The 423,507-nt window shown below is 24.8% G+C and overlaps 2 protein-coding genes and 1 long non-coding RNA gene across 14 annotated transcripts; 2 read left to right on the forward strand and 1 right to left on the reverse strand.

The window, feature by feature from the left end:
* Positions 1-1,204: 1,204 nt before the first annotated feature.
* On the reverse strand, positions 1,205-8,711 carry LOC122508471. The gene is made up of 3 exons (XR_006302235.1): positions 8,636-8,711; positions 6,429-6,759; positions 1,205-1,855 (listed from the first exon to the last, which is right to left on the reverse strand). It is a non-coding gene; the product is annotated as an uncharacterized LOC122508471 (long non-coding RNA).
* Positions 8,712-8,713: 2 nt separating this feature from the next.
* On the forward strand, positions 8,714-10,609 carry LOC122508470 (cell wall protein IFF6-like). The gene is made up of 3 exons (XM_043621839.1): positions 8,714-8,857; positions 8,954-9,089; positions 9,484-10,609. The coding sequence occupies exons 2-3, from the start codon at positions 8,967-8,969 to the stop codon at positions 10,348-10,350; spliced, it is 990 nt and encodes a 329-aa protein (XP_043477774.1). The 5' UTR covers positions 8,714-8,857; positions 8,954-8,966; the 3' UTR covers positions 10,351-10,609.
* A 1,184-nt stretch (positions 10,610-11,793) lies between these two features.
* LOC122508484 (nephrin-like) lies at positions 11,794-415,050 on the forward strand. Of its 12 annotated transcripts, none has more exons than XM_043621868.1 (20): positions 11,794-12,681; positions 17,151-18,224; positions 260,402-260,407; positions 319,252-319,392; positions 320,969-321,142; positions 390,451-390,639; positions 396,205-396,384; positions 398,087-398,377; positions 398,819-399,118; positions 399,599-399,747; positions 400,462-400,615; positions 401,020-401,322; positions 401,765-402,040; positions 402,434-402,724; positions 402,936-403,114; positions 403,320-403,740; positions 406,924-407,079; positions 409,748-409,875; positions 410,387-410,570; positions 414,201-415,050. In XM_043621868.1, exons 2-20 carry the CDS (start codon positions 18,134-18,136, stop codon positions 414,629-414,631), a joined length of 4,044 nt encoding a protein of 1,347 aa, XP_043477803.1. In that variant the 5' UTR covers positions 11,794-12,681; positions 17,151-18,133; the 3' UTR covers positions 414,632-415,050. The 12 variants fall into 12 exon arrangements, with proteins under 12 accessions (XP_043477803.1, XP_043477801.1, XP_043477800.1 ...); XM_043621866.1 differs by lacking the exon at positions 11,794-12,681 and adding an exon at positions 12,691-13,113; XM_043621865.1 differs by lacking the exon at positions 11,794-12,681 and adding an exon at positions 13,162-14,169.
* The last annotated feature ends 8,457 nt before the right edge of the window (positions 415,051-423,507 follow it).

Below are 423,507 nucleotides of genomic sequence, written 5' to 3' on the forward strand. Positions count from 1 at the left end.
AATCGAATTATAAATTAAATTAATTAACATACTTAAAATATCCAGGGCCAAACATCTTTTTTGTAGACTTATTTCCTGAGCAAATTTACACAACAAATTTGAATTTTTTTAAATTGTTTTTTTTGCAGAATCTGTTTATTGCTTTAATTTTTGTGCTTTATGAAAATCATGTTGGAGATACAGGAAATGTAATGTTCAGAAGTATTCAACTTAAAAATTTTGAAGTAAAGCTTTATTCCCTACTTTTTCATACTACTTGTTCAATATGAAAATTATTCACTTGTGTTTTAAATATAATTTCTACTGAAAGTTACCAATGAATTTGCTGCAAATAAATTTTAAATTAAAGTTTAGCATTTATATTAACCAAAACAATTGTAAATCTTAAATATTTCTGTCTAAAAAGTATGTTAATCGAATTTTAAAAAATAGACATTGGTTGAGCGAATTTACCCTACATGAGCGAATTTAGCCTCACTTACGGAATGTTTTAAAAATTATTTTAAAAAAAATTGAATTGTTACAAAGAATTCCATTAAAATTGTATTAAAAAGAGTTGAAAGTCTGCGATGAGTTTTATTATTTATGAAAATAATTGAATAATAATTTAAGAAAATAATTTGTAAATAATTGAATGTGTGCGAAATTTTTATTTATGAAAATAATTAATCGTTTGCGTAGAATTTTAATAAAATTTTTTTTTTAAATAACTGAATTCTTTTTGGAAATTTTATTGAAGTTGTAGATATTAAAAAACATTGAATTGAAAAAAGTTTTTGAAAATAATTGAAATTTTGCCAAGAATTTTATTAAATTTTTTGAAAATAATTGAATTTCTACAATCATCTGTAATTGCTTCAAAATTCAATTACTTTTAGTGTTTTTAAGTAAAATTCTTCTGTAAATCCATTATTTTTAATAATCAATTACATATTTATATTAAAAAGTTTAACTAATTTCAGAAAAATTTGAATTCTTAATATTTTCAAAAAGATTTTTTCTAATTAAATTCATTGAAAATTGAAATTTTATAAAATTTCAAATCACAACCTTTTGAAGTTTATCTATTTATGAAAATTGTAAACGCAACTCATTTAAAATTGAATTAATTATAAAATATTTAAGTAAAATTAGATTTTAAGAATAAGCACAATAACTTTGGAAAACAACAATTTTCCAGGATTTCGATCAAAATTCCCTGACTTTTCCAGATTTTTTAAAGATTTATAAAATTCCCTAACGTTTACAGGTTTTCCTGGTTTCCAGGTTGCGAAGCAACCCTGTGTTTTTAAATTAACTAATTAATTTTGAGCTTGAACATATATTGTTTTAAGTTGACAGGATCATTGGACACTCAAAATACGTTATTACAACTTATCTCCTCCTACCATATTGGAGACAAGAGGGACTCACTTTGTCATATCCTTCGCCGGATGGGTCGTCCATCCAAATTACTTTGCTGGAGGTTGACGGTACATGAATTACTTCATCTTCAAACACTTTCACAAATTTCACACTTTCACACTTTCACACTATCACTATAACACCTGAAACAGGCGCAGAGGCTTTATTGAGATTGACCAAAAATTCACTTTTTCACTTGATTTCTTCTTCTATTTCTTCGATTTATGGTTTTCACTACTAAGGCCAATTCTTCTACTGCCTTTTCGATTTATCGGCCCTTCTCACTTGATTTCTTCTTTTTCTTCTTCTTCTTCTCCAATTTTGGCTTCGATTCCTCAAGCCAATTCTTTTTTTTCTTCGACTTAAGACTTCGACTAGTGTGCGGCCAAAACTAGTCACTTGATTTCCAAATAAGAAATTGGACACCATCACTGAATTATTTCCAAGACACCTGCAACAAAAACAAAATATTCAATTATTTTTATAAATAATACAATATTCTTTGAAAAAATTCAATTATTCTAAAGTTTTAATACATAAATCTTTCGAAAGAATCCTATTATTTTCTAAAATTTAATAAATCCCTCGAAACAATTCAATAATTTTTATAAACAATAACATTCTTCGGAAGAATTAAATCATTTTCTAAAATTTTAATAAATCCTTCGAAACAATTCAATTATATTTATAAATAATAACATTCTTTGGAAGAATTCTATTATTTTCTAAAATTTTAATAAATTCTTTGAAACAATTCAATTATATCTATAAATTCTTTAAAAAAAATATAGTTATTCTCTAAAATTTTAATAAATCCTTCGAAACAATTCAATTATTTTTATAAATAGTAAATTTCATCGCATGAATTAAATTATTTTCAATACAATTTTAATAAACTTCAATAATCAAATATTCACGGAAAAAAAGCTTCACCTGGACCAGCGATAAGTTTCTCTAAAATAGCAAAAGTTTTAACTGAAACATCAACAAATTTCGCTAATATAGTGAAATTTGTAAATTTGTTTCAGGTAAAATTTTTTTTCCGTGTTTAATTATAATTATTAACTGAAAAAATTATTTTTAAAAAGTTGAAAAAATTATTTGTTTAATTCAAATAATTATTTTAAAAATGTTTAATTAAAATTATTGAAAAAACTACATTATTTAAAAAAAATTTAAAGAAATTCTTCAAAAGAATTTAATTATTTACCAAAAACCACTACCCAGATAGCACAACAATTTGCCACAAGTTTGCAGCAAGTTTGCATTGCAAACTTTGAAAATTTGCATGGCAAGTTTGCAGCAAACTTGCGGCAAGTTGTGAAATGTCCGCCTTGTGGCAAGTTTGCATGCAAACTTGCTACAAGTTTTCACAGAAAACTTGCAGAAAAGTTGTAACAAACTTGCTGAAAACTTTCTGAAAACTTTAAAAACTTTCTAAAAACTTTAAAAATTTTCAAAAAAATTTTTTTGTACTCAAAATGTACATATTTTGTTACATGTTGCCTTCCCCCTTGGGGAAGGTGACAAAATGTAGTGCGCAGCTCTATATAGCATATAAAACTACTGCGCAGACATTTTAATTTACTTTGCCATGCAAGTTTTCTGCAAGTTTGCATGCAAACTTGCCACAAGGCGGACATTTCACAACTTGCCGCAAGTTTGCTGCAAACTTGCCATGCAAATTTTCGAAGTTTGCAATGCAAACTTGCTGCAAACTTGTGGCAAATTGTTGTGCTATCTGGGTAATAAAATTGTTTAGGTAAAAGAGTTTCATTTTCAATTAACAGTTTTAATAAAATTTTAATAGTAAAATTAAAACGAAATTTTTTGAAATAATATAATTATTTTCAAAATCTTTAATATAGTGTCTATTCTTGAAAAGAATTTAATAATTTTCTATATTTTAATAAAATTCCTTGAGCGAATTAAATTATTTTACCAAATTGTAATAAAATTCTGAGATGAATTTAATTATTTTCTAAAAATTTTAATAAAATTCAATAATTAAATGTTTAATTTCAATTATTAAGAAACATGATTATTTGAAAAATTTGAAAGAAATTGTTCATAAAATTCAATTACTTTCAAAAATTTTAATAAAATTCTTCGAAGGAATTCAATTTATTATTCTCAAATATTTTGATAAAATTCTTTGCAGGAATGCAATGATTTTCAATACATTAATTTTAAATTTAAAAATAAAAATTATTTAAAAACTTAGCAAACAAAAAATTAAACAATAAATGATTTCCAACTAAGAACAAATTACCGGAATAAAACGATTATTAATAGATTGTAGAAATTATTTATTTATTAAATTAAAATTATTTATTTATTAATTATTTACAAATAGTTAAACTATTTGCAAAAATTTCAAAAATTAATATTTAAATCAACAATTAAATGAAATAAGAACATTGACAAAGATGGACGCCAATGAGAAAATGATTTCCCGCGCAAACTGCCTTGTACAGTACTATACACCAAAGTAAAAATTTTCCATTTTCACTTAATTTTCAAATACTTAAAATATGTTTATGTTCAATACTGAAAATAAATTAAGTAGATTAATATAGAAATTGTACATTTACTTTGTTTTTCCATGAAATCATCGAAAAAGAATTGCAAGTTGCAGGCAACGGCAGAATGTATTGGGACTCTGCGACTTTCCTATTATCCAAAGAAAATTTGATCTTTTTTAGGCAATCCTGCTTGAATTTTTATCTAATCATCTTAACGACAACAAATATCACAAGAATCAATTGAACACGATCACTTCTACTCGATATTTATTACAAAAAACGCGAAAAAAAAGGAGCGAAAAAATTGCGACACGAAAACCGTTAAACGAAATCCACAAACTGAAGTTAGCGTTCGATGAAACTATTAACTAATTGACAAGACTGCCAACCTAAACTTTTAACTGCTCATGCGCCTGAGTTACAGCAGCCGCGAAATTCAAACTAAAAATTTTATTTTTGTTATTTTTGACAAAATAATTTTCAAAATCTGTATTAATTAATTAATAAAATTGTTTGAACAAATACACTAGTTCATTTAAATAATTTTAAATTACTAAATAATATTGTAATATTTAGAAATTATTATTATTATTAGTATTACTATTACTATTAAATTAATAAGTTAAATAAATAATTTAATAATAATATCACCGCAATTAGAAATTTAGAAAAAATTATTATAAAATAGTTATAAAATTATTAATGTTATAAAAAATATTACAAAAGCCATAAATTTTTTTTTTCTAAATTGACAAAATAAAGACGGAGATAAAAAAATTACCTAAGAATTTGTTAATAATAAATTTGAACAAACTTTAATTTATTTACCATGAACTATTTAAATAAACAATTAAAAGAAATATGAACATTGACAAAGATGGACACCGACAAGAAAGTGTTTTCCCGCGCAAAACGCCCTGTACAACATTAAACAGAAAAGTGGGCTTTTCGACAATTTTTGATCATTTGACCTTATATTTATCAAACGTTTTACTAATTTATATTCAATAATGGGAATAAATTAAGCAGAGTGATATAAAAATTGCATAATTACCAAGTTGAGCCTTGAATTCGTTAGGGCAGAATTGCAAACTGTGAGCAACACGACAATATTGCTTATACTTTTTTACTATCCGACAAAAACTTAATGCTATTTAGGCAATCCTGCTTCACATTTTATCTATACATCTTAAAGATGATAAATATCACAAGAATCAATTAAACACTATTACTTTCACTCGATATTTTATTATAAAAAGACGAAAGAAAAAGGAGCGAAAAAATTCGCAACACAAAACGGTTAAACGCAATCTACGAACTGAAATTAGCAATAGATAAATCGATCGACCTATCGACTATTGCGCATGCGCAACTACAAGTTGAAATTAGCGGCAAAATTCAAACCAAAATTTCATTTTTTATACTTTTGTCAAGTTTTTAATTTTCAATATTAATTAAAAAATTGTTTAAACAAATAATGAGTTTATTTAAATAATTTTAAATTGGTAAATAATTTATTAAAAATACCAACTACTGGATTAATTTTCGAAATTAATTTAATCGAATTAAAGAAATAATTAATATAATTCATTAATAAATTAATATTTAGCAAGTAGTTGTTTATAAAAAAATAATCTTTGCAATAATAAATTAAATTGATTACTCTTTTACAAATAGTTACTAAATAATAAATATTTATTATTTAAATATATTTTTAATAATTTATTTCTTCAAAATAATTATTAATTAATAATAATTTAATTATTAATTATTAATATGTTAAATTTAGAAAAATTATACCTTAATTTTTGTTTGGAATTTATAAAAGTCATTGCAATAATTAATTAGTTACTTACTCTTTTATGAATAGATAGTATAATTAATAAATATTTATTACTTAAAAATATTTTAAATACTCGTATGTTTAAAGTAATTATTACTATTAAATGTAGAAAAACTATGACTGAATTTATGTCAGAAATTTTTTAATAATAATTTAATCATCGTAAATATAGAAATTTAAAAACGAAAAAGAAAATATAACAAATTAGTTTAAAATGAAGACGAAGATGATAAAATTACCTAAGAATTTCGTATATTAAATTTTAAAAAGCTTGAATTTAATTTATTCTCTACTGAGAATAATTTAAAAAAATTTTATTATTTAATAAAAATATTATTTGTTTAATAACTAAAATTTTAATTCGTTTTTTAAAAAAGTGGAAGATGAAATCTTATGAGAATCAAAAATAACTGAGAACATAATATTTTTACCTCCTTCGAAACCAAGACAAATTGATTTTCGCAACGGAAAATTAAACAACCATGCAATTTTAATAAGCAGCAATAACTTTCAAGAATTATTATCCAAATTTAATTAATTAAAATCTATTTTAAAAAAACTTTTCTTGAATCAAAAAAAAAGAAGGGAGGAAAAAATCTTAAGATATATTTTTGTTATTCATCAAGATGCATTAGTATAACGAATTAAAAGTTTACCTTGCCGTGATCGTTGCTGCCGTTTTAATTAAATTCCCACGCTTAGTAGGAAGTGCACAAGGCGTTTCCGGGCATTAGCCTTCCACCTGTTTCTCGCTTGTGACACCCTCGTCTCTACGTTCTCCTTATAGGAGATCCTTATTCCATACCTTCTTTCCAGTTGTTTCACTTGAACTATTTTCGGGCAAAAACATGAACTGGATTTGAACGACAATCAACTGCCTTTACGCCTTTTCTCCAAAATTGTATTTTCAAGCTCACTCTTTATAGATTAATTGCAGTACATATATTTCTAATGGTGACCATTCGCTTTAGATGAACATTATCCATCCTATAAAAGAAATTAAAATGTAATTAATTTCCTAAGCAAAATTAATGATAAACGAGAATATTTTTAATATTTTTTGAAAACCGAAAGAACAGGGTAAAATTAATTACATTTACAATAAGAGAAAAGGAAAAAATAAAACTAAGAAAATTAAATTAATTTAAATTAATTCCCACAACAAAAAAACTAATTGTAAAAAAGTAAACAAAGAATTGTAAATTTAAAGTTATAAAATTCGGAAATTGTGGAAAATATTGATTAAAAAATATTAGAGAATGCATTTTTTTATCTCGATAAAATATTAGTAATCAATTCAATGAAAATTATTTAATAATGATTGATTATAATCTAATGTTAACCTCGAGGAAAGTGCGCTTACGTCAAGTGGAAGAAAACTGGTTTAAGGGCTACTTGACACTTATATCGTTAATGATTAATTGTAAACAAGTTATGTGATCTTTCTCGAGAAGCCAATATTTCCTCTTATTGTAAATAAAAATGTTAAATAGTTTTTCCTGTTTTTAGAAACCCTTCACAAATTTTAATTTACAACCGCAAAGAAATTTAATATTTTAATTTAACTACTTTAATAACAAAATTATTATAGACAATTTATTTAGTAGTTAGCAATTTAATTAACTTACTCAATAATAAAAATATGTAAAATTAAGATTATTACGTTGTATTTAAAGAATAAATAAAATGCAAATATGCGGAAATAAAATTTTCTATTAATGACAGAGAAATTATTAAATTATTTAAATTAAATTTCTAAATTAAAATTTAAGAAATAAAAAGTAGAATGGAAGAATATAAAAAATTTAAATAATAGAGATATTAATCTCTATTGTTTTTAATTTTTTATTTATTTGATGAATAAAAATATTGGAGAGATATTAATCTTTAGGTATTATTAGCAATTTTTCATCTTAAAAAAATGAAACAAAAAAATTATATATTTTTATTAGAAAGCCTAGAAAATATTTTCAAGAAACAAACGTTATTAAAATTGAAATTTAAGAAATAAAAAGTAGAAAACAAGAAGATAAAAAACAGCAAACAATAGAGATATAACAAATAAAATAATGAAAAATTTTTAATAGAAAGACTAGAAAATGATTCCAAGAAACAAACATAAGGAAATACATTTTTTTTTATTAATTATTCAGAATTATTGAATTGAATATTACTTTTTATCAAATTATTAAAACTAAAATTTGAAAAATAAGAAGTTGAATGCAAGAAGATAAAAAATTATACAATTATAATATAGAAATATTAACAAATTAAATAATGGATTTTTTGAATAGAAAGTTTAGAAAACTATTTTAAGAAATGTTAATAATTCGCTAAAAGATAATTTTAATTATTTAATAATTTTCTATTAATTAATAAATTATTCAAATTAGTTTTTAGCAAATTATTAAAATTAAAATATACGAAATAAAAAGTAGAATGCAAGAAGATAAAAAAATTGCCAATAATAGAGATTTTAACAAATTAAATAATTAGAAAATTATAGAAATTAAAGAATTATAAAAAATTATATAATAGAAAATTATTATTTACTGAATTATTAAAATTAAAATAATATAAAGTAGAATTCAAGAAAATAAAAAATTCTAAATAATAAAGATATTAACAAATAAACTAATTGAACTTTTTTTTAATAGAATAAAATATTTAAAATTTATTTATAAAATATTTTAACATAATTGAATGTAAACACATTTAATTATATTTTCTATATTAATACGAAAAATTTATTAGTCATATTGTAAACTATGATAAAAGTGCATAAAAATTAAATCAGGAAAATGTATTGTTGTCAAAGTTGTCAGCTATTTTCAGAGTAATTGCGTATTCCAGATTTATTTACCACTTTAGCGATTCCAGAGAAATTGATTTCCACATAATAATAACTAAGGCCATCTTTTAATCAGTTCGTTATCATCAAGGTGCAAAAAATGCAGTATTCTATTAGTCACCTGATTTCTTCTTCAATCAAGATATATAAACTGCAGCTCGCATCTAATTCAATCAGTCATACAGAGTCATCTGCAAAAGAAACGAAAATTGTTAATAAAATATTCTAATAAAAGTGTGTAATTATAGAAATTAAATTTTACAATTGTTTTATAATATTAAAGCAGTCAAATCAATTTAAATAGTTTTAACAAAATTTTTTAATTTCTAGGCTACAAATCAAAATGAAAGTTATAGCTATCCTGTGTCTTTTGACATTTGTGATAGCAGTTAATGCTGTCCCTGCTGGACCATGGGATTGGCCACCAAATCCATGGGATTGGAAGTGTAGACCACCAGGCTTTATCGTGAGTTTCAAAAATAGTTGAAATTTTCACTTTGAAAATTTCAATTGTTAATTAAATTGAAATTAACTTTGATTTAATTGTCAATTAAATTTTAATAAATTTTAATTAAATTAAATTTGAATTAGACTATAAAATCGATTTCATAATTTTAATTTCGCTAAAAGATATTAAAATATTAATGAATTTAATAGAAAAAAAAATTAATTAGTAATATTGATTTCATGAAAAGAAAATGTAAAATTGCTTTTATAATAAATGACATCATAGAGCGACCGCCGTGTGTGGTAAAGTGGTTTGCATACCACTTAAGCCTGGAGTTTAGTGGAATCTAGACACAAATAATTAAAACCGTTGCGGTCACACGACATTTAATAGAGGAATTTTCTTTATTTAGTGTAACGGTCCGGACCAGTGTTGCAAGCCATTTATATGTAATCCATGGGCTGGACGTTGTACGAAAATCAAAACAACCTCTACAACAACAACGACCGAGGCCATACCAGACGGTTCCGATTCTGGTGAAATTTCCGGTGGATCATCTAACGAAACTCCAAATAATTCGGGAGAAAATCCCGGTGGATCGTCTAACGAAACCCCAAATAATTCGGGAGAAAATCCCAGTGGATCATCTAACGAAACCCCAAATAATTCGGGAGAAAATTCCGGTGATGGATCAAATGCAGGAAATTCAGGCGAAGGTTCCGGATCGAACGGTGGCAACGGTTCAAATTCCGGTGAAGGTTCAAACTCAAGTTCCGAAAATAATGGAAATGGAGGAGGTTCAAATTCTGGAGAAGGAAGTAATTCAAGTGGTGGTGCAAATTCCGGCGAAGGTTCAAACTCAAGTTCCGAGGACAATGGCAATGGAGCATCGAATTCCGGAGAAGGAAGTAATGCAAGTGGGGGTGACAATTCCGGTGAAGGATCGAACTCGAGTGGTGGTGCCAATTCTGGTGAACAACCAGAGCCAGAGCCTGAACCTGAGCCCGAACCAGAACCTGAACCCGAACCAGAGCCTGAGCCCGAGCCAGAACCTGAGCCCGAACCAGAACCTGAACCTGAACCCGAACCAGAGCCTGAACCTGAGCCCGAGCCAGAACCTGAACCCGAACCAGAGCCCGAACCTGAACCAGAGCCCGAACCTGAGCCCGAACCTGAGCCAGAACCAGAGCCCGAACCTGAGCCAGAACCCGAACCTGAACCCGAACCTGAGCCCGAACCAGAGCCAGAAGAACCCAGTGAAGGATCTGAAACTCAATAAATTTCTTTGTAATTACAAGTGACTGAATGTGGAAACTATTCCAATCAAAGACGACTGCGATAATTAGGAAAAATATTTAATTTAGACGTTTTCGATTAAAGGTAGAACAACAGAACTTCATTAATTACAAAATGTCAAAAACAATTTTTTTTAAATTGCCTAATTTTCTAAAATCAAAATTATACTCTCTAAATCTGAATCAGTGAAATTCTACTGACAATTAGTGAAATTTGACTGAGAATCAGTGACTCTATTCTCGCGATTTGAATCAGTGGAATTTCACTGAAAATCAGTTAAAAATAACTGAAATTTCAGTCATTTTCCACTGATTCGCCAATTAAAAAATTACTGAAAATTTCTGTCACATATATTGAAAATTTCAGTTATTTTTTAATTGGCCAATCAGTGAAAAATGACTGAAATTTCAATCATTTTTAACTGATCTTCAGTGAAAATTCACTGATTTAAATCGCGAGAATAGAGTCACTGATTCTCAGTCAAATTTCACTGATTCAGTTTTAGAGAGTAAAATATAAAATTTAGTAAAAATTATTTTACCTGCAAAAGTTATTTTTGTTCAATTTCTATTCAACTCGACAAAGTCCAGTATATTACAAAAAAATAATATCAATTATCATATTTGGCTATGAAAAATATTATTTCGATTTTTATGTGTAATCATATTTTATAATTATATTTATAAATAATTATAATTTTTGTTTTATTTTCTTTGAATAGAAATTTACATACAAAGTTGTTCTACTTTTCGATTTCTCTTATAGCAATTTAGATTATTATTCTCATCTAGAGGTGGCAGAATGGTTGTTTATTCAGAACAGACTTCGTCGAGAGACAAAAAAAATTTATCAAAAGTTTTTCAGAAACGAAAGTGTTAAAATTTTACTATATGCTTCTATACCTATTTTTTAATTAAAAAAAAAAAATTAAATTTCAATCACTGCCTCTGCCACCACTGGTTCTCATAATTTTTTCGTCTTTTATTTAAACTCTAGAAAAATAATTTTCGTCTCACAAACTCACCGATATGTATTATTAAATGATTTGTCAAAGTTTTTATTTCAAACAATTGTGTCGAATTAAACTGTAAAAAAAAACTATATATATAGAATGTACTAGAAAAAAATTAAATAAAAATTATATTCTTGCTGTTTTCAATTATATCTGTTGGAATTTATATTTTTCTCAAAGTGAAATATCCCATTTTAATATTAGTCTTTTCGCCAATAATTGAGGTATTTCTCTCAATTAATGACACTTTATCTTTTAATAAATCAAGTAGTAAATGTGATAATGAGCTGGATTTCGAAACATCTGCTTATTCAATAATGAACAATTTATTTTCCATTTTATTTTTTTTTATTCGAAAATTTTAATTAGTAATTTAATGATAAAGAGGAGATATCAGTTCGAAATTAAATATAGATATTTACAATTAGAAAAATTATACATTTCAAAAAGATGTTAATTAAGAAAATATTCAACATCTTACAATAAAATGATAAATGAAATATTTTAGTCAAAGTAAAATGATTTTTTCGACCTTATTGCCAATGGCATGGCGTTGCTTATGATTCAGTCAGAACATCATAATAATCAACATTTACATACTTACTTTCAATTTTTCCTCCTATTTTGATGAAATTACAACAATATTGCATCTCCTTTTGATAATTTCTAAACAATTTGAAAGAATATTTGACAGACATTTGAGGTTAGGTTGGCAGGTTGCAATCTCCAATTTCCATCATCTGCTTTTTTTGAATCAGTGGAGTTTTATACAAACGCATATTTATTCCAGTGTAAGGAATGGAATATTTTCGTCTCAAACTGAGAAACAATATATAAATTCATTGCAAATTTGATTAATACTGATTATATTGACGATTTTTATTGATCAACACTCAACTTTCTTTCGCTTACTGCAGTTTACTGACAGTGCCACCTGTCGACTCAACTTGTAACTACGTACCCAATTCCTAAGCAACATAGTCCACTTCCGGTTTCAAAGTTGTCCACCAATAAGAATTCGTTTTTGCTACAATGCGTTTTCACTGGTCGTAGCGTCCCCACTATTATCGGAAGTAAAATAAAACCGCCAAAAGTGCCACGCCTCATTCAATGTCGCTCCGTAAAAATTTTCGTGATTTTGTCTATTTTAGTATAATGTTTGTGTCGCAAAGTACTCGAATTTCTTTTTTTCAACTTAATATAGAATAAATTGTTCTAGAAATCGGAGATTTTACATAAAAATCGCCAATGTACAGAAATTATGACGCGTTCCCTTTGCCAACAAAGTGCTTCATGGAAAAGGTAATTAATTCCGTATTTTCGCCATCTACTTGCAAAAATTATTTATCGTGAAGCATCTGATTCTTAATATTATGTAAATTCATCTTGAATTTAATGAAATAATTGATTATTTTTATCGATTTTTCTTTTTTGTATTTACTACTAGCGCCAACTGTTGAGTAAATTCGAAATCCAACCCCCCACCATTACTACCAACAAAGCGGCCGCGCCCAAAGCAAGCGACGCCATCTTGCATGTCGCATCATGAAAATTTACTCCCTTTATTTTTCCGTTATTTCGAATACTTTAGTAATGTTTTAATGTCCCAAAGTGTTAAATTCGTGTTCTTTTGTCGTAATATAGAATAAATTGGATCAGTTTACATAAAAATCGTAAATTTTGAGAAACTATAATGACGCGTCCCCTTTGCCAACAAAGTGCTTCGTGAAAAAGGTAATTAATTCCGTATTTTTGCCATCTACTTGTAAAAATTATTTATCGTGAAGCATCTATGATTCTTAATATTATATGTAAATTCATCGTGAATTTAATGAAAATTGATTATTTTTATCGACTTTTTCTTTTATTTACTCGTGGCGCCACCTGTTGAGTAAATTGGAAACCCCAACCTCCCACCATTATTACCAACAAAGCGGCCACGCCCAAAGCAAGCGACGCCATCTTGATTGTCGCATCATGAAAATTTACTCCCTCATTTTTTTTGTTATTTCGCACATTTTAGTAATGTTTTAATGTCCCGAAGGGTTGAATTCGTGTTCTTTTGCCGTAAATAGAAGAAATTGTTCACAAAATTGGATCACTTTACAAAAAAATCGTAAATTTACAGAAACTAACGACGCGTTCCCATTGCCAACAAAGTGCTTCTTGAAAAAGGTAATTATTCCCTATTTTTGCCATCCGTTTGTAAAAATTCTTTATCCTAAAGCATCTCATTCATAATTTGTGATAAATTTAATAGGAATTTTATAAAAATTCATTATATTGGATATTTTTATCGATTCAGTCTTTTTTTCGTTTCCTACTAGCGCCATCTGTCGAGTAAGTTCGAAACCATCAACCCAATTAGTAAGGAACATTGTTTTTCACCTGTCAGCTGTTCTTTAATAATAATAGTTCTTTATTGCAATATTAGATAGGGATATTATTGTTGTTGGTCGAGTGAATAATTAACGCCCCCACTGTTATATAGTAATAAAAGTACCATTGTAAAAAAAAACATTCAGAGTAGATGACAATATTAAGTGACGCGCCGTGAAAATTTGCTCCTTTAAAGTTTTTCCATTGTTTATACCACTTTCCTAGTCGCGAAGTATTTAGTTTGTGTTTTTTGCCGTAATATTAAATAAATTTTACTAGAAATTGAATATTTTCCGGAAAAATCGTAATTTTAGATTGTAATTAAAAGCGTTCTCATGGCCAACAATGGATTTCGTGAGAAAAGTGTAATTATTCATTATTTTTATTATCTATCTGCAGGGCTCGAACTAGGTACGTAAAATGTACGATATAATTTGGATAATTTTAGTGAAACTATAAATGATTGCAGAAAATCAATTATTTTCAAAAGTAATAAAATTCTTCGCAGAAATTCAACTATATTAAAATTTTTTTTTTAATTCTGGTCAAAATTTCAATTATCTTTAGAAATATTTAAATTCTACGAAATTCAATTATTTTCAAAAATTTTAATAACATTTTCGGCAAAATTTCTATTAATTTTCAAAAATTTTCTTTAATTCAATAATTTCCAATATCTACTATTTTCATCAAATTTTCTAAAAGTTTTCAATTATTTAAAAAAAAATTTTTATTAAATTCTAGAAAAACTTTTAATTATTTTCAAAAAATAATAAAAATTTCACAGGAATTTAATTAATAATAATTTTTTTTTTAAATTTCTTCGCAATCATTGAATTATTTTCATAAATAATAAAATTTTTACGGGGATTCAATTATTTTCGTAAAAAATAAATTTTTTTTACGCATTCAATTATCATAAATAATAAAACTAATTGCATAATTTCAATTATTTTTAATCGAATTCCTCGAAAAAATTCTCGAAAATTTAATTAAAATTCGTCAAAATGCGGATTTTTTAAAAAATTATTTTAGGTTTTTATTTTCTACTAAATATTTAATTGAAGAATTTACGAATAATTGAAATTTTGTAAAATTGAATTGTAAACAAATGAATTTGAAAATTCCTAAAGAATATTTTCAATAATTATTAAAAAATAATGGATTTATAGAAGATGTTTACTTAGAAACACGAAAAAAATTCAATTTTGTAAAAGTTACAAATTATAAATTACATAAATTTAATTAATTAAAATTAATTAATTAATTAATTTAATTTCTCAAATTCAATTTTGTAAAAGTTATAAATTATTGCATAAATTTAATTAATTAATTAATTAATTTAATTTCTCGAAAAATGTAATTATTCTTAAAAATTTTATTGAAATTCGTTGATAGAATTCAATTATTTGAAAATTTGTTGATAACGATTCTTTATAGCAATTGAATTTTAAGAAACATTCAACTATTCAATAAATTATTTATTTTTGTAGGTATTTAAATAATTTAATTCTAGTAGAATTTTCTAATAAAAATTAATTTCAGTTAAAATTTTAGATAATAATTGAATATTAAAAGCAATAGCGTGAATTTTTAAAAATAATTGAATTTTGAAATTAATTTTTTTGAATAAGTTTAATTAAATTTTTATAATATTATTTCAAGTTTTTATTTTCAAATGTTTATTTAATTGAAGATTTTGCGAATACTTGAAATTATTTTCAAAAATTTTAATAAAATTCTTGGCAAAATTTCAATTATTTTCAAAAATAATAAAATTTTAACAGGGATTCAATTATTTTGGTAAATATTGAAATTCTTATTAGTAATTCAATTATTTTGATAAATAATGAAGCTCATTGCAGAATTTCCTCGAAAAAATGTAATTATTCTTAAAAATTTTATTAAAATTCGTCAAAAGAATTCAATTATTTAAAAATTTATTGGTACAGTTCTTTATAAGAATTCAATTTTAAGAAATATGCAATTATTCAATAAATTATTTATTTTTGTATTTAAATAATTTAATTCTAGTAGAATTTTCTCATAAAAATTGATTTAAAAATGGATTTCAGTTAAAATACTAACAATTCTGTGGAATTAATTTTTTTGTGAAAGTTTAATTGCGGATTTTTTTTTATATTCTTTGAAGTTTTTATTTTCTAATATATATTTAGTTGAAGAATTTACGAATAATTGAAATTTCGAAAAATTGAATATTGTAAATAAATGGATTTGAAAATTGTGGAAGAACTTTTTTGAAAATTATAAAAAATAATTGATTTAAAGAAGAACTTTAGTTTAAAATTCTTATAAATAATAGATGAATTGTAAATGATTTTATCACTCATCTTTAATTATTATAAAACATGAAGAAATCGATCGTTTTCTTCATGTTTTATAGTTATATAAAAAATTTAATTTATTGTTTTAAGTAAAATTATTGTTCTCTTATTTGACTCGGACTAGTTATATTTTTGTCAGCAATTGGTCCGCAATTTTTCATTTTTGGTCCGTAAAACTCGTATTTTTAAATACTTTCAGTGGTTCGAGCCCTGTATTTGTGAAAAATTCGTACCGAAATCTATTTAATTTGTGTATTTTATCGCAATTGAAATTATTTTCATATCTCGGAGAAATATCGAATAGAAAGAACTAAAACGAACATAACCTTAAAATCTTTAAGGGCCTTGGGAATTATCGTCAATTTTTCGTTGTCTCGTATACATTTTTCATAATTTTTATTCGACCTATATAGTGTTTGAGTGTAAAATGACAGTAAAATATTTCAAAATAAGACATTTGTGAAAATCAGACTCCCATTAACAAGTATACGATCTAAAAGGGGGGTGCAGAAGGAAGAAACAATAAGTGCGATCAAATCTCATGACCGGGAGCCTGGGTCGTCGGAAAAGAGAAGTGTTTATGTCGTGGACAGAGGTAGGGCAGAGAGAGCGTCGGCGTCGCCGGCTTGCTGGTCCAGGGGGTTGGGCACGGGTCGGGATGCTGCTCGACCGTGTGTCGTTCAACTTCGGCTTTACCCGGTTCTTTCCGTCGATCTCTGCGGGGGCAGAGGCCTCTTACCCTCCCTTTCACCGGCAGTTCACTTTACTCTCGAGCACTCCCGAGTGAGCCGCGTACATACGTGTAAGTCTTTATCCAGCGGGATTACGAATGCCGTTAAAATTCAATATATTGCAAAATCTTGTTAAAAGAAAAAATCGATCAAAATAGTGTTTATTCGCGGGAGTTTTTTAGTTTTGTTTTTTTTCCCACATGTGTTGAAAAAAAAAAAAATAAGTGACATAACCTGTGACAGTACAATAAGGATTTATGGTGTCATTGTTGTGAATTTGTTTTCTGTTATCGTCTTTTTTTTCTGATTGTTTCAGTATTGTCGTGGAAGTGAAGGGGAAAGGAAATGAAATTTTATTCAAGGAAAATGAAATTAAGGATCGTCTTATGTTTGGATGGAAAAGTCGCGTGATTGGGGCGTGTATTGATGGACTTTTAACTGTCAAACTCATCTCTTACTCTTTGGCAAGCACGAGAGAGATGAGGTTGACCGAGCACGTGAACTTGAATCGATCCTGAGAATTGGAGAAGAAAAGTAGATTTTCCAATCGGGCGTAAAAGGGGGACTTTTGTTTTATTGGCCGCGCGCGCTAGAGATCAAAAGCCCAGAGGCAGTTGATGGACGGTACCGGTGGGATTGAGAGAATTATCCCGAAAATCCGGAATGTCGTGGCAGGTTATGTCCCTCATGATGTGAGTTAGTGGGTGTTTTGTCGCCGGTAGTAAACGTTACATATAAACCTGCATGCTACCAGTCCAGTGTCATTGACTCACGAATCTGACTTGCGCGCTCGACCATCCGTGTGAAACGCTTTCATCTCCTGGATTTCTGAATTCTGGATTTCAATGGGCCTGGAATTTCTATAGTGTGCAACGAAAATGGATTTAAAGTTCAAGATCAGTGATACTTTTTAAGAACTTGGACTCTATTGATTTCTTATTCGAATGACGGTCAAGATCGAATATCCAATTAAGGAGGATAATGAGATGAGAAGAAAGTCGCGTGTCAATTTTTTGTTTACATTCGAAGAAAATAGTTTGTGTTTTTGAAAATAGATTAAACGAACAATGTTCTGAAGAGAAAAAGAAACATTCTTTGAGGTTAGAATTAAAAATAAAAGTTCGCGGAGTGTTAAAATCAAGTGTTTTATTATAATTATAGTGTTGACGTATTGTCATTTCGATGATTTTGAATAACACGTGGACAATTTTTTATTTAATTGTTGTGTTTAGTGTTTCGGGTATTACAAGTGATTGCTGAAGGAAAATAATTAAAAGTGTGTTTGGAGAATCAAGAATCATGGAGGGACAAATAGGATCTAGAGCTGTGGTGATGCTGAAAATGAAGTTGCTGTTGCTGGTCGTCTTCTGTACTACTCCTGTTGTTAAAGGTAAAATCTTTTGCTACCTTCATTAATTTCAATTGTGGAAAGTCTATTACTTGTGCTATCAGGATAGTCACGTTCCTGGACCATTAAACCAAGTTTAACGGTCCGGTTAATACGTGCAAGTATGTCCTCTGTACCTCCGTTCCAATGGTGTTTCATCCCCGGGTTTATGAGATAAAACAACTGGGTTGGGTATACTTTATAGCAAAAACAAACTGGCTTCCCAGTTTGTCTTAAACCACAATATTTTAGTTGTAAAATAATTTACCTATCATTCAAATTTTCCTCGAAATTATCGCAAAAATTTGAAAAAAAAAGAATTATTTCTTATTAAGTAATTGCGTAAATAAAATTATTCACAAGTTTACCAACTTAAATGTCAAAAATAGAATTTCGCATCAATTATAATATCAAACTAGTTAATAATTTGTCAGACTTGAAAGTTTATACAATTCTTTCTGATTGCTTGAAAATTGTAGATATTTACCCAGCATTTCTTTTCTTTGGAAAACACGTTTCAGGACTGGTTGATCCAGTTTCTGATAAGCATTAGCTGTCAGATACATCAATCTATTCTAGAGAAATACATATATATCTGAATAACAGGGTAACGCTTGCAATTGAAGCTGGAATAACCAGTTTTTTTTTGGCATGAACTTGAAGGTAATAAGTCAAGAATAGATCATAAATTGATGTTTGTATTTTTAAACAACTTTTTAAACTATAATGTGCTTCTAAAAGAAATTTTAAGACTTTTATCAAGTTTTTACTAAAATATATTCGGAGAAAATAGTCAAATATTAAAATAAGAATTTTATTAAGTTTTTACTAAAAATTGTTCGGAAAAAATTGTCAAATATTAAAATAAGCTGCAACGCTTTTTTTGACAGATTTTTCGCTAGTTTTCACGTTGTCAAAGTTCATAACGCCAACGATTTGGAAGAAAAAATATTTTTCTATTAAAATTGCGTTAGATATTAAAAAAAGATTCTTTGATAGAAATTTTATAACAAATTTTTCTGATCAATTTAAAAAAAAAATTTATTCAGAGAATAATTATGTTGTTGTTGTTTTCTGTGTGCAAATTATTTTATTTTTTCAATATTCAATTGTTGATTATACGTTGTAAATTTTACCAAAGTTGTTTAAATCAAGCACTGTATTGAAAAATATGAGCGAATTTTATTTTTAATATTCTCATATTTATTAGAAAAGTAATTTGATAAAAAAAAAATATTTTAGTAATTTAAAAAGTTTTTTTATTATATATGTATATAGTAAATAGATTATATTTTCAAAACCGATTCGTTATACACAAGGGGTTAAGAGGTAACATATGAGACTTTAGAGGTTTAAATTGCTATGTGGCTAGGCTTTAGGAGGTCAAAACGATTAACTTCGGATTTATCTTAAGAGAGTATAATAGAAAATTAGGTTGATTGAACACCCGCGGTTGTAGTTTGGTATTCCATTTGAAAATAATTTTCCGTAGTAGCGCCCATGATTTCTATTTTGATTAATGATTCCTTTATTTTTATTATAAAAGGAATTTTTTCTCTTATTAATGATTATTTTCTATTTTATTTCTTCTTTAATGGTTTTTTATGTGTTTTTATTATTATTTAACGGTTTTTTTTATTTTGTGTTATAATTTTTTTCCCGCATTTTTTTGTAAACTTTTTTTTATTAATTGAATTGTAATCAGTTCTGTTTCTTTATTATTGTTTTCGATTAGATTTTGTTTTTGCTTAGATTTCGCTTTTGTTTAGTTTTTCTATTGTTTAGTTTTTCTGTTGCTTAGTTTTTGTATTCTTTGATCGACTTTTCATTATGAACTTTTTAAATTTGACAACTAATTGAGCCACTTGAGGAAATTGAGTCACTAATTTATAATACTAGGAATTTTTACTAATTATTAGTTATTTTTCACTAAAATTTTAGTAAAGAAAATTAGAATTACTAAAGAAAGTAGTATTTTTCTGAAAATTATTGAATATTTTTATGCTAAAGTGAATTAGTTGCTCCATGTTTACTAATTCAAAGAGAAAACGTCTTTTGAAAAAATGTGGATTGTCGAGTAATTACATTTTTAATTATTTAAATCATTATATAACAATTTAAATTAAAGAAACATTAACGATATACAATGTATACTCTAATATTCGATATGTGAGTAAAATATCAATAAATTTCCGGTACTTTTAATTTTGAATTTTGGATGCTTTCCATTTTGGAATGCTTCCAGCTTTAAATGTGTATAGATTCTTTGAGTAGATTCGATTTCTACGAATTGATTATTATATTATATTTTTATTAATTTATTAACAAAAGGTTTTTGTAATTGTTGCGGGAAACAAAATTTTATCTGCTCTCAAAATCTGAATTAGAGTTTTTCAATTGAAATTTGTAATAATTATGTTCATTACTATTTTACTATTTTGCAGTAAAATTTTACTATTTAGTAAAGTTTAAAATTTTTGAAGTTAGTTTATTATAAAAATTTTTAAGTTTCAGTAGAAAATTACTAAGAATGTTAGTAGAAATATATTTATTTATTTAAATTATAGTTAGTGACTTTTTATTAATTCAAATTTAGTGTTATTTTTGGTCAAAAACGATTAAACTTTCTTTCTTAGAGCAACTTTATTATACAATAAAATTTAAGTTTGAGAAAGAAACAAATAAATTTTGTTTATTTTGAACGTTAAAATTTTTAGCAGCATAAGTAGAGAATAATTTTTTTTTCGAATTATTTGAAAATCTGTGAGAAAAAAATGTTGTGAAGTTTTCTTACAATTAAAGTTTCTGTCTCAATCTCAATTATAATTAATTTAGCGGACTGCACTTTCTAAATATTTTAATTAATTAAAAACACTTAATTACCCGTAAAATCTCGCTTGACTTTTCGCTTTAGTAATTAGTATATAAAAAATAACTGATTGTTAATAAAAAATTAGTAATTGCAAGTAGAATAGGTAAAAAATTACTAATTGTTACTAAAAAAATAACTAATTCTTAGTAGAAAAATAGAGCCAAATTTTAATCCTATATCATATATTGGAAGAATTTTTAGTTAGTTTTTAACTAAATGGTTATAGTAGAAATATTACTGATTTGAATCAGTGATTGATGTTTTTCAATTTAGTTATTTTTAATTGATTCAAATGCCGAGAGATGGTTTTAAAAAATATAAATTGTTCCTTAAATGAAATTCAATTCGATTTTTAATTATTATTATCATTATTATTGTTTTTATTTTTGTTAATATTGTTATTATTATTATTATTATTATTATTATTATTATTATTATTATTACTATTAATTAGATGATTACATACGAATGAATTCAATTAGGTACTGTTATGTCAAAATAATTGTTCTATTGGATTTCTGTGGCAATTTATATTAAATTGTAAAGCCATATACAAACAGTAGTGTAGCGCGCGTCAATCAATTAAGATTTCTTAGTGTCAAATAATTTCACAATAATAGACTAACTAGGTCTTAAATAAATAAGAGAGTGAAATTGTGTGCGGCGGCAATTTATCATTGAAGCTCCTCTCTTTCTCCACTCTGTGATAATATTGCTGACAGTGTATGCAATGGGATGTTTATGGTTTCCTGTTCACATTTGTATTGAATGCTCCACGCTACGAGTAAAAGTCAAAAAAATTACTTGCCTAGCATTCAAAAAGGAAGGATATTACCGGAGATATCGGTTCGTTGTGGCATTCTTGAGGTGCTTCAAAGCATTTTGCTCGTAAAATACTTCGTTCCTTCAAGTTAGATCGTTATCTGAAATATCTATGTTGACATGCTCTATATTTTCTTTCTTTGGGAAAAAAAATGAATAAGTTGTAGTTATTCAAAAATCGTTTTTCAAATTGCAGTCCGAAGGGCGGAAGTACAGAGGTAGGGGGGATAAATTCTATTTTGTTCGTCTTTTTGTTAGATTTCTTGCTTTTTCACGCCTTGGTATACTGTATAATAGTGGTGGGAAATGTATGTGGAAAAATTCTGAGTATTCTGAGTGAGAATACAATTTTTAGAGAGATGAATAAAGATTTGTTAGTTGGTGTTATAGTGATTCATGGTGTTAATTTTTCTTTTTTGAGATCGTAATTTGTGATTACGGGCTTAATAGGGTTAATTGAGCGTAATTGATAAAGTCCTTATCCCTAGACCACATCGCGTTATATCTTTGTAAGTACAAGGCTTCTTAAATATCAAGAGAATGGCTCACCTGCCGGTATTATCCGGTGGAAGTTAAGGTAATTGAGTCACAGTATTGCACACCTGTGTAAAGGTGTATTTTCTCCTTAATTCCTTGATATCTATATGCTTTAAGATGTACTTGCGTTTCATGAACCATGGTCATCTTTAAGGTGTACATAAAATTTATATACCCATTATCAGGAGATACTAATTTTCATTTATTCCTTTTCTTTCTTTTTCACACAATTTCTTTCTTTCTGCTAATTTTATTCTGATAACTAAATGCCAATTATTAGCTTCATCCTGAATTTAGGGAATTGAAATATTGAAGTAAAATCCTGAAAATTATATAAATATTGAGGAAATGTAATTCTTTCAAAGAATTGTATAATTTTCGAGTTATAAATAATAATAAAATTTTGTAGCTTTGAGTTGTATTAGTTTAGACAGATTGAAATCTCTCTTTCAACTACTGCCTCTGATTCATTTTCTATTGTCAGAATATTTGTTGACGTTAGTTTTCGAATTTAGAAAGGCGATTAGAAAGGATTACATTAGATTTGTAATCTCTGAATGATTTATTAATTACCCAGGACTTATGTAGTCATTGTCAGTGAATAATCGGGTGCATATGCACGCGGCTTAGGATATTACACAATTCGGATTTATTCGATTGAGTTGCTTTGTTCCGTAATTCGTGTTACTTTCTTAATAGGATCAATTTTTCATTGTTTTCAAATATCATAATTTCAAAACGTTGTTTCAGAAAATTTTTAATTTTAACATTATACATTTTTAGAATATATTAATTATTTCTTTTCTCTTTTTTTCATTCTCTTTCAAGATATTTTTTTTATTTAAGAAATAGTAGTAATAATAATAAAAGAAATAATAATAATAGAAATAATAATAATAATTTTATATATGCGAAACTTTTGCCTTTGTCGTTTGGATTTATTTTCTGACAATGTAACGGGGATTTGAGATTTTTGTCCCTTTTGCTTATACGTAATAGGTTGTAAGAAAGGTACGTTGGTTGGCACAATTTTTTTCTTTAAATATCTTCTCTAAAGGAAGGATTTCTTCTTTTTTTTTGAAGATTTAGGAGAAAAACGGGTCAGATTGATATACTGCTGCGGCAAAATATTGAATAAGTTGTTGATGGAAAATTATTTTTCAATATTCGTTTTTGTGGAGGAAAAAATTCTTTTTTATTCAATAAATATATGGTACAGTACGTTGGTAAGAATTTGCATAAAATCTTATATAGCTCTTTGAAGATCATATCTCGTCCTGAAGAACAGATACAAGAGGTGGATTCTCACCATCAGCAACGTCTTTTTCTTTCATCTTTCTCAGCGCTTGAGAAATGTACCTATAGCATTCTTATTCCAATCCCTTTGTAGAATAAACGCTTACCTTACAGAAACGAATACATTATCTCGCATTTTCCTCGAAAAAACATATATTTTTTAAGTGAAAAATGTATTTTTATTTTTCAAGTGTACCAGAAGTTTTTAGTTATTTTTCAAATTATAGTCTTTGTTTACTGTGGTGAAAAATTTGTCCGATTTTGGATAAAACAACTTAGATTAGTCCAAGTACAGGGTTGCCACGCAACCTGAAAACCTGGAAAACCTGTAAATGTCAGGGAATTATTATAAACCTTGAGAAAAAACCTGGAAACGCTAACTTTAAATTTGGAAACTGATTTTACCTGTAAGGTTGGCTTATTTTTATTTTAAGCACAAAAATTAGTTGAATATAAGAAAAAAACAAGAACTTTGAGACTTTCAATACCCCATATGAGTATACTGTGATATTTTTATTCTTTAATTTTTTTGTTTGACTATTTTTGCACCATTATAATGAGGCGTTTACTATGAATTATTATACATTACCGTTGGTTGGTATTTTCTATATAATATATATAGAGATAGATTGTGATAATTGCCGTGCAAGGAGATGAAAATAAAATTTTTTAAGAGGGTGCCACGCTTGAGTGGATTTTATATATTATAACGATAATAAGATTGTGGGTATATTTTCTTGTAGGTGTAAATAAGAATCTGTAGGTGTGTTTTATAGGGACGCGTGCCTACTAGGTGCGTTAAAGCACAAAACCTGACCTTACCTGTCGCCTACCTGCTGATGATGACTTTGAATACAAAGGAGATGAATGCACTTATAGCTCCTTTGATGGAAGCATTCATGCAATATTGTTAAGCGGAAGTCTCATCTATTTGTGTGATTAGCAAACTCATTGCCTTAATATTACAAAGTGAATATATAAAATTGTCTCAAGAGAGTGCCAATGACTTTATCTTAGATTCAATAAGCAAGATGAGATGTTATTACGCTAGAGAGAAATTATAAACTCCAGGCAAGTGTTGACAATATTTAAAATGAGATTTTCGTTCTTATTAGTCATTTTTTTCTTCCTTATAAGAGGAAGTCGAGAAGTATTTTTATGTATAAAGTTTTTGAAGAAAGAATTTAAGTCCGGATATTTGAGATAGATGTCAGATTTTTTTACTATCTTTCTTTTCTTGGAAGATTTTGCTGTCCATTAAATTTGACGAAGATGACTGAAGTGGATAACTATCGAGAAATCCCTGTGACCGTACGAGGGCAATTTCGAGTCAGGCGACTTGATTACTTTCAGTAAAAGTTTTATAGTCTTTGTGTGGTGATGTTTACAACAACGTGGGTAGTCAATAGTCGTAAATGTAATATAACTTGACTTTTAATTGGTATCAATTTTTCTCTTAATTAAAGTATTAACAAGAACGGACATTTAAGTTTTTAATTTTAATGTCACTGTTTGTATATTTTTGAATCTTGCTCTTTTTTCTATTTCTTTCGCTCTGATTTATCAATCATGTCTTAAGTTCTCTATTTTAAGAAAAAGTTGATGTGATTTTAATTTTGCCGTGTTGAAATTAATTTTTGTTGTATTCTTATTTTATATATACATTTGCGCTGTTATATTTTAAATTATGTTCGTATATTTTTTTTCGACTCTTGCATTTGTGGTGTATTTACGTATGTATCCCATCTTTTTTTTTTGTGAAAGATGGGTGTGGCTTTAATTCATTACTTGCCAAGTGAACTGAACAGTATTTATCGACAGGTTTTCCCCCCTCTCTTCCCCCTGTTCTTATTGCAGGAAACGGTAGCTACTTTTGCTGCAATTGTTATTCCACTCCTGCTGCAATTTATCCGGTTCAGTGTCTGACGACCCGAACAAGATTAGACTATAAATGTTCATCTCTTGCTTAAACATAACCTGTTTCATCGGTTAATTTTATTGATTTTATTATAATTTTCTCCCTCAATAATGAAATCATCAAAATCGATTTTTATTTATGGTAAATTTATGCTTTTTGCATCTTTTCTGTTCTTGGGGAAACAATTTTCTTTCAATTGAAAATTATTATTGCTGTCTACTTTCGGTATTTTTGGAATTTTTAATAAAGTGTTAACATGAATGTATTAAATTACAACGAATTCATGCCAAAAATGTATAATTGAATCATAATTTGATCTAAATTATGTTGGCATCAATTTATTATAACTTGGAATTTGATATAATTAGGTATCAGTTGGATACTGCATGCACATTGAAATTTACTACAAATATTTATAGTGGCCAAAAATTTCGTTCACTTGAACGCTTCAGAATTTGTGGATTATCAAAAATTTTTAATTATAAACGTTGCAAGCATGATCAAAATTGCGTTTTATGAAAATTTTCGTATATATATATTGCATCTCACGCATCTTAAATTCGTTAGATATCAACCGACAAATATTTAACTATCTCTCTGTTTATACTGGGATTGGAATTTAGAGTATCTGAGAACTATGCGCTTTGTAAGGAGGTTCATCATACTTCAATTTTAAGGAAAATATTTCAACCACATCAAATAGAATATTGTTGCCGAATGGTTAAAAAAAAAAATCTTTCTTATTTTTAATTTAAAAAAAAAATATCCGTTTTTTCATACACCATATTTTGAATTATATAAATAAGAATCTTTCTTTCAATTAAAAAATTGTTCCTCGTTCTCTTTTTATATGAAATATGTATGTATGTAATCTGAGTGTATGGATATAATTCATCGATGCGAAAAAGTAATCCGAAAAAGTTGAAGTTTTTTGTATGCAAATAGTGTTTACTGTCGTGTATATATATGTATAGAGGGAGAGATAGAGTATATATAGAGAAGTTGAACAACACGTATCAATAACGAGTTTCTCAGCAACGAAACAAGTTTTTTAGTATATCGCACAATTTTTTTGACATATTTGTATCTCCTCGAACTTTGAATGTGACACATTGTCAATATGCGCGACCAAAATTCGAGGTGAAACAATAGGACTGTCAAATCTGCTTGCAAAAAAGCGTAACTCATTGAAAATTGTACTTTCGTTTCTGTATGTTATATATCTATATATATATGTGTGTGTACCTAGACTGCCGCCAGCAATGCAGTTATTTTTGTTTACATTTCATTCTATCCCTTTCATGTCTGGAACCTCAAACGATCAACCTTAAGCTAATTGAAATATCAAATTTATACTTTATATTGTATTTATTCGAGTAATTTATTTACATAATCTAATTTTTAAGGGTAGAAAAATGTTGTATCTTCTATTTCTCTTGGAATATTTTCGAGAAAAAAAATTTCCTCTGAATTTTTTTTTCTTTTTTGAATAGTAAATTTTACGTTTTATGGACGACGGCGACGACGACGGCTGTGACGATTCGTTTTTTATCGTCACCGAAAAGGAAATTTAAAATTCAACTTCTTTATTAGCAATAGAGAGAAATTGTTTTCACGTGCGCATATGATATCCGGAGTTTAATAAGATTCTGGTTAAATTCGCGAGCGTGAAATTGGGAATAAAAATATTTCAACGTGAAAGAGATGAGAGAGAGGTGGATTAATAAGGTATTGGAAAAATTGCTGGTCGCACAAATAAATTATTTGAGGAGAAGTAATATACGCAAATTGGTAATTGTGAGGTGAATTTTTCTTTTTTTTATAAATGCGGAGTTTGAAAAAAATTCAAAATCATCTGAAGGAGTTCTTCGTGACTGTACTCATCTGTTAGAATTGCTCCTTTATCTCTGTCTCTCTCTCTTTCTCTCTAGTCGCTATTTTGTCTCGTGAAAAGGTTTTGGACTCCAGGATCAGAATCGTTGTAAATTTCCGACAATCGCTCCTGGCATGATTCCAAAAGAAGTTTTCTCCAAGTTCTTAGTTTTCCAATCTTATGTTTTCGGGATGTGCTCTCCTTTGGACATGGCTCAATCGCTTTGCCATTGAAAACTTTACCTCTTTCCCTCCCCGTTTTTTAACAGCTTCGGTATTTCATTTTTAACAATTATTTTCCGTCTGTTATTATCTTCATGAAAACAAATATTTTGATTTTGTTTTCGTTGACTGCTTTTTATTTTATTAGTTTAGTTCTGCTTAGTTTTGTTTTGCTTTGCTATTATACATTTCTTTGTTTTTCTTTGTTTTGCTTAGTTTTATTGCTTTGCTTTTTTTTGCTTTGCTTAGTTTTGCTTTGCTTTTCTTTGCTTTGCTTAGTTTTGCGTTTCTTTGCTTTGTTTAGTATTATTTTGTTAGGTTTACATTAGTTTTGTATATAGTTACATCGACTTATTTTATTATGCTTTCGTTTTTGGTGTAATTAATATATTTTCAAAGAAGCATATTTTCGTTGTATTTGTTGATGTCTTTGATGTGCATTTTTCCCCTCTGTGAAAGCTAGATTTTATGGGGGGAAAAATATAATTACTAGCGTTAAAGGTATTTTCAGTAGAATGTTTACTTCATTTTAAGGTTTTTCAGTGTTTACGTTCTGTGCGAGTTTTATATACGTGCGCGCGGGGTAAAACCTTTTTGCTAACACTTCTCTTTTAGTGGAAATATCGCTCGAGTAAATTCTTTTTCACAAAGTGTTCAACGAAATAGGAGACTGTTGAAATATTTTGATTCTTTAGTTTTTACACACAAAAATTGAGTACATATAATTTTGCCTTTGGATCACTATTTAATAGGGAGTAAAAATAATATTATGAGAGTACATTTTTTTCCTCCAAGCGTACATTTTTTAGTGTATATACAGTGTTTTATATAAAGTGATTCAAGTTTGCAATTATGCTGCTATTAAGAAAAGAAAAATTTGTTTGAATTTTAATGTATGTTTCAGTTATCTGAAATTTTTCTGTTTCTTAGCATAGAGTTTATGAACTTCAGTTAGGTAAATTATAGAGTTCTTGTTGTGATGAAGAACTTAAATTGTGAATTTAAAATTTTTCTTTTTTTTTTGCTATCTTTCAAGAACCTCTTTGAAAACTTTGCAGCTTTATGTAAATTTTCGATGTGTAGGATTCGCAGTAGTGTGCAGTAGTGGTTGAAGACACTTAAAAGTTTTTAATTTTCTGGACAATTTTCTAAAGTGATTAATAAAGATGAATAGAAAAAGGAATATTTGAAGAAAATTTATGGAGCAATTTAGAATTTAGAATGTTAATTTCATTCGATGAATTTATGTGCGAAAAATGTGTTTATGATTAAATTGGACGTTAATATGTATTTATAGTTACAAAATCGTCTTGTACTTTTTTCTGAATGTAGAACATTGAATAATGTACTTGTTACAATTTATACAGATTCTAATCAATTTGAAAGCCAGTCCAGTTTCGATAATATGGAGAAGGAGAATTTTATAGATCTCTGATTTGATTATGTAAGAAATGTTTCACGTTTCATGAATTTGTTCACTTTATTGCTCTAAACTTATTTTTTCTTTAGAGATAAAAATCTCGCACATGAAACTTATTGGACATTCTATCGACTAGACGAATTTTGGATTGATTTTGATGTTTAGTTTCTCTTTTACTTTATTATCCAATTCACAGTAAAAAGAAAATCTTAATTTAAGATCAGTCTTCAATTCTTCGGCTTGATATACTTATTAGTTTGCAGTATTGAGTAATAAATGATCGATTCAAAGTTATTTTTTGTAATACAATTTATTTTCTTTTATTAGTTTTCTTTCTTTTTTTTAGTTTTTTTAGTTTAGTTAAAAGCCTTTTGTTTTTAACAAATCTCTTGATTTTGTTTCTATTTTTATCGAATATAACAGTAAATTTTGATAAAAATCGGTTGTAAAATACTGCGTCTTCTATATTCATTTGATTTGAAAATTTTATGTCCTCTCAAAATAGTCATTGTCTAGTCGTAATGCGGTTCAATATAGTTTTTGGGAGTGATGTGTGTATATAGAGATGAAATGTCTGAATTCCATTGGATTTTACGATTTGACCAAAACTCAGTTGGTGAACCCTATGGCTTCACTAGTTAGTACCTCTATATATATATATATATATTCGAAATGTTCTCTACAAATCGCAAAACACAATGCACTCGCATACATCGCTTTATCGACACCCAACCCAACATTTCCGCGCAGAAAAATGTGTACCAGTTTTGTGGCATTTGTGGCGCGCGTATGGTAATTTCAAATTTCGAGAAAAAAAAAATTTGCGAGACGTCAAATACATAAATATAAAAATTCGAAATCGTAGGAATATATATATATATATATGACAGATGAATCAGGTAAAATAAATTCAAATGTACAATTTTTTTTCGTTGATATTGACATGTGCTTTCTATAAATTTGGTAAATATGAGGAAATATGTTGTGTATGTTGTGTATATGTAAAAAATTATCATAGGAAGATATTTGCACTTTATTCAGCAAAGTTGCTACTTTATTTTGACATCTGTCCTGCATGTTCTCTAGCGGAAAATGCAGGTGCCAAGGATTCAAGATTTCATCGTGTTGTCACTATATATATATTTTCTTTGATTTTGTTCTTTTTCCGAAAAACCATCTCAGTAAAGGTTGCATTTCGTATGGAATTTCGCTTTTCATCTATATACTATATATAGGTTTTCGTAAACTTGTAAATGAGCTTCACATCTTCAGGAGCATCTTCTTTCTCCTGAGATGGAGAGAGAAGGAGATATATAGGGAAATAGTTTGGAAAATATCTAAATAAACCATCAAATTTTATGTGAAAGGTACTTCTCTACCTCTCTCTCTCTCTTCCTCTTTTGGTATAGAGATATTTTTTTCTCCAAATCCTTTTGAATAAAACTAAAATTGCAAATTCACTTAAAGGTTTTCTGCACAGTCGATTTAAGAAAGTAGTAAAGAAGTTTATGGCTAGGAACGATGGTATCAACACTTATGATAATATCGTTATAATTTAAACTATTATCTCTATTTCTTTCCCTGCTGCTGAGTTATTTCTCTCTCTCTCTCTCTCTCTCTCTCTCTCTCTCTCTCTCTCTCTCTCTCTCTCTAATATTTTTCTTTTATATAGTATAAAAAAATCTTGGCATGATAATCAATAAAATAGCTTACATTCCTCTTGAAAGTTCCGATTCATTCATCCGTGTAAGTAAAATCTCCCCTGGAAATAAAAACACTCGTGAGCTCGAGCATAACCGTGAAAGCTGTGAACATATAATATATAAACAAAACAAATGGATATAATGCAGGAGAGAGAAATCTCGCATTGAGTGTGTTGTTAATAACTCGACATCATTGTCTAGTATCGTAATCACTGCGCACGATACTATCTTTACTTGAACAAAAGTTTATAATCAAGACTCTATTTAAATACGTGGAATTGTTGAGCGCGCAGGCTTTTTGAGGGAGAGGCGAATTATTGAAGAAAAGAGAGTAAAGCGGAAGTTGAAGTACGTTCGTATATATATTTGCGCGTGAATAGGTAACGCGTATATATCTTGATGCGTGCGAGTGATATCGTGCAAGTTTTATGTCAAAAAGTGAGTGTATATATCGAGAAACTGAGAATGTTTTGAAGCAGTAGTGAAAGAGAGAAAGAGAGAGAGAGAATAGAGCGACTCGTATCGTATGCAATCTGTCCTCACGTTTGCTGCTTCACTCGAGCAAACAAAGACATTTGGTGCTTTTACTCCTGCATTCTATTTCATCGTTGTGCAAGCTTTCTCTCTTGCTATTCACCAGAAAACTAAAGGGTGACAGAAACAAGGAACTTGGATCAAAAGTGCGAATAAAATAAAGTATTTAGAAAAAGAGAATTTGAATTTATAATTAAAAGTTTGCATTATAAATAAAGAACTTGAAGATGAATAATACTTTAAATTATATTTAAATTGAATTTCCTACACAATGAAATTTTTAAATTTACTTTTTTGAATTTTCCATAAAATTCTTTTGTTTCAAATGTTTAATAAAGGTATTTTCTCTATGGAAAATATTTACTTGGTTCTTAAAGTTCATTAGAGTTAGTGACGTAATCGGCTTAACTTGATGCAGTGACATTTATGCTTCATGAAGTTGTCTGGCACAGATGTACTTGGCGCGAAATGAAGACGTGCATTATATGTGTATCATTACAGACAGTACAATAGAGACGTAATTAAGACTCGATATAATTAACCCAAGCTAATCATGTTTCATGAAATTTGAATTAATTGTATAGGTGGTAGGTGCGTGTTATCGATATATTTGTCCTCTAGCGAACTTATCTTTTGCGTGTAATTAATCTACTAATATTCCAAATGACTTTTCTCGTTCGCTGATTTCTTGAAATGATCAAAATTGATACCAAATTAGAGTATTGATACCAAACTGTATCAAACTGATAATAAATTGGGTCTAATTGCTATACCAAAATTTGGATCTAATTATACAAATATTTGTATTAATCCGTTACAATTTAATATTATGTACTTACCAGTGTTTGTAAGCTTTGAAGTATTAATACCAGTTTCCTAATTAGAAATTATGCTAATATTGAGTAATGTAAGTTACTTTAGTCGAAATCGATATCATTTTTATTTTTTCCAATTGTTTGGGGGGAAAAAACTCTGACGAAGCTTTTATGCGAGAAAATAGAAAAACTTAGACGCTGCTGATAAAAGTTGATTTTTTTAGAATAAAAAAGCAAAGAAATAGGAAAAATTTTGCACATGATATATAAGAGAGAGAGAGAGAGGGATTTTTAATACAAAAAGTTGACGATGTATTGTCTATATATCTTTCCGCAACGATATGTAGAACGATACATGTGTTACTAAAATGGAGATCGATTTTACTTTTGCAGAGTTTCAACAGTTTATCAAGCAATCTGAATGTAAACGTTGTTACTGTCGAGAGCCATTATATTACAGATTGAATCTTCAATATCGAATATAAACTTGTCTTTTTCAGGTTAATAGATTTCTATCCCATCAATAAGTGCTTGAACAATAAAACACGAGAGTGCGGTTATAATATTGTTTCGTTTTTTTAGAAATTAAACTCTCTTAAAATCAGTGAATTTTGTATGATCGTGAAAAATTCGTCTATTAAATTAGTACAGCAATTTTCATTTCGATTTTCACAGAAAACGTATAAATTGACTCTTTAAATATGAATTGTTTTCTACTAATTATAGTAGGGATTAAATTAAATTAATTAGTGTTAAATTAAATAGTAATGATTTTATTATTATTTTTGTAGAAATTTAGTAAGTTTATAGTAAAAATTAATTAAATTTTTGAATCAGCATTCTTTAATTAGCAGAAAACGATTCAGATTCAGAGTAAATCTACTTAAATAATACACTTATTCTCATTAATAAACCGTTTGTGACTGAGTCAAAAATTGATAATTTTTGAACAGTGTGGTTCTATTAATATTCTCTTTTAGATTAATTTTTGATCGATTGCTCAGGAGGTTAAATTTCCTGAAATCTATGATATGCTCATTGTGAGAGGGCTTAGACACTGTATTATAGTCTTGTAATCCAGAGGACGATTTAGATTCCCTTTGATCGGAATTCAGGAGAATTGCCTGATGAATTAGAGCGTGATTCTATGGATATAGGCGTATGTGTATATATATGTATAGACAGAAAGAGAGTTAGAGAGATTGGGAGAAAGAGAGAGAGAGAGAGAGAGAGACGAGGAAAAGCGATTGGAACAATGAGGAGAGTGAAGATGGAAAATAGAACGTTCGGAAACGGATTTAAAATTTGTCATCGCCGATGAATGTTGGCAATTAGCAAAGAAGTTGAATTGTCGAACCATCCTTTTGAGTGCCTTCGAGCGTCGAGTACTTTCCTCAGGTACTAAATTCGTACCACTTGCGAGAAAACCAAGAAAGGAACAAACGGGGAATCTGGAACCGCGCCAGACTGCGATCTATTAGACTATTAGGAGAACGAGGGACGCATCCTGAGCGCCTTATTAAGGAAACACCGAACGCACTTGCTAATGGCTTTCACGTAAAGCACCCGAATGCATCGAGCTTGCAATATAGATATACAGGACTATAACATCTCTCGCTCTCTCTCTCTGCACCATCTCGCAATTGTTCTATAACTTTAAATTTATCTCTTCGCATTTATTGCTAAATTCTATAATTGATGCTTTTAATGCATCTTATTTTATTAAACAAAGGATGATTGAAAACGAGGTTTAGGTGATTAGTTACTATTTTCTGTTTGGAAAAGAAATTCGTTCTTCACTTTACTTTATTCATGACCTTACGAAGAATGAGGTTGCTATAGGTGTTAACTTTGGACAGTACAAAAATAAATTAATAAATATAGTAAATTTTATTATACAGTAAAAGTTATGCTATCCAATATTTTTTCTTAGTATATTGGAAATAGTTTATAAAAAATATTTAACTTTCTGTTTATATAAAAATTGAACAGAAAACTGTGTATTGTTTATTTATGAGATGTTTTATTAAAAAAGGAAAAAAAAATTGCCGATCTAACGAGATCTATATTCCCTTGTGTGTAATGAACAACCGTGTTATCGTTTCCGATATATATTTCACCTCTTGAATTGCAATTATCTGTAACAAACCTTTGTTTTGCACAAAATTATGTGTACTCTCTTTTTTCCCAAGATGATTTTGTAATGAATCATTGTTGCGTGTGAAAATATGAAACAATTATTTTATTATGCGTTCTCACGTCACCAATCTCTCTCTCTCTGTATACATGCGAACTACATATATACACATCACTGATACTGGGCAATTAAAAATTATAAACCCATGTTTGCACAAAGTTTTTTTTTTGTTTTTGTAGAAAAAAGAACTGCTGATTATGTAGTTTTTAATGTCGTTATTTTTGGATTGTTTGGGAATTATAGTAAAGAACGAAAGGTTTGTTGAAATTAGTGTTGGCGGTCAGGGTCGAAAATTATAGTTTTTTTACGAAGCCGAAAGAATTTTTTCGAAGTCTTTGGATTAGGATAGTACTTTGAGAAAGTTTTTAACTCCCTAGGTGAATAAAGAGGTGATTTAGTATCATTTTAGTCTAAGCCTTAAAGAATAATTTTTTATGATAATTTCAGGGACAAAAATTGAAATTAAAAAAGAAACAAAATATAGAAGGAAAAAAAAATAAAAAGTAGAAAATGGAAAAAGCAAAAAGCAAAATGTACAAAAAATAAAACAAATAAAAGTAGAAAAGAGATTCCAGGCAGTAAAACACTATTTCAACTGATTTTTTGTAAATGCATGATGAAATATAATTTTATTCCCAACAGCGAATGAAGAATGGTTGTTTTATTATTATTAACATCATCTGCAAATGGTTGCGAAAAGTGAGTTTATTTTGTGGTCATGTTGCTAAGTGGAATTTCTTTTTTCCTTTTTTTTTGTTTTTTGAATTTTAGGGATATCCATTACCATCGGTTTCGAGTAAATCATAACAGGTTTTGAAAGTAACGAAGTAAATAACAGTGAAGCCAATCTCTGGGCAAAACGTATATCAATTTTACTGGTATAACGACGATGGGTATATAGGGACAAGTGATGAGAAAACCGCCACTACTATAGTGCGCATATATATACATATATATGTATAAATACTCTCTATCCAAGGGGAAAATTCTATTAACCCTTATTGCAACTCATGTGGCAGTTATATATTGACTGTATATACACACATTTATATAGTAAAAGAAAATGTTTCCCATTTTTAACACACAATATACCTTTCAGAAATTTTATTGTATAGGAAATTTTCTATTATGCGCGATTGTTTTCATTCGGTACAAGATATATGTATATGTAGTACTACAGTACTAATTATATATGAAAAATAAATTACCTTATCATCGCATGTTGCTTGTTAGATGTTACATATATTCCATAATCTGGTATTATTTCTCATATTGTATTGTTAGATACGGATTTTTCTTGTTTCCTGTTCTCGTTTGTATTTTTATTTTATTTGTGGTCTTGTTTTTTTTATTTATGACTGCTTCTCGTATTGTTTATAAATTTATTATTATTATTTCTCTTGTCTTGTTTTTTTGAACGATGTGGATTTTTGTTTTCTTCACTGCGATGAGTATTCTACTCTTTTTCTATATATAATAAAAATAGTGCAAAGAAAGCTTTGTACTATTTTCATTGAAGTTTTGCACTGTTGAGTTTTTTTTTATGTAAATGAAAATTGGGTTAATCTTGAAACTGTCTCACTATTGATACACTCTTAGATTGAATCAGTCAAATTTGACTGATTCTCAGTCAAAAATGACTGATTCAATCAGTCCAGACCCGCTCACTGGCGGACCAGTCCGTTTGACTGATTCAAACCAATCATATACTGTTATTGATTGAATCAGTCAAATACATAGAAGAAATCAGTTGTTTTGAATGATAGAAATTGTTGAATCTATTATTTCATTCAATTGTTTGTATTATTTAAATCATTAACTTTTATTGAAATTTCAATAATTTTTGTCATTTAAATCAGTAATTTTGACTGTCTCAAATAATGATTTTTATTGATGAAATTAATAAAATCTACTGTTTGTATAGTTTAATTTGACTGATAGCATCAGTCAATGCTAATGAAAAAAGCAGTTGTTATGAATGATAGAAATTGTAGATTTGATTAATTTAATAAGTTATTATCATTATTTACATAATTCATTTTCATCAAAATATCAATTATATTCACTTTTTAAAATTAGTTATTGTCACTAAAGAAAATAATGATTTTTATTGATAAAATAATAAACTTTATTGTTTAAATCAATTATTTTAATTATACTTAACAATAATTTATTTTCATGAAAGTAATCATTTTTATTTTCAAAATCCGTTATTTTTATCTTTAAGAATAAATTTTATCAATAAATTTATGAAGTTTTACTGATTTGTAAATTGGATTAATTAATCGATCAATGGTTTCCACTGCACTTAAAAATTTTTTTTATTAATAATAAAAGCATAGGTAACAAAAATTATTATTGTAACAATATTTATTAAATAAAATAAAATATAAATTAAATAAATATAAATTTTTATTGTTTAAAATAATTATTCTAATTGAAGTAATTAATGATTATTATTGATATAATAGCAAATTTCATTGTTCAAATTGATTATTTTTAATAATATTACATTAATTCAATGACTAATTTATTAAAATATTTAATAATTTTAATATAAGGTGTGCAAGGTTTCAAAACTCTTAAACAAATTTTTAAAACATTGTTTATTGAACAAAAATTAGATAAGTAACTGAAATTTGTTTAATGCACAAAAATTGTTATATAACAATCATAAATAAGTAAAGACAAGTAAATTATTTGAAAGCACTACCACTCAATTTTGCAAAATTATAAATTAATTTTGTCTATACAATTCTTAAGTACCGTTCTAAAATATTTAACTCCAATCAGTTGGAATTAAATACTATTGAATCACTTCACAATCACTTCAGAATATTACTATCACTATATATTGAACAACTTTGAATAATCAGGATGAAAAGAAGAAATATCAGTCATTAGTCAATTACTAAAACTTAAAATATTTTTCTTACTCGCGGCGTCAGTTTTCCTCATGCCAAAGCTGAAGAGCAACTGACGCTTCAAAGCATCTTGAAAGACTTTTTAAAGAAAATGTATGAAATTTTCGTATACTTCCATCTTATATTTAAGTACACAAAAATTTCACAAACTTTCTACCTAAATAAATTCATAAGAAAAAAAGGGTCCCGAAAAAGTCATAAAACACGGACCTATTGTAACGAGAAACCTATAGTTCGACATCCTAAGACAAACCAGATGTGGCAAACCTTTTGAAACGAAGGAATTCTTTCAAATATTTTATTTTCGAATAGTATATATAATATAAACTACAAATATTTTACAAAACATAACTATTTACAGCAATGTATTTTATTAGTAAAAGAAAAATAGTTGCTTGTATTTTTTTGTTTAAAAAAAAGAAAGTTTTTGATTTTTAATAAACAATATATTTGTTAAAAAATCATAATAATATATCATTTAATGTAAAAATTGTCAACAAATATATTTATATTAAGAAATAATGTTATTTTGTCTATATTGCAGATAAATATAATTTATTTGCATATTTAAAAAAAACAGGTGTATTTGTTAAAATGACTGATCTAAGTCAGTTAAAATAATCAACAGACAAATCAGTTAAATGAAATGACTGGTTTACAGTTAAATTCAGTGACTGATTGAATCAGTTGCAATATTTGACAGATTTACCAGTCAAAATGATTATTGTGCCAATGAAAATCAATGATTTGTCAGTGAAAATGTGCGTGACTGATTGAATCAATCACATTTTGACTGATTCAAACTAAGAGTGTAGAGTGTTCACGTATATTTGAGGTAATGGTCTTTAGGAAAAACTCTTTAAGTCTAGAGGAAAAGTTTTACTCAAGCACTTGGTCCGGAAAGAAGCGTATCACGCGAGTGTCAACGTCAGTTTGTGATTAATCGCTTTCAGTTGCAAAAAAAAGGAAACAAAATTTTAACGTTAAATGAGACGACTTTAGACTTTCGAGAATGACTTATAAAGTGGGTGCTTTCCATATATAAGTTTTGACCAAAGAGGTTTATAGGTTCCGTTTTGTCAAAGAGGACATAAAATATCAATTAGCCAACCAAGTATACTCTTTTGATTTTTTAGCGAGCAATTATTTAATTAAAAAAAAAGATGTTTGAATTAAATACTATTTTGTTTTATTGTCAGGTTATTCGAAAGAAAGATTGTTTAACCTAAATAAACATTTTGACTTCATAAATTAACTTCATTATTGTTTATTAAACCATTGGTTCAGTTTAATAAATTTTGCGTTCGAAGAAAGAATTTGGTTATCTGCATTAATTTTTGGTTTGACCGAACGAATATTTGATCAAATATCTAGTTATTTCGGACAACTTTTTTCTGAGTTTATTTGTATTTACATTCATAAATAGATTTTTTCATATAAAAGTAAAAATAATTTTAATAAAAATTGTTTTCTGTTTGTTTCAGGTAAGCGGAGATGAATTATTTACGGTTTCATATAACGAGTGCAGTTTGCTGATGCTTAACAAGTATGTAACTTTTTTTAAATAACTGAAATGCTAAATGGCAAATGAATAAATGGTAAATACATAAATGTTAAATGGTAAAAAAAATGGCAAATAAGTAAATGGTAAATAAAAAATGGTAAATAAGTAAATGGTAAATGAGAAAATGGCAAATAAGTAAATGGTAAATAAGTTAATGGTAAATAATAAATATATGTAAGTGAAAAGAGCGGTGATACATATATGAGGAGTAATATTGTCCATTAGGTATATCATTTTGTCATATAGTATAAACTCGGAAAAGAATAGAATCCAGATATAAACATTATTTATTCAGATGTTGTGAATTTTTATCCAGAAAATGCATCACATAAAGATAATGGATAAACTCTGTTGCTGGAATCTCGATCTTACGCGGTTTGAAAATAGTCCAGAAGGTCGAATATTGTAGAGACGGTATGAAAGTGCTATCTCGGTTGTCATGAATTAAGAAAAGGAAATTGAAAAATACGACTTTATATTCTGGTAATTCTTAAAAAACTGGATATTCATCTTTCGTGTCGATTTTCAGTATAACTGCTGCATAATTTATTTCTAGACGTCTGGTTCGATTTTAAGATTTTCATATTTTCTTTCTAATTTTTCCTTTTTTTTTAATTAATAAGCGTTGCTTTCTATTTTTTTTTTAATAACGATAGTAAATTCATTTTTGACAGAGAAATTCGTATATGTTAGAAGGAAATTCATATTTAAAAAAAATTCATTTTTAGAGAGCAAAAAAGTTATTTAGCATTTTAAAATTTACTCGTGGCAAAGCTTTTTGCACTGTTTAGGCATATACTGGGTAATTACTTTGTATTTGCAGAGAGGGAAAAAAACTGTGTGGGGGGTTTTTTTTTTCAAAGTAGAATTTTTTCATTAAAATTATTTATCATTCGCTTGTTGAATGTGATCAGTGGAACGTGAACAAAATTAACATTCCATTCCGCAAGCGATATTATTTCCTCTCGACACTGGACCTGGGGGTTATTACAGAGGTCGTTTCAGTTGACGGAAGTATGACTGTCCGGATAGTGTCATGTGACTTTAATGTATGTGGCCGAATCCCTCTTTGCCATTCCCAGGACTTCTGAATCCAAAACGGATGCTAGTACAATGAAAAGGTCAGATATGACGTTCGTCTCAGTTGGTTTTTTCTTTTTTGGTATTTATTTATAATTTGCCCTTCAGAAAAAATTATTTTTATAACCGTGTTTCTGGAGGATTAATGCTTTTAGTAATTTTAAACTTTCTGAAATGAATTTCTGTTCCATTTCAATCAATGATTCATCACTTAATTCACTTTTATTGACCTCTTTTTCTATCTATGTTCGGTTTAAAAAGGTTATTTCGTTTCAAGTAAAAAGATATTTAATTTACTTTCAACTATTTCGCAACTGAATGTCTGGTACTTTAATTTGATCGCATGAATTCGATAAGTGTGTTTGAAAAATCGTATTGAGAATTTTCATTTCGATTACGGGGATGCGAGAAAGAGAGAGAAGGAATAGGAGAGTGAGGAAGAGAGTGAGAGAGAGAGAGAGGGAGGAATGAATCCCCATAGCGATTCTTGGAAAATTTGTTATTGCGGTTAATCGAGTTACGCAGAGGGAGTATTAATTTATTGCTTGTACGGAATACGTTAAATAATGGACTTTGGAATTTGCGAGGACACACTTTGAATAGGTGGGTCATCTAATTACCATTGTGCGCATGTCGCTTATCTTTCCACGATAATCATACTGGTTAACGACATAATCCACTGGATGGTTTCTCTTGTCTCTTCAAGTGAATTATCAGCTTGATTCGCATTGCAATTAAAGGCAATCCATCGACAAATCATACTCTAAACTGTTATCAACCAATGCATTTACATAATCAAGAAAAATTGCATTCGATATGGCTTCAAATGGCTCATTGCTGAAATGTATTCTTGCCTTTTTCCGCGCATATACTCTTTGATTAATTTTCAATTCTTGTTTTATTTTTTTTTTTTGCAAATTCTTCCTGCTTTGTTTAATTTTTCTTGTAGACGATAAAATTCTTCCAACTCTGTAACAAAAGTTGATCCACGGCATTTATGGTAATAAATGCTGTGGATGGTTTTTTGCTTTCAAAACTTACCATTCTTGCATTATTGATTAATAATTAATTATGCTTAAGAATGGTAATTATGACTTCGTTTTGAGATGGAGGAAGAGAAAAATTGTGAGACTTATTTTTATACTGAGAGATGCTGTATTGGAATTTATGGATGGAGTAATAAATTTCGCGATTGAATGACATTCCGGTAAGATAATTATAAACAGAAATCATAATCGCTGGTTAATTAGAGACATATTACGTTTGGAGTCTAGCCAGCTATGTAAATCGAAGCAATGATCACTTCAGCTCACACGGTTTAGGAAGTGAACTCGTTAGGCTAATTTCATGTAATTATAGCATCTGCCCAGCTTCATCAACAGCTTAACGATCCTAGTCGATAAAAGACGCAAGACATTTGATAACAATTCCACTTGCGGTGAAGGTACTTCGAAATAAAAGCAATATCTAGTTGAGAGTTACACTGTATCACATATCCAGATTTTGGAAAATCTTAATTAACTTCCTAATTGTTAATTTTCTAACTTCTTAGTTTTTAAATAATTTTTCTTCTTTATTTAATCTCATATGGATTGCTTTTATCAAAATGTGGACTTTTTTTGTTTTTGTTGGTTTATCTGTATAGGTGAACTGGTAGGAATTTTAGCATTTGATCTTATAGCTTTTTATCCTGTGTTTGTTGGTTTACCTGTTGGTGAACGTGTAGGAAATTTTCCAGTAGCATTTGGTCCAAATATTCAATAATGATGATGATGATGAAGAACATGTGGAGATCGTAATCCAAAACATGATCTAGGTCAATAATGTACATGGATCCAAATTATGATCCAGAATCTAATTCATAATCTAGATTATATAGATCGTAATCTGAATTATTATCTATATTATCTAAATTATTGTCTAAACTATTCTCTAAATTATTGTCTAAACTATTAGCTAAATTATTGGTCTACATTGAAATCTAAGTTATTGTTCAGATTATTATTTAAATTGTTTAGATTATTGTCTAAATTATTATCTGAATTATTATCTGAATTATTATCTACATCTTAAACAAATTCACCATTAGTGATTTTCATATTGTTACTCTAGGTGCTTTTATATATCTATATTTTATTTGTAGGAAACTTAGAGTATTTAAAAGTCTAAATATTTAAAGATAATTTAGATTATAATTCAAATTGTGATCTAGATGGTCAACATACGTGGATCATCTGAATTATAATCCAGGATTTAGTTCAATAATCGAGATTATTATTCTATTCATGATCTGGATCAGTAATATAAATAGTTCACTAGAATTATGATCCGGTATTCTTCAATAATCATTTTAGTTAATAGAAATCATAATATCGAATATAGTAGATCAATACATTGAATATAAAGATCATTAAATTCAATATAGTAGATCAATAGGATTGAATATAAAGATCATAAAGAATATAAAGATTTTCAATAAAATATAGATCAGTATATATTCAATACAAAGATTTTGGTCCATAATCTACACCCTGATCCTGATTTAAATTGCTAACATCATAAAGCAGATTATTATTTTTATATATGCTTCAATGAAAATAGCTACTATAATATAAAATATTATTGTATATTTGATAATCTTTTTTTGAACATTGCAAGTACAAGAAATGCAGTTTCATTCTGCGGAACAGTTGAATTATTGCATAATGCTTCAAAATGTATTATTTATAAACTCGTAGTATATATCTAATTCGTAATAGTTTAGGAATATATAAAACAGAAATCTTTATAAACACCTTTGAGATTGTGTGCGAGCGTTTGCGTGTTCAGTGATTTGCGTTATTAACGTCCACGAGAAATGGTTATTGATCGGTGCTTTACTTTGAAACAAGAGAATAATATATAATAACATTTGAGGAAATTATTATACATTTTCGATAAAAAAAAAAAAATATATATATATATATATATATATATATATATGTGTGAATTCTTGCGAAAATAATTCTCCGAAATTCGAAACTTTTCCAAAGGTATTATACATAAAGCGAGATGTAAACTTTCTACATATTTACAACTGTAAAATTGATAGTTTAACTTATTTGCGTGATCGATAATGAGAAAAGAGAAATAGGTGAGGTGAGGGTAATAAAAGAGAGGTAATAAAAGAAACAAAAGAGAGAATTTTTACTCGAATATTAAGTTTTTACTTTTTTAGAAAAAGGCTCTGCATTATGAAAACTTTACGATTAAAGTAGAAGAATCTTAATTTTTATTGTTAGTCCGCCATACAGGGTAAAAAAAAGTCTGTAAAATTTACTTGTTTTTAGGTTGATCTTTGTTTGGGAAAAACGACTTTAAGACGAATGTTAGACTTTTTTCTTATGGAGCAAGGAAATAGTCGTATCTTCAGAAGGTTTATGAACTTTGTGACAACTTTTTTTTTCTTGATATTTTTATAGTGCTATTCTAAATATTTTAGCATTTGCTATTTCGATTCACCTGAGTTTTCTAAAAATTTGTTTTTATATTTAATTAATAATAATAGTTCATTAATAAGTTATAAATTTTTTTTTTGCCTTTTTTTGGCTTTGCGAAAAATTTAGCGTCGACGCTAACTTTAGAGATCCACTTTAAAGTAATAAATGCAAAATTCTCTTTACTCGCAATATATTTATTATATTCTGTATTTTGTTAGATATGGGTAATAAAAAAATTGCGATAAAATCTACTACTACTAAAAGTGGAATAAAAAATCATAATAAAAAAAAACTGTTAAAGAATATAATAATAATAACAATTTTTACTAAAAGGATTAATAAGTTTCATAAAAAGTAATTTTTGTAATACAAAACATAAAATTGTTTTATAGTATTTATAATATTTACAACATTTATAATATGTACATATAATATTTATAATATTTATAATATTTATAATATTTTACAAGATGGTATAAAATATAAAATTACTGAATACAATGTATTATAAAAATGACTTCTCATGAAATTTATTAATCGTTTTAGTAAAAGTTTATTATTTTCGAAATAATATTTCTGAAAGAAGAAATGTGAAAATTTAGTTTTGTTGAATGTTCTTTGGAAAAGGGATGAAAATGATGGAATTTGTGCACTATAATGGTGTTATAGTATCTTCCCCTGCATTTCTGGTATGACTCGATGTATAGGGTCGGTGGCCGAGAAGAGAGAGAGAGAGTACACTGGGTCGAGAGAGGGTATATAGGTAGCGTCAGCCAGAAGTGTGGGGTGAGGAGAATAGCTCGTAGTGACGTCACTGTGCGAGAGATCGATCCGATGTTCGTGGTCTCGAAGCTGCACTTAATACAGAGTTCGCTATATCCAATACAGGTACTATCTCTCTGCAGATACTAACTACTATAAGTACTAGATACCAAGTAGTTCCTAATATCTTCCTTCTTCCCATCCCCCATTGCAAAAAAATGAGAAACAGCCCCAACTCTCCTTTTTTTTCTTTCTCTGCTTTCGCTAATTTTAGTTCCTTCCTCCAATTTTGATCTCTTCATCAACTATTTAACACCTCTATATATTTAAGGTTTCGCTTCTGTAGACGAAATTAATTAGATTCTCATTACATGAGGGTATGAAAAACGGAAATTTGGATTGTATTTTATATTCCGATCTCTGAATATATAGAAATATATATGTCGTAGGCAAATATAAGCTAAAGAAAATTTCTTTATTGGAAATGAAAAATATTAGCATTTAATTTAACTCTGTTTTTATTTAAATTTTTCATTTTAGTGTAACAATTTTGCTAAAGCATGTTTTTAATTGAGACAACCGGCAATTATAATGAGTATAACATGATTTTGAAAAAAGTTTTCACATTTAAAATTCAGTTACATGATACTTTCATGTTGAGGAATATTGTAATATAATGATGATGGTTGATCATTATGGAAAAGCTTCTTTTGTACTGTTAAACTTTTAGTCTTTTATATTATATATTATTACAAGTTGAACATCATTTGAGTTATAGTGCCCGAGGTGAAGAAGTTATCGAGACTATTAAAGTAATATAGTTTAATGAATAATTTGAGAGCTCTTTTTCTTTCCCTGCTTCTAATAGTGATGACAAGTTTTCCCCATCAATAATTTGTTCCCATTGCTAGTTTCCATATTAGGAGAGAGACATTATTACTTTAAATGTGAAGTTGATGATTATTTTTACAAATAAGGGTATAAGTCTTAAGTGAGATAGCATCTTAAAAAGGGGTGTTCGACATAGTGCGGCAGGTGGATTAATAAATATGCATTTTGTCAGTTGTTGTTAGTTGAACTGGAAAGTTAATGTAGAGAAAAAAAAGGAAACCGATGCAAGAGTTGAATGCCTCTTGGTCTAAATCAATACTTCAACCATTTTTCTTTTTAGTTCGATTTTCCTACCCAATTTGTGTCTCGATGTTCGCAAACGTGTCCAATTACTGACACAGAACTTGGAAAAGGAAACGCTGTCGTTTCTTTATGTTAACGGTCATCTCATTGACAATGGAGACGTTTTTAATTAAGACGACGAATTTTTTTTTCTTTCTTCTAATATTACAAATCCGAGGAAATGTCGGGTAAAAAAAATTACGTCAACTTAGAGGGGGAGAAATAGGTCGATGGAAAAGAATGAATCTCTATATTTTCATAATTTTTGTCTTTTGATGTCAGGATTTGTTGGAAGTTTGTGAAAACTTTTATTTACAGGAGAATTGAAATTATTCGCTGTTAGTAGTTAATGAGAGATCTTGAATATTTTTTCATAATCCTGCCATGAAACTGAATATAATTGCACTGGAGCGTATTTTACAAATCTTTTTCATTTCTTTTCTTGTTTTTCAATTCTTTTTGATTTCTAGACTATTAAGTTTGTTATTACTGTTGGGACGTCGTTGCTTGCAATGTCACAATGGTAATTGTTAGTAACTGAGAATCGAGGAACAATAGTCTCAGACAAGACTTAATGTGATTTCGGTTTCTCTCAAGGGACATGACTCGATTGGGCTCGTTGAACTAATCAACCTAACTGATATTTAGTTACACTTTGTCATAACGGTATACATATTATCTTGTTTATTAGAATTTGTCTGCATTCACAATTATAGAATCCTTTTGACTGTATTTAAATAATTTGTTTCAGTTTGGGACTGAGTTTTATTGATACTGATATCTCTTCCATTAGAAGAATGGTTCTATTTTAGAAGTAGAAGAGGGAGTGACATTAGGAGACAATGTCAAATATATATTCGAGTTGAGAATTGATCCCCAAGGGTAGAAATAACTAAGTTTATAAACAAAGATCTGAACATGAAGCTGAGGACTAAACTGATATGGTGATTCTTTGGAGAAATTACGTTATGTAGTTGAAGTTTGTTATCGAGACGTGGTTTATGCCAAAGAGGTTGAGCGTGCCTCTGGTTAACCGTTGAACTGTCAAGTGGAAGGTAAGTGTATCTTTTGAGAGTGAATTTCGCAAGGTTAGATGTTCATCTCGAGACAAGTGCTCAATTTCTTCATTTTCTGTGATGCTGTATTGTATACATATAGCTTCGACGTTTAACCCTTTTAGTAAATTACTTCAACTTGAGGTTTTAGTGGTTTCAAATTAAGGTGTCGAATTTGTACGCAACGTTCAGTAGATCCTGTTACTTTTAGAATTTCCTCCTTTGATGGCGCTACAATGATATATGATACTGATTCATCCCTTTATATAGGTTCGAGGCTTGAATAATAGTATACCCATTTATTAAGACGAAATTTGTAATTCTAGAGTGAAAGTGATGTTTACTTTTTAATACATACTCTTGTTAAATCAATATTTATCATTTATTGAAAAAAAATATATATGAGGCTGAAGGAAAAAGATATGAGGTCCGTAACTTTTTTAAAAAACGAAATTATGAAAAAATTGAAACGTTTGAGAAATTGGGCCGCATGAATATATCAATTTTTTGTTTTTGTGCGAATTTGAAGAAGATTGTAAATTTATTGAAGATTCTATTTGAAAATTAAGATTTTATTTTAAAATTTCAGTAAGTTTATCAGACTTGAGCTTTTCGAGATTCGCTGCAAAATATTAATAGTGCTACTTGTAAATTATTGATTAAAATTTTGTATTCCGAGTTCGGTAAACATCACTAAATTTTCATGATGTCTTAAATTTTCGATTAAATCTTAAAATTTTGCGGGTTAGATTTGAATTTTGTCGAGGAGAGAATTTCATTTTATATACTTGATAGAAAGATAATAATATTTTTCTTTTTTAAGTGAAAAAAAAAATGAAATTCTCGTTACTTTTATGAAATTTTTGAAAATAGTTTTTTGTACTCAACGCAGATTCAACAAGGTGAAGCATTATTATCAATCGTTTATCAATAGCGATCGTTTTAGTCTCACCAGTGAAAAATGAAGGGACGTGCCGTTTCATTCTTTTCGATATCGCGCTCACACTATTCCTACATATACATGATAAAAGTCGACATCTCATAAATGGCTGATCAAAACGATACATTCTGACTATCCGGGACTGGGATCTTGCCTCTAAATTTGCAGAAAGAAAAGATAGGAAGTTTTCGCATAATGCAAACTTTTATGAGAAATGTTTTTAAACGAAAAATTCAATGTCTCGCGAGTTTATAAGCATCGATATATTTTTTTGAGTTTTCTTATCAAGTTATGGCAATCTCTTGGAAAGTTTGATATTTGAATTATTTATCTCTCTAACCAGTATACACCCACTTTTTCTATAGTCGTAGTTTTAGAGAGTATTTTGAACAAACAAGTTTTTTTAATTTTTGTTTTTAAGAAATATGGTGAATTTAAAGTTTGTGTGTTGTTTTTGTCGAGGTATGTTTATTAAAAGTTTTTTAGTGTTTAGGAGAAGTATTCTTAGCTACTGGATAATTCATTTGGAATTGGAAATGAAGGCTTTTTTCTAACTTTGACAAAAGATGATGATGGTGGAAATTTTAAACTGTGTTGGTTGCAAAATCAAACATTAAAGCGGCTTTTCAGAATCCATTGCCTGTGGCTCAAGCGACATCTTGTATACGGCTGACAATGATGTCAAGTGTTCTAGACACAAAATGAGGCGAATCGATTTTTATTTTTATCATACACTCCCTCATCGTGACGGAAAATGTAGACCACATTTTTTAAATATAATCACCAAAAACCAACCAAAATTGTAAGAAGAATTCCTTTTTTGTGATTTCTAGCATTTTTCTGACACTTACAATATGTATACCATTCAATATTTATCGATCAGTTAGTGATCGAAATCAAAGTGGAATTTCACTCATTCCGAATGCAGGTTATAGTTGTTATATCTCAATGGCATTACTATTCAGCGAAAGATTTGACACGTAGAGTGCAAATCAAACGTTATCCGGTTCGATTACTCCTCGGAGGACTCTCAAAGGTACATGGGTTGAATTAGAGTCTAGTGGCTCGTTGATTGCCAAACGGATCAAACGTAAATTCATACCTGTATTTACAAAGGAAGGTCGATAAACGAGGGTTTGCCTCCACGGGAAATGACAGCGAAACAATACCGACCCGAGATTAGAGGAACGTAATGCGTTTCAAAGTACAACAAACAGAACTTGGTTTACAATTAAGCAAAGTGCCCACAAAACCCTTCATTAAACTCCCAGTCATAAACTGACTTTTCTTTCTCAAGAGTGACTCGTTAATCCATTCCGAGAAAGAAAATAAATAAAAATTTGCGTTAAATTCGATTACACTCGGTTGGAAATTTTAGCATTTTGATTGCAATAAAGAGTATTTCGAAGTAGATCAAACAATCGAAACATTTTTACTGATTTAGATTTAGAGTATTGGAAGGGGAAATAGTAGCAATTGCTTATAATTAGTAATTATTTGTCTGTAATTATTTATCTACGATCAGTTATTTATCTGTAATTAGTAATAGAAAAAGTGATTATTTACCCACAATTAGTAATAGAAACTATAATAAAGTGGGAAAATTAAAAAAGTGTTTGATACTACGTCGAGAAATAAATTACTTATGTTTGAATTTTGTGTACAGAGAAGATAATCTATCGAGTTAATGGCTACAGGAAGATGGTTCAGGAATAACACTTATTTGTCCTCGAGAGCCCTTATCTTGGTAATCAGTTGAGCGCGTAAAAGCCATTTGCAAGAAGCTTCACAGCTTTCCGAAAGCATAACGACTCCTTGATCTCGAATGATGTACGATCCAGAGTAGGCTTATCCGAAAGGTGTCTTTTCTTAGCGCGATGGATCGTAAAGAGATGACGAGTAGGTACTTAAATCTACAACGTACAAATTACGTGACTATCCTCTCTCTCTCTCTCTCTTGCTTTCCTGGATTAGTCGAATGAGATTCAAGGAACAATTTACTTGTGTATTTTCCATGTGGCGAACTTGTATAATCTTCTCTACTGGGCACATAAATCGACCAATGTAGAAATTAATGCATCAGAACCGATTTGTTATATATACGTTGTATACATTTTAAAATTCCTATATCATAATTTTCTGCCAGATCCATCATTTTAGATAATCACAAATTGTATTAACATGTGATTTTACTGCCTTGTAACTTACATGCCTGTCAAGCATGAAATGATACAACGGGTATATGTATCTATCGAAGATAAAACTCCTCTCTTGTTAGCTTCAATGTCTCGTTCACCGTTCAATTTTTACTAGCGCAGAAAAAAAACTGTTTTTGAAATGATTACACAGAGGCCTGCATAGTTTTTTTTATTTTCCATATCGTATTAGTGATTCCCAATGAATTTTTATCTTGGACACTATTCTGAGTTCCACAATTTACTGGCGCGGGAGGTTTTTGAGAAAAAGTGGGTGTAAAGATATACAAAAAATTGTGTTTTTGAGAAATTTTTTTCCTTTTTGAAATTTTGTTTGACACTAAAGAAAATAACCATTAAAGTTAGTATAATAATTTTTTAAAAATATTTCATTACAAATATAATTATTTTAACTTGTTGTAAAGGTGAGGGAGAAATTTTCCCGACAAAAAGAGTTGAATAAGTACGGGAGCAAGAGAATAAAAGTTAAAATACTAAATTTTCCACAAATGTAGCGAAGCGTTTTATCGTACAATTCAGGTAACCATCTACTTCAACTCTTAAAATAAAATTTGTTCAAGTCCATCTCATTACGTCTAGAATTTTCTAATTACTTCAATCTGCAGTATTTTTTGAATTCTAGAAAAATAGGATAAAAAGATTCATTATCTTGCGGAACATTCGAAAATTTATCAACTCCGAAGTACTTTGTTTAAAAAAAACAGTAACTAAAGACTGACCTCATTCTACTTTTTCTAATACAACAGTTTTGTAATCTAATTTATAACTATAATTAGTAAAAAATTCTGACTAATTTCAATTTTTTTACTTTCTAAATATATCAGAAGTAGTATGAATTTTACAACTAATTCAAATTTTAATATTAAGAGCGAGTTAATAAACTTGAAAATTGTGCGTTCTTCGTCATAATTAGAGTAAAAGTCTTAATAAAGTCCAATTTATTTTCCTGTCTTGAAACAAAAGCAGAATAAGTAAGCAAATTTCAGAACTTAAAATTATATTCCGAAACGTAAATTTAATCGACTTTTGGATTAAAGTGTTACCTATATCTTTTTAAATTTGGATTAGTTAAATAATTAAAATGATCCAGCGCAAAAAGACTAAGATATTTTTAACTAATTCTTATTTAGAGAAAAACTAATTATAATTTTAAACAAATTAAGATTTAGAAAAATAGTTCATTTTTGTCTAAAAAAATAATTTTTTCCCTCCCCCAACTTTTCAATGAGAATAAAAACTCTCTCCTTTAGAATCTTTATAATCACTAAATGCCATTAATTACAGCAATTAAAACATTGGAGAAACAATTAGGTGAATTTTGACATATTTCATTTTAATGGTTGTAATGGATGTGCGTGGTGGTCTGCGACACGTTGAAGAATTGCGCCGCACTGTTGGAATATAAATATATTCCATAAATTCCAAACTATTATACATAAAATGTCATTTCGTGTAGTAAGAAAATTCCGTTATTTATTCCCTTTTTTCATCCAACTTCATAACAAAAAAAAAGATCCAACCCTCTCAGTGAAAAATTGAATTTTATGATTTAGTGGTGATTTTTAAGAGCAATGTCACCCCTTGTCCTAAATAAAAAAAAAAGGAAAAACAGTATCGAAAACTTGTAGATGAAAACGTCAGAGAATAAAAATGAGTCTGAGTTTGGAAATACACGCGCGTCGTGTGTGCGCACAGTGAAACAAACTGCCTTTGTGGAAAAATAAATATTATTTCCACTTGGTTTAGAGAAAATAAACTGTGCGGTGACTCGCACGAATTTTCCTGAGTACGATAAGCACCTAGTTGAGTTTGGTGTGCTTCTCAATTCCGTTATATTGGCGCGAATAGCAAGAGACGAGGAGGTAATCTGCATATTGATCTGCAGGAAAGATGGCATCTTGGGACTCGCTCACAGACTACGACACGAGAGGGTTGGCAAGACGCCCACCTACCTAAAATCAAACTCACTCTCCCTCTCCCTTTTCCCTCTCTTGTGACGGTTTTGAGGTCGGAGGTCTAAGGAATAGAGAGAAACGAGAGAATTTGGATCTCAATTTGGACGAACCTTGTTTATTTTCCTCTACTCCGTTCTTCGCGCCCTTCTTCCATATATAGAGAGACAACTTTTTGCTCCTTTTTTCCCCGTATAAAATGCTCGATTTCCGGATACGTCAAATTCGCCTCCTGGTACTTTACTTTTACCGGGTCTGTACTATATTTGTATATACATTCGAGAAAAGCCTGAGTGCCATTCACTCATGTCCGGTTATATCAAAAATATGTGTTCACAATTTTCCTCTTTTCGTATATTCTCTTTTATCCATATACATATCCTTGAGAGAAGTGAACGAATCTTCAGAAGCCGAGTGTCAGTTTTGCTTATGCCTAACGATCAGGAAAAACCATTAAATTCTTAACTATTCGTTACTAAAAGGGAATTTTAATTAAAAACTTTTCCCTCTTTTTAATATTTTCCGTTTTCCTTCCCTATTTCTGTTTCCACAGACACACATAAGTGCTTATACACCTGAGCTCGAAGTAAAAAGCATTTTTCCAATTTTTTTTCCCTCCCTTTTTCTGTCTCTCTATCTCTTGGCGTTATTTAGCATCTTCTGCTTCCAGACCATTATCTAACTCCAACCAAAGGAAGAAATCATAAAACCCGACGCAAATCGACCCAATAATTTTGGCAACCCATCACGCCCAGACTTCTCTCTCTCTCTCTCAGATTAAAATTTTCATCTCCGAATTGGCGCGCCTGAAAACTGCAGTCGAGAAATAAATCACAAGTGAATTTTTCAACTAATAGAGAATGAAAAAAAAATATATAAATTTGACTGATAGCTGACACTATATACATAGAGCAGGAGTATAGTGACAGTGAAGACATAAATATATAACGAGAGGAAAAAGGGTTAATCGGAGGCGGAAACCAACAACCCAACACAAGCGCATTTACGTTATCAGATAACACTCGTCGGAGTGTTCGAAATCCGAGCGATTGAAATATGGATCGTGTATACGCATATCCACACGCAACCAGAGAGATAGAAGATTTTCAAGCTCATAGTGCACTACCACTATACCGTCCCGGCATAAATCACAGCTATACCCGGGGATTAAAATATCCAAACCATTTGTCCATAGTTGAAACTTCATGGCACCAAAGTGCTCTCTCCTCTCCATTTAGGGCCAAGTCGCATTCAGTAATTTTTATATTCTCGCGCTTTTAGTTCCAAATAAATCAATGGGACATCCATTACGTGTTCTGGAAAATTAAAAAACATCTTTTTGTCAAAAATTTTTCCTTCAAAAAAAGAAAGACAAACAAAAATTTTTAAAAAGAAATTAACTCTCCATGCGGAGTAGTTTAAATGCAAAGCTCCGTGTCACAACTGGGATTGGAACTTTGTAAATGTAAATCTGAGCATGCAAGTCACATCCAATTATGATTTACATTCACGAGGTGCAAATCTAATTCCTCGAGAGACAAATAGAACTCGATTTTCTCTTGTTTACTGTGAGTAACAAATTTGTTTTTTGGTAACGGGGGCTTTATTTCAAAATTCAGAATCCGAGAAAATAAATGCGTTCAGGTTTCATTAATGCATAATTCATTGTTGCAAGCATATTTTTTATTTCGTTCATTTTCTCTCCTTTAAAAGGAAATAAAAAAATAAAAATTGAAATTAATTAAATAAATAGAAAAGCAGACAAATAAATAAATAAATGATGATGTATGTGATTGAAATAATTCTCAAATCCTTTACAAAATTGATAGAATTTTCATGTAATTCAAACATCGAAATCTGCGAGAGGTTTAAGAGAATTCATCCATTTGGGTTTTAACATGTAACACGATTTTGTGAGTAACATGGTTATACCTGTGGCAACCCAGAGACGTGATCTCGAACGCAAAATCCAACAAGGATTGCACTTGAAACATGGCATATTATAACAAACTTGCGTGTTAAATCAATGAAATAAATTTGATGGTTAATCTTTCCGGTTCAATAATTTCTATAAACATTTTACAAAAAGATTCTAAACGAGTTGTTGATTATCAAGTATAGAAAAAAATCTGAACTCGTTTTTGTTATAGTTAATGCAGGGCTCGTCTGTACATGGTATTTTTAAATACTTTTACTGGTTCGAGCTCTGTTAATAATATTAATAATATTAATTAATAATAATAATAAATAATAATGTTAATAATAATTTCTATTATCTTATTAGTAAAATTTACTAATTTAAAAGCAAAAGATCCTTTAGAGGTAGTGGTTTTATTCTTTAATGACAAACAAAGTATTAAAATGAAGACAACAATATTTAAAGTATAAAGTATAAATTTAAAGACAACGAAATTTAAAGTACAAAGCAAATAGAAAATGTAAATCCCAGTATAAAGTAATTCCGCACAAAAGTTGAGGAAAATTTAAGATTGAAAATAATTGAATAATATGTTTATAATTGAAGAATTTGTGAGAATTTAAATTCTTGAAACAAACATGGGAATGAAAGATTAAGAAAACGAAATGTTTCAACGATTTTCCGACTCATTTACAGAAGAGCTAGAAATTGCCCTTGACGTTCAAAGCGTAGAGAGAAACTTGTTGTCAGTACTGTAAGCGAGTGAATTACCCACTTTGTTGCTGAACTGCGCGAACTTGTAGTCGCTCTTTGGTAACGAGTCTGTTCCCTGTTCTCCATTGTTCCCGTTGAAGTAAATTCTCGTGTCAAAGGAAGCTACACGTACGCGATCAAACCTCACGACTCGTACTCTTTTTTCTCCATTTTAGAAAAAAATGTCTATCTGTATTTAAAAAAAAAAAAATTGTCAAGATTATTCGGTTTTATTATCACAAAAGAAACACGAAATTTTTGGTAATGTATTTCCTGATTGGAATTTTTTTTTTGAATATTTTCCATTTGCGTAATCAAATTTGAAATTGAATTAATAGAATTTAGAATGACAATAATTAGAATTTGTCGAAAAAAGCTCTTCTATAGATTTCTCATTTGTTTGGTTGATGGTGATTGATTTTGTTATGTCTTTAAAGTTATCCGAGTAATTTTGTTGATTGTGTTTAACTTTGAAAGAAAGGAATTCTCTCTTTGTGATGGTTACAGCAATTCAAAGCGTACATTTTCTTAAAAGCCGTTCAAGTCCGGGACTATATTACTCTCAGCCGGAAAACAATACAAGCTATAACAACTGAAGAGAAAATATTGATCAGTTTCTGTATAGGGGGGTCTTAAGTGGACTTTCCTCCTCTCGTTCAATTTTATATACCCCGAGAAATAGAGTTTAGACTTTGTGTCTATATGGACCTTTTCTCCCAATGATATTTACGTTTCAATTTCGAATGCTTTTCTCTCAAACTATAAGGAAACTAAAACTTTTGTTTATAAGATATTTGTGATTTTTATTCGAACCACTTGACCTAATTATTGCTAGTAGTAGTAGTAAGAATATTAGTCTTCTTGTTTTTCCTGAATTTTTAATTTTTTGCATTCGAATTCAGTTTCTTATTCACAGTTTTTCTAAGGATGGGAAATTGAGGTAGAAAACGAATCAAAAGTGTTGCGAAGCAAAAAAGGAGGAATTTAGAAAAGGGACGAATTTAGAAGATAAGTAAAAGCGTAATTTTCATTTGGAAATGAGAAATTGGGATTGAAGAATTATGAAAGCAGAGAAGCATTCCAAGTGGCGAATGGAGGAAGGGTACAAGCTAATAAAGAAAGAAGAGGGTGGTTATTAAAATCGATTGCGTGCTGGAGATATGTGGAAAATTTCTATGGGTACTCAGCGTGGTTTTATCTCCAGATGGTAACTGACAGAAAAAGGAATAACAAGTTGTAAAAAGGACAAGACGTGTGGCAACTAACCCCATGATAGTCCGTATAGTGTTTATGCTATTTCCGGTGTGGATATAATGCTGGCACCGTATATACATACAAGTGTTAAGAAGTCGTTTCTCACGCGCTTGGCAATTTTGCTCGTATAACTTTTGCTGCCTGCTTACTTGCAATGGGTGGCTGCTCAATGTATACTGCACCTAATTATCCTCCAGTGTGTGACTATCAAAGGCAAAAGGGCACAGAACAAGTTCACATGGAATATAAAGAAGACGGTGGAGGAATAGAAAAAGAGGGGAAATGTTAAGCAGAAGGAGATGGTGAACTAGAAAAAGAAGGAGAATATAAGCATAGTAGAAGTGGAATAAGAAGTAGAAAAATAAGTGGAAACAGAAGAGGAAGAAGAAGTCTCACTCTGAGTCCAAGAAGCACGAACGAAAATGACAATGCATTATGTGAGAATTTGATCTAATTAGCAGCACAAACAAGGGTGTCACTGCCCTTAGCTTTAACAACCTCTTGCCAAGTTTATTATTAAATTCATTAATTCAAAACTTACCGAGAAATTATAAACACGCAGAAAGGAATTTTCTTTTGATTCTATTTACAGATATAACAATTTATTTTCACTTCTGTTCACATCTATACTCGCATTCAAAAATGAAGCGAAAACTGGCACCCCTATCAATTAATTTTTCAAAATTTTATGTTGGTTTTAAAAAAACATTTAATTTAAAAAATTAAGCAGGTGCCAGTTTCAGCTTTATTAAAAAAGATCTTCTTTGAGATTTAGAAAAATACTTCTTTCTTAAAGATATTTATAGATATTTATAGATGCGCTTGAGCATATAAAAGCATCAAAAATGTTGTCTAGTGTTAAAATTCACATTAAAAAGTATTTTCGACAATAACAATTGCAATTTGCGAAAGTAGTAAAAAGCATAATTTTGTTAGCAAAGCAGCATAATCCAGTCTGAGCATATACGTCGTATGGTTTATTAAATTGATGCTTAATTTTATAGGTAACTATAGAGCATAAATGCTATATAAATTAACTCCAAAATTAGTGTTAATAGTAATATTATAATTTTGTAGCTTTTTGAATACTTTATTTGTAAGTAATTCTTAATTCCGTAAGCATGTGTTGAAAAGATATAATTTCTTAAAGATTGGTCCAGTATAAAGTTATTGTTTTACTGGGTATTTCTGTAAAATTTCGGCATCATCTAAAATTAGGGATACTATATACAAGCTTCAAAAGATGTTTCAAATTATAGATTCGTTTTTAAAATTAAGTGTATTTTTCTATAAATATTAACACAGTTTTTCTAAGGATATCAAAATTGAAACAAAAAACGTATTCGAGAACATGAATATTGAACATGAACATTTGGAAATATTTTCGGTCTGTTGGGTGAATAGTATTGAAGAAATTAAGTTTATCTATCCAAGTGTGAATTTCGAAAATTTTCGACATCAAAATTATATTATCAAACAGAAAAAGAAATTTTTAACCAAATAATGGTTAAAAAAATTTGCTTTAAAATATTTGGATTGTGAATAATTTTCGTTTGTTGGGAATGAAGAATTTTTTTTATATTTTTTTCCTTGGTTCCGTATATGAGGGCGATAAATCAAGTTACCAAGTTCTGAGGCACGTCTTGTGGATTTAGCACATTTGTCCTACGGAAGATATAAAATCATTGTGGCGCCATCTTGTCACCATAACCCTTTCTTTGTGACTGCTCGACGACATCCGTAGATCGAGTTGCTCGTTTCCGTCGAGGATACCTCACGTTTCGTTTTTATTTTCTACTTCACACTGATGTGAATCGTATAACACCTCTGCAGTTTCTTTTAAAGGAACTCCCAACAATCCAGGAGTTATAACATCTCTTTGAATTCGAGATGCATTGTACCATTTATCAAACGTCTTCTTATTTTATAATTTCTGTAAAAGAAAAAAAAAACTCCTTGATGACAAAAAAAAAAAAAATTCAGAATTGAAGAAAAAATACAAATTGCAAATACTTGCAATTTGTATTTTTTCCTACTATTCTGAATTTTTTGTTAGGACACTGTTAACTGTGTCAAATTGCAACGAATTGAAACAAAAAAATCTGGATCAAATCAAAAATTGATCCTAATTTTTGGCATTAATTTTGATCTACTTTAGTATCAATTTTGATGCTTTCGAAAAAACTCTACAAAGAGAGAAATTGGGTATTTTTTTAAGAGAATGGATAGAGAAAAGAGGGATTGTTTTTAATTTTCTATTGTTAGGATTAGGGAATTGTATTTTTCTTTTTTTGGATAGAAGAAGAAATGGAGAGGAAATAATTTGACCACAAACTTTGATTGCCTTTAGGATTGCTTCAGGCCAATGTCGAATAGGGTCTCGTATATTTTTGGTCGTCAGTTTTGCAAAACACCTTACGCGATTCTCTTTTTCACTTCCCGATCCAGATGGCGAATCGGGCACGAGCCACGATAACTTAAAGCAGCTTGCAGGCAGGTGAATATCTCCACCTGTCTCGCACCTGGCTCCTCATCGCCTCTTTGCTTCTTTAAGGAGTCTAGCGGCATGTGTAGATGTCCACTTAAGATGATGCACCTTTATCTTCTCTCCTAAAGTGATCCTACCTCTGGAATTATGTACAACACTTCTGACAATAGTTTCGAAAAGCTAAATAATATTTCCACAAAAAGAGAATTAGAGGAAATTAAAGAGCGCTGACAAAGGACAATTGATTGGAGTCATAACTATGATTATGTTATGAAATAAATATTTATTTGAATCCAAACAACTATATTGTTTTGATTCCATTAAAATTAAGTTGTTTGGAACCAAAACTATTGTTTTGATTCCATTAAAATTTAAGTTGTTTGGAACCAAAACTATTGTTTTGATTCCATTAAAATTTAAGTTGTTTGGAACCACAACTATTGTTTTGATTCCATTAAAATTAAGTTGTTTGGAACCACAACTATATTGTTTTGATTCCATTAAAATTAAGTTGTTTGGAACCAAAACTATTGTTTTGATTCCATTAAAATTTAAGTTGTTTGGAACCACAACTATTGTTTTGATTCCATTAAAATTAAGTTGTTTGGAACCACAACTATATTGTTTTGATTCCATTAAAATTAAGTTGTTTGGAACCAAAACTATTGTTTTGATTCCATTAAAATTTAAGTTGTTTGGAACCACAACTATTGTTTTGATTCCATTAAAATTAAGTTGTTTGGAACCAAAACTATTGTTTTGATTCCATTAAAATTTAAGTTGTTTGGATCTAATTATTGTGGCACCCTAAATGAACTTTACAGTTCGAAAAGTTACAAGAGAGTAATAAAATTGTTGTTCTGAAAAAAGAGCAAAAAGATTATGATGGTAAAAATGTTCATTATTCAGTCGTAGAGAGATGAATTTAATAAATCATAACTTCACTCGAATTATATTTATTTCCGACCAATATAATATTTGTATGATATTGAAAATAATATTAAAGTATAAATTGGATAAAGTTAATTTAGAGAAAGTTTGTTGGTCATTAGTTTGAAAGGCTCTGGATTTAAATTAATAATATAATATACATGGGGCTTTGAGAAATATAATGAAGAAGGAAATTGTTAAATAAATTCAGAGGATTCGATTGATTTAGCAGTTTCATATTTAGTTTGTGAAACCACTCTCTCTTTCTCTTTGGCCAGATATTGAATCAAGCTGACGTGAAGTTTTGAGGCGAGAGGTGGCGCTTTATATATATGTATAAAGCTCACGAAGCTTGATTATGACGTCTGTTAGGCGTCACCGTATCATCTCGAGCAGGAGTAATAAAGTTTCCTGGTGTGAAGCCCAGTGCATTTGCGGTTTTTTGACGAAAGGCGTCGTCACGCTTCTACTGTACATCAACACCACACGGTAAAATATAAATGAGTCGCTGGGGAAACTCTTAGAAATGTTTTTCACGAATTAATATTTCCACAAAAAATGTACGCTTCAACGTTATATAACTCTTTCAGTTCGCTTATAAACGGCAAATCCTTTTATATTTTTCCACAACCCCCCTCACTCTCTCTCTCTCTCTTTCTCTCCTCTTTCCTCTATAGTGCTTTCTCTGAAGAAAAAACTGAAAAGACATACTTTTTTTTTCAAGTTGCGAAATGAATTTTGTTATTTAAAAATAAAAGTAGAGAACAAAATTGAATTGTACGAAAATTATATATATTTCTTTTTTCTTTTTCAGGTTAGTCTCTCATCTGTTCTTGATGTTGTACTTTGGCGACCTAATGGGTAAGATTTTTGAATTCTCTTCCGCGAGTAATAGTGTGCTCTAAATTAGTCCTGAGTCTTATTATTAAACCCCAGGAGTTTAATTAAAGAAATTCTATTTTTTAATGATTCAATATTTAGAGGAGTGGGGTGCTTTAATATTAAGTTTTTTTTGTAATTTAAAAAATATTCATCGTTTCTATTAAATATGAAATATAAATTTTGGCGTGGAGTTTCCATTTTGCAACACGTGAGTTTCATGCACAGCTGGTGCACACAAAAGTCGCTATTGGAAATTTTTTTTTGCCCCCTTCTCTTTTCTTCTGGGAGAATAAATTTGATAAAGACCATGATTTCAAATGAGAGAATGAAAAAGAGGCGTGGAATGTTTTCTGAATGGGTTTTTGATGATGGACGCTAATTAAAAATGAGATAAGGCTGCAAATGTGTTATCAGTTAATATAGTTAAACAGACGAAATTAATGATTACCACCGTATATAATTGAATATTGCAATTAGATTGAAGTTCAATTAAAATTGCCTTAGACGAGTTTCTTGCGGATTATCGTTTTTCGAATTATTGCAATTTCGAATAAATGCTGTATTATAATAATATAATATAACTATATAATTATATTATATTATAGTAGTCTCTAGATCTGAATTAGTAATTTTTTACTAAGAGTGCAATTAAATGGTAATAATTTTTTTTGCTTCTTTAGGTACCTTTTTTAGGAGTTTATAAAGATAGGAAATGACTTTTGGAAAAAATTTGTTTCTCTTAATTCGTTTAAAAAGAATTGTTGTACACATATAAATTTTAAATTGTTCGAAATTGAATAGTTGGATCTTAGTATAAGAATAGAATCGAGTGGAACAATCTCATTTTAGTTTATTGATTTTGCGAAGAAAGAAAAGTACCAGAAAGATATTCTACTGAGTTAGGTAAAGAAAGTGTTGTAAACTAAGTTTCAAAAGAGCCTTTGGCCAAAGAAAGAATAACTTTGAAAACGTGGAACACCTGCGGACCAGATTCCCTAAACTCTCTTATATAGATTTCTAACTTTTGGCCTTTCATGTTCGTTCCAGATAAAAAACTTGTCTAACTTTTTCGAAATTAGAGGATAATTTTTAGATGTGCAAACTTTTTGCTTTTAAATAGTATGATCTTTTCGCTAATTATCCTCCACAAAGTACGTAGAAGTTGACCCAGTTTGTTTTAAAGGGGGTTAAATAGGGTTTCAATAATCATTTTTAGAAATTAGGGATACAACTGGCTCGGTCTCACTGGTGCACTATTTTAAATTTAGAATTGCATTCTGCCCGAGGCAAATTTTATTAATTACTAAGCACAGTTTTTCTGAGGATTATTCCTTTTTCAAATGATTTTGAAATCCAAAAGGTTAAACGGTCATAACTTTAGGGTTGTAATTAGGAAAATTTACTATTCGGAAATGGTAAAGTTTCTAGAAATGTCATGCAGTTCAGGTGTTACTATAAAGATAGTAAAATTTTCCTAAAATTTTCATAGATTATTTATTTAAATTCAAAATCTCATGTTCCAAAATTTTAGATAATTTTAGATAATGAAATGTTTGAATTTTGAAAATGAATTCCCCTGGGGAGAGAGTGAGAGATTGAGGGAGAAAGAGGGATTTATGTATATAGAACAAGATAGAGGAATATTGCATTACCCGGGCAAACTGAAGAGAAATGTAGTGAATCAGAGAGTTGAAATAGACATCGTTACGTAACGTTAACGCAGTCCAATGTGGAAAATCAAATTTCACGTGCGTGCTTGTATGGTGTTAACTTTAGGACGACAAACTGGACTATATGTAGCTACAGGGCTCTCTTCCAACTTTCCCTCGTCGGAAGTTACCTCGAAAGCGTGTAGAACTAAAGGCTTGAGCTTTACTCTTGGCCAAGTTGAAACTTGCTTGACTCCATTATACTTGCGGTGCTCTTTTGTATACATGTATATAGAGGCCATTTTTTCATGTATCCTATCGGAAAAAATGACAACTTGTCGAAAATTTTATAATTCAGTAATAATAATTAAATAAAATATTAAGTATGTAAAAATTGACATTGTGCCTGCAAAATAGGAACGTGAATTTTGTAAAGACGGAAAATTATGTGAATAAGTATACCGTCTTGTTTAATTAGAGAGCAGAGGGAGAATACCATCCCAGAGGCTTGAGAGTGAGACTCTTCTGCATTAACGTCACAGAAAAGCTCTTAATTAACTGCGTGCACTTTGATTTGTCGTTTAGTCTGTAGTTATTTTTTATTCAAACTGCGTGACGATTCGTTTCTTGGGTTTTAATCCTAATGGTGATTTTTGAACTAAATTTTAGTTTAACAATTGGCTTCTTAAGCACTGTCGTACTTAATTATAATAAACGTGGACTGTAAAAAAAAATTGTCAAATTAGGACAAGAGATGAAAGACAAATTTTAGTTACTAAAATAAAACAAATGAAGCTTTAGTACCCAAAATTGCTTCGAAATTTAGTAATTGTTGTTTTAGTAATTGTCTTTTTGGGAACTGTTCTTTTAGTAATTGTCTTTTTAGAAACTGTTGTTTTAGTAATTGTCTTTTTAGTAACTGTTGTTTTAGTATAACTGTAGTTTTAATAAATATTTATTTTTTGTGAGTATTTTTTTAATATTAATATTTGTAGTTCTTTTTCTATGATAAAAGGTATTATTGTGAATTTCTTTTCAAGGATATATAGAGTGGATATATTTTTGGAGTGTATCGTGACTGAAAAAAGATTGGGTGTGAATTTTGTTGCAGAACACATTCTGAATAATTGATAAAGGTTTGAAATTTTCATTGTGCTTTCACTGGCTTTACAGTTTCATTTCTACCCCGCAATTTTTGGAATAAATTCAACGTTGAATATTAGATCATCATCATCATATTGGATCCAATTACAATAGTTTTAACACATCCGCATTGGATTATTTATAACAATTGTCGAGCATTGTTGTTTTTTGTTATACAAATACGCTTTTTTCCTAAAGGATCAATAAAAAGAATTTGGAATTTTAGTTAAATTTTCAACTAAAAGCTTTTTTTATATTTTTGGATTTAGAATTCAGAAGCTACTAGTTCTAAATTTGTTGAATTTGTGGATTTATACTAATTCTACTAATTCATATGATTTTACTGATATGATTCAACTGAATTTACTAATTCTTCAAAATTTACTAATTTATTTAATTAGTAGATTGTTTAAACTCAACTGACTTTATTAATTAATTGGATTAATTAGTAGATTTGTACTAATTCAATAGCAAATTTTGATGCAAATTTCTGAAATAATTTTTGTTTTCTTCAAGGTGTCAAAAATCGATATCAAAATTGGATCGAATTGATATCAAATTATGGTTTTATCTATCAAAATTATCAAAATTATGATTTGATCCACAATTCTTGGTTCCAAATTATAATCTGAACAATATTTTTGGTTCCAAATTATGATTTGATCCACAATTTTTGGTACTAAACTATGATTTTATATACAAATTTTTGGTATCAAGTTATAATTTGATCCACATTTTTGGTACGCATATTATGATTTGATTTACAATTTTTGGTACCAAATTATATGATCTGATCTTTATTTTTTGTATCATTATGATTTGATACATGTTTTTATCAAATTATGATTGTTTTTTTGATATTGAATTATAATTTGATCAATAATTTTTGTAGTATATTGTAAGGTGATTCATATTTTTGGTGTCAAATTATGATTTTATCCATATTTTTAGTGTTGGTTTTGGTATAAGTGTTAAGTTGTTTCAAAATAGTTATCAGAAGCATCTTAAAATGCATTTGTCTTTATGATGGAAGATAGAAGAGTGAGATATTCTTAATGTTTCAAAATTGACAACAAAATGTATTCTAAAACATACTTCTCTTTTGTCCTTTTTTACAGTCTTCAAAAATATTTTTCTATAAAATTTGTAGAAACGTTTTTATTGTAAAAGATTTTGAAGTATATTTTATAAAAGATGTAGAATTATTTTTATAAAAGATGTAGAATTATTTTTATAAAAGATTTTGAGACATTTTGTGAGAGATTTAGAAATATTTTGTAAAAGATTTAGAAAGATTTTGTAATAGGGTTTAGAAACATTTAGTAAAAAATTCAGAAACATTTTTGTTGTAGGGTTTAGAAATACTTTTTCTTCATTTTATTTATTTATTAACATCGCAGACTCTTTTAAGATTTAGAAACATTTTTGTACAGATTTCAGACACAGACTGTCGAAGTGAGGAATGATTTCGTGAGGATGAATCATTCCCAAGGTCGAATTCAATTTCGATTTTATCGATAGGATTGAACACCATAAATGGGAGTATTGCTCTTATGTGCGAACCTTCTGAATGGATCAGCGAATAGTTCGATAAGCATGACGTTACGGGAGGGTGACTTTTAGGAGAGGAAGTGCAGGTCACGTATAATCCAAGTTGGTATAAGAGGGTTGGACAAAATCGACTTGACTGCGGGATTTTGGCCCTGGACATGCACATATACAGAGAGGGAGAGAGGGAGGGTAGGATATCTCTCGTCTTATTCCTTAATACACATGTGGTTTCTCATATGTACATATATATAGTATTGAATATGTTTAATATATATAATATTATATATAGATATAATATTGTACATAGATGTAGTATTGTATATATTTAATATTATATATAGATATAATATTGTATATATAGATATAATATTGAATATAGATATAATATTATATAGATACACATGCACAATATAGTTTTAGTGTGTGTACGGTTATAGTTTGCACACAAGTTTGCCTCAACTATCAGTAACCGGCGTTCGTGCCGTTAATCTTGCACACGGCCCACGGGAATGTCTATTTGAGCTTCCGATATAGATGAACAGACGCGTGGAAGTGAATGCTGTATGGAATCGTGTATCCAAGCACCTAAGGTATACCCAACTACTGCTTTAATTATGCGCCACTCCCCACAATTTCTTGGAGAGAGAGAAAGATCCATTGAAACGCGCGCGCGACCCTTAGCGGGTATGCCTGCTAACGACACGATTCCGATCTTGATTATAAAAATTCAAAGAAAAATAAAAATCCATACACCCAAGATGTGCATATAAGTACTTCTCAAGTCTTCCATCTTCCAATTCAATAATTATATTTCCATTTTGCTCCAAAATTAGTAAAAACAAATTGACTAATTATCGCAATAGTATGGATTTCACTAATTGGAATAGGTTTGTCATCTGTTGTTGTGATTGATTAGACATTGTTTGGATTGATTTGTAAATTGCTAGAAACAATTGAATCATATAAAACTGAATGTACTGATTTTAAAAGTTCAACTAAATTTAGAAACTGTGATATATTTTACTAAAGAGGAGAAATTAAACATCATTAGTTTAATTCTAGTTTCGGTTGGTAAATAGTTACGGAAAAAACATGGGTTCTTTAGAGGCGGAGACGCATTTTTCTTTTTAGTTCTCTGTATCATTAATGACTAATGTTAGAGTGACATCAATTTAAGAACAACAGTCTAAGGAGTGGTCATTATTTTTAATTGCTTCTTGTTATATTATGTTTTTGTTCCTTTCAAAAATATTGTGTAAACAAAAAATTAATTTTTCTACGATTATACAACTTTTTATTTGAAATTCTAAATTCTTGGGATATATACGTATGTGTATCGATTTGACGATGTTTTGTTTTCTTTAAATTTTTTGGTTTGGGAGTAAATGTGAAACAAAAGGAAAAAACGCTGATGAATAGAAAAGAAGGTAAAAGGAAGGGGGTGGGAGAGGAACAAAAGATTTTTCTATAGAGTCTTTAGAACGAAAGAAAATATCTCGCAAAAGACACAAATTCTTTTCCTTATTCTCTTTTTTTTTCTTGTGGATTCCGTTCATCTTTTATTCTCTTTAAAAAGATACTTATCGTTACTGTGTCATCTTTCCTTAGGTCCTAACTTTTCCTGAGACAGGACCAGGGAGACCCATTTGAGAAATGAAAAATTGCATTTTTACAATCTAGCTGAAGTAATATTACTCTAGTGCTTTGACTTTGAAAAATTCTGAAAATTTTCCATTAAAAGACATTGGGTTTCGGTGTCTCGAGAATGAATTCACAATGTTACGAGATAAAGCTATTTTTAATTGCTCGAAACAATTAATAAAGTATATATATTTTTCTTTTATTATTATACATTGTTTCTGTTTCTAAACGACAATGTATTATTGCGGTTTTATTTTTATCTCTCGTATATTAAACATACAGAAATTATTTAATGAAAATAATGCACAATTATTTGATGAGAACGAAGTAAATAAGCATAATTATAATTGTTGGAATAGATGTGTATATATATAAATTAAATTTGAGTTATGCAGTGCAAAATTAAATTCAGTAGAGACAGTACATGAAATATATGAAATACTAGGTACACGTTAATATGGATTTCAAAATAATTCACATATATTATTTCAAATGGAAGCACAAATACGCGAGAATTTATAAACTTTAATTATGAAAGTTTAATATATATATTCTTACACAAAAAAAAAATTGTACAAACTAATTTTTTTTTCTGTAATGTTTTACATTTTCAGGATAATCTTCAATGGACTGTTTAGAGTTGCTTTGAATAATTTTGCATTTTGTGCTAATGCTGAATATTTATAATATTTTGTACGAAACTGCTCTGTAAATCAAGTTTGATATATAATTTTTTCGTTTTTTTGCTTGCTAATTTAAATCTTTAAAATTCTTTTCTAAATGACAGAAAAATTTAATTACTTCATTTATATTAGAGATTTTTACGAATTAAAGTTAGATGCTTATATTCCAGGCAATTCATCTCGATTGTGAGAGAACTATCATGCCATCTGGGCGGTAACTTTGGGAGTTAAAAAGCCGCGAAATTTGAATTTCTCTAAAAGATTTTACGAATTTAAATTAGATATTTTTACTCTTAATACTTCATCTTGATTTTGAGAGAAATATCATGACATCTGAGCGGAAAAACTAAATTCTGAATTAGTTATAAGTCCATTATTTCAATAAATTCAAATTTAGTAAAAAACTCCACTACCCTTTCGTGCAATTTACGGTATTTTGGATCAAGTATAGAAACAGGAAATCTTTTTTTTTCGAAAAATAGCTATTAAACTATTTTCAAAAGAAAAGACAAAAAAAAATGTTGAATAGCGGTAATGAAGATACAAGGATCGTAAAGTAGTTTGTAACATCTGACAGTTCGCAACACTGTTAACATTCACTTTAAATCCAATAAAACACCTAGACTCCTGGGCTCTGTAATCGAATTCTCGTTGAATTGTGGTTGGAAAATACTTTATATTCAATTGAAGCGTCGTGACTGTCTTTGCGGGTTGCATTCTTCTATAACAATGATCTTTTTTAAAAGAAAAAAAAAAAACGTGGGTGAAAAAGGAGAAAATGATGCTTTCCGAAGAGACGCGAGAAATGATTGATTAAGCCGCGAGCGTTCTTATAATGTGAAACGAGGAGAAAAGTAATTTTCATCTGGTGGGTACATCCAATAACGGTGATGATTTATTAAAGCAGTTCCAATTCTTGCACCCAGAACATCTGGTATGTGACTAACAACCATGGAGTGGAATTTAAGGACAGAAGCTGAAACAGGTTGTTCCGGCCAGTGAGCAATGTATATAGTATTAAACTATATACTACATACACTATGTTATATCGTAAACGGAGGGAATTGATCGCAAACCACTTATTTGCAGTCTAGAGAAAAGACGAGTTACATTTATACATATATATATATATATTGCAATTGGAAAACATCATCGACTCTCAAAGACTTTAGATTCCCGCATATATTTAATGAACTAAATCTACTTAATAATGCAACTACAATATCTCTTTTTCTCTCTTTGGGAGTTTATAAAACCAATGAATGGGAAAACTCGTCGCAAGAATTTCTTTTGGAGATGTACCCACGGAATGAAAAATCTACGGTTTTTAATTAGCTGTTGTCGATAATACTTTGATATTCATTCTGGATGCGTGCATCCGATCAAAAGAACTTTATAAAAGATGGAAAAATACCTACCGTTATGTACTTTTTTTTAGTTGGTTTTATTCGATTCTGAGAGTTATTACATTTTACTTTGGCTTTTGCGTATATGTGGGATTGTGAGAGAATTTTAATGCCATCTGGACGGGAATTTTTTTATTTAAAAGGCGCGAAATTCAAATTTAATTAAAGGACTTTACGAATTTGAAGTTAAATTCTTATACTCCAGACATTTCTTCTCGATTGTGAGAGAACTATCATGCCATCTGGACGGAAACTTTTTGAGTTACAAAGGCGGGAAATTCGAATTTAATTAACTGATACAGTCCGCATCGCTTTAAAAATGTTTTGAACGCTTTTAAAAATTAAAAAATTTAAAGAAAATTTGTTTAAAATTGTGATATCTATATTTGTGGTAATTAACTCTTCCTTTGGGGCGTCGCGAATAATTTCAATCCGAGGCAAAAGTCTACGGTTTTTAATTACCTGTTGTCGATAATACTTTGATATTCATTTCTGGATGCGTGCATTCGATCAAAAGAACTTTATGAAAGATGGAAAAATACTGTTATGTATATACTTTTTTTTCCTTGTTTTTATTCGATTCCGAGAGTTATTACATTTCAGCTCGACTTTTGCGTTGTGTATACAATAAATCATCAGAATTGTGGAAATTGATGTAGAACCGGGAAGAGACTCTGTTTTTATGTAAAAGATGTATATTCCAATTGACACAAGGCCTCGGGGATTAAATATTAACAGAAAAGAAGAAAAAAAAGGCAGCCCTTTTTTTTCCTCTGTATATACTCAAGAGTAGAGGAGATTTCTCTCTCTCTCTCTCTTTCACTCTGTCGCTGTATATGCTTTGAATCGAAATCGGACTGTATTTGGAAAGCCGAGAGGCTGAAGTTAATACAGAAACTGAGAAGGAAGGAAAAAAGAGAGGGGCGCAAGAGAAAAGTGTAATGAAAAAGGTGGAGAGAGCAATATCGCTGCATAAGTGGCGTTTCGGTACAGCAGCCCAGCCGTGTGCAATATTGCTTCATGTAATGGCGACCGGGTTACTCTAAGGGGCGTATGAGGGCGTTTCTGATACCAAGTACGCGCTAGTAACGTGTACGTTTCTAAAATTACGTGACTCAGAGATATTTAACCGTTTTCCGCTATCAAATATTTTCATTTTCGTTCTTTTTTTTTGTTTGTTACTATATATGATTTTTTTTTCTTTGAATATGATTTTTGTTTTATGTAAATATTTTCTTGGATGTAAATTAAAGTTTTATGCGGATGCAAATTGGTTTTTCTTTCGATAACAATTTTTTGCTCAGAGGATTTTATTTTTGATAATATTTCTATTATAACGGTTGTAAAATATCATCATTTAGTGATAGGAATATATGTTCGATATAGAGAGAATGATGTTAGACCGGTTTTCTTGAGCATTTTCTGTAATCTTATAGACGATTTCTTCCTCTATTAACCGTTAACGCCAATTTGGAATTGAACTTGGGAAAATAATTAAACATGGCAGTGGATTTAGATTCCACTGAAATTACATACGTGCTTTAGCTCATTAATAATATAACGTTCGCGTTGTTTTGAAAATCTCCTAATTATCTCATCGTGGTAATGCTTTTTTATCGAAAACCAGTATTCAATTAGGAAAGATCCCTTGAAGACTACTTGCGTGCGATTCATAAAATACTGTCATGGCGACAATTTTCCGGCTTGTGTTGTCGTTCGTTAACGTAAATTGGTAAAAAATTCTACTCATTCTTTTTTGGAAAATTTAACTGTTTTATTTAGTTTTAATTTTTTAGTTTAGTTTTAGTGGAGAATTGCCAAGAATTAGTAGAGATTTTTACGAATTTAAAGTTCGATGCACATCTCGATTGTGAGAGAACTATCATGCCATCTGGGCGGAAACTTTTGGAGCTATAATGCCGCGAAATTCAAATTTAATTAAACGTAAAAATGGGACTGAAGTTGTCAACGCTTTTAATAGTCAACGCTTTTAATAATAGAACAATAGTAAAAGAAAAAAATATTAATAGTAAAAAGAATAAAAAATAGCATAGAAAAGAAATCTAAAAGATTTATTTCTTTGTAAACAGTAAAAGTCAGTTTACAAACATTCTTTTCATTTAACATTGTTTTATGAGTCTGCAAACAAGAGACAAAAATCAGTTCTTCTTGATTGGGAAACACTTGTAGTTCGTCGGCAATACTTTAGGTTTTGTTTTTTCGGAATCTTCAGGTTGATTGCAATCAATGAAATTAGCATATTTAATGTCTAAATTCTTAAGATTTTTTTTTCGAAATTTCCCAGTGAGATTGAAATAAAAATTCCATTTAGTGTATATCACTTTGTTTCGTATCTTTCTTCAGAAATCTTTTTTTCTTGATAAAATGGTTGAATATTAAAATCATAAATACAGCAAAATACGAGTTTAATTTCCATTTGTTATTTAAATATAATAGTTTCATTTTATTCGTAAATGGTTTTCATTAGAATCTTCAATAAAGCTTTCGCAGAATCAAGAGTACAAAGGACACAAAGGAACCTAAAGAATTGAATCATCTTTTGTACGGATGAAGTCAAAATTGAAGAATTTTTTTTTTAAATTCATATATGGATTTCAGGAAAATATTTAGAATTTAAAAATTCTCGATAAGTTTAATTTCTGCAAAAGACCGACATATAAAGGATCAGATATTTGTTACAAGATTTTTTTTCCTTATTCTTCCAGCAGAAAATTCGCGATGTTTACTGGAGTATATAGTAGAATGCAAAAGCATGCGAACGTTAAGGAAAATTCTTTCTTGGAGAATTTTTCCATTACAATGACCTATAGATTAGTGGAGATATATATATATATTGTGTGGTTGGGACTAATTTTTTTTCTTTTTTTTTTGCGGTCTGATGGTGATGATCGACAAACCGAAGTAAAAGAGAGGAGAGCATTAAAACCATGGCGCCAGAGATGCTGGGGAGAGATGAAAACTAGTATGGTTCGTAGGTGTATATATAGACACACACATTTTCACAATTTCGGTATAATATATCTGTATATATAGGTGGCGTTGTTCTTTGTGACAAAGGGAACTTGGCGCGACTTGAGATTTGCATGCAGCTGACTCCTGCTCATTCCTACTGCTCTGAAATATATGGTCGAAATTCGAGTCAAAACCAGATATATAGAGATATACCCGTGTGTTGTGGAGGACAACTTTGTGGAATAAGTGCGTTTCGCCAACAGCAATGCTGATGTGCGATGTGTACAACGTTGTATACAGCATCGTAAATTGCATTTTGCGTTTGCTTCCCAATGCGCATTCAGGCAAATTTTCCCTCCTCAAATTGATTATGTAACACGGTCTTTGATTCTTTGATTGTCAGAAATTCGAAATTCTCCAAGGATTTATTATTTAGTGTTGTAATTGTAATTATTAGAAATTGCTTTTCTTCTATTTTGATTTTTTTGACTTTGATTTTAGATTAGAAATTCTCGGAGCATTCATAATTGAGTATAAGCGTGAAAATAATTCTCGAAAATTATTCTTCTATTGATTCTTTGACTTTCGGGAATTCTCGGAGGATTTATAATTATTGAATATAGTATGTAATGGTAAAAATAATTAATAGAAATTGCTTTTCTGTATTTTGAATTTAAATATATAGTTGAGAAACGTTAAAACCAAACAGTTTTGGGTCTTTGGGAAAGGTTCGATATCTGTTTAAAAGTTATTGAAGTATATCAGATGTTAAATTTCTCGTCCATTCTATAGATTTCCGTTATTATATTGTATCCAATTTTAGGAAAGTGTATTTGCTCACTTGAACTAATGTTGTATAATGCTGTAGGTCCTTTGCTTTTGATGAACTAATCAACGATAACGATTTCCCATGTGGTGAGATCAAATTACATATTAATGATATGATGATTCGGTATACATGTGCTACATATGCGGACATTATATCTTCAGTTGACGGAATTTTTGGTTCTGTGAATTTAGCGTCGAAAAACTAACACTTAATAATTAAATTATTTTTTAATTTTAGAGTTAATTTAGGATTTCTATTATTTTTTTATTCAGTTAGGATTATTTAATTTTTTGTTTTTATGTCCACTTGCTGCTTTTTTATGCCCATTTTCTATTTTTTTTTGGTATTTTATTACCGTGATTATTTATTTTGATCGTTTATAAATTCCAGTATACTAAAATGTCAAAGAATATTTATGGAGACGTGTGAAGTATTTGGTTTTATTTCGTCCCCATTAGATTATGATTTATAACAAGTTGCATGATAATTTACATATTACATAACTAGTTCGAAAGCATGTCATCTATATTGGGAAAAAAAGGAACGAAGGAAAAAGGCGCAAGGACAAACCAGTCAGAAAGATACATCTTTACTCCTTTAATTACAGGAAGAAATTACTGTTATGATTAACTGTCATTACTTCACTTAGTAGGAAAGTTTATTATTATTTGCAGACTGAATTTGTACTTGCGATTTTCATTTGTTGGTAATCATATATCGAATCGTTTTATTGTGTTCTAAGGATGACTTTTATCCTTTCGTTTTTTTCTATTTAATTTTTTAGTTGTGCTTAATAGTTTCCTGTTTTTTAGTCTGTAATTGTTTCTAGTTGTTTTTGGTTTCTATCAATTTCGAATAGATTAACAATAATTTTCCTCTATAGAGATAAATTGATGGTCTTTAATCTCTCACTTGAATGTTTGCCAGTGTAGTTAATTAATTTTGTGAATATATATAGAAACATTTTGCATTAATAAATTGACAAAAATCGATAGAATGAAGAAACATCTTTATATACATGTATACAATATAATATGTACTATAATTAATCTACTTTGCATGAAACAATTGATAATTCAATTTCATAATACAGAAATGTGTTTATGATATTGGTTATTGTAATTAAATAAGGTGCAATTGAATATTGATTACAAATTTTGATTGGTCCTGATGACCTGATTTATATCCCCTGGTTTGTACTAGTGTAAACTTTGTGCGCGCACAACACATTCGGCCGCTGTGGAATTAGGACGATTCAGATGACGTTTAAATTACGCTACGACTTAATGACCTCGTTATGTACTCGTGCAAATGACGTACGTGTGTTAAGCTAGTGGGAATGAGACATCAAATTATATTGTGAGTTTCTGTTCAAATCGACATCAAACGTTTTGTGGTTAAAGTATTGTTTAGTTCGATTGTTGTTCATCATTTGCTATTTCGAATATTTCAATCATTGTATGTGCATACATTGTGTTTTCATTTATCGAGTGGTAAGAAATTTACATTTGTTTATTATTGTTTTTGTTTTTAGATTATGTGTTATTTGGAAAAATTCCCTGATAAAATTTTTGAATTTTAGAATCCTTAGAGAAATTATGATTGTTGTTAAAATCAGCCATATGATTTAGAAATTAATCAAGATTTTTTGTTTTCTGCATCTGAAATCGACAAAATCAAAGAGAGAAAAGGGATTTAACATCTTAAGATAGAAATTTGTTGTTGTATACATTTTCCCCACTCGCACGAATGTCATTTAGGGGACCGAAATCCTTTTTAAGAATTCGTATTAGGTCTGACGGGTGACCAATTTTTCATCTTGAGAAAATTGTATATATTTATCTCGTGTCAATAAAGATTTGTCACATTTTTCAGGAGGGGAAGATGATTATCAACAAATGGAAACTTAAAACTTTTTCACGTTTCTCATCTTCATATCTTGCAAGCAATCTTGAGAATGAATAAATTTTTCTTATTTTTAGATTAAACGTTTTTAAAATAGTAAATAAAAAAAGAATACCGTATGGAGAATTTGTAAACCGTAATTTAAATTGTAAAATATCGCAATAGTACATTCATTCATCATCACGAGGAAAAATTCCCCCTCGAAATAAAGTATACTTACAAAACACCCACATTTTTTTCCTTCTTTTATAAAGTTCTATTTTCACTCGATCGAGTATAATATGCGCGTTTGGGATTAACAAAAGTATTCCAACCACTTTCCGACACAATTCATAATACTTCGATAATATCAATTCAGGTCCAGTGAACTCAGCCTTGAAACAGTACTCATTACTACATTTGGGTCGGTATATCGATCCCGAATAAATTGGTTTTGCAGTCCACTTCTTCTGGATGAATTATATGCAGTGAACCGTGTGCCTAAGTCGAGCTGACACATAAAACTCAATTTCGAGGGAGTAGGAGAATTATTTGTGAAAAGAGAGAGAGAGATATTTATAAGGATGACATTAAAAACTCAATTTCCTAAGGAATGATATCTTCACTTTTCCAATTGTAGATCGGCCACAATTGTGACGAAAGCTCACAGACTCCTGTTGCAGCGTCGGGAAGGAATCCAATCTATCCGAGCGGTGCGATCCAGTGGGCGTGATAATTAATCATGCCGCCTGACATTCTCGATGGCGAAGCATTCTATCCGTTGAAGAGAATCGTGAATTGATCGTGACATCGTCTCGCCAATGTTTCATTCAAATAGCAAAATTAAATCGCTCACGATAAGAGAATATATACACATACAATCTATACAATTTTCATTATACTCCCATTTCTAATTTGCGAGAGAAAGAGAATTCCTTTCTTGATTTCAATCCTCTAAAGATCTAAAAGTCATTGTCGTCCATGAAAATCGCATCCAACTACTCTATTAATATTATTTCAGTAGATTATATCATTCCGTTTATTAGGATTTCTATTATGTATTATAAGTCACGGAACTTTAAGCTCGATTCGGAGAAACAAATTATACTTATTGAATACAAAAATGACTATAGATTTGAATCTATATAATTACATGATTCAATAGGTGAAATTTGAAGTCGAAAATATTTCTCCCTTTTGGAAATCGTGGAGAAATTTGAGATCGATTATCAAAAAGAATGTTGATCTACATATACATATACTCATGTACATCGCAAAATGGGCAACAGGTGGAATAGAATTCCTGGAGCCGCGCCCTGATCAATACTTAATTGCGCGACCCCATACGAATTTTCGGTCACGTATGTGACCTTCGTGGATTCTTGCGTATACATTAGAGAAGAAGAAAACTCGAAAAGTCTTTGCCAACTTTGTTTAAGCATCAATAAAAATCCTCTTTCACTAACTTTTCCATTCGATGAAAGAAGAGTATATCGAAAAACAATAAAAGTTCACATCAATTTTTATCACTGGTTGCCTTGATAAAAATACTTCTATTTCAATGCTAATGTATACCCCCCTAATAATATTTGTCTACAACTTCAATATAGAATCAAAAATTAAAATGAAAATGAAAAATAACCGCAAAGAAGCGATATTTTAATTTCTGCCACTGTACTTTTATTATCACACATCACTTAATTTAATAGAAACGTAAAAATGTCTCATAAACTTTTCTAATAACCAGCCTTTTTTAATAATAACAATTTTATTAAATTATCAAACAATTCTATTGCGTTGCAATAGTAGCGGTTGCAACTAAATTATAATTAAAAACTAAGATTTATTTTTATTTCAATAATTGTTTTATATCCTCTTATTTTAATAATTATTTTATATTCTCTTATTTTAATAATTATTGTTCTTAGATTACTCCACATTAGAAAACTGTATACTTTCAAAAAGAAAAAGAATTAACTCAATTGCAGTGAGAAAATAATTTAATTAATAAAATTATGAAACAAAAATATCCTCTATATAATTGTTAAACAGTTAAATTGTACCCGAGGGTATAATTTCCGGGAATAAAATAATTGCGAGGAAATTTCTGAAGCATTTACCAAATAATATCATTTGCCCTGCAAATTGTCCATTATATGCATGTATATATCAATTTTATTGCGAATTCAAAACAAGCACTAAATATTAAGTGAACAATTCAATTTGATTTTAATGCGCAAATTACAAAAATAAAATCTGCATACACACTTTCGATGGAAATTTCCAATCGCGGGCATTCTAATTAAACGCACCTATACATTCTAAATTTGAATCTGTGAAAAATCGTTCGCTAATTCAAATTAATAGAAATTTCGATTAATTGAAATTTGGGGAAATAACTACACTGAAAAAAATTTGTTCCAAATCTTCAACTATATATTATTACCTATATAGTTGAGTGGAAAGTTGTTAAATTAATGGCGCGAAATACAAATTTTATTAAACGATTTTAAAGAGGCGCATGATTATTTCCCAAATGTCATTTGACCGAATTGTTATTTTACCGAATTGCATTTGTCTGAACTGTTATTTTAACGAAATCTCACCTTTGCGAATCGCCTTTTTTACGAATTGCCATTTTTGTGAAAAGTCAGTGTTGCGAAATATAATTTTTACGAATTGTCATTTTTACGAATAGTTATATGGTTACGAAATGTCATTTTTTCGAATTGTCATTTTTACGAAATGTCATTTTTGTGAATTGTCATTTATGCGACTTGACATTTTTTCGAATTGTCATTTTTACGAAATGTCACTGTTGCGAATTGTCATTTTTGCCAAAATTGCTATAGTAAACTTGTAGGCATATATAGATTTACTATAGCAATTTTCGTAAAAATGACAATTCGCAACAGTGACATTTTGTAAAAATGACAATTCGCATAAATGACAATTCGAAAAAATGACTTTTTGCAAAAGTGACAATTCGTAAAAATGGGGATTCGCAAAAATGACATTTTGTAAAAATGACAATTCGAAAAAATGACATTTCGGAACAATAACTATTCGTAAAAATGATATTTCGCAAAAGTTACAATTCGTAAAAATAGCGATTTAAAAAAGTGACATTTAGTAAAAATGATCATTCGAAAAAATGACATTTCGGAACAATAACTATTCGTAAAAATGACAATTCGTAAAAATGATATTTCGCAAAACTGACTTTTCGCAAAAGTGACAATTCGTTAAAATGTCGATTCGCAAAAGTGACATTTCGTTAAAATAACAGTTCGGATAAATGCAATTCTGTAAAATGACAGTTCGGTCAATTGACATTTGGGGAATAACAATGCGCTTTGATTTTGAGAATTTTAAGTATAGATACTTATACTCCAGACAATTTATCTCGATTGTGAGAGAACTATCATGCCATCTGGACGGAAACTTTTTGAGTTACAATGGCGCAAAATTTGAATTTCATTAAACGATTTTAAATTAGATATTTTTACTCCAAATACTTCATCTCGATTGTGAGAGAACTTTCATGCCATCTGGACGGAAGCTTTTAAAGTTATAATGGCGCGAAATTCAACTTCAATTATACGATAAAACAGAACCAAAGTCTGCAAAGCTTTTGAAAATAGAAAATAATCTTCTTACAAGTTAATTCATTTTGAATTTTGATGTTCATACATTTATGGACTTAGGGATTTATGAATTATTATAGTAGTGAAATAATTTTAATTACTTTATTTTTGACTACATTTTTGATTTAATGAGTGATACAAACTTACATTTTAGGAATTTACAATAATTGTTTGTTTCATATATTATTTGAAAATTGTATTTTGTATACAATACAGTACACAACAGTATATTATAATGCTATAGTAGTGGAATGTAATTTATAAAATAGAGTTTGAATGATAAATTTTCGCAGCAAACGTAACTTAATAATTTTACAAATTCTCGTGCGGATAAATGTACTAAAAGTTAAATCCGCTCCTTAAAAGCCTGGAGCGCGAGAGTGAGAGAGCGGTTTGAAACTTTTCCAACAACTGTAATAAATTGAGTAACCTCGCGGTATCATCTCGTTTGATAATACACGTATTGTAACATATTATTCGTCATATTATAATATGGATGAAATCTTAGAGCGATATAAATTTTTTTCGCTTTTGCCACATGACCGGACGTTGCTACCGTTGAAAGTGGAATATATATGTATATACAGGGACTCATCTGCTTTGGTCTCTCTGGCAGGCTGGATGCTGCTGTTCAGGATATAGTGGCCACGTCAGGACTTGGTCTCGACAGAAAACAGGTCCGACAGGTTCCACAAGACCCTGAAGTCCCGGGAGAACGGAAAGAGGTAAAGGTATACCGGTCGCTGGTCTTTGGATCGAGAGAGAGAGAGAGAGAGAGAACTTGAGATAGTGAGAGGGGGGGGAAAATAAAAGCGAATAAAGTGAGAGGAGAGCAAACCGCGAGCGGTCACGAAGTGGACGGGTAAAAGAAGTTTAAGAGAAGGAGAGAAAGAAATAGAGTTGAAGTGACTCTGGAGTTGCACGAGAGATGCTGCCGAGTTTCCGGTGAATGGCGAGCGCCGGCCACGAGCCAACATCCAATCAGGGCAGGAAACGACGCCGAGGCCACGCGTGGACTTTGCTGCCGCTGCTGCTCCCTTCTCTTCTTTCTTCTATTTCTTCTCTCTTCTTCACGAAGGTAGCCGCAGCACTTCTTGACGCGCGACTTTTCTTGGTAGTGGTGTGTGCGCGGCGTTTGAATCTTTTTACCACCACCAACACAAACTAAACTCCTTCGCTTTCTTTGTGTCTAGACTCGATGAGAATTGAAGCTTTTCTTAGCTATTCTCGACATGTAGCAAACCAATCTCAAGGATACTTGATGGATTTACCTGTTTGCACTCACTTCGCGCAGGATGTTATACTTGTTCAAAAAGGGGATGTCATCCGGTGACGATAAGATATTTCACGATCATCGCGTGCGAGATGCATGCGTGTATACCCTGTGCTTCTAATATAATTGCAATTTTGCATTCTGGCTGGCTGGAAATTTTTAGAATTCAAGTTAAGGATTCTTGTAAAGGCGTGAAGTGTTCTTTCCTGTAGTTTGCAACGTTTTTCAAAGCGAGAAATTAAGGGACTTTTTATCAGAGAAATTAAGAAAATTGAGACTTTCTTCGACTTATTTTCAAAAACTACGACTTTTCTTTCAAATATTGCAACAAAATATACCATATTTTTTTAGTATAAAATGCAACTTATTTAAATTTTTATAGTGCGAAAAATAAATAATAAACAAAAATCTTTCAAAAATTATTTTTGAATCATTTTTTAAGATAATTAAATTTTTCAAATCTTTCTATAATGGAAATCTTTTAGAATAATTGAAACTTTGTAAAATTAAATTGAAAATAATTATTTTATTATAAGTATTTTGTTACAATTTTTGAAAATCAACTTTTCAAGAATTTTAATTGTAAATTTTGAAAATAATTGAATTATCAAAAATTTTAATTATCTTTTTTATCTTTTTTGAAAAATTTAATTATTTTAAAAAACAATTCAAAAATTATTTTTGAATCATTTTTTAAGATAATTGAATATTTCAAATCTTTCTATAATTAAAATATTTTTGAATAATTGAAATTTTGTAAAATTTAATTGAAAATAATTAATTTTTAAAAATATTTTGTTACAATTTTCAAAAATCAACTTTTCAAGAATTTTAATTACAAATTTTGAAAATAATTGAATTATCGAAAATTTTAATGAAAAATTTTTAAATGTAAATTTAAAAATTAAAATTAATAAAAATTAGCTTCTCATTTTTTAAAATTCAATATACTAATACAAATTCTTAGAATTGATTTATCATATAATTTATTAGGATTTTATTATCTTCGAAATGAAAATATTTTTAAATAATTAAAATTTTGTAAAATTTAATTGAAAATAATTTTTTTTTCAAATATTTTGTTACAATTTTTTAAAAAATTATCTTTTCAAGAATTTTTATTACAAATTTTGAAAATAATTGAATTATCGAAAATTGTAATGAAAAATTTTTAAATGTAAATTTAAAAATTATAATTAATGAAAATTAGCCTTCTAATTTTTTAAAATTCAATATATACTAATACTAATTCTTAGAATTGTTTTATTATAATTTTTAAAGATTTAATTACCTTCGAAACAAAGTAAATAAAAATTAATAAAAATATATTAAATTTTCGTAGAATTCATGTTCATATTTATAATTAAAATTCTCAAATAATTTGGATTATTTTTATTTGTATTTTTCATAAATTCAATTATTTTTAAAAGATTATACTAAATTTCAATTGTTTAGAAATTTTTCAATTGAATATAAATTTAAAAAAATCTATCAAAAATTATTTTAAAATATTTAAAGAAAATTAATTATAATAATTTCTTTATTATAATTTTTTGAAAATATAACTTAATAAAAAAATAAATAATAATAACTTAAGAAAAAACCATTGAAAAGTTACAATTATTATAAGGAATTGAGTTTTTATATTTAAATATTTGAATTTTAGAAGAATTTACGGAAAATTATTTAAAATAATTGTTTTAGAGATGAAGTTTAGTTAAAAATTTGAGAAAATAATTTATTTCCGTAAACTTTCATATTTTCCTGCAAAAAGATTTTGTCAGGGAAAATAATTTTAATGTCAGTAAATTGTCAGGGAAATTTATAAACTGAAACTTGTGACCACCCTGGATATCAAATTGAGTCAAAAAAAAAAAATCAAAATTGTTGCGATGCAACAAGAATAGATTACTCAGGGGAAAATTTTTGAACTGATTCAGACTAAGAGGGAACATTTGCAAATTACCCCAGAAAAGTGGGGTAATTTCTACGTCTCCCGTTGTATTCAATAAGTTAATCAAGAAAATTAACGTATTTATTACACTTCGAAAGAGAAAGTGGGCGGATGTCCAGAGGCAAAAGCTCTATTTGTTTACACAGCTTTCCCTTCTTCCCTTATTTTTTCTGGACTCGTAAGATAAACATGTTCTTCATTCAAGTAATAGAATCGTTTTCTCTAATTTCTTCGAAGAGAAAGAAAATATTTTTTAAAATAAATTACAAATATTCAAATTGTACTTTAATATTATTTCCTTAAGTATTTTCTCTTATTTCCTTAAAGAAATAAGAAGTATTTTCTATATTTCCTTAAAGAAATAGAAAGTATTTTCTATATTTCTTTTAAAGAAATAGAAGGCGCATTATATATATTTTCTTTTGATGGCATAAAAAAAATTTTCTGCCATTCTTTTAAAAATATAGAAAATAAGGTTTAAATGATTTCTTTTTTGAGTTGATCACGGCATGTTTGCTTAAATATATTTGAGTCGGAGAGGAACACCCGGTATGTGAGGAGATATTTCGCAACAACATCGTGAGAACTGGTACATATTGTGACCACCGAAAACGAATGGATTTCTTTACCAAACATATCTTTTCGAGAGCAAGGTTCATATTTCGCGTGTGTTTATTCACATTTGTCAAAATGAATTTAAATTTTCGTTCTCGTTTACCATTTCTTTTTTTCATTCACTAATTTTATGTAAAACTTTTATTCCCAAAAGTTAAGAATTGTGTGGGCCTTTTATCATTTTTTTTCGAATTTATTACAATTAGGTACTAATCGTGACTTTTGAAAAGTGCTCTTATCATCAGTTTTTTCTATTAATTTTTGATAGATATTTCGAAATCAAAGATATAAATTAGAAAGAGCTATTGCATTTTAGGGAATATTTATTTTATTATAATCTGAATTGAGACACACTCATTGTTTCTTTATGTTCGGTTTTTAAAAGAAGATAGGAATCTAAATTTTAATTCGTAAGATTTAATAAAATTTGAAATTCGCGCCAAAATAACTCCAAAAGTTGCCGTCCAGATGTGAAAATTCTCTCACAATCGAGACATTATGATTCTAATTATTCATAAGATCATCCTTTTTTTCATTAAAATATCATTTTAGATACAAGGATTTCCTCTACAGTTTCTATTTTTAATTTCCTTGAAAAATTCAGAACATTTTGATTTCATTCGTTCGATTGGGTTGAAAATTAATTATGTATATATTCATTGATTGAATCGTATTAGCTGCTGTATGGGTGAAAAATGCAGCAAACAGTTTTAATTTTTTTTTTGCAAACTTCTAATGGAATAACTAGTTTTGTTTAAAGCTTTGCGCCACGGATAAAAGGGAAAAATTTATAAGAGTATGTATAAGAGGAGGTAAATGGAGTTAGGTATTGATAAAATCAATATTTTCTGCGCATATATATATGAAAAAGAAAGAATATATGTATGAAAGAAGATTAAAACCAGAAGAAATATAGGCAAAAATGAGAATACATATTATAATATAATACTTTTATAATGTATTTAAAGTATTAGCAATTTCTAATTTTCAACTGATTTACCTCAAGTGGAGACGACCGTAGAGACTTTCAAGACTGGGGGTTTATGTTAATTTTATGCTAATGAAGTTCTCGGTGGAAAAGCTGTTGTGAAAATTCCTTAGAAAAGCTTTGTGCTCTCTTCAAGTATGTGCATTAAGAGGAATTAGTTGCTAATTTATAACAAATCAGAGGGAATACTGAATCGGAAAAATTTTCCACTAAATTTCCAAGGAAATTGATGATCAAATGTTTAGCATAAAAAAATTTGTTCATTATTAAAAGTTAAAATGGAATAGAATAGAAAAATTTTCCTTTAAATTTCCAAAGAAATTGCTGTTAAAAAGTTTAGTAGAAAAAAATTTGTTTACCATAGAGCTTAGAATAGAAACGAAAATAGAGAGGAAAGGAAAATAGAATAGAATGGAAAAAGAATAAAAGAAATTTAATTTCGTGGAAAAGATAAGAATAGTATATTAACTGAGAACAAGTTAATAATAAAGAAGAATTTAACTTTTTCCATAATAATTTTCTATTATGAAATTCAGTGGTAATAATCGCTTCTAATACCAAAGGTTGGGTGAAATAAAGGAAAAAGAGAGAGAGAGAGAGAAAAGGAAAAAATAACAATTCCTTGAAGAAGTTATGGTCCATGAATATATGGATATATGAAAAAGCTTTCGTGATAGGATGAAAGTCGCTTTGACTTTGGATCGAATAGAAAATAGGTGAAACGTGACCACTGGAGAATGAAAAAGTAGAGGACAAAAAAAAAAGGAAAAATACGTTGTGTGGAAATCAAATAAGAGATTTCAGCACGCAAGATGGAATTTATCTTATATGTGTACTGAAAATATAAATATTCCCAAATGAAATACCCTTATTGTTAGTTTTATTATAATAATATTTCCGCTTCCGTTCAAATTTTCGTTTTTAAAACTGTATATTTATGATCGTTTTTTTTTTTTTACCATTCGATGAAGAAACATTTGTATAATGTAAATTTAAAATAAGTTTGATGATGGTTTTAGGAAAAAAAAATGGTTAGTTTCTGTATTTTATGTGGGTGGTGAATGTCCATTGATGAAACTCGATACGATTCATTGTTCCCATCGCGCTGGTGTGTGCGGATCAACCTTGAAATGTGAATATTGTAGTTATTCACATGGTTTCCCTGGGTTTTCTTTTTTTAAGTCTTGCGTCACTGAGATGAATATCCAAAGTTACAGAATTTATGTTTTTAATTTGAGAATACGTTGAATTATTCCTTTTTGCGATAGGAATTTTTAATAATTCAGATAGAAATTTTGGTTAGTGGAAAAAATACAGAAAATAAAAAATTAGAAATAATATGAAAGTTACTCCACAATTTTTAGTTTTGCTGTAAATTGTTCGAATTTTCAAACACAATCTTCTGAACTGTTTAAAGTTTTCCCTTGAATAATTTTACACTTTGTGCTTATTTTGAAATTTTCAAAAGATTTTACGAAACTACTGTGTTCAAATTGCCGTTCAAATAGAAACGAATCTAAATTTCGTAAATAAAAAAAATAGCCTAGAGTAGAAAAAATTTAAAACAAAAGTAGAACTTTAAATTTATTTCCTACTTTCGAGAGTAAGAGATTTTTTTTACTAAAGCAATGCAAAACTTCTTGAAGTATATTTAAAATTATCAACTTTTAGTCGTAAAATTTGAGACCAATAAATGTTTTATCGTTTTGGAAATTTATAAAATGGGATACAAATTAAAAGTTTAGTGTCGTTATAAAATAAGGGAATTAAAAAGTTAAATATTGATATTTGAATTTAGTGTAATAATATAAATTTGTGATTTAATGTTCAACATTTCGCATTTAGATTGTCTTTGAAATTGTTACTACATCTGAATTATTGCTTCCCTTATTTCTTCTCAAGAGGTGATCCAGGTGATAGTTTGTCTTATCTCCAGTCTGAGCGTAATAGCCATGAAGATAAAGAATTTAATAAAGCTTAATCTGTTGAGAACGACATTGCGATATAGAAGCTGTTTGAAACTCTCTGCAATGCAATATATGTCTTAAAACTGTTACAAAAGACTCAACATTTCAACATTTTCACCTGTCTAAAAAGGCATTTTACTTCATTTTTTTCTCTTTTGATTCCTTTTAATTTTCAAGATGATGATGGTTATTTACTTTTGTGGATATAAATTAAAGATGAAATAGGAAAAAGAGAAAAAAAGAAGAGAATGAAAAAGAAAATTAAAAAGGGGGAAAACAGTTTAAAAATACTTGGAGAAAAAATTCTTAAATTGAAGACCCTCATATATGAGAGAGGGAATCTTTGATTCATGCGGGTATTAGACATTTCTTTTATTGACTTCTTTCTTTTTTTTTCTTTTTTGATTTGGCATATTTGCTTTTGTTAACACGACTCTAAAGGATGTACCCCCATTTTACACGTCTGTGCGCATCTTATTGGGGAAAATAATGCAGATCTTGCAAAAACTCTTGAGACACGGAGGGAACGAATTTCATATATGAAATCTCGATCTCCCAGTATCAACTTAACCTGATTTATTTTTTGCATTGTGAAAAAAAGCTGAATGTTGTGAAGAAAAAGGTGTAAATGTGAGGAAAAGGTAATTTTATTTTTGAGAAGGTTGCTCTTGAGAAAATTTTACTCTCAAAAAGTGAATTGGTCTCTTTTTACTACATTGTTCAATAGTGAATCTAAAACAGTTTAGTAATCAGTTCCAAACTACAGGAATCAGTCTAAACGTTTGAAATGTTTTTTTTTTTTTTTTTTTTGTTTTTTTTATAGTACCTTTTTTCAGATTCGATTTTTCTCCTCCCAATGTAAAGCCTCTAAAAATGAGCAACCATACAAAAAAATATAATTACACGGCACGTTATTTAGAGAAAAAGGCGCAAGACCTTAAACGAAAAAAAAATTAAATCAACCAATTAATATTGAACAAACGAAATCAAAGGGTCGCCAGTAACGAGGAGAGATAATCGAGTTTTGTCATGCGATAGTGTCGAGTACATTTTTTTCACTAGAGAAAGCTAATTCAGGGCACTTTTAATAATGGGAGGTTTAATAAAAGACCGGAGGAGAAAAGATTCATTCTCATCTAGCCACTAACCGTCCAACGTCGGGGAGGAAATCGAGCGCCACTCATTCTCTCTCTTGCTCTCTTACTTTTTTTCTCTCTCTCTCAGAGAGAGGAAAAAACCGGGAGGTGTTTATTCAGAGGGTGCTTTTGCTCAGGGAGAAAAAGAGTTCTCCGACCGGGGTCACGCTACATAAGACGCCACGGGGCAGAGAGAAAATAAAGAATAAAAAAAAAGAAGAAGAAGAGCAAAGAAAAAAAAAAAGAAAAACGAGACGAGAAAATAGAAATGAAAAAGAAGATAGGGAGGTAAAACAAGGACTTAAAAGGCGGACCTCGAAGTGAGCTTTACTTGCGGAATAAAGATCGAAACTCTATTGCAAGAATAATATTTAAATGACAACAAAGTGGACAGACGTATTTTCAATTGTTCCAAATGCAAATAGTTTTATCGCCAAAGATACTTTATCTTCTTTCTTTAATATTTTATTTCTCTGTACTTTTCCGTCATAAAAGATGGTTTCATGTATATTGAGAAACGAAAAAAATCAGAAATAAAAATGAAATACTTCTTGATTTAACACAAAACTTGTGTGTTGTTTGTTCACAAATCTGAATTATTTCTAAATGAAGTAACTTGAAGAAGGTTCTTTTCTAATTTTTTTTAGAAACTGTGTCAATCTTCGAATTATTCTCATTTTGTTTCGTAAAATTTGAATTTCGCGGCGTTATATAACTCTAAAAGTTTCCGTCAAGATGTCATGAAAGTTCTCTCACAATCGAAATGAAGTAATCCACGAGCCGTTGAATTATAGGTCTTAAAATTAGTTTCTTAATCAGAAACCGATTGTGAAGTCACTATTTTGAGTAAAAAATAAGTTATTAATTTTTAAATTCAGAGAATAAGCACTAAAAAATTTTTTTTATTATAAGTGTATTTTTTTTGTTTATTGGTGTAAATTTCTTTTATTTTTAATTTAGTACGAATTTTATTTTATTTAGTACGAAAAAACTGTAGTGAAAAAAATTTCCACCCCTAAAGGAAGTACTTATGTTCCACTAAAGATTATTAGAAATGTTTACTAACTGAAATTATTGTTTGAACCATTAATATAAATTACTCGAGCGGAAACAACAGAAGAAATTTTCTTTTTTTTTTATTCTCTCGATTTATATAAACTCTTTGTTTTTAATTTTGAACTGTTTGCTCTTGCATAGAGTGTAGTATATTTATTTCTTCATTTGTATATTATTATTACTTCTTGAATTTGAAATTTATGAGAATGCGTTTCATTTTGCTTATTTCTTTTCGTAATTAATGTCCTCATTACGAACTTTCAGAGAAACACAAACCTTTTCTTCATACTTTTATATTGCTTTTTCTGTACATTTCATATCAAGGAGGAGTCTCTCTCTCTCTCTCTTTCTCTCTCTCGAGGTGCCTTTATACCTCGTTTCCCCCCCCCCCCCCTTCACCTCTCTCGTTGCTGAGATTGCAATTTCTATGAGATTTATCTTATCTTAGAATTACTGGGATTCGTTGACATAATGCATTAGAGAAATTGCTAGATTGTAAAATTGCTGACTCACGAGGTTCGTTAGAACAAATCTGAAGAAAGGATATGACACTTGGCACGTGTCTAAAGAAGCTAAGACTATAGTACAAGACAGATTATTTCTCTTGATATTGTAACATTAATGTTCTGTTTTTTTCATTTGTTTATTTATTATTAATATGTATTTATTTATTTACTATTACGTATTTTTTATTTATTATTTTCTACTTATTTATGAACTTTAAATCTGAATTAGAATTTTTTTCCTGCTAATTATAAAGAGTTTGGATTCCAGGCTTCGTACTCATCTACTAAAACCTACTATTTACTATTTTTTTACATTATGGTACTATTCGGGAACTTTTTTTAGATTTCAGCCACTAAAAGCTAATATTTCTGTTCTTTTTTTTTCAGAATTTCAACTACTTTAAATTCGCTAATACTAGAAATGAAAAAAGTATTCTCAAAAATTATAATCAAATTCTTTAAAACGATTCAATTATTTTCAAAAGATATTCGAAATTCAATTATTTTTAATATCTAGTATTTTTATGAAATTTCGCAAAAGAATTCTATTATTTAAAAAGAAATTGATAAAGTTCAATTATTTTCATAAATAATAAAATTTTCACAGAAATTTAATTGATTTAGAATAAGCATTTGCAAAAAAATTTTGAAAAAATCAATTATTTATCAAAATTTTTATACAATTCTTCACAATAATTCAATTACATTCACTAATAATAATATTTTTCATGAAAATTCAAATTTAAAAAAAAAATTTTGATAAAATTCTAAGCAAGAAATCAATTATTTTCATATTAATAAAACTCATCGAAGAATTTCAATTATTTTTAATAATTTACAAAAAAAATTTCCTATTTTACAGGAATTGCTCAAAAATTATAATTATTCTTAAAAATTTAATTTCAATTCAATTATTTACAAAAATATTAGAATTTTTTACAGGAATTTAATTATTTACATAAAATAATTCTTTGCAAGAATTCAATTAATTTGAGGTACTTTAATAAAATTCTTTGGAAAATTCAATTATTTTCATAAATAACAATATTCATCACAAGAATTATTTTTAAAAGTAATAAATTTATTCCTGGAAATTCAATTACTTTAAAAATGTCTAATAAAATCGTTCGGAAGAATTCAATTATATTCATAAATAATAAAATGCTTTTTAGGAATTCAATTTTTTTTCAAAAAAAAATTAATAAAATGCCACACAAACATTCAATTATTATTCTCAAAAATTTTAATAAAATTCTTTGTAAAATTTAATTATTTTTAAAAACTTTTCGCAATTCAATGATTTTTAATATCTACTATTTTCATAAAATTTCCAAACAGAATTCAATTATTTAAAAAATTTATTGTAAAAATCGTCGTAAGAATTCAATTCTTTTCATGAATAAAAAAATTTTTTCAAGAATTCTATTATTTAAATTAGAATTTGCATAAAGTTATAGTTGAAAGAAATCAATTATTAAACAATTTTTATAAAATTATTCGTAAGAATTAAATTATTTTGATAAATATTTAAATTCTTTCATGAACAATAAAATTCGTTGAAGGAATTCAATTTATTAGTAAAATAAGAAAGAAGTAAATATTTTTGATGAAAATTAGGAAAAAGTCAGGAAAATAAAATATAGAATGAAATTTTTGTCAGTTTTGTAAAGTTTCTAAAACGCTTTTTTTCGGTCGTCGAGTTTTAATTTTTTACTATTTTTTTTAGTTTGAATGCTACTTTTTAAAAATTAATTATCAAGTGCGAAGTCTGGGATTCGTTTACCAATTAAATAATAAGGATTTTAATAGTTTTTAGTAGAAAACTAATAATTTTGAAGTAGAAAACTACTAATTCACTAAAAAGTTAATTTCCCCTCTACTATTTTTGGAAAAAAATTCCTTTGACGAGTAGAATACTTATGAAAGTACAAGAAATAATAGAGCCACACAGGTTGAATTCATAACTCATCGTAAAATTTTATAGAGAGTGCTATTTGTACGTGTAATGACAAATTTTTTTTACCCCCTGTCGTCTTATGTTCATAAGGGATGTTTATATTTATAAGCAGTGTTTACATTTATAAGGAGTGATTATATTTATAATAAGCGATTATATTTATAATGAGTAACGAGTGATATACTTAAAATCATATATACATAGTATAAAAGAAAGTAGAAAAACTGTAATTTGAATTTTAAATTGACAATGACGATACAAATGTTTTAGGTTATTTGAAGGGCTAAGGAGGAAGTACAGCTGAATTGTTTAAAAAAAAAAAAAAACACACAACATTTTACCATGGACCGCATGTTGGTCGGTGTGCATTAGACAAGGCCCCACGAGGTTTCTAAGTTGGCCACATGCTGGGCTCTCTCGAGGGGAGTTCTGGTTTCAAACATATACATCGAAGGACAAGTAAAGCCGGATTGTATGTCGGCTTTCAAGATTCCATACGATCGAGAGGAGTTCTCTTCTGCTTCTTCTTCTTTTATCTTGCTCTCGCAAAAAGCGCAAAATCTCCGTCATTTGGTCGACTTATGACAACAATAAATTATAACTGCTTCTGGGACGTGTATGCCTTAAAAATAACTTTTTGATTGATGTCATTTTTGATAAAGAAACACTGTTCATTAGAAATTATTAATCTTCATCGTAAAAAGATGATTCGTTCCGGGAATGTATAGTACCGACTGATTTTCCACATTGTGAGTTTGTCATTTCATTTTTATACTCTTTAATGTAGAAAATTTGAATTGGTCGCTTTTTCTACTGCTGGAGAACTTTTAATAGATGAAAATAGTGAAATAGTAAAATAGTAAAATTTACTTAGAAAGTATAGTAAAAGGTTTCAGAGATTTGAGGAATTAAGTACTTTTTCTTCTTCTTTATTTTGTAGCTTCGACTGTGAGAGAGTTGTCACGCCATCTGAACGAGAATTTTTCGAGTCACGATGGCGCGAAATTCAAATTTAATTAAACGATTTTGTCGATTTTCGAATTTAATAGTAAAACTCAAAAAAATAGTTTAATATTTGCGTAAATAATTTCAACTGATTAGTAAAAAGCAGATTAATCGAAATTGATTTTTGTGAATAAATCAATTTCGATTTTCTTTGTTTTCTTTTGTTGAAAAAATGTCGATTGTATCCAGGAATTATATTTTACTCAGACGGTGATTTTTGAATAAAGAGGAAGCGTTTAAAAAGTTTTTACATGAATTTTCTTTCTTTTTTTTAAGTTTTCTTCTTGGCGAAACTCAGATAAAGAAGAATCAAAAGTGAATACTGCTAAAATGGAATAAGACGACGGTTATTTTCTCAGCGGTCACAAATCTGTCGTTTAAACGTAAAACTATTTAAAAGTTTCTCGCCACAGTGCCTTAAAGCTGAGGGAGATTCTCGAGTTGCTTGACTTCATTAAGAAATATGCTGCGGCATTAGTGGAAAATACTTTTAACCGCATTGATGATGTAATTGTAGACGTTTAAACTACTTATTAAGAAAAGTTGTTTCCAATTATTTTATTAATAGTGTTAAATTTCGTTTCTATTTCTGCAATAACTTCTTGTTCTTATTCCTCTTCCTGATTTTTTTCTGTTGCTATTTTTCAATTTTTTTTCTTGAGTTCTATTCTTGTTTTTTCTATTTTTTTGGTTCTCTATTTTTATATTTTTTTGTTATTTTTCTTGGTTTCTATTCTTCCCTTTTTCTAGGTTTGTTGTTTGTATTCCACTTCTTGTTTCTATTGTTGCTGCGTCTATTTTTGTTCTTTATTATTCTTCTTGCTCCTCTAATTTTCTTGCTTTTTATTATTCTTCTTGTTTCTATTATTCTTCTTGTTTTTCTATTTTTGCTGTTTCCATTATTCTCCTTTTTTTCTACATATTTTTGTTGTTTTCGTTCTTGTTTTTTTGTTGTTTCTATTTTTCTTATTTTTTCTTATTTTTCTTCTTTTCTTATTTTTGTTGTTTCTATTTTTCTAATTTTTTCTTATTTTTTTTGTTTTCTTATTTTTGTTATTTTTGATGTTTCAATTTTTCTTATTTTTCTTGTTTTCTTATTTTTGTTGTTTCCATTCTTTTAGTTTTCTATTTTTGTTGTTTGTACTTTTCTTGCTTTTTCTTATTATTCTTTTTTTCTGTTTTTGTTGTTTCAATTCTTTTTATTTACTATTCTTCTACTTTTTTTGTTGATTCTTTTTCTTGTTTTTTATTTTCTTCTTATTATTTTCCATTTTTGTTATTTCTTTCCTTATTGTTTTGTATTTTTTGTTGTTTTTTTGTTGTTATTTTGTTGTTTCTATTGTTCTTGTTATCTATTTTTGTCATTTTCACTTTTATTGTTTATTATAGAGAAAAGATGTCTTTTTTATTCTAGTGGCCTATTGGCTTACGCCAATAGACCACAAGAATAAAAAAGTCATCTTTCCTCTATTGTAAATGGTTGAAAATAAAGAAGCATTTACGCTTTATATATCTATTTTTCTTGGTTATTATCAATCTTATTGTTTTTCTATTTTTCATGTTTCTATTTTTATTCTTCTTCTTTTGTACTTTTGTTGTTTCTATTTTTTTGTTTCTATTGTTCTTCTTTTTTCTATTCTTGTTTTTTTTTTGCTTTTACTTGTTCTCTATTCTTATTTTTTATATTGTTGTTCTTGTTATCTTTTTTGGTTTTTATTCTTCTTGTTTTCTATTTCTGTTGTTTCGATTTTTCTTGGTTTTTTATTATTCTTTTTGTTTCTCCATTTTTGTTGTTTCTATTCTTCATCTTGTTGTCTATTTATGTTGTTTCAATTTTTTTTATTTACTATTCATCTACTTTTTTTGTTGTTTCGTTTTTTTTTCTTTTTGTTTTTCTATTTTTGTTGTTTCTATTCAACTTATTCTTTATTCTTGTTTCTATTTTTTATTCTTCTCGTTTTTCTATTGTTGTTACTATTCTTTTTTTGTTTTAAATTTGTACTGATTCTATTATTCTTCTTGTTTTTTATTTTTGTTGTTTCTATTCTTCTTGTTCTGAATTTTTATTGTTTCTATTATTCTTTTTGTTTTTTATTTTTGTTATTGTTTTCCATTTTTTTTGTTTCTATCTTTCTTGTTTTCTTTTTCTCTTCTTGTTTTTTTGCTTTTACTTGTTCTCTATTCTTATTATTTCTATTGTTCTTCTTATTATCTCTTCTGGTTTTTATTCTTGTTTTATTTTTTTGTATCTATTATTCTTCTTGTTTTCTATTTTTGTTGTTTCTATTCTTCTTGTTTTAAATTTTTATTGTTTCTATTATTCTTTTTGTTTTTTATTTTTCTTATTGTTTTCCATTTTTTTTGTTTCAATCTCTCTTGTTTTCTTTTTTTCTTCTTGTTTTCTAATCTTGTTTTATTTTTTTTGTATCTATTATTCTTCTTGTTTTTCTATTTTTGTTGTTTCTATTATTCTTGTTTTTTTGCTTTTACTTGTTCTCTATTCTTATAATTTCTATTGTTCTTCTTGTTATCTCTTCTGGTTTTTATTCTTCTTGTTTTATTTTTTTTGTATCTATTATTCTTCTTGTTTTTCTATTTTTGTTGTTTTTATTATTCTTCTTGTTTTCTTATTTTTCTTGTTTCTATTCTTTTAGTTTTTTTTATTCTTTTTGTTTTCCATTTTTATTGGTACTATTCTCCTTGTTTTCTATTTTTGTTGTTTTTATTTTTGTTGCTTTTTTATTATTCTTTTTTTCTATTTTTGATGTTTAGATTTTTCTTGGTTTTCTATTTTTGTTGTTTCTATTCTTCTACTTGTTTTGTTGTTTCTTTTTTCTTGTTTGTTATTTTTTTCTTATTGTTTTCCATTTTTATTATATTTATCCTTATTGTATAAGGATTCTATTCAGATTTTATTTTTTTTGTCTTTTTGTTGTTGTTTCTATTCTTCTTGTTTTTTTTCTTATTATTGTATTCCATATTTTTTGTTTCTATCCTTCTTGTTTTCTTTTCCTCTTCTTTTTTCTATTCTTGTTTTTTTTTGCTTTTACTTGTTCTTCATTCTTATTTTTTCTTTGTTTTTCTTGTTATCTCTTCTGGTTTTTATTTTTTTCTTTTTCTATTTTATGATGTTTATGATAAGGAAAAATAGAAAACAAGAAGTTTTCTCGCGCAGCTAAAGATTGAACATTATGATAATTGTTTATGAAAGTTGGTCTGCCGTAAATTCAACTGAGGGAATGTTTGACTGCGATGAGGGGGTGGAGGGGAAATAACTTTCAAGTTCAACTGGGCATAAAGCGATAAACGAAGTAACTGTCTAATTGTGAACTACATAATGTAGGATATTGTTGTCGGTGTCAAAGGGCAACTACAGTAACAGTGTTTCTCTTGGTCCTGAATGCCGAATTGAGAGGGAGCTGCGTGATCAAACAGTAACTGAGACAAAGCAGGGTTAACTGGAAATGTCAATTGGTACTATGAATCTAAGTGCCGCCCAATTTCATCCACCGTGACGGTATACATGTGTCATGTCTAATATCTCATTATCCAAGAATTAGACGATCCTCGAGTCACTTAGGGCAGTGCTCTATCATTATTAAAACGAAAATACTTGTATTTTATACTCTTTTCTTCTTTTTTATTATTTATTATTATCTTTATCTCTCAAATTCTCTCCATTATGCTAAATTTTCATTTTAAAAAATATTATGTGGGCGTTTGGAACATTTTCGAATTTATAATTTTATTCAGAGTGAATCACAACAGAGTGAATGAATTTTTATTAAATCATCTTCTATGTGTATTCTAGTCAATTGAGTGACCCTTTTAGTTGTAATTTCGTAATTTAATTGACCCACTGCTTCTCGGAAGAGAATTTTATCTTCTGAAAATAATAAATTTTTTCATAATTACGTTTAGGGGGATTTTTGTTATTGAATTCCCTTATAGAAAAAAATTGTGTTTCAAATCAAAAACTTTACACCCAGAAATTTTTTTTTTTATTTAAAAAAATAATTAATAATTATTTTAAATTTTGATTAACAAATTTTGTTCTTTTGTTTTTTTTTTTGTTGTGGAACTTAATTTTTCTTTGATTCAAAAGAAAATTTATTTGGTTCGAAAAAAATTTAATTAATAAAAACACGTCTTAAATTTTTTTCGTTTGAATTTCGAATTTTTATTTTTTTTTGCTATAAGTGGTTAGTAATGTATTGATTGATATTGTTTCTTTTTCCTATTTTTTTCTCTTATTTTGAAGGGTCAATGACAGTGGAGAAAAAAAATGACGCCCACTTTTGTATTGGCACAACTTGTATATGATAGATATTTATTGAAGTTATTTTCATTTTTTTTTTTTTTTTTTTTTTTTTTTTATTTTGCTTCCTACAAAACGAGGGGTTTATAATACAAAACCCTAGAAGGCGTATCCAGCACAATTCTTGAGAATTATCCGAGAGACATTCGAGATTTCCTGTCGCTAAAACTTAAAACTTGTCTGACCGGAGAGCAAGCCTTATAGGTGCGCGCTTGGTGAAACTGCTTGACAGCCTCCCACGACTAATACGTCACGTAATTCACCTGAGGATGCCGTGAACTTACCTTAATGGGTGTCTGTCTAAAAACTTCTCTATTATTATAATAAAAAGTGGAAACTTTCTATATACCTATATAAACTAAAACTATGAAAAGTATTTTGCTTAGTCATTCGCAGAATCATCTTTATTTCATTTTTATAATCGTACCAGCAACTCTATAAGGAGGGAACTAATTTTTTTTTGTTCGAAATTTTTTTTTATCTCGTTAAACTATAATTTTGAATTTCTTTAAATTTTTCTCTCTAAATTTAAATTACAAAAAATATTTACTTGAATTAATGATTGAATTTTTCATTTGAACCGATCGAAACTTTATTAGGAACATAAATAGAAAGAATGTAAAGAAAAGTATAAATGTAGAAATATATAAAAATTTTAATTCTCCTCTTCTTCTTAGTAATTTAGACACATTTTTGAAATAAAACATAAAAAAGAATGGATGTAATATATAAGAAATGCAGTTTGAGTTAAATTTTGAAAAGATTAAGTTTTAATTTTTTAAAAGAATGTACACCGAAAAAATAATATACTGAAACTTAGTATTTCCCACTAACATGAAGAATACATCCCCCTAAAATAGGTGCCAAGGATATATTCTATATGTTAGAGGAGATTCACCTAATGATCAAGTATATATTCTAATGGGAAGTGTATTATATTCTTCACCTACTGATGAAAATATTTTGGCATGAAGAATAGAATATTCTAATTGAAAGAATAGAGTAATCTAACTTGAGGAATAGAATATTGTATTTAATAAAAAATTAAAATATTTTTATTTCATTAAAAAAGACACTTAAAATAATATTAAAAATTATTTATTTAAAATTAGAAAATCTTTTACAATAAATGTTTAAAACTAATGTATTGGTTTCCATCACCCCCTGTGCGAAAGAAATAAGGGTGAAAAGAAATTAAAGAAAGAAAGAAATTAAAATTGCAATTCAATGTTATAACATTTAAATAAACAAATAAATAAAATTTTGCTTGTGCTTGTTTGCTTGTGCAAATGTTTACTTTTCTAACCTCAAAATGAATGAAAGATAAATTGAATGCAATTTACAAGTTAAATGAGTGATACAATAAAAATCTACTTATATTCAAAACGACCTTCTAATTCATAAAGCCCGTACAACCGAAGCCACATTTTCACTTCTTCCATATTAATTTTATTTTATTAAAACAAAATGAAAATAAACATTCACGTGCCAGCGCGAATCTCTGCACTTTACAATAAGTTTCTGCTATCGCCCGATTGCACATGCGCATAACGCCTCTCCATACAAGTATATATTCTAAGTCCTAGAATATATTCTTCTTTTAAGAATATCAACTAATATTGAAAATATTTGTTGGAAATATACTAAAAGTTTTAGAATATACACTAATGAAAATAGTCTAGAATAATTTATACTTAGTTTCAGTATACTTTTTTTTCGGTATACCTCAAGACACGAATTCTAAAATGGAATGAGGATGTGACTAAATAACTAAAAGAAAGATCAAGTTGAATTTTTCAAAATGCAAGGCAAAGTAACCGAAGTTTTTTTTCTCATTTTTTTTCCTTCTTTACGTTGGGTTTTTATAATTAATGGGACAAAGTTGAAAATGGCTCGAGTACATGTGTTAATAATCATAATAATAAGTAGGTCTGACAAGCGCAGATGGTATTTTTTTTTCCCGCCATATAGCTAAAATGCACATCCAGTTTTATGTTTCTCTATACATAAAATATTGTCTTTAGAGAAATAGTAATAAAATTAATTTTTATTCATCATTTATCATTATATATTTTAATTAATTGCTGGAGAAAAAAAGAATGACTCTTGGGAAAGGGTTTTAAATATTTATGCAGGATTGTGAATAATTAAAGGAAGAGCAAAAAATGTAATGTTTGTAAAAAATTTCTTTTTTGTAAAAAAATGTTAACTTTCTTGTAATTAAAAAGTTTTTTATACTTTTTGTAATTCTGAATTGTAATTGGATGTTGGTTGGATTTTCGCTCTTAATTATTTGATTCGTGTTTATTTTTTTTTTAAATTAATAATTCAATAGATTCTCGATTTTTCGACAGACACTTTCACTTTAATTCACTTTAGTAAGAATTTTTAATAATATTAGTCGTCTTTCACTAAAAAAAAAACCTTTAGTAAGAATTTTTACTAATTTTTAGTCATTTTCCATTAAAAAAAACTTTATTATGAATTTTTACTAAGTTTTAGTCATTTTTACTACTAAATTTTAGTAAAAAAAAAATTGTAACTGATAAATATAATAGTAAAATTACGCTAAAAATTAGTTCATATTTTTAGTAACATGTATTCGAGAATCAATTAAATTTTCTATAAATTTTTATTTTAAAAAATATTTTACATAGTTTTTGATATTTAATTTGAAAAAAATTGTGAAGATAAAATGTTTTTTACTTTTTAAATTTAAATTTCAAGTGAAAATTGAGCCACTTAATGACATTTATAAGAATTTTATACCAAATTTAGACATTTTTTATTAACAAACTCTTGTAAAAAAAAATTAAAATTTTCGACTAAAAATTAGTGAATATTTTTACTAATGTGAATTAGAGGCTTAATTTTGACTAATTTGGATTGAGTCAACAAAATCAACAATTTAAAAGAAAAATTATTTGCAAAAAATCATAATTTGAAAAAAATTTGTAAACATAAAATATTGTTTTTTAATTTTTAAATTTAAATTTCAAGTGAAGAAAATTGAGCCACACTTATTCACATTAGTAAGAATTTATATAAAGTTCTTATTATTTTTCCCTAGAAAAAATTTAGTAAAAAATTGTAAAATTAAATATTTTCACTAATGTGAATTTTAATCGCCTAATTTTCACTAATTTTGTGATTTAGACTGTATATATTCAACAATTAAAAAGGAATATTATTTTTTTTTTTACATTTTCTATAAATTTTTGTTTAAAAAAATATTTCAATTAGTTTTTTGATGAATTATTTGAATGGAAAATTTGTAAACAAAAAATAATGTTTTTTATTCTTTAAATTTGAATTTCAAGTGAAAATTGGGATACTTATTCACATTAGTAATTATTTATACTAATTTTTAGTTATTTTCTACTCAAAAATTTTAGTACAAAAAATTATAACTAGTGAACAATTAGTAGTAACTAGTAAACAATATTTTACTAAAAATTAGTGAATATTTTTATTAATGTAATTTTAATGCCTTAATTTTCACTGATTTTGCATTTAGACAGTATAATTAACAATTCAAAAGAAGAAATATTTTTCTATTTAAATTTTCTATAAATTTTTATTTAAAAAAATATTTAAATTAGTTTTTTTGATGAATAATTTGAAAGAAAAATTTGTAAACAAAAATTAAAGTTCTTTATTCTTTATATTTAAATTTGAAGTGACGAATTAGACACTTATTAACATTAGCTAAAATTAATACTATAATTTATAGTTTTTATTCTTTAAATTTAATTTTGAAGTAAAAATTGATCAAATAATTCACATTTTTAAGAATTTATACCATAGTTTGTAGTTAATTCTTCTTATTTAATTAAAGAAAAAAATTGTATCTGCAAAAAAATGGTAGTTTTTATTACTAAAAATTACTTAATATTCTTAATACAATCACAGAAAAAAATGTATTCTGAAATTAGGAATATATTCTTAATATTTAGTAAATACTCTAAAATTTAATATATTATACTAGATACTTAGAATATATTCTTATTTTAAGGATAGTTTATACTAAATTTAAGTATAAAATATTCTAAAATAGGTGCTAAGTATATATTCTTAATTTCAGAATAAATTTTTTTCAGTGTAATCTTAATTAGTGATTTAGTTTTTACTAATATAGATTTAGAGAGTGGGGAATTAAAAAATTAAATATTCTAGTTAGAGGCGCAAAAATGATCGATTGTTGTTTAATTAGTTAATTATTATTTATTTAGTAAACAATAAGTAACAAAAATTGATAAAAAATGATAAAAAATGACAAAGAATTAAAGTAAATGTTTCTTGGAATTATTCGGCAATATTAAAATTCCCTTATTTGCGTTGCAGGGTAGATTTTGTTTTTTTTCTCAAATAGTTTCTCTATAATGAAGTTAATTATCAAGCTGTTGAATGGAGCAATTTTGTGTTTCTCTTGAGAAAGAGGGAGAGAAAAGGTGTGATGTGCCTAAAGAAAGGGATGACAAGTTTCTTGGGTATAAGTGCCTTATAAAACTTGGGCTCGTAACTTTGTTTGCTAAGCACGGTCGATGAAACTGGTTCTCTTGTCGTGTTTATAAAACTGATGGCAATGAGAGAATCTCGGCTTGCACTTGTCACCAACATTCACTTATATTCTATATAGCAGTGTATTTCCTTCAAGTGTTTTGAGAGAGTTGATTTTCTGATATGGAGCGATGCTGCTTCTGCTGCTGCTATTGCTGCAGCATGCAAGCCGACTCTTTTCAACGCACGTGTGATCACGCGGCATGTGTTCCCCTATAGGATTCTCCCTTGATAATCCCGGGCAAAAATATATAATATATATATAAACCGGCCATCTCAACCTCCTGCCAAGAAACATCTGTGCTCAATGTATGCCGAGTAATACTTATTAGCATCGTGTTCTAATATATTCTTTCGAAGAAATTTTCTCGCAGTTGTGTGACAGGTTTCCATTAAACGAAAAACATAATTAAGAAATCATTCTCACGGACTTTTCACGTAGGGATGTTTTTTTTTTTAGTTTTTCGAAAATCTTTCCTAACAAATCTGTTTTTTCTTTTTTATTTTTTATGATACTAAAGTTCTCTTCAAATGGACGAAATTTATTTATTTTTCCTGGAAATTAAATTTTTATTGCAATTAGTTTGGGTCTGTGTTAAAAAATTTAATTATAAACTTTATAAATGTAAAAAAGTCTGTAATTTTGATTACAATCAGTAATTTTTGAATATATATTTTATATATACATTTGTGACTCAAAAAAGCTACGATTTTCTTCTTTTTAAAAATTGCCACTACTTCAAATCCTCTAATAGTTAAAATAAAAAATTATTCTCAAATATTTTTTTAATGAAATTCTTAGAAATGATTAAAAAAAATTTTAATAAAACTCTTTCAAACAATTCAATTATATTCAAAAATTTGCAAAGAAATTTTGCAAGAATTAAATTATTTTCAAAATCTGCTATTTTAGTAAGATTTCACAAAAGATTTTAATTATTTAAAAAAAAATTTAATAAAATTCTTCCCAGAAATTTAATTATTTAAAATACAATTTTCATAAATTTTTTTCAAATAAATTAATTATTTAAAAGAATTTTTATAAAATTCTGGGAAAGAAGTTATAATTATTTTTAAATATTTTAATAAAATTTGTTTATAAAAATTCATGTATTTTTAATACAGTTGTAGTTCAATTACTTGAAAAAATTTTAATAGAATTCTTTGCTAAAATTCAATTATTTTAACAAATAATAAAATTTCTTCACATAAATTCAATTATTTTGACAAATAATAAAATTCTTCACATAAATTCAATTATTTTCAACAATAATAAAATTCTTCACAGAAATTCAATTACTTTAAAAACAATTTTTTAAAACTTCTTTGCAAACATTCAATTATTTTCATAAATAATAAAATTATTTTGCAGGACTTGAGTTATTTTTAATACAATAAATTTGAAACAATTTCCTCGAAATATTCAATTATTCTTAAGAATTTCATTAAAATTTTTAGAAAGAATTCAATTATTTGTAAATTTTTTTTATAGAAGAATTCAATTTCAAGAAATAATGAATTGTTAATTCAATAAATTATTTATTTTTGTATTTAAAGAATTGAATTCTCTTGTAACTTTCTGACCAGATTTGATTTCGAAATGATTTTCAGTTATAATTTTATAGACTATAATTGAATTTTAGAAGCTTTATAGTATAAATTTTAGGAAATAATTAAATTTCAATAGATTTTTAAATTGAAGTCTTTGAAAATTTTAATTGTTCTAAAACTAATAATATTTAAATATTTATTTTGAAAGAAATTATTAAATTTATTATTAATTTAAATATATTTATTTAAGAAATAAATAATAGATATAGCTTAAGTTGGAAATTATGAGAAAAAACAGTTTTTTGAAAGATTGTAACTAAAAGTTTTTGAAAATAGATAAATTCCTGTAAATAATTTAACTAGAATAAATTAAATTTTCTATTAATTGGAAATTGTGTCAAATTTTATTGAAAATAATTATTTCAGTCGTAAAGCTAATTTATACTACATTTTTTAAAATTAATTAACGAGAGGAAAGCCTGTAAATATGCTATTTTTTTATCTTTTTCTAAATACTAGGTATTCTTAATTTTTTTAAATACTGTTTTCTTATTTTTTTAAAATACTATTTTATTTATTTTTTTTAAACTATTTTTTTGAAATATTATTTTTCTATTTTTTTAAATTCTATTTCTGTCTTATTTTTCTATTCTCATTTTCTCTGTATGCTTCTCTGTTTATGTAAAATTTGACCTATTTTTTCCTTCGCCTGTTCTAATTTCGGTGCTGAATGGAAATTTTCTAAATACACTCTTCGGTCAATATGGAAGATAAAATTGATTTAATTTTCCCTTTTTTCGCTGTATGAATTCGTATAGCTTTGAGGAAATTTTATACTTTATATCTCTACTCCCCAAAGAATCGAAATTTACCATATTTCGTTCACTGGTTTTTGTATTTTTTTAACTCTATTTTTTACGAAAAAGGAAAAACTTAAAAATTAGTAAAAGTTATTATAAATTTTAATTATTTATAAAAATTACTCCACTGTATGTACTATTTTCGTATTGACAAAAAAATGTTAAAGTAAAAATTTACTGTCTTGTTTAATATTTTAATATTTTTTTAATTACAATTTTAATATAGAAAATTATAAATTAGTTAAAAAATATTTAAATTTAAAAAATAAAAATGTAGAATACAAATACAAGTACAAATAAAACTTCAAATAAAAAATGTTTACAAACTTCAAACAGTTTAGATTTTACTTTTCTAAATATTGAAAGTTTTTAGTTTTTTTCCTTGAAATTTCGGGAGTGCAATTTTTTCCACTATTAATATGAAACATTTAAATTAATCGTTAATAACAATATAAACATTTCAAAGAATACAAATAATAGTAATATTATTAAAATATAAATTTAACAAACTCCCAGAAAATAATCCCACAGATAGATGGCGAAAAAAAATGAGACAAAACAATAGGGACGAATATTGAATTGATAATTTTCATAGAATCGAAATCGTAATAAGTTTTATAGTCAATTAACGATGAAAGAGATTTACTTCTATAACGAGAGAGAGCGGGAAGAATAGTACATGGTATAATGGAGCAAAATGGAATTTATAATTACTGTAAAATGAAGTGTAGTTAAGGTGATTTTCTTCCTTCTTTTTCCTCTTTTTTCATCAAAAAAAAAAAAAAAAGAAGAAGAGAGAGAAAGTATTGTTTCGTACATAACTAGACGAAAAAAAAAAATTTGTGTGCTCGCACAGGTAACCATGAATATGCTAAATTTAGCCATAAAATATTGTTATTTACGGTCCTGCTATACGCGCGGAGTATGGTTGAAAGCACAATAAATTACACGTTAACGTGTTTCATGGTTCTTTCATTGTGTTCATATATATACTTTTCTCTAAGCAAATTTTCATTCGTGTGGATCTTTATTTACATGTCAGTCTTTACACGCGGGGCTCGAAAATTTTATTGCCATGTAAAAATGTCTCAGAATTGCTACAATTTCAAGCGGGAGTTGTTCCATCACTTTTCTCAAAACATATATATTTTTCACACCATTTGCGCACCCAAATACTTTTATTGTTGGTTAACGTTTTTAGTTTTACATCATTCGAAACTATTTCTATTACTTTTGACTTTTTTTTTAACTTTTCTATTTTTACTGCAGATTTTTGTTTTTGTATTTGATATTTTTATTAAATTTATTTTTTATTTTTATATAATTTATTTTTTAATTCTTTTCACTTTTGAGTCTTTACTTTAGATTTTTGTTCTGTATTTGATTTTTGTATTTAATTTCAATTTTATATTTACTCTCTAAATTTTAATCAGTAAATAACTGATTTTTTGTGATTAAACATTTTTTATTGTATTTTTTGTAATTCTGTTAATTGCAATTGAATGTTGGTTGGATTTCCGCTCTTAATTATATGATTTTACATTTGAGTTTAGTTTTTTTTTTAATAATAAAATTAATAATTTAGTAGATTCTCCATTTTTTGGCCGATATTTATTCACTTTAGTAATAATTTTTTTATATTTTTTTGTCATTTTTCACTAAAAAAAAGCTTCAATAAGAATTTTTACTAATTTTCAGTCATTTTTACTACAAAATTTTAGTAAAAAAAATTGTGACTGATAAATAAAATAGTAAAATTACGCTAAAAATTATGTTCATATTTTTAGTAACGTGAATTCAAGAATCAATTTTCATTTATTTGGATTTAGACAGAAAATCAACAATTTAAAAGAAAACAGATATTGTTTATATAGTATTACTATTATTTATTAGTATAGTATTATTTTTGATAATAATAATAAAGATTATTTATAATTGTAAATTCCGTTTCCTCACAAGATTAATGATTTAAAATTTAATTTAATGCTCTCTTTATGTTACAGGTAAGAAAATTCTTCTAACTCAATATTTACGATCCTCTGCAGCGTGAAATGTGAGTAAAACGATAATAGTCATTTAATTTATTATAGTAAAAATCGTAAAAAACCAAAAAAAAAAAAAAAAAAAAGAATTTGAAAGGCGGTATTTATATGCATATGCATATAGGTATTTTCGAAATATGAAATTATATGTCGATTATGTTGGGGATTTATTTCCGGTGATTATGAATTGGTGCATTCAAAGTGTATTTGCGACCTTGAAGGCACGACAACAAACTGGTTGTTGGTACGCGTTTATTGGTATGAAAAAAAAATATATTTGTAGAGAAAACGTTTCCATTGAACACACCGAGAGAACTGGATTTGTTCGCTAAATCTATATGTAAGTGCGCTGTGATATGGGTTCGTATTTTCTTCAAGTTAATAAAGACGCGTGTAATATATTTATTTCGCTCGATGAGCATTAAATTCTTCAAGTCGCGGTTTGATAATCGCTTCTCTGAGGCGCATTAGTTTGTGTTAAAATCACTATATACGCGAGCTTTTGTAATTTCCCACTTGGCACTCGTTTCATCCCCGAGGGCCGCAGTGCATCAACACTGAGAGAGCGAGAGAGAGAAAGCGTCTTCCAGCTGACGATGATTGACTTCGTAATGAGCCTTAGTTACAATTCTTCACTCATCATGCCGGTTCTACAATGCATTTTGTCGTTTATTTCTCATTTTGAGCAGTACTCGTCTTTTTTTTTTTTTCTTTAGAGAAATGGAAATTCTTTTTGTGCTCATTAGGAACTGTTTAGAAATTTTTGTACTGTTGTTTGTTATTATTTGTTGATTTTTATTTTTATTTATTGTTTACTACCTTTATTGTTTACTATCTTTAGTATTTATTATCTTTAATGTCACAGTTTTTCTAAGGATATCAAATTGAGAAAAAAAAACATGTTGCTTCGCAACACTTTTGATTCGTTTTTTTATCTCAATTTGATATCCTTAGAAAAACTGTGGTTTACTGTCTTTATTGTTTCAAATAATAAAGATAGTAAATACTAAAGATATTAAACAATAAAGATAGTAAACAATAAACATAGTAAACAATAAAAATAGTAAACAATAAAGATAGTAAACAATAAAGATAGTAAACAATAAAGATAGTACGCAACAATAAAGATAGTAAAACAATAAAGATAGTAAACAATAAGGATAGTAAACAATAAAGATAGTAAGCAATAAAGATAGTAATCTTTATTATTTACTTTCTTTATTGTTTACTATCTTTATTGTTTACTTTCTTATTTATTTACTATCTTTATTATTTTCCGTCAAATGGGGCAATTAGTATAACAGTGGGGTAATAAGTAACATGACTTTAAATTTTCATTCTTTATTATCGGCGTTAATTCTTTGCTATTTGCTTAAAATTTTTGTAATTTTTTCTATTTCTTTTCTAAATAAATAAACCATTCACTGAAAAAAAAATTTGTTCAAAACAACCAAAGTTTGGCATTACTATATCAAAGGTTTGTGTGGTTCAACTAAAAATTTTCTTCAGATGGCCAAATTATTCTTTTCCAAGAAAAAGTTGATTAAACTGTGTCCAAATTTTTATTAAAATAAAATAAATGTTTATTTAGCTTAAACAAACTTTATGCAAGTAAATTATTAGGCTAAAAGTTTATTACGCAAACTTCTACATGGACCCGTTAAAAAATCTCTTATATTTTGTTTATTCTCCTTTCAAATTTTGCACCACTTTTATTTAATTATAAAAAGATTTGTTTTAAAATCAATATTTTTAATAGTACCAGGCCTCGAATATTATGACTATATCGACTATTTTTAAAAAATGCGTTATTTTCGACTTATTTTTAAAAATTGCGACTTTTTCAATTTTTTTTTTTTTGAAATATTGCAACAAATACCACATTTTTAATATAAAATTCAATTTATTTCGATTTTTCTTAATGTAAAAATTAATTATAAAGACAAATGTTGCAGAAGTTATTTAAGAGTTTTATTACAATTTTTTAAAATCAACTTTCGAAGAACTCTATAATTGACATAATTTTGAAAATAATTAAATTCATTCTAATTTTTTAAAATTCAGTTATATATTAAATATTTTCAAGTATACATATTTTCGAAAATTCAAATACAAACAATAAATAATAATATTAAAATTTTTTAGAATCGTTTTTAACACTTTGAAGAAAATAATCGTATACAAGAAATTCTTCAAAAAAATTGATTACTTTTTTTATATATTTCTCAAAAATTCAATTATTTTTAAAAGATTTTACCAAATTTTAATTGTTTGAAAATACTTTAATTATATTTAATTATAAAACTATGTTATCTTTAAAAAATTATTTAAAAATATTATTAATGGATTAATTTTCAGAATTTCTTTATTATAATTTTTTGGAAATATTATAACTTAATAACTTTTAAGAAACATGAACAGTGACAGTTATAATTATTGTAGTAAAAAATTAAATTTTTGTATTTAAATAATTGAATTCTCGAAAAATTTTCGGTAAAAATATTAAAAATAATTAATTTAGAGATAAAGTTTAGTTAAAATTTGTAGAAAATAATTGAATGTTTGTATTTAAATAATTGAATTCACGAAAAACATTAGGAAAATTCTTAAAAATAATTGCTTTAGAGATAAAGTTTAGTTAAAAATCGTAGAAAATAATTGAATTTTTGTATTTAAATAATTGAATTCGCGAAGAACTTTCGGAAAAATTATTATAAATAATTGATTAAGATATAAAGTTAGTGAAATTTATGTTTTTGAATAAAAAAATATTTTGTTGTGTAAACCTTACTTTTGGGTTAATAAAGTTTGCAAATTGAAATCTATATAGTTTGTTCGAATTAAATAAATATTTATTTAATTTAAGTAAACATTTGTTTCAGTTTAATAAATTTTGTCATCGAGGGAAGAATTTGGTCATCTGGAGCAATTTTTTAGTTGAACCAAACAAAAGTTTTGACAACGATATATTTATTTGAATGTTTCAGCCAAAATTCTGTTGTTTCGACAAAAATTTCATTGTTTTAATCAAAAATTTTTTTTGTTTCGACGAAAATTTCATTGATTCAATCAAAATTTTGTTGTTTCGACAAAAATTTCATTGATTCAATCAAAATTTTGTTGTTTCGAGAAAAATTTCTTTGTTTCAACTAAAATTGGTTGTTTCAACCAAATTTTGTTTATTTCAACCAAAATTTGTTTGAAGCAACGAAAATTAGATCGTTCTAAATAAATTTTCTCCCGAGCGTGTTGGCAATTTTGTCTTTTCTTGTTTAACAACAAAAAAAAGTAGTCGATTTAGCAGAGAGAATTTTCCCACCAAGTTTTATCGAGTAAGAGGAAGCTTAGTTGGGGACTATAAAACAAGTACTAAAAGATTTAGCCTGTAAGCCCGAAAGAAAAACGGATCCCCTACTACATATATATATTTATATATAAAGGTGATGGTGCCGAACGGTCAAGAGCATTTTGCGCTAAATAAATCGAAAATTTTTGTCCTTTACGAACTCTCTCTCTCTCTCTCTCCATCTCTCTCTCTTTTGCTCGATTCAAAGACAAAACAATCATTCATTTTTCACTGCAAAAGGTGTCAGGTGCATTGCTTTTACGAGCTGGAGAACCTCGTTTTTAACCGGCTTTATGAAAATCCGATAATAACCGTCTGAGGCCGCAGAGATAGGATTGTCCCCGGTTCGTTTGACTCTTCACACATCGGGCCAAGTTTTTCCTGGACGACACTTTATCGAGAGAGTTTTGCTAAACTCAAAAGTCGAATATATATAAACGTAGGCGATTCTGTATACCCATACAAGTCATTCAGTGTGATTGTTTGGCATTTGACGTTTTCGTATATCAAATGATATATGGAAGTCAAAGGTTTTATTTTTGACGTAGTAACTACAAGTTTTTCGAATTCATATATTTATCTTCATATGTATATTTCAACTTTGCCTACATCATTTCTCTCTCTATATACATTGGAAAAGTGAATGTAGATTCTGACAACACAATTTACAGGAGAATCTCTATATGTATAGTAGAAGTTTATATGTTTTCTCGGTGAATTTTCATATATTAGATATATCAAAATTCTTTTCTTCATTTTTTTTCTGAAAAAAAAGATGTCTGAATGTAAATTTTTTGAAATTTTTGTGAATATATTGGTGACTGTGAAATATTTCGTTTGATAGGATTTTTTTTGCAAAATTTAAATCAATTCATCTTTGGGAGAAACGTGAAAATATTTGAGTAACTGAAATGTGCCAACAATATAATAATTAACAATTGATAATTGATCATTTTTTAATATTAACAATTTATATTAATAGTGATTTTTGTTTGTTTGACCGTATTAAATATTCATTATCTTACAATTGAATTTATATTAATATTAACAATCTATATTAATATTTAAATTAATAATTAGCTAATAATAAAAATAAATATAATTAGCAAATAATTTAACTAATGGCTAAAAATAAATTTATTTCTTACATTTGCTAAATCTGAATTTGTAAAAAAATTCCAACTTATTTAAATTAGTGACTGATTTGTTGCTTTGAATTAGTTAAAATTTACTAATAACTTAGTAGAGATTTTTTTGCACTATTTATTAGTCAAATTTAAGTAAATTCAAGAGCAAACAGTAAGTCACTGATTTAAATTAGTAAAAATTTTGTATTTTCTGTACGTAGAATTTTATTTTTATTAAATTTTAATTAAAATTAATAAATTAAAATTAGTACTCTCTAAGTTTGAATTTGTAAAAAGTCCTCCACTTTTTTCAATTAGTAAGCATTTTTACTAATTTTTAGTTTTTACTATTTAATTTAGTGGTTTAAAATTCTTTACTGAAGTCTGAACTGAGGCCAATACAAGGACAAAAATGTTAAAAGTCTTGGCAATTAACTTATTTTTTAATTAGCAATTTAATTAGTAATTCAAGTAACTAATTAAATTATTAATTAAAATTATTAATTAAAATTATTAATAAATTAGTATTTTAAATTATTAATTAAATTAGTAAATAAAGTGACTAATGAAATTAGTATTTAAAACAGAAAGATCACTTGAAACAGCAACAAATTTCTCTAAAATAGCGAAATTCTTAACAGAAATAATTACAAATTTCTCTAATTTAGTAAAATTGGTTGCTTTTCTTGGTAAAGCATATTTTCTGTTAATTACTAATTAATGTAGTAATTACAGTTTCTAATTAAATTAGTATTTACACCTACTAATTAAATTAGTAATTAAAGCTACCAATTAAATCAGTAATTAAAGTTACTAATTATATTAGCATTTAAAAATTACTAATTAAGTTAGTATTTAAAGTTACGAATTAAATTGGTATTTAAAATTACTAATAAAATTAATATTTACAATCACTAAAAAATTTTTTTATTAAAATCCCTATTAAATGGGTAATTAATCGCCGTTCAATTACTAATAAAATAATTAGTAATTAGAGTTACTAATTAAATGTCCGCTAATATTTATAATTAAATTAGTATTAATATTAGAAATTACTAATTAAATTAGTATTTAAAATTACTAATTACGTTCGTAATTAAACTTACGAATTAAATTGTTATTAAAAATAACTAATTATATTACTAATTAGAGTTACTTATTAAATTTACATATTAATTAATACATACTAGATTAATTCTTAACATTAATTGACAAATTTAATTAGTAACTCTAATTACTAAATCAATATTATTAATATTAAGAATTAAATTAGTTAATTAATTCTTAACATTAATTGACAAATTTAATTAGTAACTCTAATTACTAAATCAATATTATTAATATTAAGAATTAAATTAGTATTTAAAGATACTAATTACAGTAGAATTCAGGATTACTAATTAAATTTCACAGAGATAGAAAATATATTAAATTTTGTAAAAGTATTTTACGAATTGAGAAAAAAATACGATAAAGCAAAATTTTGATACAAAAAATACTAAACTTTAAAAGAAATTATATGAAATTCAGTAAATTTATATTAAAATTCAATAAAAATTTCTTGATATTTGATAGAATTATACTAATTTTCACATAATTTTTTTAAAGTTTAGTATTCTTGATATCAAAATTTTTCTTTTATTACACTTTTTTCTAAATTGTAAAATACTTTTACAAAATTTAATATTTATTCTCTCTCCGTCTAGTATAATACTTTCTTATTATATTATATAGTATTATGAATACTAAATTAATTGGTAATGAAAATTACTAATTAAATTAATAATTGAAGTTACTAATTAAATTGCTAATTAAAATTACTAATTAAATTAGTATTAAAATTTTTTAATTGAATAAGTGTTTAATCGACGTTTAATTGAATTGAATTGAATTGAATTGAATTGAACTTAAAACTAATTAAATTAGTAATTAGAGTTATTAAATTAGATGGTAATTAAAATTACTAATTAATTTAGTATTAAAAATTCCCAAATATATAACTAATTGATTGACTTACAATTACTAATTAAATTAGTAATTAGAGTGACCAATTGAATGAGTATTAAAAATAAGTAATCAAATTAGTAATTAAAATTACCAATTACATTAATAATTAAAATTATTAATAACATTAGTAATTAAAATAAATTAGTAATTAAAAGTAAAGTAAAGAAAACTACTAATTAATTAGTAATGAAAAGTTAAAATTGGCCATTATGGAAGAGAGTGCGTATAATAAAATAAATAGAATTGAAAGGACTTTAAATATTGATAGTGACGAAATGTTAACAGTTGATTGATATCAAAATATAATGTTATTATATCATAGTGGCTTATTAATGTTAATGACCATATCTTGTTGCAGTCGTTATATATTATTTAGTTTATTTAGAGCTACATATATACATATAGGATAGTGTATATTAATTAGTAAATGACTTCCTGTCCTATTCGCAAACTTGATTCGTGCAAACTGAATTCATTAGCTAGTAAAGCAATCTGGGACTCTCGACACTGTGACTTGGAGAGTTACACGTATACATTATACATATATTAATTGACTAAGTGTATGTTAAGTTTCAACTTCGATTGACAACACACTATGTTCAACGTAAACTATCTCATCTACTTGAAAATTTCTTATTTAGTCGCGGTGGCTAATTAAAGTCAATTATACAGTTAAATTAGTTATACGAGGCACCTCTTTATAATGCTTATTTTCTTATTCATTTAGAATTTTACCTCTTTTTTTGTCATTATAAAATCTTATCGGTTCGACGAACCGTGATACGAGTTTTCACTTTATTGATTGTAGAAAAAAAAACTAATCTTCTTATTAATTTTTAATTAATGTTTGGTATAAATTGTTTAATTTTTCTCGTGGGGGTTCTTTTTTTTAATTTTATTTCTAAATTGCTTTTGCTTGTTTACTTAAATTGATTTTCTATTAGACACGCTGAGATAAGGTGCATTTGTCTCATAGCTAAGTGGTAATTTATTTGTTGCAAGCAATAAATTTCTATGCTTCATATCTATGCTATATATATATTTTTTTTTTGTTATAAATAAATTATTTTCAAAAGTAATAAAATTCTTCGCAAAAATTCAATTACGTTTAAAAATTTAAAAAAAAAGTTCTTGTTAAAATTTCAATTATTTTTAAAAATATTACCATTCTTCTCCGAAATTCAATTTTTTTCAAAAATTTTAATACAATTCTTGGAAAAATTTCAATTATTTTAAAAAAAATTTCCAAAAGGATTAAATTATTTAAAAATAAAATGAGAATGTAAAAATTGTTAAAATTCTACGCAAACATTTAATTGTTTTCATAAAATAATAAAAATTTCGCAGGAATTCAATTATTTACAAATTTTTTATAAATTACTTCACAATAATTCAATTATTTTCATAACTAATACAATTTTTACAGAGATTCAATTATTTTCGTAAATACTAAAATTCTTTTTAGGAATTCAATTATTTTTATAAATAATAAAACTCTTTGCAAAATTTCGATTATTTTTAATACAATTTTAATCAAATTCCTCGAAAAAATGTAATTATTATTCTTAAAAATTTTATTAAAATTCGTCAAAAGAATTCATTTATTTTAAAAATTTGTTGATAAAATTATGAAAATTCAATTTTAAGAAACATTCAATTATTTAATAAATTATTCATTTCAGTATTTAAATAATTGAATTCTTTTTACTAACAATTTTGTATAAAAGAATTCATTTTTTTGAAAAAGTTTATTTGAATTTTCGTTGAAATTATTTTTTTGAAGTTTTTATTTTCTGATACATATATATTTAATTAAAGAATATCTCAATAATTGAAATTTTGTAAATTTGAATTGTAAAGAAATAAATATCAAAATTTTTAAAGAACTTTTTCAAAAATTATTATATAAATAATGGATTTAAAGAAGAAATTTAGTTAAAAAAACCTTTTAAAAAAAAATTTAATTTTGGAGAACATACAAATTATTGAGGAAATTTAATTATTTTTATAAATAATTAAATTTTTTACAAGGATATAATTATTTTCATAAATAATACATTTTTTACAAGGATTTCATTATTTTCATAAATACTCAAAACTCATCGCAGAATTTCAATTATTTTTAATACAATTTTAATCAAATTTCTCGAAATTGTAATTATTCTTAAAAATTTTATTAAAATTCGTCAAAAGATTTAATTTATTAAAAAAATTGTTGATAAAATTCTTTGTGAGAATTGAATATTAAGAAACATTCAATTATTTAATAAATTATTCATTTTTGTATTTAAATAATTGGATTCTTTTAACTAACAATTTTGTAAAAGAATTAATTTTTTTGAAAAAGTTTATTTGAAGTTTACTTGAAATTATTTTTTTGAAGTTTTTATTTTCTATAATATACCTATATTTAATTGAAGAATATCTGAAAGATTGAAATTTTGTATGTAATTTTGAATTGTAAAGAAATGAATATGAAAATTCTCAAAGAACTTTTTTAAAAATTATTATAAATAATGGATTTAAAGAAGAATTTTAGTTAAAAAAACATTTTAAAGAAATTTAATTTTGGAAAAGTTACAAATTAAAAATTAAATTAATTAATTAATTAAATTAAATTAATTACTATTTTCATAAATAATACAATTCTTTTTAGAAACTCAATTATTTTCATAAATAATGAAACTCATCGCAGAATTTTAATTATTTTTAATACAATTTTAATCGAATTTCTCGAGATTGTAATTATTCTTAAAAATTTTATTAAAATTCGTCAAAAGATTTAATTTAATAAAAAATTTGTTGATAAAATTCTTTATGAGAATTGAATATTAAGAAAAATTCGAATATTCTATAAATTATTTATTTTTCTATTTAAATAATTTAATTTTAGTAGAATTTTCTAATAAAAATTGATTTAAAAATTAATTTCAGTTGAAATTTTAGATAATATAATTGAATATTAAAAGCAATATAGCGTGGAGTCTCGAAGAACTTTCGGAAAATTATTAAAAATAATTGATTGAAAGAAGAATGTTAGTTAATCACTTCGAGTCGAAGACTCGGAGTGATTGATTTTTTCATGTCTTATAATTATGAAAAAATTTAATTTATGGTTTCAAGTAAAATGTTCTGTTATTTGACTCGGACTGGATATATTTTTGTCATAGTAATAATTGACCCGTAATTTTTTTTTTGTCCGAAAAGTTCGTATTTTTAAATGCTTTCACTGGTTCGACCCCAGAATAATAATAAATAATAAATATATAAAAATAAATAAATAAATAGTATTAGATCAATTTTTTCCATGAGAATTTTATTTGGAAATTCGAGAACAGAAAATAAAATAAAAAAACAGTTTCGGACCTAATTAAGCTTAGGTATTAGTGATTTATCCTTTGATATGAAACTTGTGCTATGCGACGTTTGTGGTTTATTCGATTGATCTAAAGGTGTATTGCGGTTTGGTTCCAGTTACTGAGAAAGAGAATTCAAAACTCGTTTACTCGATGCAAACCGATCTCGCACACTGGACGTGAAACGCCAATCGATCGTTGTGAGAATCTCTCGATCTTCCATTCTCAGTTACACAATCCATTCACGGGTCCTGTGTATATATATATGATGTTCGGGGGCTTTCGATGAGACAGTATAAACCAAAAAAAAAAAAAAAAAAAGTGAGAAAAGTGGGGGTAGGGATGAGAAAAGAAGGTGTAAAGATCAGAGAGTCACGAGTAATGCATTGGACGCATCTCGAATTCCTGGGAATGCATCATCTCGATTTCATTTCACTTCTATCGCCCCCAACGCGAGAAAAATTCTACCACATTCGTATTTCCTTTCTACCTTATCACGTCAAGCGGAAGGAGAGAGATATTGCTTCATGCAGATGCTTTGCTTTTTTCTTTAAATAAAAAAATAGGAGAAAATACCCCCAGTATCGTAGACTTTAGAAAATATTATTCCATTTTCAAAATTTACATTCATAGTTCGCGGGGATTTTTTTTCAAATTTTTTTACTTTTGAATGTTTGCATTAGATTTTGATTTTTGATACATAATTAGATATTTTTTCGAGGGGGGAAATTACTTTTTTGTATGTATAGCTACTTTTGTTATTTATAAAGTGAAATTTGAACAGTTTAGAATTTCTGAAAATTTATTTGATTTTTGCTATTTCCAGAAGGAAATTTTAGAATGCATGAAGTAAAGTTTACTAATTTTTGTATTATTTTGAAAATAGTGAAAATTGTGTCAAAAAATGCGCCGAAATTTTGGTTCGTTTAGGATTTACACTGAAATTATTATTTATTATTAAACATTACTATTTCAAAAAGCAAAAAAGTCAGTTACTAATTCAAGTTAATATATACTTTTTTGCTAATTGAAATTTAGAGAGCAAACAATTAAAATTTTTTTGTCTGCTAAATAGTAAAAATAACAATTTAAAGATGCGAGAAAATTTTTTATAGCTGCGAAATTTTACTATCCAAAATCAGTAAAATTTATTTCTTCCTGAGAAAAAAAATAAGTGTTAAATGTGTTGCGTGTAGTTTTCAGATAGTGTTGTTTTAACACAATTTTAGTGTTATTTTAACCCCATTTAAAATGTATATATTAATTTAACACCCTCTAGTGTTAATTTAACACACTATTGTTATTTTAACACCAATGTAGTGTTAAAATTACACAGTGTCGATTAAAAATGTTGCGTGTACTTTTAACACTACTTTTAGTGGTAAAATAACACTTCTTTTTTCCTGTGATGTAGAAAATTCTTCATTGAAACAAAAAACAGTTTCAGATTGAATTGATTTTAAATTAGAAATTTCCAACGACAATTATGATAACATTTGCTAAAATAATATATAGTCAATGTCTGCGCTTCGCTTTTAGTAGGTAATATATAGAAAGGAATCTTGAAAAAGTAGAGAATTTTTTGCTTCTCGTGAGATGCACAGATGATGAGAACATTGAAAGTCTTTGTATATGTATGTATATATACTATGTAGGGAATATGTATTTAAATTTATGCACATTATCATGTGCCAATGTAAATCGCAGTTGAATGAAACTGAATATTATTTCTTTGGTTCATTGCATTTGTCAATGAATACATTTTATGTTATTGAAATAAGCTGCACTTCGATGTTCCATTGTTCGTTTTATATAATTGCATACATTACTCAAAACACTCGTTATTTCAAAATTTATATAATGCACAATCACATAAATGGATTAACAAAAATGATTAATTATTTTATATGCCTCTTTTGGTTTTTCTTTTTGTTTGGATTTTTGTAAAAAAAAAATTTCTTTGTTAATAAAATTTCGCTTTGTAAATTTCTTTTTGTGTAGAGAATTTTCCGGCACAATTCAAAATAAATAAATTATTTTTTTATGCTCGTGAACCTTAAATGATTGACGGTAAAAAAATATTTTCCTCTCGTAAAACAATTGGATTTTTGTATACAATTTTTTTTTTTTCAAATTGTAAATTGTCAATGTTTTTCAATATTTCAGTATTTTTGAGAATATCAAAATTGAGACAAAAAACGTATCAAAATTTTTGCATCGCAACAAGCGATGCAACAATTTTGATACGTTTTTTGTCTCAGTTTGATATCCTTAGAAAATCTAAATTAGGATTATAAACGGTTCGAACCTTTTTGATGTGATATTTTTAATCTTTTATATTTTAATAAAAATGCGTTCTTATGAGGATTTTTCTGGAATTTTTTCCGATTTTTCCGCTCGGGTTTTCAGTTTATTTAGTCACAATTAAATTTATTAAAAATCCATATAGAGTTGCAGGATTGAAATTTCATTCTCCTTACATTATTGCAATTTTGTGTAATTTTCTCGAGAAGACTCTGTAATTTCATACGAGTAGTTATAGTTATAAAAAATGATTGGAACATTTTATGAAACTTTTTGTATATATAGCATGACAAATCTGCAATATAAAAGCTGCATCAGGTGCAAATAAAGAAATATTTTCACGTTCTCCGCTAATTTGTTGTCAGGAAAATAGATGTCCGTCATGCAACCAACGCACGCGTTCGTCTATAATTTCTCCTTCTCTCCCTATTTTTAGATTTTAATTAGACTTTCTAGAAATAAAAGAAAAAATATTTTTTTTTGAATTGTTCCTATAAATGGATAATAGGTACACATTAATTCGAAATTGAGGGGAAAAAAGTCAATTTGTCACGTCCACCTTTAGAATATGTCAAGGCTACTGAAAGACAGGAAATCAACTAAAATTGAAGTTGGCAAGTTAACTTGAATAGGGTTCGGTAAGCAATTTTCGCTATTATGGTAAAGTACACAGATATTGATGCTTTAAGCGGGCAATTTCCAATTTACATAATGACTAAGGAGGAATGTAAAATTAAGTGCAATTTAATCCCTCCGTCTACTTATAACTTGATGTATGTGTATAGCTACTGTTACTATATATGAGGAAGTGAAAATGCAATCTAATTTTAAAGTAAACAGAAAACTTATTTTCTTTTGTGTTGACATTAACTGGCATATGGAGGCAAAACAAAACGTGTGGTCGAAAAGGTAAAATTCAATTTAAATTTAAAAAGAAAATGCTATCGTAAGTGTAATGCAAATTAAATTCGTTTTTGTTTTTCGTAACACGTAACTGAAGCTATTAATAAAAAATCAGATTAGACTTTTTTTTTACTCTCTCGAGAAATAAATCCCTGGAAAAAACAAATTTTGCTAAAACTCGTTAATTAACGAACGAGATATTAGATAATCCGAAGTTATAAATTTCTTTTTTTTTCCCAACCATTAAAAGGGATATTTGTGATTTTTTCACTATTCGATTGATTTCTGATTCGTTTTAATAGAAAAGAAAACTTTTCAGGAAATGCATTTTAGAGACAAATGCGGAGAAATAAAAGCAAAATCTTTGAAATTCGAAAGTTTTCTTAGAAATCAGGTTTCTATATTATAAACAACATCATTAAGTTTTCAAAGAGAAAAAAAAGGGTGAAAAACCAGAGGCGCTAAATTAAACATAAAATCGTTAAGATGAACAAGTTTTTGTTGCGTGTCGCGTTTGAAAATCGCCATTAAGAACAAACAAGAAGCTAAGAAGGGAAAATGGCAAAAATAGCATGAAAAGGAGAGCAGAAAAATTGGAAATTTTTTTTTTTTTGAGAAAAAAGGAATAGATATGAAGAAACTGAAGAGAGGGGAAAGGAAGACATGAGAGATAGGTTTGAAAAGATGTGCGAATGGATGGAGAATGAGGGAAACGAGAAGAGGGGAAGAGATGAAAGGGGGGAATCGAATGGACCATGAATGAGAGTATGAGAGGAGGAGGGAGGCAAAGAGGGAGAGTGGGTTGTGTAGTGTGGGTTAACCGGTTCTTATGTGGTGGTCGACACTCGTTGCTCTCGCGAGGTCATTCGTTTCATCTGTCCTTGTCTTTTGCCACGCGAGCATCGAGCGACTGGTGATGCACCTGCAAATGTTGTAGCCGTTTGCTGGTTCCTTGGTCGTCCGTTATGTCCCTCTCCACCCCTTTTACTGGGCCCTCATACTCGATAACATTTTCTCCTTCTGCTTCTCGCTCTTTCTCTTTCTTTCTCTCTCTCTCTCTTTTTCTTTTGTCTCTTTTTCTCCTCCTCTCTTTTCTTTCTGTTTCTGTCCCTTTTTCCCTTCCTGTCTCTTTTTCTCCTCCACTATTTTCACTCTGTCCTTTTTTCTCTTTTCACTCACTCTTTGCTTCTCTTCCTCTCTTTTCCTCTTGCTGCGCCTTTTTCTTCTCCTCTCTTTTCCTCTCTGGCTCTTTTTCTCTATTTCTCCCTTCTCCTCTCTCTCTGACTCTTTCCTTGTCCCTCTTACTCTCTTTCTCCCTTTTTCCCTCGTTTCTCTTACTCTCTTTTTCTTCCTCTATCTTTCTCCCTTTTGGCTCCTTTTTTCGATTTTTTTTTTCTATGTCTCTCTTTCTCTCTCTCTTTTCCCCCTTCTCGTTGCCTATCTCCCACCAAAGGGACTTTACACACGCTCCTCACGTACTCCCAGGCTCTGGTCATCTCACCTCAACACCCCTCAGCCAACAACCCTCCTCGCCATGGTAGGATCCATTACGCAGAAGAGAACTTGTCCATAACGCCTGCGGCTATCATCCTCAGAAGCCAATCTTACACCGCACAAAACAAGTCTTCCGCTTTATCTCTCTGTCTGAATATTATATTCTCCTCGCAAATTTCCAATATTCTACACTGCCCTTGGTCTATTTACATTTTTCCACTGTCAGATTTAACATGAATCGAAATTGGAATTAAAGCTTTTTCTCCCCTTGTATTTTCCTTTCTTTTTCTTTTTTTTTTCGAACACGCAGAGGGAGAGTTTTGTTGTTGAGGATTAATTTTTAGCGGGAGTGGTGAAATCTGGATGTTTTTTCTTTTGAGATTTATCACATTGGGAGGAGTTGGAATTGTTACTCTTTGGATTTTTGGGAGATTTGTGAAAGATTACAAGGAGAATGGTAAATTTAGGATATAGTGATAGACTTAGGGAGTATAATGTTTCATTTTTTGTTAGTATACAGAAGGTAATCTTGTATTTAGAGGGTTCTTTTCGTTATTCTTTTGTTGATGCGGTTGTTATCGTTTTAGAGTCGTGCAATCATTTTGTTTTTGGCAATATGTTCAAGAATTTTTCTACTTGTTTGCATTCTTCACCTTGATTTACATTCGCCATTTTATTAAGAGGAAACCGATAAAAATTTTAGGCATCTTTAACTGATCAAAATTAGCAAATTTCGTCAAAAGAGTGCATATTACATAAAATGGAGGTGGCAAGTAAATCTACATGCTCCGTACGTCAATAAATTCACGTGTTGTAATTGTAGAAGCGTTACTGCAAACATATATATATATATATGTTATATATACTAAAGTTTAACACTCGCCTTTCAATAAAATTACGACCCTTCTGGGAAAGACAAATACACTCGAAATTACTGATGACGACGACGATGATGATGATGATGATGATGGTGATAGTTGTGTACAACATGTGGTCTGTGTCGGATCATGTTTGCGCAAAATCCCGGATGCTTGAAGAACATTTCCCAGTGAGATGGGCACATATAACATGCATGCTCAATGCAACCGATTTCGTGAATTAATTTAACAACTAATATATCCCACTAGATCTGTTATTGACGGGTACATATTCCATTCATCAATTTTTTTATTGATATCATTATATTTTCTCGAAAATATATATTTTCTTCTTAGATGTCGTTTTTTTTATTCAAAAAAGAGAAGGAGAAAAATATCTTTATAAGTTTTCAGTATTAATCCTTTAGGTATATCGTTTCAGAAAATGTGTACCGGTAATAGAATTTTTCCTCCTGGAAAATGTATATTAAATTCTATATGTATATACGTATATGTAAAATAAGTAAATAAGGTGAATAGAGAAATGTATTTCTTTATTAAAAAACAATTTCATCAAAATGTCAAGAACTTATATAATAATACGTTTATTCAGTTCTCTCTTTTTTCTCTCCCTTTTTCTTTCTTTTTTTCTCTCTTTTTCACTCTTATTTTTCTATCTCTCTTTTTCCTTTCTCTCTCTCTCTCTCTCCATGATTAGGACTCAAAGAGAGAAAACCGCGTGTAAAAAAGTTTAATATAAGTTTTAACTGGAAATTTTGAGAGATAATTTTCCATTATAAGAATTGCCGAAGTTTTCTTTTTCTTTCTAAGGGTTTTAAAAAAGTTTTTTGTTGTAAAATTTTTCATATTTTGATGTGACTTTTTTCGAAATTAATTTTGAAGAACAAAAGATGATTTTGCTGTGAAAAACAGGGAAAGTGTAATAGTGTATATACTATATATATACGAAAAAAATTGTAAATGTACGAAATATTTTTACACCCTTCTTTTTTCTAAGAGAGTTGTAATATTTTCCACTATGCATTTTCATCCATTGTGAAACAAGCTCTCTGCTAGCAAAAGGTACATGCGAGTTTTGATTGCAGATCGTATTTCAGTCTCACACGCAGACATCTACATATTTTGTATAAGTTACGTGCCCTGACTCAAACACTATATATATGTGAATGAATATATATATATATATATTTCATCGTAGGCGGCCACCTCCTAAGTACATCTATATGTTGAAAATTTAAAGCCCCATCATGCCAATGAAATTATTTACATATAAATCGAACGTGTTCGAAATTATATATTGCTCTAATATTCATTTAATTTGAACAATTGTATTGAGTCTGGGGGCTCTTTTTGTTCTCGAGACTAATTATTTTCAATATTTATTTATATCTATTTTTTTATTTGTTTATTTTAATTATTTATTTGTTTTTTCTATTTTTTATTTCTTCTTTACTCTTTAAATTTAAATCAGTAAAAATATTTACTAATTTGAATTAGTGACTGATTTTTTGCTTTTGAATTAGTAAACTTTACTAATAAATTATTAGAAATTACTATTTATTATTAATAAAAAAAAATTACCAATTTAAAAGCAGAGTCAGTCACTAATTCAAATTAGTAAATATTTTTACTAATCTCTAAATTTCAATTAGTAAAATTCTTCACTTATTTTAATCAGTAATTGACTTTTTGCTTTTTAATTAGTAAATTTTATTAATAAATAGTCATTTCTAATTTATTAATATTTACTAATTCAAATATGCGAAAAATCGGTCACTAACTCAAATTATTAAATATTTTTATTGATTTAAATTTAGAGAGCATTTATGTTATTTTTTATTTATTAGTTTTTGTCTTTTTTATTTCCTATTTATATTTCCTTTCTTTATTTTCTATTTTTTAAAAATTTTTTGTTTGTTTTTTGAAAGTTATATTTTTAACACTCGCTATGTAAAATTAGGAAATTAGGAATTCAAATAATTGAGTGCTCGAGACTAGAGAAACGAATTTGAAATTATTTTCGAAACTCGAGTTTTCGCCTGAATCGTAGTGTAATTAAGTGCAGTTTACCGCGGAAATTTCTGACGAAACTTTGATAATAAATCTTCTTTTGGTTAATCAAAAGTCGAAGGTGAACATATTCTCATCATTCCAAGTTATAGAAAATAAAATTTTAGAAATCTTCATCTTCACAAGAAAAGGTTTGTGAAAAAAAAAAAAATATTAATTTATCTTTTTTAAAAAAAGGAAAATATTCATTTTACATATTAAGAAAAGAAAAATATTTATTTCTCTTTCAAAAAAGGAGAATTTTTTATTTTTTCCTTTTAAAGAAAAAAAAGTCTATATTTTAAAAGAAAAATATTTTTCTCTCTCAAAAAAAAAAAAAATTGTACAGTTGTCGCAGAAGAAAACATTAATTAATTTATGCAAATCTAACATTCAAGTGTTAAATTAGTTTTGTGTAAGCATTTTTTTTTTATTTTTTAGTTTCTTTCGCGGATAGTTCAAAAGCAGTTTAATGAGCTTCTTTGCATGAATTCAAAGAAAATGCATTCTTTATGTCTTTACATTGGAATGTTATATCATTAAATTTGCAAATTGGATGTTTTCGTTTTTTTTAAATAAAATTAAAATAAGAAAAAAATAAGAAGTCTACGAAGACTGTTAAAATCTCGACCGAAGGTTAATATAAAATAAATTTCATCTCGTTCATTTAATTTCGAGAATCGTTAAGGAAAACGCGCAGCTTATCATTCGCTATTGGATTTAGAACCGGTTATTTACGCAGTGAGATGTCTTTTTCAATCTTAATAATTAAATGTCTTATTACCGTTCTCCTCTCAAAGTGTTTAAATGCACTAAAAAGTTGTTGGTCTCTTAAATAACGTCTACACATAATTTCTAGAAATTTTATAACGTCACCTCTTTCGCATTTGTAATCTAATTGCGAGAAAGTGTTTTTTCTCAGCGAGGAATTTTCATCAACTTTATACATGAATATTTATAATATTAATTTATTTGTTATTTACATATTTATTTATTTTGTTATTTCTTTCGTATGTATTCGTTTAGTTATTTATTTTGACAAGTTTTTATTTATTTGTATTAATTAGCAAATAAATCGTTAGTTTAATAATTAATTAATTTAGTTTTTTATTCTTTTAATTAATTACTTGTTTAGTTTCGTATTTGTTTATTTAGTTATTTATTATTTTTTTTTATTTTTTTAATTTTTGTAATTAATTTAGTTTTAAAAATTAGTTACTTTTTTTTCTCAGTTGATTATTATTTGTTTAGTTATTTATTTATTTGTTTATTTATTTAATTAATTTCTCGTTTAGCCATCAATTTGTTTAGTCACTTTTTTGTATAATTATTTTATTTATTTGCCTGTTTAGTTATTTATTTAATTAAAAATTCGCTAATCAGTTTATTCATGAAAATTAGTGTAAAAAATTTTCAAGCCTTCGGCATAAAAAAAATTTTGCTATCGAAAAAAAATAATGTCTGGTAAAACGTGAATGCTATATGTGGATTCTTTTTTCTCTGGTTTTTGCAAACTGTAAAATAAGGAAGCCAACGATTTAAAAGCATATTTTGCTCAAAGCGATATCGCGCACATGTATTTTCAACATCAAACGATTTTGTGAATGAATGAAACCAAGCCAGGTAAGCAAGTTGTGTCGACACGTAATTGCGTATTATCTCGTCATAATCCGTAGGATGAATGAACAGTATATGTTTGACCCATCTGACAAGTTGGAAGATGAAATCGAGTAGAAAGTTTATGGATAAATCCTGGCTGGCCATTTATTTATGATATTTATACACACACGTAATATTCTCGGATTTAAAAAACTATTTTTATAATTTATTTTCTCACTTATTAATATAAGGTTCATTTATTATTAAATTTGCTTTCTATTTATTCCTCTTTTTTTTAACTACATTGAAAAAAAATATTCGATTCAAATAATCTAATACTTTTTCTATTATCAAATAAATATTTACTTGAATTAGATAATTTTTATTTAAATCGAATAATTTTTATTTAAATCAATTAATTGGTATTTGCTTCAACGAATTATTTGTTCTTCAAATATAATAATTTATTTGATTTAAATAAAAATTGAGATAAAAAATTTTTTGATAATAGATAATTGGTTCTTGTAATCAAATCATTTTTTTCCAGTGTATTCTACCGTCTATTTTCAAATTCCTTTCCTTTGTTGAAATGTTGAATTATTTTTGAAACACTATTAATATTCGATAAAATTTAATATTATTAATTCTAAAAATTGCGGGGCTGAAAATTGTTTTCTACTTTTGTATTCTGAGCCAATAATTTTATTTAATTAAAATCATTTAATTTATTTTAATTATATTTATCATTGTATTTTAAATAAAAACTTTTTTTCAGTAATTTTTTTACATCGTGATTTTATTTTCTACTTTGTAAAAATTGAAGTTAATTAAAATGAACATAATATCTACGTATAATATATATATATTAAAATGAAATGGCATATTGCTTTTATTAACAATGTTAATGAAATTTTCGTTTTCGTAATTAACTGAGATCACTTTCCGTAATGAATAGTAAAAGCTGCGCGCATTATTCTCAGTGTGTAGTGTATACACAGTTTATTGTTTCAATAACTAACGCGAATTTAATAAAGGGCTTGTCAGGTGACCTATTATTTTCAACTCCAGCATTTTTTTCGAACTTTTAAAAAAAAAAATGTGGGGAATTGTTCGAATAATAATAATTTAATTCTGTTTGATGCAAAACTGTTTATTAATTATTATTCTTATTTTTGGATTGCGAAAACTTTTATATTCCGCTTATTTTTATTATTTATTATGATTTTTTTAGTATTATTAATTTATATTATCCTGAAAAAAGATTTATTTATTTATCCAAATAAATTATATTTGGATCAATAATTTCTGTATATATTTGAAGCAAATATCATTTAATTGACTCAAATAAAAATTATGCGATACAAATAAATATATATTTAATAATAGACAAAATAATTATTTCCATCAGATACATTTTTTTCAGTCCAAAAAATGTATATTTGAGAAAAAGTGAGTTATAGAATTTTCTCAATTTTTTTAATGGGCAAAAAATACTCTATGAAGAGATAAAAAAAAATATATATATATACATGAAGAAATTGTCATGTTGGAAAGTATAAATTTCAAGGAATATTTGAAATATTTTTGAGCGCGTTGTAAATTTTTGCTCTCGATTTTTTCTTAGTTTTGTGCAACATATTGCAGTGTTTTAAAAATTTTAAAAACCTTTTTTTATGGGTATAATAGAAAGAGATAGGAATATAGTATAAACGATATAGATGGCAAATATAAAGATGCATTTCCTCTTTAAGGGAAAAAAATAAAGATAGCTCTAGAGTGTACCTACTTTGTTTTTAAGTCATCGGTTTATGGTGTTCCATTTGCGATTTTTGTATGCAAGAGAAAAATTTTCAGTCTCTTAGTTAATATTTTAAAAAAATATTTATTTATTGAAATATCTTTCCTGCTTAATATTGGAATTTAATTAAAATAAAATAATTATTTTCATGATCAAAATAAAAATGATGAATTTAATAACCAAAATGATAATTATCTTGTAGTTACTGTTTTATTTTTTTATTATTTAATTTTTAGGTATATTATTTTTCTTTGTATTTTATTTTCATTATTTTATGTTATTATTTTATTTTTTATTTTATTTGTAGTTTTATTATTATTTATTTACATTTATATTCTATTATAATTGTTTTATTTCGATTTTTATTTTAACAATTTCATTTTTATGATTGAATTTTTATTATATTTTTCATTATAATTCTACTTTTATTATTTTATTTTTTATTCAATAGTTTTCTACTGTGAATATATTTATATTGTAAATTAAATTAATTTATTTTCTACATTAAAATTTAATTTATTATTAAATAAATATATTCTCTAAATTTGAATTAGTAAATTAAATTTTTTCTAATTTTAATTAGCGACTGGTTTTTTGCTATTTGAATTAGTAAATTTTACTAATAAATTATTAGAATCACGGTTTATTAGTAAAATTTGCTAATTTACTTTCTCACTTTTTATTTTTGAATTAGTAAATTTTTCTAATAAATTAGTAGAAATTACTATTTATTAGTAAAATTTTCTAATTTGTTTTCAGTTTACAAATTTTAATTTGTGACTAAAAGTCAGTACAATTAATTACTATTTCCAATTATTAATAAATTAGTAAAAATTACTATTTATTATTGGAAAAAACTAAAATTTACTAATTCAAAAGCAAAATTTTAGCAACGAATTCAAATTAGTAAAAACTTTTACTATAATTCGAATTTACAAAGTACATTATTTTTTTTCTTATAAAAATTTTGAAACACAATTCTTGAAAGACTTTTGAAAACTTTCTTTTTAAATAATTTCGTGATAGTCATATTATTATTATTTATGGTAATAAATTATTAATTTTTTTAATTTGAATAATCGGAGTGTTTTAATTTTTGGCGAGTGAGATAGATCGTCACGCATCGTTTTCTTTGCGAGATTTCGTCGATTAGAAACGGACAAGGACTTTTGAAACGTGGGAAACAAGTTGGTGTTTGTCTACCATATCTGTGTAAACTCTTTTTTATTCATCTCTTCTAAGCGATGAATCGAATATGTTTTTTTTTCTTTACGAAAAAAAAACTTCCTCTAATCTTATAAAAGTTGGCTCGTAAAAATCTTAATTAGCTGTCGCTTACTGGTGAATAATCTCAGTCTTCTTTTTTTCATCTCTGTAATATATTGATTTAAAGGTTCGTTATATTTAAATATTTTTTGTCGTAATTTTATATTTTTTTTGGTAGTTATTTATTATTAATAATACATTTTTAATAATTTTTATTTAAATTTATAATAATTTTTTTAAAATTTGATTTAAATTTAGATAATAAATTATTAATTAATAAATTGAAATAATTTAAAATAACAAGGTTAATTATGATTTATGACGAACACTTTCGGACAAACAGTGTTTTGAATATTTAAATTTTCTCCAATGTTTCGAAATCATTGTTTATTTAATTGGAATTATTAAATTTAATGTTGAACAATAAATTGTAAATTATAAATTGAAATATGTAATTTGATTTAGATTTACATGATAAATTTGTAAATAATAAATTTTAATGGATTTAAATTTAAATAATAAATTATTAGCACCTGATAAAATTATTATTAACATATAATAATATTATTTTTCCAGTAGTTTTGTATTTTGTTTCGACAATTTTCTTCATTAAAAAATTTTTTTTCCCAAACAGGATGTAATTTTGTATATTTTAAGATGGGTAAAATCATCTCCTCTTGTGAGTATGAGCAAAGCAATGGGTAATATATGACTGAGTATCTCATTATCGTCAACACACAAACCTCATGGAACTTTGGTTGACCGAGCTCGCTTATCGTCTATTAAGTCATATCCTTGTGGGCAGTACTTTTCTTCGTTTTTATTTTTTTCTTTCCTTTTCTTTTCTTTTATTATTTGTTATTTTTCTTAAGGTGCGGTTCTTCCATTATTCTCAACGAAACCGACCGAGCGTATTCTTGCGGATTACCTTCCACGAAGTGCCTCTAAGCATTGAGGATCGAGAACACGTCCCATTCCTCTTTTTTACTTCCTCTCTTTATTTTCACAACAAGTTCGAGAGGAGCACTTCAAGGATTACCTTGTGTGTATTTTCTTTTGACATTTTCATATCGGGTTTTAGTATTAAATCCTTTTTCCTCCCTCCCACTCTCCCTTTACACCCCCCTTTTCATGATCTTTGAGGAATTTTTTTTTTAACTGTTAAAAAAAAATTGTAATTAGATAAATTAATTTTTTAGGGTTTCAAGTTATTCGAAAATTGGAGAGAATGGAAAATAATTGAAAATATATTTGGAGAAATTGGGGACATTTTTTTTTTACATAAAAAAAATGTCCCCTATTTCTCCAAATTTATTTTCAATTATTTTCCATTTTCTCCAATTTCCAAATAACTTGGAACTCTTAAAAATTAATTTATCCAGTTACAAATTTGCAGAAATTAGAGAATTTTTTTTTACTGCAAGAAAAATTGTAACTGGATAAATTAATTTTTGAGAGTTTCAAAAGTAATTTGGTAATATTGTGGAAAATGGAAAATAATTTGAAATAAATTTGGAAAAAGTAGAATAATAGCAAATGAAATTATAAATATAATGAAGAATATTAACAAATGAAATTAGAGAAAATAAATAAAGAAACAAATAGAGAATTACAGATGAAATGAAATTTTGACAATAGAGAAAATAGAAATTCTATGGGAAATATTTTTATTTCGATGAATTATTTTGTGAATGATTTGTAATGAGGTTTATTGTAAATTTCGTGGTTAATTAGTGACTTGTGTGTTTTAGTCGGACAAAATAGGATGATAGCGGATTGGTTTTGAGATCAACAAGCGTAGAGAGAGAGAGAGAGGTAAAACTGATTCGATGTTTTGCTAACTCCCTCAAGTTTTAACCGGTTCGATGTACCATTAATCGACCTTCAGTCAAACATTCAGTCACACAATTTTGCTTGCTCACTTGTATTAGTTAATTTAATGTAATTAACTTCGAACTCTCGGCAAACGATAATATTTTAATGAAATTCAATTTGTCCCACATGATAAATAACATTTATTTTGGTAAAAAAATACACGCACAATTTTATCTGATTTATACTGAAAGTTGTAATTTTTTTTTTTTTTTTTTTTTTGCTTTTTGAGTACAAAAAAAGCAACTCTCTGCAAATGATAATTTTTTTTAATGAAATTTTTTTTGTTTCGTGTGGTAAATAATATATTGAAATAAATTTATCTTGTGTGGTGAATAATAATTGTTTTGGAAAATAAATACTTGATCAAAGTTTTGACTAAATTTGGTAAATTGATTTTTTTTTTTTACTAAAATTTTGTATGTTTAACCCCTTCACTGTCAGTGGGCTCTATAGAGCCATAAAAATGTCGTGCCCTGTATGTCCATGGGCTCTATAGGGCCATCGAAAAAAAAGACATTTAAAAGTTAACGAATCTGGCTAAAAATCCTTACTCGGGGGTTTTCGGGGTCGCTGAATCCAAATCCGTTGTCGAAAATTCAAAATTCAAAATGGCGGCTTCAAAATGGCGCCCAAAAAAAATTTTTAAGTTAACGAATCTGTCTAAAAATACCTTAAAATGCCTACTCGGGGGTTTTCTAGGTCGCTGATTCCAAATCCGTGGTCAAAAATTCAAAATTTAAAATGGCTGCTTTAAAAAAGCTAAAAAAAAATTTTTAAGTTAACGAATTCGTTAACTTTTTAATTTTTTTTTGTGGATATTTTGAAGCCGCCATTTTGAATTTTGGCTTTTCGACCACGGATTTTGAATCAGTGACCTCAAAAACATATAATATGACAATATCATGATTTTTTAAATAAATTTTTTTTTGAACACTTATGGCACAAAAACTTTATTTTCACTCGACTGTGAAGGGGTTAAATGAATGAATTTTTTTATATTTTTTAAAATTAATGTGTATTGCTGTCTAAATTTAAATTAATAAACTTCATTTTTAAACTTTACTTTTAAATTAGTAAATTAGTAGAAATTACTATTTATTAGTAAAATTTACTAATTCAAAATCAAATTTAGTAAATTTTACTAATTCACAGTTTTTGTCTCAATTTAATATCCTCACAAAAACAAACATTTTGTTTATTATATGCTTCTTTCTATAACAGATTTCTTTTTACTGATCTAAATTATGAAAATTTTCCTCCTTTTTATGCAAATAATTGAATTATTGCGAAGGAATTTGTAAAAAAATAAAAATTGTAAATAATTGAATTCGTGTGAAAATTTTATTGTTTATGAAAATAATTAAATGTTTGTTTAGGTACAATTTTATTAACATTTTTTTTAAGTAATTGAATTCTTTTTGGAAAATTTTATTTAAATAGTAAATACTGAAAATCATTGAATTGAGAACAATTTTTAAAAATAATTAAAATTTTGACAAGAATTTTATTAAATGTTTTGAAAATAATTGAAATTTTGACAAGAATTTTATTAAATTTTTTGAAAATAATTCAATTATTATTTTCTAGAATTTTAAGTAATTGAATTTTTTTTGAAAAATTTTATTCAAATAGTAAATACTGAAAGTCATTGAATTGAGGAAAATTTTTGAAAATAATTGAAATTTTGACAAGAATTTTATTAAATGTTTTGAAAATAATTGAAATTTTGACAAGAATTTAATTATTTCTAAAGATAATTAATTGGGATTAAGGGATTTTGACGAGAATTTTGTTAAATTTTGAACATAATTGAATTTTTTTTTTTAAATAATTGAATATCTGCAACTGTTTGTAATTTCTCAAAAATTGAATGTTTTTAGTGTTTTCAACAAAACATATTCTGTTGGTAAGATTGTCTACTTATTTTTGAAATATGTAAAAAAAATTTGTCTCAATGCGATGTAATTGTAAACTGATTTTTCAGAAAATTGTAATTGTCTTTTACTCGAAAGCAACTGGGATGTTAAATAAAAAATGTGTTGGGAAATTTTTATATTTCGGTATGTTTAACATAATAATACAGTAGTAGCGCACTCTTATTTGTTTCTCACAAAAAGTTGGTCAACTTTTTCTTTTTCCTTTTGCGAAATACGTATTTTTCATCTACAAGTGTTTGCGTTAGAATTTAATTAAAGAGTTCCGTGATTTTAACATAACCTGTCATCTTCGTAATATTTTATGAAGTTTAACACTTGCTTTGGTTTTATTTCTCCTCCCTCTCTCTCTCTCTCTTTTTTTTTTGAAATTCCATTAGAAATTTTTGCAAAATACTCCATGTGCGCAGTGTCTGTACTATAGTGTTTGAAATTCTTTTGCCTAACGACTTTCTGAATACGTGATGGCATTTCATCACCTCTTGGGTATAAAAGTGATCGAAGTGTTGGATCAATTTCTGGACATGTATATATAGTAAGAGGCGCACGGGGAATTGGTTCTTAATCAGTAATTACACTCGCCAAACCTGTCACGGTCATTGTGTCGGACCAATAAATGTAAAAGCAGACCAGCAGACCAGGTCTCGGGAGTATTGGGATCTTTCCCACAGTGTCCGGTAGGCCAAAAAGAGACCATAAAGCCTTCTTGATTGGAGATATGTCTCCCTCTCTCTTTATGCAAGCGTTCTCTCTTCGCTTTTGCTCGTCGTTCCGCGTTTCTTTCTTTTATTTTTTTCCTTCAGCTTTCTTGCTTCTTTTTCGTTTTCTCTTTGGCATAAGCGTGGCTCGATCCCCACTACTTTTAAAGAACCAACACAAGTTCGTATCTGGAATGCGCAGCCAGGCTCACACCAGCCAACGATTTGCTCAGATCGCCATGAATATTCCAGTTTTCTTATTTTGCTTCTCTTTTCCCCTCCTTTCTTCAACGTTTCTTACTTCACTCTCCTTCTCTCTCTCTCTCTTCGTCCTCTTTTTTCTCGTTTTTATGTGTATATATTTTCTCTCTTTCTCTTCTTCTCTAACTCTCTTTCTCTTTTTCTCTCCAACGAACGTATGAGGCCCTCGAACTCTGCGGCGAAAATTCAATATATATTTTATATTTAGGGTAACGTACGCCCTGAAAAAAAGTAATCTTCTTTTTAGCGAATTTTTCTAATCTTAATGCACGTTTTTCCTCTTGTCACAAATTTAAATATTAAAAAAATATTAAAATAAAAATAGAAAAAACATGTCCCTTAAGTTTCAAGTGACAATAATTCTGTCGCTTCCATTAATTCGAATTTTGTTAAAAAATATTATTCGTATGAAAAATATTTTTTGTTAAAAAAATTGTTATTTAGTATAAATAACAAATTTACTTTGCTTCTCAAAACTCTCTTAATTTAAATTGGAAATTTTTTTTAATAATTTGAATTAGTGGCTTACTTTTTGCTTTTGAATTAGTAAAATTTACTAATAAATTATTAGAAATTACTATTTATTAGTAAAAATGTTCACTAATTTGAATTAGTGACTCACTTTTTGATTTTGAATTAGTAATTTTACTAGTGAATAGTAATTTCTAATAATTTACTAATTTAAAAGTAAATTTTACTAATTAAAAAGCAAAAAGTCAGTGACTAATTCAAATTAGTAAACATTTTTACTAATTTAAATTTAGAAAGGAATTTTTTATAGTAATAAATTAGTCACTGATTCAATTAAAAATATTTAATAAAATCTATATTAATCATTGTTGCATTCCTGTAAATTATTCGCAGTTTGAAATTAGTACGGTTTTTTGTTTTCAATATTTTTTAATAATTTTTTTAAAAATGTTTTTAATTTTTAAATTAATGTACTTGTTTGAAAATTATTAAATTCTTGCGACGAATTTTATCAACAAATTTGAAAATAATTAACTTCCTTCGAAGAATTTTATTATTTATAAAAATAATTAAATTCTGGGAAAGAATTTTGTTCAACATTTTTGAAAATCCTAATTAAATTCTTTTAAAGAATTTCTTTGAATTTTTTTTAAATAATGGAGTTTTTTTTAATAATTTTAATTGAACATTATGAAAGTAATTGAATTTTAAGAAAAATTTCTTTCAAGTTTTTCAAATAATCGTGTTTGTTAATAATTGAAATTAAACATTGGATTATTGAATATTATTAAAATTTTTGGAAAATAATTGAATTTTTTCACAAAATTTCTTTAATTGTTTTAATATAATCGATTTTGTAAAATTGTGTCTGTTAATAACTACAATTAAAATTTTTATTCTGGAATTTTATTAAAATTGTATTGAACACTGTTAACTTAATAGTATCAAACTGCAACGAATTTATATAAAAAATGTGGATCGAATCCAAAAATTCATCTGAATTTTTCATAAAAACAATATTATGAATATTTATAAATATAATATATAATATATAATAATATATAATAATAATAATATATAATATAATAATATATAATATATAATATAATATAATATAAATTCAATAAAAAAAATTTTATTGAAAATAATTTGATTTTTGCAAAGAATTTTATTATTTATAAAAATAATTGAATTGTTTCGAAGAGTGTATTAAAATTTTAGGAAATAATTGAATTCTTTTCAAAAATTTATAAAAATAATTGAATCCTTTTGTGAAATTTTATTAAAATTTTAGTGAGAATAATTGAATTTTTGCAAAGAATTTTATTACTGATAAAAATAATTCAATTCTTCAAAGGATTCAATTATTTATAAAAATAATTGAATTGTTTCGAAGAATGTATTAAAATTTTAGGAAATAATTGAATTCTTTTCAAATATTTTTAAAAATAATTGAATCCTTTTGTAAAATTTTATTAAAATTTTGTTGAAAATAATTGAATTCTTCGAAGAATTCAATTATTTAAAAAATTTAAAAAATTTTAGGAAATAATTGAATTTTTTTCAAAAATTTATAAAATTAATTGAATCCTTTCGTGAAATTTTATTAAAATTTTATTGAGAATAATTGAATTTTTGCAAAGAATTTTATTACTGATAAAAATAATTGAATTCTTGCAGAGAATTTCATTAAAATGTTAGGAAATAATTGAATTCTTTCCAAAAATTTTTAAAAATAATTGAATCTTTTCGTGAAATTTTATTAAAATTATATTGAAAATAAATAATAATGGAATTATTTTATTATTCATAAAAATAATTGAATTCTTGCGGAGAATTTTATTAAAATTGTAGAAATTAATAAACAATAATAAATGTTGAATTTACATAATTTTTCAGTTCATTGTAATAGAAAATATAAAAAATTATTGAATTTAGAATTTTTTAAAGTTTCAAAAGTCACTGAGCGAAATATTTTTTTTGTCGTTGTAAGTTTTGCAAAAATTACTTTACTGTATTTGAAAGTAACGCAAATTAAACATTTTTTTCTTTAAACAATAATTTCTTAAATGTAAAAAAATTTTTATTTAAAAAAAAATAATAATTAACAAAAATATGGAAAAATTTGTTCAATAATTTCGCCATATTCGCGAAATTTTTAATTGTTTCAATTAATAGTTTCGCTATTTTAGAGAAACTTATCGTTGTTCTAGGTGAAGTTTTCCGTGAATTAATAAAAAATTTCGTCGTTTCTTTGAAAGTTCAATACTCTAGAGTAATTTAGATGCAATTTTCAAAATATGCGGCAACTATTCATTCATTACCCTTAAATATGTATAATATAATTCTTATATATTATATAAAATTTTTGCAATTCCACCGAGAAATTATTCACCATTATACGATTTAGCAAGATTAAACGATGGTTATCAAATCTCATTATCGCGATGGTTTTACGCTCATTTCACGAGCATCACCCCATAGTGCTCGATTCTATCGAGGCGTACTTGTAATTGTCCATTATCATTTGTGTTTAACGGTTTATCGAACACCTGAATCTGTAATAGGATTCTCTCTTGTTTAGGATCAAAAAAAAAAAAAAAAAAAAGAAGAAGGAAAGAAAAAATGCGAAAGAGAATGAGAGAGAGAGAAAAAATTGTTCAGGACAGATTAATTGTGAAAGTTCAAGTATAGTATGCTGCTACGGGGAAGTTTTGATCGTAAAACTTTATCGGACGGGATAAAGTTGTTCGAATGAAGCGGAAAAACTTATTTCTAGTGTGATATTATTGAAAAGAAAGAATTAAACGAGGGAATAAAAAAAAAACGTTAACGACAAGGACCGAATGTATAACTTTGAATATGATCTTGATTTTTTATTATAATTTTCTTGAGTTTTTAACTTTTGTGAAAAATTACCGTTTTTTTCTCAACCTCTATTATAATAATATAAAAGAGAGAATATAATGTGGAGAAAAAAAGAGTTTGTCGAAAATGCTTTGCTGTTGAAATTTTCTGTTTTCCTGTTTGTTGGTCTTTGAATATTTACGGATTAAAAATAGTTTTAATCTTTTAATACTATTTTTTTTATCTGCTGAGAGTGATTTGTACAACGAGATTTTTTTTGCACATTTTGCGAATTATTTCCATTGTTAATAGGAGTTGCAATATTTCTATGAAAATTAAAACTTTGATTAAAACCATTTTTTAATCTATTTTATAAATTAATATTCAAAATTAATAATTAACAATTTTATTTTATTTATTTTACTGACACTAAATTTATTAATTTACTATTTAAATATTTATTTAGTTATTAAATGAATTAATTTTTATTGTATATTGATGATAGTAAAATGATAGTGAAATTATAATAGAAAGAAGAATAGTAATAAAATATTTTTGAATTTCGCACCAATTTGATTAAAACTTGACAATTGCGGAAAATTAAAATCATTATTTTCATTATTATTATTATTTTTTTTTATCATTACGGTGATGATGATAATTATTATTTATATAAAAAAATGATTGAAAACTGGCTATATTTTATATAAATTGACTTTGGAAACTTATTAACTTTTTACTTTTCTATTTTTCTCCGTGAAAATTTTAATGTTTCGAATATTTTTCCGAGCAAATATTTTTTTCCAACAAACATTTTTATCAATAAATTCGTTCAGTTGAAAAGGATTAAAAGTCGTTTAACAATGAATATTGTACACTCGTTTTTCTATTATATATTTCCGTGTAGTTTTTTTCTGCTTTTTTTCTCAAAAACATTCAAGTGACATGTACTATTGTCACAATTATTAGAATCAAAGGGAGGGAATTTATTTTTTTTTTTTAATAAAATAACACTGCATCACGTATTAATTAAAAAATTGTGTTCTAAATTTACAGTTGAATTTTTATTTCTCTTTTTCTTTAGTGAATTTTGTAGAATAGAGGAGAATTATATTATTGACAACAAATTTTAGTAAATTTTTTTTTTTCTTTACTTTTTCGGAACTGTTTTTAAAAAGCGAGTAATTTTGTAAATAGAAAAATTGTATCCCGGGTGAGAAATATATATATATATATATATATATATATATATATATATATATATATATATATATATATATATATATATATATATATATATATTTTTTTTTTTATTCTAAATGTTGAATGAACTTGAGCTTTAGGAAAAATGAACATCACTGAAGTGTTTATTTTCGGTCTATAAAAAAATTATTTTCCTTAGGATAATTTTTTGAATTTCGGATAAAATTGATTTTGTAAATAGAAAATTTCTCTTGATTTTTATACTACTGAAAAATGTGAATTTTCTCTGACGTTTTATTTTTCTGTGGAGACTAAAATACATGACAGAGTAACTATACAGTTTTTCTCGGCTGGGAAAAAGTAATTGCCGTTTCAGCGGATTCCTCTCATTTTGATGCAAATTTTCCTTTCGTATAGGATATCAAAAGGTTTTGCTTCGAGGGAATATTAATTTTGTTTAATTTAGTTTCTTTTTTCTTGAAAACCTGTTTTTTTAAAAATGGTAAAAAAAATGATTTAAAATACGAAATTAAAATTTGTTTAAATATACTTTTTTGGTGATTATTTTTTAAACATGTGTTGGTTTTCTTTGGAATTTTTTATTGATTTTCTTTACTAAAAATTTATAATGTTTATAGTCAATGATTGAATAGAAAATAAATATTTTTCACACGGAAAATAATACAATTTTTTTTTTAATTAAATTTTTTTCCAGTGAATGTGTATTTAAAATTAAAAAAAAAAAAATTAATTAGTTTAAAAAAAAATTGTAATTAAATTTGGTATGATTATAAATTAATGATAAATTGAAGACAAATTGCAGGTATATAGATAATTGCTTTTCTTCATTATGAACGTTACAATTGAAATCAATTTTAGCCTTCACATATTCTCTTTTGCAATATTAATGTTCCTTCTCTCACGTTTCAATAGAATCTAGATTCGTTACTTCCGTATAAGTTACTCCTACTTCAACAGTATCGACCTCTTCAACTTTCTGTCTCTCTCTTTCTTTTTATTTTCTTCTTTCTCCCTCGTTTGCTCCATGACCTTTCTCTTCCTTTTCTCGCTTCTTTTCCTGTTGTTGAAAGTGTTGTGCCGGTGTAGAAACAGGAGTTGCATGAAAGGAAACATAAATATCAAAATAGCAAGGGAGATATTTTAAAGAGAAACAGAAGCAAAATTCAAAAAAAGAAAAAGAAATTTATAGAATAAATTACACATTAATATTTATAATTATTTTTTTTTATCCAGAGGGAAATTTTTTTTAATGAACAGATTGAAATTGAGGTTCTTAAAAAGATTTCAATTTTGAATGAAGAAGAATTATGTAAAGTACTTTTTTTTTAGACGAAGATTTAAATTTTCGGATAGTACTTCGTTGGCACAGTTTCCTCTTTTTTTTACTCTGAAAAATATTCCAATTTTCAAAGGACTTCTTTGTAGAAAAAAAGTGTCTCAGTTTAGAGGCGAATGTCCATTTAAAAAGAGTGTTCCAATTTGAAAAAGTGGTGATTTCAGAGAGAATGTTCAGGGAATTTTTTTTAAAAATCTTTTTCAAGAAGAAATAATAAAGAAAAAATGTTTTGTTTTTCAAGAATAGATTTTTTTGAAGAAAATGTATTTTTAAAGAAAAGTCTTTTGTTTAAAGAAAATGTATTTTTGCAAGAAAAGAAAATAATTTGCATAATAAAAATAAAACACAAAAGAAAAGAAATAAATAAATATTTTTTTCTTAAAAAAGAAAATGTGTACAATAAAAATAGAAAATAGATAAAAAGAATTAAACAATATTTTTACTTTCTTTTTTTCAAAGAAGTATTTTTTTCGTAAGAAAGGAAAATAATAATAAAAAATAGAAAAAAAGAATTAAACAAACAATATTCTTTATTACTTTCCTTAGAATTTGAAGGAAAGAAAAAAATTTCCCTCCTTTCATTATTTTCTTTTTCGATACAAATTTTCAAATGAAGAGAACACTGATTTAAACCACAGAAACTTGCAAAGCTTCCATTCACTCAATTTCACTCAAAACATTCCTGCCCATTTAAATCCAGCCCATTACCCATTTTTTTTCCTCCCTCCAATCGTAAAGATACTAGTGCTTTAAAAAGCTGGTTAAAATAAAAAAAAAAAAAGATAAAGGAGAAAATCCATCAATTCAAATGAAAGGATTCGTGCGTGAATATAAAATTGAAAGAGGTTGTTAATCAAACACTATAAAAGTAGAAATGATATTCAATTCATTGAAATTATTTTTAATATTTACTTTTACTATTGGATTTTGATGGAATTTTATTATAATGAAATTCCGTTATTGTCATCTCTGACAAATAAATATCACGTCAAGTGATTGTTGATTATCGGATTTTTTCTTTTTTTGCAAAGAAATCTTTATAGATTCCTTCTCTCTTTTGTTCGATTGTATTATTTTTTGTTTAAATTCTCTTCAATTGTTATTTTACATTCTTGTCTATTATAAATGAAATGTGGATTTTATTCCAAGAATGAAATTGATTTGAAAAAAAATGCATTCAGATAATTCCTTTGGTATAAATAATTGAAAATAGTAAATAAATAATAAATTGAAGAATAATATAATAATAATAAATAATACTCATAAATAATAATAATTATTTATTAGCATAAATAATTTTATGCCAATTAGTATAAATTATAAAACAAATAAAAAAAAATGACAAAAATAAATAAAAATACTTCGACAAATATTAATGAATAAAAAATTAGTTAAAATAGTAAAATAAATAAAAATGACAGTGAAATTAGTACAGAAATTAGTCACAGTACTAATTTACAGTAACAATATTTAACTAATTTTTTTAGACACTTTTCACTGGAATTTTAATAAAAAAATTAGAACTACTAAGAAAAAAACAAATATGTATTTCATTGAAAAATAGTAAATATTCTTACCAATGTTGTTACAATTTTTACTAATTCAGATTTAGAGAGAATGTAAAAATTAATAAAATTAGTGGAATGAATAAAATATTAGTGTAAATAGTCAAATAAATAATCTATTTACTAAATTAGTGAAATAAATGAAAAAAATTATAAAATATGTAAAGTAAGTAAAATAATTCGCATAGTTAATAAAGTTGATAAAAAAATTAGTTAAATAAAATAATTAGTATAATCAATACAGAAGATAAGAAAAAAATTAGTGGAATAAATGAAAAATTGATAAAATTAGTCAAATAATAAAATAGTTTGTTAAATTAGTAAAGTAGATAAAAAATTAGTTAAATGAATAATAAAATAATTAGAACAATTAGTTAAGATTTAAAAAATAAGCTCAAAATAGAATAATTAGTAGATTTGGTAAAATGAACAAAAAAATTGATAAAATAAGTAAAATAAATATGAAAATTAGTAAAAATGCTAAAATTGTAATATTAGCGATTACAGAAAAGCATTGATAATTTTTTGTTCTTTATTCGATCGAATAGCGAAACGTTCGCAGGCAAAAATCACTGTAAATGTTTTGTTTATACTCGTAACATGTTGTAAATGATAGGAAATAATGCAATATTTCGTTTGTAAAGTTTTAATTTAGTTTGATATTTCCTCATTGCTTGGATAAATGAGACGTGAGCTACAAATTCAAGAAAAGAAACTAAATTCCTTGGCCATTTACTGGCTTGTTCTTTCTGAAAAAACGTGAGTTAAAACTTGTATACTTCTGTAAGCGTGTCAACTTTACGTGCAGAAAAATGAACCAGGAAGAGAACATCACGTTCTATGTAATCTTCCATTGTCTGTAGCAAACAGCAACAGAAATAATTCGCTATTTTTCACAACTTTTTCTTTTTCTTCTTTTTCTTTTCTTTTTTTTTTTTGTTTTTCTTTTATTGTTATATTATTGACATGAAAACGGATGTAAGGTTCAGAGTTCAAGGTATGAAGTCAAAAGGAAGAACAAAATTTAAAGAGAATAAAAAATCTTTAAATCTTTTGTGGCAATTGTTTCACTAATTCTTATTATTTAGTATTTTTAGTAATTTTTGAGTAAAATTTAACTATTTTACTTAGTTGCTTGAAATTTTTTTGTTACTGAACTTAGGGGAAAAATTTTTAAATCTAAACTTTTGGAAATTCTTCCACTAATTCGAACTATTTAGTAAAATTTTACTAATTTTTAGTTGAATTTTACTATTTTATTTCGTTGTTTAAAATTTTTTTGTTATTTACTCTTTAAATTTGATTAGTAAAAATGTTTACTAATTTGAATCAGTGACTGTCTTTTTGTTTTTGAATTAGTAAATTTTACTCATTAATTATTAGCAATTACTATTTATTAGTAAAATTTACTACTTTAAGAGCAAAAGGTCAGTCACTATATCAAATTAGTAAACTTTTTTATTAATTCAATTTTAGAAAGTGGAAGGAAAATATTTAGGTAGTATTTTTAGTTGAATTTTACTATCTTATTTCGTTGTTTAAATTTTTTTTTCCTTTTACTCTTTAAATTTACTAGTAAAAATGTTTTCTAATTTGAATTAATTATTCTAATTTGATTTAATTACTGACTTTTTGTGTCTAAATTAGTAAATTTCACTAATAAGTTATTAGAAATTAGGAAATTACTATTTGTTAGTAAAATTTACTAATTAAAAAGCAAAAAGTCAATGACTATATCAAGTTGATAAATATTTCTACTAATTCAATTTTAGAAAGTAGAAGAAACATATTTAGTATTTTTACTAATTTTTAGTTGAATTTTACTATTTTATTTTGTTGTTTAAAACTTTTTTTTGATAAATTTACTCTTTAAATTTAATTATTAAAAATGTTTATCAATTTGAATAAGTGACTCACTTTTCGTTTTTTAATTACTAAATTTTAATTAATAAATTAGTAGAAATTACTATTTATTAGTAAAATTTACTAATTCAAAAGCAAAACGTCAGTCACTAAATCAAATATAGTAAACATTTTTACTAATTCAAATTTAGAGAGTAGAAAAGAAATCCCTAAATCTAAATTTGTGGGAATTCTTCCACTATTTCAAAAAATTTAGTATTTTTTACTAATTTTTAGTTGAATTTTACTATGATATTTAGTTGTTTTAAATTTTTTTGTTGCTAAACTCAGCGAAAAATATTTCCATCTGAATTAGTTGAAATTTTTTATAATTTAATTCCCTAAGAATAAAATACTCTTTTTTATCTTTAAGGAATAATATACTGTTTTAATCCTAGGGCGTAAAATATACTTTTGTGACCCTAAGGAATAACAATACTTTAGAATTTAGAGTAAAATATTGTTAAGAATTAGTGGAAATTTTTACCATAATATTTTAATTTGTTGAACGACTTTTTATTATTTCCAAAAAATCAGAATTACCTACAATAAAAGAAATATCAAATTCAAGATTGAAATTCAAAATTGACATTAGAAAATTGCAATTTAAAATTAAATTTTAATAAAAATCGTTACTAAATTCTTCGGTTAACTTTTATAACTTTTTACTGTTTGCTATTTGTTTTCCATAACTTTTTCACTGCTTTGACTATAGTAATTGAATTAGTTGCTAAAAAAAATTCTAGATTCTCATCTCCTCTGATTAAAATTTAGAGAAGAGATAGAGAGAGATGGAGATGGAGAGAGAATGCACGAGGAGAAATTGATAAATCAGTGTAAATAATCGTTGAAATGGTGAACGTTGGCAAAACGGCAACTTTGACAAAGTTTGATGTGAAATTTCGGTTAGCAGTTCACTGATCTCTATTTGACTTTAACTCACTAAGTGATAGCTATTGATAACGTTAGAGAGAGAGTCTTTCCTCTCACTATATATACGTATATATATATGGGAATGAGGAAGCTTCAGTCATTTAATGTATGTTATATTGATTTTCGATAACCGCGATGTAACATTAAATTATAGAGAAATTTGTTGATAGTCAAGGCATGTCATTGGCGGTCTTTAATCGAGAATAACTTGCCGGGATAGACTAAGTAAATCAAATTAACCCGGGAAACCCGTTCCCGCATGCGGTTATTGTTTGGGTATAATAAACTACAATATTGCGCGCATAGCATCGCGAACACATTTACCTGGGTTTAACTTCTCACGACAGTTAGCCTGTTCGTGGATGTACCTACAGTAGCCACCTGCTGTCCACCATTTATAAACGAGAAAATTTTCCTTCCTACTTTAATTTTATACACACATACTCACTCTCTCGAGTTCATTTTAACTTCATGTGTGTAATTGCCTTTGCCTTGCCTGCCTTTGTCCCCTCTCCTTTTTTTTACATTTAGTACACTCGTAATTACAATTTTCCGTTTTCGAATCCGTTTTCTTATTTTTTCTTGATTTTTGCGAAAATAAATTTCAAGTTTTTGCTTAAAATCATTGTAGGATTGATTTTACTAGCTTTTGATTATAAATTTAAAATCATTTGCATTAGAAGCATTTTTGATTGAATTTCAGCGTTGAGAGTAAGATTTTAATTACTAAACTTTTGTATTAGTTTAACTTTTATTCTCGGTATGGAGACAAAAGTTCCAATTCCGAAGGGCTGAAATTATTATTTTCCCAAATGATATTTTTTTCAAAGTACTATTTTCCCAAAGGCCATTGTTACCAAAGTATTATTTTTCGAATGCATAGTCGTTTTTTCCAAACTTTGTTTTATTTATTTTTCAAATTTCAATGTGCAATTTCAATTCAGGAAACTTTCATTTTGTTGTTATCGTTGATATTTCCATAAATTGAAATTCGACGTGTGCTCATTCAAGAATTATGTAGTGAAATTAAAAATTTTATTTAAATTAGAAAATAGTTAACAGTAAAATTATTATTTTAATTATTTGAGAAATTTTACGTTCGAGAATAATTTAATTTTCAATAAAAACAACACATTCGGACAACAATGTTACTTTTATTTTCAAAAAGTTCAATGTTTCAAACTTGAAACGTTGGTATTTGAAAAAATAAAAGTAACATTGTTGTCCGAATGTGTCGTTTTTATTGAAAATAGTGAAATTATATTAAATTGTAAATTTTAATTAGGGCAGAATTAATACAACACGGAAAACAAATTTTTTACATATCGAAGGATTGAAATTACAAACTTGCTCCAATACTTTTCATTTATTTTACAATTTAATACTTTTTATTTTGGAAATTTTTATTTTAGAAATTTCATATGTTGGTAAATTTATATTTTGGATATTTTGGGTTTTGGGACTTTTATACTGTGGAAAAATAAATTTGGGGATCATTTGATTTTGGAACTTTTTGATTGAAACTTCCGTTTTGAAACTTTTGTACCGCAATTTTTTCTAAAAAAAAAGGAGAGAAAAATTTACAAAAATTGTCATTTTCTGTAGTTTAAAAGATTTTTTAATTATTTTGAAATAAAAGAATTTTTAATTTTTGCAAACTTTGAACATACTTAAAAATCTTTTTTTCTATTATTTTCTCAAAGTTTCGTAAACTTGGAGTTTTTGAAAATTTGAAAATTTGAAAATTCTGGAAAAATAGGTTTGTGTTAACACAAACCTATTTTTCCAGAATTTTCAAATTTAAATAAGTTGCTTGAATTTTTAAAAACATTTTATTAATGAATTTTAAAAATAATTGAATTTTGTGACATTGATTTGAAAATAAATAAATTAGTTTAAGAATTTTTTTTGAAATTTAAAAAAACGCGATGTTTCAACGAATTTTAATTGAATTTTATACAAAAAATTACAATCGAATGTATTTATATGTTTATCAATATAAAAAGAATCTTTAAGGGTACAAATTGCTATTAACATAATATAATTTCGAAAGTGTTACAATTAAATTTTGTATTAAGTAGTTAAATTTAATAAGATAAACTTAACATTTAAAAGAATTGAATGTTCGAAAATTTTTATTCAAAATTCTGAAAAATTATGTTTTTAGAATATTTTAATTCTATTATTTAAAGATAAATGCATTTTTATAAACAAATAATTGTAATTTCCTAAAATTCGATTAAAAACAGTTGAATTTTTTTAAAGAATTTTATTGAATTTTTTGAAAATAATGGAGCTAGAGAGATAAATTTTATTTTTAAAATAGGTAGACAAAATCAATTTTTTATTTCTAAAAATTATAATTTTTTTTATAACTTAATTTGAAAAATCCCTTTTTTAAATTTTAATCCCCTTTTAAAAAATTAAAATCCTTTATTTTAATTAATATTACATGAAAACATTTTGTGATCTCTGAAACTATTATTATTTAATAATAAATAATAATTGCTAGTTCACGTCGATTTATTTCAAAATTATGATTATTTCGTTATTATATAGAATGAATTATTTATGTTTTCTTCTTTTTGTTCCAGGTGAGTCTCTTCTTTGATCAATATTTGGAAAGTTCATTATACTCATTGTCAGTTTTATTAATTTCGGTGAGTAATTTATTGTATTTTTTTATTTTATAAAAATATCTTCATAAATCAAATATTCTTTAAAATGTTACAAAAATTTCAGTTTTTCGTGTCTATTGAAAATATTGAAAATCTTAAATTGTTATTGAATTTTCACTTTAAATTAAAATTGTTAAAAAATCATAAAGAGTTACAGATGTGAAAGTTTTTTTATAAATAATTGAATTTTTATTTTTAATTGAATTACTAAAGAACTTTTTCAGAATTATTAAATTTGATTGATTAAATCAATTGATTTGGAGAAGAATTTTTATAAAAAATTGTAGAAAATAATTGAATGATGAAAGAGTTGTAGTATAGAAATTTCAAGAATTAATCTGTTTTAAGCTTAAAAGCAGACTTCAATTTTTATTGGAAAAATTGTAATTAGTTGCTAATTAATTCATTAAATAATTAATTACAATTTACATCTTCTTTTTTTCAAACTTAAAAAAACATGTGTTTTTTTTAGAAAAAAATTTTGAGATAAGTTTTAATAATCTGACAAATTAAGATGAAGATTTCAAAGAGTCTTTTTCGATTTCGATGAAATTGCGTATAGTTATAATAAGAATATGAAGATCAATGACCTAGGATTTAATGTGAGAAAAATTAAAATGGCAAACGGAAACGAAACATCCGTTGTAGTTTGCTTTCCATATTCGTCAGCGGATGCAAACGATCATCAGGCTTTGATGAGCAATCAAAAACCTCGTGGGTCTTCCAAATCGAGATCTCATTCTCTCTCTCTCTCTTTTTTTTTCTTATACTGTCAAATACCGTGTGAATATTATCATTTTTCTTCTACGGAATTGCACTGTCTTTTTTTTCGTCGCGATTCTAACACCATATTCAGATATAATTGTTTACTTTGCAATGAGTAGATTTGAATATTAAATCAGTTTTTAAAAAGGAGAGAGTGAATTTTCACTAGAAACAGTTTTACTTGGAATTTTTCTTTGTTTTCAAATCGTATTCTTTTAAACTAACAGAAAATGTTTAATAATTGTGAGAAAATTATTGTGCATTTAGGAAAGGATTTAATTTAAATTGGACGGGAATTTATTTTTAATATTCTTCGAAATATTTTTTTTTTATAAAAATGTATTATTATTTATATTAATTATTACTTTATTTTAATTATTGTTCATTATTAGAGTAAAGATATTTTTTTGTTTGTTTGTTCATTATTGTTATTATTATTGTTTATTTATTCAAATTATTATTGTTTATTACTCTATTATTATTTTTTTATTATTCCATTTTGTTTATTCTTTTTTTTTATTGTTTAGTAATATTTATTTACTTATTTATTTATCTACGGGACAAGACAATAATAGTATTATTATTTGCTTTTTGTTAAAACCGGTTTTTTGTATTAAAAAATAATTTCTATTGTATTTATACTTTTTTCGTGCGATAATCTCAAATTGAGACGATTAATATCGCATCAAAAGCGTTGCATTACTGCATAAAAAAAATATTGCATAATCGCAGCGATTTAATAGAATTTATATATAGACTTAAAATTAAGATTCTCTGAGAAGAAATTCTGTAATACAGAAAGTTAATTAAAATTATATTGCGACTTTTTAAAAAGAAAATCGAAGAAAAATTTAGTTTTGAGGAAAAGTTTTTCATTATCGGTTAATTGAAACGTACATTGTTAATAGAAAGCTTAAGCTCAGAGTGGCAATAAAATATTTAACAGCAATTATCGACTTGCTCGAGTCCATCCTTTCAAACAGTTTTGCTGCACATTACCTTTAATAACTCGGCAGTGTTTTCTATATATACAGTTGTAGAATTGCATCGCGTGTGTCTGACTATTGCCGTATTTATACTACTTGACATTTGTCTGCTGTTGTAATAAAAGTTCAATTCGTATTGATTATATATCACTTTTCGTTTGTATGTACAGAAAATAAAAATCGGAAATTTCTCTCTATTATTTTCTCGCACTTCAATGGCAATAGGTTGTATATTCAAATTGAATTCAAATTTACAAATTCTGTTGTGTAAGCTTTGAATTTACTTAAGAATCGTTTCACTTCTACTGTGTTACTAAACTGAAAGGAAAATTCATTGTTATTTGATATTTCGTGTTTGGACAGTTTCGATGATAAGTTATTGAAACATTCGGTTTTAATACAGCAAAATCGATTTGCCATTTATTTTCCGTATATTTTTAAATTGCTTCGATTATTTTAATTATTGTTTTGTTTATTATTGTTATTATTTTGATTATTATTTCTACTATTTTCTGCAATGAATAAAAGAAACTCAGCACTTTTTGTAACTCTTATTTATTTTATCTGTTATTTTTTTATTTATTAATTTTTTGAGTATTTTTTTATGTAGGTATTATTTATTACTGTCAATTATTTTTTTTACAATTTTTTATTTCTTTTTTTGATTATTCATTTTTGTTATAACCTTGGTTTATCATTTACTACTATTTATTATTTATTACAATTTTTTATTTTATTTATCATTTATTGCTATTTATTATTTTTTATTACAATTTTTCACTACTTTTATTTATAAAATAAAAATAAAAATTATAATTTTTATAATAATTTTTATAAAATCTATTTTTAAAAATAGAATTAGCAATTTTAAAAATAATAGAATTTTAAAAATTTTTAATTCAAAAATTTTTGTTGAAAACTCTAAAAAAAATTCAATTTTGGAGAAATTAAGATTAATTGCAGAAATTCAATTATGTTCAAAATTAAAAAAAAAATTCTGGTTAAAATACCAATTATCATTATAAATAACAAAATTCTTCTCTGAAGTTCAATTATTTTCAAAAATGACAATAAAATTCTTGTTTCTCATTTCAATTATTTTCAATATCTACTATTTTGATAAAATTTTCCGAAAAGAATTTAATTATTGAATTAAATTTTAATAAAATTGTACGCAAACATTTAATTATTTTCATTAATAATAAAAATTCCACAAAAATTCAATTATTTACAAATTTTATATAAATTATAATTATTTTCATAAAAAAATAATAAAATTTTTTTTAAGAACTTCAATTATTTTTATAAATAATAATTAAAAATTCTAGAAAATAATAATTAAATTGAAATTATGATGAAAACACTAAAAAATCGAATTTTGGAAAAATTACAAATAATTACAAAAATTCAATTATTTTCAAGATAAGATAAAATTCTTCTCATAAAATTCAATTATCTTTCAAATTTAAAAAAATTCTCTTCAAAATCCCAATTATTTTTATAAATAACAAAATTCTTCCCCAAAGTTCAATTATTTTCAAATCAATTTCAAATGCCCAAAAATAATACGCAAACATTTCATTATTTTCATAAATAATAAAAATTTTTAGGAATTCAATTATTTACAAATTTTTTATAAATTCCTTCGCAATAATTCAATTATTTTTATAAATAATCAAATTTTTTTTAAGGAATTCAACTATTTTCATAAAAAATAATTAAAAATTGTAGAAAATAGTAATTGATTTGAAATCATGAAAATAATGTTAAAAAAGTTACTGAAATAATATTCAATGATTTTATCACTCGATCATCTTTAATTTTTATAAAACATGAAGAAATCGATCACTCCGAGTCTTCGACTCGGAGCAATCGCTATCTTCATGTTTTATAAAAATATTCTTATAAGTTATTGAATTTAAAAAGATTTGAATTTGAATGTTTTGAAAAATTTTAATTCCTACGGAAAAATAATATTTAAATATTTATTTAAAAAAGAGTTATTGATGTTTTCGAATAATTTTTAGAATTAAAGAAATTCGTAAATAAATGTAACACAATATTTTTTTGAGTAAAATTTTTTCCTTTATTTTCTAAAAATTTAAAAAGTTTCAATTTAATTTTCAATTAAAATTTGTAATTGACAAATAGAATAGAATATGTAATTTTTCTTTTCCAAAAAAAAAGAATGAGTTTTTGATCAATATTTTTATTAAGAAATATAAATTATGCATAAAATATTTCCTATTTCTTAATTATAAGTTTTTAACAATTAACAATTTTCTCATATTTTTTATAAATAAAAAGAAGAAAAATTTGCATAATTTAGATCAGTTAAACGAAATTTGTTATAGAAAAAACCATATAATAAACAAAATTTATTTGTTAATTATAATTTTTTAAAATTTTCTTATTTTAAATATTGTTTTATTATAAATCATAAAAAAAATTCTTGCATTTTTTCGATCTGTCAAATAATATTTTTTAAAGAAAAAAAAAAAAAAAAAACAAAAGCATACACAAAAACTAACTTCAAAGTGTGGACAGACAGAATGAATGAATGAAATACGAAGATTATTATAGTTAATTCATTATTTTTTCTAATTTTTATCATTAAATTAGAAAAAAAAATAATACAAATTTAAAAAAGGAAATTTTTTTGTAAATTGGGTGTTTTTTTGCAAAAAAAGGGGGCTTTAATTTTTGAATAAAGGTTAAATAGCAAATAATAAATAAAGTAAAATAAAAATAAAATTCAGTGTAGAATTAACAAAGATAGAAAATGGAGAAAAGTAAGAAAAAAAATCGAAATCGAGTGAAAGTAAAGTAGAAGCGAAAACGAGAATAAAGTATATATATAAAGTTTCCCCAAGAAAAATTTCGCATCTGTTTTAGGTAAAAAATGTGCTCTATATCCGCCCAACTCATTTGACTCCTTGAACAAATTACACATTATACTTGAAGTTCTCTCTCTCTCTCTCTCTCTCTCTCTCTCTCTCTCTCGGGAGAAAACCAGAAGTTTCCGAAAGCAACTCTACTTTTCAGTATGGATCGTATAAATAGAAATAAAGTCAACACATAGAACATAGTTTGTCTCGATAAAAAGCAGTATCGGAAAACAAGTGTCAATCTTATTTTCTCCCGCTTTCTTTGCCCTCTCTCACTCTCGTTCGCTCCTAAATTGCATCATTCTCTCCAGAAGTTGAATCGATAGCTTTTCGTTTCGTGCAAGGCACCAAAAGTAAAAATAAAAGAAAAAAGAAGTTGACCTGGTTCAAAGTGCGAAAATTCGCTTGCATGCTCTTCTTTTGGGTGACACAAAGGATTCCCTAAAGGACGGTAGAAATAGTTGACTGTCGGCTTATTTACACAAAATTCCTAGACGAGGGACAAAGTGGGACAGAAGAGGTGAATAGTGTTTGCAGTTTGAAACCGCCTAGGAGCACGCAATCTACATCTTAAGTAGTCGAAAACCGTACACGTTTTTTCTTTTTTTTCCCTTTCTTCCCTTTTTTCCATTTTTTTCCCTTCTTTTCTCTTTTTTCCATTTTTCCTTTTCTACTTTCTCACACAACTCTTTTCAACCGCGCCCGAAATTAAATGTTGAATTGTTCAACGACAAGGAAATTGAGACTACGACCTCTTTTTCTCTCTTCCTCTCTCTCTCTCCTTCTCTTCTTTTTCTCTTTCTCTTTCTGCATATACCATAACCTAGATCAACAAAATGTCTCGCTTTATTTCCCATTGTATCCCAAAAGCATCAGCAAAATTAATAATCTTCACAGAACTGCAAACTCCATTTTTGTATGCGGAAAGTTTAATATGAAAAAAATTTCTTCCTTTTTTTTACATATATATACATATATGGCCAGAGGCAAAAAACATTTTACAAAATGAAATTTTTTAAAATTTATTTCACTCCCGGATGGAGAGAAAGAGAAAGAGAGAGAGAGAGAGAGAGAGAGAGAGAGAGAGAGAGAGAGAGAGAGAGAGAGAGAGAGAGAGAGAGAGAGAGAGAGAGAGAGAGAGAGAGAGAGAGAGAAAGGGAGGACTTTTTTCATTTAGGCTTGAGAGGAAAAAAAGGAATTTTTTTCCTGTGAAAGTAAACAATCTTTTTTTTTGCATGTTAATGAAAATTTTGGTACGTGATCCAAACGTAAAATACATCTTGATTCTAAAATTCTCAAATAATGAAGAAAGATTTTTTGGAAATAATATCTGTTTTTATTTTTATTCTCATCCAGAAAAAAATTTTTGTTGATTTAAATAAATAATTTGCTTTGAATTAATTCTTCGATTAAAAATTCATTTTTCTTTTACTTAAAGAAAATTTCTTTAATTCAAAAACATTTCTTTGATTCAAAGAAATTTCTTTGATGCAAAGAAATTTTTTATGATTCAAAAAAAAATTTCTTAGATTCAAAAACTATTTGCTTGTTTCAAAGAATTTTTTTTTTCAAAAATTACGAAACTATTTCTTTGACTCTATATAATGTGAAAATTTGTTTGATTTGAAGAACAAATTTCTCGAATTGAAAAAAAAATTTGTTTGAATCAAAGAAAATTACTTGGTTTACAGAAAATTTTTTTGATTTAAAGAAGATTTTTTAAATTCAAAAGCAAATTATTTGTTTCAAAGAAATTTTTTTTTCATATTAAAGAATTATTTCTTTGACTCCATTTCAATGATAAAATTCCTTTAATTTAAAGAACAAATTTCTTGAATTGAATAGAAATTTCTTTGATTCAAAGAAAATTTTTTTTATCCAAAGAAGATTTCTTAAATTCTAAAGCAATTTATTTACTTCAAAGAAATTTTCTTTTTCAAATTAAAAAATTATTTCTTTCATCCAAAATCAACGATAAAATTTCTTTGATTTAAAGAACAAATTTCTTGTATGCAAAGAAAATTTGTTTTATTCAATGAAAATTTTTTTGATCCAAAGAAGATTTCTGAAATTCTAAAGCACTTTATTTACTTTAAAGAAATTTTCTTTTTCAAATTAAAAAATTATTTCTTTCATCCAAAATCAACGATAAAATTTCTTTGATTTAAAGAACAAATTTCTTGTATACAAAGAAAATTTGTTTTATTCAATAAAAATTTTTTTGATTCAAAGAAGATTCAGAAGCAAATTATTATTGTTTCAAAGAAATTTTATTTTTTAAATTAAAGAATTATTTCTTTCACCCTATATCATTGATAAAATTTCTTTGATTTAAAGAATAAATTTCTTGAATTCAAAGAAAAGCTGTTTAAATCAAAGAAGATTTATTGAAATGAAATCAGTTTCTTCGATTTAAAAAAACAAATTTCTTGAATTCAATGAGAATTTTTTGTATTAAAAAAAAATTTTGAAATCAAATCAATTTCTCTTTGATTTAAAGAAAAAAATTTTTTAATGCACAGAAAATTTGCTTGAATTAAAGAAATTTGTTTAAAATCAAAGAAATATTATTTAAATCAAATCAATTTCTTGGAAAGAAAAATTATTTGCTTGTTTAAAAAAAAAATTTATTTTTAATGCAAAAGAACGAGTTTAAGAAACTGATTTCTTTGAATTAACAAAAACTTTTTTCTGGTTGCAATCATTAAATTTAAAAAAGTCAGAGAAATGTTTGTTTAAAATAACCAAATTTTGATTAAATTTTCCAAATAAATAAAATAAAATAAATTTTTTAAATTGTAAATAAAAAAACATAGTATTAATTTAACTGCTGAATGATAAATTCACTTTCTATAATTAGTATCAATTTGTTTATTCCAAAATTTAAATAGGAAACATTTTTTCTTTTAATTCTGTTAATTATTATGAATGTTGTTTAAACGCAACTATTTCTGCAGGGTGTAAAAAATATTTTTTTTCGTTTCTAGTTTAAAAATAATTGAAATTAACAAAAATATTCTCAATTATTTAAAAAAAAAATTTTTAATTGTTCATTGTAATCATTCCTGCAGTGCTTGAAAAATATTCCTTTTTTACTCCTAAATTAAATTTAATAATCGAAAACAATTTTTCCTCAGGAAACAATATTTTTTGTAACAATTTTTTTATAATTGTTTTTCAAATTTTTTCAAATTGTTTCAATTAGTTTTTCAAATTTTTTTAAACTGACAAGCAAAAAAATATTCTAAAAAAAAATTTTTCTACAAAAATTTAAATAGAGAACAATACTTTTTTTCTTCTGAATTGTCAACAATAGTTTTGGCCGATTACGATGTTAAACTTTATCATCGTAAAAACTCTTTTTATTATACAGCGCGTGAAAAATATTTCTTGTCGTTTCTAATTCAAATTTATCTGCTCAATTTTTATCGACCTTGGAATTAAAAGAATAGGAGGAGAAAAAACAAAAGTAATGTGAAGACACTCTGACTCACCGAAATCTCGTCGAGAACGACGAGATTTTTTTAATAAAGTATATAATTTGCCAAGACCGGATGTCTGAGTCATCGGACTTATCTTCGAACGTGGCAGTACTGCTCGCGCCAGGTGTTTAGCGGAATAAAAGTTTCCAAGGAATTATATATATATATATATATATATAAAAACGAAATCCAAGTTTTGTTCGTTGGGTTTTGTAATTCGTGCGCGTCGGTATATTTCACCGAAAAGTAAAACAAATCTAAAAATCCTTCTCGCTCACACTAACTCCTCTCGACTTGGATATACACTAAGATATCGGTTTTGCTCTCGAGAACTAAAATTGCTTTGAAACTCGGTCTTATACTCGTTGCAGCAATCTATCGGAGCTCCAAGCAACGAATTACTGCGTTTGGCGTAAATTTCATTAAAGGAACGTAACTAAGAATTGTTACTGACACAATCAAACTCGTGATAATTATTTTCATTGTGTAATTTTAAACGAATTAAAACTCACATTTGTAATAATTTCCAACTGTTAAGAATTTTGGACAAAATTCTCTCTCGAAATTATTTTCGAGATAATAATAATAAGAAATAATAATTTGGAGAATTTTTTTGAAATGTTTTTTTAGAAAAATAAAATTATTTTTTGTCTCTGAATTTTCAAAAAAAATCATATGAACGAAATTTATACAATTATTGTTATGTGAAATTCTATCAAAATTATTATTACTTTTTCTTGTCTTTGAATTTAGAAAAGTTCAAATGAACGAAATTTTGTACCTATAATAATTATTATGTGAAATTCTCTCTAAATTTTTATTCTTTTTTGGTTTTGTATTTCCGAAAGTTCAAACGAATGAAATTTTCTATTTATTACGTAAAATTCTCTCAAAATTATTATTCCTTTTGCTGTATGAATTTCTGAAAGTTAAAGTGAATGAAATTTTCTATTTATTATGTAAAATTATCTCAAAATAATAATTTTTTTTTCTGAACTGAACAAAAATGTTTTAATTATTACGTAAATAAATGACAATTAAATATAAAAATAAAATGTTTTATTAAAATTCACGTAATTAATATTCACAAAAACACAATTCATTAATTTCCAAATTATTTAATTTACGCTTTTGTTATTAATTTCAGAAAATATTTTCGTTTCATTTGATTATAAACATTATGAATTATTTTGATTTTTTCCCTTTTTATATTCAGAAGTACATTTTTTTTTATATTTTAAGTTCTAACAAGCTGCTAACTTTTATTCGATTTAAAAAAAGTGTTTGCGGAGATTTTTTCTATCGTTCTCAATTCTATATAAAAAATTTTTTTTCTTTATCGCCGTATTTGAATGTTTGGAAATTGTGATCGTTTAAATAATTGGGTAAAGTTTATATTATTTTCTTATGGCTTCCACATCGTTGCGAAAATTTTTTTTTTTAGAAAAATTCTCGAATTTCGTTTTCTATAATTACGAGTAAAGTGATTTTTGATTGAAATGTGAGTTTAAATGAAAGTATTTGAAATTTTTCTTTGTTGCTTACGATATTGTTTCACGATATTATTTCATATTAGCAAATATTTCGATTTCGCGAAGGAAAATTTTCTGATTGTAATTGGAGAATTGCTGGAATGGCAATGAAGCGCAGAATTAAATGGAATTTTATTATTGTATTTATTTCTTTATTTATATATAAAGTATATGTACCTATATTTATTCAGTTACTTATTTATTTGGTTTATTTATTTATTTTATTATGTAATTATTTATTTACCCCTTTATTTATATTACTTTATTAGTTAATTTCTTGATTATTTGTTTACTTTATTATTTGATTTAATTATTTATTCCGCTGATTATTTCATTGTATGATTATTTATTTACTTGATTATTTAATTATTTGATTATTTGATTATTTGCTTGTTTATATTACTAGATTATTGAATTCCTTGATTATTTATTTATTGATGATTTATTTGGTGTATTATTTCTATAATAAAAAACCATTTATTAGAGCAAAACAAAGTAAATAAGTAAAACGAGTAAACAAATGAAAACTTTATAAACTTTTAAAAAATTAATTTAATTATTTTACGTTTACTTTTATTTATTTCGTTTCCTTGAATTTACTAACTCTGGGAATTTTAATTCAGTTAATAAAATATAGAAAAAAATTTTGATGCAAATATTAATTTAGAATATTGATAATTTTAATGAATCCCCATTTTAATAATTAACATTTCTTTTTGTTTCAGGTGAGTTTTCTTGAACATGTGATTCTGGTTTTTTTTATTGTCATCAATTCACATTACTCGTGAGTAACAAAAATTCTATATAAAATTTAATTACTAAATTAAATTAATTATAATGATTTTTAATGCGCCTGAAGGAAAAAAATTTCGCCTCGAACAGAGAAAAGTTTTATTAAAGTCGCAAAAATTTTCACTATAATAAGCAATTAAACAAAAAATCACATCCTGTAGAAATTCTAATGACAAGAGATAAAAAAAAAGTGATGGACCAGTTTTTTTTTTTCTTCTGCACCAAAAACCATCAAGCATTGTTTTGTTGTGTTCATGTATATACGCAGAGATCACGAACATATGTCGATTTACAATCACATAATTTCCATTCACCGTTTATATTGACGTTGTTTGTGTGCGTGTGTGTATACGTACACAATCTTTCTTTGAAAAGAAGGGAAAAAAAGTGTTCGCAGAGATGTTTTCTGGCTTTGTTCCATTTCGTACCTATTTCCTTTATGCATTTCCAATGGTGTTTGTGGCATTCAATAAAAAGCAGCAGCAGCAGCAGCAGCAGCAAACCACTATATAGATATTTCTATCCGCGTAAAAATTTATCAGTGATGTATAAGCATTGTTCTATTGCACTTCAATAAGCCAATGCAAATTTCATTCTCTGAACTTTAGGGTTTCATCCTTTCTCTCCATCTCTCTCTCTCTCTTTGGATGTATAATATAATAGTTGACAGTTTTCTATTCTTTATTACTCGATTTTTGTCAATATTGTTATTATTTGTTTTTTTTGATATTGTTATTCGTTTTTTCAATATTATTATTCTTTTTGTCTATATTATTATTAATTGGTATTTTTTTCTTTAAGGATATCAAATTGAGACAAAAAACCCAAAATAAGAAATGCATTTCCATAATTATAGATCGATGCATTATGTTAATTGACAACATTAGGAAAATGGATGTAATCATGTGCATTGCTGTTTGACAAATTGGATTAGGAATCACTCTGATTATGAATAGTTTGCATTCAAAGGGATGATTTTAGCTTATATATGTTATGTTAAGCAACAGGTGTATTGTTCAACATTACATTCTCATGTTACTGTATTGTTTCCTTTTTTCGCTCCTCTTGATTTAGGAAAAATTTTACTTTTCATTTTCTGCTTTTTGGAATATTAGTTTGTTTTTACCTTTTTGGAATATTAGTTTTTTCCTTTTTGGAATATTAGTTTTTTGCCTTTTTGGAATATTGTTCTTTTTCCTTCTTGGAATATTGCTTCTTTTACTTTTTGGAATATTAATTTTTTTCTGGTTTGGAAAATTTCATTTCCACTTGGCTGCGAATATTTTATTATAACATATTCTTTCCTTTAGATTTTATAAATCCTAGCTATATTTTTTTATTTTTGGTTCTCCAAAAAAAGATGAGAATTTTTTTTCTGTTTGTAATTATGATAATTGCCACAACTCACATACACAAGTCGTTTAATAAAAATGTTAAAATGAAATGTCGTGAAAAAGTTTTTTTTAATACGCGAAACGTACAATACTTTTAACTATATTAAGCCACTAGTGTGCTTTCCCTCCAGGCATCATATTGGTATTTCGATTAATGTCTCTCGAATAGTCTCCATCAACAAAATTCGTTCTTGTTGCCATGAGAGCTCTATTCAATTCTCTCTCCAAATTTCTATATATGTATAATATTTTAAATTTTAATTCTTCCGTAATTTCATCTTTTTTTATTATTGCAAGCCGTCTGAATTCTTTTTTTATGTATTTCAATATTGTAATTTTTTAAAATATCAGCACAAAAATAAATATTTCGTTCAAAAATTCAAATTTTAATATTTGAAAGATTTAGAGAAGTCAGGAATGATGAACAAAAATTAATTTCATCTTAAAATAAAGAAGTAGATGGGAAAAATTCATAATCAGAATAGTAATTAGGTGGAATGCTGACAATGTATAAATAGGTGCGAAATTATCAAACTAGGTAAAATAATTGAAGATAAAATTCCGAATGGACAAGAAAAAAGGAGGAAAGATGACAATCGGATGAGTTGTGCAATAATTTATCTCTCGGAGACTAATAAATATTGTGAAGCATCATGTTCTTTGAAGGAAGTAAAGAAGTTGATTAAAATTCTCAGGATGAGTCGATTTTTATGTTTTTCTTCTTCATCCTTTTTTTCTCGATCTCTCTCCTTAACTTTTAGTTGAGGTGAAGAAAACTTTTCTAAATATAGAAAGACGAGTGGAAATTGCTTTAGATCCGGTTCACATATAAGTAGGTGATATACGAATCTTCGTCGACACGTTCTTTCCATATAAGCGATGCGCTTTTCTCGCATGTCATTTCTAGTAACCGTTATTTTACGTCTCCTAGTATATGTGTGTAATCGCACGTGCACCTGATGTCCCTCTCTGTACACCACAGAAAAGCGTTCTCTGTATATTATTCATGTATATATCTCTATATAGCCGTATATTTCATCGACGACATATTATTATAATAATATAACGTTGGCTTGATTCAGTCTTGTGAGATTTGCTTTTTACCTCTATTTTCTTTATTGCCACCGTCACATATATATATTCACTCTTTCGTTATATTGTATTACTCTCATTATTATACAGAATTTCAATTACGAAAAGCTTCCGTTTATTACCACACGTAATATGCAAAAGCGAACCTGACAATGACAGTGACAAAGAGCATTTTACGAATCTTCATGCAAAAAAGGATGAGATTTATTGTCCTTTAAGATGACTCTTTAACGACAAAACAAGTACAAAGCTCAAATAAATATATAAAATTCAGTGTTAATCGAATTTTATCCTTTTCTTTTTTAGCAAGAATAAAAGAAATTACAACTTAAAAGAAATTTAAAACAAAAATTAATAATTAAAAATTTTGTAAAGTTTCCACTAAACCTATTCCTGAATTTCCTCCGGCAAAATTCGTATGGATTTTCTGTTATAATGTATATTTGCAAAGCGTATGCTCACGCGTCAATCAATTTTAATCAGCTTGAAGGGTTCAAATCACAATTTAATAAACGAAAGTTACGAGCTTGTAATAAAATTCCCTTTTTTAAACATTTCACAAAAAAAAAACCACCACAATTTTCCCACATATATGAAAGAATCACGAAATTTCGAAATTCAATTTAAGGATAGAAAAGAGAGAGAGAGAGAGAGAAAACTCCTAACAATTCGGGTAGTAAATTCGCATTCTCAGCAAGAATCACTTGAATTGAATCACAGGCACATAAAAATCGACCGAGACAATAACAAAATAAAGTTGAAAAAAGAAGAAACAAAAACAAAAAAAAAAGAGAAGGGGAGGAAAAGAGCAGTTCTCTAAATTTGGCAACTTGGTCTGCGGAAACAGTAAACAATAAACCTAAATCCACGTTGATTGTGAGCCGTTGGACTGTAACGCAAACTTTATACCATTGAAGGGAACTTCCAAGCACACCACATACACACAAACAAATACATATACAAATACCTGGGAAGTGACCAAGGTTGCTTACCCACATCCGTCCCTCCATCCGTGTCAATATCAATTTACAAAGCTTTTGTCGCGATTTTGGCCCTGGAAGCACCTCTTTCTGAATTCATCATAAAAAAAAAAAATGATGAATCAAAGATCTGTTTTTTTTCTCCCTCCAAATATTATCTCATACGCCTTATAAACATTCCTATGGATTTACACTTGAGTGAATTTCAACTCTTTTTCTCCCCCTTCGACACGAGTCGTTCCGTTCGACTGGACCTCAAACCAAAAATTGAGAGAGTATATATTAAAAGCTAGTGGAGAAAAAAAAGCCGAAGGGTTCTGATGCTCCTAGAAAGAAAAAGAAAAAAAAAGAAAAAAACACTACCGAGTTCCATATTTTAACGATCTCTGAATCAACATTTCATATATACAATGGAGAAAGAATATTTATTATTCGGAGGAAAATATTTTCTTCATTGTTATCGTCAAGAGACACGGCAAATAATAATAATAATAATAATAATAATAATAATAATAATAGTTGGGGAAAAAGGTGAAATTTGAAATTTAAATTCTTTTTTTCTCAACTACTGTACTAACTGTTATCTGAAATGTTAATTGTTTCAATATAATCGTTTGGAAACTGGAAACTAACTTCAATTATCGTAAATTTAAATTATAAACTGTTTTTCTTATCGTTTTTCTGTATATATAGAAATTGACCCAGTTTGCTCTGGTTGAACTGGTAAAAACTGAGGGAAAATGTAGAAACCTGTTTTTTTTTTTAATTTTGGTTTTATGTTTGCTTCGATTTATTTTTTTGAATTTGAATTTCGCGGTATTCTAAATACAAAATTTACCCATCAGATTGCGTGAAAGTTCTCTCACAATCGAGATGAAGTGTCTGGAGTATAGGTATTAATTTAAATTCGTAAAATCGTTCAATGAAATTTGAATTTCGCGCCATTCTAACTCGAAAAGATCCCGTCCAGATGGCATGAAAGTTGTCTCACAATCGGAAAGAAAAGTAATAATAAACTAAATTATAATTTACTCTCCAAATTTGAATTAGTAAAAATCCAAAAATGTTTACTAATTTGAATTAGTGACTCTCTTTTTGCTTTTAAATTAGTAAATTTTACGAATATATAGTAATTTCAAATAATTCATTAGTAGTATAGTAAATTTTAGTAATAAATAGTAATTTCTACTAATTTCTTAGTAAAATTTACTAATGTAAAAGCAAAAAGTCAGTCCCTAATTCACTAATTTATTAGTAGTATAGTAAATTTTACTAATAAATAGTAATTTCTACTTTTTTATTAAAAGTGTAGTACATTTTACTCGGTCATCTTTAATTATTATAAAACATAAAGAAATCGATCACTCCGAGTCTTCGACTCGGAGCAATTGCTATCTTCATGTTTTATAAAAATATTCTTATAAGTTATTGAATTTAAAAAGATTTCGATTTGAATGTTTTGAAAAATTTTAATTCCTACGGAAAAATAATATTTAAATATTTATTTAAAAAAGAGTTATTGATGTTTTCGAATAATTTTTAGAATTAAAGAAATTCGTAAATAAATGTAACAGAACATTTTTTTGAGTAAAATTTTTTCCTTTATTTTCTAAAAATTTAAAAAGTTTCAATTTCATTTTCAATTAAAATTTGTAATTGAAAAATTGAATTGAATATGTAATGTTTCTTTTCCAAAAGAAAAGAATGAGTTTCTGAACAATATTGTTATTGAGCAATATAAATTATGCAGAAAATATTTTCTATTTCTGAATTATAATTTTTTAACAATTAACAATTTCCTCATATTTTTTATAAATTAAAAGGATAATAATATTTATAGTTAATTTCCACTAATTTACTAGCAGTACAGTAAATTTTACTAATAAATGGTCATTTCTACTAATTTCTTAGTAAAATTTGCTAATTTAAAAGCAAAAAGTCAGTCCATAATTCACTAATTTTTTATTAGTATAGTAAATTTTACTAATAAATAGTAATTCCTACTTTTTTATTAAAAGTGCAGTACATTTTACTAATAAATAGTAATTTCTACTTTTTTATTAAAAGTATAGTAAATTTTACTAATAAATAGTAATTTCTACTAATTTTTTAGTAAAATTAACTAATTTATAAGCAAAAAGTCAGTCCCTAATTCAAAATAGTAAACATTTTTACTAATAAATTTTTTTTACTTACAAATTTTACTAATAAATAATAAATTTTAGTTATTTATTAGTAGTATAGTAAATTTTACTAATAAATAGTAATTTTCACTAATTTACTAGTAACTAGTATAGTAAATTTTACTAATAAAAAGTAATTTCTACTTATTTGTTAGTTGTATTGTAAATTTAACTAATAAATAATAATTTTTACATATTCATGAAAGATGTCATGAAAGATGTCGACTTTTTCGGGATTTCAAAATTAATGTTTCTGCGTGGTTTGGCCACTTATTTGAAAACCGTTGATTAGAATGCGAGCGATAACACTTAATTAGATAATTCATGCAATTTAGATTTAAGTTAGTTTTAATAAAAGGGCGTTCTCTTTTGTAAGCCCGTATAAATTGTTAAATAAATAAATAAATAAATAAATTTTTTAGTAGCATAGTAAATTTTACTAATAAATAGTAATTTCTACTGATTTATTAGTAGTATAGTAGATTTCACTAATAAATTAGTAGAAATTACTATTTATTATCAAAATGTACTAATTTAAAAGCATAAAGTCAATCAATAATTGAGATTAATAAACTTTTTACTTATAAATTTTACTAATAAATAATAATTTTTATGTTTTTACTAGTAGTATAGTAAATGTCGCTTATAAATTAGTAGAAATTACTATTTTTTATAAAATTTTACTGATTAAAAGCAATCACTACTTACAAGTAGAAAACATTTTTACTCATAAATTTTTCTACACGGAGAGAAAATATATTTTAAATTTTGTAAAAGTATTTTACAATTTGGGAAAAAAGTGCAATAAACCGAAATTTTGACATAAAAAATACTAAACAGTGAAAGAAATAATATGAAATTTAGTAAAGTTATATTAAAATTGAACTAAAGTTCTTATATTTGATATAATTATACTAAATTTAACATATAAGTTTTTTTAAAGTTTAGTATTTTTTATACTAAAATTTCGCTTTGTCGCATTTTTCTCCCAAATTGTGAAATACTTTTACAAAATTTAGTATAATTTTCTCTCCCAGTAATAATTAGTAATTTCTACATATTTATTAGAAGTATAGTAAATTTTACTAATAAATTAATATTTACTAATTTCCATTAATTTATTAGTAAAATTTACTAATTTAAAAGCAAAATGTCAATGACTAATTTAAATTTAGAGAAATTTTTACTTATATTTTTTTCTAATAACTAGTAATTTCTATTAATTTATTTCCAGTAGAGTAAATTCCACTAATTTATTAGTGAAATTTACTAATTTAAATGCAAAAATTCAGTCACTAATTGAAATTAGTAAACATTTTGATTAATTCAAAATTAGAGAGTATAACAAAATAATTGTAATTAATAATAAAGTTATTCTAACTCGAAAAGTTCCCGCCCACATGACGCATGAAAGTTCTCTCACAAACGGAATGAAGTGTCTGGCATAAAAGCATCTAAAAATCTTCAAATACTTTTTTCTAAACTTACCTGTTAAAGTAATGCGATAATTACTTTTAAATTTTAACTTTAAAATAAAATCGACAGTTTTTAGTGGTGATTCTATAAATTTTAAGAAAAAAACTTTTTTTAATCTTACTTTTTATTGCTTCTTTTTTATGAATTAATTTAATATATCCGCCACTGAGAAAAAGAAGAATGAACCTGAATTTAATTAAAGAATTCTCAATCTCTCAACGATGTTTATCAATTAATTTCAATGGTATTTAAGTACGACGTTGAGTTTCCTGTTCCTTTAGTACTTCCAAATTCAAATAAAACTCGGGAATAATGCATTGCCAACTGCGGTTCTGTGGAAGACGAGAGCAAAGTTACAGCTCTCGCCTGAACTGCGATGCGATGCTACTTACGAGATTACGAGGTCATAAGTCACTGTCCATGAGACTTTTCTTACACGAGCATGCACTTCTCGTAGACGAAAATTAAATGCCCCGGGCTATCAACAAACTGATCACTTTGATTATCTAATAAAATGTTTTTTCTTTTTGTTTTGTATTTTGTTTTTTTTTTCTTTTTTATTTCTCTTCTTTTCTTTTCACGAAAAGAGAGAAGACAATAAAACTAAACGCATTTACATCATTTTCATTTCACGTTTTTATTCGAAAGGGTAATAAAAAAGATTCAAATTTAATATTTCTCGATCCATTTAATTTTAAAAGGGATTCTAAAATTTGTTTCTTCTTTTTAAGACACTTGGGCAAAATTATTACCCTAGTTTTTATTTTTATTTTTATTTTCTATTATATAGAGATTTATTTCTGTATCATTTTTTGATTGATTACATTTTTTTCTTGGGTACTTTGGAACTCTCTTAGGAAAATTGCCTGGAGACAAAGTGGAAAAAAATATAATTCTTAAGCGAGTAAATTTGATTCTTATTTTTATTATTTCGTGTCAAAATAACATTTCAAATTATAGAGTACGTGATTAGAGTGAAAGCCCTTTGAGAGAATATCCTCATCTCAGGGATGATTTCCTATGCGCATTGCAGACAAAAAACGTATGCATTCTCAAATGCGTATTTATATGTATGTATCTCTAACGGATATGTACATAGATATATATATTGTCAGAGGAGAGAAAAGCATATTGCTTTTCTGTAACACGCCCTGTGTTCAGCAAAAATGCTAAGTTCTCGTAAAAAGAAAGACAAGCGCAGTGACGTGCAAAAGAACTGTGAGGAACATGTACGCTTTTATCATTTCAAGGAAAAAGGTGCTTCAGGTGAACAATAATTTTTAACATGTAAGGTCGTAATAGGTGATTTTTTCAATTTTGCGAATAAATATATTTTTTCATTTTTAAAAACAGTGCAAAAATTACTATAAAATTTAGTAATTAATTTAAAGAAAAAGAATTATAAAATAAGTGTATTCAAAATTTTAAGTAAAATTCTTTTTTTAATCAATATTTATTAGACAATTTTTCGAGAATTTAATTATTTAAATACAAAAATAAATAATTTATTAAATAATTGAATATTTCTTAAAATTGAATTTTTGTGAAGAATTTTATCAAAATTTTTAAAAATAATTGAATTCTTGCAACGAATTCGATTAAAATTTTTTTTAAAGAATTAAATTCCTGCGAAGAATTTTATTTGTGAAAATAATTGAATTCCGGAGAAAACTATTATTATTTATGAAAATAATGAATTTCTTGTGAAAAATTTTATTCAAATTTTTGTAAATAATTGAATTTCTCAGCATTTTTTAAAACATTTAAAAATAATTAAAGTCTATCGAGAAATTTCAATTAATTTAGAATAACATCTTCAAACAAATTTCGAAAAACTCAATTATTTAACAAAATTTTTTAATAAAATTCTAAGCAAGAATTCAATTATTTTCATAAATAATAAAACTCATCGAAGAATTTCAATTATTTTTAATACTAGGTATTATAAATTAATTAATCAATTATTAAATTATTTATTCAATTATTTAAAATAAAATTTTCATAATATTTATTATATTTCGAAAAAATTAATTATTTAAAACAATGTTTATAAAATTCTTATAAAGAATTCAATTACTTTCCAAAATAACAAAATTTTTCACAGAATTTCCAGTATTTTTAAACATTTTAATAAAATTTTTCGCTGCAATTAAATTATTTTCATAAATAATAATAAAATTCTTCTCAAGAACTCAATTACTTTTGAACATTTTAATGAAATTCTTAGCAATTATTCAATTATTTTCATAAAAAATAAAATTTATCTCAGAATTTCAACTATCTTTAATAGAATTTTACAGGAATTGCTCGAAAAATGTAATTATTCTTGAAAAATTAATTTTAATTCCTGAAAAAATCATTCATTTAAAAAAAAATGTTTTAAATTCTTGGGAAGAATTCAATTATGTACAAAAATATTCAAATTTTTCACAGGATTTCAATTATTTTCAAATATTTTAATAAAATTGTTCGAAAGATATCAATTATATTAAATACAATTTTAATTAAATTTTTTTGAAATAATTCAATTATTGTTTTAAATTTTAATTAAATTCTTCCTAATAATTCTATTATTTAAATAAATAATTCTTCGAAAGAATTCAATTATTAAAGATGAATAACAAAATTATTCCCGAAAATTCAATTATTTTGAGGCATTTTTAATAAAATTCATTGTAAAATTCAATTATTTTCATAAATAACAATATTCATCACAAGAATTTAATTATTTTTAAAAGTAATAAATTTTTTCTTGGAAATTCAATTATTTTCAAAAATTCTAATAAAATTGTTCGCAAAAATTCAATTATTTTCATAAATAATAAAATGCTGTTTAGAAATTCAAATATTTTCAAAAGAATTTAATAAAATGCCATACAGACATTCAATTATTCTCATAAATTTTAATAGAATTCTTTGTAAAATTTAATTATTTTTAAAAGCTTTTCACAATTTAATGATTTTTAATATCTACTAAGTATTTTCTCAAAATTTCCAAACAGAATTCAATTATTTAAAAAAATTTATTGTAAAAATCTTCATAAGAATTCAATTCTTTTCGTGAATAATAAAAATTTCTTAGGAATTCAATTATTTAAATTAGAATTTACATAAAATTAGTCGAAAGAAATCAATTGTTTAAAAATTTTTATAAAATTCTTCTTTTTTGATCGTCAAGTTTAATTTTTCAATAGCTACTTTTTTATTACTTTTTTAAAATTAATTATCGAGTGCAAAGTATGTAAATTTCTTTTTTAAATAATTGAATTCCTTTTCAAATGTTTATTTTGAAAAGAATTGATTTCTTGGGAACAATTTTATTAATATTTTTTAAATAATTGAATTGCTTCGAAGAATTTTATTTTTTACGAAAATAATTGAATTGTTTCGAAGATTTTTACAAACATTTTTGACAATAATTGTATTCCTAGGAAAAATGTTATATTTTACAAAAATAATTGTATTCCATGATCAATTTTATTATAATTTTTTTAATTTATAAAGCATTTTTAAAAAATTTTTGTAAATAATTGAATTCTTGAGAAGAATTTTATTATTTATGAAAATTTTAAAATCCATGACTTTTCCCTAATTTCTCTGACCAATTCTAATTCTCCTGACTTTTTCCTGACATGTGGCAATCCTGTAATAATAAAAGTAAAGAAACTAACAAGATTCACGCTGATCGCCCTAAATTTTGAAATGTTCTCTTGCAACTTATCTCGATTGCGAGAGAACTTTCATGCCATCTGGACGGATATTTTTCGAATTATAGTGGCGCGAAATTCAAATTTATAAAACACTACTTTTTCTCCCTCGACAAAAAGAATTTAAAAAAAGAAAATTGTCGAAATCATTTCGCTTTCGTTTCTCTCAAAAATATTACACGACAATATTTTTTTTCGAACTTGTCTCGAGTTTAAATAAATTTTTATTGGAAACAGAGAACCGCAAATCGAAATCAGTCGCGCACATTGCACACATATACGTAACTCACTTTTCTCTCTTGATCGGTAAAAGATATTTTTGCGATGTGTTTTTTTTTCCTTGTAGCTTTGCATTTCAGACAGGTCATGATTTTGATCTTAGAAAAGGTAAAATGTCAGGGATTCACCCGTGCAACCGGCATGATAAGCACGTCGTCGAATTTCTTCCGACATCGACTGATCGACCGGAAATGTCGCATTCGATTAAGGATTTAAGCTGTTGGAGATTTCCGAGCTTTGATTTCGAATAAAGAGAAGAAGAAAAAAGAAAGAAGAAGAAGAAGTAGAAGAAAAAAAAAGTTCGATTGAGCTTTTTTCAACTCTTAATCCTGTCGCTTGTTTCTTTTTCTTCTTCCTCTTCTTTTTCGTCTTCTTCTTCTTCTTTTTTTTCTGTAATTGATTGACTTTCCTTTTTCACGGAAGGAGCGATTTCTCAGCGCACTTAAATCGGTAGACTGTTGATAAAAAAAAGCTACGGTTTTTTTTTGGGGGGGGGAATAAAAAAAAATATGTAGAAAAATGTTTATTGGTTTTTTGAAAAATAGGAACTGGTTGATTGAAATTAAATGTAAACTTTGGTAAAAAAAAGGAAAACTTCCTTGCCTTGGAATTTTACTTTAAAACATTTAAAATATGGAAATGGAAAACTTTTTTAATTTCACGAGCTGTTTTATTTTGGTTTTGTTTTTAAATATATTTTTTTCTTTACATAAATAAATTTTGTTTTGAAAATCATTTTTTAACTCTTTTTTCAATTTGTTTGCCTGGAATTTGACTTGAGCATTTTCAATTAATAACAATATCCAATTAAGTTGAATTAATTTAAAATTTTAAAAAATTATTCTTCTTTAATTGATAGCATTTTTTTTTAATTATTCCTCTTGTTAATTTTGGTTCTACATTTTTTTTGTTTGTTGAGAATTTATCATATAGTATAATATTAATGTTAATTTACGAAATGTAATACAGTTCTGCTCGTGTTTCCCCTTTATACTGATACTTTTACATGTTTGTTTATCATGTTTATTTAGTTTGCAAGGTGGAGAGGTTTTGTTTCATAAAATTCAAGTATTATTTTGTTCATACTCACATTTTGATGGAGTGAATTTGTGCGGGAATAAAGTTCGTACATTTCATGGTGTTAGTTTTCCGCACATTTATCGATGTTCAAAAGTTTTAATTTTTTATTATCCATATATATTCAAAATTAAAATAATAATTTCAGATAATAATTAAATTTTTGTTTTTGAATTTATATATAATTATATTTGCGTAGTAGTCTGCATTTATTTTTTCCAAACAAGATTTTTTTCGTTCTGACATTAATTAATATGGTTTTTGTAAATTAGCTCTAGATTATAATCTCTAGATAATTTGTAGATCATCCTAATTAATTATTTAGAAATTATTTCTGACAAAAATACAAATCATGATCTGGATCATAATTCAGATCATTTGGGGATCATCTAAAGCAATTATTTCGAAATTTTTTTAGATCAAAATTCAAATCATGCTCTGTTTTTTAAATCACTTGTAGATCTTTTTAAATCATTTAATTAATTAACATTTTTGAAAATTTCTTGAAATATAATTACAATTTTTTGAAAGGCTGGAAATTGTCATGCAAAGTAGTTGGTAAAATTAAAGATATAATAAAATTGCTGATATTTCTTATTGGAAATATTAAAAGTTGAGAATAAAGAGGAAAAAGAAGTAGAGGGAGTTGCGTGTCAACGGCTAATTATCATAGCACCTGATGTCTGACAAGAGTAGTTTATAAGTGCATTTTGCGGTGAAAAGCAATCAGACTAGGCCAATAATTTCACATTTAAGCCTTCGGATGAAAAAATAAACTCGATAGTTTACAAATCTCTTTGCACAGCTGGAGATTGATACAGAGTACTTCGCATGACGCTTGGATCGAGTCCGAAAGCTCATTTTAATATCCGTTCATTTCTTATTACAATTGATTCTTAATGATCAATAATAAAAAAAAAATCGGAGCTAATAATAAAATAAATTGTAATTTACTCTTTAAATTTGAATTAGTAAAATACTAAAATTGTTTACTAATTTGAATTAGTGACTGACTTTTTGCTTTTAAATTTGTAAACTTTACTAATAAATAGTAATTTTCACTAATTTATTAGAAGTTTAGTAAATTTGACTAATAAATAGTCATTTTTACTTATTTATTAGAAGTTTAGTAAATTTGACTAATAAATAGTAATTTCTACTTATTTATTAGAAGTTTAGTAAATTTTACTAATAAATAGTCATTTCTACTTATGTATTAGTAAAATTTACTAATTTAAAAACAAAAAGTCTGTAACTAACTCAGATTAATAAACAATTTTACTAATAAATATTAATTTCTACTTATTTATTAGTAGTATTGTAAATTTAACTAATAAATAATAATTTCTACTTATTTATGAGTAGTATAGTAAATTTTACTAATAAATAGTAATTTCTACTTATTTATTAATAGTATAGTAGATTTTACTAATAAATTAGTAGAAATTACTATTTATTATCAAAATTTACTAATTTAAAAGCATAAAGTCAAACACTAATTCAGATTAATAAACATTTTTACTTATAAATTTTACTAATAAATAGTAATTTTTACTTATTTACTTTTAGTATAGTAAATGTCACTTATTTAGTAGAAATTACTGTTTATTATAAAATTTTACTGATTAAAAACAATCACTACTTAAAAGTAGGAAACATTTATACTCATAAATTTTTTAACCTTAGTATTTTTTATATCAAAATTTCGCTTTGTCGCATTTTTCCTCCAAATTGCGAAATACTTTTACAAAATTTAGTATAATTTTATCTCCCCGTAATAATTAGTAATTTCTGCAAATTTATTAGAAGTATAGTAAATTTTACTAATAAATTAATATTTACTAATTTACATTAATTTATTAGTAAAATTTACTAATTTAAAAGCGAACGACAAGCACTGATTGAGTTTAATAAACATTTTACTTATAAATTTTACTAATAAACAGTAATTTCTACTTACTTCTTAGTAGTATAGTAAATTTAACTAATAAATAATAATTTCTACTTATTTATTGGTAGTATAGTAGATTTTACTAATAAATTAGTATAAATTACTATTTATTATCAAAATTTACTAATTTAAAAGCATAAAGTCAAACACTAATTCAGATTAATAAACATTTTTACTTATAAATTGTACTAATAAATAGTAATTTTTACTTATTTACTTTTAGTATAGTAAATGTCACTTATAAATTAGTAGAAATTACTGTTTATTATAAAATTTTACTGATTAAAAGCAATCACTACTTAAAAGTAGGAAACATTTATACTCATAAATTTTTAAAGTTTAGTATTTTTTATATCAAAATTTTGCTTTGTCGCATTTTTCCTCCAAATTGCGAAATACTTTTACAAAATTTAGTATAATTTTCTCTCCCTGTAATAATTAGTAATTTCTACAAATTTACTAATTTAAAAGCGAACGACAGGCACTGATTGAGTTTAATAAACATTTTACTTATAAATTTTACTAATAAACAGTAATTTCTACTTATTTCTTAGTAGTATAGTAAATTTTACTAATAAATAATAATTTCTACTTATTTATTGGTAGTATAGTAAATTTTACTAATAATAAAGCAAAAGTACTAATTATTATTAATAACACTATTTGCTTAATTACTTAATGAATTTTTTGAAGTCATAACTAATTACAATTAATAATAAAAAAGAATTATAATTAATAATAATTGAACAATTACATTAGAGTATTTATATTTAATAATTTGAAATTACACGTTGAAAATATTTTCAACCTCCTCCTCCTCCTCATCTCCCCCTCTTGTGTAAAAGATTTCTTAGTTACCACTAATTAAAAGCAATTAAAATGAGAAAAAGGTGTATAATAATCTGGGTTTGTATAATAATTTTCATGTGAGCCAAGATGATTATAAAGCCACGAGAGAGAAATTACATAGTTTGTCTTGATATTGTTAAATGAAGTATGTGACAAAAAGAGGCTAATAAAGCTACCAAATATAATTATATTACAACGTCTGGAAATGTAGATGTATCGTTGGAAAGAAAATTAACTGAATTACGTGGAACGAATAATTACTGATGCCGTTGCGTGTTTTTATTAAAGTTGCGCATAAATACACACGCGAGATGGGAGTATATTAGCGAAAACTTGGCAGAATATAGTCGGCGGGGGGTGGGGGGGGGGAGAGAATTTTTGTCCTCCCCCTTGACATGCGGCATCTGTATGTGGCATTCAAAGCGCCAAGCATTCCTTCTCTCTCGAAACCAATTTTCAAGTCACAATTATTATTCGACTTTGGGAAATAATTCAATTAACGGATTTTAATTATACACACTCTTTCTTTAGTATTTCATCCGTTATTTCTCCTTCTCTGTGTGTGTGTATATATAATGGCGAAAATTGAAAATAAATTTTTAGCCCCTAATATTAGATTTTTCGTATTAGTATTTTTTTTTATTTTTTAAAAACGAATATTTTATACATTTAACTGTAATATTTTGAATATTCAACTGTAATATTTTGAATAGTAAACTGTATTATTTTGAATATTAAACATAAATATATCTTTCGAATATTAAAATTAAGTATTTGGAATATTAGAAATATTTTAAACATTAAAAATATTTTCAACTTAAAAGTTAAATATTCTGATCAAAAAAAGTGAATAGTTTGAATGAAAATATTATAAATTTTTGAATGTGAAAAATAGTTTTTACATAAAAATTAAATATTCTAAAGAATAATAATAATATTCTAAAATAATTTGAAGAATAAAATTAATTATTTTAAATATTAAAAATAGTTTGAACAATATAATTAAATATTTAGAATACTAAAAATATTTTGAACATGAAAGTTAAATTAATATTTTGAAAACTAAAAATTTTTTTGAACATCAAAGTTAAATATTTTTAAATATTTAAAAACTTAAACTTGTAATAAATAAATAAATAATATTAAAAGTGTGTTAAACATTTAAAAATTAAATATTTTAATTGCTAAAAATATTTTGTCTATTTAAAATGAAATATGTATTCTGAAATTAAAAAATTATTTTTGTCATTAAAATTAAATATTTTGCACACTAAAAATATTTTTAACATTAAAATTAAATATTTGGAACAAAAAAATTTAATAATTTGAATACTAAAAAAATTTCGAATATGAAAGTTAAATATTTTTAAAATTAAAAGTATTTTAAAAATGAAAGCTTAATATTTTGAATATTAAAAGTGTGTTGAACGTAAAAATTAAAAATTTTGAACATATTAAATTAAATTTTTTGAATACTATTAATATTTTGAACGTTAAAGTTAAATTTTTTTAATATTAAAAGTTTTGAAATTAAAATTAAATATTTTGAACACTAAAAATATTTTTAACAGTAAAATTTGTATTTTGAACAAGAAAATTAAAAATTTTTAATACTAAAAATATTTTGAAAATGAAAGTTAAATATTTTGAAAACTAAAAAATATTTTTGTCCTTAAAATTAAATATATTGCACACTAAAAATATTTTTAACATTAAAGTAAAATATTTAGAACAAGAAAATTGAATAATTTGAATAAAAAAAATATTTCGAATGTAAAAGTTAAATATTTTGAATATTAAAAGTATTTTGAACATGAAAATTTAATATTTTGAATGTTAAATATTTTGAATATTGAAAGTGTTTTAAACGTAAAAATTGAAAATTTTGAAAATTACATTAAATGTTTTGAATAGTAGTAATATTTTGAACGTCAAAGTTAAATTTTTTTCATATTTAAAGTTTTGAAAATAAAAATTAAATATTGTGAACACTAAAAATATTTTTAACAGTAAAATTTATATTTTGAACAAGAAAATGGAAAAATTTTGAATACTAAAAATATTTTGAACATTAAAAGTGTGTTGAACATAAAAATTAAATATTTTGAACATTTAAAATATTTTGAACTTTAAAATTAAATATTTTTAAGAAGAAAATCAAATAGTTTGATTGCTAAAAATATTTCGAACATAAAAATCAAATATTGTGAATAACAAAAGTATTTTGAACATTAACAATAAATATTTTTAACAATAAGAATATTTTGAACATGAAAATTAAATATTTCGAATACTACTCTCTAAATTTGAATTAGTAAAAATGTTTACTAATTTGAATTAGTGACTGACTTTTTGCTTTTGAATTAGTCAATTTTACTAATAAATTAGTAGAAATAACTATTTATTAGTGGAATTTACTAATTCAAAAGCAAAAAAGTCAGTCACTAATTCAAATTAGTAAACATTTTTACTAATTCAAATTTAGAGAGTAAAAAAGTTTGGAACATTAAATTTAAATATTTAAATACCAAATCTAAATATTTTTGATAAACATTTTAAACATGAGAAATAAAAAATAATAATGGATTATTATTTTTCTAAAATATTGATTTTCAGTTATTATATTGTTTTCGAATTAAATTTTCATCTTTTAATCTCTTCCGATTCTTCTATACATAAAAATGTCTATCTCGTATCTCGTCTCCGTTATTAAAACGTAATTATATTATAAAAGTCATAAAAAGTTATATTCTAAAAGTTGACACGAAGATACGTAAGACCAATAAGTCCATTACTGGCGATCTAGGAAAAGTTTTCGCGACAGTTATTGTTTTATCGACTCGATTCAATGGATTTTCTCCACTTTCAACTTGAAACTCCGACATATATAGCTTCTTTTCCTATTATATCTGGCAGATCTTTTTTAAACAACGTTCTTGTCGCTATTCTCGAACATGCCTCAGGGACTTTAGAGACAAATATATATATATTTCTCTCTCTCTCTCTCTCCTTTTTCTCTCGGATTAAAGTGTTACTTTAACCATTGCAATTGTGCACTTTTGACCTTTTCTCTTTATATATAAAAGAGTGTCTTCTGTATAATGACAGTAATAATACTAATAACAGTCTACAAGGAGGGAAAAATTGAAAACTTAAGTGAGAAATCAAGTTGAATTATTGTTTTAATCAAATTTTAGAATCAGTTTTTTCACCTTTTTTTTTAGGAAAAGTTGGTAATGAATTTTCTAGTACTGGAGTATTAAGTTTTATTTCAAGATGAATAATTCTGAATTGTACTTTTTTGTTCTTAATTTATTTGTTATTAATTTTCATTTATTTTATTGTTTGAATTTTTTTTTATTTAAAACGTAATTTATGTTATTTAAGTTTTTCATTTTAGTTTTTATTTAGTTAAATTTTCTCATTTGAAATTGAATTGAATTTTTTATTTAAATTGTAATTTAATTCGATTTGTTTTATTAATTTGTTCGTTATTATCAATTTAATTTACTTTTTATTATTTTCTTTTACAAATTAAATTTTTCTAAAAGTAAAATATTTTTACTGTATTTATTTATAGCGGAAATTTCAATTTCAAATTCGACTGGTTCTTATAATCGGACCACTTATTTATCTCGATTGTGAGAGAATTTTCATGCCCTCTAGGCGGGAACTTGAGGAGTTTCAATGGCGCGAAATTCAAATTTAATGGAAAGGAAAAAGTAAAGAAATTGAAAAGTAGAATATATAATAGTAAATTATGTAAATATTTATTTATATAATTTTTTATTTATTTAGTTATTTATAAATATTATAATTTAATTTTAATTTTACAAAACAAGAGGAAATGTTTTCAATTTAAATAATTTAATTTTAAACAATTTGTGTTTGAAAATTTTGAATAAGGAAAATGAAAAGTTCGTTGGAAAAAAATGATTTGAAAAATTATATTTTAAATAGGTATTTAAAAAAGTATTTAAATATCATTATTCAATACATTTTGTAGCAGATTTAAACGTCCATTTAGAATCTAAAGCTCCTTGATTAATATGCTGTCGGACCAAACGCTTACCATTTCTACTTACTTCTTTTTATTCCCCTTGTGTAAAAGGATAAATGTACAATTTATGTTAATATCGGTCGTTAATATTTACTTTTATTACTTTTACACACATTTTACGCTATAAATATTATCATGCGCATTTATCTCAAGATTTCACTCATAAAAAACAAAAAAAAAGAAACTTGAAATCAATTGGCTTTTAATTTCCCTTCGATTTTTTCTCAACTAAAAAGAAAATATTGTTTTTTTAAATTTTTTTCTAAAGTAAATTTTTTCTTTAATTATTTTTTTGATATACCATTTTTTTAGTAAGGAAGAATAGACTTTTTCATTTTTTTTTTAAAAGGTAAAGAAAAAGTTTTGGTTATTTTTTGTTTATAAATAAAATAGAATTAGACTTGTTGGAAGGTGTGGTAAAAATTCAAGGGACGTTATAGGTGTTTTTTTTTGCTCTCTCTTTTTTTTGGAGGGAAAAAAAGGGTTATTGTCTACACTATTTTGTCTGTTACGTGTAGACAGTCGTTATGTCGAGTTGGATAACGACTTTCTTCCCCTGCGAAACAGCCTCGAAGGTGTACGTTCGATAAATATTTGATCAAGCCATTCCAGAAAGTGCGACCGCCAAGATCAAATGTGAGAAACTGGTTATAGCAAACTACTGTGTTTTCTCATTCCCATCACGACTCTTGCTGCTGCCCGAAAAGCAGCGAATTTCTGTGCCATTAACGATTCTCATAGCGGTCACATTAATAATATAAAATCGCGCCGAGACAAAACGTGCGCAAAGTCCCGTATAAACTTCTCTCTCTCACACACTCTCTCTCTCTCTATATATAAAGTTATAAATTTTGGCGCTTTACTTACACCAAATGTTACTGTATATATAAGGCACTTTATTACATAAAGTGACGACATTCAGTTGTATGTATGTAATTTTGAAAGTAAATTTGTATTTATTTCGGGGGGAAAAATACGATCTGCTAATTAAAATAATGATAATAAAAATAATAATACTAAAAAAATAATAATAATTTTAATTTGTTACCATTAAAATATTTTACTATTAGACATTTTTACCATACAAATTTTTTACTATTAGAATTTTTTTACCATTACAATGTTTTACTACTAGAATTTTTTAACAGTAGAAATTTTACGATGAGAATTTTCTAGCAGTGAAAATTTTACTGTAAGAATTTTCTATCAGTTAAAATTTTACTATAAGAATTTTCTAGCAGTAAAAATTGTACTATAAGAATTTTCTAGTAGTAAAAATTTTACTATAAGAATTTGTTATTATTTTTATTTTTACTATTAGAATATTTTTTAACAATACAATTTTTTACTGTTAGAATTTTTTACCATTGCAAATTTTAACTACTGGAAATTTTTACCATTACATATTTTTACTACTAGAATTTTCTATTTTTATTTATTTATTTAGATTCATAATTCATTAGAATTTTTACAATTTTTACAATAGGAATTTTTTATTCTTACAATTTTTACTATAAGAATTTTTTAATTTTTCTCGAATTTTTTAATTGGAATATTTTACTATCACAATATTTTACTGTTCGAATTTTTTACTACTAGAATATTTTACAATCATAATTTTTTACTTTTACAATTTTTTACTGTTTTAATTTTTCACTATTAGAATGTTTTACTATCACAATATTTTACTGTTTGATTTTTTTACTATCACAATATTTTACTGTTCGAATTTTTTACTATTAACATTATTTACTATTAGAATTTTTTATTATCACAAATTTGTAGACTCAGTAGTTTTAATCTCAAAGTTTTAATCATAATTATTATATCATATTATAATAATTAATATGTTTTATAATTTACAATATTATTATTTTAATTTAATTAGTAATTAATAATTAATCTGATAAACGACTCGGTTTTGCTACAAATTAGTAAAAAAAAAAGGCTAATTAAGATTTAGAGAGAGAATGTGAAATAAAAATTTTAAACTCGGATTAAACTCCATGTTCTTAAACCACAAACAAAAATATTTCTAATTTACGAAAATAATCTTTGAAATTGTATTTAAAAACATAATCCACTATACTTTGTGTAATTCTGTAATAAAATTACTAAGTTGTAATATAATATTCAGAAAATAAATTTAATTTAATTAATCCAGATTTCTTGATAATCTTAAAAATTTAGAAAAATGTAACGGTAAAAAATTTTAATAGTAAAGAATGTAATTATAAATAATAAATAAATAGTAAAAAATTGATATGCTAAAAAATTGTAATTTAGTAGAAAAATTTTACAGTAACAAGTTATAAAATAATAAAAAAACTGTAATGATAAAAATTGCGATAGTAAAAAATTCTAATAGTAAAAAAGTGTAATTATGTAAAATTGTGATAGAAATAAATTTTAACAGTAAAAAGTCCTAATGATAAAATAAATTGTAATGGTAACAATAGTGACAGTAAAAAATTCTAAAAGTGAAAAATTGTAATGGTAAAAAATTCGAATAAATTGTTGTGATAGTAGAAAATTCCAAATTGAAAAAAATTGTAATAGTAGAAAATTCTAACAGTAAAACATTCTAATAGTGAAAAATTAAAACAGTAAAAATTGCAATAGTAAAAAATTGCGATAGTAAAAAATTGTGATAGTAAAAAATTCTAATAGTAAAAAATGTTAATAATAAAAAATTAATAGTAAAATAGTTAATAGTAAAATAGTAAAATAGTTAATAGTAAAATAATAGTTAATAGTTAATAGTTAATAGTTAATAGTTAATAGTTAATAGTTAATAGTTAATAGTTAATAGTTAATAGTTAATAGTTAATAGTTAATAGTTAATAGTTAATAGTTAATAGTAAAATAGTTAATAGTAAAAAATTCGAACAGTAAAATATTGTGATAGTAAAACATTCTAAAAGTGAAAAATTAAAACAGTAAAAAATTGTAAAAGTAAAAAATTATGATGGTAAAATATTCTTGTAGTAAAAAATTCGAACAGTAAAATATTGTGATAGTAAAATATTCCAATTAAAAAATTCCAGAAAGATTAAAAAATTCTTATAGTAAAAAATGTAAAAATAAAAAATTCTAATGAATTATGAATCTAAATAAATAAATAAATAAAAATAGAAAATTCTAGTAGTAAAAATATGTAATAGTAAAAATTTCCAGTAGTAAAAATTTGCAATGGTAAAAAATTCTAACAGTAAAAAATTGTATTGTTAAAAAATATTCTAATAGTGAAAATAAAAATTGTAAAAAATTCTTATAGTAAAATTTTTACTACTAGAAAATTTTTATTGTAAAATTTCTACTGCTAGAAAATTCTAGTAGTAAAACATTGTAATGGTAAAAAAATTCTAATAGTAAAAAATTTGTATGGTAAAAATTTCTAATAGTAAAATATTTGAATGATAACAAATTTTAGTGGTAAAAAATTTTAAAAGAGAAAAATTCTAATATTAAAATATTCTCATAGTGAAAAATAAACTAAAAAATTGTAAAAAAAATGTAATAGTGGGAATTTCTAATAGTAAAAATTTCTAAAATATCACTTAAAGGAGAGACTTGAGAGCACTTGAATAATTTACAGTAATGCTGTATTATGTGCTGTATATAATTGTTGTCAGAACTATCTGCGTAGAAATTGTGCGGCACAAGCTGTAATCATTTTAGCTGCAAAATGTGGCGCAATTTGACAGTTGCCTGTCACGTTCAAACCACCAGTAACTGAATGCGTGACGTTTTCTGTCTACTAAACTCGAGTTTAGCAAAGCAGTCAGCTCGGCGTTATTAATTTGTTTTACGTGTAGCCATTGACTATTAAAATCGATATTCTATTTTTCTATTGTCTTGCAAAAGAACGACGTTCTTTGATTAATTCTGACGAATTGAGGTTTTTTTTTTTTGCTTCAAATTTTTTTTCTCCAATTTTTTTTTCTCTAAATTTTTTATTATATTTCAAATTTTGTTTTTTGATATTGTATTCGCAAAATTTTTAAATCACACATTTTTTAAATGGTTTTTTGTTCTGATAAATTTTTTTTTGTTTATTGTATTTACTTTCTTTTCGAATTTTGTTCTTTTTGCATTATTTTTTGTATTTTCTTCTTTTTGTATTTGTTTCTTTTCGTATTTTGCATTCACTTCTCCTTTCTATTCTCTATTTAGTTTTATCTTCTATTTTATTTTTGTCAATTTAAAAATAATTGAAGCTTCAAAAAATTCATTTTTAACAATTTTTTATTAACGCGAGTTTACTGATTTTTATTGTTTTATTTTTCTGCGCAACAAAAATATATACAAAATTCCAATTATTTCTTTTAGTATTCACCGAAATTTTTGCGTCGTTGAAATTTTATTTTTTTTTCTATATATTTACAATTTTCAGTTGATAGAAGAAAATATTAAACAAAAAAATATATTTTCAACAATGTTTATGACATTTTTTTTTTCGTTGAAAAATATATTTTCATTGAAATATCGTAGTCATATTTCCTTCTTTTTTCTAGTTGTGTAAAAATATCAAATTTTTATTTTCACTTTAACGGATGTAATTGTTTTTCCCGTTCAATAATATAAAAAATCGTTATTTATTTCATTTTTTTTTCTCTTAATTGCACTTTCTTTTTTTTTAATGCGTAAATAAAAGAATTGTCAAATTAAAACAAGAAGTGTAAATAAATTTGAAATAGAAATTTCCATTATTTACAAAATAAAAATAAATAATAAATAATAATACTTTATTTAATAATTTCTCCCTGTCTTTACAGGGTTTGAGAGTCAAAAAATACATAATTATAAAAAGAATAAAAATAAATTTCATGAAAATAATAAAATAGTTTGGAAATAAATTTTTATTATCGATAATTTGCTAAATAAAAGAGAAATCTTTTCTGGAATTTTAAATTTAATGAATCTGGGGTTTTTTTTCGGAAAAAAGGATTATAAAAAATAGAGAGTGGTATGATTTTGAATCAATATGTAAATGAACTAGTTATTAGTTTCCAATCAATCTATAAAATCAGTTGTGATGAAATGAAAAGCTCCGACTGCCGCATTTTGCATGTGTATATAATGTTTGAAAAATCAGCGCGTACGCATGATTATCGATCTGCTGAGGGCAATCGAGATTCGCCTGCAGGCAAAATTTCATGTATGAAAGCGAAGAATTTGAACCCTGTTTTAACAGTATTATCGGATACATCATTTCTATATGGCTACTTTTGATAGTTTTTTATCCCTTTTTTCTCTCTTTTTGTTTCTCTTTTTTCTCTTTTTTTTCTCTCTTTTCAACGATATAGAGAAAATTGCCCCTTACAAACTTTTGTATTTTTATTTACTTTTTATTTTTTTTTTGTCTATTTTTTCCCCCTTTTTTCGATTTTTATTTTTTGCTTTTGTTTTTAATCGTCCTTAAGTTGTCAATATTAGGATGTAAGTGTAGATAAAACCACGTGTACATTCTGGAATTCCGAGCAGTCTTTTACTTGCTTCAGGGGGTCCATTCGGAGCAATATAAAAAGACACGGACGGTTTCCGATCACGGATCCACTTTAGCGTGACAAAAACGAATCAGACACGCTATTCTATATAACAAACTTCTTCTTTTTTTCCCTAGTTTACTTTAAATTCTTCGCTTATAAAACCCATATCAGTCGCGTTTATCTAATGTCCTCGAGTTTTTTTTTTTTTATTTTATTTTCTTCTTTTTAATTTATTTCATGGATCTTTTTTTTTCTCTTTTTAGTAAATCAAAAGATTATATCGTAGAAATTGAAATTTTATCTTGTTTAAAAAAAAATTTTTCCGCAAAGTAACTCTCTTTGTTTTCTTTTTTTCCAGGGGGGAAATAAATATTTTTGTTTGATTTAATTATACTCTATTTATTTTATTTAACTGATTTCATCGTTTGTTTGGGATTTTTTAATGAACTTTGTTTGGCAAATACAAATTTTTACACGGTTGGAGAAACTAAAAATTGTTGGTGGAATATTTTTCTGTTGTGGTTTGCATTTTTAATATTTTTTCTGCGTCAAATAATAAATGAGTGTTTTTCTTCTTTTTTTGCAGGTAAGGAAAAATCGAGAATTGGACATTTTTACGTGAGTGACAAAAATTATTTTCTTTTCTAAAATTATTTAATTAAAAAAAAAGAGAAATAGAAAAATAAAAATAGAAATGACAAATAAAATAAAAAAGGGAAATAAAAATAATATGGAAATAAAATAAAAAAGGAAGTAAAAATAAATCAAAAAGGATAGAAAAATAAATAAAAAAGGAAAAAAATTCGCTTGTAATTAAATAGGAAATTAGTCGTCACTGATGGAAATAAATAAACAAGTAAATGTACATCGGATAAGATTCTCTGAAGATTATTATATAGATAGAAAGCAGGGAGAAAGAGAGAGAGAGAGAATTATATATATATATATATTTGAAACGAAAATGGGGAAAATTTTTACTTTCCAAAAGTACACTTTGCTTCGTTGGCAGCAAAAAGGGAAATAAAATTGAGATCGCTGTAATTTCTCTCTGAGGCTGGTACTAAACCGCTGAACTTTACCACGAACATGATCCAAGCCAAAGGCTTCTTGTTCTCCACTCGCGGGGATATCTGCAAAGTTTAGAAGATTATGCTTGATCCTCATTCCCTAGAAACTTGCCAACACTTGACGAGAAAAGAGAGGGCGTATAAATGTCGAATTTCTCGCATTGAGGAAATGAGACACGTCCTTATTATTTTATTTCTTTTTTTATTTTTATATTTTATTTTTACAACTGAAACAAAAATTTATTTTATTCCATGCAACGATTACTCGTGTCTATTAAAATAAAAGAAAATTTAATAAAAAGAAAATGAAAGAAAATTTACTGAATCAAATATACTAAAATTATGGGGGTTCAATAAGAAATTTGTTTGGTTTAAATAAAAATCGAGATAAAAATTACTTGATTCAAGATCAAGTAAATGATAATTTGATAATAACCATAATAATAATAATAATAATAATAATAATAATAATAATAATAATAATAATAATAATAGCCATTTCAATAAAAAAAATTGTTTAGTGTATTTAGTATATATTTTTAAAATTTAGTAATTTTTAAAATATGATTTTCGAAAAAGCAGCTTTTTTCGTAAACAATGGGTCTTTAAAAAAAACATTGTGGCGGAAGCATTTTATTTTCCGCTTGACTAAAAATTTCTAAATAACCCGCGAGATTCACTTTTTCAATTTAATTCCCAATGGGATATATTTTATAAATGAGTTTATAAAAGATTTTTTCGTCGACCAAGTGGAAAAGTTGAAAGCTTTGCTTTATTGAAGGGAAGAATAAATTTTTCGAAAATTAGAACTAAAGAGATTTTTAATTTTATTATATTTAGAAAATTAGCGTTTACAGAAAGAAAGAGAGAGAGATAGAGGGAAATACAATCACTTTGATTAAAAAACATTTTATCTTTTTTTTTTTTGTTCTTGTTCGCAAGAGTAGGTTAACGGTCATCCTTCAATTTGCCTCTTATTAAACTTTGGAAATCTTTTTAGCCCCATAAAAATTTTTCTCGCTTCCAAAGTAACTTGGGAGATTTAACTTTTACACTTTTACCACATTCGATTTTTTTGATCTAGCGCAGCTTCCGTTTTTATGCCTTGAGACTCTCTCTCTCGCTTTCTTTTTCTCCCATCACTGTGAAGCTACTCTTGGAAAATTAAATTGAAACTTAGTCGACAAATTTTTTTTTCTTAATATCGACTTTTTTTTGGAATAATAAAAAGGGGATTTTTTTTCGAAATGAATATTTTTAAGTGGGGTTTTTGTATTTAAAAATGGAGTTTTTACTGGACAAATATATAAAATTTAGAAATAATTAAAAAAAATAGAAAAGTAATAGGAAACACAAGGATGTCAAATTAAGACAAAAAAACTGAAATAAAAATAATTATTCTCATATTGTTAAAAGTTTTAATAAAATTTTTCCAAAAAGTTCAATTCTATTCATAAATAACAAAATTCTTTGTATAAATTTAATTCTTTTCATATATAATAAAATTCTTCGCAGGAATTCAATTATTTTCAAAAATTTAAATAAAAATTCAAAAAACTTCAGGTATTTAAAAAAATTTCAATGAAATTCTATTCGAAAATTTAATTATCTTTATGAATAACAAAATTCTTTCTCTAAAAGTATAAATTCAATTATTTTAAAAAACTTTAATACAATTCTTCGAGAAAATTCAATTCATTTCATACATAATAAAATTTTTCGCAAAAATTCAATTCTCTTTAAAAATTTCAATAAAATTCTTTTCGAAAAATCAATTATTTTCATAAATAATAAAATTCTCTTTCAAAAATTTCCATTATCTCCATAAAAAACAAAATTCTTCCAATAAATTCAATTATTTTCAAAACATTTTAATACAATTCTTCGAGAAAATTTAATTCTTTTCTTAAATAATAAAATTCTTCTCAGAAATTCAATTATTTTTAAAAATTGTAATAAAATTCTTCTCAGAAATTCAATTATTTTTAAAAATTTTAATAAAATTCTTGTCAATAATTAAATTACTTTTATAAATAATAAAACTTACAAAAGGATTTCAATTATTTTTCATTCAATTTTAAATCAATTTCTCGAAAAATCTAAAATTTCTTAAAAATTTTATTAAATTGCTTCAAAAGAATTTCATTTAAAAAAATTGTTTATAAAATTCTTTATAAGATTTTAATTACAAGAAATATTCAATTATTCAATAAATTATATAATCATATAAATTATTCGTTATAGTATTAAAATAATTGAATTCTATTAGAATTTTAAATAAGAATTGATTCAAAAATGAATTTCAGTTAAAAATTTTTAAAAATCATTTTAATTTTAGAAGCATCATAACTGGAACTTTAAGAAATAATTAAATTTCAGAATATTTTTGAATTATTTAAAAATTCTAATTGTTGTAAAATTGATATATTTAAATTTTTATTTTGAATAATTATTAATTTTTAATAAATAATTAAAGTTTTGAATAATTTTATTTAAAAATTTCAACAACAAAAAATGATTCACTTTTAGAAAAATTACCGTTGTAATTTTTAGAAATAGTTAAATTTCAAAAAGTTTTTACATTAAAATTAATTAAAATATTTTAATTCCTGTGAAAAAATAAATAAGTTATAATAAATAAGTTAAAAATAAATAAATTATTTAATAAAAATTATTCAAGTTTTGAGTGTAATTAAACTTGGAAATTATGAAGAAAAAATTAGTCTTTTGAAAAATTGTAATTAGAATTTTTTTATAGGTAGTTCAAGTCACGTAAATAATTCAAAAACAATAAATTAAATTTCCAATTATTTGTAAATTTTGGCAAAATTTTTATATTTTAAAAAATTAAAAATTGTTTTTAAAATTAATCGTATTTTTGAAGAATTTAATATTAAAATTAAGAAAATAATTGTATTTTTTAAGAATTTAATGTTAAAATTTAGAAAATAATCGTATTTTTTAAGACTTTAATATTAAGATTTAGAAAATAATTAAATTTTTTTTAAATTTTAGAATTGAAATTATTAGCAGCAGAATGAGAGAAAAAAGTAAATATTTTTGATGAAAATTAGGAAAATGTCTAAAACGAGTTTTTCTAGTTGTCAAATAAAATAAATAAATCTAAAATAAAAATCATAATAATGATTAAACAAAAACAAAAAATAATGAAAACTAAAACTATGGAAATTATTCGTGAATAAATTCGGGAAAATAAAGAAGATTAATAGTATAATATTAGCAGTAGTAGTATATAATACTATTTGTAATCTATTATCCACCATAATATTTAGTTTTCCAAACAAAAAAGTATATCACAAGTGACATCGTATTTGTAACAAAAGAGCGCGTTTTTGATTAATGAAAGGAGGCCTATTAGATGATTTCTAAGTGCTTTAACTTTTTTTTAGGGAGTATTATTGATTTGGTGACACGTGTTTAAGAGGGTTTCCATGGGGAAGCTAAAGTGGGTGTAAATGCAAGCAGCTACTTTAGAAATTGTGGGGAACTACTTTCCCTTATGGTGTACAAGTGACATCGATGATCACGAGCCAGGTGGTCGTCGTACAACGAGAGAGCGAGAGATTTAAAAATAAATACGTGGCTCGTAACCTCTTAAAAATGCCCTCTCTTTCTCTCTGTGGGGGATAATATGAATAAGGACCTCCACATTGACAGACCTCATAAATAAGACAAGCACCCAAAACAAGTTCAAAATTAAATTCTTTCATTTTTTTCTCACAAATTTTGTTTTTTTTCCCAACTTCACCCAATTTTCTATGTATCGTGGAAAAATTTGGAGAATTTTTATTTAATACTTTAAAAATTTTTATTTAATACTTCAAAATTTTCATTTAATAATCTTAAAGTCAGGCTTATAATACTAATAAATTACCACTAAAATTGAACTAAAATCATTAAAGTGTGATATTATATTGTTTTTATAAAAATCCATAATTTTAGTAATTTAAAAAATTATTAAAATAAAAAAAAAAAATTACTTATCTACTAAAATTTACTACATACCATTAAATACTATTTTTACAATTTTCTACTATATTTGGATAAGTTTTTTTAGATTTGTAACACTAAAAGTTACTTTTTCTACGTTGGAGAATTTGTAGTACTTTAAATTGGCTAATATTTGGAATAAAAAAATTATTCTCAAAAATTTTAATAAAAAATACTTAGAAACAATTCAAAAGAAAATTGTAATAAAATTCTTTCAAACGATTCAATTATTTTTTTAAATGTTTCGAGATTCCATTATTTTGAATCTCTACTATTTTAATGAAAAATTTCCCAAAGTAAATTCAATTATTTACAAAAACTTTTTTATAAAATTCTTTGCGGATATTCAATTATTTTTGTAAAAAAATAAAATTTTCACAAGAATTAAAATTATTTAAAACACAATTTTCATAAAAATTTTTCAAAAAAAATCAATTATTTAAAAATATTTTTTATAAAATTCTTCGCAAAAATTCAATTAATTTTATAAATAATAAAATTCTTCTCAGGAATTCAATTATTTGAAACACAATTTTCCATAAAAGTTTTCGAAAAAAATCGATTATTAAAAAATTTTTTTTGTATAATTCTTTGCAAGAATTTAATTACTTAAAACAAAAATTAATAAAGTTCTTCGTAAGAATTCAATTATTTTTATAAATAATGTAGGTAATTCTTCTCAGGAATTAAATTATTAATAAATATTTCAATAAAATTTGATGCAAACATTCAATTATTTTCATAAGTAATTAAACTCATCGTAGGATTTCTATTATTTTTAATACAATTTTAACTAAATTCCTCAAAAAATGCAATTATTCTTTAAAATTTTATTAAAATTCTTCAAAAGAATTCAATTATTTAAAACAATTTGGATATAATTTTTTTTATTATAATTTAAGAATTATTTTTAATACATTTTTAATTAAATTTCTTAAAAAAATTTAATTATTTTTAAAAATTTTAATTAAATTCTTTGTAACAATTCAATTATTTTCGAAAAATTTTAATAAAATTCTTCGCAGAAATTGAATTAAGTTGAAAAATTTTTAAAAATTCAATTATTTTCAATATTTACTATTTCATTAAAATTTATTATAATAATTCAATTACTTTGAAAATTTTTTATAAGTTTCTTTATAAGAATTTAATTTGAAAAAATATTCAATTGTTAACAAAAATTATTCTGTTTTCGAATGTAATTTAATTTGGAAATTGTGAAAAAATTAAGTTGTCAAAATTTAATTTGACATTTTTTGATGGTATTTTTGCATATTTTGCTATAAGCAAAAATTTGTTTATAAATTATATAAAAAATAATTAAAGAAAAATAAATTATAAATAATTTTTTTAAATATATTTTTTCTTTTATTGAATAAGTAGAGAAGAAATCGAAGAAATCTTCCGCAAATAGCAAACTTTTAAAAATAGTTTTTGTGTGTGTGTATGTATAGACATTGACAGCGTTGAACGAAAACTAAACCATTTCCGACAATTTTAAATTGCTTTTTTTATTGGCTAAATTTTCAGGATTGATGGATCATTGACAGGAGATATAGGGGTGGGGGAGGAAATCGGGACTTTAGCTCTGTCAACTTGATAAATCAAGATAGCTTGATACATTGTTTTCTAGATTAGATAAAAGTTGAGTATACACATTTCAACCCTAGTTTTATTTGACGAGCTTGAACAGTTTTTATTTCGCTCTTTGTCAAAAGTTTTCTTAGTCAATATTTTCTTTTATCTTTATCGTTCCGAATGTAAGGCGAATTTGATTTTAGTATTATTTTCTGAATTCCACTCTTCATTTGAAGTTTAATTAAAGAAATATTTTTTTAACAGAATTTTAACTGTTTAATTATTTTAAATATTAAGTTTTATTTGATTGAAATTTTAATTTATTGTATTAAAATTATTGTTTATCTAATTAGAATTTTTTTATTTACTTAAAATTATTTTTTATTTAATTAAAATTATTGTTTATTTAATTAGAATTTTGATTATTTAATTAAAATTAGTCTCTATTTAATTAGAATTTTTTTATTGAATAAAAATTAGTTTTTATTTAATTAAAATTATTTTTTATTTCATACAAGTAAATATTTATTTGCATCAAGTAAAAATTTTTTTAATAATAGAATTGAGATGGAAATTGTTGAGATTGAAATGTTAGGAAATCTATAAAAGAAACTGCGCCTTCAGGAAAGTTTGATGATTAAAGACCTATTGTCCTTATTTAATTATTGACAAAGTTAGTTAAGAATCCTTTCCGCTCCCTTTGGACTTATTTTTACTCTACTTATTTTCTTGCCCCTTAGTTATTAAGGGATTTTTTTTCGTATCTTTGTTCTTTGTCTTGTAAATCTTTTGATCAAACCTGTTTATCCCTCTCGCAAATACACAGTCACGTATTGAGTTCGCTTACAGATTATTTCTTTTTGTATTTATTTTTATTTACATATTATAGAATAAATTTTCAAAGTATTTTTTATTACAATAAATTTTTCTTTAAATTCAAATTAAATTTAAAAAGAAATCATGATTTAAAAGTTCTAAAAGTTCTAAAGAACGAAATTTGTTAATTTTTCCTTTGAATTAATTTTTGGAACAATAATTTTGCGTCACTGAAAAAAAATTAATTCTAATGATTTCAAATGTAAAATTAAACTTTTTAATTTCTATTGTAATCTTTAATTTATTATTTAATAAAAAATTTATTTTATAATAAAAAAAATAAAAATTTATTTTTTAATAAAAAATGTTTCGAAAAATATTTCAATAATATTTCGAAAAATATTTGATAAATATATTTAATAAAAAAATTTTGTACATAATGGAAAATCCAATTATTAAGAACTTATTTTATAATTCATATTATTTATAAGAACTGAAAATGGGAATATTGGAAAAGAAATTTGCACTCTTTGTGTATATAACTTTTTTATTCTTTTTTTTCAATACAATAATTATACTGAATAGAGATAATACAAATTGACATGGGGTAATTAAAATTTATCACGTATTCTTTTGTCATCGCGAGAAAAAAAGGTACTGAACGCGCGTATTACTCTCATTTTGATGCAAATTTCCTTCTTTTGTGTTGGTATAGGGTATCAAAAAAAAAAAAAAGAAATCTCCCCTCGAATCGAGAGGATATTACTGTAATAATACGCACAGTAAAGAAGAAGAAGATCTTATATTAAAATCTCAAATTATTCTCTTTGAAAAATTTCTAACTCAGTAACTAATCTAATCTTGAAAGTAAAGATAGGAAAATATTTTTACAAGAGAAATTTTCTTCCTTATTCTTTTTCATAAATTGTAGTTCAAGGGGAGAATTCTTCTTTTTATAATCAACAAATCGGAAGTTTTTAAATTGATTTCAATCTTTTTTTTGGGGGGAATTTTTATTTAATTGATTTGAAAAATTAACTTTATTTTTTGCGTTAAACAAAATAAATCTTTTCATTAAAAAATTATTTTTTACTCTTAAAATCTGCGATTCAGTGAAAGTTGACAAAATTTTCAGTGACTATCTTCACGTTTTCAATTTATGCAAATTTTACCAAGAAAATGAATTAAAAATTATTGAATTAGCAATTACTTTTCAACTAATTTTCCAATTAAAAAATAACTGAAATTTTCAATTATTAAAATTCTTAATTAGACATTTAGTGAAAATTAATAGATATTTCAATTATTTTTTAAACTGTTTTCATTGAAATTTAATTAATTAAAAACGTGAGAATAGAGGTACTGAAAATTATTCAAATTTCACCCAATCAATTTCAGAGACTGGTAATAGTAAACAGTAGAGAATAATTTGTGAACTACATGTTCACTATTTTATAAAATTTTTATAATTTTATAATTTATTTATAATTTTTATAAAATATAAAAATGTAATTAATAATGTTTAATAGTAGTCAACAGTAGTGTATTACTATTTACTATTTATACTACTGTTACTACTACTACCATTCTGTTATAAATTCTTTTCGTTAATTTAAAAAAAATAGTGTTTCTAAATAGTAGAATTTCTTAAATAGTAGTACCTAAATATAATAGTAAACAGTAGCCAATTACTATTTACTATTCACACTACTATTACTACTACTACTACTACTATTTTGTTAATATTTCTTTAAATTAATTTAAAAAATAATAATATTATAATAATATACAAAAAACTAAATAGTGCAATCTAAATAGTAGAAATAGGATTAGATAATAGTGAATAGCAGTGAATTACTATTTACACTACTAGTATTCCTAATAGTTTTTTAATTGACTAAAAAATAATATTAATATTTGAAAATTTTCAAGTCTAATTATTAAGGTTTAATAATAATGAATAGCAATAAACATATTAAATAGTAATTAACAGTAGTGACTTACTATTGACCACTATTTATTCTACTAATACTATTACTACTAGTACTATTTAAAACATAAATTTAAAATGTAAATAATAATCTTCATAAGTACAAAAATATTATTAATAATATTTAATAGTAATAAACAGTAAGGAATTACTATTGACTATTATTCATACTACTGATACTACTGCTATTCTGTTAATTAATTTAAAAAATAAATTATAATAATGTTTATAAAGACAAAAATGTGATTAATAAAGTTAGTAGTAGTGAATAGAGGTAAATTTATTGAATAGTTGCTATTACGACTATTACTACTAACTCTACTAGTTATTCTTGTAATTATTTGAAAAAATTAATAATATTTAGAAATAAAAAAATAAAATAAATTATGTTTATAATTTATTAATTATTATCGAGATTATTATTTAATGTTAAATGCTAGTAACTAGTAGGAAATAACAGTAAATAGTAGTGAAAAGTAATTCACTACTACTTACTGTTATTTCCTACTACTATTTCTACTTTCACAGAATTAACAAATTTTTAATTGATTAAAAAAATAGATCTATTAATATTATTTTAAAAACATAAAAAATTTAATTAACAACTTTTAATAGTACAGTAAATAGTAATTCACTACTACTTACTGTTATTTCTTACTACTATTTCTACTTTCACTGAATTAATAAATTTTTAATCAATTAAAAAAATAAATAAATCTATTAATATTTAAAAACAAAAATTTAATTAACAACTTTTAATAGAATAGTAAATAGTAGTAAATAGTATAGAGAGTAGTTGTTGTTTTTTTCCAACCACATGTATTGAGGATGTAAATTGTGTACATGTAAAATAAACATTTATGAGCTTACACGAATGCTCATTGAAGGTTATAGTCCGTCGCGTTCACTCGTTGCGACGTAGCTAAGTACCCGTGCAGAAATTTTGACCGGGGCCAGGTCGGGGCCAGATCGGGACAAACCGGGCCCCGATCTGGCAACCCGACCTGGCCCCGGCCTGGTTGAAACACTAAAACCGACCGGGGCCATGGCACTTTGCCCGATCTGGCCGCCCTGTCGGGACCCGGTCGGGGCCATGGGATTTCCCCCGATCTTTTCGCTACCCAGGTAGAATTCCAATACTGACTGCATTTTATTATATTAAAGCTTGTTATTTGATTATTAAAGAATGGGGAGTATTTACTTCAATATTAATGATTATTATTAATATTTTTGTAGTAAATAAACTTTTATGAGTGTCATTAAAAATGTAAATAGTTATTAGAATTGCTTTTATTGGACTAAGTTTTTAAAAAAAATATTTTTCTTATTTTCTTTCATTAATTTAGACAGACTATCTTATTTAAATTAATAATTATTTATAATTATTATTATTGTTAATAATTATTTAAACCTATACTTTATGTAACATTATTAAGAATTATACACAAAACACTTAAAACTAAGACGGAAAAATATCGCACGCACGGGGGACCGAACCCTAGACCTCGAGGACGCAAGTCGAATACACATACCGCATAGCCACGCAAGCTTGGAAGCGACCTCGCTTAAACTTCCTTTTGAATCATGGGACCGTTATATACAGTGTTATCATAATAAATTGACTGTATCATATTTATTTATAGAAAAATTATTAAAAATGTATGTTATATATATATATATATATATATATATATATATATATATATATATATATATATATATATATATATATATATATATATATATATATATATATATATATAAATTAATATGTTTATCATAATAATATGGTAAAAATTGTTAATTTAATTATTTATTCTATATTATTTATAATTTAACTATTTTTTAAAATAATAAAAATTTTTTCATTATTAATAATTCACAATAATACTAAAAATTATTAATTAATAATAATTTATTTTTTTGCCTTAAACATGGAATTTCAATTTAAGTGTGAAAAACAATTAAGAGTTTTTAAGAGTTATAAATGTCAAAAATAATATGTTAATATTATGACCACAAAAAAATTTAACATTTTAGGCAATATTTTTGGTTATCACCATGATAACATCGACAAATGGTTCACCTTCGACAATTGGTGCGTTTGTCCTATTGTTTTAAATTAAAGGAGAATAAATTCTTAAGACATCCCTCGAGGACAATTTTTGAGTTTTTAATTGTTTATAATTTTTATTTTCAAATTTCAATCAAAGTTAACAAATTAACACAATTTTTTAAAAACGGACGTTTATTTTCTTATTCCGTTACTGCACATGCTCTAAATCAGTTCAAATTAATCCAATATTACCAGCAGACAATTAAAAACCCATAAAGTAATATATTTCAATTGTCATAAACAACATTAATTAACAAATAGTTAACTTATGATCCTGTCCAACAGAAAATTTTTGTTGCAAATTTTCTTTTTTACTTAGGTTCTTTTAAAGAATATATGTCTTTTTTGCTTATAATATAACTTATTTAAATATTTAATATTATATATCCGTGGTCTTTTAACATTATCTAAATAAAAAAGTAAACGTGAAAAAAAAATTTTTGGTGGAAAGGAACAAAAATTAACTATTTGTTAATTAATATTATTTGTAACCATTTAAATAAGTTATTTTTTAAACAAAAAGGACACATATTTTTAAAATGAACTTAAATTAAAAAGTAGACGTGAAAAAAAATTTTTTTGGTGGACAGGAGCATAAGTTACATAACTATTTGTTATTTAATATATTGTTTATAACAATTTAAATAAGTTATTTTTTAATCAAAAAGGACAAATATTCTTTAAATAGACTTAAATTAAAAAGAAAATGTGAAAAAAAAATTTTTAGTGGAATAGGAATCAATGTTAACTATTTGTTAATTAATATTGTTTATAACAATTTAAATAAGTTATTTTATAATCAAAAAGGGCAAATATTCTTTAAATGAACTTAAATTAAAAAGAAAAGGTAAAAAAAACATTTTTTAGTGGAAAGAAATCAAAGTTAACTATTTGTTAATTAATATTGTTTATAACAATTGATATAAATTACTTTCTGTTTTATTAATTATATGGTGGTCATATTGTATTAATTTGAACTGATTCAGATCATATGCAGCAACGGAATAAGAAAATAAGCCTCCTTTTTTGAAAAATTGTATTAATTTGTTAACTTTGATTGAAAATAAAAATTATAAACAATTAAGAACTAAAAAATTGACCTTAAGGGATGTCTTAAGAATTTATTCGCCTTTAATTTAAAATAAAGAATACTGAAACCGGTTAAGAATTGTAGGCTGTAGACAGTTTTGAACAGTAAATTGTAAAAAAAATCCCATTGTGCGCTGTTTGTAGATCCTTGGGCAAACCCGGTCTGGTCCTGGTCGGGGCCACGAAGTCGGGGCCAGATCATGAAATCCCGACCGGGGCCAGGGCGGTAATCGGGAACAAAAGTGGCGATTTCTGCACGGGTAGGCGTGAATCGTGGAATTTGCACTGCAAGCGAGAGAGACGTACAGAGAGAAGATGAAAATTGTGTATAGAGATGAGGAGGAAAAGAGACAAGAGACGCGGTCGTCTGCCCGTTTTCCACCGATCAATACACCTCCGGCTGCCTCCAACACTGGAAACCAACGCTAACAGCAGTAGCAGTATAGCAGAATTCTCAAAGAGAAAGTAAACCCTCTGCAGCACTGGAGAATTTCCTCTCTCTCTCTATCTTACACTCTCCTTCTCTCTATTTATTTATCTCTCTCTCTCTCCTTCTTTTTATTTATTTCTATCTTTCTCTCTATCTTTCACTCTTCTTCTCTCTATTTATTTCTGTCTTTCTCTCTCTTTATTTCTATCTTTGTCTCTCTTTCTTTCTTTCTATTTATTTCTATCATTTTTCCTCTCCTCTCCTTATTTCTCTCTCTCCCTCTCTCCTTCTTTCTATTCATTTCTATCTCTCCTTCGCTCTCTATCTTTCACTCTCCTTCTCTCTATTTATTTCTATCTTCCCCTCTCTCCTTTTTTCTATTTATTTCTATCTTTCTCTCTCCTATTTCTCTTTATTTCTATTTTTCTCTCTTTATTCTATCTCTTTTCTTTATTTCTATCTTTCTCTCTCCTTCTTTCTATTCATTCATATCTTTCTCTCTCCTATTTCTCTTTATTTCTATCTTTCCCTCTCTCCCCTTTTCTATTTATTTCTATCTTTCTCTCTCTCTCCTTCTTTCCATTCATCATTTCTATCTTTCTTTCTCCTATTTCTCTTTATTTCTCTCTTTATTCTATCTCTTTCTTTATTTCTGTCTTTCTCTCTCCTATTTCTCTTTATTTCTATCTTTTTCTCTCGTTATTTCTATCTTGCTCTCTCTTTATTTCTATCTTGCTCTCTCTTTATTTCTATCTTTGTCTCTCTCTCTCTCTCTTTCTCTCGTAACTCTCAATTTATCCCAATGCACTTCTCCTATGATAGCCTAGTCCCTATTCAACCCCATGCCGATCAGCTAACAGCACCTACGACCACCATTTCTTCTCTCCTCCCTCGCCTCCCCTTTTCGAATTCGCAATGGAATCTCGTGTATCTCATTCTCATCGACAATGGATGCTGTACATCCTCTCTCTCTCTCTCTCTCTGTCTCACTTTGATTTCCCAAAACTAACGGTCACGTAAATCCGTTGCCACAAATGAACACTCGAGGGGAAGACGGCCGCCATCTGATAAATTGATACTTTTCTCCAAATACGATGACTTGCTATTAACTCACATTCTTTTTCATCCTAAAAAGAAGAAGCCTTCCACACTCAAATTGCCTCTACTTACTGCGTCCTTTTTTCCCCCCGATTTACAAAAACGAAAATTCTTATCTTTTTTTTTATCGTATTTCTGAAAGGTTTTTTTTTCTGTTTAATAAAAGAAACAAACCCTTTTTTCTCTATTTATTTTACTTTTTTTTGTGTGTTAAATATAATATAGTAGAGTTTTGTTTTAATAAAATAAAAAAAAAAAATTAAATTAAAAAAAAAATTTTTTTAAATTAATTAAGGGAACATAAATTTGGTAATTGATTGTAAATTAATTTACTGAACACGTAAATCTATTAAGTAAGAATAAATTACTGAACTAAACGTAAATTTATTAAGTGAATAAATAAATTAACTAAATGTAAATTTATTAAGACAAATAAGTTAATTATTTAAACATAAATTTATTAACTAGATATAAATTTTTTATTAATTCAAAATATCACCCGGCAAAATTTTAATAATAAAGTTCATAATATAAATTAATTAGTCAAATAGAATATATTTTTTTCGAAATTTTAATTAAATCGAATTAATTACCAATAATTAGTACTTTAATAAAATTACTACTTATTAAATTGAATTAATTAACAATAATTAGTACTTTCTAAATTTTAATTCGTAAAAATGTTAATTTATTTGGTGACTGACTTTTTGCCTTTGAATTATAGTTAATTTTACTAATAAATTAGTAGAAATTACTATTTATGAGTAATATTTACTGATTCGAAAGCAGAAAGTCAGTCATTAATTCAAATTAGTAATTATTTTAACTAATTCAAATTTGGAGAGTAATTAGTTAAATTTAATCAATTAACAATAATTAGTTCTCTCTAAATTTGAATTAGTTAAAAACTAAAAATGTTTACTAATTTGAATATACTGACTGATTTTTTGCCTTTGAATCAGTTAATTTTAATAATAAATTAGTGGAAATTACTATAGGAATAAAATTTATTAATTAAAAGCAAAAAATCAATCACTAATTCATATGAGTAAATATTTTTAGATTTTACTAATTCAAATTTAGAGAGTAATAAAATATAGTTATATGTTAATAATATAGTTAAATATAGTTAAATATAATTATGTTATATTTAACTTATTAACAATAATTATTAATCAAATATATTAGCCTAAATTCACATAATTATCAATTAAAAATAATTACCATCTTACTAAATATAAATAGTTTCGTTTTTTTATATATATATCAACGGTGGAGAATTTATTTTTATTTTCGAGCAATATAAGCAACGAAAGAATAAAAATGAAAAATTATATACATAATGAGAATATTTATAATTCCTATACGATAATTGTATGAAAAAAGAGATAAAATAATAATAATAAGAATAAATTCACTATGTTTGGGAAGTATGGTATTTGTAGAGAACGAGAAAAAAATCGTTTTTTTTCTATTGTGAAAAAGAACAATAGAAAAAAACGAGAACAATTTTTTTTTTCAAACGAAGAATAGTGGAGGTTCAGTAAGCAAAACATGTATACAACAATAAAAGAAAGGAATCCTTCAACAAAACTGACGAGTTTTTCTATTTTTCATTTTTCCTATATACTATATATTTGATATTACTTCTTGCGTAATCCATTATTACATTTGTGCATCTTCCCGTGTAGAAATGGTGGTCGGGTTCTAGTGGGGACCTCACCAGTTTACCCCATTTGAAAAAGGGCTCCAACTAGAGAAACTGGTGGGGTTCTAGTCGATTTTGTCACGCTCTAGTTGATAGGGCCCCGACTAGAAGTTCTAGTTCACTTCTACCGGTTTTAAAAATTATTATTTTTCAACTTAACTTATTTATAATTGAATTCTCCATTTATATTAACATTATTAATGATTGTTGCACACGAAAAATCTCGTGCCTATGAGGGTTCGAACCTTGGACCTTGGGGACACCAGACGGATACACATACCTCTCGGCCATGATAGGTTGGATGGACTTCCGCTTAAAGTACATCCCGTTTGGAAATTCCGCCATTTGTCCCTATCTCTAGTAGGGCTCTCGCTAGATTCTGACTAGAATCTCTAGTCGAGAAAAACTAGTCGGGTTCCAATCTAATTCTAGTTAGATGATTCTTACAAGCATTATTTATTAAAAAAGTTTGCATATTATTTGATTACTTAATTTTTTAATTATTTAAACAAAATCTTTTATTTATTAAGTAAATTAAAAAAGAATAAACCATAAATAAATATTGTAATATATTATTTATTATTATATTATTTATTATTATTATTATTTATTAAAACAATTATAGTAAATATAAAAATATAAAAAGTAATGTAATAAATTAGTTATGTTTAATTTTTCAATAACGTTATAGATATAATTAATTCATAATATTTTGAATTTTAGGGAGTTATTATTCATCACTCTTATTTAACTCTGCATTCCTAATGATAGTTAATAATAATTAATTATGACATTATTGAAAAATTAAACATTACTAATTGCAGTGCTTTTTATATTTACTATAATTATTATAATTATATTATTCAATTTATTATTGTAATTATAATATTATAGCATCTTTTTAATTATTATTAAATACTTGCATTAATTGTGAAAAACATTTTAAAGTATAATTGCACATACATATCTTTTTAAAAAAAAATTATTTTTACGAATAATATTACAATATTTAGGTAATAAAAATTAGTTATACCCACATAATTAATATTTATTTATGTTTTATTCTTTTAATTTACATATTAAATAAAAGATTTTTATTTAATAAAATTGCTTTATTGGAATTTTTTGTAAAAATATTCTACAATATTTAAAATTTTGTTTAAAAAATGTTAAAAAATTAAATAATTAAATAATATGCAAAATTTTTTAATAAATAATGCTAGTAAGTTTTTCTATCTATTAATCTGAATTATTTATATCTATAGAAAGATAATTTATGTATGTCATACTTTTACACTAGTTTGTCTAGTTTGAAATCGATAAGGTCCTAGTGAGTTTTTTCCAGTCTGAATTATCTAACTAGAATTTGATTGAAGCCCGACTAGTTTTTCTAGACTAGAGATTCTAGTCAGAATCTAGCGAGGTCCCTACTAGAGATAGGGACAAATGGGGAAATTTCTACACGGGTTATTATTCGTGTTCTTATCTCGAATATATTTTGCGTTAGTTGAAAATAATTTCTGTGTTATTCTTTATTTATATATACATTTGCTTTTTTTGCATTTTCGTTTAATGGAAAAATTTTATTTTCATTTTTTTGAATTATTTCTTTGATTTCGTTTCTTTTTATTCCTTTGAAAACTGTTTTTATTTATTTTTTAGAAAATTTTGATTTTAAAAACCAAAAAGTGATTTACTGCTTACAATAATTATAGTATTGTTGGGAGCGCGTCAAAAATACTTTTGTTTTATTTTTTTTAATACTTTTGCTTAAGTTCTTTTGATTTATTTTTGTTTTATTTTCTCGAATTATGTTTTAAATTGTTCCTTAACTTTTTTTCCGCCAAATATATTGAGGTCTATTTATAAATATATAGAGTTATTGTAATCTCAATTACAGTCGGTATTGAAATTCATACACAAAAGCTTACGCAAGATTCAGAAACACAATGTCTGAGGGTATATATAATACTCAAGTGGCGCGATTAGTATCGCGTGAAATACGAGAAGTGCTACAATTTACAAGGTAGTATAGATTAGCCCATTCACCCCTATCAGCTCAGCATAAATTTAGGGGAATAGGAGGCGTGGCGAACATTGTCAATGCATCCCTTATGGCCTCAAAAAGTCCATAAAAGTACCTTTCACGACATCACCCTTTTTTAAACGATCAAGTGGAAGCTAATTGTCTAAATTAAATAATCCGCTTGAGAATTAAACTTTCGATATTAAATTTCAAACACTTTCCTCATGCGACTGTTTTTATATTCTCATCAACTTGTTTGGGAAAAAAGAAACTTTTTTTGGTAAAAAGAAACATTTTTTGCAAAAAGAAATTTTTTTTTATTATTTATTCTAAAAGTGATTGTCACTTAGGGGTTGTTCACAAGCAGAGTTACGATTCATTTTTTTAAACTAATTTTTAATACCCCCTCTAAAAAGACGAAATTTTTTTCTATACAGAATTAAATTTTTTCGATTGTTCTTAACTTTACACCAAGGGTGTGACGTAGTTTGTGAACGACCCCTCATAGTAAAAATCACTTTTTACCTGAAATTCGAATATTAAATTAACCAATAGTCGCAAAGTTTTAGTGCTAGTATCAAAAACACGCAGGAACTTGTAATGTCTGACTGTAAATTGACTTTACTACTGAGACGGATATTGCGAGAAAATTGAATGTCTGACTGTTATTTATGTTTACTAGTGACATCGAATATGAAGAAAATTAAGGTGCTTGACTGTAAATTACTTTCACTATAGTGATAAACAATATAATGTCTGACTGGAAATTTACTTCTTCTACTTGTGACAAAAAAACTAGTGGAATTTAAATGTCTGACTCGTGGTTTCTTTTTCTACTAATGGAAAAATTGATAAATAGATGGAATTGGTCGAATTTGGTTTTTATTTATGTCTAAACTACTGGCGTTTGAATTGTCTGACTATACATTGATTTTACTACTGAAAAAAATGAGAGGAAGACTGAACTTGATTTTTTAAATATTGAGATCGAGACTATAAATCTTTGGAAGGTCTGACTATGATTTACATATACTACTAACAGCAAAATCATGAGTTTTTGGAACGTCTGACTAAAACTTACCTTTACTACTGATATCGAGGCAGAAATTTAACTTTTACTGACCTTCACTTTTATTACCACTCATATTTAGATTGAAAATTTATTAAAAGCTGCCCGGCTGACTAAAACTGTTTTTTACTACTGATGTTTAAAAAAATAAAAATTATGAATTTTCAGTCTGACAAATACTATTTTTTTACTACTAATATCAAGACAGAAAATAAATAAAAAAAAAATAACTAAAATTTTCCCGTCTGACTAAAATTGTATTTGACTACTATTATTGAAAAAAACAAGAATAACGATTTTTTCCACCAGCTAAAATTCCTTTTTACTACTAAAATTCTGATAATACAAGAAATAAAATTTTTCCGTCTGACTAAAACTGCCTTTCTCTACTGAAGTTACGAAAAAAAAAGAATTATGAATTTTTGTTCCAACCAAAACTATTTTTGACTATAAATATCGAGACGAAAAATAAATACAGAAAGATAAGAACTAATATTTTCCCGCCTGACTAAAATTGACTTTTACTACTGAGGTTAAAAAAAGAAGAATTACAATTTATCCAATAGCTAAAATTCCTTTTTACTACTAAAATTTTCATAAAACAAGAATCTAAACTGAAAATAAGTAAAGAAGGCTAAGCACTAAAATTTTCACGCCTGACTAAAATTGCCTTTTACTACTAAAAATTAAATTATAAGAAAAATAAAAATTTTTTCCACTGATTAAAATTCATTTTTACTCTTAACATTATGATAAAACGAAAATTTAAATTTTTATGCCTGACTAAAACTGCCTTTTACTACTGTAGTTGAGGAAAATAAAGAATTATGAATTTTCGGTCTGACCAAAACTAGTTTTTACTTCCAATACGAAAGATAGAAATTAATTAAGATTAATTTAATTGAAGATTAATAAATTAAAAGAAGAATAAAAATTTTTCCACCTGTTACAATTAATTTTTCTATTAATATTTAGATGAAACGAAAAATATAATTTTCACGTCTGACTACAACTTCCTTTTACTACTGAAGTTAAGGAAAAACAAGATAATTCTGAATTTTCGGTCTGACAAAAACTTTTTTTTACTACTAATTTCAAGACAGAAAATAAACAAATAAAAAAGAACTAGAACTTCCCAGTCTGAATTAAAGTGTCTTTTACTACTGAAGTTTAGGAAAATCATGAAAATTATGAATTTTTGGTCTGACAAAAACTATTTTTTACTACTAATTTCAAGACAGAAAATAAATAAAAACAATAAAAACTAGAATTTCCCAGTCTGACTAAAATTGCCTTTTACTACTGAAGTTAAGGAAAAACAAGAAAATTATCAATTTTTGGTCAGACAAAAACTATTTTTTACTACTAATATATCAAGACAGAAAATAAATAAATAAAGAAGAATTAAAATTTGCCAGTCTGACTAAAATTACCTTTTACTACTGACATTGAAATAAAACAAAAATAAAAAATTTCCTGTCTGACTAAAACTGCTTTTTACTATACTGAAGTTAAGAAAAAAAGAATAAAGGATTTAATAAATTAATTTTTTCGATTTTTGGAAGACGTATAAAAGGTTACTACTTATTTTAAAAAAAAACAAGAATTAAAAATTCTCCGGCAGACTAAAACTGTTTTTTTACTACTAACGTTAAAAAGATCAAGAATTAAAGAAAGAAAAAGAAAGAATTTCATAAAAATAGCAACACTACTAAATTTTCCTTTTTTTCAAAATCAACAGAAAAAATAGAGAACTGTCATGAAAATAATTTTCAATCACACATTGTTTTCTATTTTTTGTTCTTTTTTCTTTGTAATCCTCTGTAAGCTTTCGCGCTACCCAGCGAGTAAAAAATCATAAACCTATTGTCTATATATACACTCACACACAAACTTGAACGACTTTCTGTAGACATTGATGGAAACAAAAAATTGTTTTAACCCCCAAAGCAATATTAATGGAATAGACTGTACATTTTCTCTCTCTCTCTCTCTCTCTCTCTCTCTCTCTCCTGACGAGAACGGCTTTTATGGATATTTAAAAATGGATTGATCTTTAAAAATAACAGAACCATTTAGTTGAATCCCGTTCTGGTTCAACAGTCCAATAAAATAGAAACAGGCGCATTGGTCGTTCGAAAACGTAAGCGATTCGTTTTCGAGCCAAATTGCTACACGGAGACTGATTCTATATAACAGGGCAAAAAGGCAATAGTGCGGTTCGATAATTGTGCATGAACGTAATGTCGATAGAAACGAAGTGACGTAATTGCGAATGCATTTGTGTTCATCTCCAATTCGCGTTTTATCTAGTCTATATATATATATATAAATACTTGTCGCATATTTCTATATACCATACAAAACAAAAGAGAGATGCACGTTTCCTCTATAAATATATAGGCTAGATGTAATTATTTGAACGGCACACGCCATTGGAAAAAAAAGATTGTTTCGACATTAATGAATTCGACGTTCGCTCTGGAATCGTTCAATAGTTTAAATGCACACCGACAGCTTGCTGTTTGACGATTAAAAGATTATTCTCAGTTGTTTAATTTCACGTATTTCAAACGTTTGAAACAAAACAAATTTTCTTCAAATTTTATATATATATACAAAAATTGAATTGTTTGTATTTGCAAAAGTTACATAAACTAATTATTTCTATATTACATAGGAGAGTACAATTTCAGAACTACTTAATTATTATTTAGGTAGAAATTGCTTTATTCAAATGAATAATTATTTAGGAGAAATAATATTTATTCAAATTAATTAAATTGCAGTCAATTCAATAATTTCCACACGGAGAGAGAATAATATATAATAAATTTTGTAAAAGTATTTTTAAAGGGGAAAAATGCGGCAAAGCGAAATTTTATATAAAAAATACTGAACTTTAAAGAAACTTATCTGAAATTTAGTGTGTAATTTTATCAAATATCAAGAAAACTTATATTAAATTTTAATATAACTTTACTAAATTTTAAATTAGTTTTTTTAAATTTTAGTATTTTTTTTATTTTTTATATCAGAAAATAATTGTTGATCTTGATATTAAAAATATTTGTTCGAGACGAAGAATTTTTTCAAATTTAACAAAATTGTTTGTTTAAAAAAGATTTAAATAATTTCCCTTTTAGAAGGTAAATTCGAAGTGGAATTTAAATACTTCCCACGTCGAAAAATTCCATGGAACTTCTGCAAGTTTATTATTTTAAAAATATTTTAACATTTTCAGGTTTGTCAGGGAAAAGCCAGGGATTTTTCTTAAAGTGCAAGAAAAAATTAAATTTTCAAAAATTTTAATAAAATTCTTGGCAAAATTTTAATTAACTTCAAAAATTTTCCTCAATTCAATCATTTTTAATATCTACTATTTTATAATAAAATTTTTAAAAAGATTTCAATTATTTAAAAAAAAATTGTTTATAAAATTTAAAGCAAACATTACATTATTTTTAAAAATAATAAAAATTTTTACCGAAATTCAATTATTTTCATAAATAATAAAACTTATCATAGAATTTCAATTATTTTTAATACAATTTTAATCGAATTCCTCGAAAAATGTAATTATTCTTGAAGATTTTATTAAAATTCGTCGATAAATTAAATTATTTAAAAATTTGTTGATAAAATTCTTTATGAGGATTCAATTTTGGATAGCATTCATTTATTCAATAAATTATTTATTTGCATTTTATTTGTATTTAAATAATTGAATTCTCGTAGAATTTTCTAATGAAAATTGATTTAAAAATTAATTTCAGTTAAAATTTTACCTTATAATTGAATATTAAAAGCATCATAGCATGAATTTTTAAAAATAATTAAATATTGAATATTTTTGAAAATAATTACATTTTTCGAAGAATTTACTCAAAATTGTATTAAAAATAATTGAAATCCTGTGAAGAATTTTATTATTTAGAAAAATAATTGAATATTCTTGTAAAGAATTTTTATTACATTTTTTAAAAATAATTAAAGTTTTGTGAAGATTTTTATTATTTATGAAAATAGTTGAATTCTTGCAACGAATTTTTATTAAATTTTTTTTAAATAATTGAAATCTTGTCAAGAATTGTGTTATTTGTGTAAATAATTGAAATCTTGCAATGCATTTTATTACATTGTTTTTAAATAATTCAATTTATTTAAGAAATTTTATTAAAATAGTAGATTTTGAAAATATTTGAATTTCAGCGAAAATTTCATTATTTGTGAAATGTAATTAAATTATTGCCAAAAATTTTTGACAATTATTAAATTTTTTGAGGAATTTATTTAAAATTGTATTAAAAATAATTGAAATCCTATGAAAAATTTTATTATTTATGAAATTAATTGAATTCATGGTAAAAATTTTATTATTTGTAATTAGTATTTAGATTAAATTTACTATTTGATAATAAATTTAATCAAATTGTATTCGAACAGATCATTTTTAAATTTAAAGTAAAATAAATAACATTTAATCAAAAGAAACTTATTTAATGCAAATAAACATAAAATAAATATGTTTTATTTAAATCAATTGAAAATTTAAAAAACTGAAAGAATAAATATTTTCTATACTTTAGGTAAATATTGTAACTTTTTAGTATATATAGTTTAATTAATTTAATTGAAACAGAAATTATTTTATACAAATAAATATTTTCGTTCAACAAATAATTTTTATTTATAAATCAATTGAATTTTACTCTCAACAATAATTTCTATATATTTGAACTAAATACTATTTGTGCTACTTTAGTATTCGTTTTAATAGAATATCAAATTACTGTGATTTTTCACGTTCAAATAAATGGAATATTTTTTATTAAAAATATTTTCATAATAACGAATTGCCATTTTGTTATTAATAATAAAATGAATTTAAATTTATAATATTATTTAATTTGCAAAAGAATTGTACAATTTAAAATTTTATACCAATTCTTCAAAGTCATCAAACTATCATTGTTGTTTTAAATTAAAATCTATTGTTACCAGGAGCGAATAGAAAAAAAAGAAAAGAAACAAATGAGTGTGTTTGAAATCAGAGAGACAGAGAGAGGGAGGAAAAAAAGAAGATACAGAAAGCCAAAAAGAAAAAAGTGGGAGAGGTAAAAAATCCGAATTGAGTGACAAGTTCGATTGATCCAAAACAAATGTTGGAGTTCATTTTTTTTTTTTTTTTTTTTTTGACTCCTAAACCTAAATTCATCCAATTTATTCATCTCAACGCGGCAAAAAAGTAGGACGAATCCACACGTCAACCATTATTATCACTCTCAGCGTTCTCGATCTCCTCTGTGCGTTGTCATGCCCGAAATTAGTTGAATTTATATGTGCGCACTGCTGGCGAAAAATTGGCTTTCACACACAACGAAAAAGAGTGTGAGAATGAGAGAAAGTGGGAGAGGAGAGGGAGAGAGAGAGAGAGAGAAAAAAAAGGAAGTATTATGATATGTGTAAAAACGAAATAGAATGTATGCATACCAAATATTTTATGACATTTTAGTGCGCTTACTTAAATTTCCATTAACTTGCAAATTTTCCTCTAGCAATGCCGAAATGCATCTTTTTCTGAAATATTCATTTTTTTTAACGAAAAAGCCGAAAAAAATTTATTCAATAGAAACTTATTGCCTTGTCCATACGAGTTTTTGTAAATTTATTTGGTCAGTGACTTTACATTTGCTGAAGGGAAAAAAATTACTATATGGAAAAAAAAGTTTACTGTGCAAACAAAATTTACTATGCAAAAAAAAATGAATGCGCGAAAAAATTACTACTCGAAGAAATTTACTACGCAAACAATATTTACTGCGCCAAGAAAATTTACATTTCGCAAAATAAATTTAGGTACTAGGCAGAAAGAATTTACTACACAAAAAAATTTACTATGTAAATAAAAATTTACTATGCAAACAAAAATTCACTATGCAAATAAAATTTGATAAGCAAAAAAGAATTTACGAAAAAGAACTTACTAATAAAAAAAGAATTTACTGTCAAAAAAGAATTTACTGGTAAAATTGAATTTACTACAAAAAAAAAATTACTAAACTTCAGAAGTAGTACACATTTTAACTAATTTAGATTCGTGATTAACTTTATGCTTTTGAATTGAATAAAATTTACTAATAATTATTCAAATCTAAATTAGTAGAAAGTCCACTAATAAATTAGTAAATATTTTTTACTGGTTTTCAGTAAAATTCTTATTAATTTAATTTATTAAATTTAAATTTTTACTGTCTTTTACTCTTTTTTGCATTTTTTTTTCTTTTTAGACAAAATTATGACTAATTTTTAAAAGTGAAAGACTTTTTACTTATTTAGAGCGTGAGAAATATGTTAAAAAAAATTTTACCCTCTATTTAGTCAAATTTAACTATTTCAAAATCAAAAGCACTATCTAGAGTCAGTAACAAATTTTACTAACTCAAAATTTAAAATAAAAAAATTAAAAACGAAAAAAGAAAATACAAAGTGGAAAATAAAAAGAAATGAAAATAGAAAAAATTATGAATGAAACAAATAAAAAAGAAATTGTGTAGTAAATTTCTTCGAGTAGTAATTTTTTCGCGCATTCATTTTTTTTTTTGCATAGTAAATTTTGTTTGCACAGTAAAATAGAAAGAAATCAATAATAATAAAAATGAAAATTGAAAAATAGAAAAAGAAAGAAATAAATAAAAAAATAGGGGAAAGAAAAATAAAAAATAAAAAAAATATAAAGAAAAATGGAAAGTAAAAAGTGAAAAATTTTAAGTTGAAGATTTTGATTTTGAGATGATAGTCAAAGGAGCGAAAGGGCTCTACAAAAGGAAGAAAAATCAATACTTGACACTAATAAAAAAGGGGGAAAATAAAATAAAAGGGACAATTTTTCAAGAAGGGCGAAAAATGCAGCAGTAGAAATACAAAGTATGTTTTCTTCGAAATAAAAGAAAAGTGTGTAAATTCCTCATTAAATAAATTACACTGAAAGTAATTAAACATAAGTTTCTTAAAAAAAAGCCCCAGAAAATAAAACAAACGACAAACAAGTCAAATAAAAAATTTCGTCAAATAGAAAGTAGATTATTTTTGAAACAAAACATTCCACATGGAAATAACAAATTGAAATGTAAATTTTGGAATATAAATTTTGGAATATACATTTTGTAATGTAAATTTTGGAATATAAATTTTGTAATGTAAATTTTGTAATGTAAATTTCCCACCAAGAAAAAAATCTTTTTCTTAACAAAGAAATACTTTCTTTTTCTCTCCTCAATATTAATGAAACTGAAGTTACCAACGTTGATTCAACGAAAAACTTAAAAAAAAATTTTCTCAGGATACAAATTTTTCTTGTATATTTTTAACCCAAGTAAACCCTCTAAACCCTAAAATAAAAAAAACGTGGGAAAGTAGTGATTTTTATTCTTTTTTTTAATTTTTTCCAAAAATCACGAAATTTTAATTAAATTAATAGTTCCTCGACCCGGTAGTCATTTTTTTCTTTTGATAATTGTTTATTTTAATATAAGACGCAATTTTAAAAAAAATTTGTACGTTTCCAAATCGGGGAAAACAGTAATTTTGGTTTTTTTTGTCACGGATTTTTGGAAAATCCGAGCATTTCAAGTAATTTAATAATTCCTCGCCTCGGTAGTTACTTTTTTCTTTTGATAATTGTTTATTTTATTATTACACATTACTTAAACAAAATTTTAAGTAATTCCAAGTCGGGGAAAGCAGTGATTTTGAATTTTTTTTGTGTCACGAATTTTCCAAAAATTCCGAAATTTCATTTAAATTCATAATTCCTCGCCTCGGTAGTCATTTTTTTCTTATAATAATTGTTTATTTTAACATTAGACGTTATTTTAAAAAAATTTCAAGTGATTCCAAGTCGGGGAAAGTAGTGATTTTTATTTTTTTTGTCGAATTTTTTTCCAAAAATCTTGGAATTTCAATAAAAAAACCAAAATCAGTGCTTTCCCCGACTTGGAACTACTTGGAATTTTTTTTAAATGGCACTCGACATTAGAATAAACAATTATCAAAAGAAAAAAATGACTACCGAGGCGAGGAATTATGAATTTAATTAAAATTTCGTGATTTTTGGAAAAAATTTGTCAAAAAAAAAAAATCACTTTTTTACCCACGTTTTTTTTATTTTAGGGTTTGGAGAGTTTACTTGGGTTAAAAATATACAAGAAAAATTTATATCCTGAGAAAATTTTTATTTAAGTTTTTCGTTGAATCAACGTTGGTAACTTCAGATTCATCAATATTATACATATATTCTTTCAAAAGTCGAACAATCGTTATAATAGTAAAAAAATTTTTTCCTATTTTCCTTTAGGAAATGTTCCTTTTTTTTGTAATGTATAGTATATCCTGTGATTGAAAAAGCAATACCTTTGCTTTAATCGAATATTTCCGTGAGTATTCTCTATATATTCGTTTTTGTTACAATGTTTGAGAGCAGGTTGATTTTCCAAACTCCTCTGAACTTTACTCGAGGAAATATAGATGGAAATAAATAGTGAATGAAAAGCACATGTCGACAAATCACAAACACGTTCGAATCGTTAAATAAACGCGTATCAAATAAATAAATAATAATGACAAATGCAAACTCCATCGAGCAAATAAATTATCAATTATTTATTGGCTTACAATATATGTATAAAGTCAATGTTATAATAAATTTACAAAATCCTCTAATAGGTACTGTACAATAAAATATTTTTTTATTTTAGTATTTAATTATTATTATTATTATTATTATTATTATTATTATTATTATTATTATTATTATTATTATTATTATTATTATTATTATTATTATTATTATTATTATTATTATTATTATTATTATTATTATTATTATTATTATTATTATTATTATTATTATTATTATTATTATTATTATTATTATTATTATTATTATTATTATTATTATTATTATTATTATTATTATTATTATTATTATTATTATTATTACTATCATATATTTATTATTTTTTTTATTTTTAATTTCTTTTATTTGCATTTATTATTTTATTACCTACCAGCACAAAAAGATGGAAATAAATTTTTTGAGTCAAATAAAATTTATTTCTAACAAAATTAATTGATTAAATTAAAAAAATTAATATAATGGGATAAATACTAAATATAAAAACAATATAAATAAAAAATAGTTGTAATATTATATTTATATTTTTTTTGTATGCTCGAGATACCTTTCTGTCTATTTGTATCCTGTGCATAAAAAACAATTGTTTATGGGTTAATTTAAAAAAAAATTAGGTTAATGTGCATATACAGTATGACTCCTCATATCGAGCGTAATCATCTTCCGGAGGAAAAATTGCTTAAAAGCCTCTCACTGTTAACGAGATTAAGTCGTTCTTTCTCGATATAGAGGCGGTACTTAATTCTTTTATTTGAGGCGAGCGAAAAGCGGAGGAACAGAAAAAGAGTTTGGGTTTGTTTCATACAAATATATATATATATAGAGGAAAAAAACAAGAGAGAGAGAGAGAGAGAGAGAGAGAGAGAGAAAGGAGAGTAAGACAAGTGCATTTTCTACTTTTACTGACTATTAAATAAATTCACCTTCCTTTTTTTCTGGGCTCACTTTATGGCTTATAATGTTTATAATTTACGAAAACATGTACTTTTTCTTTACATAAACACACTTTATTTCATCCCCCTTACACTCTTGATAATATCATTATCATAATCTCGAAAAATATTTTTTCCTTTATTTTTATTTTTATTTTTCATTTTCGACAATTATGAAAAAGGAAACACATAATATTATTAAAATGAGAAAGTTACCTTATAGAATAGAGGAGATATTTTTAATATTCAATTTATTTTTGAAATCAGTAGTGAAAAATGGTTTTGGTCACACATTTTCTTTCGTATTTTTATCACTAGACGTTGTATTTTTATTTACATAAGTGGTAATATAATTGAGGTAACATTTTTTTAATCAGGCATTATTTTTTTAATATTCAATTTTTTTCAATTTTTGTATAAGTAGTAAACATAAATTATAGTCAGACAGCATAAAAATGTGTGTAAATTTTGTTTTTGCATTGTAAGAACAATTTTTACTCAAACGATTTTTTGTATTTTTTGTGAAATGACTAATTTATAGCCGAACTTATAGAATAGTTTGCAATTGACTAAATGGAATTTTTTATTAAGAGTAAAAACAATTTATAGTCAGCCTTTTTCTATTTTTAAAAAGAACATTTTACAGTCAGACAATTTTTTTTTTTTGTAAACTCACAATTTTTTTGTAATTTTTTTGTATGAGTGATAATAACAGTTTTTGGTCAGACGTTGTTTTTTTGCATTAGTAGTAAAACTAATTCACAGTCAGACATGAAAATTAATTTTAATTTTTTTTGTAAGTGGTAAAAAAAATTATAGTCAGCCTTTTTCTTTTTTTAAAAAAGAATAATTTTTTTTGTAAGTAGTAAAAAAATTTATAATCAGCCTTTTTCTATTTAAAAAAAAACATTTTGGAGTTAGACACTTTTTTGGTAATTTTACAATTATTTTGTAATTTTTTTCGTATTAGTGATAATAAAAGTTTTTAGTCAGACGTTGTTTTTTTGCATTAGTAGTAAAACTAATTCACAGTCAGACATGAAAATTAATTTTAATTTTTTGGAAGTAGTAAAAAAATTTATAGTCAGCCTTTTTCCTTTTTTTTAAAAAGAACATTTTACAGTCAGACACTTTTTTTGTAAATTCACAATTTTTTTGTAATTTTTTTGTATTAGTGATAATAACAGTTTTTGGTCAGACGTTGTTTTTTTAACAAGTTGAAGTCCACAACGTTAATAAAAAAAAAAAAAAATTGTTCACTTAGTAAATTAATTAAAAATGACGCAGCAATATTGACACAAAAATATTTAGAAAAAAAGATTGATGTTCATATTTTGCTAATAATTATTTTACAATTAAATATTAAATTAAAAATAATACTTGAATGCATTAAATAAATTTTTTTCGTTGATAAACGTTGTGGACTTCAACTTCGTGTTTTTTTTGCATAAGTAGTAAAACTAATTCACAGTCAGACATGAAAGTTGATTGTAATTTTTTTTGTAAGTAGTAAAGAAAATATATAGTTAGACTTTTCTTCTTTTTTCCTCCTTTCTTCTTTTTTCTTCTCTGTTCCCTTTGTTTCGTTCGCTTTTTTTCTCTTCTTTTTTTCTCCTTTTTTCTTGTTATTTATTTTTCCTTTATTTAATTCGTTTTTTCTTCTCTTCTTCCTTTCTTCTTTTTTTCCTTTAATTATTCCTACTTTCTTCTTTTTTTCCTTTCGTTTTTTCTTCTTTTTTCTTTTGTTCGTTTATTTTTCGCTTCTTCTTATTTTTTCTCTTTTTTCCTGTTTTTTCTTTTTTCTTTCCTTCATTCGTTTTTTTCTACTCTTCATCCTTTCTTATTCTTTCTCTTCTTTTTTCCTTTAAGTTTCCTCCTTCCTTTCGTTAATTTTTTTTCTTTTCTTCACATTTTTTCTCCTTTTTGCCTGTTTTTTCTTTCTTTCATTCGTTTTTTTCTTCTCTCCTTTTTTCCTTTCTTTTCTTTCCTCTTTTCTGTTTCTTTTTCTCTTCAAAAAAAAAAAAAACAAAAAAAAAAAAAAAAAACAAATGTGGAAAAATTGAAAAACTGAAAGAAAACCGTCAAAGTAGAAATGGAAAGGAAAAATAATATTATTAAACTATAAAAGGAAAATGTCAGAAGAAAAACAAGTCGGCCATAAATAAGCGAATACGAGGAAGAAGATGAAGAAGTTCGACAAAAGTTTTCCCTAAGATATCGTAACTTCTGTGGTGTTGTGTTAGACCTGCGCGTGTTTACATGCATTAATTACAAACATTAATTACATTATAGGAGCAGTATGTTGCCATTAGTAAGCGTAATATAGTCTCTCGGAGGCATCCGCTATATCTTAATTGTTCAAGGAAGCAGAAAGACCTTACCAGTTAAGAAGGTGCATTGAAGAAAATTGACTTCCCCACGCCTTCATGCATCACCTCTCTAATAAACACTAATTTAATTTGATTTCTAATTTTCTTTTTTCATTATTTTCTTTTTTTCTTTTTTTTTTCTTTTTTTCTTTTTTCTCAACAAAAAAAGAACCACTCTATATATATACTCAGCAAAGTTTATTTCAAATAATTGTCGTTTAAACTTTTTCCCATCGTACACAATATTACATGTTCTCCTTATATACAAGGAAGAGGAGAAAAAAGAAGAGAAAAGAAAGAAATGCAAATGAAATTTCCCGGTTCAAGAAACTTTGCTGTTTGCATAAGGTCAAATTATGTACTTATGCATATCAGAACATAGACTAAGTTGTACATTATTTAGAATACACTACCATACTTTACAACTTTAACGCCGTGAATATGTATATTATAATCATTTACAAGACATATTATTTATTGATATTGTTGGAAATTTTTTATTTTTTTGCATTATTTCTGGTTATTTTAATTATTCTCAATTATAGTAATTGACAATTTTTTATGAATTACTTTTGATTCAAGAAGAAGGATTTTTTCTACAAACTTGTATTTATAATTATTTTAAAATAACTTTTATAATCTTTATAAATTATTATAAAATAATTTTAAATCCCTCCCAAGCTATCAATTGGAAAATAAAAATTAATTTTCGCCCCAAGAACAATTTTTTTATTACATTTACAAATTTGATTAAATTATTTAAATATTAATATAGAAATAAAATTTATTTCTTGTTTCAAGAACTATTTTTTATCAAACTTCGGAATGGGTTAAAATTATTTTATTATAAAGTGAAATAATAAATATTAATTGTTATTTTATTGTTAAAATGAAAATTAGAATATAAAATAAACTAAAATTGATTTTCAACGTTGTAAAAATCCACTTTTGGAAATAGTAAAATTCCCCTTTAGAAATTACCGGACAATTTACAATTTTCCATTTACAAAAAAAATATAGTAAAACTGACCCTGAGGGTAAATGAAAATCTACCCTAATTTACCTTTTAGCAGAAAAAAAAGGTTTTAATCTAAAAAACCAATTTTCCTTATACAAAAACAAAAAATTGACACATCTTTTGTATTCAAATGCAATTGGTTCTTTTTTTACTAAAAGAAATATTACCTTTATGTTTGTTTCAGCCAAAGTATAAAAATAAACATGGGCACATAGTCTTCTCTGCATTTTAAAAGCTATTTACTTATTTAGCAATTGAAAGACTCTGGTATTTTCAGATGAAAATTTCGAAGTCAATTAAGATAAAGGGAAATAGTCGTTTTACTTTGACGCGTTCTGGCGTTTGCTTAAGCAGGTCAGAGGTAAAATTACCTTTGCCCTCGGGGGTATACGTAAGAAGAAAATTTTAATGAATGCCTTGAGGAATAATGAATATAGAGTAAAGAATCGTATCCGAAAACCAAAAAAGAATGGAGAAAAATGAAATCTTATTCTCCCCCCCCCATTCTCAATCCTTTTGTAATCAATCATTATTCTCTCAATTCCGCAGAATGAAAAACAGAAGATAAAAAGTAAATAGAATAAAAATTAATTTTTCTTTTTATTTTAACAGTAAGTTTTTTTTTAGTTTGCTACTACTACCTCCTCCCCTTTTATTTCAATAATGAAATTAAATTATTTTCAAAAATTTTCCTCGAAAATTTTAATTTTAAAAATTTTATTAAAATTCGTCAAAAGAATTCAATTATTTAAAAATTTATTGGCAAAAGTTTCTTTATGAGAATTCAATTTTAAGAAACATGCAATTATTCAATAAATTGTTTTTTTGTATTTGAATAATTGAATTCTAGTTGAATTTTCTAATAAATATTGATTTAAAAATGGATTTCAGTTAAAATTTTAGATTATAATTGAATATTAAAAGCATTAGAGCGTGAATTTTTAGAAATAATTTTAATTATTTGAAGAATTTACGAATAATTGAAATTTTGTAAAATTGAATTGAAAACAAATGAATTTTAAAATTCTCAAAGAACTTTATCAAAAATTATTACAAATAGTGCATTTATAGAAAAATTTTAGTTAAAAACACAAAAACAAAATTTAATTTTGGAAAAGTTATAAATATATAAAGTTATAATACCTATAGATTTCCCAAAAATTAAATATTGTTCAACAAGAATAAATTTCTTCTTAGGGATTCAATTATTTTCACAAATAATAAAACTCATCGCAAAATTTTAATTATTTTTAATACAATTTTAATCAAATTTCTCGAAGAATGTAATTATTTAAAAATTTTTTATTAAAATTCGTCCAAAGAATTCAATTATTTAAAAATTTGTTGATAAAATTCTTTATGGAAATTGAATTTTAAGAAACATTCAATTATTCAAGAAACTATTTTATTTACAATAACTATTTATTTTTGTATTTAAACAATTAAAATTGTAGTAGAATTTTCTAATAGAAACTAATTAGAAACAATTAAATTTTTTTCTGAAATTAAATTATTTTTAAAATTTTTAACTAAATTCTTGTCAAAATTTCAATTATTTTCAAAAATTTTATTAAAATTCATCAAAAGAATTCTATTATTTAAAAATTTATTGATAAAATTCTTAATGAGAAGTCAATTTTAAAAAATATGCAATTATTCAATAAATTGTTTTTTTATTTAAATAATTAAATTCTAGTAGAATTTTCTAATAAAAATTGATTTAGAAATGGATTTCAGTTAAAATTTTAGATTATAATTGAACATTAAAAGCATTGGAGCGTGAATATTTAGAAATAATTGAATTTTGAAATTAATATTTTTGAAAAAGTTTAATTGTTTTTTTTATATTATTTTAAGTTTTTATTTTTTAAGATACATTTAATTGAAGAATTTACGAATAATTGAAATTTCGTAAAATTGAATATTGTAAACAAATGGAATTGAAAATTGTTAAAGAACTTTTTTGAAAATTATTAAAAATAATCGATGTAAAAAAGAATTTTAGTTTATTAAAAATTCTTGAAAATGATAATTGAATTATGATAATGATTGTATCCCTCGATCATCTTTATAATTATTATAAAAGATTTATAATTTATAATTGTTCCGTAATTTTTAATTTTTGGTCTGCAAAGTCCATATTTTTAAATACTTTCACTGGTTCGAGCCCTGTAATAAATTAATAAATTTTTTTTTTCTTTTTATTATGTTTTTTGTATTAATAATAAAAAAATAAATTTCTCTTTTTGTATCGTTTATTGATTTAGTAAAAACATTTTTTTGAAATAAATACATAAATAAATTTTGAACAATTTCGTCTATTTTTCGTATAGAGTAAAAATAAAAATTACTCTCAAGGGTACAATGTAAAGTGTATAATAAATTGGTAAGAGTTGACTATTTCTTAGTAAACAGGTAATTTTGTTTTCCTCTTTTTTTCTCTGTTTTTTTTAAAGAATGTCTTCAAGGTAAATTTGTTGTATTTATTTTTTAAAAGGAGGACAACGGGAAAAAAACAATACATTTGGACCATTTTTGTAGACAGATATAGAGATAAAGGTGCAGATCTTATATACCCCTTTAGAGGGACATCGCGTATTCTTTACTTCGAGACTGTGTTACTTGAACAATTTGTTTCTCGAATAGCTACGAATTCTCTCTCTTTTTCTCTCGTGTACACTTGCCCTCTAGCCTGGTACTTTTTCACCCCCTTTTCCAAGGGGGTTGAGCGAGCAACTTTTTTTACTCTTCTCTCTCTCTCTCTCTCTTTCTCGAAAACTAAAGTAAGGGCGTCTCGGTGCAAGCGCACTCACTTACTCGTCACTACGTGCGAGCACTACCAAATCCCTGAGATTTGCCAAGAAATATGGATAGGCGATAAATTTGAAAAATAACTTCCATTTTAGAGCCTTGAGCGAAAATAAAATTTACGAATTTTTCCCCTGTTGGTATTTTCTTTTTGCTCACTTTTCCCTTAATGGTTCGTCACTCCTTTTTTCTTTTAAACTTATTTGAATTTTTTTTTTCTGCACTTTTTTTGAATATTTTTTTTTTTTTTTAGAAACAACTTGTTCTTTGTTTGGAAATTTATCATTTTTTGTCATTTCTCTGTTTTATCTTTATTGGTTCTATTTTATATCTTTGGGTGTAATTTCTTTTTCACGTTGTTGTTTTTGTATTTTTTCTTTGTTTATGTTTTTTTTTCGTTTTTATTTTTATTTTCAATTTTTTTTTCTATTTTCTATATTATTTTCTTTTTTGTTTTTTAACCTTATTTTTTGCCTTTTGTATATATTTTTTTTCTATTTCTATTATATTCTGGTAAATTCTATTACTTGCTTCAAATTTTTACTATTCTTTTTTAATTTATTTTTACTATTTATTTTTTTATTTATTTTTACTATTTATTTTTCTATTTATTTTTACTTAAACGGTAAAAAGTTATGTAATTATTTAATTTATTATTAACTAGTTTATCAGTAGTTAAAGTAGTTTTTAGTCAGACGTTCAAAATACTTAAAGTTTTGATCAGAGTAGTATAAATGCTGAATAGTCAGACGCCTCAAACGTTTATAAAATAAAAATTATTTTCTTATTTTTTTAAGTAGCAAAAGAAAGTTATATTCAGACATTTCAAGTTGCCGTAATTTTTATCAGTAGTCAAAGTAATTTTCAGTCAGACGTGCAAAATACCTGATTTTTTTTGTCTCAGTAGTAAAAATAGTTTATAATCAGACACTTGAAGTGATTAGAATTTCGTTATCAGTAGTAAAAGTAAGTTACGTACGCAGACATGAAATTTTCACCAGTAGTCAAAGAAATTTTTGTTCAGACGTTAAAAATACTTAAATTTTTTATCTCAGTAGTAAAAATAGTATATAGTCCGACGATTTTGTTATCAGTAGTAAAAGTAAGTTACGAACAGACCAGTAGTTAAAGTAGTAAAATATTATCTGATATTAAAAATTCAAACATATTTTTCCTATACAAATAAATGTAGAGGAAAAACTAACTATTTTTCCATCAAGAGTGTGAAAATAACCAGAGAATAATTGCGCAACAAAAACACATACGTGAAATGTTGTTTTTTTCTGCATCTCTCTCTCTCTCTCTCTCTTCTTTTTTCCACCGAAGTGAGATTTTTAAAAGAACATTGTTAGATTTCACGAGACGTTGTCGACGAGTTTCCGTTGATTAACGTCTCTTGTGAAAAGGGTCATGTCTGTTCTATCTGACAAGGTAAAGGAAAAAAAAGAGGAACTAGTTTTCTGTCACTTGACGGAAGTTTTCGAACGAAATATCGAAAGTAAAGAGAAGTGGGAGGGTGGTTAGACTTGAAAAGAATGAGAAATGGAAAAGGAACTAAAAACGTCCACAAAATAACCAACGATATCTGCCATTTACGAGAGCAAGTCTGAAAAATTAACTTTCACACACAAGAACTTGAGAAAAGTGGAAATAAAATAGAATGCCATCTATATATAAAAGTACCAGAAGATAAAGAAAAATACCGAGAAAGAAATGAATATAGAGAAGAAATAATTGTGTTGACGAACGAGGGGAAAGAAAAAAGCAAAAACAAAATAGGAAGAAGAATATTTTTTTCTTCTCTTATATTGAGACGAATAAGGGGAAAAGAGTGAGGAGTACAAATAAGACTCACTGTCTGACTGTAATTTACCTTTACTACTTATTCAAAATTTGAAGAAAAGATAGTGTCTGACTGTAACTCGTTTTTACTACTTAGGGAAAATTAAAAAAATGTGTGCCTATTTTTATCACTGATAATAAGAATATATTTTCACTCCAAGTGTCTGATTATCATGATTGCCACAGAGCAAGTCATCACAGATTTTCAATTATTTTAAATTTTTTATACAATTTTAATGGAATTCCTCAAAAAATGTAATTATTCTTAAAAATTTTATTAAAATTCAGCAAAAAAATTCAATTATTTTAAAAACTATTGCTATAATTTATTTATTATAATTTAAGTATTATTTTCAATACATTTTCAATTAAATTTCTTTAAAAAATTGAATTATTTTAAAAATAGATAATAAAATTCTTTGTAACAATAAAATTTTTTTCAAAATAATTTGTCAAAATTCAATTACTTTCAATGTCCATTATTAAAATAAAATTTTACAAAAAAATTTAATTATTTAAAAAGAAATTTTAATAAAATTCGTCTCAGGAATTCAATTATTTTTAAAAGTACTCTAATTCTTCGCAAAAATCTAATTATGTTCAAAAATTTTACAAAAATTCTCGTCAAAATTTCAATTATCTTTATAAAAAATAAAATTCCTCTCCGAAATTCAATTATTTTCAAAAATTATAATAAAATTCTTGGCAGAATTAATAATAATTTCAATTATTTTTAATACAATTTTCATCAAATTTCTCGAAAAATGAAATTATTCTTAAAAATTGCATTAAAATTCAGCAAAGAAATTCAATTATTTTAAAAAATTTTGCTACAATTTAAGTATTATTTTCAATACATTTTTAATTAAATTTCTTTAAAAAATTGAATTATTTTAAAAATAGATAATAACATTCTTTGTAACAATAACATTTTGTTCAAAATGATTTTCATAAAATTCTTCGAAGAAATTTAATAAATTTAAAAAAAATTGTCAAAATTCAATTATTTTCAATGTCTACTATTTAAATAAAATTTCACAAAAGAATTCAATTATTTAAAGAGAAATTTTAATAAAATTCGTCGCAGGAATTTAATTATTTTTAAAAGTACTCTAATTCTTCGCAGAAATCTAATTATGTTAAAAAATTTACAAATATTCTCGTCAAAATTTCAATTATTTTTATAAAAAATAAAATTCCTCTCCGAAATTCAATTCATTTTAAAAATTATAATAAAATTCTTCGCAGAATTAATAATAATTTCAATTATTTTTAATACAATTTTCATCAAATTTCTCAGCAAATGAAATTATTCTTAAAAATTTAATTAAAATTTGTCAAGAGAATTAAATTATTTAAAAATTTTGTTGATAAAATTCTGTATGAAAATTCAATTTTAAGAAACATTTAATTATTTAATAAAATATTTATTTTTATTGTAGTTAAATAATTGAATTTTCGTAGAATTTTCTAATAAATATTGATTTAAAAATGAATTTCAGTTAAAATTTTAGATTATAATTGAATATTAAAGGCATTATAGCGTTGATTTTTTTAAATAATTGAATTTTCAATAAGTTTCAAATTAAAATCTTTGATAATTTGAACTTTATATACTTTTAATTAAGAAATGTGTAGAATTAAGTTTTTAAAAAAATTAAAATGGAATTTTTTAAAAATTATTTAAAGTTTTTAATTTCTAATACATTCAATTGAGGAATGTCAGAATAATCGAAATTTCATAAAATTAAATTGTGAAAAAAAGAATTTGAAAATTGTCAAAGAATTTTTTCAAAAATTATTTTTAAAAAATTGATCTACATGAAGAATTTTAGTTGAAAATTCTAGAAATGAATAATCGTAATGATGAAAATAATTTTTGAAGAAGTTACAGTAACAAAGTAGCAAGTTTTAATTATAAAACATGAAGAAAGCGATCACTCCGAGTCGAAGACTCGGAGTGATCGATATCTTCATGTTTTATTGTTATTGAATTTCAAATTTTTGAAAATTTTAATTTCTATATGAAAAAATAATAATTATTAAATATTTATTTAAAAATAAAGTTATTGATATTTTCGAATAATTTACGTACCAAAATTATAATCATTTGTTGCATCTAACTATTGATTACTTTTACTACCTACTAATTAGTAATTAGTAATTTATATACTAATTAAAACTATAACAATTAGTACATTTTTTTTAAATTTAATTTAATAATAATAGTAATAATAATAATAATAATATATAATAATTTAATAATAATTAATAAAATTGATCCCTTTGGTTATAAATATTAAATTGCCAATAATCAATTTGATTGAAATAAATTTTTTTCTTTCGTGAACTGTAAAAATTTGAGTTATGGATTGAAAGTTGGAAAAATTTTCTATAATAAATTGAGAAAAAAAAGTTAGTTCTAGAATGTAACGAACAAGTTATTTGACAATTAACTCAATTCATTGTATAATTAAACCTTGAAAGTAGAATTCCCAAAGGTAATTCAAAGTGATCAAAGCACTTTTCAATGTCTTCTTCCGGACTACGCCGATTGGACGTTGATGAATGACATCAAACGCCAGCTTTACTGCGAAAACATCCCTTATTCACTAGCTTTTTGTACCCAAAAAAAACCTGTTTTCCTTCCCTCTTTTTTGGTATTGCTTAAATTGTATTTTCCACTATTGCTTCTTTCTCTTCCTTTTCATCTTAATCTTATGCTTTTTCTGTATTTTTTCTTCATTTTAATTCTTATTTTTTCTTTGCTTTCTTCAGTTCTATTATTTTTTTTCATTTTCTTTTCTGTTTCATTCTTATTATTTTTCTTCTTTTTTTTCATTTTTACTTTTTCCTTTCTTCTTCGTAATTTTCGTCTCTTTCGAGTTAAATTTTCTTCCATCAAAAAGTAAAAGTTTCGTTTGAAAATTATTTTCCAAAAAAAAAACCGAAAGTACATGGATAAAAATCAATAAATTGAGATGAAGGAGAATGATAAAAATTTCTCAATTTTTTATTTTCTTTTTTTTTAGGTTAGACATTTGTGATATGGACTTAAAGTGCACTTTACCAAACTTATCATTAATTCACAGACATTCTGAAGTAGAACTGTGAAAATTCACCTTTTTCGAGGCCAAAAAGGATAAATATCAATCTCTATTCCAAAGTGAAGCACTTCCTTTCGACAAAGTTTTCTTCTTTCTCTTTTTTTTCTACAAACGAATCGAAACTGATTTCCATCAATATAACCCTCTGTGTGTCAAAGAATTTTTTTTTTTTAAATCAAACACTTGACTTTCATATCAGGCTGATGTAAATTTGTTCTTTCGTAAAATAAAAGCTTTGAGGAATTTTTAACTGCAATACATTTTAAACAGTTTATAAATCTTTTTTTCTTTCGTTTTTTTTTGGCTTTTCGAATTTTTATTTACGAATATATAGTGAAATGTTTTTATTGGGTTGAAATTAATAAATTTTTTTCTATTTTTCTGTTGCAGGTGAGAGTTACTTTGGTGATAAATGTGTGTAACTTCTTCTATGTGAGTAAGTTTCTATATCATTTTTATTGGAAAAAAAAAATTCTTTTGTAGAAAATTTTGAATTTTGATGAAAATTGTTTTATTATTCTCAGTGAGAATTTATTTACTTCTATTGGCAATTCAAAAAATAATTTTGAGTCACTATCAAGAAAATTAATTAAAAAGTTTCTAAATATAAAATTAAATTTTTTTAACTCTTATAGCAATCAATAATTTATCAAAATATTTTTAATAAAAAATATTCCGTTATTTAATTTAATTATAACTATTATAAACTACAAAAATAATTGTTAATTATTTTATTATTAATTATAATTTTATAATTCTGCTTTTACTTATAATTTGTTAAATAACTAATTAATTACAATCGCGATATTAAATTGAAATAAAATGCAAATTCTTCATTTTTTAATGGAGGATTGAATAGATAATGATTCAAATGTTTAAACAGTATATTAGTTTTCTTGTGAAAAGAATTTTCTTTTTTTTGGGGGAAAACGTCTTCTCTAATATGTAAACGTTTACTTTAGCGAACTTAAGATCAAAGTTCACATATATGCAAGTTAGATTTTGAGACAAGCGTAAAATAGAATTCCGGTGATTCTATATTCTCATCACAAAGATAAGACGATGCTTGCCAAGAATTATTTCTATTTATTACTTCTAATTCGAAAATCGTTCCGCAAAATTATAACTATTACAATTTAACATCATATTAAAATAATTCATTTCAATTACATTATAATATAAAATTATTGTAATTAAACATTTTAATTATTCTATTATAATTAAGCCACAATTAAATATTGTATTTAGTATATAATTAAACCACAATTAAATATTGTATTTATAATAATTGAACCATTATTAAAATATTGTATTAAAAATAATTAAACTATAATTAAACTATAATCAAACTATAATTAAATATATTATTATAATTAAGTAACTTAATTGTAAATTTAATTTAAATTGAATTGACTGAAATTAAATTAAATTTAAATCGAATTTGAGTTCAATTATGAATTGGTTTAATTGAATTGAATGAAATTGAATAAAATTTGAATTCAATTATTCTTAAGTCAAATGAAATTGAATTCAATTGTATAAAATTTAATTAACTTTTAATCGAATTTGCATTCAGTTGTGATTGATTTAAATTAAATTAAATTGTGTCAAATTAAATTGAATTGAGTCAAATTAAATTAAATTCAATGAAATTAAATTGAATTTAAATTAAATAACAATTAAGATAAATTAAATTGATTGAGATTAAATTAAAATAGAATTGAATTAGGATTGAGTGAAATTGAATTGCATTGTATAAAACTGAATTAACTTTGAATTGAATTTGAATTCAATTATAATTGAGTCAAATTAAATAAAATTCAATTAAATGAAATAGAAAAATATTTTAATTGAACTTAAATTAAATTATGATTGAGGTAAATTTAATTAAGTGGAATTGAATCAAATTAGAAGTGAATTAGAGTTGAGGTAAATGTAATTATATTTGAATTGAATCGATTAAAATTGAATTTAGTCGAACAAAATCGAATTCAATTGAATGAAATTAAATGAAATTGAATGAAATTGAATCGAATCGAATTGAATTGAATCGAATTGAATTGAATTGAATTGAATTGAATTGAATTGAATTGAATTGAATTGAATTGAATTGAATTGAATTGAATTGAATTGAATTGAATTGAATTGGATTGGATTGGATTGGATTGAATTGAAGTGATTAAAATCGAATGAAACCAACTGAAATAATTAAAAAACTCTGATTTTGCAAAATTAAATATTTTTCGATTTCTATTTGACGTCTAGAATTATTTATTTTAAAACTGATTTAAATTTAGAGTGTGTAGTAAATTTTAGTGACTGATTGGATATAGTTGGTAAAATTTGCAAATGGATTACTTCCTCCCTTTCCCTCTCTCTCTCTCTCTCTCTCGTCTTCGGTGAGTGAAGGACATTAAAATTATTCCTATCGCAATTTACAGTTGCAATTATAGTGGACCGTTTATCAGAGGGAAAGTTGGTTGTAGAGTCGCAAAAGTTGAAGCGCTGACGACAACATCGATTATCTGTTTTGTTGTTTCTTTACAATTGCAACTACATGTTGTAATTCTCTATACTCTCGACTAACATGCATTTCGAAAGTATATTTATTCATCGAATTTTATCTCTTCTTTTTTTCGTCAGCTCCAAAATGAAAAAGCAAAAAAAAAAATTGTTTCTCACTCATAAAATTGTTTTTCATTTGTGAATTATTATTTCTGTTATAGATATTAGATATCTGGGAATTTAAATGATTTTTTTATTTAGATTTTTTCCCTGAAATCGAGATAAGATAATATTTTTTCTACTTTTACATTTTTAAAAATGAAATTTCCTATAGATTTCCTTTATAAAATTTTTCTATAAAGAATAAAAAAGTGAGAATATTATAAACAATTACGAAAATAGGAAGTAAAATAATTGGGATCTTATAAATTAGAGATTAATTTTTTCGAGAGTCATATAGTGACAGTTGAATGCCTGCAATAACGTTTTAAATTTGGTCTTATGAATTTTCGTTTGTGTGTTGTTGATAAGAGGGAGAGAGAGAGAGAGAGAGAGAGAGAGAGAGAATTTTTAAAGAATTCATACTGTAAGTATTAAAATGTGAATTGAGCCTTTAGGGGATGAAATTAATTAGCGTGACAAATAAAACCGTCCGGTAACTGACGCTGCGTCCGCAAGCTCGTCGAGCTTCGTTTATTTATGCGGCCTGAGATGAATGCCCGCACTATTTTTAGAGGTGTCAGATTTTTCCAGCGAATTAAAAATTTAAAAGTCGAGTCTTTTATGCAAAACAATAACACCAATGATAATAATTATTATTATTAAATTATTATTTTATTATTATTATATTATGCAAAACAACAATCATAAAAATAATTTTATTTATAAATAATAATAATAATAATTTAATTTATTAAAAATAAATATTTATGGTGACTATTTAATTTAAAGTAAATATATTGTTAGGGAAATTATTAATTTATTATAAACCTTATTAAAAAATATTTATTATAAATATTTAATATAGATTTTTTTATTTTGTTTTCATTTATTCCTTTTTTTTATTTTGGTTTAATATGTTTGGTTTTTTTTTCTCTTTTAGAATATTATTATTACTAAACGGTAATTTTCGATTTACTTATAAATATAATGAAGAATTGGTTTTTTTTTCTTTAAAAAAATGCATTTGTCTTAAATTTAGTTTAATATTGAAGCGCACTTGCGATATAAAAAGTTGTTCTAATTGTCATTTAAAGGAATGGAAAAAAAGTTCATTTTAACTGCAACAGACGCTGGTAATTGGGTTAGCAATTAAACCGCATTTTTAGTCTTGATGAAAACAGCGGTTTTTACTTTTAATCTCCGGTGGAAAATAAAAATCTCTGGCTCGTTGTGGTTAGTTTGCTTATTGCGAGTTGCGTTTGGACACCCTTTTAAAATATATTTTTCCAAGAAAATGATTTCCACCTTCATTTTATAAATTCACTCTCTCTCTCGCTCTCTGGCTCTCTAGCTTTCTTCTTCGTTTTTTTTGCGCGCGGGCAACGAAAAAATAATGTAGCAAAATATAAACACTTAAAAATGTTTCAATTTTTTTTTTATTCATATTTTCTGCATCGTAAGTAAATTTTTTGTATTTATTATTTTTATTATTATTTTTATTGGTACTTTTATGTTTATTATTTTTATTATTACTTTTATTTTTATTATTTTTACTATTTTTATTATTTTTGTTATTTTTATTATCATAATCTATGTTTTTTCTTTATTATTAAATTTATTTTTCATAGAAAAATAACAATCGTTCTGAGTGCAAACAAAATATTGAATTTTGAGTCTAAATTCTCTATCTTTTATATTTTTATTCCCCCTTTTTAGGGGGGGCTTTTTTATTAAAGCGCAAAATCAATTTTCTCCTCGTACCTGTTAATTTTTTCCGAAACAAAAGAAAAATCAATATTGTGCGGTATTTTTCCTTGAAATTTGCTCTTAGAGATAGAATTCTGCGTATATATATATTTTTTTCCTATATTAAACACTATTTCGAATTTTTGGGATTTATAAAATAAAAATTCCCTCTCGCGGGAAAATCATATATCGTCATATATGCGAGTTCAATATTGAATTATTTCGAATCAGTGGAATCGTGGCATACAGTTTCAAATTTCATTCCATTGTTTATGAGACAAGCTCTTGTTGAAGTAATTAAAAACACATTTCCTATTAACGAAACAATGTCAAATGCAATTTTCAGCATTTCTATTTTGCTTTAGGAAATTATTTTCATCTAATATATAGAGGAATAGGAATAGATGAACAAAAAAACGCGCGGTGTAAAAATAAAAAAATTGATTAGTGTTCAATTTTCACTGCTCAACGTTTTTAATATTAATTCAATTATTATTTTTTGTATGTAGAAAAAAATTTTTTGGAGTTGGAAATTTTTTCTAGAGAATGTTTCTGCAATAAAATATTTTTAAAGTATTTTATTCAATAGAAAGAAAATAATACTTTTGTTATTTTGTTTTATAGGATAAACTTTTAATTCAATTATTATTTTTTGTATGTAGAAAAAAATTTTTTGGAGTTGGAAATTTTTTCTAGAGAATGTTTCTGCAATAAAATATTTTTAAAGGAAAATATCTTTTATTAAAATATTTTTACAGTAAAAATCTTTTAGTATAATATTTTTACAGTAAAATATTGAAGAAAACAATTTTTTGCAAAAAAAAATTTTTGATAGAGAATTTTGTTGACTAAAGAATATGTTTACAGTAAAATATCTTTATAGTAAAGTATTGTTACTGTAAAATATTGTAGAAAATACTTTTTGCGATAACAGACTTTTGCTAGAAAATATTTTTACAGTAAAATATTTTTACAATAAAATATTGTAAAAAAAACACTTTTTGGGAAAAAATAATTTTTGCTTGAGAATATTTTCTCATTGATATATTTTTATGGTCAAATATTTTTACTGTAAAATATTGTAGAAAATACTTTTTGCGACAATAGACTGTTGATAGAAAATATTTTTACAATAAAATACTGTAGAAAACACTTTTTGGGAAAAATAATTTTTGCTTGAGAATATTTTCTCAGTAATATATTTTTATGGTCAAATATTTTTACTCTAAAATAATGTAGAAAACATTTTTTGAGATAAAAAAATTTTGCTAGAGATGGTTTTTTGCTGGGGAATATTTTTACAGTAAAATATTGTAGAAAATTGTAAACAAATTTACAGTAAAATTTTGTAGCATATAATGGAAATTTTTACAGTAAAATATTGTAGAAAACATTATTTGCGAGAAAAAATTTTTGCTAGAGAATATTCTTGCAATAAAATATTTATTCAGTAATAAATGTTTACTGAAAATTATTCTTACATTATTGAAATTTTGAAGAAGAAAAAAATTAAAACCAAAAATTCTCGTTCATTTTGACGTTAAAAAATTTCAATGCAAAATCTGAGAAGAAATGAAGTTATAAATTTTGTTTTCGAATTAGATTAAATAGCGACTATTGGTGTAATTAATGGCAATCAAGTTCAGTGATGGTTAGAAGTAGTCAAGTAAGCGTTTCAGAAGTATTCATTTCGACAAGTTAGTTCTCTCTTAAATTAAACGACTGTGGTTAAATGGCTCAGTGCACAAGATGGACTTTGAGGAAAACGAGAATGATGCAAAAACTTCTTCTTCTACTTCTTCTTTTTTCTTTCCCTTTTTTTTCTACCTGTTCAAATAATTATTTCTCCACGGTTCAATGAATTAAACTTACAGGATCATATAACACGCCGCTAAATTTCTTTTGTAAACAAATTTAAAGTCCGAAATTATTCTCTCTATGTCTGAATTAGCTGAAAATTTGCAATCAAATATTTTTACAGTAAAATATTTTTAAAGTATTATATTTATACTTTTATTATAGAATATTGTAGAATATTTTTGTAGTATTATTTAATTACACTTATAGTAAAATATTCTTCTAGTATTTTATATTTTTACAGTAAAATATTTTTAAAGCATTTTATATTTTTGCAGTAAACCATTTTTATAGTATTTTATAATTTTGCAGTAAAATATTTTTGTAGTATTATATTTTCACAGTAGAATATTTTTATAATATTAGATTCTTACAGTAAAATATTTTTTAGTTTTATATTTTTACAGTAGAATATTTTTATGGTACTATATTCTTACAGTAAAATAGTTTTAGTATTATATTTGTACACTAGAATATTTTTAAAATACTATTTTCTTACAGTAAAACATTTTACTGAAAAAATATATAATATTATAAAAGTATTTTACTGAAAAAATATATAATATTATAAAAGTATTTTACTGTAAAAATAAAATACTATAAAAATATTTTACTGTAAAAATATAATACTATTGGAATATTTTACTGTAATAATTTAATACAATTAAAGTATTTTTCTGTAAAAATATAAAATACAATAACAATATTTTACTGTAAAAATATAATACTGTTAAAATATTTCTATATCATTGAATTTTTGCAGTAAAAAACTTCCAGTGTTTTATTAAAATAAAAAAGTAAATAAAGTAAAATATTATTCTAGAATTATATTTTTTTACCTGTAAAATCTTTTTGGAGTACAGAATTTTTGCATTATGAAATTTTTTTAAATTATTATTATTAAAATTTCGAGGAATATAAACTTAAAAAATGTAAAATTGATATATAAATTATCTTATATAAAGACGATCTAATTCAAATTTGACTTCCAAATATATTCCTAAAGAAAATTTTAGAAGAGAAAAAAAAAAAGAATTTTAATACTCGTTTACCTATTCCTTAAGCGTTCGTTTTATTAAAATACATTACCGATAAGAAGTTGCTAATTATAACACAAGTTAGTTTAAAGTTTAAATCAAAAGAGGTGAAAAGTAGGTCGTTGAGATTAGTACATTTTCCTTTTAATTAAAAGCTCGCAAATTGGGACCTCCTTTAACATGTTATCTTATATATAGAGAGAGAATATGTTCCGTTAACGGTTTTTGTCCTTTCTAGTTTCATTTACTTGATGCAAAAAGTGTCGTCAGAAAAAAGAGAGAGAGAGAGAGTGAGAGAGGAAAAAAAATGTGTAAGAAAGAACTGGGTCGTCTCACCTTTTTTCAAATGAATTTCCCTACAGTGACATTGCACCTGCTCTCCTCACCTTTTGTTATACTATACGAATATATATGTATATTCCGGATGTCATAAAATCGATATGGCAAAAAAAGAAATTTATGAAATTTTTTAATAAAGAAATTTATGAATGAATGAGAGTTTCGAGAGAAAATGAAATATATTTTTTAAGAGCAGAGTTCGTTGATAATTAATGGGATTTCTTCGGTATATTGACAAGAAATTTTAATTGTGTATCATTTTTGTTAGTGAAAAAGGAAGTTGGCTGACTAAACCGGATATTTATTATTTACTGCTGGTAAACAAAATTTATGCAATAATTAGAAATTAATTTCAAAAAAAAAAATTTCCTCTAACAAATTTTTTTCGATAATAAACAATTTTTGTTTGATTTAATAAAAAAAAATTTTTTTTAACAGAATAGAACAGAACAGAAGTTGGCTGACTTAATCGGAAATTTCTACTGGTAGAAAAAATTTATAAGAATAAAAAAATAATTTTAAAATAATAATTTCAAAAAACCTTTTTGTTTAAAGAAAACCTTTTCTTAATAAAAACCAATTTTCGTTTAATTAAAAAACAATAAAAAAAATATTAAAATACAAAGTACTGACGCAAAATATATGAAAAATAATAAAAATTATCCTTCTGACTAAAGTAGTTTTTTTTTGTTACTGAGGAAAGAATTGATACAAACATATTGATAATGATACAAAAATAAAAAAAAATAGCTTAAAAAAAAATTTCTGACTATTCCTGATAATATTAATTAAAAAATGATATAACTAAATAAGTTTGTTACCATTGACAAAAATAGGACAAAAAAATAATGTTTCCACCTTTTCTCTGACTGAAAGTGTTTTTACTGCTGGTGCTAAAATTAAACGAATTTAAAACGATTTTGTCTGACTAAAACTCACTTTTACTACTGCTAGTAAAATTATACAACTATAAAACGTTACGTCCGACTATAACTGTTTATTACTACTAATATTAAAATTATATTAATCATAAACTTTCCATCGCCAGCTTTCCACCACTGATAGAAAAAAATTTTTACATTAATTAAAAAACTTTGTCTGACTCAAACTGACTCTTATCACTGACAATAAAAATAGAAGATAAAAATTCCTGTTTTATATCTTTTGAGAAATTTCAAAAAGGAAACAAATTCAAAGGCAAAATGTCATTCACTAATTTAAATTAATAAATATTTTTAGTTTTTACTATAATTCAAATTTAGAGAGAACTAGAAATAAATATTAAAAAATAAAATTAAAAATATTGAGAATAAATAAATTTTTGTTAAAATTTTTAGCAAAATATATTTATAATATTGTGTGAAAACTAATGAAGGTAAACAATTCGCAGGTACGAAATAATTTTTTAATTATTTCACAATTATAATCGTGTCGAAAGTGAATAAAAGTTGAAAAATTTTATTACGTAATTTAAGGTTTTATTTATTATTTGATAGAAAATAACGTTCTGTAACAATTTGTGAGTTTGTTTTCCAGTATATAAACGAATTAACAAGAGTATATTGCTTTATATGTGGTACGTCTGCACACACCTGGAAATATAATTTGTACCCAACATTATTTATGAGTGAATTCTGAATGTGGATTAACTTTTATAATAATGTAAACACCTGATATTAAACATTTACGAATTTTTGTTTAGTCGAAAAACAAACTTTATACAAATTTATTATTTTATTATTGTCAATATTTAATAAACTTTCAGTAAAATTAGTTTTAATTACAAAAATAAAATAGAATAAAATTAAATTAATTAAAAATTGAAATAAAAGTAATATTAATAAAATTTTGTTAAAATTTATTTCAGTCAATTTACAATATTACAGAAAAAAAATACAATTATTAAAACAATATTTTTAATTCTATTCAACTATTTTGATTAATTTAATATTTAAACAATATTTTTGTTAATAAAATACTAATTTTTACTATAATTCTTTTTGGACAATTTTAATCAAAAAAGATTATAAAAAATGGAACACTATAAAAAGTTAAAAATACAAAAATTAAATATTATAAAAAAATAAAATATAAAAAATTGAATATTATATAAAAATTAAATACCTATAAAAGAAATAAAATATTATAAAAATTGAATTAAGTCGAAATAATTGCAAAGAAGACAAAGTGGAATGTAGGGGAAATGTGAATAAGTTGAATATTTGTGCGATAGTATATTAATAATAATTAGTGCGAGGAAATATTTTGTATTTTGGAATTTGCAATTAATGGACCCGATATATATATATGAGCACGTGTGTTGAACATTAATGAACGTCGAACAAGTATAACATGATATTGTGGGGGATGATAACGGCTTTCGTCACCAGGCTTTGTTGGAACGATCAGATCAATGAACTTTAGTTTTGCCACTTCATATAAATGATCGTTATATACTCTGTCACTAAGCGCAGATTCAACTTGAAGCACTCAGTGGCGTAACAAAATTTTAAGAGCATCATAAATGTAAAATACCCCCTCGAGGAGAATCTCTTCTTAAATTTAAGCCCTCCAGTTTAATTGTCCAATTAACATTTCTCCAATTTCCTATGATGCTAAAATATGTCTCTTATAAACAATAAATATTATTTCGAAAATATTTCACCGACTATAAATTATATTTTCGGTTCAATTGGCAATTTTATTTAATATTTATTTATTTTTTTTTATTTCACTTTTATTTAGAAATTTAATGGAATTTATTAATGACAAAATAAATAGGTATTTTACTCAAATTTTTTGAAATCTAATTTATTTTATATTAATTTTATTAATGTAGATTGAAAAAAAATTTATTTTGATTTTAATGTCTGAAATTATTCTCAAAATATTTTTGTAGTTTTATATTTTTAGTGTAGAATATTTTTATAGTATTATATTCTTACAGTAGAATATTTTTATAGTATTATATTCTTACAGTAAAATATTTTTCTGTAGTATTATATTTTTACAGAAAAATATTCTTACAGTAGAATATTCTTATAGTATTATATTCTTACAGTAAAATATTTTTGTAGTATTATATTTTTACAGAAAAATATTCTCATAGTATTCTATTTTTACAGAAAAATATTCTTATATGTAGTATTCTATACTTTTAAAATAAAATATATTTACAGTAAAATATTTTTATAGTATTTTATATTTTTACAGTAAATTATTTTTAAAGTATTATATTTTTTTAGTGTTATATTTTTACAGTAGAATATTTTTATAGTATTATATTCGTGCAGTTAAATAGTTTACTGCAAAAATATAAAATACTAGAAAAATATTTCACTGTAAAAATAAAATACTATTAAAATATTTTACTGAAATAATTTAATACGATAAAAGTATTTTGTTGTCAAAGTATAAAATACAATAACAATATTTTACTGTAAAAATATAATGTTATTAAAATATTTTTGTAGCATTGAATTTATACAGTAAAAAATTTGTAGAGTTATATTCGTAAAGTAATATATTTTTGTATTATTATTTTTATTTTTATTATTATTATTATTATTATTATTTTTATTATTTTTATTATTATTTTTTTTTATTATTTCTAATAATTTATTACAAAAGAAGTTTAAAAAAAACTTTTTTAATTTTCCGAAAGTTTTATCCGTTCAGTTAAACGAAATTTATTTATTTTCTTCCTATTATGTATTTAAATAAAAAAATGTATGAAAAAGTTGGTAAATCACTTCTGTGAACTGAATTTATTTTTTAATTTTCAAATTATTTTTCGAAATAAATTAAAATACTGTTTGAGTGGTTTTTTTTTTGGGGGGGGGGAAGAGAACATTTACAAAGTTAATGAGATTAAACTAATTTTTAGGTCAAAATCGGGGGTTCAAATCAAGTAATTAATAGTTGAAATGGAGTTAAAAGCCACTCAAAATTTATGAACGTAAAAGATCAAAAAGGAGATGAAAGCATCAACACTATTAAAATTTTGCTTTAAGGTAGTTACGCCATTGAATATATAAACAGTGTTCGTATGTGTGTATGTGTATACGCGAATCCATTAATGTCCTATATCACGTGCGCCATAGTTTGAAGCCTCTTATGAAAAGCGTTCTTGTTCGGTTCCGGAGAGCAGATGCTGAATTTTGACTCGTACAAATTTACTACCTGTATTCGGTTGGAATTAAACGATTTAATTTCTTAGCTTTCTGTTTTCTTACTAAGCCATCAAGTTTAAATTTTTATTTTTGCACCTAAAATTCAATTTTTTTTTTTTGTAATAATACTATTAATGAAAATTTATTAGGAAAACAAAACTAAAAGAGAATAAAATTTGTTTTCAGCTTAAAGATTAAAAAAAACAAAAATTTACGCCTGTTTAAATTAATTTTACAGCAAAAAAAAAAAAAAAAAAACAAGGAAAAAAAATGTAATTCACGATGTGAGGAAAAAATACTGGCAAGTGACAGTGTAGTGACAAGTTTTACGGTTCCGTTGGTTGGTGCCACACGTAGCGCTGTTTTTCACCGGATATTGTACAGCTGCGGTGTGTTTCTTGAATGTCAAGAACATGAATGAATTGCCAAATCGAAAACCGAAGACAGTTTCTCAAGTACAATTTCTATTTTCAATTGACAATTTTATCGACAGTTTAAAAAATTTCAACTATTTTTATACCAATAAAAGATAACGAAAAATGGAGAAAAGAAAAAAAAATATCAGAAAATTGCAAAAATTCCAGAATATTGTCTTTTTGCATAAATTCAAGTTTAAAGTTGAAGAGCAGAGAAAATTTTTGAAATTTTTATTACTTTTCAGTAGAAAAAGAATTTCGTATTAGTCAAACATTAAGTATTAATTTTATTAACTTTTGTAAATTTTAATTAATTTGTATCAGTAGTAAAATTTATATATAGTCATACAGTGATTTTCTCGCAGAATTATAATTAGTTGTAGAAAATATCTGCTTTAGCCAGACAACATTTTTTGACAGTTTTTATTTTATCAGTAGTACAATTCAGTTTTAGGCAGACAAATTATTTTTTCCACCTTTAAAATTAGTAGTAAAAGTTTGCTTTAGTCAGACGAGAATTCTCGACAATTTATAAATGTTCTATAATAGTAAACTTTATATTTAGTCAGTCAAAAAATCTGTTAATAAAATTTTACAGTTTTGTAATCAGTAGTAAAATCCATCTTTAGTCAGACAACTATTAAAATTCTTGTATTTTTGTGATCAGTGGTAAAACCCTAATTTAGTCAGACGTTATTTAATGTTCTCACAGTTTAGTAATCAATAAAAAGACAATGCATAAAATTTTTCCAGTTTTGTAATCAGTAGTAAAATCCAGATTTAGTCAGACAATGATAAAATTATTTCAGTTTTGTAATCAGTAGTAAAATCCAGATTAGGTCAGACAATGATTAAAATTCTTAAATTTTAAAGTTTCTGTAAGTTTCTTAAAGTTGTAAGATCCGGATTTAGTCAGACAATGTTTAAAATTCTCACAGTTTATTAATCGCAATAAAAAGACAAAGTTTAAAAATCTTACTCTTTTAAAGATTTTTAACAAATTTTAATTTAAAATTATTATTCAATGATTTTTATAAATAATAACATTTTTTACAAAGATTCAATTATTTTCATAAATACATAATACAACTCATCACAGACTTTCAATTATTTTTAATTTTTAATACAATTTTAATGGAATTCCTCGAAAAATGAAATTATTCTTAAAAATTTTATTAAAATTCAGCAAAGAAATTCAATTATTTTAAAAACTTTTGCTACAATGTAAGTATTATTTTCAATACATTTTTAATTAAATTTCTTAAAAAAATTAAATTATTTTAAATTAATAGATAATAAAATTTTTTATAAAAATAAAATTTTTTCAAAATAATTTTCATAAAATTCTTCGAAGAAATTTAATTTTTAAAAATTTGTCAAAATTCAATTATTTTCAATGTCTACTATTTAAATAAAATTTCACAAAAGAATTCAATTATTTAAAGAGAAATTTTAATAAAATTCGTCTCAGGAATTCAATTATTTTTAAAAGTACTCTAATTCTTCGCAGAAATCTAATTATGTTCAAAAATTTACAAATATTCTCGTCACAATTTCAATTATTTTTATAAAAAATAAAATTCCTCTCCGAAATTCAATTATTTTTAAAAATTATAATAAAATTCTTCGCAGAATTAATAATAATTTCAATTATTTTTAATACAATTTTCATCAAATTTCTCAGCAAAATATTTATTTTTGTAGTTAAATAATTGAATTCTTGTAGAATGTTCTAATTAATACTTATTTAAAAATGAATGCCAGTTAAAATTTTAGATTGTAATTGAATATTAAAAGCATTATAGCGTTGATTTTTTGAAATAATTGAATTTCCAATAAGTTTCAAATTAAAATCATTTATAATTTAAACTTTATATACGAATTTATATATTGAAATTTCATAACATTAAATTGTAAAAAAAAGAATTTGAAAATTCTCAAAGAATTTTTTCAAAAATTATTTTTAAAAAATTGACCTAAAGAAGAATTTTAGTTAAAAATTCTAAAAATGAATAATCGTAATGATGAAAATAATTTTTGCAGAAGTTACAGTAACAAAGGAGAAAGTTTTAATTAATATAAAACATGAAGAAAGCGATCACTCCGAGTCGAAGACTCGAAGTGATGATCGATATCTTCATGTTTTATAATAATATTCTTATAAGTTATTGAATTTCAAATTTTTGAAAATTTTAATTTCTATATGAAAAAATAATAATGATTAAATATTTATTTAAAAATGAAATTATTGATATTTTCGAATAAGTTTCGTATTAAAAAGCTGGAAAATTTTCGTTTTTTAATCTGGAAAACCTGGAAAAGTCAGGGAATTTGAAAAGAGCAAAAGCGTGGCAATCGTGTTACAGTTTTGTAATCAGTAGTAAAATACAGATTTAGTCGGACAATGATTATAATTTTTGCAGTTTTATAATTAGTTGTAAAATCTAGATGTAGTCAGACAATGATTAAAATTCTTACAGTTTACTAATCAGTAGAAGGATCAAGATTTAGTCAGACAATGTTCAAAACTCTTATAGTTTATAGTAATTAGTAAAAATTTATTTATTGAAGCTAGTTAAATTAGTAGGTAGTAAAATACAGATTTAGTCAGAAAATTTTTAAAACTTATAGTTTATAATAATTAGTAAAAATTTATTTATTAAAACTAGTTTTATTAGTAGTAAAATTTCACTTTAGTCAGACAATCTTAAAAATTCGTACAAATTGTTAATGAGTAGTAAAATCCAGTTTTTGTCAGACCAGCTTATAACAGACCTGGATGCACACATTTCTCAGTAGAGAGAGAGAGAGAGAGGGGGGCATACCAACTTGTCTCAGAACTATAACTGAAGTGGAAATGCTATTGTAAAGTGACGATAGGATCAGTCTCTGATCTGCTGCTGCTGATGCGGGCTAGAAAAGCAGGTGCATTTAGGTACGTGGCACGTGATTTATATTAGACTATAACTCCAGTAATATGTTTAACATCACTGCATTATGAATCATTCTGCAAATCCAAGCTTAACGATCAGCCATTATTCCCTCGTATTTTCACTATAAACGATAACTAAATAAACAAAAATTACACATTATATAAATATTATTTTAAAATCATATTGCGTGCGATAATATTATTTCAATAACTGCATAAAATTTCTATATTCAACATTTAAAAACAAATATTCAATTATAAATTTCCAATTCATTGTGTGCAAAATTAAATTCTACCGCCAATTATAATTATTTTTCGTCGATATTTATGTAATAAACTTGTTTAATTACTGACAGTGTTAAAAAATCTCTACACACAAAAAAAAATATGGTAAATTTGACTACTTTTTTACTATTTCCTGTAGTTCCTATAGGCGCCCGTAACATTATTTAGTAAAATGAACTATGACAGAATAGTTAGTCTAACTGTAAAATGTAGTAATAAATACCATTTTTACAGTAAATTTAACTACTAAAACAGTTATCTTAACTATTTGTTGTTAGTCATACTAACTGCTTCATTTAGTTGCAGTAACTAAATTTTCATAGTTCCTATAGGCGCCCGTAACAAATTGTAGTTGTAACAACTGTAAAAAATAGTTAAATTAACTATTTAAAGTAGTAAAATGAAATTATTTATTTGTTTTTTATTATTATTGAGGTCCATTTTTTTATATTTTCTCTTACCTATTTTTGTTCATATATAATTTATATATTAAATTCTTATACACCTAACAGAGAAAAATCCCCAAACGCCGGGGATTGAACGCACGACCCTAACATTCGCAAACCGATAACCTAACCACCTAACCACGCTCGCACGCTACGATGACTGGCATTGTACTTGAGGACATTCTTCTTAGATTCAGTCATAATAACTACTCCGTTTAGTTGCAGTAACTAATTTTTTAAGCTCAAGGACTTAGTTGAAATATAGCCAGCATATGATTTTAAATGACTCAACGATAGTGCAGTAGTTAAAAGTACTGTTGAAAATAGTTATTTTCAGAATTATCATATAGTAAAAATAACATAAAAATTGTTACTTTTATGACTTTTGTAGTTATAAAAATAAATGTTTCTTACCACCATAGAGATAAATTATTAAAAGCTAGTAAGAATTGGTTCTTTTAACTACATTAAACACAAAAATAACAAATTCCAGCGGTTGTTTTTACTCTTTGGAACAGTAAATTTTAATTTATATTTTGCAAATAGCAAGAAATGGATATTTCTACTACAGAAATTCCGAAAATAACTATTTTTAACAGTACTTTTAACTACTGCACTATTGTTGAGTTATTCGCAATCATAACGTGTAGTAGTAATTTTAACTACATAAAACCTACTATTCAATTTTAGTTCCACTAACTATGGAAGTTTAGTTGAAATGCTGCTGAATATGGTAGTTTTAACTATTTTTTTTTAACTGCACATATGTGGATGTTTTTACCACTCACGTTTTTTCTCTGTAGAAAAAATGATCTTTTCAACTGCATAAATAGTAAAAATAACTATTTTCAACAATTGATTTTACTATATGAAAACAGTAAATTTCTTTCTTTCTCTGCAACTAGTAAGAAATAGTTGTTTTAACTACATAAATCATAAAAGTAACAACTTTCAGAGGTTGTATTTACTATATAAAAACAGTAAGTCTCATTTTGTTTGCAACTAATACAAAATAGTTATTTTTGCTACCACAATAGTAAAATTAACTATTTTTAACAATAGTTTTTACTACTACACTATAGTTGAGCCATTTACAAGCATCTGTTAGTTATTTCAACTACGTAAAGTAGTTATTTTAACTACATAAAACCAACTACTTCATTTTGGTTCTACTAACTGAGGAAGTGTAGTTAAAATGCTGCTGAATATGGTAGTTTTAACTACTTTTTTTCTAACTACACAAATGTGGTTGTTTTTACCATTCGCATTTTTTTCTGTGTATATATGAAAATAGAGGATTAATTTAATTATTATTTTCTTTTTTTTGAGAATGGAAATAATATCAACTCTTAATATTTATATTTTTTATACTTATATTTCTTTATAATTATATTTTTATATTTTAGTTAGTTTTTTATTTTATTTTATTTATTTATTTATAAATATTTATTTTTTATTACATTCGTATATTTTCTATTTTCTATTATTTTTTAGTCAAACACGTAAAGAATCTAACGAAAACAGTTCTTGTGTAAGTAGTAGAAGCCTCGTTTAGTCAGACTTAAAAAAATTTAATAATTTAAATGTTTAATTGTTATTAATATTAATTAATAAGCCTCGTTTAGTAGTACAAACCTCGTTTAGTCAGACAAAAGAAATAATAATAATTATAATAATAAAAATAATAATTATAATAATAAAAATAATAAATATTTTAATAAAAATAATAATAATAAATTACAATAAACAAATACATATAATATAATCTAAAAATTCTAAAGAAAAAAATAAATGAAAACAAATTTTTAAAATAAAAAATAAAAATATCCGTAGGGCAGAAGTCTTACGTCGGCAATAATGCACCTGATACTGATCAGGAAACCTTTTTATTGCAAAAAATGCAAAACCACTTCCGTTGAACGTGTGAAAACTAGTCTCTCGTTCTTATTTCACTTCATTAAATTCGGAAATGCCTGCAAATAAATATTACAAGGTCAAATTCTAAAATTGAAAAACAAAAGAATGAAAAAAAGGAGAAAAATGTGAAGTTGTATAATAAGATTTCATCTTCTCTGGTTTCTTCCTCTTTTCTTCTTCTTATTTTCTTTTTTTTTTTTTTTTTTTTTTTTGAATAAAATAACGCTCCTGAAATGCAATTCTAACCAGAATCTCCATTCGGGTCTTGGACTCGTGAAAATGCGCGAAAGAATATTGGATGGAGTGTTGAAAGCTTCTACCAATCGAAAAGCTCCACACCATCGCAATGCGGAAAAGTCAACTCAAGATTTATCGGTAAAGGCGCTCAATAATGAAATCACTTTCTTTGAAAAACTTTTATTTTTTTTGCTTTTCTCTCTCAACCTCAAAAAAAGATGTATCAGTTTTTATTTTTATTTTCCACATTCCCGAGGAATGGAAAATTCATTCAATAACTAGTTTTTATTGTAAATTTTGAAAATTGCGTTATTTTTTTAAATATAATTTTGATTTTTAAACAAAAAATATCCTTTTTTCTACTGAATGATTGTAATTTAATTTAATTTAATTTAATTTAATCCAAAAGTTGAAAGTCAATCACTAATTACAATTTACAATATAATTAATAATTCAGTAAAAAATATTTGTCGACTTGACTAAATCATTAATAATATTACATTTTTGAAATTAAATAATTATTATATTATTCAATAATTTTCAAATGATTTTAAATGATAATTAATTATAATAATTAAAATAGTACTAATTATAATAAGACAGTAAAAAAATATGTCAGATTGATGAAATTATTAATCAAATATTCATTATCTTTTGATTGTTAATTATTATAATTAACACACAGTAAACATATGTCTGATTAAATTACTGCCTTTTAAAGAAATTATTGATTTAGAGTAGAAAAAAAAATTAATTAGTCAAAGCTAATTAAATCGAGTTACATAAAAATTAACTGTAATATCAGATTAAAAATTGTGAAATAATACAAAACAGTTGGTCATACAATTTATTAAACAACTAACTAGAAAAAAAATTTTCAATTCTAATTAATTACTTAATTAATTTAATTATTTATTTGTCATACATTAATAAAAAATTTTATTTGTCAAATTAGAATTAAAAATTAGTAATATTCTTTTAACCCAATTTGCAAAATTGAGAGAAAATTCGTTTTGAAATTCAAGATGAAATGTAAAATTTCGATGATTAATGATTCAGAGATATTTGTCACGATATGAATTGACAATGATGAGTTTTGTTCGAATTGAGTTTTCGAAAGCTCATATATTGTAATGAACCGCAAAACTGGAAATTTAGTTAAAACGGTATTACAAAATTTTGCTTGATATGCATGATTAATTATTTTTGAAATTAAAAAATGAAATCTAGGCAATTAAATAGAAAAAGGGGTGAAATAGAAAGAAAAATAGAAAAATAGGAAACAGTAGAAAGAGAAGGATAGAAAAGTAGAAAAGTAGAAAAGTAGAAAAATAGAAAAATAGAAAAGTAGAAAAATAGAAGAATAGAAAAAAGAGGAAAAGAAAAATAGGAAAATAGAAAAAAAAGAAAAAATAGAAAAAGAAAAAATATTTTTAAAAAATTAGAAAATTAGAAAAATAGAAAAGTAGAAAAATAGGAAAAGAAACAAATAGAAAAAGAAAAAATAGAAAAAATAAAAAAATGGAAAAATGGCAAAATAGAAACAAGGAAGAAACAAATAGAACTATCAAATAAATTTCACCTTACACGAAATTCCACATACTCTATTGATTAAAAGAAAATGTAACCACGTATATAAATTTTCAAGATATTGACTGAAAATCTCAAGAATTTCGACGGAATAGGAAAGTTTTAAGTGAAGCAGAGAGAAACTTGATGGCAAAACTTGTGAAATTACGAAGAGTTTACATATATTTGAACAATACATGGCACTCAAAAGTTTTCAAGTAGTAGAGCTGATCTAACAATTTCCACCAGATTTCCCCTGAATTATAAAGTTATTAACATCATTCCAAAATGAGAATTATTATAAAAATAATAAATTAAAATATCTCTTTCAACCAAGAAGCAAAAAAAAAAAAAAAAAGAAATGAAAATAATTACCCTTATCTCTTCAGTAGATAGATTTTTATTATTAGAAAAAAATTTTTTTTTTCGATAAAACCGAGAAATCGAAGAAAAACTTAAAAACTCATTTCTTCTCAATATTTTTCTTTTTGAATACCAGGTGCTTATTTTTCCATTAAGAAACCATCACTTTTTTTTTCATTTCAAACATTTTTTCTTCTTCTCGTATGTATATATAACATATAGGAAAAATTTTATCTGCTCTGCAAAAAAAAAACAATGGAAAAAAGTAAATTTTAACTAATTTGAGAATACAATTTTTTTTAAAGATTTTTAGAATTTTAAAATTTTTAGAAGATTTTGATTTTGAGTAATAGGAAAAAATAAATTGGTTGACAAATTCTTTCAAAATCGAATAAATTAAAAAAATGGCTGACTAAAAGGGGATTTTTCTACTAATTCTAAAAACTGTAAGAATCATTTGTCTGACTAAAACTGAATTTTTCTACTAATTCTAAAAACTGTAAGAATTTTTTGTCTGACTAAAACTGAATTTTTCTACTAATTATAAAAACTGTAAGAATTATTTGTCTGACTAAAACTGAATTTTTCTACTAATTCTAAAAACTGTAAGAATCATTTGTCTGACTAAAATTGAATTTTACTACTGAAAAAAAGTCGAAACTTCTTGTCTAACTAAAGCAGATTTTTACCACTAATTATAAATTCTGAGAGAAAACAACACTGTGTCTGACGAAATCTGGATTTTACTACTGATAAAAATTACATCAACTATTGAAAATTCACATCCGTCTAAAGCTTATGCTTTAGATTTGAAGTAAGTGAGAAAAAAATTGTCATATTTTTTCTCAATATTTTTCTTTTCAAATATTAGAGATGCTTATTTTTGATATTAAAAAACCATCAGTTTTTCCTTTTCGAATATTTTTTTTCTCTTCTCGTACATACTTTATACACAAAAGAGAAAAAATTTTATTTGCTCCACAAAAAAAAAAAATTCTATGAAAAATATTTTTAACTAATTTGAATTAATAATCATTTTTTCCTGATTACAGAAGAGAAAAAAATTATGACTGTAATTTTTAATTAGTTTTCGATTAATTATATATTAAATAAAATTAAAAAATAAAAGTAAAAAATAAAATTGAAAAATAAAATTAATAATAAAAATTGACAAATTAAATTGAAAAGTAAAATTAATAACAAGATTGAAATTGTAAATGTATAAATGTAAAATTTAGTTAAAAATTTAAAGAGAAGAATTATAATTCCAAAAGTGATTATTGCGAGATATTTATATTGTTTGAACAATTGAAGTAATATATAATTTTCTTTAATTTTGAAGCTATGTGATATTGAGCTAATTGGATGGAAAGTTGAGATTTTCCCACGCAATTTCCTGAAGGGATAAATTTGCGAAAGTTTTGTTTCCAAGTTGAAAATGGTTGTCCGCAATATGCTGGGAGATATTTGCCGGTAGTGTACCCTCAAGTAAAACCGATATTCAGGATCCTCAGTCTTTGCTTTTTAAAGGATAAAAGTCCTCCTAGAGATTTTGAAGAGAGAAAGGTGGTTGATAACCATTAGTGGTGCCTTTGTTCTTTTTGTGGATCGTGTGTAAAACTTAAGCACGTGAATATTTTTTTTTTTAATATTAAATTAAATTTCTCACCTTTCGCGTACATTCTCCTCTCATTTCTCTATTTACATTCGATTTTTTTTTATTTTTGCCCAAATAATTCTCTTGTGAAATTAATTTTTTTCGTTTATTTTTTAATTCATTCATTATTTATTTTTTATTTCCTTATTTATTTATTTTCTTATTTCCTTAGTTTTTAATTTTTTATTTCCTTACCTTTTTATTTCTCTATTTTTTATTTTTTTTTTGTTTCCTTTTTTTCTATTTTCTTCATTCTCTACTTTTTTACTTAAACATTTTTTTGGTTCTTTAGTTTTTGTTTTTTTATTTCATTTTTTTGGCTTCTTTATTTTTTATTTTCTCATTTTATTTAAAAATTTTATTTGTAAGTTGTCTGTAAAAATTTTTCTACTAATTTAAATTTGTAAAAGAGGCCTATTATTTTTAATCATTTAATTTAATTTTTTTCACTAAAAATTTAGTAATAAAATATTGTCAACTCCTGATAAAATAACTAGATTGGAGGCCTTTTAAATTTTTCTAAAAATTAGTGGAAATTTTCTCTAATTTAAAATAATAAAAGACTTTAGACAATAACTATGAATATTATTCTTTAAATCTACTTTGTCTAAAAATTTAAATTTATCCTCCCCCCTTCTTCTGAATTAATCAGAAATTAGTAAAATCAGAACTATTTGCTTTATTATTATAATTGTATCTCACATTTTTTTATTTGAGAAAACAAATTTTATTTTTAAAAAAGTAAAGGATTTTATTAAGTGAATTTTAAAAGCCATTTGCGCACTTATACTTTTTTAGTGAAAAAAATTTAATAAACGAAAATTATATAAGTTTTTATATAAAAATTTGCCTCATTTTCATTTATTAACTTTTTTTCTTCTTTTTATGAGCAGGAAGAAAGGAAGTGGAAGGGAATGGAAAATATTTTTAATAAAAATTTAATTTCTTTTTTTCAATAAAGATATAAATATTTCAGGTATATGAAAATAACTTCATAATTAATCTAATTATAAAGTATTTTATAAGATTATATTATTACATTATATTATTATAATTTTTTTAATTTTGTAAAATATAGGAATAGTAGGTAAAAAATTTTGTATATAATATAAAAATATAGATTTTATATTTTATAATATATAAATTAAATTTTATATTTTATATATTATAAAATGTAAATTTTTTATTGGAAAATATGCATTAAACTTCATTTATTTTTCAATGGAAAATATTTAAATAAATTACTTATTTACTTACACAAATGGATATTCAACGAAAATTTTCATTTTAGTTATAAAAGTACTTTTAAGTAAAAAAAATTGTTTTTGATTTCAAATGTTATTTATTTCTCTTTGAATCGTAATGTTTTATTAAAACATTAAATTTAAGGAAATTAACATATTTTGCCTGATCATTATTAGTTTTACTAATTTTAGTGAAATTAAACAAATTTTCAACCTTCTGTCTGACTGAACGTCACTTATACTACTTAAAACCTAAAATTAAATATAATTAAAAATTTTTCTGTGGCTAAAATAAGAAAAAAATATTTACATTTTTGTCTGACTAAAATTTACCAATACTACTGATTCTTGAAAAACTTTCTCTAACCGGAAGTTAATTTTACCACTTTTATTAAAGACTAGCAACAATTCGCGCGGCTAACTTCTTACTTACTTTTTAAAATAAAATTAGCAATTTTAAAAACAATAGAATTAAAAAATTTTTGTTAAAAACACCAGGGAAAAACACTAAAAACATTCAATTTTAGAGAAATTACAAATAATTGCAGAAATTCAATTATTTTAAAAAAATAACAAAATTCAATTATGTTCAAAATTTAAAAAAAATTCTCGTCAAAATCCCAATTAATTATCTTTTAGAAATAATTAAATTCTTCTTTGAAATTCAATTATTTTCAAAAATTTTAATAAAATTCTTGCCAAAATTTCAATTATTTTTAAAAATTTTTCTCATTTCAATAATTTTCAGTATCTACTGTTTAAATAAAATTTTCTAAAAAGAATTCAATTACTTAAAAAAAATTTTAATAAAATTGTACTTACACAAACATTTAATTATTTTCATAAACAATAAAAATTTCACATGAATTCAATTATTTTGCAAAATTTGTTTACAAATTCCTTTGCAATAATTTAATTATTTTCATAAATATCAAATTTTTTTTTAGCAATTCAATTATTTTTATAAAAAATAATTAAAAATTCTAGAAAATAATAATTGAATTGAAATGATAAAAATAATTTTGAAGAATTTACAGTAACAATATTATTATAATAGAAAATAATGATTTTATCACTCGTTAATTATTAATTATTATAAGTTATTGATGTTTTTGAATAATTTTACAATTAAAGAAATTCGTAAATAAATGTAACAGAACATTTTTTTAAATACAAATTTTTCCTTTATTGTCTAAAAATTTTAAATACTTTTTTAACAATTAACAATTTTATTTAATATTTTTATAAATAAAAAGGAGGAAAATTTTCATAATTTAGATTATGAAAATTATTTTTCATTATTATAAATCATGAAAAAATACCTATTTTCGATTTGTCAAACAATATTTTTAAAGAAAGAAAAAAACAAAAGCAATATACAAAAACTAACTTTAAAGTGTGGACAGACAGAATGAAAGAATTAAATACGAAGATTATTATAGTTAATTTTCAAAGAAGAACAACATTTTGTAAAAAAAATTTTGATTAGAAATAGAAATTTTGTAAAATTTTTTCTTCTTTTAAGAAAAAAAAAACTCACTATTTTGTGAATAGAATTGTGATTGAGAAACAGAAAATATGCAAAATAGTTACTACTTTCAAATTTTAAATTTTTTTACAATTTTCAAACTTTTATCAAAATTATATAGAATTATTTTACAAATTTAAGGAAATTAAATATTAGAAATCATAACTTTTTAGAAAATTTTTTTTTAGATATCAAAACTTGTTAGAACATTTTTTTTTTAGAAAACAAATTTCATTAGAATTGACTTTTTTAAGACAAAATGGATTAGTAAAAATTTTTGGAAAAATAAAATTTTTCTACATATTTTCATTTAGGAAAATTGATAGAAATTATAATTTCACACACTTTTCACCATCAGAAGAGAAAAAAAGAGATTCTCGATAATGCTTTTAAAGACAAATATTACAATTAGAATATTCGATTGGAAATTGATTAAAGGCGTTTGGGGAATAAAAGATGAAGAAAGCTTTCTAATAAAATAGAAACCCAAAAGAATTCATTTCGTCTTGAAATCAGTACTTAGATATTCAAAAGATCCAGGGGAGAGACAAGCTTCGGCAAAAAGGAGTAAAGTGAGAAGCATAAGGAATCTATATGTACATGTCAAAATCGATTGCTATTCCTCTCTCGTTGTCCTCTCCAAATACAGACGTCCAATTTCTCGTTATATAGTTTTCGAAAAGTCACTGATGGCGAATTTCTCCATTCCAAGTTCTCTCTCTCTCTCTTCTATATATAAAGGGCAAGATTCGAATTTAGCATAATTTCCTTGGCGGGGGTTATAGTGAAGAGATTGCGGGTAAGCGATTCACTACTATACTACGAAATCAGCTTCAAAGTTAGTGGCGCGCTTTTGAGTATAGATTTCATCGTATAAATTATATGGGCAAAAGGTCGATATGTCATTCGAGAATATATATATATATATGTTTATGAGAGAGAGAGAGGAAGAGAATATAGTTTCAAGTTGCACTCAACCTTTGTGGAAAAGAGAGGAATATATATATAGAGAGAGAAGTCGATTTCTTCGCGCGGTGAAGAGGAATTATACTAAGAGCCGCGTCATTTCCGGTATGGAAACAATCGCTAGTTATCCCACGCTCTTAAATTTATATATATATGTATATACACAAACTAGATGTAGAGTAAGTTTTATGTATATATATATAAACTTGGCACATTCGCATCATCTCTGGGTGTCTTCGCGTCCATTCGCTCACTTCCTGCGATTCAACGCGTTTTTTGCCCTTTCCACTCTATCGTCTTCTTCGTTGCTTTTAATTGCCTTCATGCATGATGGGAACAAGTGAAAACCTATTCATGGATTTTATTCTATTTTAACGCCAAGGCACAACTGATTTCATCGGCGGAGCGAATATCGATCAATCTTTCGATGCAAAAACAACGGCATTTTTCCGGTATTAGCATTATTTATTTATTTCACGGTTAAAACACTCTTGATTTGTGAAAAAAAAAATTGAATTAGTGATAATTTTCATGAATCTGAAGTTACCAACGTTGATTCAACGAAAAACTTAAAAAAAAATTTTCTCAGGATATAAATTTTTCTGGTATATTTTTAACCCTCTCCAAAACCTAAAATAAAAAAAAACGTGGGAAAAAAAGTGATTTTTATTTTTTTTTTTGGCAAATTTTTCCCAAAAATCACGAAATTTCAATTAAATTTATAATTCCTTGCCTCGGTAGTCATTTTTTTCTTTTGATAATTGTTTATTCTAATGTCGTGTGCCATTTAAAAAAAATTCCAAGTAGTTCCAAGTCGGGGAAAGCAGTGATTTTGATTTTTTTAATGAAATTCTAGGATTTTTGGAAAAAATTCGACAAAAAAAATAAATATCACTGTTTTCCCCGACTTGGAATCACTTGAAATTTTTTTAAAATAACGTCTAATGTCAAAATAAACAATTATCAAAAAAAAGTGACTACCGAGGCGAAGAATTATGAATTTAAATGAAATTTCGGAATTTTTGGAAAATTCGTGACACAAAAAAATTCAAAATCACTGCTTTCCCCGACTTGGAATTACTTAAATTTTTTTTTAAATAACGTGTAATAATAAAATAAACAATTATCAAAAGAAAAAAATGACTACCGGGTCGAGGAACTATGAATTTATTTAAAATTTCGTGATTTTTGGAAAAAATTAAAAAAAAAGAATAAAAATCACTGCTTTTCACACGTTTTTTTTATTTTAGGGTTTGGAGGGTTTACTTGGGTTAAAAATATACAAGGAAAATTTGTATCCTGAGAAAATTTTTTTTTAAGTTTTTCGTTGAATCAACGTTGGTAACTTCAGTTTCATTAATTTTCAGTGTTCGTGGAAAATGGAATTAAAATAGTTACAATTTTTTATTTGTTTACTTAATTTTTCGTGGGGAACTTTATTTTTGTCTAACATTTACAAGTTTTTTTTAGTGCAATAATTCCATAAGTATTCTAGAAAAAAGTGGGCTTATTAGCCCTAGGAGCTTATTTTTTGAATAAATAAATAAAATAATTACTGCACAAAACAACTTTAAATTCATTTTTTTGTATCTTTTTTTTTGTTAACTAAATTTTTTATATATGGGAAAATTTAACAAACATTCAATAGTAACAAATTTTTATGCTTTCTAAATTTTTAGTAGGGAACTTTAATTATTATGTTTATAATTATAAATATTTTTTGTTTGGTAAATTTTTCTAGAGAAAATGTAGTATTTTTTTAAGTTTTAATTTCTTTTCCTTAATAAATTTTTATTACAAATTTCAATTAAAAATTGACCCTTTTTTAATAATTCAACTATTCTATATTCACTGATCTCGAAATTTGCCTTACGTTGAAAATCCATAAAATAAAAATAATATAAATTATTAAAAAAAAATTGTAAAGACCAGCGTCGTTTTTCAAGATATAAATTTTTTCTGAATCGGAAGTAAATTCTATGAAAATTCTGAGTACCTCCGTGTTTCGAGAAAAGCTCTTCTTCAATAAAAAAAACTCCAATTTGATGAAAAAATGACAAAATTTGATAATCGCCAACAAAAATTGTTTTAAAAAAAATATTCCAGGCCAGTGTCGTTTTTCAAGATACAAATTTTTTCTGAATTGGGAATACATTCTAAAAAATTTCTGATTACCTTCGTGTTTCGTTAAAAGATCTTTTATAAATAAAAAAAAGCTTCAACTTGATGAAAAAAGAACAAATTTGATATTCGACTCCAAAAATTGTTAAAAATAATTGTCAAGACCAGCGTCTTTTTTCAAGACACAAATTATTTCTGAATCGGAAATAAATTCTAAAAAAAGTTCTGAGAACCTTCGTGTTTCGGAAAAAGATTTTTTTTTTAATTAAAAAAAGCTCTAATTTTATGAAAAATACTGAAATTTGATATTTAATTCCAAAAATTGTTTTAAAAAAATATTAAAGACCAGCGTCGTTTTTAAAGATATAAATTTTTTGTAAACCGAAAGTAAATTTTAAAAAAGTTCTGTGTACCTTCGTGTTTCGGAAAAAGCTCTTTTTTTAATAAAAAAAAAGATCCATTTTGATGAAAAAAACCCAAATTTGATATTCGACTCCAAAAATTGTTAAAAAAAATTTTCTAGACCAGCGTCGTTTTTCAAGATATAAATTTTTTCTGAATCAGAAATAAATTCTAAAAAAGTTCTGAGTACCTTCATGTTTCGGAAAAAGCTCTTTTTAAAAAAAAAACTCCAATTTGATGACAAATGCTCAAAGTTGATATTAAATTATAAAAATTTATAAAAAAAATATGCAAGACCGGCGTTGTTTTTAAAGATACAAATTTTTTGTAAACCGAAAGTAAATTTTAAAAAAGTTCTGTGTACCTTCGTGTTTCGGAAAAAGCTCTTTTTTAAATAAAAAAAAGATCCATTTTTATAAAAAAAATTAAATTTGATATTCGACTCCAAAAATTGTTTAAAAAAATTTTCTAGACCAGCGTCGTTTTTCAAGATATTTTTTTCTGAATCGGAAATAAATTCTAAAAAAAGTTCTGAGTACCTTCATGTTTCGGAAAAAGCTTTTTTTTAAAAAAAAAACTCCAATTTGATGACAAATGCTCAAAGTTGATATTAAATTATAAAAATTTATAAAAAAAATATGCAAGACCGGCGTTGTTTTTAAAGATACAAATTTTTTCTAAACCGGAAGTAAATTTTAAAAAAGTTCTGAGTACCTTCGTGTTTCAGAAAAAGCTCTTTTTTAAATAAAAAAGCTCCATTTTAATAAAAGAAAACCAAATTTGATAATCGCCATCAAAAATTGTTTTAAAAAAATTACCAAGACCAGCGTCATTTTTCAAGATAGAAATTTTTTCTGAACCTGAAATAAATTCTAAAAAAGTTCTGAGTACCTTTAAGTTTCGGAAAAAGCTCTTGTTAAAGAAAACTCCAATTTCATGACAAATGCTCAAATTTGATATTAAATTCTAAAAATTGTTTTAAACAGATATTCGAGACCAGCGTCGTTTTTAAAGATACAAATTTTTTCCAAACCGGAAGTAAATTCTAAAAAAGTTCTGAGTATCTTTGAGTTTCGAAAAAAGTTCATCCTTATTAAAAAATGCTTCAATTTCATGAAAAAAAAACCAAATTTGATAATTGCCTCCAAAAATTGTTAATTTTTCGACGTGGGTGTAAATTATTCCAAATGTTTACTAATTAAATTAATGATTTTTCCTTAAAAGTTGAAATCAGTAAAATTTGATTACAAAATAAATAGTTTAAAGAATAATTTCTAGTTAATATATTAGTCTAATTTAAATAATTTCCAAGTCAAAAATTAAGTCTCTAAAAAAATTATTTTCTTATGCTTCCTCAGGGAGGAAATATCAGTTATTAAAGTAAATATTAAAAGTAGGTACACGCAGAGAAAATTGATATTAAAATTGGTAAAATTATTTTACAAATTAGGGAAAAAGTGTAACAATGAGAAATTTTAATATAAAAAATACTAAAATTTAGGAAAACTTATGATAAATTTAGTATTAATATTAGAATAATATTAGAATTTAATCAATATTTTTGATATTTTGATATAAATATATTAAATTTCTCATAACTTTTCTTAAATTTTAGTATTTTTTATATTAAAATTTCTCATTGTTGCACTTTTTCCCTAATTTGTAAAATACTTTTACAAAATTTAATATCAATTTTCTCTGCGTGTACAATAATATGAAAAATATAATTTTTGTTCAATTCGCAAGTACTGAAAATAATTAATTTTCCACCTTTTGGGCTTTTACATATATATTTTAGTACATGACGTATATAGTGAATTCATGGGAAATTTATAAAAAAGTGAATCTTTAAGTAGACAATATAACAACAGAGAAAAAGAGAGAAAGAAAGAAAAAGAGAAAAAGAAAGAGAGAGAGATAGAAAGAATGAGGGAAAGAGAGAAAGAGAGAAAATGAGAGAGTGAAGGAGAGGAATTATCGAGACAGATAAAGGAAAAAAGTAAGAAAGAGAGAGAAAGAGGAAACGACAGAAATCCTACGAACGATGACGCAGAATAAGTCGAGCATGAAATCATTTATCTTCAGAATATAAGCATAAAAGAATGATAGTGCCTTTTCTTTTTTACATACATTTTAACTCACTCTCTCTCTCTCTCTCTCCCTTTCTTACTACTCATTTTCTGATGTCTTTTTCTCCCCCCTCCCTTGCGCCTTTCTTTCCCGCGGGCTTGAAATTTTTCTCAAGAGTCAGAAAGAGACAAAACTCTCTTTCTCTCTTTCTCTCTTTTCTTCTTTGCCTGTTTGTCTCTGTCACTTTCCTTTGGAGACAGACTCTCTTCGTTTCTTTTCTTTATTTTCCCCCAGAGGAACGTAGCTTGTAACTTATCTCAGTTACCGGTGGAAAACTTGATGTCACTTTCAGAAGGGTGGCAGCTCGACAAAGAGGTCAAAAGTTGTTTCTCGGATATAACCGAAAATTGCTCCTTGTCTCACGATACCACAATGGAAAATACATTTTCTACTGTCTCCCTCTCTCTCTCTCTCCTTCTATGTGAGTATATTTTGCAAATGTAGGTACCAAAAGGTGTAGTACCAACATTTGTATCGTTATATGTATATCCAATATTGTCTAGAGAGAGAGAGAGAGAGAGAGAGAGAGAGAGAGGGTGTTAAACAATCGCAATGTTAGAGTAACACAAGGGGTGATATCATAACCCTACTAGTCGTTTCAAGTGCCAGAACTCTATATATATGTTTGTATATATAGAAAGCATTCGTGTTCTAACCAATTATGAAACACACATTCACACTCGTTGCCTTTCACCGACACTGTTTAATTGAGATAGAGGGTAGAACCTCTTGTTTTGGTTCTGTGCCGAGAGAAGAGAGAGGGACTCGAATTTGAATTGTTTTAATGAACTGACGATATACATTGCATAAATTTACAAAAGGGATATATTTTCGAATTCGTGAATTGCATTTGAAAATTTATTTCCTAGTGAAGGGAAGGGGGGATTGTGGTACTTGCATGCGCATATATAAAACAAAAATGACTGTTACAGATCTATGTGGGAAATAAATTCAAATTAATTATAAAACCATAAATTTATTGCTATTGCAGTTAACAATTTTCACATTTTCAGATGATTAATTGATTATCATTAATAGTTGTTGATAAAATAAAAAAAAAATACTAGAAAAATGAACTAAAAATAAAACTAACAACTATAGTTGATGTTAGTTTTATTTAATTTAATTTTAATTTCTAAAGTTTTTTTTACTTTTTTTTTTAATTTCTTCTATTTATACTTAGTAATTTGTATAAATTAAAGTATAGTATAAGTATAATTCTATTTGTCAATTACAAATTTAAAATTATGATCCACAAGTTTAGAACGTTCAAATGAATATTTGTTATTTAAAATAAATATTAGTTGTTAAAAATATTTTCCTAATTACTGATTGTAATCAAAATTACAGACTTAAATTTCCCACTCGATTTAAAAATTTTAATAAATAACTTTTTTTAATAGTGAAGCAAAATTATTGCAATGAAAATTTAATTTCCAGGAGAAATAAATATATATCGTTCATTTGAACGTTCAGAACTTTAGGATCATTTTAAAATTTTTGAATTTTTAGTAAATAAAAATAAAGGAAAAAAAGTTCTGTTACTTTATTTACGAATTTCTTGAATTGTAAAATTATTTGAAAACATCAATAATTTCCTATTTAAATAAATATTTAATTATTATTATTTTTCACAGGAATTTAAATTTATAAAAATGTCAAATTTAAAACTTTTTGAAATTAAACAACTTTTAAAAGTATTATCATTATTTTATATTAAGAACATTGTTACTGTAACTTCTTGAAAATTATTCTTCAAAATTGTTAGTTAAAAGTATAGAAAATTTTTATTTTCAAATATTTTAATTTGAAACCTTTTCAAAATTATTCAATTATTTAAATACTAAAGTAAATAATTTATTGAATAATTGAATGTTTCTTAAAATTAAATTCTCATAAGGAATTTTATCAACAAATTTTTAAATTAATTGAATTCTTTTGACGAATTTTAATAAAATTTTTAAAAATATTGACATTTTTCGAGAAATTTGATTAAAATTGTACTAAAAATAATTAAAATTCATAAATTCATAAAAATAATTGAATTTATTAAAAAAATGTATTATTTCTGAAATTAATTGAATTATTGAAAAGAAAATTGAAAAGAAATTTACAAAAAATTTGTTATTAATTGAATTCCTGTGCAATTTTGATTATTTATGAAAATAATTTGTAAATGTTTGAGTACAATTTTATTGAAAAAATTGAATTCTTTTAGGAAATTTATTAAAATGGTAGATATTGAAAATCATTGAAATCAGGAAAATTTTTTTAAATAATTGAATTTCCGAGAAGAATTTTATTATTTATAAAGATAATTGTCATTTTGACGAGAATTTTTTGTTAAATTTTGAACATAATTGAACTTCTGTAAGAAGAATTTTATTACTTTTGAAAATAATTGAATTTCTGCAATGATTTGTAACTTCTCCAAAATTCAATTCTTTAAAATGTTTTTAAATAAAATTTTTCTATTAATCCATTGGTTTTAATAATTAATTAAATTCATTGAAAATTAAAATTATATAAAATTTCAAATTAAAAACTTTTGAAGTACATCTATTTATGCTGTAAATTTAATTTCAAAATTTGTGTGTTAATTTTTTTATTTTAATTTCTGAGGTCAGTAAACATGAAGAGAAAAGAAAAAAAATCAAATTTGAAAATGTTCGATAAAACAACGCTTTCATGAGAAAGCAAAATTGAAATTTCAATCTTCAAAGTGATGAAAATTGCGTAGGGAAAATTGAATTATGGGTAAAATTAATTTATTACCTTTACGTTACAGTTTATTCGACAAAAAGAAAAATCAGAAGAAATAAAAAGAAGAGAATAAATTTACAATGAAGGAAAAATCAACAGTTCATGAAAAAGTATTTTCAAACTATAGAAAATAATTTTTAGTCTCTTTTTTCATTATTACGATTCTTAAAAATATTTTATAATTTAATTTTAATATTTTATATTACCCATCATTAAATTAATTTTTTCTTTTCTTTTTTAAATTAAAATATGATATAATTAACACTTCAGCTAATTGGAACTAACTTTGAAGACTATCTAACCTCGTTTTGAATTAATAATAATAATAATAATAATAGCAATAGTAACTTCTGTTGGTTCAACTAACAGTCGCTATTATTATTAATTCGAAGTAATATATGATAGTAACACTATAAATATTAATATTGAAACTACATTTAACAAGGATATTTCCTCATTAATTTAAGGAGTAAATTAATTACACAAAAAATAATTTTTGTAAACTACGTTGAAAAAAAATTTATTTAATTCAATTAAATGGTAACTAAATAATTAATAATAAATAAAAATTATAAATAAATAAAAAGAATAAATAAAAATAATAAAATAAATCAAAAGGTAATAAATAAAATTATTATTCGAAATTTGAAAACAAAAAAGTTTTCAAAATAAATAGAGAAATGAAATAAATTTCCAATGTTTTTTATAATTTCGAAAGAGAAAGAAATAAAAGCGTATAAACATTTATACATTTATTATCCTCGTCTCTTATATTTTGTGCTTATTAAGTATAAAATTTACTTCAGAGGATAATATTTGAGCGAAAAATTTTTTCTTTTTTGTGTGTTTTAAATCAAACTGCAGACGCATGTTACCAGTAAACAAGAATACTTCACAATTTATCCGCTTTTTTTCCCCCATTTTCGCTCGTTTCCCACTCTTCGTTTTTCCATTGAAAGAAATTACCATTGCTACTCAACGAGGATCACTGTTTTTTAGTTCTTTGTTTTTTTTTTGTTTTGTTTTTTTGTATTTTTTTTTTATTTTGCAAACTTGTTCAGACTGAGAATCAATGCCAGTCTTTATATACCTGTTGGACGTGTATTTCAATTTCGAATAAGTGTTACATTCTCTATTCAATTTTTTCCCTTTTTCTTTGAAACATTTCTTTTCGAAAAAAAATAAATTTTAGCAAAAAAACATTCAAAAAAAAAAAAGAGGGAAAAAAATTGCAAGTGTTTATTGAAATGTTTACTTTTATGAAGGAAAAAAAAGAAGAATTTATAAAATGGTGCGATAATTATTTTTTGCAGACATTTCTTTTTCGTTTTAAAAAGAGAAAATTATTTCTGTGGATGAGACAAAAATAATTGAAAAGAGAATTTTTTTTTTTGATTTCAATAAGCTAATGAAGTTACGGTGTCAATAATTAATTAGTTTCATTAATTAACGGGTGTAATGAAAAAATATATGTTGGTATGAATCTTTATTTTACGCACACGTATTTCGTAAATATATATATATGTATAAAACGTGAGCGCATTGTATTTTGTGTAGACATTAATTTATTACTACATTGTGCTAATTAATTGGAAAGGAAATTTATTTTAACATCCCTGCGAAAGTAGGTTCATAAAAATCAATAATCTTTACCGTTATGGAGACTTATTACCTACCATTAAGTGTAGAGTTTCAATTAACGATAATATTCCCCTTGGGAGTGTGAATATTGTAGGGCTAATAGAGAAAAAATTATTAGATAGGTAGTTGAAAATCTTTTTGCGAAAAAAATTTTTTATGTTTTAATGAAACATTTTTTAATTTGTTTTATTTATTTAAATAAATATTTAAATTATTATTTATAATAATTTCAAGCTTTATTATTTAGAATTTTTTATTTTTTTAATTATTAACCAGAAATATGAAATTAGTTATGAATGTAAAGAATTAATTGCAATTATTTAATTAATCATTACTAGATTTTTTATTATCCACAATTTTTGAACAAATGAACGAAATATTTTTTAACGAAAATATTTTTAAAAATTACTGATTACAATAAAAATTAAAAACTTAAATTCAACATTTAGAAACTTTATAATTCAGTTTTTTATATGAGATTCAAAATTGTCATAAAATTTTTATTTTAAGAAGAAAGAAAGAAATTTCGTTGATATGAATGTTCAGAACTTTAGGGACATGATTTTTTTCTCTTTTTTTAATTTAAAAAAATTTTCTATTTTCTTTTATATTTTCGTTTTTTTTTTCTTTTTCTACTTTTTGTTTCTATTTACAGAATTTTTCTCTACTTTTTGCTTTTGTTTTGTATAGTTTTCTACATTTGTAATTTTTAGTATTTTTTGCCTATTTTTAATTTTTCTTGTACTTATTATTTTTTATTTTTTACGTTTTTTTCGTTTTTATATTTTTCTTGATTTTCTATATTTGTTTTCGATATTTCCTTGCAGTTTTCTCTTTCTGCTTTTTGTATTTTCCAGTACATTTTAATTTAATTTGCTTTTTTTTTGCTGGAAATTTATATTCTTCTATAATTTTTTTGTACTTTTTGTTTCTATATCCTGAAATTTTGGTTTTTGTTTTTAATATTTTCCTCTATTTTTTGAATTTTTTTTTATTTTTCTTGTACGTTTTATTCTTATTTTCTATTATTTTTGTATTGATTTATAATTTTTATATTTGTTCTTTTTGCCTTATTTTGTAATTTTTATTTCTCTTTTCTGAATTTTTATTTCTGTTATTTGCCTTTTATTATTTTTTTTTTTACTTTTCAGTACCATTTTTTGTATTTTTTCGAATCGTTTGTATTGTTCCTATAATTTTTGTTTATGTTTACTGTGTTTTTTCAATTTTTTGAAAAGAATAAAATAATTTTTTTCTCCTTTTTGCATTATTTAGAATTTTTCTGTTTTTGCTTTTTGTATTTTTCTCCACTTTTTCTTTTATTTACAATAAAATAATTGTAATTATTATTTATATTAATAATTTTTTTTAATATGTTTCTATTAATTTTTTGCGCTTTTCGGTATATTTTTTTTTTTGCTGTCTTTTTTCAACTTTTTGTGTCTGTTTTCTTTATTTTTCTGAATTTTTTTGTTTTCTATATTTTTCTAATTTTATTATTACTAGCGACATATACCTCACTCGCTAACGCTCGTTCGGTTGTATTTAAACTTATTTGTTTTTACTTATTTATTTTTATTTATTTGAACAAAGTAAATATTTACTGGACATAAATATTTTAATTTATAGTATCAAATAAATAGTTATTTGAACCAAATACAAATTACTTAAGTCAATTAAATATAATAATTTGATCTAATAAATATTGCTTTAAATCAATTATGAAACTTACTTGATTCAATAATGCATAGTTTTTAATTAAAATAAATATTTATTTGCATTAATAAAATAATTTTTTTGAAATAACTAAACTTAGAAGGTTAGGTTTTGAATGTTAGCCTGATTCTCTGGATAATTAGTAAGAAAAGGGCGAAGATACGTATATTCTTTTTTTACTAACAGTTTGTGTTTTTTTTATCTTTCAAACAATTGCTCTTATCGCATTGAAAAGCTTTAAACACAAATTGTTATATAGGGGAGCGTGGGGGAATGGAGCCCTTTAAGGTAAATTATTAAAAAAACCAGCTTATCTTTATAATAATACATTGTTTTCGTCATTTTCTACTCATTTCGTTATTCATCTTTAATTATGTTTAATTAGAAACTTAAAAAGAGAAAGTAAATTGAAAAAAAAATTTTTCAAAAAATACATTTTTTGCCATCACCCAATTTGTGGGGTATTGGGAGCTTTCACTTGAAATTTAAAAAATTTCTATTTTTTAGTAATATTTTTTGTTTTATAATAGAAAAAGTGTTAATACTTAGAATGAAGACAAAACTTTAGACTTAGAATAAACTTTTTCCTGAATTTTAATTGAATAAAAAATTTTTGAAAAAAATTTTATTTTTTATTTTTTCCACGAAAAATTATTTTTTAATTAAAAGTTTTTTCATAAGGTGATATCTTTTATAATTTTGAAAGAAATAACGAAAGCCGTAACATAGTAACGAAGATTCTTTGGGCTGACACTGATTCTCCCATTACCCCACAGAATTCTTACAGGCCAAAATTTGAATAAAAAAATATATGTAAACAAATTTTATTATTATCTCGATTTTTATACAAGTATACATATCTACACATGTATTCACCTATAATATAATGAAAAAACAGAACTAAATAATACGATTTTAACTACTTATGGTGATGTTTAGAAATATTTTGCATTTTACAACGAAAACTCAAAAAATACATTTTCCCTTGTCTTTACTAAAAATTTGTCAAGAATGTAATCGTTTGTTTTGTAATGATATAAACAAAGGTTGTTTAAGATTTTCTAGACATCGCAGCGAATTTTAAGGCTTTTAAGTACGTGAAATTTAAAAGCTCCCATTACCCCACGCCCCCTACACAAAAAATAAAAAAGATATTTCAAAAATAAAATTTGCATATCTTTTAGTACTTTTGACAGATTTTCCCCTAAATTTTTTTTTTAAAACCAGCCAATATCGTAGGTTTTAACTTGTCCAAAATGTGAATCATCTTAAAATGCTTTATGGGGCGTTCAATGGCTCTATGAACCGATGAAATTTTGGTTTTGCTTATACCCAAGCAGCACGGAATATAACCTTAAAATGAAGGGAATACTACATTTCATATTCGGAATATTCTAGGGATCTTAAAGTAATATTAAAATGTCCGCCCCACAGAAATATTCCAAAAATAACATTGAGGCAATGTTCCACCGTAATATTAATGGAATATTCCAAGGTAATGTTGAATGAATATTAAGGAGGATAGGTTCACGACGGTAGTCAAGATAACTATTTTTTTTTAAATGTTCAAATATGAAATAAATTTTAATATGTAAATTAAAAGATCATTTTTTAAAATAATGTTGTGTACATTATTATGTAAAAATCTGTAAATAATTAAAATTTTAAGAAAAAACAGTAATATTTTGAAGAACGTAGTGCTTTGCAGTTAGAGATCTGGCAACATGACATGAACAGCTGATGCGAGCGCATGCGAATTAGTGTTGTTTTGGTCAGTTTTGGTTAACTTTCGTTATGGAGAATAGTTTTTCTTTAGTTTGACAATTTAATAAATAGTTTTTTTTTTTCACTTTTTGAAATAGTGTATTTTTCAGTACTCAGCTTTATTTGAATTACCGCGCTACTCCGCTTCTCCCACCGCTCTCAACAGTTGCGATGTTGCCACGCACTCCGCGTCACTCACGTCAAAAAAAAATTACAAGTAACTTTAAGTTTTGGATAAATAATACTCTGCAACTAAACGGTCAATTTCGTTCTCTTTGAAGTATTATGTTCCTTAAACATTGAATTAATTTTGCTTTAATTTTGAGTTGAATCTCTCCGCTGTGTCAAAAGTTATTAAACAAGTTGTTATTTTTTTTTCATTTTTTTTTTTGCGGCCATTAGCTCAATGCTAAATACTGAGAAAAATAGTAAACTTTGGCCGTCAATATCTCGAAAACTATACGGTCAAATTGGCTCAGATTTAACAATAATATGCATTAATATGTCATTTAATTTTGCTGCAAATTTCAAACGAATCTCTATGATTCATGATTTTGAACTAACCTCCTTAAGGGAATATTCCCTGGAAATATTCAAAAATTTCATACTTTGAAAAAATTTGACTTTTTTTCTCTTTATCTTCTTTCTTTAGTAAAAACGATTTTCAATGGTGTTTTCAACATACACTGCAAGCCCGATCAGCGGTCAGCTCCGGGAGTGCTTGACCGCTGATCGGGCGTAAACATATAGGACCGTACGAACTGTTTTGTGATGGGTTACCATTACTTGACTACTGAATTTTTTTTTAAGGGGCCAGAGCGTCTTTAATGTATACGCTACTGCCACAACTTTTCGACTCCCTCTTTGCCCCTCGCTCGCACCATCTACAAACGACGTAAACAAGTGACCACTGATCGGGTGACCGCTGATCGGGCTTGCAGTGTATTTAATATTATCTGGGAACATTCCCTCAACATCACCCTGGAATATTCCATAATATTACGGTGAGAACATTTCTTCAACATTATCCTGGAATATTACTTCGATATAACCGTGGAACATTCCCTAAATGTTATCTTGGAATATTCCTGTGCAGCGGACATTTTAATATTACTTTAAGATCTCTGGAACATTCCACTGGAATATTCCGAATATGAAATGCAATATTCCCTTCAATTTAAGGTTATATTCTGTGATACTTGGGTACTTTGTAATTTGATAGTGTTTAGGGTCCTAAATAAGTGTGCCAAAAAGTTTTACAAAATTTTTAATATTTTGCAAGGTGAATTTGTTTGACAGGGGGAGGGGGGGGTATAAAATCCCGAAAAATTGCGTGACATCATTTGTGAACGCTCTTCAATCAAATAATTTCAACACTTTTTTCAGGAATTTTTATCTCGTAAACTATATAAAAATGCTGTTTCATTAATTTTGTTGGGAAATGTTTTTTTGAAATTTTTACTGCATTATTCTTACGCACGTCACCGTCACCAATATTGTTACAATATATATTGTAACAATATTGTTACGACAAAGTCTAGACTTTGGGTTTTTGCAAGTCTAGACAATATAGTTGTATAATAATATAAATTTTTCTTTCTAAACCAGAGTTTGAACATTTACAAAAAAACCTAATAGTGGTTAGAAAATGTAAAAAATTATTAATATTTATAAAAATATAAATTATTTTATTTAAAATCATTGTGTAATAAGACAAAAATTATGAAGTGACATTTTAAAAAATTGTCATTGTACATTATACGAAATGTTATTTTTACGTATTCTCTTACTAAATCTTTCATTTTCGTCCGCTATCCTGGATTCGCCATTTTGTAATTTTAAAAAGTGACTTTGGATTCATAATCAGTGGAATTTTACTAAAAATTAGTTGAAAAGTACTAAAATATCAGTCATTCTTCACTGATTGTTATTTTATTGTAATTTATTTATTATTGTAAATTTCTGTCTAACAAATAATTTTACTAAAAGTCAGTTGAAAATTACACTTACAGAAATATAAGTCATCTTTCACTGATTATTCATTTAAAAAATTATTGTTGATTTCTGTCAAACAAATAAATAAGTAAATACACAAGTAAATAAATAAGTTCCCTTACAACACAGACAGCGCAGTATTAGCGACTGAGGTATTTATGTATATTTAAAAAAATTTCAACACACACTAAGTGCATCAACGAACCTTAAAAAATTCAACAATTTATATTATCAATTGTTTATTAACCCTTAAACCGCACACTGCCGAATCCATCCTTAAACCGCACACTGGGTGTGCGACACCTAGGGACTTTTAAGTGTGTTTTCCAAGCTGGAATAGGATATTTTCTTTTGGAAAAATGATCTTATTATTTAATTTTAATAATTAAAAAAGAAATTTTTTAAACTACTGAAATTACCTCAAACCGAAAATTAGGTGTCAGCAACTTATAAATTTTTCGCTTTCAACTTCATAAAGTTTTCAAATACGCAAAGATACGTGGGAGACAAATATTACTCACGGAACATAAACTTAAGTACAAAATGTACCGTCCAATAGCGACACATGTTTAATTTTTGCAAATATAAACGATATATTGGTGTAAAAAGCAGGAATATGGGTGTCGCACACCCAGGGTGCGGTTTCAGGGTTAAATCTATGTATGTGATTTGTGTATATGTAGGAGTTTATATCTGCATATGAGTACATGTTTATGTACTCATTTGTTTAATTATGTACATGTGATTAGTGTCTATGTGTAAGTATACATGTGTGGGTGTTTTGCGCGCATGTTAGATGTTCATAGAACACTACTGCGCATTCCTGACATTGATAGAACACTACTGCGCATGCCTAATATTCATAGAACACTACTGCGCATGACTGATATTCATAGAACACTACTGCGCATGCGTAACATTGACACAATACTACTGCGCATGTGTAACATTGACAGAACACTACTGCGCATGCGTAACATTTACAGAACACTACTGCGCATGTGTAACATTGACACAACACTACTGCGCATGCGTAACATTGACACAACACTACTGCGCATGTGTAACATTGACAGAACACTACTGCGCATGCGTAACATTGACGGAACACTACTGCGCATGCGTAACATTTACAGAACACTACTGCGCATGCGTAACATTGACACAACACTACTGCGCATGCCTAACATTGACACAACACTACTGCGAATGCCTAACATTGACACAACACTACTGCGCATGCCTGACAGTGACAGAACACTACTGCGCATGCCTAACATTGATACAACACTACTGCGCATGCCTAACATTGACACAACACTACTGCGCATGCCTGACATTGATATAACACTACTGCGCATGCCTAACATTGATACAACACTACTGCGCATGCCTAACATTGACACAACACTACTGCGCATGCCTGACATTGATATAACACTACTGCGCATGCCTAACATTGATACAACACTACTGCGCATGCGTAACATTGACAGAACACTACTGCGCATGCGTAACATTTACAGAACACTACTGCGCATGCGTAACATTGATACAACACTACTGCGCATGCCTAACATTGACACAACACTACTGCGCATGCCTGACATTGATATAACACTACTGCGCATGCCTGACATTGATATAACACTACTGCGCATGCGTGATTTGTGAATTTGTATACATTTGTGTTAATATTGTTTTTAAAAGATATATACATATATATACGGCTAGGGTCGGTCGGTCGGTCGGTCGGTCGGTCGTTCTTCAACTTAATATAATAGAGGATATTTCATCGATATTTTTTATTTCTCTTAAACTTTTAAATTTTTAATAAATTTATTTTTTCGGTATGTTTTTAAATTTTTTTGTATTTTTCCTGAACTTTTTATTTTTAGTATTTTTTTTTGTATTTTCTTCTACTATTTGCTAATGTTTACAATTTTTTTTTTCGTTTCCCGGTACTTTTGGCTTTTTTATTTTTCTTATGCTTTTCATTTCTGTTTACTAGTAAATTTTTTTTATTTTTCTGAATTTTTTGTTTATATTTTTCTAATTTTTTTGTTCTTGTTTTCTGTATTTTTCTATTTTTTTGCATTTTTCTCTACTTTTTGGTTTTTTTTATACTATTTTTTCCGGTATTTTTTTGTTTTCCTGTATTTTTTTATGCTTTTTTATTTTTCTTCTACTTTTTTTTCTTTATTCTTCATTTTTCTAAATTTTTGTTTTTTCTTTTGTGCTTTCTTTCTACCTTTTGTATTTCTCCACATTTTTCTCTCTGTTTGAATTATTTTTGTTTTTTTTGTTTACAGGTATTTTTTTTGGTTTTTTCCTTTATTTATTTTTCTTGTCCTTTTGATTTCTGTTTTTTGTATTTTTCGAAATTGTTTTCTTTTTCTTTTCTATTTCATTTTTCTAATTATTTTTCTATTTTCGGTATTTCTATTTTCTTTTCTACTTCTTAATTACTTCAACCACTTGTAAAAAATTATATTCTCAAAAATAATTAAGAAAGAAAAAAATAGTAATCTAAAGAAATTTAAGTTCGTCCTTTCTTTTTTGGTAAAATAATAATCCTTGTATGCTGTGATTTTACAGAAACAAGTCATGACTTACAAATATATATTATTATTAGTATGTAAAGTATAGCAGTTTTCAAAGTTATGTAACCTTTACGCGTAAGACTTGGTTTTGCTTCATGGAACTTTGAAAACTGGGCTAATTGTAACTACGCGGTTTCTAAACTTGTACTTTATATATATGTATATAGAAAATGCATTCGAAAATGTCGAAAATGAAAATTCACCCCTTATATGCTAATTCACCTCCACACAATATACATTGAGTTATCAACTGTACTAACATCGTTTTTCTATTCTTTTCTCTGTTTCAGTTGCTGGTGAGCAAAACGTCCATTTATTTCAATATTCACTTTCTCCTCGTGAGTAATTATTTATTATTATTATTTATTATTATAAAAGTATTTTAAAAATATTTTAAAAATATTTTAAAAATATTTCAAAAGTATTGAAAAAAGTACTTTTACATTTTCCTAAGGATATCAAATTGAGACGAAAAACGAATCAAAACGTTGCTTCCCAACGCTTTTAATTCGTTTTTTGTCTCAATTTGATATCCTTAGAAAAAATGTGTTTTCTCTAAATCTGAATTAGTAAAAATTGTACTACTAATTGAAATTAGTAAAGATTTTTAAAATTTTAACAATTCACAGTTTCTCTTTTTATTGTATCAAATTGATACTAAATTGGATCAAATTGATACTAAATTGGATCAAATTAATACTAAATTTGATCAAATTAATACCAAAAATTTAGATCAATTTGATCCACATTTTTTGTATCAATTCGTTGCAATTTTATACTTTTAAGTTAACAGTGAATTTTATAATAATTTTTCACTATACAACTTGATTAAAAAAAAAATCGTAACTACTCTCTAAATTCGAATCAGTTAAAAATCATAGTTTTAACTGACAATTTAGGGAATTTTAGTAAAAAAAAGTCGTTAATTACCTAAAGATAATTAAAAATCAAGTATAGAACTTTTTTTTTAATCACCGAATGAAAACAGAAGAATTAACAAATATTTAAAATTAACATGACTCTCGAATTTAGTTTTCCATTTAAAGCTTTTTGAGAGCTGGAAGTTTGGCTACATGTGAACAAAAAGCATCCTACGCGAAGTTTGTCCACCCTTGGTTTCGATTTTCGTTCTGTCGGTATAATATAGGAAGTCTGGCGACTGGCTAGACACCAGAGAGCGAGAGAGAGAGAAAGGGCGTTGTTCGGCATTTTGCTCTCCCTCCCCCCCTCTTATATATATCCCCGTGCTTTGGAACTCGAATCATTCCGTTGGTTAGCAACTATGTAACGCTTCGGAATTGGCACAAAGCCCATCACTTGGAAACAGACAAGAAACGAATATCATCGATAATGACTGCAGTTGCGGCTAACCGCACACAGACTTATGTTTACCTCAAGTACTCACGGTATTAACAATATCCAACCAATTTCAAATGACATTCTCTGTTTTACTTTTGTTCTCTATATATCTAGATTGAATGGCAGACGTGATTTTTCCAAATTGGAAATAATCACTAAAAATCTGTCATTGGAAATTGGAAAAAGGAAGGAAAGGAGAAGAAATAAAAAAATTGTTGAAAAAGAAGAGGAGAATTTGCTTTGTGAGGAGAAAATCTAATTTATATTTTACATGCAAGAAAAATTTATAATGGAATGCGAAATATCTTGTTTATTATTTCCTTAAAGGAAAGAACAGTTTTTTTTTCTGTAAATTATCGGTGGAGTGGAGAAAATTTGTTTGAATTGAATAATCAATTTATTATTTACTACTTGGTCGTATTATCAGAAGTGAATATTTTATATGGAGCGAATAAATTTTATTTTAATTCATTATTTTGATTTGAATTTGAATCACTTTTTAAGTTTGAATTAGTAAAAATTCTTCTGCTAATTTAGTTCCTAATTTTTATCCAGTAAAATTTCTTCTACAAATTTAGTTCCTTTTTTTAATTAGCAAAAATTGGTCTACTAATTTTTTTAATTTATACTATTTGCTAATATTGTAAATTAGTAAATTAGTACATTAGTAAATTAGTAAATTAGTAAATCAATAAAATAGAAAATAAGTGAATTAGTGAATTAGTAAATTAGTGAATTAGTAAATTAGTGAATTAGTAAATTAGTGAATTAGTAAATTAGTAAATTAGTAAATTAGTAAAATAGAAAATTATTGAATTAGTAAATCAGTAAAATTCCAATGCCTTTTAGTAAGAAAAGAATTTGTTTCCCATAAGAAAAAGAAATACGTTGAGTTAATAAATTGACTATATACAAAGAATATAAAGCAAAAATATAATTTTTCATTCACTTTTTTTTCGGACAGTAATTAACTTAATTTGAAAATGTTAATGAGAGATAGATCATCAACAATTTCTTAACGAACCCCCAAGAGACGTGGTCTAATTTGAATAATGCTCACACGCCAGCCCATGTTGGGTGCAATCTGGCTAGAATTAGTTCTTAATTAATCCGCACTGACAATCTACAACTAGTTCCGCTGTCGTTATCGATAAAGGGCGCTAAAAAAAAATAACTCAAGAAACACACATTCCAATACAAAATTTTAAACATAATAATTGTCTTGTAATTAGAATTTTAAATGAAAAGAAAAAAGAAATTAAAAAGCACAAATCACGCAAAAGTGAAATAAAAAACAAAATAAACGTTTTTTTTTCTTCCCACACTGTATGTGATGGTTATCGACAATCTAACAATGAATTATGGTTTACCATTTCTTGATATATATATTTCATTTTGGAGAAATTATTATTTTTCCGACAATGTACCAATTACTGTGGGAATGAAAACGAAAAGATTTTTTTTTTTTTTGCTCTGATAAGAAATCCTTGCGAATTTTATTTTATTTCTTCTGAGGAAATTCTATTTGAATCGAGTTCTTTATTTTTTTTATTAATTTAAAAAACTTATTAATTAATAATAATAATTTATTAATAATAATAATTTATTATCAATTATTAATTTTAAACAATTTAAACAATTAAATACAGTCAAAATTTGGTTAATTCAACCAAAATTTGGTCAGTTCAAGCAAACTTTATCAAATTTATTCAAAATTGACTTAATTAAGTCAAAAAATTATTCGGTTCAATAACAATTGTTCTTTAATTCAGTATAATTTTGGCTTAATTCATCTAAAGGTTGATTTTCCAAAAATTTGATCGATTCAATCAAAATTTAGTTTTAATTCAGAAAAAATAAAGTCGATTCAACAAAAATATGGCTGGTTTAGACAAAATGTAGTTAATTTGGCCAAAAATTGGTCTATTTAACCAAAATCTGTTTTATTTAACCTTAATTGAATTGACTCACCAAAAATTCGGTTAATTTAAGAAAAATTTTGCTAATTCTGGCAAAATTCTGCTAATTTAATTAAAATTTTGTTAATTCACTTAACATGTGGTTAATTCAGCTGAAATTTCGCCAAATCAGCCAAGATTGAGTTAATTAAACCAATGATTTATCCGATTCAATAAAAATTGTTCTTTAATTCAACTAAATTTTCGCTTTATTCAATCAAAAGTGGATATAAAGTCGATTCAACAAAAATATGGTTAATTTAGACAAAATGTAGTTAATTCGGCCACAAATTGGTTTATTTAACCAAAATTTAGTTCATTTAGACAAATATTAGGTTCATTCAACAAAAATTTCGCCAATTCACTTAAGAATTAAGTTAATTTAACCAAAATTTGTTTGATTCAATCAAAATTGGCTTAATGCAGCAAAATTTTTTTTTTTTAATTCAGAAATAAATTCTGTTAATTTAACAAAAATTTCGCTAATTCATTAAAAATTTTTGTTAATTCAATTAAAATTTAGTTAATTCACCCAAAATTTGTCCAATTCAACCAAACCTTTGGCAATTCATTCAAAATTCAGTTAATTAAGCCAAAAATTAATCGTTTCTATCGGAAGAAGTTTTTTTGTTAATTCAATCAAAATTTAGTCAATTCACCCAAAATTTGGTCAATTCAACCAAACTTTCGCCAATTCATTCAAAATTTAATTAATTAAGCCAACAATTTAGTCATTTCAATCAAAATTGTTCTTCAATTCAGCAAAATTGTAAATTCAACCGAAAGAAATCGATTTTTTAGAAATTTGATCGATTCAGTCAAAAAATTAAGTAATTCAAAAAAAAATCGAGTACCAAATTTATCGAGACTTAATTCTGTATTTATATAAAAATATACAAAAATGATCATTGACAGTTCTCGAGGAATTTTGCTCAATTGTACGTGAATGAAAAATAAGTCTTCGAATTGTCGTTCATGGCACGATGGACGGATGTTTTATCACTCTTCTATTGGCTGGAGAGTGACTTTCAATTCCAGTTGGCCATTGGCACGTTTCCAAAATCTACCGCGCTTGGATTAAACTGGCAGAGACCAGAGACTAACTGACATATATCTTTCACTTCGTTTCAACCATTTTTTTTCTCTCTCTTACTCTCTTTCTCTCTCTCTTTCTCTCCCTCTTTCCTTCTCTCTAACTCGTGCTTGTTTTTCACGATTGGAGAATAAATTTTTTAATTGAGAGTAATTTGATTGAACTAGAAAAGATTCATCAAGAAAAGTGCATTTTGTTACTATGGATATTGATTTTTCAACATTGACTAATTTTTCCTACCAAGTTGCAAGTCCGTTTATAAAATTATAATCAACGAATTTGAAAAAAAAAATTCTTCTTCTACTGCTAGTTTTTTTTTTCTTTGTCAAAATGAATTTTCACCGGAAAAGAATTACAAACTTTTTATTTGGTTGAAAAATTTGTGAATAGAAAGTTTTTTTTTCTCTCCCGCTCTTCAAAATTTTCTTATATAAAACCCTTTTACTCTTTCATTAAATTTTCGTTCACTTGAGTTTTTTCTCCAAGAGTTGGATTTAGGAGAGAAAAATATGGGGAACAAAAATGTTATCTTTTAAATATAAAAAGATTTTTTTTATTTAAAGAAAATTTTGTATATTTACAAGAAAGAAAAATAAAAAATATTTTTGTGATAATTTACAAATAATTTTGTCCTTCTTTTTTATTGGTGCACAATTTTTTTTTCTCAAATTAAAAGAAGAAAAAGAAAAATAACGATAAATGTGAAGGAATTTGTTTTGGTTTTTTTTTCTTCCTATTTCGCGAATAAAGTAAGATAAAGCGTGACTTGAAATCCTCTCATATCGAATAGCGGAGGTGCACATTCATGAAAAACGAAAAGTGAATTACGGAAAAGTGAATTATAGACGATCAAACATTTTCTCTTTGTACATTCCTGTACCTTTGGGAAATCATATTTTTCAATACTTGAACTGTCCTTTTCTCAAAAATTTTCCTTCTGTCTAGCATAAAAGTTTTCGCGTCATACAAAATTTCTAGAAGAGCGAAAAATTTATATTCGTACAAAAATTTGGTTCACGAAAAGATTTAATTTTCCCAAATTAGCTAATTGGATAATATCAAAATTATTTCATACATTTATCATAATTTCTAAAAAAAATTTATTTAATTGAAAATATAGAATATAAAATAAGTGTTAAATAAAAAAGTAGTAAAAAATAAATTTTTTAACAAATGTTATATTCTCTAAATTTGAATTGGTAATAATGTTTGCTAATTTTAATTAGTGACTGACTTTTTGATTTTAAATTTGTAATTTTAAAAAAATTAAATTAAAAAAAATTTTTAATTTAAATTTGTAAATTAAAAAAATTTTAATACAAAAAAAATTTTTAATTTTAAATGGCCACCAATTTAAATTTAGAGTGGAAAATTTTTTTTTCGATTTTCTACTTTCAACAAAATTAGTTTATATTTATTCACTAAGAGAACATCGAGTCAATATTTGTTTCGCGCCGATTGATAAATTAAAAATTGACTCAATCAGTTTTGATAAAGATAAACCGCACTGGTTCCAAAATAAAAAAAAAATAAAAATAAATAAAAAAAAATCGAATGAAAATAAATATTTAAGATAAATGTGGCGTATCGGTTCGCACTCGAGTGCAGTCAATGGAAATGCAGTAATAATTTATAGCAGATATGCCGTACGTTGGGCCACATTTGAAATGATTTATAGAATTTATTCTCGAATTCAATAACACTGCTGTACAAATCAAAGCAATGTATTATATAGATTTTTCTCTGTGTATATATATTATTAAATATTTATATATATCAAAGCTGATTTTCTCCAAACTGATCGAGGAAAAAAAATTCAAATTCGATTTTCTTATAGAAACCAAAAAAAAATTTTTTTTTCTCGAAAGTATAATATTAAGACTTGAAAATACTCAGATATGAATAAAAACGCTATTATAACAATATATACAGAAAACGTGTGAATTTAAAAATGTTGGTAGTCCTGCAAACGACAGAGACAATAAAAAAAAAAAAAAAAATTGGAGAAGAGAAGTCCGCAGCAACGTAGCCATGGCCTTTACTCTTTACTCTCTGATCTTTGCTTTGTCGAGAATATGATACCTTAAGCTCACCATTTCTATTTGTCTTTTTATTACACTTTTCAGCACGCCAACTGTTCTCCCTTTGTTCGGTAATAACCAGCCCGCGGAATTCAGCGGTCCGTTTATTTTCTATTCTTCAAAAGAAATTGTCCCCCTTCGGCTTTTCTCTAAAATAAAAAAAAAAAAAAAAAAAAAAAAACGAAAAAAACAGTGTTCCGGTCACTCGCAGGTTATAATATTTCACGGCACGTTTTCATTATATTTATATCATGAGAAATTATATCTTTTCATGATATCAAATTTAATTAAATTTTCGGACGCACTTGATTCAGTTGTGTTTCCACGAGTTTATAGGTTTTCCGAAAAAAAAGAAGTGAAATTGTTTAGTTTCATTTGATGGTATTTTTTTCATGGTTGCTGGAATTTTTCTTTATTGCTTAGAAGGTTCGATTGATTTTTGTACTGTTTGATTCATTTACAGGGTTGGCAAAGGTCAGGAAAATTAGGGAATTCAAAAAAAAGTCAGGGATTTTTATTAAAAGTATTGCAAAAAAAAATTAAATGTTTAGAATTTAAAAAAAAAATTCTAAATTTCTGTGTCTTTTTGTTTGCCTCATAAACTATGAAATTACCACGAATTCTAAACAAAACCTTAGATTTGTTCTATTTCTGACAAAAATTTTTTTTAAATAACTTAATTCTATTGAAGAACTGCCATAAAGTTATTACTTATAAATCATTTAATGAAGTATTTTTTTGAAAAATTTTAATTTCAATTCTGTTGAAATTAGTTTCAATTCAACTATCTTAATAAACATTAAAAATTCTTTCCAGAAATTCAATTATTTTCGAAAAATTAAAAAAAAAATTCTCTTTAACATTTTAATTATTTTTATAAAATATAAATAGCAAAATTCTTCAAAGAAATTCAATTATTTTCAAAAAATCTGAAAAAAATTGTCGTCATCAATTCAATTATTTTTATAAATGAATAGCAAAATTCTTCGACAAAATTCAATTATTTTCAGGAATTTTAATAAAATTCATTGCAAAATTCAATTATTTTTATAAATAATAGTATTCAGTACAAGAATTCAATTGTTTTGAAAATTAATAAAATTCAATTATTTTCAAAATTTTTAATAAAATTCATGGCAAAATTTCAATTATTTTTAAAACCTTTTTTTTTTAATTCAATGATTTTTAATATTCTACTAATTTAATAAAAATTACAAAAGAAAATTCAATTATTAAACAAACATTTTGATGACATTCTACACGAACATTCAATTATTTTCCAAAAAAATAAAAATTCCACAGGAATTCAATTATTTTCCAAAAAAATTAAAATTTCACAGGAATTCAATTATTTAATATAGAATTTGCATAAATTTTTACGAAAAAAATCAATTATTTAAAACTTTTTTATAAAATGCATCAATTCAATTATTTTTATAAATGAATAGCAAAATTCTTCGACAAAATTCAATTATTTTCAGGAATTTTAATAAAATTCATTGCAAAATTCAATTATTTTCAAAAATTTTAATAAAATTCATGGCAAAATTTCAATTATTTTTAAAACCTTTTCAATGATTTTTAATATTCTACTGTTTAATAAAAATTACAAAAAAAATCAATTATTAAACAAAAATTTTGATGACATTCCACACGAACATTCAATTATTTTTCAAAAAAATAAAAATTCCACAGGAATTCAATTATTTTCCAAAAAAAAATTTTCCAGGAATTCATTTATTTAAAATAGAATTTGCATAAATTTTTTTTTAAAGAAATCAATTATTTGAAACTTTTTTATAAAATGCTTCGCAATAATTCAATTATTTTCATAAATAATATAACTCATTGCAGAATTTCAATTATTTTTAATATAATTTTGATCGAATTCCTCGAAAAAAGTAGTTATTTTGGAAAAGGTACTAATAATTGCAATTTTTCGAAATAATTGAATTTTGTAAAGGTTTCAAATTAAAATCTTTGATAATCTCAATTTTTCATACCTTTAATTAAAAATTCTATCAAACTAATTTTTTTTTAAAAAGCTTAATCAAATTTTTTGAAAATTATTTCAAGTTTTTATTTTCTAATATATATTTAATTGAAGAATTTCCAAATGATTAAAATTTGGAAAAATTAAATTATTGTAAACAAATGGATTTGAAAATTCGCAAAGAAGTTTTTCAAAAATTATTTAAAATAATTCATTGAATGAAGAATTTTTGTTAAAAGTTCTTGAAAATAATTATTGAATTGAAATAATGAAAATAAATTTAAAGAAGTTAGAGTAACAATATTCTTTTTTTACTTTTAATTATTTATTCTTTCAATTCTATTTAAAATTGCTTTCACTTTCAGTTTTCAATTGTTTTCAAATATTAATTATTACTCTCCCAACATTTTATATCTTATCTTTGTATTTTTTATTTTAATGAATCCCTCGAATAAATCTGTTAATTTACCTTTTAAATTTCACGTTTTCCGAATAATTAAAATTTTAAAAAAAGCTTTCAACTTTGCTCTTTTAAACGTGCGTGAAAAATTTATACGACTAATGTTTGCAGAGCCAGAAAGGAAAAAAAAGGTGGAATTTAAAAAAATTTAGGCAGTAAGAGTATTTTTTTGGTCAATATAATATATCAATAGGAGAGCTCGACTTGGACTCGAGTATTATTATGGAGTATCTTGTTTGAATATTTCGAATATATATGCTTAAGTGAATTTTGGGCATATAGATATGTGTATAATTCCGAATTGTATGCAAAGCTAGTAAATTCACTCGTTTTCCCCAGTATAGAAACTAGAGTTCCCATGTGAGAATCATCCTGGCAAAAACATGGGATTAATTAGCACTAACGTTCAGTGCGGTCGGAGTGCGGATTACCTACGCAATTGCCATTAGTGCAAATATTAGAGGTTCGTGTATTGAGGTTATGTTATGTAAACCACTTGTTACTAAAACTAAGTTATATGAAGCAGAAAACTCTACATGTATATATATAAATATACATATTATATTGTATATAACACGTACGTATATTCATCAGTCAGCTATTAAGAAAATTACGTCTCTCTAAATTTTCCACCCTTTCGGCAAACAATGGATATCAAAATTGAAATTTACAGTCTGAAAACCGATTTCCGATTTGTAACTTTGTATTCTCTGTTGCTAGAGGGATTTAACTTGTTTGCTACCAATTTCCTTTTACTTATTTTCAATGTTGTACTAATTTTTTTTCAATTTTAACTGGTGCTAATAATTAGCCATACTTTTACAATTAGCAACAATTGTAATTAATTCATTTAGATCAAATATGACTTTTAGTATAGTTACAACTATTAATAGTATTACAATTTTTCTAAGGATATCAAATTGAGACAAAAAACGAATCAAAAGTGTTGCGAAGTTTTTTGTCTCAATTTGATATCCTTAGAAAAACTGTGATTAGTTGTAATTTAACTTCCCGTAATTTCTACTAGTCGTAATTTAACTTTCCGTAATTTCTACTAATTGTATAATTTAACTTCCAGTAATTTCAACAAGGAGTTGAAAATTTTAAGTAGTTTCAAGTAGTAGTAGTAGTAAGACTTTTGGTAGTTCTAACTTTTAGTAATTTAACTTTCATTAGTTGCAACTAGGTGTAATTTAGCTTTCAGTAGTTTCAACTAGTAATAGTGTAACTTTGTGTAGAGGCAACTAGTTGTACTTTAACTTTCACTACTTTTAACTATTAATATAGTCAAACTCTCGATAGTGTCAACTAGTTGTAATTTACCTTCCAGTAGTTCTACTAGTTGTAGAATTACTTTTTAATATGAACTACTCCTAGTCTAGCTTTTGGAAGTTCCAACTAGTTGTAATTAACCTTGCCGTAGTTTAAAATAGTAACAGTAGAACATTCAGTAGTTTAAAATACTGTTACTGTAACTTTTAGTAGTTTAAAGTAGTAGTAATGTAACCTCCAGTAGTATATACTAGTAGTAGTGCAACTTTAAGTAGTTTAAACTAGTAGCAGTGAAACTTTCAGTAGTTTAAACTTGTAGTAGTGTAACTTTGAGTAGTTTAAATTAGTATTATTTAACATCCAGTAGTTTAAACTTTAAACTAATATCCAGCAGTTTAACCTCGTATTAGTTTAACTTTCAGTAGTTTAAACTAGTATCCAGCAGTTTAACTTTCAGTAGTTTAAACTAGTAATAGTGCAACTTTCAGTTGTTTAAACTAGTTGTAGTGTAACTTTCAGTAGTTTAAACTAATGTCCAGTAGTTTAGAATAGTAGTAGCGTAACTTTTAGTGGTTTAAATTAGTAGTATTAATAACTAATTTAATTTAAACTAATATCCAGTAGTTTCAACTAGTATTAGTAAAACTTTCAGTAGTTTAAACTAGTATCCAGTAGTTTAAAATAGTATTAGTTCAACTTCCAGTAGTTTAGACTAATATCCATTAGTTTAAAATAGCAGTAGTGTAACTTTTAGTAGTTTAAACTAGTAGTAGTACAACTTTTAGTAGCTTAAACTAGTAGTATTGTAACTTCCAGTAGTTTAAGCTAGTAGTAGTTTAGACTAATATCCATTAGTTTAAAATAGCAGTAGTGTAACTTTCAGTAGTTTAAACTAGTAGTAGTACAACTTTTAGTAGTTCAAACTAGTAGTATTGTAACTTTCAGTAGTTTAAACTAGTAGTATTGTAACTTTCAGTAGTTTAAACTAGTATTAGTTTTACTTTTTTAGTTTAAACTAATATTCAGTAATTTAAATTAGTAGTAGTGTAACTTTCGGTAGTTTAGAATAGTAGTAGCGTAACTTTTTGTAGTTTAATCTAGTAGTAGTGCAACTTTCAGTAGTTTAAACTAATGTCCAGTAGTTTAGAATAGTAGTAGTGAAACTTTTAATAGTTTAGACTAGTAGTAGTGTAACTTTCAGTAGTTTAAACTAGTAATACTGCAACTTTCAGTAGTTTCAAATAGTAGTAGTGCAAATTTCAGTAGCTTCAACTAGTAGTAGTGCAACTTTCAGTATTCTCAATTATTGATAACTACTTTTTAAAAATTTTTTTTCAATCAGCGTAAATCTGCTTTATGTAGTTTTACAAGTAAAAATTTCCGCTAAAATTACAATATAGTTACAGCAATAAAAATACAAAATTTCCTCGAGAGAAAACAAAATCGACGATTGGTTATTAAAATGCACTGATGAATAATTTTAAATAACAAAACTGCAGTCCTCGATTATTTTTAATTGTTCGGTTTTTTTAATGCAGAGAGTTTATTTGAATAAAAAGAAGAGAGAGAGAGAGGGAATAAGAATATGAAATTCGAAGAGAACAAAGTTGCATTAATATCAGAGAGCGTTGATCCTGTTATTAGCACGACTATTATTATTATTATTATTATTATTAATAGTCTAGCGGTTTATCATTAGTAGACATGATAAAAAACGTTATTACTGGTCCGCTAATTGAAGTAGTGAATTGATCAACATTTAATAGCTATGGAAGAGAAGAGGAGGAGAAAGGATCAATATAATGGCGTCAGATTAGAGTAGCTTATCGACCTTAAAACCATGTTGGATAGATTTCTTGTCAACCTGGATTCAAGGGAAATGTATGCCAAACATGTAACGAGCATTGATATTAGTATCTATATTATTGATATTTTTATTAATGCTGTGAATTATAGTTATTGATTTAATAATAATTATCGATATTTATATCAGTACTTTTAATATTATTATCGATATTTATTATGTATTAGTAGAATTATAAATTATCAGGAGTTTCAATTATTTGAAATTTCAATTATTATGAGTTTCAATTATTAGAAATTTCAATTATTATGAGTTTCAATTATTATAGCAATTTCTACTATTATGAATTTCAATAATTAAAAATTCCAACTATTATGAGATTCAATTATTATGAGTTTCAATTATTAGAAATTTCAATTATTATGAGTTTCAATTATTAGGAGTTTCAATTATTAGAAATTTCAATTATTATGAGTTTCAATTATTAGGAGTTTCAATTATTTGAAACTTCAATTATTATGAGTTTCAATTATTATAGCAATTTCAACTACATATTATGAATTTCAATTCTTAAAAATTCCAACTACTATGAGTTTCGATTATTATGAGTTCAAATTATTAGAAATTTTTATCTATTGGGATTGGGAGTTTCAATTATTAGTAGATTTACACTTATTAGGAATTTTAATTATCCTGTGTTTTAATTATTATAAATTTCAATTATTTGTAGATTCAATTATTCGGAGTTGTATTTATCCGAAGTTTTAACTATTAGAAGATTTAATTATTTGACATTTAAACTATTATTGTAGTATCAACTATTAGTAGTTTTAAATTATTAGGTAAACGTTTCAATTATTTAGTTTTAATTTTTAGAAATTTCAATTTTTATATTATTGCAATTATTTGGATTTTCAATTTTTTTATATTTCAATTATTTCAAGTGTTTCAATTTTTTGTATATTTGAAACTTTTTGCAGTTTCAATTATTAGAAATTTTAACTACACTGTAAAAAATTTAGGGAGTTAACGGACTCGGGAGTTGGGAGTGAAATTTTTCGAGTTAAAAATCAACTCCAAAAGAGAGTTAATTTCTAACTTCCTTCATTCAACACTCGCGCGAGTTATTTTTTCCTTGGGGAGTTAGCATTTGGGTGTGAAATTTTAACTCTCTTTATTTAACTCCCCTGGCATTAACTCCCCAATGGGTGCGACTTTTATAGACCCCCCGGGGGAGTTAAAATTTAACTCCCTTTTTTTACAGTGTACTGTAGGTATTTTTTTATTTATTAGGAGTTATAATAGTTAGTAGTTTCAATTATTCGGTATTTTAATTATTTGGAGAAACAAGTACTAAAAATGAATTTCTCCTTTTGAATTCGTAAATTTTACTTATAAATTAGTAGAAATTACAATTAATTAGTTAAATTTATTATTTTTATTTTCTACTTACTATTTTTGTTTTTGAATTCGAAAATTTTTACTTATTTAGTAGAAATTACAATTTGTTAGTAAAATTTACTAATTAAGAAGCAAAAAGTCAGTCACTAATTTACAGTATTAATGTAAATAATTAATGTAAATAATTAATTATTATTATTTGTTACTATGAACATTATTATCGATACTTATCATCGAAAATAATAAATTTTGTATACCGGTAGCAGAAAATTCGTAATTATGCCAAATAGGGAGAGAAAAGAAAGAAGGAGAGAGGGGGGGAAGAAAAGAAAGGGAATAAATGTATATATATACGTATATAGATGAGGTTTGAAAGTCGCCTTCGTCTGCGCGTTAAGTAGATGAGTGGCAAGATAAGGGTCTTATGGTATTATGGCATATAGGTAGGCGAGGATCGTTCGTGGGAGAATCCCACACAGGGCACACACTGGAACCAACTTCCCTTCTATGTCCTCTCACCCCTGAAATCTTTAAAGGCCAAGGCATATTCAAGACTTTGCCTTTGGCACTGACTTTACTCGACACTCTAAACTCTAAAGTCTGCTAATAAGACAAAGCCGATCTCTCTCTCTCTCTCTCACTCAAGAGTTACTTGTGCCATGTTGGCAAATTACTAGGTTGATTATAATACCATTGAATAATTTCACCTCTCTCGTCGTTGTCGCGCTCGCTTTTCTCTCTTTATTTTCAATGGACTTCTTATGAATATAAGTTTCATCAAAAGATGTACAAAAGCTTTTTAATAGAAATCATGCAAAACTTGGCACAAGTTTTAACTCGGTTTTAACCTATACGAGACAAGGTAAATTTGTTTATCAGCAAATATCTTTTCAAAAGGGAAAGTAAAATTCTTCGTCTTCTTCTTTTTCTTCTTCTTCTAAATTTTCGAAATAACTTAATTACTAAACTGTTTGTCTCAAATACTATGTAAATGTTATATTCAAATTTTTTTTTATGTATCGTCACAAAATTCTTAACAATTATTTCCCCTTTTGAGTAAAAAAAATTTTAACATTACAACACACTTTTTAAATTTAAATTTTCCCCCTAATATCACAATTAAATATCAATTACCTACGTCAAAAAAGTAATTAAATTTTCAATTTTTATTTTTCTCCGCAAATAAAAAAACAAAGTTCTACATTTATTTTCAATCAATATATTAACGAAAATAATTACAAAAATTTTCCATTCATTTTTTCCCTATCATCAATTTTTCATGAATTCAGCTTGAAAAAAAAATGGAAAAATAAAAAGCTCTGCTTTAATTGAAATTTATTCGTTTAACTATAAAACCAGAAAATATTTTTTCATTTTTGTAAATTTTTTTAAAATGTCCACTATATTATCCACTAAAAAAAACAAAAAATAACAGTGAAATTCGATACTTACGGGAATTTATTTAATCCCCCGATTATTTGTCTCTGAAATGTAAAACACCACGGAATGATATAACTATTATTTAAATTTTGAAAAAAAAAAAAAATTTCAAATTTTTTTTTAAAAACGCTAATCTTTTTAATCTTATAATCCCGTGCTCGACTTTGTCATAGCTTTAAGTCTTTCGTATCTTTTTAAATTTTATTCCTGTTTCGAAAATTTAATCCTTCACATTTCCAAGTCTGTGTGACATTTTTATGTTATATATGAGTGGAGTTTTCTTACACATTTGATAAGATCTACAATTTGTTTTCGTCACGTAAAAGTGTTATTACAATATTGAAAAGATAATAGGGAAAAAAAATAATTATAGGGGAAGAAATAATCAGGAGAAAAAAAATTAGGAGAAAAAATAATCAGGAGAAAAATAACCAGGAGAAAAAATAATTCGGAAAAAAATAATCCGGAGAAAAAATAATCAGGAGAAAATATAATTAGGAGAAAAATAACCAGAAGAGAAAACAAATCAGAGGAAATATAATTAGGAGAAAAAATAATTCTCAGAAAAATAATCAGGAGAAAAAAGTAATTAAAATAATAAAAATGATTCATATTTTAATCAGTTTATTGTAAAAAATTTAGAAAAGAAATATTTTGACGAAGGCAAACAAAACATTTGATACGAATTTTATTGAAAGTACATATTTTTCGAATGAAGGAAAAACTTTTTCAAAAAGTTACGAAATATTTATGTGTAAATTAAAAATAAACTAATATTTTTTCCATCAAGTAAACCAATTATAAATTAATTTGCAAGTAAATTTTTTTTTTGAAAGTCTAAAATAAATTGTCGTAAGATAAATACAACGTTGTGTGTGTGTGTGTGTGTGTGGATTTGAAAATATTTCGTTTTATGATCGTATAAATATTTATACACTGTTCAAAGTGAGTTTCCTGTAAAACTTTTTCTGAGATGATGTTTTCGTACAGTTGTTGCATCAATTTTTTGGTGTATTTCCGATGAAAGTAGAACTCTTGACGTAATTTCCAATTTTCCATGACATGTTTTTTTTAAATCACTTTGAGAACATTTCTCTCATCTTTCCACTTTACTTTATTTAAAATAATGTTGTTTACATTCAATTAAATTGAAATATTCTTAAAAGTTAAATTCACCATATTTAGAGTTTAAATTAAAAATTTTAATTTATGTTTAATAAAAATCAAAAAATACGAGAATCAATAAATAAACTGTTTTTATTTTTTAATTAATAATTTTTTAAAAGTTTGAGTTAAGGCCGAAAATTTTTATTTAATTAAAATAGAATTAAGAGAACAGGTAAATAAACTATTTTAATTTTTTTATTACATATTTTTTGCAATTTATTTTTGGAATAGTTTCTTTAAAAGTTAAAAAATCATTTTTATTTAATTTTAATTATTTATTTATTTCTATATTTATTTACTTGTTTACTATATTTATTTTAGATAAAATATTATTTTTCTTTTATTTAATTTTTATTGGATTTTTTTCATAATTATAAAAAATAGGCACTTTTTTAAAACAAAAAATACTGTTTTTTCTCAAGATTATGAAATGAAGGTTTGTTATTCAAAGTCGAGGAAAGAATAGCTCATTGTGAGTGGGAAGAAGATACTTAATTTAAGAAGAATTTGCATTTAACACCTTGTGCAGTAAATAGTCCCACAAAAGACACTGAAAATTTTAGCAGGAAACAAGTAATTTTTAAATCTGTCCCGTAAATTAAAGACCATTAGATACAATTTCCTCTTGTCATTATTATTTTTTGTAACTTCAATTACACAAAATAAGAAATGACTAAAATCAAAAGAATTAAATAAATAAAATATGAAAATAAATTCAAAATCCTCTAAATTGAATAAATAAAGAAATGAATAAAGAAATGAATAAAGAAATGAATAAAGAAATAAATAAAGAAATAAGTAAATAAATAAATAAAAATAAATAAAGTAAATAAAATAAAGTATCAAACTTTAAAAATTTCAAAACCATTTCAGAAAATATTCGTTTAAATACGACTTTAAAAAACAAATTTAAATAACCCAATTTTAATAAGTTTGATATAAAGAAAATGGGGGAAAAAAGAGAAAAAAAAGAATTTAAAAACACTTTAAATAAGTTTTTAATGAGAATTTAGTAAACGGTCGAAGTAACTTTTCTTTAACTTTGGAAATATTAAAATAATTTAGGAAGACAAGTTTGAAATTGACTTACGTTACACTTGTTAAACTTATGTTCAGTGAAACAGACACCGAAAACTGTCCAGAAAGTTTTGCCAGAAACTTTTCTGGCAGTTGAAAAGTAAACTTCTATTTAAGAAATTTACGTCGCAACCTAGAAAAATTCAGGACACGTTTGAGACTTAAACAAAACTTCCAATGGACAGCTATTCTGCTTTTATTGCGAGAGAAAAGAACGAACCGTGAAAAGGCGAAAACTTGTAGACAAGAGTGAAGTACCTCTTAGTAAAACTAACAAGAATATAAAATTCTCACTCTCTAATGAAAAGTATTTTTAGTCTTATCTCAACTTTTAACCGCTAACAGCTTTTTTTTGAAAAAAGCAACAAAAAAAAAGAGAAAAAAAACTTTATTCATTTATGCTAAATTTATAAAATTGAATTTCATTTTTATATAACTAATATTTTTCATGTAAAACTTATTTATTCTCGTTTATGAACTTCTTGTAACAAAAAAGTATTAATACGTTATTTTTATTTCCAACTAGTTTTCCTTCTATTTTTTTATTTCAATTTAAAGAAAATTAAACTTTATTTCAATACAAAGAAAATTAAACTTCATTTTTATTTAAAAAAAACTTCATTTTAATTGAAAGAAAATTAAACTTCATTTTAATTAAAAGAAAATTGAACTTCATTTTAATAGATAAATCCAATAATTATTAATAACTAAAAAAAATTATTAAATATAAGAAACCAATTTGATAAATTTGGGAAAAATAATTTCATTGAAAAGCTATTGCACACAACGTTGTTGCTGCACTGTTTTTTTTTCTCGAAACGAAAGACAGAAAAAGGGTGCAGGCAAAAGTGGAAAGCAATCACTTTATCATCAGCGACATAAGTTCAAAAACTCGTTGATAAATTGGAAACTTTTCTCCCAAAGGTACTAAAAGTTTTTCGTTCTATATCGTTGATTCTCCTATCAAAATCAAAAAAGAAAAAAAAAATATTGAAAACTACTTTTAACTTTTAGAGAATAAAAAAAGGGGGGAAGGAAAAATTTAGAAAAAAACGTTTAAATCTGGTAGAAAATTTTTTCTTTCAAAATTAGGTAAGGTAGAGTTTCAATTATTTGTAGTTTTAACTATTAGTAGTTTTAATTATTTTGAATTTTAATTACTTGGAGTTTCAATTCTTTGGAATTTTAATTATTTTGAATTGCAATTAGATTTAATTATTTGCAGTTTCTATCATTTAGAGTTTCAATTATTTAAAATTTCAATTATTTGTATAATATTCTAGAGTTAGAGGTTTAAAAAATTAGATGATTTAACTATTCAGAGTTTTAATTGTAAGGAATTTGAACTACTAGTGGTTTTAATTATTAGGAGTTTTAATAATTAGTAGATGTAATTTTTAGTTAGTTTCAATTACTCAGAATTGCAATTATTTGGAGTTTCAATTATTAGGAATAATAAATATTAAAAATTTTAATTGTCAGGAGTTCTAATTGTATGGAGTTTTAGTAATCAGTAAATTTAAATTTTACTAGTGTCAATTATTAGGCGTTTCAACTACTAACAAGTTTTAATTATTAGGAATTTTAATAATTATTAGTTGAATTACTAGTAGTTTTACTTGTTACTTAATTTAATTTTTTAGTAGATTTTATTATTAGTATAGTTCCAATTATTCGGAGTTTGAATTATTAGAATTTTGAATTATCAGAAACTTAAATTATCAGGAGTTTCAATTATTAGAATTTTCAATTATATCTGAAACTTGAATTATTAGGAGTTTCAATTATTAGAATTTCAACTGTTATGAATTTCAATTTTTAGAAGTTTTAATTGAAAATTTTATCTACTAGGAATATCAACTATTAAGAGTTTCAATTATTAAAAATTTCAATTATTAATCTTTACCAGTATAAGACGTTATAATTATTAGGAGTTTCAGCTATCAGAAAATACAACTACTAGATGTTTCAATTATTTGGAATTTTAAATATTATTAGTTTCAATTATTTGGAATTTCAATTATTAGTTTCAATTATTATTAGTTTTTATTTATTTGGAATTTTAATTATTATTAGTTTTTCAATTATTTGAAATTTTAATTATTATTAGTTTTAATTATTTGGAATTTCAATTATTATTAGTTTCAATTATTTGGAATTTCAATTATTATTAGTTTCAATTATTATTAGTTTTAATTATTTAAAATTTCAATTATTATTAGTTTCAATTATTTAGCATTTCAATTATTAGATTCAATTATTTGGAATTTCAATTATTATTAGTTTGAATTATTAGGCCTTCCAACTATTAATATTGTCAACTATTGAAAGTTTTGTCTATTAGGAGTTTAAATTATTAGAAGTTTTAATTATTAGGAATCAATTGTTGTTTAAATTTTTCTTAGTTTCTACACAGAAAAAAAAATTATTCGATTCAAACAACCGTTTAATTGACTATATTATCAATTAAATATTTACTTGAATTAAATAATATTTATTGGAGTCAATTAATTGGTATTTGAACTAATAATTTCTGTATTTGAAGCAAATATGAATTGAACCATTTAATTGACTCCAATACATATTATTTGATTAAACTAAATATTTAATTGATAATAGTCAATTAATCAATTAATTTGAATCAAATAAATTTTTATTAGTGTATTTTTCATAGTTTCAATTATTTGTAGTTTTAATTTTTTTCAGTTCTAATTGGTTTTTAATTTTAATTGATTCTAGTTTCAATTGTTTATACTTTTTATTATTCCTAGTTTCAATTATTTTTACTCTTAATTGTTCCCTGGTTTCAATTGTTCGTTTTTGTTTTTCCTCATTTCAATTGTTTGAACTTTTAATTGTTCCTAGTTTCAATTATTTTTACTTTTTTTAATTGATACTTATCCAGACGTTTTAATTTCACAATTTTTCTAAAGAAAGTAAATTGAGATAAAAAACGTATCAAAACGTTTGCAACGTTTTGATACGTTTTTTGTCTCAATTTACTATCTTTAGAAAAACTGTGATTACAATAGTTTTTAGAGTCAATATTTTTTTCAAGTTTTATACATTAATATTAATAGTAATTTCAATTCCTATCAATTATTAGCAATAATAATTTAATTTTTCTAAGCTGTAAATTACTCCTTATCAGATTTTATCATTAAAATTTTATTGTTTCTTCTTCTTCCTCGCCTTCGCTTCATCATTTTTTCTCGGTTTTTTTTTCTTCCTCTTCTTCTTCTTAGTCGTCGTCTTTTTCTTCTTGTGCAGTCGTTAATAAACTCAGCTAAGTTTTTAATTAACTCTTCGCAGTAATTTTTTTTTTACTTCTTACTTCTTCTCTTTTTTTCTATTTCTAACTGAGACGTTTGACGATAAAGAGGTTATAACTCACTGGTTGAGATTGCCGTTACCAATTAGAAAGGAAGGTGGGATTTTATCTTGTTGAAAAATAGTTTAAGTACATAGCTTCTGTAAAATATATCGAAGCCAGATGTACATCCGTATATTTAAGTGAGAGCTATACATGTTATATAGCCATGTTCGTCGCAATTCACAAATACTCTCCAATATTGATGTTATATATTGAGAGAGAGAGAAATGTTCCGCCTCCTCGATAATAACGTTATCCAACTATTATCATGCCTTGAGTGGCGCAAATTATTGTAACTGATCCAAGGGCGTTAACGGAAACGTCGTCTTCGACGTCCCCAAAGGATTATGAAAGTGTCTATAATATTGAAACAACTTTCTTACACGGGACTTCCTTTCGTATATCTATATCTGTATAAACAGAGAGAGAGAGAAAGAGAGAGAGAGAGAGGTTCAAACATTGTATCGATATTGTAAATCTTAGAGAGGACAGATTGTATCATATTCTTGGACCGTTGCATCATTGTCAATATAACTGTGAGTCGGGAAATTATATATTGTACAAACAAGTTTAGTATATTTGCCATGTCTTCTTATGCACATAACAGTTAAAATCTCGCGTCACAATTTGCATCAAAGTTTCAATTATTTTTATAAATAATAAAATTCTTCTGTAAAATTCAATTATTTTCAAAAATTTTATAAATAATAAAATTCTTCTTCGAAATTTAATTATTTAAAAATTTTTTATAATTAATAAAATTCTTCTTCGAAATTCAATTACTTAAAAAATTTTTATAAATAATAAAATTCTTTTTCGAAATTGAATTATTTAAAAAATTTTTATAAATGATAAAATTCTTCTTCGAAATTCAATTATTTTCAAAAATTTTAATAATAATATATTTTTGTCAAAATTTCAATTATTTTCAAAAAATTTCGTCAACTGAATGATGTTCAGTATCTGCTATTAAAAAAAAAATTCCAAAAGAATTAAATTATTTCTAAAAAATTTTGATAAAATTCTACGAAAACATTCAATTATTTTTATAAATAATAAAATTATTCTCAGAAATTCAATTATTTTTGAAAACTTTAATAAAATTCGTTGGAAAAATTCAATTATTTTTATAACTATTAAAACTAATTGCAAGATTCCAATTTTATTTTGAATACAATTTTAAATAAATTCCTCGAAAAATGCAGTTATTATGAAAAATTGTATTACATTTTTTAAAATAAAAGAATTAAACTAGCACCTAAAAAAAAATTTTTATAAACTTCTTTGCAAGCCTTCAATTATTTTCATAAATAATGAAATTTTCGATGGAATTCAATATTATTTAAAAACACAATTTTCATAACATTTTTTGTAAAACATCAATTATTTTAAAAAGATTTTAATAAAAAATTCTTTGCAAGAGAGCAAATTCTTTATAAAACTTAATAAAATTCTTCGCACGAATTCAATTATTTTCAAAAGAAATAAAATTCTTCGCAAAATTTCAATTATGTTGAAAATTTTTTTTAAATTTGAGTCAAACTTTTAATTATTTGTTATACTTATAAATAATAAATTCTTCTTCGAAATTCGATTATTTTCAAAACTTTCCTTAACAGAATGATTTTCAATATCTACTATTTTAATAAAATTTTCCAAAAGAATTTAATTATTTAAAAAAAAATTTCGATAAAATTCTACGCAAACATTCAATTATTTTCATAAATAATAAAATTATTCTCAGGAATTCAATTATTTTAAAAAACTTTTATAAAATTCGTTGCAAAAATTCAATTATTTTTATAATTAATAAACTCATCGCAGGATTCCAATTATTTTGAATACAATTTTAAATAAATTCCTCGAAAAATGCAGTTATTCTGAAAAATTGTATTACACCTTCTTCAGAGGAATTAAATTATTAAAAAGAATTTTTATAAAATTCTTTGCAAATTGTTTTGCAATTATTTTCAAAAGTAATAAAATTTTTCGCAGAAATTCAATTATTTTCAAAAATTTTTTTTTAATTTGCGCCAAAATTTCAATTATTCTTATAAATAATAAAATTATTCTTCGAAATTAAATTATTGTTAATAATTTGAATAATATTCTTGACAAAATTTCAATTATTTTCAAAACTTTCCTCAACTCAATGATTTTCTATATCTACTATTATAATATTTTTTTTTTTAATGAATTCAATTATTTAAAAAAATTTTTGATAAAATTCTACGCAAACATTCAATTATTTTCATAAATAATAAAATTATTCTCAGGAATTCAATTATTTTTAAAAACTTTAATAAAATTCGTTCCAAAAATCCAATTATTTTTATAACTAATAAAACTCATCTCAGGATTTCAATTTTTTTATAAGTATTAATTAATTAATTATTTTTAATACAATTTTAAATTAATTCTTCGGCAAATGCAATTTCTTCAAAAGAATTTAAATTATTTAAAAACATTTTGATACACCTAATTTTGTTTATTAGAATTTATGAATTATTTTCAATACATTTTTTAATTAAATTTCTTAACAGAATTAAATTATTTTTAAAAATTTAAATGAAATTCTTCGTAACAATTGAATAATTATTTTCAAAAAATATTAACTAAAATTATTCGTAGAAATGTAATTCAAAGTTTGTCGAAATTCAATTATTTCCAATATGTACCTACACTTAAGTAAAAGTTTCCTAAAGAATTGAATTATTTAAAAAAAAATTTAACGAAACTTATTGATAGAATTCATTGATTTTTAAAAATTGTGATAAAACTTTCACATGAATTTCATTATTCAATTAATTTAATTTTAATTATTTTTAATACAATTTGAAATTAATTTTTTTGAAAAATGCAATTATTCTTGTAAATTTTATTAAAATTCGTCAAAAAAATTGAACTATTTACAAAATTTGTTGATAAAGTTTTTTTTTATGAGAATTCAATGTTAAGAAACGTTTATTAATAAAATATTATTTATTTTTGTATTTAAATAATTGAATTCTCGTAGCCCTGTACTCGTCATGTTGATGTTTTTTCTCTCATTTCTCCCTCAAGGTGTCACTACTATGCGCGTCACTTTTCTCAAAGGAAAAGAAGACAAGTTTTTTTTTTTTTTTTAATTACGGCGCCTCTGCTATAAAGCAATGCGGAAAACTTTATAGATAATTACGAAAAAACAAAAACAAGTGACAAAATTGTTGCTTTTCACTTGACAAGATAATGTGTGCGGTGGACGATAAAAAAAATTTTTTTCTTCTTCCATTTTTTCTTCTGTAATTGTAATTATAGGTTTGTGATTTAAATTGGTAATTGCTGGCTATTATATTAGAGTTAGGATTTTTTTCTGATTAGAAAAATTTGTGATTTGTCGAGAAATGGGGAGAATAATTTTTATTTTTTTATTTTATATCATTTGGCCTTGATTATTTATTTTTTGGGAACTCTTTTATTTATTCATTTATTTACATCTTTATTTACTTACTTGTTTGATTATTTACTTACTTATTTATTCATTTTTTTATTTACTCATTTGTTTACTTATTTATTTACTTTTTTTTACTCATTTATTTATTTACCCAGTATTTGTAAATAAATAAAATGAAAAAATTATTTTTTAATCTAAGAATTTTATTAACATTTTTGAGAATAATTTTTTATTTAAATATTAGAGGATTTAAACACAGCGAATTATTTTAGAAAATAAATTAAAAAAATATTTATTTTATTTAAATAAATAAATAAAAAAATAATAATAAAGGAAAAATTTGCTATGTTTAATTTTAAATATATCAAATTTTCTTTTTGCACATCGTAAGTGGTTTTTAAATTCTTTACTCCATTCTGCTTTTTATATTAAACATTAAACACTAAAATTTACATTCTACATAATTTACTATTATTAATTTTTAACAGACTTTTGAACGTTTCTTTTTAACCACTTTGCGGGGATTTAGTGTGGATCTTGGAAAATATTTTATATTCTCAACTTTTAGTGAAATTTAAAAAAAAAAACCTTTTACGACGTCTGTAAGTTTGTTTTTTAGAAAAAAAATTCCCTACCATTATATGGGATACTGAAAAAGATTTTCATATTTTTCTCAAGATCTTGTGAAGTTCTTTAATATAATATAGCTATACACAAATATACACAGGTGAATATTTATATAAAAATTTGTGAATTTATTAAGAAGGCAACAATTAAAGAGACTCGTAAGATAAAAAATTTTTAATTAATTTTTCTGCATAAAAAAATATTCTTTGTGTGGAAATGCGACAAGATTTTTCGCTCTTTTACTTTCATGGGAGATAATTCTTTCTAAAGTAGAGGATAATGAGCTTCCCAGCTAAATATAATGATTTGAAAAGTAAAAGATTTAATTTTTTTTTCCTCTCCCCACACTATATTATAACTGGTGCGCGCACGGGGAGAAAATGAAAATTTCGCGAATTCATCTTCAGCAAAGATTCGCGATTTGGAAAAGAAAATGATAAAAGAAGAGAGAGAGAGAGAGATGGGAAAAATGAAGAAAGGGAGAGAGATAGAGAGAGTAAGAGAGAATTTGTGAATGAGAAATTAATCATATCTTTGGGAAAGTACTTTAGCTTCTGCGGATAGAAAATCTTTTTTTTTTCTTCCCTTTTCTTCATATATATATATAGTTATGAGAGAAGCTTTCTCATTTGCAGTCGGCCAAGTTTTCCATTGGTTCTCGAGACTATAGTGGTTCCTTACCAATGAGAGATGAACATACGATCGTGGTCGTGCTTCCAATTTCAAGAAAAACTTTTCTTTACTTTTTTAAAAACATCAATTTCCGGTGCGATTGTCGAATATAATATATAGTTTTTAGGAAAAAAAGAGTTAAAATAATTGATTGCGACTTTAGATGAAATTTTTTTATCCTAAAATTTATGAACAATAATAGAAATTGCGGAGTAATTATTATAAAAAAAATATTAAAATTGTTATTATTATTAGTAAAATTTTACTATTACAATTATTATTCTTATCAATATTTTATATTTAAAATAATAAAATATATTTTTTATTGAAATAATAAAATATATTTCTTATTAAAATTTTCCTAATGTTCTGAAAGTTAAAAAGAACAAGAATTATTATTTTATTATTAAAATATTAAAATAAATTTCTTAGTAATGTAGGATCTGAAATTCTATGACTGTTTATACTTTTATCTTTTTGTTACCGCGAATAATTTCAAATATGATTAACAGCGCCACGAAAGTGAGAAGAAGTAGTGAGTATAAAAGATGGCGTGGAATAAAGAACGTTGATAATTTAGTCTCTTTTCAATATGTCTTTTTATAATTTATTCAGTGATATTAAATAAATATTGTATGTTCATCTAATAATTAGTGTTGATTAAAATTCTTATCCCACATTTGGGGGCTCGTCCGGGATATCGAGTCTGAGTCAATACGATTATTTCGGTGAGCTTGGTGAAGTGACGCTTTCGACAAGGAGCGGTAATGTCGTGGCGTCTTTAGAACTTTCTGATAAACTATTTCCAGAAAAGTGTTTGTGATGTTTTAGTTGTTCGAATGATTAGTATTGGAGTTTCATCGATAAATTAGAAGGAAAGCTGAGTGCAAATCATTAGTCCTGTCGAGCTGAGTGTTCGATATTGTGAAGGTTAAGTGTTCTGCTTTATCGACGAAAGATTCTGATTATTCAGACTTTATATGCCATCTGGTGTGGAGAATTACACCTATGAGAAGAAGGAACTCTGCTTTATCCACTTATAGTGTGAAATGTTATGACTTCTGCTGTGAATTGTGTTTATAAACACAACACTTTTTTCTAGTGACTGTTTTAGCTGAGTGCTAATAAATTGAGTTGGTAAAGACAAATTTTAGCTGAGTGCTAATAAAACAAGTTGGTAAAGACAATTTTAGCTGAGTGTTAATAAAACTAATGAAAACTTTGAACTGAGTGTTAATATAAAAGTTGATTGATGACAGTTTTAGCTGAGTGCTAATAAAACAATCTGTTTAGTGCCAGTGTTGCGGATTGCTAACGAGAAAGGATTTAAATAATAAGTACGATGGAAGAATTGGAACAGTTGACTGTGGATGAACTGAAGGTCAGGTTACAGGAACTTCAACTTCCAATAACGGGCACTAGAGCGGTATTACGAGAACGATTACGCGGAGCTACTGAGCAATTAGAGGACGACAACAATACCGAGAAATTGACGAATAAAGATGTTAATGCCATGAAAAAGAGAGAATTGATAGGACGATTGAGCGAATTAAGCCTTTTAACTACAGGCAAAAAAGAGGAGTTACGAATTCGTTTAAAGTCAGCTTTAGAGATTAGGGAAGATGAATCGACTGAAGAAGAAGAAGAAAATGAGGATGATGAGGCACAAAGTGAAGGTGATTCTCAATCTTTTAAAAATGATAATGAAGTTGCAGCTGCTGGTATATCTATACCACGCACTATTTTGACGTTTAAGGATGTCGAAGATGCATTGGAAACTTTCAGCGGTGATGGCAGCAAAAATTTTCAGAGATGGTTGACAAATTTTGAAGAAACTGCAGTGTTATGTGGATGGACTGATGTTCAGAAAGTTATATACTCTAAACGACTTCTTCGAGGATCTGCAAAATTATTTGCAAACTTTGAGTGTGAAGCAAAATCTTGGATCAAATTGAGAAAATCATTATTGGAAGAATTTTCAACTACTTTAAATAGCAAGGAGGTTCATCGTCAGTTAAATTCAGTGAAAAAGAAGCAGAATGAATCATATCAGGAGTATATTTATCGTGTTCTCGAGATTGCTAGTCACGCAGACATTGAATTAGAAGCAAAGATTCAATATATCATCGATGGAGTGTCTGATAACGAAGGAAGTAAGTCAATTTTATATGGTGCAGAATCTATAAAAGAACTTAGAAAGAAATTTACTTTCTTTGAGGCACAGTTGAATCGCAGTAAGGCAAAACAAGCTGTACCCGAGAAAAATAAAAGTGTTTCGCGACCGACAGAAGATTCCTCTAAGAAAAGGTGTTATAATTGTGGCGATAAATATCACTTGGGAAAGGATTGTCCGAGTAAAGCTAAAGGTACTAAGTGCTTCGCCTGTGGAGAGTTTGGACATTTGTCTAGTAAATGTCCAAATAGTAAAAAGAGTGATGGTTTTAAAGAGACGAATAAAAAAACTAGATGTGATACTGTTTCTACTGGTGATCAAAAAGTGTATAAAGAAGTGTCAGTGAATCAACAAATAATTAAAGCAGTTATCGATTCTGGCAGTGACTTGCATTTGTGTCCTTCAAGTTTTTATGTTAAGTTAGGTGCTCCTTCACTCAACTTTGAATATATTTCATTTGGTGGAGTAGGCACTGAGGAGAATAAGACTCTTGGAAGTTTTGATCTCAATGTTGTCATTGATAACATGCCGATTACATTGCAAGTTCATGTCGTTCCAGATAATTTTATTAATAATGACTTGTTGATTGGTGGACAATTGTCAGATTTAGTGGAAGTTCGATTAAAAAGACGTACAGCTAAGTGTTTTAGAATTGAAGAAGATGTCTTAAGTGATGAAGATGGAGAATTTGAAAAAAGTAGTACAGAAGTGTCCAAAGCTGAAGTGATGAGAGTGAATGTTTTACATGACAGTCCCGAATTCAAACCATTGAGTCATCATATTAAAGACCCGATTCTAAAAAAAGGAATTGAAGAATTGATTGATTCTTACCAACCTAATAAGACTAAGGATTCCGGTGTAAAAATGAAGATTGTGCTTACGGATAATATCCCAGTGTATCAGAGTCCAAGAAGATTATCACAAACAGATAATGATAGAGTGAATAATGTGATTGTGGACTGGTTAAGAAGATTAATAATTAAATTCAGTGTTTCTGATTACGCTAGTCCCGTGGTGTTAGCTAAAAGAAAAAACGGAGATTTGCGGGTTTGTCCAGATTATCGACGCATTAACAAGAAGATTATCAGAGATCGTCATCCTTTACCTTTAATAGAAGATTTATTGGACAAACTACAGGATGCCAAAGTGTTTACTACGTTAGATCTTAAAGATGCATTTCTGCACGTATTTATAGAAGAGGAGTCCACTAAATACACTGCATTTGTAGTTCCTGATGGACATTATGAATTTCTGCGAGTTCCATTCGGATTATGTAATTCACCAGCAGTTTTTCAGCGTAGCATCAGGGCTATATTCAAAGATCTAATTGCAAACCGTACGTTGCTGACGTATTTAGATGATTTGATTATTCCAGCTAAAAGCGAAAAAGAAAATTTCGAGAAACTCGAACAAGTCTTAAAATTAGCAAGTGAGCATGGGCTCATTATAAACTGGGAAAAATGTAAGATACTGGTGACTAAAGTGGAATACCTTGGTTACATAGTGGAAAATGGAACCATTCGACCTTCAGAGGAGAAAACCCGTGCTGTGATGGATTTTCCAAAACCAGCAACAACAAAGGACATCCAGAGTTTTTTGGGTCTGACTGGCTATTTTAGGAAGTTTATTCCTCAATATGCCATTATCGCGAGACCATTGTCTAATTTACTTAGAGACAGTGTAAAGTTCGAATTTGGAAGCCAACAAGAAGAGGCTTTTGGGAAATTAAAAAATGCGTTGACACATGAACCTGTCCTAAAATTGTATAAAATTGGGGTAGAGACCGAACTTCACACAGACGCTTCGAAAATTGGATTAGGAGCAATTATTCTTCAAAAGAATTCCGAAGACAATTGCTTGCACCCTGTATACTATGCAAGTTGGAAGACATCCCCGGCTGAAGAAAAATACTCAAGCTACGAATTAGAAGTTTTGGCAATTATACGATCTTTAAAGAAGTTTAGGATATACTTATTGGGTATACCTATCAAGATTGTCACAGATTGTCGAGCTTTTGCGCAAACTTTGTCCAAAAAAGATACGTGTCTTAGAGTGGCGCGTTGGGCTTTACTAATCGAAGAATTTCAATATACTATAGAGCACCGTCCAGGCTTAGCAATGCGTCATGTGGATGCGCTAAGTAGAAATCCAACGGTTTATCTAATTCATGAACGAAATGATGGATTAATTGAGCAAATTCTGAAAGCTCAGGAAAAGGACGAACAACTTAAAAAAATCTTTAAAGCAGTAAGAGATGGAGAAAAACAAGATTTTACACTCAAGAGAGGAATTTTATACAAAGAGGATTTGGGAAATTCACTTTTGGTTGTTCCGAATTCTATGCAGCAGGAAGTCATCAAACAAGAGCATGAGAAAGGTCATTTTGCATGCAGAAAAATGGAATATGCTCTTAGACAAGAATTTTGGTTTTCCGGTATGAGAGCTAAAATCCAGAAAGTGATCAGTGAGTGTGTTAAGTGCATTCTGGCAGAGAGAAAGAAAGGGAAACCTGAAGGACTGCTTAATCCAATCGAGAAAGGAACCAAACCATTCGATACATTCCATGTTGATCATTTGGGACCTATTCCATCAACAAAGAAGAGTTACAAACACCTGTTTGTAGTAACTGATGCATTTACAAAATTTTCTTGGCTATATCCAGTGAGGTCAACAACTTCTGAGGAGGTGATAGATAGATTAAAAAAACAATCAGCTGTATTTGGAAACCCTCGGAGAATCGTGGCAGATCGAGGAACTGCTTTTACATCGAATGTGTTTAAGAACTATTGTGACGACGAAAAAATTCAGCTACATTTGATTACTACTGGAGTTCCACGAAGCAATGGTCAAGTAGAAAGGATTAATGAAATTATCATCCAAGTCCTTACAAAGTTGTCTATACCGCATCCGGAGAATTGGTACAGACACGTCAACACAGTTCAGCAACATTTGAATTCATCTTATAGCAGGAGCATTGGCATGACTCCTTTTGAGCTACTAGTAGGAACTAGTATGAAATTAAAAGAGGATTTACAACTCCGTTCCATCATTGAGGAAGAATTGATTGAAGCTTTTCAGAAAGACCGCTCTGAATTGAGGGATGCAGCGATAGAAAATATTACTAAAATACAAAATGAAAATAAGAAAACCAGCAATCAGAAAAATAAAAAAGCTACGAAATATAAGGAGGACGACTTTGTGGCTATTTTACGAACTCAACGAGGACCAGGTCTAAAATTTCATCCACAATTTTTTGGACCTTACAAAATCATCTCAGTTTTGAGGAACGATCGCTATTTGGTGGAAAAAGTTGGAGAACATGATGGACCTTTTCGAACAAGTACTTCTGCGGATCATATGAAATTATGGCCAACAAGACTAAATCCAGACTTTAATACCGATGTTGAGGATAATTTGGATGAAGATCTTGATGATTAGTACAACTACTGGTAATGAGGCATTACCATTTCCAGGATGGCCGAGTGTAGGATCTGAAATTCTATGACTGTTTATACTTTTATCTTTTTGTTACCGCGAATAATTTCAAATATGATTAACAGCGCCACGAAAGTGAGAAGAAGTAGTGAGTATAAAAGATGGCGTGGAATAAAGAACGTTGATAATTTAGTCTCTTTTCAATATGTCTTTTTATAATTTATTCAGTGATATTAAATAAATATTGTATGTTCATCTAATAATTAGTGTTGATTAAAATTCTTATCCCACAGTAAATTGTCCTAAATTTCGGAACATTAAAACGAACGAAATTTATTTTTTGTTTCGTCTTCAAATTAAAATTTTGTTACAATAATTTTGCGTCACTTATAAAAAAATTTGTTTGTATTTATTGAATCAAAAGGATCACAAGTTTTTAACCTTCAAATAAAAAGAATATTTTTCCTTAAAAGTATTTTTATAAATTATTCATTGTAATAAAAATAGAAAAACTAAATTTAACATTCAAAAACTTTATAATAATTTTTTTTATATGTGATAAAAAGATATTGGAAAAAAAATTTCAATTAAAAAAGTAATAAATAAAATTTGTTTGAATTTATTCATTTGAACGTTTAGAACTTTAGAAAAAGAAAATTTAAAAAAAGATTTACATTTTTATTGCAACTTGTAATTCATGTGAACGTTTGACACTTGTGGATCAAATGATTGATAATAATTTAGATTTGAAACAATTTCAACAGTAACATAATTAAAATAATATTGAAAAAATAAATAATAAATAATAAATATAAAATAATAAAGTATTATTAAAATTATAGTAGTGTTTAAAATTACATAGTAATCAGTACTATTTAAAATACTTTTTCAAAAAACGATTAGTCATTAGTCAATGCCTGAAATTTATTACCACTTTAAATTGTCAAATACAACGTTCAAATAAATAAATAAATAAAATAAATAAAAAAAAACTGTCATAAAAAAAGTCATTTATTTCAAAAGGAAAAAAAATTGTTTTTTTCAAATTCACAAAGGGTCGTCGTGAAATATACACAAATAGAAGGAAAAACTTTTCGTTATTTATCATTTGGTTAAAAAATGTCAATGTAGATTATTGAAAATCGCTGGGGAGCTTTTTACATCAGTTTTGCCCGACGTGCAATAAACTTTCACGAAAATAATCCGCTTAAATCCAAACTCGGTCTGCCAATCAGAACAAATTTAACGATAGAAATATTCCTCTTTTGAATCCATCATATAACACTAGTTTTGCGACATTTTAAGCTGTCTGTTTACTTTAAGAATTAAAAGTTGTTTTTTTTTCTTTTTTTTGATATTTTTACAATTCTATTCGTATATGTAAAATAAAAAGATTTGAAATGATTAATTGAAACTTTTCTATATATGTATATATATATAGATGTAAGACAAACACAAAAGTATTGAATATTGATTTCTCTCTCAAGCGTATTTTAAACGTAATTTCATTTTTTTCCAATTACATACCTCCCCGATCCAATTAATTTTTCTTCCAAACTGAATTTCCCTTACCGGAGAAAAATTGTTTGGAAATGAAGAGAAAAAAGAAATTTGATGAAAACTGTATGTATATAATATTGTGTATATGTATATATATATAGAAAAAAGAAAGAATAAAAATCATCAAAACGATACGGTAATTCATACCATACAGTATGAGAATTGATCAAGCATGAAATTTGTCTTAACTCGACCGTAAAATTCGGATTTTATTGATTCGATGAGAAAAGAGGTGTTTAAAAATAACTTATATGTGATTAATTCTTTTGTTACTTTACAATAATTTTCGGAAAATCGTTTATTAAATTTTAATTTGTCTGAAAATTTCGAAACAAATTTTTTTTTCTCTCCTCAAAAAAAAATAGTACTCAAAACGAAAAGAAGAAAAATAAAAACTTTTTCCTTTAAATTTTACTAAAATTATGAACTTTTAAATAAATGACATTTTTTCTCCTTCGTTAAAATATTTTCAAATATTAAAAAAAATATTTTTAAAAAATTATTCTACTCTGCAAAAATAGCGTACATTGAAAATTTACTCAATTTTTTTTAACTTTTAATATTTTATTAAATAAAATATACAAATTAAAAGTAGTACCAAATTTTTTCGTTTGAAAATTCAAAACTTTGGGGGACATTTCTGTAAAGAAATTAAGAGACGCATTATGTTTTATATAATATTATACAATAATATATTTATACTACATAAATAAAACAAAGTATTATCAATTTATTTTAAAAAATAGAAAAAAACTTAATATTGAAAGAAAAATATATTTTTTTTCTATATTATTAAAATAATGAACGTTTATGCAGGAAGTTTTTTTCTTCGATTTTAATATTTTCAAAAATGACTATAATACATTGCAAAAATATTATGTAAATTAAAAATTTACTCAGTAAATCAATTATTATTGTAAAAAATATTTTTTTAGTAAAATACAAATTGAAAGTATTCAGAAAAATATCGACGTTCATTTAAAGATTCAAAACTTCATGGATATTTTTCTAAATAAATATAAATAATATAAATAAATAAATTATGTTAATATATTTTAATAATTTTAATTAATTATTTTAATAATATTTTATTACTATAATATTATAATAGTAATTAAAATAATATTATAACAATATTAACAATATTATATTATATTTATAATAATAATATTATAAAAATAGTCTTTAAATTTGAATTAGTAAAGTTTACTAATGAAATAGTAGAAATTACTATTTATCAGTAAAATTTACCAATTTTACTAAATTAAGTAAGTAGAAATTAATATATTTATCAGTAAAATTTGCCAATTTTACTGAATTAAATTACCAAAAATTACTATTTATCAGTAAAATTTACTAATTTTACTAAATTAAATTAGTAGAAATTACTATATTTATCAGTAAAATTTGCCAATTTTACTGAATTAAATTACTAAAAATTACTATTTATCAGTAAAATTTACTAATTTTACTAAATTAAATTAGTAGAAATTACTATATTTATCAGTAAAATTTGCCAATTTTACTGAATTAAATTACTAAAAATTACTATTTATCAGTAAAATTTACTAATTTTACTGAATTAAATTACTAAAAAATACTATTTATCAGTAAAATGTTGTTAATTTTACTAAACTAAATTAGTAGAAATTACTATATTTATCAGTAAAATTTTTCAATTTAACTGAATTAAACAAGTAGAAATTACAATATTTATCAGTAAAATTTGCCAACTTTACTGAATTAAATTACTAAAAATTACTATTTGTCAGTAAAATTTACTAATTTTACTAAATTAAATTTGTAGAAATGACTATTTATCAGTAAAATTTAGTAATTTTACTAAATTAAGTTACTATAAATTACTATTTAGCAGTAAATTAAATTTGTAGAAATGACTATTTATCAGCAAAATTTAGTAATTTGACTAAATTAATTTACTAAAAATTACTATTTATCAGTAAAATCTACTAATTTAACAAAATCAAATTAGTATAAATTACACTAAAAATTTATATTTATCAGTCAAATTTGCCAATTTTACTGAATTAAATTAGTAAACATTACTATTTATTAGTAAAATTTACTAATTCCAAACCAAAATGTGAGTCAATAATTGAAATTAATTTACATTTCTCCGAATTCAAATTTAGAGAGTAAATTCAAAACTACTAAAAAATTGTTTCCTCTTTTTAACAAATAAACTTCTTCAAACTTCTTCAAATTTCGATTTATCGAGAATTTTTTGCAGCGAAAAAAAAATTAAAAGACCCGATAAAAATTGAGGTTTTAAAATTCAAAGAAGCTACTTTGAATGTTCTATTAAAGTAGTCAATGTCAATGGTGTGCATGCATTGACTTGACGAAATTTGCATCTGAAGATTGAAGGAGAGGAAAATAGAGAGAGAAAGAGAGCTTCATGGAGATTTAATGCCGAAGAAGGAATTTTTTTGTTCTTGATATTATTTGCAAGAATCTCAAAAACTTATTATTTCCAATTTCCACTTTTCCAGATTGAAATAATTTACTTTGGTTTATGGAAAATGAATTTTGCCAGTTGTTCTTTTTTTGGAAACATTTATTTTTATCTATAAAGAAAAACAAGAAAAAATTTGCTTAATCCCTTTTTTTCTAAATCTGATTAGTTTGAATTATGATAAATAGTAAAAATTAAGTAATTAATCGAATAAATAGTAAAAATTAAAAAAATACTAATTTCTGTTTGCAAAAAATAATTTTTCTAAAACTAAAATTCAAGTATTGCAATTAAATGTGAACAGAACAAAATTTTATTTATAAAAAGAAAAATAGTCCTAGATATTTGAAACGATCAAAGTTTACAAAAAAAAAAATAAATAAATAAATAAGAAGAAGAAATAAAGAAATTTTATACAAGCAACTTGAGATGAATTCCTGAAATCGTATATAAGAAATAAATTGCTCAGCTTTGATGTTAAAAAGAGAGGAAGCAAAAGGAGTGAACGTAAAGGAAAATTTTAGCAATATTCTAGCTGGAAGGCTTTTGAAGATATCTCTGATTGCTTTCGCTATGAATGACAACAGAAATTTTGAAGAAAAAAAAACTTTTCATTCACACCAATGGCAAAAAAAGAAAGAAATAAAAAAATTAGATTTTTTTCTCGAAAAATATTTAAAGAAATCGATGAATTTTCTCGTCAATATTATAATTTAAAGAGTGTATATTATAAGCGGAAAATGTCAATTACCTGATGAAAAAATAATGAACAAGGTGGCCTTGATGTCGTTGCCTTCTTATTATTCTTCTTCTTTTTTTTTTCTTCTTGAACCATCAGGAAAGACTTTTTAACAAGTGACCAATGTGATTTATGTGAGAAGTCGTGATTCTGATAATTACGTTACTTTATGTGTATAGCGCACCTTTATTCCAACACCGATATGCACCACTGCCCTGATTTATTACGTTAATGGCCCACTTTACTATTTCGGAAGTTGAAAACTTTCACGAATAGCCGCACGAGGTTAAAGTGGATCTTTCAGGAGCTGCTAACTACACTTTTTGCCAATATAAAACTGTCAACAGTGTTCTTTTTTTTTATCTCCCCCTCTTAACGGACACTAATCGACGATATTAATTTTTAATTAGAAAACTTTTTACTTAGTCTCTCTCTTAGCCAAGGAAACAGAAATCAATTTTCTTTACTATTTATTGTATACTTTAAACTAATCAGTTTTGGTATAAAAGAATTTTTGAATTAAAATAAATTTTTCCCCTTTGTAAAAATGCTTTCTTTGGAATCAGATTTTTTACTAATTATTGATTATTATAATAATTCAAACTATATAATTAATTTTGATAGAAGAATTTTAAAATCAAACAAAATTTGTATTTTCCGATGAAGAGAAAATATTTTTTACAAACAGATATAAGTTTTTTTGTATCTACTAATTATTATAATTAAAAGACTAAAACTGATCAATATTAATAGCAATATTAAATTAATATAAATAAATATTTTTTATTAGTAATATTATTTATTTACTAATTATTTTATAAAATAATTTTTGAATTAAACTAAATTTTTCCCCTTTGTAAAAGTGCTTTCTTTGGAATCGCAGTGTTTAACTAATTATTAGTTATTAATTAATAATTCAAACTAGAATTAGTTTTATTAAAAGAATTTTGAATCAAACAATATTTGTTCTTTTCGGAAAAGAAATTATTTTTTACAATCAGATATAAGTTTTTTGTACTAATTATTACTAATTAAAACTGATCAGTATTGATACACAAAATTTTGGAATCAAAGAAAATTTTTATTTTTTGATAAAATAGATCTGTTCTTTTTTTATTTTTTATGATCCTAAAGTTCTGAAGGTTCAAATGGACGAAATTTATTTATTTTTCCTAGAAATAAAATTTTTATTGCAATTATTTTGGGTCTGTGTTAAAAAATTTAATTATAAACTTTATAAATGTAAAAAAAGTCTGTAATTTTGATTACAATCAGTAATTTTTGAAAATATTTTTTATAATACATTTGTGACTTTAAAAAGCTAGGATTTTCTTCTTTTTAAAAATTGGCACTACTTCAAATCTTTTAATAGTTTAAATAAAAAATTATTCTCAAATATTTGAATAATTCTTAGAAATTCTTAGAAATGAAAAAAATTTTTGCAAGAATTAAATTATTTTCAATATCTACTATTTTAATAAGATTTCACAAAAGATTTTTCAATTATTAAAAAAAAGTTTAACAACATTTTTCCCAAAAATTTAATTATTTAAAATACAATTTTCATAAATTTTTTTTCAAAGAAATTAATTATTTAAAACCATTTTTATAAAATTCTGGGAAAGAAGTTATAATTATTTTTAAAGATTTTAATAAAATTTGTTTATAAAAATTCATATATTTTTAATACAATTGTAATTTAATTCCTTGAAAAAATTTTAATAAAATTCTTTGCTAAAATTCAATTATTTTGCCAAATAATAAAATTCTTCACATAAATTCAATTATTTTCACAGATAATAAAATTCTTCACAGAAATTCAATGACTTTGAAAAAAAAATTTTAATCTTTTACTGTAACTTTATCAAAATTATTTTCATCATTTTAATTCAATTATTATTTTCTAGAATTTCCAATTATTTTTTTATGAAAATAATAATTGAATTGATTAAAAAAAACTTTATTATTTATAAAAATAATTTAATTCCTGTGAAATTTTTATTATTTATGAAAAATAATTAAATGTTTGCATAAAATTTTATTAAAATTTTTTCTAAATAATTGAATTTTTTTTGGGAAATTTTATTCAAATAGTAGATATTGAAAATAATTGAAATTAGAAAAATGCATTTTATTTTTGAAAATAATTGAAATTAGGACAAGAATTTTTTTGAAATTTATGAAAATAATTGAACTTTGGAGAAAAAAAAATTTAAATTAGAAAATTTTTAAATTCTATTATTTTTAAAATTGCTAATTTTATTTTAAAAAGGCAGGAAGAAGTTAATCGCGCACTTTAGCGCGCGAATTGTTGCTGATTATATATTTATTTAATTAATTTATTATAATTCGTTTTTATAATTTATTATAGTATTACTATTATGTATTATTATTATAATTATTATAATTATTATAATTATTAAATTAAATTAAATTATTATTACAAGTATCAAAAAGTATTATATAAATAAATTTAAACATTACACAATAATAAATAATAAACGTGCGGTAATAAATAATATTCTTTTGTATAAGGAGGTATATTATTTTTTGCAAATAAAACGAAAAAATAAGTTTAATAAAAAGTAGAATTAAATTTTTCCGTGCAGTAAAGGACTATTAATATTGTTTTTATTATTATTATTTCTGTTGAGCACGATTTTTGCGTGACTGATTTCAAACTCACTGCAGGACGTCTTTAATTGCCTGTATAAACGTAACGATTATCTGCTGAGTTAGCATTGAGCTTTTCTGGGCAAAGATAAAAATCTCTGTGTTCTACAAACGTAAACATTCAAACCGCAATCGCGCATGTAATTTGCAAGGGCAATTTATATACAAAAATAATATTTGCCATTTCTCTCTCTCTCTCTCTCTCTCTCTCTCTCTCTCTCTCTCTCTCTCTCTCTCTCTCTCTCTCTCTCTCTCTCTCTCTCTCTCTCTCTCTCTCTCTCTCTCTCTCTCTCTCTCTCTCTCTCTCTCTCAAGTTTTAAATTAAATTTTTTGTTTCTTTTAATTTAATTTAATAGTTTTATTTAAAATTTATATTAATAGTTCAATTTAATATTTTTATTTAAATTACTAATTTCATTTAATATTTTTATTTTATTGTTAATTGAATATAATAAATAAATAAATAAAATAAAAATAATGGTCTAATAAGGTCGTTAATTAAAAAGCATTTTTTTCATTTCTTTTACTAAAGACTCTTTAATGTAATTAAAAAATTATTTAAAGTAAATTTAGTTCAATATCAGATATTGGGAAATAAAAAAAACATATATTTATCCTCTTTGATGAGAGAAATATTATTATATTTCCTATTTTCTCATTAAATTGACTTTCTCTTCAAATATTTACAGCGAAGCATAAAAAAGACAGTATAAAATATTAATTAATTTACGCTTTCATCTATAGAATATTGTATATACATATGTATACTGAGTACTTGAGAAAAATTGCGAATAGTTTTCAGAATTTTGTGTGTGTTTATCGCGTGAGCTATTGAAAGTTGGCCTTTTGAGAATACGTTAACTAAAAATGAATATAAAGTGTCCCTCTATAAAATAATAGCACATAAAAGGAAATTTTTTTTTCTATTAAAGCCTGAAATGTAACGTTAAAAATTTCTAAAGGATAGTAAATGCCTTTATTGAAATTTCATTACGGAATTTTTTTTTTTATTCTTTTTTTTCATTCTTTTATTCTATATATTCTCTTATCACTTTTAATTGTTACTTTATATTCAATTGTCACTTGAAATTCATCGTTGCAAAATGGGAGAAAAAAAGGGTTCTTTTCTGAAATGGAGAAAAAAAATGGAAGGAGAAAATTTTCTTTAGCGCAGTAATTATAATTTTTTTTTCAGTTGTGAATTTTTTTTGTATATAATTTTTTATTTTTTTCAGTAGTGAATTTTTTTTTGTTTTCAATATTTTTTAGAGTTGTATTTTCCAATATGAAATTTATTATTTTTTTATCGGAGTCAAAAGACTTTGAACTATGTATGTAAAATAAATAATAAAAATATTTTTTTGCTGAATAAAAAAAAGAGGGGGAATGAAATTTATGAAATTGAAGGATAAAATGTATCAGTCCTGTACGAACTGAGCTCCTTTCGAAAGGGGGTATAGATATGTACTTTGGAAATCGTATTTTTCTTTTGACACGAGATAAACTTAAATCCACATTCAGAGCTTATGGAGTCCTTGCGGTTTCTCAGGATCATGAGAGGATGGAAAAAAAGTCTTTATCGTGACTAGGATCAAGAAAAATAAAATCATACGATACTTACAGGTGGATTTATTTAAAATAGCGTATAAATATATCAAGAAAGTTCGTGTGATGGTACAGAAATAAATAACTCGATGCTTTACCCATTTGGTTTTTCTTTTTTTTTTTTTTTTGATAAATTTTTGAAAAAGGAAATTTTATTTATTTTTCATTTATAAAAATATTGTTTTTACTTAATACTCTTCTTCTTTAAATTGTATTTTACTTCCATCTCATTTTCAGTATAAGGGATTTAAATATTAACTAAATTTTTTTCAATTTTTATAGAATTTAATTTAAATATTTACCACATTTTTTTTCATTTTTAAACTCCATTGAGTTTGGTTCAATTCGGTTCAACTCAATTTAATTCAGTTAAATTTGAATTCATAAAAGTAAACATTTTGACTTCATAAATTAAGAAAAATTCAATTCGAGGCAATTTAAATTGAATTAAATCAAAATTTAAATGAATTAAAAATTTCATGAGATATAAAATTCTAATTAAATAGAATTTAAGTTAAATAGATTTTAAGCCAAAGAAAATTTAAATAAACTAAAAATTTTAAATAAATAAAAATTGAAATCAAATGTAGATCATTTTGACAGCGAATAAAAGTAAAATTGAATAAAAATAAGGGATCAAATGAAATAAAAATCGTATAAAATTAAAATTTAATAAAATTGAAATTGAATGAAATTTAAATTAGATAAAAATTTAAATCAAATAGAATTAAAATCGAATAAAATTAAAATTAAATACATATTAAAATCGAATAAAATTGAAATTAGAGAAGAATTTAAATCAAATGAAATTAAAATCAAATTTATAAATTTGAAATAAAATAAAATCAAAATTAGGAAAATATTAAAATATAATAAAATTAAAATCGAATAAAATTAAAATTAAATAAAATTAAAATCGAATAACATCAAAATTAAATATAATTGAAATCAAATAAAAATAAAATTATAGATAAAAAAATTGAAATAAAATAAAATTGAAATCGAATAGAAGCGAAATTAAATAGAATTGAAAACAAACAAAAATAAAATCAGAAAAATGTGAAATAAAATAAAATCGAATATAATTGAAATTAAATAAAATTGAAGTCAAGTAAAATTTACTAAAATCGAGTAAAATTGAAATTAAATAGAATTGAAATCAAGTAAAAAATGAAGTCACATGAAAATAAAATAGAATAAAATAAAAATTAGAATTAAAATTAAAAATAAAAATTACAATTTAAATTGAAAATAAAAATTACAGTTAAAATTGATAATAAAAATTACAATTAAAATTGAAAATAAAAATAAAAATAAAAATTGAAAATAAAAATTACAATTAAAATTGAAAATTAATGTTACATTTAAAATAAAATGAAAATTTAAAAGAAACTGGAAATTTAAATTAAAGAAAAATTTAAATAAACAAAAATAGTTTTCACTGATAAGTTGAAAGTATATTTAAAATATTCGCTTAGAAAATTTACAATGAACGAAATATCCTGATAAAAAGTTATATTTAACAAAAGAAATAAAAAACAACAAAAGTTTCTTTTTGCATAAGCTGCGACGAACTTTCATTTATACAGTGCGACCCTAATAACTCGATGGTGTGCACAGTTGAATTCTCCGAGTTGCCAACTGTAAAAACAAAGCTTTAATACCCGAGAGGAAAATATATATATATATATATATATATATATATATATATATACATATGGAAAATTTCATTTCTAAACACATTATGTGTTTCTTCGGGAAATTAAATTTCATTCAAAAATAAAATTTTTAACATAATTATAAATACCTTGCGACAGAAAAAATAGTTTTGCAAAAACTAAAAGAATTTAGAACTTTAATTAAATCAAATTAAATTTTTTACCATCCTTAAGTAATAGAAAACAATTAAATCATTTATATAGAGTAAGATGAAAATGTGCAGCGAAAATAATTTAAAAACTCAAAACAATATCGAAGAAAATTGATGAAAAATTTAAAAAATTTAAAAAAATTAAAAAATATTGAAGAAAGGAAGAAAATAAAGAAAATCGAAAAAAATTGAAGAAACAAAGAAAATTGATGGAAATTGAAGAAAATCGAAAAAAAATTGAAGAACGGAAGAAAAACAAAGAAAATTGATAAAAATGAAGGAAAATCGATAAAAATAGAAGAAACAAAGAAAATTGATGAAAATTGAAGAAAATCGAAAAAAATTGAAGAAGGGAAGAAAACCAAAGAAAATTGATGAAAATTGAGGAAAATCGATAAAAATAGAAGAAACAAAGAAAATTGATGAAAATTGAAGGAACAAAGAATATTGATGGAAATTGAGGAAAATCGAAAAAAATTGAAGAAGGGAAGAAAAACAAGGAAAATTGATGAAAATTGAGGAGAATCGATAAAAATTGAAGAAAGAAAGAAAATTGATAAAAAAAAATTGAAGAAAATCGAAAAAAAATTGAAGAACGTAAAAAAAAGAAAGAAAATTGATAAAAAATTGAAGAAGGAAAGAAAAACAAAGAAAATCGATGAAAATTGAGGAAAATCGATAATAATTAAAGAAACAAAGAAATTTGATGGAAATTGAAGAAAATCGAAATCAAAAATTGAAGAAGGAAAGAAAAACAAAGAAAATTGATGGAAATTGAGGAAAATCGATAAAAATTGAAGAAGGAAAGAAAATTGATAAAAAATTGAAAAACGTAAGAAAAACAATGAAAATTGATGAAAATTGAAGAAAATCGAAAAAAACTGAAGGAACAAAGAAAATTGATGGGAATTGAATAAAATCGAAAAAAAATTGAAGAATGAAAGAAAAACAAAGAAAATTGAGGAGAGTCGATAAAAATTGAAGAAACAAAGAAAATTGATAAAAAATTGAAGAACATAAGAAAAACAAAGAAAATTGAGGAAAATGGAAAAAAATTAAAGAAACAAAGAAAAAAAATGATGAAAATTGAAGAAAATAAATAACAATTGAAGACACAAAGAAAAATATAGAAATTGATGAAAATTGAAGAAAATGTTGATCTCTAGAGAGGGGGGGAGGGGAATTAAAAAAGCGGTCTTCCCGTTATTATGGACAATGTAGAAGAAGAGGAGATTAGACTTCTTTGGATAATTAGTGCATTCACTTTAGGAGCGTGAGTAATTAGGCCTCAAAAGGCACTTTTCGTGTTTGAGTTGTTCAAGTGGGGCGCTCTTTTGAGAAAATATATATATATATATAGACGAGAGAAAAGACAGGAGAGAGACTTGAGATCATAATATTCACCTGGCAGCTTTGGTCGTTAGTGCGGCCAAGTTTATTCAAACTCCCATTCAACTATGCGCGTATATCATAATCCAGTCACGCGTCTTTACCTTCTTACACTCCGAGTTTTCCCGTCATCAGGGACCAAAATTCTCCAAAACCTAAAGACGACGAACAATACCGCCAAGTTTCAAAACTCTCCTCTCATTTCTTTTGTTTTGCAATTATTTTATAATTGACGTGTTTTTTCTTTTTTTCGTTACTTTAAAAAAATGTTTTGCCTCAAATTTAATTAATTAAATTAAATTAAATTAAGTTAAATTAAATTAAATTAAATTAAATTAAATTAAATTAATTAATTCAAATTTAGAGAGTTAATACAAAAATAAATTAATAAGAAAGAAAATAAAAAAATAAAGTAGCAAAAGAAGAATTTTTTCATTATTTTTGAAAAGAAAATGTTTCCGCATGGAAAAATTCTTTTCTCCAACGCGCAGTGATGATGCAATAAATATGAAAATTATCTTCACTTTGTAAAAAAAAGGAAGTGAATTTTTTTACATACACATTTTAATTGAAAAAAACTTGGCTAACATGCGGAGAAGAAAAAAGGGAGGCGAAGCAAGAAAGACATTTCAAAACTTAATTCCAATCAGCTGACATCATCTTATCAGTTCTTTAAAGCTCAAAAGCAGACTCAGTTCTAACTTTTCTGGATGCTTCCTCCCCCATATAAAAGTTTGTACCTACCCTTTCTCTCTCTCTCTCTCTTTTTCTATCTCTGTACGTTTCATAGAAGATTCAAGTGAAAAGAAAGAAGTTTCAAATTCGTTCAAGTTCGTGATGAACTAATTTACTTTTTTTTTCTGTGCACTATTATCGATAATCGAACTGGTGATCGCGGTTCCAGGAGAAAGCAAATCTTCCCCCCTCTCTCTCTCTTTCTGCCCGAAGGCCTTTTAAGAGCTTTTGATGCCAGAGAACTGAAGATCATGAAACTGAGAAAATTACTTATAAAGTTTTTATCAACAAACCTCTTTTCATACGATCGTGGATTATACTGGCAAAGAGAGAGAGGGAGAGAGAGAGAGGGGGGAGAAGAATCCAAATCCCCCAAGTCGAAATGAGAATTTGAACCATATAAAAGTCTCGACATAAAAGGTCAGGAACCACATCTTGATAAGTATTTTTCTTCGTGAATTGGATTCTCCTACTGACAACCACCACTAGGTACGTGTATAATACACAGTGTGGACCATATTTTGTAAGCCATAACTGGATTCCCAGACAGACTCAGCAGCACTGTATTTAACTTCCGATCTCATTAATAAACTTTCGAGAGAGAGAGAAAAAAGTGTGTTTTTTTTTTTTTTTTTTTTTTTTGTTTTTGCTTTTTTAATTTCTTTTTCTCTTACTTTTAAATATTACGATTTAAAAAAAATAGTTCTGTGGGTTAAAAAAAGTAGTTAAACTATAAAAAAAAGGTTCGAGGACAAAAGTTCCAATAATAATAATTATAATAATAATAATAATTCTTAACCAAAAGGTCCAATGATTCTTATTTTCAAATACCAAAAGTTCCAATAATTCTTATTTCCAAATACCAAAAGGTCCAAAATTTTTTTTAAATTCAAATTTAGTGGTCAATACAACTTTTTAAATTCAGTTGATCATTTACAGGCTTCGCACTCAATATTTTTGAAGTGAAGAAGAAAATTTATATAACATTTAATTAACGTTTCAAAACGGGTACCAGTTTCATCATCAGAATTTATTTAATCTATAAAATAATACACTTATTCTTAATTTACTAATTTGTATACTTGTTCTTAATTTGTTAACTTTAAGTTTTTTTAAAAGAAAATTACAATTTTTATTTTAAATATTTACATACCATCTATTCTGACAATTTTAATTCAATTAATTTAATATTATCTATACATTTTCCTGTCCTAAAGAAAATGCCAAAAGTTAAACAATATCAAATTTATTACATAGGACAAGACATCAATAAAAAACACTTTTAAAAAATTATGATTAACAAATAAATTTTGTTTATTATATGCTTTTTTCTATAACAGATTTCTTTTTACTGATCTTTTGGAAAATTTTCCTCCTTTTTATTCACAAAAATATTAAATAAAATAATTGAAATTAAAAATTAGGGACATTGGATTTAAAGAAGAATTTTAGTTAAAAACCCCAAAAAAAAATTTAATTTTGGAAAAGTTACAAATTATTGCAGAAATTCAATATTTTCAAGAATAATAATATTCTTTGCAAAAATTAAATATTGTTCAAAAATAATAAAATTCTTTTTAGGAATTCAATTATTTTCATAAATAATAAAATTCTTCTCAAGAATTTCAATTATTTTTAATACAATGTTAATTAAATTTCTTGAAAAATGTAATTATTCTTAAAAATTTTGTTAAAATTCGTCGAAAGAATTGAAACATTCAATTATTCAATAAATTATTTATTTTTGTATTTAAATAATTGAATTATAGTAGAATTTTCTAATAAAAAATTGCTTTTTCTTGTTGCAAAATTCAATTATTTTCGAAATTTTTATATAAAATTCTTCAAAAATCTTCAAATATTTCAAAATAATTTTTAAATATGTATCCAAGTAAATTATATTCATTTAAATCATAAAATTTATTTCAATTTTTGACAACATTTCCCAAATAATTGAAAAATAATCTTTCTAAATATTATTTTACCTATTTTGAAAATTTTTTAATTACAATTTTTCAAAAGACTAATTTTTTCATAATTTACAAATTAAATTACATTAAAAACTTGATTAATATAATTTTTATTAAATAACTATTTAAATACTTATTTATTTTTTCACAACTAATCATTGTATGAAAGAATAATAAATTAATAAATTTTTAAAAGAAATCATTAAATATTATTACAGTTTTATAATAATTAAAATTTTCAAACATATCAATTTAAAAACTTTTTAAAATTTAGTTATTTTTAAAAATTCATAATTCTGAGAAAGAATTTTATAAAAATTGTATGAAAATTGTAAGTAATTGAATTATTTAAAGAAATTCTTTTAAAATTGTATTAAAAGGAATTGAAATCCTAAGATTATTTTTATTATTTATGAAAATAATTGAATTCTTGGACCGAATTCTATTGAAAGTTTTAAAAATAGTTGAATTCCTGATAAGTATTTTTAAAAATTGTTGAAAATAATTGAATTTAATTAACTATGAAAATAATTGGATTTTTGCAAAGAGGTTTCTTAAAACTTGAAGATAATTAAATTTTATAAATTTTGTGAAAATTGTAAACAATTGAATTCTTTCAAAGAATTTTATTAATATTTTGGAAAAAATTAAATTATTTATTGATTTAGTGATAGTATTTAAAAAAATGATATTAAAAATAATTGAATCTTTCCGACGAATTTTATCCAAACTTTGTTTAGGTAAAGAATTGAATTCTTTTGAGAAATTTTGTTAAGATGGTAAGTATTGAAAATAATTGAATTTCAGAAAAATTTTGAAAATAAATTAATCGTTTCAAAGAATTTTATTAAACTTTTTGAGAATAATTTTTTATTTCAACTATTAGAGGATTTGAAGTATAATGACAATTTTCAAAAAAGAAGAAAAAAGTAGTATTTAGTGTGACAAATCTAAAAAAAAGTATCCAAATAGTAATGAATCGTGTAAAAAGTAGTAAATAGTAGGTTTTAGTATAGATGCGTGCGAAGCCTGCACTTAATGAATTTTTGAGAGTAAAAATAGTCAAATTTTTGATACATTTTGTTTTTAAATTTAAATCTGTAAATTTTTCTCCTTAACCATTTTTTTTTTGGTATTAAAAATCTTTTGATGAATTTCAACAATGATTTGATTATCGAGCAATAAATCTCATTGGGCTTATACATATAATAATAATAATAATTGAAGTAGTCGCCCGAGTTAAAAAGGGTCAAAGTTCAAAAGTGTTAACGGACCTTATAAATCCTGCGTAAATTCCACACACACACACACACACATTTTTATGCAAAGAAGTAAATATACGAGCGTAACACGCCTTGAGTTGTACTCTGTTTTTAAATTTGCAATGTTAAGAGGCATATATATAAAGCTTATATAAAGTACAAGAGAAAAAGCCTTTTGAAAAAGGAGTGTACATTATTTCTTACACCCTAAGAGCTAAAATGATAGTTCAGTAAAAAAAAACTTCTCTGTATTTATATTTTTATACAGTATTATTCCTAAAATAAAATAGAATAAAAGAAAATAAACATTGAGAAAACATTTAATTAAAGTACAAAAATAAATTTTTGATTTTTTTTTTTTAATTAAAATTAGTTTATCTAAATAAAATATTTTTTCCTGAAAACAAAAGTTCTGAAAATAAATTCGCAAATTTATGAAATTTTATGAATTTAATTTACTTGCGGTTGTTTGTAAATAAATTTTTCATCAAAGCTTTGAAGAAAATGAAAGATGCATGTGAAGAAGAATTAATCAGAATAACAAGCCAACTTGTATAGTGGTCGCTTCCTTTAATTATGAAAGTGGCGAATTATCAAAGAGCATCTCTCAACCTCAGAAAGTTGCTAGACTGGTTGATGATCCTGATAAATATAAGTAATAAAAAGAATTTTTTCCTCCCCTCTTCTCTCTTACTGTCTCTCTTTTTTTTAAAAAACAAACACTCTTCCTCTCAATGAGATCTCATCTCTATAAAAGTTACTGCCACACTCATTCATCTTCATTATAGTTTATAGTAATTTTTTTTTCATAAATTCAAATTCCAGGCTAATTGAAAATAATTTGCTGCTACTTGAAGATATTTAATTCAAACAGTAGTTATAATTTTAATAAATATTATGCATTTGAATTTAGAAAATTATTTCGAATTTTTAATTATTAGCATGAATTTGGACAATTATTTCGAATTTTTAATAATTAGTACGAATTTAGAAAATTATTTTGAATTTTTAATTATTAGCACGAATTTAGAAAATTATTTTGAATTTTTAATTATTAGCACGAATTTAGAATATCAAGACGAATTTAGAATATTGCAGTTTTTCTAAGGATATAAAATTGAGACAAAAAACGTATCAAAATTGTTGTGAAGTAACAATTTATGATTTTTTTCTATAACAAATTTCGTTTAACAATTTATAATATTTATATTTTATATATATAATATTTATATTTATATTTTATTTTTGTTATAACAAAATTTCTGATCTAAATTATTATGCAAATTATTCTCTTTTTTATTTGTAAAAAATACTAGAAAATTGTTAATTGTTAAAAAATTTTGATTAAGAAGTAGGAAATATACCCATTTTATGCATAATTTTTATTTCTTAATAACAATATTGTTTACAAACTCATTTTTTTCTGTTGAAAAGAAAAACATTCCCGTTTCTTAATATATTTTTTTAGAAAATTCTCAATTTTCGTAAGGAAATAATTTGCATCAATTTTCTATTTCTTAATTTCAATTGTTTTAATAAAATTCCAAAGTTTTTTAAAAATAAAGGAAAAAAAAATGTTTACAAATTATATTTGTCAATTAGAAAATTTAATTGAAAATAAAACTGAAAATTTTTGAATTTTTATATAGAAAATAAAGGAAAAAATTTTATTGAAAAATATGTTCTGTTAAATTTATTGACGAATAACTTTCATTGTAAAATTATTCGAAAACAATAATTTCTTTTTTAAATATTTCAAAAGTTTAATTATTATTATTTTTCCATAGGAATGAAGATTTTCAAAAATTTCAAATTCAAACATTTTTGAAATTTTAAATAACTTCAAAAATATTGTTATAAAACATAAAGATAACTTTGTTTTCTTTATGTTTTATAATAATTTTAAAGAATCAGGTGTTAAAATAATTATTTTCTATTATAAGAATATTGTTACTGCAACTTATTCAAAATTATTTTCATCATTTAAATTTAATTATTATTTTCTAGAATTTTTAATTATTTTTTATGAAAATAATTGAATTTTTATTATTCATGAAAATAATAAAATGTTTGCGTAGAATTTTATTAAAAAATTTTCTAAATAATTGAATTCTTTTCGGAAAATTTTATCAAAATAGTAGATATTGAAAATAATTGAAATGAGAAAATTTTTTGAAAATTATTGAAATTAGGACAAGAATTTTATTGTTATTTTTGTAAATAATTGAACTTTGGGGAAGAATTCCGTTATTTATAATGATAATTAGGATTTTGTCGAGATTTTTTTGTAAATTTTTAGCATAATTGAATTCTATGATATGAATTTTATTACTTTTATTTAAATAAATTCAAAATAATTGAATTTCTACGAGAATTCAATTATTTGAATACAAAAATAAATTATTTATTGAATAATTAAATTTTTTTAAAAAATTAATTCTTATGAAGAATTTAATTAACAAATTTTTAAATAATTGAATTCTTTTGGGTAATTTTATTAAAATAGTAGATATTGAAATTTGAAAATCATTGAAATGAGGAAAATTTTTGAAAATAATGGAAATTTTGGCAAGAGATTTATTAAAATTTTTGAAAATAATTTTGAAGAAGAATTTTTTTATTTATAAAAATAATAATTGGAATTTTGTCTAGATTTTTTTTTTTGTAAATTTTGAACATAATTGAATTTTATTACTTTTGAAAGGTATTTTCTAATTTTTTATTTTCTAAAAAAATTTTTTCTAATAAAGGTGAATTTCTATAAAACTTTTTTCCAATGATGGTAATTTTCTAATTTTCTCTTTTCTAATAAAGGTCATTTTCTAAAAATTTCTTTTTCTAATAATTCTAATAAAAAGAACATGAGATTTCGTTAACAAATTATAAATAAAAAATAGAAATTATAGGAATTTTTCCCCTAAAGATATTTAAAATTTTCTAAAAAAGTGTTTATAAATAAATTAATTTTTGTATAAAAATGATGCAAATTATTATATTTTTTTAAAGAAGAACCGAATTTTGTTAACAAATTATGATAAGAAATAGTAATTTTATAAAATTTTTTCTTCTTTTAAAAAAGAACTTATAATTTTGTAAACAGAATTGTAGTGATTGAGAAACAGGAAATATGCAAAATAGTTTCTATTTTTTAATATTAGTTTCTTAACAATTTTCTAACTTTTATCAAAATTATGGAATTTTACAAATTTTAGGAAAATAATAATATCAGAAATCATAACTTTTTAGAAAAACTTTGTTTAGAAAGCAGATTTCATTAGAAATCGCTTTTTTTTTGACAAAAAGGATTAGAAAATATTTTTTACAAAAAGTGACCACCTATCCGTTTGAAGTTCATTTATTTATGAAAATTATAAACGCAACTGTTTTAAAATTAAATTAATTTTTGAAATATTTGAGTGAAATAATTGATTAAATAATTTATTTATTTTATGATACTTGTTCAAAAATTATTATAGTTTATGAGTCAAACAAAAAAGACAAAAATTAAGAATTTTTCTTATGATTTCTAAAAAAATTAATTTTTTTCAGTACTTTTAATTAAAATTTCTGACTTTTCCCTGAATTCTCTATGTCAGAATATATGATTATTATAATTATAATTATAATAATATTAAAACTAGTTATTCCAATTCACTTATTTTATTTTTATAAAAAAATTTTGAATTAAAAATTTTTACGTTCTATTATTTTTAAAATTGATAATTTTATGTTAAAAAAGTGAGTGAGAAGTCAGAATTGCTGCTAGTTGAAATTAAAATAACATTTTTTTTATTCCATATTTGAAATTTTGTTGATCGTAACAGAAGCAGGTATATTTTTTGACTGACAGTATTTTAAAACTATTTCCGTATCATTTTTTAAAAATATTATAAAACGACATTTTTCAGTTAATTTTTTTTTAAAAACTCTCTCTCTCTCTCCCTGTTTTCCCCTCTCAATGGAACGATTACATAAAATCATGATAAGGAGCTTATTTCAAAAAGTAATATGCGCATATGAGTGCAAATATATATATACATATATTTGACCGTGTGTATATATAAATAAATAAAAAAATGTCAAAAAAAATATGTGAACGGGATATGAGGAAGTAAATTTAAAAATCAAGGAAAAGTAGTGTCAAGGTGCAAGTCGAGTGCAGAATACTTTAAGCGAGCACTTTCAAGAGTTCTTTGCTCGACGAAATGAATATTCGAGAACCAACATGCAACATAAATAGCAGAAGAACTTTTCCTTTATTTTTCTCCTTTCCTCTACTCTACGACCTCATCTTTTGTCAGCGTGAAATAGCGAAAAGGAGGGAAAAAAAAAGAGACACAAAAAAAGAGAGTTTTCCTGGTTAGTTTTCTTTTCCTTTGAGAATTTGAATACCTTGTTCTCTTCTACCTCTTCGTTTCTACAAATGCGAAAAACAAATACCCTCCACATATTCCACTTCATATTTTTGCTTCATTAGATTTTGTAATTCCAGTCGACTGCGCATCTTTCGCATATGGTCCAGTTTTGTTTTATTCCTAAATTTTCTCCCTTTACTTCTTCTTTTTCTTCTATTTCTTCTCTCGATTTATCTGCAAATTAAGTTTTTTTCTGAAGTTTTACTCTTCTCTTTACTCTTTAATTTAAAAATTAAAGAGGGAAAAATTAGATAATAAATAATAAATTAGATGACAAATTTTAAATTAGGTAATAAAATTATAAAATATTTTTTTAGTAATGATAATGATTTTATCATTCGGTTAGTTTTAATTATTATAAAAACGAAGATAACGATCACTTCGAGTCAAAGAACTTCGTTCTTTGACTCGAAGTGATCGATATCTTCATGTTTTTATAATATTTTTTTTAATAATAAAGATTATTAACAATAATAATAAAAATTTTTAATAATAATAACTCTCTACTAAAATCTTCTATTTACTAATTTTTTTTACAATTGGCTACTATCTGAATACTTTTTTTTTATTTGTGACACTAAAAGCTACTTTTTTCTTCTTTTTTGAAAATTATCACTACTTCAAATCCTCTAATAGTTAAAATAAAAAATTATTCTCAAAAATTTTAATAAAATTCTTAGAAACTACTAAAAATATTTTATAAGCATTAAACAATTCAAAAAATTTTAATAAAATTCTTTGAAACAATTCAATTATTTTAAAAAACTTAAAGAAAATTTTTCGCAACTATTTAACTGCTTTCAATGTTTACTATTTTAATATGAGATTTTACAAAAGAATTCAATTCAAAAAAATTTAATAAAATTCTTCCCAAAAATTATTTAAAATACAATTTTCATAAATTTTTTTAAAAGAAATTAATTATTTAAAACATCTTTAAAAAATTCTCCCAAAGAAATCAAATATTTTTAAGGATTTTAATAAAATTTTTCTCTAATAATTCATATATTTTTAATATAATTGTAATTAAATTCCTTAAAAAAATTTTTTAATAAAATTCTTTCCAAAAAAAATTTTAATAAATTTTTTTGAAACAATTCAATTATTTTCAAAAATTTGAAGAAATTTTTTCACAAGAATTCAAGTGTTTTCAATATTCACTATTTTAATAAGATTTCAAAAAAGAAATCAATTATTAAAAAAAAATGTTTAATAAAATTTTCTACCAAAATTCAATTGTTATGATAAATAAAAAATTTTTTACCGAAATTCAATTATTGAAAATACAATTTTCATAAATTTTTTTGAAAGAAAATTATTTAAAGATTTTTTATAAAATTCTCCTATAGAAATGAATTACTTTTCAGGATTTTAATAGAATTTGTTTATAAGAATTCATATATTTTTAATATAATTGTAATTAAATTCCTTAAAAAATTTGTTTAATAAAATTTTTTGCAAGAATTCAATTATTTTTAAACAAATAATAAAATTCTTCACGCAGAAATTCAATTATTTAAAAAAAAATTTCATAAAATTCGTTGTAAGAGTTCATTTATTTTTATAAATAATGAAATTCTGCGCAGGATTTCAATTATTTTCAATACAATGCGAAATAAATTCGTCGAAAAATTCAATTATTGAAAATAGAATTTTCATAAATTTTTTTGAAAGAAAATTATTTAAAAAATTTTTATAAAATTCTTCAAAAGAAATCAATTATTCTTTAGGATTTTAATAGAATTTGTTTATAAGAATTCATATATTTTAATACAATTGTAATTAAATTTCAAAACATTTTAATAAAATTCTTTGCACGAATTCACTTATTTTTTTACAAATAATAAAATTCTTCAGAGAAATTCAATCATTTAAAAAAAAATTGAATACAATTTCTTGCAAGAGTTCAATTATTATATAATTAACCGAAAAATGGAATTGAAAATAATAAAATTCTTCGCAGGACTTTAATTATTTTTAATACAATTTGAAATAAATTTCTCGAAAAATGTAAATATTCTTAAAAATTATATTAAAATTCTTTGAAAAAATCCAATTATTTATAAAATTTTTGATAAAATTCTTTATAAGAATTCAATTTTTAGAAATAAATAATAATAAATTGTTCCTTTAATTATTTATTTCTGTATTTGAATTTTGAATAATTGACTTCCCTGAGAACTTGCTTGTATTGATTTAAAAACGAATTTCAGTTAAAATTTTGGATAATAATTGAATTTTAGAAGCGTTCTAGTATAAATTTTAAGAAATAATTAAATTGCAATAGATTTTGCTTCCTTGTCGAGGAAGTTTTATTTAAATTAACGTCTTTGATAATTTTAATTGTTCTAAAACTAATAATATTTAAACATTTATTTTAAAAAATTATTAAATTGTTGATTTGTGTATTTATTTTATATCAATTTTTTTAGTTTTAGAAAAATTTAGAATTGAAGTTAGATAAGAAAAAAGTTAATATTTTTTGTGGAAATCAGGAAAATACAGAATCAAATTTTTGTGAATCGCCTAAAATGAATTTTTTTAGGCGTTAATTTTTTGACAGCTACCTTTTACTTTTTATTTTCTTTTATAATTTTACTTTTTTAAAAATTAATTATCGAGTGCGAAGCCTGTAATAAAAATAAAAAGAAGAGAAAAATTACAAGCAAAAAATTTCAAAATTAGGAAAAAAAGAGGCACGAAAATCTTTTAAATTTATAAGCGGCACATCCAAGTTTAATTTTGAATAATAATAATAACATTAAAATTAATTAAAAGTAATAATAATTAAAAAGAATTAAAAATAATGACTACTGTACTAATAAAAATGATTAAAAATTGAAACGAAATAAATGAAATCAGACAACGCGGGGGAATGAAAATCAATTAAAATTAATTAAGAAGATTCTTCTTCATTTTTTCCTTTTCTTTTCTTTTTTTTTATTACAGTTGAAGAAAAGTTTCCATTAATGGTTTTTTAGAGCTTCATTGAATTCCAATAGAGTAGCTATCTATGTTGGAAAATCGAACAACTCATTTAAAATTGACTTAAATGTTACAGAAGCTCTTGTATACTATAGATCTGTGACCAACTCTTGTTTTCCTTCTGGTTTTCCTTTTTTTACTCTTCTCTTTTTATCCATCTTCCTTCCTTCCTTCCTTCTTTAAAAAAGCACACTACTATTGACATTCTATTCAGTGATGTCCTACCGTTTACTCAATGGGAAATAAAATACTGCTCAAATTCGAGGAAAGACCGATAAATTGATCTTCACTTATTCTTTACTTACCTTTTATCGGTCAACTAAGCTTAAACCTTAAGTATAAATAATTTTCTAAAACTCCTTTTTCTTTTGTCTCCATTCTTCTTGTCCTCTATCCACAAAGTTTTCTTTTTTCTTTTTTTTATATCTCTATATCTTCCGAGAAGGAGATTTTCTTTTTTCTGTATCAGTAAAAAACTATTGGGATTTTTTAAAAATAATTTTTCTGTTTTTCTATTTTTCTTGTTTTTCTTGTTTTTCTTCAATTTAATAAAAAAAAAACGTCAAACTTTGGAATTTAATAAAGAAAGAGAAAAACGTCGGATAAAGAAAAACAATATTTGTCAAAGTTTATAACAGAGGAGACAAGTTGAAAATTAAAACCAAAGTGAGAATTTTTGGAATTTGGCTCGAATCGTTGAAATGAAGTCACGGAGTGTACGCGAGTTTAAATATCAAAGTAAGGGGCTTGTTCCACTCACGTTCTTGAGAAAACGTCTTGCGGGATTAAGTCAACTTGCTGCAAAATTCCCCAGGATAGTTTCGCATGACACGTGACACTGTGCCACGTGTACTTTTCTCTTTAAGACCCTTAGGGATGCTGAAAACGCGAATGATAAGCTGTACACGTGAAACTTCTTCAAGATTTTGCTTTCTCTATTTAAAATTAAAAAAAAAAGGAAAAGTGTTTAAATAGAGTTTAGATTTTATCGATTATTGACATTTTCAGAAAATTTTCTCTTTTCCTCACTTTTTCTCCTGTATTTCAATAATAATATTAAATTCCTCGTTCGGTCTTTTGCAATTTATTGAAGAAAATAAATAATAATTTTAATAAAATAAAAAACTACTAAAAATTATTTAATTAACGAAAAAAATTTTTCTCTTTGAAAAAAACAGCAGAAAATTATTTTCCAAAAAAATATTTTTTAATAAAAAATTAAAAACAAATATTTTTTCATAGTTCCTGGATTATTAAAAATTCGATAAAGTGAATTTTTCCTTTTTCCTTCTCTTTGGAAAGGGAATAGAACATAAAATTGGCGCAAGGGTGGAGTAAAATTTTCCCCATGAATTTCATGAGACAGTGAATTTACTTCTTATTTCGATAAATTTACATTTTCGGGTCAAGTTAAATTTTCAAGGCGCGAATACATAGAGTTGAGAGAAGTAGAGAGAGAGAGAGAGAGAGAGAGAGAGAGAGAGAGAGAGAGAGAGAGAGAGAGAGAGAGAGAGAGAGGTGGACGTTAGCGTAATTTGCGTAAAGATCAGTACTGCGCAGCGTTTGCAATTTCGTAAAGCTCCGTATCAAGATACATTTCACGAGACATGGCTTTAGGCAGTCTAAAGTTTCTCCATTTTGTAGTGAACTGGTGCACGTAATTCGATGCATACGCCAATGCACCTCTTTACATTTCGCACTATCCTCAGTGACTTTGCCACATTTCGATTATCGAAATATGCTCAATTTAATCTAAACTTGATATATATTTATTTATTTATTTTATTCACATATCAAAAGCAAAATAACTGGAAAAAATAATCGAATAATCGAATAATTATTATTGTTATAACAAATTTAGAAAAAAAATAATAAAAATAATAATTTTCTAAATTTTATAATATATAATTTGTAATTATAATAAAAAAATAATAAAGTAATAAAATGAAATAGAAATAATAACAAAAATTATAATATATCATTATATTATAATAATGTTATAATATTATAATTTTTTTTGGAAAAGAAAATTTAAAGTTTCAGAAACGATGTTTTTTTGTTTGATATTTCGCTTCTTTTTACTCAAAATTTTTAATTTCTACTCAAAGAAAATTTTTAATTTCCAGAATTATTTTCTTATTATTTTCTTTAAAAAAGAAACTTAAAATTCAGAAAATAAATTTTTTTTAATTTTGTCATCGAATTTATTATTTAGGATTTAATCTTTTTGCATTTATTTGCATTGAAAATAAATTTAATTTCCATACTAAAAAAATTTTTGAATTTGATTTCCATAATTATTTGCGATTATTATCGACAGGAAAAGTATTACAGGTTCAAAAAAGAATTTTCTTTATTAATTTACTTTACACATTAAATCGTGAGGTATTAAAAAGTGTTGCAGATTAAATTAACACCAAAAAAGATAAAAATAATCAATTTTGGTGTTATTTTTAACAATGAATGAAATTTTAGTTTATTAAATTTTGTTATAACTATGAAACATGAAGATATCCATAACTCCGAGTCTTCGACTCGGAGTCATCGATTTCTTCATATTTTAAAATAATTAAAGATGACCAAGTAATAAAATCATTATTTTATATTATAAGAATATTATTCCTACGTCTTTAAAATTATTTTCATTATTTCAATTTAATTATTATTTTCAAAAAATTTTAACTACAATTTTACTTTATATCAATTATTTTTAATAATTTTCGAAAAAGTTCTTTGGCAATTTTCAAATCCATTTGTTTACAATATTCAATTTTACGAAATTTCAATTATTCCTAAATTCTTTAATTAAGAATTAGAAAATAAAAACTTCAAATAATGTAGAAAAAAATCCAATTAAACTTTTTCAAAAAAATTAATTTCAAAATTCAATTATTTCTAAAAATTCACGCTATATTGCTTTTAATATTCAATTATAATCGAAAATTTTAACTGAAATTCATTTTTATGAAAAGAAAATCAATTTTTATTAAAAAATTCTACAAGAATTTAACTATTTAAATGCAAAAGTAAATAATTTATTGAATAATTGAATCTTTCTCAAAATTCAATTCTCATAAAGAATTTTATTAACAAATTTTTAAATAATTGAATTCTTTTTGTCGAATTTTATTAAAAATTGCATCGATATAAATCCTTTTTTTCAAGGAATTCAATTATAATTGTATGAAAAATAATTAAGACGTTACGATGAGTTTTATGAGAATTTTCAAATTTATTCGTTTACAATTCAATTTTACAAAATTTCAATTATTCCAAAATTCTGCAATTAAATATATATTGAAAAATAAAAACTTGAAATAATTTCTATAAAAATCCTATTAAACTTTTAAAAAGAATTAATTGTACAGAATTTTTTGACAAAAATATGAAAAATTAAGAATTTCAATGATTTTAATTTGAAACTTTTGAAAAATTTAATTATTTCTAAAAATCCACGTTATAATGCTTTTAATATTTAATAATGATCTTAAATTTTAAGTGAAATTCATTTTTAAAGCCTTTTTTATTAGTGAATTCTACGAGAATTCAATTATTTAAATACAAATAAAATGCAAATAAATAATTTATTAATTTCATGTTTCTTGAAATTAAATTCTCATAAAAAATGTTATCAACAAATTTTTTAAATCATTAAATTCTTTGGACGAATTTTAATAAAATTTTTAAGAATAATTACATTTTTCGAGGAATTCGATTGAAATTGCATTAAAAATAATTGAAATTCTGCAATGAGTTTTATTGTTTATGAAAATAATTGAATTCCTAAAAGAATTTTATTATTTGTAAAAATAATTGGATCCCTGTAAAAATGTTATTATTTATGAAAATAATTGAATTATTGCGAAGAAATTTATAAAATAATTTGTAAATAATTGAATTCCTGTAAAAATTTTTATTATTTATGAAAATATTTGAATGTATGCGTAGAATTTTATTGAATTTTTTTTTAATAATGGAATTCTTTTGGAAAATTTTATTGAAATAGTAGATATTGAAAATCATTGAATTTTAGAAAACTTTTGAAAATAATTGAAATTTTGACAAGAATTTGATTAAAATTTTGTAAAATAATTGAATATCAGAGAAGAATTTTATTATTTATATGTAAAGAAAATGGAAATTTTGACGAGAATTTAAAAAAAAATTTTGAAAAAATTTTTTTAATTTTTTAACACAATTCAGTTAGTAACTAACTTACTAACTTACTATTCTCCCTGGAGAAGCTAAATTCGTTGAATTTTAAGATCCTAAAGTTCTGAACGTTCAAATGAACGAAATTTATTTATTTCTTCTACAAATTAAATTTTTATTGCAATTATTTTGCGTCACTGTCCAAAAATTAATAACTGAGTTTCTAACCGTAAATATTTCAGTTTTTAAATTTTTTGTGATTAGTAATTTATAAAAATATCTTCAATTAAAAATCTTTCGTTCATTTAAACGTTCAAAACTTGGGGATCATGAATTTTTACAAATCGTTGACTTTGGTGATTTATTTAAAGTAAAATTTCATTGCATAGTTAAAAATAACTATTATCGTCAACGAAAAATAATAATGATTTTTTTTTCATTATTAATAAATATTATTGCTAAGAAAAGATTTTTTTCTCTAATGTTCACAGGCGCAGCGCAGTCGTTTCGAATCAGACCGTCGAATAATTCAGTGTCAGAAGGTAGAGATGTGCTTTTAAATTGTGCGGTTGATAACAGAGTTGGAATCGTTCAGTGGGCCAAAGATGGATTTGCATTCGTCGTTCAACAAAGTGAGTACTATTCAAACACATTTTCTATTTGAATTCAATTCCTTTAAGTATAATAATAATAATACGATCGAGTTTTAGTCATGGATTTATCACTTATAATGTAATCACTGCCATTAGATTAATTGACTAACCCCCTCCACCTAAACCCTTTCGTTACTCACCAGACAATATTTTTCCATGCAATTTACTAAGTGGGGAGGAAAAAAAGAATTATCTATTTTCACCCTAAAAATACTCTTCTTTTTTTTTGCTTTGAAAATGTAAGTTACGGAATGTAAAACACGTTGTCTGACTGTAAACAGACTTGTACTACTGAATTTTAAGAAAAATTTAATGTTTTCTGTGAATAAGTTTCTAAAAATTGTAAATTTGTTTGAAACTGACTGTTTATGTCTGACTGAATAATACCTTTACTACTGAAACGAGAAAAACTTTTGAAAATCATTGTCCGACTAAAGACAGACTTGTACTACTGAAAATATGAATTTGAAACATTCTGTCCGAATAAAATTGACTTGTACTACTGAATAAAAAAATTAAAATTCAAAGCCTTTTGTCCGACCTTTAATTCACTTGTTCTACTAATTATAATTTATTTCCTAAAAATTGTTGTCTGACTGAAAAATACTTGTACTACTGAAACAAGAATAAAAAATCCCCCTTCTTTTTTGTCTGACTAAAACTTTATTTTTACCACTTATTAAAATTTTTCTACTTTAAAATTTATACTGCCTGACTATATAATTGACTCGTACTACTAAAATTTTCGAAATTAATTTCCCTCAGCAAGTGAGAATATAATATTTGTAATTTAATTAAAAAATAAAGAATTAAATTATTGTCTGACTGAAAAATACTTGTACTACTGAAAAAAATTACTCATCTTTTTGTTTGACTTAAATTTTATTTGCACTACTTATTAAACTTTTTTCTGCCTTGAAATTGATATTGTCTGACTATATGATTGACTTGTACTACTAAAATTTTCGAAACTAATTTTCCCCTTCGAGAAAAAAAAAGTATTTGTAATTTAGTTAGAAATTAAATTATTGTCTGATTTAAAAATAATTGTACTACTGAAACAAAAGTAAAAATTGATCATGTTTTTGTCAAATTAATTATAACTTTATTTGCAGCTTTTATTAAAAATAAAAATTAAAAAAAATGCATTAAAAATTAAAATAGACATTGTCTGACGATATAATTGACTTGTACCACTGAAATTATCGAAATTAATTTTCCCTGTCGAGTGAGAATAATATATAATTCAAAAGTTAGTTTACAAAATATCTATTGAGAAATAAAAAAATTAATTCTTGTCTGACATAAAATTTACTTGTACTACTTAAAGGAAAAATAATTCACTCTCTTTTTTGTCTGACTAAAACTTTATTTGCATCAATTATTAAAATTTCTCTGGATTGAAATTGATATTGTCTGACTATATATATATTTAATTGACTTGTACTACTGAAATTTTAATTGAAATTAATTTTCCCCATTGTTCAAATAAGAGAGAGAATATAATTATATAATTAATTCAAAAGTTAGTTAATAAATAATTAATCATTTCTAGATGGCGAAATTGTCGGTTATCCAAGATTGAGGCTAGTTGGTGAGCCAAATAACGGAATTTACAATTTGAAGATAACAAATGCATCTTTAAGTGACGATGGAGAATATCAGTGTCAAGTGGGACCATTTCTCAGAGCAAAAGCCATTCGGGCCAACGCGCATCTCAACGTTATCTGTAAGTCCTTAATTAAATTCATTTAATTAGAACAGTTTAAGGGAAAAGGGAACAAAGAAAACCAATTTTCACATTCTACCATTAAAAGGAGAGACTCGAATCAAAAAAAGGAATTTATTTTTTATCTCCTTCGTTCTTTTCTTATTGTTTTTCATTCAGAATTTATTCATTTAAAGTATATAATTAATTACATCCAAGGAATGATTAATTCCTCAATTTAGAAAAATTCCCAGTTTATTAAATAAAAATAATTATTTTTAAATTATCCAAATAAATTAAAAGTTAAAAGAAATTCAAATAATTAATTTTGTAAATAAATAAACGTTATCTGTCGCTTCCTTTTTATATACAGTTGATTCTCAAAAAAAAACAATTTTAGAAACAAGAAAACATTTTCTGAAAAATAATTTAATCTTTATATTAATATACACGAGAAAAATGTATTTGATTGAAATGGAAATTAAAAATTTTTTTATGTTTCGAAAGTTAAATATTAAAATGAAAATGTTTTATAAATTTATAATTGCAAATATATTTAAATGCAAATTATATTGAAATATTAATTATATTTAAATATTAATTTAAAAAAAATTAATTTAACTAAAGTGTTAAAAAATAAACCAATCTATATTCGTAAATAAAAAACCAAAAATGATACTTAAAAAAAAATTTTGTATTGACAGTTGAGTTTAATAGGTAAAAAAAAAATTTACTATCATAAACTGAATAATTTTTACAGTGAAAAGAATATAAGTCTCATAAATTTTCGAATATAGGAGAGGATAAAAATAATTTTTTTTTTTGTTCACTCTCGCTCGACTCGAAACGAAACTGTGGAATTAAAATGAAATTCCATGTTTGGCGATGAAAATATTTTTTAACCGAATTGAATGTGAAAAAATTTGATAGAGTTATATTCGAAAACGTTTGGAATTCAAAATGTATTATTTTACAATATATTTTTTTTAATTAACGCGAAAAAATTCTTTAAAATCAATATTAATAAGCGAAACTAGATTTATTTTTATAGATTTTTTTTTATTTTTTTTTTTTAAACGAAAACAAAGAAATTGTATGCGAAACAGTGGAAAGCGGAGAAAATTCTTTTCACATACACACGCTCTGTCGGAGTTCGAAACTGAAAAGAAATCAATAAAAAAACGAAAAATTAGGAACTTAACATAAGATGATAATAGTTGATGAGAAAAAAAATTGCTAGTTGATAGAAAATGATTTTTGTTGAGAAAACGAAGATCTTTTTTTTGTGTTATAATGTCTGATCTTTTGTGACCTCATCTAGTGTGGAAAAACTCCTTAATTACTGGTATACTCTTTTTGTGAATCACGTTTAATCATTCGCCTTACAAAAGGGTATTCAATCTCATTCTGAAGGCATCATGACACGCTTTGTCCTAACAGCCGGAATTCGATAGTGATGGGGTGAGACAAAAAAAAATTTCCCTTTATTAACGTCGAAATGGAAAAAAAAGAGAGAGAGAGAGAGAGAGAGAGAGAGGGATTTTTAATTAATAGTATTCTAATTCACGAAATTATAACACAATTTTTCAATTTTCTTTCATTATAAAGAAAATAAAATTTCTGTGTTTTCTTTTTGGAAAATTTTCGCCTTATTTTTGCTTTTGATTTTAAATTTAACGAAACAGAAGAATAATTAATTTCTTAATTAAATTTTAATTCAGAAATTATAATTCTAAATTTTGATTTTCATTAAATAAAAAGAAAAATTTCCTTTTCTGCTTTTAAGAAATTTTCGCCTTATTTTCGTTTTTGATTTTAAATTTCACGAAGCACACGAATAATTAATTTCTTAATTAAATTTTAATTCATAATATCTCTAATTTAAAAATTATAATTCAATTCTTCGATTTTTCTTTTAATAAAACAGTAAAATTTCCTTTTTTCTTTTCAAAAATATTTTTATAAAATATTATTTTCGTTTTTGTTTCAAAATTTTAATAAAACACTTAAACAATTAATTTTTTCATTAAATATTATAGTTAGTTATTCTAGTTAAATAATTGAAATGTAATTTTTCTATTTTTCCTTTATTAACAAATTTTAAAATTTCCTTTTTTTATAAAAATTTTGCTTTTATTCTAATTCATAAATTATAATTCGAGTTTTCGAATTTTTTTTTAATTAAAGAAAAAATAATTTCTTTGCTTTCTGTTTTATTTTCGTTCTTGAAATTTTAATTTAATAAAACATTTCGAAATTTTTAATTATTTTAACTTTAATTAATAGTATTCTAATCAACAAATTACAATTTAATTTTTCTATTCTTTCTTTCGTTGAACAAATAAAATTTTTACGTTTTCTGTTTAAAAATTTTCTCTTATATTCGTTTTTCATAATTAATTTTTAATTTTAACGAAATACGCGAGTTATCAGATTTTTTATTTAATTTTATTTGTAATAGTTTCCTAATTTACAAATTTTAATTCAATATGAAAATTTTTTTTATTGATAAAAAAGTAAAATTTACTTGTGTTCTTTTTAAAAAATATATCTTTGTTTATTTTGGTTCAATTTAATTTTTATTCTTAATTTAAAATTTAAAACTCATAAATAATTTCTACGATTTTTTTGGAAAATAAGTTATTTTCATTTTGTTTGAATTTTTATTTTATTTTATTGTATTCCTAATGGAATAGCATATTTATATTACTACATTTTTTTTAATTTTACGCTAATTTTACAATTATTACAATTTACAAAATAACATAATTTCACAATTAATAACGAAAGTGCTTTTATTCAATTACAATTATATTAGTAACTAATTAATCGTGAATTTCATTTTACGATTCGAATATTTATTTAAAATTATGTGAATTATTTTTTCGTTACATTAATCACTTTTTGTAATTATAATAATAATTTATGTTTGACTTTATAAAGTTTCCCTTTGTTTTATCGAAAATGAAATTCTTTCTGATTATTACTGGTTTCATTAAATTAATTATACAGCATTGTACACATATCTTTCATATGAAAATATCATCGGAAAATATTGAAAAAATTTAATAATACAAATTTCATCCAAAATCTATATAAATATATATATACATTCAAAAATATGTCTATATTTAAATATAGTTATTTATTTTTATATTTATGCATACAAATAAATTCAAAACAAATATTTACATATATTGTATATAATAAAATTGGTGATAAAAAAATGACGCGAAAATGTTTGCGAATTATTGGAGACAACGTTAATTGGAATACGTTTAATTTTCACGTTCCACTATCTGGATGCTCAACAATATTTTTATTTAACGAACTGTGTTCTATTGCTAGTTAGAAAAATACGAGAAAAAAAGTAATATTCCTTCTGAAAGAGTGACCAGTTGGATAAATAAAAAAAAAAGAAGAAAAGAAAAAAAGAAGAAAAGAAAAAAAGAAATTTGCGAATAAAAGAAGAGAATTAAAAAGAATTTTCTAACAAAAGAATATATATATATATATATACAGAAAAAAAGAAAACAAAAACAAAAATCCATTTTTTGAGAGAGAAAACTGTAAAGGCAAATACAGATCACATATCACAAGAGTGTTAATGAGTTTCACCTTTCGCAGGGAATTTCATTTTTTTTTCCGAGTTTTTTTTTCTATTTTCTTTTTTTTTTTTTTTTTTTGAGCTCGCCAATTCACGCTCGAGGGGTTACGCGAGATGATTTTTAAAAAGCCAACCACTGCTTTGTCGAGCCTTTTATATCGGGGGGATGACAACTTGATACTAGATATTTCGAAGCTATTTATGAGTACCCGCTCTCATGTCAAAATGAGAGGAGATAAATATAAAGTTGCAGTGGAAAATAACGTGTCATCTTGTGTACGCGTGCGTGGAATTTATTATAGGCGTAAGATGAGAGAGAAAGAGAGAGAGGAGAGAAAAAAAGAGAAAGACATTTTCTTACGCACTTTTTTTCACGTAGATGTAATTTTACCATTTTTATAGATATACGTCTATCGTAAAACATGGCGTGATATTATTATTATTATTATTATTATAAAATTGTAAGTCTTAAGTTGTTTGTTCCTGTTACATGCACGTATTTACTTCAATCTCATTAAAACATCTGTTTACTTTGACAATTACGTTTAGAACAGTATTAAATTCACTGTTCTCGGAATTGTTATCTTTATTAATTATTTTTTTATAAATTTTTTTATTATTACTTTTATTTATGACGGACGAAAGTAAAGAATTTATAAAATAATAATAACAAATTTAATAAATAATAAATAATAATTTTTAATAACAAATTATAATAAATAATTAAGTAAAATCTTTGCAGACTTTTTGCGTCAGCAATTAATAAAAATTAAAAATAACTAATTATTAGTAAAGAATAATTACTTATTAGTAGAAAGTAACTAAATATTAATAGAAAATAACTAATTATAGAGAAACTAATTTATTATTATTAATAAAAAAAAATAACTAATTTTTACTAAAACAATATTATTTATAGTAAGTCAGATAATTAGAAATATAGTAAATAAATTGTAAATTAAGAAACAATGACTATTAATTAATTAAATAAATAAATAACTTAATCAACTAATAATAATTAGTACGAAAAATAAATTATTAACGGAGAATAAGTAATTTTTAATAAAAACTAATTAATTATTAGTAAATAAATAGTATTTTTCGTAAATTAGTAAATTAATAATTCAATGAATAAGATGTAATTTAGTCAATTGTAACTACTAATTAGTAAATAAGTAGTTAAACTATTTATTAGTATAGAAAAACCTATTATTAGTGAAAAAGAACTAATTTTTAGTAGAAAGTAACTAATTATTAAATAAGTGAATAGTATTTATAGTAAATTTGAAAAATATTAATTCAATAAATAAATTGTAAATTAGTAAAAGGTAAATACTGGTAATCAGAAAATTTGAAAATATAGTATTTATTAGTAGAAACTATAGAAAAAAATAAGAACTAGTAGAAAAGAACTAGTTTTTAGTCAAAAATAACTTATTATTTGTGGAAAAAATCTAATTATTAGGAGAAAATAACCTATAATTACTAATTAGTAATCAAATACCTATTATTTATAGTAAATTTCTAAATTAATAATTTAGTAAAAAAATTGTAAATTATTAAACAGTATTTACTAATTAGCTAATATTAGTAAATAAACTATTTATTGATAGAAAAAATGAGTATCAGTAAAAAATAACTAATTATTTGTAAATAAACAGTATTTGTAGCAAATTTTTTTAGTTAATTATTTTGTAAATAAATAGTAAATTAGTAAATGAACTAATTATTATTGAAAATTAGTTATTAGAAGAAAATAACTAATTATTAGTAAAAAACAACCAATTGCTAGTAGAAAATAACAAATTTTTCGTAAAAAAATGTCTTATTAGCTAAATGAATATTATTTGATCTAAATGTCTTTAAAAAATATTGTTTGCAAATTTTTCTCCTTTTTATTTATGAAAAATATGAGAAAATTGTTAATTGTTAAAAAATTATAATTAAGAAATAGGAAATATTTTATGCATAATTTATATTTCTCAATGACAATATTGTTCAGAAACTCATTCTTTTCTTTTGGAGAAGAAGCATTACAATATTCTATTCTATTTGTCAATTACAAATTATGATAATTGAAAATAAAATTGAAACTTTTTAAATTTTTAGAAAATAAAGGAAAAAATTTTACTCAAAAAAAATGTTCTGTTACATTTATTTACGAATTTCTTTAATTGTAAAATTATTCGAAAACATCATCTTTTTTAAATAAATATTTAAATATTATTTTTTTGTAGGAATTAAAATTTTTCAAAACATTCAAATTCAAATCTTTTTAAATTCAATAACTTATAAGAATGTTTTATATAATAATTGAAAATGACCGAATGATAAAATCATTGTTTTATATTATAAAAATATTATTACAGTAACTATTTCAAAATTATTTTCATCATTTCAAATCAATTATTATTTTCTACAATTTTTAATTATTTTTTATGAAAATAATTGAAAAAATTTTATTATTTATAAACATAATTGAATTATTGCGAAGGAATTTATAAAAAATTTGTAAATAATTGAATTCCTGAGAAATTTCTATTATTTATGAAAATAATTAAATGTTTGCGTAATATTTTTGTGAATTTGAAAATAATTGAACTTTGGGGAAGAATTTTGTTATTTATAAAGATAATAATTGGGGATTTTGACGAGAATTTTTTTTTTAAATTTGTAAGATAATTGAATTTTATGAGAAGAATTTTATCACTCTTGAAAATAATTAAATTTCTGCAATTATTTGTAATTTTTCCAAAATTGGATTTTTTTAGTGTTTTGAACAAAAATGTGAATTACAAATTTTTAAATTCTATTATTTTTAAAATTGCTAAATGTATACTAATTTGAATTAGTAACTGACTTTTTGCTTTTCAATTAGTAAAGTTTGCTAATAAATTAGTAGAAATTACTATTTATTAGTAAAATTTACTAATTTGTTTTCAGATTACTAATATGAATTAATTTCTTTTTTTTCTCTTTCGAATTAGTAAATTTTACTAATTTAGTAGAAATGACTATTTAAGTATTTATTAGTAAAATTTACTAATAAATTAGTTGAAATTGCTTTTAATTAGTAAAATTTACTAAGTCGGAAGCAAAAAGTCAGTAAGTAATTAAAATTGGTGAGTATTTTTACTAATTTGAAATTAGAGGGTATTAATTAATTGAATAATTAATTAATACAGAAACTAATTATTAGTAGAAAAGTACTACACTTTTGAATAGAATTTTAATAAAAAAATCCAAACAAAAACCTTCAAATTATTCAAGAGAACAAATTTTCCCTTGATTACTCCTCTTGTAACTCATTTTTTTCCTTTCGCAACTAAAAAGAAATATTTCAATTCTAAAAAAATATTTCAATTTTCTTTTTTGCAAATTATAATTAAACATTCAGTAAAGAAGCCTTTTTCTCGCTGGTTTGCCTCCCTGCTTCCATTTCTAACAACATCGACTCATTAGCTACGTGTTCAATCATCGACGTAAACGAGTAAAATCAAATATAATTTGATTGCTGGATAAGATAAACTTTTAACATTATTTTTTAATTGGAATTCCAATTCGTGTGAAGTAAGCGGATAATTTTTTTTTTTTATTTTCATTTTTACTTTGTCGTTTCGAGCAAGTCAATCGATAAGGGGATTTTTTCGAAAAAAAAAGTTGCTAGCGAAAAACATTACGACCCGTTTCCGCTCCAATGGTTTACATTGGTTTGCTATATATAGAAACTAAAAACCATGAATCCGGATGGAGAGTATGAGGAAACTACAATAGTTCGCATTGTCATCTTGCGCACAATTTTTTTTCTCTTCCCACACTACTGAGAAGAGAAAAGAGTGTTTCGAATTTATTTATCATAGATTCCACCCCCCCCCCCCCCCGACCCCTACTCTATAATGGTAAAAATCATTTTTCTTCTCTGATATTCAGAGAAATATTGTAAATTATTTTTCTTCAAAAACTCACTTAGAAATTTTAATTTCAACTTTTGTGACAGTTAATTAAATTCTTTTTAAAGAAATAACTTTGAGTTTGTACTTTTGTAGAGATTCAAAGCAATTTTAATTTTTAAATGGAAAATTTATTTTTGATGTAGTTTTAAAGATTTTAATATTTTAAAAATCGTTAAAAATTATAGTTTGACTGAAAAATATTTTTACTACTGAATCAAAAATTTAACTTCCAAATGTCTTGTCTGATTAAAACTGACTTTTGTCACTAAATCAAAAAATTTGAATTCTTTTGTCTGACTAAAAGTATTTTTTTACCAATAATTAAAATTTGTACTTTAAAATTAGTGACTGACTGAAAAATACTTTTATAACTGAATCAAAAATTAAAAAAACGTATTTATTTGGAACTAATATTAAAATTTCAAGACTTTTGTCTGTTTGAATCTGAATTTTGTGAGTAAATTAAAAATTCGTTTTTTTGTCTGATTAAAAATTGTTCGTACCACTGAATCTATAATTAAAGTTTTAAGCGTTTTGTCTAATCGAAATTGACTTTTAAGCTCGAATTAAAAGTTCCATTTTGTATTGTCTGACTAAAACTGATTTCTACTACTAATTAAAATTGATTACTTAAAATAACTGTCTAACTAAAAAATGCTAGTACTACTGAAATAAAAATTAAAGTCTAAAATTTAATGTCTGACTAAAAAATGCTTGTTCTACTGAATTATAATTTTTTATTTTAAAAAACTGAATATTTCCGTTCGCGAAGGGGCGAGAAATAAAAAAAAAAAATTTGGAACCGAAAATACAAAAAATAACGAACAAAATTTGAATATTTCAAACACTTTCATTCGGGAAAATTTTTTTCACCAATTTGTTTTTCTTTTCTTCTTCCAACCGCTACTTAAAAATTTAACAAAAATAGACAAAACAAAAAGAAGCTGCTAAACTATTTATTCTCTCGAATAACTTTTATTTAAAAAAAATTTTAAACTCCTGTTTTTCAACTGCGAAATTTTTTCTTTCCTTTTTTTTTTTGAATTTAAAACATAAAAATAATTGTAACTTCGAAGTTGGTTTATTTTATTTTTTATTGGACTTGAAATAAACAATGAAATTCATCCAAGTGAAACTTTGTTCAGTGAACAAACCGGGGGGGAAGCAATTTAAGTCTCGTTTGTCTTTGAAACGCGTGGGTTGTGCAGGTGATTGTAATAGAAGTAATATTCGAGTAACAAACTACATAGCGAGTCTTTTAAAGTTCAATGGAAAACTTATCTGGATGGATATTTTTTTTTGTTTCAGAGCCACGTGAACACTGATTGAAAAATGTCAAATAAAAAATAAAAATTCTTAACAAATAATAATATTATTTATTCTTCGTTTTTTTTGCAAAAAATAAATTTTTGATTTCCACAAGAAAACTCGCTTCATCAATCTTGTTCATTCACTTTAACGACAATTCTTTTTCACAAGTCATTCATTAGATTTTTTTTTTTATGTAACTTTTATAAGGTCAATTTTGAAATGAATCATTGGTCATAAAAAAAAAGATTATCCTTCGATTCAAGAAAATTTTAAAAGCGAATAATACAGAAATAACTTCTTTATATTTTTTATAATAAATGTAAATAATTTTTTTTTATTTTTTATAAACTAATTAATTTATAATAATAATTCAGTAATTTACTGAACAATTTTTAATTAACGACAAATTGTTAGAAAATTTTACAAATATACAGAAAAAAAATTGGTTAATGAAATTTAAATCCATGAATAAAATCCTTTTCACTTTTACAATAAAATGAAAATAACTTTCCAATGAAATGCAAAATTATTAATTACCAGATTTTTCTGTTCAATCGAATGTTGCAAAACCAAATTAATAAACTGAAATTTGAAAATAATATTGCTGATTTATGAAAAATATTTCCATTGTATAATTTAAAAATAAATTGTAATGGCAAAATTTAAAAAAAAAAAAAAAATTTAATCACGCATCCTTTGAAATTTTTAATTACGATTCTTCTGAATTGAATTGAATTGAACGGAAATAAAGAGGGAAATTTATAATAATAATTTTTACATTGCTGAGTAAATATTTTTTTTTTTTTGAATATAAATAGAAAACTATTATCAAAATACTGGATAAAAATAATTTTTTATTCAAGAGTAATTATTTATTTGATAATTACTTGGTAATAACTATTTAATATTAACTAATTTGGTTATAACTATTTAATTTTAATTATTTTAGTAATAATTATTTAATAGTTTATAATTATTTATAATTTATAATTTATGATTTATAATAATTAAGTATTAATTATTCATTCTTTCAATTTTTTTCAGTGTATAATGTAAATTGAAACTAATTAAAAACGATTTAAAATTGATGTCTTGTATAATTGTTACAAATTATCGAGGAAATAATTTTCTATTTGTTACACTAAAGAGGAAGAAATTTGTTTTTTTAATTAATCAATTTACCTTTCAACAAGGGAGATTAAATTTCTTTACCTCTCTCGAAATATTGACGTTGACTATAACTTTCTAACACACAGGAATTCATAAGAACTTAAAGTTTCAACTAAAGAAAAAGTCCATTAAATTTAGGGCAAGTTAGTTTCAATCTGGAAACAAGAACTTTACTGAGTTTGCGGATACTTTGCTCGGATTAACGATTACACACTACTCGTAAAGTTCATCCATTCGAAGGATTAAATTCAACGTACTGACATACGGAAAATCGTGAAACCACCGCATGTAAACCATATATGATGTCGCACTGCGTCCTTTAATTTTACTAGCACAAAAAAAAATTTTTTTTTTCTCTTTTTTTCCCATTTCATTGAAAACTTCACTCTGGAATATAATTGAGATTTTGTAAAAAAAAATTTTGTTTTAGAATAAGTAGATAAAATAATTTTCAGTGGTGAATTTTTTTTTTAATTCGTAGAAAGTAGAGAGATTATAATAATATTTTTATTTTACACTTTAGTTTTTAAATATTTAACTATTAATATTAAATAAATTATTAAATATATATTAATAAATTTATTCGATAAATAATTAATATTAATTTCTATACTAGAAACAATTCGCGCGCGGCTAACTTCTCACTCACTTTTTTTTGAATAAAATTAGCAATTTTTAAAATAATATCTAGAACGTAAAAATTTTTAATTCAAATTTTTTTTTTTAAATAAAATATGAATTGGATTATATAGTTTTAATATTATTATAATTATAATAATCATTTATTCTGACATAGGGAATGCAGGAAAAAGTCAGGAATTTTTATTAAATGTACTGAAAAAAATTAAATTTTTAGAATTGATAAGAAAATTCTGAAAATTTACAAAAAAATCTTGACAAAATCCCAATTATTTTCTTAATAAATAAAAAAATTCTTCTTCAAAATTCAATTATTTTCAACATTTTTTAAAAAATTCTTCTTCAAAATTCAATTATTTTCAAAAGTAATAAAATTCTTATCACAAAATTCAATTATGTTCAAAATTTACAAAAAAATCTCTATAAAATCCCAATTATTTTTTTTACAAATAAAAAAAATTCTCCAAAATTCAATTATTTTCAAAATTTTTAATAAAATTCTTGTCAAAATTTCAATTAATTTCAAAAATTTTTCACATCTCAATAATTTTCAATATCTACTATTTTAATGAAATTACCCAAAAGAATTCAATTATTTAAGAACAATTTTTTATAAAATTGAACACAAATATTTAATTATTTTCATAAATAACAAAAAATTTCTCAGGAATTTAAATAATTTACATAAAATTACATAAAATTTTACATTAAATATTTTAATTTAAATGTTTCTTCTCAATAATTCAATTATTTTTAGAAATAATAAAACTCATCGCAGAATTTCAATTATTTTTAATAAAATTTTAATCAAATTCCTTGAAAAATGTAACTATTCGAAAAATTTTATTAAAATTCGTAAAAAGAATTCAATTATTTAAAAATTTGTTAATAAAATTCTTTATGAGAATTGAATTTTAAGAAACATTCAATTATTCTATAAACAATTTACTTTTGCATTTAAATAATTGAATTTTAGAATTTTCTAATAAAAATTGATTTAAAAATGAATTTTAGTTAAAATTTTAGATAATATAATTGAATATGAAAATAATTTTTAAGAAGTTACAATAACAATTTTCTCATAATATAATTATAAAATAATGATTTTAACACTCGATTCTCTTTTTATAAAACATGAAGATATTCATCACTCCGTGTCAAAGACTCGGAGTAATCGTTATCCTTATGTTTTATGAAAATATTTTTAAATTTGATTAATTTCAAAAACGTTTGAATTTCAATGTTTTGAAGAATTTTAATTCATACGGAAAAATAATAATAATTAAATATTTTAAATATTTAAAAAAGAAATTATTGTTTTCGAATAATTTTTTTATTTTCGTAAATAAATTTAACAGAACATTTTTTTCAATAAAATTTTTTTTTTTTATTTTCTAAAAATTCAACAGTTTTCAGTTTCATTTTCAATTAAATTTTCTAATTGACAAATATAATTTATAAACATTTTTTTTTCCTTTATTTTTAAAAAACTGAATTTTATTAAAGCAATTGAAATTAAGAAATAGAATTGATAAAAATTATTTCTTTATGAAAATTGAGAATTTTGTCGAAAAATATTAAGAAACGAGAATATCTAATGTTTTTCTTCCCAAAGGAAAAAAATGAGTTGGTAAATAATATTGTTATTGAGAAATAAAATTTATACATAAAATAATGGGTATATTTCCTACTTCTTAATCATAATTTTCTAAAAATTTAAAAATTTTCTAATTTGAATTCAAAATTATATTATTATTATTATTTTAATTTTTATTATTACTTTTCCTTTAAAAATTTTTTTTGTATATTGCTAAATTGTTTAGAAAAAATAGAAAGAAAGGAAAAAAATAAATGAATAAAAATTTATCTTTTTGGTAAAAAAAAAATCACTTCGGAAACTAATTTCAGAATTATCAAAAAGCTGATATCGAACGTTCAATTGAAAAGTTTTTTTTATCAGTCTAGGGGATGTGTTCTCACTATAAAAGTTGAAACAATCAATACTGTCTAGACATAAAAATCTATTTTTTTTCTTTTTTTTTGAGAAAATAAAAAAGATTAATATTACTAAACGTCAATATTGTGCCGAAGTCCAGTGAAAGCAGTTCATCATTGTATATATATAAAGAAAAGTATAACAAAACTAAAGTACAAAGCTCAAAGAAAGATTGCCAAAAGAGGAAACTTTGTACTTTGAGGAGTAAAAAACAAAAAAAAAAAAGAAAAAAAAAGAGGGAGAAAAATCGAACTTTGACTTTTTTCCTGCCTTTTACGTCACAAGTTTTTCACACTCTCAACTTGATCTTAACTCTTTGGCCTTTTGTAAAGTTCGTGTTATAAATTTTACTCAAAACCAACGCGAACATTAAAGTTCCTTTTATTTTTGCACATCAGACACATTATTCCATTTTTTGTGTTTGCAAAAAAAAATCCCCGATAATAATTTTTTTTTACGAAAATTATTTTCGATAATAAAACTAAATATTAGCGTTATTATTTACGATTACGAGAAAATATTGTGAAAAAAATTTATATTTATTTGTTTATATTTACGATAAGTGTGAAATTTTTTTTATGCATTTGAAACAAGCAAACGCTTTTTTTTACGGGAAAATATAAAATATATATATATATATATATATATATATATATATATATATATATATATATATATATATATACCTACGGTTATTATTTACAGTTTTTGAAATATTTAAAGCTTTTTCCCCATATATGAGATAAGGGGGAAATTTTTTTTTTGTAATATAAAAAATTTAAAGTTAGCTCATTGGGTAAAATCTAAAAACAAAAAAAAGGGACGATCAATTTTTTCCGGGTAAAGTAAAAAATAGAGTGGGTAAACGATTTTGCAGTATCTATCATCTGCCTGGTCGATTTTTCCGTAAACTTCTGCGAACACGGCAACTGTATCTTGCGCTTGATCTTCAATGCCGTAAATCATGGAAAGAGGATTTTTCCCTCGTTCGATTAAAGCTCACCGAGACACGCTCACTTCCGCCTTGGCATAGATATGTATTTTTTGTATATGTATGTTTTTATATATGAGAATATGTATATTCTGTACAGGTTTATTAACAGCTCTTAACAGGGAATGAAGGAAAAAAAAACTCCAAGCACTGGACTTTAATATTCATGTTTGCATAATAATTCTAAAATTAACATGTCATTTTAAATTCATACTAAATTTTCAACATCGTTACAATGTAAGAAAAATTTATATACTAATTTCTTTTCTCTCTCTCTCTCTCTCTCACACACACTCCCTCTTCATTTGTCTCATAAGAAAGTTTCGCACAGTACAAGAAAATTCTGCTACAAAATACAATACCGTTAGGGAATTGAATAAAAAAGACGATATTATGTAAATTATTTTCGAAACATTATTTCTTCACGAAACTTCAGTTCTTATGTAAAAAAAAAAAAAAATCGGTTCAATATATTTCTTCGATTTTAATATTTAATATTTAATTCATAATTTTTCTCTATTAATATTTTATTATTGCTTCATCATAAAGGAAGGATTGTTTTTCAAATTTATTATTAAAAGTGACAAAAATCTGTAAATATAAATAACACAAGAAGTAGTATATAAAATTTTTATTTCTATAATATTAACTTCACATTTGTTATTAAATATATGACGAATGTAAGAAATATAATTAATAAATAATAAAATTAATAAAATTAATAATCACTAAAAATATAATTAATATTTATTAATTATCTTTTCTGCTATACTTTAGTACTTTGATTTTATATTTATTTACATTTATCAGCCAACGGGAAAAAATTATTTTATTAATAATATACTGTTGAAAAGTAATAATAAAAATTAAAATAATAATAAGAATAATAAGAATATTTTTCTAAAACTTTAATATAAATCCTTCGAAACAATTAAATTTATTCTTTTAAATATAGTAAAATCGTTGCAAAAATTAAATTATTTTCAATAAAATTTCTCGAGGGAATTCAATTTTTTTTTTTCATAGTTCGTTATGAAATTTTTTAAATCAATTATTTTCTAAAATTTTTAAAAATCCTTTGGAAGCAATTCAAATATATTTATGAATAGGAAAATTTATTTAAAAATTCTAATTATTTATTTATTTTTAATATAATTTTAATTTTAATAAAATTCCATGAAAAATTTTAATTTTTTAAAATTTTTAAGTATTCTTTTAGAAAAAATTCAATTTTATTTTCTAAAATTTTAATAAATCCTTTGGAAGCAATTCAATTATTTTTATAAATAGGAAAATTCTTTTAAAAATTTCAATTATTTTTAATACAGTTTTAATAAAATTCCATGAAAGAATTCATTTTTTTTTAATTTTTAAATATATTTTTCGAAAAAATTCAATTATTTTCTAAAATTTTAATAAATCATTCGAAACATGTAAATTTTTTGTTAAGAGTAGGTAGTAAAATTCATCGCAAGAATTAAATTATTTTTTTATAAATAATAAAGATTATTTTAAAAAGTTGAAAATAAAATCTTTGTTTAAATCAATTATTTTCAAAATTTTTTTATGTATAAAATTTTTATTTCTATAATTAACTTCATATTTGTTATTAAATATATGACGAATGTAAATAATAGGCACTACAAATATAATTAATATTCACTAATTACATTTTCTGCTATGCTTTAGTAATTTCATTTTATATTTATTTACATTTATCAGCCAACGGGAAAAATTATTTTATTAATAATATACTGTTAAAAAGTTATAATAAAAATTAAAATTACATTAAAAAAAAAAATTAAAATAATAAGAATAATAATAATTTATATTAATAATCGTTGTATTCTGGTAATCTGTTCGCAGATTGAAGTTAGTTGTTTGCTTTTTCGTTTCCTAACATTTTAATCATTTTCCTTTTTAAATATTTTCAATTTTAAAATTAATTTCATGAAAATCGAAATCGAAATTGAATTCTTGAAAAAATTTTACAATTTATAAAAATAATTGAATTTTTCGAAGAATTTTATCAGAATTTTTGAAAATAATTGAATTTAATTGATATTTTTAAAAATAATTGTATTTTTTCGAGAAATTTAACTAAAATTGAATTTCTCCGAAGAATTTTATTATCAATAAAAATAATTTAATTCTTTCAAGAAATTTTATTATTTATGAAAATAATTGAATTCCTGTGAAGAATTTTTATTAAAATTTTTCAAAATCCTATTAAATTCTTTTGGAAGAATTTCTTTGAATTTTTTTAAAATAATCTTTCTTTAACAATTTTTATTGAAAATTTTGAAAGTAATTTAATTTTATGAAGAATTTCTTTCAAATGTATAAAATAATCCCGTTTCTTAATAATAGAAATTAAAATTTTTGGAAATAATTAAATTCTTCTCAGAATTTTATTACAGTTTTCTAAAGTAATTTAATTTATTCAGGAAATTTTATTAAAATATAGAAGAAAAAAATAAATTCTTTTGAAAAATAGATATTATTAAAGGTTTTTGACAATAATTGAATTTTAACAAAAAATTTCTTTAATTTATTGAATATAATCGAGTTTGTTAATAATTGCAATTAATAATTGTACTATTAAAAATTTTAAACTTTTATTAAAATTAATGATGGAAAATTAAATTTTTGCGAAGAATTTAATCAGAATTTTTGAATATAGTTGAATTCTTTAAAGAAATTTTATTAAAAAATTGTATCATTTTCAAATTTTTAAAGAATATATAATTTAATATTTTACAAGAAATTTTAGAAATTTCTTAAAAATTTTGAAAATAAATGATTTTTTAAAATAAATTTTACAGATAATTTTGAGAACTCTTTAAAACTGAATCAGTGAAATTTGACTGAAGATCAGTTAAAAATGAATGAAATTTCAGTCATTTTTTCACTGATTGGACAATTAAAAACTAACTGAAATTTTCAAAATGCTTGCGACAGAAATGTCCAGTAATTTTTTTAACAGGTCATTCAGTGAAAAATGACTGAAATTTCATTCATTTTTAACTGATATTCAGTGAAATTTCACTGATTTCAATCGGAAGAATAGAGTCACTAATTCTCAGTCAAATTTCACTATGATCTTTAATAGATTTTCACTGATTCAGTTTTAGAGAGAGAAATAATCGAATTTTTGAAATTAACTCAATTTTAGAATTACTTTAATTATTTGTTAAATAATCGAATTTTTGAAATTAACTCAATTTTAGAATTACTTTAATTATTTGTTAAATAATTGAATTTTTGAATTATTATTAAAATTTCTTAAGTTTTAAAAAAGATATTTGAATATTTTTAAAAAAATTTATTAAACGCTTGGAAAATTGAGGAATTTTACAAGAAAAAAAGATTTTAAATAACCGGAAGGGAACGAGAAGGAAAAAATTAAAATAATTTAAAGTAAATTGAATGTTTGCAAAGACTTTATTATTTATGAAAAATAATTGAATTGATTCAATGGATTTATTCAAATTTTTTTTTAAATAATTGAATTCTTTCGTGAAATTGTCTTAAAATTTTGTTGTAAATAAATTTATTTTTTCTTGTAAGGAGAAGGATTTTTTTTTTTAATTTAAAAACAAATTTCGCAATATATGTAAATTCTAAAAAATCATTTGGAATATTCCATTTAAAAACGGACACTCTTTTTTTCGATGCCATTGAAAAGAAATTGCGAATAAAGACGTGTAAAAGCTTCTCCTGCTGAATGCTGGAAATTTTCTTTGAACAACATTTTGTGGTTTTCTATATATATATTGAGAGAAAGAGAGAAGGAAAAAAATCTTTTAAATCTCTCTTGGAATCGAAAATAGGCTTTCAAGTGAATTAAACGTTTGCTGAACTTCTCACACATACACATACGAGAAAGAGAGAGATTATAGTTGTTAGAGTAGAGAAATTATCTTGAATCGTAAAGGAATGTTAAAGCTGCTTTATATATGAAGAAGAAAAATATACATGTATATATGTAACTTGTAGTATCAATTTTGATTAAGTTTTCTTGCCGCGGGCATTGAGAGTTTGAGTTAGTAACACTATTCCACACACATATGAGAGCTTTCTTGGTATAATCAATGTTTGTCTGTTTTCTCCATTTTCCTAAAAGTTTCCTATTATACAAGAGAAAACAATTTTCCTATTTATCTTCTTTCGAAAAGAAAAAGAAAATTTTTTCTTTTTTCCGAATTTATTAATTTTAAATTTTAATGTTACAAAATTATGATTTTCTGTTTTCAATTTTCCTCTGCAGGAAATATTCCTCCGTGAGAATGCAATTTAATAAATAAATGAGTTGTAAATTTGCCGAGTATCGGAAATCCGTAATACTGCTTTGGAATGAAGAGAGAAAGAAAGAAAAAAAAGAGAGAGAGAGAGAGAGAGAGAGAGAGAGAGAGAGAGAAAAGGCCTTTTGTTAATGGTTTTAAGTAGAAGAGACGCAGTTGGCTTATTTTATGAGCTCAGGTTTACGCGCGTAGAAAACGTTTCACCCGCACTCACCCTCAAAGTATTATAGGTTGAAGCTATCGCATGTATATAGGACACGAAATAGAGCTTCTGGGTTTGTTGCCAAGCTTTCCATTATATGGTTATACGTTCTTATAGTTAGACACCTTTCCACATCGGCATTAAAGGGTCCACAAGCTTAGAATACTGATCGTGTTTACATAAATGGACCCCCCAAAATTGCCCTGTCCATCCCCATAATCTCCCGTTCTCTGTATAACAATAGCCGCATTACAATAATTGACCCGTTACTTTTCGGAAAACTTCAGAAACGTTCTGAATATATAAAAGGGGAAAAGGAATTTTTCAAATCAATGCTGGAATTAAAATATAAAAAGTAATTTATCTATAGATATACTATTATATTTAACTAATTTTTACTTAAATGTAATTAATTTATACTTAAATTTAATTAATTTATATTTAAACTGCATTATTTATTTACAGAAATAATAATCAGTCGACGTAAAATAAGAATCAGTGGTTCAGTAAAGTCGATAGACTTTACTGAACCACTGATTCTTATTTTACGTCGACTTTATCTCGTTTATGAGAGAATTTTCATGCCATCTGGACGGGAATTTATAGAATTAAAGTGGCGCGAAATTTAAATCGAAAAAAAAACAAAAAACTCTCTGTCGAATATTAGCTTTCAATATTTGAAAATAAAAATATATTATTATTACTTAGTATATTATAGTGATGATTATTAACAATTATTAGTATACTAGCCAATGTTATTTAATTTATTATTATTATTATTATGCAAATTAGAAAAGGGTGAGAAATTTTCATATTTTCGAATTAAAATTTTTGAATAATTTCATAATCATAAAACATTCACTTAATAAATACATAATTAATTCTAATTCTTTGTATTTTTCAAAAATTTTAATATAATTCTTTGTAAGAATTCAATTATATTTATAAATAGTAAAATTTTTAGCAAAAATTCAATGTTTTCCAATAAAATTTTTAGTAAAATATCACGAGAGAATTAATTAATTTTCTAAAACTTTGATAAATCCTTCTAAACAATTCAATTTTTTTTAAATATAGTAAAATCTTTGCAAAAATTAAATTATTTTCAATAAAATTTCACGAGAGAATTCAATTTTTTTTTCATATAGTTCGTTATAAAATTTTAATAAAAGCATTCAATTATTTTCTAAAATTTTAATTCATCCTTTGAAGCAATTCAATTATTTTTATAAATATGAAAATTCTTTTAAAAATTTCAATTATTTTTAATACAATTTTAATAAAATTCAACGAAAGAATTTAATTTTTTTTTAATTTTTAAGAATATTTTTACAAAAAATTCAATTATTTTCTAAAATTTTAATAAATTCTTATTAAAAAATTCAATTATTTTTAATACCTACAATTTTAATATACTTCCATAAAAGAATTCAATTTTTTTTAATTTTTAAGATTATTCTTCGAAAAAATTCAATTATTTTCTAAAATTTTAATAAATCCTTTGAAATCAATTCAATTATTTTTATAAATAGGAAAATTCTTTTAAAAATTTCAATTATTTTCAATATAATTTCAATAAAATTCCATGAAAAAATGAAAAAATTCAATTATTTTGTAAAATTTTAATAAATTCTTCGGAAGCAATTTAATTACTTTTTTAAATAAGAAAATTCTTTTAAAAATTGAAATTATTTTTAATATAATTTTTATAAAATTCCATAAAAAAATGAAAAAATATAATTATTTTCTAAAATTTTAATAAATTCTTTGGAAGCAATTCAATTACTTTTTTTAAATAAGAAAATTCTTTTAAAAATTTCAATTATTTTCTAAAAATTTTAATAAATCCTTCGAAATATGTAAATTACTTTTATCAGTAGGTAGTAAAATGCATCGCAAGAAGTAAATTATTTTTTATGAATAATAACGATTATTTTTAAAAGTTGAAAAAGAATTCTTTGTTTAAATCAATTATTTTCAAAATTTTCGCATACAATTATTCCAAAAACTACATTATTTTCAAAAAAAAAGCTTTGAAAAACTTCAAAAAATTGTTCAAAAAAAATTTAATAATTTACAAAAACTCTTACAAAATTGTTTAAAAAAGTTTATTTTTCTATCAATAATTTAAATAAAATTTTAACAGTAAAATTATTAATTTTAATTATTAAAACAAAATCGATTATATTCAATAAATTAAAGAAATTTTTTGAAATAATTTAATTATTGTTAAAACTTTAGATAGTGTTTATTCTTCGAAAGAATTTAATTATTTTCTATATTTAAATGAAATTCCTTTAAATGAATTAAAATAATCTCAGAATTTTATTAAAAATTCCGAGAAGAATTTAATTTTTGTTTAAAAATTTTCATATAATTCAATAATTAAATGTTTAATTTCAATTATTAAGTAACACGATTATTTGAAAAACTTTAAAGAAATTGTTCATAAAATTTAATTACTTTATCAATTTTCAGTTAAAATGATTAAAAAAAACTTCATTATTTAAAGAAAAAATTCAAAGAAATTCTTCAAAAGAATGTAATTAGAATTTTTAAAAATTTTTCTAAAAATGATTCGCGAGAATTGAATTATTTTCATGAATAATAAAATTCTTTGAAGGAATTGAATTATTCTCAAATTTTTTGGTTAAAATTCGTTGCTCTTAGAAAGAATTTTCTCAAAAAATTGATTTTGAATACAATATAATTTTAAAATTGAAAATAAACCTAATCCAGTTCATTTTGTTTATGAGAGAGTTTTCATGCCCTCTGGACGGGAAATAACGGAATTATAGTGGCGCGAAATTCAAATTGAATATAACAAAAACTTTTTAGCTAATATTAGTTTAGATTTAAATTAAAAACTTGGCAAGTAGAATAACAATAAAATTCGACTTACTAAAAACTTATTTAATAAATAAAAAAAATATTATAATGCAGTTAATATAAAAGAAAAGAAAATAAAAATGAAAGGAAATAAAAATAAAAGGAAAAGAAAATAAAGAAAATAAATAGAAAGGGAGAGAAAATAAATAGAAAAGAAAAGAAATAGAAATAGAAAATAAAAATGAAATAAAATAGGAAAAAATAAGAAAAAGTAAAATAGAAAAGAAAATAGAACGAAAAGAAGGAAAATAGGGAACAAATTGAAAAACTTTTCTTGATTGTATATAATTTGACGACAGCCACTGGTTCGTTATATCAGTGACAAATTTTTTTTTCTCTCCTAGTGAACACACATTCCCTGGTAGTAATGAATTTTGACGGTTTTATGTAGATTTTTAAGTATATGTATATTTTAAGTACATAATATATAAACATGTGTGCGTGTAGGAGAATTTCTATATCTTTGTATATTCAAGGGAAAATCTAGTTGAGCTGGTTTGATATTCTAGTGGGTTTTGAGAAGTTAAATTTATAGATAGTAGAAAATTCATGACTGTGATGTAAACGAAATACGTGTGTATCGCTTCCTACTAAATAGAAACGTCGACTGACACGACATGTGCATTTCATTGTACTTCTGCCCACTCGGCAAGTTTTCCTATATATAGTATTATTTTGTATATAGTATTCTCTTCTATAACCAGCGTAAATCTTTCTTATTCGATATCATAACCACGAATTTTCAAAAAATTGAATAGTAGAAATATTTCAAAAAAAAAATTTTCTTCTCTATACTTGAGAAATTAATTTTTTTTGAAATATTTCTACTTTTCATTTCATTTTTTTTTCTCTCTTTTAATGTCCGATTTCAAAAATACATTCACTAGAGTTGTTGAAGTCCATTATACAAGAAATATGAAACGAACTTTTGGAAAACTATTTTCCCAATAACATTCCAAACTGCGAGAAGTTGATTGAAAGAATCTCTCAATTAGTTCTTGGGCACATTTCTAAACGCTCTAGTTTATTAGTTATTCTTTGAAAAATAATAAATATTTTCTTTTACAAATTTTATAAATTTTATAAATTTTAATAAATTTCTTTGACTCTGGAAAATTTTTTAATATTCGTTTCTATTTTCTCTCTTTCTCTCTTATTTTTTTTTCATTCAGAATGAATATGGAGAGAAATTATCGTTAAAACTTTTACGAGAATTTGACTCAAGTCCAATGTTTCGAATTTTTCTTTTTTCGCGTGTTTTTTTTTTTCTTTTTCTTTCTATTTTTGAAATTCAGCATTGATAAGCAGCCAAAAATCGGGTGAGTTCAATTACTGGAGGGTTGATTCGAGGGAAATTGAGGTACGGTCCATTCCCCATTTGGTCGGTAAAACTCACCTACATTCGAATTTCCGGAAGTATAAGACTATAGACTGCGTTAGTCGATGGCAATTTAGAATTTTTTTTTTTTATCTTCTTCCTTTTTTTCGACGTCACTGAGGGAAACGAGTACGGAAGTCTCGGCGACAAAGTCCCGTTATCGCGACAAAAATTACCCCCCACGGCTCATTAAATTGCGGATGTAAAATTTATTACATTTGACAGAGTTTCTATAGCAAGTGAAATTATCAAATGTACAGTCGACGATTTAAATTTTCCTATTTTATATAATTTTTATTATTATATTTATATTATTATTGTTAATATATTTTTATTATTAATATATATTATATTATTATAAACTATAATTATATTATTGACTATATTCACCGAATTTGACTAAAATTGAATAAAATATAATTTTTCGAATCCCTGGTATTTATATTCTATCGAGTTTATCTCGTTTGTGAGAGAACTTTCATGCCATCTGGACGGGAACTTGTCGAGTTACAAAGGCGCGAAATTCAAATAAAAAAAAAATTCTTAAAGAAATGTCTTAAATTATTATCTCAATAAATAAATAAGAATAAATAAATATTATTTATTATTATTTTATTAATTCATTTTCTTATTATTATTATCATTATTTAATAATAATTATTATCTTTTAATAATTTAAAATTGTTATTTATTTTTTAAATTTTGTGTTTCTATTTTTAAACTGATTTTTTTAAGTAGAAAAATCGTAAATTTAATTTTTCCATTTGCAGATTGTATATTTAAAACCTTAATTCAGATGTAACTTTTAGGTGTGTTTATATGTAGTGGAAAAATTTTTTAGCGCGCTTTCTCACTAATCACATTACACGCAAGTGTTATGGTCGTTTAACTTTTCAACTATAGCCAAAAAGCAACTCTAGCTTTGAAAATTCAAATCCTGTTTTCTACGTCCCTAACTTTTTATTTTTGACTCACTGACAAAATGGTGTTGCCGTTAGCAGCGAACAAAAAAAAAAAAAACTATCGCTAAAAGTGTTTTAAATCCAATAAAATGGAGATTTACTCGAGGCTTTTTTTAAATAACTTTTTTTTTCCAAAGTTGGATTTAAATAAAAAGTTTGTCATGTTTTTCAACAAAAACAAAAAAAAAAGCAGAGAAAAAATTTTACTCTGAGACATTTTTTAATTAAAAAAGAATTTTTATCAAATAATCAGTAGTAATAGATTTTTTTAGTCAGACAAGGGAAATTGTAACAAAAATCAGTATTTTTTGTAAGTTTAATTTTTAAAAATTTGGTATTAGTAGTTGTGGATATTTTTAGTCGGACGAAAAGGAAATTGTAATATTTAGTATCAGTAGTGAAGGTCAATTATAGTCAGCCTAACGTTTCGTTTCGTAAAAATTTTCTATAAGTAGTAAAAATCAGTTTTAGTCAGAAAAATCTGTCAAATTCGTTTAATTCCAGTGAAAAGTAGTAAAAGAAAATTTATGTCAGACTAATAACTGCAAACAAAGTAAATATTTTCAAAAAAAAAAAAAAAAAAAAACTGTAATGAATGTTTCATGGAAATAAAATATTGTTTCCAAAGAAAATAGCAAATTTATTTTACAACAAAAGAAAACAAAAACTATTCTTTTTTTTCAAAATAAAAATACAACAAAGACATTGGGCAAAAGAAAAATGGGTAAAATGCTTCCTTGCAGGAAAATACAAGAAAGTACATTCATACGCCAAGTATATATTTTTTATTATAACTGAATAAATTAGAGTTGAAGGAAGAAAATTTCTTATTTAAGATACATTTGGCTAGAATGATGTCAGAAGAAGAAGAAGAAGAAGAAAGTAAAAGAGGAAGCCAAGAGAGGAACTTGAATTCATTTTTCTTCATGTTTAAAAAATGAATGAATTTCAAATTACTTTCATTAACGATTCTTATTATAAATTTTTTTTTTCTAATATTTTCAAAAGAAATTAATAAATAAATAGAATAAATAATAAATCAAAAGAAATTTGTGGTATCGCCGATGTAAATTTTCTTTTTTATTTATATACGTAAATAACATTTTGTTTGTAGTAAATAATTTTGTTTGTAGGAAAAAATAAATGGTAAATAGAAATTTAAAAAAATTGGAAATTAAAATGGCAAATAGTATGTAACAAATAGTATTATAATTAAAAAATGGAAAATAGTCAATAGCAAGTAGTGATAATTAGAATTATGTAAGACATTGAATGTAGTAAATAGAAGATAGTAAATAATAAATTGTAAATAAAAAATTGAGAATAGTAAATAGCAGACAGTAAATAATAAATAGTAAGCTAAAAGTTATTAATAGTAAATAGCGGATAGTAAACAATAAATAGTAAGCTAAAAGTTATTAATAGCAAATAGCAGATAGTAAACAATTAATAGCAAGCTAAAAGTTATTAATAGTAAATAGCAGATTGCAAATAATAAATAGTAAGCTAAAAGTAAATAAATAGTCAATAGCAAATAGTAAACAATAAATAGTAAGTTAAAATAAATAAATAGTCAATAGCAAATAGTACACAATAAATAGGAAGCTAAAAGTTATGAATAGTAAATAGCAGATAGTAAACAATAAATAGCAAGCTAAAAATAAATAAATAGTCAATAGCCGATAGTAAACAATAAATAGTGAGCTAAAAGTTATTAATAGTAAATGGCAGATAGTACACAATAAATAGTAAGCAAAAAAAAATAATGAATAGTAAATAGCAAAATGTTTCAAAGTAAACAGTAATTACTAAGCATTAAATAGTAAATAAATTAGAATCTCATTGAGGTAAATTTGTATTCGGTTTAGAAAAAAAAAGAAGAGTAATTTTTTTGTAAAAGTCAAGTGACTGTAAATCCTCTGACATATATTTACTGGGGAGGTCAACTATTCAGTAGGTCGATTCAACTGTCGACACCAAGTTGAGACTCACCCAGGCATTCTATATATGGGTGGAAAAGCGTTGCCCATGCGAATCCCGTTTCTTCTCCGACGTGATCAGCCTCCCTGGGATTCTCATCTAGAATGAGACCAAACACTGTACTATGTCGCGCCCTTCGTGCCTTGAAAATACATTTTCTTTCATAAAAAAAAGGAAGAAGAAGAAAATTTTGCGCGTCAAGAAAATCATTTATTATTCTTTCTTATTTTTATTGAAAAATGAAAAAAAAAATTCATCATCTCGAAAGTAAAATTAATGAAAAACAGGAATAATATACACGAATTTTTTTTTAAATATCCTGATAAATCGTTTTTAGAAAGAATGAAAATCAAATTTGCTTCAAATTGAAATATTTTTTTTTTATTATTTATGAGTAAAATTAATTTAATTCAAATAGTCTGTTCAATTTATAAAGGGAATTTTAAAAGGAAAATTTTAAATTAAAAGTAAATAAGTAATAGTGAGTAAAAAATAGGAAGTAGTTAATAGGAGATAGTAAAAAATAAAAAAATAGTAAATAGTGAGTAAAAAATAGGAAATGGTAAATAGCAGATAAAAATAATAAATAGTAAATGGCGGATAGTAAATAAGAAATAGTGAGTAAAAATTAGAAAATAATAAATAGCAGATAGTTACAATAAATAGTAAGTAAAAAATAAAAAATAGTTAATAGCAGATAGTTAAATAATAGACAGTGAGTAAAAAAATGTGAAACTGTGAAGTAAAATATTGATAAATATTAAAAATAATTATGAAATGTAAATATTGCAGAAAATTTGCAAATAAAATAATTTTTGGAAGTAATAAAAATTTGGTTATTCGAATAAGCCACAAAGTTGGCTAAATAGTATAAATTACACGTTTTCTAAGTTACAACTTTGCCGACATTCCACACGACGATTTCTCGAATGAAATATCTAGACGTTTCAGGAATGAGGCTTTGTTAAGGACTAGAGGAGACAGAGAAGAGGCGTGGAATTCCCTATATTCTCCGTTTTCTCAAGGGGAATGCGTATAGCTTGACTGCAGACATTGTACGTGTCAAGTTAAATCCGATAATTTCACGATTCATGATAATTTCCCCTCTATCTCTCTATTCTTTAGGAAAATCTCCTCTTTGAACTTGTGAGTGCAATACCTTGATTGCATCAAGTTTCAATGTGAAAATTATGTTACAATTATAAACCCAAAATTCCTCCTTTTCGCAGTCGTATTTATTTCACAAAGGAAGTCAAAGTCGAATTCTTCATTTTTGTTATAATTAAAAAAAAATGGTTAATTAAAACATAGTTTTATCCACGGTAAATAATGGTACCACCAACAATTGGTACCACTAATTATTGGTACCACCAATTAATGGTACCACCAATTAATGGTACCACTAATTATTGGTACCACCAATTAATGGTACCACTAACTATTGGTACCACTAATTATTGGTACCATTAACTATTATTAATTAATGGTACCACGAATTATTGGTACCACTAATTAATGGTATCACTAAGTAACGGTACCACAAATTAATAATAAATAATGCAACCACTAATTAAGGGTACCATTAACTATTGGTACCACTAATTAATTAGAGTTAATGGAACCAGTTAATGGTACTAATTAATAAAAATTAATGGTACTAGTAATTAATGATACCACAAATAAGTAATAAATTATGGTACCACTAAGTAATGCTACCATACATTAATAATAGATAATGGTACCACTAATTATTGGTACTATTACTTAGTGGTACCATTAACTATTATTAATTGCTGGTACCACTAATTATTGGTAGCAGTAATTAATGGTATCACTAAGTAATGGTACCACAAAAATAATAATATATAATGTTACCACTAATCGATGGTACTATTAACTATTATTAATTAATGGTACCACTAAATAATGGTATCACTAAGTAATGGTACATTTAATTAATGGCACCACTAAGTAATGGTACCACAAAGTAATAATAGATAATGATACCACTAATTAATGGTGTTAGTAACTATTAATAATTATTAATAACATTAAATATTATTAATTAAGGGTACCATTAACTATTGGTACCGCTAATTAATAAGCGTTAATGGTACCAGTTAACGGTACCAGTTTATGGTACTAATTAATATTAATTATTGGTACCACTAATTAATAAGCGTTAATGGTACCAGTTAACGGTACCAGTTAATGGTACTAATTAATATTAATTAATAGTACCACTAATTAATAAGCGTTAATGGTACCAGTTAACGGTACCAGTTAATGGTACTAATTAATAAGCGTTAATGGTACTAATTAATAAGCGTTAATGGTACCAGTTAATGGTACCAGTTAGTGGTACTAATTAATATTAATTAATGGTACCAGAAATTAATGATACCACAAATAATTAATAAATTATGATACCAAAAATTAATGGTACCACTAAGTAATGGTACCACAAATTAATAATAGTTAGTGGTACCATTACTTATTTTTAATTAGTGGTACCAATTACGAACAGTAATTATTGGTACCACTAAATATTGATACCAGTTAATAGTACACATTAATAAAAATTAATGGTACCACTGATTAATTAGTAAATTAGAAAAAATTAAGAGTCAAAAATTAAGAAAAAAAGAGAATAAAAAAATGAAGATTAATTAATAAATTAATTAATTATTGAAGAAAAAGAACATTTTTTTATTTTCTAGTCTTACTAAATGTTAACAACGCTGTAAATTGAATCCGCCTTTATTGTGAGACCAAAATTGAAACATTACAAACCATAAATATTGACTTTTGCTTGTTAAAGAAAAAAAGTTGAAAATCCCTCTTCAAAAAACAAAAAAAAAAAGAGGGAAAATAAATAATTTTTTTACAACGTTTACGTAAAATTGTTTGCTTCAGATGAAAAATTCTCTCATAATATTTATTTTCAAAGGTTTTAAAAAAACACCTACGCGCGCCACACTTATAAGCTTAGAAAACACGTTATATATGGTATGATATTGTAAATTTTCCAAATAACCTTTTTTACAACAGATTTTCCAGTGTATGGAGGAAATTTTTCATCGGATTGCAACGACAGTTGTAAACCTATTACAGTGAAAATCGATTAAAATAATGGTTGATAATAAAAATTAAATGCTGGGTTATAAACGCCCGTTAGTGTTTTTCATATAAAATTGGAGAAAATCTATATATAGTATATAATTTCAAATTTCATTTTTAGAGAAGCAAAGTGAATTAAGAAAATATGAAAATCGATAAAATTTAATTAACAATATTTTAGGAGGGGAAATTTTTATACTATTCTAATTTGAAAAAAAATTTAATTAAACAATTAATGTCTCAATAGAATAAAAAGGTAGTAATTGAAAATTATTTATATTTTTTTAACTTTAATTAAAAATTTTCTAATAAAACTGACGAATTATTTAAGAAATTAAATTTCTTTTCCAATAATAAGGCAGTTGAATAAAATTTTTATTTTGCGAATGAAATTTTCCCTTTTTTTCTAGTCTATTATATTGTCAGTTAATTTTGAATATCTAATTTTTCGTTCAATTCAGTTTTTGTAATTTCACTTAGTTTTATGATGCAATTTTACAAGTTAAAGAAAAAAAGAAAATAAAGAAGAAAAAAAAAACGAAGAAGTCAAGATCTCTTTAACGTAGCATTCAATTTCACTCAATAACGAAGAGAGCAAAAGAGGGTGCTCTCGTTGATTCCAAAGGATCTTGAATGAGCAGTAGAGAAAGATAGAAAGGGAGAAAACAGCTCTTAGATTCTTAGAGAGCGAGCCATTGACTGAAAGTGACGATTACGAGTTGTAAAGTTACCATTTTCGTTATCTTAAAGGTTTCGGCTTTCAATTGCAAGTAAAACTTACCCAACCCCCCCACCCCATTTCCTTCCCCCTGCCAACCAAATGAAAACAAACATAATCATACTCTACAATTTAAACGTCAAAAGCTTCTAATTATTTCACGAAAATAAAGCCATTTTCATTTTGTGGAAAAAAGTTTTATTTCTCCCTTTCACTTTGCGAATAAATATTTTCATTATTCTTTTGCTGTAAAGAAGAGAATTTTTTACAAAAAAATTTTTTCTAAAAAAAAATTATAATTTTATTTATTAATAAATAAATAAATAAAACTTGTAATTTTTAAATTAAAATTGACAGTGAAATTACTATTTTCTTTTTTTTTTAAATTTCCACGATTTAAGGACGGAATTTTTGTTTAATTCGAAGATAAATTTTTGTTGACACTCATAGAGTGAACAGTAGTTCTAAAGGAAAAATGATTCTTTCAAAGTAACAAAAACTCATTTGTTCCGAGTGTTAGGATGAAAAGAAAACTTTTTATATATTCTTTTTTTTTATTTTTAAAAGAGACTTTTTAGAAAATGCAACTTTGGATTTCGTTTCTAGAACTTGTTTTCAGTTTTTTTTTTTTCTTTTTTTTTTTTTTTTAATGTTCAACTTGACCCGGTTGTTATTCTTTGATACAGATTAAAAAATCCCTAAAAGCAAGAAGCTTTGATTAAAGAAGATTAAAAACATCCACTGACTTTACGAAAGGTTAAATTTAAGTAAAGAGTCGTTGGATTAAATCCTCTAATCTTAGGAAAAAAAAGTCATCTTTTTTCCCCTCTCTGAAGATACATAGCGCAGAAAGTTGACTAATGTTTTTTTTTTTCTGCAAAAAGAATGAGAAAAAATAATTCCCTTTATTTATTTTCAAATGCCAAAAAAATAAAAATAGGAGAAAGAAGTTTCTTAAAAGAAAATGTACAAATAAGTAGGTATACGAATTACCCGTTAAAAAAAGAGTAAATAAAGTAAAAAAAAAATACTAAATAAAAAATACTATGAAAATACTAAAAAAAATACTAAATAAAAAATACTGTGAAAATACTAAAAATACTAAATAAAAAAAATACTAAAAAATACTAAATAAATACTAAATAAAAAATACTGTGAAAATACTAAAAATACTAAATAAAAAAATACTAAAAAATACTAAATAAATACTAAATAAAAAATAGTATAAAAATACTGTTAAAAAAATACAAGAAAAAAAATTCTGGAAAAAATTGTAATCTGCGAAAATTGATAGCGTCCGTTAAAATAAATGAATTGAAAAAAAATGTTCTCATAAGATAAATAGGAAGTCTGAGAGATGAAATTGATAAATAGAAAGTGATTTGATTTGAAATATTTTCTTCTATTCAATACACTAAAAGCTTCATCTAACCAAGTACGTAATTCGTTTACTTCCCATCGTCGAGGCGAATCTCTCCCCGGAGAAACCAATTAACGAGACAACCTTTCAGCGAAATGCAAAGGGACAAACAGTGTAAAATGGCTTCAGTGCTGCCATAATTTTATTGTTACGAGGAACGTGATTCTCTGTTAGGCACTAAAGTACCCTTGAAATTTAATCAGGAAACAATTGTTTCAGTCAAGATCGAACAATTATGTTCGAGTCGAGATAATATAACAAAAAAAAGGAAAAAAAATTTTTTAGTTTCTAAATAGTTTTATTTTCTATCGATTAATTTAAACAGTGGCGTGGTTCATTGAGAGAAAATTTTTGAGGTATCAAATTTAAATTAATAGGGGAAAATTTTATTTTCAATTAATTAATTTTTTAATTATGTTTTTCTAATTACTTAGATGAATGCAATATTTTAGTGATTTCTAGTAATTATGACTGGGATGATTGAAAATATTACTTACTTTTGAACTACTTGACTTTGTACATTAAAACAATTTTTTTTTTTTCATAATTTTAGCCATACGGAATATTTTAATTATATTTAAGTCTAGATTTTAAGTAGTATAAGTGACGTTCAGTCAGACAAATGGTTGTTTTTTTTTCTTTAAAAAATATTGTTTGCCAAATCGAAAATAGGTATTTTTTCATGATTTATAATAAAATAATATTTAAAATTAGAAAATTTTGAAAAAATTATGATATTGTTTAATTTTTGGCATTTTTTTTAAAGACAATGTATATAACATTTAAATAATGTTTCGAAACCGGCACCAGTTTCCTCATCAGAATTTATTTAATCTAGAAAATAATACACTTATTTTTAATTTATTAATTTGTATACTTGTTCTTAATTTGTTAACTTTAAGTTTTTTTTAAAAGAAAATTATAATTTTTAATTTAAATATTTACGTACCATCTATTCTGACCAATTTAATTCAATTAATTAAATATTATATACATTTTCCTGTCCTAAAGAAAATGCCAGAAGTTAAAAAATATCAAATTTATTATAAAGGACAAGACATCAATAAAAACAACTTTTAAAAAATTAGGATTAACAAATAAATTTTGTTTATTATATATGCATTTTTCTATAACAGATTTCGTCTTACTGATCTAATTTATGAATATTTTCCTCCTTTTTATTATAATATATTATAATATTGTTACTGTAAATTCTTTTAAATTATTTTCATAATTTCAATTCAATTATTATTTTCTAGAATTTTTAATTATTTTTTATAAAACTAATTGAATTCCAGAAAAAAAATTTTGATATTTATGAAAATAATTGAATTATTGCGAAGGAATTTGTAAAAAAATTTTTGTAAATAATTGAATTCGTGTGAAATTTTTATTGTTTATGAAAATAATTAAATGTTTGTGTAGGTACAATTTTATTAAAAAATTTTTTTAAGTAATTGAATTCTTTTTGGAAAATTTTATTTTAGATACTGAAAATCATTGAAATGAGAAAAATTTTTGAAAATAATTGAAATTTTGACAAGAATTTTATTAAAATTTTTGAAACTAATTTAATTTTGGAGAAGAATTTAATTATTTCTAAAGATAATTAATTGGGATTTTAACGAGAATTTTTTTTAAATTTTGAACATAATTGAATTTTCTTTTTTTTTGGAAAATAATTGAATTTCTACGATTATTTGTAATTTCTCTAAAATTGAATGTTTTTAGTGTTTTTCCCTGGTGTTTTCAACATTTATTTGAATTAAAAATTTTTAAATTCTATTATTTTTAAAATTGCTAATTTTATTTTAAAAAGTAAGTAAGAAGTTAGCCGCGCGAATTGTTGCTAGTCTTTAATAGAAGTAGTAAAATTAACTTCCGGTTAGAGAAAGTTTTTCAAGAATCAGTAGTATTGGTAAATTTCAGTCAGACAAAAATGTAAACATTTTTTTCTTATTTTAGCCACAGAAAAAATTTTAATTATATTTAATTTTAGGTTTTAAGTAGTATAAGTGACGTTCAGTCAGACAGAAGGTTGAATATTTGTTTAATTTCACTAAAAGTAGTAAAACTAGTCGTGATCAGGTAAAATATGTTAATTATCTTAAATTCAGAATTTAAGTAGTATAAGTGCTTTTTAGTCAGACAGCGGGTAAAAATAATTTTCGATAAAAGTAGTGTAGGTTACTTGCGGTCAGACTAAGTTTTTCGAATTTTTCGAATCAGTAGTATTGGTAAATTTTAGTCAGACAAAATTTAAAGAAAAATTTTCCTAATTTTAGTCATAAAGAATATTTTAATTACATTAAATTCTATATTATAAGTAGTATAAGTGACGTTCAGTCGAACAAAATTTTGAAAATTGGTTTAATTTCACCGTAAGTAGTAAAAACTAGTCGTGATCATGCGATTTATGTTTAAACATATTTAATTTAAAGATTTATGTTTAAATTTAGAAATTCAGTAGCATAATTAACTTTCAGTCAGACAGAGGGTAAAAATATTTTCTAATAAAAGTAGTAAAAGTAACTTATGGTCAGACAAAGTTTTTCTAGAGTCAGTAGTATTGGTAAATTTTAGTCAGACAGAAAAGTAAAAAAAAAATTTCAAATCTCTGGAAAAGTAGTAAAAAGCGATTAGAGTCAAACATGAAATTATTGAAATCCATTTATTTTCGCCCTAGTAGTAAAAACCTGTTTTAGTCAGACAATTTTTTTTCCTAATAATTTTCAATTAAAGTAGTAAAACTAACTTGAGGATTAATATTCATATGATTATTATTTATTCCACTCCACATTAAATTCATTTTCTAAAATAAAATATTTTTTAAATCGATAACATTTAATTTATTTTCAAAAATCTTTATTAGTATTTTGTTTCGTTTTATATTTTATTTCTCTATTTATTTCTTTTTATGTTTATTGTTAAAAATATATTTTATTAGAATTATCGTACACATTAGAATAGATTGTAGATTTTCAATTTATTGAAAAACGTCTGTTCTGATTTATACAAAAATACATAAACTCGACAATAAAACTCCAATGGCCAGAAACTCCAAATGTCGAAATAGGTTAAGGATATAGTATATAGAGAAAACGAGAAATTGACAAAAGAGTAAATGAATATTTGTTTCTATAAAAATGACAAAGCTGTTTTTATTTTTTATTTTCTATTTTTATTTATTTTCCTCTTTTTTTCATTATCAGAATACACATAATGATAAATTTTTTCTTACTGAAAGGAATTTTCCGTTAATAAGCCATCGACTTTCGATTTTTCAATCTCGGAATTTCAAATGTTTAGATTCCATTTTGTTTTCAATTTTTTTTTTTTTTTTTCAAGGAAAAAAGAAGAGAAAGCATTTGAAGGGACTTTTTTGTTTGTAAAAAATAATTAATCACAGGAGGAGATTTACTTTAGAAAAACAGATTGTTGTTTGATCAGGAACAAAAAGGGGGAGGAGAAAAATAACTTTTAGTTAAGGAAATATTTTTCCTCCCACTAATCGCATATTTAATTCAAACAAAGTAAATGTTTGATTAAAATATTCGTATACGAAAAAATAATTCTTTTTATATTTTTTTTATTCTCGCTTTTTTAATGTGGGCGTTTTGTTTTTACTCTTTGACCGAATTTCTCTCCGTGCAGTGAATATTATCGACAAGCTGTCAATTCAAATGGAATAATTTTTTATTTATAATTATTATTTTTGCAATGAAGAAAATTTATTCAGTGTGCCTATTTTTTTTTTAAAAAAGGAGAAAAAAATAGTGTTAAAAAAATAATTCTGAAGTAATAAAATAGAAATTAGAGTCACTCACTAAATAATAATGCTAAAATAAAAATTGTTTAAAAAAATAATTCTGCACAAGAATAATAAAGTGTAAAAAAAAAGAAATAATTGTGTAAAAAAAAATAGCACTGCAAAAAATATAAAAACGATTGAAACAGTAATTATAATAATGAATAATTCTCGTCGAGAAAATGAGAAATTGTATGAGAAAAAAAAATGATGCAGTCCTACGTCTCTACAATATAGTTTGAAACAAGAGTTGGTAGATTCTAATTTTTTCTAATACCTACATTTATAAATGGAAATTTTTCTTAATTGTCGTGGAGTCGACAATTTCTTTTTCGCTAATCGCTTTTTCTTTGCGATGATAAGGTTGAAAAGGGGGAAGAGAGTGAGTTGGAGAAAAAAAAACGAGGCTAAGTCCCGGGGTGGCGTGATAACATTAGTCGCGATAAGAAGGGAAGAAATATATACGAAACACAGTATTATGCAGCTACACGAAATGTTCGCGGACGCAATAGCCAAACAGTGCAAATTTCCAGGAGATTTGAATCTCTCCTGGTATACTGGAATCCCTCTAAATAATGTATATAGATATATATAAACGTATACATGTGTAACAAGTCGCTATCTGCCTTGTAAACGTTACCGCCACATCTGTATTTACATTTAAATCCTAGTTAGTACAACTTTTTTTTTTATTCTCATCTGTATATATTTTTTATCCCCCCTCGCGCAAAGAAAAAGGAATTAAAATCTTTGTTACCACTGTATTTATTTATATATTTATTTATTTACTTACTTATTTACTTATTTATTTACTTATTTATATATTTATTTATTTACTTACTTATTTACTTATTTACTTACTTATTTATTTGCTTATTTATATATTTATTTATTTACTTACTTATTTACTTACTTATTTATTTGCTTATTTATATATATATTTATTTACTTACTTATTTACTTACTTATTTATTTACTTATTTATATATTTATTTATTTACTTACTTATTTACTTATTTATTTACTTATTTATATATTTATTTATTTACTTACTTATTTACTTATTTATTTACTTATTTATTTGCTTATTTATATATTTATTTATTTACTTACTTATTTACTTACTTATTTATTTACTTATTTATATATTTATTTATTTACTTACTTATTTACTTACTTATTTACTTATTTATTTACTTATTTATATATTTATTTACTTACTTATTTACTTATTTATTTACTTATTTATTTACTTATTTATTTACTTATTAATTTGCTTATTTATTTACTTACTTATTTTATTCGTTTACTTATATATTTTCTTATTTATTAATTAATTAACCAGCAACAATTCGCGCGCAGCTAACTTTTTTCTCACTTTTTTAAAATAAAATTAGCAATTTTAAAAATAATAGAACGTAAAAACTTTTAATTCAAATTTATTTTCATAAAAATAAAATATGAATTGGAATATAGTTTTAATAATTATTATAACTATAATACCATAAATTGTGACGCAGAGAATTCAGGGAAAAGTTATAGGGATTTTTATTAAAAGTATTGAAAAAAATTAAATTTTTAGAATTCATATGAAAATTTTGAATTTTTGTGACATTTTTGTTTACCTCATAAACTATGAAATTACTACAAATTATTTTCACTTCTTTTCATTAAAAGACTAAAATTTTGTTAAATATTATAGGTTTTGTCAATAATTTAAATTATGCAAATTTTTGTTCTTTACCTTTAAACAAAATTAGAAAATTGCTAAACAACTGTGATTAAGAAATAGAAAATTTATTTATTTTGCATTATTTTTCCTTATGAATCACAATTTTTTTTAACAAAATTATTATTTTATTTTAGAAAAAGAAGAAAAATATTTGCACAATTTCAATTTTTAATCTTATTTTTGGAACAGGATTTTCCACAGGAATTAAGACATTCAAAAATTTTAAATTCAAAACCTTTTTTAAATTAAACAATTTATAAAAGTATTCTTAGAAAACATGAAGATATCGATTGCTCCGAGTCGAAGACTCGGAGTGATCGATTTCTTCTTGTTTTCTAATAATTAAATGATAAAATCATTATTTTATATTATAAGAATATTATTACTGTAACTTCATCAAAATTATTTTCATCATTTTAATTCAATTATTAATTTCTAGAATTTTAAATTATTTTTTATGACAAATGAATGAAAGAATATGAAGATTAATATAGTTAAAATTAATTTCTTTTAATTTGTTATTTTGTGTTTTTTTAAAATACAAAAAAAATAACAATTTAATAATAAATGTTGTGAAAAAAATTCCCATCAATATATAAAATTAAAAATTGAATGGAGAGAAAATATTTTCAATATTTTATTAACAAGTTGTTTTGATTTTTTTTTTTTTTTTTGTGAGGGGAAATTTATTCAGTGTAGAGAATAAAAAGGCAGAAATTATAATGTGTAGTAAGTAATTATAAAGTTTGTTAATTTCATGTCAGTTTAATACCAAAAACAGATGCTGACCGTCATAATTCCTCAGCGTATGTGTAGTATATAATTTAACGATCTGGTTCTATTATATATGAAATATCCTAAAATATGAGTGTAGTAGTAAATACTGAATACGACAGTAAACGAACGGTTATAATGAAACATTTGCTCCTGTTGAACTAAGATTAGTTGGACTCTGTTTAACACTCCATTTTTAGTTTCATTTTTAATTTTATAGTTTTTAATCTACTTTATATATTTTTAATTGTTCCCTATTTAGTTAAAATCCTTTTTTCTATTTTCCATTAATATTTATATTTTTTTTAATGCATTTTTTCCCCTTTGTTGTTCTTTATTTTTCATCATTATTTACTTATTTTATATTTACTTTCCCTTTATTCTTCTTTTCATTATTTATATTTACTTCTTTTTTTGTTTTTTACATTTATTTATTTTTTTGTTTCCTTTTATTTTCTTTCTTGTTTTTTATATATGTATTTCCTTTTTGTTTTTTATTTAGTTTTTATTTATTATATTTATTTTTTTTTGTTTCTACAATTATTTTTTTCCTTTTTTATATTTATTTCTTTTTTTGACATTTTTATTAACTTTTTATTTTTCTATAAATTTTTCCATATATAATTTCCATTATTTATTTACAACTCTCTCACTTTATTTTTCCTTTACTCTCTTTCTCAACTTTAGAAATTTAAATATTGTCTCGTTTATTTTTGAAAATAAATAAATAAATATTGTATTTATATGATAAATAAGTATTTTTCAATAAATAAATATTTTAATTAATGAATAAATATTATTAAATAAAATATTATTAATTAAATTATTTATTTAGTAGTAGTTATAAATAGTTTAAATAATAAATATTTTATTTAATAAATAAAGATTAGAATAAAAAAAAAAAACTTTCTCTAACCGGAAGTTAATTTTACTACTTCTATTAAAGACTAGCAACAATTCGCGCGGCTAACTTCTTACTTACTTTTAAAAATAAAATTAGCAATTTTAAAAATAATAGAATTTAAAAATTTTTAATTCAAATTTATGTTGAAAACATCAGGGAAAAACACTAAAAACATTCAATTTTAGAGAAATTACAAATAATCGTAGAAATTCAATTATTTTTCCAAAAAAAAGAAAATTCAATTATGTTGAAAATTTAAAAAAAATTCTCGTTAAAATCCCAATTAATTATCTTTAGAAATAATTAAATTCTTTTCCAAAATTCAATTATTTTCAAAAATTTTAATAAAATTCTTGTCAAAATTTCAATTATTTTCAAAAATTTTTCTCATTTCAATGATTTTCAGTATCTAAAATAAAATTTTCCAAAAAGAATTCAATTACTTAAAAAAAATTTTTAATAAAATTGTACCTACACAAACATTTAATTATTTTCATAAACAATAAAAATTTCACATGAATTCAATTATTTACAAAAATTTTTTTACAAATTCCTTCGCAATAATTCAATTATTTTCATAAATATAAAAATTTTTTTTCTGGAATTCAATTATTTTTATAAAAAATAATTAATAATTCTAGAAAATAATAATTGAATTGAAATGATGAAAATAATTTTAAAGAATTTACAGTAACAATATTATTATAATATAAAATAATGATTTTATCACTCGTTAATTATTAATTATTATAAAACATGAAGATATCGATCACTCCGAGTCTTCGACTCGGAGCAATCGATATCTTCATGTTTTATAAAAATACTTTTGTAAGTTATTGATGTTTTTGAATAATTTTGCAATTAAAGAAATTCGTAAATAAATGTAACGGAACATTTTTTTAAATAAAAATATTTCCTTTATTTTCTAAAAATTGAAAATATTTTTTTAACAATTAACAATTTTATTTAATATTTTTATAAACAAAAAAGAAAGGAAATTTAAAAGAAATTCTCGTTAAAATCTCAATTAATTATCTTTAGAAATAATTAAATTCTTCTCCAAAATTCAATTATTTTCAAAAATTTTTCTCATTTCAATGATTTTCAGTATCTACTATTTAAATAAAATTTTCCAAAAAGGATTCAATTACTTAAAAAAAAAATTTTAATAAAATTGTACCTACACAAACATTTAATTATTTTCATAAATAATAAAAGTCTCACAGGAATTGAATTATTTGCAAAAATTTTTTACAAATTCCTTCGCAATAATTCAATTATTTTCATAAATATCAAAATTTTTTTTCTGAAATTCAATTATTTTTATAAAAAATAATTGAAAATTCTAGAAAATAATAATTGAATTGAAATAATGAAAATAATTTTTAATAATTTACAGTAACAATATTATTATAATATAAAATAATGATTTTATCGCTCGTTAATTATTAATTAATATAAAACATGAAGATAGCGATTGCTCCGATTCGAAGACTCGGAGTGATTATTATTATTTTCAAAACATTTGTTTATAAAAATATTCTTATAATTTATTGATGTTTTTGAATAATTTTGCAATTAAAGAAATTTGTAAATAAATGTAACAGAACATTTTTTTAAATAAAATTTTTTCCTTTATTTTCTAAAAATTGAAAATATTTTTTTAACAATTAACAATTTTATTTAATATTTTTATAAACAAAAAAGAAAGGAAATTTAAAAGAAATTCTCGTTAAAATCTCAATTAATTATCTTTAGAAATAATTAAATTCTTCTCCAAAATTCAATTATTTTCAAAAATTTTTCTCATTTCAATGGTTTTCAGTATCTACTATTTAAATAAAATTTTCCAAAAAGGATTCAATTACTTAAAAAAAAAATTTTAATAAAATTGTACCTACACAAACATTTAATTATTTTCATAAACAATAAAAGTCTCACAGGAATTGAATTATTTGCAAAAATTTTTTACAAATTCCTTCGCAATAATTCAATTATTTTCATAAATATCAAAATTTTTTTTCTGAAATTCAATTATTTTTATAAAAAATAATTGAAAATTCTAGAAAATAATAATTGAATTGAAATAATGAAAATAATTTTTAATAATTTACAGTAACAATATTATTATAATATATAAAATAATGATTTTATCGCTCGTTAATTATTAATTAATATAAAACATGAAGATAGCGATTGCTCCGATTCGAAGACTCGGAGTGATTATTATTATTTTCAAAACATTTGTTTATAAAAATATTCTTATAATTTATTGATGTTTTTGAATAATTTTGCAATTAAAGAAATTTGTAAATAAATGTAACAGAACATTTTTTTAAATAAAATTTTTTCCTTTATTTTCTAAAAATTGAAAATAATTTAATAATTAACAATTTTATTTAATATTTTTATGAATAAAAAGGAGGAAAATTTTCCAAATTTAGATCAGTAAAACGAAATCTGTTATAGAAAAATGCATATATAATAAACAAAATTTATTTGTTAATCCTAATTTTTTAAAAGTTGTTTTTATTGATGTCTTGTCCTTTATAATAAATTTGATATTGTTTAACTTTTGGCATTTTCTTTAGGATAGGAAAATGTATATAATATTTAATTAATTGAATTAAAATTGTCAGTATAGATGGTATGTAAATATTTAAAATAAAAATTGTAATTTTAGAAATTACAAATTACAAATTAAATAAATTCTGATGAGGAAACCGGTACCGGTTGAAATACGAAGATTATTATAGTTAATATACTATATACAAGTTTATATATATATATATATATATATATATATATATATGTTTGTATGAAAAATAAATTTCTTTTTTCTTCTTCCTCGGGAATGAAAGAGAAAAAATTTGCTTGGCTGAAGCTTTTCTATATACTGATTTTTCCCTCATTTCCCCGAAATATTGGTACCTTCTGGCCCACTGTTCCGGAAAATGTAAAATAGACATTTGCCACTGAAGCAAGAATGGCACGCCGCGCGGCGAGGCGAGGCGAGGCGCTTCTTGGGTTCAAGTCCAATTTCTATCCAAAGCCATGGCAGAGGTATCGTAACGACCTAGTATCCAACAAAGCTCTTCAATAAGGGACTACTTGCAGTATAGAGAGAATGTCCTTAGAGGACAGAATCCTTTTTGATAGCCTCCACCCATTTTGTTCTCTCTCTCTCTCTCTCTCTCTCTCTCTCTCTCTCGGTATTCTCTTCTCTTATACTCTCAACTTTCATATATATATATAGTATAGATCCTACACTCTCAGATTCTATTTTTCCCTGGATAAAGAGAGAGAGAGAGAGAGAGAGACTTTTTTCTCCCCTCCTCCAAGCAAGGAATAGAGGAGTCACCAGGGGACCTGTTAAATCTCCGCGAAACGCGCTTTTGCTTATGCCCATAAAATTTATGGAGTTACTTTAATTTTCGACATAAAGTGAAATTGCTTGACATCAGTAAACGTTGTCCTTAGTGTACTGAATGGAAAATATAAAACTCGGAGCGAAAAAGCGTTTTCTCTATTATTCATTGAAACGGGCACTGTCTTTTTTTCACTGTCTTTTTTCCACATTAGACGCTTTTTATACACTTGCTTTTTATAATTAATTCCATTTTTATAATTAACTTTTCTTTGTTTAACTATTCTCGTATAATTTTTTGAGTTGAAAATACATTTTATACATTATAAGATATAAGCGCAGAGAAAGTGCGCTGGCTCAGTGGTTAGCGTAATGGACTCGTAACAGGTGCAGGGCCGGGGTTCGATTCTTCGTGAATTTGGATTTTTTTTTCACATCGATATTTTCCTTTGCTTTCAATTTTTCGAGGTTACTTTATAAACAAGAGAAATTTAGTGTTATTTTAAAATTTGAATTATTATTAAATCGACTGAATATAATTTATTTGTTTATATTGAAAGAAATAATAAATATATTATTTAATTGTTCACTATTCAATTATTAACAATTCAATCAGAAAATTTTTAATCGTAAATAAATACAATAACTTCAATATTAAAATGAAAATTCAAAATTTAAGTAAATTATTATAAATATTAAATTACTGAATATTGATGAATTATTAAATTTTAAATTTAAAGATAAAATTATTAAATATTTTATTTTTATTAAACATATAGTTCATGCCTTTCGGCGTTGAAGGTAAAATGATTAAAATAATAATTTTAGAAATTATTGCCAAATAATTAAATATGAAACATGAAATTAATAATTATTGAACATTTATTAAATTATTTTTATTCAAAAAATAATATTTAAAAAATTAAAAACAAATATTAAAATTTGTTTAAATATTAAAATATTAAAAAATATTTAAATATTTTAAACATAAATAGTAAAATATTTTTTAATGTGAAATAAATATTTTCTTATAGTTTTATTTTTGAAATATTTATGTCCAGCGGTTAAATTAATTATCTTTAGTTATTGCGCGTTAACTGTTAATAAAATATGTGTCAATATCGATAAATATTTATGAATATGTTTACACACATATATATATATATAAAGATACGGAGTGAAGATTTTAGTTTGTCTTTAATTACATGTGATGTATCTCATAGTTTGAAACGCATGAGTTATTCGCTTTCCACACCGATTATTCGATAATGCACCTGTGTATAATCGAATTAGGCCAACGCACGATATCAAACTTGACGATAGAGAACACACTCCAAAAGGTCGTTCCCCCATTTCAATATTTATAAATATTATTATTATAATTATTATTTTGGAATTAAAATTGAATTAAAATTAATTTTTTTCTACTCTCTCAAATTCTATTTCCATTTTTTTCTCTTTTTTACCCATCTTCTCAAAAAAAAAAAAAATTACATTTTAATTTTTGTATCCCTCCCCCCACCAAAAGATGAATTTTAAATTATTTCAATTTTTATCCCTTTTTATTTATATTTATATTGAAAAAAAATTACATTCCAATCCCCCCCCCCGCCCTACAAAAAAATAATTTTTTTACCCCTTTTTTTTATTTATTTATGTATTGAAAAAAAGAAGGAACAATTTTTACTGTTTTTTTGTGGTACAGTTCTTGCAAAAAAGAAGTCGATTACTTACGCAACTTTAAATCGTTGGCTCGTGAATAGCGCCTAGGGAATTACCATAATAATTCAAGAACCCCCTGCTTTTGGATGCTGGACTCTTTTTCTTTTCTCTTTCTTCTTCTTCCCTTTTTCTGCTATTTTCCTTCCTTGGCAAGAATCAAGACTCATCTTTTGAAAATGGTATTGTATTATTTAAAGGTAAACGAGGGGAGGATTGATAGATTTGTCTTCGAACGATTTTATTCAAAAGAGAAATGAAGAACCGGATTTTAGAAAATTGAACATTCTTTGATCTTATTTATAATCTTCTTTTCTTCTTCTCTTTTTTTTATTGATGTAATGAATATTTTTGTGGAATAGGTTTTTATGATCGTTGAGGTTAAGCAACGTGAAGTTCTCTAGCAGTTTTAATTGGTTGTCGCTCTTCAATTATTTTTCCCATTCTCAGAGGAATATTTTTATAGAACGTTTCTTATTTGAGAATTTTAATTTTTATTTCGAACTTGTACAATTGAATTATAAATAAAATAAATAGAAAAAGAAATAAAATTTTTATTAATAAATACAGGAATTTAAAATTAAAGTAAAATGAATAAAATTTTGCAAATGTTTAATTAGAGGAAAATTGAAATGCTTCTTTTCGAATTTTTAAAAGTTTGCAAATAAGAAACTATTAAATTGAATTAAATTAAAGTCTAGGCGTTTTTTCCAAGAATAGAAGTTTTATAAATTAAATAAAAAATAATTTTAATTTAGAAACTATGAAATTGAATAAAAATTAAAACGTTCTTAGTCGGAAATAAAAATTTTTATTTAAAGACTATTAAATTAAATTGAAATCAAAAACTACCAAATTAAATTAAAATCGAAGAGTGTTTTTAATTAAAAATACTTTAAAAAGAAACAATAATTGATGAATGAAAAAAATTTGAATTAAAAAAATGAATGCAAAACTTAAGCGCTCCTTTTCGAAAGTAATAATTTTAATTTGACGAATATTGAACTGAACTAAATTCAAAAACACTTAAATGAAGTTAAAATCGAAGCATTTTTATTGAAAAATTATTTCAATTTCAAATTTCGAAAAAACTATTTAATTAAATGACAACTAAAATGTTTTTACTTTTTGAAAATAAGAATTCAAATTTGAAAATTAATTAATGAAACAAATTAAAAACATTCTTGTTCAAAAATAAAAATTCTTGTTTAAAAATTATGGAATTAAATTAAAATCGAAGTGCTCAAAAATAATTTAAATTTCGATACAAAATTTAATAAAAATCAGCGCTCGCTTTTCAAAATATAAAATTTAAATTTGAATCAATTAATCAAAATGAAAACGTCTTCAAAAATAGAATTTAAGAAATAATTTCATTAAATTAAAATTAAAACGTTCCTGAACAAAAATAAAAACTGTTTGTTTAAAACAAATTGAAATTAGAAAAATTTTTGAAAATTGAAATTAGGACAAAAATTTTTTTGACATTTATGAAAATAATTGAACTTTGGAGATGAATTTTGTTATTTGTAAAGATAATTGGAAATTTTACGAGAATTTTTTTTCAAATTTTAAACATAGTTGAATTTTATAAGAAGAATTTTATTTATTTTTTTTTAATAATTGAATTTCTGCAATTATTTGTAATTTTTCCAAACTTGAATTTTTTTTTTAGTGTTTTCAACAAAAATTTAAATTAGAAAATGTTTAAATTCTGTTATTTTTAAAATTGCTAATTTTAGTTTAAAAAAAAAGAAAGGAACCGCGCGAATTGTTGCCAGTTCTTCTTTAAAATTTAATTATTTTCAAAAATTTTAATTGTCAAATAAAATTGTTTATAATTTTATTTGACAAAAATTAAGGTCCTGAAAACACTCTACGTTTCAAAAATCTCTTATTATATTAAGTTGAAGAACGACCGACCGACCGACCGACCGACCGACCGACCCTAGTCGTATATATATGTATATCTTTTAAAAATAATATTAACACAAATGTATACATATTCACAAATCACGCATGCGCAGTAGTGTTATATCAATGTCAGGCATGCGCAGTAGTGTTCTGTCAATGTCAGGCATGCGCAGTAGTGTTCTGTCAATGTTACGCATGCGCAGTAGTGTTCTGTCAATGTTACACATGCGCAGTAGTGTTCTATCAATATTAGGCATGCGCAGCAGTGTTCTGTCAATGTTACGCATGCGCAGTAGTGTTCTATCACTGTTACGCATGCGCAGTAGTGTTCTGTCAATGTTACGCATGCGCAGTAGTGTTCTGTCAATGTTACACATGCGCAGTAGCGTTCTGTCAATATTACACATGCGCAGTAGTGTTCTGTCAATATTACACATGCGCAGTAGTGTTCTGTCAATATTAGGCATGCGCAGTAGTGTTCTGTCAATATTACGCATGCGCAATAGTGTTCTATCAATATTACGCATGCGCAGTAGTGTTCTATCAATGTGAGGAATGCACAGTAGTGTTCTATGAATATCAGGCATGCGCAGTAGTGTTCTGTCAATATTACACATGCGCAGTAGTGTTCTATAAATATCAGGCATGCGCAGTAGTGTTCTATGAATATCAGGCATGCGCAGTAGTGTTCTATGAATATCAGGCATGCGCAGTAGTGTTCTGTCAATATTACGCATGCGCAGTAGTGTTCTATAAATATCAGGCATGCGCAGTAGTGTTCTATGAATATCAGGCATGCGCAGTAGTGTTCTATGAATATCAGGCATGCGCAGTAGTGTTCTGTCAATGTTACGCATGCGCAGTAGTGTTCTGTCAATGTTACACATGCGCAGTAGTGTTCTATCAATATTAGGCATGCGCAGCAGTGTTCTGTCAATGTTACGCATGCGCAGTAGTGTTCTATCACTGTTACGCATGCGCAGTAGTGTTCTGTCAATGTTACGCATGCGCAGTAGTGTTCTGTCAATGTTACACATGCGCAGTAGCGTTCTGTCAATATTACACATGCGCAGTAGTGTTCTGTCAATATTACACATGCGCAGTAGTGTTCTGTCAATATTACACATGCGCAGTAGTGTTCTGTCAATATTAGGCATGCGCAGTAGTGTTCTGTCAATATTACGCATGCGCAATAGTGTTCTATCAATGTGAGGAATGCACAGTAGTGTTCTATGAATATCAGGCATGCGCAGTAGTGTTCTGTCAATATTACACATGCGCAGTAGTGTTCTATAAATATCAGGCATGCGCAGTAGTGTTCTATAAATATCAGGCATGCGCAGTAGTGTTCTATCAATGTGAGGAATGCGCAGTAGTGTTCTATGAATATCAGGCATGCGCAGTAGTGTTCTGTCAATATTACGCATGCGCAGTAGTGTTCTATAAATATCAGGCATGCGCAGTAGTGTTCTATGAATATCAGGCATGCGCAGTAGTGTTCTATGAATATCAGGCATGCGCAGTAGTGTTCTATCAATGTGAGGAATGCGCAGTAGTGTTCTATGAATATCAGGCATGCGCAGTAGTGTTCTGTGAATATCAAGCATGCGCGCATAACACCCACACATGTATACTCACACATATACACTAATCACATGTACATGTATACTCACACATGTACATAAATTACATACACATGTATACTGCTCATATGCAGATATAAACTCCTACATATACACAAATCACATATATGTATAGATTTAATAAACGATTGATAATATAAATTGTTGAATTTTTTAAGGTTCGTTGATGCACGTAGTGTCTGTTGAAATTTTCTTAAATATACGTAAATACCTCACTCGCTGATGCTGCGCTGTCTGTGTTGTAATGGAACTTATTTATTTACTTGTGTATTTACTTATTTATTTCAGGGTTGCCACAAGACATCGATTTTAAAATTCCATGACTTTTCCAGGTTTTCCAGACCATTTCTTAAAAAATTCCAAACCAGAAATAAAATTGTTTTGGTATGTTTTTAGCTAATTACGACAAAAAGTATAAAATCCTTTAAGTAAATTGTTAACAAAATAAGTTATTAATTTTTAATTTCATTAATAACAAAAATTTAAGTTAAAATTTGTGAGATTATTTGAGATACGCTCCGAAGAAAGATGAGGAGCAAATCTTTTTAAATTTAAAAATTTAGTTTAGTTTAGAATTTTTCACAATTATTAAACAAGTATTTTAAGCATTTTAATAACATTTTATGAAACTGAAGTTACCTACGTTTATTCAATGACAATTTTTCCTTTGCTAATTATTTATTTTAATGTTAGAAGCCTTTTAAAAAATTTCAAAAGATCGAAGTCGGGGAAATTATTAATTTTGATTTTTTACACAGATTTTCGAAAAATCCATATATTATTTAAACAAAATTATTATTTCCTAACCTCATAAGCAATTTTTTCTTTTACAAATTATTTATTTTAATGTGACAAGTCATTTAAAAAAATTGTAAGAGGATCTAAGGAAAGCAAGGAAATCAGTGATTTTTAATTATTTTTTTCGTAGATTTTCCAAATATCCCGAAATGTCAACTAAATTATTATTTCCTCGCTTCAGAAGCAATTGTTTTCGATTGCAATTTTTTAAAGGGCTTCTTACATTAAAAAAACAATTAGCAAAAGAAAAAATTTTCATTGCATAAAAGTTGGTAGCTTCAGTTTCATAACATTTTGGGGTTTCTAAAATGTATTAATTTAAAAATTATTTAAAGGAAGATAGAGACCAAAAGAAACTAAAATTTAGAAATGCCATATTGATTTCAATTGTAAGCACTAAATTTAAAATCAAAAAGTTGTATAATGTCAACTTGAAAACTTAAAATTTTTACGACTCAAATACAAAAAATTGAGCTTTTAGTATCAGGCTTTGTAAAATTCCCTGACAATTCCAGATTTTTCAGGTTTTCCATGACTGAAAAAAAATTCCATGACAATTCCGGGTTTCCCAGGTTTTCAAGGTCCGTGGCAACCCTGTATTTGTTTGACAGACATCAACAATAATTTTTTAAATGGATAATCAGTGAAAATGACTTATATTTCTGTAAGTTAGTGTTTCACTTCGATCCGAGAATTTCATTTTTTCGAGCGATTATTTGGTTATCGTCTTTGGTTTTCAAACGATCATCTCGTTTATTCTTTTGTTAATTGTCAAATCGTATCGTCTAATTTTCTAATTGTCATCGACCGAACTTCTCGACTGCTTCTCGACTTTCCCATAACTGACAACTAAAAATAATACAATAATAACCTATTTTTTGAAAAAAATCGATATCCAAAAACATTTAAATTCTTTTTTATTAATTCTATTAAAAACTAAAATTAAATTCATTTTAGTGAATTAAAATTATTATATCAAGTTAAAAATTAATTCAAGGTGTCTAGTGAATTATTATTTTCAAATTCCCGGACCAAAAATAAATATTCCCGGATTGATTTTTTAAAACAGCAATAACTATAAAATTTAAATATTAATACTTTAATAAAGAAATTTTTAAGAAAATCAATTTTAAAAAGTCAATAGACATCTTTATTTAGAGAAATATATATAATATTACTTGTTATATATTACTTAATAAGTCTAACATTGTAATAGTTAGATCTAAATTTAAAATTAACCTACTTTTTTATTTTTCTATTAGTTGGGCTTTTTTGCGGAGTATTATTATTATTTTTAATTGTGTATTTAAATAATAAAAATTAAAAATAATTATTTTTAATTTTTATTATTAAAAAAAAAAAGTTGTCTGTTCATTGAACAAGACCTACATGTCTTATAGTATTTTGGCCCCCTGAATACGAATATGAAGTCAGAATTGCTCCATCACCCTCTGTTTTTTTTTAAATCAAAAAAACTACCCTTAAGTCTAAAATTCAAGAATTAAAGTAAAAAAAATAAAAACACTGTTTTCTTCGGAGTAGAAGAATATATTTATGCGTTTTCTTCTTTTAAAAACTCAGAAATAATGTCAAAATTGCTCCACCACCCCTACTTTTTTTAAATCGAAGAAACTACCCTTAAATCTAAAATTCAAAAACTAAAGTAAAAAAAATGAAATAACCGGTTTTCTTCGGAGTAGAAGATATATTTATGCGTTTTCTTCTTTCAACAACTCAGAAATAATGTCAAAATTGCTCCACCACCCCTGCTTTTTCTAAATCGAAGAAACTACCCTTAAATCTAAAATTCAAGAACTAAAGTAAAAAAAAATGAAATAATCGGTTTTCTTCGGAGTAGAAGAATATATTTATGCGTTTTCTTCTTTCAACAACAAATAATGATAAATTAACCCCTTGACTGTGGATGACGTGTATACACTTCATGCAAAAAACTGGCCCAAACAGTGGATGACGTGTATACACGTCATGGCCCGAACAAGAAAACATCTTAACGTATATTCGCAAAAATTTTTACTCGGGGGTTTTTGGGGTCGCTGATCACGATTCTCTAGCCAGATTTTCAAAATAAATCATTTTTCATCCAAAATGGCCGCCAAAAATTTTGAAAAATTTCAAAAGTGGATAAATTCTTTTAAAAATTTTTACTCGGGGGTTTTTGGGGTCGCTGATCACGAATCTGAAGTAAGATTTTAAAAACAAATAATTTTTCATCCAAAATTGTCGCCAAAAATTTTGAAAAATTTTAAAAGTGGATAAATTCTTTTAATAATTCTTACCATTTAAACTTTGAAAAGCTAATAACAGATTCGTAATCAGCGACCCCGAAAACCCCCGAATAACGAATTTTAAGCGTATTCAATGAATTTTTCAAAATCGTGTCCGCCATTTTGGATTTGCCATTTTGAATTTTAAAAAACTAATGTCAGATTCGTAATCAGCGACCACGAAAATCCCCGAGTAACGATTTTTAAGCGAATCCAATGAATTTTTCAAAATCGTGTCCGCCATTTTGGATCCGCCATTTTGAATTTTTGAAAACTAACACCGGAATCGTAATCAGCGACCCCAAAAACCCCTTAGTACCTATTGTCATGAAAATTTATTTACAAGAAGGTCTTACACATTTTGGGACCATTTTGTTATATTTTAGCTACACACTGAAGGGGTTAACTCTGATTCTGCTTTTTAGTTATGAGAACAAAAATAAAGGAACGTATGCTTTTGTCGAAAACTAATTGTTTTTATTGTTGTTAGTATACTCTGGGTTCATACTTAAGGGGACATTCCAGTTCAGAATGTCAAAAAAATAGATTTTTTTTTTTTTATTTTCGGATTTCTTATAGTGTCAAGAATACTCTCCTAAAATATTATTGCAAAATTCGACGTAAAACAAAAGTTATACATCCTTATTCTTCGCCATGTCAAAGATGTTTTTGTATGCGGATAAGCAATCGAATGATTTAAATGTTTTCTCATTTGCATTTTTTAAAAAAGACAAACAAAAATGTATTTGGTGTTGCTGATCACAAATTAGATATCAAATTTTCTAAATTCAAAATGGCGGATCCAATATGGCGGAAAAGAAAATTTTTTTATTTTAATTTTTTTTTCGTCCACCATATTGCATCCGCTATTTTTAATTTTGAAAAAATGATGTCATATTCGTAATCAGCGACCCCAACCTCCCGCCCCCCCCGTAACGATTTTCAAGCAAATCCAATGATTTTGAAAAAAAATGTCCGCCATATTGGATCCGCCATTTTAAATTTTAAAAATCTTATTCCATATTCGTAATTAGCTACCTCAAAAACCCCCGAGTAACGATTTTTAAGCAAATCCGATGATTTTTTTAAAAAAATTTCGAAACTTATGAACAAAAACTTTAAATGCATTTTTCTCAAAATGTCTTTTTTTGATCTGGTAAGAGTGATATCTCGAGTTCTTCTGAAGCGATTTTAAAAAATCAAACGGCTTTTGATTCAGCGTCATCATGCCTATAAGTGGAACCTCAAAAACTGGAAAATTTCCAACTCCCCTTTTTTTATAAGAGAAATTCTGAATAAAAACACTTTTTTTTGCTTATTTTTGGGAAAAAGTACTCTAAAAAAAGGGGGGAAAGAAAATTCCACTTTTTTGAGGTTCCACACCTAAAGAATTATCTAACGAAGAGAATGTTACTTCGTTTTTGGTTTTATCTGTTTTAGAAAGTTTGGAATCGATCTTACCACCTAAAATGGGCATTTTCAAAAATGGCGTATATCGCCGCCATTTTGAAATAAAAATTAAAAAAAAATTTTTTTTAAATTCTTAAATAAATTTCTTATTACATGTAAAAAAAATTTTTTAAATAAATGTCATAGTTATTTTAATAATATATACTAAAAAAGCCTTCTTTTTGCCTGTTTTGAACTGGAATGTCCCCTTAAAGGGGTAGTTTTTTCAATATAAATCAATAAGAGGGTGATGAAGCAATGCTGATGCTTTATTAAAAAGTACATAAATATATTCTTCTACTTTGGAAAAAACCTGTTATATCATTTTTTTACTATAATTCTTGAATTTTAGATTTAAGGGCAGGGGGTGATGGAGCAATTTCGTCATTATTTCTGAGTTGTTGAAAGAAAAAAAAGCATTAATATATTTTTCTACTTCGCAAAAAAACTGGTAATTTCATTCTTTGACTTTAGTTCTTGAATTTTAGATTTAAGGGTAGTTTCTCCCATTTAAAAGAAACAGGGGTGGTGGAGCAATTTTGACATTATTTCTGAGAGGTTAAAGGAAGAAAACGCATAAATATATTCTTCTACTGCTAAGAAAACCGGTTATTTCATATTTTTTTACTTTAGTTCTTGAATTTTAGATTTAAGGGTAGTTTCTTCGATTTAAAAAAAAGTAGGGGTGGTGGAGCAATTTTGACAATATTTCTGAGTGGTTGAAGGAAGAAAACGCATAAATATATTCTTCTACTCCGAAGAAAGCCGTGTTTTTATTTTTTTTTTACTTTAGTTCTTGAATTTTAGACTTAAGGGTAGTTTTTTCGATTTAAAAAAAACAGAGGGTGATGGAGCAATTCTGACTTCATATTCGTATTCAGGGGGCCAAAATACTATAAGACATGTGGGCAGCTCCATACGAAAAGCAAATGGTGGATCACCGATTTTTCTTAAAGTTTGTAATTTTGTAGTACTTGGGGTACTAAATAACTGTGCCAAACAGTTTTGCAAAAAAAAAATTTTTTTGCAAGATATTTAGATTTGAAAAATCGGAAACTGAAAAAAATGACTTTTTTTGAGAATTTTTATTTCGAAAACTATTGATTCTACAAGAAAAAGTCATTTGTTCAAAATTGTAGAGAAAATGTCAATTTTTTATAATATTAAAAAAAAGTTTAAAAAAATTAATTTTTCAATAATTTGTTTAAACAATAATTTTTTATTGTTAAAAAAAAGAGCAAGGGACATCATGGAATTTTCTAGAAAAATTATTTTCTCAAAATTTGAACCTTCCTTAATAAGTGGTTAAATTTTTAAAGAAGTGCTTTTTGATGTTTTTGAGAAAAAAATTTTTGAAGTTTGCGCTACGAGTTTTTGTGCGTTGCGCTAACTAAGCAGCGCCTATATCAGTGTATTTTAAAAGATGATAAGACCTTTACTGCTCGCCCCTAATACATTTATTAATTATATACGTATATATTATTATTATAAACAGTTTAATAATATATTTTTAACTTTTTTATAAACATTATTTTCCTTTTTTAATCCATTAATGCCCATGGGCACAGGAACGCAGATATAAAAAGTAACTATTGAGATCCTGGTATTGGGTCTAATGATAATTTTTGACGTTAAAAATTTAAAAAAAAAAATTTTTTGTAACAATTTGTTATAAACAAATGAAAAAAGATTAATTTTCATAAAAAAAAACTGATAGCGACATTCGATTCGACGCAAAAAATACTACGAGAACGTATATTACATAATTTTTAAAAAAAGACATACTATTATTGTAAAAATGTTATAAACAATTAGCCTGCATTTATACTGTATGAGATAGAAGGATCGTTTTTTAGGTAAAAATTTTGTTTAAAAAATTTTTAACGTCAAAAACTCTCCTTATTAAACTAATTTTGTTTAAAAAAATTTTTAACTTAAAAAACAATCATTCTATCTAATACAGTATAAATGCAGGCTAATTGTTTATATAATTTTGACAACCATAATGTCTTTTTTTAAAAATTATGTAATATACGTTCTCGTAGTATTTTTTGCGTCGAATCGAATGTCGCTATCAGTTTTTTTTTATGAAAATTAATCTTTTTTCATTTGTTTATAACAAATTGTTACAAAAAATTTTTTTTTTTAAATTTTTAACGTCAAAAATTATCATTAGACCCAATACCAGGATCTCAATAGTTACTTTTTATATCTGCGTTCCTGTGCCCATGGGCATTAATGGATTAAAAAAGGAAAATAATGTTTATAAAAAAGTTAAAAATATATTATTAAACTGTTTATAATAATAATATATACGTATATAATTAATAAATGTATTAGGGGCGAGCAGTAAAGGTCTTATCATCTTTTAAAATACACTGATATAGGCGCTGCTTAGTTAGCGCAACGCACAAAAACTCGTAGCGCAAACTTCAAAAATTTTTTTCTCAAAAACATCAAAAAGCACTTCTTTAAAAATTTAACCACTTATTAAGGAAGGTTCAAATTTTGAGAAAATAATTTTTCTAGAAAATTCCATGATGTCCTTTGCTCTTTTTTTTAACAATAAAAAATTATTGTTTAAACAAATTATTGAAAAATTAATTTTTTTAAACTTTTTTTTAATATTATAAAAAATTGACATTTTCTCTACAATTTTGAACAAATGACTTTTTCTTGTAGAATCAATAGTTTTCGAAATAAAAATTCTCAAAAAAAGTCATTTTTTTCAGTTTCCGATTTTTCAAATCTAAATATCTTGCAAAAAAATTTTTTTTTTGCAAAACTGTTTGGCACAGTTATTTAGTACCCCAAGTACTACAAAATTACAAACTTTAAGAAAAATCGGTGATCCACCATTTGCTTTTCGTATGGAGCTGCCCACATGTCTTATAGTATTTTGGCCCCCTGAATACGAATATGAAGTCAGAATTGCTCCATCACCCTCTGTTTTTTTTAAATCGAAAAAACTACCCTTAAGTCTAAAATTCAAGAACTAAAGTAAAAAAAAAATAAAAACACGGCTTTCTTCGGAGTAGAAGAATATATTTATGCGTTTTCTTCCTTCAACCACTCAGAAATATTGTCAAAATTGCTCCACCACCCCTACTTTTTTTTAAATCGAAGAAACTACCCTTAAATCTAAAATTCAAGAACTAAAGTAAAAAAATATGAAATAACCGGTTTTCTTAGCAGTAGAAGAATATATTTATGCGTTTTCTTCCTTTAACCTCTCAGAAATAATGTCAAAATTGCTCCACCACCCCTGTTTCTTTTAAATGGGAGAAACTACCCTTAAATCTAAAATTCAAGAACTAAAGTCAAAGAATGAAATTACCAGTTTTTTTGCGAAGTAGAAAAATATATTAATGCTTTTTTTTCTTTCAACAACTCAGAAATAATGACGAAATTGCTCCATCACCCCCTGCCCTTAAATCTAAAATTCAAGAATTATAGTAAAAAAATGATATAACAGGTTTTTTCCAAAGTAGAAGAATATATTTATGTACTTTTTAATAAAGCATCAGCATTGCTTCATCACCCTCTTATTGATTTATATTGAAAAAACTACCCCTTTAAGGGGACATTCCAGTTCAAAACAGGCAAAAAGAAGGCTTTTTTAGTATATATTATTAAAATAACTATGACATTTATTTAAAAAATTTTTTTTACATGTAATAAGAAATTTATTTAAGAATTTAAAAAAAATTTTTTTTTAATTTTTATTTCAAAATGGCGGCGATATACGCCATTTTTGAAAATGCCCATTTTAGGTGGTAAGATCGATTCCAAACTTTCTAAAACAGATAAAACCAAAAACGAAGTAACATTCTCTTCGTTAGATAATTCTTTAGGTGTGGAACCTCAAAAAAGTGGAATTTTCTTTCCCCCCTTTTTTTAGAGTACTTTTTCCCAAAAATAAGCAAAAAAAAGTGTTTTTATTCAGAATTTCTCTTATAAAAAAAGGGGAGTTGGAAATTTTCCAGTTTTTGAGGTTCCACTTATAGGCATGATGACGCTGAATCAAAAGCCGTTTGATTTTTTAAAATCGCTTCAGAAGAACTCGAGATATCACTCTTACCAGATCAAAAAAAGACATTTTGAGAAAAATGCATTTAAAGTTTTTGTTCATAAGTTTCGAAATTTTTTTAAAAAAATCATCGGATTTGCTTAAAAATCGTTACTCGGGGGTTTTTGAGGTAGCTAATTACGAATATGGAATAAGATTTTTAAAATTTAAAATGGCGGATCCAATATGGCGGACATTTTTTTTCAAAATCATTGGATTTGCTTGAAAATCGTTACGGGGGGGGCGGGGGGTTGGGGTCGCTGATTACGAATATGACATCATTTTTTCAAAATTAAAAATAGCGGATGCAATATGGTGGACGAAAAAAAAATTAAAATAAAAAAATTTTCTTTTCCGCCATATTGGATCCGCCATTTTGAATTTAGAAAATTTGATATCTAATTTGTGATCAGCAACACCAAATACATTTTTGTTTGTCTTTTTTAAAAAATGCAAATGAGAAAACATTTAAATCATTCGATTGCTTATCCGCATACAAAAACATCTTTGACATGGCGAAGAATAAGGATGTATAACTTTTGTTTTACGTCGAATTTTGCAATAATATTTTAGGAGAGTATTCTTGACACTATAAGAAATCCGAAAATAAAAAAAAAAAAATCTATTTTTTTGACATTCTGAACTGGAATGTCCCCTTAAGTATGAACCCAGAGTATACTAACAACAATAAAAACAATTAGTTTTCGACAAAAGCATACGTTCCTTTATTTTTGTTCTCATAACTAAAAAGCAGAATCAGAGTTAACCCCTTCAGTGTGTAGCTAAAATATAACAAAATGGTCCCAAAATGTGTAAGACCTTCTTGTAAATAAATTTTCATGACAATAGGTACTAAGGGGTTTTTGGGGTCGCTGATTACGATTCCGGTGTTAGTTTTCAAAAATTCAAAATGGCGGATCCAAAATGGCGGACACGATTTTGAAAAATTCATTGGATTCGCTTAAAAATCGTTACTCGGGGATTTTCGTGGTCGCTGATTACGAATCTGACATTAGTTTTTTAAAATTCAAAATGGCAAATCCAAAATGGCGGACACGATTTTGAAAAATTCATTGAATACGCTTAAAATTCGTTATTCGGGGGTTTTCGGGGTCGCTGATTACGAATCTGTTATTAGCTTTTCAAAGTTTAAATGGTAAGAATTATTAAAAGAATTTATCCACTTTTAAAATTTTTCAAAATTTTTGGCGACAATTTTGGATGAAAAATTATTTGTTTTTAAAATCTTACTTCAGATTCGTGATCAGCGACCCCAAAAACCCCCGAGTAAAAATTTTTAAAAGAATTTATCCACTTTTGAAATTTTTCAAAATTTTTGGCGGCCATTTTGGATGAAAAATGATTTATTTTGAAAATCTGGCTAGAGAATCGTGATCAGCGACCCCAAAAACCCCCGAGTAAAAATTTTTGCGAATATACGTTAAGATGTTTTCTTGTTCGGGCCATGACGTGTATACACGTCATCCACTGTTTGGGCCAGTTTTTTGCATGAAGTGTATACACGTCATCCACAGTCAAGGGGTTAATTTATCATTATTTGTTGTTGAAAGAAGAAAACGCATAAATATATTCTTCTACTCCGAAGAAAACCGATTATTTCATTTTTTTTTACTTTAGTTCTTGAATTTTAGATTTAAGGGTAGTTTCTTCGATTTAGAAAAAGCAGGGGTGGTGGAGCAATTTTGACATTATTTCTGAGTTGTTGAAAGAAGAAAACGCATAAATATATCTTCTACTCCGAAGAAAACCGGTTATTTCATTTTTTTTACTTTAGTTTTTGAATTTTAGATTTAAGGGTAGTTTCTTCGATTTAAAAAAAGTAGGGGTGGTGGAGCAATTTTGACATTATTTCTGAGTTTTTAAAAGAAGAAAACGCATAAATATATTCTTCTACTCCGAAGAAAACAGTGTTTTTATTTTTTTTACTTTAATTCTTGAATTTTAGACTTAAGGGTAGTTTTTTTGATTTAAAAAAAAACAGAGGGTGATGGAGCAATTCTGACTTCATATTCGTATTCAGGGGGCCAAAATACTATAAGACATGTAGGTCTTGTTCAATGAACAGACAACTTTTTTTTTTTTAATAATAAAAATTAAAAATAATTATTTTTAATTTTTATTATTTAAATACACAATTAAAAATAATAATAATACTCCGCAAAAAAGCCCAACTAATAGAAAAATAAAAAAGTAGGTTAATTTTAAATTTAGATCTAACTATTACAATGTTAGACTTATTAAGTAATATATAACAAGTAATATTATATATATTTCTCTAAATAAAGATGTCTATTGACTTTTTAAAATTGATTTTCTTAAAAATTTCTTTATTAAAGTATTAATATTTAAATTTTATAGTTATTGCTGTTTTAAAAAATCAATCCGGGAATATTTATTTTTGGTCCGGGAATTTGAAAATAATAATTCACTAGACACCTTGAATTAATTTTTAACTTGATATAATAATTTTAATTCACTAAAATGAATTTAATTTTAGTTTTTAATAGAATTAATAAAAAAGAATTTAAATGTTTTTGGATATCGATTTTTTTCAAAAAATAGGTTATTATTGTATTATTTTTAGTTGTCAGTTATGGGAAAGTCGAGAAGCAGTCGAGAAGTTCGGTCGATGACAATTAGAAAATTAGACGATACGATTTGACAATTAACAAAAGAATAAACGAGATGATCGTTTGAAAACCAAAGACGATAACCAAATAATCGCTCGAAAAAATGAAATTCTCGGATCGAAGTGAAACACTAACTTACAGAAATATAAGTCATTTTCACTGATTATCCATTTAAAAAATTATTGTTGATGTCTGTCAAACAAATACAGGGTTGCCACGGACCTGGAAAACCTGGGAAACCCGGAATTGTCATGGAATTTTTTTTCAGTCATGGAAAACCTGAAAAATCTGGAATTGTCAGGGAATTTTACAAAGCCTGATACTAAAAGCTCAATTTTTTGTATTTGAGTCGTAAAAATTTTAAGTTTTCAAGTTGACATTATACAACTTTTTGATTTTAAATTTAGTGCTTACAATTGAAATCAATATGGCATTTCTAAATTTTAGTTTCTTTTGGTCTCTATCTTCCTTTAAATAATTTTTAAATTAATACATTTTAGAAACCCCAAAATGTTATGAAACTGAAGCTACCAACTTTTATGCAATGAAAATTTTTTCTTTTGCTAATTGTTTTTTTAATGTAAGAAGCCCTTTAAAAAATTGCAATCGAAAACAATTGCTTCTGAAGCGAGGAAATAATAATTTAGTTGACATTTCGGGATATTTGGAAAATCTACGAAAAAAATAATTAAAAATCACTGATTTCCTTGCTTTCCTTAGATCCTCTTACAATTTTTTTAAATGACTTGTCACATTAAAATAAATAATTTGTAAAAGAAAAAATTGCTTATGAGGTTAGGAAATAATAATTTTGTTTAAATAATATATGGATTTTTCGAAAATCTGTGTAAAAAATCAAAATTAATAATTTCCCCGACTTCGATCTTTTGAAATTTTTTAAAAGGCTTCTAACATTAAAATAAATAATTAGCAAAGGAAAAATTGTCATTGAATAAACGTAGGTAACTTCAGTTTCATAAAATGTTATTAAAATGCTTAAAATACTTGTTTAATAATTGTGAAAAATTCTAAACTAAACTAAATTTTTAAATTTAAAAAGATTTGCTCCTCATCTTTCTTCGGAGCGTATCTCAAATAATCTCACAAATTTTAACTTAAATTTTTGTTATTAATGAAATTAAAAATTAATAACTTATTTTGTTAACAATTTACTTAAAGGATTTTATACTTTTTGTCGTAATTAGCTAAAAACATACCAAAACAATTTTATTTCTGGTTTGGAATTTTTTAAGAAATGGTCTGGAAAACCTGGAAAAGTCATGGAATTTTAAAATCGATGTCTTGTGGCAACCCTGAAATAAATAAGTAAATACACAAGTAAATAAATAAGTTCCATTACAACACAGACAGCGCAGCATCAGCGAGTGAGGTATTTACGTATATTTAAGAAAATTTCAACAGACACTACGTGCATCAACGAACCTTAAAAAATTCAACAATTTATATTATCAATCGTTTATTAAATCTATACATATATGTGATTTGTGTATATGTAGGAGTTTATATCTGCATATGAGCAGTATACATGTGTATGTAATTTATGTACATGTGTGAGTATACATGTACATGTGATTAGTGTATATGTGTGAGTATACATGTGTGGGTGTTATGCGCGCATGCTTGATATTCACAGAACACTACTGCGCATGCCTGATATTCATAGAACACTACTGCGCATTCCTCACATTGATAGAACACTACTGCGCATGCCTGATATTCATAGAACACTACTGCGCATGCCTGATATTTATAGAACACTACTGCGCATGCCTGATATTTATAGAACACTACTGCGCATGTGTAATATTGACAGAACACTACTGCGCATGCCTGATATTCATAGAACACTACTGTGCATTCCTCACATTGATAGAACACTACTGCGCATGCGTAATATTGATAGAACACTATTGCGCATGCGTAATATTGACAGAACACTACTGCGCATGCCTAATATTGACAGAACACTACTGCGCATGTGTAATATTGACAGAACACTACTGCGCATGTGTAATATTGACAGAACGCTACTGCGCATGTGTAACATTGACAGAACACTACTGCGCATGCGTAACATTGACAGAACACTACTGCGCATGCGTAACAGTGATAGAACACTACTGCGCATGCGTAACATTGACAGAACACTGCTGCGCATGCCTAATATTGATAGAACACTACTGCGCATGTGTAACATTGACAGAACACTACTGCGCATGCGTAACATTGACAGAACACTACTGCGCATGCCTGACATTGACAGAACACTACTGCGCATGCCTGACATTGATATAACACTACTGCGCATGCGTGATTTGTGAATATGTATACATTTGTGTTAATATTATTTTTAAAAGATATACATATATATACGACTAGGGTCGGTCGGTCGGTCGGTCGGTCGTGCCCATGTAGGTCTTGTTCAATGAACAGACAACTTTTTTTTTGTGTGCCTGTGATTATAATCATGCCTAAATTAAAAAAATTTAAAATTTTTAGGTATAAAATAATTTTTTAATAAACATTAATAAAAATTTAGTTTTCTAAACATTATTCAAAAGTAGACGAAAGAACAAAGTTTTGTCCTCTTGATGTAATTTTTCTAAATTCAATAGATTAAGTTATAGATAATTAAAAATAAGTATACTTAGATTTCTTTGAATAATTTTTTAACATAATTAAATTTTTCAAATATGTCTACAATAGAAGGTTTTGAATAGTTGAAATTTTGCAAAATTTAATTGAAAATAATTAATTTATTTCAAGTATTTTGTTACAATTTTTTGAAGAATTTTAATTGCAAATTTTGAAAATAATTGAATTATCAAAAATTAAAAAAAAAATTTTTAAAGATAAATTAGGATATAAGAATTATTTTAAGAAATTCAATTATTTTCGAAAAATAACATTATAATATTTTTAAAGCAATTGTTTAAAAGATAAAAAAAAACACAAACTGTTAGAGGCAAAAAAGGAGATATTTAAAAAAATCATTTTTTCCCCGCACTTATAATTCACATCAATATCAAACATCGGAAAAAAAACCTCGATACATCGAAAATATCGAAATTAAAACATCGAGGTTGTAAACATTGATGTTTCCGATGTCGATGTCCCATCATTACCTACAGAAAATCCTATTAGTAAGAAAAGAATGGACATATCTTCGCCCTTTTCTTACTAATTATCCAGAGAATCAGGCTAACATTCAAAATCTAACCTTCTAAGTTTAGATATTTCAAAAAAATTATTTTATTGATGCAAATAAATATTTATTTTAATTAAAAACTATGCATTATTGAATCAAGTAATTTTCATAATTGATTTAAAGCAATATTTATTAGATCAAATTATTCTATTTAATTGACTTAAGTAATTTGTATTTGGTTCAAATAACTATTTATTTGATACCATAAATTAAAATATTTATGTCCAGTAAATATTTACTTAGTTCAAATAAATAAAAATAAATAAGTAAAAACAAATAAGTTTAAATACAACCGAACGAGCGTTAGCGAGTGAGGTATATGTTGCTAGTTTTAATAAAATTCTTGTCAAAATTTTAATTATTTTCAAAAATTTTTAATATTTCTACTATTTCAATAAAACTATCCAAAAGAAATAAATTATTAAAAAAGAATTTAATAAAATTGTACGCAAACATTAAATTATTTTCATAAATAATAAAAATTTCACAGGAATTCAATAATTTACCAATTTTTTACAGGTTTTTCTCAATAATTCAATTATTTTCATAAATAATACAACTCATCGCAGAATTTCAATTATTTTTAATCAAATTTTAATCAAATTTCTTGAAAAATGTAATAATTGTTAAAAATTTTATTAAAATTCGTCAAAAGAATTCAATTATTAAAAAATTTTTAGATAAAATTCTTTATGAGAATTAAATTTTAAGGAACATTCAATTATATAATTTACTTTTTTATTTAAATAATTGAATTCTCATAGAATTTTCTAATAAAAATTGATTTAAAAATGAATTTTAGTTAAAATTTTAGATAATAGTTGAATATGAAAATAATTTTGAAGAAGTTGTTTAATTTCAAAATGGTTTGAATTTGAAATTTTTTTTAGTGTTTTCAACAAAAATTTAAATTAGAAAATTTTTAAATTCCATTATTTTTAAAATTGCTAATTTTATTTTAAAAAGGTAGTAAGAAATTAGCTAATTATTGCTAATATTTATTGAATTTATTAAAATTATTTAAACAAAAAGCTTCCTATTTGAAAATTAATTAAAATACAAAACTATTAAATAAAATAGACTAAAGCGTTCTTAAAAATAAAAATTTACATTAATGAAACTTTTGAAATTATAATAATCAGATAAAAAAATAAGAAATTGAATAGAACGAATCGAAAAATTAATTACAGTAAAATATTTTTTTATCGTCTATAAATCAGGAAATCAAAATGAATAGAAAGCCCTGTAGAAAATAGAGAGAAAGAAAAGAAAAAAAGGAAAACAATAATAGAAAAACGTAGTTCGGTTCGAAAAAAAAATCGTAAAAGGAGAGAGGAAGCTCGAAAGAAAAAAGCATTTAGAAATGATTTTACGACAATCGTGTTTATACCAGAAGCATAAAGTTATGGTGGAAGAGCACGAAATCGGAATCGTTTTGTTGTAGGATATATCAGGTGTGTTACGTTTGCTGACTTTTCCTTGAGTACCTTGAGCAGATTTATGAGGGTTTCTCGAGCAACCACTAAATTTTCCGAGCCTCAGGCGTAACAGATACACCTTTCCTTTTATAACATGGAAAGAAGTTTCTTTATCCCTCTCCCTTTCGCCCTTTTTGCGTGAAACGGTCACTCCTACTCCTTTAGATTTTGCTTTTTCTTCCTTTTTATATATTTTTTCTCTTTTTTTTTCTTTTTTTTCTTCTTTTTCTTCTTTTTTATCTCTGACCAACCACAATATTTCTCTCGCATAAAACCAAGCGAAAAGTATATCCTGCTGCGGTTATGATCGACAATGATTCGTTTCCGGAGGCCTTATTTATAAATATATTATATACTTACGAACATTTCAACTCACGATTATATTATACCGATATTTTTCATCGATCCAGGGGAATTTCTTTTGCAAAATAATAAAATTAAAATGTCCATTTTTGCGCAAACGAAACTCGTGGATATCAAAAGAAACATTACGAGAGTCAATTTTTGCCAACAAGAAAAGAAAAAAAGTTGAAATTTTTATTTCTTACCTAAATTGTAAATTTATTATTTCTTTTTTATAGACCGTATTAAAATTATTCTAACTTTTTTTTTATCTAGACAATTAAAAACTTTTCTGTATTTAAAAATATTCTAAAATATTTTTTTATCACACATACCCAGACAAATGAACCTATAATTATAATATAATTATAAAATATAATAAAAAAGTTGGTAAAAATTAAAACATAAAATATAAAAATTCTCTATTCTAAAAAGGAAACAATAAATCGTGGAAAATTTAAACTTCAAAAAGCTTTGACATTTGATGGCTTTTAAACTAAATAAATATACCGTGAAAAATATTTCGAAATTATTTAAATATTTAAAAAAAAAATGGTATAAAAATAATAAAAAAAAGAAATTTAAGAGCTTTTAGATTAAGAGCAATTTGTTTAAAAATATACATATATGTAAAATTATATTTACGGAGAAAAATAAAGTGCGGAAACAATTTAGAATTTTTTTGTTTACTATGATTATTATTTTTTAAAAGTTAAAATATTTTTCCCCATATAGCTATTAAATGTTTTTAAAATCTCTATTATATTTTATATTAATATTTTATTTGTATTTATTTGTATTTTATTTGTATTTACATTTATATTTACATATATTAATTAAAATTTTAATCATTATTAAAAGTAATTTATAATTATAGGTATTAATTTGTTTCTTGAAAGAATTCTAAAACAAAGAACAATATATTATTATAGTAAATATTAAAAAGTTTTTATAAAAAAAAAAAAAAAAAAAAAATTGTGTACTCAAATATTTACGACGTATAATTTAAATTCGAGCAGGTAGTTTTAAAATTATAAATTGAAGAGATTCCATATAGAATAATATATTGCTTATGATTACATGACTAATTACACAGTTATGTGAATTAATAACAAGTGTAATGAACGAATTATTTTTAAATTTCCAACTATTTACGCTTCGAAAAATTAATGGAAAATTTGTTGAATATTTACTGAATAATTGTGGCTATTGTCACACACACATTATTTCATGAAAATATCACATGAAATTCCACGTTTCCCGTATGAGCCAAATATTGATTTGTCATAGTTGTTATGTAATGACTGATATTCCTAAAATTCTTTAAAAAAAAAAAAAAAAAGAAAATTGGATTAATGAAATATAGATTTTTTTACTATTTTTATAAATAATTTCTTGAATTAAAATTTGACACTGTTTTTATACAATATTAAATAATAATAAAAATTATTACCTATTATTATTCGAAAATAAAATATGGTTATATAATAATAGTAATAATAATAATAATAATAATAATTATAATAATAATAATGATAATTTTTATTATTATTATTATTCAAAAAAGTAACAATATTCGGAATAATAATAATATCGTAATAATTCGAAAATAGTAATAAATTTTTTATGGAAATATTGGAATTTCATATATATAATTCTGATAGTAAGAAAATTTTCCAATAGAGCTACAAAACAGGTTAAAAATTCGTCTTTATTATTACTTTATATATACGTATAAAATTTTACGATATATGATGAATTTTCTGTCATATTCATTTTTTTTAAAGGAAAATGTTTTTAAAATTTTAAATTAAAATTTCGTTCTTATTCTTATATAAAAATCTATTTTTCTATCTTTTAATATTGTAAATATCTTTTAGAATTTTCTCTATTTTTTATATCATATATTTATTATATAGAAATACATAATACAATAACTAATAATTCAGGGGGGAAAAATTGTGCAAAAATGTTCAAGAATTCACAAATATAAACGTAGATAAATAGTTTCAAGAGAATTTTTCTTAAAACTTTTATGAAAAAATTCTTTTATCCTGCAATGAAACACAATTTGCTTCTTTCTTTTTTTTTTAGTAAAAATAGTTTTACTTATTAGATATAATAATGCAGGTCTGAAATTTTTTTGAATAAAATAAAACATTAATGATTTAAAAATGAATTTAAAGAAAGGGGAAAAAAAAGAATTAGAAAAACTGAAAAAAAATTTTCAATTTAACAAAAACTAAAATTTAATAAAATTAACAAAAAAAAAAAAAACGAAAATTAGAAAAAAGCGGAAAGTAATTAAAGAAAGTAGAAATATTAATTATTTAAATTACTTATAATTACAAAAGAGAATATTATTTGTATAATGTAATGCAAATAACGCCTTTAGAGAATTGAGAATCAACTCTCCGCTAGGATATTCGTTTTATATAATAAAATACACTATACAATATGAAAACCGCAGGCGATTTCAGAATATGCTGAAAATGAGTTTCTTGAATAACCATTGCATTTTGGATAACGTGACTACTGGTTTGGAGAAACTGACATCAAATTTAAACTGTTCCGGTGAACTGGTGAGAATTTAAACTTGAAAATGAGAATGAATTTTATTACATACACACAAAAACGATATACAAGTGCACAATATACCCAAAGTGGAACAATTTTTACTCAAAAAAAAATTCTATTTACATTTTTATCTCTTCCTCCCTCAAAAAAAAAATTCTATTTAAATTTTTTTTCTAGTCCCCCCTCAAAAAAAAAGTTCTATTTACATTTTTTTTTCTCTTCCCCCCCTCAAAAAAAAAACAGAATAGAAATAATTATTTCAATAAAAATTGAATTTTAAATAATTTTTTTCTCTTCCTCCCCCGCCCCCCCCAAAAAAAAAAACAGAATAGAAATAATTATTTCAATAAAATTTAAATTTGAAATTTCAAAAAAATAATTTACCAATAAATGTTTATTTTTAAATTATAGAAGAAAATGGAAAAATTAATTAAAAATTAGAAAATAATAAAAAAAAAAAAATTAATAGCACATTTGAAGAGTAAAATTTTTTTTTTTTTTTAATTCAAATTTTACAAAATTCATTAACAATTATCCCTCGTAATTAACTCAAGTGAATTTCGTGTTTTATGAACTTTCTTTTTTAAACTCATGATCTCTTCCCCCATGAAACATAGTTTTTTATTCCGATCGAGTGAAATTTTTAGGCTATAAAAAAAAATCCACTGGTGATGTAGCTGAAATCCATAAAATAATTTTACGCGTTAAGCTTTCTGCTCGTTATCTCTCTTGGCTTTTTAGTAGCCAGTGTAATGTTTGACATTAAAAAAACGAAAAAAAAAAAAAGAAAAATTGTACGTTATAACTACCACACGTCATATTCTGGCTTAAAGCCAAAAAGTAAAATTATTTCCACGACATTTTACATATATATATGTATATACCTAATCGAGAAAATAACAATTATTAGTCTAGTCATTTTTTTTTCATTCCACATTTTCTGCCTGTTGCACTTTTTTTCAAACATTAAAAAATTGAGAATTTATTTTTTTTCCCTTTAAATTCACTCGCAATGTAATTTTGCAATTTCTTTAATAAAAATCAGTTGATTAAATAAATAGACAGTGGAAATTGTGTAAAATTTAAACATTTGAGAAATGGGAAGAAAAATATATTAATGAATCTCTCTCTCTCTCTCTTTCTTTCTTTTTCTCCAAGGAGTTATTTTGCTAAAAGGACAAAGTAGGAATGACTTAAGGGAAAATGAGAAAATTGGAAAAGATCATTTGTCTGAATGAGAGTGAAGTACATCCCCCAGTAACCATTAATTTACTGGACTTCTATTGAAACAAACAAGAGTCGAAAGAAATTTTTTTTTATTTCTCCTTTTTTTTAATTCATTTTCTTATTTGAAATAGACAAACGATTTTTTTTTCGTACCCTCCTCTGTATATAAGGAAACTTTAAAGAAAACACACAGAGAGAAGAGGGTAAAAAAACGAAATGAAATTATTGCACTCTTTCTTCAATTATTTCGAAATTTTCTTTTCTCCTTCAAAGAGAAGAAAATATCTTTGTGTCTACGCAGTTTTTTTTTTTTTTTTTTGCTTTAACAAAGAAAGTTACTTATTTAATGTTGTAATTAAATGCATATTCAGAATACTTCACTGATGAAAAATGTAAAAGTTCCAACTGTGAAGGGAATAAGAAAAAAAATGGAAGTTAACGAAGAAAGAGAAAGCAGGAGGATGAGAAGGGAGGAAAAAAGAAATGAGAGAAAAAGTAAATGAAAAAAAATACACCAATTGAAAGAAGATAAGGAAAAAGAAGTGAAAATAGAAAAAAAGTAATGAAGAATCAAGGCAACTAATCAGAGAGAAAATCAAATTTAATGACTATTTGTTGCAGAATAATTGAATTTTGAAAAAAGAAATTAGGATTATAAACATTATTATCATTATTATTATTATTATTATTATTATTATTATTATTATTATTATTATTAACAATATTAAATATTCTATTTTATAAATAATATATTGAGCTACTATAATTATTATGTTTATAATTCATTTATAAATTATTTCTATTTTATTTTATTTTTTTAAATTTTATTTCTTATTTATTTTTCCCTTTAGTTTACAATACAGTCGACTCTCGATAAAGTTTAATTTTAAAAACCATAGAAAAAATTCAAGTATTCAATATTTTAATCAAAATTTTTTCAATACACCAGAAACAAACTTCAATTTTTTGAGAAATTCAAATTACCAAATAGTTGACTGTATTATATTTTAATTTTTTTCATTACTTATAAATATTTTATAAAGAAAATTATTATTTAAAAAATTGGCCAATATTTTAGGTATCGAAAATTTTTCAAAAAAAAAACCAACTTCAATTTATTGATGAATTTTATTTCTCGAAAATTTATTTATAGAGAGTTGACTGTATTAAATTTTTATTTTATTGTATATTATTTGTTAATATTTTATAGGATAAAATTATAAATATAAAAAAAAATTGACAGTCAGCTCTCGATAATCAAACTTTGAATAAATTGAAATTGAATTTTGGTGCTTTGATAAAATTTTAATACTTGAAATATTTGATATAAATAAAACTCTCAAAAAATTAATTTTTTTCTATGCTCCTTGGTATTCAATTTTATCAAGAGTCGACTGAATATAAATATTATAATAATATAATAATAATAATTATTATAAAAATTAATAATAATGGTTGTAATAATAATTTTAAATTATAAATCAAAAATAACTTATAAAATTTTCGAACTAATAAAAAAATTTTTCTGTCATAAAGAAAAAATTTGTTAAAAAAAAATTTGGGTGTAATTCGCATTATTTATTAATAATTTTTTTTGTGCAGAAATATACAGAGGAGGACTAAATTAATCTCAATTATAACAAGTCTCCGGACCGGATTTCATTATGAAAGTAATTTTTTTTTGTTTTTTTTTTTTTTTTTGAAGTTTAATGTGTCTAATAACAGGTTCGTTTAAAGAAAGCATAAATGGGGAAATTATACAATCAACAACAGGAACGACATTTCAAAACAACTTTTTTTCTAATTAAACGAAAATTGTATGATTACAATTAAAATTTTATCACTTGTGTCTTTGATAGAAAACTGATTGAAATTTTTATTCGAATATAAAGATTTCTTACAATAAAAGTTTTATAAATTTTATAAAAAAAATTTAATTTAATTTAATTTTTTAATTTTTTAATTTTTTTTTTTTTTTATTTTTTTATAATAAAATTATAAAAAAAACTATTATTATAAATTTGGAAAAAAAACTATAGTAATTTTTTTTTATAAAAAAATACTTAAATACTTAAAAAATAGAAAAATGAAAAAAATTAATTTATATAAAAGTATTTATAGTATTTTTCACTTTTTTTCCTTTGTATTGGTTTTTCTTTCCTTTTAGCGACGCATTTTATAAGCGTCTGACCACATGGATTTAATACTACTGATTCGATTGCAAATCGAATGAAGAGGATTTTTTTTTTAATTTATTTTTTTTTTTTATTTTTTAGAAAGCAGTAAAGGGAAATAGTTTTCCTTTGTAGGTAATCTGTTTTAGTTTCGGGCAAAAGAAAACACGAATTTGCTTTCCCTGTTTCAATTTTCTCATACAATGCCCGACTAAAATCCCCTTACACTACTTGTGGCCCATACGAAATCGATATCAGTCGACTCTTCAAAAAAAAGAAACAAAAAAAAAAAAAAAGAAACTGATTTTTTTCTGACTGTAAAATGTCAAGGTTTTTGTTTTCATTATTTATTTATCTAGCGAGAACAATTTTTTTATTGTTTATTAAGAGAAAAAATTATTTATTTTATTTCCGTAAATAATTTTTTAAATAAAAAACTTCTAATTAAATATTTAATATATAATTTACTGTAATTTTTCCGTTAGTTTTAAGCATTTGAGAATTTTGAAAAAAAAAAATTGAATATTAATGAGTGAATTTTTTTTTCAGCTCCCCCTCAAATAGTTGAGATTAGCAGTCATCCACATTTGGACAAAATAGAAATAAAAGCCGGAGATAAATTAACACTGGAGTGCGCGGTACGAATGGCTAAACCAGCTGCCACTATTATTTGGTATCGAGAAAATGTTGCAATCAAAGGAGGCGATATCAACGTCGACCCTATACCAGTATCGGATGGTAAGATAAATATAAATATTTTCTACTTTTTTTTTTTTATTTCCTGATAATTTATTTTTTTATTCATTAAATTATTACATGGATAATTTATTATTTATTATTATTTATTTATAGTTTTTATTATATTTTTTTATATATTTTCTTTATATTGTTTATTATTTAAACATATTACATTTTTTATTACTTACTATTATTTTATTTTTTACTCTCTAAATTTCAATTATTAAAAATGTTTACTAATTTGAATTAGTGACTGATTTTGTTGCTTTTGAAATAGTAAATTTTACTCTAATAAATAATTAGTAGAAATTACTATTTATTAGTAAACTAATTCAGAAGCTAAAATTCCATCACTATAATAATTAAAATTAGTAAACATTTTTATTTTTACTTATTCAAATTTCGAATTTTTAGTTACTATCATTTTGGGTCATTTTTTATACATTCTATTTATTCTATTTATTATTTTCTAAACTTTTCAACGTTCAAGTGAACGAAATATTTTTTTGTGCTTTTATATAATTATTTTATATATAAAAAATAAAAATACAAAAAAAATTATGATAAAATTGTGATCTGAAATTAGTAAGAAAAAAAAACAAATGAATTTTCTTTAAAAAAAATAAAAAAATAATTGTATTTTTTAGCCTAAAAACAGATTTTTTTTCAAAAAAATGCTATAAAAATCAATTTTTTTATTTGGAAATTTTCTTGTGGATTCAAAAACATATTTTCTACAAAATTACGAATGGATTTCAAAATCTACCAATTTTTAAAAAAAATAAAAATTCAAAAAGGGTCAAAATATTTTCTGACCGATTTTATTTTATGACCACACAAAAAATTACTTTAAAAATAATTTTGTTAAATATTTAAATTATTTCTTTAATATAGTTAAAAATATAGGTGTATCCTCCCCTTAAAAAAATTAATATTCATGGTAACTTTTTCATAAAATATTATAAAATACCTAAATAAACAAAAAAATGTTAATAATAATAGAAATTAATAGGTATTTAGTTATAATAATAAGAATGTTGAAATAATTTTTATCTGTTGTAGAGAGTTATGGACACTTACCTACTCTTTATAATAAAAAAAAAATAATTTTTACCATTATTTTTTTTATCATATTATAATTATTATTATTGTATTAATAAACAATTCTTTTTTTTTATTAAAATTCATGTTTTCCAATAATTAAAAATGCCCGAGAGATAAAATCATTATTTTATATTATAAGAATATTGTTACTGTAACTTTATCAAAATTATTTTCATCTTTTTAATTCAAATATTATTTTCTAGAATTTTAAATTATTTTTTATTACTTTTTATCCTTTTTATGAAAATAATTGAATTATTGCGAAGGAATTTATAAAAAAAAAAATTGTAAATAATTAAATTCCTGTGAAATTTTTATTATTTATGAAAATAATTAAATGTTTGCTTAAAATTTTTTTTAAGTAATTGAATTTCTTTTTTGAGAAATTTTATTTAAATAGTACTAGATATTGAAAATCATTGCAATGAGAAAAATTTTTGAAAATAATTAAAATTAAATCAAGAATTTTATTCACATTTTTTTAAATAATTGAACTTTGGTGAAGAATTTTGTTTATATATTTATAAAGATAATTGGGAATTTGACGAGAAATTTTTTTTTTTAATTTTGAACATAATTGAATTTTATTTCCTTTGAAAATAATTGACTTTTTACAATTATTTGTAAATTTGTAATTTCTCCAAAATTGAATGTTTTTAGTGTTTTCAACAAAAAATTTGAATTCCTGTAAAATTTTAATTATTTTTAAAAATAATTAAATGTTTGCATACAATTTTATTAAAAAATTTTTGAAAATAATTGAATTCTAGTGAGATCTTATTTTGTTTAAGAAAAAATACATTAATATAATTTTGTAATTATTTATAAAATTACAAATCCAAACAAAATAACATCGTAAAATATAATTGAATTATATTTGCAAAATTTTATTAAAATAGTAGATATTAAAAATCATTAAAATTAGAAAAATGATTGAAAATAATTGAAAGTAGGACAAGAATTTTTTTGTTATTTATGAAAATAATTGAATTTTGCAGAAGAATTTTGTTATTTATAAAGATAATTTGGATTTTTACTAGAATTTTTTTAAAATTTTGAACATAGTTGAATTTTATAAGAATTTTATTTTTTTCTTTAAAATAATTGAATTTCTGCAATTATTTGTAATTTCTCTCCAAAATTGAATTTTTTTAGTGTTTTCAACAAAAATTTAAATAAGAAAATTTCTAAATTCTATTATTTTTGAAATTGATAATTTTATTTAAAAAAAAGTAGTAAGAAGTTAGTATTTTATTAAAACAATTTCCTATCAGACAGAAGTAATCGATTTTTTATAAATTCATAAACTCGATTAATAAATAAATAGTTCGAATTTTAATTAAATTCACTGTTGATTAATTAAAAAGAAAAGGAACAAAAAAATTCCGGAAATTAATGAAAACGAAGAATTTCCCATCATTTTATAATTTTCACGTTTATTTCATTTTTTGTTCGCTTCGACAGTTTTCCAGACGATATCATTGAACGCTTGGCTTCTTACTTGTGCGGTTTTTCTCTCTCTTAAAAAAAACAACTTACGTCTGAAAATCTTCGACAGCGAGAGAGTGAGAGAGTGAGTGAGAGGGAAAAAAGATTAAAACTAGTAATACTTTTTCTTTTGATGTTTCATTAACACGAATGGCGTGGATTTCCACTGGCTTGAGTTAATTCGACCCAAGAGATGACCAGCGATTGCAATGTATATAGTATCAGAGAGGCGAGAGAGGAAGAGTGAGAGAGAAAAAAAAAGGGAAAAGTTGATTTTGGACTCTGGAAGCGAGCCAGACTTACGTGCCGACCAATTGATCTAGGATATAGAATAGAATTCCTATTCATTTTTTTTCTTTTCTTCTTTTTTTTTATCATACTATATATATATATATATATATAACTCGCGATATGTGCAGCTGGATTTTTATTCATCATACTCATCGCTTTTTTCTTTTTCGGCTTTTTATTGATTTTTCCACTACGGCGTTCGAGCTTTAAATTAGATATACGTGAAATTACTTTAGTTGGCTTTGAGAAATAATAGAGCAATCTATTTTTGCCAAGCTTAGCTTTCACTATTATATGAGAAACTTTCAGTTTTGTCTCTTTTCGATGCGATATTTTATTATCTACATATAAAAACCTATATCAATGATTTATTTTATTGGGAGTTAAAAACTTAAAGAGAATTCGAAGAACTGCTTATATATGAACATTAAAAACTGAGTTCAAATATTTTACATTGAAAAAAATAAATTTTGTTCGACTCTTCTACTATATATTTTGATTCTTGTTTTAACTTCAATTCTCAATTTTCCTTTGGAGATTTTTTCCCATTTTGTTAAAAATAATTTTTCTGAAAATTAATTTATAAAAATTAGATTCTTCTCGTTGTTTTTTTCTTTTATCAATAAAATTTTTTTTGAAATAAATTTATAAAAATTAAATTCTTCCGCTTGTTTTCTTTCTTTTATCAATAAAAAAAATAATAAAAAGAGGAATTTTCAAATTTTCGATTGGAAATTTTTTTAAATAAAAATTTTCCAGAAATAAATTTATGAATAAAAATTAGATTCTTCTTTTTTTCGAGTAGGAAAATATCATTTTTTCTGAATAGAAAAAAGAACAATGTTCAGTTTTTCAATCGGGAATTATTTTCACATCTTTTAAAAATATATTTTTTCTCGAAATAAAGAAAGGATATTTTTTTTTTTACAAAAAAGGACGGAAAAATTTGATTTTTATTCATAAAAAAGAATTTATTACTAAAAAATTTATTTTTCCAAAAATGGGAAAAAAATTCTAAATTGAAAAATTGAAGATTCTTCTTCTTCTTTTTTTTACCGAGAAAAAAAAGAAGAAGAATCGTCAATTTTTCGATTACGAATTTTTTTCCCTCTTTGTAAAATTAAATCTTTTAGAAATAAATTTATGAATAGAAATTAGATTTTCCTTTCTTTTTTTTTTGAGTGGAAAATTTTTTTTTTTTCAATAAAGAAATAAGAAGATTCTTCAATTTTTCAGTTGAGAATTTTTTTCACACTTTTTAAGAAGAAATTTTTCAAAAACAAATTTATGAATAAAAATTAGAAACTTCAATTTTTCGTTTCGGAATTTTTTGTATTGTATTTTTGTATTTGTAAAAATAAATTTTTCCGAAATGAATTTAGTAAGAAAAATTCAAATTCTTCTTTTCTTTTTTGGAGTGAAAAAATTTTCATTTCTTTTCTCAATGAAAAAAGAAAAATTTTCGAATTTTTTTCTCACACTTTGTAAATATAAATTTTTCCGAAATGAATTTAAAAATAAAAAATCCAATTCCTTTTTGTTTTTTTTTTTTTTTTGTTGGCGAAAATTTTCTATTTTTCCCTTTTCTCAATAAAAAAGAAAAAGTAGAAGAGAAAGTGAAATTGTTTGTAAATATTTTTCTCGTCATGCGATTTTTGAAATTCTTAAGCTAGATTGTGATGGCCCTTGGAGTTTCGTCTCGAATCGTGATATAAAAGAAGGGACAAATGCACAAAACCAGTAAAAGCTTCTGCCCGGAGGCTTTTAGCTGAGATTTAAGTGGTGTCCCCCCTCCCCCCATTCTAACAACTGTTTTCTGTTGTACGTTAAACTTTCCCATTACAGAACACACGTTACAAGCACTCCTCTTAAAATTTATAGCTTTTCTAATAATTCACAACTGATTTTAAGTTGTGTTTTTTTCACATTTATCCTTAAATGTGCTTTTACACGATTTTTTTATTTTCATCTCCAAAAAAAAACAACTTTACAAATTTTTCGTATTTTTACTTCTTTATTTCAATATTGTAATTTTTTGATAATTATTTATTTTGTTCAATAAAATACGGGACTGTAATAATTAAAAATTTATTTATTACCATATATAAGCGAGACTCGAATTTATTTATTATTTTACCGAAAGAATTTATTAATATTTAATTATTAATTAATATTTAATTAAATAATAATTATTTAATTATTTATTTATTATTTTACCGAAAGAATTTATTAATATTTAATTAATAATTAATATTTACTTAAATAAATAAATAATAAATAAGTTTGAGTCCCATTAATTTTACCGAAAAAATTTATTAACATTTAATTAATAATTATTATTTACTTAAATAAATAAATAATAATAAATAAATTTGAGTCCTATTAATATTTAATTAATAAATTATTTTACTTATAAAAGAGAAGAATCAAAAGGTAATTTTTGAGAAGAAAAAAAAGAAGAAATTTTTCATCAATGAAACAGCTGAATTTAAAATTGAAATAAAATTAAAAAAGAAGATATTGATCAGAGAAGAAGAAATTCTGGAAAAGAACTTTCAGTTGGACAATAAAATTTTATTGGCAATTTTCAATTGTTTTTTTTTTCATTTTTCTTTTTACTATTATAATTGTCGTTTATTCCAATTTTTACGAGTATTTCTAAATTATTTAATTTATTTTCAGATAAAGAGATACTAAAGGATCAGGGCAATAAGAAAAAACCAATGAAATTCGATACAACTGGATCATTAACTATTGTTACAACTCCCGAAGATGATGGAATGAGTTATACCTGCGAAGCGAGACATCCTGCCATTGGAATTGAACGACCGATGAGAGCAACTGTGAAATTATCTGTTTTCTGTAAGTATATTTTACGTTTTTTATTTTTTTAATTAATTAACTGCGTAATTCATAATTTGTCTTATTTTTATTTGAAAAAAAACAATATTTAAAAAAAGAAAAAAAATAATAATCAGTTTAATTTTTTTTTTTTATTAATTAAATAATTAATTATTTTGTAAACAAGTGTATGAATAAATAATAAAATAACTAATTATTTAATTAATTGTTCAATTATTTAATTGGTTATTTATAATTATGTATTCAATAATTTAATTATACAATTAATAATTTAGTTATTTTATTATGTAAATTAATATTTAGTTAGTTATTTAATTATATAATTAATTATCTAATTAATTATTCAATCACTTAGTTAATTAGTTATTTAATTAGTTATTCAATTGTGTAATTAATTATTTAATTCGTTATTTAATTATGTAATTAATTTTTTAACTAGTTATTAAGTTATGCAATTAATTATTTAAACATTTAATTAATTAGGTATTCAATTATAGTTATTAATTTAATAAAACTGAATTTCTTAATTATTGATTATAATTACATATCAATTTGGAAATAAAAGATTTAAAAATGGATTTTTTTGGTTTCTATTTTTAGAGTTTGTCTGCTTTTCAAGTTACCTATTTTATTTTTTTACAGTTAAGCAAATTTTTCAAATTATGGAAATTTTCGAATTTAAAAAAAAAATGTATAAAAACTCATTAATTTACGATTCATTTGTTTTAGATTTCTATGACGTAAACTTAATCTGCGTTATGTATTTTTAAATAAAAAAAAAAATTTTTTTTTCAAATCAATGAAACTTATCGCTTACATTTTCAAAAAAAATGGATTCATTAATTCCCTTGATGTTCTAAATGAATAATTTCGTTTCATTAAAATATCCGGAGGCATTGTTACTTTTTTGCAATTGATGGGAAAAAAAAAATTTAATTTGCTTTGAAAGTTTAGAATTTCAAGGAGTAAATTTAGAGAAATTTGTTTTATTAATTTTTTTATTTTTCTATCAGTTTTGATTTTTTTTTATTAAATTAATTAATTTATAGTAATTATTATGTCTATTTTATAAATTAGTTTATTTTTCAGAAGAATGGAGAAAATGATGAAAAATAATAGTAGTTAAATTAAGAAATTGAAATAGTAAAAATAATAATAATAAAAATAAGAAATTGAAATTGTAGAAATAAAAAATAAAAATGGTAGGAATATAAAAAATGAAAATAGTAAAAATTAAAAATAAAGATAGTAAAAAAAAGAAATAAAAATTGTAATAATAAAAAATAAAAATCGTAAGAAATAATAATGAAAATTAAATTTGGAAATCAAACGAAATTTGATTTAAAGAATAAAAATTAAATTTGGAAATCAAATGAAATTTGATTTCATTAATTTTGTAATTAATAGTTAATAGTAAATAATAAATTTAATAATAAATTGAAAAAATAAATATATACAAAGTAAACGAAAAATAGAAAAGAAAATTTCCATCTGCGAAATATTTGTGTAAATTTTCCCGTTGGCAAATTGTAGTTTTCATTTAAAGAACAGGTCATTTAAGAGATACTTTCAAGTTTCATTTATAATCGAGTGGTTTTGCAAGTATCTTGGTCATTTGTTCGTGTCAGTTTGAAAATAAAGCAATTTCTCTCTCTATGTGTACCGATATATATATATAAATATACTCGTTTACTTTCAACAGATCCTCCTGAACCGCCTCAAATAGAAGGCTACACCGAAGGGGAAACTCTTCGACGTGGACAGCAAGTTGAGTTGGTGTGCAAGTCTCGAGGTGGCAATCCACCAGCGCAGGTCGTTTGGTTCAGAAATGGAGAGCAAATAAATTCAGCTTACCGCACTGAGGGTCGAACATCGCAGAATATACAAACATTTTTGGCCCAAGCGCAGGACAATAAAGCCCGTTACACTTGCGAAGTCTCAAACATAATGAGCGTTCAGCCCATGAAAGCTCACGTCGATCTCACCGTTCTCTGTGAGTTCCATTTCTCTTAATTTTAATTTTAATTTAATTTAGTTCCTAAATTGTGAATTTCTTGAAATTAAATTTAATTCTCAATTTAAATTCAAATTTAATTCAAATTTTTTATTTTAAATAAAAAGAATTGTGAAATTGTTGTTTTAAATTTAAAAAAATGTAAAATTGTAGTTTTAAGTTTAAAAAATTGTAAAATTGTAGTTTCCAATTTTAAAAATTGTAAAATTGTAATTTTAAGTTTAAAAAAATGTAAAATTATAGTTTTAAGTTTAAAAAATTGTAAAATTGTAGTTTTAAATGTAAAAACTTGGAAAATTGTAGTTTTAAGTAAAAAATAATTGCCACATTGTACTTTTGCTTTTGTATTTGAAAATAATTTACTAATTTCAGGGAAATTTGACGAAAATAATTTTTTTTTCCTCTCATTTTTTGTTTCAGTCGCTCCCAGTGGAGTGAAAATATCCGGACCAACCGAGGCGAAAGCGGAGGAAAAAGTTGTAATAACTTGTACGACGGAAAATTCAAATCCAACTGCGGAAATAAAGTGGACAATAGATAAGCATATTATCTTGAATATGACGTCGAAAACTGAAATTGCACCGGAAGGTGGTTTTATCACCAGTTCTAACGTTACCTTCGCCATTAACAAAGCCGCTCAGAAGGTCGTTGCAATATGCCAGGCACTAAACCAAAAGCTCACTGAGACCATAGTGGGAACACATACAATTAACGTGATTTGTAAGTTCATCCAGATAATGAAATTAGCCTCAGAAATCTTGTTAATTTGTTTAAAATTCCACTGTTCGGTACACAACAGCTACTTTATATAGTAATTAATAAATAAATAGTTTATTTTACATAGTCAACTATTTTGTTGAAGAAATTAGTCATTGAATTATGTAATTAATAATGTAATCATTTCATTAACTATTTAATTAATTACTATAATTAAATTAAAGTGATTTCTTATTTTTTGATTATAATGTTAAATTCGTTTAATTTTAAATTTAATTCATTTTGAGTTTCATTTATTTTCAATTCGTTTAATTTTAAATTCATTTAATTTTAAATTTCATTGATTTTGAATTTAATTAATTTGAAATTCGCCTTATTTTATGTTTAATTGATTCTGAATTTAATGAATTTTAAATAAAAAAAAAACAATTTAAAATTAGAAATTCAGGTACTAAATAATTTTTTTGTTTATTTTATGTGCAGATCCGCCGTCACATTTACGAATCACTGGTTATGAGGAAGGGACGACAATTCAGGCGGGTAACGTTTTAAAATTGGCGTGTTCGGTCACTTCTGGAAATCCACCGCCAACAATTACTTGGTATAAGAACGAGAAGAAGGTACGTAATGAGGTAAATTCGAAATTCTTTTCTACTAATTGTCAATAGTTTTTAGTAGCTCCACAAAACTAACTGGAAGAAATTAGTATTGGGCTTGTAGATAAAAATTTTATCCAATTACGAGGTTTGTGGTTCAGAAAAATTTCCATTTTATCATTGTCATCACTTTAGTGTTTCCCTTTTTCTAATTTATTTCCATTTCTCTACTTTTTTTCTAATTTTATCAATTTTTTTCTATTTTTCTTCCGTTTATTCTATTTTTTGTCCTTTTTGAAATTTTTTTTACTATGTATTTTTTGTCCCATTCCGATATTTTTTGTTCGATTTGAATATTTTTTTTTTCAATTTTTTTATCCAATTTAAATATTTTTTCCGTTCTTTGTTCGATTTGAATTTTTTTTTTTTGTCCAATTTGAATATTTTTTAAAACTTTTTATCAGATTTGAATATTTTTTTTTCTATTTTTTGTATCCGATTTAAATATAAATTTCGTTCACATTTGAATATATTTTCGATAAATTATTTTCAATTTACAATCTATAATATTAGAAATTTTTATTTTTCAATAATTTGGTTATTCGTTGAAATTATCGTAAATTGTAGTTTCAATTAAATTATAATTTATCAGGAGAAATTTCTACCTGAAATCCTCATATATTGATTTTATGTTCATTCCTCTCGCGTCTAATCTCGTCTCATTAAACTATAACCATAAATCTATTTTAGGTTCAAGATACAATCAGGCATCACGAACACATTGTCACAAGTGAACTTGCTCTGGTAATCAACGCCTCGGACAACAACGCTCACATTAAATGTGAGGCGGTCAATTCCGCAACGACATATCCCATGTCACAAAAATTAATTCTAAAAGTTCTCTGTAAGTATTTTACGAAATTTTTATTTTTACGAAATTTTTACTGGATGAAAATAAATTCTCGTTTTTTATTCTTTTCGAATATTTAATCAAATACAGAAGTTAAAATTATAATTGTAATTATAAACGGGCTTGTCCTGTTTATAAATAAATAATTATTTCTATTTTTAATTTTATTTATATTTATATTTTTATTTTTACTTTTATTTCTATTTTTATTTTTATTTTTACTTTTATTCATATATTTATTTTTACTTTTATTTATATTTTTATTTCTATTTCTATTTTTATTTTTACTTCTATTTTAATTTCATTTACTTATTAATTTATAGACGGGAAAATTATTTTTATTTCTTTTTTTTATTCTTACTTTTATTTTTAATGAAAATGTTTGATGTTTTTCGCAGTCCCTCCGGATAAAGTTAAAATAACAACGGATCCAAGATCATTCGAGGCTGGCGGTTCTGGAAAATTGATATGCGAATCAAGTAGCAGTAATCCAGCAGCCGAAATGTCCTGGTGGATGGCTGGAATCCCGGTCGAGGGCACTGAAAACTCAACTAAACCGGGACTCCACGGTGGATACGTTTCAATAGTCACATTGCCATTGGACTTCAAGGAATCTATGAACAATAACGTTTATACATGCCAGGCGAGAAATGCAGCTATGGAGAGGTCCATTCACGACGCAGTCACCCTCAACATTCTTTGTAAGCGATTCTCAATTTCAGTAAACAATTTATCAATTTTTACCATTTTCTTCTTTCCTCCGAAAATTTTTTTTTATTTCCTCTCTGTGTCAATTTTTTCCAAAAATGATTTTAATTACAATTTTACTCACTATTTTATAATATTTTGTTTTTGGATTGAAATAATAATTTGATATTTTATTCAAACAATATATATTTTATTTAAATAATAATATTTTGTTTACAATTTTGAATATTCAATAATTTATTCAAGAAATTTAATTTCAAAATCAGAAATTAACTTTCGAAATAACAATCTATTTTAATAATTTACAAACAACTGAAAGCAATTAGTAAATTAACTTTAATATTCAGTTCATAATTGATAATTTAATTTGATTATTTTCGCACAGCTAGTTTGACAATTTAAATAATGATTTAATATTTTTTTTCTTGTGTTTAGATAAGCCAATTTTCACGAATCCGGAGCCAAGTGAGTTGATAGGAATGGAAAATGAACCGTATATTATAACGTTACAAACGAGAGGGAATCCGGGGAAAATAACTTACACTTGGACACGAGATGGATTACATCTTCCTGACAGAGGGAGGAGAATGACAGCTCGAGGGCCCACCTTGAATATCACGAAATTGGAACGTTTAGACTCGGGAAGTTACGTGTGTGAAGCTATAAATGACAAAGGCGCCACATTTTATCACTTGAATCTAACAGTTCAATGTGAGTTGCAATATTTATTTTTTTCCAAATTTATTTCAAACAATCATTTCAAAAAAGAAGGAATTTTTCAAAATATTTTTTATCTGAACAATTACTCACAATTTTCTTTGAAAACAAAAATTCAATAATTGAATAAATTATTCACATTTTTCTCATAACGTGAAAAAAATTAATAATTTTTTTTCGCAACTTGAAAACAATTAATAATTTTTTTTCGCAACGTGAAAACAATTAATAATTTTTTTTGCAATGTGAAAACGCGTATTTCGAATAAATTTACTCTATTTAAATTTCAAAAACATTGATTTAAATTACAAAAAAAAAAATGTCTCACCAAAAAGGGACTTAATTTAAAATTGAAAAAAATGGGATAATCCCCTTCTTTTTTTCAAGATCCTGCGAAAATTACAAGAACGTCAACATCTGGCGTTATTTATCCACCGGAGAAAGAAGCGAAACTTTTTTGTGAGGTGGATGGCAGTCCAATGGGTGAGGAATATATCACGTGGTACAAAGCTGGAACGAGCATTGAGGTCCTCGGGAAATATTCACTTTCATACGTGAATAAGACGTCGTTTCTTCATATCGAAAATCCAGGAAGAGATGACGTGGGCGAATATCAATGTAATGTCAACAATGGAATTGGAAATGTTACCTCCAGTCCAATATTATTTATCACAAATTGTAAGTTCAACAAAATGTATAATATGCTTTATTTCTAATTTCTGGAGATTTTTTTTTTGTTTCTCAAAAACTGTTTCTATTTTCTATTTTTGAATTTAATTTAATTACAAAATATTTATGATTAAAAAAAAGGAGAGGGGGAATTCTAATTTCCTTTCTTTTGGGTAATTTTCACGGAATTTAAATTCTCATTTGTTGCATGTATTTTCAGTCATTCCGGAAATGGCGAACTCGCCACTGACGAGAAAAGCGGCTGCCGTCAGGGGAGTGAACGCACAGCTTTTTTGTAAAGCACGAGGATCTCCTCTACCGGAATTCTCATGGTTTTTCAATGGAAAACCTCTTTTGCCTAATCTCACTGAATATAAATATGGTTTTACATCAAGTAACGTGAGTATTCAAATTCATTATATTTCGGCGACTAAAAAATTACGTAAAGAGGAGAAATAATTTTCTACTTCTTTTATTTATTTATTTTATTTCTTTCTTTATTTATTTTTTCTTTCTTTCTTTCTTTCTTTCTTTCTTTCTTTCTTCCTTTATTTATTTCTTTCCTCTTTCTTTTTTCCTTTACTTATTTATTTCCTCTTTTCAGTTATCCGAACTCTATTCGCAGTCAGTATTGACAGTGAATCGTGTGACGTCAGAAGATTATGGAAAATATGAGTGTCAAGCTCGCAATAAAATGGGCATGAATAAGGAATTAATTCAATTAGACGTAACGTCACCGCCAGATCAGCCGTCGGATTTGGAAATTTATAATGTAACACACGATTCGGTGATGTTAATATGGAAACGGGGATTCGACGGTGGATTGCCGACTTCGCATCAAATTCGTTGGCGCCAAGCTCTCGACTATGAGAATCGTTATCATTATTTGGATGTGTCGCCGGGAGATTATAAAGCACTTATCACCGGTCTCTCATTGGGGACTTACTATGTCTTTAGCATTAAAGCCATGAATTCGAAAGGCGAAAGTGCTTTCCTGCCGGATCTAGTCAAAGTTCAAACATTACGTGAGTACTTTTGACAAATTTCTAATTACTAATTTACAATTAGTCTATCCAGTTTTTTTTTTTTGTAGTCACACAAAATTATTAATTAGTATCTGATAAACAAATAGTAATTGATTAGTATTAATAAAAAAAAATAGTAATTGATTAGTATTAATAAAAAATAGTAATTTATTAGTACCAGGGCTCAAACCACTGAAAGTATTCAAAATACGGACTTTGCGGACCAAAAATGAAAAATTATGGACCGAAAATTCTTCTTTAAAACAATTATTTTTAATAATTTTTGACAAAGTTCTTTGAGAACTTTCAAATCCAATTCTTCAATGAAATAAATTAGAAAATAAAAACTTGAAATAATTTCAGAAAAAATTGAATTGGACTTTTTCAATAAAATTAATTCTACAAAATTGTTAGTAAAGAGGTATGAAAAATTCAAATTTTCCAAGATTTTAATTCGAAACCTTTTTAAAATTCAATTATTTCTAAAAATTCACGTTATAATACGTTTTTATTGAATTATTATCTAAAATTTTAACTGAAATTTATTTTTAAATCAATTTTTATTTGAAAATTCTACGAGAATTCAATTATTTAAATACAACAATAAGAAAGAGAAAGAAACATTCAAGTATTCGATAAATTATTATTTATTGAATAATTGAATTTTTCTTAGCATTGAATTCACATAAAGAATTTTATCAACAGATTTTTAAATAATTTAATTATTTTGACGAACTTTAATAAAATTTCCAAAAATAATTGCATTTTTTAAATCAATTTAAAATTGTATTAAAAATAATTTAAATTAAATTAATTAAATAATGGAATTCATGTGAAAGTTTTATTACAATTTTTAAAAATAAATGAATTCTATCAACAAATTTCGTTAAATTTTTTAAAAATAATTCAATTCTTTTAGAAAAATTTTATTTAAATAGTAGATATTGAAAATAATTGAATGTCGACAAATTTTTGAAATTAATTAAATTTCTACGAAGAATTTTAGTAATATTTTTTGAAAATAATTCAATTGTTATGAAGAAATTCAGTAAAATTTTTAAAAATACTTTAATTCTATTAAGAAATTTTTTTAAAAATGTTTTAAAAATAATTATTAAACTCTAAGAAACAAAATTATATCAACATTTTTTTAAATAATTGAATTCTTTTGAAGAAATTTAATTACATTTTTGAGAATAATTACAGTTTTTCGAAGAATTAATTTAAAATTGTATTAAAAGTAATTGAAATCCTGCTATTGGTTTTATTTACTTATAAAAATAATTGAAATCCTGCCATGAATTTTATTAGTTATGAAAATAATTGAATTTTTTCAACGAATTTTTATTAAAGCTTTTAAAAATAATTGAATTCTTGCAAAAAATGTTATTAATTGTTTTAAAGAATTGAACACTTGAAAAGAATGTTATTAAAATCTTTTTGAAATAATTGATTTTTAACGAAAAATTTTATGACAATTGTGTTTTAAATAATTGAATTCTATTGAAAAATTTATTATTTATGAAAATTGTGTTTTAAATAATTGGATTCTATTGAAAATTTTATTATTTATGAAAATTGTGTTTTAAATAATTGAATTCCATTGAAAATTTTATTATTTATGAAAATTGTGTTTTAAATAATTGATTTCCATTGAAAATTTTATTATTTATGAAAACTATGTTTTAAATAGAATTTTATAAACGTTTTTAAAAATAATTGAATTCCTGAGAATAGTTTTATTATTTATCAAAATAATTGAATGTTTGCGTAGAATTTTATCAAATTTTTTTTTTTAAATAATTGAATTCTATTGGAAATTTTCATTAAAATAGTAGATATAAAAAATCATTGAGTTGATGAAAATTTTTGAAAATAATTGAAATTTTGCCAAGAATTTTATTAAATTTTTTTTAAATAATTGAATTTCGAAGAAGAATTTTATTATTTATAAAGATAATTGAAATTTTGACGCGAATTATTAAAAATTTTTGAACATAATTGAATTTTTGCAAAGAATTTTATTACTTTTGAAAATAATTGAATTTCTGCAATCATTTGAAACTTCTCCGAAATTCTCCAAATTATTGCATATAATTTACGAATTTTGTGTACTTTTTCAAACCAATTACGGACTTTACGGACGTTTTTTCAAAAAAGCTGACTTTTACGGACTTCAAGTAAATTTACGGACCTTGTTCGAGCCCTGTAGTATTAATAAAAAATAGTAATTAATTAGTATTGATAACGAAATAGTAATTGATTGGTATTAATAAAAAATAGTAATTAATTAGTATTAATAGTATTATAGAAATATGTCTAGAATATCGATATTAATATTTGCCTTCTTTTCAATGCAACAAAAATATTCACATATTCATAATAATCACATATGTTCGAGAATTAGTAGCACTATTTTTTCTTTTTTTTTCATATCACGTCTATCTATTTCACGTAAATGTTACACTTTCTAGAATCATAAACAATGTCTTGCACGATTACATTCGTTCTCATACTAAATCATCGCCGATTCGCAAAATTAACCCATAAAGCTCTAAATTACAAAAGGGTATTCTCGGGTTTATAATCAATTTTTCACCTAGTTAGCGAAGAGAAATAAAATTTAGTTTTCTGGGTCGAGGGAAATTTTATTTTCCTCTCGCACAAAAACAAAAGTACAGTGTAAACAATAGTTGAATTTATTTAGACTTGAAAAAATGAAAATCAAATGTTCAAACAATTTAGAGAAAAAATTGAACTAATAAATAATTTTCAATTAGTGGAAAAAAAATGATACAGTGGATACTGAAATAATTTTATGAAAATATACGTCTATTAAGAGGAGTTTTATTGAAAAGTAATTATTTTGGGTAAATTGTTGGAAAATTAATCTAGTGGATTAGTGAGTGAACTAACGAATTAGTGACGCATTGCATGAAATAACATCAGGGTGATGGGGCTATTGGCTTGGGTTACAGGTGAAGCGCCACCCACTGAGTTGACAGTCAGCGAGATTAATTCCTCCTACATGATCATCATTATCATCGCTGTTTCCGTCTCTGCTTGTCTCGCCATTGCTACGCCCATAGTTTATACTTCATTAGTGTCAAAAAAGAAGGCTCAACGTGCCGGTAATTATCATCATTCATTACTATCGTTTTTTTTTCTTTTCCATTTATCTAGGGCCCAATAATGCCGAGAATGTACCCGAAGTCCTTTTGGAAAGAAGTGACATTCCACTCAATTATATCTATACAGTAGCAGCAACTTCAATCGTCTTTTTTATTATTAATCTCTTCGTCATGTTGTGGTATATAGTCAGAAAGAGAAATAAAACTCGTAAGTAAAACTCGTAACTCTAAATATTGATCATCGTTGACAATTTTCTCTCCATTTCTTTAAATTTTGATTTTAATTTCTTGAATTTACTATATGGTTAATTACATTTCACCTGGAGAGGTATTTTTTTTTTTTTTTTTTTGGAACTGTAAAAGTGAAGAGACACTCTGCATTCATTAATTAGCTAATTAAGTAACTAATTACTCAGTCTAAACTGAATGTCAATGTTGGAAGAGTTGTCTGGGATCATTTTCCCGCACAGAGGCTGTCTAGTTATTTATTAATTAATTAATTAATTAGAACAAGGGAAGTGTCAATATAAAGAGAATTGTTTGCTGAATTCTAATAAAGGGACTGTTCAAAGTAATAAATTATTGTTTTAGTTTAATTTTATGGTTTGTAATCGATATTTGTGTTTGGCGACTTTTTTTTATTGAATACAAATACAAACTTTAGTTGTTAATTGGTTTATTAAGTAATTATTTGGAAGTAAATGAAGATTCAAATTGAATAGAGAGTTTCAGTTAGCTGTTAATTAATTATTTTGCATTAGAATGGAATAAATACTTTTGAGTTAAGAGAACTAATTAAAAGAGAAGAATTAATTAATATAAGAGATAAATTGTTAAATTAGATTAATAATTAATTTAGTTTAATAATTATTATTGTAAACTATTATTATTTTCAATACAATTTCAATTAAATTTCACAAAAGAATTCAACTCTTTTTAAAAAATTTGATAAAATTCTTCGCAAAAATTCAATTATTTTGAAAAATTTTGTTTAAATTCTTTATGAGAATTGAAATACTTTTAATACAATTTTAATTAAATTCCTCGAAAAAATTCAATTATTTTTAAAAATTTTAAATAAATTCATAACAAGATCTTAATTATTTTCATAATTTATTAAATTTTTTGCAGGAATTTAATTATTTAAAAAAATTTTTTTTATAAATTTTATAGCAAAAATTTTATAATTTTGAAAAATATCAATAAAATTCTTTAGAGGAAAAAAATTTAATGAATTTTAATAAAATTCTTCTCAAAAACTCAATTATTTTAAAAAATTTAAATAAAATTCTTTATAAAAAAAAATTTAATTCTTTTACTAAATAACAAAATTTTTCGCAGAAATTCAATTATTATGAAAAATTTGTATTCAACTCTTTATTATAATTGAGAAATTTGAATTTTAATTAAATTTTTAGCAAGATTTCAATTAATATCATAATTTATAAAAATGTTCTGCTCAAAAACTCAATTATTTTGAAAAATATCAATAAAATTCTTTATAAGAAAAAAATTTAATTAAATAAATTGAAAAAATTTAATTCTTTTACTAAATAACAACATTTTTCGCAAAAATTTAATTATTTTGAAAAATTTGTATTCAACTCTTTATTATAATTAAAATATTTTCAATTTTAATTAAATTCTTAGCAAAATTTCAATTATTTTCATAATTTATAAAATTTTTCGCCGAAATTTAATTATTTTAAAGAATTTTAATAAAATTCTTTTCAAAAACGCAATTATTTTGAAAAATTTGTATTCAAATCTTTATAATAATTGAAATATTTTCAATTTTAATTAAATTTAATTATTTTAAAGAATTTTAACAAAATTTATCGCAGAAACTCAATTACTTTGAAAAATGGCAATAAAATTCTTTATAAGAAAAAAATTTAATTCTTTTTCTAAATAACAAAATTTTTCGCAGAAATTCAATTATTTTGAATAAAACTCAATTACTTTAAAAAATGTCAATAAAATTCTTCATAAGAAAAATATTCAATTAAGTACTTTGGAAAAATGTAATTCTTTTTCTAAATAATAAAATTCTTCGCTGAAATTAAATTAGGTTTTTAAAAATTTTAGTAAATTTCTTTATAAGAATTCACTTATTTTTAATACAATTTTAATAAAATTCTCACTAATGATTTAAATTATTTTTATAATTTAATAAAATTTCTCGAAAGAATTCAAATATTTCAAAAAATTTGATAAAATTCTTTAAAAGAATTTAAATATTTTTAATATTATTTTAAGTAAATTTCTCATTAGAATTAGCTTATTTTTAAAAGTGTTAATTAAATTATTGCCAAAAATTTGGATAAATTTCTTTTTAAGAATCCCATTATTTCAGATTACTGGAAGACAATGAATAGATTATTAAATTAAATTAATAATTAATTTTTTTCATAGGTTAATTAGGTAATTTTGAATTATAATTTGCTAAATTACGAAATTAAATTGATTAAACTAATTGAATTTGTAAATTTAATTAATTAAATTATTAGAAAATAATGAAATAATCAAGAAAAAATGATAGAATAACAATTCAGAGTATGATGAATATGTTATAAAATTTGGCAATTTCTCGTTAATTTAAACATCTTATTAATTGAAATTTTCGAATATTAATTGAAATTTTTTTTTCTTTTTACAGTAATTAATTTAATTTAATTTATGTAATTTAAATTTATTTAATTTAATTTATGTAATTTAAATTTATTAAATTTATTTTATTTAATTTATGTAATTTAAATTTATTAAATATATTTTATTTAATTTATGTAATTTAAATTTATTAAATTTGTTTAATTTAAACATCTAATTAATTGAAATTTCCGAATAATAATTGAAATTTTTTTTTCTATTTACAGGAATAAATAAATCGCATACGGCAGATATGTACGCGCCATCAACAGTGAATGGCGACACGATAACCGGTGAACTAAGTTCAGTATCGGATGAGAAGAGTGACGTGAATTTCGACGCAAATGATTACGTGGTCAGTGCGATCAGTCAGTATGTTCTTAGTAACAAGTAATTCCGGAGGGTAGGTTTGTGTTCTGTTAACCCTTTTCTGTTTCCTCCCAAGTATACTTTTTTAATTTCCTCCGGTCTTTTTTTTAAACAAAATTCTACCCTCTCCACATCCTTAATCCAATTTTTCTGTTTTTTTACTTTTTTTCAATTAGTCGTTTCGAGAGAAACACAATGATCGTCAGCATAATATTAATTATGCCTAATTAACTAATTTTAATTAGTTGAATATTTAATTTTAATTTTAATTTTTATTCTAATTTTAATCATTTATTCAAATTTTCATTATTTATTTTAATATTGATTCGATCGATATTTATTCGATTGATATTTATGCGGATCGAATTGATTATTTTATTGAATAAATTTTTTTTATCAACTAATAATAATTCTAAGGGGGGTTTTTCTATTTTTAAGAAATAATTCTTGTTGACAATTATACTGTAACTTGTTTTTTTTTTTGCAATTTTTTATAGGATGAAGGACGAAAGACGGCAGCTAGTACCTATTTAATTGATTCTGGTATTCAGGACTATGGGAAAAGTAGTTTAGAAATGCAGGTGCATCATCAAGGTACTTTAAGTCGTCGTAATCATGTTCCTAGTGTAATGAATATGGATTCACCGCCACAACGAACGACAGCAAGCGGTACACTCTCGGGTGCGTCATCTACAACTGCTACTCATCTCGAGAATAGGTGCCAAAAAAAAACCTCTCAAGTTTATCGCTCTTTGTGTCTTCTCACGTTGGCCAAATTCGTTATCTCTTCTTCTATATCAAAATCGGAGAAAAAATTTTTATTAAAATACTAACATTAACAGTGAAAATAATATTCAAATTTTCCAATTTAACAAATTGTTTTTATATTTTCGAAACATTTTTGTTTTATTTTTGTTCAAAAAAGTACTTTTTTAAACATTAATTTTGAAAGTACTGGAATTTGTTTTCTTTTTTACAGAGTTATCTCTTTTTTTGTTGATGACAGACTGTAGAATGAATTTATGATGAAATGTTAAATATTTTGACACAGTTTTGAGAAATGCCTTTTTTTGAAGCATGATTGTTTTTAATATAATATTTACTTTTATAATCCAATTCACACAGAAAAAAAATAATGCATGGCACTTGGCATGCAAAAAACGCAGATAATGTTCATTCACTCATTCATCAATCATTCGCAGTCTGATCATTTATTTTTGTTTGTTAATTATTATTCTCTTTGAATGTGTAATGTGTCATTAACACGATTCATTCATTGTTTAAATTTTGTCCAAAAATTGCAATAATTAACAAATTATTTTCGACAGATGAGATTGAATTAATTTTTCAATATTATTGTTTGGAAATTGTAAAAATTCATTTTAGTCATTATTTGGCATGAAGAATTTATAAAGATATGGCAACAACGGGAGGCACGTGAGCTGAAAAATGCTTGTGGGGTTTTTTGTTTAATTATGCATGTCTGTTTTGTTAGAAAATGGCATTTCTGTCTATCATCTAGCATTACGACAAGCACTTTTTTAAGCACCATTAACTTTTTTCATTTCATTCTTTTTCTTTGGTTTCTAAAGAAAGTAAATTTATTGAAAAATTACATTTTCTAATTAAAATCACCCAAATTAATAATTTAAATCATCAATTGTAAAATTGCAGGTCTCGGATTGATTTAAAAGCGCAAAATATTAATTATTTTCATGAATTATTCACTAAAACTTTCTCTATAAATTAATTATTTTTAATAATTTTCTGAAAATTTTTTCAGAAATCAATTATTAAAAAACAAGATTATCTTTAATAATAATTGTGACTACAATGCTTTATAATTTGATTTATTGAAAATTTATAACTAAAAATATGGAAAATAATTAAATTTTTTAAAAATATACTAAAAAATTTTTAAAATTAGGTTTTTAAAAATATTTTGAAATCATTTTTGAATGATAATAGATTTTCCAATTAAATGATTAAAAAATTCACAAATAATTGAAGTTTAGTAAAATTTATTCTCAATAATTGAATTTTTTATAAGAATTTTTGAAAAATAGTAAAAAATAATCAAGTTATTGAAGAATTTTTATAATAAATATAAGAATACATGATTTTTCACAAAATTTTTCATAATGAGGCTAAAAAGTTGATTTTTTAAAAATTTTAATTTACATTTTTTAAAGAAAATTGAATTTTAAATAATTGTGGTAAAAAATTCTAAAAATTAGTTCTTCAAAAATATCGTAATGTAATTTTTCGGAATTAATTGAATTTCTAAACAGAATTTTTGTACATTATATCATTTTTCGAAAATAAATAATTGAAAATATGGAAAATAATTGAATTTTAAAAAATTGTAGGTATTAAAAAAATTATATAAGAATTATTTTTTTAAACAATTTTTTAATACATTTTTTTTAAGATAATTTTTATTTTGATTTCTTCTTAAAATTTTTGATAATTCAATTATTTAAAAAATTTACAATTACAATAATTGTCAAATTTATTATCTAAAGATTTTAATAAAATGCTTCAAAAATAAGTTATTTTCAATAAAATTTTACAAAATTTTAATTAATTTAAAAACATTTTAATTAGATATTTTAAAAATAATTGAATTTCTTGAAAAAATTGTTACAAAAATTTTTAAAAGTAATCAATGTTTTGGAGAATTTAAATGTTTTAAAATTATTGTCAAAAACATTAGATTTTCTAGACAATTTTAATGTAATCTTTTTATAAACATTACACTTTTATGGAAAAATCTAATATAAAATATTGAAAGTAATTTAATTATTTAAAAAATTATAAGAATTACTTTTTTAAAATAATTTCTTTATAACACTTTTTCAAAAATAATTTTCATTTTGATTTTTTATTAAAATTTTTATGAAATGCTTTAAAAAATCAATTATTTTTAATAAAATTTTAAAAAATATCAATTAGTTGTAAACTTTTTGATTACATATTTCAAAAACTTAATTTTCTTAGAAAAATTAATTTTTGAACAATTTAAAAAACTAATAAACTTTTTTTGTTTAATTCTAATTAAAAATTCTTTTTAAATAATTGTTTTCTTCAAAATTTTACTAATAATTTTAAATAAATAAGATTTTTTTGAACAATTCTAATGCAATTAAGTATTTCTTGTCGTTATTTTACTTTTCGGAAATTTCTAATTAAAAATATTGAAAATAATTGAATTTTTTGAAAAATTATCAGAATTACTTTTTGAAAATAAATTCTCACTTTTTTTTAAGAGCTAATTTTAATTTCAATTTTTTTTTAAATTTTTGAGAATTCAATTGTTTTTAAAATTTGTAATTAAAATTTTTCAAACTTTGTACCTAAAGCATTTTAATAAAAAGCTTAAATTCAAGTATTTTCGATAAAATTTTACAAAATTTCAATTAGTTAAATACTTTTTAATCATATATTTCTGAAATTTAATTTTACATATTAGAAAAATTAATCAAAAATAAATTTTGAAATATTTGACTATAGTATTTTTTTACTTTTCAATTTTTACTTATAAAAATTCAAGGTAATTTACTTTTTTAAATTTCTTACAAGAATATTTCAACAATTTACAAAATTAATCAATTTTTTTGTTGAATTCTAATTGAATTTTTTTTAAATAATTGTTTTCTTTAAAATTCAATTCTTCACAATTCTAATGTAATTAAGTATTTCTTGTCGATATTTTACTTTTCGGAAATTTATAATTAAGAATATTGAAAATAATTGATTTTTTTGAAAAATTATCAGAATTACACCTTTTGAAAATAATTTCTCACTATATTTTTTTAAAAGCTAATTTTAATTTTAATTTCTTTTTAAAAATTTTAAGAATTCAATTGTTTTTAAAATTTGCAATTAAAATTCTTCAAACTTTGTTTCTAAAGAATTTTAATAAAATGCTTAAAAAATCAATTATTTTCTATAAAATTTCACAAAATTTCAATTCGTTAAAAACTTTTTAATCGTATATTTCTAAAATTTAATTATATTTTTTACTTTCTATTTATTCGATTTTTATTAAATAAAATTCGAAATAATTTGCAATATACACCAAAAAAAAGTTGAATTTCGTTGCAATATTTGAAAAGAATTGTCGAAAAGTTTCTATTTTTTGAATATTAGTCGAAGAAAGTCTTCAATTTTTGAAAATAAATCTTTCTGAAAATTAGTGAAATAAAGTTTAAAAAGTCGAAATATCCGAGATTTGAAATTTTAATATTCTTTTTCCTACATTGTAAATTTTGTTGTTGTCTAAGATGAAATATTTTTGTAAAATTTCAGCCTCGAAGTCGAGTTATATAGGGAATCCGAGCCCAGCCCCACCTTCCGAAGTAAACTTCTACAGTGTGGAGATGGACAATGGCCTCTTTATGGGATATGAAGTTGACTCAAGCCCGGGCCCAATGATGGGGGATCCGGGTCCGGGTGCCTATTATCCTTCCCTAGGATCCGTCGGACACATGGGTCCATTAACGACAGTGATGCCAGGCACGGGGACGTTAAATCGAAACAGGACACTTCCGCGTCCAGTCCCCCCCCCAGACGTCACTGTTATGACTGCAGGAATAAAGTCGCAACTACCGCCTTCGGTACCCCCCCCGCCAGCTACATTTGCACGTGCGGCCCACATCCCCGTCAATTCCCACGGGCACCCATTGTCAACTTTCACATCGACACCAACATATTCTGATATCGATGGTCATCTTGTCTGAAACATGGACACATTACGATCAAGTAAGAAGAAGAAAGTATCCACCTGTCCCTCTGATTATAATGGGGAAATAACTCTCAGTCCGGAAGAGTGCACTCGCCTATAGTAAGAAAAAAAAAAGAAAAAGATTGTTTATATCTTTTAAGTCAGTGGTGATCCCTCCTTCGCTATTAACAAGAAAAAAAAATTATTATTACATATAAATTTTAAGCATTAATACACAATTCATGCGAGACGATTTCAAAAATCGATCAATCTCAAATTAATTGTGTGTCACTCTGTATATTTTGTATAGAAGATAAAAAAAAATACTCTTATATTCGTTTTGTATAGGAAACTACGTTAGGTGTAAATGATAAACGGTTATTTTACCTGTGACAATCTCAGTTAATGCAGTCATTACAAATTTTTTTATTATTCTCGAATATATTTATTATTTTGATAAATATTTTTGTTTTATTTTATTTTCAATTTTTTTTTAATGTTATTTATTTTTTAATTTTATTTTATTCTTGTATTTTTTGTTTCTATTTTGATAGTTTTTCTAAGGATATCAAATTGAGATAAAAAACGAATCAAAACGTTGCTTCGCTTCGCAACACTTTTGATTCGTTTTTTGTCTCAATTTGATAACCTTAGAAAAAATGCTATTTTTATTACATTCAATTTTATTATTAATTTTAAATTCTTTCTATTCTATTTTTAATTTTAATTTCTTTCAAATTTACTGGAAAAAAATTATTTTATTGAAATTACCAATTGACCTAACAAGTAAATATTTACTAGAATCAATCAATTTTTATTTAAATTAATTCAATCGTATTTGCTTCAAATAATGAAATTATTGGTTCAAGTAGAATTTATTTGATTTAAATAAAAATTATTTAATTTATTGCCTATTATCAAACAAATATTTACTTGAATAAAACAATTTTTATTTAAATCAATTAAAATTTTCTTCAAAATACTAAAAGTAATGGTTCAAATAAAAATTTGATTTAAACAAATAAATATTTGATTTAAATAAAAATTATTTGATACAAGTAAATATTTATTTTTCTGAAAAAAAATATTTCATTCAAATAATTTATTGTCTATTATCATATAAATATTTACTTGAATAAAACAATTTTTATTTAAATCAATTAAAATTTTCTTCAAATACTAAAATTAATGGTTTAAATAAAAATTTGATTTAAATAAATAAATATTTTATTTAATTGAAAATTATTTGATTCAAGTAAATATTTATTCTTCTGAAAAAAAATTATTTTATTCAAATAATTTATTGTCTATTATCAAAAAATATTTACTTGAATAAAACAATTTTTATTTAAATCAATTAAACTGTATTTGCTTGAAATACTAAAATTAATTGTTAAAATAAAAATTTGATTTAATTAAAAATTATTTAAATGAAAAAAAAATTATTTGATTCAAATGACCAATTACTTGCCTATTATTAAATAAATATTTACTTGAATCAAACAATTTTTATTTGAATCAATTAAATTGTATTTGCTTCAAATACTGAAATTCTTGGTTCAAAAAAAATTTATTCGATTTAAATGAAAATTATTTTAATTAAATAAAAATCATTTTATTCGAGTAAAAATTATTTTATTCATGTGAATATTTATTTCACTGAAAAAAATTATTTTTCTCAAATAACGAATTACTTGTCTATTAATAAATAAATATTTATTTGAATTAAACAATTTTTACTTAAAGCAAATACCACTTAATGTGTAAAAAAATATTTCTTTTGGAAATTTTCCCATTTTATCGATTTAAATAATAATTATTTGATTCAAGTAAATATTTCTTTCACTGAAGAAAAAATTATTTGATTCTAATAACAAATTTTTTACTATCAAATAATAAATATTTACTTGAGTCAAACAATTTTTATTTAAATTAATTAATTTGCAATTAAAGAAAATAGCATTTAATGTATAAATAACTTATTTCATTGAAAATTTTACCATTTAGTCGATTTAAATAAAAATTATTTGATTCAAGTAAATATTTAGTTGATAATAGACAAGTAATCAATTAATTGAATAATTTTATTATTATTGAATTATTTTGATTATTTTTGATTATTTTATTTTATTGAATAATCAAATAATTTTTTTTCAGTTTTATTTTACTCTAATAATTTATTTTATTTCTTATATTTCTTATATTTCTTCTATTTTACTCTATTTTGTTTTTATATCTTCTTATTTTAATATTAAAAAACATGATTTTAAATACAGTAAAAAAACTATTTGTGTAACACTTGTGAAAAACAGTTTTAATGCACTTTATTTTTTTGAACATTTTGAAATTTCGCGCCATAATGCGCGTAATGTACTTCATTTGACTAACGTAGTCTCGTAGTCAGTAGGCAAGATGGCCGCCATCGGGTACACGCGCTGTTCACGTAACACGTTTTTTATCGATTAATTTCAATGAAATCTTGTTCTAAAAGTTTCTAAATCAACTAAATTATCGATCGGGATGCAAAAAGTGATTGATTTCAGTAAATATGCCCGTTCCAGGGTGCAAGATGTACACGCACAATCGAATTTCACACAGTCGAACAATGAAACCGAACAAAGTTTCCCAACAAAGGTATTGTGATTGTCAATTATTGTTTTCGGAGTAGGGTGAAAAAAAGTGTTTTTTTTACAAGCGTTACACGAAATATTTCCTTACTTATTATAATACTTGGCGCATAATATAAAATTTTGATCTTTTTTTCGACTTTTTTGACAAAGTTTGTCACAGGTAAACCACCTTAAGTGTTACGATTCCAACAGAATCGAAAAAAAAATTCATTCCCCAATACAATTGAACTTTTTTCAAAACGAAATTTCCATTTATTTTAATTCTTTACTTTTTTTGATACTATACAAAAATGCCATTCCCATTTTTTTTATTTCCCATGGATTATGAATCCATTTTTTTTTTGAGGTTATAATCGATTTATCAGTGCTTGCTATTACTATTGATATAAATATTTTTGAATATTTAGTTCATAAGTTGTATAAATGTAATAATTTTCATTGTTTATAAAATTTCCTGTTATTAAATATTTTAGAATGCGTAGAAATATTATTTGTTACTGGAATAATTTCCAAAAAAAAAGAAACTTAACAATAAGAGAATAACAAGCACTGAATTTTGTTTTTGATATTCTTAAAGTCAATATTAACTACGAAATTATAAATCTGATCTAAATCTAGACTTTTTGCCTTTTATCCAAAGTGTATATCAAATTTTACTTCCCCAAGTGACGAAAAAAAAGTAAAGGCTTTAAAAATATCTGCATTTATTCTGCACAAAGTTAAAAAATAATTTTTTCCTTTTTTACAAAAATATAAAATAAAAGACTCGAAAGTGATTGTCGCTGTACGACATCTTTGAAAAGACAATAGCTCGTAAGTTTTGTTGTGATGATTTTTAGTTTAATAGTATATACTCTCTCAATTTGGCAAAGCCAATTGGAAGTTATACTCACTAACAAATTTTTAAATATTGCAAAAAAAAAAAAATAAGAGAAAGACGATAATTTAGCTTCACTGAATATTTAATAAATATTTTTACATTAATTTTTTCGTTGAAACTTTAAAATCCATGTAAATATTTATAATGAAAATGATATTAATTCGTATTTCGATATTTCTCACACTCGGCAACTAATTCAAATGGATCATATGAGGGTCTCACTAATGCTGTAGCCTATTTAAATAATTGAAAGAATATGTGCTGATAAAAAAATGTTTTTAGAATTTAGTATGTAAAAATTGTTCGAATTTATTGAGAATGAGACGTGTTTCCGTTTGTTGAAAGCCTAAGTAGTTGAAATATATTTTTGAAAATGAAAAACCGAAAAATATATTCTCTATGTTTGGCCTATTTAAAGACATTATTTTTTAAGCAGGTAACACACTGTAATTTTAATTTCTTAAATTTACCGACTGAATATTTTAACTGTGCGAATTTTTTTTTACTTTTTTGTATACAAAATTTTTTTAAAATGTTTTTTAACGATTATAATGATTTTTAATTTTTGAAACGAAAAAGGAGAAAAAAAGTGTGTTATTTGCTTAAATGTGTTTAAAAAAAAATTTGATAAGCCGTGTTTACGTAGCGTATGCCATTGTTGTTTGATTATTGTCCTGATGATTTGTTATACGGTAGGAGTTTAACAAGCTTAAATGTGTATTGTTATCTGCTGTTACGTGTGGAGCCGCGGAGACCGGCTTAGACTGATGACATAAAATTAAACGTATGCTCAATTAGAGGACATGTTCGCGCATAATTAAGAATTCTATTTACATATACATGTTTTATATTTGTAATTAAAAAAAAAAACAAAACAAAAATCATCTAATCTTAAATATTACCTGAAGAATTATTAGATAATTATGTAATCTCCAAAGTATTTGCTCATCAAAGTGCTAAACTTATTAAAAAAGAAAAAAGAGAGGAATAAAAGGACCGTTATTCGTCCAAAAAAAATGGTACCTTGGAGATGGACATACCATCTAGCCGCACGATATTTCATATTTTACATAATAACTCATAATTCCGTTGATTATTCTAAGACATAGTCAATCCTAATTAAACAATCACTAAAAATATGACATTGAATTAATTGACGTAATTTTTGTATATATTGTACATAATTTCTAGATAGATATGAAATTAAATACATTACGAATTATATCAACTGCGGGGAGGAGTGTAACAAAAAAAAAATCGAGAGCTTTACTAAACATGTCGCTATTTCTATTATTTTAAACTTGTTCGAAAAAAAAAAATTCACTCACTAATGGTGATGAAATTTTTTCCATTTTTCGCTAAAAATTCTTTCCCTCATTTTTGACTGCCAAGGGAAAAGAATAAATTTTCTCCAAACAAATAGAAAATAGAATTCAAAAAATCGAAAACGAAAAATACTGCCGAAGAATTACGAATTATTTAAGTAAAGCATAAAATTGAGTAAAAATATAAATACAATACTATAAAATGAAGTGCAAAAAAAAATTTTCTTGTGCCAAAAAATCGAAAATTACCATCATCACGATTGTTGAGTGGAAAAAAAAAGAAATATTCACGTTTTTGTAAAGAAATAAAGAAAAAAGCTCCTCGATCGATGTAATATATATTTAAAAAAAAATCAATCGCACATTAATTGTACATATAAATAGTATTTTTACATTCTAATTCTAAATTCAAATTCCAAATCTAAATGGTACTCTGTGTGCTTCGCCTGTCGTCTTTGCACTACTGAATGAGATTATAAAAATTTTCATCGCCAGAATGAAATTATAAGTCAAAAAAATTTATAATTATTCAAAAAAAGAAAACGAGCACATGTTGTACGATTCTCATAATGCGTTTACATTTTTTGCAAATAACATTTTTCTCAATAATGTACTTAAGTGTATGTATTTAAATTATTGCGACGCGCAGCGAACAATGATTCGTTGAAAAAACAAACAAAAAATATTTTCCATTTTTTGCTGCGAAAATATATATATATTGTATATTTTTGTAAGTCCCGCAAGTTTTCCTTATAACAAAAGGAATTCTATAATAGTGATCTCAAAATACTTTAGAATTTTTAATAAGCAGTCGTAGTGAACTTTATTTGTAACAAGTTTTTGTTTCAATTGAAAGAAATTTTTGACATTTTGACAAATTTTTGGCAAGAAGCTGAAAAATCTGATAATTTTAGTTTGAAAAAGAAAGAATCGAAAAAAATTGTGCTTATAAACTGAAAGATTTTATTAGAGAAAAATTGATTTGCTTTCTATCTACAAAATGATATGTAAAAATTTGCTGGATTTGTAAATTTAAAGTTAAATTTTGTTCAAATATTTGCAATTTTTAATATTTTGAATTTGTAAATAAAATGAAAAATAATGTAAATTAAACATTTTTATTTAGTTAAAAACAAATGATTCTAAAGTTCTGAGTGTTCACATGAACGAAATATTTTAATTTTTATTACAATAATATAGTTTTTAAGTATGTAACTTTTAATTTTTATTGCAGTCAGTAATTTGTAATTTAATTTTTAATGAAATTTTTAAATTTATAATTTTTTATTTTTATAAAAAATATTTCGATTCATTGAATTTTTTTTTAATTAAATTCATTTGAACGATTAAATTCATTTCAAAACTCGTAGATCATAAAATTATTTTTTTTAATATACACAGAATAAATTTTTTTTAATAAAAATACAAATTAAATAAAGTAAGAAAAATATCGTCGATCATTTGAACATTTTGAAAGATTAGAAACATAAATTTTTGAACGTTCACATGAACGACAATATTTTTTGTTTACTTATTTTAATTTGTATTTTTTCGCAAAAAAAAATTATTCTACAATTTAAAAAATTATTTCTTAATTAAGAAAATGTTTAATTTTTTATTATCTTCCTTCTTTGGATTTAATAAAATTTTTAAATATTCTGTAAATTAAATATTTTCAAAAATTTTTAAGCAGAAACAAAAATTTCCTTCACTTGAACGTTCAAAACTAGAAAAAAGAATTTTTTGGAAAAATTTGAACAGTGTACAGAAAAAAAAAAATTTCCATTTTATATGATCCTAAAGTTCTGAACGTCCGAATGAAGGAAATTTATTTGTCTTCTTGAAATTAAATTTTTATTGCAATAATTTTGTTTCACTATCAAAAAAAGTTATTTATTAAAATTTCTAGATGTAAAATTTGAACTTTTTAACTTTTATTACAGTCTGTGATTTTTGAAAATATTTTCAATGATAAATATTTCGTTCGTTCGAATGTTCAAAACTTTTTATTTAAATTTCCTAAATTTTATAGTTTCATAATAAAATACAAAGCTTCTAAATTTGAAAATGCTCAAATTCAAGAAACTATTATAATAATATTAGCTAAATTTTTCCAGCTAATTGTACACTCTAAATGTAAAAAAAAATATGGAAAATCGTTCACGAAAATTAATAGTGATAAAAATTTGTGTTTTTGAAATTTATAAATCTAAATATAAAAATTTAATGATTGTTGGATATCAGTATGTTGCTCATTAACGAAAAAAGAGAGAAAGAAAGAAAAAAAGAGTGAAAGAGAGAAAAAAGAGAGAAAGAGAAAAAAGAGTGAAAGAAAGAGAAAAGAAAGAGAAAAAGAAAGAAAAAAAGAAAGAAAAATAGGAAGATAGAAAGAAAGAAAGAAAAGAAAGAAGGAAAGAAAGAAAGATAGAGAAAAAGTTATCGAAAGAATGAGAAATAGAGAAAAAGAGAACATTTTTCAAAGTACGTATGCACGGAGGCAGAGTGAAGCTCAACACGCTAGTCCTTAATTTAAAACCAAAGTAAAAAAAAAACTAATTGAAAATTACGTAGTTTGTAAGAATCTCCATTAAGTATATACACTTTTTGTGTCTATACAAAAAAAAAAATAAATAAATACATTACCGATTCAATCACTGTAAGTACGTAAGCGACTACATTAAGCAGCTAAGTAATAGTAAAAAAATCACTCATTAATATGTACCAATTTTCATTTAACTCGATCCTTTATTCATTGTACAACATTATCGACATTTTTACCTAGACTTCTTGTGTTAATAATACAAATTCTGTATCTGTACATTGGTTTTCTATATTGCGAAGAATTAAAAATTGATTGTAAACATAAAATTGTTTTCTTCATTTCAAAATTACACAAGCCATTAAATCCTTTGGAGGAAATGTCCTGTAATCGGTTTTTGATTTTGAAATTTTTTTCTCTTATTTTTACAGTATTTTTATAGTATTTTTTTAGTACCTATTTTTAGTCATTTTGAATCTTATTTATTCACTTTGAGAATATTTTTTTCGTTCATTATAAATTTTTTTTCAAGTTCTAAACTTTCAAATGAACGACATTTATTTATTTCTTCTTCAAATTAAATATTTATTGATATATTATAATTTTGTGACAGTATCGAAAAAATTAATTATAAAGTTTCTAAATGTGAAATTTAAATTTCTCATTTTTATTGTAATTAGTAATTTTAGGAAAATATTTACAATAAAAAATATTTCATTTGAATGTTCAAAACTTGTGGATCATGAAAACAAACGAAATTTATTTATTTCTTTTTCAAATTAAAATTTAATTAGAATAATTTTACGTCTTGTATAAAAAAAATTAATTATGAAGTTTCTGAATGTTACATTTAAGTTTTCAATTTTTATTACAATCAGTAATTTATAAAAATACTTTTAATGGAAATTATTTCGTTCTTTCGATACGTTGAAAACTTGTGGATCATGAAATATTTTCAATTTTTTGAAAATAGCTTTTAAATAATTCTCTACAAGGAGAATTGTTAGAAAATTAATTTTAATGAGTACTATTTAATTAGTATTTTTGTACTTTTAAGATAGTTTACTAATATATTTTATAATTTAAAAAATATTAATTTTAAAAAATTTGTTTATTAATTAAGAAGTGAAATTAATAAACGATTCTCTCTTGACCGGTTTATGTAATAAATAAATAAATAAATAAAAGTATTAAAAATATTTATTTTACTATATTTATTATTTTAAGTTTTGTACTTTTATTTATTAATTTATTTATATAAATTTTTTATATAGGAAAAAATTCAGTTCGTTTTATTTTTGAGGATATAAAAATAGAAGGCTGTAATATTTATTTTTTAATTTTCTTTATTGAAGGACAATATTAGAATGTTATAAATAATACTGTATTTTCAGTCATACGAGAAATGCAAATTATTGAAAAATTTTTATACTGATTCGTATATAATATTTTACAGCGTATTGAATATATAAAAAAATATTTCCTGTAACAATCACAACCAACTCTTTATTTTTTCTA

Source organism: Leptopilina heterotoma, unplaced genomic scaffold (genome assembly GCF_015476425.1).
Source record: "Leptopilina heterotoma isolate Lh14 unplaced genomic scaffold, ASM1547642v1 Lhet_54, whole genome shotgun sequence".
Lineage (NCBI taxonomy): Eukaryota > Metazoa > Arthropoda > Insecta > Hymenoptera > Figitidae > Leptopilina > Leptopilina heterotoma.

Coding starts and splice junctions, on each gene's coding strand:
- LOC122508470 (XM_043621839.1), top strand. CDS start 8,967: ATGAAAGTTATAGCTATCCTGTGTCTTTTGACATTTGTGATAGCAGTT. Junction 9,090..9,483: donor GTAGACCACCAGGCTTTATC/GTGAGTTTCAAA, acceptor TTCTTTATTTAG/TGTAACGGTCCGGACCAGTG.
- LOC122508484 (XM_043621868.1), top strand. CDS start 18,134: ATGGAGGGACAAATAGGATCTAGAGCTGTGGTGATGCTGAAAATGAAG. Junction 390,640..396,204: donor CCCTATACCAGTATCGGATG/GTAAGATAAATA, acceptor ATTTATTTTCAG/ATAAAGAGATACTAAAGGAT. Junction 399,748..400,461: donor AGAAGAAGGTACGTAATGAG/GTAAATTCGAAA, acceptor AATCTATTTTAG/GTTCAAGATACAATCAGGCA.